Source organism: Chelon labrosus (genome assembly GCF_963514085.1).
Source record: "Chelon labrosus genome assembly, chromosome: 7".
Lineage (NCBI taxonomy): Eukaryota > Metazoa > Chordata > Actinopteri > Mugiliformes > Mugilidae > Chelon > Chelon labrosus.
The window spans coordinates 28389971-28958965 of record NC_140343.1 but is presented as its reverse complement, the minus strand read 5'-3'; the positions used below and the strand labels follow the sequence as shown (position 1 = coordinate 28958965).

The window sequence follows — 568995 nt, the reverse complement described above, 5'->3', positions numbered from 1 at the left end:
CTAATCCTGGGCAAGCGGTCCCACAGGGTCCCAGCAACGATGTGTGAGCATATATCTGGAAAAACATTTTTTTGTGTGTGATCTTTGTCATATTACTTCCACTGCCTTTCTGTTGCCATTGTCCTATTTGTATGGTAGTTTGTCTTAGTCAAATAACTGTTTAAGACACCAAAATGCACAGTTTGCTCCACTTCTCTGTTCCAAGAGAGCAGAAATAATTCCCCATACAAGTGCAAAGGCCTGCTCTTATTCAAATTTGCAATGATTCAATTCAACAAGTGTTAAAAAAATATATCCCCATATATCCCCATGTTGAAATGAAATGATCTGAGTACAGGTCATTTGTTTTATTAATGGATAAGCATCTAGTTTACATGTTGAAATGTGATTATACTCCACACCTAAAGCAATGAAACAGAAACAAATAAGCTCATCTGAGAAATAAAAAAAAGCATGAATATACAAAACGGTGTGTAATTTAATGAACTGTAGGTCAGTTTCAATATAGCATGAGTGAAGTGTTATGAGATCTAATCTGATTTCATTTTATTAAAATGCATTCATAGGAATCTGTTGCACCTTTGTGATTCATATCAACAGCCAGTAACGGCGCACGGCAGTGCTTTGTTGGCAGGCTATATGTAAATACAAATTAGACTGAGGGACTTCAATTTTCATTTAAATAACCAAGATAGGGAAGCAAAAATACAACTTTATATAGTTCATTCAGGTCATGGTATATCCAAAAAAACGAGCCTGCAATCCCGGTTGTCTTTGTTTTTCAGCTTGTTTTGTGCATACAACTTTATATAAGATTCAAATATTCATCATAATACAAGACTGTAAATGAAGGTAAGGTGTATAGCCTGCTCTCTGAACCAAATCTGAATTAAAAGAAATAAAATTGTCAGCACAATTTCCACATCAAATGGTAGAAAAAGATAAACATAAATAAAAATTAATTTCACACAGTATTTTGGAAGTGATGGGACACTGCTACAGACAAGTATTACTGTGCAGGGCCATTGTTTCAACCTCAGAGGAAAGCCCTGAAATCCATCCGCAGTACATTTCTCTGCTGATGAAATTACTGGCATGACCTTTAAAGCTTCCTCTTTAAACTTCTTATGTCTGAAGTCTTACAAATGACAATAAGATGTCTTGTCAATCATGCAAATTACATCGCAGACTCAATGGATCACATTGCAGATAGGAAGGGAGAAAAGCATTATGTTGACTGAAAAAGGGAGGACAAGCAATTAATGATATCTGAGCTGGGGTTTCATATCTCCGACAATCAAAAATAGATTTAAATGATCAGATGGTCTAATGTCAGACGTGCTTCCGCCTTCTGAGCCATTTCTCTGTTAATACAGAAGGGTAAATTGCTTTGAGCTTATTTGTGATAATCATAGTATTGACACTCAGCTCTATGAATGGTGCCTATTACATGTTCTAGCAGACGTCCTGGAAATAGACTTTTAATATGAATGTATTTCAATAACGTTGAGTGTAATGGAATATGGTGTCACTGCCACCTGATTGATTAGTTTCACCCTTTATGTACAGCACACGTCTGGCCGACGCTGCAGATGTCCTAACTGGGATTGCATTTTAATGACAGACCGTGGCCTGACTTTGTAATTCAATGCAAAAGCCCACAGTGCAGTGCAATCATCTTGGCTAATGTTCAGTTTGCTGTCGGTCTACAATATTTCCGCCCTGCACATGTATTGTTCAGATGTGTTAAAGTGGAGCCAGGGGGATTCTAACAGATGTCGAATGGTTGTTTTGTCTTGAGCACATCAGGGCTTTTCAGCTTGAAGGTGGTTGCAAGTAAGCGCCACATAATGACTCACACTGATGTTATAGCTCACAGCTGTGACTGGCAGATCAGTGAAGCTACAACTTCAGCTGATATTTGGAAGAACCACATGGCCATATATTTTTATGTTTTAAATTCTGTTGTTTGAGGGCAACTTAGAAGAAGTTTGAAGTCTATCATATCAATACTGCAGACCATTTCAAAGGGGTTAATTGGGAAGAAACAAAATATGCAAAAAAGACTGTGAGTGTATCTGCAGCAAGCTACATTTATAAATCTCTCTTTTTTTCTAGCCCCACTATCAGGCTAAAACAGTGCAGAAACAGTATATAAAGGGTAAATGGAGCTTTTCCAAAATAGCTACCCAATCCTTGGAAACTGTGCAGCTGTAAAGGCAAGGACTTTCTAACCTTCTCCAAGAGAACATTATGTGAACAAATGTCAATATAGCTGGTGACACAGCAAGACTCATCAACCTGCACTTCTGTTGATTTTATCAGATGACATTGCAATCATAAAATAAAGATTAGGTCAACAGGGCTGCTTGTCTTGGTCCCTGGCTCCCTGTCAGTTTTGTTAACTGAAGATCAGATTTATTTATTTATATCTTCAGGAGTTTCATTGTGGGCTGATGTCTCTACCAGAAAAACAATAGAATTGCTATTGTAGAAAAGTCAGTCGTTTTCACACAGAAACCTCTACGCCGTAGTGTAGATGTAGTGTAACAAGCATGTTTTTTGGTTCAGTAGGCAGACAAGATTAAGCACTTAAATTACAGGCCAAAACCAGATACCCTCACTGCCCACACTGGCTAAGTGCAACCTCTGTATTCAGTGATTTTAAATGGGGTCATTTTATAGCACAACTGCCAATCCTTGTTTTGCATTAAGTTGCCGATGCCATGTTGAGATTTGCTTTTGGATGTCGAAGCTAAGCCACTTACATTTGTATTCAGAGGGCAGCTGCAGTATCTGCAGGGTCTGTCTTTATGTGGCCACTGTGCCAGCAGTACTGGAGGACAACCAGATGCTGAGAATCACAAGTGAAGCTGAGGCTACCGCCACCGTATCAACATGTGTCATCTGGATAGACGTGTCAATTTAAGTGTGCCGCATGCAATGTGTTGTGCCTTGAGCTGCTCTCTTTGCATTAATTTCCTGTTGTCTGAGTTCAAAGTGTTTGTCACCCGGTGTCAGTCACACTGTCTGTTCCTCTCTCGCTGCTCAGGGACCTTGCCACTGTTGCAGGAAATGTTGTTTTCCCTTAACAGTACACTGGGTCACTTGGTCGATATTGGCAGAGGTCCGCAGGGGTCAGGGCGGCTGACAGGGGGTGCCCACTGTCACCGCTGCATGATAAAATGCTCCAAGGGTTCACAGCGAGTCTCTGAATGCTAACGGAGGAAGGAAAGATGCAGGCACATGAGTGGAGGAGGAGGTAAAAGGTGTTGTTACAGAGGAGAGTGGGTGGAGGAAGAAAGCAGTCAAGTCTAACATAATTTCTCCTCAGCCGTGATCAATACATAATGACCATGTGAAAGTGCAAGGCCGATAGAGAAAGTAGATGGCTGGGCAAAACAAAGGTCCACTTGATTAAAACGGCATTGCAGATTAAACAGGCCCTCTCTGTACATATTTGCTCAGAGGCATTAATCAACAGTGGATAGACTACTCTGAATAATAAGCGAGGTGATTATACAGCACTGAAATGCTGCTCTCGTTCATGATTCTGGGCATGAGCTGGCTTACAAGCCACTTGTTGGTTGAAAGTGATATAACAACACCGACTGTGGAAACACAATGGTTAATCAGTGAGCAATCAGTGTGTTTTATTTACTTAAAATGTTGCACCTCCCCCAAAAAACACATTTGATTAATGTCTTAATTTAACATCTGCAACAAATCACAGAAATGTGCTAAAGAACAACAAGTTAGTTTGATTTAATGTGCCCAATTTTTACTTCATCAACAAATCCAAACGATACGCCATTTTAAAAACAGAAGGTTTTAGCAGCAACACTGTGCCCTGTAAAATGTTATCATATTTCAGGGATTTATGAAATGTGCGATTTTATGCCTCATGTTACTGATAAAAGCAGGCTCTGGCTGTTTTTTTTTGTTTGTTTTTTGTTTGTCAGACTGCACGAATTATGGGTAACTGTGTGTCCACCTTTACCCACCAGCTGTCCCCGTGTTACACCCCGGTCTAGGGGTTCAAGGACGTAACATAGAAAGAACGAGATGAGCAGAAATATGTGAACAGTTTTATTTACACCCCGACACACAACTAGTGACAAGTGAGTTATACACAAAGTGAAGCGCTGCTCCAAGGTGAACCCAGGCCAAAACAACAAGCAAAACACCAGCTACCTTGTTCCCAAACTACTAACTAAACCGTGCGTGCAAACAAAAGAAACAAAAAGACATTTAATAACCCTAACTCCTTAAACCAGCAAAAACAAGAGAAAACAGTGACAGAACAAAAACGGCAGTTCACCCTTACTGCTTCGTGCGATTTCTCAAGATATTTATAAACTTGCAAGGAAAACACCCAACTGGCTAACACTGTGAGACACACTCAATTAACAAGACTTGACAAAGGAAAACACGGCTCCGGTAGCACATCACGACCCTCCCGGCCGTTGCCAGATGGACCGTTTCAATGGATAAACCCTCGACGCAGCCAATCCTGGGGGTCCACGTCACCGGCGTAATCTGCCAACCAGCATCTGAGGCGGGAAACCAGCACATGTCAGCGGTCCTCAGAATACTGAGAGGTCTTACTCTCAAGCCCAAAACGGTTACCATGCAAGCTGCACACAGCTGCTCGTAACACCTCGCAATTCATTGTATCTCTAAACACCCAGTGCAAGCTTGTTCGCAGTGAAGGTAACAAACAGTAAATAAACACTCTCTTAGGGCAGGCCCAACCCCATTTACTGTAATTGTACAGCACAACAGTTCAATAACATCACAAACCTGCCAACCTGAGAAAAAGTATTGACTCATAATATCTATATAATTGCTACTGATTTGTAATCGGACACCTTTGAGTGCTAGCTGCTATCTGACAATGCACACAGCAATGAAAAGCTATCATTTTAACACATCCGGTAATTAACCTCATGAATATATATTGTTTTGTTAGTTTTTCCAGCATCTTAGATTTTCACCTTTGCATCTAATCAACACCCTCAGCGGCAACCGTTATTAAGCCACAACCCAGTGAAAGAAAATGCTGACTTTTTCCTTTTTGTTGCAACACTACGGTTCGCTGCATACAAAAAAATTACTTTAAAAAAAAAAAAGTGAGTCAGATAAAGTTGGTCGACTGATGGACAAGAGACGGTGTCAATATTAAAGTTCTCTCATACTGACTGACAATGATCGTTTTAAATCCTCCTCACAGGATTGCAGCGCTCAGGGTAATGGTGATAAGTACTAATTGGGGTCATATATTTCATGCTTAATTCCCCAGCCTTTACAATATTGTGAGTCTGCTCACAGTCAATCTGGAGAATCCATTACATCTATTAGAACAAGTCGACAGCAGTCAATTAATATTAGAACAGCCACGCAGTTGCCTGTCTTAAAAAGTGTTTGCAAGTGGCAGTATTAGTGGGGGATTAGTGAATCCAGTAAATTAAATGTATCATGTAACAGTGTGAGCAGGTGACATGAAGCAACTTATTGCTGGGAATTTTAAACTGGTTTTAGTCGATAAAAACGAAGGTTACACTTACAGGCCTAATTTAGCGTGTATATGGCGCTACCTCCTTTCCTGCAATGTAAACATGGAAACTAGTGATACAAGAAAGGGCAAAAAGGTACCCTCTCAGTGTTTATGGATACTCAGTGCATTTAATTTTTACATTTCTATTTGATATATCTGGTCCGATTATTAATACTTGGCTCTAGGAATTCATTTTGACATTTCAGCTGAGGAAGATTAACACTGAGGCTGACAAATTTCACTTCCTGTTTCAACTAACATCAACAATATGTAACTTGTGTGTGTGTTTCCTGTGCTATCTTTGTGACGACCAACGAGTTATAGACCAGCAGAGCAAGGACATGTTAGTAACGCATTCAGAAGTGTTTGGGCTGATGCACTTTTCAAGGCTACCTAGCTTCAAAAGTTCTTTCAAAGATGGGGAGTTTGGGATATCTAATAGCAGCGATTTATCGTTTTTTTCACAGGACACTGGCACACGCACGCATGAGGTGTACAAGTGTTTAATCGAGAAGGAAGGCCATTCGTCACGTTTGTTGAGCCCCCAAGGTTTGACACGATACGTTTTGCAAGTAACTTTGAGTATAACTCTTGTTTATCCACATCCAGATGTTTGTTTGTTTGCAATTTATCCTTTCATTTTACAAACATATGCACATATACCTATGTATCCTTTAATGTGGACAAAGGAAGGGCAGGGGTCTTTTCTTGCCAATTAATTAATTTCGTTTGACTCACCTGCCCACCTACATTGAGATGATTTGTGTTAAAATGCAGCAGTTTTGAAAAGGCAAGGCTGCATTATTTACTTATTTTTGTATAAATTCTGAGTGACAAATGATCGAAACAACATTATTTGACCATTTTTGCCCACACTTGCCCTCTCAGTGTCCAAAACGTCCAGGTCCTTCTTTAATTTAACAGCTGTCTTTCCTAACAGACCTGGACACATTCCAGCCTTCACACTGACACTGTAAGCACAGCGTAGAAGCCAAATCTAAAGGAAACCTGAATGCGAGCAGGAATTCCGAATCATAACATTTCTGTTTTTATTTAGAGAAGTCATTTCAGGTTGGTATTAATACACTGAGAAGAGCTGTTGCTTTGATTGACATCCAAGCTAATGATACCATTGAGCACAGCTTCAAAATCCAAACAAAGACATAAAGGAAACAGACAGATAAGCTCATTACTCAATTCTTCCAAATCAAAGCCTCTTTGCCTTCTAAAGCTTTGCCACTTTGAGTCGCATTACTGTAGAACATGAATGTTTTTCTTTGTAGCATTGCTGAGTTGGACAAGTCTGACGCAAATGTTTTGTTGATCCCAAAATTCAAGAGAAATTCCTCGAGAATTTGACTCGTGATTTGCAGATCATTTCAGCTAAATATCCATGTCACACTAAGGACAGAAGACGGCCAGTCCTCCTAAGTATACATTAATAAAAACAGGAGTGTGTGTGAGCCTGTGTATGGAGCAGAACACAGATGAGCAAGGAGGATCGGGTCACAGCGAACCCACTGAGAGAAGCGAAGAGGGGAAAGGGGGAGGCTAATGTGGAAATGGAATGTCATTGTGTTTCACCTTCATTAGCCAGAGTCGCCACACGTTGTCACCCGGCCTCAGTGTAGTTAACCACCTCAGCTGCTGCCTTGCATAATGACAAAGTGCAGTAAAACGACGGGGAAACGGGGTGATGCTCACTTTGGGAGGGAGAGACTGCTGGATAATATCATCCCACATCAGTCATTTATTAGCCGTTTTATAACTGCTGTCACAGGGCAAAAAAATAACAGTAACTTTGGTTCCCTAAGTTTTCATGTGGTGATTCAAGCATCAAGGTCAAAGTATACTGGCTGCTGCACTTTAGAACTTTTAGACGGAACTTTGTGAAGTTGCGGTTTGGTTTGAACCAAGATATACAATAAGAGATGATTGGTTAAATTACAGATCTGTCACAGTGACTGTGTGGTCAGCACTTTAGGGGTTGAATTCTGTGGAAGTGACTTTTTTTTAGTGTCCACTACTACTCCAAAGACATAAAGTGCAGGTGAAATTAGTAAATTGCTTGTAGCCAAGTTTTAAGGGGTTTTCTGTCTTAGGTGTTTGCCCTGCGATGGACAGGCAGCGGATCAGAGGTATTTTCCAGTGTGGATGGAGGAGTTCAAGCTGAACGATAAGCAGACAAAAACAGGTAGGGAACAGGTGTCTTGGCTTTGTCGCAACTCTTCCTTTGGACAGGCAGCATGCATTATGCAGCATGATGGAACCCATACATTCATACAGTGTGAATCTTGCAAAAGCTGGGTCATCTAGTGATTTAGTTTAAAGTTGCGTATAATTGTATTCATAAGTCACTTTGTGCTGATTTAAAAAGTCACAGTAGCAACGCAGGCCTTGAACTCCGGCGGAAGAAGTTCATTAGATGCACTGTCACTGTGTGCCCTGTCGCCCCGTTGCCCTCAGTGAATTATGTTACTGCTGCCTTCGATGGAAAATAAAGGAAATGAGCAAATCATGCTAAATTTGATACCAAACGGTTTAACAATAGCACAACAATGACAATAAATCTGTGTGCCGTTAGTTTCATGTGTAAGTGAGGCTGCATTAACAGGACAGCGTAGGATTTATAATAAAACAATGGATCAGATTCCAAGATCCTGAGATGTATTTAGTCTCTTTAGGTCATCAACTCAAGACAAGATAAAGAGTCTAAGAGTCTTCTGAAAATGGTTGAGAGACATGAAAATAATACTAATTAAAGCCCTTTACGATAAATGTACGTGCACGTGATTTAGATAAATGAAGTGAAACAAGCAACTATGACAGCAATAAAACAGGCTTCAAGTCATTGACGTGACTTTGAGATATGTGGATACATGTTTAGTGATGAGCCCCAGCTTTTCCTTTTTGTACATTTATTTATCCTTCTTTTTATGGCGGAGTGTTTTTATTGCTGCAGCTGTTGTTTTTCATGTCGTTTGTATTAAGGAATGAGGAAGCAACCTCTCCCATCATTGGAAACACTGACACCACTGTGATTTATAATCCCCATGAATAATTTGCAAAACACTGAATCTCTCTCTCTCTCTCTGTACAAGATAGACCGATATAAACCTCCTCATTTAAGACGGCCTGTGGGATGCGTAGGACAGAATCTCCTTCTGCACAGTCGCTGTAGGCTGTCGGCATGGTCTGCTGATCTTGACTGGTTAGAGCATTGTCATTAGTTGTTAACTTAACTTAGAAAAAAATCTGTCTTGTGGCAAACCTACATTTCTCACCATTATACAAGTGAGGTTTTTCTCTTGCAATCTGTGCTATGCATCATGGAACTGTAATGGGAAGTATGTTCCAAAATGACATGCAAATGTGTGTGTGGACAGATATGCAGACATCGTCCTCAAGCTTCTGGGTATGTTTTTCTTTATTTGCATTGCCGCATAGATAAATCACTTGACACCTTTATAGTTTGTGCTATGGACTACAGAGAATTGCTTTTTCTGGAGGAATGCAGTACCTTTGTGTACATAACCAAGTGCTAGTCGATTTATCATGAGACAGTAATTTAAGTAATTAGGGCAGTGATAAATCTAATTTTTAAAAAAGAAATGGTTCAGGGACAATTGGGCTGTTGAATAGCAGTTCAAACAGTCTTTTATTCATTGTACACTTGTACCCACAGGGCATAAATGCCATTTATCTTTAGCTTTTTAGCTTTTTTTTACATTTCAGGTGTGTTACTAGCATCACTAGATAAAAAAAAATCTAAATCTGCTTAGGTTCCAGCTCATTTATTTTTGTGTTATTAGGTGTCCTGCTACTTAGTCAAATTAGTACATCTTTAAGCACAATGCCACAACAACTTAAGTGTTGTATCAAATATTCACTTTTTCCTACCCTATATTTTGGAGGCAATTCGTAGAAACAACAGTCCCGATCTCCTCTGAGGCGTGCCCCAGATGAAACAAAGCATACACCTCAATAGGTCTCCATGGGTTTGGCGGCTATCTGACTGGCTCTTGGAAGATTGACAAGTGAGCATTATTTTTCACAGGAAAGTGGCAGGCAGTCCCTTATGTGATATGGAGGCATGTGAAGGGGTGCTCTCTATCTTTCTCTCTATGTGTCTTTCTTTTTTTTTTAACACCTCTGCTATTCAAGCAGGCCTCTGAGCATTTAAATGATCAGAATTCTGCAGCATGGCTGTCTGCCCCCGTGCTGTCAAATTTGGACGGATATGTTTCAGCAAGTGAGAGAAGTAGACATGGACGGTACACGTATACTACACAGAACCGAACGGGCGCACACACATACACACATTTGCCCACAAGTCCAGCGTCGCTTTTTCCAGACAGACAAACGCCTCTCGGCATACCCGCCAGTTGAGCCGGGCAGAAAAGTGGAAAAATGTGCTCCTCAGTGGAGATGCAGTCAATCATACAGCTGTCCAAAACCAGCAGCTATCTGTTCAGTTAGAGACTAGAGGGCAAAAGGCCAGAGTCTTTGTGTTGAACTTTCAGTCATTCGTCAACTGTAAATCTAGAGTGAACAGCCTTTTATCTTTTATTCTTTCACTGGAAATAAAAGTCCCCCTTCAGGATTCACTGGTGTATATTTAATTTAATTCGCTTTATTTGTTTGATGATGCAGAGCAAAACAGAAAAGATGCAAACCAAAAATGTGATGCTAATCCTATATTTTCTGTTGCAATGGGTCAAGACAGATTCCCCCATACATCCTCTCCATATAGACCATACTAATTGAAGCTCTTTAAGAGCATATGTCACTATACCCAAAATTAGATGGTCCATTGAATCTTCAAACACAACTGTCCAATTAAACATTACAGCCGTATGACACAAAACAATACAAATATGTACACGGATTTTAACTGGTAGCATTTGGATATTGCTGAGCGCAGATGTCACTGTCAACACAGACTGATTAAGGCTGATAAGAAAATAAATAAGCCACAGGCAGTCATTGTTATTGACAACACCATAGTGTGCCTCTAGTGAGCCAGAGCTTGCCAATTTTCTGACAGAAAGGCACAATTTAGTGAGCGAGGCTAGATCTGTCTACATGTCTGCCTGCTGGCACTAAGGGGAATATGGCTTCCTCCCGTGCTCTTATTGCTCGTCATTTGAATAAAACATGTTTATGTTGCTATGTTAAATAGTGGCATGCTTGTGAACTCATTTTAAGTGGCAATGATTTGTCTCGATTTTAAAATAAAAAAGAGACTTGTGAAAATTTTACGTTGACAGAAAGCTGGGTCGTGACAATGAAACAGGTGTCACCTTTCAGCGTTTAACCGGTTTAACTGATGTTTTTAAACAGGAACACTGCAAGTGTCTTTTCATAGTAAATGGAATTTAATGAAGCAAATTCTGAGGAGCTCTCTTCTGTCACATGTAGCTGATATAATTTATAGAGCAATAAGTCCAATTTTTCTATCACCAGTTCGAAAGAAGAACAGAGAATGACACAGAAGACGAGAGTGACTGCATCTGCCTGCCTCCTCCTATATTCATCAGCCTGAACAGAAATGCCTTAGATCAGATCCGTAGATCAGTGCTGAGTGCTGGGCCGCTGCCAGAACTGATCGACCTGGAAATGTTATCATTTGGGTGATTCATCTGGAGGCAGCTATTTTTGTCTCTATTTTTTAAATGATTGTTCTAATACTTTAATGAAATCTGAAACATCTTTTCGTATCTTGCCTGACTGAATTAAATTTTTGCAAATATAACGCTGACCTGAGATAGGAGAGAGCATTTCAGTTCATTAGTAAATCTTTTTAAATTGTATCTCATGCATAATAATCTCAATTAGCATATTATCTAAAATACTGCACTGGAGTTTAGGTGCAAATTTGTTGGCAGGGAGCGACGCTTAAATTTGAGCCAGGACTGGAACTTACGTGGACCTGTCACCTGGGCAGGATGTTAATAAATCGCCACAGAGTAATCTCTCCATGTCTGGATTGGAAGCTTTTGCTGGTCAGCAGAACATGTCTGCTTAGGCTGAGAGATGTCACAACCTGCCTTCTATGCCCCTTGCAAACAGACCGGAAAGAAATGACATATTGGTCACAAATTGTTTCATCAGCTGGGTAAATCCAATATCCCTGGATATCTCTGGGAATCATCCGTTTCACGGTGTGCACAGGATTTTGAAGAGACCTCAGAGTCCTGAAGCAGGATATGTAAGCTTTATGATGGCTATGATACACAACATTGACATTCTGAAAAACGTCCTGTTCTTTGGATTTCCACAGGGGTAAAATTGAAGAAATCAACTATACTGTATCTAGACACTGATCTAAATCTTCAGAGTGCCTTTCAAATTATTTGGATATGAGATGCGTCACTAACTTTCTGCAGGAGTACCTTCACATGTCATGCTGTTCACTTGAGCTCACTGAAACTGTCTAAAGGGATAGATTGAGTTTCATTTGGTGGAAAAGTTCAGCTTTCAGGGTGAGTTGCATCTTCTTCTGAAGTTTGGAAGTTAAAATCAGACCACATTAGTGGCTCTGTATTTGTTAGACTTAAATAAACAGGGAATACATTTCCTTGCATAAGCCTAATGCTACCAAGTGTTCGGTTTCAGATCCATCGTAATGACTGTTGGCAGAGTTTCGGCTAAGGAACAGCTGTAGCCTCCCCATGTGTGCCAAACTAGCAGGCAAAGTATGTGTGTGGGAAATACATGCAAACACGAAGGATCCTTTCACTGCCGGCTGGCAAAAAATGTCCTTCACAGAGCATAATTCACCAATAGCCCACAAAGGAAACAAGGTTTGACATGACTAATCTCCTAATTTTCTGAGAAACAGATAATGTGTGACGCAAAGAGGAAGAAGAAGGGTAGTTTACAAAGGCATTCCAATAACTTTATAAATGAAAACTTAAGCATAATTAACTTTTTTGTCTGTATCGAAAGGATAAGTACCATTCAAGGCCACGCTGGTCCATCCAAGAGCAGCAGTGGAACATACTGTTTTGGACATGCTTGCCTAGAATTGTCCTTTCCACAGATGTCATTCTGTGAACGCAGCACAGAGGGAAGCAGCAGCTGCCTAAATTTGGGGAAAATAGTAAAGACCTAAATCCATAAAAAGTGGTGTTTTCTGCACTCTATTCAGTAATCTACACTTCCTTGTTAGGAGAAGATCAAAGACTTGCTGCTAATTAAATTTGTGTCTAAAGGTGTACTTTACCTCGATGAAAGGCTTCATAATTTATCCTTGTATCATGTGGTGGGATGGGGATCATATTCAAAACATGTTGCACAGCCATGTTTACTGGTAACAAAAAAAGGAGCAATTTGAGAGTAAACGTGCCATAAGTATGGATGAGTGATTCTTGCTTCTTCAAGTATCTGAAGATTTTTTAAAAAACATTTTTTCATCCTCATTAGATTTTACATATTGTGGGTCAGTGTGTTGTTGCACACTAAAATAGACCAGTACTGAAAAGATTTTAATTTTGGTATTCTTACTGACTGCTTTGATTGTATATTATGACTTTTCTGCTATGAACACACTGGCTCAATTATGTGGGACAGATTTATTTTGACACTGCATTGCTCTTGTACTTCTTTTTCCTGAAGGACTTACGTATGTTGATGGACACGGTGATTGTTTTAAGGATTTGCCCACCCTGTAACACACACAGAGCTTCGGTATCTACATTGTAAATGAGTGTACATGAGTGTAAATGAGTGTAAAAGCAAAGGAGGTCACTTTTTTACACATTATTAGGCCATGTGGAAACGTCTTTATACAAATCTATGCAGCTTAAGGAGAAAAACATTCATTACCCTTACTGCGTTATCTTTTCAGTCATGCGCTCATACGTTGTAAGCCTATACAGTGCGGAAGCAATTGGAAGGAAACAACATCTTCAATTTACGGTGGTACGTCTCCCCTGCTGGGTTTGCATGTATAACATCAATCCGTTCACAGTAGGGAAATGATACACAGCTAATACGCACGGAAACAGAGAAACAAACATGCTCAGTATACTGTGCATATCAAAGATTTCAAACAGTTGCTAATAGAGCCATGCCTCCCAAGTCTTTTTCTTCCTCTTTTTTTGTTCTCTCTTTCTTTCTTTCTGTACGTGTCTTTCTCCACATGTGCGATATGTCAAAGTCTTATTTCCATGTCCTGGCGCCACTTATACTCAAGGCAAACACAGGGCGGTATGTGTTGATGATTGTCAGCAGCGGCCATTTATCATCTGTCAAGCTTCTGTCCTCTGAGGAGGTAAATACAGCCAGTGAATTATGGTTGTTTTAGTCTGCAGGCGGAATCCCACATGACAGCCAGCAGAAGGCCGTGACAAAATCGTTTATGAGGAAATAGTTTATCATGGCCATAGTAAACATTGTCCATCACACATGAGAAGAGCAATGGATCTGCAACTTTGACGGCGAGAAACTTGGATCGCAGACATTTGGGAACTGAAGTGGAGGCATGAAAGATGTAATTCAATGTGATGGGTGAGGGGGAAAAAAACAAAACACAATCATCATATTTTTGTTGTGTCTCATTTGTTCAATGGTGGATTCTTCCATGTGTGAATATTGGTGTATCTGTCTTGAAAATAGGGACAGGGTACGGTAGGGATTATAATTCATATCAAACTCAAAGCTGTGTTTTCCTCGTCAAAAGGAGGACTGTTTGTGCAGCCTGGAGCACCCGCTTTGCACAGATTTGACAGACTTTTGTTGTCTTAGATATTTTTTCTTGTTTGTATTCAATTCCCTGTAGATTATCCAGTGTAGTGTACGTCTTACAATAATGATGACAGTAATTTGCTTTACTTGAATTACTATATTGTAAAACAGTAACATGTGAAGATGTCAAAAGTAGACTGTTCTAATGCTAAATCTTCACCGATCAGTCATAACATTATACCCACCTTCTTAATATTGTGTAGGTCTCTCTTGTGTCTCCAAAACAGTTCTGACTCATCAGAGAATGGACATGGATCTTCTAAGGGTATCCTGTGGTGTCTGGTAACAGAATGTTGTTAGTGGGGGCCTTTGGGTCCTATGGGTTAAGGGGAGGGGCCTCTGTGGATCATCCCACAGATACTTGATCAGTTTGGGATCTAGTGAATTTGGAGGTCAGGTCAACACCTTGTGCTGTTCTTCATCTTTTCTTGAGTTGTTCCTAAAGTGTTTGTGTGTGTGTGTGTGTGTGTGTGTGTGTGTGTGTGTGTGTGTGTGTGTGTGTGTCTGTGTGTGTGTGTGTCTGTGTCTGTGTCAGGCTGCTGGGGAGTGTCATTGCTATGGGGTGGGTGTGACTGGTCAGGTCTAGGTGGGTGCTACATGTCTAAGTAAAATCCTCCTGTCAGTGGTCATAATGTTGAGGCTGATCGCTGTAATTATCATTTATAATCTGAATACAGTAATTAGTAACTGGCTGTGGAGTATGCTAACTTCACATTATTAAATGAGCCTACACATTACTTTAGAAAAGATATTCAGTTACCCTGAATTGCCACCGAATTGTTCATTAAGTGGGTGAACATGATGTTGTCCGTATGTACCTGAACATTCAAAACTTTAAAGCATATGCTGTATGTCTGTCGTAGCACAATTTATATCAACTTTGCAATGTCTTCAGCAGCGTGCAGTGTGTCATATAGAGAAGAAAGAATAATTATTTCCAGTTGAGGTTTGGTGAACAATGATCCACTTTGTTTCTCATAGGCCACAGCCACACGGCCACATTCCTGGTGGAAAGTCTTTGAGCGGTTCAGCCAGATGGACGACGTATGGAAAAACAGGGCAGTGAGGGGTCAGCCGGGCCAGTTCCACACTTTGTCCTGAAAAGTGGGCCAATCATTAACAGATATGACCCCTCTATTCCTGACTGCAAGTGAAAGTTTCTGGGCAGTTTCTCTAAGAGCCCTCAGGCGATTATAGCAAATAGCCCGCAACATATGGAGAGACGTACGTGCCTGAATGCTAGTTTTAAATATGGCAAGACTTTTCTTAAAGCCTTATATCTGCTGTGGGGTGTACTTAATGATTACATTTGCGGTTCTGGTTGGGGTATTAGGAATTTGCAGTTGTCAGATCTAGTAATCTGCTAGGTCAAATAGCCAGGGTTGATGTTGGATCCTAAATGGTTGTCAGCAACAGCTGTATGCAGGGATGTGTTTGTCATGCATAGATGCAATTTAGCCCAATCTAACTAGCCTTCAGTGAAAGTTGTTCATCACTCACCATATAGTTCAGAATCTCATAAAAAGTTGTGGAATGACAAGACCTTGATAGGTTTTGTCCTAATCTCCTGTTAGGCACCAATTCAAAATATCTGGGCTCGGCTCCAGCGGCTTAAAATAATGACTCCAGCAGTCCTTCCTTTGCTCACCCAGTTATTTTGGACTCAAAACATGACTTGCAGTGCCATTTGCTTTAGAAAAACCATGAAAGTCGTCCGTTTCTGTTTCGACAGTTCCCCTAATAACGTGTTGAAAAATGGTGCACACACTGTCAAAGACTTGAAATGATATTTCAGATGAAGGAATCATTAATGATGATGGAAGCTAATCAGGAGGTGACCCGTAAATGTCCAGGTATTGATGGGCGTGTCTGCTAACAGTAAATGGTGTGTTCAGCCGTTTGAACCACTTTATATTCCATTTGGAGAATAGGACCACTCATGCATTAAAGAATATCTTGTTACAGTTGCTATTGAAGTGTCTCCACTGAGAAATGCAACTGTCTAAATTGAAAATTAAAAAGAATTTCACAACCTGTTTCACCGAATTAAAGGCATTTCATAACTGTTTGGTCACATTTATTATTTCCAATAAATGATAACATTTAAGATAAATGTAATATCTATAAAGGGGGTCTAAATTGAACTAGATTAATTAGGAGACTTCTGGGCAGTATAAGATGAAACATACTGAAACTCTGAAGACCCAAAAAGCTTAACATTTATTTAGACTGTAAGCAACTCTTCACGATGATTCAATTCACCCAGTCTGACAAGTTGTAATCATTTTCTGTCAACTGGAAACACAGTTGTTTTCTGTGCTTGTGGAAGCTTACCTCAAACTGGGTAGCTAGCTAGGTAGCATCAGAATTGTCTTAACTATAAGGTTTGTTTCCCCAGTTAGTATTATCATAAGGAATATTATTGTTCAGCTTTTGGTAACTGTGGTTTTAGCTGCACATTGGTCCAGTTTATTAGAATATAAGCAAACCACACAAAGTGAATCAAGCGCAACACAGAGTAGTAAACATAAATCCTTAAGAGGTGAGGTGGACCAGTGAAACCCATAAATGTAACCAAGAAACTGGGACGCAAAATGGTGCTTTTTGCACAGCAAAAATATTTATTTAATCTGTATCTTATTTATTTCTAGCAAAATAATAATAATAATAATAAAAAAAACATTTAGGAGGTCCACTTAACTATGCGTCCTTTATTGCCTGCAATTGGAATTGTGTCACTGTATACAGGGCATGCTTGACCTCTAACTCCACAAGGCACTGCTTTTCTTGATTTAGTGATAATAATAATCTATTAATGTTACACATAACCTGGTAAAATATTGTATTATTTAACAAAAAAAATGTGTCATATTTAGTAACCTTCTAATACGTAACATTGAACATATCCTTTTTGAATACTACTTCTGATCAAGTGATGCAATAGCACACAAGGAAATCGAAGATAAACAACTTGCCAACCCAGCTCAGTGTAACTGTCATATTACTAAAGGTGCTGTTTGGTTTAACCTCTTAGGTTTGTTAACCACTAATCAGGCCAGCTAGAAAGGAATCCCTCGTGGTTTAGAGTGTATTTTTGGACATTCATTTGATGATAGAAAGTCAGAGTTATACTGTATGATGCACCAAAACATCGTCTGAGCGAGAATGTGGAGACTCGTCGTGCAATCAAAGGTTTTTAATCAGACTCCTCTGTAAACATTGGCATCCCTAAGCAAACCACACAGTGATTAAGAGGAGTCCGCAGTTTTCACGAAGACTTTCAACTTCTGCCAAAAGTTTCAGAATGATCAAGAGAGGCATGTTGTTTTCTGTCTGTATCTCGATGGATATTCTTCAGTCAGTGACTGTAATTAACCCATAACCCTCTGATCAACTTTTGACTTGCTTTGTAATCCTTGCTTAATTATATTGTAGTTGTGAAGTGACATCTCCAAAGTCTCACTAATTTTGATGTTTCTCTGTTTCCTAAATGAGTTCATGGTGTGGTCCTTTGGTTCTATTCTTTGCTGCAAATCCACCTTGATGTTATATCAGAGTGCGTATCTAAGACTCTTGGATGTCTGACAAAACTGAGCTGATTGATAATTCAGATTTGTATGTAGGTCAGATAGCAAGCCGTGGCCAAACTTGACCGCAACAGGCCCTTTGATTGAAAATAGACAAAATCCTTTACCGCTCCTCTGCTACTGTAGCTATGACCTGATATTGTTGGCCTCACTGCTCCTGTAGACATTCAGCAAGATTAATGTTGGGACTCTCTTTAATCTGCTTTGTCTAGATAAGAGTGGATTCAATTGTGCAGGAAAAGCCACAAATATAAAAATAGCAGTTTGAAGGTTCAACATCCTGAAGTGATCTGTGTGATAAAAAATGTCAGTTATTTTGAGCAGTAGGTAAGGAAATGTAGACTCCAGCTTTTACAACTGTGTATAGTTTAAGGAGCATCTTGAAGTTTTCCTTAATCATTCCTTTTTGATCATATGCTTGTACAGAGTCACACATCTTAAAACCACTTTGCAACAAATACATGCCCTCTGAATGTGGGTAGAAATTTAACTATGCTTTGTTTTAATTATTAAAGACAAGCTTTTTTTATTCAGCTCTATATTTCAGTATTTTCATCTTTCAGGTGCTTTTTAGTGTTAAATGTTTGATTTGGCCACATTCTCTCTCAGGGTGATCTCACTTGCAATATTATTTATGGTTGGCAAGAACAGTGAAATTTCAGTGTATGAAAACATAAGATCCTAAAATATGCAGGGTTTTACAGGAAAAGATAAATGGCACAGTCTTAGACTAATGGCCCCTAACCTGGAATGATGAGCGTCTTCATCAGTCAAGGCCTTGTTGATGAAAGCTTAAGGCTCTGCTAAGAACTTTGCCATTACAGAGCGAGGGCCATCTGTCTGGTGAGGCCGATCGAACCCCCAGGACTGGGGCCTCTGCCAGCACTGCTAAGGGGAGGCCTCTGGACAAATGGGTGAAGAAAAGCCAGGCAGGATTTATGGTTGAGTACGTAGGAGCCTGGTCTACTGTAAAAGAAAAAAAAAAGAAGACAGATTTTCATCCATTTATGAAGCGGTGCTGCTAAAGTTGTGTTGTCAGCAGGAAGAGGAGGAGGGGAAGTGCTGGCAAGCTGCTGTTCTTGGCTGAAAAATGTTCACACAAAGTGATCAATAGATCTTTGATAATGCTTAACACGGCCTTGCATGTGGTTGTTTTTTAAGGATGAGCTCGTGTCACAGAGGTCGCTCATCGAAGCAATTCATTTTAATACAGCTGACCCCTCTGTGATGACAACTGAGGCAGTGGATCTCTATACAGTAAAGACCCTTCAAGCAATGAAGACAAAGAAGTATTTAAGTCCCTTTCTTTTTGTATTTCTTTCTTTTTTCTTAATCTCTGTAATCTTACTATGACTAACTGATTTCCGCACGCTATATTCCGCCAATTTAAGAACATTTGACCTTATTTCACATTGTAGATTTATATTTTTTGTGAGGCCATTATCACTCATTTAAAGTGGGTGGAGCTCCCATGTCTCATACGTGTAGTATGTGCACCAGGATTGAGCAATAGCTGATTAAAGTAAGACTGTTGAGGGGTTATATAATTATTTTGGCTCACCACCACCAGTTGCTTTGTTTCTGTTGGACTCAATGAATAATAACTATGTCTTGTTTATTTGAGACTTTAACTTTGATCAGAGATGTTCAGTCACAGCTATTAAAACTAAAGCTTAGGACCTGGACCTGGAAGGTCAGTGGCTTTTAAAACAACTTCAAGTATTTCAACAGCAGTCCACATTGTTATGTTTCATCTGTCAGAATTTCTATATCACAATGCCAGAATAGCTTCCATTGCCAATCCTAGTGTCTGTTTCAGGTTACTTTACTGAATACAGTTATCCACTACCCAAATTAGAGAGCCGTGTTAGTAGACCAGACCTGTTATTTTTCAGTGAAAACCAAATGAATCTGTGGTTAATTCGTGTAATGCATGTTGCTCTTTTTTCCCAACATTTCCTTCACAGATGCTTGTGTTGTAGGGTTAGACATGAGTGGACATGAGTTCACTTAGATCACTGAGAACTAGAGAGCATATGGTATAGACTCCTGAATGTGCACAGCAAAGCCTTTGCTCCGAAATGTTTCAGATGTATTGCTCTCTCTAGAGTATTAAAATCCAGCTGAGATGACTGATGACTGCAGCTGCCACAGAAGCCACAATGACATGTCTTTGTTGGTTAAAGCCAATGTTGCAGCCCTTTGTAAAAGCAAAGATTTGGTAAATAAGTGCAGTGAAGCAGTGAAGATGAATCGTTCCTATCACCCAAATTCATTTATCTCCCCGACCACTGATGTATTTAATTCCTTATCTATGAAAGGGGCATTAAGCCATTCTGAACCACCACTGTGCATTTTCACAGTGAACATGCCCACCCACCTGGCCGAGATTCAGCCCTCATTTCCACTCATTATCTTCTAGGTATGGAAAGAAGGCAGGCTATTTTAATATAGTCAAGAAGACTATATTTAAGCGCTAACATCAGGGCGTTTCTTCAGAAAGACTAAACAAGAGAAATAAAGATTTTATTTCCTCCAAGCCAATAATTAAAAATCTCATCTGGACATTTACAAAATGTAGATTTTATTTCAAGTGATTGCATTTTTAAAAACCCTCCCTTGCAGCCAGACTAATTCAAACAAACATTTGGTTTCGACAGGCTCCTCTCTCTAAATAATTACTGAATTCCTTCCAGTGAGGCTTGTTCCTGTTTGCATTTGAAATGGCCCACCTCCTGAAAAGCCTCTAATCAGGTTTACCACATGTGAGTCAGACAAGTTGGGGTTGTCCCCCACTCACAGTTCAATATTGTGACTGTATCCCTGAGACAGTTATTCAAATTCATTCAGTTTAATTCATTTAACTGTCTGGTCAGTAGTGACTGCATACAGCATGTTGTTTCTACTATGTCTGGAAGATCTCAATTTATTGCGCAGCATTTGCTCAGCCGCACAGCTAGAGATTTAATTGGTTCTCAGATTCCAACACGTAATGCCCATTGCCAGCCAATCAATTAATTCTTCCCTCAAATAGAAATGCCAGAAAAACAAAAAGGTGCAACTGAATGAGTCGTCAGAATGCATTTCAGTAAGGACTTTGCTGATGTGTAAGAAGAGGTAGCAGCGTCTGTAATTACAACCACACAGTGGATTCAGTAATACATATTGGTTCGCCAATTTTTACGTCAGATTCTGTTTAGGACGGACTGCAGTGAGGTTACAAGACCTCTGTACCTCGCTCATCATCCTGGGAACCCATTGACTGTTCTCCTCATGGGCTTCTCTTTTGGAATGGCCAATCTTTTGGGGTTTTCGGATGTCACCAGCAGATCTACACATAACATATAAGGGATATCCAGTGCCAAGGCTTCATGTTCCATAAGTTTTATATCACTTTTTCATTAAGTTGCAGACTACTGGCTCAGGGTATTACAATATTCTTTATTTACCTTTAAAAGTATTCAAAGTCAACTATCGGTAAAGAAAACTAGCAGCAAATGTTGGCCATCTGTGTGACATTGTGACATGTAATTGCTGACTCATCAGTATGCGTGCAGGTTTTTGGGTCTTTACCGCCACTATCTTTTCGTCCTTTGTTCCCAAAATCTGGGGCATAATACACTGGAAGATATTGGTGTATATACTGTATATTGGTATTGTGCATTGTTTTATTACTGGTTGTGCATTCTTTTATTGCTCTTTTATGGATGGCAGGAGTTTAGTTCATCATGTCCACGTGATATGATGTCGGGATGTTTTATCCTAAATATGCACTCATAATAAAACTAAGGAATAAAAACAACTGAACCTCAAACCAGTGTAATAACACAAACACTGTTGACCCTTGGGTATGACGTCCCACATGGAAAGAACCTATATAAACATATAGGTTTTAATATAGGTTTTGAATGTATGTGGCATACATAAAATTGGCCGTTTTCATATATACGCATATATGCTATATATATGCAGCATATATGCAGCATATATGCACAGATAAACTGCATATAGGTTTCATATATCCTCATATACCCGCACGGAAAGAACCTATATGAGGATATATGCGCATATATGAAACCTATATGCAGTTTATCTGTGCATATATGCTGCATATATACGTTATATATGCAGCATATATGATAACATATATGCTGCATATTAATATATAGCATATATGCGTATATATAAAAACGGCCAATTTTATGTATGTCACATATATTCAAAACCTATATTAAAACCTATATGTTTATATAGGTTCTTTCCGTGGGGTATTCCCGTCTACATTACCTGATCCCTTTTTGTCTGTGCTGTTGATCACTTTGTTTTTTAGTGTTTCGTATTTACAAGTTCAGTTGACAACGCATCGTGTCTTCGTTACCAACTGAATTTTTGTTATGTTTGGCACACTTTTTCTTTTTTTTACATTTTTCCGTCACAGGCTCCACCTAGATGCTGTAGGCCACTCTTTCTCTTTCACATTGATTGAAGTTCTTTATATTTCCGTAGCAATCTGTGCTAGTTGACGTAAAATGCATTGCTACTGGTGCGCCGGTGTGGCAATTTCACCTCAGATAACAAAAGATAAGAGAGGCACTGATTAACTTAATCAGCGTTGTGTGAACTGGTTTGGCAAGGGCTTGACTGTAACGGACATCTATTTAAAACCACACTCCAGCTTTAAGAGTTTGTTAGTTTGATGTTGGAACAATGCTGCTTCTGGTAATCAACAAACAAATATAAAGAATGTTTTTTAAAACTTCCTGCCAAACTGTCTTAACTCTGATATTGCCTTTGTGATTTTGTAGAATAAGGAGGTGTAATGTATCAGAAGGAAAAGTACTGCGTTACACACGTTTATCTGATACTTGTTAGTCCAGAAATTTCCTTCCTGTTATTACAGGCAATTTTGTCTAATGGTCTCCTCTGGTTTATCTGTTTTAGTGTGGTCATCACAGTTTTACTTTGCCACATGTGAGAGCTTTATTTCAGGCCACCTTGGCGGACCATTACACACAGGTTGTTAAGGAAAACTTCATTGCTGTTTCTATGATCAGTCCTGGAATTTTCACTCAGCCATTCTCCAGTTTTACAGCTTCTAGGCTCAATTGGACGTGCATTCAAAACAGATAATGGTCCATGGCAACAAAAGAAGGCCAGGAGGTTTTGTTTGGTCTCTAGAGTTGAAGTGTAAGTTAGGGGGACATTTCTTACAGATGTGTACTCAGTTGTTCACATCTCTATGATATGATATCCGACATCTTGTTTACTAAGAGAAATTGTTGATGATTCAGTGTTTCAGTCTACCACCTCTTACGCAACATCAGTATGGATCAGGTTCTATCAGTTTGATCTAATGTGTTAGCTCTTGTTCATGGGGCAGACGAGAAAAAATGCGAGAGGTGAGTGAAATGCTTTAGAATGTTTTTAACATTCTGCAGTTGTTGGTTGTCATTATACATACAGTGAAACAATGTCTTAATCCCTCAAAAGTGCTATTGTCTGTTGTCTTTGGTTATGTCAAGTTTTGCCAGTTTCACCCCATTTATATGCATTGAGAACAACTGAAAAATAGATATTTATAGTGTATATCTTTCTCTCCTCAGTTGATATCCAGCTGTGTTACACCTCTATTTGCGTGATGCAAGCATTTTTCCAGCCTATCACCATTGGCCAATTGCAAGAAGCGCTATTGGCCAATACCGATCAATAAATCACAGGGTCTGTCTGAAGCTGCTTAGTAGAACTCATGTTTATGCTGTTATGAGTGTGGTTCCAGTACAGGGTAAAAACTAGTTAAAATCAGTTCATCAGGAATATCAAACTTGGATAGTGTGAATGTGCACAGTACCCCCACGTTTGAAAGTAAATTATATTAAAGCTGCTAGACAGAATGAAAAGAAAGAGTCTGTATTAATTTACTCCTAAATTCCAGTAGGCTAATAATCTTCTGATCTACAATATGACCAAGTGCTGAAAAGTTCCTTGTTATCAACACTTGTACACAGAGGTAGACTCGTGTTGCTTTGGCTTTTTGCTGTTTGCCAAAAAACTAGCGACCGTCTACTTTGAGGAAGACCTGGCCCCGAAAGGTAGATGTTTGTCTGCGATGATGATTGGCTGCTGGTGCCAGGATACAGGGCATGCAGGGAGCCAGTTCATGGTACTTTCTCTGGAAACATGGGGCAGCTACGTTCTGCTTCTCCGGTCCAGAGGCCAGGACATCACAAAGCCGACTGTGTATCCAAGGCTTGAGTCCATTTTGTATGTGCAGCAGGAAATTATGTCGCAATTGTTGGGTCATCTGATCGGCTTTTTCTGCAGTTAGGGAGTGCTTGGAAACGTAGAATTCCACTTCCATTAATTCAACAGCTGTCGGACTCGGCTGTAGAATTCACCAGAAATTTATTTAACAAACCAGTGTCTATACTGAAGCAGCCAAAGCCAAGTAATTTGACTTTTAGTCCCAATAAACACAGAATGCTACATTTTCTAGAATTCCATTTTTTTGTAAGATATAAAGGTTCAAAGGCTGAGATTTATTTCTCATAACAAGTAAACTCAAATGTGTGTACCCCTTTAAATAGATAATCACTCAATATCTATCTTTGATGAATATTCTGAATAGTAAATGCTGGCTTGAGAAGTCGTTCCTTCAGGATACAATTTTGAATTCACTTTGGCGTTTGCGCTTTGATATTCCAAAGGATCAAACATGTAGTTTCACTTTAACCAAATCATGTCAAAAATTCAAGGTATACAAATTTCTTTTGAGAAAAAAAAAATCTGAAATATTTTGAATCGATGACTTGGAATAATAATGTTAACATAATTTATCACTTTGAGTTACATAACCACTCATTAGTTTCCATTGTGCATTAGATCTACATAAATTCTGTATTAAAATAAATTTATTCTAAAAGAAATCTCTCATTAAGGTTTGCATTTTTTCTATAAAATACAGTTAAATTCAAATTTCAGTGCAAAACTACAGCAAAATACTTTCTTATAAAGTTTGAACACTCTGCGACTGTGACACTATCACAGTCCAGCGTTCTGTATCAGGTATGCCTTATAAAAAATTCAAAACACTTTCCCAGGCAGCTGTAGCCTGCGGCTCTCAAGGTTTGTCTTTGTAACAACTTGATAATACTGGTCACACTGTATTGTGTGTCCTTGAGCAGCAACAAGGGCGAGAGATTTGTTTCCAGAGTCCATACAGACACAAAGCAGAAAATAAATAAATAAATAAATAAATATCTTGGCAGCCGAATGTCTCTGCAGTTGTTTTGAATGACAAGGCTGACAATTCTCATAGTGCATTATTAAATATTATCTTTGAAAGAAGTGAAAGCACAATGGAGAAAGACATTTGTTAAAGAAGAGGGTTGAAACTATATGAAGGTAAGAATAGACGTATTTAATATAATCATCTGCCATCCAGGAAGCAGAGAAAATCATTCATACCATTATTACACTATGCAATGAAATGTTATTAGGTATATGAAATTCTTATACACATGCATAATGTGTATCTGCATTGCAGTGTACTTCTTACGCATTTGTGTGCACCTAATAATTCCACCGTTAACCCTTTCACTATTAGCTACAAGACCAGTTATCATGGTAACTGATGACTTGTCGAATCCACTAAGTAAGCAGCTTAGGGAGAGGCGTGCGTGGCTACGGAATCTGTAATCTACTTATCAATCAGAAATTGGATTAATCTTAAGCAGCCAAACAAAAACAGACAGTGCAGCTTGGTGAAAATGACAAAACAGTGCTGCTCATGTATCTTTGAAGCTTATTGAGCTCACAAAATGAGGGGACATTTTTTAATATGTCTATCTTCCCCGCATCCCCAGGCCTCTTCCACCCTTTCTTCATCTCCACTTCACGACAAAACTTTATTCTACTCTGGCTCTTATTTCTTTATACAACACTGGACTTGAGAGTAAATGCAACCTTAGATTTGACTGCTAGATTGATGTTTTTGCTCTTCATTCTGCTCATGCTGTTCTTGTTACTATTTAGACACACGTGACAATGACATCAGTTACAATGGTATAAGTGATTTTGGGTCATGAGCAAACTATTGCATTCATGACATAGACTCTATAGCTGCTCTTCAAAATAAAGTTTCATTTATGAATTTCAGTACCATAATTGGAAGCAGCTACGCTCTACAGAAATATATGAAAGAGTGTTGGGAAAAAAAACAACAACATTCAACAACATTTAAATCGATTGTGTCGGATGCTATTCTTGTTTTTCGAATACCTGCAGATCAGATTCATCTTCATCATTTTAAAGGACTGTCTATTAAACATTCCACCTAAACCTTTAACCAAAGTGGCCTAAACCCAAGCTCATGCCCTACCCCGGTCTTCTAATTCAAAATCCTGTGTGTTCTTTTTATGCCTTAGACATTTTACTCTGAACCTCCATACATATATCAAAATAAATTATTTTTTAATTTATTTTATAGGGGACATGATTGTGTTTGTTTGGCATCTTTCCGCTGTCTTGACATGCTGCAGAAGAATGGCAGGACTCCGTTTCTCTTCACAGTAACTTTTCTGAAAGTTAGGTCAAAAGCATCTGAAGCAGCAGTTAACAGTAGGTGTTATCTACTGTACTTTATCTAACAATATCTATTTATCTTCCCAGAGTGCAGTGCCAAAAAAATCAATGTGGCTGAGAACAGTTGTGAGAGGTTGATCACCTTACGTCGAGCCTTGTTCTCAATCAATGAGTTTGATGTTGGTTCAGTTGCTGGGAACGATTGACTGGAGGGAGACGTAATTGGTCTCATTTGACACTGTAGAGGGTTGGATTGAGAGAGCTGGACTGGAGAAGTGCAGAACAGGACGCAGAGTGGATCATGTGTGCACTTGTGTCTTGGGGAAAAGAACACAATATTCCACTCGCGTAAAGGACAGGCTTGAGGCACTTACTGACCTCACAGCTCTGGACTATTGTTACGACTGCATTATTGTATGACTGCATTAATATTTAGTTTCAAAATAATAGGAGTGGTGTTGCACTTAATGAGTACCACTGACAAAATAAAGTCAAAGCATGTACAAAATTAAGATAAATGAATTGTAAATATAGGTGAATTTTTTAAGGATACAACTCAATTGAATGAACTCACTCTTCATCTCATTGTATGTTTTGTAGTTCATTCTATGTATTCCTTATGAAGGTTTATGGTGTTTTACAAATGTCTCGATTTAATTCCTTTCTTTTAGTCTTTCTAAATGAAAATTCAGTGGTCTTATCAGCAAAGGTTAGAGAGTTAAATATTGGATTCTGGGAGGACAAAGTAATTATGATAGTGAGTAATGGCGGACTAATGCAAATTTAGACCTTTTTCAGAAAAATGGCTCAGACTTCAAAAGTTGGCCCGATGAACAAAAGCAAATAAGACTGCAAAGTCACGGTGGATTACATGTGAAGAAGTTGAGATGCAATTAACCTCTGAAGGCAACATTAGCTGGACTTTATAAAAATGATAAACATAACAAATAGACATAGCAAATTGTCAAATGACAGAACCTTTCATGATGCCACAAAGAAAAGATAAACAAGAAATTAATGCAACCTAAAACATTTCTATGAAATCATCAAATTATTTATGTGTGCAAGACAAAATAATACACTTTTTATGCAGTGCTGTAGTTGTATCACAGTGTCAACCATTTTGTGTTAATTGTCATTATAGTTGTAGCAGATTTTGTTGTACCTTAGTGTTTGCAAGAGTTGTCGTGAAATGTCTCTTAATTTTTGTGCTTTGAGTGCAAATTGTACAATGGCTTGGTAATTTTCTTTCTAATTCCCTCTGTCCTCAGGCTAAGAATGTTTGTACGTGCATAGCCACCTCTCTCACTCTTTCCCGCTCTGGCTCTCTCAGTCTCTCGCCCCTTAGAAAACTCTCTCTTTCCCCTTCCGCTCTGTGCACATATCCAGCTAATTAAACAAAGCACACGATTTGATTAAACAAGTAAATTGTGCTAGTCTGTGTTTGCGATAATTAGGATAACCCTGAGTTTCCTTAAGAACATTAACCGTGATGGATGTTTCATCCCCAACTTGGAATGACTGCGCCTCGACAGCACAAGAGGATAAAGGACCACTGCTGTGACAAAACGAGAGAGAACCAAGATGGAATCTGTTTAATAATCTCAGACATTGAAGGCCAAGTGCTGTCGTTTAATAGTGATCTGGTTTCTAAACAATGTATGTGCTTTGGACAGGACTTACCATTAGAATAATGGAAATGTTTTGCCCTTATTTGTCTTTAGAAAGTCTCTGTATGTGGAGGCACTGAAGTTACACTTGGATAAGCAGTGCTAGCAGATGTGGTCACATCCTTTAGAATAAAATAGATAGTGCAAAATATTCCCTATGTAATATATTGTTCCCTAGATTTCAACTAACATACAGATGTCCTTTTAAAATGTACATAAAAGTAGAAACTACAACTGCTGCTAAAATGTGCAATAGTTTCCATACGGTAACAAGGAACAGAAATATTAAAGCAAAAAACAAGTATGTAAAAGTGGTACTCAGGTATTATATTCAATTAAATGTGTTTTGCAGCATAACCAGAAATGAATTTCATGGTGGGTTCTGCAGGGTTATCTGGTTATCTGTTGTTGATTATTGGTAGAGTTCCGGAGTGCTTTGAACAACATTCTGTTCCTTTGTTCATTTTTATGTGACCAGCATCAGGTGTTAGAAGTAGGCCTGTTGTTAGCAAAACCCTGAACCTGGTAAGCGTCTGGAAAGCAGAAGAAATAAAGAATTGATGAATGAAAACATAACTGTTTTATTAACCCAGCAGAAATAACAGCAAAAAAGAAAAGAAAGAAACTCAAGGACTTTGCCACCAACTTTATTTTCTTGCTCTTCAGAAACCTCACTGATTCCAAACCTATGCTGCTCCAGTATTTTGTCCCCATTTATCCGAGTGGGTGGACGAACAGATAACCTTTAGCTAGTAAGTGGAATGAATGAGACATGGTCTTTGGGCACCAGGCATCTTTCTGAAGCTCACCTGTTTTTGGTCAGAGCCACCTGAATTTATGGAATACACTCTTTCTTTTTTTGTACAGAACCCACACAATTTCTTTCAGAGCTCAGGAAGTACTATTTCTGCCTGATAACTCGCCGACAAATAATAACAGTTTTAACCCTTGTGTCTGGTTCGCAACAGCATTCATTCTCATAGATCCCACAGCTGTGTTCAAATGAAAAAAATATTTTGCGTAGTTTTATTTATAATACTAACTTATTAAAATGGTTACCTTTTTTCTTTGACACAAACAGGAGTTTGCACATTGGATTCATGTAACACAATACAGACATTATCAAAGCTAATTATTGATAACATATAAGATGAGACTCTGCACTATTGTATATAGTCACTGTACGAAACCCTGGTTTGGTGTATATATCTGCTCTTGTCCTATATTTTATGTGTACAGATTGAGATTTATTTTATTTTATTTTATTTTATTTTATTTTTCTTTCACTTATTGAAGTTGTTTCTGTACAATAGAGCAAAGTTACCGGAGTCAAATTCCCTGTATGTGCACATACTTGGCCATTAAGGCTGATTCTGATTCTGAGATAAGAATGATTGAAAATACTCATTTGTTGGCCAAAAAGTCATTTCTGGACACTAATACATAAAATATTATTGAACATGCCTAAGCTACTAAAAAAAATGAGGTTAATTAGACCCCAGAGAGGCCCATGAAAACTTCACTACAAAATATAAACCAAACCAGAGATAAAGAGACTGTGTTTAGCCATATATTACAGCTGCTTGAGACCCCCAACAGAATTAAAGAGTCATTTTCTGTGGCAAATCTCTGAAACATGTCATCAGTTCAAAATCATGTTTATAAGCAATTTTCTTAAAGGACTATTAGTCTGATTAAACAATGTTAAGTGTGCCTTTTAGCCATTAAAGAGAATGTTCTTTCTGCAGGACACAATATTAGGATTAGAGATAAAATAATAAGAAAATATTACTTTTGCTGACAGCTCAAACTGAGAGAGGCAAATAATTGCATCTTTTTAAAGGAGAAGAACTCTGTTCTGTCTTAACCAACTAACACAACTGATTTCATGTGGGCTCTTCTTTTCCCCCCCAAATTAATTTATGACCAGGGTCTTAATGAACATGAAAGGTCAGCAGGTTAACTGTAAATTTGGACAGCAGCGTGTGAACATGAGGAAGAGCAAACCCCCCCTACTCTTTTCTTGCTCATCTCACAGACTGCATGGAACTACTATATACACGAGGATGGGAAGGGGAGATGGAGGACAGAAAAGGAGGAAGCTGTTGGGGAGTGGGGCAAGAGGAGGGGACAGGCAAGACCTGATTAAAGACTGTCTTTGTTATGTAATTAGCTCCAAGAGAAGAAGGCCCCGCTGCTGCAGGAATAGAGAGCAGCTGGCCTGAGGTTGTCTAATTGCCTGCTCGGATTCTTTCCAGGCCTCATCCTCTGGAGCTCACACTCGTAATGGCACAGATGTTTACTGCTGGGTACCGTGGCGAAGGCTACATGGTAACTACTAACTATTTCTACTGTTGTGATCCAGTGACACCTTTCCCCCTGGGACTGCCGTATATCCGTGATGTTTGAATGGGCTCAGCTGCTACAGCAAGGAAACGTGCCTATTTATAGGGCGAACATTGACAGGATTGCGTGTTTATCCTTGAATCACTGTGTTCTCATTTGAAATTGATAAATTATTCATCCAGTATTATTCCCCCATTTTGGAATCTCTTAACTTGTGCCTCAGTTTTTGATTTTAATTTTGACCTCAAGTGTTATTGACTTTTGATCCTGTTTGAAGTTGTGCCGTAGACTGAAGGTTGTTATTAATGTTCTCAGCAGCGCTCTCCTGCCTGGGAAAGGTTTTCACTGTTTTGTTAAACAGGGGGACAAGCCTGGGCAGCTTCTATCTTTATTGAGGGATATTAAACTACATCACCTCAGGGCTCCCAACTATATTTACCACCACATATTTCAGGTTTTATCCTTTCAATTAGTGATAAGGGCTGCTGTGAATTTGTTGGCTTTCACGATCTATCTGTAGTCCACTGTGGATAAATGTCTAAGAAACCAATCACAAGGCAGCAGATTTATCTCAGAAATGTGATGAAACTGCTTTAAATATCTATATTTGTGCATTGCATGGTGTGCATGCTATTACTATGCAGTAAAATAATATAGTGTAGAATTGAGAAAAGTCTGTCGCACCTTTGTATCTATACTGTGTGCATGCAGTGTCTGTGCACTTACCTGTGTGTTCTGTGTTCTAAGATGCTTTATGGTTTTTGCATTCAAGGCACATTTTTCAGTTCCATAATGGGGCAAATGAGCACTCAACAAAAACAAAAATGTAATGACTTAACATTACGTCGAAGATCATTTTAATCTATTTACTCTGGCTTTTCCTTCCACATCGCGCAGGCCACCTGCATCAAACTATGAGTGTGTGTGTAAGGACGACCCTCTGTGGGTGCGATAAGGGAGACAAAAAATGGGGCCGGTGCATCCACATCTATCTCCTCTGTGTTTGAAGACGCTGGATGTGTGCAGGTGTTGTTTTTTGAGGAAGGATTTTAATGTGGTAATCATTTGCTGTCCCTCATCAAAATGATTCCCCTCAATGCGAGTGTTGTCAGTGCTTATTTCAATATTTTGCTGGCTAGCACTACTCGTACACAAGAGTGCACACGCAGACACACACACTCCAGACACCTGCTCCACCGAAACCAGCCAAACACCTGCATCTTCCTGTCTCCGCAGGTCTGCCCACACTTCCCCGATGGCCAGTGCACATTCTCTTCTTCCTTCTTTTCTCATTTCTAGTGAATTCACAGCTTGTTGGACATTTTGATGACCAATACCCTACCTCCCAAACACACATACGTAGACATGTACACACACACGGTCTCACACACACACCCCCACACACAAACCTCTCATGTTTTGTAGCTTATGTTGATATTAAAAAGGAGAAAGCAGCTGGTTCTATGCAGAATAATGAAGTCAAAGCCATTCTAATAAGTCTGAGGGTTGAGACCAATGGGAGAAGGGCATGAGGAAGAGAAATCTGAAGGAAATGAACAGAATGAAGGAAAGAAAAAATAGCCATGGCTAAAGCAACAAAGCTGGATAGTCGGCCTCTCTGGACACGCTCTATGAAACCTCTGCTGCTCAAAATTTATTTTCTTCAAAAATTTCTTCAAGTCTAATCTTACTGACTAATTCTTCAGAGAATTCAAAATAAAGGTTCGACTGGTACAGACACTACTACAAATTCTGGAATAAGTAAGCAGCTAGTGACCAATAAAGATTTATTGCATTTAAAATGTATATACATATGTAGATCTTTTGTGAAATAATAGACTTTATTAAGTATAATTTATTTACCTTTAAATTATTTAGATAATTATTTTAAATTGTCTTCTCAAGAATCACAGAGGTCTTGGTGTGTTTTCACATAGAATTAGAAGCTTATTTACAAGTGGTATAATATACAGAAATGTAGCAATAAATCATAAATACAAGATATCAGAAAAATTCAAATACTTTGAAACTAGCATCACTGTTTTATTATTGCAAATTATTGAGATTTGAAAAACTTCTGTGTTTTGTAAAACACAAACAAATTTGAGTCTTTGTAAATTAACAATTTAAGAAGTTAATTGGTTGTTAATGATCGGATCAGTATGCTATTGATGGTCATTGTTAACTGTTTAAATCTGGTCTCCTCAGAATGCAGCGCTCATGCTCAGCTGTAAAGCAATGCTCTCTGCGATGTCTGTTGTTCATTGGCTCAAGAGCATCTCAGCAGTCTGGCAGAGTCTCATGGATGTATAGTATAATAGTATCCACCCACCAGTTGTCATCTTACTGCTGGAATAAAGTCCCCTGTCAGTGCCAGAGATTGAGCCAACAGCCTTTCAGTTGTTAGACAGCCTTGCTACCTATAGGCCAATCTGCCACCCAATAGTTGTACCCTCATAAGGCTGATTCCATCTGAATTGAAGGCGTAATTTACCCTGTGCAGTGCTTGTGAATTGAAGAGGTAGGTAGAGGCTGTCAAATCCATCCCTGCCATGATAAATAGCCATTTACTGTGGAATGGCAGCAGGATAGGGTAGGTATACACGCTGAGACACTCACAATGTCTTCCTGGGAGTGTTTTCTCAGACACCCGGCATGGTGAAACCTTGCCTCAGCCACACATGTCTTTGCTACACGCTTGGCAATTGCCATAGAGCTTGACAGACTATCCCAGTCCTGGCAGGCCTGTCTGTAAATCACAATACCATGGTGACATCTGCAGAACTTTTCACTGTATACAGTGGCAATTATATAGCACATCCAGAATCTTTGCTCTGTAATTATAGCGAAACCACACATACTGTACAACTATATATCCGTGCATTAGGTTATGGTCAAAAGATTTAACATGGGCTTACTAGTTCTGAGTCACAACACAGGCAACGTTGTCATTGTTGAAATACATGACAGGGTATTTAGTTAAAGTCTGAAAAAGCAAATGTTTTTTTCTGTGTGTGTAAGGGAGAGTGAGAGAGAGAGCACATTTCAATGGAAATGTTTACATTCAATAGAGAGATACCTTGTGCTCATTATCAGAAAACAATGAGTTGGTTCACAGAAATCAATAGTAAGACTCACATCGATCTCCAGGGCAAAAAGAGGGAAGAAACAGAGAAACATCCCATAAATCATTGTCAAGTGCTGGTGTTTAAATATTATTGATGATTCAACAGGCTGAGTCACACAGAAAATGTGTTTTATCAGGAATCCAGGAAAGATTGAGTTGTGACTCACTGAGCCATTCTCGATATTAAACAGCGTGGCACTTCACCGGTTGGAGAGAAAGTTGTTAACCTGTTAATTCAAAGCCTCTAATCTCGTGCTGACATAAACCTGGAGTTATGCTGCAAACACACGCGTAATGATATGTTTGTTCGACATTTTGTTGTGTTTGCACCTGTTTGAGATTCTCGTGGCTACAAATGAACCCACATGAGTTCATGTAGGTGGAGTGGTGAAACTGAGTTGTTTATGCAGATCAGGCAGCGTAGTGCATTCTGGGATTCATTTTGACATAAAATTGGTGCAAAAACCATTTTCCTGGCTTGCAGAGGCACAATTACAGACCTCTAAAATTAGAAAAACACTGATTTATGTTGAGTTACATTCACATTACATTTTTCCACACACTGCAATTAAAGGATAGTCTGTTCTTGTTAGAGTTAAGTATTATTCTTATTTACAATGCCATCCACAGCTGCTTGTGAGACATAAAAAGTCCTTCCCTTTGAGTTGATTGAATACCTGGAGCCATTACACTACAGCTGCAGGAATGAAATATGACTTCCACCTGCAGTCTCTAAATTGATGAATGTGCTGCACTTAACTATGCACAGGTCAAACACCATGCATGCCTTCTTTAATTGGTTAAATCTTCTGACACTGCTGCAAGATCCAACAACATGGGTACACAACCTGCTGTTTCCTGCAAACAAGACAAGTAAATCATTCCATATTATGGCTGGAATCCTCAAGATGTGTCTTTGCATCAATTAAAGGTTTTAGGACATTTTTTTTTCCACCACAACTTGGACCTGTTGGGGCATGGACTGGGGATCTTAGTCTCTTGCGGTGTTTGGCACAAAGATGTCAACAGTGGATCCTATAGATCCAGAGGATTGTGTGGGGAGTGCATGAAGCAAACTTGTTTCAACATTCACACATGTGGATCGCATTGGAATTTTAAGGGCTTATGGGTTGGGTCAACTACTTAGCTTGTGCCTGGTCTTCAACAGTGTTCAACAAGGTGGGTGGTACTTATGGAATCAACGTCCACATGTGGGTGCTTTTAATGTTGCGGCTGATCAGACCATGTATTTCAGACCATTAGGAGATCTGACTTAAATTAAGGAATGAAAGACATTCTTATGGACCATCAAAATCAACAGAAGCTGGCTGTTCGGGCATGGAGTCATCAGCAAACAAAGTATCAAATTTTAGCGCTGCAGAAAAAGGTTGTTTCCTGCTTCCTAGCAACAGCCAAGATTGGTTTCTTTTAACCAAACTGTAATTATGGCAGTGTAAGATCAGACAACAGTTGAACTAAAACAGGATGTTTTAGCTATGTAAAAGAGCCAGATTTGGTTATTTAATTTGAAGGACTTGTTAAGTTATTTAAGAAACCATGAGTTTTTTAAACAGCATTTGCAGTAGTGGAATTGATGTTAATTTGCCCATTTATAAATGAATGAATGCAACCATTTTAATACCTACTGTACAATGGACAAGGTTACACTCTGGGTTTGTTGTAGACATGTTTTCAGAAGTAAGCCCTGAATATTTTATGCCTCTGTGTACTCAATGTAGTAGATTGTGCATCGTGTTTCTAAGTGGTCAAAACTGCAGGTCAATGGTGCAACATCATGCTATTCAGAATAATTACAAAACAAAAAGGTGTAAAAGTTTAAGAAAATCTCTAGGCATCCACCACCAATATCTGGAATCATCAGAATTTGACTCAAGTTATTGTGTGTGTTTGTGTGTGTGCGTGTGTGTGGCCAGTATCTGCCAGAAATTTAGAAATTCACTCATATAATACAGTCATGACTGCATAACTGAATGTATTGTATTTAGAATACAAGAGCTCTGAATTTAAGCCAGTAGAGTATAATATGACTTGAAAATTTCTGTACATTTAATTGAATTTTTATCTAATTTGAAACAGGTTTTACTCTGCTCTTTGTGTATGCTGATTTGCAGTTGTTGCCTGCAACTAGAATAATAAAATAAAACTGCCTTCCCAATGTTAGTGAATTACATTTTCATACAGCGTGATCATAATGTTAAATCTGGCCCACAGTATACTGGATGTAATAAAGAAATCATGTGGTGCTACTTATGACCAGTGCACACATCTTCCTTTTCGTTCCACAGACACAAAAATTCTCAGTGTTCCCTTAGCATATGAAATAATTTAACTCAGGATGTAGGAACTTATCAAATAGAATATCAAACCACATATGCTTTGAATTGCTGGGGCTGTTTCCTGGTGCCTATCTTTAGCTAGTGTCCCCTGTGGTGCTGTATTTTAATGGCAAATATGCCTACCAAATGTCTGCGGAGTCTCCCGAGAACAGCAAAACATTCAGTAGACAAATAGACAGGGCAATGCACATGCACAGTCACACAGCACTGCACGGTACAAACTTCATGTTAGACACCTTTTTAAGACAGCTGCTTCGTGCACTACTGGAGCACATACAGACGAGACAGATTTTTTGGAAAATATGGGTAGGAAAGTGTTTGCTTAAAACCATCTTTGTGTGGATAAATGCAATTTCATATTGTCTTGTTTACCGTAACTCTGCTTTATTGTGACTTCCTGTTCCTGTTTTATACATCAGATAAAACCACACGTATTGCTCATTTCAACATCATCTGGGGTTTTAGTGATGTAGTTTGTCCAGTCAAAGAGGTCAAAACCCACCTGAATAAATGATTAGGCTAGTGGCTTTTCATTCCAAGAAAGATAGGTTCATTATTTGGCACATTTGTTGGTCACAAATGTGACCTCTTGAGAGAACTGTGGGTCTGAACGGATGTCCAGATAGTTCATAGTCAGTAGATTTAATCCTCAAGTTATTTTGCTCTTTTTAGTTTTCAAAGAACTTGTCAAATACCATCTTAATGCCATTTTAAAATGATTTCACTCTGTTTTATTGTGACCCTTTGTATGTTCAAAAATGTAACCTCTGCAGTTAGATATATAGTTATAGTTAAAGTTATAGTTAGATAACTTTATAAGTCACCTATATTGATGTAAAACAACTAAATCCTTTCTAGGGTGTTAATCAAATTATTTTAAAATTTTCCAAGATCCAAAAGTGAAAAAAAAACAAACAAAAAAAACATTTGCCTAATGTATTAATGCATGATTTGCCTCTGCTCTAATAAATATAATAACAAAAAAAGCTTCAAAAAGCATTGGCACACACATGCACACAAAGCTCAGTTCCAGATGGATCCTCACTATACGGGACAGACTTTGGTCTTCTCATGAACGTTGCCCTTTACCGACGGGGAGGTCAAAATTACACCACGCAGCAGGACGCGAGACTAGAAACGGCTCCAAACATATGGGAAAGTGTAATGTCATATGGCAGCTCTGGATATATAGTCACTCCATGGCTGCTGCGACCGTATAAAGTTTACCATGAATTTCCATCCCCCTCCATCCATGGGGAAAATGGGGAGATTCATGAACACTTCACTGGGCTGTTAGTCTGTCTCATTAAATGTACTTTAGAATACCAGAGGTGTACATTTTACTGTAAATCAAGTCAATATTTATGGCAACTCTTTTAGGAGGAAATAAGTTTTCTCCTTGGGGGAAACATCGGTTATCTTCCAGCCCACTGCAGACAGAGAGACTGGTCGGAATACATCCAACTGCTGCATAGTGAAGGAGGTGAAACAGACATTTTCCACAGCTGCACGCAGTATTTTGCAGGCATCCCAGAATTGCAAAATAGTCATTGCAGGAGTCTTTTCACATTGCAATCAAACTGATTTGTAGTTTCAGCCTCGCAGCACTAAAACTCTGCAGTCCAACGTTGGGTTTGGACAGAGGGGAGTGTATAATCCAATGCTCATTTGTGACACATTTGAGTTTGATATTCACAACTCTGTCCTGGTCAGCTCCAGGCCACCTGTTATGTCAGTGACGGATGCCAGTGTAAGCACTCGGCTAGTAGCTGAAATGTACAGTATATGACTACTATTCAGATTGTAAATGGTTGTGAGTGAGTGTATTTGTCATGGTTCCTTATCATCACCTGCTGTGCGCCCAAGAGCAGCAAGCGAGCGCGCACTCAATTGTTCTCCTTCGCACACTTGCTTACACAAAAACACACACCCACACAAAATCCAAGCCAATTTACTTACCAGTTTCTCAGTAAAAAAATCATTTTTCAGTCTTTAATTCACCCATTATAAGAAGATTTTAAAATACAAAATTAATGCATTTTCCTCATCATGTAACTCAAAAGAAGTTTGAATAATTGTAAAATATGATAGACAAATAGTCCTTTACAGACAAGGAGTTAAAATTACTAACGGGTTATCTAATCAATTTACAGCTACAACCCCTGCAATGAGTTTGTAGCTACAAAATCTAAAAGCTTTTTTTTTTTTTTTTTTTTACTTTAAGGTGTTTCTGCATGGGGGAGTAACTGCTGAAGTTAGACTAACTTCTATCAAGGATTTTTTCATATCCTGAATGCAGGCTCTGGCACACAGAAGCCTGAGTCATTGCATTGCACTTGATTTATTGGGCACCTCCTGAGTTCCTTTTTTAATCTATTCAAAATTGTGCTGAGCAGGAAGCGTTGGAAATCTAACTTAATAGCAGCTGATATTGAAGCTTCTATTGATAGTAAAAGAGCAGGATAATTTTTGTTATAGAAACACCTCCAACATAGCACATGCCTCGTGGGAGGATGAATACACAGGTTCACAAACATAGGTGTATGTGTGTATTCACCTCAGAAGCATACACACAAACACGCATGCACACAGGGCGCCGTTTGTTGAGAAACCTGCTTGTTAGTTTTGTTAGCTTTTACTTCTCCAACATTCTGTCAAAACAGACAAAGAGATTCACACCAGACATGGTGTGTGTTCCATCTTTGGAAGAAAAAGTGTTTGATGATAGCATTAACCAGACAGCTGAGCAAGGCTGGCACTGAAAAAGCCAAATAACACAACTTCCACTGCAGTCAAAGTTTAACTCAAAATACTCTCTAACTCTCTGAATACAGCAGCACTACATGGGATATAAGGTGTAACCAAAGGCTCTGAAACTTATTTTTACTCACACTCCATATTTCTGAGCAACCCCAGCTAGCCTTGAATCATGTTATGTGTTTTTTTGCTGCCCCTGAATGAGATATTGATTTTGAAAAGGGTTCCTTACTTTAGAGTATTCCTGCAACATTAAACCTAGACTACAGTATATTTTGAAGCTCACAAAAGCACAGTAAAACCACATGCTCTAAAGTCCTTGGCCATGAGGAAGATGATCCCCGTTTCTGCTTTAATGAGATACCTTGTGTTAAGCTTACAGGGGATGATGCAGGATATCTTGAGGCATTATTGCATAATTTTCCCCATCAGTCAATACCTTAAGGTATCTACATATACCCTTGCCCCTCCTCATTCAGTTCTGCGATGTCATTTACTTCCGTGGCCCCGTAATACCTCTAAGCTGTGTCAAGGTTCAGCGGTACTCAGTGACAGAGATGGACTGAGCTGTTAATCTCCCCCACCGATCTCCTCAGACACACTCACTCTGTCACCAATACCCTGAAGCACAAGTCACCTCTTTTCCTCCTTTCCCTCATGAACACTGACAGGTGAAAGGACTGGATAAGTCTTATATCTCACTATCTCTTCAGATCAGTCACCATGAGGGTGTGCTACTGTATCTGAGTCTATCAAGGTCACTTTTAGCATTGTTCAGTAGAAGCGCTAACAGCATTGTTACCTTAACAAAGAGCTGGGCTTTATCAAGGACTTCACCATAATCTGCAAATAAATACTGTATATTTGGAGTGGAGCAAAACTTTAGAATAAATCAGAAGATTCTCCAAATGCTTTGTGCAAGGTGTTGCCAGATAAAGGACTATAATTTCAAGTTAAAACTACTAATATTTTGCTAGATTCTTTATTATAAGTTTTGTTCTTGCTTACATAAGTATTTGGAGGAGGAAAAAACGCTGAAAGTGAAAAAAAAATCTACTGAAACAGTTAAAGAAGATAAATGAGACAAAAAATTAGACAAAGAGACAAATAAATAAACAAAGACTGAAGGCTAAAATCAAACCTGTAATTAAAAAAAAGTTTTTCAGTCCATCCATGATGGAATAAATACTTAGTTTGATTTCAGTTTCAAGTTCTCCTTAAACACAATGGCATTCATTAAGACACAAAAATGGGTGATGAAGGAAAAGAAATAGCAGCTAAACGCTGATTGGATTCACTACGTTTTTAGTCCATTAATGAAGCACTTTAATTTAGCTGCCAGACAAGTTTGTCTGTGACCTTCTCTGGTGACCTCCTCCAATATATTGAGCAGCGTTTGAGCAGAAGGGGCGAGAACACCTCTTCAAGGGAAATTAATATTCACAGAGGATGCTGTCCTCCACTGCACTAATCTGCATGAGATCTGACTTCCTTTCATTAATCAAGACAAGTATGGCCCGGTGCGTCAGCATTGTTTACCTTCGGAGTTTGTTGTTTTCTGAGCTTGTTGACTGGAGGCAAACAGTATAAATCACACTACACCACACGACTTAACTACCCACGCCACTGCTGCTTTATCTTATAGATATGAACTAATCTTTAGGTTTTAGTGAAGACGCATGAGAGCTATGGCTATAAATGATTTAAGTAAGCAAATTTAATTTTGATTATAGGTTCAATAATGCTAGAGCTGGTTAGACACTGCTGTTAGCAGCAAAGTGTCTCATAGTTACTGTCCTGATTTTTATATAGGGATTAAAAGTGCATTTTTATGTATGGTATTTTTTTTTTCTTTCACTAGAGTCACTAATGAATTACAAAATTAGAAGGAATAATAAAAATACTTATTACTGGCTGATATAAGTGGATTATATCAGCCATATCAGCTGATATAAGGGGTACAAATATTCAGTCATAATTCAGGCTGATTATTTATGAATTATCAGCATGGTTAGAATGAATTTACTGTAACGTCTGTTTGACTGAAACAGTTTATCTAATTATTGCCATCCATACATTTACAGGTATTTATAAAATGCATGTCCTCGTACATTACAGCAATTTCATTATAATTATGTATCCTACTAAAATAAAAACTATGCTTTGGAAATGATCATTTCTGTTCTTTCCAAGCCAGATTATTTTGTGCCAAAAAAAACTACCAAAAGGTAGGTAAAAAAACTACCAAAAGGTAGTTTTTTTTCTTTTTTTTCTTTTTTATTGAGGAAAATGTTTAGCAGATTAAAACATTATTACACTATGCTTATTAATACATTTACTCTAAGGATGGCTCAATACCACTTATTCATGTCTGATACTGATACCGCAGCCTTGAATTTCTGCCTATACTGATATCATTCTGATACTCCTTTCCCATCTATTAAGCCATTAAGCTTTTAATAATACATTTGTTCAGCCACTCCTTTCCGTGATGCTTCTGCATGTGTTTCAAACGAGTTTGTGGAATTGAAATTCTTGACGCTACTGCCACCCCTCCAAAAAATTGTTTGAGTTTGTCCTTCCTCAAGCTTAAAATAATTCCACATAGCAGACATGGTAATGGTGCAGTTGACCCGTCTCACTCATGTTATTGCTACTTTTCGTATGGAACACACTGCTCATTTATTCATTCATTCATCTTCTGTACCCGCTTATTCCTGTTAAGGGTCGCAGGGGTACTGCTCATTTATGTGATTTTATAATTACTAGTAACACATCTCTCTTCGTGGTATTAACCAAATTTTGTCTAATAATTTATGTGATAGTTCAGGTATCGGATTATACCCTTATCCCCCCGATACCTGATCCAGTGATTTTGGCTAGTATTGAACTGAAAACTAGTGTAATTTACACAGATGAGAAAATGCAGTGTCCCTACTTTGATTAAAGTGATTTAGTGTCATCTTTATTAATTACAGATAACTCTTTACAAATGACACAGTTGAGCAAGAAGCCTCAGCATTTTTAGCATTATAGGCAGAATGAGTCTCAGTATCAGCACTTTGGGGCGAGTCACTTGTGGGAAAACATGAGTGATGTGCATGTACATCCTTTACAGAAACAGATCCTTTATAGTATTTTTTTCCTTTATGGCAGTAGTACACTTAGTCATGCAGTTCAATGGAATCTATTCCAAACACGTTAGACCAAGGAGGCACTGTTATTCTGATAATCAGAGTGTTTTGCTGACTTTTTTGAAACAAGGTGTCAACGGCAGTAGGGACCAGTATCATCCGTCACACACCAAAGTAGCAAAAAGAGACTTTTTTTTGTTTTGTTTTTTTCACTGTGCGATGTAAAGCCATTCTTCACTTTACATCCCTTTGTATCGAGCAAGGTCAACCCACGTAAGATTGCTGAGCTGAGAAGGCGGAATCAAAGATGGAAGAGTGTGTCAGCAGAGACGGTTTAACCCCTGCAATAAGACCTCTATAAAATTACCTGTTTAATGTACATACAGTACGATATGTACTTTAGGTTTAAAGGATACTTGGAATCTCAAATTATGTACTGAAACTCTTGAATGTCTAGCAAGACTATTTTCAATAACACCAATATTGTCTTGTTTTATTTTTATTTTTTTTTTAAAACATACAAATCATAGTGTATAGTCAGGTAATACATTATTTTAATACAAATTTAAATACTGTGAGTAGTAATTCCTGGTTTATTAACTGTAATCCTTGCCAACATGGCTTTAGCATAAATCCAGTTTGACAACGGGTTAAACAGACGGTAATACACAACTTCACTTGATGTGGTTTGTGGTTGGACTTTTATGTATGTACCAGAACTGGTTCCACTTTACGCGAAATCTGTGTCCCTGAGACTTAGAAGCTACAGCACCTTATAGTTATCTTATTAATCCATTACATCATTCAGCCCCTGTGGGAAGTCCGCTTTGAGGTCAATAATTTCAGAAATATGGGCAAAACAGACCCAGATGGAAGGATCCTTGAAACACAACACAAAGAGGAAAGAGAAATAGTCCTAGGCTGAGTTTCACCTTTAATAAACTAATAAATTAAGGGGCCCGCGTTTTATTACTTCAGAAATGGAATTAAAGTATAAATTCCTCCCTTTTACCTTTTGATATGTTCTCTCATTAAGAAGGGGCTGAAATTGCACCTCCTGCTGCTTGGTGCTCTCTGAGCAATTGTTCTTTTACAGTGTTGTGCTTTCAAGGCAAGAGTGTAATCAAAATCCTGAGCATTGCAATTAGATACAATGGCTTTCCCTATCCCTGTGTGGGCATCTGCCGAACAGAGCACAGAGGGAAAATGAATATATTGTGTCTGCATTGAAGGAGGATGAATAATCTGGTATGTATTGTAAGTGCACTCTACGCAGAGCACTGGCTGCGAACAGCCTTTTGTTTTGTGAACTGGCTTTAAAGTTCTTCAAGTAATTCAAAATGGTGCTTAAACATGATTATATAGCAGAATTTTCAGGCTACAGTGAAAGAATAGAGTGGGAGGAAAAGGTCTGTTTTGATTGACACGCAAAGTCAGTGAATACCAGATAGAGACAAAACAATAACACCAGTCTGAGTTTGAAAGATCATATCTAGGCACAGGAAAATATCTCACATGGTTTAAATCTATGCCCGTATTCACTGACAGACACCCACTGTATTATCTCACGGTATATTACACAATACTATACAGTATATGAATGTACATTAATGTTCTTCCTTCATGACTATTACTGTATGTCTTGTGCAAATACTCATAGGTTTAATACTGTACAGAACACAGTAGCAATGTTCTAAGAAAGCCAAATAAGTACCAAATAAATATTCCCCAGTCGTTGTTGACTTTTTCTTTTGTCCTGACCTTTGACTGCTCTTTATTTCCTGCAGTGGAAGTCTGTTATGAGATGGGGTATTTTCGGGATGGGACACTTAGTAGTTGGAGCTGACTTTTCTTCCTTTCACTTGTTTTACCAAGCTGAAGGGATAATCAAATGCACATGTACACCGCTGTGAGGAGAAAAGGACTAAGGTGGGTATTGGATTTCACCACAGTAGACCCCACTTAAAAGAGAAGATTCAGCAGGCACAAATTATTTGAAATTCACACAATTAACCCAGGGAGCAAATGGGAAACCAAAGCAGTTTGCAAGCAAAACAACCTGAGATTTGTTCTGCCACTGTTGGATCATGAAATATTTTTAAAGTTTAAGTTGTAAAGGGTTATAGAAAGGCAACACAGATGGCCGCCTGGCTTTTCAAATAATCAGATATGCTTTTAATGTATTTTAAAACCAAAGCTTAATGTTAAAATCAAGAATAGGATGTACTTTAGAATTCATTCATTCATTCACCTTCTGTAACCGCTTGTCCTGTGAAGGGTCATGGGGGGTGGGGGGCTATCTCCTGTCATTGGGCAGGAGGCGGGGTACACCCTGGACAGGTCTCCAGTCTATCGCAGGGCTAACACAGAGAGACAGACAACCATTCACGCTCACACTCACACCTACGGCCAATTTAGAATCACCAGTTAACCTAACAAGCATGTCTTTGGACGGTGGGAGGAAGCTGGAGTACCCGGAGAGACCCCACGCAGACACAGGGAGAACATGAAACTCCAAACAGAAAGGCCCAGTCGGCCCATGGATTCGAACCCGGAACCTTCTTGCTGTGAGGCATCAGTGCTAACCACCACCATCATTAATATGCAGTAAGCTGTTCCAAATTGTAACAATTTCTTTGTGTGCTGTGTAGTTTCTGTCAGGACTTGGCCTTTCAGAGTCTGAAGCATGAAGTCATGCAGAACCAGACTAACTGAGCCTGTGTTATAGTAATAATTATTGTCAGAAAAAGACTGATATAGTAAAGAATTGGTCAGAAATTCACTAATGAACCAATAATGAACATTTAACTTAAGTGGTGTACAAACTGCAGTGAATGGCTGGACTTATACACTGGAAACTATCTGAAATCAATTCAGCAGTATTAGGCTAATGCCTGAGCTTTCATGGTGCTCTCTCTTTCTCTCTGAATTTATATTCCTTACAGTTTGCTGTGATCCTTTCATGCACCAAAACACTTGAGAAAATAAGAAGAGGGGTAACGGCACCTCTTGGAGCGATCGGAATTTTTCGTGTAGTGTGTGTAAAAATTCTCATTTGTTTCAACAATAGGAGTTGGTGAAAACATTTTTTAATGGAATGCTAGAAAGGGAACTCGGCATTGAAAAGATATGCTGCAGGATCTTGCCATTTCTCACATTCTCAAACAGGGATTTCAGCATCTGGAAATGGTGGGGTGGGGGGATAACTTCACCTTGGCAAAGACTCTGTGTTGACTTATTACAGAGAAGGTAAATGCTGTAGTTTTTCTTCTCATCTCAACAGCAAGTTTCAAATGCACAGTGAGATACACCATGGAAACAGAGACGCAGCAGTGCTTTTTGTTTTCATTATCTAGTCTTTTACAAGAAGCATGCTTTCAGCCTATTTTGCTTCAATATTCAAGGCCTTGGCATAATATCTGTCAGACGCTGGGAGTATGTGTTGACTTTGAGAAATAAAAACAACCTCTGAATCTCACATTAGAAAAAAACAGAGTTTATCCTCGTTCCTGTGGCTGTGACACTTTCCAGTTTGAAATTCGCAAATTAAGCATCACCCTTAGCCACAAAGGTAAAATTTAGTCCACACCAGATTTTCAGGCTTTTTATGAACACTGTTCAGTGGAGTTAGACAATGAACTGATTTGTTGGAAAAATGCTTCTCAGACATAAACCACCACATATTCTAAGATTTAGTACAAACACCTGTTTTCATTTTCTTTCATGTTGTTTTTTTGTATGAATGATTCATTATTATCAGCTGAAAGTGTCTCTGTAGAGTGTCTTAACATGCTGTATCAGATTCTTTGTCCTTCTGCAATGTAATGCATATTTAGCATGTCCAAGGTTTTGTAATATCGGAAGGGTGTTGCACCAGACGGTGCCAGTTAAAGTGAGCAGGGACACACCAAGGTGCTCGGATCCGGCCAATGAAAATCTGACAGAATTAAGTTATGAAGAGGTGAACCGTGATTGTGTGCTGATTCAAAGCAGCCGTGAGCCGTGGACCATGTCCACACTAAACCATGAAAAACAGAATGCAGAACAGTAACAGACGCATATCAGCACACAGCAACCGGCCACACACACATACACGCACACACACAAGTGTAGGTGTGTGCAATTACATATGCTAAATTCAAACAGAAATACACGTGGAATTACACACATACAATCTGAAATAATGTTCATGAGTACCTTCATTTGTGCAAATACAGTCACTGATATATACAACAGATTTAGTGTCTGAGGTCAGTTGATGTGAACAGAATTGGTTGCAGATTCCCTCTGTCTTCCACAAACACCATGTGGCACATTCCTCTTGCCTCCCACAGAAACCCCCTTTTTTCTATTCATGCTCTCAGTGACATTGCTTCTCTTTAGGATATAGAGCCTAACAGGAGGACGTCATGCTCTGAAATATTTTCCACATGCCTGTCGCATCTTCATTGAGTTGCGTGACCAGGGTCGGGGGAGAGGCTGGGCGGCCCTCTGTGCATTTCATCCTTGATGAACTCTCACATACCAAAAGGCATCTTGGCTCATCTAAAGCGGAGCACATGGAGACAGCTTCTTGCCGACCTGGAAAATCTAAACCGACAAGGCAAACTAATGACAATTACACTGCTGATAATGTTAATTAAACACTGTGTCTAGGACCACTGTAATGCTATGGCTCATGAAGACCTTTCAGTTAATGAGAAGTACAACTTGATTATGGACATGTACAAAGAGTCTTCTACTCTCTTGTCACTGACAGTGGTATTTGCACATACACTCCAGTCTTGTCATCAGCGTTTTATATCCCCTCGATGGTTGTTAACACTGATACCAGTATTGAGATTTATGGTCACCAAGAGTGGCTACTGTTTCCCCTTAGCTTATCAACATGATCAGCTAATCATTAGGGGAATGATGCGATGCGATGGGTTGAAAGATCATTCTTTTTGGTTTTATGACTTTCTACATCACATCAGGGCAGTCAAATACATGATAGTAATCAGTGCTGTTTGTTTTCCTAAAAGGCAAAATAATGTTGTGTAGAATTTATTTAAAGGGGAGTGATGAAGGTCAAGAGACCGAGAAGGATCAGGTGCTTTTGAGAAATGTTGAGACATCATCCGAACAATTATCTTCCCCAAATAATTGAGACAAATTGGCATCCTGAGTGAATAATGGTACACAAACCAACCCACAAATGGAAGGGAGGAAATAATTTTACACACGCACATTTCAAAGGACCAAATTATTCTGCAGTCAGACAAAGTCCCGAGCACATCGCTGGGCCCTGAAAATGTTCTATTAACAAATGAGAGCAATTTTTTTATGGTTCCATAACGAGCGTACGTTTCAGAAGAGTACTTCAAGCTGAGGAGGGGAAGTCAGCTGTCATCCTTTGTGGACTCTAACTATGGAGGTAAGCAATACAAATGGGCTCTCTCTTATAATGAGATGTTAGCCCAAGTATCACATGGAGCTTTTAATCGTCTGTAACATGCTCTGTGGGAAGATAAAGTGAGATAACAAGCTAAGTGTTGGAGTTCAAAGGAAGTCTTGCCGAGAGAATCACACTATGATGTTGGGTGTATATGTGTTGGCCCTTACAGAATTAATCTGCAATGCTTATGGTCTAAAGAGGCAGTGAATATGTTCTTTATAAATTCAAAATGATACATACATTTGAACTAATATGTGTTCATATTTATAAATATTATAAGCACAAGATTAAGGTATTGTTGATTAGAAAATTTCTCAAACCAGCAGATCTGCTTTTCTCAAGCAAACAAGAAACTAATACTGCTACACTTGAAAATAGTCTTAAAACATTGATATTATTTGCGGTACTGTTTTAAAGTTACAAAGGCCAGTACTGTATTTTGAGTACACCTTAAGGGGAGTTCCGCTTCCTACGCTGTTTCCGCCCCATGTATCGACAATAAATTAATGGACTCCTGTAGCACTCAGCACTCAACCAGTGAGTGGCACCCCATTGATTTCAAGGTGTACTCTTGCCCATATATGGCTTTCTGAATAACCCTTTAAGGTGCAGGAAGAGTGCTCAGACAGTCCACCGCAAGGATGAAGCTCTGTCTGGATAAATATTTCAACACTTGGACTTTGCTTATTGATTGGGGCAGTAATTTCCACACATGCCACCCTGGGGAGACAGGCACTAATGATGCTGGTTCCACCATGTCCAGCCAAGGCTTTCCCACAAAGACGTATTCCCAAGTCTCGGGCCTGTGAATTATGGGATAAAACATTAACAGCTTTAGAAAGTGTTGCGCATGTTTCTTTTTTCTCCACCACGAACAAAGTCTGGTGTCTCTCATCAGCAGGCCTCAACAAGCGTAATGGCATCCTTGGTTTGAAGCCAAACTCCGTGGTGGAAAGAGATTTATGTATGTAAAAAAAAAAAAAAAAAAAAAATTTTCAACACTTTCTGACTTTTTCTATCTCCATACTTCTTGAAGAGTAACGATGTGATATGTTAGAAATTGTTTGAGATCATAGATTAAACAATGTGCTTAGATTTATCCTTTGCTCTGTTTGCAATAACAGCCCTGAAATTGCAGCAAGGCTTCGAACATGCACCATCTCACATTAAGTAAATTCCTTTGTTTTCTATTGTTTTAGAGCCCATAGCATTGCCAGTGCTTATGCATTTGCCCAAAGCACTCCAATGGCTTGTCACTTTTTTTGCCTCTGGCAGAAGAACCACTCTAAATCCCAGTTGTTTGTATGCATGTCTTCGCCTGTGCCCCTCTAAAAGGGAGCTGTATTGGATTTGTGTGTCCCCCATGGGCTCCATAAAGAGTAAAATATCTCATGAAGACACTAGCCGCATGCTGCGAGGATAGCGGTTTAATATATGTTGCTGTGTCTCACATCCTCTAGGGTGATGAGGTGATGAGAGCTAGTTTCCCACCTGTGGGGCGACAGTAACAATTTGTGCTAACACTGAGGCAAGTCAGCCCAGCCTAAGCAGCAGGAGAGCAGAGAGGAGGAGCACTGCTGTTACTCAGACGTGCTAATTACCTCTCCGGTAAAGTGTACAGTGACTTCCCCCCTCTCCCCTTGGCCTGGCGCCTCACACCATCAACATAATGAGAACATAACTTTTTATTCTGAATACCTAAATATCTCCTTAAGTGATCGATAATGTGCATCATCATAAATCACGTCTGGGATTGCCTGAAATTATTCCAGAAGTCAATACTGTGTGCCGCAGAAGACTTTTGAGAGCGACTAATGGTGAGATATAGCTGCCTTTGGGGAGATATGAGGGATATTCATGCATATGTATAGCACAAAGTTTCTCACCCCCAAGCAGGATTGAGACCTGGGTTGGCGCTCGGCAGACACTTTTTGGCCCACTGTGTGGCATTGGGCCCAGCAGGAAGAGCAGTGTAACCGGTGTCTGGTGGTGAGCCTGGCCGTGAAAATGCACCATTAATTCTTAACGCAATTAAGCCAGCGTCGAAGGGAGAAATTAAGAGAGCTCCTTATTTAGCAGACAGAGAAGTCTTTTTAAAAAGGGCACTAATACAGTGATTACTCAGATTTGAGGGAAATTATTTACGAAGGAGCCGCATGGGAAGAAAAGGGAACTTTGTTCATGCTTAGTTGGCATTTCAGAGAAGTTTAGTTTTCTTTCATTTTGTTTGTTAACTTTCAAAAGTGAATACAATATTTTTTGTTAGTGCCGTCTCTACTGTATCCCTGACTGAACAAGCAAAAACATTTTGTGAGACTGATCAGGTAATAAATAGCCCCTAGTCTGTGATGGTTTTTAAAGGCTTCTGGAGCACGGAGCCCCAGCTCTCCAGTGGCACCACATGTGATCAGCCGCAATCATTATTTGTTTCTTGGAGTTTAACAGAGATTACCCTGCTGGGCTGTGGGTTTGAATTATAAAAAGGATAAAAAAATAAATAAATACATTCCACACAGAAACAGCTTGCTTAAATGTGATTACTCAAATGAATGCAAATGTTGATAGTTGTATCTACGTGTGTGTGTGCACAGATTCTTATATCATACACTTTGAATGAAAGAGGTGGAAATGGCAAATCCATCTTAATGTGTATTTCCCGGGGCCAAAGGAAAACATATCAGTTTTATCCAGAATAATTTCACGACATTTGATATATTCATTTTAGTAAATTATATGTATGTATTGAATTTATTAAGTTCCTCCTGTAATTTTATTTATTACAGTTGGTTTTCTCACTAGACAGAGAGTAGTATTTAAAAATAATAATTTGCTCTGTGGCTAAACATTGGTTTTAAGACACATTTAAATGCGTGAAAGACATGAAAAGGGATCTTTAAATACTTGAAATACACAGTGTGATTCTGGCTCACTGTCGAGCCACGTGTAAAGAGGAAGAAACGCCACTCTTTCTGACAAACACGTTTGATTATGTTTTTTTTTTTTAATCACACATAAACATTTCCAATTAATTACACAAACTGACTCCTCCAGAAAACAGTAATACAAATTAGCACTTAACAACAGTGCCATCTTTTTTTTTTTTTTCTTTACTTGAAAATATCCATTTCCCATCTATGCTGTTCAAAAAGGCAGCAGGCTGAGCAACGTGCAATTTTTGCTCCTTAGTATGCACATAGTATTGTGATGGACTTGGGAATACAGCTGTGGAGGCACCTGCAGGTTCATTTGCAAGCTAGCATTCAAAATCTCTAAGGAATCATTTCAAACTCCTGATTGGACACCTGTCAGCTTTTCCGACCGATTCACCAGACATTATTAAATTGTAGCTAATGATTGGTAAATTTCAGCCAATCACATGGATTGACACAAGGACTCTATAAAAAAGGAATTCATGTCAGCGCTGCTGTGGAAAAGGCGAAAGCTCAGTAAATTAGTGTCTGTATGGATAATACATTTGATCCTGATTAGTGCATGCAAAATGTCAGCATATTTTGAGAAATGCTGACAACAAGCAGAACATCCTCTAAGAGCAGTCAAAAGTTTTTGTATGTGCACGTATTCCACGGGCATAGGAACAATATTTGTGTGCGTGTGAGAGAGAGTGCGTGGGTGTGTGTTGTGTACAAGGCCCTTGTGAAAGCATGTTCTGTGAGTGTGCACGTCTGTGGATTCATGCGAGTGTGTGTGTGTGTATGTGTGTGTGTATTCCTCATGTCCCAGAGGGAGGGTGCTGAATAACAGGCCCTTTTTGACAGGCTGGGACGCTGAGAGCTGTCAGCCCCCTCGCCAGGCCTGGGATGAGTAGTGAGAAAAAGAAAGGGAGAGGAAGTGATAGAGAGAGAGAAATGGAGAAAGGGAAAGAGAGCGAGAGAGAGGCAGACAGGGGATTGGGGGGCTCCATGTGTTTAGACTAATAGGAGGCCAGCGTTCAGCTTCTCCTCCAGCAAGAACAGACAGTTGAAATCTCTGGGCAGTTAGCACAGCGCTGCCTCTCAAAGATTTCCTGTCAGATCATGTCTATAAGAGGGGAAGAGGTTCTCAATAGCAAAGGGAGGAAAAAAGGGATAACGGAGGGAAAAAACAGCACCTGGAAAAATTGTCTGCCTTCGTGAGAATTGAGCAGCCTGAATGGAGTTCTATAGTTCACCTTGACAAGGCGCACATGCACACTCTTGATATTTGGCAATTCAAATCAAAACGGGTAGCTTGAGGCCGATGGCGCCAAAGCAATTAATAACAAGAACATTATGGTATTTGGGATTAACAAGATAAGTTGCCACTGCTGTTGTGTTTAACCTTCCAGCCACTGGCACAAGTTGAATGAAATGTATCTGTAAAAATTATTACAGCTCTCACATATTTATTAGGCAGGAAATCAAAGGATAATTATGAACCAGAATGTTAAAAAATATGAAGACAGCATTTCAGTAAAGGTAAAGTAACCCTTATTTTTAGTTGTTTATGTCAGATTATCATAGTATCACTATTTTTTTCATAACATAAAATGATAAATACTGTATGTTTACAGTTTAAAATGAGAAGACAGTCATCTGGATGATGCTGCACTGCATTCTAGGAGAGATTTAACTACTGTAACTGCACAACAAAAAGTCAGAATAAAAATCACGGCTGTCTGTCAGCCATGTAACCATGCTTCGCTTCTCCATATTCAGTAGTTTATATTCACATATAAAAGCAAATATTGTTTTTGGTCTGTTGATTCTTCCTATTACAGAGTTCACTGCAATATTACATGTTTACAAAATGCTCTCATTTGGCTGCAAGAGACACTGACAACACTGACCTTAAGCCTTTTATGAGGCACTTTTCTGGTTTCCTAAAAATTTAATTGCATCCTGTCATGTTAATAATGCAAGACTTACATATCAATTACAGATTGTGTACACCTAGGCTGACGTTCCGTGGTGGCTCTCAGTTTTACATATGGATAATTGAGGTATTATATAGACATGGAGCTGAGAAGGAGTTTAGAAAGAAACCACGCTGCAGAACTGCAGAATAACATTGCCTAATGCAGTAGTAAAATGTCAACATTACCATACATTGCTAATTGGATGTTTTATCTCTGGTTTTAAAATCCGGGGTTTTCACATAATGAATGCTTTGCTAGGAAGTGCCATCCTGAGGCACGCTATTGAATGGAGATTGAAACAAAGTGTTTCTCCTTTTTTGTCAGAATAAGTAAAAGGTGGGAGTGAGATCATGCTGAATTCATTCTGAATGGATGCACCAAGGCCACACAGACAAACGCAGTTCAGCTAATTAGCAATGCCCGCTTCAGAACATGTGTCTTGGCGTATGTGGATAGACAGGAAGACAACGTGTACATAGCATCAGATAGATTAACATGCTCTTGGCAGAGAGATGTGACTTACAGATCACATAATTCTTTCAATTCATTTGAGCTGAAGTTAATCTGAATTGAAGATTATCTTAATCCAAAATAATAGCGTCCGTTTCCTGACAGTGTCCTTTAACCGTGACCCATCAGATTTCATCCTAAGAATGAGTCATGCAGTAAGACTTTAAGCAACAGTACACATGTTATTATGTAGTATTTGATTTAAAAGGTTTCTCTGGGATCTAGTAGAGCTATTTGGAATAATAACAGCACTAATGACTTTGTCAGAGTTTAACAGATAGTAAAGCTTTATTTTTAAAATAAAGTTACTGTCTAAAAAAATATAAGCCATCTTAGTTTTCGTGGAAACTGTGTCTAAATATCTGAAAACTATTCACAGATGAAAACTCGTAAAGTAATTCCAGGTTCATCATTATTCTGGGGAAAATACCTCCTCTACTTGCACATTGTCAAAATGATGTGACTTGTAATGACTAGTGACAATCATTTGCTTCAATTCTATTCTCTTTACAAAAATGCGGCATGATGACTGCAGCAGAAGAAGCCATAAAAGATAACCGTCCTGAAACTGAAAACAATTAACACACTGACCCATAACACTGACAGCCTTCCCAGCTTGGCACCAGCGCACTCTGTGGGCTGTCAAATCCTTGGTTTTCTGTTAGGATGTGTAGGAATGCGTCTCCGCTTATTGAATTGTTGAGGGGGGACCCTTGCCTGGGGGTTAATACAACAATTTACTTTGGACTGCCTGTGGATGTGTTGCGATGATTTGTTTGTTGAGCGTTGTCAGCCTGCAGGGTTTGGCGCGCTCTTGCCTCCCTGTTAAGTGGGAAGATGTAGTGAGTTCCAGGGGAGCTCCATCATTTGCCTCCATCTGTAACTCTGTTTAATAAGTCAATGGAAATGAAAGATGGCTCAATGCATCATGAATTTGCTTCTACACATCACCGTTACTCAATTTTCATTTCATCATTTTTTTCCGCTCACAACTCAGGTCCAAATCCTATTTCTGTGGCTTGCTACGGTGCCCTTAGTGTTGGTGCTATATTAGTGGGATGTCCTTTCACTCTCCATAACTACTACTTTACTTCATTAAATATATTTTTATATATTCAGAAATTTATATATTTTAATCCATACTGAAACTAACAAATGGTCCAGTAAAACAAAACAATATTGCTGTGTAAATTTTTCACTGACCATGAAACAAATTCACTGCATCATGTTTTTCAAGAGAAAAGCTGGCAGGCTGTCATCATGCGGGAATACAGGTTACGGTTTGATTTACAGCGCGTTCTTGATACCATCACATTCATTCATGTTTCCACCTGACATATTTTTGTTCCATTGCAACCTCCATCTCTGCACCTCTGCCACTTCTTTATGCCTCAAGTGTCAATGAAACTACGGTGGCATGGAGTATAATGAGGTTTATATTTAGCTGGTTTCTGTGTACGGCCTTGCCTAAAGTTTGAGAGCAAGCTACAATCTGTCAAAACAAAGAAAGGCCTATTTTTCAAATACGACTGCTCAGTACAAATTATTCTTTCCTGAAGGATTCTGGGGGTTGTCTGTGTCAGGGAGATCATCAACACTCCACAGTTTTTGGCCCGCTTGTCCCTTTACAGTGCCAATAATGACCAGTCACAGAGCGGGAAGACTTCCATTGTGGGTTGTGTTTTACTGATGTTTTTCTCAGTGGTTAATGTTTGAAAATGGAACAAACTAGTGCAGCTTTCCTTCATTATGGAACTCAAATTGATGTCCAGAGAAAAACTGCCTACATCTGCTGGAGTTGGAACAAGTATCCTCATTTTTAGTGATGGCATCAGAAAAAGATCAGGTTGGATCTAAACAATGTGCTGTTGATCTTGAGCAGCTATGAAGAACCTTTTTGCCAGATACAGCTGGACTCATCTTCTGGGTGGGTACCTTCCCCTTCAGTTTAAGCTTCTTCTTTTCATCAGAATAACCACTGTTTCACTGTAGTCCCCTTAAAGAGAACCTGGAAAGGACCAGGGAAATGAATGTCTTCTGGCAGATATGATTGTACTCCAACACAATGTTATCAACCAGACACAGTTTTGTCGAACATTTCGAAAAAAAACGCATTGCACGATCTCTGACTGTCTGCTGGACTGCGAGGCAGCTGTTGGGAGACTCACCACCTGGTGAGCAGCTTTGAAGTACACTTTGAGGATTAAATTATTCATTCAGCATGGCGACATGTATCCAGCTTGCCTGAGACTGTGGAGAAAATTTTGCCTCCTGCAGCTTACCGGACAATCTTTTAGTACATCCAACTTTATCCCACTTCATGAAAATACTGACTTTTCACAAAAGTTTTTCTAGACAGGCTTCACCCACTGCCATAAAGGAAATTATAATGATTTTTAACATGATAAGATAATAATGTACATGAAATGTTTTATGACCTGTGGCCTTTTCAGCACGTTGCCCTAAATAGGAAAATGATAGGCTTTGACTTTAAAGGGAATCCTTTAAGAGTTATTTGGACTATTAATGCTGCTACAGAACCCTGGAGAACAAAGGTTTGAGAATACAAATAGAAAAGGTTATTTTGTAATTGGTATGTAGTGACTGACAGGAAATTAAAATAGGCCTTGACTGTTACAAAGAGACTCTGTAAAAACATTATTTTTGCTTGTTTGATGGTCTTCCCTTCCGTAAAACATTAATTCATTCATCTTCTGTAACCGCTTGTCCTCTGGAGGGTCACGGGGGGCTGGAGCCTATCCCAGCTGTCATTGGATTGCTAGGGGCGGGGTACACCCTGGACAGGTCGCCAGTCTATCACAGGGCTAACACAGAGAGACAGACAACCATTCACATCCCTGAAACAGAAATACTGTATAGGCCAGAATTGCTTATAACCTTAATCAAATAAATGGGCACAGAGTACGCCCCACCCATGTTACATTCACAGAGAAAATGGGTGTTATAGCCTATTGTTTTTATTAGCCCAGACTTTAATGAAATGCTTAGGTGTTGTTGATGTTATCCCTCTTGCAAATCCTTTGGGTTTTTCAATACATCTACAAAAAGAAGTTTGGACAAGAACGAGTAGCCTTCTGGTAGTGCTGCAAACATGACCCATAAGCCACGAAAAGAAAACTAAACAAAACAAAGGGACAGCATGTGACATTCTTTCTCTGGGACTGCACATGATTTATGTAGCAGCAAACAGTTTAGACTGTAATTACAATGTATTCATAATTTAACTGGCATTTTATTGTAGAAATAAAAACAATATTATTTTGTATCAGAAACAGACTTTTTAGCTAATGTTTTGATGGGTAGCACTCTCAAACCTACTGTATGTACCAATCAGATTATGTTTGCTGGCTTGAAATGCTGTATTTTATTGCATTACAGTGTGTGCAAAGTGTATAAACTGAGACAGTCCATTAGAAAAGGAAAAATGATTTTATGCCTGTGAGATTTTAAATAGACAAATTTAAATATTCTTGTTTCTAATTAATAATAAATGACACAAACAACTTGTTAAATAATTGTGACAGCATGCGGCATGTTTCTTTGATGGAGTAAATCAAGAAAAGATAAACAGAAGGCACATCATTTAATGTAAATAAGCTCTAATTGTCTCAGTGGATGAGGACTATATCGGCAAGAACGATATGAGAGGTGCAGTTACTTTTTCATCCTTGGTACTGCGATGGCTGAAAATACGCAGCCTTCCCTCTTTTTGTCAAGATGTATAATGTAACCTGTCAGCATATACTGTATGCTGCAGTTGATGTACAGTAGGATTTACATCATGATTTTGGTAAGGAAGTTCTCCATTACAGACCTCTCTGTAATGTTAACTGGTACCTAATACCAGGGTGAATGCAAGGAGCATCCAATGTGATTTTATCTTTACTGACACTGGGGAGCAAATTATGGGAAGGCCCTAAAGGTCTGCATGCTACAGAAAAGTGTGAACCCTGTGGTTATGTAATAATTGTCTCGTCTAACTCAATACACCACAAATTTTACAATTCAGAGATCAAGTTGTAGCAGGAAATTTGCAAGTGTTATTTGGCCACCGGAACAAAGCATCTCCATCTTGTTAGCCTCAATAGTTTCTGAAACAGGGTTTAGTGCTTGCTGACTGGTTTTGTCCTCATGGGATGAATTAGTCTATATACGGTGAAGTCTGTTATGTCATTCTTACTTTTGCCATCTGCTGGAGTTCTAAAACTGCCTGTAGAAACAAAGAAAAAAAAGAGGCTTCTGATCCGTATTTGAGACCAGACTGACACGGTGTCAACTTGTTATAATATGTGGCTTGTCACATTAATGGTCATACTGTGCACTGCATATGTAGTACTTTTGTTACTGCTACTAAAATTGCACTGAGACTGTCCAATGCCGCTGCTGTCCTATTCACAGTGCCCCAGATCTCTCGTAGATGCTATACTCTCTCAGGTATATGTAGCTGGAGGCTACTTCAATGTGGCACAGATTTAATTATGTGCCATATTTAGACATATTTTAAACAGATTCAAGGGACAAAAGGAGATGATGGACTCCCTATATTCCAAGATAAAGCTCAGCTGCAGACAGAAAAGTAGATAATCTGGTTGAGTAAGTCTAGTACTATCTGGCCTTAGACAGCCCCAAATAACTCCACACTTTCACTAATTAAATCAGGCGGTTATAGTTTGCTGCCAAATTTTTGATGATTGGACATGAGGGAGCCCCCTCGAATCACAAAAAGAGTCAAACAACACCTCTTGGCCGGTATTCCTAAATAAAGAGACCTTTGGGAATGTCCACACTCCAGTAACATTTATAGTCAGAGATGGAGGCAGAACACACCATATGCTTCAAGATCCCTGCAAAGCTTCATGGTAGGGGGCAATAATTCAAATTGTCACATCTGGTCACAGGCCAGTCCAGAAGGATTTATCACTAATTCAAGTGGTTTCTAAACAGTTTGAATCTCAAACTTGGGATGTAATCTTCTTACGTGTTGCCATCTGCACCACAGCAGACTTAATGTTGTTCCAAGGAGGAAGTGGCCAGCAGTGCTTGGGATCACTGTTGATAGGAAGTGGGGAGAATTTAAGTGAATGTGAAGAGATAATGAATTGTTTCATGGAAAGCCTATGCTTTTTGGTTTTCCGTGACACACTTATACACAAGGTGGGCAAAAGTATGTTGAAAATGTGATTTCCAGACCCTTCCGAAATAATTTTAGAATGTAGTTTTTACTGTTTTCTCATGTGAAATGATTCAGCCATCAGATATCCATCCAAACTTGAATAGAGGAGATAGAGAGATAGATAGATACTTATCAATGCTAAAATAAAATATTGCAAAAAGGAAAAATGGTAGGTGACAAAAAAGTACAATTAAAAGAAATGTGCCTAATACAGCTAAAACAGACTAAAAGACTAAAAGGTACTAAAAGTCTGTACAAGTCTTTAAATATGAAATGATAAATACAACTAAAAATAAAGACTTAAAATAGCCAGGAGAAAGTCTAATGAATTTGTATAATCAATGTGATGCTCTCCTGTTTTAACACCACTGTTTGGGGGAAATCTTCTTCTGGCAATTTCCATAAATATACAATACAGACTGGATCAGCTGAGGATCCCAACAAGCTGTTAATTTTTTATTATAGAAAGGCAAGAACAATTCAGTTCAAGTCAGTGCCAGCGTTTTAGTGCAGCAGCGAGGTTACCAGACAGTCTAAATCACCATCTGTGAGCCCCAGAAGACTTAATTTAAACCTTAATTCATGTTATTCAAGATTAATAATTCACATTTTAGATACAGATGCAAATCAGTCAACATAATTGTATGTCCATGGTGGGTTTCGGGGGGCAGAAGTTCAGATAGTGCTAGTTCATCCACTTTAACAAGAAAGGAAGTTCAAGTGAACCCTGCGACACTAATCGAGTAGTTCATTTCAAAAAGTTGTTTTAGAAAAGTAGTAAATTTCACAAAGACTGGCTCAAGTTCTACACAAGCAGGAATGACGGGTGTTTGAGCACCAGAGAATGAGATGTGTGTGAGGAAATAATCAAGGTAGTGGTTATGGACGTCTATATGTGCAAGGAAGGCCAGGACTGAACACATCTCTAGCTCAGGAAGAATTTTCATTTTGTATTGACAAACTAAAATTGACTGCAGAGAAGGAATATAAGACATGAGTGTGTAATACATGTCGCAATAAGACTTGTTGGAATGGTGTTTGACACTGGATATTATTTTAACGGAGGAATATCTCCTGAAATTCGAAGAGCCATGCTAGTCTCACTGAAGGCCCAGGTAGCACAGCTGGTTCACACAGACATTACCTGCAGGTGCACTAATGACTGGAGCTGTACTGGATCCTGCAGCTGTTCTGAAGGCGACTAAATAGTTCTTTCTTTTTTCCTACTGAACCACAAGCAGTGTTGTTCCAGCATCTGTTTGCTTTCCCACATTTTATCATAATTGTTGCTGTCTGTTTCATTAATTTATTTGTAAGGTATACAAAACTAAATATGTGTTTGATGGATAATACAAGATTTAGCCTCAAGCTAATTATCACCAGTATTCCCCTGGTAGGTCACAATTAGAACTTCTACACACTGGCTGAATAAAAGTAAGGAACTAGACAAACAAAACACCTCATACATATTACACACAGTAATATGTCACACATGTACAGCTTGTGAGTACCATCATATGCCAAAAAGAATACACGTTTACAAAACTCCTGCTTGTGTAGTTATTAATGTCTTAGCAAGGATATTTTATAATAATTGTTTTAATATTTCAAAGACTGTAGGCTGCAGCTTTGACTGTCAAGATAAAAAAAAAATAAAAAATGGGGCAATAATTACCGATCTGATTTGTTGCACCAATCTGCAAAGTGCATTGACTTGACTGACACTTTAGGTGTTTCAACAAAGTTTTGTCAACTACGTCACTGGGACATGAGTCTGTTCTGGGTGAATTCGTAAATTTTCCATTAATTATTTTCTTTTTCTTCACCAAAGTACTCAGATAATTCCATAAAAGTAGCACAGAGCCTGGTGAGACGTTCATTTCACCAGACACACTGTCGAAGTTCAAAATCCTTATTTACTCCATTTTCTGTGTTGTTATCCCTCGGCTGCTCTTTCTCTAGTTCGCAGTCTGTAAGCTGGCACAGATTAGTTGACTTATTCATTACAGAGGGTGTCTGTTGTCGATTGCAGAGCTTATCCAGTGTGATTAATGTTGGGTTTTTGTTACCACCAAAGCAAACACAAACTGGTCTTTTAAATGGGTCTCCGACACCAAGGGATGCATTGGAGAGATATACTTACAATATGTTACACACTGTGTTTAGAATTTTTCTGTTAACGTTTTGTCCGTGAACAGATGAAGCCACCAAGGTCCCTGTCTTTATTACAGAGATTGTTTTACTGTGGCTTTTCTTTGGTTCTATCCCAAGAGAAACAGCCTAATTCAAGTTTCCTTTTACAGCTACGACAAATGGCTCAGTAATGTTGGAATGTATTCGTTTGATTGTGTTAACAACAATAATCTGCAGAGTCAATGCACAACTTTCTACTAACCATCACTGTGTGTATGTATAAAGAATGCATGAAGATTTTTGCCTCCAGTGGGTTTCTTTCTGTCAACACGAGTTGGATTTATTCATTGTTGATACAAAATGTCATGCAGGTGAGGTTGGCTGATTCTCTAGTATGTTTAAATTTGTAGTAAAGCTGAGATTTACCGCTGTTAAAGCATGTCTTCTGTGGCATGGACATATCACTTCTAATTTTCTTCTACATTGTTGAGTGTGTGTAAACTTGGCCATATGTGCGTTCCCGCTGGTGTATGCCCGTTCATGAATACGCACATATGTATGCACATTAAGCCCCTACACTTTTTCAGCTCAGTGTTAGTATTGGACATGGGCAATTCCCCGAGGCAAGGATTCGCTCTCCACCCAAACAATGAGGGGTAGCTTTTGCTCTCTCAGTGAACGAGGGGAAGCAAACCCGTTCAGGAGGTCAGCTCCGAGCTGTTGACATTGCTCCCCGGTTGCCTGTAGTTCTGGGCAGAGCCTCATTATCACAGGGTCTGCTTGGAAGAGAGTGGGCTTCGTTAGGAAGCAGCTGTCAGTGCTGAGGGGGCGAAGGCAAAGGGAAAGAGCAGATAAAGTAGAGCCTACACTGCGGTCCATTTGCAGCGGCGCTCAAGGGCCAGTTGGCTGCGGTATTATAGTCTGCTTTTGTGAGTGTGTGTGTGTGTGTGTACATGTGTGATGCTAGCCAGTGTCACGTTAATCCTGCAACAAGTACTGCAGTAGTTTGACTTCTTACAAGACTTTTTGTCAACATTTAATTTTTGTCACAGGCTGGCTGGAATAAGTATTTTTTGCTAGCATGTCTTTTTTTTTTTTTTCAATTTCACGCTGTTTCCAGAAAACTTACCGGAAATATGTATAAAGTTTAGCATTTATTTAATACGTATACACACAATATAAGCGACCTTTCATATGAATAAATCATTCACACAAAAACACATGCAGCACAGGAGGTAGGAACATTTTTGTCTCAAAGGACAAAGGATGAAGTCAGAATAAACATTATTCTTGCTATGCTCCCAGCGTGGCTTATGTCTTCAGTTACGTTTGTGGCGTAATTGCTCGACTTGAAACTCACTCATCTGTGCCAGATTTCAGAACATCTCTTTCAAAGAGAAAAAAATAAATTGAAAGATCCCGAAGCATGCAAGCGGAAAAGGATAACAATGAAAGGGCATATCTGAGGCAAGGGCCGAGGAAGAAAAATAATTACAAATGCAGAAAGCCATTTTTCAAGCATTATGAGAAGCAAGATGAAATGTATAGTGGAGGTTTGCAGCATGTGTCAGGTTTCATGTCTGTCACACTCGATCAGTGACCGGAGCTAATGAGATGCTACATGCTGCCTGGGACTCGAGCTGGAAAACTGCTGTTCTGGTGCACATTAGAATCTGGGGAATTCCAAAAATCTAGCATCTGGTGAAAAACAGAGCAACCCTCTGTGGCACAGCGGTCATTAACTTCTGGGATTTACTGAGATACGATACCCTGTTGAGAAAAAGTTTCCACACTGATGAGAACAGTTCTTCCAACTTTACCAATTTTCTGCCCAGCGGAAGCAACACGAGTAAGGAAAAGAAGCTGCCGGTGTCTTTTTATTAGGAAATGTAATGGATATTGAATGATGACATACAGATGTCGTCAAAGACGTACGTGTGCTGCAGTGGAGCAGATTAGGACACAGATCAGTAAGCGATACGGTGCTGTTTAAGGAGAGTTGAGGCATGACTCGCTAGCATTCTCTGTTTGAAAGGTTTAAGTGATTATGGTATTGCATGTAAAAGAAAAATTTAAAAGAATAATGTGTCAGCATGAAGAAAGAACAAAAACAAGCTTGTTATTAACATATTTTGAGAATGAATGTACTTTTTTCCCCTTTGCATAACTGGTCCCACTGGGAATCAGACCCATACATCTATTACAGTGTGCCATGTTGCCATGTACTCTACTTACTGATGTATGCAGCACCACACTGACATTACCAAATGGTGCATGTGAGTCATGATTCATGACTGTCAGCAGACATACTACTGAAAAGAAGAAGCAGATATATCTACAATTAGCTGAAGAGACGTTTGATTGCTGACATTAGCAATGTGCCATTTAGCTCAAATGATGGACACAAATAGACTTGGACATAGACTTCAGGAAATATATTACCACTTCTTGCGATTTAATTGATACATCGATTTTAAAGAAAATTGCCAAAATTAAGCTGCTTCCTGTTTCTCAAATATCAATGTTTTGTTTTGCCATAAGTGCGTTTCATCACTGTTAGGATCAGAACAAATAATCTGGTTATGTCAAGTTGGCCCAAGTTGAGCAAAACGTTCAGCTGATGAATTGAGAAAATAGTGAGTTAATTAATCAGCGGTGAAAATAATCCTTACGAGTAGCCCTAATTGAAACCACATTTGTAATTGTTTTGATCCATGCAGAGTTTCTGGAGGGCTTATGTACTGGGGTTGCAGCAGTGAGGCTCGTTCGTCTTCTCTTCTCGTCAAGGTTTAGCCGCTAGCTGGCTGTCTCTATAAATATAATATAATGGTAAATTAATCTTAATGATACTCCTTATCCAGTATTTTCATTGCCAAATAATTCGTTTTTATCAGATTATTATTTCTGGGGGGAAGAAAAACAACGAGAGAAGAACAGAATTGCAAAGATAAAATATAGTTTATTTTCTGGAGCAGCAAGATTAATGTTTACATCAGATTTGCTGCATAAACTTGGAGATTTCTTTTTGGAAAATAAATGTAAAATATCCATAATATTAATTATATTCCCGACATGACCACACCAAGTTAAGTTTCGTCCTCCTCCCTTTGTTGGTAATGTTGATTCGCTGCAGGCATGGCAAGAATATGCATGAAAAACTACTGGAAACTAGCAGTAAGTCTCAATGCAGAAAGCTTTGTTTTGGCCTGTTCATAATAATCTATATCATCCTAACAAGTTTACAGTGGTTCTGTAATGCATACCAGCCGTGGAGCTACTGAAAATATTGCTTTCCCATAGGTTTAAGCTTGTTGGGCAGTCTGATAAAGAATGTTTGGGTTTTTTTAGGTTTTTGTTGCATATATAACAATAGACATAGCTGAAATATTTATGTCTTGCTTCACTGGGTACCACCTCTGTCTCTTTATTACAGTAAACTGCACTAAAGAACTCACAGCTTAGCTTTTTTTTCCCTCTTCATTTGTCTTGGGCACTGTGCAGAAACATGTGGTCAAAGTAGTTTGCACTTTATAGGTTAATTATTAAGTGAAAACTACAATAATAAAGTTGACACAGAATAAAAACATACAAGCCAACCATGAAGAGGGAAATTCCATAGCCTAAGGAAGTGTTTTCTCCGTCTTAACAGATGAAATCATGTTCATACCATTTTACCTGTGTGATCGATTCCAAATTCCAGCAGATTACAGTCCACCTGGGGTCTCATCCTGGACCCAGAAACACAGTTCTGACTTGATTACATTTCAGCAGAAGATAACGACTGGTGCAGGAAACATTCACTGGTGCTGTAAGTTTGAAAGACCAGTCGCTTAGTCACTGAACTACTGCTGCCCAATCGATGGGGATCTTTAATAGCAATTTCCAGGCACCCTGATGCTATTGATTTCAGTCGACAAACATTTCACTTTGATCATTATGATCCCAGGCTTGCAGCGCACTTCCTGGGGCTTCTCCTCATGAGAGGCTCACAATTGGTCTTCAAATGGCAATCTAGTGATGGCTGCCATGTCGACTGTGTCCGTCAACTGCTGAGAGAAATTGAATTGTATTTGAGTGAATGAAGTACACAAATAAGTTAACATTCATGAAAAAATATGAGTGTTTGGTGGCTGCTTATCTTTTCTAAAATCCATCTCATTTTCCAACTGCGTGTCAAAACTTGTTGCGAGCTTGAGCCAACTTTCCTTCCCCTCTCCAATTTCCTTAAATGGTTCATTAGTTTCCCATGCACTGTCGGTAAGTCGTATTGTTCAGCAAACCAATATTATATGATGAGAGGAGGAGCACAGAAGGAGCTCTTGAGACTAATTAGAAGTCCTCAAACTTAAGAATCAGTTCAAAGTGTTGTTGTTGCCAACACACAGAGGCAGTGACCTGGGGTCTCATTTAATGTTTCTAAGTATCTATTAATGTTTCTTGGGTTGTGTTTAGAGCTAGGGGAGGCATTGGAGCAGGAGCTGATAGATGAGAAACATTAGATGCCCGGCAGGCACTGAAGTCTAATATAATGCAGTCATATGGCATTTTTTTTTTATTTTTTTTTTTTGGTCTACTTCATTACATTTCTCCTTGGTGGAATATGTTTCTTTTTAAATAATTTATTGTTCTCTTTCTTCCAGGTTTCTCCCGAAAATCAATCGGTGGCTGTCTTGCCAGAGATAAGCATGCCTTATTAATGTTAGATCTTTATCGCGCCAGGAGGACCACAAGCAGTGCTGCTGAGTCTGCTGATAATTGACATTTTCTCTAGATGAGAGTATTTATCATTCTATCAGTGTTCATGGGAGGCACCACAGCTGACCATACCCATACGATATTCTGAGAAAGAAGCTGGGGTTGCGCACGGCGTATCCAGCATGCTATGCAGTATTCATGTTTCCTCAAGGGAGGCAAAAGTTTGTTTCTTAAGGGAGGAAAGAAGGATTTCCATTGCAAAGCAAAGCATTGGGCAGAATAATACAAGCTGAATGTGAGCTTTTGAAAAGGTGATATTCACAAAGTGACCTTTAAATCGTGCTTTCTTTCTTTTCTTTTTTTTTAATGACTTGGGAATTGCTTCTCAGGCGCACTTATGTACACATAGTTCAATGCGACCGGTACCTCTCCTCCAGGGAGAGACTGGATATTGGAAGCATCCACTGCAAGTGACAGTGATAATGGCACATATCAGTGACAGCAATGTCACTTTAACCATAATAATTTGCATTTATATTACATAATTGTAAGATTAGGGCCTTGAATTGCATCACTCTGTGTGAATGTAATGACGTAGATGTGGATGTATCTCAGAAATAATGCACACTGTAATCAAAGGTTTGTTTGTGAAGCTCAATGCCAGCTGTCAGCTCTGACTGAAAACCATTGTTGAGATTCATTTTAAGCTTCTGTGATAACTTTGATCTTGATATGATGAAAGGGAAAAGGAGCAAGTTGTTAAAAAGGCAACTGCATTCTCAGACAGATTGGTTTAATAATAGTGTCACTACTGTCACTACAGAACCGACCATGCAGGGGTGGCTCTCAGACAGGACAAAGAGCACTTTTTGCAAAAACACACAGTCTAATGTTATTACTAATCAAATTCAAGACATATGCCAGCCCGGTCATTAATTTTACAACGTTTGGTTGCCATTGTCAGTGGCACATGATATTAGATGCAACACAAGCAGATAAGATAGCTGAGGAGTTAGATGTGATGTATTACTAAAATAAATGCTATCAGGGAAATGCATTTTGAATGAGATCACTGTAACTGCATTTGACACACTTCATTTCATCCTCATCTGTCAAGTTTAGCGTCAGATAATGGTAAATGTGCATGGCTTAATGGTGGGGACATGATAACTTATGAAGTTTGAATGCCTGAAGTTTGAATGATCTGAATGACTCCAGGTAACTGCACTATCAAAATTAAAAACACAGTAGGTATTTTTTCCCTTTGTGGTCATTGTTAAACTACTCACTTCATATATTGTACTGTATAGCAGGTTCTCTCTCTGCAATCAAGATTAAAAGTAGGTGAAATGGATAAAATCCTTTATACTTTTATATCATAATATACTCCATGTGATAGTTGCTAAACTATCTTAAAATGAGTGTCTCCTTTGTCTGTTACAGCATATGACATACTTGAGGAATCAAGTAAAACAACTGGAAAATGCCAGTTGCAATTACTGCAATGGCCTTGCAGTAAAACAAGATTTAAAATGTTTGCTCCTATTGTAAAAAAAAAACAAAAAACAACAACCCGTAGAGGATGGATGGAAGTGTAACTGCAACTTAACCATATATCATCTCTGTGCAGTTAAGCTGGTTTACTTAAAACAAAATGGTTGTCGTTGGAGAAGTGAGATGTTTAGGTTCCACTATGGCATCGGTTTGTAAAAGACATTGACAGTGAATAATGTTAAATGAACAGCTAACAGTGACTGAGGCAGTTTTCTAGAAGCATGCAGTATGTCACATCATTAGTTGCTCTGATTAGTTTTAGGATTGTCCAATTGTGTGCAAAGATTTCTGTCCTCTTTATCAGAGGAAACGTCCCATAGTGAAATCCAAAAGGTGTGTTACTAGAATTGATTCTGACTATGGCAGGCTATATCTCTTAGAAATATAGGCATATTGTGCAATCATCACCAAGCTTCTTAAAAACACAACTCACTCTGAAAACATTTCTCTGTTTTCAAATTCCAAATGTTTTCTGAACTGCATTTAACGTACGAATAATTTATTTTTTCAGGTTTTTAAAAAAAAGTCCTATCATAGCTGTCATCGGGCAAGAGGCGGGGTACACCCTGGACAGGTCACCAGTCTATCTCAGGGCTAACACAGAGAGACAGACAACCATTCACACTCACATGCACACCTACGGCCAATTTAGAATCACCAGTTAACCTAATGAGCATGTCTTTGGACAGTGGGAGGAAGCTGGAGTACCCAGAGAGAACCCACGCGAACTCCACACAGAAAGGCAAAGTCGGATTCAAACCTAGAACCTTCTTGCTGTGAGGCATCACGGCTAATCGCCACACCACTGTGTGCCACCAGTTTTTTAGTTTGGAGCCCTGCTAAAAAAAAACTGATTAGAATGTCAAATTAGGAACTAAGCTATAGTCACACCAGTTGAGCATTTCCCCGTGTGTTTATCAGAGATGTGTTCACTGTGGTATTTTTTAACACCAGTCCTTTTAACTAATTCTGAGCTAATAGTGAAATAAGTAAAGTGAAAACTAAAGTAAAATGAAGTAATCTATTCCTCTAAGTTGCTAATGTCCCTTCTTTTTATTTTTTACAAAGACATGGCTCTTCTATTTGGGATTGTATACTGTAATACATGGACCTTCTATAGTTTTCTCCATGTGCATCACAGCAATTTGCTGTGATAAAAGTGACTCATTGCGTAATCCATGTCACCATACCCAGAAGCCTTGAACATCATCATGATCTGCTTACGTAACCGTCTTGCATTTGTAAGAGGCTAGAAAAGATTTAGATTTTCTCTCTTCCTGCTGTACAAAATCAAGATTATGGACCCATTGTATAGGAGTTCATGAGCACTGCACTCATTTAACCCTGTGTACCCAACTCTACAATGAGACAATGTCATGGACAAACTTGTTTGTGTCCGTCCACCATATCCCTCATCAAGCCTCTGTAGGTCATGCCAACAGTAAAATATTATATTATATTAAATGGTTGTAATAAAAAAATAGACCCAGATATTTGCCTACACATAGATCATATGCCAGACATCTGGCCTTCATTGGCCTAATTATTGCAAGTAATGAGATGCTAATTTCAACACTCATACTGCATGCATGAGCGGACAGATTCATGTGAAACAGAACTTCATGACAAAACTAATAAATAAAACATCTTACCCGTGGTAAACATTAAGCACGTGAGGGAAAGAAAACAAAATGGGGAGGGACAAGGGGCCCGATGATTAACAGTGCTTTTACCTAATCATGCCTGTGCCTGAAGGATAGTTTCTTTTGCCCCACTGTTTACTGGTTTATGAAGAGAGTGATGGGCCATTTCATTAGCTTAGCAGTAATTAATGCACAAAATTAAGCAGTCTTTGATCAATTATAGGGGCCGGTGTTGTTAGATCTTTCATTATTTAACTAGGTAATCCACACTGAAGAACTGTCATAGTAATGCTAAAGCCTTCATATAAAAAGCCAGTATATTAGCATATAGTACAGTAGAATGACTCTCCATATCAGATTTTGTTTAAAGTTTCCTTGGCTTCTGTGTCACACGATGCACTGTATGAAATTGTTAACTCTGAGATGTTTCTCTTGGGAAATAAATTAGCTGAGACTAGCTGTGGAAAAAAAAAATGGCTCTGATATCTACACCCCGTAAGTCCTGAGTCTCCACAGCCTGCTTAAAGAATAGATCTCGGGGGGAAATTCCTCACAGCAAGATAAATGACTTAACCAGCAAACTGTTATTCCTCAACACACATATTAACGCCGTACCCTCGCTTGTTTCACCTACTTGTTGATAAGGCTCTGGTAGCTGTACGTTATTTCTAATGGCTACCATCTGTAATGGCATTTGTATTAAAGATATTAAAGGATGAGTGGCAATAAAGAGTAATGTGATCAAACACGGAAAGACAAAGACTTCTTCAAACTAATTGTAGATGGCTTAATCTACAGTCCCCTAAACAGCATCCGCTGAGGGTAGTATTTGTCTCTCTGAGGAGAAGTACCCTAGCTTCTTTGTAAAAGGTATTAAGTATGTTTGACAATTTTGCTCTGACACAAAAGAAGATGTGTACACTTGCACATTACTCCTTTTAGGTGAGCTATTTGCATTTTATGCAGTAATTAGCTCAGACATGTTCTCTTTTGCATAATAGAGACAAAGCAGGAAAAATAAAAATGTTACCCAGACAAAGAAAGTAATAAATAAAAGATGTACAACTTTATTGCGTGTTCACAGCAAGTGTAGTCACTGTGATCACAGCTTCTGCTGATTGTAAGAGGTGAAGAGGAGGTGTTACCGCCATGAGTAAACCTTGTAGTGTAGATCCACACTTTAAATTTCCTCACATGGAAGGAATAGAGGAGTAAATAATTATTTATTCATTTCAATAAACCAAATTGATTTAAAATCAACTTGAGCAACAGTGTGAAGACAGTGCTGACTGTAAAAGAGGGGAAGGATAGGTTTTATTAGATGCATTTCTTCCTCTGTGGTTCTGTCAATATTTGAAGCAAAAAAGGTTTTCTCCAGATCACTTCAGTTCAGTTCCAGTTCACTTAAATACCCAATAGCATAAAGAGAACATTGTCAAACTTTCCGCTGGTGGTATGAAACTCAACTGATGTCTTGATTTCGTTTGCCAAAATTTTAGATATTTGTTTTCCAGCCTGGATAAATACATCAGTAATCAATCTGCATGGCTCAATGCCACAAGACATATAAAAAATATAATTTAAACACATCATCTTTTTTTTCCTTTGCATGACAACAGACTTTATGTTTCAATATCTAAAGCTATTCTTGACAAGGCAATACTTCACATGAGCAGCTGTAAAGCGTTTTTTAAGAATCAAAGTAGTCTCTGACTCATGAATTATTTCCCTGGGTTACTGAAGTCTTTGGCACTTGATCTCCAACTCTGTCGAGAGAAGGGATTTGAATTGATGTGACTAATGTAAAACAAGGCCAACTGTCAGATGTAAGCCAGTCACTGCTAGTGCTCTTTTGCACCCTCCATTTCCGAGGCATAATGATGCATAGCCATCACACTTAAGCCCAGTCTAGTGCCTACATATGGAAAAGGTGTCAGTTGCAGCGAAGGGAATTATGCAGTCCACTAGTTCCCTGTCTGGCGTGGCATCTCTGCTGCACGGCGGTTTCCCTGAAGAAGAGATGACATGTTTATGAGTTATTCCCTTGATGGGGACCTACACCTAGGAATACAGACTTGTCCTTTACCCCTGACTGGCCCGCTGAGGGAAGTCTGTTGTGAATAACTGAATAAAGATTTATACAATATTCTTTTAACCAAACTGACTATCTCAGCAACCAAATTGCTTGATAGTAATGCAGAAAGTATAATTTGGCACTAAAGAACTATTATCGCCCCCTCATAATTCATAAAATAGAATTAACCTTGATGGTTTGACCGTTGTGAACCCTTTTCCTACTGTATGGGTTGTCAAACAATGGCAGATTCAAAAGATTAGAAATGAATCATAATGTACCACTCACTTTTAGAAGCAAATTTACAGTATGAATGTGAAGTGTTGTGAAAGCTCAGTGTGAATGTTTTGAGTGTCACTACATGGAGAAAAAGTGGACCCCAAGGGCTGTTTCACATTGTCCTGTTGCCGTCACAAGGAGTAACCAGTTGAACATTATATTCAGAGTTGTTAAATAGGAAGCTCGCTATTAGATTATTACCCTTCTTAAGAACTTTGGTCACAAAACAGATATTAAATGGATGAAATCGTTTGGAAATGAGTGCGCGCTAACAATGGGTTATCCATAAACCGACGTGAAGCATTTTAGAATTAAAGCCTTCATATATTCCACAGTCTCACATGAATAGCCGTGGCTTTTCAAAAGAAGAGGAAAATAACCTGTAATAATTTGTCCCTCCAGCCGCGTGGAGATACTGCTGTGGTGTTCCTCTATTTGTCACTGTCAGCCTCCAGACTGAGGATATGAGAAGGCGGCAGAAAGAATGGGAGCGGTGGGGGGAGAAGCGGTGGTGAGAGGAAGGGGAGTGTGAAGAAAATGCTGAAGTATGTGATTAAGAATAATGAGTAAAAAATTGCATAAAGCCTTCTCCCAAATCACATATCAACTCCACGCCTGGCATTATCCCTGAAGCATCTCATCAGTCCTGCACCAAGTCCCCATCGCTCTGCGGTGCAAGTACACGTGCGCCCACCCACACACACACATACACAACCATCGCAGTCCATTAGCAGCTAACACATGAGCCAACATCTCTTGTTTTCTTTCTTTTCTTCCCCCTCGCTCTCGCTGTACCTCTTTCTCTCAGTGGCTCTGCATTGTCCTGAGTAGTGAAAGCCATGGCAGGAACGAGACCTGTCAAGTTTCATATCAATACGGTGACCTTGCGTCTCTCGCCGCTGTTTCACCACTCCAGCAAACACAGCTAGACCTGCCTGTTATCTTCAAACCACTGTTTGGAGAGGCATCTCTATCAGAACAGTGGGAAAACATCCAATGCATATCAATTGAAGGACTTTGATTTTTATTTGTTCTGCATTTGCTCTGTCTTGCCATGGTACACAGAAATGACAGCAGGATCCACTGTATAAACTCTCAAACCACTTGAATCTTGTTGGACTTTGGTGGAGAAATTCAATCTGTGAATGTTGAATGTATGAGTCACTTCTCATTTTGCCACCAGCCCCCCTCCACCATTATGCCACATATTAAGTGTGTGCATGCAACTGTGCAACTGTGGGTTGAAAGATCACATTTTGGGATATATTGATTCATATGAATGGAGCAGATGAAAGAAAATGGCATAGGTATCCTGCTGGCATCACTTCTTATTCATTACATCCTCTATGGACAGTTTGGAAACTTTCAAACATTTATAGCATAGTTTTTGTATATATTGTGTATTGTTCTATGTTTTTGTTTCTTTAAAAGTGTGTTGTTTACTATGTCATGCTGCTCATATGTGCCTTAAATTGCCCCCCGGGGACATATAAAGTTTTCTGGATCTAAATCTGAATCCAACCTGTCCTACTGAATGTTCACTGCTGTGTTTAACCCTGGTTGGTTTGTAGTAAGTAAAAAAGTTTTTCTTAATCAATGACTTGTTTATTTGTCTCTGCATTGCTGCGCAGGTAGCATACAACTGGGAGCTTGTCTGGTATATGGAGATCCTTCTGTTCTAGATGTGAACTGATTAGCTGATTAATGGCTCAATAGAAAAAATATCTAGAAGATCTGCAGCTGTTTAGACAATCAGCAGCTTTGTTCCAGCTCCTCAAATCGGAGTATCCAATGCTTTTCTTTGTCACATATGCTAGTCAAATGCATATCTTCATTCATTCATCTTCTGTAACCGCTTATCCTGTGAAGGGTCATGGGGGGGCTGAAGCCTATCCCAGCTGTCATCGGGTACATCCTGGACAGGTCGCCAAGACTATCTCTCTACTGCTGAAAGCAAAGTAGTTTAAAACACACTCACTTTTAGATGCCTGCTTATTATTATTTTGGTGAAAATTTACAGCAGGTAGCGATAAAAGTCATCTGATTGCCTCTAGAGAGCAGCTTACTGCTCCCTGTGACACAACTTAATGTGCCATATGAGGAAAAAAAAAAACACACACAAAAACACATCCCTGATATTTTAATTAAACTGCCATCACTTGCCTTTTCTGGCACCGGCCAACTTTTCGTCACACTGACATAAATATATTTAAAGTATTGAGTGAAAGGGTATTAGTAGTTTTAGAAGTGAACAGCGTTGCAGCCGATCAGTGCCAACCTGCACTAAGAATTAAAGTCAAGTGTGAGAGTCATTACTGAGGTACTGGGTGCAGCTCAGAAGAGGCAGTCTTCATCTCAGCAAAGGGGAGATGAAACACTAGGATTATTTAATTTTCAGTGTAATATACTTGCATCATTGCACAAATTTCTTCACACAGTGCTTCTTTTTTATTATTATTTTTTTATCTGTCCATCTGTCCTCTGCCAAACCAATCACCTGGGGAGGACATCACGTTTTGAGAGTATGAGTGTACGACATAATATCTGTCAACTTCATCCTTGCAATCTCACTTGCTGTCACCGAACACTGCGTCCCCTTAACAGCTCTTTTAAAGGCCCTTCGCCTTCTTCTTCTATCACCTTGGTTTTTTTTTTTTCTTTCATTTTAAGAAGGATTTTCACACCTGAAGAAATGGCAATGGCCTCTTACATGCTTGTTTGTTGTACTGGCTACAATAGTCTTGGCAGAGCTGTAAAATTGAGACTTAAAGTTGGACTTGAGACAGAATTTGCTGATATTAGGATTTAATGCTTGAATTAATGGAGACTGACTTGAATTATCTGTCCATTGAAAATCTGGGTCCATGCACATAAATCGTTTTTGAACATACTCTGGGTTTATAATTGACATTACACTCGTAGCTTTTCAAAGCTGGCTATCTTTACAGATATATTCTCTTTACAATTTATTACCAGATGGTCGAGCCTACCCATAGAGTTTAGTAAACTTAAGGGAGATTTTAGGAAAGGGAGCTGTTGATACATATTCTGTTTATCAATTACTCCTTTTCCTAAAATCATGCAACAATACTACTTGGAGTGTAAAAGTAAATGTCCCTCGAGAATGATCGCACTAAACAGCTTGTCTGCACTGTGTGAGTCTTACTTGTCTTCAGTTGTGTTTTTGAGTCATCCATCTCTTGTCCGACGAATGCGATGTGTGTCTCTTTTAATCAATACAGCTGCCTACACAGACCGCTCAACTCATGAAACAGCACTTTGAAGCATATTTTTATTCCAGCACGTAATGGCAGCGATTATGCATTAGGCTACAAGCACTGTCAAAACGTGGGTGCTCTACACTCAATACTGTGGCTTGACGTCTCCTGTGTAGACACTGATGGAAGACTGGAGCAGCAGCAGCTGCTGCTCCGCTAATGGGCTGTTTTCCCTATGTAGCTCTGCATAGACATTGTGTAGAACTTGGCTTGGACCTGCCCTCGTTGACCTGTCGCTTGATTTGCAACTTTCTCCAAACGACTTGGTTCGGCAGACAAAAATACTGAACTATGTGGGTGGTTGGAGACATATTTAGAGAGAAATCCTATCGTATTTTGTCAGCCTGAGTCTGATATGTGGTACTTATTGTTGTGTTTAAATGGCATGTAAGTGTAAGGAAAGTCAGAGAATTATTTTACTAGTTCTAAATTGCATCCACTTGAATACTTATCTAGCATTTTGGATCTAAAGTGATACCTTAGTGGTCTCATAACGCAGATCCAAAGATCAGGAATCATAAGATTATGAATCACATCAGATGAAACTGATTATGAAACACTATTTATGACCATGAAAAATAGGGACTTCATAGCAGAATGTATAGTAAAGTAACATTAACAAGAAAATATGTATGATATATTATTTGAATGTCAAGAAAGAAATGTACAAGACAACCGAAGCGCTGTTTGTCGTTTTTTGAGTATTTGCTCATCTATTTGCACCTGTTTCTCTGCTGTTTTGCTATCGGAACATATAGCATGCACAAAAGCCTTTCTAGACATACATGCAATCTCATGCTCATGGCAAGAAGTGTATGCTAAACAGTCAATTGTGTTAAATAAAGCATGGACTAAAGAACAGCATAACTGGAATGGAGTGTGTGGAACCACATGTATGCATTTAAAACTTAAAAGGAGTTTTAAAACGCAAAGGAACTATGTAAAGCTTAGCGATATGACCACAGCAAAAGAGGCCTTAGTGGTCAGTTATAGTGTGGTAATCGGACTTTAAGACGAATTTGCATAATATAAGAGCAGCTATATAATTTTAGTTTTGAAGAATGGGAAAGTTCAGAATAATTTGGTGCAAGCTATTGATTAATCTTTAATGTACAAGGTGATCAATGCCCAAAATTCTATCACTAAAATATTTAAATAAACATGAAACTGCTGGAAATGCCTTTTATTTTTATTTACCGACATATAATCTTTACATGATTGTTTTCCTGAAGAAAGAAAGCATATTTTTTTCCCCTTTTCTCTATTAACTTGGCTTTGTGTTATTCTGGTCAGTCTTGGTTATTAAAATACACTAAAAATGTAAAAATTAAGCTTTTCTCGAAATGGTCAGTGGATCCTGGGGGTCTAACGGTTGGGTCAACTGCCTTCAATTAAAAAGGATTTTTATAATTCAGTCTACATTTCTTGCAGGTGGAGAAAAAGTCCCAGAGGAATATTTAGAATTCAGTTTAACGTCTCCAGATGATATTCCATGAAATGTGGTCGCTCTTATGTTAATGAGTAGTTATTTTGACCCTCAGCAGCCTAACGACCTTGAGGGACTTGCTTCTGGATTGATTTTCATGTTCCAAAACTCACAATTTAAAGCAATTTGTTGAATTTGCAGTGCTAAAGTAGTATAAATGACGGCCCAGCAGCAATCCACACACACAAAGACTTCATTTTAATTGAGACATATTCAAACAAATTCACAAAAATCAAACACATATGTTAATGTTTGATTCATAAGGTTTTTTCAAACATACATTTCACATAACATTTTAAAAAGAACATGACAAGATTTACATATTATAAGAAAGAATACATTGCCTTAAAAAATCACTAGAATTCCAATACATCTGTTGACTTCTGTGATGATCTAAATGTGGTCACAGACATTTTCTTAGACTAGTAGCCAGCTCATAGGACTGTTTTAAAGTCGAGTTAATCCACCAGAAGCTGTCAAAAATGGAAGGTAATCTCTCCTCGCTCACCATTTTGAAGCAGTTTATTCTCTGGTTCCCTCTTGATCCCATAGATGAACTTTTCAACATTTGCATCACACTTAAAGCGAGGCAGTATTTACTGTTGGGAGTACAGATCAAACTGAACGCACCAAAATAAACAGAACGCTCTGAAATAAACCGAAAATAAAATCTGAATAGAAACAGAGTAAATTGAACTAGAGAGTGAGAGAGTGCACGGATCGCATTTTATGTAGTACTAAACAATTAGATGTGCTATTTGAGGGGTATATAAATAGGTTCTGTCAATCTAAGAATATTGTGCGTATATAAATGCTTTGTAGCGACACCACTAACTCATTAGTGAGATGCATGAGATGACAGAACACTGGGGCCTGCATGGACTTTTGCATATGACTCTGCTTCAACCAGTGCGCCTGAGTTGCAGATTTTATGGCTTTATGTGTGTCACCGTACGCGTGTGTATAAGCCAGCAAGGCATACATGTCAGCATCTTGAGACGCTCTGCGGATCCCTCAAAGTGTCAAGGCGCTCACTGCTGCTGGCATAATTGACTGGAAAGATTTCATTTTCGCTGTAACATTGGAGCAAGACAAGCAACTCAAACACCTTGTGAAGTCGAACATAGCAGGGACAAGTTTAGTTCACATTTCACCACAGCCACAACGAAATACACGTACACACACTGAGAGGCAATGTTTTCTGGTGACTGACCCCAACAGATTATTTTTTTTCAAGTGTGGAAATCAACATAATAAAAATGTTAATTTTACGGCTATAGTGTTATTTTTTCCATTAAATAATAATTCAATAAAATGTTGCCTAGGATGAGAGTGACATCGTGACCCAACATGTAGAGGCTATGAACAAAAAGAGAGTTTGCAGCAGGTATTATCAGGCCCCCTGGGGAGAAGCCATTGTGAGGTGTCCTTGTAGGCACTATCAGATGCTGCCACTGGTGAGAGAAATAGACTATGAAGAGACATGAAAAATTCTAAAAATCCTTTTTTTTTCCCTGTTATAGCTCTCCTTTTGGTTTTTAACTTTCTATTCGTCCTTTGTAACTTGAAAACCTGAAACTGCACTCTTTTTAATGATTCCTGTTTCTTTTGAAAACTTTTAATGGTTTCATGGTATTTGCAAAGGTTTGTAAGATGGCCTCTATTTGCACTCTGTCATATTTTGGCGGCATTTATATTTCAGTCTGTGAGTCTGTGTACATAGGCATGTGTTGTAAAACACAAGCAGTTTAATCAGGCTTGCAAACCCTAATGCAGCGTTTCAGAGCAGCAGCCCAGCGCACTAAGGCCTGTCTGGGGAGCTGGGCTCCCGGCTGCGTCTCACATGAGCAGTCCAGTAAAATTAGTTGATGATTGATCCCACTCTAGCGGGAGTGGAATGTTTTTTTTTTTCCTTTTCTTACTTCTAAATAGATATTGTATTCAAATAGAAGAACAACCATTGACTCTGTAATCCCTGTGCAACTGAAGCTGACGAGCAGGAAAAGTCAAGTGTTGTATTTGTCTGTGTGCCACGCTTATCTTCTCTGGTCCCCGCAGGCCTGACTTGTCAATGTCTGTAGCTTCAAGCTACGCTTAGCTGTCTCTGATATTAAAGAGCGCTATCTCTGAGGTGGCCATTTGGAGAGACAGGTTTCTTTTCAGTCCAACAAAGACCCTCTTTGCCATAATGTTATGAGCAGTTTTACAATGTCAAAGTGAATGCTCTTTCACCAGATATTTGTAGTGTTTACAGAATATGGATTTTATTCAGTCTCTCCTTTGTGTTGCTTTATTTAAAAAATCTTTATGACATCTGTATTGTACTTTATATACTATTTATATTTAAACATCTAAAAGGCATTAGAAATGTACAAAAGAAATTCTTAAAATAACGACCATGATTATACTTAGCACTGTGCAGTAAAGATTTTAATGAAGGGCTCCAATAATTTTGATGAACTGAAAAGGTTGTTTGAGTCTTTCCAAATCCTGCATTAAAATCAGCTGCTCTGCATGCACCGATTAAGTAGTAATTACAAAAGCATCCAGTTTTATCTCCACTTGCGTGAGTCCATTGGTCTGTTATGTACTTATTAAAGTGAATTATCTCTGATAATCATTCTAATCGGGGTTCAGCTCATGTTAGCAGACTTCCTGCTGGGTGCTAATGTCCAATTACACTGGAGCACGTCTTGATGGGAAGGGTGCCCCGCAGCCCTCCAGCTCCATGTTCCACTATTCCTCTCTATCCTTGTCTAATCACACACTGGACTGTCAAGTACACATCACGGCCAATCACTAATGATAAGCAGTTGATCAAAGCAACCTGATCAAAAAGACTGTGAGATGGGAACAGGGGGTACATTCTTGTGAGATTTTTTTTTTTTCATTATTATTATTTCATGAAGATGACCTTGATGCCCTAAAGAGGAGTCATCCATACACTTTCGCTGCAAGTGTATGTGCATATGTGTGCATTCGCAGGCCCATACTGTACATAGACATATAATACAGAGAGAGGCACAAGGTAGGTGCACTGGGCTCAGATACACTCTACAGACAATCAATAAGCTATGCAACTATAAACAAGCACATGGAGAAGTTATTATGTAGTTTCATTTAGTTCAGCAGGTCTGATTGAAATGAAACACAACTCCAAGAAAGAAAAAAATATATATATTTATACCGATGTATATACATATACAGTATAATATGTTCCCTAAAAGTAATGAGCATAGCAAAAAAAATGTATTTACTTTTGCATTTTAGGCCATCCATCATTTCCGAGACAGGCGGTGTACACGGAGGCTGCATATTAAAAGATATTAAAAATATAAATCTTTTATATAAAAACCTTTTGTCCAGGATGGAGATTTGTATTTCACCTACTGTTGTCTTTCATGAAAATAAATTGAGTGGAAATCCCCTTCCAAGGATGGTCATTACCAGGGGTAGGTAGAGTGATTTCACGGCAGCAGATTGGAAAATGGCCCTTTGTAGCAACTCCATTTACATAGAGAAATGCTGATGGTTCACAATAACAAATGTGCCATAGTCGACAGAGAGCTCCTCTGCCCGTTGTCTTTCACTGACACTTGATAGTAGTGCATGTACAATTATGCATAATGCACTAATGGCGGTTTCTCATAACTGTCAGAGAAGCTGTGGGTAAAGTGTTTCCTTTGCAGACAACTTGATGCTAGGTCTACCGCCGGCACGTTTTGATTTTGCTGACGCCAGAACCCTTGACAACAAAATAGCATTGTATCAGCTGAACGTCTGCCTCGGCCATCCTTGCAAAGTTATTGAAAAAAGTCTGAAATTGCTTATTGAGAAGCCAGTGTCACAAGTTTTCTGCAATTATTTGAGTGAAAAAGAAAATCCCAACAGTAAGAAACTGAACACCAGTTCCATATCTGAACGTTAAGCGTTAGGAATTATTAAATGTTGTGTTTTTGATTAAGGCATGCTAAAAATCCTTGTTTTGACAGACTTAAAGGGCGATGTTTCTGGAACTGTGGGAAGAGGAGCAGACATCCACGGAACATTAAAGTATTTATGGAGATATATATTTCATGCTGACTGGTCCATAAGGACTACAGTGGGACACATTAATGGGGAGAAGCAACCATTACAACAACAAGCTGATGAAATATTGATTATGTTTTCTTGCTTAACTCTGTTAACTATGTCAGAAGGTAATTAGCGACAACAGTTACGGTTTAAATTATATTGAACTGTTCAAAAAACATATGAGCAATTGAAACATTAGCTCTCCTGTAGGCATAATGTACACAATCTTTTTGCTCACAATTAGACCATTAGAAATTCTATAACTCACAATCTTAATTACTTTTAAATGTTTGGAAAGGTTTGTCTTGCCGTCTCAATTACAAATTCAAAATGTATCTGTAGACATATTCTCAATTCCTAAAACAAACTACTTTAAACCCAGTGGGAATGGAGGTTTATGATCACTTTATTTTTTAGGGACATGATTTATCTTTTATAGTTTTATAGTTCCATGTCATGTTTTAGAAAATCCTAACTCACCAGTTTTGCTTTGCCAAATCAAAAACTTCGTAAATACCTAATAATCAATAGACACACTCCACTTAATTTCAAGTTATACATCCAGGTCTGGCTGCTAAAACTTTCTTTGTGCCCAATAATAATAATGAAAAATAAAAAGCAAAAGAATAAAACATTTTTGGTCAGTTTTAAAGAATTCATGTGGAGATCCAAATGTTTTCCAAAAGAATTTACTTGCCAGTATCTCATGAAGTCAGCTGTCACACGAAGAACACTCTGAGTTGCCTTGCCATAGAATTAGAAAGACTGTGGTCTATACAAGAAGATATTATTTATTTATTTTGGGCCTCCCTGTGAGCCTAGCTCCAAAGTTGCGTAGCAAAACTCTGGAGGTGTGATGTTTCTCAATAGTTTCTATTCCACTGTTATCAGTTCAGATGAGTTCTCTGAAGATTTATTCTTCACAGCTAATCACTGGTTACTTGGATTGAATGAGTACAGTAAGTCACACTTGCTTGCGCTTTGCAGAAAAAGAAAATACCCATGACTGAATCATCGGCAGGCGTGAGGTGATTCTGTCCAAAGTGATTGGATTTCAGAGAATCTCTCCCCCCAGATGTATAAGCACCTCATTGCTTTTTAATTTAAGATTAACTTTCTTTTTTTCTGACTGTAACTCCAAAGACAAGGGTTTAGTGTGTGCCTTTGTCTGCTCGCTGTCTCTTTCTTTCGCTCTCTACATAATGTGTTTTGCTCGTTCAGTACCATCAGTTACATGTCTGCCAAACATCACACGTCGTCAACTTGCTCCCAGTGACATCCCACTGTTCTGACCATTGATTGGCAGGTCAAGCAGTGAGCGCAAGCAGGAAATCAATAGCCAAGGACCTCTAGACAGTACAGGGGGAGTCTTCAAGGAACTGGCCCACTGGACACTGCCAATCACCAACCACAAAATGTAAGGCCAGCCAGCCATGAACAAAAGCTATCTCCAGGCAGAAACACCAGCTTGGATAGTAGATGGATTTATGTTCAGGGAGAAGTTTCTCCCATAGTCAGAGGAGGAAAGAAGGACAGGCAAAGTTTTCGGGAAATATATTTGCATTACTTATGCTCATTCATATGCTAAAACTCAAGTGGGATCTAGGACCTTTGGGATTTGGCATTACCAAATGTAGGCTCTTTATCTTAACATGCAGTTGCACCAGGTCTGACAGTCTGAGCATGACAGAGCAAGCTTATTAGCATCTAGTCAGCCATTTCCAACCACTGGAAGACATATAAGATACAAGTGGAGTATACACAGCTATATTCACCCTCTAGCCTCCTTAAAATATGGCCTGAGGGACCCTTGAGGCTTATTGGAGATATTCTTTGTCTTCCTTGGTGATGCTTTTCCCACTTTTCTCAGACATGCTTTTGGGTGCTGTTGGCGCATCACCAAAACAAACACTCAGCTGACACCGGTGACAATAATTCTGGAGCAGATTTGAAAATAAAACCCAGAAAGGAAATGTTAAGACTTTAAATTTAGCACCAACACTCAGGTCTGCGTCCTCATCAGACACAGCGGTGTAGCTGAGATTTTTGGAGGATGCAAAATAATCTGCATGTTTTTTTTTCTTCTATTTTTTTCTTCTATTTTTTTTTTTTCTTCTATTTTTTTCAAAACAGCATGCAGTTCTTCTGGAGATACATCTTCCTAACAGTGCACTGTTAAACCCAGCATCACTTTGTGCATCTTCATCTTGTCCTTTGCTGGTGCAGTGTTTGTTTTATTCCACTACCCTTGCACTTTTATCCTGACGCGTCATAATCGATGACATTTGAACCTGGTCATTTTTCTCCCTGGTCAAAATATATTGAGATGATTCATTCACAAATCAATGGAACAAAGAACGTGTACAGTGCATGTACATGTTTATGTAAAGCACAATTTAAAGAACATGTCATTTGAAAGTTTGTAACATATATGACAGTTTTTTTTATTTTTTAATGTTTTCTTTTGTTTTCAGTTTCCTTTTTAGCTTTTGGTTTTCAGTAGGACACAGGGCAATTCAATTTCTTTTTACTGCTGAGAAGGAATAATAATTATATGTTTATGCATAATTCTGAAATTGGCAGGTTGAAGAGAAGTGTTTGTTTTAAGGGAGGTTCGCTCCTTCAGAACAAGAAAAGAAATGCTATGACCTTGCTTCTGGGTCCCGGCAGTTGTGGAAACATTTGAACATGTTTCAACTACTGTCACCTTGGGTTCCTGCCATGCACCTGCCTCTCACAGTGCAGCTGACAAGAAAACCCTGCATTTCCATGGTAACTGCAGGAATTAAAAATGCATCAAAACTTCCCAGTGCAAAAAGAGAGTGGTAGCAGAATGAAGCAATGACAGCAGGCAATAGCATGTTCTCTTCGGATGCCAGAAATGTACCACATTACGCCAATGTACGAAACAATCGCTCCCTCACATGCATGTGCCAATATACTAACAATCAGGTACACATATCATCACCCTCACCTCTTGTGTGCAATGAACAATGGAAGTGCACTCAGCATACATTCTCCTGTTGCTGACAATGGCTTCTCACCAGCCTCTTCCCATCTTTTTATGATCTCTTGTATCTATAGTGCATTCCTAATGCTCCGTGAATAGATGTACTCTGAGCTCTTGCCTTCACCCAACATTTCAAATGTGGATGTTTGTGAAATGGACTGGAATGAAATGAAAAAACAGCCCATGTCTTATTTCCATCTCTCACTATCTCCTCCTCTTACCTCAGTTCCATGTACCTCTCCCGCACTCTTCTCTGAGATTAATGATGAAATGACCTGGGTTTAAAATGATGTCTTCCCTTCACCTTCTCGACTGCTCAAGACAGGGTGATAATAACATCCACTGAAATAAGTAACACATAACAGGGACTGAGACAGAGAGGTTAGACATAGCCAGTCAAGCTGTTGCATAGGTCATTTACAAGGCAAGGCAAAGCAGACAAGCTGCAAGCTGCAATTTCTTGCTCAACCCTCCTGGAAATGTTTCGGTCAAACTGGATTATGGTGGTGGATTCTTTGTCCAGTATCTGGAAGAATTCTGTAATATCTTGACTGAGTGGGTGCCAACACCTCATAAGGGCAACATGATGGATGTCAGAACACCCGCACCTTCTGGTAGGATTGTGACTTGTGTCATTGCTGGCTGGCACATCAAGACACGCCACTGTCCTGTTTCACAGCGTCGCTCTGCATCAAGAGTCCCAAAAAGTTGTCATTTTATCACATTTGCTCCCAAGGTACGAACATCCTGGTTGTTATACAGTGAGTTATTCTTTCTCTAAGCCATGTCCAGTGTGTGCTAAATGCATCAAGTGACAATATGTCATGGAGCTGGTGTACAGTATGCTTTTAGTCACAAGTGCCTATTCACCAGTCAGTTTCAAGTACATTTTTCACTTGTCTGCCTCACAATCATCTGACAGAACAGCTACTGTATGTAATAATTTCAGCATTTTATTTATGCTTCCTGTAAATTTTTCAGTGTTTTACAGCAGTGCTTGGGATTTTGAGGGAGACCCACTACACAATACTGTGCCTGAAGCTCCTGTGTGGATGCACAGGAAGTGCAGTGTTGAACAGGTTAAGTGGATTTTTTTTGTTTTTACCCATAAGCTTCTTATATTGCTGGAAAGATTTCTGATAGATAAATAAATAAATACAACAGAAAAAAAAATAAAAAACTCTACAAGTCCAGTTGCCTTTTTTGAACCTTTTTTTTGGATAGTACTAACAACACTAATAGCAATTTAAAGGTGGGAAGTGGCAGTCTTTCATTCTCGCAGAAGTATTTAATTAAATGTGTGACTTAACTCAAAAGCCAGCTAAAAAAGAGAATATTTCTTTGCTACAAATATAGTAAAGATCATGAGCCACCATTTGAAACAAATAAGGCATTTGAAATAAATTCCTGCAGCATGGTTTGTTTGTCAGGAGCTGCAGTATCCGTGACAGAGCTTGAAATCATACATTGCACTTTTTCTATCCGCATGTTTCTTACATAAAAGATAATTGAATTGTTTCCACTGTATGCAATTAATCAAAACAAGTAAATTAATAAAAGTGTAAGACAGACGTAGCAATTATCCTCTGAAAATTAATCATAACAATCTTTGTTGGTGTAGCGTCTTGGTTACTTGCAGATTTCACACCATGGTAAAATATTACACAGTGCTTATTTTCCTCCATTTATTGTTTAGTGGAGTTTTTGATCCGGAGTGAAAACATTGATTTTCTGTATTTTATTAAAAAAGGCAAAGCTCATGCATTATAGCACATTATCTTTGAAATAAAATCTGCAATGACAGCGCACACTATCTTTGGTACAGTATTGTGTGCAACCACCACTGTTACCTATCACGCTTTAATGTAATTTAACATTGCATATTAATAAGAATATCGTACATCTTTGAATAATGGTCTGAATGTCAGACAAAGACACAGTGGCAGTTTCAAAAGCTCATGCTCACAAGATCAAAAAACAAACCGTCATTAAAGTGGGGTAAAATGATCATTTCCCAAACTACATGTTGACAAGCCAGGGACTTCTCACACAAATGGTGTGCTGACACCATAATGTTTTTTATGGTCTGGCCAACGGTTTCTTTCAGTCTTGCTTGGTTGCGGCATGTCACAGGTAATGCTGAAGAAAACACTTAACTGATGGTGATTCTTCTCTGCCTGCACTTGGAAAGGATCTGCAGACAGACAGATGAGACTGTCTCGCTGAATAGAAAGACAGACTGTTCATAAAGTACTGCTACTTTTGCCAGAACCTGTGTCAGTTTATTGGCACTCTTCTTTGGGGACACTATTTGGAAATATTAAGCGGCTGAGACATAAAGTTACAGCTCTGTGACTATAATTTCCAAGGACCAGTCAGAACAGCAAAATATTTCTCTTGCTGTCTCCACTTCACTGAAATAGTTTTATCACCTTATAATCAAATCTAAGGCCAAAATGATGAACCATGATGTTCCACAAGATCCAAAATGTGAAAAAAAAAAAAAAATAATCTTAGCCCCTTCAATAATCATAACAATTATTTCCATTATTAACCAATCAATAAATTTAGTACACTCCTGAACAAAATCTTACAGGAATTTGTGTTTCACACTGTCGGATTGTAAGTAGAGATTCAAAATGTAAAAAGAAAAAACTGGAACAAGAGACAGAACTAAATGTGTCAAAAGGGACTCCCACCCAGTGAGTAACCCCATCATTCTTGTTGATCTCTTCAAAAATTTGTTTAGGCATGCTCGATGCTGGTGTTTCCAGATGGCTGGGTAGGTGGGAATGTTGCTCTATGTGGTGAAGGTGTCTTCACGAAGGACGTCCCTTTGTCATGCCAGTAATGTTGGAAGCCATCAGCACCGTCCAGGTTAAATGTTTTCTCGACAGAGAATCAAACTTTCTTCCACCTTTCAATGTCACATGTTTGGTGTTTCTAAACGGGCAAGTTTGAGGTGTGGGAGGAGACATGACTTTTGAAGACGTTTTTTGTTGTGTTGTCTTATGGTTATTGGGCTGCAGTCAGCATCAGTAGGGGCCTTCATTTGGGTCAAGGACCAGCCTGTGTCTTCACAGACAACCTGTTGGATCTTCCGGCTCAGTGCAGATGAAAAGTTTTTGCATCTTCTGACTTCTTCTTCTTCTCTTTGTTATCCCATAACCCTCAGGATTTCTAAGAAATGTAATGTGACTGTCTTACTGCATCCAAGCTCAGCAGTGATGGCACAATGCGAGAGGCCTTGCTTGTGCAGGTCCTCAGTCCTGTTACTTATTTCAAAAAAGTCTTTTTGCCTTTGCCATCAGGAGGTCATGAGAGTGTGAATGTCTGAAAGAAAATGACATAAAAGCCAGATTTTTGCGCAGATTTTGTCTTTTTAAGGCTACAGCCTTAAACTTTTGATCCGTTGATGAACAGCCTGTTTGAGTTTAAATGCAGTTTTCAGTTAATTGTCTAGTCTTTACTTATTGTCTCTTGCTCCACTTTCTTCTTTTTGCATTTTGAAGTTCTACTTACAACCTGGTTACCATCCACCAGTGCAAAATGCACATACTTGTGATATTTCCCCCAGTCTTAAGATATTCCTTGTTTACATTGCTTGACATACCAACAACCAACAAATGTTTGACACTTTTGGCTTAAAGAAAATTACCAAGACATTATTATGTGATATGAAACCATTTTATTTTTGTAGACTGATCAGTTAATTGACAAATGTAATCATTGCACCTCTATACTGGACAATATTGCCATTGATGTTATAACAACAATTAAGCATTGATCAAATATTTTGTAATGATATCATGTGATTAACAGTGTGTGTCACAACAATTCCAGTGTTAGTGTACTGTTTTAAAGCAACTTGATTGAAAGTGTTGGCAAATAGTTTCTGCAACTTAATTGGCCATGTTTATTAATAAGTAAGTCAAAAACATTGATTTTGACAGGAGGGTGAGCTTCAAGCTGTGCGATAGCTAGACCTCATGCTGTTTCCGGCAAGCAGGACTCTTGCTGTGTAGCAGTGATTGCAACATATCCTTGTGATTACTGTCAGTGAATGTTATTAGGTGTTTTCTGATTGGGCTTGCATCGGCTGCAGGGTTCACTCTACAGGCTTCATGGGAATATGCAAAGTGCTTTAGCAAGTAAGCACGATCTTAAATACAATGCCACTGCTTTGCTTTTGTGGGCATAATTTTACACAGATGCTGGGTCTGTCACAAAGGCAGTGGAAAACACATTAGCGATGGAAAAGCCAGCATGTCCCTTCACCCAAAGACAAAGCTGTTTGCGGTTTGTGGTGTAATCACCAAAGGATGCCTCTTGATTTTTCTCGATTTTCCTCTCCCTTGAAAAGGCCTTTCCTTGAACATGTAGGAAATTTCTGGACTGAAAGCCTATGTCGTTGGACACTCTTTAATAATTTGGCTTTTGGTAAATCATACTCTATTTATTATTTGTACTGGAAGGTGACGCCTTTGTGTAGATCCCCTTGTCAAGCTCTGGGAGGTTCCCCTACCACAGAAAAAAACACAGCTAAGGAAGAAAAAAACAACCTTTCTTTTCTCTACTTCAGATTTCTAAGCAATCAAATACCACAAACAGCTCTCACATTTGATTTCACCATACTATATCCTGAACAGTAAGGCACGTCAAGATGTGGGGATCTACAGTATTGTGCCAGTCTGCTTGGGATGTTGTTCTACTTCCACAGGCAATTCTCAGAGGATTACATACACAGTGAAGCATACATGAATCCCTCAGCAGATATTTCTTTGTGCTGTCTGTGGTATGTCTGTATATTCATGGTATGTGTAAAAGTGTTTCCCATTATTAAAAAATATATATTTATAAGATAAAAAAAAACAACAACTTTCCCTCTTGTTGAAACCAGAATCATCATTCACATATTAAAGAGGGTAGGGAATTCAGCATAGGTTTTACATGTATAATTGTATTACACACAGGCTATTGTGGCTCTGACAAATTCAAATACATGTCTCCATTGTCCTCTCATCTATCCAGTTTGTTTTTCACTTCCTAGACATAATGCCGGTCATTCAATCTGAAAGCAATTTATCCCATTAGTTTGATGTTTAGGAGGCCAGCTAAACCATATACGTCTACGCTGCAGCCTTCATACGGAACTATGGGCCAATTTGTTTGTTAATAATGCGGCCAGTATTTGTCAGTGTTGGAAATGGAGCATTTAGAGAGCAATGCAAACAACAACAGGATATATAGAGGGGTTGCGCAAGTGGTCATTGAACAGGAGGAAACGTTTATGGGGATCTGCAAGGTTAATTGGATGGGTTACGTTTAACGCTGTAAGCCCTGTAATTAGTCAGATATTTATTTTGTTGAGCTATTGTTTTAAGTTACCATTAAACTCCAGCCGGGGGTGTGTATTCAGCATAAGCTACGTCTCATACTAGACACTTTGGAGTATCTACTGCTGGATAAGTTTTAAAACGTGTTTCACATCATTTTGAAGGGCAACACTCTTCAATAGGTTTTCTTTTATAATAAATGGGTATAGCGGTGCTTACCCATTATGGCTTGTGAGACCCTAAAGCTAACTGACGACCATTAGTAGCCGCTGGTTATGAAAAGTTTGATTGAAACACATATTTTTGAAGGATTTGGAAATCTCAGACTAACTAGTGTCCAGTGTTTTATTAAAAAAACCAAAAACAATAATTGACTTATGTTTTCTTTTGCTTCATTTCTAATATATATTTAGATTCAGATTTCGTACACCCACTCATGTCCACGAGCTAAATAAAGCTAAAGCTGAATAATGGATTCTGTCTTCTCTCATATACTCTCGGCAACATATTAAGAGACATGAACATTTAAACATCTTGTTCTCATCTGAAGTAGCCGTCATATATCATTTAAAATGAGAGTGTAAAGACACACTAAGAGCCAGAAAACTTCCTTGCATGATTTGAAGTCAGAAAAGGGTGAAATTAACTGGCAACTGTGCTATAAACATCCAGTCATAAGTATGGCCCCAGTGATTGCCATTTGTCATTAGTGTTATTGTCTCCTCTTTCAGTTTTCTCTAGACCACACTATGCTTTATTTTATTTTACTTAATCAGTGAATATCATCAAAATATTTTTGCCCACCACTGCCTGAACCGCAGTCAGTGAACATTTTAATGACTTCATGCTAGCTTAACGAAAACTGATCCCAATTATTGCACTTTTGATTTGAGACCTCCCTTACTCAGGGGTTATTAAACTGAAGTGTTTTCTGCCATTCCATCCACTTAACAGAAGCAGTGAACTAGTGTATATGAATTTGATGATCATCTCTATTAAATGCAGGGTTGTGATAAACTAGAAATAAAAAGATTTTCAACTTGTCTTACGTGACCTGATGCTTGAGTTATTGTGAACTGAAATGGATTTGAGGATGGAGACATTTTACGTTCCCATTTCCGTCCACAGAATCCAACATCGAACATCCAACAAACCATTTAGCCTCAGTATCTGAATATGATCTGTGTGCTCTCTTCCTTATGTGAAGAATGTTTCAGCGCTACAGACACAGCTGAAGCTTTCAGGTATGGACTCATCAATCACCAGCTCTCTTCTGACATTAACTTTTTTGTCAATGCCACTGTCTCCAGTTTGTCTGCAGACTGAAAGATTTGAGAGGCACTTTTTATTTGCACGCTTTTAACTCCGCCCAGCTGGGGTAATGGAGCTGGTTGCGTGCATGCAATTAATGCAACCACAATGCCAAAAGTGGTGATTTGTCATACACTGGTGATACATAATCATTATATGGAATGTAACGCTCCTAAACTGCCCAGCCATGGTTGATGTTGTGATTCTGTCTGGCCTCAGGTTTCTATGGTCTTGCCCGGTAATCCCATTCCCACGTGCACAAAAAAAAAAAAACACACAAGACATAGCACTGTTTCCTGTAATGCTGTGATGCATTTTTTTTCTCTGTGTGTCTTCATCTGTGGTTGCTTTTGTGTAAAGCAATATGCAGCAAATATGACCTTCATCAAACACACTTAACCTCTTTGTCTTTATTCTTCACGTGCAGCTGCACTGTGTATGCAATTAAAATGCAGCTACTGCCTGTTGTTTGGCAGTTTCTGGTTGTCACCTGTTTTGACTTTGTAAGCAACAGTGCAGCTAATTTATAGTACCTCTAATTTTAACTCCCTGGACTCTCTACCTCCTGTCTGCTCTTGCCCTTAATATGAAGGCATTTCAATAGCAATGAAGCCCCTAGGCTGACAGCCATGAGATTAGTATGGATGTATTACCCCCTTGGGTGCCATAGCCTGTAATAAGTTCCCCATTAATCGTATCCGTTGGGGAAAATTTGTTTAGGCCTTAATTACATATCATTAAAATTGGTCTTGATTCTCTGAGATTTAAGCTTAGAATTAGACTGCACATTTTCTTCTCTCTTTGCCTTTGGCCATTCTGCAAATTTTATGTTACTTTGCTTCCTCCATCAATGTGGTTTCTCATGACTTCAATGATTGCGCTAATGTTTTCCTGTTTGTTAGAACACAATTGTATTCATTGGCATTGCTTACTTGGGTATTGCACGTCTTATCTATTTTTTTTTTGTTTTATTTCTTTTGTGTCTCTGAAATGTAATTTATAAATAGTTTGTGTGTATAGGAGGAATCGCTATGAACAATTTTTGTTCATGGGAACAAAACAAATCTTAAAGACTTAAATTTCATACTGCTTCCTGCAAGGGGGACGTTTCCATTTACACAACTGGGGCTTGAAGCAGAATCATGCCCTTTAAATCCCTGTACTTTACCTGCCAAGTCAGCTGTGAGTGATACTGTTCATATCTGACTTTGGCTGAAAGGTACATAAGGCCTATTGACCTCGAACGGTTCTACGCGGCTGCTAATCCATATCAAATGATATCTTGACTATTTTACATGGAGAAGCCTCCACTGTTAAAGGCCCTATTGTGGCTCATTGCAGTCGTTTTATAGTTTTACTCTACTCACATTTGTGAGACCATGCTGAGAAATAGCCTATACTGTGAAATATTATCCTTGTGGCTGGAAATTGATTACTTGTCTTGGTGAAACAGTAACTTTATAACAATAGGGTTAGTCAGTTCATTCAAGAAAAAGGCATCCAGACCATATTTTGAACAAGTTTTTTGATTAATGGCCTTTACAGTTGTTTGGCATTCGTAACAGATTCCTGCAATGTTCTACATAGGTGAAGGTCTTACTTTCATAAAATTGGGTTAATAACACTGGAGCAAATTACCAACGAGTGATTTGGTCACTGACAAGTCTGTGCACATAAAAGGCCAAGTCCATGGAAGTAATTACAGCAACAGTTCTCTAAAATGATGATTAAAAAGTGTTTGTAATGCACTGCCACCCATTCATGTCCCTGTGACAAAATCATTTGTCCTCTCTTAAGATGTCAGACAAGACAAAGAACTCAGATTATCTTGATTATGTTATTTTTTGTCATGCCTTCAGAGGCTGCGTTTGGAAAGATCACAGTCACAAAGTTTACATGGTGCTTCAAGTGTATGTCTGACTTTTCACTGTACACTTTTTCTCTGGCCCCCTGTCGGGAGGTTAGGAATATAATATAGGGACAGCTGTAATATCATGATGACAGTTTATAGATACATGCGTTAAATTAGCAGTATGGAGGCTTTACATTTCTTAAACCACTGTCTGCTGTTGGAGAACCTTGTCGACAGGTTAAACTGCACTTCGTCTTTACCGTGCTTCTCACAGGTCTAATGGGTGGTGGAACGGGCACAAGTGTGAACAGATGTTTAGGATGTTTCTACCTTTGTGCTTTCTAAAATCGACCCACGAATATGTGTGGCTTCCCTTTAAATCTGACAAAAGCAGTATTACATGTGCATTTAGTTTTAGTTTTTTACGTCTGGCCATCCATAGTTCTTAACAGTCCGCAGGCAGTGTGGCTAGACAGTAAGGCCACAGCTTTGTTACCTTTGATGACCTTCTGTGGCAGAAAACTGAAGCACTTGTAGAGTTTCGGCAAAGCAGTTGCTGGCTACTTTTTCTTTACATTGATCATAATGTTCTAACTTTGTTGGATTATTTTTCATTTGGCAGTAGAAAGATTTTCTGATTGAAGATTTATAACTTTAAAGATGGAATAAAAGTAATCTGAGTGTAATTTTGTCAATTTCACACATTAACTCCTATGTGATTGTACCTATTTAACCCCTTAACACCTGAATTGATTTTTCATTTATATAAAGAAATTAATTATTTGTGTTTTTGCTTACCACTCTGACCGGTCCTACAAGAAACTAGTGCTTGCAAAAGGTTCCTAGGAATTTTTTGAATGTGCACAAACCGACATTGGAGTATTACATGCGTTATTTCGGCTGCAGTCTGAGCGGAAACAGTGCGTCGCAAATTCGCGACACTAGGCTTTAAAGGGTTAACCTTTTCTTTGGAATAGAAGCAACCTAATGCAAACTTCAGGAAGTATGTAGCAGCTGAGGTCCCTTCTTTTCAGCCACAGCAGCAACAGCAATATCCTGTCATAAAATTTTAAAGCTGTATATTAACAGCTCAGCCGCTCAAATGAGACATTAAACAGACTATGCTCAAGATCTGGCAAAGAGCATCCAATAAAATGTATCCAATAATAACACCTGAAGTACCTACAGTACATAGTGTTTACATTTGCTGGTAGCATTTAGCATGAGAGGAGAGCACAGACAGGAAGACTGTTCCCATAACGAGCAGTCTGTTGAGCTGTCAGTAGTAACCTTTTCACAGCTTCATTCCGACATGCAGACCACCTGTAGAGCGGTATATGTTTTCTTGGCAATGTATTGTGCTTTATGAATGTTTCAGAGCCAAGTCATCATGCCTTTTATTTGGTTGTTTCGAGATCTTGTCTCAATCACAAAGACACAAAATTTTAACTATGTTTCTCAAGTCTCATAAGATTTATAAAAAAAAACGACCTTCTGTGATCTATACAGGATAGATGTTTATTTATATTGGCCTGCTATGTGTTCTGCTCCCCTAGTTAGAAACCTGGGAATGGCAACAGTTCATTGGAGCAATCTGACTCGATATGCCGGTGATTTATCAGACCACTGGGACTCTTCGGGCTTGTAAAACATGAGGTGAAGCCAAGAGCATTAAGCTATGTAATCAGCCATGGTGAGCCTGATACCACACTCCCTACTTCAATACATTTACGGTCCAAGGACCAAAGCACATACTTGTTCGTTGTTACTACTGCTCTTCATTGTTTGTTTCTTCTGTTTGTCTGAGCAATTATTTCCTCTTTTCAAAAGCTCTATTTATGCCCCATTTGTACAAATTGAGCATGTGTGGGAACCAAAAAAGTTTTCCTCAAAGCACTTTTTTAAACGTATTTCCTCTCATTGGATTTAATGGTGTTGTTCTCACTGTAATAACACAGCACAAGAGACTTTGTATATCTGAGGAACATTATGTTCACCACATGTGATTGTTTCACATGCTCCTGCTTGAAAAACATTATCTTTTCCAGTAACAACAGCTAAATACACTTTTAAATTGCTTCTACAAGCTTCCATCAGAGCTAAGCACATGGAAATTGGTTCACTGGTTCAGACTTAGTTAATATTCACAAGCACTGGTTCAACAGTGTAAGAGGCTGTTCCAAAAACTATTTTCCAAGAAGGATTGTATTGACTGATTTTCCCTAATGATGCCTCTCAGGGAGACTGTCGTATTTATAAGCAGGTAAAGGGTAGACACTTAATTGTAGCCATGAGTTTTTTTTTACGGTTCATTACAGTAACATAACGGTTTAACTTTTGTAGAGAGACGTCAGGGCAATGGTAATTTGTCAAATAAGTTTTCATCTTGCCATGTAAGATTAATTTCCATATCCTATAGTATTTCCCCGAAGACCTTACTTTTCTGTAAGCAAGCTGTAGGTCATAAAGGTATTCAGCGAGACCAGAAAAAAGGGAAACAACTGAAGGAGAAAGCAGCTATACCTGAACTGTATGTGAGACACTTGGGCATCCTTCTTGGTTATGTCTATAGTACTGCTTTAATTCTGTTTAAAGGAAACATGGAAAAAGTAGGTCTTTAACAAAGTTTGCATTAGGTGCACGTTTTTTAATTCTCAGCCCAATGCATAGCTTAACTCAGGCTGTGAGAATGACCCTGAAGACACTAAATACATATATTTTACTAATCACACAGATATTATGAAGACACATTTTGCCTACAGCAGTGGAGAAGAGCCTCTCTCTTCTGTAAAACTAGTACCAGAGAAACTGCCAGAGAGTTTCATGCATCAGGCCCCTGGGTATATCACAAGGATATATTATATTATATACAGTTGTCTGTAACACACTATTTACACACAATATTACAGGTAACATGAATCAAAGTAGTCTGGCACAGTGTCGTGGTGGTTAGCACTGATGCCACACACCAAGAAGGTTCCGGGTTTGAATCCTTTCTGTGTGGAGTTTGCATGTTCTCCCTGTATCCCACTGCTCCCTCCCACTGTGCAAAGACATACTTGTTAGGTTAACTGGTGATTCTAAATTGGCCGTAAGTGTGAATGTGAGTGTGAAAGTTTGTCTGTCTCTCTGTGTTAGCCCTGAGATAGACTGGAGACCTGTCCAGGGTTTAACAGAGTGCTCTCACAAACAAAGTTCGGGGACTGTTGTCCCTGGTTCATTGGGGCGGCTGTGGCTCAGTAGGTAGAGCGGGTTGTCCACGAACCAGAGGGTTAGCGGTTCGATCCCCAGAATGTGCCACATGCCGAAGTGTCCTTGAGCAAGACACTGAACCCCCAGTTGCTCCCAGTGCGTGGCACTGGTGTGTGTTTGTGTGAGCGAATGGGTAGATGTGTCTGTGACTGTAAAAGCGCTTTGAGTGCCAATAGGTAGAAAAGCGCTATATAAAAGCAAGGCCATTTACCATGTGAAACTGTGACAGCCTTAATTCATGAATGGTCATTCAAGGTGCCTTGTTGAGATACAGTAATAATAATTGTATTTTGTTAAAAAAAAAAATGTTTCCAAGGCTGCTAGATTGTAGTCTTCTTCTTTGTTGCTGTTGTTGGCACAGTGCTACTCCTCTGTGCATTATAGCCATCAGCTATTGATTTGCACATCAGCACAATAGCATGAAACAAGTATTCCACAATACCAGATGTACATCCTCATGTTGATGCTCAATACAAACAAAATGTGGACGCGCTCATGAACACATTGCTCAATGTCAAACATCCATAGTTGTATCACACAACCACACACAAACAGACTCAAAGATAAAGTGTGGAGGAAAATTGTATTTGCAATGCATAGCAAATGGTACACTATTTGATACATTAATGACTTTGGAAAAGAGAAGAAAAAGAACAGAACATTTTAAGGAGTGGGTCATACATATGTTTGGCTTGAAAACTCAATGTACTATGTCTCTCTGCTCCCCTTAAATTCAGTAATTGTCATTTACTATGGAGGTCTGAGATATCTTGATCTCTGATTGCCTCAGCCTTCTAACAAAGAGCCTTCCCCAGAAAGACTGGAAACTCAAAAAGGACTATTGCATGCATACACCATCATAGAAAAGGTGTTTTCTTTTGATCATAACGATAGGAGGAGTGAGGGGTGCCGACTGAATTGGCCTCACGCTCCTCTCTGTAGATATTATGTATTTTAACGTAACTACTATACATGGAAAATCCATTTGCCCACACACAAGTTCAAGTGTAAACAACAGATTTTTATAAATCCCAAGGTATGGTACTTTTGAGTGGGAGGAGAGTTAGGGTCATGTTCCTCACATCTGTGCAATTCACCACTTTCAATGTCGTGACTTTAAGAAATCGTGGTTGGGGGAGTGAATGGGAAATTTTACTTGGAAAAGTTATATTTGGACCTGTTTTTTGTTTTTATTGCAATAACTCCTGACTTGGCAAGTTGACTGACAAGAACTGAATCAAATGTTTTTTTATTTTTTTTTTTTTTTTTTTTGTCACAGAAATGTTTTTAACTGTGAAGAATTTGCCTCTTTTATAATGGGTTTTTGACATTTTGGGATAAAATTAGATTTTTATTTGTATCATTATCTAACATTCAATGTGCTAAATGATTAGCAAGTCAGTTAATTACTAGTTATCAGTTAGTCAAGAAATTTAGTTTAGTAGGTAAATGATCATTAGTTGCAGGCAGCTCATTATGATCTTAATACTGCTACACAACTGGAGTTGAGACCTTACAGTAAATTAAAATTAGGAATCAACAAACATTACTTGAAAAGTGAAATAAGAAGCCCAGTGCGCTATAATGGCACTGAGCACAGCAGCTCTGAAGAAGAGCATTTTAGTGAGGAGTAATTTAAAAGGAATACCTTTAATTTAATATAGTCAAATACAGCCTTAAAATATTTACTGGTTTGTCCGCATATTGCTCTCTAAACATCAGATGCTAAGAAATCATGTCACTAAACGTGTTGCTGCATGTCTACATCTGTCTCAAGCAGGGAGACTCTCCTGCTGTGAACCCCTCCGTCCCGTCCTTTCCCAGAATTCCTCCTTGTATTCCAACCATCTACTGGTCTTCTCATTTCACTGTGGGAGGTTGGAAAGCAGAGGAAGGAAGCCTTTTTTGGTTCACTTCAACTCGAGCGCAATCCGAGACCTTATCAGCGTGCGGCTGCCTCAGACAATGGGAAGTACATGTGTTTGTGAATGTGCTGCAAGCCAGTTCATGTCGACCATCAACACACCCTGAGTTCCTGGCCTCCATCTTCTCTCAGAGAAACTTACAATCACAGTGTGTTTACAGTTTGAAATATGGTAGCACAATCAATTTCATGTCATGTTTGTGTGTTGCCATTAATTCTGTAGAGTTCATTCATCTGAGAAACTGGGTTACTGCAATTATCGTTAACAAATTCTGCTTGTTGCTGATAAGTTTCCGAAGAAACTCTTAAATTCTTTCTTTCCCATTATTATTCATCCCTGTACCTACCTTTAGTCAATGTATTAGTCCAGGTATTTTATGTGATAACACTTTCTTTGACCAGGCTTGCAGCTGCTGCAGCCCTCGTCCTGCTGGAGTTTAGTGATATTAAGACATGCCTGTTACACAGTGTGCAGTACAGGCCCTCTGGAAGAGACTCTCCTCTATCTGTGCGACTTTGAACTCAGGCCAGATGGCCTGCAGTAATGGAGTGCAGCAGGAGGCTCTGCTGCTGTGGTAGTCAATGGCCTCCTCTGGGAGGAGAAACAAGAGAGCTACCAAGACAAGAATCATGATCCACCTACCCACTTTGAGATGGATAAGTAAATGTGTCAGTCTGGAGGTGTGTAAGGTCTACCCTTTAACTGCCAGACAACAACAAGGGCCAAAGGCCTGAAAATCTGAATATAAGTAACATAATGTACTAAAATTAGTTATTACAGTTATTTTTGTGACATGAATAATGCAAAACCTTGTACATTTATAACAACACTGGCTCTTTACAGCATTCAAGTTATAATCTGAGCTTTGAGAGGGTCTTCAAAATAACTATCGTTGAATCAGTAGCCAAAGTGGTGTGATTTCTATGAACAAGAAAGCAAGACATCCCTAAACATTCTGCAGTCCAACACTTTTACCCACATAGCAGCCTTTTTTTTTTTTTTTTTTTTAAATCAGGTTACCGTGCAATGCAGACATGGTTCAGAAACAGCAGCAACAACAGCAATCCACTGTTGACTCTTGCCCAATGAAAAAGATACTCTATTTTTCTTGAGATGTGTAAAGCTTTAGCAAGTGAGGTAAAAAAATAATAATAATACATGCATTGAAATGCCCTAATCTGAAGTATGATCATCCTTAAGTGCAGCCGTACTGTTGTTCATGAGAGATAATATGGTTCACAGTTACTTTGGAAAACATGTTTATTTTAGCCTATTTATCTCATTAACATAAACCAGACTCTTTACATTTAAAATGGAGTAGTTGTGATTAAAAAAGTGATTGTTGGCGTTACGTCCGCCATAGATCTATAATTTCATTGATTTCATGGGAGCTCAGATCTGACTGGCTTACTCCAACCCAGCTGCTGTAAACATTATAATTTACAAATATATTTCCGTTAAAAAACAAAACAAAAAAAACAAACAAAAAAAAATTCACTCTGGATTGTAAACTCTAGAGTTTTGACATAAAAATCAAGATACACACATAAATAATGCAAACAACCTCAAGACACCACTCAGAAACAAATGTGGCTGGTGTTAAAGGTGGATGGCGGTAGCTGAACTGACGTAGTTTGTAGGCTTGCATTTTAGAGCCAGAGGTGCTCGACAACTTACCAGACACTACTGGAGCTGGGGCAAAAAGTCATATTGTTGAGATTTGCTTATGCCTACACTTGAATTGTATGTAATACTAAAATGACCCGATCTAAAATAGCCATTTATTTCTGTTGTTTGCTAATAACTCGGGGTTGACATATGGTTCTTGCTGCTCAAACATATGAGTTGATTTCATTTGCTGCTCACACACACATTTCAGCTTGCATCCAGTTGCATAGTGAGCATTACACCTCTGTCAATAAGTTGCTTTTCTGTCGGAAATAGCCAGTGTACTGAATTTATGAATTACAATTCAGTGGTGACACTTAGATAAGAGCAGCAGTCAATATATGGAAACCTTCTATCGACTGAATAACTGAGAGCTGTTATGAGGTGCCTGTTCTGACCAGGCAATGAAAATGAAAAATTAAGTCAAAGAAACAGCAGGGGCGTACGTTAATGTTACGCTGATGTTAATTGTGTTCACCTGCTTATATATTTGTATGAGTGTAATGTCACAATATAGAAGCAGTAGAGTACAGTTGTATGAGCAAACAGCACTGTAATATATGTTTTTAGTCTGATGCCACTGCCCAATGTTAAATCCTCCTTGGGAGTTGAGGGATACTGTTCCATCCATCTTGACAAGACAAAAGTCACACTCACTCTATTATAGTCTTCGGGATCTTTTGTCACATTCTTCCTGTCTCTGTGAAAAAAAGTGCTAATGAGAGAAATGCCACAGATGGACAGTCATTGTTAAAATGCTTAAGCAGTCAAATGAAGATTTCAACCCTGACTTAACACATGAAACATGTGATCTGTTTATTGCAATCTTCAGAGGAGCAAAAATGTGGAACCCTGAAAAATCAGGGCAAATAATAAGGCCATTGTTCTGTGCAGAGCTGCAATACCCACTAGTTTTCCCAACTGTAAGGGCAATAAGTGAAGCCCAAAATGGCTCTAACAACAAAGAGAATATTAGATTTGGATATTTTTTTTCATCTAGTGGACAAAGTCATATTGTGACACAGACACATTTGCCACACTACAAACCTTTGATTCAGCTCCTTTTGTAAGTTTTGCTTGCCGTATTCAGTGCTAGTAACTAAGGTTCGTCCCCTGTTTGCTGGTCTTGTAGTTAATGATGTAGTAGTGGAGGGAATAAGTTGGGTCTATGTTCTCCTTTATTCATCTTTTTACTTTGCTATTCCTCATTTTCCAAGGCATGATGTGCATAACACAGTAGTTGATGAAAGGGGAGAAAAAATACCAGCCAGCAGGTTTTATTTATGGATTCACTGGCTTTTTTGCTTTTTTTGACCAGGCCTAGCTATGGGCATTCCGGTCACCAGTGAATTTATTCCACCCGCTCTAAAATGATGACATACACCAGGCTTTGTTGCGGGTGTGTGTGTTTACTGTGAGGCTGTAAGCTTCCCTGTGCAGTTGTTTGGGGTGACCTCTCCTCCCCGTCAGTGACATAGCATTAACTACTACACATGCTTCTCGGTGCACCTACCATCCCTCATCAGCGCAGGCAATATATTTTGTTTGTCTTTTTCAAAGGTGGCACTGCCGGTGTTACACTCCCAGTCGTTTGCTAGGCTCCACTGCTTACCATACAGTATGTTAATGGGCCTTACAGATGTCCTTCAAAGGATGGGGAGAAAGGAGTTTATTTTGTAGTCGTGTCACATTACTGTTCTTTCAGAACTGATGTTAGCTGCCGACAGTTGCAATTATGTGTAAAATAACATGCTGTTCCTTTTCTGTCAAGGCAGGGGGCTTGGGCAGAATGCCTTTACCCGAGAATTGCCAGAGGGATAACTCTTCTGCACAGTCCCATTTAATGGAGATGGTGGAGTGGGCCAGTGTGCTGGCAAAATGGAAGCAGTAGCTAGTTTCATTTTTTTCTTATGTTGTGATACGTATGCTCCCTTGACTTTTCCGCACAGAGTCTCGCTGTGTCAGGAGAGGGCTGAAAGCTCATCTGACACTCAAGCTGAGATTTAATGTAAAAGTGTAATAAGAGCTTTGAAGAGAGTCAGCTCCCCTCTAAAACGCTGTCCCTTCAGAATTCACTGTTTTTGGAGAGTATTGTTATGGGTCGTTGAGGCACCGGTGAGAGGGGGCGTCCAACTTATTGGCCTGTCGTCCTTGGTGATGATGGAGCCCATATTTTATGTGAGAGGCGCTCTAAGTGAAACTGAGAGGTGTTCCTGCCAAATGGGAGATGGAAGGGGTGTGGGGTCACTGTGATGGACCCTTTATTCCCACCTGCCAATTTCAACTTTGATATCGGACTTTGGGTTCCCATGGTATGAAGGAGAGCAAAATGATTTTTCCGTAGCTAGACCAGCGACATGTGTTTCTCTCACGCCTTTACTGTCAAATCCAAATGACCTCGTCAATAAAGCATTTTTTTATATGGTAACTCTGTGGCTGACATTTCCTGCTAAGTGAACAATCAGTGACAGAGTAGAAGCTAAAGTGGGAGGAGGTTTATCATTGTTATATGCATCTGTATCGAGGAATGTGGTTGGAGACACATGCGTCACAGCAGCCCAACTTCATCAGTCCAGTAAATTCTTGCTTATCTGCTTTGTTGATGATATCCTAATTGCATACTTAAAATAAGGTAAATGCTTTAAAACTTTTTTTACTGATTACAGTAGACAAACTAGTGTTAGTGCTGCTATTTCACTGTTGCATTTTGCCTCTTCCATCCTAGATATATTGTTCACGTTTAAACATGGCCTGGGCTATCTTTTTTAATTAGGGTTTTTTCCTTTCTTTTTTTTTTTTTTTTTGCATTTCACTGTTGCTCAAAAACTGTCAAGACAGAAGGGTCAAGGTCAGAACAAATTAATTACATTTTCATATTGAGACAGGGAGGAATATGTTTGTGAAAAGTACCGTCTATCTGTTTTTTTGGAGGTTGGCAGGTGGACAGCGTTTGGAAAGGGGAGAGAAATAACCACTCATCAAAATGCTATTTCTGTTGCAGGAGGGTAAATAAATTAACAGTGTTTTCAAGTGTCAAGAAATCTGCATTGTGTAGGCTGGCACTGTTTCTTTCAAAATGGGCAATTTAGCTCCATTTTTGCTTTCTATGTGACAACAGGAACATTGCTGTTACTGAATAATATGAAAAGTGCTGAGCCTTCAAAGTTGTAAGGCTGTTTGGGTTGAATATCATTAGTGTCTGTAATTCTAATTTAAGTTAAATGGAGAGCTTCTGTGTAACCAGTTACTGTATACTGTACTGTGTCACTAAATTGGCATTTTAGCTTTTGTACAATATTGTCTCACTGTTGATTAGAAAAGAAATTATTCATTGCTTCACTGAGTAAGATGATCTCAAGCAAGCAATTTAAAGATGCCACCACGTTTTGAGAAACTATGATAGACATTTTTACTGTTGTCACACATATTCAATGTGCATTTATTCATCATGAAAGCTGACAGATTAATTGTTAAAACTGTATTTCGCACCTACTATATGTGATTTTTAGCAGTGTTTCCGGTGTTTCCTTTTAATATGTGTGTGAGTGTTTTTGAGTGTGCCTGCACATGTGTACGCATGCATGATCAGCCGTGCACCTACAACAAGCCAAGTGAGAAGGGGTAGCTGAGAGGCGCCAAGCTGCGTCAGCCCTAATCTGTCTCTTGACAGTCAAGCCTTATTTTGCAGCAGAATACTCATATTGATCTGTGCGCCTGTTACACAAATAAATAAATAAGTCAACTACACTGCACCTGAGTTCACAACCTGCCCTTGACAATACTCGTGTGTGAAGAGAGACGGGGAGTTGAGGTGGAGGGGTTGCAGTTGTGCAGCAGGGGAGCAGAGAGTCAGAAAGGGTTCTGCATTGTTGATCCAGTATGACATTGATAGACAGCAGCTGAAGGAAAGCTGATAGCCATGTTTGGCGTGCTGGTTTTTAAAGGACGGACGTGGCTGCCGATCCAAAGTTGACTGAGCATGAATTCAGCAGGCGATCGCCCCAAGTGTTTGTGCTGAAAAGAGGTGGGGAAGGAAACTTTCACATATGACTTGCTTGACTTTTCATCTTTTCCACCATTATTATTCTCCCCTTGAACTACTTGTTTCTGCCAGATTTATTTTTATGTGGGTCTGATTCACTTTTTTTTTTTGAAAACAATACGTGAAATACGTACAAACTCTGCACCATCTCCTTCAGAAAATAGTGTTTCTTTTTGCAAATGTCAAACTTTCTTGCTGAAAACTATTTGTCATAATGATCATTTTGCATGATCATTAGATGGTGGATGAAAATAACAAAAATGTTTCTACCACTATGTCCACACGGTTTTCCACCATTTTAGGTTGCTGGCACTCTGTCATCAACTTGTTGCATTCCTTTCTCTGTTATAGTTCAATGGCAGTTAATTTAATATTGTAACAGTGTAAGATATAAGAATTTGAGAAATACAACTACCACGTAGTTACTGGAACAATTTTCACTTTATGAATCACGACTGCGACCAGTTAATGTGGCAGAAACATAACCTGAAATCACTGCATCAAATAGATTTCGATGTCACCCAATTCAATGTCTGTAATGAACTGAGCCAAGAATTTAAAAAGATTAGTCTCAACCTGTATCCACACTGAAGGGATAAAAGGAACAAAAGTAATAACTAACAGCTCTGTTACATGCTCTGAGACAGCGTTCATGCTCGGCCCGTTGAACCAAAATGATTTTGGGTTTGAAAGATTTCTAAAGTTCCTTTGATATGATTAACACTCCTTGAGTTTTTCTATCCAGCACTGTGCAAGAAACTTTACCTTGGGACCCAGAGAGTCCCAGAGCGTACTTAGCATTGTGTCAAATCCTAACAAAAACAATATCAAATGCAGTTAGTTATCTCGCTACAGTAGGTCTCTGGTTAGCCTCACTTTTCAAACTGCCACATGATACCCTGTTGGGGGGCATACAGCAGCTGCTGTTTTTTCAAGCAAAACAGTGTAAGGCCGGCTAAAAATCCAGCTAAAAGCCCCTGACAAATTAATCTTAAATGGGGACTGAAAGCCAGCAAAGTAACTGCTGTAGAGCTGAGAGGTACTTTCAACCGCCTTTGCAAACCTCTGCACATGCTTAATAGCTCTGCAAGGTATCATTTTGAAACTGATTATTGCTAAGAAATGCACACATCAAATACTTAATAACAAAACCGAATGATTTGGTATTTGATTACGGCATCCAAAGCATTTCATGTAATTATTTATCAATGTGATGGCAAGGAGCAGCTTCCTCATGGGCCATGAGTCATGGCGTTAAAAAACCGTACCACATGTTAGAGTTGATTTCTTTAAAGTGAACTATAGTATACGTAACAGCCCTATTATAAACATATCTTCCTCATGTTGTGGACTTTAGGCAGCTTCGTTCCACTATGCTGTCTGAAGCTGCTCCTCACTAATCATCGCTCCTCAGTCGCTTTCCTCCTTGTGTCATTATAATTCAGTTAGAGGATTTATATAGTTACAGTAACTGTCCCTGTTTCTCTCGTTTTCTTTCTCTAGGCTGACATTTTTGAGAGATGGAACAGTTCACTTATAATAGAAGGCCACCGCGTTACATTGTCATCTAAGAATGCCTGTAGTGTGACTATGTTCACTGGGGACTTTTAACAGAGGCAGGCCAATGGGCAGATTTATTATGGTGAACCAGGCACTGATGTTAAGTAAAGAAAAAAAAAGAACACGTAAAATAAGAGACGGGCCACCGTGCCTCACTAAGCAAGTTGTGTTTCCTCATATTTGTGGTGCACAGAGTTGTCGGAGACTAATTAATTCAAGAACAAATGTCCCCAAAGGCTACAATTAATGATAAACTTATTAGACATCATGATGCCCATGAGGTCTGGATCGCATCGTGGTGTCCATGCTCCTGGTGGTGTTACTTACCCAGCTGCCACTTCAAATGAAGTAAGGATGGGAACAAAATGTGTGTGAGTGCACGCACACGTGCGTAACTCTGCCTTTATAATTCCATTTTTCTAGACAGTCAGCCTTCAAATAACCCCACAATCCAGTAGTTCTATGACTTGACATTTGACGTGACTCTGTTAAATTCTTATTGACTAATGAGTGTGTCAAAGCTGAAACCTCTAAAGAACGAATGTCTTCGTTACTGCGTTACACAGACTGTCAATGCTGAAGAATGAGGGGGTGATTTACTGACCTCCCTTCATGCTAACTCTTTCAGACTACAACAGCTGCACCCGGACCATTTACAATTTAGTTAAAATGTCCCCCTGAGCACAGTCACCCAACCTTACCATACTAAACAGAGACATGCAGTGAGTGTATGCGCAAGTGAATCTTGATTTTAGGGAGAGAGAGCAGAGATGGAGAGCCTGAGAAAAATAAGAAATGAATTTAAATTCAGGCCGGCTGTGTTCAGTGTAGCCTCACGCCTCACCAGTTTCACTTGAGTTTTACATCCCGAGGGGTTAATACCTCTCACTGCACTGCCCCGCTCCAGCCTAACGATGTCAGGTGACGTCAGAGATGTAGAGCCGGGGTCAGCAGATGTAAACGTGGATTGTGACTGGTGATAATGTGGCCTCAAAAGTTCCACTTGCCAAGCACATGCCTAGACTTTAAGCACCGGATTACTTAACAGAACATAAAACCTTTGCTAAATTAATTAAAACTAATATGCCACAGCTTCGCAATGTGGTTTCAAGTCATTATACGTTATCCCCTAGGGTGAATCCAGGAATGTAGTGAGGAAAAAGGCAGCCAGAACATTTCTGTGCATTCAAAGGAACACGTGGTTAACGCGCGAATGTGAGTCAATAGGAACATTTAGTTTGGCACTAAATCCAGGCTTATGGGAATTATAGAAGAGGGGGGTTGCGGTATGTTTGACAAATATGATAGTAACTGGCTGGTAACATGACAGTCAGACAGCAATGTCGGTAATGTACTTTTCCGTTCAAGGCACATATATTTTTTCTCATGAGGTGAAATCCACTGTGGTTAAACAAAAACGCTGCCTGACAGAGTTAAGATGTCAGTATGGTTAGCACTGAATGGAATTAGTCTATGTATGATCTGACAAACGCTCCAACTTCATTGTGAGTGGTGAACTATTCACCACTCAAGCTCTACTTTTTGATTCTTTAACCACTTTCATCACTTTTCATGTGCACCACAAGGTGAAACACCATGATGCCTTGGAAGAAAGTCTGATGGTGTCTGGTAGCGTGTGCATATATCCGCATTTGTACAATTCACTGCATCAAGACCACGAAGACTCACAAAAGATGCCGTAAGCAAAGCAGTGGGATGCAGCTTGCAGAAGGCTGTGACAGCAGGATCTTTTCTCCTCCTTCGCTGTTGCCATTTGTTACGGTATCAACACTTTTGCTATTGTACATGGTCAAATGACATAGTTTGTTTCAAGCATGCAGTACTCATCTCAATGCCCCCTCGTGCAATCACAAACTCACTATACCTGCTGAAAACCTAGCATCTGCACTAGTGCCTGGCTCAAGGGCACCACCCATTGGAAACAATAAAGGGGCAACTGTTTTATGCCACTGCTGCCCCGAATTTGATAAACATCAGCCATCTGGCTACTTGCTGAAGTAAAGGTCTTGAAAGACTGCCAGTTTCTCTTAATGTTTATACGTGCTGCAGGGCTATTAATTCTTTCCATTCTGCAGACTTGTCAAAATGAAGAAAGCCAAACATATAAAAGTCTACTTGGCTAACATTATGGCAGGTGAACCAAAGTACAAAGCAGATATATGTGCGCTGTACTACACTTTTTTAGTCCTCACTTAATCATGTCCGTGCGTGCACGTCTGTGTAGGTGACATCCTCTAGCCACTTTCTCAGCCTCTCCCACTAGTTTCAGGCCAAATGGACTTTCCAAAAGTGCAAAGAGTTTAATCCAAATTCCAGATCCTTCAATGTGTTGTATGACAATTCCTCTCTTCCCCGCTCCTTGCTCCCTGCTCTGAAAATGGAGTGTGCATGGAAGGAGTCTATGTCTGACTGTTAAACCTAGCTAAATTAGGAGTTAGACTGCTTGTGGGCGAGGGGGATGTGGTTGTGGTGGGTTGTGCTGCTGCCAAAGGGTGTGTCAGGGCAATTTATTAGCTTGCTATGCATGCGTGTGTGTGACTGTGTGCAAAAGCATGTGTTCCCAGCCCTTGGCATCTTAGCAAACTCAATGTCTGAGGCACAGCTGTACCACTATTCTAATATGGAGTCATTATGGCCATGCATGGCGTGCCACAATTTAATTCACAAATTTGACCATAACACACCAAGTTTTTTTTTCTTTTTCTTGGATGATAATCTTGTGGTCTGTATTTTTTTTTAAGTTACATTAACCTGAAGCGATGGAGTAATTTCACTCCTCTGCCTGGTTTGTGTGCACCACTCTGACTATACAATACATGAGCAGTAGGTAACAGGTGTTCTACATAGAAACATAGATTGGTCCCTTTGGGAGGGGGATTCTGACTGTATGCTGCGGCGTGACCAGAGCATGTCTGTGTGTGAGAATACTTGGTTGGGTGTAATTACATGTTAATGACCCCCCACTTGTGTTCAGCTGTGTGTCGAGCAGAATAGCAGGTGTCTGATCAAGGCTCAAAGATGGAGAAACACTGTGCTAAGGTTTACAAACTGCATGGCACCTGCTCTGCTTCCAAGTCCCCAGCTTTCTTCACAGGCCAAAACGGATGCTGGGGGACACTTAGCCTGCAAAAATGCAATCTGCAGGACATATTTATTCTGTTTGGGGAGCCAAAAAATCAAAACAAAACAAAAAAAGAGTACAAATAGTGTTGCTATCAGAGTCACCTGCAGGTCTTGCTCACGCTGGAACATTTTAATTGACCAAGCAAAAAAGCCACAGAGACAGGGGAATACTTTTACAAGTATACCCACCTCGTCTGAACAAACGGCTGGCTTCAAAGCCCCATCAGCAATCCTTTGCTGTAATGAGGGAGTTTTGGGGAAATTGGGAGATGGTGTCAGTTTACTGTCTCTGAGCCGTGGGTCCTGCTGTCCAAAGTGTGGAATAGTGGGAGAGAGGTGTTGTCAAAAAAAAAACATGATAGGCGCAGACATCAGCACAAAGTTAGAGCGAGGGGGTTCAAGTCACCATGCCTAGACACGCAGTTCTTCTGAGCGCCACACAAATGAAGTCTCTAGACTATTATGAAGCAAAGGAAAACACACACACACTTACTGAGTCAGTAACAATAGGAACACAAGCTATTTTTCTTCAGCTCGTTGATTAACTAAGTTTTACAGCAATGGAGTGCACCGCCATCGACAAAGGAAACAAAGCCCCTTGTTTGTCATTTGTTTTGAAAGTAATGATTGCTCACCCCGCCACAGTGAGGAAATAAATATTTATACCTCTTTTTGGAAATGTAAACCATATAAATTTTTCCCAACCTTTGCTTTGAGAGCAGCTCCCCTTGATGATAGCGGTATCATTTAAATGTCTTTCCTCTCTCTTTCCTTTGTTTTCCCTCCCCCCTTATCTCTCTCCTGTTCGCTCCATTTTTCACCAGCGCAGTGTTAACAAGGTCTTTTTCTGTCCTATCTCGTGTAGGTGAGACAGCTCCACAAAATGACAAGGTGAGAGGGCGCGCGTGTGTGTATGTGTTTTTGCTCCACGGTGTTTCCACCTGTGTGTGTCTGTGCGTGTGTTCATATGAGCGCTGTGCCGTGCGTCATGTGTGACCACCAGCCGGCTGTCAAGGCTCATGTTGCCCCCGACGGTAACAATAATCATGGGATTTGATTGCCAGTTCCCTCGCCCTCTATAATTGATGAGTCCAATATTTACTCTGTTACCTGTGTGTTGTAAACATTCATTATGGGGTTCCTTCTGAGATAGGTGAGCCAGTGAGGAGAATGGGACACGTCCAGCCTGCAGGGACCAGCTGTCAGTTTGACTAATGACAGAAATGAATAAAATCTCATAATTACTTTAGAAAAAGGACAGTCTCCACCTTATCTCAGTCCAATATGCATTTTAAAATTTTTTGGCGGGTTTATTAAATTCCACCCCCAATCTTCCCCCACCCCACCACCACCACCAAGCCCCCACCGTAATACATTACAGAGGCAAGTTCTCAAATTTCAAATTTAATTTTCTGCTCGCCATACACACACGGTCTTTGTAATCAGATTGGGACATTATTGTGTTTCTATTGACATTAGCATTGTTATTATTTTGTCCTGTGTAAATATCAGTAACCGGAGCACGCCTGCTTGCTTTGCCAGGAAGGGATTATTTTATGTATTTATTTTGTTCTAATGCTCCCAAAAAATATCCTTTAGAGATGATATCTGATGCCTTCCATTATCAGGAGATGCCGTCTCTGGATGATACGATGCAGTACTATTTTAATGTAGGCCTGCAACTGAATTAAATTGGTTATCTGGAGTTTTCATGCCTGCTTTAATGTGACACGCCATACAGGTGACATAGAAACTATAGGGACCTGCGATATACGCCGATGCCCCAAAATGGGATATCAGTGAGACGCGTCATGCTGTTAGACAGCGAGCAACCACAGGTCCGTCCATGCTTTTAAAGCTTTGTATGTGTGCCTAATTGGATAAGTCTTCAATAACGTCTGTGTGTTTCAAAGTTAGTGCACGTGGTTCACAGTGCAGCAAGTCTCAGGAAGAGGCTGCTGTGTAGTGAAGTGCAAAGCTCTCAGCTAAATAAGGTTTTCAAGATAGAGGGATGGAAGGGTAGATTAATGGCAGTGGGGAAGGAGGGAGAGTAGAGCAGAGGGAGGGACAGATATGGGGAGAGACAGCGCAGTGATATACAGTAGGACCTACTTAGACAAGTCGACTCCTCTGTGCCATTAGGCCTAACAGGAGGCAGACTGGGAGGGCCATAGTGTAGAAGTAAAAGAGAAGGCTGCTATCAAATTATCAGGAACATCTGCCTGTGTGCGTCTCCTGTATGTTTCTGCATGTGTCCGTACACGACTCGTGGCTGCTTGCTCCATCTCTGGTTCTGTGCGGCTCTCATGAAACTCTAAATATCAGACCAAACTCGGCTTGATTCCATTTGAGTAGCTACTCTCTAATGTATTTTTTGTCGAGTGGGATCCCACATAGAAGCGTGTAATATGGCATATTTGTGTCTTATGGGGGCAGACAGCTGATCGTGTCCATTTGTCATGCTGTCAAGTTAATTACCAGATTGAAAAGGAGAATGAGATTACCCCTCCCCTTCCAACAGACACCCACACCTCCGCACATGCAACACACTCACACAGAGACCTGCACACTTAAGTGCCACAAGGAAATTTTCAGTGAGCCATTGTAACAACTTACGGGAGTATCAGCATCAGAAGTTAAGGAGGAAAATGCTCAAGGTCGAGTTAAAAACTGCAGCTGTGAATATGTGTTGAAGTGAATGGTGCATCTGATAACCTTTGTGCATTTCGTTTTTCCACCATCACTGGAAAAAGAAGATATCCTTTGGCTCCTTTAAAGGTCTTGTTAATAGTTTTCTTTTGCTTAATTCTTGCTCTGCAGGCCCTTGTGACTCTTGCCAAAAGTTATAGTAATAATTCTCTGTGCAAAGGAGTTTACAGCCGTGATCGTATAATCAAAGGGACACTTTGAAAAATCGGACAGATCATTAGCGTATAATGAGCTGAAGTACTTTGGGCAGTAAGGAAGATATCCTCAATAAGCGGTGGCTTAAGGAGATGGATACAAGAGGGTGGAAATCAGATTCTCTCAGCTGCAGACAACCTTTCTTCTCCCCAGGTGAGTCCTCTGTCTGTGCATGTTTGAAGTAAAGTGCGGCTCAAACAAACTGGCTAAGAGCATTATACAAAGCAGCCATGTCTTTGGGTCTTGGTAGTTTTCTTGTGCAGCCGATCGTTTCTGTTATGAGGAGCCATGCTGAAGATCTAAGTTATATGTTCAGCAGGTTTCTCACATGTGAGGATAGCACCTACAAAGCATCTCAGCCCCGGCAATAATTCCAAGATGAAAAGCACCATGTTTTTTTGTTTGTTCGTTTTTTTGGGTTTTTTTTTTTTTGTTGTTGTTGTTGTTTTTTTGTTTTTTTTTTGTCAGCCACTGACAAATAAATGTATCACAGGGAGGAGGAATAGGCTTTGATGTGTATGTACTCAATGAAATACAACACAGGGCAGAAGTAGGCTTGTTGCAAACTTGGAAGACAACCCAAGACCCTTGGGAGCCAAGACAAAGAGTGCAGGGATATCAAAGGTGTGATAAAAGGGAGGGGATTCACTCTTGCACATGTGTGGAGCTTACTTATTCATTAAAACCTCGATTAAACACCAACTCTCCTGCTTTCCATCTCATCTTGACAGCCTGGGGTTTTGTCCAGAAGCCCACAGTAATTTGTTTACCTGTTTCAGAGCAGACACTCTAATGCAGCTTTATTCCAATATCCTTGTTGATCATGTAGCTATGCAGCTCTATTAGCATCTGATCTCCTGCAGAGTTTTTAAAATATCTTGCATTAGTTGAGACATTAGCTGGCCCAAGTTCTACAAGGGTGGCCTTCCTTTGTCACATCGCCGCAAGTGGCACTTGACAAAACTTCAGTACACCAGTCACGACCCGCAAAATAATCTCAAACAGATGAGGACATGGGCCATCTTGGCGCAAACTCCCACCCGGTGCCCTTTTACCCCAACTTCTGCCATCAGAAGAGACAGACTGGGCTTTTGAAAAGGTGTCAAATGCACAGCGTGTATCGCCAAAAGGAATAGCTGCTTCTTGTCAGGTGATGACAAGTAAGTGGCAGGCGAGGAAAAATTAAACACATCACCCTGATTTCCATCCCTCTACATTCTCGTGCTGTCAATTAGTCTCAATCAATGCCTTCGTTTCAATTTAGAGTTGTTATGGCAACTCAAGTCTGTCTTCCCATCCATCAAGGCATAATAAATAAGCTCTACAATATATGTTATCTCAACATTTCTGTCAACCATTGGCAGCAGCGGCCTGGCGTAATTGTGCTGCCACACTGGACAAAATGAGTGCTGCTACATTTGATCACGACAGGGGGGGAATACAAAACAAATGAAACCCCAGACTTGTTTGGGTTTGTCAGGACATGTTCCTCCCCGAAACTCAATCGCCTCTGAGCCTTCTGATCGCAGATGTGAGGCAGAACCGGGGAAAAGAGGCAGAGAAAGTCATCTCCTCAAATGAGAAAACGTGATTGGCTTCTAACGACTGTTCTCTCGGCTGTATTTGACTAAAGTGTGAGGTGAAGTGGTGCTTATCCAAAAGTAAGTCTGCTGCAATGTATTATTAACAGGTGATGGCGTGCAGGGTTTGCTTGGCTAAAAAGGACTTAAGTGATGTGGGAGCGACACTGTCAATCACAGCCTTCCTCTGAGAGTCAATTAGGAGATAAACGGGGCTACATGTCTTTGGCAGTGGGGAGAAGGCTGATAGGCTGTCCCATGGATGTCCTGGGGCAAGGTAAACTGACAGTACAGCTTTGCCATCAGGGACGGAGGCAGAGTGAATAATGTGCGACCGGCCTGCCACTTGAGAGAGCATGTGTATATTTATTTCGGCATGCATGTGTGTGTACATGCATTTTTTTATTTATTTTTTTTCTCGTGTGTCTGTGTTTGTGGGTTTGCCGACCCAGCTGACCGGATCAAATAAACTGACAGTGGTAATGATGCTACCCCAAGACGAAATCAGTTGGAAAGGCAGTAGTGGCAATGGTGAAACGGTGCTGAGGATGCTGTTGATAATCAGAACAGTGATGGCTGTGAATCAGTCATTGTTCTGTCTCTCTAAACGCATTTGTTTTTACTACCCCGAATGTAAAAATGAATGTGTTCGGTACAAAGAGTGCACTGTGCAGAAATATGGTCCTGCACATTTATACTGTATGCAAGAGTGAATGTTTTTATGCATTGGCTTTTGTGAGTGAGAAAAACATGTGCATACTCACATTACATTTTGAATGCAATATGTTGTTTCAATTTAACACTGTGCGTGTGATACAGGTTTTTACTAGTTTATATTTCGTGTGTGTTGTCAATTGTCATAGATGTCAAAGCCAGAAATTTTATATAGATGAGTTTTGTAGATAATTAAGTCATACATTGCAGCTCTTTTCATAAGAATAATATACAAATGTGTATATATTGTAAACTCTTTCCACCAACAGCACGGTAAAGCTGCAATATAGCTCGCTAAGGGAATTATTACATACTCATTAAATATATAGATTTATTCAGGTCATACACTAACAGTGGCTTTTTCATATAATTAAGTGTGCCAACATAATGAGATAATATTGTAATATCTTCTTTCTCCATGTCATTTCATTAATGCTCAATACTAAGCTATAAAAGGGGGCTCAGCAGATGAATTTTAATGAGTGGTAGGTCATTATTACCCTAATTATTTTCCAATTAGCAAACTGTACACCACATCAGCACAGAATTATCCGGTACTGTACGACACCATGAGTACACCTTCCCTCCTATCTGTAAATAAGAAGAAACTCAATACCAGGCAGTAAAAGACTCCACAAAGGATAAATTATTGTGAGCGCACTGCATGAGCAACAATTTCACTGAGCCTGGACAAAATGCATTAAAGATAATGAAGTGGTATGGTAGCCCATACCGAGATCTATCCAAGGATAGGAAATAGCAGAATATCAGAATTAGAGGATTTTTCTCTGCAGCATTATCCCTGTGAATTAGCAAAGGATTTCTGTCGCTTAAAGAAAGCGATCTAACTTAAAGAACATCAACCTAACAGGCCTCACAAAGTCGGCATTATTGATCTAAGCAAAGGACGGCACAAGGCTTGGTGGCGAGCTGCAAAGCCTAGAAATTACTGAAAATTTAACATCTTTGATACCATATGTTTAAAGGTTTTTTTTGTTCTTTAAGAGCCTTATGTCTTGAGATCAAATTGTATTTCTATTAATTCAAGAATAAAGCAGTTAGATCATTTAGTTCGCAAACCAGAGGGAGCCAGTGCAGCGTTGTGTGATGCAGCTGCACTGTAAATATAGTAACAGCGCCACCCATCTCTTTTCAGCGCTGGTGCATCCCTCCATTCCAGTGAACACGCCCTCCACAGCAGCCATTTTTAGTTGAACCACATCTATGTGGTTTTTGACCTATTTTCTGCCCACTTGCCTTGTAAAAAAAATACAAACGGCGTCACTGTATTTGAGTCAACTCGGTTATTTTAGGGTGAAAAAGAGCTGTCTTTGAGTGCATATGTAGCGTGAAATGCAAGTGGCGGACGAGTGACAGTGTCAGCTCGTTTTCTCCACCTTGTCTGTTGGTTGCGGAGCATAAGAGCCTGTTGGCTAGACAGGCGGGGGCTGTAGGGTCATTGTGTGTGTATGGAGAGATGCGCTGAGTGAATAACCTTTCCCGGTAACAGCTGTCAGATCCACCAGAGCAGAGCAGAGGACAGAAGAGCAAGCCCAGCCAGGCCCAGCCCAGACACAAGGCTGATAGGGGTGGATTGAAGAGGGGGTGGGCGTAGGCTGGACTATCCGCCAGCCTCGAATGCTGGGCTCGAGGGCTTTGATGGGTGGCCACACAGAGCCTTGACGGGGGTCTCAGCACCCAAGCAGCTTATTGTTTAACACATTGCTCATCTCTTTTCTTCCCCCCAATGCAGATTCCATGCACAGCAGTGCAGAGCACACAGGCCCAACAGCGGCCTGGGACGCCGCCTTTGTCGATATGTCACTTGCCAACGCAGCGTCTCAGCATGGTTCACCACTGGGCATGACAGGGGATGCAGACCCCATGAAGGGGGATTAGCACCCCACCTATTGTCTGAGGGCACTGTGGTGCTGGATTTGGCTGCATGGCTATTCAACGACTGTATTTCTATTCTTTGGCACTTGACAGAGACGCTCACTGGCCCCACTTTTGTTCTGCTGCACTATCAGAATGTGTTCATGTCATGCCCCCAGATGAGGCCCTTATTATCTCAGTTGACATGACGAGGAAAGGTGCGATGGTCGATTTTGTTATTGCTGTCTGCTGCCTGACCTGCAGGTTAGGGTGTTTTTTAATGGGTTAGGTAGAAACTTGCTTCTCATGTATAATTTACTGTTGATGCAGTTAGCGCTGAAAGGGGAGCATGTTGACCGAGACTTAACCTATGGTCGGGTTTGATGTTATGAATACAGAACTAAGAGATTTTTCGGGGTATTGTTGGTTTTGTTTTATTTGCAGTCTTTTATCATTCAAATCCCATCCATTTTCTTTCAGTAATGAATTTTTTATTTTTTTTTAACTGACAACTGTTTGCTGTTTCTATGCCGTGTTATAAAAGCCACTGAAAAAACACTGCCTTCATTTATCATAACCAGTAATTAAATGTGCTGTTTATATATTTAGTCAGGAGAAACAATCCTGCAAAAATATTTATATGTAAATAAAAAAACTATTTTTACTCACGTTGCCATTGACAATTATGCTGAGAGCAGCCTGGTAATGGATCTTTAATATACCTCCCTACGTACTGCATGTGTTTAGAAGCCAGAACTCTCTGCCCAGCCCCATAGCGCTCATTCATATGTTGCAGCAGCAGTTTGGGCAGTAAAACACAGTGGAAAATAGAAATGGATGGCTCCTTGTTCCCTCATAGAATAGACAGTGAAGTTTCTTTTTCCTTTTCCAGATTAAGGCAGCAGCTCAAGAAGATACAGGTTTACAGTAAATCTTTGTTTATTTACCTGCTGTGCAATCTGAAAAAGCTTTTCAACCTCAGAATTTCTTAAATATGCGGCCTCTCTTGTGCAAACTGTATTAGCTCTTCTTTCTACCCCACCGTTGATGAAGAATGTAGGTAGCTTGAAATCTTCCTTCGCTCTTGGATCATCATTTCAGACAATTAACAATGATTCATTGAGAAAAGTGCCCCCCACTGAGATATAAAAAAAGCACTTTCACATGCAAACAAATTATGTGATCATTCTGCAACTGTGCAAGCCTTGCCAAAGCATGCTCCAATGTTGATGATATAGTAAACAAAACTCCATTGTGACTTCATCCGGAATTAAAGCTGAATTGCAGACATATGCTTCACTGTACACTACCCTGGTCTGAATTTTCGTGTTTTCCCCCTCAGCTCTGTTTATCAAAAGATTTTCCACATACCTTTCCAGGATATGTTGAAATACTGAGACAAGAAAATCCTGCAAAGCATACCTCATTGGCTTTTTTTTTTTTTTGCCAAAGCGCAATCCCCAGACAAAAGAAGCCCCATACCTTAGACTTAGAAGTGCTGAAACTGATATTTCTATTACCAGCTATTACAAACTTAGTTGCTTTACAACTGTTTCTCATTTATGAGGATTAAGAGGAAACATTCGGAGAAGAGCGGATAGACAATGCCATCATTGTTTTTATTTTCTTCCTTCGTCTCCTCCCTCGATTTCAGGTTGATGTCACTGGAAGGTGAGCAACTGGGTCATGGCTAGCTCAGAGGTTTTACTGGCCTTGATCCCTGTCCGAGAGCCATAATGAGGATGTTCCGCTATCCACATCAGCAGGGTGTAATGTCCGCCATAAAGGCCTTGATTGGAGCTGCTTCAGAACGCTCCTTCGCATGGCACAGCGGCTCTTAAAGTCCTTCAATCATCTATTTGGTTCATATACAACATGCCATCTCCTCAGAACAGTAAAGCTAAACTATAATTTAAAGCACATTGTTTTCAAAGGAAATTTTTTCCCACAGTGTAATATTTTATGAGCTTGAAATAGTACCAATGTGGTTTCCTACCTCCTGTAAATTGTTCACCTAACAATACTCCAGCCTCCATGTAATCGTTATGATACTATGATATGATGTATTTTAATATTGGCTAATTCAAACATATTCAGTATTGTACACAGGGAGAAGAGTGTGAAAAAGGTTAGATCGGCTCTAAGGTTGTGGCTGGATCTCTACAGTCAACCTGCTGAACATTAATCTTTCTACAAACAGGCTGAAGAAAAAAAATAAAATAACACTCCGCTGCACATTTACCTGTTAGACAGAACATCATGTTGTCTTGTTAAAGCTCAGGTCCATGACAGCAGGGTGGCTCTCTCTGTTGAAACAATGTCACTCCACCACAAGCTGTGCCCATACAGTGATTTACAGGTTTAAAATATTGATTTTTTTTTTTCATTCTTGTTTTTTATTCCCAGTGCTTCTTCAAAAAAAGAGACAATGCCTGTCTCCAAAATGTTAGCTATATATAGTATAACAGTGTACATTAGAACATGCTGATATTGTTTTTAAATACAGTCATCAAATTAACATTTAAAAATGTAAATTAAAACCCATAACTGTACCTAATTGTACACAGCATTCCAGAATATTTTTTGTGCGCCTCTAACAGGATAGTAAAATTGTGATAAAGGGGGCCAGTCAGGGGAAGATTTCTTTAGGATCATTTGAGCAGCAACGGCAGAGTGTGGGCGGTGACCAGACAAGGCAGAAATCTGGAAGAGGTGTCCCACTTTGTGTAGGTCGCTTCCAATTGACTGGATCACGGCGTTCATTTACAATCAGCCCCGTAATTAAGGGGAACCAACCCAGAAATTATCAATCAGTTAATTACTGGGATGCTGCATAACAAATCCAGCTCCTGATTGAAGCCCAGTGCCTGCCCTTACAAGATGATGTCGTCATCCAAAAGAAACCAGAGAGGTTCGTGACTGACCAACAAAACAACAATTCTTATATGTCAGTCACAGCAGTGTGTGATACGTACAAATATTTATTTGATATTATTATTATACTATAATTTACTATATTCCTGAATAATTAAAAAGCAGCCAGAAATTGGCTAGCTGATTAAATCTCTGTTTTCAGACTTATTTTTAAGATTGAGTTTTAATTCTAGTCTAGGCAACTCTCGAGGTTTAAAGTACAGATTTTTTTTTTTTTCTTGTGCAGTCATGCAACCAATGACACAATAAATATGTCACATAACATGTAACAGTACCATGTAACCAGCTATTAACTCCCCAATGGCTGGGAAATAGAGGAGTAATTCACTTGTGGAATACCATATTTAGTGGTTTCCTTGTGCTTGAAAATTGTACACTACGAAAATGCTTATGCTGTAAAAAAGATAATGTTGTAATGTAAATAATGTTGAAGCTTGGTTGGAAAAATCTGGTATTTATTCTACTTCAGTGATGCATACAATAACAGGGGTACAAATATAGTGTGCACACTGAGAGACAAAAGTATACACACAGGAGTTGATTTATTTTAATTCAAACGTCCATTCCTTTTTCTCACACACTCACATCATTTCACAACATGCTTTGTTTACCTGCACTCAAAACAATTAAAATCCTGTTTTATGCATTTCTTCATTACATTTAATCAGTTTTTATTTGTCTTCTGTGTATCCCACAGAAGCGTAAACACTCCTCACGAAAGCATGCAGCGGCGACCCAGCTGGAAACTCTGCACACCACAGTGCAGAGTGATTCACTTAACTTTTTTTTCCCTGTATGGAAAAAAGAAGGGACCTATAAATTGCTTGGCTCAGGACCTCTATTTCCCATCAATACATTTGCTCTGCCCCCTCTAGGCACTGGAGAATCAAAATGCATAACAATCCCCTGATAGTGTCAGCAACCTATAGTTCATCTTTAAAGTAAATGCTAGCCAGGAAGAATTAAAGGGGTCTGTTTATCTTGGCAAACAATATTTTTAGGATTTTATTTATTCTGAGAAAGATGGGACAACAAGAACAAAAATGCAGCTTCACAGGCCAACAGATTTACTATTATATATAAAAGTACCATAGATAGGGGCAATATAGGTGTTGCACACGATTCTGTGTAAATTAGTACATATAGAAACAAGAAGAATATTTTGTCATATTGGTGTTGCTTTCATTGTTTTTTAACTGCTGTGTCTCTATAGCCATGTATTGTAATTGGTTTCCATGTTGCCTGTCTGAGCATAATGCAGGTTGCAGAGTGACCTGAACTTGTTCCAACATTTCTCAAATGACCCCAAAGCTGGTGACTTAAAGATTTTCTTTTTCCTGGGAGTTGCAGAGGCTGGGATGCAGCAGGGTCCTCTGCTGGTGGCAGTCAGGAAAGGGGTTGGGGGCTTTGGGGGTGCTGGAATGACACTCGAGAGGCCAAATCACAGAATCTGGGCCCAAGGTTTTTTGGCAGGCAGCAGAGTGTGAAATTTACAGATTTCTTATGTTGGTGGTGCAGCTGCTTCTGTGTCTACACCATGGTATTGTCAGACAGTAGCTCTGAGACAAGACTAGAGGGCTGGATAGAGGGAGTAGAAGAATTCAGATGTGATGTTTAGCCAGCTTTTGTTCAGAATCCTTCAGTGCCAATAGATGACAGAGCTGACTGGTTACATTGATTTTTCCATGCATGATAGGACTTCTGTGACAACAGTTTTTGGGTGGTTAAATTGTTTTTATTCTGTTTAGTCTTTCAATTACTTTTGCAATTCTCCTGGTGTAAGTAATAGTACAAAAGAAAGGACCGTTCAAAACACCATTAAAATCAATGACACCTCCAACATTTGGAGTAGAAAGAATCAAAGCTGAGCATAAACACAACATGAAAAATAGACAAGCCCATTTGAATGCTTTTCTTCTAGTTTCTTCACTCTTTCCCCCCGTTTTTACTTTCTATCTCCTTTTCACAACCCCGAACCACTTCTATTTACATGGAAGTTAGGTGGAAGTAGTGCAGCATGCCTAATTTGCCACAGGCCTCATGTTTTCTTTACAAATTGCAGTCACATATCATTTAGTTTCCCTTTATTATTGCAAAGAAAAACAATCAGAAAACCTCAAATGGGGGGCCTCCGTACTCTGGTCTCATCCCTGGCTTCGGCTACCTTCCCAGTTCATCTCACTAACTGTCTCTGCTTCTGCCAGGATTTGCTGGAACAGATGCCTTCTTATTTTGACGGCCTGCTGCTTGCCTCAGTCAGTTGGGCAGCAGGTCACAAATGCGCACATATCCACGAGGACACACGGGTAACACACACATCTACGCTGTGAAGCATGTGTGTTTAACTTGGTAGTCGTTTAAGTAAGCTGAGAAGAATCCCCTCAGGTGATTAGTTCATTTGCAGGTCCCTGGCTGTTGAGGCTAGCGCAAGCCCGCTGCCCTGCACTCTGGCGTTCTCCGTTTAGCCCTTACCCTCTTTCTGTCATATCCTTTTGCTACCAGCCTCTCTCTTTCCCCCCTGTCTGTTCTGCTGCTTTGTTTGTGTTTTTCTCTGGCCTCTAAGAGAGGAAAAGTAGACAGAAAGAGAGCAGGGGAGAAAAAAAAAAAAAAAGAATTAAAAAAACTCAGAGAGAGAAATGTTAAGCCGGCTAGAGTAATAGCGCTGGTCTTTGTCCTGCACTCATTATTTTCGCTTTGATTACAATCTGGAGGAGATCAAGTTACCCTAATTCGGCCGGCTGAGGCTCTGGCTGAAATTGTGCTGCGCTGAGTGATGGTTGAATTGAAGCTGCCAGGGGGGTCAGAGCTGGAACGGGTGTGGAAAGAAAGAAGGGGGGAAAAAATCAGAATAATGCTAAAATAAATAAAAAAGCAAAACACAGGCAATATCTGTGGTAATAATGTGACAAACGCTCAGCATCATAACGTACACAGTCTGAGTAAATTTCAGACTCATCCAGCATGGAGATGTAAACGATGAGACCAACCGTGTAATTCCTTCAGGGGCGCTTTCATGCCAACAGGACGTCTTGTTTATGCCAGAACGAGAATGTTGAGAAATGGTCTCGGTGTTGCACAGCGCTGAGAGGAGGAAAGAACAGGGAGGCCTGCTGGGATTCTCCGGCCAGTGACGGTGGTACCAAGGGAGGAGAATGAATGCTGAGGACGCCGCCTCGGGGCCAACCACCACTACACACTCAGCACTGCAGAGGCCTAGTCTCCATGTAGCACTAATCACAGCCCCCTGCTCTGTCCATCTGCTCTCCATCAGCGGCCTTACATCACCACTCCACCGGTTTACCTCCATCCTCTTTCCGTCTGGCTATTGCGCTCACCGTCTCTTAACCTTCTGTAGCTGGACTCGTCATCCTTTTAGGATTTCAGATTATTTATTTCCCTGCCTGGTGTTTCTTTACCCAGTACTTTAAAGGATCTGTTACATCATTCAGGATCAATGTGTTATGTTCTTTGTTTTTTGAGTTTTATAGTGGAGCAGCAGGGGCATGAAAACAAATAGCCAGCATTCAAATCGCAAACTTGACAAGCACAGACAAAGCAAGCCAGCAAGCATATCATCACATACTAAATGATAGCAAGCTAGCACACATTATTCAGATGTTGCGTTTAGGCGACTAATGGTAGCTGTGAAAATGATAATCCTACTGGCGCTCATTGAATTTTTTTTTTTGTCTGCGTGTGTCAGGCTTGTGATTTGCGAGTTTATTTCTGCTCCAGCTGCTAAACTAAAACACATATGCACAGTGCAACATATTGATCCTGAATGCTTTCATGCACTCCGTCTTTGTCACCATTTTATATTCCCTCCCACACAACGTTTCCCTATTAACGTCCCTTTTGCCTTCTGGTCACAGCACGTAATCTGGTAGAGATGGCAGAAAGTGTCATCAGACAGATGTGAGTTTTCTAACTACGCCGCCGCCGTCACTTCAATTATTAGCCCAGCTCACAGTTGTACTATAGCTATGCTGGTTTTTGCTGCCCTTAATGATCAGATTAGAGCTACTAATTAAAAAAAAAGGAACAAAACAATATTACGAGCTGCCCTAACGCTTCTCTGGGTGGTGATGAGTGAGGGCAAAGTTATTATTCTTTTGAACTCCTGCAGTGTGGGGGAAAGGCGGCAGACATTCAAAGCAGCATGACGTTTGGTGTTTGTTATTTCTTTTTTACTTTTTTTAATTCCTGGGCCAGAGATTTATGGCTTGATAAGTGCCTCGAACTTTTTTTTTTTTTTTTTTCAAATGGGGTTCATTTAAATACACCTCTGAGTTTTTTTCCCTCTCGCTTTTTCTTTCCCTCTCCTGTTCTTCTGTTCATCTGTTTCTCTCCTTCCTGCTGTTTCTTTTTATATTTGTCTGTGCCATTTTCCTTTTTTCTTTCGGCAAAAATTAAATCTTTCTCTTGTGTGTTTTTGTCTGTGCTTTCGGATTTATTGAAACCACGCATTTTAATACAATTAAGTCTCCTGGCATTGAACACATTACATGTCCACTGCTCTTTTTTTGCTAATACATTTAAGTTTTTAAGCTTTAAGTATTGTGCCTGCAGCCCACAAATGTCGAGCGAGAACATTTCATAAAATGCAGTTAAGGCTGAGAAAATGACCCACATACAGACGTTCTCTCCTGCTGGGCATTTCACCCACTTGCCTCAGATTTTAACTAAGTCAGAAGTTTTGCCCTTTTCTATTTTCCCAAGCAAGAGTGATTTTTTTTAAAAAAAGTCTTGCACATCAGTGTGGATCATAAAAACATTTGGTCTGAATGTTTTTCTCATACATTTTCTGTACTTTACCAAGCTATCGGCAAACGGCACTCCAGCCATTACATCATTTGTTTCTATTTCCTGTCAAGCGTGACTGCTCGACAGCCCATCCGTATAATTAAAACGACCTTTAAGCAATTTGCTGCTGAGTTTCTAATATTTTTAGCCTGGTCATTATTCCCGATGCACAGATGTGGCACGTCAAGGAGGGAACAGGGGCCTGACAGCAACTCACTCCTATTGTTCATTTGGGGAAAGAAATTTGGGTATAGGTAGTCAGGCTGGTGATGGAGCTATTGCCCAATTTATTCATTCATGTGTCAGTTATGCAGACAAATATGTGTAATGCCAACGTGGGGCTGAATTTTGGAGCTGTTACAGCCTGTCAACATAGTGAGAGCGCCGTCATTAATCACCATACATTTGATCAGAATGCTGCAAACCTCTACTGTTTCCTGTGATGGAAGGACAATGGAAGGCTGTGTTAGATCTTGTTCCGCTAATTGGGTTAGTCCAGCTAATGGCCATTTAGATGGCGGATAACAGGGAGGCATTTTACTCCACAAATGTGGTGATGGAAGCAGAAGCTATCATGTATTTGAATTATACTCAAGATTAAAAAAAAAGGAAAAAGAAAAAAAAAAGCTCACAATTGTTTTGCAGTGCTTGTTTCAGATTTCTCAGGGAAACGGTGTGCTTTGTGTACATTCAGCTGTGTCTTCGTTGCCACGTAATTATTTTCATATTTTCTACAGCAGAAAAATGCTCTGCAGGTATTTGCTTGGTTATTTCTTTTATTCTCACAGTCGATGTGTGATACGTCTGACACCATCACAGAAGCTACGCTGAAAAGCGTGTGGAGTGGGAATGAGCAAGTGGTCTCTACAATTATGAGAAATCACATAACCGGCTTCTTCCTCACAATTTCAGCGCGCATAACGTTTTCAGTGACATTTTACCTCAAACTCATTTGAGAAGAACAACAGCCCCACTGTACGGGGATGTGGGAATTGAGAGGGGATTTAAAATTACAATACCTGCATGCCCAGCTGCCCAACTCAGATTGCTCAGCTGTTATATGCTCCTCTATGCAATATCCTGCCACTGAGCTCTGTGCAAGGCGCGCTAATAATGAAGCCGTCTCTGGCGTGCGGATTTCCATGTGCAGGTCATGAAAATTGGAATAGAGGGGAATAGATATGTGACTGTGCCTACCAAAATGGGCTGAGGGGCTTTCTATTCCCCAAACAGAGCCAGTGCCACAGTTTTTGTGGTGTCCAGCGGAAACAACTGGCCAGTTGAAGTGAACACATGGCCAGCTTGAGACTACAAAGGGCAAAAGAAAAAGTGAAATAACTCCAGTAATATTAGAACGTGTCTGCACAGCTCTTTTAGAGGTACAAAAAAAATAGATATAAAAAAAAAACAAAAAAAAAAAACAACAAGAAACCAAAACGACGACTGGCTGATGTCCTTGGTTGAGTATTGCTCTGGGTCTCAGTTTCTGTTTGGCTGCCAGTGCAGTTTTTGGCCCCGTTCTTCGCTTCCAAATGAGAAAAGAAAAAATGGTGTTTGTCCCCTCCATGAGCGAGCAGCCGCTGAGTTAAAGAATAGGCCCACTGCTTCACACAGACTTACGTGACAGGCTGCATGACAACACTTAGCCAAAATGGATTGCCACTTCAAAATGGGACAGTTCTGCCCTGTGTTAGCAGGGCTCTCACTGGAGGAAATAATTGACTCTGAAACGTATTCAATGTATTTTCATTTTGTTTTAGTTTTGGCAGCGGTGTTGTTTTTCCGTGGGTGGCAAAAATTAGTTGGCAGTGTTCGGTATCTTTAGTCTTGGGTTTGTGTGGGGGGAAAATGAATTAAAGACAAGAATTAAAACTCCCTAATTAGAGATATTGACAGTGTTTCATGACGTCCTATGGTGTGTTTAATAACTTATGTTCAGTTGTATTTCCCAAGTATCATATTTAGCTTGTGAAGATTACCTTGATGACTCCTACAGACTAAATTTAGGGAAATCATATCGGTTGAAAATGATATATATAACGCTCCCCAGGGAGACCTGTGGAAAGGTCTGAGGCACAGACTGCCAGTGTTAGATTTTTAATTCACACTCAGTCGAAATATATGCATTTGTGTTTGTGGATATGCAACAAGTTCAAAAAGGTTACTTCATTAAAATCAGAGAAACTTAGACGCGTGTTTTCCCATGATGAGGCAACGTGCACGGTTTCGGTTTTATTTGCTGGGGTCTTTAAATATTTGAAAACATCCTCATCAATGAGTGTCTTTTCAGAAACAGCTTTCTGGATTTCTGGTGGGTTCCTCGGGGGGTTACATCTCAAAATGTTGGCAACAGAAACCAAACATTATTAGCAAGTTTAGTTTCCCTCTTGGGAAAGTGAAAAACTATGCAGTTTATCATTTTTTTCTGATAAGTATTTAAAATATAAAGCAAATGTTAGGAAAAATACTAAGCAGGATCATCTGGTCTGATGGAATATAAATGTGTGTTTTTCTTTTTTTCTCCAAAAGTGTGCGTGATCCCCCCTACCCCTTACTTCACTTTGTCTTGGGTAACCTGTGCACCGCTCAGGCCCTGGGGGCTCAGGCACACACATGGCCTGATCTGCTTCTCCTAAACACTTTGAATTTTATTCCAACCACCACATATACACATGTACACAAATACACACATATTCTCACAGCACAAGCACATCTGGTTTCCAGGATGGTCCTCATGAATGCAGACCTTTTAGCTGCCGGTATAGGCAGGCTCCTGGTGTTAATGACTAGGGCATTGCTCGGCTCCAAAAATCAAAATTGGTAGAGGATGCAAGACAGAGGCAGCCATTGCTTCTAAGGGGTAACCCAATCCATCTAGCAGGAGCTGCATATATGTGTGTGTGTTTTAATAAATGGCCAAAGGGGGGTAGGCCAGCTACAGGTCGTTGGGGTCAGAAGTGTCTGCCACAGCACCCCCGCGAGTATGTGCCAGGTCTCGCTTCCTCCCCGAAAGCACAGAGAGGTCACAGCAATTTCCCCAAGTCAGGAGTGGGTCAGGATCCCACTTCCCTTACATATCAGTCACTGAAGGACAAGGCGGAGAGCGCAAGGCCTGGTCTTTGTAGAGTTAACTTCCCTAATCCCCAGAGTGTTCGTGGTGGCAAGGAAAGTATGCCGCTGTTCGGCAGGGCATGAGATTATGTGAAGGAAATTTGAAACAGAAACTGTACTTTTCTGCCTGCGACTTAAATTGTAATTATTCCATTCATAATTGGCGGGGAATTTCCTCATAGGTGTCATTATCTTTCTGGTTACTGGCATAGTCCCACGATGCTTTGCATTAAGTTGTTCTTGAACGTCAACACGTCATCTCACCTCACTTGGCAGCAATAAGCGAACAGGGATGCTTTGCACTGGAAAGTGAATACATTAAAAGTTAAAAATACAGTAAAACGTTGCCCCTGAAAAGGACTCCATAATGATTTAAGTAGCTTGCGGTAGAAGGGATTATTTTATGGATTTCTTTTTTTTTTCCTTGACCCAAATAATGTAGCGGCCCTCCTTCTCTCACTTGTCTGCTCACTTCCACTCTGCTACATATTTGAATCCCCAAAGAAAGGTAGCAGTCCAAATAGTGTGGTCAGTTAGTGGGTTTCTATGGATACACCCCTTCCCAAAAAAATCCACCTATGTGAAGGTAATGGGCCACTGCCGCACCCACAAAACCAGCCACTGGAGTTGTCAAGGGACTTAATTTAACTCCTGGCGAATACCATTAATACATTAAACACCTTGATTCTTGTCTTCCTCTCAGTCTCTTGACAAATTCATAATATATTTGGGGTAGCGGTGCTTTCTATTTGGCAGATAATTATGTAGACCGTAGTGATGATAAGTCATAATAAAGATCCCTGCATGTCTTGGTATGTATGATTCTAGCTGTCACTCCACAGGCTGAAAAGTTCATGCAAGGACATGGGAGGCCACACAATATTATATTATCATCAAAACCTACAAGTCTTTTGTGGCCATCGAGTGATGGGCATTATAAACTACTGGTGTAGGTTTTTAATATTTCCGAAAGGACTAAAACTCAATTTGAGCATCCACATATGCTATACTTCTGACCCAAGACAGTTCAATCAATATTTTTGGAACATGAGCCACAAACTGTACAGGAAAGTAGTGGATGCTAATTTTTATGCAAGAAACGTTATCCAAGGGCAGAAGAAAACATCAGAGTCTTGAAGTTTCCTTCCATTAGTTATTTCAGTTTATTTCTAAATCTGGTGCACAGCAAACAGGAGATCTGACCATGTACACGCCCAGTGCAAGTCATTAACAATTAAGGAGTATTTATTGGCACATATAAAGAACAATAAACACGTGTCCAGGGATAGTTACATGGTCTGATGCCTCGGGAGCCTGCTGACCTGCTAAGATCGAAACCCATCAGAGCTCTGTCCTTTCCAGATGCCAGAATTAATCTTAATAAATAAATAAACTGAGTGCACTACTTTGCTCCTGGGAAAAAAAAAAAAAAAAAAGATCATATCGACAAAAAGAGTAAAATAAATGCAAAGGAACTGGAGAAACAATTTAACCACTTCTCCTTTCTTCTCGCCACCACCGTTGCAATAACACATTTCAGTGGATGCATGATTAACTTCGCATCAGAGAGGACGTGTCGGCCACACGGACACCACAGCAAACAGGCAGCCAGCGCGCCACTCGTGCTGTTGATAACAAAAGCCATCACCCTGTGCACCGCTAAGCAGTTACCACATGATTTTATGAGAGCCATGCTCATTTATGAGTGTAATCAGTTGCAACCCAATGCCCCATAGGACGTCAGTGTTAGCGCCCCTCTTTGTCCTATGATGATGGACTGTCAGTTCAATGGCGTTATTGTTGCTCTAGTGGCCATCGAGGGAGTAATACATTGATAACAATATCAGCTCATAAAGATGGGCTGTTGGAGAAAAGGTCACTCCCTTTCTTGCCTCCACTGTATCTCTCTCTCCCTCTCCCCCTCCCTCCATCTCAGGATTCCTCCCCGGATTCTCCATCTCTCTCTCCCTCTTTCTCTTTCAGTCTGTGTCTCTCTATCTCGCTCACTCGGGGCGACGACGGCTGCCCGTCAGTGTGTAAGGAAGCTGGAATGTCATGTTTTAACTGGAGTTAGAGGTATGTTGACAAGCCAGACAGAAGGAACAGATGGCAGCATGACATGCCCAAGGTCATCTGGCATGCCACTGTCGGGAGCGCTGGATTTGAAACCCAACCCTTTTCCGCCTACCTCCTTTTTCTTTCTTTAGGATTTCTCCCCTTCCCCTCATTCATTCTTTCTTTCCTCTATCTCCTACCTCTGTATCCCTTATGTTTTTCTCCAACCAATCCTCTCTGTCCTCTGCTTGCCCTGTTTCTGTTTCTCTTTTCCTCTGTTTATCACTCCTTCCCAACTCAAAATAGGTCACAAAGCCTCCTGTACAGGCTGCTGCCTATCTCTGCTTGAACACACTGCCCCCTAAACTCTCCTGACTGTTCACACACACACACACACATTCACCTTATTGAACATGCATATTCTATTCTCACTTTCCTCTTTCCCTCCCACACATGCTGATTTGGAGTCACGTTGTAAAAATGTGCCAAGCCACCTTTGTCTCCTAAAGTCTTGCCCCAAACAGTCCTGTCAGCAGAGATGTAGAAAGAATCCAAATGAGTTTTAATTACCTGTGCAGCCATGCCTGGAGGGTTGTGCACCGGAAATCCCAACCACACCGGTACAGTAAGCATGCCATGTCGCAACACATGGCTTCTTTGTCTTCAAGCTAATTTCCAACAGAAGCATAAAGTAGTGAGAGAGAAAAAAAAACTGTGGGAAAAGAACAGAGAGAAAAAGAGGAGAAGGCGGAAAGCAGAATAGAGCTCTTTCACTATATGTATTTTGAGGGGTCCTAGCAGAATCCCAGCAAGAGCAGGGCAGAGCGCGCTGTCCTCACCTTACCCAAATCTTGTCAGAAATGTTCGTTTCAGCTCAGCAGGCAAAGCTGTTTTTTCTCCCCACCTTTTCTGTGATAAAGAAAACATTTCAATGCGAAGGCAAAAAGCGAGGTGGTAGGGTAAAAAGTCAAAATTTTTCAGTTTACATTTTGAGAACAGGCAGCTGCATACAGCACAGCGTGTGTGAGATTTCCTCGTTTATCAAGCATGTCAGACAGCACATGTCCATCTGCGCCCCAAAACTGGCAACCCTCACAATATTTTTTTAATGTTCCACAGTGAGACACCTACGGGTCTTTTGCATCTTTCACAGGCTGCTCTCAGTCGCACATGAAGTGTCCCATACAAACCCTAATGAGGTGAGAAGGACACCATGACAACAGCAGCCTCCCGAGATGACATTTCCTCAACGTGAGCCGCCCCAGCAAGTAAATACACAAATTTGGTTTTGAGAGACCCGGTTTAACTAGGTCTGTTACCCCTCGGCCACCATCCTCACACCCCTACTGTAGATCAGTGACTAAAAACAGTCTGTGTTGTGCAGCATTAGCATGTGTTTATGGTTGGTATTTGTAGTCATTGGGGCTGTGTTTGTCGCTGCTGTTGCTCAGGCCCTGTGATTATGGCGTTTTTTTGTTTTTTTTTGGCAGAGGGTTGTCTGAATATTAACAACATAACAATGCTAGGGCTGATTAGACTTGAACGCAGCATAGACGGCAGATCTCTATCTGGGGTGATACAGCATCAAAATCATGCTGGGAGAAAGAGAGAGAGCGCGAGCGGGAGGAAGCACACAAAGGGGGGAGGGAGGAAGCACAGAAAGGGGAGAGGGAGGAGAAAAACTGTTTCAAATCTTCTCATCTACAAAGGTTATTTTCTGAATAGTAAGTCTTTCAGCATAAAACCGCATGTTTTTCCTTGAATAGAAATATGCGTAGCCACAAACAGAGAGCATATGGATGTATTTATGGCACGGCTTTGTTCTTGCAGTGTTGAATGTGTAATGTTGAGACTTAAAAAAGCCTCTTTTCATGTCTTGTTTTTTCCTACTTTCCCCGGCTTTTCAGAAAGACATTTAGCTCAGTGAGAATGGAATTACAAGGTATATTACGAGTAAACACCAGTATAATTTGTCGCAATTACACCTTACAAACCTAGTCTCAGCTCGATATGACCGGCATGCTCGCAGTTTTATTGCGGTTGTGGGAACTTTCTGGGTTTTTTTTTAAAAAAAAAAGAAAGAAAAGAAAAATGAAAGAGAAAAGAGAGAGAGAAAGTTCTGAACGGATGAAATAAACGGCTAAATTTGCTCACTGGGGTGACAACAGAACTTGAAGTTGGGGTTTAGATTGACGTCTCCGTGAGAAACTTGATATTGCCAACAACTCTGAAGTTGTTGCTTTACCCATTAATCATCCATCCCTGGAGAAGGGAACTCAGTGTAGCACACGGCCCTTTTTGTGTCGCCACGACAGACTGAGAGCCAAGCCCAGCGTTCTTGAACAATAGATGCCCCTACGTGACACCATTTTGTTACAGTGTGCAAGTGCATGTGTTTGTGTCTGGGGGCAGGGCAGATTCCTGAAAGTACAGTGACACCTAAAGGCCTAATCCTACAGGCCCTCCCTGTCTCTCTCTCTCGCTCCCTCTCCCGCTCTCTTTCTCTCTAACACTTGAGTCAAGGACATGTTGAAATTTGGAGGAAAACTGATGAGCTTTCACTTTTACTGCACTTGATAGTTCCAAGCGCTCGTACGGGGCATCAAATTTTTCTCCTAATGACATGCCCGGGGCTGCCCGCAGGAAGAGTGGCATTTTCATCTTCCGACCTGAGCATCTGATTGGACACCGTGTGGCAAAGCCAGGAAAAAAAATGGATGCAGTGCTTTTTTTAAATAAAAAAATGTTAGTGGCATTGCAGTGGTAGTGTATTGCAGTGCGGTTCTGGTTTTTGTGCCCTCAAACCAATCCTTTCTTTTTTCTTTATATCCTTTTTTTCTTTTCCTTTTTTAAGTTTCTCCAGTGTGAAGTCCTGCATATTTAGATCCAGTTTTTAATACACACTGCACATGCTGCACACATGTTCAAATATTACATAATTTTATAATATTATCAGACTACAGTTTATTTAGTGATTTAACATGAAGGAAATGAATACGGATCCAAAATATGAAGGACGCTTTTTCAGAATAAATTTTTTGTGTTTTATTATATATATATCTATATCTTGTAATTGTCTAAATATGACCAACCAAAGGTCATTTTAAAATTTCTATTTGCTTCTATTTTACTGAGTGCACTCACCCAGGGTTATTTCGTATGTTCAAATGAATCCAGAGCACACACTCACATAAACACACATTCCTCGGCTGAACAGTACCACTGTAGTGGTGAGATGCTCACAGGGCAACCCTTTGATCTCGCCCCGTCTCTTGTGTCTGCTTTCACGGCCAGCGCTGCATGCAGAGCCAGTTTTTAATATGGCAGCGCAGCCAGGGTCCCAGAGTAACAATAAACTTTACCTTCAACTGTCAGCAGGTCTTAATCACTGGGGTTACCAGAGCACTAAATGTCGGATTCTTGTTAATATTCCTGCCAGTGAAAAAAGTAAACAGACCCAAAGAGATACATATCGCCCACCCCACCACGGAAATATCCTTTGGACTTCACAATCTCATTTTCAGCACTTGCAAATATGGCACGGAAGTTGAGAAGCAAAGAATAAGCCTCAGTTTCGATGAATGTGGACAATCACAAAGAAATTCTTTCTCTCTCAAATGTATGATCTGCCACTCTCAAAGAGCCTTCAGCGGAGCTGTTATTTGCTGTCCCGTGAGGTATCATAGCTGGAGCTCACCAAGCCAACTAATGGAGCTTCAGAGGCTGCAAATGGCAGGCAGCAAGCACACAGGAGCCTCTGTGGGCAAAAGAGATTTAGATATCCATTTAGTTTAGTTTCCCTGCGGAATGCAGAAAAAACAAGCAATTTCATTATTATTATTATTATTATTATTATTATTATTATTATTATTATTATTTTTATTTCCTTGATTTAAATGTTTGGATAATTTGAACTAAAATGTCATTAGTAAAAGATGTAAATTTGTTTCTGTATTTTTTATTATGCTTAATAACACAGTGCTGTTACAGCCTAGGTATACCGTTTCATTCATTCTATGTATTATTGTTTATGTATTTATTTTTTTACTACTATTAGGGTAGTTTCCACAGTTTGCACTGTCCACATTGGATCTGATTGTGTAGATATGTCTTGTGTTCTCTGTGAGAGGCAGGACATAAAAAAAATCACGACAAATCCAATCTGACAAATTTCAGTGTCATCCATATATTCACAAACCCTAAAAATGGCGCCTAGTGGAGTGGAGCGTGCTGTTTCAGAAGCAAAATCCCTGCTCTGCTGGGTCCAAATATTTTACCATAGCTTAGCTGCTCCACTAAAATCTGCACTTGTGTGCACTCCATTGCCCCTTCATCTTGGTTTGAAAACACCACTGGATTAGAGGCCGTTGTCTCAGGACTCAAGCGGCTTGACTCCTCTGCGACACGGGTCTCATGCCTGTGTCATGTTGAGGGAATAGTCGACAGAGAGAGAGATTTAAACAATTCAAGAGTACACTCAGCCACTGCAGCCTCAGAGAGGTTGGGCCTCTGAGCAAGTGTTCATGCATTTTCATCAACAGTGATATCATTCACAGGGAATGCAATTCAGGTTGGTTTGAATGAATACATTAAGGAACAAGCTGCAGCAGCCATGTATTTAGATTGTGCTCTATAGCCAATAGCCAGCGTTTAGGCAGTGCATGGCTGCACATTGGTTACATGTGCAAAATGGTTTTGTTTGCATTTCAATTTTTTTTTAACATTTTTTCATCCTCATGTATTCACTTGTAGTCCATGTTAGCGACCATAACTTATTATATATTTTTTTTTTTTTTTTTTTTTTTACTAGCACTACGGCAGATTTGAATGTATGAATAAACCCATGCCATCACATGCCTGTAAGACCCCCCAAACTGGGACCACATGAATATTTTTATAATAACTTGTTTTGCTTGAAAGGCAGGGGTTTTCTCACACATTTTTCTTTGGGTTTTGACGCAAAGCTTGGCAAGTAAAGCGAATATTATCAGGCAGAGACGTTACCATCACCCCATTTCTTTTAGCTAATTAAATTGCTATGAATCCTGCTATCACAGTGTTAGCACAACGGATATATGATGGCAGTCTTTATTGAAATGATTTCCATGGGTGTTTGTCTCACTCCTGGCTCTGTGTCAGCCTTTTAGGAAGAGAGACTGAGAGAAATGGGTGGGTAGGTGGGGGGTGGGCAAGTGAATATGAAATTGATTAGTGAGCTGGGATGGAAAATAAAGACTTCATCAGGATCACTTTGCGCAGTCCTCACAATCAGCTGTGAAACAATGCAGCCTTCCTAATGAGGAAAGAGAAGCGAGGGCTGCGTGTGCATCGCTGTACCTGCTCAGTGTTTGTGTGTGACTGCATTTGCTTGAGTTGTGCCGCTGAAATGAAAGTGAAAGGGATCAGACAGAGCGAGTGCGAACTGAGAGGGTTTGTGTCACTTTCACTAGGGTCCCCCACATCTTCCACGACAGTTTTTTTTTTAAATCAAAAAGTCTTCATCGCTGTTCCTCCAACCTTGAGGCAAAGAACCAAATGAATCTCCTTTTAAACTGTCACTTGAGTGCTGCTGAATTAAATTTCGCTGGTCTCACCAAAGATTACAAGTTTAATTATTGTGAACATTCGTGGTGAAAGGCAGTGGAAGTGGCTCCCTTCTGGGTGACTGATATTATTCACACAAAGACCACAACCATTTGGATAGCCAGCAAAAGCAAGAACAAGCTGTAGTTTAACAGATAAAAAAAATAAATAAATTAAAAAAATGAAATACAAGCCATATGATCTTGGTGTGGATTTAAAGATTTATTTTATCTTTGTGTAACTTCTGACTTTCTTTTAAAAAATATTACAATTGTGTGCAACCATCAGTACATTTTATAATAATGAGGAGTGAAAAACATGACAAAATGTTTTCCTCTAGTCCTAAAGTGTGAGTAATAAGTATCATTTAAAAAAACACTAATTCAATTTTCTAAAATAACGCCCATTTTTAACCACTTTTTTCACAAATTGTATCAAGCTTATCTTCATTCATTTTATTTTTAATCATTTAAAATGATTACTTGAAAGCAACTCTGTAATTTGATTTAATTATTACTTGTGCGGTTTTGTAGCCATTTGTCACAGTTTTAAATTGTGAATTTCGAAACACATCATAGCAGAATCGCTAGCAATTTACAATTTGCAGTTACAATACCGACTGAAGGAGGGCTCACTTTTCTCCCGTCATCCACGTGAAATAAACCATGAGTCGTCTTGCTCACGGTTCATGCTCACTCTGTGGATCATGACACCTTGACATTATGCATTCAGCCATGTAGTCACTGCTACAGGGGCATTAACTGCACAGCCTCCTCTGTATAACCGAAAACCAAGTGAAATACATTAAATAAACTGCAGTGGATGCATGACAGATACGCTCAGCTGATACAGAACGCTGCACGCTGAAGCATAGACACAAATAAAGAGTCAAAAATGTCTTGCAGTGCAGCTACAAATAAATACATTTACGGAGCAATCTCAAGTGCAATATAAATAAGTTTTCTAGATTTGCCTCTGTTTAAAGGCTTATTATATTGGTGCTAATAACTCTGCTAGGCAGTGTGTATATACACTGTTGACCATAAAGTTAGAATAAAATATTTTTTAACTCTTCTCATGAAATGATTGTGCCAGTGTGATTTATATTAACAGGAATAAAAACTATTCCAACTTTATGGGCAACAGTGTATAACGCTTGAATACACAAGACTATCATTTAAAGGCTAATTGTGAAGTTCTTATTATCATTAACATAGACAGTTGTGAGATTCATTAAACTCAAGTCTCCAACCGTGAGGGAAAGATACACACCGAACTAGGGCATAGTGCAGTAACCAATGACGAGAGAGCAGCATCAAGCAGGGGTCCAATCAGGAGCCGGCTCCGGGTTGGTGCTGACGAATCCCTCAAAACTTTTTTTCCCCCCCCTCTCTCCATTCTCCTCTCCGTACTTATCTCCGTGCTGATAGAGTATTCTGACTGAATGTGAGAATTGCCACAGTGTTGCTCTCACACTCTCCCCTCCCCTGGTTATTTTGGTATGTTAGAGAAAGTGTGGCTGACTCCTGGAAGAAACCCTCTGGCGACTTCTATTTATAGGGAAGAGACACAGTCACATTTGCATCTAGAGCTTATGAGAGAGAGAGAGAGAAAGACGGATGGAGAAGCATGAAGAATACAGTCAATTTTTAAAATAAATAATTTATCCCGTAACCCAAGTTATTTCTTTCCAGGACAAATAAAAGAAGAAAGGGGGGGGGGGAGGAAAACAGTCAGGAGCGTGAGAGCGACTTTGTCCAGATTCTCTTTTTTTGCCCATAAGTGAAAAAAAAAAAAAACCCACCTTGAAATAAGACAGGCTGACCCAAATTGAATTAAATCGATTTGGATTCTCCTGAGCCTGCTTTTTCCACAGTGTACACAGTATTATCCTCCATTTCCTGTGACAGTGTCATGAGCAGTATGCATTACTCAGCTGCTTATAAAAAATACTCGGGAGCTATGGTATCGATTCTTGCGCTTCAATAATTGAGCCGCCAATGCAGAACAACGACATCCCTATTGTTCCCATTTGTGCCGTTGAAAGTGCATCTCCCTCAAGGCCTGCTCACGGGGAGACAGCCGAGGCCTGCACGCACAGAGCGAGTTTGTTCACCGCGAGATCAGCAAAATATGAATGGATTGTGACTCAGACAAGAGAGGACAGTCCCTGGGTCTGCCCCTGTAAGCAACAAGGCCTGAATGCTGATTATAACGTAGTAATATTCAGTAACATTCACGTCTGAGTCCTTAAAAACGGAAGACAGACAAAATAGAGAGAAAAGAAGAAGTAGAAGAAAACCGGCGTGATGGCTTAAACACATTTTCCGCCTGTGTTCGTTTGTACCGTTTGAAGTTGCGTGTGGAGCTCAGATGTGATCTGCATGAGACCCGAAATATGCAGTGCTCAACGTGAGATGGCGTGCATGAAAACGGCTCTCACAACGTCACGGAGAGCATCATAGAGAAGATTGCCTAAATCTCTCTGTACAGACACAGGCTCTACATGAGTCTGAACAACGGCAAGTGCATGAGCTAATTTCAAGTGTGTGCGGGTGTGTGTGTGAGGCCCCACAATGTAAAAACCATCACGGCCAAAAAGTGACCATTCCTGGAGAATATTTTGGGCACATTAGGGTTCACCAACATATTAGGGCGGCATAATTAAAGAGCGGCGTTGAACTGTGAAAGGAGTTGTGTTCTCAAGGCTTTCAAATGAGCTCATTTACATCAGCGTTGTTGTCACAATTTTTTTTTCGGATGGGGGCTTAAGATATAAATATGTTAATGTGTGTTTACCCCCATTCACCGCAAGGGCATGGGCGCATTGAGTGTGGTGGAGCGCACAGTTGTGTTGTGTGTTGAAGGTGGGGGTGAATAGGGAGAGAGTTAAGGAAGAGAAGCAGAGGGAGAAGTGGGGGGAGAAGAAAAAAAAAGATGGAGGGGTGGGTGGGGAGGCGTATACATTATTAACTACGACTTCATCACATGTTCCCAGTTTCTCGGGGACTTATTATTCCGAGGCGCTTTAATGAATAACAAGAGGAAAGGATGGAGGGAGAGAAAGGGAGTGATTGATGAAGCAAGTGCAGACACCGCCACCAGCTGGCCCTCCCCAGTACTGCCCCACAAACGGGAATGCCAGGGAGATGTACTGTTTATAAAAATAGCCACAGAGGGCAACAACCTCTAAAGTGTCCCTGGCATTAGCATTTGACAAGGTCCCCGCCTGCCAGTCTGCATATAGATTGGGATTTGCTTTGTCAAGGATACTTGTCAAGTGGACGCATGGCAGCCAGATTTCATGAGCTCTGCGCAGCGGCGGGGTTGGACATCGAGGCAGGCACTCCGTAAAGCCTCCCAGTGGGTGTGTGTACGTGTATTTGTGTGCACACAAGAGGAGGATTGAAAGTATATTTGAGTTAGTTCAAGTCCTTGTGCTTGAGTTTTGCAGGTGTGTGTGTGTGTGTGGGAGCACTCGCGCGCGTGTGTGTGTGTGTGACTGTGTCCATTTCTTCTTGTGTAACTGCAAAACTAAATTGGAGGGTAAGATTCACTATATCCACTTAGAGTGGGTGGGGGTATTTCCGGTCGTCCTATTTTCCACAAGTTTATCCTTTCACATAGACAAATGGATATTTTTGTGTTATTCCCTGGCATGTTTCTCACTGCCTGCTGACCATTACAAGTGCAGGGAAAGTGAGGGGAAAGATTTGAAGATGGGCTTTTCTTTTTAGGTGGCAACCTAGGGTTAAATAGATAAGTTCCGCTTTTAACTTGTGTCTTAGCGTTGACATTGTGATGTATCCCACAAATCTGGATATTTGACAGAAACCCTCTGAAGGAGTTCCTACTCAGCAGCCTCTGCGTGCTGCGGGGCCTCAGGAAGAAGAATGGAGGAGCAGTGAGCGAGCCGGGAGAAAGTGAGGAAGAGGAAAAAGAGGATGCGATATCAGAGGTTGTCAGGTCCGTTTACAGAGCGCCGTGATTCAGGGCCGTGAGCTCCCTGCTGCTGGCTTTCATTCTGACTCAGAGGAGAAAGTGCAGCATGTGCAGAGGCCCATTGTAAAGGAACTCATGTGAGAATAACAGCTTTTATACTCGTACCCGATCCCTTCATCATATTGTGCTCTTTTCTCTATTTTATTTCTCACAGCTCTTCCCGACTCCTGTCGACACAAGTAATTATGTGTCAGCGTACACCACACCAATGCTACTATTTGATAATCACTCACAGGGTAACTAAGTTTTAATTACCTACATAATTTGTGGTGTCCAGCCAAACTGAGCATAGACAGATTGTAGAATTTATACTGCAGTTCTATTACACATGGTTCCCAGTGTTCATTTTTTTTCAATTAACAGAAAATTATTCTGCAAGTAATATAATTTTTTATCTTATGAATTATGATAACTTCCTGTCATGCGAAGATGTCAACTTGGATTATAATTATTTTTAAATTCTGAAATTTTATACACCACACAATAAGTTGAGAAATATATTAACAGATCAATTCATAATAATCACCAGTTGTTGTCTTATATAAGATGAATTGTAAAACTGTTTGCATCTTGCATGAAAAGACAGGGTGCTTTAATTACATTTGAGAGGGTTCTCAGTCATCACATCAGTTCTGATGCTACTCCAGATCAGAAGCAGTGTCGACGGTCAAGAGTTAGTGAAAGGTGACGTCTTGTCAAAACTTGAATAGCAGCCACTTGGTAATGGCTTTGAAACTTCGACTTTCAGTCTCCCACAAATGACCACAGTCTCGTCTGGTCCTCGTCATCTTTATTTTGTAACCCTAACCTCATCTGCAGCTGTTTTTTGCGGCCCTTTGATTCTCCGTTTTTTTCTCAACAATTGGGCCAACTGGTTGCACAAAAGGCTCCTGCTTGTCCTCTCTGATGTGTGACAGCTTAACTGTTTCTCCTCTCGGCAAAGACTGAGTGCCGCAAACAAGCAGCAAAGTCCCAGGGTTTCAGTTGGTGACTACCGACAGCCAGACTTCATAGAAGTGGGTAATCGTGTTTATTACACGGGGTCAGAGGTCGCGCATCGCCTAATAACCTCAGGCGGGGAATTCTGTCATGGCTGGCTGGAGAGAGAGAGGTCGGTTGGCACACACGAGCGGCTGTCGCACTTGTTTCCACAGAAGAAAAAAGGAAGGGAGTGACTGTAGTTTAAGAGTTTTGGGAATTGGGAGGGTTTCCACCTGTAACCTGTCACTCAAAGCCTGTCATCACTGAGCTCAGCCATTCATCATGTTCATAAAATCATTAATCTAGTTTTTCCCCAGGAGCAAGTGGTTGCAGATGGGATCTATCCCTGTCTTGTTCTGCTAAGCGATACCTTCATCTGTTACAACTCTGTTCTGAGGCAGCTTACATGCATGCTGATGTGTTAAAATACGAAATTAAAGCCTGTAGTCACTCTAATAAAAGCTCCTCCCTTTTGTCTCTAGGTTGTGGCATGCACTTGCAATAAGCAGTGACATATAAATGCAGCAGTGGGGGTTCCCAGGTGATGAAAACCAGGATGAGTACACATGCAGCCTGAAGACTAAATCATCTATCATGTTGTCGTACAAGACCGGACAAAAAGATCACGCGCACAAAACAGAAAGCAGGTTTGTACACCGGCTGCAGCAGTAGTAATCTCCAAAGACTTGGCTTTATTGCCTCTCTCAGCCCTATAATGATGTTACGACTCTGGGCTGCTTTGGTTTGTCGTACTCCAGCTCCCCAGCCAGCCTCCATTTGGCTTTGGGGAAGGAGCTAATATTGGCCAGACTGCGCTGAAATTTCCCCTAACAGGTTAAACCTCATCTTACATTGCAGACAAACATAATGAAAATATGCATGTTCAAACACAGAGACATGCTCACTGCGGAGTGTGTAGATAAATACAAAAATATATATATATATGGAAATATGTATGCCTTTACTCAGACTGTAACAAATTAAATATAATTAAAATCAGATATGTTCAACATTAAAGCACATGATTTCTTTTTCAAGATTCCTGCAGAAAAGTGGAGATGGAGATGTCAGATGATTAGATAAACAAACTTCAGCTGGGCTCAGACTGCAGAACTCTCGGTTTATCCCCAACAATCAGAGGAGATGTCTCCCCAAAAACATTATGATCTACAATGACTAGCATTCTGTTTTTGCTTTTTTTCCCTCACTGTAAAGTATTAAAAAGTTTTGTTCCGTCCTGAGTCTCAGTTTTCTTCACATTCACGTCCCCTCAAGATCAAATGAGGTGGCGCATCCTGATCTGGATAATCAGGATAATTAAAATAATACCTTATAGGGTTGTTATTTTAAAATCGTATGGTGTGTGCAAGTCTGAGATTAGCTGCCAAACTGGAACAAACCTGATTAAATAAAGGCTAAATAAAATAAAAAACTTTGCGAGCAAATCAAACCATTTGCATTTTTTCCTTGACATAAATGAAGTCAAGAGATTTTTAAAAAACTGCTTTAGCATCGGACCGCTCCCGTTTTTTTCTAATGCCGCTTGTATTTTCTACTTGCTGAGTACTGTGGTTTTATTAAAAGAAATAAGGCAAAAACTGGGACAATACGGCACCGGTTGTGGAATTTCACTGTAATAACATTGTGAGGGTTGCCGGGTCAGAGTGAGTGTAAAGGTGTTTTCATGTTAGTGTTCCCAAACAACATAAAACAAATGATGCAATTACTTAAAATGAACTCCTCATCCCTCTCCCAAATTGCATAGCTGTGACCATGTGCATCTTTGTCTGTGTGTGGCTGCTTGTTCATGTCCTTTCTTCTGAATTTATCATGTCATATAAACTCGTAGTGGCTAAACTCATCAGGGGGGCTTTTTTTAAGAGCGCTCGCACACACAAAGCCCTGCTTTCGGGGTTCAACAGTTCACATGGTCACCTCGTGAACTATCCTTCAACCTCTGTTAGTGGTCCCTCTCCTCTCCGGAGCAAAGGGAGGACTTAAATGAAATAATAAATATCCGCAGTATGGCTCCCACTTGCGCACCAGGCCATTCCTGACCCCTCTCAGGACCTTCCAGACCAGACAGGAAGAGCCAAAGTGGGGCTGGGAGAGTGAGGATGTTGGGGAGGGGAGTGCTGCTCGTTGCTCAGGTGACCCAGGAAATGCCTGGAAAAGGCTGGGGACCATCTGATTGTTTCAGTGAGGCCAGACGGTTCAGCACTGGTCAACAGAAAAACTGGAGCCTTAGCTGAGCTGGAGAGAGCCAAGCTAAGCCGGGCAGCTGGCAGACATCACAAAAAATATGTTTGTGTGCTCTGGACAAAGCAGGTCAGCAGGGCTGTGATCCAGGAGGGAGACACAAAGAGATGGAATAGGCAATGAAATGAGGCATAAAGGAATGTGTAAGAAAACGGCAATTGAAAGAGGACTTAATGCCCAGATATAAAGATCAACAAGATGGAAAGTCATTTCTTTGTTTAGATTTTGGGTCTCGGAGAATAAAACCTAAAGAGGAAACCAGCATTAGGGAAGAAAAAATGTCATTTCTAAAACTCTAAAGGAAATTGAACCATTCCTCACAGCGTTTCATTACGTTACCACGCATTCATCCACTGCTTACAGAGTACAGCATATTATCTTTAACAAGTGATATATGACCACTCTTTTTTGATCCTCCAATGTGTTCTTGACCCCAAACAGGACACCGTAGCAGTGACGTCTACAGGTCCAGATGCTGCGGCCTGTGAAAACACGGTGTGGGCGAACCCCCCTCCCTCAGAGGGCTCGGCTTCAGAGCTGTTATAACATGAGAGGACAGCGGGATTAGGTGAAAGCATACAGCTGTGGCCGGTGTGTGTGAGAGAGGGAGAAAGAGAGGATAGAAAAGATTAAAAGATGGGTGGTAGACTGAAGGATGGAAAGATTGTCTTTGACACTTGTATGCAAAAAGGGGGATGTGAGTTTGCATACCCTTGTGGGTATAGGGGGTTGGTGGAAAGCAAAAAGAAGATGACTGTAATTGCACTGGGCAGGTTTCAGTCGGGAATGTGCGGGATTCATGTAAACCTGTGTGGTGGTTGAGGGTGACAAAGCTATTTATAAACACTTGAAACCATACGTGGATTTATACATGTGAAAAGCGAGTGATGCTTCTCACTGCTTTCACAGGACAACACTTACAGTCTATTAAAGTATCGCAAAATAACATTCGAACTTGTTAATTACTTTGGTACTTTGGAAATTTGCAGATTTTACCAAAAGCAGAAATTACACTTAAGCCTTACTTTCATGAGTGTGTGTCTGTACGTAGATAGCTCATGGCTCGGTGTAGTAAAAGAAAAACTAAAATAACTGAAAAGTATAAACTAAAAAAACAGTCAAACAGCTGAAAACATGGCAGCAGCCTCAAATAGTCCAGCACATCCTGAACTGAATCCAAGCCCAGCTGTTTGCCAAAGCTACTGCCAGGAACCAAATATCCAGCTATTTCACTTCAATCAATGTCCAAACATGAAAATCAAAATCCCTATTCAGTTGCAGCTACAAACTTGGCTAATCCAAGTACTGGAAACACACTGTTGTGTTTTATATATATATATCTGGCTTTATATTGTATGAAAACCTTTTTGATATTTAACTTAACAAGAATTTTCTTGATTACATTTGTTACCCTGATAAAAGCTGTGTTTCATTTACTCCGAGCTATCACAGTGTCTGTCTGTTTTTATACTGTATCCATCTTCTCCTCCGAGAGGCATCCAGGGGACAGCCTTCAGTACAGCGCATTTCTAAACAGCCTGTCTATGGGGGGTTAGTTTGTTTTACTGTCCCAGCAGGAGGGTTGATGGGAGTCAACCGGGGTCAGGGCAGGCTGAGACTTCATAGCGGTGCTTTGACAGAGGGGCGTAGCCTCTTCAGACCCCACAGATTGCTGGTTCAATAACAGTGCCGAGCGCCGCTCTCGGGGAGTTTGTATACCCTTTATAGAGGACAACTTTAATCAACCATGGTTGAGCTGTTTGTGTTATTGTTTTAAAGGAGTAGTAAGTGTTTTTATTTTTTTTCTAGTCGGTATCATTTAAGTGTGTGGGGATTGCTGTCGGCTGTAAAACTTTCCTCACAGCCTCCACATGAGGGATGTGGGTAAGTTGAAACTTGATCAACCTACCTTCTAATTTGGAGGTTAAACAGGAAACTCGCCTGTTCTATATGAGAATAGTGAAATGAGGATCTTATTAAAAATTCCAGCAGCATGCCACTTTAGCAAAGACAAAGTTACTTTTTATGTTAGGATGTATTGAGGCCAGAGATTTTACCCACCATTGTCGCCGTCTTGCGTTGTGATATCCCGCCCCTGGAGGATGCGTGAGAGGAGTTTACAGGCATGGCGAACAGCTCTTGGCAGATGTGAGCAGCTGGGCTCTGCAGAAGGGCTACTTAAAGAGGCCTTACAGGTGCGGTAATGAGCCGGTTTTTAAAATCCCCCTGCCGCCTCGCTCCTAATCAGCCTCGGGGCTATTTTTACCAACCCCTGCGGGCCCTTCGGGCTCATCCACTTTCAGTTGCTCTGAGAGGGCACGTTGTTTTCACTGAAACACACACTCAATGCAAATTCAGTACACACTCCCGCGCAAGCTCACATCGAGGCACACAGTGACACCTACGAAGCCACAGGCAACACAGTAGTCACATGGTCTACCCTGTGTTGGAGCTCCTGCAGGTTTGTGTGGTAGTTAAAAGTTTTGTCTGATGAGTAGCCTAAGATTTAACTTCTATCTCCTGAGACTGTGAAAAAAATGTAACTTTAAAACACTGTCCCCATTTTACATCAAGCAGGGGATTGTTGCTGCATATTACACCCCTCATTTCCCGTCATTGCTCTAATGATGTTGTCTAATTAAAGTGTACAACGCCCCAAACATAAATGTTATAGTCACAAGAGACAGTTTTTTTTATGTACAAAGACTGAGTACATGAAAAATTCTGCTGCATGTGTCAGCCGACAAAAAAAAAAACCAGGAAAAAAAAACCTGGTAAAAAAATGTTGACTGAATTTGGATGTTTCACACTTTTGACTGTTATCATCTCCATAGCAACTTTGGCTGAGGACTTTAAAGTATCTGGCTGTATCTCAGTGATAGAATAGTTCAAATGTTTTAAGGTTTCAGTCTGTAGAAATTAATATTGTCATGGTTTTTGTTCCAGATGAGGTGCTGTATACAGTAGATACTGTGAAAGTATCAAAACTCTGACAGTCCACAAAGACATGCTTATGCCCTGTTTTCAGAAGTTCACTGAAATGAACCACCAGGACTTCCGTCTTGTTAGGATGTTACAACTCTATATTCACCACCCTCAGCCACAACCCATACACAGCACACGCAAACCTGCTGTATGACCCCTGGCACTAATATAGCGGGTACAGGACAGGAAAGTGTTCAATAAATTCTCTTCAGTTTTTGTAAGCCAATATATTATTATATCGCTGCACAGCCTAATTTGAAATCAGTAGGTACTGGGTGTGGGTGCAACTGAAACTTGCTGGCAATTTGTCGGTTCTTTACATCTGTTGCATTGTCCCCTACCCTAAAGCCGAATTTTTGTATAGTCTGAAATAGTAAAATAGTGCCACATGCCATTTCCACATTGCTGCTCTGCACTGCAGATATATGATGTTGTTTTATAAACTCACCATGCTCATACGTTAAATACTGCGGCTGTTTGGCAGAATGTGCATGTGATTGCAGAAAGAGGCAGGAGTAAAGGAAAGTTTTTCTTATTTTGTCTCTCACACACTCATTCATATCAGCAGTGATGGAGTCAACTCAGTGTTCTACTACTGGATTTGTTGGGTTTTCTTAAAGTGGTATGTGAGGATGAAATGATCTGTGTATTACTTTAGGCTGAAACCTGAAATTCACCTTCTGGGGATATTTGAGAAATTAGTCCCTTTTTAAACTGGTTTAAAATAAATATTGAAGTATCACAGATTTATTGCCTGTGTTTTTAAGTAATAGTACTAAATCTCATTAAACAGTGTCGTCATAAAAAGATAGAGTAAACATTTGGCACAAATGTAACAAAGGCTCTGCGTTACCTTTTCACTGAACTCTGTTGACTCTAACTACGTCTTTTCAAACATTCCCTTCCTCCCACACCGTCCGTGTTTCCCAGCTTGACCGACAATGTGCAAGGCCAGCAACATACTTAGTGTGTATTGCTGCAGATCAACACACAGCATGACACCTGGCAGTGGTCGTCCAGCTGGTGGAAAGTCTCAATTCCCTGGTCTCGAGGAAGCAGTGTGGTGACGCTGCAGCAAACACTGGAGCTCTGTTAGGCCATTAAAAGGTTTTTGTTTCAATCCTCTGGTGCTGTGAAGTCGAAGACAGACACAGACGGGCTTCTGATTGCTTTTGATTTTAAACATGACGAGTCAAAGTGGCTTTTGTGATTGCAGCCTAGCGCCGGCATCATCACTCGGGTACTAGTCATGGTTATTACTTGTGTAAAGTTTACTTCTCTGAAAAAAAAAAAAAAAAGAAAAATCCTTTGCTCCCCATCTGTTTCTCAGTCTGTCCGTGAGATAAAGCCAGCTATTTGTCTTCTTTCGAGTCCTTCCTTAAACAGTGAAAGAGCTGAGTGCATTTGACACTGATAACACACTGATAATAAAGAGAGAAGAGGGCTGGGATTAATTATCCATTATTGCATGAATTTGAAGAGCATGGTTCAAGGTTCAGTGCGGCTCTTCAAATTTATGCTTTCCACCATCACAGGAGTTTGAAGCTGCTGAAAACTTCAGATGATCTGTAACATTTAAACCTGTGTGACGCCTTTGAAATTACTGCACAGCATTTTAAAATCAAATTGAAATTTCTCCCTTTGCACTCTTCCTTTTTTGGTTTCCCCTGTGCATTTGAAGTTCTGCCCTGGAGTGGAGTTGCGCCTACTTGTCATCTCTCTGATGCAGCAAACTGTACCAACCAGGACTGTCATTTCCAAGAGCTGCGGAGCCTATAGCACACTGTGTAAATATATATTCCTCAATGACAAAGAGTACAGAAATAGGTTAAATAATCTGGTCACTCATCCTCCAGTGACAGATCCATGCAAAAAAATCTGCTCCTTCAGCTGATGAAGGCCCTACTCCAGAAGCCTCAGGCTAGAGGTGTTCTGACACCATTACCCATTAACCTGGCATCTCATCCATGCAAGTTCTTAAATTACTGAGTGGATTTAAACACCTACTCATCTCAACTGTTCCTCAAAACATTTGGACAGCCATGTGGTGCAGTATTTTAAGTATACAGTATTCATATTTTTCATTTACATAACAGTGTAAGAGAGGTCTCAGAAGGAAGGGATCAACATAGACGTGCCTTGAAGCATAAGCCTGGTGTTAATTTATATTCTTCTTGGTGTCAGCAAATCGCGTTATGAGACCAAAACTAATTTCAGTAATGTTTACTGGTTTCTTCTGAAGAGTTTCAGGAAACGTGCTTCAACAAAATCTACCTGCGAGGCTGCTTATTCAACATACAAAAAAGACAAAGTATAGAAACAACACTGTCATTTTCCACGGGGTTATGCGCTAGATCTTTGCTTGGCTGGCAGCTTTAGCTTCCTGAAGTCTGTGCTAGTTGCTGGGCAACTGCTCCCAGCCAAGACATAGTCATTCTTATAGCCCCCTTTAAAAAGAATACATTTTCTAGTTTATATAATGGTAAACGGCCTTGTTTTTCTACCTATTGGTTCTCAAAGCACTTTACAGTCACAGACACATCTACCCATTCGCTTGCACAAGCACACACCAGTGGCACGCACTGGGAGCAACTGGGGGTTCAGTGTCTTGCTAAAGGACCCTTCGGCATGTGGCACATTCCAGGGATTAAACCATTAACCCTCTGGTTCGTGGACAACCCGCTCTACCTACTGAGCCACAGCCGCTGAGTAGGTACATCAGTTTTTGTGTGTATTAAACAAATTGGATAGAACGTGTTAATTGCTTAATCTTCAAGGTGACTGATAAGCAGTTTTTGTGGTCTATGGACAGAGTGCGATATCCTGTTTCCCCTGGTTTCCAGTATTTATGCTAAGCTATGCTAACAAGCAGCACAGTTAGATACTGTTATCTTTCTGGCAGAGAGGTAAACGCTGAACAGGGGTAAACAGTGCATATTGCTTTCACATTATAATGAATGTGATGCTCTTGTCAGTATTTACAGCGGCAGGTTGGCGTATGTGGGACTGATCCAAAATAAACTACAAGTGCCTATGTTTGTGGTCAGAGGCGCAACTTGTCAACAGGCAAGGCAGGCAACCGCTGGGGGCTCCCAACCTAATGCAACTCTGCACACCTAACCTTGTTAAATGTCATATGCATGACCATTTAAGGTAGTTATGCATGACAACAATGATTAATTCAAAATGAAAAGAAGAAAGCAAGACAGTGGAAAGTGAAACAGATAATGACGATTAGTAATAATAATAATAATACTAAATAACTGCATGCTGCGAGTCTAGCTTTATCTATGAAAGAGAGACATTTAAATAAAATAACTTCCACCAGCATCACATTATTAAATTTTTTCTTTCCTTGACGTGCATCGTTGTCCATCAGTGTTTGGAAGTGTTTGCCTCTAGGGCCCCAAAAGGACTGTACAAACACCTTTGTTCATGGTAATGAAGAAACATGTCACTGATGTATTTAAAGGGGAACTACTGTTTTTTACAACCTGGACCTTATTTTTAGCATAAAATGCGGTCGTTTACTCACCCATATAACTTTTGTGTCATTTGCACTCATTCAGGAGATAATTAGATCAGCGTATATCCAGTGGGAGTGACTGGGGCACCGCAACGCGGCCACTAAATAACGCATTATCTGCCGCGAAACTCGTTCATTTCACCAATATTTTGTTATGATACGCTAGTGCTATTCCCCGTTGAGTCTGGAGTTACCTGTTATCATCATCCGGGGTCTGTAGATTGACCTACAGACCCCGGATGTCTTCTGACCTGGATGATGTCACCTCTGAACACCACGCGTACCCGTGACGGTCGGCTTGTTTACCTGTAATTTGCTACTGCTATGGTTTGTCCACAACCTCAGAATCGGAAAAATATTCAGCCATGTTGCAAAAAAAACTAGCAGTAGCAAATTACAGGCTCAGAGATGACATCCTCCAGGTCAGAGGACATCATCCAGGGTCTGTAGGTCAATTTACAGACCCTGGATGATGATAACAGGTAACTCCGGGCTCAACGGGGAATAGCACTAGCGTACGATAACAACAAATTGGCGAGATGAACGAGTTTCGCGGGCAGATAATGCGTTATTTAGCTGTGTTGCGGTGCCCCAGTCACTCCCACTATATGGATATACGCTGATCTAATTTTTTCCTAAACGAGTGCAAATGACACAAAATTTATATGGGTGAGTAAATGATCGTATTTTATGCTAGAAATAAGGTCCAGGTTGTAAAAAATAGTAGTTTTCCCTTTAATAGTCATTGGGTTTTTTTTTAGATAACAGCGGGACTTTATGGCACAGAAGAATAAGCTGATCAAGCTTTGCACTGAAAATATTTATTAGTAGGATCAAATCTTTGTTGTTTCAGGGATTTGTTGGCACTATGAACCAACACAGAATATTACCAGACATATCCTTTAATACTCGCTTGTGTGTTGCATCTGCACTGGCTCTCTCCACGCTGTAGTTTCACTAGATTACTAGGGTAAAATATTCAGCACGTACCAAACACGCTTAATTTCAGTTGCAGTATATGCCATCATTTGAAGGCTGAAATCTAGGCTGTGTACATTACGTCCATAATTAGCAGAGTCGTGCTGCTGCAGTGTTGTTGATGTTGTTTAAAATATCAACTGATAAATTATACTGATTAAATTATACTGATGGGCGTATTGAGCGCTCTCGAATGTGGAGCTAAAAATATTGAGTTCATTACTTAATTTTCCTTGAGTAGATTTTAAGTAAATAGAATTAAAGAGCTAGTTATTATCAACAGCAGTTTTTTGTATACCTTCGTGGTCCAACTGCACATTGTAAAGTGGCAGATAAGACATTCAGATACAGTACCGGAGTTAAGTTAAGGTTTGACCCATGACTGACCTGGACAGTAGCAGGTCGGGCTAGAAAGGGCTGGTAAAGACTTTATTAAGAGTCCCTTGGCCAATTATGATTTGTTATAGACAATGACCAGAACACCACTGACATCAAGTCTCTTTTTTGACAGAGGGGTCAGCACAGACCAGTGACTCACTGATGCTAGTATTACGCTACAGTACCCAGTTCCTCCAAACTCCACTGAGTGATTCTGAAATGCAAGCTTGTGGTTACAACGTGGTAGCTCATGTACATGACCTATGAACTTAGATCTTATTGTAAATTTCTGCTCCCCATGCAGTACACCACTTCCATTGAAATCTTCCTTCTAAACCTTTTTTTTTTTTTAATTTTATTAAAAAAAATTGATTTTAACCCTTGTGCAACTGTGTCTCTTTTAAATTCCCTATGCATTATGAGAAAGTTATGAGAAAGTTATGTCTCACAGTGTCTGTGATAACTCACGCAGGATGATGTTCTCAGAGGCGATTCTAGAGTCTGTGGGGGCCCCAAGCAAAAATTCCTAGAGGGCCCTACCAACCAGTGTTCATCACCATTATGTTAGGCTATAAATAATCTGACACCAACGAAAAATGTATGAAATAAAACCGTTTTTAATTCCAAATGTTCTAAACATGAACAACCTTGTTATTTTGGAAAATATAAAATAATAAAAGTAAAGAATAAAGAAATAAAAATAATAATAAAATAACTGTATAATAAAATACAGTAAATTGCTTTAACAACCCAATATAAACTTTGTACAAAATTTAAAGTAGCCTAAATCATTATCTGCTTCACTTACCACTGTCTTTCTTTCTTTTTGCTTCTTCTTCGTTTTTTTTCTTCTTCTTTTCACTAGATGGATAGCTCCTCTTCATTTTCCTGCAGCTAATTTTCCAATTTAGGTTACTGAATGATACAACGTCACCCATTCGCTACGTTCATTTTCGAAACGGGGAAGTTATCCACCTGGGCCGGATTTTGACTGAGCAAAGCCAATGTCAATCAACATTCCATCCAATCGGAATTTTGATATGCACTCGTGTTAAGTAGGCCCTTTCTACGTTGGCCCTTGATACGTATTCGCCTGTTGCTATTTATCTACCGGGTGTAGCTGGCCATCCGAGAATCGATGTGTTCATTAAAAGATGTTTGTGACAATCATATTCATATCGATTACATAAGTATGTATCATGACACTTTCACTACGATGAGACAGCATCTCTTATAATCACTAGAACTGTGTGTGTGCACTTCAGCCGTCTTGACCAGTGAACGTTAGCAACTATCTTCTAGCTTTGTTGCTAAATTAAGCAAAACATGGTAAGGATATCGCGCATGTCTGTCGTTTTAAAAAAAATATAGGCTATATGTGTGGATTCTTTGAACTCGTTTGAACACAGTCAGATAGCATACATGTACAGATGTATTGTTTGTACAACAGGACAGGAGCACGCAAAATCACGTAATCCATCATTCAATCCCTATGGACGAAATTCTCGTTTGTCCCACCGGCAATCGGGGGCCCCCTAGCGGCACGGGGCTCCAAGCAGTTGCCTGCCTTGCCTGTTGACAAGGTGCGCCTCTGGATGTTCTCACTGTCGACCCAAGGCTGGTCAAAAGTTGACGACTTGGTGGACACAATGATGCAGCAGCTGTTTGGCTATGTCGGTAAGGTTGCTAGGTAACATTCATTTGCAATAGTAATGTAGTAAAAATGAGGGTAAATACCACTAATCTTAGATCTGCTGTTTTTCTTTAGTCCATTAATTTATCCTGGACTGAGGGTTGGAGGAAGGCGGGAGCCTATCCCAGGTATCATTGGGCGAGAGGCGAGGTACACCCTGGACAGATCGCTAGTTTGTAACAATCATTCACACTCACATGCACACCAAAAAAAATGCCAATGTTTATTTTTCTTTCTGAATCCACCACCAGACTGGGACATGCTGTGCTGCAATATAAAAGAATTCCATAAAAATACTCATCATGCAAAACTGATTCCAGCCAGTGTTATATCACTTTATGTCTCAGAAAGCCTGTCTTTTGAAGATGACATTTTAAATATATGTACCCACAGGAATCTAATCCAGCAGTACTTTAGTGCTGTAATACTTGAGGTGGAGCTGATTTTAAAGACTACGGTGCAAAATATTTTACATTACATTATAGAAACTGTAGTTTTCAAAGGAACTGTAGGTGTCAAATAGTGCGATGGAGTGATAAGTAAGTAAAATCAACAGTCATGTATATATAACATTGTCCTCAAAAATTTTGAAAATGCAGAAGTACCATAAATTAGAAACACTCATGGACTTAATAATTTAGTACAGATGTCCAGTACTAAAAAACTAAACAAAACAATCAGGTCCTGTCAATCACATATCTGTTTGTGGCTGACAGTGAAAGAAGGCTAAATATATATGATTTATGTAATTATATACACATAAATCATCCATAGGTGCTGAACCAGCACTCTGTTTAATGGTGATAATGTCAATTAGCGCTGCCAGGACGTGGCATAGCCAAGGCATCAAGTTCAAGGATGAAGCTGTAGAAGCTGAGAGTTGCAGACACACCAGCAGTTTGAGAAGCCAATTATTTTCCAGTTGCAGAGGCTGTGAGAATGCTCTGCTAATTATCAAAAACTGAGCTTGTTGAGTTGGTGAAAAGACGCAGATACTCCAGAACAATTTGCTCCCATTGAGTACCTAGGCTAATTAACGTCAGTCTTACATCTGAAAGAAAGTTTTCTAGTCAACCATTTACATAAGATACTTTGATGTACCACCTTAACTTCAGAAGTATTTTGAGCAGCTACGATGCGAGTCTTGCCGCCGCCGCTGAAAGGAAACATAAGTTCGAGGGACCTTGAGTGGTGCGTGTCTTCCTGTGGGTACATATATTTAAAATGTCATCTTCAAAAGATGGGCTTTCTGAGACATAAAGGGAGCAAGATAACAGCTATATTTACAAAAGTGATTTCATGCCAAATTACCACACCGCCAATGAAACACAAACACTGATTTGCCTAAATACACAATACACACAAGAAGCACACACACATAAACACACCGGAACGTGAACGCACACACACCACATCTGACACACGAATCTCGCACCGAGTCTGGGAAGTGTAATCTCACAAGAGAAACAAAAAACCAAACAAACACAGTCATGTATTCAGTTTAAATTTGCACAATGCTGCGAAAGGACGTTACAGCATGTCCACTATACGAAAGGAGAACACAAAACATTTAGCTTTTACACAAACAGACAAATACGGCTCAGACTGCAGGCAAGCATAGAAGAGGAAGGTTTTTGAAACAAACTCTGACAGCCTTGAGCTGCGGGAGAAGAACTCTTGGTTCGTCATGTTTACCAGACCAGACATGTTTGTCTTCACTTTACTGGGGTGGACCTGAACTCTCCCCCCACCAAAAAAGAAAAAATCACCAGAGAGGTCATTAACACCAGTAACCTGTGTCTGGCTTATGTTTGCAGGATAATAGCTGCTACCAAATGGAACGGGGGACCTGTAACAAAAACAGTCAGGCACATGTAGTGGAGTTAGAATAGATAAAGGGATTACAGACATTGGAGGGGGAAACAGCTTCCAATTTTAAAAGGCTCGCCTGGTCACTGTTTTTTAAATTCCTTAAAGAAAGATGAGGTCACACTTATGGCTGTTTAAGTCATCTGAGAGTGATTCAAAATGGCTGCTGGCTCCAGAGACTAACCTGTGGTTTCTGTCGAAGGTTTCTCCAGTTTCCTCTGTGCAGAAGCTGCAAGCAGATTGGCCAGAGAGCTGTCCCTGCGAATCATCAGGGTTAAAGTGAAGATTGGGAATGATCTGGCTTTTGACTAGCTGGCAGCAGTGGGATATGGAAAGCAAACAAAATGACCAAAGGTTGAACAGTGTCTCAGTGAGTGATACATCTATTATCCTACAACCATAGATGGGTCCTGCTGAGATGCACAGTATGTTGTCGTCCATTTACATCTGGATTATACTTTATCTTTGCATGCTATGTTAGAGTAGCAGATTTTCACAACAGACAAAGCAGTGTATTGGCAGTAAAGGGAAAATCACACTAAACCATTTTCCATTGAAATCTCATGTTGAATTCTTTGGCATTCATTCAGCACTTGGTTTCGACTCATTGCAATTTTCAGAAGTCCAAATACAAGGTCAGATGCCTTATTATATAGGTGGAATATCAAACAACTCTGAAACAAAGAGGAGATGGAGATTTAAAGTACAGAGGGAATGACACTGACATGAGACTGGGCAAGAAAGCGTTCCCCCGTGAAACAAAGCTCTTAAGAAGAGGAAGGCGTGTGTAATTGCAGGAGTGGGCAGCACATAGTGAGTGTGGGTGCACCTTGGCACTATCAAAGGCAGGGGAATGAACAAGAAAAGAGTGGGAAAAACAGCGTGAAGATTATGAAGCAATCGGTGAGAGAGGGAGCAAGGCCAAGGCAGGAACAGAAAAACTGACAATGGACGTTGAAGGAAAAAGGAAACAAACAAAGTGAAGAGAGAGGCTGCCTTTGAAAGACTTTGAGCAGGTAAGGATGAGGTAAAGATGGAGGACTAGCTGGCACATGATCCAGTCAAACCAGATGTTCGCCCCTAACACCGATGCTCAGCAGTAGACTAATAGGCAGAGTGAGTCAGTGGCTCCGTCTCCTGTCTCCCAGGCTGCCTGGAGGGACTGTATTGATAATATCCCAGCCTGCAAGGCTCAATCCATCCCCTGGGGCGCTCAAGTGGATGAAGAGTCCCCGGACGGTCTTTTGGCTCCACAGCTAGACATTGCAGCAGAGGAAGAGATCTGAACACACTAGAAGGCAGGTACATGCATGCACAGACACACACACACACACACACACACTCGTACATTTGCGCACAAACAGGCACACGGCCCAAACGCCTTCCCCACACCTCATTTATTCTCATTTTGAGTCTCCTCTCTCACACACTCGCTGCAGAGCGAGGGGCAGAGAGCAATGATCACAGAGGAGGTGAGGAGATGTATGAGGGAGGGGATGGAGGGATGGGAGAAAGAGGGGAGAGAGAATGACAGCCCGCGCCAAGGATCTTCCCCCTCTCTTCTCTCCCATCAGAAGTGCTAATCCAACCAGCGGAGGTGCAGACCACCGCTCACATCTGCCTTCTCCTCTCCATCTTGTTAGGGGCCAGATGGGAGAGAAAGTGACTTCCTGCTGTACTTCCACTACAGGGCTTGTTCCCTCACATTAATACCTTCACTGCTCAGCTCCATTTGTTACACACACTCAAGACACACACTCAGGGGGAGCCCAGGGCTGTGAATGATGGCCATATGCAGAACTGTGCTCATCTATAACCCCCTGTGGTTGGAACAAAGTACAGTAGGCTCCTTGAGTGTTGCAACCAAGGTTAACATTTGGAAGTGGTGCAGTGCAGTCTGATTCAGCGGCTCTGCGCACACGTCCACGCAGCTGGGTTCGACGGGTCCATAAAGGTTAGTGAAGTGGGTTTATGGGTAGAAGGTGACTGGTTTTAAATTTATATGCTTTAGATTGCATGTGTAAAAATCTGGCAGTGAAGGTGAACGAGTAACTCATTGCCCTCTTCGAGCGACCACTGTAAGAAGTCACATGGCCAGGCTGAACCCAAACAGCAGCCACCGGTCACTGCACAGCTCCCAGGTGTGCAAGTGTGTAAATATGTGAATGTGAAACAAAGCAGAGCTGGGGAGGCGTGCATGCTCAGCACAACCCTTCCCCTGATAAATAGAGTTATATATAAGATAGTTGATGGGTGGATCAAAGGCGAAAACACTGGAGGACTCACACTCAGGCACACCAAACCCACCGGCTTACCATTAAAATTCAAACAGGGCAAACCAAGGGTATGGTGACTAATATATAATGAGTGGTGGGGCTGAAATCGTGTGTGCATATGGCCATTACTCAAAATCCCCTTCCAGTACACAGAGTGCAACATTTTCTGGTAGGTTGGTTGTTTAATGTTGCATTTTATGCTTGTAAAAGAAAGACACAAAACACTGGTTTCTGCATAAATATACTCCAATCACGATGAATCAGATCCACATATACCTCTCTGCGCGTTGTAAGCTTTAAACGGATTTAAATGTTTAAAATTAAAACTATGATCAGGAAATATAGCTCTCACCTTTTCTTCTTTCCCTTGTCTTTCTTTTCATCTGTCGTAGTTTTTCATTGTACGATCATTGATCATATTTTGACAACCCCCAACCAATTACCATGCAGGATATCTCACAGAAATGGTGCTGAATAAAAGATTTGGCATTTAGTTGAAAACATTGTGGGACAGGGTTGTAACAAACTATTATTCTTATTATAAATCATCCGTGAAGGCAAAATATTTTCTCAATGAATCATTTTGTTGTCACGCTACATATTTTTGTACCTTCAAAAGCTTTAAATCCTCACGATAAAAAACATGTGAAAAAAAGGGTTCAGTCCCAACAAATGCTGCAGTTATTTACATTCATTTTCTTCATTATGTGTCAGGTAATTTTTAAGGGTTTGTTTTTTAAAATAAATATCTACGGCAGTTCTTCTTCTCTTCCTCTGACACAGTGATTCGTAAAATTTATTTTAAACACCTGCACAGTTGGGGCGACCCACTGCAAACATGTCAAACCTGCAAAAATCCCAAGATATTACATTTTTAATTATTATAAAAAACAGAATATTTCAGAAACACATACAAAAATATTGCATTTTTTTGTTTGATAAATGAACTAATCAATTGTATTTCAACGCTCCTCTTAACATCCTCCAGAAACACGTCCGGAGAAAGCATAATGTGTCAGATCTATACCTAATAATAGTACTGCAAATGTTTCCCACAGTGTAAGAAATGTTCTAACAGCTACATCCATAATGGGAAGCAGTTGTTAGATCATGTTTACTGATCACACTCATTTGTGGTAATAAATCAGAGCAGCAGCTGAAAGTGGGAAAAGATCCAGGCTAATGGCTAACCTATTGGCTAATGGCTAATTATTTTATACCCAGCGAGATAGTTTTTCTCATCTGTAAAATGTATGAATTTTTTTATTGTTTTTAATAACCCTCCTGGCTAAGACATCCTGACTGAACCATCAAGGCTCTTCAGGTTTTTATCTGTCTGCTTAAGGTGTGTGTCAGATGTGCGGGACCCTGCTGAGAGCAAAGACATTGTAAACAAGGCAACGCGCATAAGTGTACTGCTGTACAGCTCTGGGTGTCGGTGAATGCGTCCCACACATGAAACACACACAGTGCCAGCACAATGAGGCAGGTGTGAGGTCTGAAAACCTAATAAGGCACAGCAGTGACCAGACAAGAACACGGTGTACCGATGCACCGATGAGACAAAATACTATGACCATTCACATATGTATTGGCTGAGTGGGGAATGGGCAGGTGGAAAGTTCGGAGTGATTTTGGCAAGGCTCGGGTCATTACAGCCACATGGCTGAGCTGGAGCATCTCTGAAACGACAACGCTCGCAGGGTGCTCCTGGTCCTCAGCGAGAAATAGCATCTGACAGAGCCGTGAACCTGTTACATGGGATGTGCCAGAACATGTCTCATCTTTGGCATCTTAACCGTTACAGGAGTTGAGTTTTATTTATCCCTCTGTGACAAGGAAACCTTCCTTCTGCCTCAGTTCAGTGGTCACATATAAAGTCTTTCACGTCTACTTGACACTACTCTACAGTGATTTCAGTAAAAGTAATTGTTTTTCAGCATTTATTAGCTCAAACTAGGACATGATCAGCTCAATTCCAGTCACCATTGTTTGAAGTACACAAAGAAACTCATGAAGAACATAGAAATCACATTTCAGATTAGCATGTTGGCGGCGTAATTACAGCTGTAGGGTACTGGCACTGGCTACAACACTGTTTGTTTTTCCTGGTTTAGTACAAACTCATAGTACCAATATTTTAGGTTTTCAACCCACTTATAAATGGTACAAATGCCCAGAACTTTGTTCATGGCTCTGTTTTTCAAAAAGCCCTAACAGAGAAGCCTTGAGAGTCCATGCCTTGCTGTTTTGGCTGCAAGCAAAGCAGACCAACAGCATACAGAATAAGGTAGTGTGGCCATCATGTTTTGGCTCATCAGTGCACAGTGCATGCTGCCATTACACACACAGTGGGTAGGAGAGATTCATAATCCGCACACACACAAACCTTGTCATACACAGGCTGTACACAGGCAATATTTGTCTGATAAGAAAGGTCACCACTTTTGTCATTTGAAAGCACACAGAGCACTGCAGGCCCCACTTTTAAAGCTTCAGTAGGAGGAAAAAGGAGGGCAGCCGTGTCTCTGGACACCTCGCTCAGCCAGTCATAATTACAGAATAAACCACGCTGCTCTTTTCCCTCCATGTCATTTGAAATAGTGGATTAAGAGCAGATTTGTGGTCTGGCCATCTGTGTTTTGCACGAGTGTGTGCTTCCTTATCTCATCTGAACCATCCACCTCTCACACAGCTCCCAGTGGCTTTTTTACTCTCCAAGCCGGAGAGGTCGGCTTAGGGCCCTGAAACTGGGTCATCTGGGTGCTGCTTTAAAAAAATAAATAAATAAAAAGGCTGGACACTCGCTGCAAAGCTGCCTGGACCACACACAGGTAGGCGAGAGAGGGATAGAGCAATTGGTGGGATGGGGATGAGGAGAGTGGCGACTAGAAAGGTCAGGGCAGAGCAGCGCAGCCCTGTTGCTGGGGGAGATATTTTTGGACAGCATGCGAGGGTCACAGCGTCAGACAGCCACTGCCCCATCTCTGGCTGCAGGGGCCAAGGCGAAGAGCAGAGGGCCTCAAGGTCACGCCTTAAACCTCTTCTGCTGACAGAAAGGAGGAGGAGGACAAGGTGGAAAGTGCACATGAAACTGTGCGGGACGCTCCAGCTCTAAATAAAACTGACTCTGGTCTCCTTGTGTACACACAGATCAATGCGGGGCAGCATTCAGGTCAAGATGGAACAAGAAAGAGCTGCTGGGTACCCGGTCTCATTTCTGTGGCGAGTGACAGGTCAAGAGTGTCACCTGTCCACTGGGGCCGCTGCTGTGAAATGTGATATTGCTCTGAGGTTAACTCAGGTAGCCTGAGAGCTGCCCAGTAATGGATATCGGGTGGACAGGATGTGTTAAAACCATCAGAGCTCAACAGTACTTAAATTCAATGTTTGTAATTAGTTCCGCTCGATTTTGCCTGTTTATTTGTTTCACATCTCTGACTTCCATTGATACTATCTCAGGTAATTAATTAAAATGCAAGAAATACTGAAGTTTCCCCATGAAAGAGCTACTTGCTGAATTACAATATAGCTGTCTGCACTTCTCCAGGTCAAGAAATGAAGCTATGCATACCTCACATCGCCTGGACCATTACCACGTCCCCTGAGAAATACCTTTTATGATCCTTTAGGCTGTTTTGCAGTAATTAGTTTAGGCTTTATTTTTTTTTCCTACCATTCCCTCTCACATAACCCAACAACATTACACTGAATCCTGCTGATCGAAGTCCTGCTGAAACCACATTTAGTCTCCATTTTCCAAAATCAAATCAATGGGATTTTAAGTGTTTGTTGACATTCGGAGGAGTGTGTCTGTGTTTGATTGGCAGCAGCTTGCAGGGTGCCAGAGCGTCCGTGTTACGCCAGGGAGCGGGACACACAGTAAACATGTCACAGAAGATGTTGTTATTGAAGTGTGAGGACCACACCGGCATCTAACCAGATCCGAGTGACATTGGCAGGTGCGTTAACATGCTTCTAAATGTGCGGCAGCCGAGCCACTAATTAGCTGCTTAGCCTGCAGACAGACCTCAACGGTGCACTTTTCCTCGGTGAGTGTTTGTCGCTCAGTCAACAAGGTAAGTGCAGGACTTGACCTGTGCTCATGTTTGTTAGATAAGGTGGAGATAAGTCAGTGTGAGCTGCAGTTCAGAAGGTTTCTGATTGCCTCAGTGTGTAATCTGCTCTGATCATATCAATATGAGAAAGTCATCTACACAGATACATCAACGGTATTCTACTAAATCATTGCAAAACTGGGATTTATTGTAGTTTTGAATATTTCATTCAAGATTTTTGTTTTCAATTCATAGATAGATCAAAATAGGTATTAAAATACAAACACAACACTATGAGAAGGCAGTGGACTCATTCATGTAGATAATGTTAGAGTCAGTGATCGTATGAACCATTGTTTCCTTGAGCTTGCTTTGTTTTTTGATTTCCTGTCCTTATTTTATTTCGTTTGTAAGTAAGTAAGTGTCACTCTTATATTTATTTGAGTTTAGCTACTATACTATAATTATCTTGAAAACTATGTAGTGCAGAGAGCTGGGATAGGCCCCCCCTGCAACCCTCCAGAGGACCAGTTTTTACAGAAAATGAATGAATGCATATGTCATAATGCATATGACACTATAATATTAACACAAAATTAATTTTGTTTGTTGAAACATTTTATTGCTATGTAAAATTAAAAATTTCATACCTCCAATGAAAAAGTCCTACTCTTAAATAACACGAATGAAATCAGGCAAAAACCAAACATATTTGGCATTGTGAGTCGATGGTCAGTACATGGGGAGAATTCAGTTTGAAGTTTTAGCACAGCATTGCTGTTAGTCAGAACTGTTATAAAATGCACATGGTACTGTGCTGCACAGACTACCATCTTAAAATAATCATCTTCTCATGAGGTCACACACACAGCAAGTAAACTACTAAACATGTAACACTGCGTTTCTCCCTATCAACATTTAATACTTTAACTGAGGTCCTACAGTAGTTTGTGACATATTAACCTTAAATAAAACCCAACTGAACACGTGAAGTAGATGTGCTTATTATCGACACATCCATGATATCCCTGGCACTTGTACTTACAGTGTTGTGAGGGGAGAGGCTGCAGCTGCTCATCCCCGGCAAATCACTGCTGTTACAGTACAGTACATTTGAGCCGATGAGCAGTCATTCCGCGTGCTGAACAATCTCTAAATCGTGCAACGAATCCTTGTTATCTTTAACACATCTGTACTCAAGACGACGGACGTAAAAGTGGCGTGTCTTTTTCTGAGTGCAGCTGATGCAAAGACACAATAATTAATGACAACACAAATCTTCAAGTATATTCCAAATGCAGCTCCTCTGTCTAACCACTACATCTGGGTCTAAAGGGACTAAATCTAGGCATGCAAACACTACTTTCTCTTTCTGTGACAAACTGCAAAGTGCATATTAGGACCTGGTGGATGCTCTCTAAGAGGTTTGGCTCTTCACACTGTGGCATCAAAGTCATCTCATACTCTAAGAGGCAAAAAGGCTTGGCTTTACTACACTGACATTCTAAACATTGTGTCGCTTAATAGTTCTGCACTTAATATCACACAGGTGAAACATGAAGCATTCTAAGGTTTAACATTTTGAGATCTCCGGGCACTGCCTTCCTACTGTTAATCTGAACTGCAAAAACATAAAGTGACTGTTGTTAACGTAAAGCAACGGATTTAAGTTATATATATAAAAAAAATAAATAATAAATTTCAGGATATAGAAATAAAATAATGGATTACAGCCAGCAAAAATAAGCTTTTTACATCCACTTTTTCAAATGAGAGAAAGCTTTGTTGATATTATTCCACATCTGCATACTGCATAAGCATTCACTGCATTCATGGAATACCTTACAAAATAAATAAGTACATAAATAAATAATCCTTGCATTGTTTAGTTATTGTTATTCTTTCATTTTACAGTACCATGACTTGTAACTGTACAGTGAGTATAATACAGCAATTACAATGAGAAAAAAATGACAGACCCGTTGTCTGGTATGACTGGGGCTAAAGGGAGGGATCGAGGGTACTGGTGGTCTGGTGGTTTGCTGGTCTGTGCAGGGCCAAACAAAACTGAACCGAACAACGCCCTTTAGTAATCTCAAATCATCCGGACTTGCTGTGTTGATCTTCAACAAGAGGATTGGGACAATGTGAAGCCCCATCCAGTGTCCAGAGCTGCACCAAATTCAGATCCATACTGGAATTGCCTAAATCTGTGTTTGGCTGCGTGTGAGTCCAGGAAGGGAGGTTGAGGTCAAAAGGCGAGGTGTCGGGAGCCAGGGTTGCCACGGTGACCTCAGAAGTGGCCCATCCTGGCGGCAAAAAGGCTGCGGGAGCGCGGCATGGCAGAGGAGATGCGGCCAAAGCTGGACGAAGGCCACTTCATGATGAACTGGGAGGTCACTGGCAGCAGATACCTGGACAGACGGACAAGAGCGAGGGACGGAGGGATTAGGGGATGGGATGAACATAATGAGAGGATTAGTCATGCAAAGGTCACAATTTAGAGGTCGGGGCGCCTTAGTAGGCACTGAGACAGCACACGGCCCATTTTTCATATATTGACTGTACCATTTATAGCCATCTCCATTTGCACAATTCCACTTTAATAATGGCCTGGTGATTTCAACATATTATGACACCCCTTCCCCTTGAAAGCAAGAAAAAAAGGAAAGAAAAAGTGAAAAACTGGAGATTTAAATTGTAAGAGCCGTAAGGTCTGAAGCGTTTTGTGTATGACTGCAAACCACTGACATATTTTTCCTATAAAATGCCATAATATAGTGAAAAATGACCTTTACCTCAGAGATAATTTCATTATCAAATTAGTTACTAAAGAGATTGCAGTTCCAACTTTGAGTAATGTACCAAATCTAATATCGCATATGCTTTTAGCTACACTCCTTTTTGAATAGGTTTTATGCAGTGATTCTGTATCTGCAGATAAGCAATGAATTGTGGCCCTCATTCTGGCAGAAGCAAATCTTATTTTTTCTTTTAGGACAGCCGGCCTTTTCAACTTTGACCCTTAAATTTTTGGTATCATGAACAGAAAATCCTCACCTATCATTCCGAGGCATAGACGTCAGTACCTGTCTAAGACTTTTCTATGACACCTTCCACCGAGACAGAGCAGTGAGGCAGCTCCTGCTAACAGCGTTCCAGTACCTGGGAATGAGACCAGTGTCAGGTTGAGATAGAGTTGCGGAGCAGCTGAGCCCTGCTCCCATCTTCCTCAGTTACTGGAAATGAGTCAGATATGGTTGTCAGAGCAATGTCAGATGAGATGATCAGATCCTGGACAAGGTTAACTGAAGGTTATGCAAATGTTGAGGTACTGTTCAGAAGACAGAAGGGTTGAGTTGGGGTTCTTCCAGACTGATCAGTTTGACCAGTAACTTAAATATTTAGGGGCTTTTCCAGCGCACTTGTCACATTGTAATAGCATACATTACGTGACCTTATTGCTACATCCGTAGGGACAATCTTTAGCTAATAAAAATCTACATCTAATATGTTTTAGTTAAACAAGTACAATGGTCAAAAGAAAAAGTCCCTGCGGAAGCGTTTAAGACGTGACAATCTAATCAAAAGGGAGCCACTGGGGCTGAGGATTACAGAGTGAGGAAATAATATCTTCTTTTAGGCTAGTGCAGCACACTTTTTCTCTGACAGCCCTCGTTCCTTGTGAAATAGCTCTTGGACAAATTAGCTGAGCAGCTTCCTCTGAAGTCGACCGGAAAGGAAAAAAAAAAGGCATGTCGCTAAGGGCATCCGTTTCAACGCGGCCTCAGACCCAGGAGAGTTAGGAGGGATTCAAATTAACTTGATTTAGTCCAATGAGAGTGTCCTTGAAACCGCTTCAAGTGGGCTGTAGGTACCCCTCCAGCATATGATCTTCATTTGTGACAGAACTAGCTGAACAATAGCTCAGTGCTCCTTAAAGTTCTCCACTCAACCTCCAGAGAGGTGGACAGGATATGCTTTGCTTTAATTTGTTCACATATGTTTCCATTAGAAAGCTCATGGTGCAGTCTTGGAAGAGTCATTTAGTGATTTCAAGTGTCACCCATGGATTCATTACTGCGTTATTTCTTATGTTTCTTTTTCTCATCGTTCGGCTCCTGTTATTCCATCACCACCTTCCAAGAGATTCACCCTACATCCATTGGGATTGTGTTTGTGGTTTGATTTCTCCCCTCCATTTCCAACGTTGGAAACCCTAAACCTAAGCATGAAAATGGTGGTAAAAGAAATAAAATAATAAAATAAATAAAAAATAATCAAATATTGAACATTCATTGGGGGCCAAGTGTATGTTCTTCAGAGCTCCTCTGCTATTCACTTTGAGAATATTCAGCTCATAAAAAGAATCGCTGTGGTGGTAGTGGAAAGGGGTGGGATGGGAGTCTTCTTACGTCCAAGTGGCTCTGCTGTCTCTGCAGGCAATATTTAATTGGACCCTCATTCAGCATCTTCCAGGTTCGTTCTCCTTTTGATCATGGAGAAGGTCTTGGCAACAACGTGCATGCTTGAAAGCCAGGGGGAGGCTTCTTTACGCATATGTGCTTTACTTCAATCCATCAGTTGACAGGGAGGCAGACAGATACTCTGTGCTCCAATCCATACATACAAAGCTACAATCTACTTCTGTTCCTCCTGACAGGCCTTCACGTAAACCTTAAGTCCTCCACTGAGATACAACTGCCACTGTGAATTAAGAGGAGGCCAGACAAAAACCATGACTAAGGACGGAGAATGAGACTGCCGTGATAACTGACGCAATCATACACCAAGAAGTAGAAAGAGGATTGAAGGTTATTTGCAACCAACATTGAGCTCAACACCCCAATTAACCCTAATTACTGCCACACTTTTCAGACAAATGAAAGTTAATAGAATCGGAATTTTATGTCATCATGGGGAAATTGTGACAGTAATTCCAGACTTAACAAGAAAGTCGTTAGTGGGGCTATTTGGCTACTTCTCCTCATCTGCCCACACAGGCTGAAGGACTTTTCTACAACCCACAAGGCTCTTGACACACACGAATGAGGCTGTTCACACAGGAAGGATGCTTGAACAGGAGGAGGCAGGTGGTCAACAATGGAGACCTCAGCTAACAGGCCAACTAATACGTGTGCCAAAGTCTGTTGAGATCGGTAATGTGCATGTGTGGAGAGGCTCAATATAAAGGGGTCAATCTAAAGATTTCTGTTATCTGACTTCAATATGTGAGTAGTTTAAGTAGTTCAACTGTATCCTATGTAACTGGGCTCTTAGATAATTTGTTCCTACTTCTTGTGAAGGATCACATATTGAAGTGATAGAGCGGAATGGAAATGGAGAAAACTTACTTTAAAATGCCCCTGTCTGTGCATTATTTTCTGCAAAAAATATTTGTCTGTTGAGAAATGTCATACAGTATATATAACTGTGAATAATGGATGTGTTCTTAACTATCTATCTAAAATATATTAAAATCTTGTTGCTTGGCAATTATTATTGATTAAAGAGTTCAAAGTAATGTTTTTCCATTTATGATCAGTTCACATTTTTTTTTAAAAAACAAAAAAACAAAAAACATTTAAGCTATACTCACATGCTCATAGGTTTATTAGAATTCAGAGTTCAGAGTAGAATCAGAGTTTCAGTAATTATTCCTTGTGTTCTCACTGGTGCAATTTTAATTTAACTGACTGGGTTTATATTTATATATATTTATAAAATGTATATTTATATGCTTAGAAAGTCCAGGTATAGTTAATATGTGGATTCAGTAATCTTCATTAGACAAACCAAGCGTGTAGTTTTTAAAGTAGGACTATTCAGGATTAAATTCCATCTTTATGTTTCCATAGACATTGGGAAGACAGCAATAATAATTTTAATGTTTTAATGTTTTCAAAACTATGGCTTTTGTTCCACATCTCTTACAGTGGAAATATTAGTAAAGAGTCCTTCCTTTAAATTTACTTGGATGTTGGCTGTAGACACAGTGCAAAATAAACAGTTTGAGGGTGAGCTGAAGAGGGTCGCATGATTGTGTAACAGACACATGACGTGCATGCATGCACACTCATACACACACAATTTACCCTCTCATATAAGGCTTGTGCATCAATGAAAAAATAATCCTAATTGCTCCTCAGCTACCTCAAGTGGTGACAGGTTGCGAGTGTCCCCTGCATGCCTGATGGAGGGATTTGTGCCACTTGTGTTGTAAAACTGCGGACCACACAATGTAAGCCGAGCCATTTTCTGTCTTCTTGTGACAAGAAGAGAGTGGTGCTTGGGTTGACCATGGCACTGATGCGGTGCAGGTGAGGTGCTCAATTCCCACTGAGGTCACTTGTGAAAATGCACTCAGGGCTAGATGCGCTAGATAAAAGATTGGAGTGAATAGTTTAGCATGTGGCAGCAATGTGATTGGCTGGATGTACTGCAACCTGGCCAAATGGTTGTTGACCACCAGAGCTCCAAACAGTCTGAATATGCTTCCTTCTCCTATCTCTTTTACTTCAAATACATTCTTTATGATTTTGAGATATAATTTTGAACCCATCACAGTCTCATGCTTTATCGCTCAGTCCAAACATTTCTTATATGAATTTTAGTAAGGGAAAGGACAGGAGAACATGTTAGACTGTTGGTTGTGCAGCCAAAGCAACCATCTTTGGGGCAGGTGGGATCAAGCTTTGTTATAGCTGTGAGGTGGAGGGAGCAGCAGAAAGCAGTGAATAGGGACGGTGCTGGAAGATGGGGGGGGGGGGGGGGTTTAGCAGAACTAAACCAAGCAGAGACCTGCGTCGAGGGGCGAAGAAACGGAGGAGGGCGAAGAAACGGAGGAGAAGGAAGAAGAAGCAGCAGCGACAGCAGCAGGAGTGGAGCCATGGGTAGAGGTTGGTCCAGCAGCAAATGGTAAGCTTTTTTTTTTACACAGACATATATAGACAGAAGAAATAAGGAGAGACAAACCAGTGCATGCTTAAGGGGACTCTCAAGGTACCTACTGCAAATATATGGATACACTAATGTATCATTTTTTTTAATGAAATCCAGTTCTCCTTATAGATGACTGATACATTTATATTCTTGAATCAAGTGGTCTTGAGACAAAAGAAAATCAATAGTGATCAGTGAAAACATAAATAGCTCTTCAGCTGTATACAAATGCCACATACTTTTTTTAAACAGCTGAGGCTTTTCATCCACTAGGCGCAAAGTGATAGCCTGTTAAAATATGCGCAAGAGTTATGAATCATGTAAAGCGAGGCCCCAGGAAAAAAAGATCTCTCTCTCTCTCTCTCTCTTTCTCTCTCTCTCTCGCTCTCTCTCTCTCTCTCGTAAGGTCATTTGCTGCACAGGCTCATCTGGGCTCTAATTGAATTAAGCAGGCCTCGGGGGGCCCCAGGCTAACCTGAGCGCTAATCTGTGGGCCATTATTTCCTGTTAACAGCACACTCCCTCTCTCCCTCTCCCAAACCAGCTCCCTCTCTGAGAGCCCAAAGCATATGTGATTTGAAAGTTCAGTCGTTCCAAACCTGAGCTGCTGTCTGCTGCAGGGATCAGCCTTAAAAATAGAATGAGGCTGATTTTTGCTTGTTTGTTTTAGTGGGGTTTTGTGATGAAGACGATGGCTCTAATGATCCTTGGAGGAGAGGGAGAGAGAGAGGCGATTTTTCCTGAGAGGTTTAATGATGTTACCAGTAAAAATGTCCAATTTTCTTATCAGTATCTTTGATTTACTTAATTAGTTGTGTTGTTTTTTGTCAGTGCTTTATAAAGGAGAGATTCGAGTGGATGGCACTTCTGGGACTCTGCATTGACTAAGCTTTAACCTGTTTCCACTTAAACAAAAGAGGAAGACGTCAAAATGAATATTCATCAAGGATGTCTCCTATTATATTCACACATGTTCAGCATGCAGCTAGACTTCATTTATTGCTCTGATATGTAGTGCATATAATAAGTCATTATGTGGTGGTTTGACACTATTATGTCCATACATTTCGTGCACTAGCTTAATCTGTAAATTACAACAAAATGAACTATTATACACTATGCACTCAAACATCTTGTGATGTTCACGAGCACTCTCTGGGTTTTTCTTTAACAGCAGTCTACATTTGTTTTTCGGGCATTTAGATGAACACTCTGCAGAGCTAAAGCCCAACACAAGGACATCGACTGAATGCAGCTTGAATCTAAGACCTAACAGAATATTGACTTGTATCCTTGAATTTCATCCAGCCTCCCTACTCTATAATAAACTATCTACTGCAGCAGGAATGCTGGGAGAAGTTTTAAAAAAACGCAGGGCTCAGTGGGGAAACATCAAAGGTCTGGGTGTCCTTCTCACCTGGTGTCGTCCCATTCAGGGCTGAGTCCAGTCAAGGAGCCACGGGACTCTGAGACAAACTTATAGACGACCAACAGGCAGTCTCGGCACAGCTGGACCAGCCGGCGGCAGCACTGCAGCTCCTGGGGTGACACCACCTCACTGCTCTTGCTGAAGATGGTTTCCCACGACGAACTGCAGAGCAGAGAAAAGGCAAACCCATGCACACAAATGCAACGTTAAAATTAAGATGGAAGATACAGATATCACCAAGAGTTATATCATTGAATATAAATTGTGTATGAATGATGACCACACATAAATACATGAGGCCCTATACTGATTATGCATGCATATACAGTGCACTTGGATCTCCTCTCCAGAGACATACAGGAAGACAGACAGACACACAGAGGAAGGATAAAACAAATCCAAGTACAGTTAACCCTCTTTACAATCCCGGACATACCCCTGACTGTGAGAGAGCTTCAACAACTGAGACACACAACCCTAGGGGGTACTTTTGATGTCTACCCCTTTTCACTCCTTGGGAGGTGGGAGGTGCTTCTTCTGAAAGGGTTCAAAACTGTGTGTGTTTCCATTCTCTTCCCCTAAGTCGTGTTCAAAGTCTGTTGAATTCATTGCCCACAATAGCTGCTAGACCGTTTGATTGTTGTTAAGTCCCTTAGATAAAATATCAAACAAGAGACAGAGAGAAGTGTGGTGGGGGCTTCATTCGGATTTGGAGTGTGCTTTTCGAGGTGCACTGCTTCACTGTCTCTGCGTGACATTAGGGCCCCCTGTTGCGTTCATCCATGTTGGGGGCATGGCTTGCTGTAAGGAGGGGCCAGACAATAGGCTAGCAAGCTAGCTGGATCATCCGGGGCATGCTGTGATCAGACAAAGGCAGCATGGGGTGCAACATGCTGGGGGTAGTGGAGACTAGACTAATGCAGACATGCCAGTACCTCTGCACCCAATCTGATGGGGTTTTTTTTTGTTGTTGTTTTTTTTACAATGTCTCACTCACAATCACTCTCCTCTCCACTTTCTCTCTGTAACTGGGGTCCCTTCTTTTCTGCTTATCAATTCATTCCTCTCTATCACCTGCTCACTCCCTTTCTCACTCTCCCTAAATTAAGACTGCCAAGGCAGTAAGAGAGCAGGAGAATGGAGAGCTGCGAGCAGTGTCTTATGTTACACCCTCTGAGCCCTCTGTGTCAAGGGGAACACGGCCACTGAACAACTGAACTGTAAAGAATATGGAGAGGAGGAGATTGGATAAGGTCACACCTTTATCACAGAGGAGATGAAAAGTTACCAGTACAGCAGCTGCCTGGATTTCCCTGCTCTATATATGTGTGTGTTTCAACTTGTGTGGGTTTGTTTGAGAGCAGTAATGTGTGCCTTTGAATAAATAAATGACTAGAAACCAACCATCTGAAACTGTTTTGCTGTGTATGTGCGTAATTTTGACGAATGCAAAATATGTGATTTAGAAAGTACAGTTTTGTGTGGATGCTGTATGTGCATCTTGTAGGGGGCTACTTTTGGTCACTTTTAAAAAAAATTACAAAATAACTAAAAAAGTATCTTCAAAGTATCAGATAACAACCTAAAGTAAAGAACCTAAGATGCATACTTTCACCTTCTCTGTGCTTCTATCTCCCCCTTCTCTTTTCTTGCGCCCTCACCAATGAAAAAGCCCTGATTAACAGCCCAGATTTCTGACCTTAATTTGCACCCTGTCTCCACAGAGTAACATGTTTCTTTCATGCCCAAGAGCTTTCAGGAAAGTGCAGTGGGGTCTGGTTGGCCTGTCACTCATTCTTTGTCATTCAGCTGGTATTGCTTCAGTCATACTGAATAAAAATGTCAAATTGTCCCTGCTGTCACTAAAACTGGTATATTGATGAAAACTGGGTTCAAGGGCATGGGCAAACAGCGTTGTGCGTGAACCTCTATTTAAGGAGATGGGAAAGTAACGGATAAATGAGGTGATAATCAGCCTGCAGTGTGATGACTGGTTTGTGCTGATTCTCAAGAATTAGATTCCATGAACATCTTCATTTATTTAGGAAGCCACTAGCAGCGATGTGGAGACAAGAGACCATGGCAAAAAAGCCAGTGGGGATGCAAAGTGGGGGTGTACCAAGTATGGTACAATCAAAATTAAACTTACATTATATACGTTGAGGTCGTTTTTATTTGCATGTGTTTAGTCTTACATTGTTCTAACAATAGTTTTTTGCAATTCATGCGAATTTGACTCAAAATCAGTTGTAAATAATAGTTGAAAAGTAGTCTGTCAATTTTCTAGTTTGCCAAAATTTACAACAACTTATCCCCAATTTTATAATCCATCACTTTTTTTTGCCTCTTTCTATGGGGGCTTTTCATGTGACTCTTCATTCTAGCCCAGTTCATATTCTTGCTTAGACGGGCCTACCCAGTGTTGGAGAAGCAGTTCCACAGTCCCTGGCCATGACTCCAGAGAAGTCGGTTGAAGACGCGATTAAAAAGCCGGTAGAGATGGAGGCTGTCTACATCTGGCTCCCTCCAGATACGCTGCAGCGCCGATCGCACATTGGTACGTACAATGTCCAACACCTGAGTAGAAGAAAGAGACAGAGTGATACATATTTATATCAAGCATGTGATAATGATAAAAAATAATGCTGCAATGCAAAAGATGACAGCACTTCTAATTGATATGCGTGAGTTGGCATTTGTTCTGGCTGTAATGTCTTTCCCTCTTTCTAGTTTAGCTTACCTCAAAATTAGCAGTCACAGAGGCTAATTGCATCTACTCAGATAGAGCAAGCTTGCATTTATGAATACAGAAAAAATGCATGCGCACACACAGGAACACGAACATGCACAATATATGCACAAACACTTCCTGAAAACGCCTTTAATCATACCTGACAAACATAAAGTGGGTCTATGCAGACTATGTCTCATTTATGTGTGTGTGAGACACAGAAAGAGAGATTGTGGTACAGGCGGGACAAAAAGTGTTCGGACAGACAGTGGAGAGCATGGGAGAGGCCTAATTGCTGTACCAACGTCAGTCTTGGAGATAAGGTGTCAGAAGTTCCTGGGCAGTCTAAAGACACCTGCACCAGCCTTCCATCTGCCCTTCTTCATTTTCCCATTCGTCCCCACCTCATTACCTTTTCTTCCTCCCTTTTCAACCAGCTCAGAGTGCAGCACTGTGGCTCTTTTGACTTTGATTCCTTGCTCCTCATTACTAAGTGTCCATCTGACTGCGTGTGCATGCATATATGTTTGTGATGCGAAAAGCCAAGATTCCCCCTACAGCAATATGAGGCGAGCAAGACATGCATACACACTCATACAAACTGATTGATGAGTAAACACACACAGATATGTTTTGGTATGGTAATCAGAAGGCAGAGCGGTGGGCGCTACATTCCTGACCTCTGCCTGCTGCTCATTAGGCTGCTCCACTCCAAGTAAAACACCAGCTCGCACCACCACAGCCCACAGCACAGTCACATACAGTTGTGCAGAAAGCGGCGGCTGAGAGATCACATCATTACTGACACGCCTACTGGATACCATTTCACGTCTTGTTCCCTCTTCTGTTTTGTTTACAGACTATTTTGTGTCTCTGTCTCTCACTGTCTGACATGGTAATGATCTTCATGCTTTTCTCATTTTTTTTTCTCCGAAGTATAATGTGGGGATTATTTTTATGCTTTAACAGTTTTTACAAAAGCTTTCAAAGGAGCATGTAGGAGCGGTTAAACTTTGTCGTATTAACAATGTGCATTTTATAAAGGGTCTCAGTGTAGGTCCTGTAACAGCAAGGGCAGAGGCAGGCAACTTACACAGATGTCAAATAATAATGGGTGGATCATTTTTAACACTTTCAGAATTGGCTTAATATACAGTATTTTGAAGAATTAGTTCTGAGAGTAGCGTCTAACAGCTTCTAGTTAATAACTAAATCAAGCTCAGGTTTTATTATTTTTTTCTCTACTGTACAGTGTAGGACATGTTCATTTCTGCAGTTCGAGCCCACCAGCCTTTCCATTTTCAGTTTTCTGTTTCAGTCTGTTTTTTTTTTTTCCCACTTCTTTTTGAAACTGTCTCTTGTGTGGTGGGTTACGTTCGTGTCCATTTAGGAGGCAGTCACTCAAGTGGCCTTAAATGTGTCTTGAAGCAATTTAAGGTGAATGTTTGAAACACATTATCGGTCAAATATCAGTGAATACAAAAGTCTTGGAGACAAAATCTCCTCTTGGAGGGGTTAGTAAGGGGTAACAGTCTCAGATTTCTTGCAATTTCTATGACAGCATAAGACTTACCTTCCGTTGTTTGGTTGAGTCCAGCTTAACAAGCCAATAGGAGGCCACCTTTGGTTTATGGTATTTCCAATTGTCGAGGATCTGTGGAAGAAAGGTCAGTGTTAAGGAAGAGGAACATTTCTTAATATTATCAGTATTATTACTAATAATATCAATTAAAAAAATAGAATATGCATGGCAAAAAAGAACACTACACAATTTAAAACATCCAGAAGGAGAGTGAATGAGCTGTGTCCTGCTGATCATGTACGGCATTCCTCAGGCAATGTAGTACACCTACAAATCATGTGTGTTTGGAACTGGCTGATTTGTTTGGGAAATTATAGTAATGAAACTGCTGTGAATGAGCAAAGGCCAGCTGACGATGTACCATTGTTCCTCTAACAATGTAGTTGCTTGTTTGGAAGAGGCGTTGTGTACACCCTGTTTACAACCTCTGAAGATCAATGTCCAACTGTGGAAGTGTCTCAGCAGATCTACCTGCAGAGGTTCGTCTTTATGTCTGCAGCCTGGGCTAACTATTTATCCCCCCGATGACAAAGGCACTCTGGCTGCCTGTCAAAGGAGCCACAGATATTTTTTTAGCCTATATATGATGGCCACTCGTCCCACACTGCGACTCTTGGTGTTGCTGGCAATATGCATGCAGAGTTTTAAGTAGACTGGACAAATGGTTGTCAAGAATTGCTAAGAACAGACACACACATAAAGATATGGCCTCATTTATGAGTGAGATATGGCTAATATAAAAATGCATTCAGGGGCAAATTAACACCTCTTTAACTTGTGGGCAGGATCCTTGTACTCATCATGCTGCTCTACATCAACTTGTCATTGCCAAGATAACAAGCGGCATGCCATAAAGTTGTACTTATAAAGCACGTTCTTTTAGTATTTTAATACCTTAAGAATGTCTCAGAAATAGAAGAGAAACATATGGATAATACTTATAGCTCATTCTCACATTAACACACTCATCCTGGCAGATGTCACACTTCAACCCAGACATGGAATCAGTAACACCGCTGATTTTTTGTATCTGTTAATCTAATCAGCTTTTGACTTTCACATATTGTTCCCGTTATGGAAACGTTCTATGTGCATACATGACGGAACCAATACATAGAGAGCTGCACTGCATGCGCAGTACTTTGCAGATCAAGCTAGGCATGCAACATGCAAGCTAGGCAATAACTGCATGATGGCAGTTTATTTGGATGATCTTCAAAACAATGCTTGAGCTCATATTCAAATATGAAACCAACATGTACATTTAGCCAGAACACTGTCTGCCATCTTTTTATTGGTGACTAATTTAACTGCAGCACAACTGTGGGATAGTAGTAAAATGAAAAAAAAAAAAGCTGTGATCTTTGATACTGGGGCATGTGTTGTTATGTTCAAAATGTGTGCTAGATATTCCCATGAACTTGCTCTTAGCGCCAACATTACTGTGTACCTACCTACAGGCACTGTTAATGTTGTTGTGTTGACTTAGTCTACATCTCCCCAATGGTGCACATACCTCTCACATAGCGTGCTAGATCCCCTGCAAACAGTGCTCCCATTGGGACGCCCCAGTGCACTCTCACACACATTTGCAGTAGGGTAGTCGTTATTTCAGAGGACACTACATAGCCCTTCTGATAGATTTACCCTAACCATAACTAATTGCCTAGTGTTACCCTGAACTTAAACCAAGTATTGATTGTTCATTATTATTACTTGCCTTTTGTCCTCAACAAACAGTTACATTATTTATGTCCTCACAACATGAGTACTACAAGTACACACCCACACACATACGAATTCAAATGTAAAGGTATTCTTTGTTCACCTTCCAGAAAGTTGCTTGTTTACTTGTTTGGATTTCTCTAACAACCTTACGAACAAGATGAGAAACTGTTTACTCCTGAACATCAAGTCTTGTTATTTTGTCTGGTAAGCCGCACGCTTGTTTGTCACATTGTGCTTCATATGTTTTCGCAAATTAAAGCACAACAAAATGCATTTGACGCAATGGGTCCAACTTTAACAAAAAAAAAAAGGTTTTGAGTGAAAGATAAAGGAGGCAATTACTCAAATACAAATCCATCATTAGCCCAATTAGACCTCAACTTTGAATCATGGGAAACAAAAAAAATGCCAAAGATTGTTTTCATGCCAAGTGAACACTGCTTCTCTCCCGAGGCAAAGAGGGAGCAGTACAGGTGCTGTGGCTCATCTGCGTTTCCATGGTGCTCTCGTTAGCGCTTGTAACCAGTACAGGTGTGATGGTAATTGTCTCTCACTAACCTGACACACCCAGATGTTATGCACACATTCATTCTGTTTTTGTCGTTCTTGGGAGGAATCTGTAATTTGCCGGTGGAGTGCCCTAAATTTAACATTAATCATTACACTGATATCTTCATTTTAGGATCCTTACATCATTATTCAAACCAATATTGAATATGAATATAATAATAATAATGATAATTGCTTCGATCAACCCCTGTCTTTTAACATAAAGGTACCTCGATTAAACTAATTAAATACAAACAAACTTATGAAGCTAGAACAAGCTAATGAAATAATTAAAAGCATGAGTTCTCTTACATCTGGATAGCCTGTGTAATACAGCTAATATTAATGAAAATAAATAATATAAGTTTCTGCCCAATATTCACTGATAAGTAGAACTAAACAATGGAGTTGTGTTAGTATGCCAACAATACAAACTGTAGGAAAGGAGTAGAAGCATTTTTTCAGAAGACCATGAGGACCACACTGAGTGACTCGGCTGTACTTGGATGGAGGGTTAGTCCTGAGCCGCTGCCCAGAAGAAAACCCACTCAAACACTGGGAGACGCAAACACAGAAAGGCCCTGAAAGGCCACCCCGGGGATTCAAACCGAGGGCCTTCTTGCTGTGAGGCATCAGAGTTAACTACTGTCCCACCATGCCGTGCCAAGGGAGCAAGAACCTAGAATAAAAGTGGCTCTACTCACACTTCTTGGGAGCAACTGACACTAATTCTAGTCAAACTAGTTGTGTCCTTTGAACATTTTGGTGGTATTTTTGTGTAATCTCTCCTACTGAAGACCATGATGCCATACGAGTGCAATTGAAACAAAAAAAGAGAACAACAAAAAAACACAACACAACAATTCAAAACAGAGACCAAAGAGTAGGGTAAGGTTCAAAGCAAGAACACTGGATTTCTGACATTAAACCTAAATTTTCAAAATTTCTCAGTAAAAAAACGTATTCATTTACTTTATAGGAGCTATTTCGATTTAGTTTACAAGGTTGGCTCAACCTCATTGCAAGCACTGCTAGTAAGGGATGTTGCTGTACCATAAATCCAATTTGAATCGCTTCTGTAGATCCTGAAGCATAAAAGGCATCACCTTACCTAAATTTCTTATTCTGAGCAGACCCAGTTCACAGCTATGTGTCTCCACCGTCCAGATGCTTATGATAATACGGGGATTCTGGGTTTAAGTTGTGAGTATTTCCTTACTGCTAAATCCGATTGGTAAGGATAATCTGATCAGACATTCACTGTAAGCAGAGTACACTGCCAGGGGCATGTGCAGTGTGATGGGGCTGATCCATAAAAAAAAAAGCAATAAAAACACATAATATGTCTTCCTTGTAAATTGACGAGTTTACTCTCAGACAATATGGGAGTTTATTTTTATTTTATTTTTTTACAAACGTATGACTCTAATCTTGGAATTACAGAGTTTTTCTCTACATATTACCCCTTCCCCTGGCACTTTTTTCACCTATAAAATCCCTAATATGCCACTGTTAAAAGTCTGGTTGGCTTTGAGAACTGTGCCGTAAGGATGGTAAGAATCAGTGAAGAGCGAATGACTGAATGCTTCCACAAAACCTGTCACTCGTGGGTTTCTTCTGCTTTGAATTAAGAGTGAATGTCTTCGCCAAATGCGTGCATTAAGGCTAAATGTACAATTACTATATAGCCAGCAATACAATAACACAATTGCCAAAAGTAGGTAGCAGCTAGGCACTTAGTAAAAAAGAGTGTAACCATTACTGAACAGAACTATAATGTTCATAATCCATAAACTCTAGTATATTACAATTAGCTGTATGAACCATTTTTTCTGTCTTTCTTTTGGGGACAAATGTTTTGCTTCATTTTTTAAAGTCCTAATTTCAAGGAATAGCTATAGCTACAGCATACACGTGAAAACACACCATATGCCACAACACAGGGATTTGACCAGAAACAGAAGAGACAGCGATTAATATAAAAGAACAGTGGGGAACAGTGTCGAGCTGCAAACTGACCGACAGGTTGTCGTCGGGGTCGTTTGAATGACAATGGGATCCAAGCCAGAGTGGACACGCTATCGTGAAGGGATGCAAGGAGGTCACTTTTAGTTAGGCTGCAGAGTGACCGCACCTGGCCACAAAGAGACTCTGGGAATACAGTGTGTCTGGATTCCTGTTCAACACCTGAACTCCATGTTCACGCCCACATTTTTTCTTTTATTACTGTCTTTTGCTTATGACACAAAACTTTTATTTTATTTTTAACTTATATTTTATGAGGTGACGCACAAACACACACACAAGCTCACAGACGGTACAATAGAAAACCTGCACCCACCTCATCAAGCACGGCCTCTGCCTCCTCTTCAGATTTGCCTGGAAATCTGATTCTCATTGCAGTTAGCACTGCAAGGGTCTGACGAACCAGCTCTGCCTCCTGCTCTTTACTCCTCAGGTTTATCAGTGGATCACCCTACAAACACATAGATGTAAGAGCCAAACTGATACCTTCATTAAAGTTTAACGAAAATATTTAATACAGTTATTTTGCATAACAGATTATTTCAATTATTAATTTCAATCAGTGATGATTTTTCTTCTCATAAAAGCTAATTTCTTTTTCTTTTTCTTTTCTTTTTTGTTAGAGCACATTTTAACAATGGGAGTTTGTTTCCATATAAATGTTTAACATATAAAAACAATGTAATTGAAATGTGTGTAAAAATGACTGTACTATGCATATTAGTCATATTAGTTAGGGCACTGCACATTTTTTTGAACAGGCAGTTTTGCCATAACTGCAAATTTATTTATGATCATACCACCATATTATTTTTTCACCTTATTATTTTTCATATAATAACATGGAATGTATGTATGTGTAAAAATAACCCTGCACCCACTGATGAAACTATATTCAGTTTCTGATTATCTACAGCCGCACAAGCTGGAAAGTGTGCAAGGAGGTGAAATAAGGAATCTCGCGTCATTTTCTATATGTGTGTCAGAATACAAGCACAGAGCTGGTGCACTCTGCAAAGGTCTTCCACTGTATTCGCTCTCAATGACAAAAATTATGCCGCTCCATTATATTTCTTTCCACCGTATCCAAAGGCTACCAGCGTACTTATAAAGAAAGAAAGGGAATGGAAGAGGCAGGTGGAAAGCAACAGATGGCAATATAATAGAAGGTTATTGTCTTGGGCTACGGTAAGCTTATACAGCATTGATGGAACAGTATATTTTTGCCTCTGACCTTGGTGAAAAAAGTAATACTTCTTATTTAAAACCTACTAGGAGCAGTAGACTGCCACATTTACAGTAGCAACGTCAGCTTGACTATATGATAAATAATACTGGAGCTTCCTGTGAGTAACAACTTATCTGACACATTCTAAATTGTAAAGAGGGAAACCCTACTCTGTGTGTGTGTGGGTGTGTGTGTGTGCGTGGGTGTGTCTGTGTGTGTATGAGAGAAAGTATCCTACTATATTGGAGTGGATGGTCCCCAGGCTGTTGCTGTGCGGGACGCGGTGGGCGGAGCCACTGCGGCTCAGCGAATGAGATCTAAGCGTGGCAGAGCTCGGCCTGACAAGCGGTGTAGCTATGGGAACTGTTGGAGAAGGCCTGGTGGACAATGCCCGCACTTCACTGGGCGATGAGAGTGAGGCAATGGAGCGAGGACAGGAGATGGAGCGTCTGATTGGCCCGGAAAGTGTCGGTGATGCAGAGGGGGCAGTGCTGGTTCTGAGTGACTTGATAGGTTTCCAGTGAATGCGACCTATAGGGAAACAGAAGAGATGGAGAGGGAGTGGGAAGGAACATGGACTCACTGTCACACTTCAGTTTTCCTCATTGAGCCTGTCTCAGTGCTGCTGTCACTGTCAAGCTCTCCTCTCTGCTTTCTATCCGTCGCAGGGTAGCTTTGGAGATGAAGTGTGGCATTAAAACTCCCTTGCCACAGTCTGACACACTGGTCCCAGAGGTCCAGTGTGTGTGTGTTATTAACCGCTGCAGCATGTGTAGTCAAAACCAGAAACTAAACATCGGTCCTGCCTGGCTTTTTGGGATGGATTAAAGAGCGGCTTTCTGTCACGCAGACATTAGAGAAACACACGCAAGGACATGAAAAATGAAGCAGAAAACCCGCACTGACACTTCTATCACCCTTGAAACTCCTTCAGCTTGTCTACCAGCCAGTGTGTTTTCTCTTCGTGCAGTGTGTGTCTCTAACATGAAGTGTACACACAAGCGTTTAAGTGTTGGTCTGTGTGTTGTTGTGTGCACACGTCGCTGCTGAACCTTCTGAAGTTTGGCCATTGCCAAATGAGAGCATTATGGGGCTTAGTTGTAGCAGCCCTTTGGTGGCATGGTATGGAGTAGGGCTTGGCAAGGTGGCTGTCTCTCTCTAGACACACACGCATGCACACATACCGCACACACTTACTTTGTTCAAAAGTTGTGCTTTTTCATGGTCTTTTCCCTTATTTTTGACACATAGAATGAGCTCATACAAGGGTCCTCTCTACTGAGCAGCAAAACGGGCAACCGGAGATTTTTTTTTCCAAGGTCGGCACATTGACTGCTATGAAAGCTTCTCTCTTTCTCACTTCTGAGAACTGAGAAGCGAGTTGATGTATGCGACTTATGCTAATATGCAGGAATGCCTGAGACTTATCACTCTTACTATAAAACTAAATATTTCGGCATTAAACTCAAGGTGTTTTCAAGGTATACAGCAAAAAGGATACTTTTTCTTCTCTTTTCAATCAAATTCCTTCTTCTCTTTATCTCCGCCACTACCTTGTCCTTCTATTTACTGGAATTGCACTGTTCAGGACAGTCTTCTTTTCTCAAGTGCTCTTCAGTGCTTCAACATTTTGTGTATGTGTGGACTGTTGTAGTAGTAGTAGCAGTAGTAGTGCTAGGCAACAAAGATCCATATGTCATAGGCTATGATCTGCTAACATTTTAATACAAATCCAAGGATAGGGTACTCTTTTATCACATCAATAATGCACATAAATAGAAGACTGATGATCACCTGTAACATAGTCACTGCTGGCTAATATCACCGCAACTGCCTTGATTTGTTACTGAAGAGTTTGTGTATGTGCATGCACCTGACATTCGTATTTAAAAAATGTGTGCTTATGAGTACGAATATATTATTTCGCATAGGTTACATTTCAAGTTTATGTCACAAACTTGCAGCATCGCAGGTTAAATTCTACTTTTACTTTTTGAATCCTTATACGCATTAAGGCTCACTATACAAACTGTGGCCTGCTTTTCATTCTCTACCATCGTCAAATGCAATGCAACTGGAGACACAATAAATACACAGAATGCAGGGAGCAAGGTCAAAAAGCAGCACTGTGGCGTCTTTGTGAAGACTTTCTTAGACACACATCCTGCAGTCATACCTGAGCGTTCAGCCAAGTTCTTGTCCTTCATCTCCCCAAGGTCATAGGAAACTTTCTTCTCCCCTCTCTTCTCTCCACTTCTTCCTCCTCCTGCTTTCCTCCCATCCTCCTCCTCTTCATCTGAAGAGGAGCAGGAATTGTCAGCACTGCTGCCGCTGGTGAAGTCGGCCAGGTAGTCTGGTCTTTGGCGTCTTGGTGTCTGACTGCATTCTGGCATGGCGGTTAACGGCTGGCATGGACACACACGTACACAGACATAGGCACTTGTATACTCATAGAAATGCATGTGTATCCATACAGAGCACAGATTCAGTAATATAGATAAAATTAAGTCATCAGATACACACAGGATAACCATGTACACAGAAGAAGCTGACACGATAGTACATACATGGACACACTGTCTTACAAACATCTTTCTGTTTTTATCCTCCTCGTTTCTGTCATTACCTTAAACCATCAAAAATGACCTCATTTTAGAAAATGTCCTCCTTCCAAAGGTCTACAGCTCAAATAGGGATTCACAAGGACATGCAGTGTGAACAAGAACACACACACAACTTAAATATGAAGATGTTGCAATGTTGTCAGCTTCCCCTCACCCTAAGCCCATTACCATCTGTCTCTGGGAGACCTGATGGTGACACGGCGAGCCCACGAGCCTGTGTGTGTCTGTTTGCTTGCAGGCTCATTATGCACAAATACACATGCAGCCCTTTATAAGCTGTCACTGTAAATAGCAACATGACTAGCCTCATACCTTGAACAAATTTGACCTGATTGGATACGCAAAGGTTAAATTCAAAGTAACATGTCTTTTCTTTAATAACAAATGTTTTACATATCTGTTTCTGTAAATGAAAAGGGAAACTACTCTGTCCACTAGAGTTGTTGAAACTTCCGAGGACTACTTTGACACCAACCTGCTGGTGCAGGACAAGGACAAAAACAAGGTGAAAATACTTAAGTCCTATAAGTTCAGCCGTGATGCTTGAATACACAAACACAATCTTTTCTTTAGTTTGGAGTTCATTAAGGTTGGTGTCTGTTTCACATCCTGGAAAGGAACACACTGATAGCATTAATAAAGCATTTACACATCTGTTACTCAACAGTCAGCTCGGGCAGTGCTGTCAGCCTACCCAAATTAATGGCCAGGAAGTGATCACAGGGCTTACACAGTCACTGCTGCATAGTTGTGTGGGTGAGTGATAGAGGAGGACAGAGACAGAAAAAGATTAAATGCATGAGAGGAGAATAAAAGAGAAGATGGGAACATCAGATTGATGGGGTGAGAACTAAAGAGGAGGACAAGGTGAATCTGAGTATGGCAGAGGAGAGGAACAGAGAGGAGGCACTGAATAGACTGAGAGAAACGGAAATGAACACAGAGAGAAAAGGAGTCTGGACATACAAGAGGAGAGGGAGAAAAGGATGCGAAAGCGGGCTGTGAATAAACAGTGGAGAGCTCAACAAAGACAGAAGGCCAGACACTGAAAAGATGTCAGTAAAGAGAAGAAGCTTGTGTAAGTGATTGAGCAAAATCAAGGTAAATGTTGTACTAAGGAAAAAAGTGTGGAAAGAGTGTATATATCGAAATTAGGAAGGATGGAAAAGAAGATAATGTAAGAACACTTACTTGTCCTTTCCCTTGGCACTTTCTCTATTTTACTTCCTGCCGTCCTTGATCTCTACAATTTGCCCTCTCTGCATGAACATTTTCTCAACAATAACAAACCTTAGCGTCCATTCCTTCCCTCAAAATCCCGTTTGTAATCCCTTTGCCTCACTCCTCTCTTCTAGCTTTCGCACACTTGGTTCAGTTTCACCAGATGGCTTGTGAGCACTATACCCCAAGGAGTGAATCTATCCGTCACAGCGCTTTCTTTCCCCAGCTCTCAATGTCTCTCTGCACGCTCTGCAACATCGAAACTGACAGGGACCAAATTAATTTGGACAACAGTGATTGTGTCTGAACAAGTTCTCATTCCAGCTAAGGCCTCTCTAATGCAGTGCTGAACTGCCCTGTCGAGTCCCTAACACACTCTTTGAGTGTTCCAGCCAATTTAGCCCTCGAGTGAAGGATAGATGTAGATGTGCAGGGAAAGAAAGGGATGGAGAGGTGAAGGGAGGAGAGTGAAGCAAGGTGATGGAGGGAGTAATGTGCTGTCGTGGGATATAGAGGGGGCGTATAGGTGTGGGTGACAGAAAAAGAGACAAAAAGAAGGAGATAGACGGAAAGAGAGATAGCAGGGAGAGAGAGCGAGAAAGACAGCCTGACAGCTGTCCCCTAGGGAAGTTGGTCCTTTTCTTTGGGCCTTTTTCTGATTCTTTTCTTTCTTGCCTAACCCACTACCCCTTTCTTTATTTTCTGAATCACGTCCTATATGCTTTCTGCGGGCGTTAGCTCCAGGCATCTGACTACCTGCCTCTCTCCTCCCTCCCTCTTTCTCTCTCTGACACTCTTCTTGGCACTTTTTCCTAAGTCCCATGAGGCATGTGGCCCCTATTCTCCCCACTCTCTTACTTTTTATGCCTCCATATGTCTCTCTCTCTCACCCACCTTAGGGCCTCGTTGCCTGGAGGATTTGCCCATCAGCTTCTCATCGTCCAATTCACATTGCTCCAGCAGATCCAAAATGTCCTCCTCCTACACACCAGTACATACAGAAAATACAAGGTAGATGAGTAAGTGAGTAGCCTATATATATGCCAAAAGTGTTGATTACAAAAGAAATAGAAAATGTAAAGCATCAGCATCATCAAGAGTAACAGGATAATTACTCTTGATAGCCATTTTAATGATACAGTGGTAAGAAATTATTCAGACGCTTTAATGATTCGTATCTGTAATTGCTCTGAAGTCAAACCAGGTGTAAGAAATCAACTAACTTTAATAATTAAAAAAAGTGGGAGGAATAAAAAAGTCTAACTTCACAGGCATGAGTACTTTATCTGGGGGTGGGGGGGGGGGGGTTGCTTGTTGGCAGCGCACATAGAGGCTGATTTTGGAAAAGGCGGTACTCCAGCTTTCGCCAGTGTGTAGAAGCCTTGGCCATTTGGCCAGAGCTGAAATGCAGGCAAAGGTGATTAATGTTGCTTCATGGCTGGGACATAACAAGCTCCCACTTGCTGCTCAAACACAGATGAAAAGTGATTGTTTTCTTTCAGATTAACCATCAAGCTGCTTTCTGGGGTCCATGAAAAGGTCAGTGTGCCCCTGGCTTTCTGTGTTGGTGTTTGCATATGTGTACAGTGGCATATTTCCTCATCTGGATGACATTGTACTTCTGTGTTAAAGCAAGCGTCAGTGGCCCCTTACAGCCTTTTGTGAGATTTCGCCTCTTTCTAAATGTCAAGAGGATTTTTAGTGTATATGTACAGTGTGCTCATGTAACAATGCAAGCATTTATTTTTGTTCTGGTGTGGAGGGTAAATAAGTCATTCAAACAGGTTTGGGTTGACCTGTTTCAGACAGGTGAGTTCAGATACACATGTGTAACCTTGTCAATTATCCACCAAAGCCTCCCATTTTGAGAGGAACAGTAAAAGAGAGGTAAATAGCACTTTGCCTTGAGTAATTTATTTACAAATTACAGGCATTTTTGTGAAGTAAAAGTCTGCCAACTTGTAAAGTAAACTTTCAGAGGTGAAAGCTTCTCCACCCGCACAAGTTTAAAAATCAGTGGAGGCCCATTCATTTGTAAGATTGCACCAAAGTAGGTTACATGAATGTTTTGACATGTTTTACAGCACGGGATAAATCCAGACTTGACACGTGTACATACAATTACAGATGAACTGAATGCTATTTACTTTTAATTGTGTGTTTTTAAAATAGTCTCCGTCAAAGATGAAGATTTAGGTTAGAGGGAGCTCTGATTTTGTTTGCAATGGCTACACTTCCACTAAAAGGCAACTCTGGCTAACCATTTGTGTCCAGAAGTCTTTAGAGCACGGTTTTACGTTTGGTGCACACACAAACCTGAAGTGATCATTTCACTTTCAGCTGTTTCACATCTATGACACAATGTTTTTAATTCTGCCTGATGTGCAACATAATCAACACTTCACTGGTGTTTTCTTCCCATTTTGTCTTTATTTTCTATTACTATTAGACAAAAAGCATCCCTAGAGATTCCTAACAACTCTTCTTAATGCATATGTATTTACAGCACTTGCCCTTTTGATGGGATCTGCAATGACTTTGAAGTGGTTCAAGACAACACTTGCACTTTGTGTACTTGTGCTGTTTTATTCTGTTGGCAGATGGAGCATGCACCCACTTGGCAACATTTTTACTTTGTATTTTCAGCATCCATCTAAAAAAAATATAAAACCATGAAGGAACAGGAAGACGTCAGCTGAGCGGGTGGGATAACATAGATTGCTAACAACAGAACTAGCAATTTAATGCATACCTGTCGATCTAACTGTAATGGAAGTGGGGAGCAGGGTGATGCAAACCCCGTAGAAAGCAGTGTAACCTGTGGCTGGGTTGTCTGTAGCACCGCAGCTGAAGTCGGGAGGGTGCTCTGCAGTCAATCAGCATGTTATCACTAGGATTACAACACAGGTTTTACTCTCTTTGATAGTGTGACAATCCATGACATTTTTCAATTCGAGGCCCAGAGAATCCCACAAAGGCAGCAAACACGAGTCTTGTGGGTAAAATATGTCTGTCAGGCTTGAGAGATACACTATATTGATGGCGTGCTGGCAAATGACCTCTGGCCTCTTGCACTGGGGGAAAAAACTACCTGATACATGTCAGATGATGAAATTCATGAAGACACAGAACAGAGGGTTCAGTTTGAATTGTTGTTTATGGACAACCTTAAGAAAGGTAGATTTAGTTACTTTTAAAATAGTCTCAAGTTAAAAATAGAGACTGTTAGGGTTTTGGTGTGGTTATTCTAAACGTATTAATGTGGGTCAGACTTCCTTTGATGTTGATATGTCGTATTTGCTAACAATCATATTCTAAAAACTAGATCATTTCCTACCCAAAATGGTTTGTGGAGCCAGTCTGGCAAATAAAAGAGGGAAATTACCAGTACCTGAAATAAGTTATTAAAAGTAATCTAACTAATACCAATGTTCACACACATAGGTAGTGCAATCATGCTGGCCATAACTACACCAACTTGAACTCCATCTGATGCCGTTCATGAAAAGTACCTGAACACATCTTTTATTTTTGAAAGTACAATAGCTAGGCTTAAGGCTATCAGAGTCTTAAAGATTGAGAAAAAAATATTTGCATAAAATGTGTTAACTGCGGTCTAACAAATGTCATGTTGAAATTCAGGAACATCTATACTTTATCATAAATGGTCAAGATTAGTATCTCACGCTCACACCTTTAATACGGACAGTCCAGTTGTCACTCATGATTGTGTTATCAGATAGGAAACAATAGAGCTCCTCTCTCTCCCTTCATACTTTGAACAAAATCCACATCTCGGTGCGCTAACTAAGTTAAAAGGCCTTGTGTGTCGGCTCTGCCTATCTTTGATTGACATCTCCGTAAAAATTCTCTGCAGAGATTCCATTCTTGAAAGGACACACAATAACTTTTTCAAAAAACAAACTGCGAAGGGCTAGAATCTTTTGAGGTAGTTTCCACAAAAGCTGCAGTAGTTGCATGTGACAGTGCTTTGATACAAATTTGTAATGTCAACACTACTGTCAAAAATATCCATATTCAGTGTTCACTGTTGCCATTCAGTTGCCAAAAGCTGTTACTTGTTTTGTGTCCTCTGTATCATTCCTCCTCATCAGTGCGTCTTCTCGCTCGGTGTGTTTAAGTATTACACAATGCCGTCTTTGTGTTTCATCGATTTGTTCATCTTGAATACATAAGCACCCATGAAAACAGAAATTGACCTCTTCTGTCCTAAATTTTTTAATCTACGCAAGTCTTTAAAAAGTGTTTTGTAGAAAACTAAAGTAACAAAACAACTATCTCTATTATTACTTATCTTTATACTATATGACTATTTTCCTCAACCTTCTGAAGTCACTATTTAAACACTCATTTCTCTTCAAATACTCCTCCCTTTCCCCTGTAAACTTTTCTCCTTAACAAAGTCTCCTCATTCATGCTGAAATCATTTTCCACTAAAGAGGCCTTTGTATTTAGAGGATATGCATGCACGGATGTATTTACAGTATGTAAAGGTATTTATGCCTGCATTCACATGCATGTATATGTTCACATGTCTTAATCTTTGTTGTAAAATAAATAAACCTGTCGAAAAATATATTCAACTGTCTGGGCAGCCTCCACAAAACTACCTTTGACGGAAAGAAGTGTAAAGAAAGCAAAATGACATTGTTCTGTGGGATCTGATTTGCTTTTACACGCTCATTTACACAGCACAATAAATATTTGTGAAATGACAGAGTGACTGACAGTGGGAAGGCAAGTCAGACAGAGTGAAGGAGGAGGACATATTGTCAGGCGCTCTAACAAATACCAAGGACTGCGGCACACTTCCCGCATTATTTGCGCATCCTTTTTAGGTCTCTGTGGGCAGAATCTTAAATAGAAATGTGCGTGTGTTTCTTTTCTTTGGCATGTGATTGTCCACAAATGTATGCATACTGTGTGTACATGTTTGGTAGTGGGTCTCTATGGGTTTCTATGATGCGCGCGTGTGTGTGTGTGTGTGTCCATGACAGTCTGCCACCGACGTACGTGCCTTCATTCGTTTCAGAGGATTATTCATTTCCTTTTGAAGTGAGGCAGCTCGCCCGGCGAGGAAGGTCTGAAAGGCGGCCGAGAGCAGGCTTTCATACTTTTCCAACAGCAGCTTGTCGTCTGGGGGGTAAATACGTCTGTAGGCCGCAGAGAGAGAAAGGCGAGAAGAGTGAGGGTGGAAGGAAAGAGGGATAAAGGAGATGAGAGAGAGAGAGAGAGAGAGAGAGAATAAATGAGGAATAGATAAATACAATAAAAAGGGGGTGGGGTCAAAAGGACAGGGTGAGAGGGATGGAGTAGAGAGAAGGATAGAGAAGAAAGGGATTTGGTGTGAGCAAAGAAGGAATACAAGGTGAAAGCGGAAGTGGTGGCAGAATTGGAAGGGAGGGGGTAGTTATGGCATAAAAGACAGAAGAAGAATAAGGATAAGAGAAGGGGAGAAAGAGGGTTGGCAAAGAGACACAGATAAAGAATATAAGAGATAAAGAAATAACAGGAACACAGAGATAGTAGGAGGGAAAGAGAAAAAGATAGATGAGTGGATAAAGTGAGACACAGAGAGGTCGAAGCACAGCAGGTGAGAGTGGTGGATGGACAGAAAAAAGAGCAAGCGGGGGGGAGACATAGATGAAGAAAGGTATTTCAGTGAGAGATGTGAATTGATAGACAAAAGAACGGTGAGTGGCAGTATCAAGGGGGGGAAAAGTAGGGAACAAAGAGAAAATGTAGAGAGAAAATTATTAATAGAGATGTCGAGTTAAGAAACTCTACAAACCTCAGTCAGACACACACCCATACTCAATAAGATCTGCACTTACTAATGTGCCTATTCACATTCTGCATTTGTGCCCCCAAGACTAAACTAACAGTGCTCCGTGTTTATCTTAGGCCCGAGAGGATTAGAACAATGTATAAATCTCTGGCTTGTTATCCTCGTAATACATCTCCAACTTCACACATGCCATTGCTACAGTCATCAAATCAAAACAATGTTAGCCTCTTAATCAAAATAAGCATTTGGCCAGTGTGAGTGTAAAAACAGGAAAATATTTTGGCATCTGCACAGACACACTAAGAGCCCCTGAGTTGACCTCTTGAATCAGACAAAACAGCCACTCAAGTACAGACTTGCTTTTAGTAACTCAGACCAATATAGATGGTTGTAGTGGCCAGCTGTAAATGTTCAACCATGAAAAAGTTATTTTTACTAAACATTGTTTAATAAGTTACTAAGCTAGTCACAAATATCAGCTAATGAGGAGTGGATTTTAGCATAATGCCAAGTACAGACAAAACATTTCCACAATCCTTCTGCCAGTAACAATTTTTATAATGGGTTGCTGTTCTGGCAATGTGATTTCCGTATTGTTGAGAAGTTGATCCAATTTTATGTGTTAATTTAGTTAGTGCAGTTCAAATCAAGCAGCTGCTGATTTCGTTCCTTCCCTTGACACTATTCTATATGAGCCTTTCTAACTGCTACACGAATTTTTAAAGTGTGTTTTAAGGTGCATGGTAGAGACTATTTTCTTCCTTGAGACTAGAACTAAAAAAAATGACGGCAGAGTCTTCATAACAGACAGAGAAACTAAACTGAAATCATAATATTTGACAAGAGCCAGAGCTTGTTGATCCTTAAGGAGCAACATACTGTAAATCACTTCACAACACTTTAATAGCGGGTGTTAACTGCTCAGTTGTTTTGGCATCCTCCATATGAACATATGGACATTTTTTTAAGGGTGAGCCTTCACTAATTTTAAATAGAGCTGGGACTTCTTTTTTTTCCACATGTCCCCTATTGGTCTGAAGGGAAACAAATATTCCGTTTACATCATTATGAAAGTGCCTTTGTTTTTAACAGTATTTTTAACATCGTCTTATTGCTGGCACTAATTGAACACCAATAACCTGCTGGGTTTCTCTTGGATGTCACAGGGTCCTGGCTCGTCTGTACCTGATGCAGGTTTCATCTAATAGCCGAATGTTAAGTAAGTTCATTATCCGAACTCGTCTAATGAGAAACAGTGTGTTAATCAGACTTCAGTGCTCCGCTGGGACACCATTTGAATGCTAAGAGGTCTTTATTAGGGGTGCTCCAGACAGACCTCACCCTCTCTGATTGACTGTCTGGCTGCCTGTCGAAGAAGAGGAGGGAGGTGACAGCACTTCATGCAGGACAGGAGCAGCATTCTCACTAGCCATTCAGTCAAATGCCGACTCAAGAAGTCACTTAAACTTGGGGAGACAGCAAGAAGAGTATGTGTGTGAGAGCCAGTTATGTCTGCCTATCTTTTTTTTTTGTGTGTAAGCAGGTGTATGTGCAATAGATGTGGAGAGAAAGAAAATCAAGACCTGAAATGTGTATGTGTGTACATGGGAGATAAGGAAACAGAGAGAGGAAGAGAAACTGTGGGAGTGAAGGAGCATTAACAATTTACAAGGGACAAGCGGCAAATCTGAACTTGGTGTTGCTGAGTCATGCTGTAAGGTGAATCTGCTCCATCTGTGAGATGACTATTAAAAATTGACACGCTCACTGTCTTCAAGGCTCAAGTCCCATCTGGAGTTTGAGGAGAAAAGAATAGAAGTGTGGGGGAAAGAGGAGGTGAATAGTGTCTTGCAGCTGTCAAGCAAAGTACACATTCTAATTTAAGTTTCTAAAATGTTAACACTGGGGAATAACAATTTGAACCATGGCTTTATATACCATGTCTGCTTTACTTTCTCTCCATTTGACATATTATCTTTGAGTAAATTCTTCCCTTGCGGGTTCTCAAAACATTTAGCGTTGTCTGTTCCCCTGCAGCAGCATTATTCATTCTCCTGTAAGTCTGGTGCTCTGCAGATGACCCCATAAATGTAAGCGAGCCAGTATGATAATAGTGGGTGGAGTTCCTAAAGTGAGAGCCCTTTATTCCCACTTGTTTGCCTTCTTTCTTACCTGTAGTTCCCCAGGTGTTGCTTTTCATGCTCTTCCCTGGAAATCTGCTTGCGAACCTGAGCCAGTCGCTCTTTCTAGAAATAAGAAAAAAACTGGTGATGCTAAATTGGCCGTAGGTGTGCATGTGCGTATATGTGAATGGTTGTCTGTCTCTCTGTGTTAGCCCTGAGATAGACTGGAGACCTGTCCAGTCTCGCCTGATGACAGCTGGGATAGGCTCCAGCTCCCCCGCGACCCTTCACAGGACAAGCGGTTACAGAAGATGAATGAATGATTGAAATCAATAAGGAGAAAGTTGCCATCCATACCACATCTGCTATAAGAAGCCAAGAGGGAGAAGTCATAATTTATGCCACTTATTCTCTCATTAGTCTGTTACAAAATAACAGAGTTACTTATGTGTATGAAATATCTGTATTATAACACTATGTTAACCCAGAACCCAGAACCTTCTTGCTGTGAGGCATCAGTGCTAACCACCTTGCCACTATAGATTTCATTTCATCTGTTACAAAGGTGTAATTGTGGAGCTCAGTTGACTAATTTGGCATAAAGCAGAGAGAAGGGGACCACTCCCCTACTAGCACTGCAATGTAATTGAGCACTGAGCAATATGTGCCTTCAATAGACCTGAACATGGTCTCCCACTTCAGCCATAACAGCACTCAAAGACAAGGTGGTGCCCTTTTTAAAAATGTGCCTCAGCACCGTCTTTCCTTATTCCTACTGATTACTGCCGTACCTAATCAAAAGGCTAATCAAAGCGGGCTGGAGGCGTCAAAGTACTAGTAGCTGCCACTTTTCCACATATAGATGAGAAAAGCTCCCCGACTCCTTCATTTCAAAGAGAAAATAATTAAATGGTATGCTTGTCTCAGAAAACTTTGACTCTTCACGTAGTGTAAGAAGTAAGTGAAAGTGAGTTTCTGCTCCATTTTTTTTAAGTTGTTTCCAGTTTGGTGTGTCCTAAAAGCTTAAGAGCGTACAGTAGCTCATGAGTTATGATCGTTGCTCATTCTTGTGCAGCCATTGTTTTAATCCCCAGGCTGGTTTTGAATGTCTGGGTGGGGAAATGAATGAGTATCGCTCTCAAATCCCTTGACCACAGTTAAAGAGCACCACCTTGTAAAGGTGCTTAGCATCCCAGATGTTGCACTGCAGTTGGTCAGTGGTCAGCAGTTTGGAGAACTGAGGTTTTACTCAGGTTCACTCGGGTGACGCTGTGTTGTATTCACATGTGTAAATGTGAATACAAAGCACAATCTTGGCATTTTTTTTTCTTAGTGAATAATGAGGTTTAAAATGAAGGGAATGTTGTACTTGTTTGTGCATTACCAGCTCTTCTCTTCTTCGTTCCAGTGTGTGACGTTGTTTCTCCCAGTCCGAGGAAGCAGCCGAGAGTTTCTTCATTGAACCATGTCCATAGAGCCGTCTCTGGGCCTCTGCCTTTTGCTGTGCCAGGTTGCGTTTTTTATCACTGGCCCTGGATCAGCATGAAACAAGTAGAGTAACACCACACACAGTTAAAACATGATGAAAGGGTTCAGATTCCACTAAATATAATTTAGTGCAAACCCACTGAAGCAAATTTGGTGTCTTCTGCCACAGGTTGTTTTATGTTTTGTATTTTATGTATTCGGGGATGGCTGTGGCTCAGTAGGTAGAGCGGGTTGTCCCAAACCCCCAGTTGCTCCCAGTGCGTGCCACTGGTGTGTGAATGTGTGTGTGCCTGTGTGAGCGAATGGGTAGATGCGTCTGTGAGTGTAAAGCGCTTTGAGTACCAATAGGTAGAAAAGCGCTATATAAAAGCAAGGCCATTTACCATTTACCATGTGTATGTAATATCTGTATTACTCTGTCAAAAAAAACTACTATAATACTATTTGCGGAAAACTTTTTTTTTAAGAATTCTGTAAACTGTGATTAAGTATGACAGCTTGGAGAACTCATCCCTAACTGATGGACTGACCTGAATTTGCCTTTTGATCATCAGATCACAGTGGTAGTTTTAAAAAAAATCCCTCACAAAGCATAATTGCAACTGAGACAAAACAACCCCAGGATGAACCGGCCGACCAGACCAGACAGCTAATTCTGAACAAGTGGGCCACTGCAGTCTGGAGAAAGGGCAATTCATTTTAGTCAATCGGTGGCCCTTTAAATTGGATATTGAGTGCTGTTGGGGGGCTGAGGTTTATCAATGTCCATGCCCGGCCGGGTCTGAATTGATCCCATTTGATACAGTTGGTGTTGTGAGTAGAGTCAAGAACCAACCCCACCTCTACACGCCACCAAGCCCTTCCTTTGGGGAAGCAAAGTCATTACTATATAAGGAAAAAGTGAGTGAAGTATAACAAAGCCCTCATTCACTCCAGCTTGAACGTAAGCAGTTTGTCCACTACAAAGAGCTTCCTGTCGCCTTTCAGGGCATCCTACGATTTATTTGTCATGAAATAACCAAATCTCCCCTTTTAATCTGTTGGAACACAGCAAACATCAGCTACGAAACAAATCATTTCGATAAGAGATTTGTTTGTGCCAACTAAAGCCGGGGGGGAGGATGGAGTGAGTTTTTATGTGGACTGGCTGCACCACGCACCACACTTGGTCAAACGGGATCTACGGTCCTGCATGTAATTGATCCATCGTGTGTGTGTCTGTATGTGTGTGTGCGTGTGTAACTAGTAGAGTTGAGACTATATTTAGAGCAGTAAGAGGGGGACAAGCACAGAGAAAGAGAAAAAGAGAGCAGAGATCTAGAGGTCTGGTGTACAGTAATCAATCAGTGGACAGACTCACTGCAGCCAGGGGACGGGAAAAAAAACACACACACATACATACTACATACACATACACATACATACACACTACATATACAAAACAAAAACAATGTGATCGTCACAGAAACAGGCAGAAAAATATAGTAATACAAACAAGAAGCTTGTGTGAAAATACAGAGCAAAATAAATAATGTAGATTCAAACACACAGATAGCACAATTTGCAGGTAAAAATGAAACACACACACACTTCTTGTCTGATTGAAGGATGCACAAAGCCCAGAAGGGGCATAGTTATGTACCTTAGCCATTGTATACCAATGTTTGTATCCACTACAGACACCAACACACACATTTACAAGGACAATCATTTTGTTCTTCCACAGCTCAGACCTCTTGTTACGTTCACGCTAATGCCACTATTGTCTCACCAGTCTGAAACCAAAAATGAAACTAAATGTAGCATTGCACTGTGCATCAAAGCAGTTTTCTAGGTTGCCAAACAAAGAAAAAAGAATCGATAGGAATCTTTAATCATTCAGAGCCCTGTAAAGTAAGGTTTGACGTGAGCTTTGCCTGCCTCTGCACATTAAATTTAATGGGCCCCTAGATGCACTTTGTGTGTCTCTATCTGCATGTACGTATGTATGTGCAATTGCATGCATATGTGTGTGTGTATGACCAGGGTGGGAAACAGTACCTGATGTTGAGAAGTTGAAGAGCATTGAGCAGTACCCCTTTCTTCACATCGTAGTCAATCTTCTGATCGGTCCCAAAGCTAGGAGCTCGATTGATCTGCCAGAGAAAAGTGAAGAGAAACAAGTATATTTAGGACTTCTTTATGCTTCATCTTTTTTTTTTTTTTCACAGAATTGCTACACAATTACAGGAATGGATTTAGGGCATCTTTGAAAAAAAAAAAAAAAAAATACACAAAGGAAAGAAGAGAGAACAAGTGAGGAAGATGATTGAAGGTGAGGGTTTTTTCTCTTTGAAGGACACTTTGGAAGACTTGGACTTTGTCTGGGCATAAATCCTGTCTGGTACTGATGTCTGTATGCTTATGCATAAAGGGGAGCCTGTTTATGTGGGTGAATGAGTGCATGCATACAAACAGATTGTGTAGGTTAAATGCTCAGCACATAATGACCCCTGTCCACGACTCTGAGACCTATGTTCTCCCGTCACCGCTTGACTCCGCAACACCTCTCCTGTATAACTTTGTGAGGTTCAGATATTACCTTCGTTCAACTCAGTGCCATCATATACAATCAAGAGCGCTCAGAGAGATTCAGCTGAGGAAGAACAGAATAAGCCGCCTGTGATTTGAGGTACAAAAGCTGGTATCACCCTGGGAAAAAAATCGAGAGCAGCTTACCTTTCTTAACAGAACAATTTCCAGCACCAGTGCAAGGTATTCAAATATCAGTTATTATACCTGACACAACAAATCAATTCTTCTACTCTTTGTTATGTTCCCTCTGTCTCTCTCCCAAGGTGAGAAATAGATTATGTGAGACAACAAAAGGGCCAGCAAATGGAGAGAAGTGAAAGCGGAGGGTGAATAAACTGGCAGCCGTGACTTGACTGGTGTCTTCCTATGAGGTGACTTCAAATGACAATGCAACAGATGTCCACCTGAAAGTCTGGCGTGGGTTGATAAACCTTGATTGTTAAGATAAGTTGGGTCTCATCCAAAATGCTTAAACCACCCATTTTTTATGTGGGAACAATAGTATGAGTGGGTGTTTTGGAGTTGTTAGATTTGTAATAGCTTTATTATAGTATTTGTTGAATGAATATCTGTCTTTGTACTGAATCACTAGACGAAACCTCAACCACCAGCAAGGTGCAGACAATGACCTGATAACAATAGGAAAAATGTATACAGTACATTGTTGATTTATTGCCTGCTTTAGTCTGACCTAGCATGTCTGCACATACTCTTTATCTCCAGAATATTGTTTCATATAAACACATCTCTACAATAAGTATTCATTTTTATTTCCCTTTAACCCTAATGAAAGATATATTCCAAAACATTTGATTTACAGGTGAAAGTTATTGTTAATGGTTCAGAAATTCGAGCTGGAAATTCATCCTTGTCCGTTGTTTGAATCTGCGTTCAGTAAAGTTGTAAAAAAATACTATTAGTCCTCTTCCTATTTTATTTAGAAATGAGTCGTTAGCTACAGTTGAACATATTAAAGAAGCACAACAGCCAATCACATTTTGTGATTTCACTAACACATCAAAACAGAGCCAATCATAGGTTTTAGATCTGTATTATCCACCAATCAGCAACATGGTTGGATGATGGTGAAAGAGGCTGATGAGAAAACAGATTGGTGTTCCACATCCAGTCGTTCAGAATCATTAATTTAGTTTTCTCTAAAGAATGAGCACCAAAATGGGAAAGCCTCTTTGCAGACACGTGCTAAGCATCTCAAGGGTTTGCAGCGGTTGCTCTCAGTAACTCCATCCCTCTTTCCTTCTCCTTCCGCTGAACTAGCCATTACTAATCCTGACACAAAGGTGCTTACTGCTGTGTGGCAGATTTGGGAACAGTGATGTAAGGCAATATTTACATCGCAACCAGACTCCCAGGAACTGAGGGAGGCAGAGTGTTGACTGCGTTGCCATTGGAGTGGCAGGTAGCCCAGAAAGAGTCACAACTACTAGAAAACTGTGCAAAACTGAACTTGTTTTTCAGCAACACAACTGAAACCATAAGACCTCAGAATATGGTTTTAGAAGGAAATGTCCGTGTTTAAATGCATGTAGCTGTGTAAAGCTGTTCATAGGTGAAAATAAGTACATAAGCTTAAGGAACTTTATACTGAACTGTAACGGCCAGAGACTTATCCGTATAACCTTCTTGAGCCCGTCAGTTCAGCTGGTTCAGACGACCCCTCAACAACTACCAAAGGTGAGCTACTAAATCCTCACCAATATGAAGTGGCTTTGTATAGACGTGCCTTAGGAGGTTTGTGTGTACACCGACATGTGCATTTTTCTATACAGCAACCATTTATCAGAAGGGGCGTGATGAATGTCTTCCAGTGCAAAGAGGGAAATAGAAACAGAGACCCTATCCAACTCTTTCACTCAATAGAAAGGAGTATACAATACATCCCTCTGTGTGCTGAGGACAGAGCTCCACTTCGACCTACAGTACCTTACCCAAGGAAAAAAAAACACTACAAAAGAAAAAGAAGGAAGAGGCCTGTTTTCATTTAGAGCGCTCCCCAATGTGACAGCCACAATGGAAAGAGTATGGCTTTAGAGTGCTGTAGCCTATAGGTAACAGCCAGACTGGCAGTGATCCTGGTGACGGTTGTCTCGTTACTTGTCTTCATTTCTTAGTTTGATTTGCGGTGTCAAGCTGTCACAGGATAGACTGGCGTCGCAGCACTCCCTCTCTCTCTGTGCTCTCCCTCAGTTTTTTTGTCTGTCTCCTTCTACTCTGTGCCTGTCGCACTCCTCCTGGTTACTTTCTATTCCCACTCTATTTCTTGCTGTCTCTCACCATGTTTTCAGACTGGACACCACTGACTACCCCCTGCTCCTCCACCTCCTCCACTTGCTAGCCCTCATTCTCTGCCCGTTACCTCTCTTCATTTCTCTCTCCATGTTCCTATGTTCTCCTTTTCCTCTCTGGCAGAGGAAGTTGGACCAGTCTGGTCCTAATGAACCCCTGCAGGCTCCCAAAACCCCCACTCTGATTTCCTTAAGTGACTCTGGCAGGGTCTTAAAGGAGCCCTTGGTTGCTCCAAGACGCATTCAATAAAAATGTCAGATGAAAAGATTAGAAACTCCTTTTTACTCCATCTTTGATTCCGTTCAGTATCAGTATGTAGCCCAAATATCGCTTGCTCAAACGACAGGATGAGCATATCGGTGTGTAATTTTTCACAAGGCAGTTTTGTCCTCATCTGATTGTACAATTAAATACACAAAGATCAAAGAGTGAGCTGTGAAACAGAAAAAATAGTACAAGTAAAGCTGGGAAAATGCAACCAGCAAATTCTACATGGATTATATAATTTGATTTAATTTATTAATTCTCTGTAAAATTCTCTGTACTTTCTGGTTTGGACACAGGGACACAAGTGTCCAAAGACAGTTAAATAATGGCCAAACAACAACAATAAAACTATCACTAAGAAAGTCATAGGATGTTCTGTGCGCTTACACAGAGTAAATTCAATCTCAGCTTTTAAAAAAAATAAAAGTAAAATAAAAATACAATGATTATATGACTCACTCAGAAAGTTAGTACCTATGACTTCTGTGCCTCACTGACTCTAATAATATAGCAACGGTGCTGGATCAACAACAATCAGTTGCATTATTTCCACAACAAATTGCTTCCCAATATTTATTCCTCATCTGGAATACTCTCTAAAACAAGTACAAGGGCTGCTCAATATTAATCGGTGCTGAAAAACAACCTCTTTTTATAATTCCTGGCAAAGTGTAAACAACCACTGCTTTGACAATCCTCCCATTTTGCTCCGCACACTCAAGGGTATCGGCACAGTTCAACCTCTGTCAGAACGGAGTGTTTGTTGCCACACAATGGTGGAATGAGAAAGGGAGGCAGAGAGGGAGAGAAAAGCAGAGCATGAGTAGCAGAGCGACAGAAAGACAGACAGCTGGCCGCCCTGTTAAGTCGCTCTCTTGTTTCAGCCGTCTTATCAATCACTGTTTTGTTCTTTTTGTGGCGTTTTACGAGGCCCACTCGGACACAGGGTAACTCTAGCTGAGCATGCTTTGCTGCTGGTAAAGGTCCTGGGAGTGAGCGGGCCAATGCTTAGCTTAGCCAGCAGTCAGCCTGACCTCCCTCAGTGGCTGACTGGCAGGCAGGGTTCAGGGAGTGTTGCTTTTTGAAGAGATACAGAGATACAATCAGACACAGCCACAAAAAGTAAAAGGTGCTCAGAAAAGGTATAAGTGGACATAGCCAAGCGGCCACACACAAACACACGCATGTAATTCTCACCAAAAGCGGCTTCAAACAGGAATAAATCAGCAACACATACCCCGAGGTCCAAAGCTGTCTGTCATAAAGATGCAATAAAAGTCTTCCTTTCAAGTCTCTCGCATGCCCAACCACACACACTGCAGTTCCATATGTCACTCATAAACATGCAATTCATAACTTCCCCCTCAATCACATGCATACACACAAACACACACTAGTCACTTATACTGCCTGATGATAAATGACTAAATGTTGGGGTATGTTTTCAACTGCCCCACATACAAAGCCTGTGCGCTCCTAATTTGATACTTATTCCATGAAATAGTCATGTTGGGGGACAATGGATGTGGATAGAGACAGACAGTCCCATATATCATTGTAATTATTCTTTAATAAACCTCTTATAAGTCAGAGAGCGGCTGACAGGTCACTACTGCCACCTAGGGTTCACAAGTGGAAAGACACCCCCTCAAAGGTATAGAGTGATATCCATGTACGTTTAAACCAGAATAAATCCCACTAAGTGCCACAGATTAATCAAAGGCAAAAGGAGAATGGAAGGTGGAAGGGGGCAAGAGAGACTCTGAAAGATAATTGAGAATATCAAACTGTATGTATTCTCCTCTATCATTTTTCACTTTAGGAAATTCAAACATAAAAGGATGAAAATTATTAGGAGAGCACAGGTAGCAAGTAAATTCCTCCTTAATCACCCTGAATACACAATAATGTTTGACTCGGCTGTTCTAGGGGTAAGGAAACACTTCCTGAGGAAATATGTGAAAGGCGGGATAACCACTAAATCCCTCTTCTAAAACTCTTGGAAAGCAGCTACGGTTTCACTGCCTCCACTTTTATGAAAAGCTGGAAGAACATAACATTTCCATCTTATTCTCTGCAGATGAAATAGAATTTAAACTGAAAGTTTAAATACACGTGAGCCACTATTTATTCCACACAAGAAATGAACAGCACTTCCAGCAGTCGTGAGGTATTCGCAGTGTGTGTCTGTGTGTGTGTGCGAGGAAATGAAGGAGTGAAAACTATCCATACGTTTCTTTCTATGTGTATTTGTGTGTCATGGCATCTGTTTACAGCTGTAAGTGCAGATTACTTCCCGCAAACACTCCCCCAACAAAAACACACACCGACACTTCCACTCGAAAGAAAGGGAAGTCTGGATCATGTTGGCTCTGAGGGATGGACAGGCAAACCAAACTCATCTTGAAACAATCGGGGGACAGGGAAAGAGGGGAAAGTTGCAGGAAGAGGTTAGGGGAGGGAGAGGGGAGTGGTGAGGAGTCGCCGCCCTTAGGGGAGCAGTCCAGCTGCAGTTTGTTGGTCTGTTGTAATGCCCATTCAGACACACACAAACACTGTGAGACATAAACAAACTCGTGCCACAGTTGATCTAACCATGCCTGCCTCATTAGCTGCCAATCACTCTGCACAGCCGTCCTACAGGGGACGAGGAGAAAGTTGCTATCAGAATACGAGCTCCAGTGTGTGATGGTATACCGAACAATGAAATGTAAAACACAGTGAAAGTTGTTATTGTGTTGCTTTGTAAAATCGTCTGTTTTAAGCAGTATACCTCCCCGTCCCTGTCTCTGGCTGGACAAAGAGTAGACAGATCAGAATGGACAGCCACACGCATAAACAACCACAAACACACACACAGACACACACCACAGAGGACTATTCTCACACATCCAGACAGGGAGCAGACGTATTTACACAAGAACCCAGAAACAACCTCATGATGTGAGCTTATCATGCATACAAACACTAACACACACTGACACCACACAAATAAAATTAACATTCACACATGCAAACTCACATTCATTTATACACAAACATGTGCACCCGTGCACACTGACCGTAGCCCTAACAAGCAGGCCAACCAGCCTTTAAGCTTCCTGAACCAGGAAGGTTTCTAATTATTCGTTCTTACTACAAACACTTGTTTCTTCTTATTTAGAGTTGACCAGCTGGAGGTTTTTTATGTTCCATGAGGGGAAACAACTTAAAAAAAATGAAGTGAGCCAGAGCCTATAATGAGGCTGGGCCTCAGTCCACTGGTCCTTGTGTTGGGGTCCATGGGTACCCATCAGGACCTAATGAGAACAATAAATTATGCTCTTTGTCGGATTCTGTTTCAAATATAGGAGGTTGAGAACAGTTTTTGTGTGTGTATTCCTCTTATCCTCTCCTATCACTAAGCAAATCTTAAATAATATATATATTTTTTTTCATTTTCCTCACTAAATCTGACACTATTTGTCACGCCGGCTTAAAGCACATGGGCCGCGGATAAGGACAGAGGGTTTTGGGGGGTGCAGGAGTGTTAATGCTGTCCCACTGCTATAAATTGCCACTGAGTAAATGCACTCCTCACGCTGGATTCTGAGATGCACGCTTTTCTATGTGACCCACATCCCAATTCTAAGACACCACTACGTGCTTGCAGAATTTATGAGTAAAACCTGTGCCATGAGGCGGTTACTGTGCTAAACTGAATATATGTGCATTGATTAGGTTCCCTCGTTTTTCTTTATTTTGCTTCACAAAGAAAATGCTCAATGAACCATTCAAAGCAAATGCTTTGGCCCTGACAATACAAAACTACACTCAAAGCACACACCGCGTTTGAATGTGTACTTACATATGCGCGTGTGTCTGCGTGAAGTGAAGATCACGGCTCAATGAAACGCCTTTCCTATACGAGACACAGATGCTGTCTGGGCTGGTTTAATGAAAGTGAACGTCTCGGGTTACACCATTTGAACGCGCATGTGTGCGCGCCCATGTAGTGCTGATGTTTCGAATGTCAATAGGAGGTAAAACTTGTGTTGAAAACTCGGCTGAATTAAGATAAGGATCACACAAAAGCCTGTCTCTCTCTTTTTTACCGTCTCTTCTCCCCTTTCTATACTGGCTTTGAGCACAATGAGCCTGTTTGATGCCTCGTCTGGTCTGAGAACTCTCGCCGTCTCTGTTTTCACCCCTGTGACAAGCTATTTAGCAGGTGTGTGGTGGTCTGTGGGTTGTTTCTCTTGAGTATCTGTATTCGTTATCAGTATATTTGCAATGATTTCTCTTTGTGCTTGCCTGCTTACAAAGAGCTGGTGTATTGTATCTTGCCCAAAGGTTTTCTTGCAATGGCAAGATAGCAGCGAATGTGTCCCCTAATCACAAGAGTTTGAAGTTACACTAGTTTGAATGCCTTAACGCCTTACCCAAAAAAAAAAAAAAAAACGACGGTTATATTCTGGAGGTCTAATTGGAGGATGTGAAAGGCAGTCGTGTTTCTTTTCCCTCCCAATCCTCTCACATACACAGAAAAAACAGCTGACAAAAATGCAAATGCATAGGACACGACTAACATCATTTGACAGTTTCTTATATGTGATACCATCTACCTTTCAGGTATCCGACCGACTTTGAGTCTACACAGGTTGAACTTTCATTTCCTGGCTGCGAGTTTGCATGTCCAACAACCAGCTTTGACGTTTTAAAGAGTAAGAGAAGACATTGTCGGAACAGCAGTCTGGGTAAAGCCCCACCGAGGCATGGCACGTGTAATTCACAGTGACACCAATAAGGAAACCTGAGCATTGGAGTCCACAAATTCAAACCAAACCTGTGAGGCCTGGATCTTGTTTCAATCCCTGACACAGTTTTTACAGTTTTTTACCCTGGGGTAGAATAATAAAATGAAAATAAAAAATGGTGAAATGGGGTGAAATACCTTCAGTTTATCACAAAATGTTGCAAAGTGATTTGCTGAAAAAAATTAATTTAGACCCGTGGTCTTGCCATGGGGTAACGTTTGTGGCAACCAACCTTTGGGCCTGGCGGCGCGTTGAGTCCCTGCTGATTAGAAATGAACGTCAACAGGATAAAAAGTGGTAATAAAGTTATTTTCAGGGTTGACAAAGTACGCAGTGAGGATTTGAGAAGGGGTCTCTATGCTTGCAACCATCCCTTGACTAATCAGTTGAATTTAGGAAATAAATGATTGTTGCTGTAAATGTTGCGTGAAAGAGAGGCAGGGTTGTGTATGGGTGTGTGTGTGTCTGTGTGTGTGTGTGTGCGTGGGATGTTAATTGATGGGAGTTATAGAGAACTGCTAGGAGCACAGGGGGGATCATTACTGCTGGAGTGGAACAACTGCATTCACGGCTGTTTGCTATGTCGCGCGCACACACACCCAGCCACACACACACAGTGCTCACCTACTGTCACGGTGCACCAGCAGTCAAAAGGAACACCATCGTCTTGCTCTCTCTCGTACCTTTTTGTCTTACACTACAACTGCTCAGGAGTCGGGTAAAGTAATAAAAACACCATAATTCCACAATGACTAAAAACACCAACCAAAGATGAAATGTCACTTTCTTTCTCCAATTCTGAGACTTTAGGAAATCACAGAATTTTATTTTGGGTTGGCATGATGGAGAAAAACAAACAATTATCCCCTAGGCATTTCCCATCCTTGAGTCAATTTGTTGGAAGGGGGCGGGGGTGAAGCCACTTTGGGTTAAAGGATTTAGGTCACACTTTAACCGACTGGCTGACATCAGAGCAGTGAAAAAGAAATCCTGGAGTGGACTTTGAACTCGAATCCATCTCCTAAATGACTGACACATGAGAGGATGACGGCGAGAGAATGAGGGGCGAGTCTCTTTCTAGTCAACCCGCTATCCTGACCTATATTTTCATACCTTTCGTGTGTCCCTTTGACTTGTCTTATGTGCTGCTGTATACCCATGCATTTCTATTTATATATGTGGGGGTGTATGAATGCACACATGCATGTAATTGTGTGCGGATGGCAATGGCTGTGTGTGTTCCTTTTGTTTTACAGTCTCTCCTTGTGTACGGAGGCGGATAAACACATACTTGAGACAACGTGGGTGATTGTGTGTAAGCAAAATCAGAGTGTGTTTATGCTTTCCATCAGTGTCTGGTAACATCTTTCTCTCCTGCTCACGCCACATTAGTTCAGTTTCAGAGCTGCTGTCACCTAGGTAGTAGTAAGTCTGTAAGTTATGAACAGTTTGTTTTGTAATATTTAAAAATACTATTTGATTTGACTATGATTGTGGAAAAATTGGAAAGATTTTTTTCTTATTTAAATTGTTATTTAATTTAAACATGATAAATTATCCAATGTCAGAAAACTTAAAACTGCAAATGCAGGTTTTGCTAGGAACAGCAAAGGACAAGCTGAGAAATCACACACATAACCACACACACACACACACCGAGCTGTACCTCCAATAGCCAGGGTTTGAGTTTGCGGTCCAGAATGATGTCAAAGCCAAGGACCTCAAAGCAGACGCTGTCGCTCCCTGGTGGCTGGCCAGGGCGACACATGCGGTAGGCGTGCAGCACGTGGGGCTCAGCCACAATTAGCGTTTTCACCACCAGCTCCTGCCAGGACACAAACACAAAGAGAGAGAGGGAATTACTAAACAGAGCAGACAAAGAAAAGACACTTGTACTTTTTTATTAAGTGAGTTTCAGTTATTCTAAAAAAAAAAGCAATCAGCTGCAGGTATTCTAAAATTTTCACATTGTCATTGAAGAAAATTTAAGGCACTTGGTGACAGAACTGACAATAGAGCAATCGTGATACATGGTAGATACATACTAATCTACACACATGCTCTGCAGTGGTGGGGATATATTGTTGGTTAGTTCAAAAGCTGAAACCTTTTGAATTTCTCTCACACAAAGACATTCACCAGTGTTGGTGGTTGTCCATCTGTGTTGCTAGTGGCACCCAACCTATGAGCATGTGTGTGTTTGCATGTTTGCTTGCTGGCAGCTACCTGCCTGCCTACTCCCACTGTACAACTGTGGTAAACATGCTCACTCTGACACACACACACACACACACACACACACACACACACTTTGCACAAAGCTTCACCAGTCAAGCCCCCTCACAGTGCTGCTAGCCTTCAGTTTGCCCAGTCCAGTCTGACTGCTGGGTGCAGGAGAGGGGTAATGTTGTCTGGCCCTGGCCTGATAAGGCAGCACCCCCTCCTCTCTTTTCGATCTGTCTGTCGCTCACGCCTCCATCCATATGTCAGTCCATCCACCCATCTTACCCACAGGCTTCCCAGCACAAACACCTGGTACTGCTACCGCGATTTGTGCCTGAAGTCCCTAGTACTGCCTGGTGTGTGTGTGTGTGTGTGTATCCTTTGTCCCTACCTACATTAACTCCCTCCTTATCCTGAGCCCCCAGTACTGGCCAAGGCCGAGCACCTTATGTGTGTACATATGTGCCTGCATAGGTCCTTATGCTGTGAGTTAATATGGTTTTATAAGCCTCTTTGATTTTTTATATGTTTTATTTCCTTCTTCTGCATGAATATGAATGTTGGTTTCAGTACTTTGTCCATGAATGTATAATTAATTTATTTCACATTTGTTTTAGTAGACCTGAATATGTGTTGTTCAGTTTATAGAACCATATCTCTGAAAATGCATCTAAACTACAGGCAGGATTAAATAATTAAAATGTTGAGGAAAATAAAAAAATAATGAATATAAACCAAAATCATGGAGAAAATATAAATAGTTATTATTTTTTTATTTTTTATGTTCACCCACAAAATCAAAAGGCCTTTTCAGAAAAGGCAGATGCAGATTTTTATTTTCTTCTGTGTTTGTGTGTATTCAAATGCAAAATCCATAACTGGCCCATTTGTAGTCAGACACTGCTCTCAAAAATTATGTTTGCTGTTCAAACCCTGGCCCCGCACAGCACATCAATAATATCCCAATATGAAAGAGATGTCACTTTTTCATAATATATACATGATATTCATAAATCTTACAGACAGTCTTTTGGCAAACAAACTTTCTGACCCTCTGACCGAGACGATTGGCAGAAAGAGTCAGGGCAGAATACGAGGCCTGAACGGGAACCAAATGTAAGAGGTGAAAAGATGAAAAGAGAAGGAAAGGGAGAAAGTGAGCAGAGAGCAGGGAGCATAAATACAGAGTTGAAACAAAGCAGAGCGTGAGAGTGCGAATGGACAGCTCTAACACCAAAGTGGTGCAACTTCTGAAGGAAACACAGAGAAAAAAATGGTGAGAGAGCAAGAGAAGAGGAGGATAAGGACAGTCTGGATGAGTCAGAGGGTGACACTAGTATGTCACTCGGGGACAAGAAAGATGAGAGAGAAATAAAACTAAGCGAAGAAAAGTAAGAGGGATAGAGAAATAGAAATTTTAGTGCCTTCAAAAAACGGAACATGTGGACGACCTATGCAAGATGAATGTACCAGGAGAATAAAGCAGAGGAAATGTTACCTATCTGCAAACAGGGGCAACATGAACATTAAGAAAAGAAAAAGCTGATGAAGAGAAGAAATAAGGGCTTGCCTTGAGTAGAAGATAATAACCAATGGGATTTCATTTTGAATTAGAGTGCCGGTAGGAACGAAGGCAGACAATAATAGAACAAGTACTGAGGGATTAGACCACACAATGTAAATGACAATGGACAGAGGGAAAATGAGTTGTGGTCAAGAACATTAAAAAAAATATATGTCAAACAGAAAAGAACGTGAACAGAACTGGGATTAAAGAAATGGGCTCATGATGGGTGTGCATGGACATAAGTAAAAAAGAAAGGAAAAAATGAATTGGGTACAGGATGTTGAAGAATTTTCCAAACAATGATGAAAGAAAATGAACAAGGTTAAGGTTTTTGGATGAGCTGAGAGAAGGACCAGATAGGGAGAGCTCGCTCTCCAGGAATGCTGTTTTCACTGAGCTCTTCCTGGAATTAAACAAGCTCACTGAATCAGTGTCATAACAAATCATATCAAACCTAGGCTGGTCCACTTGTGCGCCCTTTGGAACATGTCATGATCAGTATAAATGACCGTACACTTACAGATTACATGTGCGGATGTATTCACGTGCGAGCATTTGTGCAGTGATTTGTTATCATACTGGACATCCTGGCTTTTGTGGAAACACACATCCAACACAAGACACATGTACTATGTTGCTGTATATGCGATTGCGTGTGTTTCGGTGGACTACCCACGTACAGAGACGTCTCCCCAGAACTTGGTTACGTCGTAGTCATTGGTGCGGAGGAACTCCGTGAACCAGCTGATGGACCTCTTGCTGCCTTTGTCCACTGTCTCGTCTCGCTCAAAGTTTTCATTGTGTTTGTTGACAGAGTAGTTGGTCAGATGCATGTAGAGCTGGCTCTGTGTAGACAAAAAGGAATCAGGAAGGCCTTTGTTCATTAGACATCTCTGATATAGGAACACATATCTGACACTAGAAAGACCTAAATGATTCAGTTTAAAGGCAGGCGTGCTCTTTCCATTTTTTACTGAAAATACAGCACAACTATTAATAATCTGTCCAGATGTGACTTCTGAATCAAATGTTCACTGTGTCAAACAAGTACATTTATTTGTATTAGCTCCGGGAAATAAAATCTATGCATGTACCATCTTATTTCATAGCAACAGCAAATCATATTGGTTAAGTTTTGTTTGACGGTGCATAAAATCCTTCTTTTTTCCTTTGAATTCTTATACATTCTGAGCTGACGAAGAAATTAAGCTCTTTTCACCAGCGTAATTGCCCAGTACAACAATCTAACATCAATCTAGTAGTAAGTTACCATATAACTGAGGCAGGAGGACAGCGTCAGTACAACAGTAAACACACTGAAAATAGGGCTTAACAGCTGAGCTGAACTAATGCTTCTTCTCATAACTGATTCATCTGCCAAGTATTTTCTCAGTTCGTTTGCAGAAAAGTTGTCTCTTAATAAAACGTCAGCAATGTTAGATCTTCCAGTGACTTGCTTTGTCTGTTTTTATCACAGTTATCACAACAATTCATTTTCTATACTTCACCTAATAAATTACTTTACTAATCATTGGAGCTCTAAATGAAATAACTGCAATATTATTGACTTTAAACAGCTACCTGTGATGGTACTCTTTGGTGCATTATTTGTCAGTGATAATAATCATCACACTAACCATCCTCACGGGTGCTTTTTTGCTACAAAGCACATACCCACAATGTACAGTATTTTCGCCAATGAAAATACTGTACATTGTGGATTACAAAAAAAGAATAAAGGAAAAAGCAAAATATCACAATGTAGTCCCTTGACGAACAAGATATTGGTGGAAGACCTGGGGAAAAAAAGAATCACTGTGGGATTGAGGAATTACCCAAGTATAAAAAATATATATTTTTACGGGCTGCTCTTTTGGAAACAAGTGATAATTAGTCAACAGCAGAACAGACAATCACAGATCACCAAATCTAAAGCATTGCATGATAAGAAGAGATGGAGCCATGGTGCCACATAGTTCCCACAGTACAGGGCTTAAATGCGTCATTGATGGCTGACTAAGTAGCCATTGTATAACCCCTGTTGTATTCCTCCCTTTAAACACCATCCTTCATATCTGAAGACAATACATCCTTGTCCTTAGCCTACAAGGTAATAACACTGTGACCGCAGGCCACTCCTACCCCTGATGGCTGTCTGGGAGCCACTCTCTGTGGGATTGAACATCCATCTCCATGGCATGACTCACTCCATCATGTGTCACAGACTGAGTAAAACAATACACACTTGTGTAACGGGAGGGGCCAGGCATGTCTATGTGTGTGTGTTCCTATTTTAGATAAGCATCATGCTTGAAGGGAAGCTGTGTCTGTACGTGCGTACATCCCATCATCAGCAACAGACTGTGCTTCAGCAGGGGCAGAACCTCAAGGCAAATATGAGCGGCTTGATATCACAGGAGACATGTGGTGTGTGGACATTTATGCTCAGCTGTGTGTATACAGTATGTCAGCAACTTCCATGCATGTGTGCATATGTGTGTTGTCTGCATTTGTCCCATGTTTGTGTGTCTAATTTGATTATGTTGAGTCACATAAGCTGTGCTTCTGGCTCATGGGAGTGCATGATTAATATTTTGTTCTTTGAATGTACTTGTGTTATCTGTCAATACTGCATTTCTGGCTGGCTACACTGTGGGTGGTGTGAGAAGTTGTTAATATAAATATACAACTGGCTTTGTCCACAAAAGTACAACTTATCAGAAACATACTATAGCCTAGCTTTGAAATATTTTACACAAATAAAGGCTCACCAGGTTGGCCTCACTGGGTGCATGGTACTTCTCTGTGCCCATGCGAACCAGGCCGTCGTTGTAGAGGAAAATGCGAAGCGGGTCGCAGGACGTGACGAGGATGTAGATGCGCAGGTCAAACTTGTAGCCCTCCATCAGAAAGGGCTTGTCCAGGTACTCCTGAACGATAAAGTGCTCCTGGGCTGGCAGCTTCTCACAGTTACGGATAAGCGAGATCCTGGATCGACAGAAACTTTATTAATCCTCGGGGGAAAATGATGGTGTCGTCTGCAGCATTATAAAATATGGCATACTAAAGACAAAAAAGATAATTAAAAAATGATAGATGGGAGCTTAGCAGACACTATGACTAAGACTGATGACATTGGCACTGTCTTATATACATGATGAAGCAAAATAATAAAAATAAAAAAGCAAACAGGATGCCACAGTATTTCTGGCGTGCTACTCAGGTGATACTTTCAATCCTAAAATTAACTTTACCCATCAGTTTTTTTAAAATAAGTGGATACTATCCTTAATCTACACAATGAGATGCAGTCAGCAGAAGAAGATATCTCCTGACCATGTAAAATAATGATTCTAACATTTATGTTAAAGATATGTAGGGCTGAAAAATATATGTAAGTCTATATGTAGTCTAAACTGAATAGTATGAGCCGCTTGGCTCTGAAGGGGAATCCAACGTTCTAAAAATGTTTGTTATGCTGTTCATCTAAATAGAAACTACACAAAACAGACAGGCACAACACAAATGATGGTTTGTCTGAACCATAAGCATCTGGAGAACGTGATTTTCTGAAGCCAAACTCAACTGAATGGCACAGTGCATCAAACGCTTTGGCAGGGTCTTTTAACTGTGCGTAGGTTAATAGGAGCAGACATTGTGCCCCGTTTCAAACTCCACTCGAATTCATTTGCTTTGGTCTCATGTCACTGGCACTCAGGTCTTATAGGAGGCAGACCACTGCTAGCTCCACTCAAGAATGAGTTGTGTTAGTTTGTGTGCATCCATGTTGATGTGCAAGGGAAAAGTGGCAATGTTTTTAAAACTGTGTTTCCAGAAGTGTGTGTCTGTCTGCATGTGTGTGGTGTAAGTACGTGGGCAAGGAGGGCGAGGGGTCATTCTTAAACAATCTTCCACTATGCACAAGCAACGCGGCTGACCTATATCACCATCACTCATAGTTAAAGCAGACTTGGGCTAAATTAGTTACATGCATAGCCTGGAAGGCTCCATTATAAGCATGCAAGCTCCCACACCACACACACAAATACGATACTTGGTCAGGATGTAAAGGCTTGATTGTTCAAACATATAGTCAAAGGTACTGGGATATTGTGGCACCAAGCTACCCAAGGGCAAACATTATTCTGGCTTCTGTAATCACAGCCAGAACATACAGCGTCCTGGGAACAGTACAGTATGTGTTGTTTAACCAGATAATAAACCTGCTCAGTTAGCTCTAATGAAGCAAAATATTGTTGACAATTTTTAAAGGAGGGCTTAATTATCAAAAATCCAAGAGGGGAAATGTAAAGTTAGGTTGAGATCAGTGTTATGATAAAATAAGTTCTTATTTCAGCATTTATCCCTTGACGGGTTCAGTAAAACCTAATTGTTTTTGTTATTTTGGTTTTATCAATCAACGCTTGCTCCTGCCAGCTAAGAGACTGCGGTGTTATAGATGAGCACTTCACTGGCCTGCTTATCACAGTACTTGAACAAAAAAGAGCTTGGAGGAGGTGTTCGGAGCCTGACCGACGATGTAAGTGGTGCTCCTAACAGGCGGACAGCAAGCTGAATGATGAGGACAGGGTTAACAGTGTTGGTTAGTAGAGTAGAAGTAGCTGAGGAGAAGACGACGTGATTGATGAGCTGGGGTGTCAGATAATCAGAGCCCACTCTCCCCTGCCTATTTAATTTGGCACTGGAGGGGATCTCGCCTTTTTAAGCTCTGCATGCGCTTTTATTTTGTTTCCCTTATAACAAGCTGCGCTTCAGACACAAACAATAACTTCATTTAGTTGGTCGACGGAAAAATAAATTACAGGGGGTAGATATAACTTAATTTCCTGCCGCGTCACACCATGCAAAAAAAAAAGGAGAGAAAAATCTAATCTTGTGAGCTGCCTGCCGTTGAGTGGTCGAGCTAAACTCATCATCTTTCATATTCTTAATGTATTGCAATAATTCAGCCTTTGCTGCCTTTTATTCTTTAATAAATAAGGGCTTAGTGCAGCATGGAGTTATAAGTAATGCTCACATTATACCAGAAAGGACAAATTCAAAGAGAATTAGAGGGAGAGGTGAGCCACACTGAGCTATTTGTACTTCAATATCCCCACCTATTGGTGCCAGAGATGAAGGCAGCCCACAAAATATTTCTTCATACACACACCTCAGGGATCAGATTTTTAAAGAACAAGAAGTCAAAAAGAATACTTAATAAATACTTTGCAATCTGAGCAAATTAAACACATTCTGAAGAGCTTGAGAGAGATATGTGTACAAACTATTTGTTTTCAGAAGGACACATATATTAGGTGAAGATAATGTCTTTTAGTTGATATTTTAACTTATGAAACAGACTTTTTTGCCAATGAGCCAAACACACTTGAAACTTTGAACTTGAAACCACTTAACCTTTTCACTCTATTTCAATTTTTTATATGCCCTTGAGCTTCACACTAGTCAAATCAAGGCTGACAAGAATTTTGTTCTGAGTGCCAAATACGCTGGTTTGACTCATACATAGAATATTGGAAACAGTTACAGAGACTCTTTAAGAGACAACTTAGTCCCTCCACAGCACTATAACAGCAATGGGTAGCACCTTCAGCAGCCGACTGCCTCATCAGCACTGTCTGAAGGAGCGTTACCGCAGGTTCTCCCTTCCTGCTGCTGTGAGCCTGTACAACCAAGCCTACTGTTGTATTTAATTTTCTGTTTCTGTATATTTAATGTTTACTTTTTCCTTTTCTTATGTGCACTGTCCTTAACCATATGCTGGCGTAACACTGCAAACATCCCCCACTGTGGGAAAAATTAAAGGATTACCACATCTTATCTTATCCTAGCCAGTTTTATGATGGAAAGACTGAGCATCCCAAATGTCCCAGGAGCTTCCTAATTTCCAGCAGCTCCCCTTGGGAAAAACAGATAATCCCTTGAGGGTGTTGTGACTCTCCCCCATGACCCCCCCCTCTGTCAATGGGACCTGAAACACCTCCAAAATCATACTACGTAGTCCTTTGTCACTTAAAATAACACTGCCCTGATCACCCACATTGATAACATTCAATTTTCTTGACAACGCTTAAGTTGATTTAACTCAGTGGTCATTACAGAGTGCTGCCTTCACAGTCATTTGAGTGGCTCATACACTTCGCTTGTCCTGTGAAGGGTCGGGGGGGGGGGGGGGGGGGGGGGGGTCAATCCCAGAGGTTGCGTACACCCTGGAGAGGCGGGGTACACACTGGACAGGGTCTTTCTGCTGACCTAACACAGACAACCATTCACACTCACATGCACACCTACGGACAATTTAGAATCACCAGTTAACCTAACTAGCACGTCTCTGGTCGGTTAGAAGAACTTGCAGTACCCGGAGAGAAACCACGCAGACACCCTGACTGCTTTGACTATGCAAGTGTACTAATAAAAAAGCCAGAAAAACTGGGTTTGATATCTCCATGGTTTCAACTCTCAGACAGCCAAAAAACGTACGATAAAAATGTGACATCAACCTGAGATACACTCTCCACCCATGGGACTGCAACTATGAAATATGTATTCAGGTACCACAGCCAGCTCATCTTTTGATAAAGAGATGCAATTGAGAGACAGAAGCCCCTGCAGCGGCCATCTTTGTCCATTTTCTAGTCAGACTGGTCTCTGCTGATGGTGCCTCATAAAGGAATCCAATAATCACATGCAGAGACCTTCAGGGAAGGAGCTACAGTAACTGCCAAGGACCATGTGTGTGTATGTGTGTGTATGTCCTCCTATGGCAGCGATAACCTCTGATTTATGGAGAGTGTGACCATCGAGGACAATGAAGCCCACAATGAGATTCACCACACCCTCTCAGCTCAGACACTCAATCTGGTCCCAGCCAAAACGCTATTTCCATAGACACCCATGTCAGGGTCAGAAAACCTCTTACTGCCTTGTTTTGTTGTGCTTATCCCCTATTTGATCTGCTGCTAATTTCCTCTCTCACTCACTCACTTATCTTCAGTTACTCTCTCTGCCTCTTTCTTGGCCTGGCTCCCTCTGTCAGTCTTATAGTCAATGTGTATAGATTACGCTGAGACACGTGCTAGCCTCTGACCTACCCATGACCCATGGCTCCGTTGGCAGGTTTGACAATAAAGGTCTTCTGCTTGCGTTTCCTGCGCAGCTCTTTAACGTAGTTCTGGAACTGAGTGTACTCGGCTGGGAAGATCCAGGTTTTGGGTATGAAGCTGTACTCTTGAGGCTGGCACTTGATCATTCTGTAAAGACAAATACAGTGGGTGTTTGGAAGTAAGGTGACTGTAATTTTTCTCAAAGAATAATCTTGCACTTACCATTTTATTACAGTAAAGAGAAATGTTGCATTTTAACAGCACTGACTACTTATTTGGCTTGTAACTGTGGAGTGTGACAGATGCCCAGCAGACACTTCTAGGAGTACAAGCTAATATTTTCAGCGAATCTGCAACTGAACCAAATTATTCTTATTTATGTGTTAAGAGAGACAGAAAACTCACTTGGACATGTTTCTTGCTAGGCAGTCTTTCCGGCAGATTTCACCCATACCAGGGAAATGGTTAATTCTCTGCAGAGGGACAGGCGGACATAATAATGCTGTTAGGGCCATTACGCCACTCAATTCCACCCCCACCCCTTCATAAAAATGAGCACATTAAAGGCAGCAACCTGAAGTGAGCTTACAATGTTCTGACATTTATGCCCAATTACGGACTCAAAACAAAAAGGTGACGCTGAGACCTTTCTCAACCCTTATTTAGTTTACCGTTTTTTTTTTTTTTTTTACTTTAAAGGTTGGGGAGGGAAGAGGCGAGAAAAAAAAACCCAATCAATCTCAACTCAGAGGGGCCAAGGTAATTGGTTCTGCATCGCAAGCTCCTGCAGTGACAGTTGAATGAATTGCTTTGAATGTGCCGAAAGGGGGGTAAGGGTATAGAAAAAAAACTCCTGGTTTTCTGTATTCTTTGACCAAATGAGCCTGAACAAGGCGTTAATTAGGCTTGTATGAACTGAAACTTGACAGCAAACTCTCACAGTACATCACTAAAAGGGAAAAAAAGGAAAAAAATTAAAAGAGGGAAAAGGAGAGAGAGAGGAGAAGGAAAAACATAAGAACGCAGAGGGTAAAAGGAATGCTTGATTATTATCCAAACGAGACAGATGTAATTAGGGATTCGGAAGAGATTGCACAATTATGCCAATGCTGCGAGACGACATGGCTTGTGAGGGGAAATCAAAACCAATTGTTGAGGGACTTCTACTTTTCTTGTGAGAAATTATGTCATGGAACACCACAGCAGCATGCGGTAGCAAGTAAAAAAGCCACAAATCTCCTGTTCTATGTGAAACATTAGCCACATTACTGCATGTTAAGCTGTTACAGTATTTGTAATATTCATTCTACTTAGCTGAACTCTTGCTGCCCCTGTCCTAACAAGCCATACTCTTTCTGACTAGCCTGTGATTTAATCGATCATTAGAGCCCGGTCTAATCAAATAAGCACTCGGGAAGATGGATAGCTAACGCACAGAGCTGGGGGGGAGCAGCCAAGTTAATTCAGAGGGACAGGGGGGGTCAAACAGAGGTAAGATCACTCTCAGACCAGTACAAAAAACTCAGTGCAACCTTTGTTGTTTACGCCCATCTTATAAACATCTAGTGACATCTGAAACCTGCTTCACCACTCCCCCGCTGACACAGTTTGTCAGTCTACCTGTCAATCTTTCCTTCTCTGAGCAAGCTCAGTCGTTCCTTTCTCTCTGTGTCCACCCATCTTTCTTATTAGCTGTCTTACCTCCCAGAGTCTTAGAAAATTAGCCTTCCTTCCAGATTCAGTCTGCTGTCTAGCCTTTTTCCTGTATTTCTACTATATTTCATTTAATTGTTATAAAAATGTCTTAACTCTTTATTGTTCATTACCTCCCATTTTCTTCTTGTCTCATCTCGCTTTTCCTTACATCTTTCTTTAGCCTTTCTTATATTCTTTTATTGGTTTCTACAAGGGTCATGCTAATATCTCTTTCAGGAGCACTACTCACAAGTTTTAATTTCCAAAGTTCATTTGGTGGGAGTTAATCTGGGAGCTGACAACATCTGGTTTTTGGCTGTTGGCCACTGAGCACTAGTCCTAATTTCTCTTCCCTTACCTCTTAGGCTATGGTGCACCCAGCCACGGTCTACAGTCTTGACATGGCAGCCATGCAGTTTACCTGATAATTCCTGAGCTCAGCAATCTTCTCATGCTGCACGGCGGAGTCATTCCAGATGAGGTTGGCAGTCTCATCATCATCCCGGCCCTTGATAAAGTCCATCTCGTTGATGACTATACGGACTGGGGAAAAACACTCACACTTATTAGATTGTACAGCATTAATATAAATAAGCTTTACACACTAATTTTAGGAAAATACCCTAAGAGGACCAACGACCAACATTCAAAATAAGAGTAAGATGTGACTAGGACCCTCAAATGAAATATTTCTGGTTTATTGATGACTATTTCACCAAGACATTTTGCTTACATTTAGTTTTTGCATACATTAAGGGAAAAATTATTCCGGGATTATAGATCAAAAAGCTCACAGCAATATTTACCGTTCGTGCAGTGGTTGCAGAGCAGCCAGTCGTAATGCCTCTCTTGAAAAAGATAAATTAATTGTCTGTACTGCATTCAAATCCCACTGGAAACCCCTTACCATGAGAGGTAATGGCAAGCCCATTTGGACATTAATCCAACAACTATTCATAATTCAGGGAGTAATGAAAAATTCATATGCCCTAACGAAACAAGGTATTAATTAATTTCTTGAAAGCCTTCACAAACCTGGAGAAGGCTTGTCTAATGTTGCATGGGGGAACTTGAATGGGAAAAAGATGCTTCTGTTAATGTTGGTGGAGGCTTACCGTGTTTTGCTAACTAGAACAGGGATGGTTTTCATCTCAGTAAGTCTACGCTTGATGTTAATAGTTACCAAGAGCCTTTGAATACAGCACAGACATGACTGATGCCTTCTTATACATCTTATTATAAAGATGCCCTAAGGTGCAGGGTTTACAATCGATTCTCAAAAAACGTAAAGCAGCCCTCCAACACTGTACTTGCTAACCTTTAACCTTTACTTGTAATACCATCAATTCTGAAACTTAAAAAAAGGACAGGTGCAAAAAAGGTAACAGCAAAAATGAGCTATCCATCTGGCCCTTAGTGTTAATTTTCCTTCAAAATAGCCCTGCACCACTCTCAGAATGGCCACTGTGAGGGTCTCGTCACAGCTAGCTAACTGACTCACAGCTGGGCATCCATCTACCTACAGAATCCCGGCAGCATCCAACTTCTTCTTGCTGATGCTGACTCTTTAGTTTCATAGGTTGTAGTTCACCCCCGAGAGCTCTGCTGCCACACAATATATTGAACATGTGAGGAGTGCTTACAATGCTGTTTTAGCCAATCTCAAAAAAAAAAAACCTCACTGCCAAGTTAAATTACATCAACAAAGATTTATGTATGTACATAAGGTTGGGCTGCCATGGTGTGAACTGTTCTGCTGGAGTGTAACTCTTTTTAAGACATTAAATAACAACTACCTGCTTCAAACATTCCACTGCAACAAATTCAAATTTATTGTTCAAACAATGTTGTGATTGGATTTGGGATTCCAAACTATACTGAGGTTAACATATTCTTCCTACCTTCAAGACCACCCTAAATGGTGGTTTTGCTCACTTGTGAAATTTTCATTGGGAAAATCCAAATATATATTCAGAAGCCTGAAATTCTGAGGCTTTGGGTTTATCACAATGAGTCTAACATAAAATTATCTCACCAGACAAAACCAATTATGATTTATTTTGAGTTCATTAATCACTTATGCACCTGCTAAACCATTTTCAGGAAACTCCCTTGACAATGACAGCATTTCATCTTCATCTACAATGAAAGAAGTAAGACTGTTCATTCTGTAATAACTAGAAGGGCTGTGGATTCAATCTTCATAAAGGTTATGATATTCAGCATTTGTTTCAAATAACTAGAAGAGCTGTGGATTCAAAAGTGTTTTCATTTTGGTGTTGTACCAACACATGTTTCTATTATCTTGACAACACCATTTCAGTCAGAGGCCCAGGCTAAATCACAGAGGCGTTTTTGTGTTTTATTCAATCCAATTTAACAGCAGCACAAACTGCATCCTATAAAATGATCATATAGTTAAATTACTGCCTTTCTTACTTTCAACATAAACTCAACATTATAAAAGTCCTGAAGCTAAGATTTAATTCAGGACTTTTATGTTGCTTTCCTTTTCACTCGTGTACCTAATGACTCATCTAATGTGTGTATATTGTTATTGATGTTACTGAAATTGCAAGGATTTTTAATATTGTTGGTTAAACAGTAAGTTGCAATACCAATCTCATATTTGGTGCCGGCGACATTGGCGGTGATGGTGCCTTTCTTCTTTTTGGTGCGCACCTTCCTCTTCCCACTGCTCTGGTAGGAGCCCACAGATGGCCGGTTCATGGGGGACGCTCCTTGATCCTCTGAAGGAGGAGGCAGAAAACAACACTAGGTACAGTTACAGCTTGTACTCCAGACTGGTAGGGGAGCAACAGTCTTCCAATATATTTCCTACATTCATTTCTGCAGGGGATTTACAGAGGTTTGTTTATGGGACTGGAATGTAAATGGATTAAGAATCTAGTTCGGTGTGGCTCCATGCATCATGATCGTTAAATTACGATGTGTGTGTTTACAGATGTGAATGTGTGCTTTTGCCAAAGTGCATGTACAAAAATATCTAGTCTAACCAACCCACAGAACGTCCCTGTTAGACCTGAGAGAGTTGAACTTATCTTACTCACCTCCATCATTGGGAGGGGAGGGCATCTCAGGGGCTGGAGAAGGGAGGGGGCAAGCCAAGCTTTCTGCCAGGCTAGGCAGGTGGGCCTTACTGGGTGCTCACAGCACCCCCCGAGGGTTCCCTCACACTTACACTAGTTACTCTTCCCCGTCAATAGTTGTGTGGATGACGTGGTTCAGAATGGCCCAATGGATCATCTGAGCATCCTGCCAGCACCTTTCACGACACAAACAGCAGCAGCGAAGTCTGGATTGGCAGGGAAGTCAGAAGGGGCAGCAGTGGTAGGGAAGAGTGGGAGGGGGAGGACTTTTCAAGGGTCTACACAGCCCCAGCTTATTTGCAGCCCCAAGAGGAGAAAGGGAGGGAGAGGGTGGACAGAGGGGGATAGGGACGCCTGTGGAGGAAGAGAAAAAACATATTTTACTACTGCAGAACTGTAAGCTAAATGTGATAGGATGCAACGAGTCCAGTCGTGAAATTTCCCCGCTACTAAATATTCCACAGTCAACTGTCAGTGGTATTAAAAGAAAGTGGAAGTGATTGGGAACGTCAGCAACTCAGCCATGAAGTGGCAGGCCACGTAAAATGACAGAGCGTGGTCAGCGGGTGCTGGGGCGCATAGTGCGCAGAAGTTGCCAACTTTCTGCAGTGTCAATCGCCACAGACGTCCAAACTTCATGTGGCCTACAGATTAGCTCAAGAACAGCGTGTAGAGATTATATCACTCCAATTTATGGAGTGCAGAGTGATATAATTAAATAATCTGCACTCCATAAATTGGAGTGCAGAGTGATATAATTAAATAATCTAAAGGTGGAATAATTAGTATACCAAGGAATCATTGTGAAATATTAATGTGATTGTCAGCTAAAGAGTTTTCAGCATCTCGTTGTGTCTTGTGCCAGCTGGGTTTAATTGTATGGCTGGGAGGTCACTTCCATTCAAACAGATGGCATCTTTACAGTGGTTTGTTAAAAGATGCTCGAGGCTATGAACAATGTGGGAACTCAACACCAGTCACCAGCCAAATTATTATTTGGCTGTGGTCAATGAGCGTGTCTTCAAACCAATTTTCGAGGTAATCAACCATTGTGGGGTTGTCAACATTAAAATTATTGGTGGCTTGGGCAGCGCAGTCTTCTTCCCTCACAGTCAGAAGACACTAGGACTAGGTTTTCATTTTCTGCCTGTGTGGGCTCTGCATTTTTTGTGTGATTTCACCTATCATTATCCCCTACTTTGTCACAGTTTTCAAAAGAAACAGCATTCAGGTGGACTGAAGACCCAAACTGCACATGTGTATGAATCTGTGCGACTTTATTTAGTGAAGGCCTGGTGAGTCATCAGTTCACCATATACCATATATAATCAAAATCAGGATTGGACTCAAACTAATGTTCATGCAATCACACCTGAGAGTGACTGCATGTGATTGCTGAATTTACATGGACACTCATATTCCACTAACAATTAGAATAATAGCCCGATCGCAATAAAAATGCCTTGTGTAACACAAAGATTCATAACAAATGTCCATTGCTGCTAAATTCTGAGTTAGCAGTGATCACTACTAAAGCTCTGGCAATATCACCAAGGGGCTGCATAATAAATCCAAAGGATTATGAAACAGTTAACAACATACAATATTTATTTTTCTTTTTTCACTTCTGAATAACTGGAAAATTCTTCAAATCTCAAAAAAAAACTATTCAAATAAAAAAAAGAAAATTAAATATTACTGTTTCGCTAACACTGCCACAACCCATAAGCACATGCAAGCAATGACCATCAGACACAAGAAAGCAATGTCTCTTTTTTGGGATCACAAGCTAAAAAGGTTAGAAAAACTTAAAAATGTTATTCTGGATAGTGGTTGAAGCTTTAGCAGTTTTACATTTTATATTGTAGAAATACTTAGTAAAATGTTATGATTTTGCAGAGAACACAACAAAAAGACACTGTGTAGGGAACTGGTCCATGAAATAGATATCCATTATATAAAGACCACATAAATCTTAGGCAATAAACCCGTGAGACTACATCTACAGTACACAGTCTCAAGCTACATTTCATAAGGAGATCAACAGTAGCCTCTAGTGGTGAAAAAGTATTGAAAAGACCATCTACCAACGTTTCCTGTCCACATTTAACAGACACGCACACAAGCCAGCTTCCAAAGCAACCCTATTGATTCTATCTGCAGCCTATGCACAAATTAAGGGGAGGAAACAATCTCATCGCATTGCTTGATCAGTGGATAGTCTTCACTGTCAGCCTCCCTGTCTGCCTGTGGTAAGCACAAGACATTGATCCTGGGAAGGACAGAGACTGGAATGAGTTCAGCGCAGAGGGGGAGCACAACAACAAAGAGTCAGAGTGATAAAGTGAGGCAAGCTGTGCTGTTGACAATCTGCACCCGCCTCCCAGTGGTGTTCTGACTCTCTGTACAGGAGGCAGGAAACACTGTCTCTATGGAGCACTGGACCTTGGTGTCATGTAAACCCTCAGGAACAAAGGTGGACCTGACAGGCACATATGATACACCTAAACACCTTCAAACACACACACAGGACTGAACATACACCACACACAATCTTCAGACATGTGCTGGGATATTTATCTAAATTATTCTGGACATGCCACCAATACATAATTTAAGAATAAATATGTTTTTTGCTTATTTTATTAACACAGCAACCCAGCATATTAATTGTTTCAGCTACAGTAGACAGCAATGTTGCTCTTTCACTAGATATTAACTACCATTAACATATCACACAAAAAGGGGAGAAAAACACAACCACAAATATAAATTCAAATCCCTCTAATGGTAGCATGATTATATGTATCTCTTTGTGCATCTTAGGATGAAATGTCTCCACAGATTTCTATCTAGGCTTGTTAGCCTGGCTTCTGCACTATGAGGTCACAGTTGAGGCACATTCGTAGCACACTGATGGATGACCCAGCAAAAAGAGGACTCCTCATGTTTTGCTCATTTTTTCAGTAGCAACGATGGCCATAAACAACAAGATGTTACGCTTTTACCTGCACTCACTTAAGGGAGGTGACACTTCAATGTAATACGCCATATTAGAATAACGGTTATTGCTAATTGATGGAGTCACCTAATCACACTTTTATATGATAAATGAATCCTACCCATCCTCTTTTTCCATATCAATTTCACAACACAATAAAAAAAAAAAATAGAAGAGAATCTTCTTTTCTCCTTGCAGCTATAATCTGACTACGCCATCTTCTTAAAGGTTTTTGTGGAGACTTTGACATGAGAAAAACAACAAAATGGAGCTTATAATGCTGATGGCTTTAGAAAACATAATCATTATTGCTCCCATGATGTTATATTAACCACAACATCTTAACTAAATCCACTGTAGTAAGTGGTGCGGACTGTCATTCCTCTGATGCAATAACCTCTTTTCCCCAATAGAGTGAGCCAAAGGGCCTTTGCAGGTGAACAGAATGTGCAGCGCGTCCATGAATGCTTAGCTCAGGCACTCCCCCCCCTGCCACACAACACAGAAAGGATTCATTGTAAAGAGTCAGCTCTTCATGCTGTTCATCTGCATCACTGTTTGTTTTCCCTGGCCTTAAATACCCAACAAATGAGTGATTGTCTTTCAGGGTGTTATTATGCAGATTCCCTCTGAATGCATAGTTGTTGACATGTGGTCATGTTACTGCACGTCATAGTTCTCTCTCTCGAGAATATATATTTTTTCTTTGTTCTTTGGAAAAAAATGATTAAAAATTATATAAGGAAGCTAAGTTGTTCTAGCTCAAAATTCTTCTAAAAGGAATGTAAATTTATACATATATTATCTTGCTATCATAAGGCAATGACAAGTGGCACTTCAAGAGTACTTGCTTTTGCATCAAAAGCAAATCTACTAAGACAGCACAAAAAGCTTTGCAAGAAGTGTGCCAAAGGAAAAGCTGAGCCCAGGCAGCAGAGTCTGTAATACATGACAGGTTGTGTCACACCTATTACACAAGTACCTTCAGCAACCAGCGACACAATCCCTGAGGGGTCTGTTTTATGTTTTTGCTGCCTCACATGAGACTGCATCATGAAAGCCTTTGTCAAATACTGAATCAATAGAAAGGCTTGGGGAAATACCGCTTAGTATTGTGTTATGCTGAGCGAGCAGGATTTGTGTCTTTCTGTACATACAGTATGCCCCAGTCTTGCAATTACGGTAGTACTGGAACTTCACACTCATATAGACATTCAGAAGGAGACACTGGCTACGAATGAAGACGCACTGCACTATTTTCAAGGTCTAAAATATACTTTAAGACTGCTCGTAAAAAAAAAATAATAATAATTTTTTTTTTTAAATTGCGGTCATTATCTGTTTGACCACTGCTGCCACATTATCCGCCCAGGAGCAATGATAGCTGCATTTGTGGACAGCTCTCAGGAAAGTAGTTAGTTTAGAATTGCCAGTGGGTCTAAAATTAGCTTCAATCTGTGACCCAACTCTGGCTTTGTGCCTGCTTCCAGATACGAGGAAGAACGAGAGTGGGAGCTGTCAGCCTACGGGGTACTGAAATACACTAACAAACAGCTGAATGTGTAGCTTAACTTTGTCAGAGACAATGTACAGTGTTTTAGACTAAATGGCTGTAAAAGTCAGTCCATACCTTTTTTTTTTTTTATTTGTATCATCATCAGAATCTATATGTATGCTTTAGTCAAATGTATGTGACGGATGTATGTTTATCTCGTTTCTCCTGCTGTTCTCTTCTCTCTTTCTTCTGTCTGTACCTGGCTGGCCTTAGGCAGATGGGTCCCTCCATATGAGCTGGGTTCTGCTCAAGGTTTCTTCCTGTTAAAAGGGAGCTTTTCCTTGCCACCGTCACTTTCAGGCTTGCTCAGGCCAGGTTTCAGACCGAATGTTGTAGAGCGTCTTGAGACAATTTGTATTGTTATTGACGCTATATAAATAAAATTGAATTGAGTTGAATTGAATTGAAAGTGCACGTAGCAACGTCTGCATAGTGGGAGGCCGCTTCATTATACAGTATGTCAAAAAGAAAGCAACTACACAAATGCAAGAACAAAAGTAAGGTTGAATTGTTTGGGAAGATGCAGGAGTATGTATGGGTGAAAAGGGGTTCTGCATACTAACTAATGAAAACATTACTTCAATTCAGTTCAATTCAATTCAATTTTATCTATATAGCGTCAATAACAATACAAATCGTCTCAAGACGCTTTACAAAAACCCGGCCTGAAACCCCCAGAGCAAGCCTGAAGGCAACGGTGGCAAGGAAAAACTCCCTTTTAACAGGAAGAAACCTCGAGCAGAACCCAGCTCATATGGAGGGACCCATCTGACTAAGGCCAGCCGGGTACAGACAGAAGAAAGAGAGAAGAGAACAGCAAAGAGAGAAGAGAAGAGAACAGCAAGATAAACATACATCTGTCATAGATACACATATCTGACTAAAGTGTACATGTGGAATCTTATGATACAAACTGATGATGTTACATGACAGTTTGAAAATGTAAGAGGAATCATCAGTTCTTCAGTTGAGGGGGAACGGTGGAAGGAGAATTAGAATTTGGAGTTGCTTTGTAAGATAATGTTATGTTAGTTGACGCTGGGTGATGCAGCAGGATAAAAAAAGACCTAAACACTAAAGTAAATCTACCACAGAGTGACTTAGGACAGAGAAAATTCTGCTTTTGTAGTGTCCCGTTCAGAGTCCAGGCCTTTATTTAAAAAATAAATAAATAAATGAAAAATATTTTTTTTAAATAGTGTGGAATGACCATAGAAATTTACTCTACGTATCCTAATAATATGACTGAGCTGAAGCTCAAAACATGGCTGCATGAAAATAAAAGATTACACATATCATATCCATCTTAAGACTATTATATCTGGGACATGGCCAAGAGGCAGGATGCCATCCAGAACTCATATGTTAATCTGTTATTATTATATAATCCATCTGCTCTGTTGGGAATGGTCATCTCTGTGGTGCTCCATCAGCATCTGTTCTGTAAGTGACACTCTGAACAGACCAGAATAAATCTTCAAACACATGTCTCATATAATTACGTTTTGAGCTCATACTGCTCAGCTAAAAAGCAATAGAATGATTTATTAAGGGTTCTCCCAAAACTAGCCTGGGCTAAGAAGCTATGCTACATAAAACAGCGAGGGCACATATGCTTGTCACAGCAAACTAGTCAATATGGTATCTTCCAGATCACTGGAAGGATTGTAGGCCATCCCCCTGTAGATAGTGCCTGTATTAGCACAAGCTAGATTCCCTAAATTTCCCAGGCAATATCTTGGATGTGGGTTTTTTCAGGGAAATGGGTCGTGCTAACAAATAAATTGTCACAGAGATTGGGCAGGTGCATTACTGCTATGAATTAGTTGTTAGCAAGCCCTTGCTAACGTCAGGCTGCTAGCCACTTGCATAGGTCAGGTGTAAGAATCAAGCAGGGAAACAATCTGGCAGTGTGACCAATCATTTTAACTTCCAGCGTCACAGAAACGTTAACATTGCTGCTCAGCGAATGGGGGCGTTTTTATTTAACACTGCTACAAAATTAAACAGCAAATTCCTCAAACGAGATAGTGTCTATTAATTCGGAGGAAACCTAATGACCCTTGGTTACTCTACAGTTAGCTTAGCCGCACTACCTAGCAAAGAATGCAAGTAGCATGTTAACGTTACCTTATTTATTCCGGACGCTGGCAGTGCAGCTCTTCTGATGGTCTCATTCGGGCGGCACAGCTACCGTTTAGAGAGACAGTGTGGTCTCTTTAGAGAAACCGTCCACTCCCGAAAGTATTTTAAATGCTATATTGTTGTTTTGGCGTGTAACGATTTTACTACTAAAAACTGATGTTGGCTGATAGACAAAAAACTGTATATTGTACCCCTCTTGTGTGCTGTGAGTACTGGAGCGAGTCCATGGGCAAAACCATTCACCCTGCAAGACAGGGGGAACCCGGATGAATTGCTGAAGTTTTCATTCGGAATATGGTGCCACCGTGACAGTTTGTGCTCAGCAGTGGGTACACGTTAATTCTGCGTATATCATATTGACCGGTTAACTAGTTAAGAGTGAAAACGAAATTCTTACCGCAGTTGCGAGTTATTTTCCGCACACCTTAAAGTCATTATTTAACGCAGGGTTCGGTGCAGCTCTTCCTCCACAACTCGCTGATACAAACACAGTGTAGCTACCTAGCAACTGTGTCGCTGACCATGGTGCTAAAAACAACCTCACCGTTAATGGACGCGTCATTAACGTGCAGTTCACTTCTTTCAAATGTGTCAAACACTCTTCTTCTTTCGCTTATGTTTTTATTTTACGTGTATCTTTGGAAGACTAACATGGCGTGCAAAGTTTTCTGACAAGTTCTAAATCCACTATAAACTGAATTTGTCAGTGATTTGACAGTTTCTTTGACATCACACTTGTATTTTGTCACTTGTCAGACATAGTTGGACTTATTTCAATTGATCACTTGGGTGTGTTTATTTATTTACGCTCATTTTATTCAGTAATTCATCATTATGGCTGAAATAATCATGTATTGATGTATTTTAGTGCCTCAAAGTGGCTGTCTACCTTTGTGACAGTTGCAAAACGCCTCAGAGAATAGGAAATTGTGGTTTCTGGCATTAGACTGGTGGTGGGATGATAGACAGTAAATGATCTAAAACACATTGTACCATATGGATAAAGAAACAGCAAAGGGAATGTAAGTAGTACACAGCACTAGCGAAAAACCTTATTTAAGTTGTAAACTTGATGTTTATAACTCAAGTGTTGGGGTGTATGTTTTCAGGCTGTTATTACATAGAATTACTTTATAATCTCATGTATTAATTATACGTATTTAAATAGCCGTAATTAATAGTAGCTATTATTCCTGTATAGTCATTATTGTTATGCATGCTATGCATGTATTAGAGTGAAATGCTATAACAAATTACTACCTGTATCTACTATCAATATTTTTACACAAATGTAATGATTGTTAATACTACACTGCCTGGCCCAAAAAACAAAAAGTCACCACCTAGATTTAAGTAAGCAAATGAGTATGAGCCTCCTATTGGATAATTACTGCATGGGCGATATTTAACCCAGCTGATTCAATGAGTAGCTTCTCATTTCTAAAACAACCATGTCGAAAGACACATCATGTGGCCATGGAAAGGATGTTAGTCTGTTTGAGAAGGGGCAAATCATTGACATGCATCAAGCAGAGAAAACATCTAAGGAGTTTGTAGAAGCTACTAAAACTTGATTAAGAACTGTCCAACGCATTATTAAAAACTGGAAGGATAGTGGGGAACCAGCGCATCAGCGTAAGAAGAGAGGCAGATGAAGTGATGCACCCATCATGCCTAGTGCCTTCTGTACAAGCCTGTGGGGGCAGTGCTATGATCTGGGGTTGCTGCAGTTGCTCAGGTCTAGGTTCAGCAACATTATGTTGCCCAAAGAATGAGGTCAGCTGACTACCTGAATATACTGAATGTCCAGCCTATTCCATCAATGGATTTTTTCTTCCCTGATGGCACGGGCATATTCCACGATGACAATGCCAGGATTCATGGGGCTCAGATTGTGAAAGAGTGGTTCATGGACCATGAGACATCATGTTCACACATGGATTGGCCATCACAGAGTCCAGACCTTAACCCCATTGAGTATCTTTGGGATGTACTGGAGAAGTCTTTGTGCAGTGGTCAGATTCTCCCATCATCAATACAAGATCTTGGTGAACAATGAATGCAACACTGGATGGAAATAAATCTGGTGACAATGCAGAACCTTATCGAAACAATGCCACACCGAATGCATGCTGTAATCAAAGCTTAAGGCGGTCCAAAGAAATATAAGGGTGTCTTGTGTGAAATATTAGGGTAGGGTGTTTAGTTTTTTTCGGGTGGCGACTTTTTTTATGGCCAGACAGTGTATTTACGACCGGTACCTGAAGGTAGCATTTCACCGATTAAGTCTTTTCCGTGAGTACTCCCGTATGACGTGAACGCAACACAAAACGACAGCAGGCAGAGGTGAAAAGTCTGGATCATGTTGTCATTCCAGCGGAGGCATACTTGAACGACAAAGGACCTTGTAAATACGGACCAGTGAGGCGGTTAGCGGAGCACGTCGAGGTTCTGTCCACAAAGAGGAGACATTGATGTCGTTTTTAGCCAACCAGCTAGCACAAGCTGAAATTTGTTAGCTAGCTAACGGAGCACCCTGTTAGCTAACCGCCACCATCATCGCTCCTAGCCAGCTGTGGTTCGCCCTGTCTTCCTACGATGGGAAACACAGCAACTGCCAAGAAAGGCAATGAACAAGAAAGCGGTGAGCACCAGGAAACAATCCACCTAGTCCTAGCCTGTTAGCCGTTTAAATCTTGCTACTGCACATCGTGAGCTTGTTTATTAAAGTCAGTGGAGAGCAGTATTTAGCAGTTGTTGTCCAGTGTTAGCAGGCAGTACAGCAATATGGGCTGCAGAGCAGAACCATCTTTGGTAGGGCAGTTTACAAGGCGTGTTGGCTCTCTCGTAATAATTTCTATTCGCGTATGTCAACTGGAAACCGTACCACAAATGATGCAGCCTGCTAATTATTGAAAGCGGCATATGAGCAAATACCAGCGTGGTCAGTATCTTATTGAAACCGTATCACAGCAATCAATGTCATTTCTAGAGAGAAAGTTGAAATTAAAGCTTTTTTTATTTGAGACACGCGTTTAACTGATCCTTAAAAGCACCCTGTTTCATTTTCAAAGAGCTAATATTGTGTGCCTAGAGCCAGATAACATCAGCAAACATGGCTTTCCTCTAAGAGCAAGGCCAGATTATTGTTAACAACAGGTACCTTATAGCAGGTAACGCATAGTTTGTACTGCTTGATGTGTTTGAAGCAGGGCAATCATTGTAAAAAGAAGTGTTTTCTGGATTTTTAGTGCCTTTGTTTTCCAATTTAAAAACTGCAAAAATGCTCAGCTTCTATCCCTTGATCACCGCTTACATACAGTGGCATTAACATGTTGTGTTGATGCTAGAACTTCAAGGATGCCCTCTTACTCCAATTGCACCTGCTGAAGAGCAATTTTGCAATCTTAAGCACTCTATTAATCACTAGAAAGCAGTAGCCAGAGGGCATCGTCTTGCGTTTACTGTGCGTTTCTGAGTAATGACCAGCCTAATCCACTAAACTGTGCCATAGCTAGTGGTGTGTCTGGAGAGCCCTGATCTTGACCTGCTTTCTGATTGGCAGTGGCTCGCAGAGTCTCACAGAGTTGTGACTCAAGCCACCTGTAGTTTCTGCAGGGTGGGGCTAGGTGTAATGTACAGTAACACTGTGATGAAAGTTAGGGTAACGCATTAACTTGTCGTTGTCATTTCAATTTAATGCTGTTATTCTGAGTGACTGAAACTGATGTAAAACCCCACATTTCTACTACTCCAGCATTATTTAAAGTCTACAGCTAAGGGTCAAACCACAAAGGTGAATCTGAGAATAAGGGAAAGTTCTTGATGAACTGCATTTTAAAACATAACCACCAGAGAGCACACTAACCTAGGGTGAAAACTTCCCTTTGGGTGTTAAAAGCTTTCTGTTTTCTTAACAGCACGATGATGAATCCACCACAGATGTACAGGGCTTTTGGCATGACATAACAAAGCTGGTGTTTTAGTTGGTATACTTCTTTCAAAACATGGATCATTATTTGCATGGGAGATGAAGTGTAGTGGACATGCAGTTGGCTGCTGAAATTGAGGCAGAGTACGTGAACAGGAAGCTTAACTTGATGTGGTTAGCCAAGCATTGCAAAGCACTTGACTGCAGACAGGAAGTTAGAATCACTGGCTGACAACGGTTACTTTGCCTGTGTGCCGTCTCACTCACACACATCGGGCTGTTTGGTTCAAAATGGCCCAGGGAAAGGATCAATCCTTCGCCAGCCGTATATTCCACAAATATCTTAAGAGTGGCCAAGAGCAGAAAGGACAAGAGAGTGAGATTCCTCATATCTCTGAGTTCACCATAATGTGGGATCAGTTGAGTAAGTGCAGTGCATTGCTTTTACTTTTAAATGTGTCCGCCATCTGTAGCTCTGAGTAGGATGGGTTTCAGTTCGCGTTTACTTGACACATGTCAAATCAGCGAAACGGTGTATCTTTGTCTAAGCTATAAGTCCTGTTTAATGGGCTTGACAGACCTCCTCATTTAATATTTTATTTGTTGCATTGCTGTTATGTGTGTGTGCTAGTCATGTTGGCCTTCATGGGTTCATTAGCTCCTTGAACTATGAGCAGCCGCTTGGTTTCATAACCTGTTTAGCGTTACCTTCCTTATCAGGTTCACAATTGCAGTATTTACGCACATTCTGCATCCACCAGAGACATTAGCGAAAGCAGCTTAGGCAAAACACTTTGTAGTGCAGGTCATTTGTGCTGCCACAGCCGCTTACATCATCTTAATATCTGTGCCCTGTCATTTTTGTGTACTCTTTTGCAAGTATGAATTGTGTTTTTATGTCAGCTTTTTACAGTGTCTTTTCAGTCAGTGTCGTCTTTTCTTCTTTGTAGAATCACGTAAACCTCCAATACTGGCAGGAAAGATGGATAAAGTTAGAACAAAATATAGAACAATACCAACTGCACACAAGCAAATGCTCATGGACAGAAAAATCCACTCATTTTCAACAACTAATAAAAGAAAAAGGAGATAATAGGAAGAACTACCCGTTGCATTAATATTTCACAATATTAGGAACTTAGAAACTGATTTGACTATGTTTAAACAATGAGGGGAGCTGTGGCATGGAGGGTCACAGGTTCGCATCTGTGGCTGAGGTGCCTTGAGCAAGCACCTAACCCTCAAGTTGCTCCCTGGGTGCTACCCAAGTGGCAGCCCACCACTGTGTAAAGAAATGGATGGGTCAAATGCAGAGAAAGCATTTCCTCATGAGGGATCAAATAAGGAATTATTCTGTTCTATTCTATATCTTGTTTGTTGTGCAATAAGATGTAGTCATCCTATGACTTTGGGTAGTGTTGGTTTTAACCACTGCTTTCAAAGACTATCGAAGAAACCAAAAATAATCTTCTTGTTTCAATCTAGATTAATTTTATTAGGTTTAACTTCTATCCTGAGGTTGAGATGCCTTATGTTGTCTTCTTCAGTGTCATGTTGTTGTGTGAATCTAACATGTTCTTGTTTTTAGCTCTTCATAAATGTTTCTTCCTCTCTCTCTCTCTTCTCCATCATTTCCATCCATGTGGGTGAATGTTCCTGCAAACCAGAGACTTTTGGTATGCTCATTTTTCCATGAGGCATCCCAAGTCACAGAGCAATTTTTGTTATAACTAAGCTTGTATTAAAATGGTTATTGCCATGCTAAGATAGATAATTAAGTCACAAGTGTGTCAGTGCTAGGTATGCATTTAAATTAGTAGCAGCATACCAAAGTGTAACACCAGTGAGACATTAGACACCTTGAAACGACTCTTTGACTTCGGACATCTCATGTCTGCTGTGACTTTCACAATGCACTGTCTAATGTATTGCCTGCGCTGTAGTCTCAGTTATGCATTTTGTCCTTTCTCTGCCCTTTGCCATTGCTGCCGCTCCCCTTTTACTTCTACCTACTCCTGAAAGGGATGCAGAATAGCTTGTCTTCAAATTGGCCACTTCTTTAAACTCCACAGAGCTCTTTGCATCACTTTGTGAATTCAAATCTCCTGCATACGTGTGTGGTTTTGAGTTTTATAATGGAGATATTTTTGCTGTTTAAGTACAGTCCTACCTCCCCAGTATTTGACATTTGCCTGACCTTAAAATGCATTTGCTCCTCTGAACGTGTGAACTGCCTTTGTTTGGTTTCCCTGAACACCTTAAACTGCCCTGAACCTGTTAACTGACCTTGTGCTAGTACCAAAATTCTAATTCTTGTATCACAAATGTGTCTCTTTTTGTAGTGAAAGAGTTCTTAGCTAAAGCCAAAGAAGATTTTTTAAGAAAATGGGAGTGTCCACCACAGGTAGGTTGTTTCCAATGAGCACTTTGCTAACAGAATTCAAACTAGAATTTTTCTTAACACTTGAGGCTCAAGTATTTTATTGCCAAAACCCGATAAGTAGTATGATAGCACCAAGTCACGTCCTGTAGCTCAAAATGTAACAGATCTTATTGACTTGATTGAAAAATGATACTGTGTCAAACATTTCCATTCAGCTTATATGCTTTTTTTTTGAGCTACTACAAGAGAAAAGCTAGTGGTGGCCATCAGAGCTTATCGTACTGTATGCTATACTTCCAAATTGCCACAGTTTGCTAAGTAAATTCTACTGATAACGTATTTCCACAGAGCACAACGGGCCTGGATGACTTTGACAGGTTCAAGACTCTGGGCACTGGCTCATTTGGACGAGTAATGCTTGTTAAACACAAAGGAACAAACCAGTTCTATGCCATGAAGATCTTGGACAAACAAAAAGTAAGTGAAGGGTTGTGAAAAAAAATCCATAACAGCTAGAGTTTTAAATTGCTTGTTTGTGTAAATAAACCCCTGCAAATGCTTTACTTAATGTGTGTCATGAAAGGAAATGGAACGCTTCCTCTCATGCACTGCACTGCTATCACTGCAAACCTCAAACACGCATCACATGAGAGTTTCGATTTTAAAAACTGATGTGAAAGTCCGAGAAGCAGGTTAGCATTTCTCTGCTCTCTTGAATTTCACAGTTAATTCTAGAGGTAAACCTAAGTGACTTTCTGTTTCGGTCCACAGCTACAAAACACTCCTTTATATAGTGTATGGCTTCTCACTCTGCCTACTTTAGTTTCTCTATATTTTGTGTACTAAACTCTGTTTAGTTCCTCACAGAACTGAACAGCTTATTATAGTCCATATATCACAGTAGATTTTTATTTTGTTTATTATTCCTTGGATACCGCACACTCTATTCTGACTTCCTAAGCTTCCAAAATAAGCCTTGTAAAACAAAGAACTACCTAATGAAAATTGATCTCGTAGCTGTGTGGATGCAGTGTCAATGGGAACCTAGTCGTGTTCAAACCAGTCATGCTTTGAACTGCATGACAATGTAACAGTCATTTTAAATAAAGAAATATAAATATAATATAAATGGAGTAGATGTACCAATAACCATGTGTACTTAGTCGTGTTAGATTTTAGAAATTGCAGAACGCACCGATACCTACAGTTCAAGATGCGTAACATTCTTATTTGCTTGTCTCTTGTCTTGTGTTATGTAGGTGGTGAAGTTGAAGCAAATAGAACACACGCTAAATGAAAAGAGAATACTGCAGGCCGTCTCCTTCCCCTTCCTCGTCAGATTGGAGTACGCTTTCAAGGTACTAGAAATACTAAGGGTGTAACGGAGTGTGTACGCTATTCTGACTGTCCAGACTGTTTGGTTGTAGCATGCAGGGTTAGTCTTGTTTGAGGTTTATAGTTGTCTTTTTGTGTGGCCAGAATCTACAACTTCTCTGCTCATACTGTACAGGTCAATCAGTCTGGAGCTGTAAATACCAAGTCCCTGGTTGCTTTTGTCCAGTGACAAAAAGAGAGAAATTCAGCATTACTTGGTGTAGTTTCTAAAGCTGAAATGACACCGATGTTACGGTAATTAAAGTTAGTTAGGAATATGTTGGATTGGTTTTAGTGGTCTTTTTTTAGTACTTGAGATTAAACAGCCAGGATTTGAATCGTTGAGGCATTTGAGTGCCATAACTGTTGCAGTAGGTATTCTGGCCAGTTAAGCACTTTTGAATATGTATTTTTTTTTTAACTAAAACTTACTAATTTCGAAAACCGAAGTTCATACCCACCCGTGAATTTTTTTAAACCATTATGCCCTACTTAGTTTCTGTTCCCCTTTTGAAATGCTAGAGTTGGGCTGTACATCTCAGTAGTTAAAGTTGAATAAATGAACCACCTTAACAAAGATATCATACCCACAATATCTTGTCATGGGTCTTGGGTCTTCCTGAATGTTGCTCATCTGCTTTAAAGTTACCTTAATAGAAGTAATGTTACTTTAATCAACAGGACAACTCAAACCTCTACATGGTGATGGAATATGTGCCTGGTGGAGAAATGTTCTCACACCTCAGACGCACTGGAAGGTTCAGGTACTGTACACATAATTTGAACTTTATTTTTGTTTTGTATGGCGTGTCGTTGTAGCCATGCTTTGCTGGACAAAATGGTATTTGCTTTGACATCTTTTTATGTTGGCTGACTGAGTTTTCCTCTTTGATCAGAAGAAAGGTGTGTTCATATGTTGCACCAATATCTGACTGTTTACCTTTCTCTCTTTCAGTGAACACCATGCACGATTTTATGCAGCTCAGATCGTACTCACCTTTGAGTACCTTCACTCCTTAGACCTCATCTACAGAGACCTGAAGCCTGAAAACCTGCTCATAGATCAACATGGATACATCCAGGTACACAACAGGTGTATCATTTATGTGGAAAGGTCTCAATTATTGAAAAATGTTGTCCATAAACTATTAGTCATGCCCCGTAAGTAACCCAGAAGATATTCAGAACACTCTGCCTTCATTAATTGTTATGATAACAGTTTTAACAACCAGTAGGGATGTGTGTGTACCTTCCAGATATTAGTACACCTTTGCCCATAAAGTTGGAATTAAATATTTTTGACCTCTTCTCATGAAATGATTGTGACAATGTGATTTATAAAAAGAGGATTGTGTCTGAAAACAAAATTATTCCAATCTTCATGGGCAACAGTGTACATAGAGGGACAGCACAAAAACAACACAAAAAAGCAGGCCAAGATCACTAAAATCCAGTTCTATTTACTAGTGTGCCTACTGCCTACTGTGCACTGACATGCTTGAAGAGGTGGGCCTGGGCACGGTTCAGTTGGATTATAATATACATCTACCATACTCAAAAAACAAAAAGTTGCGTAAGCGTACTCGAGCCCAGCATAATGAAGTCCTCTTGAAACATCTAGTGGTATTTGTTGTCGCATATTTACATGTACGCTGGGAAAATAGAGCTAGGGAGGCTGCTCCCCTCCCAAAAACCCCTGTCTTCTGGGATTGATCAGCTCCAATGGCCTGAGCAGGGACCATCCATAAGGAGCCAAGAAAGTCAGGGAAGGAGAGACACAGGGGAGGAAGGGACGTGAAAAATGTTTAATTGGACGCACAGTTACTATAAGATAAGATAATGCTTTTAATTTATCCCAGTCACAGTGGGGAAATTCAGTGTTGATGTAGCATATAGTTAAGGACAGTGCACAAGACAAGGGAAAGTAAACATTAAATACTGTAAATACAAAAATAGACAATTAAATGCAACAGTAGTTCTACAAATGTGCTCTACAGGGAACAGGCTTGGCTGTACAGCCTCACAGCAGCAGGAAGTCTAAGATGAGTCATCAAGATTTTTAAATCATTTTCCAGGGAATGACAAACACTAAAATACTGTTAAAAATATCAGCAAAGCCATAGTGATGTGGAGGTGACATGTAGTGCAAAACAGATAAAAACGCTTGTATTTGGACTTATATAGGGAGTCTGACTTAGATTTGATGGTTTGCAGGGTAGTTCTAAGCATGGGCAATTATACTCAGTACAAAGGTACTGTGTGTCATGTGAGTGTGCCCTGGAAGTTTAATTTTAATAACGTGACAAACATGTGTGTTTTTCTTATTAGCCGTGGTTCAGATTAGAAGTATAGTATATGATAGCTTTGCCCTTGTGTGCTCACTGTTCTTATCATACTTCTGCTGCTCTTTCCTTAGGTCACAGACTTTGGCTTTGCCAAAAGAGTAAAAGGCAGGACCTGGACATTGTGTGGAACTCCTGAGTACCTCGCTCCAGAGATCATCCTCAGCAAGGTGAGCACTTCATTCCCTTAACGCCCATACAACCGTGTTACTACAGTACAGTAAGAACATATTAGGACAGTAGCATGTTTTTCTGTTATTTTAGCTCTGTACTCCAGCACGCTGAGTGACAAATGAAACACTGACAATGTGGTGAAAGCACTGACTTATATTCTCTCGTATTCAATTCTACTCAAATCCACATTCATTGTGAGATAATCATAGACAAACCAAATGAGGATTAGAGAAATTAAACATGTAGTTGTTGTTGTCATTAACTATTTAAGTCAGTTGAATGATCTCAGTCTAGCTAAATTAACAACACAAGGCTGGTTAGTCTTGTGTTGTTAGTCAGTACCGTGCTGGTACACTGACGGATACATGACACTGCGTCCAAAGTGTTTGTTTATTTTCAATGCCAGAAGGGGGATGCAAAAGTTCTGCAATGTTACTTTAAGGTAAAACAGACAATTAAGTGAGCTAATGGATTTTTTATTTCCACCAGGGCTACAACAAGGCTGTGGACTGGTGGGCACTTGGAGTTCTTATATATGAGATGGCTGCTGGTTACCCCCCTTTCTTTGCTGATCAGCCTATCCAGATCTATGAAAAGATCGTGTCAGGCAAGGTATGCAAAGAAAGCTATGGGCAAAGTCCAAGTTTCTATGTTTTTGTTATTTGAATGAACTATATTTCTCTGCTTCTCTGCAGGGACAAACTTAATATTCATCCTCAGTTGTTCTTTACTGCTGTTAATTGCGATTTATTAATCGAGTATTTTGTGAAACTTGTGTATGACATTCTTTCTTTCTTTTTTTAATCTTGCAGGTACGATTCCCTTCTCACTTTAGCTCTGACCTGAAGGATCTACTGAGAAACCTGCTCCAGGTAGACCTGACAAAGAGATTTGGCAACCTGAAGAACGGTGTGAATGACATAAAAAATCACAAGTGGTTCTCCACAACAGACTGGATTGCTATCTATGAGCGAAAGGTAGGCATTGATTTGCTGGAGAATAGGCTCTGCTAAGGGATTTATTTTGACATAATTCTTGATCCAAAGACATGATGTAACTCATATTTTGCTTTCAATTAACTGGTTCCTGATCTGAAAAAAAAAAAAACTACATATATGTCCTTCAACATTCTCAGGTTGAAGCCCCCTTCTTGCCAAAGTGCAGAGGACCAGGAGACACAAGCAACTTTGATGACTACGAAGAGGAGGACATTCGTGTTTCACAAACGGAAAAGTGTGCAAAAGAGTTCGCTGATTTTTAGTGAACGGGCAAGAGTCTCATCAGGGCTCTCACGTTTTGGGATATTTGCACTCTGTTGAAGGTTAAGGTGGAACCGAGGCTGTCACGTTGCTCAAACAGACGCCTCGTTCCTTCATTCCACACAGCTGAATGAGGTCCTTTTTGCCATGATTCTACGTGCATTTAGCACTATTCTATACACAGGCACATTATGCAGACACCTGTTGTGCTGCAACACAAAGTACTAGACCACGTTCTCATTGTTTGTCTTTTTTGTTCTCTGTGTTGGCCACTTTTGAGTATAGCCCCTCTCCTTTTTCAAGTTCTTCTTTGTTACGCGACATGAAAACGAATATTATTCCCATTTTTAAGCGGCACAAAGAGTGATTGATTGTATTAGCTGGTGTTGCACATATTGTGATTTAAGCTTTGGGAAATTTAAAGGAATTTTTTTATTATTTTTTATTTTCCCCTGACAAGAAGTTTGCCAGTTATCTGTTGTCTGTTACATACCTGAGTGTCTTTTAGGGTTCAGTTTAGTATTTGTTAATAATGAACACTGAAACATGAAGCGTTGTTCATCATTCTGGTGTCCTTAAGACTCAGAACCGTGTATTTGTGCATAGAGATATATACATTGTGTACGAGATATAAGTTTTGTTTAAGCATGACCAAAATTCGATCAGAAAGAATTGGGAGTTGAATGGAGTGAAAGAAACACTGGTGATTTGTCAACAGAAGGAGATTAATAGTTGACGATTGACATTAAGAAGCAGAAACTTGTCAGTACTGTTTTAGCTGATCAGTTGTAGCATTGTTTATCCATATCTGGTCACAGAACATTTCCTATTTACCTCAGTCTTGGTGGTGCGGTATTAAAGTTATGGAATGAAATTATATATTTTTCAGATACAACTTTGTTTCACAATGAAGGAAACTGAGGAGTATGTTACTGCACGCAACAGATCATCTATGTAGTACTAGAAGTGCATCAACATGGCATTTTCCACTAGCTGAAAGTTCAGATTTTCTTTAGAAGATATCATGGGTGCAAAGCAGTGTAGGTCACATGTCTGTTTGGGTTGCTTTTATTTTTATTATTTGTTTTTTTTACTTCTGTGTTTGAGCAGAGCACTTGGAAGACATTGTGTAGCTGCCATATTTCTTTTATTTTTTATTTTTACTCTTGCATGTTTGTTATGTATGTACAATGGTGTCACAACAAGCTAATAGTGCCCTGAAGTTTCCCACCACTTTCGTTTGTCAGCTTTGTTAAAATGGTTTCGTAACCTGGGATAATGATGCAGCAGAAAAGTAATTTTGAAAAGCATGACATGAAAAAAACAAAACAAAAAAAACATGCTTCACAATAACATAGAATTGAAATATCATAAACTTAAAGTATTCATTCATCTCGGTCACTGAAAGTGGTTACAGTCTACTTGTGTCATTTTCTTACCAACTTAGACACTGTGATGGAACAATATTCACTCATCTCTGCAAAATTGCTCAGGCTGATTGAGGTCAGTAAGAGATATTTAAGGGACAAAATGATTTCTTTCTAATGTAAGCCACTCTTGTTAAGTTATTGTCTGTGCATATTTAATACATTTACCCATCAGAAAAATATACTGTAGGATCTATTAGGGATTTTTCTATAGTGAGCACCATTCATGTCGCATCAATTCTGACATCTGTCCTTTCTGCTGAAATCCTCCCCGTGACACGTCAAAATGTTGTAACTAAAGAATCTGTATGTCAAATGTTCAGTACCTACAAGGCAGTTCTGCTTTTGTGAACCCTTTATTCCTTTTGAAGGAAGCTTTTCTCTGCCGTCCAAATGGAGATCAGAGCTTGAGGTCATTTCTGCAGGTAGGACGCTCAGGGCTGTGGGGAAATCAAAGTTTAACATTTCAAGTTGTGTCTGAAACAAAAATGCGCTGTTGAAAGTCTTTCAGTTTGAAGTCTTCAGAAGTTTTGATTGTTATTTGACTTGATGCTTTGGTTTTGTAAATGAGGGAAATGCAGTTCAATCAACTTCAACAATCTTAGACAACCAAATGTGAAATGTCTGGAGACTGAATGCTGTTTTTTAGGTACAGATGCACTGTATATGGATATTGGCAATGCTTGAATTTAAACTTTGTTTTTCATTGACTCAGCTCATGATGTTTTTATTTAGCCCTCGTTCCACTTCAAGGCACAACTTTTTCTTATTTTTATTTATATTTAGAGATTTCTAATAAAATAACATTTACATGTTTAAACTTCCATAGGTCCCAGTATACTGTATGTAAGGAGGTTCCAAATGTTATATTTTGCTAAAATATGTTGAATTATTTATTTGTACACCCTTTTCTTGCATTTGCCCATAACATGTATAAAAATAATTTACCACCGTTAATGCACATCAACGCCTCTAATGCCTATCTAAAATTGTACCTTTTCATTTTAACTTATTTTTCATTCTCTTTACCTTTTCTGATCTTTTCCCCAGTTTTTGAACTTAACTTTTATCAAAAGGGATCCAAAATATTTATTTTTCCCCCGATTGTAATTTCAACATCAAAAATATTATTTATTTGGGAAAATTTGGTAAACAACAACTGGGAATTTTAGCATGTTTTCTGTCCAAACTGCCTGTTGTGTGTGAAAATCTTCCCAAAAACTGTGTAGGAAAAATCCACGGTTCCTCTAATGCATCGTTTTTCCCTCCCGTGTATGTGAAATGTTCCTCAGACTAAATGTAAATGATGGCACTTTTCCCTGAGCCACTCCACACTCCTGACTGAAGGAAATAAGTCCATGAGTTCTTGTAGCTAGTCACACATGCCAGTATGGGATCAATAATCTGAAATGTGTCTGTGTTTAGTTTGTGGATTTTTCTTTTGCACATCATTTAGAAGGCTGACACGGTTTTTTCCCACCCATATTTACTTGTGTTTGCAAGGGGAATATACTTTGCAGTAGCAAATTTTATGTAACAAAGGATATGTCACTATAATAAATTCTTTTTATTAAAACCATGACTGTTTGTGTTTAATACGATTAAAACTTGTGCTGTGCTTCAGCAGGTGGTCGCCGAACTACAAACGCTGGCGTTTATCGGCAAAACACTACATTTCCCATGATTCTTTGGTATCATGTGGGCGAAGGAAGCGAAACCGATGAACGGGCTAGTTGGCTTTACTTGATTAAATCTTGATTTTATGAAACGAATACCGCCGTTAATTAATCGCTAAATATTCCGCTCATTAGAAGCCTTTTTTTTTCATTTAAAATACGTGACTGGCCTGTTCGAGCAATTGTTGTCAAGCGGGAATCTTCTGAAATAAGGTAACTGTTAAATGTTGTATTAGCAAGGCAAGCTAACCATCCCTGTTAGCTTAACGTTAATACCAAATACGAAGAGGCAGCGATAAAATGTCTGTCGTCTCTTAGCGTAACGTTTTATTTTTTTATCCTGCCTTACTGATATGCGTTTATCACTTTATATACAAATATTACGGTGTTATTTCGTGTTGTAGCGCTGTTTTATATTTTAACTCGGCTAACAACGTGAGTTTCATTAGTAGTCATTTTCACACTATACGTCTCCCAGCTGTCAGTTACTTACTAAGCATCTCTGTTGATTTATCCTGCCTCTTGGTTTGGTTATAAATGTAATAAGTTGACTGTTTAAATACGGTAGTGTGCTCCTGTTATTCCAGTGGGGACATCCAGTGAATGCCAGGATAAGAAAGATGAACAATGAAGGTGTTTGAACTGCCATCACACTAAGTTCTCCTGGAGAAGACATCTGATGAAAATTTACTGCAGCCTTACAGATTGTAAGAGTTTCATTTTCCCTCAGTCACACGGGCAGAAGGAAGATATCAGCTTTCCTCCTCATCAGCAGTCAAACTACAGCATGGTTTCTGTTGGAAAGCTTTGTTGCTACTGTAACCCTTTGGTTGCTATGTAAACTATATACCAAGCACTGATGAAGACACACTTCAGTATATATACTTCACTGAACTATAGTGTAAAAGATGTCACATTATCCAACTGACAAATAAGTGTGGTTCAGTTAGATGAACATATACTACATTAAAAGAATAGTTGATTAAATCACTAAGAATATTAATACACCATTTGATCATAAATTCAGTCAAATGTCCTTCTTTCAAATTGAAATTTTATAATGATATATAACATACACTTTTGCAGGTTTCTCCATTTTTTTCTTTAATAAAAATCAACTCAATACACACTCCAGACAAAAGAAGTGTAGTTAAAGACTGTTGTACTTTATGCTTTTAAGTTACCTGAAAATCTAATCAGTAGATTAATCACTAATAAAAATAATTATTAATGGCAACCACGCAGAAATTATTGTCAGACCATCAGAATTATTAAGTGGTTGTAAAACCAGAATTTTATATTCTGTTAGCTTTAGTGGAACATAGTATTCACTATCATGTTTTCATTAGTGAATAATCACTTGTAGATATCAATTGGTGTGTTTTTATTAGCTTAGAATTGTATATCTACATAAGAACCAGATCCTCTTGCACAGAGTCTCTTACGTTTCTTTAAATTTACTGCTAAATGCAACACACTGGGCCTTTAAGGGAATGTGTTCACAGAATATTGAAAATATTTCTGTTTGTCAGCTTTTAAGAGCTGCAACGTTGAAAAGACTGAAGAGATCCATCGGACAAGAAAAGTGTTTATTTAACATTTTTTAATTGACTAGATTAGTATTGAACACTTTTCCCAGCTGGACAGTATAATAAAAATTTTAAAAAAATGAATTTTATAATAGTGTATACATTTCTTGTTTGTATTTATTATTATTTATTTTTTCCACAGCCGGCATGGAAGACAAGGCAAATGGCTCTGTCGACACCAAAAGGTATCATCTCCAATTAATGTAGGACATTGTGTATTTAAAGCTTTGGAATGATAACAGTTGTTATAGTTTGGTGCACATTTGCATTAAAATAAATCCAGCAACATTCATTCCGCAGCCCAGTGGAGAACGGTCAGCTGCCGGACCCTTCCAACTGGGGAGTTGCTGACGTTGTCAATTATTTCAAAGCAACAGGGTTTGAGGAGCAAGCTACGGCTTTCCAGGATCAGGTTTGAGTTATTTTCCTGCTTAAAATTCACATGATGCCAAAAAAACTAGGATTCCAATCAAGTGTTTTTCTCTCCACTTGACAGGAAATTGACGGCAAGTCTCTGCTCTTGATGACCCGTAACGACGTCCTGACGGGGCTGTCGATAAAGCTGGGCCCTGCTCTGAAGATCTACGAGTATCACGTGAAGCCGCTGCAAACTCAACACCTGAAGAGCAACGCGTCGTAGCACCTCACGCCGTCCCTGCATCCGCCTCAGTGACAATCATCGTGTCAGGAGACCCCAGGTTAGCTGCCGCTTCACAGAGACTCCTCTGCCCACAGAGGCACCTTAACAGGATTTGAATGCTGTATGTTTTTATAAGCGTGGACCCCCAAAAAGGGGTCGCACATCACGTCCACACAGCTGTTTACCCCTTTCAGCCATTCTTGTTTCTGCTGCTTCAAATATGTATTTTTTGGTGTGTTTTATTTAAAAGATGGAAAGTCAGGGGATAATACTGGTATGACTTATGTTATATGTATGTATGGTGTATGTGTGTGTGCAATGTGAATTAACCTATGATGGTTTAAAAAAAGTATTTGTATATAAGATTATATATAGTTGAAAACAGTGTATGTTCTGTCGCAGCTGAACACTCTGATACATGCAGAAAATGATTCTGATGCATCCCTTTTTGCCGTAAAGTCTGTTTTTATGTTCTAACCTGCGCATCTGAGTCCACGAGTCACACATAGCATGTAACAATGAAGCGTTTTGTTTTCCCCAGACACAACAGTACCACCAAAAGCCTCTTTGTACCTGAACATTTACATTATCTAGGCTTAAGGCTCCTGATATGAAAATATTTGTGTGTATATATTCTTATTCTGTACCTACCTGTGGTGCTTTCAGCATTGTCTCTCAGACAACTGTACTGAAGTGTGTAAGACCGATGTCTATGTGCAACATAACACTGGAGTTTGAATATCTGAATCAGAGATTTGCAATAAATGGTGCTCTTTTCTCACCAAAGAACAATGGTAGTTCATGAATTTATTGTTCAGTGACATATTAACAGTATACATTTAATCATTTATCCTGTCTGTTAAGGTGGAATTCTGATTTAAAAAGCGATCACTGATCTGTCTGTTGACTGTTGAGTAAGAGCCCAGTCAGAATAGAAATGCCTCATGTGTCTGAATGGAAGAAACTTTCAATCAAATTGAAATCGATGGTATAACCTGTTTATCAACAATTGAAAAGGAAAATATTACTGTCTCTGGTCATTTTCTATTCAGTGGAATCTGTGTTGTCAAAGTTGGGGGAAAGATCTTCCTCTTCTATTGCATTACTGGAGGATTCAGCGCTCCACGGTGTACACGACCACTATGTTCATGTCAGAAATGCCTCATTTTTTTGAGGCATGTTAACGCATGTATCTTAAATATGTTTTGTTTTGTTTTTTTAGCATCCTTGTAAGCAGTTGTACGCTGAAATATCTAATCAAAATGATTTAAGTCTGGTTGAAGAATTATGGTCCATGTAGTAGGTGTATTGAGAACTTAAAGACTACATGATATCAGACTGAATTTTATTTTTCTCATCTCATTCAGGATGGTATTTCAATCATAGCAGTAGTGTTTTCTGAATGAGTAGGCAGCTTCACAGCCTGGCTTGCTGTTTCCTGCGTACTGTCCCTGTGATGTTGCCTGACGGGCTGTCCAGAGGAAGAAGTACCTGTAAGAGGGAAACAAAATACATGTCAGCAACCAATTACTCTCATGATTTCACGACTGGAAATGTTGCTGCACCAGAACTTACTTCATCTTTGTTGACGAGACCCATTCTTGTCATGTCTATGGTGAAGTAATGTTGGTTGGGCATGACGATCTCTATTTCATCCACCTAAAAGACAGCACAAATGTGACAGCCTGGCTTTTCTAAATAATTGTACGCTCACCATATTTGTGGTGAGCGTACAAATGTCTGTGCTCACACTGAAATGTAGGAAAAAATACAGATGACAAGTTTGATTCTGGGCATGCATTCGATGTGATAATTTTTAGAATGTGTTTATAGGCTTATGACAGATTTCACGGGTGAGATTGCAAAACCAGCATGTCTAAATACAAACTGTATTTGTTTTGTAACCTTAAGGAATTACCTGAGGAATTCTGTCCAGGATCAGAACCTGTGTTTCATAAAGGGTCTTCTGCACAGAGGGTGAGAACTCTCCTCGATCATAGGGTCCAGCAAACTTCTCAATAACTGTGTCCTTCACACACTTCCTATGGATGGTGAAGTGATCGTTAGAAAGTGGCAAGTAATTTCACACTCAGGAGTTTAAAGAATTACATTTTCCATTTAGAAAAGAAAATATTTTCATCTTGTTGTTAAGAACCAGTTTTCCCTGCACTTGATCAGATAATGCCTCCATCAACGATACTTGCAACTAAGATGTTTGATCAATGAAGTCTCAAGTCTTTATCAGGTAATTACCATGCAGCATCAAAGTCAACATGCTGACTGTTGTTGTAGAGCCACCTAGCATAGACAGAGGTGCAGAAACACCTGTCCTTGGTTTCTTGCAGAGTAGTAAAGCGGTCTCGGAGGAAGCCCTCAAAGCCCGACTGGGTGGTTTTCAGCACCTTCATGTTCTTCAGCCCACTGTGAACCACCGGGATGCCTGCATAAGGGACAGAGTCAGTGAGTATGAATTTGACAAGCTTTTATGGAAATAGGATTAATCATAAGCTTATGATCAGCAGCTGACATTCAGTAATGGTGAGGGCTAAGCCATAGCTTTAGATCCCTTTGTTGTATTGTAACAACATCCAAAATACTGAGGGGTTAATCAATAACTTTCAACACTGAACTGACCATAACCCTTCCACAATACAATGCTCTAGATAACAGAACAGAACACAGACCAGATTAAATACTCCATGTGCCCTGCTTTAACTTTGTGTGTGTGTTTACCATTGAGATTTTGTTCGACGTCACAGAAGCGCCAAGCTTCTGGGCTGAAGATGAACGCATGAGCATGCTCTACCCCATTCTAAGGGGAAAAACATACGGTAGAAGTCACGTTTTGTGATGGGTTTTGATCTAGAGTATTTGATGTGCACTCGATTTAAAGTGCTGTTTAAAAAGCCTGATGTCCGACCCTTAGATTTTACCTTCTCCAGCCTTCTCCATGGAGCCTCCTCCATGGACACCTTGGCCCTCAGCACATGGTTGAAGGAGGTGAGGAAATGATGACAAATATCCAGAGAGAACTGCTCGATGGTCCTTACCTGAAAAGATGGAAACAATTGGTGTGACAGGCTATAAACAAAACCACCGAAAATACTAATAAAAAATCACTGATAACTTAAATAACAACAGTGTTTGAGTGGAATATAGAAAAAACATTATATGAAGTGATAGTCCAGACCATATCAGAAATCTCTCCACCAAAGCTACATTAACTGTTCTTATGACACTGAATGTAATACCCCTGTATTTAAGATCCCTTTGAAAACCTAAATCTGCATTATTCAGTAAGTGTGAAAAGTATAACAGGGAGAAGTACAACTACAGCTGGCTGTTTAAAGCTGGATGACAGAGAAAAGGCAGTACGCTGAGATGTGAAACAAGAACGGCTCGTCAGTGATGGTTCTTGCTTCATTTTAATACTAGTTACACAGTTTTCAGCTAAAATAATATAAGCATCCACTTTCCGTGCAGTGTATGTCCATTTCTGTTTTTTTGTTTTTTCATCACTTAGCAAATAAAATAGTAAAAAGCTTTGTTTGAAGCAATAGCTTTAATTCCAGGTCAAGTGTTAAAAATATGTTTCTAAATATAAGGTCATGGCCTCTTTAAAGTGACTTCAAGTCTGTGCCAGATTTGACTTAACCTTTAATGTGTCAACTTATTTCTGACATACTAAATGTTCACACTCCTACTAAGATTCTTTTCACATTTTCTTGTCAGGCTGGATCAGAAAATAGTTCTACTGTCTGTAAAGAGCACTCAGGTACTTTGTGATTACAGTACGGTCTTCTCAAACATTCATTACATGCAGATTGGACAAGTCTTAACTGTCTTCTATTACTTTCTGTGATAGAAATGGTTATATATAGAACGATAGAAATGATGAGTAGACAGTTCAAGGACTGTAATTTGTAGCTTCACTCCTAAGTGAGCTTACATAGACTCACCCCTTTGATCTTGGCCAGAGCTTGGACGGTGTTCTTGATGGTGTCGGTGGGGATGATGTCTGAGTTGTCTCCCATTAGATAATCCTTGCGTGACTTGAGTGTGAGCTCCACATCAGCCTTCAGCTCGATGATGTAGTGGTGGCTTCCCTGCCTCCGGATGACCAGCACCTTCACTAAATTCTTTCCATAGCCTGTTCGCACAAACTCCACGTTCTGCGTGCGTCGGGGGCACATTATGAATATCGCGTTGGTATTGAGCATTTACTCAATTTGATGTACGTACATGTTGCTTGATTATCTTTTTGTTTGATCAAATTTAACTGCATGCCAGTAACAGCTCGTGCAACTACAGTTTTAATTTAGGGTTGCTTGTGGTTCCAACATTAACTCATCCCTGACATCTATTAGTAAAACCTTTACAGCATTTGATACTGGTTTGAAAGCCACATATGTGCAGATCGTAGTTTGACACTCTGGTCGCTGACCCTAAAAATGAGGCAAACTCCAGAGATGAATCATGTAGCCTCTCACTGTCGAAAAGTGTAATCATGTACTGTTGTGTAAGAAAATAAAAACGTTCTTTGTGTAACTTAATGAATGGTTACCTGTTGGGAAGCAGTTGCCATGGTGCCCTCTTCTCCTTTACCTGCCGTCTATCTGAACGTCTCAGTCCCTCACCAGGAAAAAGTCTCTCTGCCATGGAGGAGGATTTTGTAGAGAGGGTGGTGCTACCTTTGCACTCAGGCTATTGAGAGTTGTTAGTTAAACCCGTTTTACCTGTATGGTACACTTTCAGACACTCAGAATTTTTTACATTCACACATTTTGTCTGTTTATCATTGACCTTTGCTGTGTTTTATCACTGAATTCTCATTTTGACACTGAATAACTGAGACACATCCATCTATCTTTACAGGTAATGATGTTTACAGGGAGTGACTATACAGTAGAAATTAATTTTTAGTCAATGTTAAATTTGTCTCATAACATTTGAAGACATTCTGTAACCTTTACACGTCTTTCATGCTTAATTTCTGATGTTGTGACTATTTAACTGTCCAGTTTTAGTAAGGCCAAAATGGAGTTTCAGTAATGTGCTTTGAGTTTCATTTCAACTTCTAAATCCTGCCTTTCACATAATTCATCAACTGCATTAGTGAAAGTGTGAGCATTTGGGGTGGCTGTAGCTCAGTAGGTAGAGCGGGTTGTCCACAAACCAGAGGGTTAGTGGTTCGATCCCCGGAATGTGCCACATGCCGAAGTGTCCTTGAGCAAGACACTAAACCCCCAGTTGCTCCCAGTGTGTGGCACTGGTGTGTGAATGTGTGAGCGAATGGGTAGATGTGTCTGTGACTGTAAAGCGCTTTGAGTACCAATAGGTAGAAAAGTGCTATATAAAAGCAAGGCCATTTACCATATTTATTTCACAGCTTTCTTTACGTGGTGAGATTATTCTTTAACCAGTTGGTTTCCAGTTGAGTGATCAGCAGCCCCGTCGCTAACAATCAAAGATGACAGTGGTTGTGCTGAAAAGCTGTTGAACAGGTGCAAAACCTTGAATCAAAAAAAAAAACAGTGCAGAAATAAAAGATCATTAGATTTAGTCATTTAGTAGATTTAGTCAAGGTTCCGACACTGAAAAATTACAGCATGGAAACATTTCATATACACGATATGGCACATTGCTCTCAGTATTTTACTGTCATGTGACCACATCTTATGACTTCCTGTTTTGCTTCCACAAGCAGCTGTGCTGTAGTCACTTTCAATGTTACACAGTCATACACCGAACACATTTCAAATTCCCTTTTTTCACTCACCGCTGTGTGAGTTGCTCACGATGGCCACACACTTCATTTTATACTTCCAGATCGTTGTTTTATTGTTTTTTTGTTGTACAGTGTACAGTTCAGAGATTTCCTGTAGAAATGAAGCTGGTGAGCCTGTTGATTGGTGAGTTGATATTACACATTAAATATAATGATAACGCTTCAACGCCACATGTTTCACACCATGCAAATGACATGTTATTCGTACTAGGCTGTGAAACTCAAAGACGTGAACTTTATAAAATAGCTAACTGGATATTGTATATTTTTACCGTCTCTCTTTTTCAGGTTTATCATCTACAAACTGCCCAGGCATAGAATTGGTGAGGTTGGCAGTGGGATGGAGTACTTGTATCTGGACTCATCAGTGGGGAGCTGGCAGATGAGTAAATTCCTGGTTAACACCAGCCAAGGAGCCATAGGGAACACGCTGAACCAGCTTTATGTGGGAAAGACTTATCAGGTGAGATCATGTCCCTGTTCTTCAAGTAGATTTATATTCTCTTGAGAATAGTGCCATACTGCTGAGTGGGCACTCTTTTGTTTCCTTTTGAGGAACTGAGAAAAAACTGGACATCAACATTAACAGTAATGAAAACAGACAAGACATTTTGGGAAATCGCTTTTTTGTCAATTCCCCTGACACATTTGTTCAGCAAATATGAAACTTGAAGAAGCAGCTGTTTAAACTGTTTAAAAAATAAAATAAAATAATAAAAAAAAAACACACAGCCGCACAAAAAGCTAACCAATAAAAAATGTTGGATCTTTTTTTCAAAAGGTTTGCATGTGCAAAACCTCAGAAATGTTAAGAAATATCACATCTCCAAAGGTGTATAAAGGAAGTTTTTCTTTCAGTCTAACAGTTCAGTCTATGCACTCTACAATGATGGACCGCCAGATCTGGATTACATCCGTGGATATGGACACACTAAAGGTACAGTGGATATTTCTTTTTTATTATTGTGCTGTAGGAAAAGGCCATATCTGAACACTGAACAGAAAACAGTCATTTTTCATTTAATGTGCTCTGAAAATTCAGATACAAAATAAATTAAAAATATTGAATTTAATTTAAATTTTGTACTTGACGTAAAACCTTCACCTTTCTCAACGTGGTGCATTTAAGGACCCTTGTACTTTAAACAAAGAGAATACGTAGAACTAAAGCTATACCATCTCCTGCTGTACATGATGATAGTATACTAGTGCTGTATACATTCTACATTAGTGAATGTTGGGTGAATATTGTTGCAGTGTTTGTGTCTGACACGGTTAATGCCAAATGCATTTCCAGACTGCTTGTCGAGCTTTGTCAACACTATGATTTTGCAAAAAAGAACCGATCAATGTGGCTCTGATGTCAGAGGGGAGGAAACGGGCAAAGAGCATCTGCCTGATAACTGCTGTTGACTTTGGATTGCCAACTGCCCCGACACTGCTCTGATGGGAATGCATGCAGGTTTGCGTGTTTGTGTGTGTGTCAATGTTCACCCGTGTGTAAAGAGATGCTTGTGCACATCCTGCAGGGGTTCTGCTCTTTGACCGCTCTCAAGGTTTCTGGCTGTCACACAGCATTCCCCATTTTCCCTCATTCCCTGAGAGAGGCTACCTTTACCCCTCCTCTGGCAAAGTCAACGGCCAGACCGCTCTGTGTGTGACCTACCCGTATAAACAGTTCCTCCATGTGGGTGAGTGGACGATCATGAAGCAACAGGGCCCGACTTTCTCAAGCTCTGTACATGTAACTGCAAAATTCTCTGTTTGCTGAAAACACAAAATCATTTACACAGTGTTGCACAATGTTGTTATGTAATGCTATCAGTGGCTTTTCTACGTGCATAGATGACTCTAAATGTGCACAGATCTTCAAAGCTTCTACTGTAGCACAAGTCCTGAAATATCCACTGAAATATCAAGATACTGTGTACGTGTATGTACGTGTAACACAAACGCTGAAACTGAAACTGACAGTGAAATAGGAGATCTCTTACTTTTGAAATTAAAAATATTTGCCCTGGATTTATCTGAAATGTGGAGTCAAAGTCATTTTAGTATTATTTTTTATTATTTTTTTAAAAGCCCCATGGCAGGCACAATTTATTATAATTAATTACAATAATTAAAACATGTCTGAAGGGGATCTTCTTTTTTTCAGAGTGTACATGGTGGCGTTTTTCTTCTGTGTGCTTTTACAGTCAGAATAGCATTGCTCAGAGTGCCTGTGCCATTTAGTTGTTCTCTGTTCTTTGGCATTACAGTCTGAAGACAGATTTGATTGGTAGGCTGCTCTTACACATCTGAGAAACACATATGCACTTTGGCAAATAGAAAACTATGTCATCAAGTACACAACAAAGTCAGTTAGAAATTGATATTATCAGTGGTCAGCTCCTGATGAATTTATTAACACAAATGGAATATTAAAGTCATAACTTTGTTTTCATGAATTTATTATCTCCTGAAGTAATAAAGTAATGACTAAAGTAAATTAACTGATGAGCTTACTGAAACTTAAGCTGAATGTGGACCATATGATGGTATGATTTCAGTTCATTTTTCTGTCTGTAAGGAATACTGTGAATAGCAGCATTGAATGCACTAACATACAGTACATGTTATTTCTCTCCTCTTTGTCATGAATACTCTTCAATCTCTAGCAAACCAGTTGGCCTACCTTTACCCACGTTTCTATAACTGCTCTGTTCCCGCTGCGTTCTCGGCTGACCTGCCACAGCTGGTCCAGTTATGTGATGGCTCCAAACCACAGCTGGCCTCAAGTAAGAGAGTGGAGCAGCTTTTTTCTGTCCGTGGGGAGAAGTTTGTCAGTTTTGCCAAATCGGAACACTTTGTGGATGGTAAGATATCCTCGTACACTGCTGGTCGTTTTGCAACTTCTCTCTTCTTGCATTTTCAATTGTCTGCCATACTGTAGTCATTCAATATCACCTGACTCAAGGCCTTCGAAAGTATTCTCTACTTGCAGGGGTCGTGACCCCTCTACAATGTGACAGTGTGGAAAACTGTATTCAGTATGTTTTTGCTCTCAGGTTAATATGTTTGTAAGATTTGTAGGGTCCTGTAAAGGTAAAAATAGCAGTACTATTTAAAATGGAAAAGGATTAATGCTCTTTAGTTTTATACCATTTTATACCAAATTACCAGGTTAGCCTAAATAACATTATTTAAAACATCCAGCTAAGGAGGGTTTCTTATAATGAATATGCTTTTTATGTGATTTTGCAAAAATCCTATCCCAACTGAACTAATCTGCTGGTTGGCTTTTGTTCAGATATATACACAGGCTGGGTGGCTCAGGCCCTGGGTGCCGATCTCCTGGTGCAGTCTTGGCAGACAAAAGGTGAAGACCTGCCTTCCAACTGCTCGCTGCCCAAACACACTATGAACATCAGAAAGGTTAAACTTCCCACGTCGGTCCTGTTCGAGTCCTACCATGATCACTCAAAGTGGTGCGTGTCCTGGGCTTATGAGGACCAGGTGGCCTGTCTGGGGGATCTGAACAGAGAGAAGCCCCAAATGTGGCGTGGTGGGGGGCTGCTTTGCTCCTACAACCCCTTGATTTACAAGGCTTTGAGACAGGCAGTGGATATGTACATTGGCTGCTGAATGATAAGAGAAGACAGAATGAATGGAGCTGGGTCAGCCTTAGACTCAGATGGTCAAACCTGTTCATGACGAAATGCGACGGTTTATTGTGTTAACAGGTAATATGCAAAAATCAGAATCAAATCAGACATCAATTTTATACGAAACACTAACAAGTGTTTGAATTATTTGATAGATACTTAACTACTTGGATATTAGCTAGGTACTTTTGTAATCTAATTTATGCTTCGGTTATTATTTGCCGAACATATGTATTATCATAGTTAGCAGATTAAAGCATAGACCTAGTTTCTGTTATTCAACTGATATTAAAATGTAGACTCAGACCCTTTTTCAGACATCTTAGTCCTTTTCTACACTTCCTTCCTTTACAGATGCATGATAAAAATATTTCAGTTACCAAAAAATAGGATTTTTGGTGCACAGGAAATTCAAATGAAATGCTTCCGTTTTTACAGTATTATAATCAAGAAGCAGGTGAGACCTAAAAGTCAGAGTTAAATATGTTAAATCTGGGTAAAGCTGCAAATCAGAAAGCAACATTGGTGAAACTGATGAACCCTATCAACCTCTAATCTATATGTAATGTGTTGTATTTGACATGGCCACAGTGTTTCCATGCAACGTTTTTTACCTTCTGCAGATGAGCTGAGTCTGTGACTGAAATGTTTGTTGCTCTGGGCGCACAGTGTCACCCAGTGGCCTGACAAGTACAATCATACTGCGTTCTCTCATCAGATCATTAGCTAAGACGCCAGACACTCTTGAACCCTTTACATTTAACCATTCACTGCCATCAATGAACCACTGGTTGAAGATGATTTCGTGTTTTGAATGTACCTTCTGTAATTTTTTCAAGAGTTAAATCTATTCTTAATATTAATTCAGACATCTTGTTTAAAGTCACAAATTTATAAAGATTTTCTGAAACAAGGGAAACTGCCACATATGGATTCACATTTGTGATCCAACCATCCATTTTATCACCTAATGAAGACTGAACTTCCTGATTAAGTCGTATTTTCAACGAATGCATCCCACTGTGGGATGAATTAAAGGATTGACTTTCTTACCTTAAAAATCGGATTTGTTGTTTTCATTCTATCCTCGTACCTTCAAACTGACCCTCCTTTACCTGTGAAGCTGACCCCAACTTTCCCCCCAGGCTCTGTAGTGTCTCACTAAATGAGAGGGCCGGCATATGATGTTTCGGCATATGATTCTGTGTGGTTAGGAGTGCACTAAAGAAATTTATAGTCCTGGAACATTCAAGTCATTCATCAGTCAGTGTCAGAGTCAAACAGCAGAACTTCTTGGTTGTTCAAAGCACACATACTGTTGTAATGCAATTTGTTGTAATGCCAAGGACGTGCCAGATGATGGGGCACTGATTCAGATAGTGCCAAACCAGGTTTCACTTTCTCAATGACTACTCTGTCTTAGAAACACTTGTCCCAATGTTTATCAGTATTCAGGTCAAACAAGTCAAACTGGATGATGCTGCGATTAAAAGGCTCACAATCCCCACCAGTGCCACCAGGTCATAACAGGCATGTCAGGATTCTGGTGTCAGGAAACGAATAGACAAAAATGAATAATGAGACATCTAGGATGACGATAATAAGCAACAAGGAAGCAGCTGATAGGGATGTGGATGTTTCATTCTACAGTATATTTGACAGAGCAGCTTTGTGTGACAGGTCGACACTTAACAGAGAAAGGAAATGGAGATTGTGAGTAAAATGTTAAAAAATATTATACTAGAAATAAGATAGGGTGTGTGTATTAATGGTGGCTTTATCTTTTTTTTTTTTTTGAATTATTATTTAAGAACAGGGCTTTGAATTAAAAATGATTAAACAAGATATTCTTAATATAGCTAGTGGCAGGACGATTTCTGTGAAATAACAAAATGTAGTTAAACAGAGTATGATTTATATAATTAGCCGTGTTGCTGCCATAGATTTTATGGGTCGTACCTGTTGGTACTAAAACTTCATACAATAAGTATTTGGTGTCACAGAAGAAAAAGGACAGATGCATGTCGTTGGTACCACCAGCCTTTCTCCGCTGATGCTTTGCACATGTTGTTTGTTTAAGGTTAATTTACACCGAAGACTTCAACTTCGCTTCTGCAACAGTTTAAACCGTGTTTAAACTTACGCCAGTGCGACTTATACAATGCGATGCATCATTTCCGCAACATCAACCCTTCCGTTCGGCGCTTCCCTGAGCGCAACTTGGTGGTGCCTTCAGGGGAACGGGATGTCAGGTTATCGTTGTGTCCGTCAGTCCAAGACAACAGACAGACTCTTCGTTGGTATTCAACCGCGGAGGAAATCTGTGGAATCCTGTTCTTCTTGAAAGCCTTCGTTTCTGAAAGACTCGTAATTGCCGTGGTTACAAATGTGAAAGCCAGCTCTCTGACTTCCCGTGAAAGCAGCCTAACGTTTAGTAGTGGTGATGACACATAACCTGGACAGGTTGTCTGCATTTCTGAGTACAACAGATCAGACTGTGCTAGTCACAAACCTAGCAAGGCCAGAATTAAAGCAATTTAGTTTATTTCCTTCAAAAGTTAAGATTGTTTTTCTGATTGACTGCTATTGATACATAATAAAAGCGGACTGTCAATTTTCTAGTAAGTCTGTCTTAACATTATTTTTTTGCTCCATGAAACTAATTGTAGTTTAGTTTTTGGCATTCAGTGCAATGTTTTCTTAATGATATAACCTTTTTCCTTATTCCATTGTATCCAATTGTATTTTACTGTATTATATCTATGTGCGTTTATAAGACCCATTTTATCAATACAGTATGTCAGCTGTTGGTTTGACTTGCAAATAAACTCTTCAAAGTGGTTGTGTTGTAGGTCTTGACTGTTTCAAGTCCAGGAAGAGGCTTTACAGAAATGCAGAACTACCCTTATTGAGCTAACACACACACCCACCCTCCACTTTACACAAATATTTCTCTGAATTCATATATGATATAAGAGAAATGAATGCTTGATCTTGGTGCCTTAGAACTCTCACTGAATCTGATCATTTGAAACAGGTGACAAATTAAAATAAAAACCTAATGAAACGATTAGAAAATGCACTTGTCTTAGTTTGAGAGGGGTTGCTGATTGATTTGTTTGGAATAAAAACAAAAATAAATACCTATGATAGCTTACTGTATATAGCATATAGGCTACTGCATTATCATTAAGACCATCTGCTTTCTGTGACATTACAAATAAGGGCTATAAGGCCTACTCAAGTATTATTATGTTTGACTCTTTCAGACAGCAATGATGGGATTCCTCATAAGTGCTGGGATCCTTTTTCAAAGGTGTGATGCGGATGTGAAATGCAGGAATGACAATGGAGACGAGGTGGACTGGTTAGTATATGTATATATTGAGTTGTGGCTAGTTTTTATTTTCACCTGCTCACAGTTTTATCTGAATACATAAGAGAATATATTTACCTCAATCCCATTAGGTATATTTTATACAAGTTTCCCCAGAGAATTGACGGTTTGTCGTATTTGTACATGGATGAGAGTACTAAAGGATGGAGACGCAGCACAAAGACAATCAACAGTAACTCTGGCACTTTGGCAAACACCCTGAAACCTCTTCTTGACTTCTACGTAAGAAAGGTATAAAAAGTATTCAGAACATATGTTGGGGATATGTTCCCCTTTTATTACTTTTCTATATGGCCTGTTGATATATAATTGATATATATGATGTTAGCCACCAAGACACCTGTGACTGATCTGAAGGAGTTAAAAGCTTCAGGAGCTGAGACACAGCTATTGCACAGGCTCTTCACTAGTCAAATCTTTACAGAAGAGTGTCAATGGTCCTATCTGCACATCATGACAAACACACCATCAGTGTGAAGCATGGAGGTGGCAGCATCACGCTGTGGAGATGCTTCTCAGCACTAGGCCCTGGACAACCTTTAAGGGTGGAGGGTGTGATAAATGATTTGTTCATATTTTTTATTAATTATTTTTTCTAAAAAAAAAAAAAAAAAAAATGTATAGCGACCACGATTCAATATTTTAAAGTTATAAAAGGTCAACACATCCCAGGGGTGAATACAGGCACTGCAGTGTATAGGGTATGTCTCTTTAACATGGATTCAGAGCTCTTTTTTTTTTTCTTTTTTCAGACTGAAGGCTTTGGATACTTGCTGTACAATGACCAACCTCCAGAACCCTATAGTACTGCTTCTGCCTCATTTGGCCACGGTAAAGGTGGGTGTAGCGATGTTCCATATATGATTGCATTCAAAAATCAAAATATAACAAAGCTTTGTTTTTCTGTTACTCACCTTCTTAAGGGGTTGTGATGTTGGACAAACAAACTGGGGTTTGGCTTTCACACAGTACACCAAAATTTCCAACGTATCGCAAGAAAGACTTCTGGCCAAATAATGGAAACGATAACGCTCAAATGTTTATGTGTGTTACTTACTCCTATGGTCAGTTCAAAGAAATAGGTATGTGAGCACCATCACATTTGATTGCCATCATGATTTTTCTAAGTCTTTATTTAACACAGCTGATAATAATGTATTTATGCATTGTGTATTTATTCTTAGCATTGCAGCTCGAGTACATCCATGCCTACTCTTATGACTATAACATCCCAAAAACCTTTCATAAGGAGCTGCAGTGTGTTGCAGATCGAAGTTGCTATCCAAAAAAGGCCCCCTGGTCTAGAGTGCAGACGCTGACCACAATGAGCTGTAAATGCTCAATCTTAACCACAAGCTTTAGATTTTTCCTCCCAATCCCGAATGTATGTAGCAAGTTAAAGATGACTGTAGCTTTTCTGCTACACAGCACTTTGCAGATGCGCACCGATGCTATTTCATGGCAGTGTAAATATTTAAAATAATATGTTGGCCAAAGGGCGGCACAGTGGTGTGATGGTTAGAACTGATGCCTCAAGAAGGTTCAGGGTTCGAATCCATGGGCCGACTGGGCCTTTCTGTGTCTGCGTGGGTTCTCTCCAGGTACTCTGGCTTCCTCCCACTGTCCAAAGACATGCTCTTTAGGTTCATTGGTGATTCTAAATTGCCCGTAGGTGTGAATGTGAGTGTGAATGGTTGTCTGTCTCTCTGTGTTGGCCCTGTGATAGACTGGAGACCTGTCCAGGGTGTACCCCGTTTCTTGTCATCAGGCGCGTCTTGCCTGATGACAGGTGGGATAGGCTCCTAATATATGTTTGATACAGGTATCATGGATCAGTTCAATAGTGACTGACTGAGTAACCGATTATATTTAGCCATGAACAACTTTAACTTAAAAAGCCTCTTTGAATTCACCTAAATCTTATTTAAAGGAAATATACTTAACATTCTAGACAGATGGAAGTGATAATTAAACTACGTACTTCATTTAGAATGTCTCAGATAATTCAAGCTTAATTCACACTTGTCTTATTTTTTGTTTTGTTTTGTTGTATTGCCTCAAGTTTTACTTTTGTGAGTATATCTTTTTGAGCATAGTAAGACTGGCAGGGTTTTGCAGGGCTTAATGTCTGAACATCTTTTGTTGATTAATGGCCAAATGACAGAGTAAATTATTTATTACTGCTCTTGGCAATACATGCAGACTCACTATGGTACTTCTACAGTACAGTGTAGCACTTGTGAATTACTGAATGCAATTTTCCAGTTCCATCTACAATTTTGAGTAAAACTCTCTCTACTTCTGTCAAATTACTGTCACCTTTGATACACTGAATTTTAAATAAAAACAAATGAATTGAGTCCCAACAGGTTTCTATTGTCGGAATTCCCTGATTGACATATTGTAGCGAGTGGAGACGTGTTTAAGTGTTTATTTTCAGGAAAAATGATCTACAACAGTTACTAAGTGATTGTTTATGTTCAAAAGATAATGAGTTAAATGTTTATGTTCAAAAGATATTGAATTAAATGCTCTACAACAGTTACTAAGTGATTGTTTATGTTCAAGAAAAGATTCTACCAGCTCCAAAGTGTTTGTAGCTGTCAAGTTAATAGTGGTGACAGATTCATTACTCACAAAAGATGATCCTCATTAGGGTACATACTCATTCACTACACTTCCAGCCCATCACCACTGATATAATATTTGAATTATGTAAAAATAAAATGTATTAATTTAATTTAGTGAACCTGAATGAGTGAGTGAGTATAACTAAATCTGAATTTGTGGTTAATAGTTTATTTAAATAGGGGTGATCTTTGTCAAGTAGCAGAGGACACTAAATGAAATGAAGTTAAACATAAATAATTAAAGTTACTTGTACTATTCAAGCAGTAGTAATTAAGTAATACTTAAACTGAACAACTTGGCTCTAATAAAAGTATTATTACTAACTTATTACTGTACAACGTTTTCCGGTGATTCAAGTTTTTTTTGGAGCATTTAAGTGCTTTGAATCAAAACCTTCAGTCGATCATTAGTGTTGTTACTTACGTCACCACTGATGCACTTTCTGTGGGTCCACTTCCAGAAATTATGGAAGATGTTTGATGATTAGTTTTTTCCATCTTGTACAGAATAATCCTTATGAAATAGTTCACAAGCAAAACCAACTTTGAAAAATGTCCTTTCCCTCAGTGAGATCAGTGTGTGACTGGCAGGTTCAGGTCCACTAGTTACTAAAGCAGGACATGGAATCCAGGAGCATTCTGTTTTTGTTTGATTCAATCAGAAACATTTTCAAAACAAAATACTGAATTTTTGAACATAAACACTTGGATATCATCTCTACTACTGATTGGAATAACTGAATCAAATGACATCAGCCACAGTTTAATAGTTTGAATCACACATGTATTCAGTGGTGTGCAGTCAGGTGAGGCAGGGTAGGCAGTGCCTCACCTAGGCTAATGAGAAAAAAGAAAAAGAAATAAAAATAATATTTTTTTTTAAATATTTTTATAATTTTGTTTTGATTGTTGATTTATTGTTTTAAAATTAAAAAATGAAAACGTGAAATGTGTTGTTTTAACGGTATAAGGAATGCCACTACTCAGGAGAGCTTGTTTTCAAAGCTGGCCTATGTGAATACAGGAGGCTGAGGCAGACTCAACCTCTGCCTCTCTGCCGTGTGTGAAATGAACGTTAACAGTTTAGGGGGTTCGCGCATGCGTAGTCTGTTCTCACGCTGTCTTCAATGGGCTTCATTGAGGCACAACGCTTCTCTGCCTCCACAGTTCGAGTCGAAATCTCGGCGGGAATCCCGAACCCCCCCAAGGTCTCGCGATGCTGTTGTCACCGCTGTGCAGTGTTTTCGGCTAGCGAAGAGGAGATTTCTGAGCTGAGAAAATTTTCAGCCTTGACTTTTGAGGGGAAAAAAAAATAATTTTAAGTTGGTGCTGTTCAGCTGTAAATCCTGTAGAAATACAGGTGACGGTACGTCTCTGAAAATTAATTGGCAGTAATTGTTTGCGCGCTATAATCCGCTGATGTCAGCAATTAGCTACATTTCTGACAGCGGCATTTGACTGACTTTGCAGTGGTTTTAATATTGAGTTCTACATAATATATATTTTTGTATGCGATTTAAGCTCTGGCTGATCCTGCCTACCCAGCCATGGACCTCACTGCACGTTACTGCATGTATTGCTGCATAGCTCACGATCTCTACAAAAAATAAAAATAAATGCTGGAACAAACTGATTTTTAAAACGTGCCATAAGTTGATATTTGTGGTCAAAATTGCTGATGGATTTATTTAACTGTGTATGAATTTATCTAGATGTTTACTTTTGGAAAATAAATAGGAGGGGAAATACAGAGGGAAATAATGCTTAAATAAATACATTGATGAAAACTAAAAGAAAAAAAAGAAAAAACAGTTATTAATAAATTTAATCGACCAAACAGGACAGGAGGCTTGCTTAGGAAATTAACACCTCCTAATTAAATAAATAAATAAAAAAGAGTGAATCGTCTCCACTCTCTCCTCCTCACCACTAGGCGTCCCACACTTTAATCACCAACCACCACCACATCCTGTCACCGGAAGTTATCACACCAACAGACGTCCTGAGACACCACACGTGAGAAAACAAGCCAAAACAGACACCTGATAACAAGATGGACATTACAGAGGTTCCAACGAATCAGCACAGCAAATTTAAGAAAAAGAAGAAGCCAAAGAAGAAGAGTGATAGCAACGAGGGAAACGGTGAAGGCAGCGGAGTGGAGAAGAAGGAGGAGGAGACGAAGATGGAGAACAGCGTGGCAGCGTCTTCCTTCCCCCCAACCTTCAGTACGTCCGAAATCAAGAATAAACAACGAAGACACCTCATGTTTATGAAATTCAAGCAGGAGAAAAGAAAGGTAAAGATAATGGACAGAGCTCACATAGCAGGTAGAGATGTCGGTAGCAATTAAAGCACACTCACTCGTCAGTTTATTAGGTACACCTAGCTAAAGCTAATGCTCAAAGAGTTTAATGATAACTTGATGATATTTTACTACGTGTCAATAGTAGTACAATATTTAGATCAAAGCTGTAGTTACAACGCAGACAATTTCTCATCATGTACACTCACTTGCCACTTCATTGGGTACACAACTGTGTTTTCATTAAGGAGGCTAAGGTTTGTAGTACTATTGAATTGTGTTGTACCAACACATGTTTCTATTAATTTGGCTGCCCCATTTTAGTCAGTGGGCAATGCTAAATAACAGAAACGCTTTTGTGTTTATTTCAATCCAGTTTACCGGCACCATAAACTACATCCTCTAAAGTGATTATCCAATTGAATTGCCCCCTTTCTGACACGCTTCAAACATAAATTCAAGATTAGAACAGTTAGAAGTTAAATGTTATATTAGACAGTAATCGTTTTCACTAGTGTACCTAATGTTTTGGCAAGTAATTGTATGATCAACATAAGAAAATCCATTTGTCAGTTTAGATTTGAGGCCAGCAAACCCTCACATTTTAGAAGGTGGAAACAGGAAATGTTTAGTTTTCAGCTCATAATGATTAATGATTAATTATCAAAAACATGTCAACCAACCCATGTTCCAGCTCTACAGCAGTGTTCAGTTAGCTCTACCTCATCTGACTATGACATTAAGATTTTTCAAGGCCTACTAATCATAATAAGCCATACGTCCAACATACGATTTATCAATACTGCTTACAACATATGCAATGTCACTGAAAACCAAAGTGTCACGTTTTAGGGAACAGAGTGTCTAGACTTTTTATATCCAGTGTAAAGACGTTTTACTCATAGATGTCAGTATACATTTTGAATGCAGCCGAGTGATGGTGGCTCAGTGGCCACCTGGCCTCTAAATAAACAGTCAGTACATATGGGAGGCCCTTCTCAGTGTGATAACATGCTCAAATGACCATAAACTGGATCATATCGGTGAAATGACAAGTCAGTTAGCTGGCTGGGGCAAATTGAATACAGAAATTAGTGTTTTTTTACTCATGACACAGTCTTTCACTACAATTATCCGTTGTTGCTGAGAAAACATCCAGTACCAGCCATCACACTACCTAAACTATACCTCACAATGAGACGCTGTAGTTGTTTACTGTATGTTTAAATATACCAAGTACTTCTAAACCTGCAACCACAAATTATATTCTGATTTTAATTTGTGTATACTGCTTCTCAAAATAATTTTCCGACAAAACAAGTCAGTTTTAGTTAGCTATGGTTAGTGTTAATGTCTGTTTTTTTCTGCCTTTGTTTTTAAGCAAAAGTTGCAGCTGAAGAAGAAAAAGAAGAAAGAAAGGAAAGCTTTAGGAGACAAGGTGAGTCGTCTTTCTTGTGTCTCGTCACAGATGTTCAAAAAATAATAATGTTTTGAATGTGAACTAATTTAACCTTTGAATCGACACATTACATTGTGCATTCATGCTTTTCATCTTTTCTGTCTGTAATGCAGGCACCACCAAAGGAGGTCCCCAAGACGATAGAAAACCAGAGGGTGTATGACGAGACAACGGTTAACCCAGAAGATGAAGAGGTACGGAGCTTTCTCAGTTGACCTCAGCTGTTATTTATGAATATGCATTCATTTGTGCTTTTGTGTGTGCGTCATCTACAGGTTGCATTTGATGAGGGAACTGATGAATTTTCTGCCTACTTCAACGGGCTGACGAACCCCAAGGTGCTCATTACCACATCAGACAGGCCTAGAGGGGTGAGTACCTGCTGCTTATCATTATAAATATATAACTTTTTTTTTTACCATTGCAAATGTGCACTTGAAGAAATTACTCTTGACTTTTAATCATTCATTGCTACATATAAGATAAATATGACATTTAAGGACAAAGCAAGCTACAAGCTGAACTAGACTGCTGGAGTAGGACAGGTGGTCTTTATTTTAGCTGTGTTGTACAAAACCTTTCTGAATTTATTTGAATGCGTCCTGAGTAATCAGATAACAAGTCAAATATATTCGTTCACACCTGACGTTTTAAATGCGTTTCCAAATGTGTGTTGAGATCCAGTCAGTTTCGCACTCTGTAGAATATTGCACAAATACCGTCTCCAATGTATCACTCCCTACCACTGTGTCAGAACCATGAGCATTGGTTTGTTGTGGGTGCGTCATGATATGGGAACATACTAGAAATTCTAAAACACAATAAGCTGTGGAGTGTCTGTCACTAAAAGCACACATATTATTACTTATTTATTAATCCTCAGCGTGCTTAAAACATGCTAAATAAACAAGACATTACACTTGGAATTTTATTGACACATTGATCTCTTCTGTGTCTTGCAGAGGACAGTGAAGTTTTGTGAGCAGCTGGCCACAGTAATCCCAAATGCCCACGTCTACTACAGAAGAGGTTTGGCCCTGAAGAGGATCATTCCCCAGTGCATCGCCAGGAACTTCACCTACCTCATGGTCATCAATCAGGATCGTCAGTTGGCCAGTATCCTCACTTGCAGTTGTGTTAGGAGGGATAAAAACACAACACAATCCATTTATTTTAAGTTTCAGCCTTGTTTGGAGAATGGTTACATTAGAAGATACCCAGTAAGGAATATGAAAGTTGCACATTCTATTCATTTTTGAGCTGTTTTCTAATGTCAGAGTCCTTAACCATTGCTTTAAGATGGTATGGTTCTCTGTCACCTTCCTGACGGACCAACTGCACACTTCAAAATGAGCAGTGTTCGACTACGCAAGGAGATGAAGGCAAGCGCGCTTTTCTGAATTAAGCCTAAATAGATAAGTATTTCATTTACACAGGAAAAAATGTAAAAGCTCATCTTAGCTCAGACACTGAAGGGAAACTTAACACCTACTTTTGTACTTTGTTGTATTTTCTGTATTTAAAATCCAAATTGTGCACATCTGTTTTGTCCCATGCATGATGCCAACTTCATTGTACCATTTACTCTCTTCAGAGACGAGGTAAAGACCCAACCGAACACTGTCCAGAGGTGATCCTCAATAACTTCACCACTCGTCTGGGACACACCATCGGCCGGCTGTTCGCTGCTCTCTTCCCACAAGACCCTCAGTTTATTGGTCGACAGGTTGCAACTTTCCACAACCAGAGAGACTTCATCTTCTTCAGGTTCCACAGGTGACTGAATTCGGATGCTGTATTAAACATACCTTTCCTTTGGCTTTTCACAAGCGCTAATTGTTAAGTTTAGGAAGTTTAGGGTTGCAAAGGGGTGGAAAATTTCCAGTAAATTTCCGGTAAATTTCCAGAAACTTTCCATGGGAAGTTAAACTGGGGAATTTTGGAAATATTCCAAATTAGAAACTTTCCATGGGAATTATGGGAATTATGGGAATTATTGGGAATTTATGGGAATTAACTGGAAATTGGGGGTAATTTAAACAAACTGTGTCATATCCAAACATAAATGTAAATATTTTTTGTCATAAGCAGACATCCATGCAAAATAATACAAAAACATGACATTTCAAAAATAGCTTTCATTTAGCACCTAACTTACCAGATAGTTAGCTACTGTATTAATACATTTTTATTTAATATTTGCAAGTTAAACATTAATAACGTTATAGATCAAATATATTTACCCCATGATATTATCAAAACTTACTTGACTTTATATAGTCCGCGGGCTCAAATGTGTGGCTTCAATAGTCTTGTGCTTTGAGCTCAAAAGTGTGGCCTCCAGGCTTCATGTAGGGGGCGTGGCCTCAATAGCCCTGCAGTAAGCAGTGTGCTGTGTGCATGTGATTGAGGAGTGTACTTGCATTAAATCTGGTTGTTTTAGCCAAGACTATGCTACAATATATTCCCCCCAACTATATTTAAGTTCCCTGTTAAGGGCCAACCTTCAATTTTGTAAATTTCTTATTTATTCCTGTTTATTCCCATATATTCCCGTTAATTCCCATATATTCCCGTTAATTCCCATGGAAAGTTTCCAACTTTGAAAATTCCTGGAATTTTGCAACCCTAAGGAAGTTAAATAAATAATTCCTTGTCTCTTTTGAAAGATACATCTTCAAGAATGAGAAGAGAGTTGGAATTCAGGAGCTGGGACCTCGCTTCACCCTCAAACTTCGCTCTCTACAGAAAGGCACCTTCGATTCAAAGTTTGGAGAGTATGAGTGGGTGCTGAAGGTGAGCCTCTCTGCACTTATACTCTTCTTATTAATGTCAAAGTACTGTAATTGATGTGTTCCCGAAATCATATAGTAGCCTGAGCCATGAGTCTGTTAAACTGTCCCACATAACACACAGTGCACTTATGTTGGTCTAAATCCTTGTAAAGAAGCCAACATATTTGCTGCCAGTCTTTTCTTTAATTAAGCACACTTGATCATTTAAATGTGGCACAGAATAGATCATAGAGTATCTATATTGCACTTCTTTGTGTAGGCTTTTTCTTGTAGAGCTAAAAAAATCCTTTTGTTATTTTCAGCGTCATGAGATGGACGCCTGCAGACGGAAATTCCAACTCTGAACCTTCCCTCGAGGATGTCTACTATCTCAGATTCTACAGCTGTTTGTGGACTTGCACAAATTGACTTTAAAATGGATGCCACAGATTCTATGAAGACGACCCACTACAACTGTTAAACCCAATCAGATATTTGACAGGATTGTAGATGACACTGTGTTGCAGTAGATTCAGGCTTCCTCTGGAGTCGATTCATATAAATCTACAATGCTTGTCTATCTCCACCACTAGATCTTATTTATAGACACATCAGTACTGAGTTAAATTTAAGAGATCCTACAGATGGAGTGTGTCACTCTGCGCAGGGTCCCAATTACCTGAAAACTCGTTACTGTGTGTTAAGTCTGACTTGTATTGGCTAAAATAATCATTTGCGCTGCACACTTAAACATAGATGTGTTAAATCCTGGTCTGTGAAAGTGATGGAGCAGTAAATTACATTTAACACATTTTTTTGTCTAGGGGAATAGCTCAGATGATGTCTAGTGCAGCTGCTTTTGTCAGTGAGAGGATCTTTTAAAAAATGATGGATGACAGGAATTATTCAGATTTTTAAGGTGCAAATTCTAATACAACATGTAGCTGCAATTTTAAAATGTGGAAATGTCATTTATTCATAATCAGTCACGTAAAATGTACATAACAAAAGGCACATGTGTTTTGATATGGATTAGTTACTTATATGCACGTAGGATAAGACATTAACTGTGCTATAGAAGCACCTGGAACTACTTACGAATGCGATTTTACAAAGGCAGAAGTTTAAAAAAAAACAAAAAAAACTCTTAAGTTAGTTGTTTGGCCCAAATTCCCTAACACTCCTGAGACGATTCCAGTCCACGATGAAGGATACTGCAGCTCGGCCCCACAAAGCACCTTAATGTCCAAACCCTGTGGTAGCATTAGAAATACCATTAGTAATAATGACAATGGTTTTAGTGAGGAGATACAACACCACTGTACAGGGCCCCTCCAAGTTTAATCAACTTTTTATGCTTTTTAAAACTTAAGCACACCTATCAATGGGACCACCTTTAAAACAAAGCCAGAGATTAAAATGACTGAACAAGAGAGAAATACACATGAAATTATGCTCTTGAAATATTTTCATTCAGTGCATGTACTTAAAATATTTAGTGGAATATGGATACAACAAATTAACCTTTTCCAACAAGTTGTCAGCAAATCTATCAGAAGGGTAAATATAATCAACTACTTAAATTTGTGGTGGTTTAAAGTGACAGCCTCATGGATTTTTATAAATGATAAGATGCCAACTGTCGCTCTAATGAAGTGACAAAATTGTGATAGTGCCTTTGGTCCAATGATAAAATTAAATGAAAAGCCTTGTACTTCTATTTGGAACTGGGTTGCCATCTCACGGGCAGCGCAGACGCTAAACTGGTGACGCTTGATGTTTTTACATGAACACTGGTTTACCATCAGTAATCCAACAGGATAGAAATACCCCGTGTAACTACCTCAGAAATGACTGACTGAGGTAACGCTGTAAAAACTCGGTCAAACTTGATCCGACCGTTTCTCTCTGCTTGGAGTAAATATATTCTTTCTGCGTGTGTTTGCTGTGCGCGTGGTAAACATCAGTTGACGTGACGAGTTTCTAGAAGGAATGGCATTGTTGAAAAGCTCAAAACGCCATGTTCAAATAGGCGACTCAATGTGGACAGCACAGATGAAAATGTGGGTCCATCTTGGCCTTATACAATTGGCCTATATAATGAATTGTTGTAGGGAAACTTCTTTTTTTTCTCTTAGTCAAGTTCCTACAGCGATTAGAAAGCGATTGTGAGTCACTTTAAATGGGTTTGAAGAGATATTGTCTATGTAAACGTATCAATTAAGGTTCAGAAACAAACCTGCAGTTACCCTTTACTGCCACAGGTGCCGTCAAAGAAAACGAAACAAATCTTCCAGGCTGCCAGTTTAAGAATAAAATGAACTTCTGAGTTAAAGTAACTTTGCAGTGTAGGTTAGAGCTACAACATTTATGTGGAATGCCAGTCGATAGAAAATTAAACTTTTAAGATTTGAACTACTCTTTGAAACAGTTTATCAGCTTCCCCTGTTACTACTTTCCTCTCTTATAGTTGGCCTAGTCCCAGTCAGGGAAAAGAAAACCTAACACTTATATAATGATCACTCTTAACAATTTCCGGGCATTTTTCAGAGCAATCGATTAATCGTCCTGGTATTGAGCCTGTGAAATCTAACTTATTGATTACACGCGTGGAAACTACTGGTGGTATAATGGCCGATGCTCTGTGTTGTTGCTGTCTAAAGTAGTGTGAGAGGAGAGAAGGGTACTCACAGAAGCAGAGGGTCGGCCTGTCGGTGCTATAGGAAGGAGCAGACTTTCTGCGGTCTGAACGGGTTGTTGCTGGACGACATGCCGGTGAGCAGAGGGTCCTGCAGGGCGTTCTGGAGGCAAAACTGCTGCAGGTCCGCTGCGGCCTGGGACACCTGTGGAAAACAACCGAATCCTGGAAAGTCACTCACTGCTGTGCTACAATAAACACGTTAATACCGCTACAAAGCAGACTTTTTACCATTTTACCACACAGATACTGTCAGTTACAGTCGACTGAGAAACAACACACGCCCTAAAAGAGTAAGGTAGCCATTTCAAACGTTACCTTAACTCTGTTTATTCCAGCTTCGAGGCGTAACTGTTGGACAACCTTCTTCATCGCTACGATGTTAGAGGACCCCGACATTATGGAGATTCCACGGGTATTTGGGCGACGAATTACCAACTTTTATAAACAATTCCTTGCTGGTAGCTAGCTTGCTAACTACTCTTCCTTATCAAGGAGTTTCCGGTGTAGTGTCAGAATCGGTCCCGCCTCCCCGCCATGGACGCGCGTTCGGAGCACAGCTTGTCCACGAAATGTTTTACTCACACCAGTGCCATAGAAATGACTACAGAGAGGCATTATGGAGTTGACAGTTCAGTTCAATTCAATTTTATTTATATAGCTGCTATAATGATTGAATATGAACAGGCATTAGGAATTCCAGTGTGCAGTCATTAGGGTGCTGAGGGGTGCATATCACCACAGGTGCAGTTTAGAAGAACAGTCCTGCCCATATATATATATATATATATATATGCTCGTATGTGTCAGCTGTCCCCAGGACCCGCTGCAGTTGTGTCCCCCTTGTTGTAAAATAAAGGTACAGACGGGGGAACAAATTCTTACAATGAAGTTATTAGACATCAGGATGTGTTATTATGATTACTATTAGCAATAAGGTAATGTGAAACAATCAAGTGTTTTGATTATAAAATAGAAACATGATAGATTTGATTATTTAAGTTAGTGATTACGTTGACAGCAACTGCAACAAAACAGGTTTACTTAACAGTTTTCCGGCTTTTACAACCTTCGTGGTATGAGCGAAACCTTTTTGTGGACGAGCTTTGCTTTGAATATGCGTTCACGGCGGGGGTGACGGGCAGCCCCAGTGGGGAAACAGATTCTGACATAACACCGACTTTCCGTCAGGCAGTGCTGCATTCAAACGTCGAGCGGATTTATTAGTATTTTTTATTTTTTGAAAGCTTTCTTCTACAGTTTTGTTAAACACGAAGCGGTCACCATATTGCCTTTGCTGTTACAATAAAAGATTCATGTAAGAAAGATTCATAAAACGTATATTTATAGTCTATGATAAATATCCTAAACCTCAAAACACAGCCGTCAAGTGGGAAAGTACAATTTCTGACTGAATAGTGATCACAGTACCCGAAAGCAGCACCACAGCAGTAGAAACAACCTCTAGTGGTTGAAAATTCATCAACACACTCAAATAATCAAAAAGCAAATTAAAAAAATAAACATGTATAGCTAAAAAACAAAAAAAAAAATGACAGAGCGAGTAAAAATCTGAATTAAATATACCCGCATGGTGAATAAAGAAATGGTTTCAGCATATCTGTCTCTTGCAAGTAGCTGTCATCATGAGCACCAGAGCAACCACAGCTGGCACCCTCATAAAAGAAACTTGACTGGACCACACTGAGTGTGTTTGATTACAGGAGATTGTTACTTAGGAGTCCACGCCTTCACAGCACAGGGGCAAAAAGTCTTCCTCCGAATGAACCTAACAGAAATCTTCTCTTTCAGTGGTCCTTTTCTTTCTTCTTGTGCTGAACAGGATTGATAATGGAACTGTCTTGTGAGTCAGTGAGATATGCGGATGAGAGGAGACCAGCCAGTTGCAAGGTAGGGGGTTCATTCATCATACAGGAATTTGCACATTTTTAGAGTGAACTAAAATTGGTTGCTTCTCAGATGCATACTGATGTTACTCTTACATTTGTGTGTGTCTAGTTTGTGGAGCTCCATGTGCTGTGTGTGCCAGGTGACCAGTGGAATGGGAAACTCAATAAGGTTCCTGCTGAAGCCATAGAGAGCTTCATATCTGCTGGCTTCATCAGGTAAAACAGCTGGCATCTAACTCATTTGTTGTGTAATTGCAAGCATGCTGACACTACTGTAAAAATATATTTAAAAGACATGCAGATCTCAACACTGTTGTATTGCTTTAACATCTTGTTAACAGGAAAGATTTTTGCAGTAAATTATTATGTCTCACAATATCTAAATGCTCGTCAAAGTTTTTTTTTTTTTTTGCTTCTTTACACCAGTGTCATATTTACTTCTAAATCTTAAACTGATCAAACCCTTAAACACTCACTAGTTAATATTTTTGGAAGCAAGTACTTGTCTTTCATTGAAGATTTGTAACTGATAATTAAAACCTAGGCTAATGAAAAGGTTTTATCTAGGTTTCTCTTGAGGCAAAATGTAAACCCTGTGTGAATACATATGTCACAATCCAATCTAAATTCACGTTTTCCATTCCTGTGATGTTAGGGTTTATCCAGACGTCACCCTGAAAACCCTGAGGAGTGAACTGGATGCTCTGCTTGGCGCTGAGAGGGGCAGCAACAAATTCTCCTTCCTGAAATGTGTGGGTCGCAGTCTGGCACTGGTGAGCGCAGCTGGAAGTTTAGTGCACTTTTGTACGGCTGCTTGTGGTTAACCAGGCAGACAGTACAGAGGAACAATGCAGACTTCTGCTATTCAGAGAGGCTACACTAAACAATGTAAAGTGGGTGGGTGGGTGTGACAAGACACACAGTCTTTACTGCCATGGCTCCAACAACATAATTCTTGTCTATTGCAGGTCAAAAGCAAACAGGAGAGAGACCTGAAAGTGAAAACATTCGCTCCGCCATATGTATGTGAAGCTTCCATGTTTGCATTCTGCCATTTTACGTTTTTGTGAACCACAGATCACAGTAATACTTATTTTGTTTAATTATGCGCCACTCGGCTCTGGTGATGTGTTGCCATCTGCAGGCAGCGCAACCGGAGCTTTACCTGCTGCCCACTGTGGAGAATGATGGCAGCGTCTGCTCCCAGTCTTTTACCTCAGACACCAGCAGCAGCTCCCCAGACCACCAGATCTATTACCAACCTCCCAAGATGTGCAGTCTGTCAACAGGAACAAAGGAGTCTGTTAGATTTCCTCACATCCCCCAGTGTTCCCAGCAGCCACCTCCCACTCCCCGAATGGGAAAGGAGGAGGAGGAGGAGGAGGAGGAGGAGGAGGAGGAGGAGGAAGATGATGATGACGAGAGCTACAGCTCTTCAGAGGATGATGACGAAGAAGAAGATGAAGTCGCCTCCTCCGTCAAGAGAACAGAACAGGAGTGTTGCCCACAGAAGCCTCGATCAAATCATAGGTCTCCAAAGCATGTTTCACTGAATAAAGGTAAAATTAAAGACATAGTTTAGTGTCTTGAAGTGGGGTGATACTGTATGAGGTACTTATCAGTAGTCAGTGTATTACCTACAATAGGTGCCCCCAGTATGCAGAGGCACACAAGTGTACCAGGAAATGACCTGCTGTGCACCGGGTCAGGAGCAAAATGCATTTTATCCACCTAAAACAAAGCTAAGCTAAAATAATCTGTATCAGTTAAAGGGCATGCATTATTATTACCACCATATTTCAATTTAAGCACTTATATCAGTATGTGTTCTCTAATAAAACACCACACTCCATTGGCAAAAAAAATAAAAAATCAGTAAAACACAGGACTTGCAGGACCCCCTGTGTCTTGATGGGTTAGTGTGTGTTAATGTGTGGCTTTAGTGTGTTAACGCGTTACTTTGGATCCAGATTAATCTGTTTTAAAACACCAAAGTCACACAGTGTTTGTTCTAAGAGGTAAAATTACTGTTTTTCTGTCAATGGAGACTGGTGGCTTTTTAGGCATGCATCTCTGTTACCCATTAGAAAAGACTATCACAGAGCAAAGTAAAGCTCTTTTGCAGTTGGGCTAAAATAAATTTAAATTTTGATGGTGAATAGCATTTTGTCTGTATCTGTTGTTTTTAGTTATCACATTCAATGGAAGAGCAGATTTCTGGTCTCTCATGAAATATTCTGTCACCAGCCAGATATTGATAGATCACAAATAACTGTAAACATTAAAATTAAATAGCAAGTGAAAGGGAAATTTCAGTCAAACTGTAACATAATAATGATGAAGTATTTGAAACTTTGTAAAGAATACATTAGGATTTTATATTTTCATTAACCAGGGAGTTTTGTATTGGTGGAAAACGTTTCTCCATCTTTCTCATACTCCCTTCTCCTGCTGCTCGTCTACAGCTTCATGGCACTGTGAAGCCAGTTCAGCTCAGGTGATGGAGTTGTCAGACAAAGAAGAAACCTGTAGAAAGGGGAAACGGTACTTCAGAGGAAACGGAGCAGCCAAACATTCAGAAGCAGTAGAGTCTCTGGAGGACAGAGATTCAGGCTTCTCCCTCACTGATGGGTACTGTGTGCAGTCATCACACTGAGCTCAAACATTTCTGCATAGTGCCATATTTATACTCCGGCTCATATAACAGCTTGCCCATTTTGCAGGGTTGGGAAATCCAAAGATACACACACACTGAAGGCCAGAAACAAACCAACAACTAGGGTAATGTACACTATAACCTACTTCAGCCTTTCCTTTTCAGCGTAACCCTGCGACTTATTGTTCTGGAAAGTTTTACACAAGGCTTTAAAAGCAAGTAGCTTGTCTTTTGTCCAAATTCAAACTCGCCAGCAGGTGAGTTTAGTGAACTATCAGAGCTCTTTGACATGATCAAATAGCCCAAATCCACTCAAATCTGTTCAGTTCATGTTTTATATTTGTCTGTTTTAAGATGACAAAAAGTCCAGCTGCGTTGTCTCAACCTGTTCGATGCACCTCTCCACCTCCGGGTCCAGACTTGGACATGGTCTCCCATGAAACAGCGGCTTCTTCTGTCTTTCACACCAACAGTAAGCCGTCACACTGGAGACATCCTCGGGTTTGATGTGAATTATTTTTCAATCAACCGACATGTTTTGTGTCCTTAAGGAGCGGAACTGATCGAGGAGATCAAGCTGGTGAGGGAGGAGAGAAAGCAGCTGGAGTGGACGAGACAAGAGTTGCTAAGAAAGGGGAAAGACTTGTTAGCTCAGAACAGACACCGCAGGAACCAAGGTAGGCTCAAAATTTTAACCTGGAAACAAATTTGAGCTCTTCACATTGATTCTGGTATAATTTTGTTTTATGTCTGAATGGTAGGTTCCCAGATAATGCCTATTTCTTCTCCTTAAATCTAAAGCACGCGACAGCTGGAAAAAAAAATATTTTGAAACCAAGAAGGCCACAGCACCACTGGAAAATAACTTGAGAGATTTGAGACAAGAACTGGAGACGTTTTACAACAAACTCCTGCACCAGCTCCAAGCCAGAGATAACAGAGGAAAGCCACGACGGCAAGGAAGATCTTCAGTGAAGGTCCGATCTAAACACATTTTCGAATGTATTCGCTACATTAATATATTAATATTAAGCCTGCTTGACTTTCGATTAACATTATTCAGCACAGTGAATATAAATAGTGTATAATTCCAGAAAAGGAAGTACTGAGTCATTTTTCCACCCATCATGAAAGATCATTTATTTCAGAATGAACTCATCATTGAGATCATGACAGAGAGTCATGAAATTGACAACCTGAAGAGGAAAGTAGAAGATGCCAAGATGAAGCTGGTAACAGAGATAAAGGTGAGTTACCTGTTTCGAACAACCATAAAAACATTTGGCGAATTAGTCAAAAGACACATTGGAGGGGGGGGTGGGAGGGTGGGGAGGGTGAAAACTGAAAATGTGAGCATTCTGTGTTTCATGTGGGGAATTTTTTTTTTCCTCCCCATTTTCAATCTGTGGACCTGTATTGTTGATGCTCAATAAACATATTGAGAAAAAAAAAAAAAGACACATTGGAGAAATGTTGGCACCAGCATCTCTAAGAGCCGTAGAGCTCAGCTCCTTTGTAAACAGTTTTTGCATATTTTTATTTATTTTTTTCTTCCATGAATGATTGTGTAGTTAAGGAAGCAGGCTGCCATGGAGCTCAGAGCCCTGAAGGCTGAGCTGGCCCAGAAGAAAAGTCAGTCATCTCACTCTGGCTTGATGGGAAATACTGTGAGGGACAGACCACAGGATCAAAGCAGCTCCGTCTAATGAAGAATGTACATGTGTGACAAAGAAGGTTTGGTTTTATAGAATGGATAAATGTGCTAGTTGCATGCAGTTTTTGTTTCTGTAAGGTTGAATTATTTTGTACCTTGTGAATTTGACATGCTTTGTATGCGTCTGTTTTTCTCATGCGCTGTAAGCCTGGTTTTGCAAAAAGTGAGAGTAAAAATACAAATGTGTTGAGGAGGAATATGTGTGTAACTTCAGTGATTTTAAAAGAAAGAAAATATTTTATTTAAGAAAAATATAGTGCACAAATCTCAGCAAGCTCAATCACAAATACTATGTGTCACATTAAAGAGATTGGCCGCCTTTCAAGGAGAATCACAGTTGTTTCGCTTCGCACAGAGGAATGTCTGAGCTGTAGCTACATTCAAAGACAACAGCAATAAAAGGCCCAATAAACTGAAGTGCAAGTATGCATCCCTGAAGTCAGAGGAAGGCCACACCCTGTTACTGCTACAAAGAGATATATTGACTTAGCAGCAAACAGGAGTGGGCTCAGGGCTGGTGTAAATTTCTGCAGCAGCGTTGAGCGTATCCCAGCTAACATCCTAGCAGGGCATTCCACATCATTGAGGTCTGTTCCCTGGCGACTGGCTCATCGCGGTAGTCCAAGATGTTACCGTTCCACATGCCAATGCCCATCAAGCCTTTTGATTTCACAGAGCCCGCCTTAAGGCAAATACTCTGTGGGTCGTCGTACCAGACCTGATGAATCTGTCCTTTCTGGTCCTGAGGAAAAATAAAAATAAAAATATCTGATTATTGCACCATCTTGTGGTGTGATAAAGCTTTTCCAGTCACCCTGAATACCATTAACAGGAGCATGTTAGTGCTATTGGAGGGGTGATTAGTTATGTTGGGGAAATGAGATGGCGGTTGCTTGGGTGGATGCCTCCACAGCTCCAGCCTTAAAATGCCTCCAGGCTATGTGAGCTTCTTCAGAATTAGTGGATTGCCTGCTTTGAACTGGGTAAATGTGAATTATACCAGGGAGCTAGCCTCCTCCGATTCATGACCTTGTTTTTCAGAGGGGCAACTAAGTTTAGAGTTGTACAAAGCAATGGTGTAGTGCAATGAACAAAATAATCTATTTGTGTAGGAGTTAAATTGTGGTTGCTGTCGTCCACATCATTGGCACATGGCACTGAGGTAAATAAAGAAGAAATTAACTCCTTATATTTAGTTACAGCATCATCAGATAAGAGTCTACTGTAATGAAATGTCTATCCAGTTCCTGTGTAATCCATTATTGTAAATTCAATGAGGAAATGATCAGACAAAAGAGGGTTATGAGTAAATACTGTTAAACCTTCAGTTTCTATGCCATATGTTAGGACAAGATCTAAGGTGTCATTAAAACAGTGAGTTGAGCTGTTTACGTTCTGAGAAAAGCTAACTGAATCTAATAATGATGTAAATGAGGAGCTAAGGCTGTCACTGACAACATCAACATGGATGTTAAAGTCACCTACTATAATGACTTGATCTGTTCTAAGTACTAAATCACAGGAGCTGGTGGGCGATACACCACAACAAAAAGAATTGGTTTTTGTGTTTTCCAGTCTGGATGAGGAAGACTAAAAGTAAGGCTTTCAAATGAATTAAAGCTCTGCTTAGGTCTAGGATTAACAGATAAATCAGAGTGGAAGATTGCTGCCACTCCTCCTCCTGTGCTTCGAGGAATGTTCATTAGGACTGTGGAGAGGTGAAGTTGGTCAGATCTAACTGGGCAGAATGACAAATCTATGAAACAGGGGCCCACTTTGCTAAACAATGAAACAAAGACTGTGCACCTTGTAATTAAAGTAAGGAGCCTGCTGCTTGTCATCCCAGAGCCTGCCAGATAAGGAGCTGTTGACCTGCTGCATGATCCACTTGTATGTTTTTTGTTTCCCACCCGCATCACTGCAAGGGGCTCCACGGAAAGGAACTTTGGCTATAGAACATATTCCCTCCTGAAATAAGGAGAAAACATAACTGGGTGTTAAAACACACAAACTAACTTTCTGCTACAATAAAATGAGTGTGTAAAACAAATTAACAGCATGAGCATGCTTTACTGTAAAAATTATTTAAAGTAAAGCCTGAAAAATAAGAATGAATAAAATAATATAGATAGATGAAAATACAAAACGGTGTCTTCATAATCTTAGATGTACTTATTCCAAGTGTATTAAAGAACAGGGCTGGTCTCGGTTTACTTTTTTCCTTATTATTGGCTAATCCACAAAATCAAGAATACATGAGTGTCTCTAAACTTTGATTCCTCTGTATCCTGTTAGCTCTTCTTTCTAAAGACAACAATATAGTAGTATAATATAATGTTCGTTCTGCACTCACGCTAATATTTTCATGGCAAACAAGAGCTGTACTGAAATGGCTGAAGACACTGACTCATACAGGCATATTACCAGATTTATTCTTCAACAACATTTAACCTGGGTTGCTTTCAAATGAACAACATCTTACCTGGGAAAAGTTGAGACATGGGTAGTCATAGCCGTACCATGGCACTCCCATCACCAGCTTCTTTGGATCGATCTTCAGATCCAAATACTGGTCATAAGCTTAAAAGAAAAATAACATGCAGAACTACTTAAGACGACCTAATAAAATGCCTAACAAGCCAGTTCCTTCTTATTTATTACTGCAGTGTGCAACAAACCATTTAGTGTCTGAAGGAGCGGAGCATTTGCCATTGCAATGCAGTCCCCCAGGATCTGACTCTGCTCATCGTAGGACATCACAAACAGCAAGTCGCAGGACTCGGCGATGGTGACGTAGTCATAGCACCGCTTGTCAATACATTTGGGTGACCAGGCAACATCAAATGAGACCTATAGATCAGCAAAGGGAAATGTTTCTAGGGCTAAATGTATATATTGTCTCATCTGCACCAGTTAAGAGTGATGCTGTCGAACTGTTTCCTTCACCTGAGAACCTGGGATCTCCCTGTGGAAGGCCTCAGTGGTTTCTTTGACCAGAGCTGTCAACGCATGGTATTCCGGCGAGCCCTCTTCCACTGCTTGTTCGATGTCAATGTTTATGCCATCCATGAACTGGCTCTTGGCCAAGTTGACCTTGTCCATTATCCATGCTGTCCTGTTGTCTTGGTTCACAATAGAGGACAGGGGAACGTCACCTTTTCCCACCAACAAGAAACAGACAACAGGTCCATGAACGGAGACAGTAAGTAGTATTGAGTGGTAGCATTGTACACTGACAAATATCAGATGTCGGCGTAGTGAAGCGAGAAAGTCGCCTTACCTTTGAGGACTACTCGCGCACCTTTTGAGTGAGCGTAACACATGAGTTCAGCATCATATTTTCCGAACGTTGCCACCGTCGTCACCATGCTCCAGTTGTAGGATTTCCATGTCTTTCCACCCACGTCAAACACAAACACCTGAAAAACAGAGCATCCACGTAAGATTATTTATTGAATGATAAATCTCCTATCAAGGAAATGTGTAAGAGAAAATGAAAATGAAGCACAGCTGAAGACTGCACTATCGTTGTGTGGCTGCAATCATTCATTCATGTCTATTTTAGTTTTAATTAAGATAATTAAGCATTTAGTTCAGTTTAGTTCAGGGCAGCTGAGCCTAAAGTGGCTATTTTTTTTATAATAATGATTATGTGTATGGAATCACTAAAGATTTCTTGGACAATTGCATTCTGTTCCCTTGGTGATCATGATCTTGTAGATACATGTGGTTGATTTACACTCAATTAATTACTGGAGTTGTCATATAAGGTTGAATATCAATGTTTTCACAGTGAACACTTCGACTTGAAGCAAAAGCACAGGTGCACTAATAACACCAAATATTTGCCATAGGAATGAAAGACACTGCACAGTATTTGTACTGGGGCTGACTTAGGAGACCTTTTTCATGGCAGATATTTTGACTTGTGGGGAGAGAAGAGGTGTTTTAATGATGGCCTCATTCAGGTTTCTCAGTAAGCTATGACATGACAGTGAACCACCATGCACAAAAGTAGGAATTCCCAAAGTGGAATGCAGCAGTCATTACCAACACTCAGGCAGAAGTTCCCTGTCCCCTCACAATCTGTTTCCCTTCTTCTACAGGCCGCTGTATTTCCTCATCTCTTCCACTTCCCCTAATTCTCAATATCTACATCACCTTTCTCATCCAATGATCTATTTTCCACAACTTCTCTGAGACAACCAATTTCCAGCGCCCCCGTTTTAGTCTAAAGTCTGTTGTAAACCTGTCACTCGGCTCCTTCTTCAGAGCTTGCTCATGTTTCCCACAGTTCCTTCTCCACTCCCATTTGACCTCTTCATATTGAAACCTGTGCTTTCCGTACTGTGACGAATCAAGATATCTCCCGCGGAAATGGTCTATTGAAATACATCTAATGTTATTGCTGCACTTGTGTTTGACAAGTCGAGCGTGAATGTACAATAAGACATATTTGAGAAGTGTACAGTACTGAACAGCTGAACTTTCAGTTGACTGAGCTAGTCCTACAGGCTTCAAAAGGGGGAAGTTTTAGTGTGATATAAACAGAATATACACAAAAAAAGAGGAACAGCATCCATCTAAAATCTACACCAGAAAGTAGAGCAGACAAGTTGCTAATTGCCACGTGTCCAAAATGTACAATACACTGTACAAATCTAATTCAACATTTAAAATTATTTTCCATTTAGTGGCTTTGCACCGTTTCCAGGGGAAAGAAGACAGTTCAAATCCTAACATTTTATACACCTCCATCACGAACCCTCTTTTATTACAGCCATTAACAATATAAGATTGTAATAGTAAAACGAGTGTCAGTCAGCACACAGCAGCAACTTTTGTGTTAAAAGATGTTAAATGTAGTTAAATGTGGTGAATTTGCATGAAAACAATAATACTTTATAACATGCTGAATGTATGATATATATGAACTTGTGATTTTGGTCTTCTTAGTCTCTTTACAAGTTTATATTTTGTTTTGGACATACAAGAGTTTTCTGTTAACAACACCTAAATTATTATTTAATTGTTAGCAGCAGTGCTAAGGCTATGAACGTTTTGCCAGTAATGTCTCAAAGATCTCTGTTTATGAGCAACGAGCAGCCCTGCACACAAGTCAGCTGCTCAACAAGCTAAGCTAACAAGCTAACGTCAGTGAACGTTACCTCGAAGTCTCTTTCCTCTCGGATCTGTTGGCACAGCTCCGGCCTCTCACACGGACACACGCTGGACCTGCTGACAGCCAGCAGTGACAACAAAAACAGATACGCTGGCAGAAGAAACCAGGCCATGTTTTAGGAACAAGATGACACTTTCAACCAACAGTCAGTCGGGTTGTACGTTTCTGTACGGTGTACGAGATGGGACAAACTTCATACTTAAAACATTTGTATAAAGTAAAAATGAGCATACCGCCACACACTGCCATGCAACTTTAGTAAAAACATTGCTTTTAAATTAGAAGACAATCAAATGTCAGAAGAGATCAAACAAATTATTGTGTAAATATTGAACTGTGTGTGTAATTTACATCAACTGTGATGACCTAACCTTCCCGTTCATTTTAGGGTCAATTTGACCCATTTTAACACCGCTGCCCTCTGATGTCTGTTGATTTAACAAATGTCTTATCTACACTGATGAAGAAAAATAAATAAATAAATAAAATACTAGGTTAGACTGTGATGAAATTTGGTTCAGACATTTATGGTACTCATAAGATCAATCTTATTACTTTTGGTAACATTATAAAAGCTATGTACACTGCCTGGCCAAAAAAAAAAAGGTCACACACTCACGTCATTTCATGATTTGATTACAGTGCGTATTTGCTTTGTTTCAATAAGCTTCTGCAGTGTAACAACATTTCCATTCATTGTTCACCAAGATCTTGTATTGATGATGGGAGAGTCTGACCACTGCACAAAGCCTTCTCCAGCACATCCCAAAGATTCTCAATGGGGTTAAGGTCTGGACTCTGTGGTGGCCAATCCATGTGTGAAAATAATGTTTCATGCTCCCTGAACCACTCTTTCACAATTTGAGCCCAATGAATCCTGGCACTGTCATCTGAAGACATAAGACATTGTTTATTTATCCCACGTATGGGAAATTTCCTTGTCACAGTAGCGCAGAATTTGGCAACAATAACAAATTAGAAAAATATTTACAAATACAACAACACTGAAAAATATATAGAGAAAAATAGAAATATAAAGACATTCTGTATGTACAGTGTGGTGGTGGAAACTTTACAAATAATAGTTACTTAAACTATACAACTATGAGACGGTGAGGTAGTGATTTGCGCAATAAGGCAGTGCAAAAAGCAGATTTAATTTGTGCAAAAACAATGATTTGCAGCGTGGATGCAGCAGTCTGCTGCTGAAGGAGCTGCTTAGGTCCCCTACAGTCTGATGCAGTGGGTGAGAGGGGTTGTCCATGATTGATGTCAGCTTGACCAACAACATCCTCTCACCCACCTCCTCGATGGAGTCCAGAGAGCAGTCCAGGACAGAGCCGGCCTGTCTGACCAGTTTGTTTAGTCTCTTCCTGTCCCTCTCTGAGCTCCCACTGCTCCAGCAGACCACTGCATACAGGATGGCAGAGGCCAAGAGTCATTGAAAGTCCTGAGCAGTGACCTGCACACCCCAAAGGACCTCAGTCATCTCAGCAGGTGGAGACGACTTTGGCCCTTCTTGTATTGGCCGTTTGTATTGTCCAGTCCAGTTTATTGTTAAGGTAAACACCCAGGTATTTGTATTCCTCCACGACCTCAATGTCCAAGCCCTGGATGTTCCCCTGGTGCAGTGTGAGGTGGTTTCCTGCTGAAGTTGATCACCACCTCCTTCGTCTTGCTGGCGTTGATGTGCAGGTGATTCAGTGCACACCAGTCTACAGAGTTGGTGATGACGTTCCTGTACTCCTGGGATACATGCCCGACAATGGCTGTATCATCAGAAAATTTCTGGAGGTGGCAGCTGTCAGTATTGTGTCTGAAGTCCGATGTGTACAGAGTGAAGAGGAAGGGAGAGAGCACAGTGCCCTGCAGCGCCCCCATGCTGCATCTTGGAATATGCCCATACCATCAGGGAAGAAAATATCCATTGATGGAATAACCTGGTCATTCAGTTTATTCAGGTAGTCAGCTGACCTCATTCTTTGGACACATAATGTTGCTGAACCTAGACCTGAGCAACTGCAGCAACCCCAGATCATAGCACTGCCCCCACAGGCTTGTACAGTAGGCACTACGCATGATGGGTGCATCACTTCATCTGCCTCTCTTCTTACCCTGATGCCCCCATCACTCTGGAATATGGTAAATCTGGACTCATCAGACCACATGACCTTCTTTCATTGCTCCAGAGTCCAATCTTTATGCTCCCTAGCAAATTGAAGCCTTTTTTTCTGGTTAACCTCATTGATTAGTGGTTTTCTTAAGGCTACACAGCTGTTCAGTCCCAATCCCTTCAGTTCCCTTCCCATTGTACGTGTGGAAATAGTTCCCCACTATCCTTCCAGTTTTTAATAATGTGATGGACAGTTCTTAACCCAATTTTAGTAGTTTCTACAATCTCCTTAGATGTTTTCTCTGCTTGATGGATGCCAATGATTTGACCCTTCTCAAACAGATAACATCTTTTCCACAACCATGGGATGTGACTTTCGTTCTAGAATGAAATTATATTTAGGTATATAAATAGTCTTGTATTTATATAGCACTTTCTGCACATATGTACTTAAAGAACCTTACACTGAGAGTGGAAAAGGCAGGAGTGAGTGATTGCAGAGGAAAGAATAAATGTTTCATAAATGTTGGAAAGAATAACCTTGTCTCAGAAGTATCAGTAAACTGGGTGGTAGAGGTTTAGAACACTGTCAGGACATATACTCAGTTGGTGGACAACAAGAAATGTGACATAAATGGACCCTGTCCAGAGAGTAGTTCACAGGTTCATCTGTCAGTGGTTGTGTCCCATGCTTGCAGAATAAAGAAAATAATATGTAGTGAGTTCACTTTCTACCTAAAACTGTTTTCATGTCATGTTCTTTTTTTAAAAAAAAAATAAATAAATAGGGTATCCAATTCTTCTTCTTCTTCTTTTGATTTTCCTTCTTTGCTTCATATTTAAGAATTTCAGGTCAGTTTGACCCTGAACATCATGGATGTCTTTTTTTACGTAACTGTACAGGGGTAATGTGCAATGAAAGAAGTACTTATAACCTAGAATTACAGTTCCATGAGCTTTTAAGACATATAAAAGGGTCCAACACAATTTGTTTGTTGTAAAAGCAGGTTGTTGAGTGTCATAGTCAGTGTTAAAACAAATTTACAAAGAATATGGTTTACATACAAAAAAGCCAGCCATGCACAGTATTTGTGTAGTAAACTACACTCATATTTCCACTTGTGTCTGCCTTGAATCAATGCACGACAAGGAATGCACAAGACCACCATTTCGTGATAAATCAAGATATTTTATTTCTACACACACCTCTACAAACTAATGGATAAATTAATCAATTCACAGATAAATAGATATTAAATTGAAAATTAAACTGAAAGCTTTTGGACTTATTTTATAACTGTATAACTCTTTATTGCAACTGACTCTTACTTATATAGAACCGTTTAGAATCACTCCATCTTGGAGCTGCCTCTCTTTCAGTTGGATCTGCTGTGGTATGGTTCTGGCTCTTCTTACACAACCCTCTAGGGAGGCAACCCTCCAAATTCTTGATTCTTGATTTTATAGACGTATGGAATTCCTCTACCATGGGGAATTATTTAATTTGGGATTTACACACAAGAGTCATCTACTCCTTGTATCACCATTACCCATGCGTTAGTAGCAGGTGTAACTTGTTGCAAATTCATATAGCACATGAAATAGAAGTATCTGGTTGGAGCAGGAATTTACTTTTAAATGCATCTTACTCAAACATTCAATATGACATACTGTATATGACTACTTATTTGTTAATATACCTTTCAGTGCCATTAATACACGGTCTTGCGTAACGGTCCTCAGTCAAGTGTACAATACAGTCAGATATGTGCTATTTGGTCACAGATTAGTACCTAAGGTTTATGACTTCTTTCTACAAAACTATGAACAGTTTTCTACCTTTTGCTAACTTGCAATGTCACTTGAGTTAGATTACACAAAAGCAGAGCTCACATGAGTCCACCTATCCAGGCCTGTCACCAACATGACATACAGTAAATGTCAATTATATGCTCATTAAGTGTCCTGATGGACAAAAACCCTAATATTTCTGTAAAAATAGTCTTGAGTTATTGCTTATTTATTTCTTCTACCTACTGTATATACTGTCTGTTCATGTCCAAATAGAATATGCATATTCCCAACATGGGGGCTTGTGCGTAAAAAGTCTGAGGATTTTTTATTTTTATTTTTTTTTGTCACAACTAACTATTTAAATATTATGGGAGATTATGCTTAAATTATACAAATGAAAACTGAAAACCTTGCTGAAGTGGTGAAATGTTCTGTTATAATGAAAGTTTTTCATTTTATGTTCTCATTCTAGTTTTATTTGTTGCAGGGCAATATTATCATATGAAAAAACAAGTAATGACAATTTCTATAAATGTATAAAGGTTTAAAGTTGTAGCAAGATTAGAATGTTGGTATCTCCATAAACGTTTTGACCGAACTGTGATAGTTGAGCAATCATACCTATGTTGGACTGTTACCTTTGGAAAGTCAACAATTTCTGGAGCAAGATTATAAAAAAGTACAGGTCAGGACAGACTGACAATTCATTGAACACCTGAGTGGAATCAATTTTCTTTGTCCATAGGACAATTCTTTAATTTTAATTTTTCCTGATTACATCAGTTTCAGTGACATCACATTTAGTTAATGATACATTTGGATGGGCACCATCAGCAGAAACTGGCTTTAAAAGGAAGCCTCTGGCTGCAGACATTCACATCCACCAGCCATGAGGGTGCTCATACTTGCTCTAACCGTGGCCCTTGTGGGTGAGTATGTCTTTGTACATTTAAATCTTCTAAGATTTAACTTTAATTAATTTTCTTAAAATAGGGTATTTTAAACTTTGTTTCTTAGATTAATAATAAAGTTTCTTAGTAGTTATTCTCCACTATTAACGCTTTTTTAAATGGTCAAAAATAAGAAAATGAAACAAAATTATTAAAAAAAAATATATATATTTTAAGAGAAACTGCTGCTAATCTTACAAATTAAATGCTTTTTGAAAAATCATTGTCATCTCAATCTTGTCAAATTATTATTTTGCAGCGAGTCATCAGATCAGCTTTGGTAAGTTGCTATTCTATCGTATTAGATACAAAAACATTGGTTTGTTAATATAAGAAGTTTCAAATGGTAATCAAAATGTTTTCTTTTATTACAGCCCCAGAGTTTGCTCCCGGAAAGACTTATGAATACAAATATGAAGCATTTCTCATGGGCGGTCTGCCCGAGGAAGGCTTAGCACGGGCTGGAGTGAAGGTCCAGAGCAAAGTTTTGATCAATGAAGCAGCAGCCGGCACTTTCATTCTGAAGGTAAAGACCATTCATCAGTAGTTATTCAATTCTAATGCAATTAATAATATGGGCAAACCAAAAACAAATCAGTTTTTGTGACTTCTAATACAGATATTGTGTCCAAACTGTTTTTTGTAGCTTGCAGACCCTGAAATCTTTGAGTACAGTGGAATCTGGCCCAAAGATGCTTTCATCCCTGCCACCAAGCTCACTTCAGCTCTGGCTGCTCAGCTCTTGACACCCATCAAATTTGAGTACGCCAATGGTGTCGTTGGTAAAGTGTTTGCACCTGCTGGTGTCTCTGCAACTGTTCTGAATATCTACAGGGGAATCCTTAACATCTTGCAGCTAAACATCAAGAAGACACAGAATGTGTATGAGCTGCAAGAGGTACAAATGGCTCATATTTATCTTCTCACAAAATGCTGCAATATTTACCAATAATACTGACAAATTCTGTTTTGATGTGAAATAGCCCGGAGCCCAGGGTGTGTGCAAGACCCACTATGTCATCAGTGAGGATGCAAAGGCTGACCGTATCCTTTTGACCAAGACCAAGGACCTGAACCACTGCCAGGAGAGAATCATTAAGGACATTGGCATGGCTTATGCACAGAAATGTGTTGAGTGTGACGCTGTAAGTACAGTTTCCCCTCTCATCTGATACTTTCTAAGTAGCCACTCTTGGAAACTGATGATCTTGTGGGTTTTATCAATATAGAGTGGAAAGACCATGAAGGGAGCAGCTGCCTTTAACTACATCATGAAGCCAGCTCCCACTGGTGCTCTGATCTTGGAAGCAACTGCCACAGAGCTCATCCAGTTCTCACCATTTAACATCTTGAATGGCGCTGCCCAGATGGAGGCTAAGTACGTGGTTTAAATTAACAAGAGCATTATTTTCAGCACCAAATGCCACAGTGCACATTGATTCAGTTTCTCTGTTTGCTCATAGACAAATCCTGACCTTCCTGGAGATTAAGAGGACACCAGTGGAGCCCATCAGAGCTGAATATCTTCACCGTGGGTCCCTGCAGTACGAGTTTGGCAGTGAGCTTCTCCAGACACCCATCCAGCTTCTGAGGATCAGCAATGCTGAGGCTCAGGTATTTCAGAAAATGTCCCTCATAATCATTTTTTTGCTGAATTCATTCAGCAGCTACAAACCTGTTCATGAGAAACATTTTGTTTCCTGTCAGATTGTTGAGATTCTGAACCACCTGGTAACCTTCAATATGGCCATGGTCCATGAAGATGCCCCTCTGAAGTTTATTGAGCTCATCCAGCTGCTGCGTGTGGCCAGATTTGAGAGTATTGAGGCTCTCTGGGCTCAATTCAAAGCTAGACCCAATCATAGGTACCCACAGCTTTCACTCAAAGAGGGACCACAAAACAAACAGGTTATGGATAATTAACTGGACTGTGCTTCTCTTTGACAGGCACTGGATCCTGAATGCTGTCCCTGCCATTGGTACTCATGTTGCTCTGAGGTTCCTCAAGGAGAAGTTCCTTGCTGGTGAGCTGTCTTCTGCTGAAGCTGCTCAAGCTCTGCTAACTTCTGTGCAATTGGTGACAGCTGACCTGGAGGCCATCAGGCTTGCTGAGGCAAGTCAGAGTTAATGTTTTCTTGTCTATTTGTAATGCATTGAACTAGAAATATAAGGAAATGTTTTACTACTCCCCAGGGCCTGGCAATGAACCGCAACATCCAAGAAAACCCAGTTCTGCGTGAGATTGCCATGCTGGGCTATGGCACCCTGGTTGCAAAATACTGTGCAGAGAACGCAGCTTGCCCAGCTGAGCTTATGAGGGTATGTAATGTATTATTTGTATGTTTGCTTTGAATAACTGCAACTCGCTTATGACATCAGTTACTTAAGTGTTTCTCTGATTCTTCCATAGCCTATCCATGACCTCGCTGTCCAGGCTCTGGAGGGAGGTGAAATTGAGGAGCTCACTATCGCTATTAAAGTTATGGGTAATGCTGGACATCCAGCTAGCCTCAAGCCACTCATGAAGCTCCTGCCTGGCTTTGGAAGTGCTGCTGCCAGTCTCCCACTCAGAGTTCACACTGATGCTGTTCTGGCTCTGAGGAACATCGCAAAAAGAGAGCCCAAGATGGTGAGACAACACTATCTGATTTCTTCCAACACTGAAAACAAATATACTCAAGACCTCATTTTTAATGTGGCTATATCCTTTATATCCTTTATCCTATAACCTTTCTGAATTAGATCCAGGAAGTAGCTGTTCAGCTGTTCATGGACAGGGCTCTCCATCCAGAGCTCCGTATGGTTGCTGCTGTTGTGCTGTTTGAGACTAAGCTCCCCATGGGTCTGGTGACCACTCTTGCCGAAGCCCTCTTGAAAGAACCAAACCTGCAGGTCGCTAGCTTTGTCTTCTCTTACATGAAAGCCATGACCAAAAGCACCACCCCTGACACTGCCTCTGTGTAAGAACCTAACTGATCCTTCTAATTTGTGTTTCATTTAAAGATGTTAGCAACTTGAAACTCTAAAATTTATTATTCTCCTTTCAGTGCTGTAGCCTGTAACGTTGCTGTGAAGATGCTCAGCCCCAAATTTGACAGACTAAGCTACCGCTTCAGCAGAGCTCTTTATTTTGATGCTTACCGTCGTAAGAGGATAGCAGATAGATAACTTACCATCACAGATTTTAGATGAATACATGTGGTTTGACGTTTTCCATCTTTTTCCTACAGATCCCTGGATGATGGGTGCTGCTGCCAGTGCTTTCTACATCAATGATGCCGCAACTGTTTTGCCAAGAGCCATTGTGGCCAAAGTTCGTACGTACATGGCCGGAGCTTATGCTGATGTTCTTGAGGTATGACAGCCATGTTTTCCACTATAGCTAAAACAAAGTTTCCTCAGTGCAGTCAAATGACAAACAAATCTAAATGAATCCTAATACCCTTAGCTGTGGCTACATTACCTTTGCATATTTTGATGTAATAATAATTAAAACACTTACCCTTCAAATTACTATTTTTGCTTTTGTCAGTTGGGAGTGCGCACTGAGGGAGTCCAGGAGGCCCTTTTGAAAATGAATGACGCTCCTGATGCCAATAGGATTGCCAAGATGAAACAAGTCATAAAGGCTGTAAGTCTATGGACCATGAAAACACAAATTAACTACATTGTTAAAGCACACTTTCTTGTGAATGTTATTGCCATTCTTTTTAACTTTTTATTTCTCCAACAGCTTTCTGAGTGGAGGGCTCATCCTTCCAGCAAACCCCTGGCCTCTGTGTATGTAAAATTCTTTGGACAGGAAGTTGCATTTGCCAACATTGACAAGGCTATTGCTGACCAGATTATTGAGGTAGTGTATCTCCCACTATTTGACTTATATGTAAAAATAATGTGTTGAATTGAGACCCTGTTGTCTTATGAGGAATTTTGTATCTCCAGCTCACAACCGGACCTGCAGTTGCAGCTGCTGGCAAGAGGGTTTTGGATGCTCTGCTATCTGGTTTCGCAGTACACTATGCTAAACCACTGCTGGTTGCTGAGGTTCGTCGCATCATTCCCACCTCTGTTGGTTTGCCTATGGAACTCAGTTTCTATACTGCTGCTGTGGCTGCTGCAGCTGTTGAATGTAAGTTGAACTGGTTTACTTTGAATGTTGAGGATTCAAGGACATTATTCATACTGATTGTGAAAATGTGTTGCTCTCCATAGTCCAAGCCACTGTGACTCCACCTCTGCCTGAGAACTTCCATGCTGCTCAGCTTCTGAAGAGTGATATCAGTATGAAGGCTGCAGTTTCTCCAAGGTGACCCAGTTGCATCATACTTTACTACTTGACAAGTTTCTTCTTTTCAGTTTATCTACCAAAAATGAAAAGCAAGTGTATTCAGAGATCAACCCTAAAACTGATCTTTTCTGTTCCATGCAGTGTTTCCATGCACACATATGCCGTTATGGGTGTGAATACTGCTTTCATCCAGGCTACACTGCTGTCAAGAGCCAGAGTTCACACAATTGTTCCTGCAAAGATAGAAGCAAGAGTTGACGTAATTAAGGGCAACTTCAAGCTTCAGTTCCTGCCTGTTCAGAGCATTGACACCATTGCTTCTGCACTGTATGTACCTGTCCTTATCACCTAGTAACATATCTTTAAATAGTTTTTTAGTCTTGTGTAACTAAACTTTTTCTTCCTTCAACAGTGTTGAGACATTCGCTGTTGCAAGAAATGTGGAAGATCTTGCAGCCGCTAAAATCACGCCAGTGGTCCCAGCTGCAGCCACAGCACAGCTGTCGAGGGAGACATTTGCTTCAACGATTTCTAAGATGGCATCCTCTATGGTTGGTGGCATGGTGAGTTTCGTCCACTGTCTACCTTTTCAACACAAAACAGTTACCCTATTCAAAATTAATGTGGTGTCATCTACTATGGTTTTACAGTCAGCATCATCTGAAATCATCCCCGTTGACCTGCCAAGACAAATTGCCAGAAACCTGAAAGTCCCCAAAGCCTTTGAAAAGAAGATGTGTGCTACGATTGAGACCTTTGGATTCAAGGCATGCACTGAGATTGAATCTCACAATGCTGCTTTCCTCAGAGACACCCCGCTGTATGCCATAATTGGAAAGCATGCTGTTTTTGTTAAGATTGCTCCAGGCAAGTGAAACTGATGAATTAAAGTGCCATTACAGTGATTTGTAAGAAGTTGTGGAAAAGTAATGATTTTTCTTACTCGTGTTTTAAGCTGCCGGACCAGTTATCGAGAAGATTGAAATCGAGATTCAAGTTGGAGAGAGAGCAGCAGAAAAGATCATTAAAGTGATTAACATGAGCGAGGAAGAAGAAATTCTCGAGGATAAGAACGTCCTCTTGAAACTCAAGAAAATCTTGGCTCCTGGTCTGAACAGCACAGCAAAATCCTCCAGCTCCAGCAGCTCTCGGTCCAGCAGCTCCCGTTCAAGTCTCTCCTCCTCTGCATCAGCCAAGTCTTCCTCCAGCTCCTCCTCTCGCCCCAGAAGCACATTGGTCGATGTTGCTGCCCCCATCCGCAAGGCATCAAGGAGAGTGAGCAGCAGCTCCTCCAGCAGTCGATCAAGTGTTCGCTCAAGCAGCTCCTCCAGAAGTGCTTCAAGTAGCCGTTCATCTCTCCAGTCCAGCAGGCGCTCTTCTAGCTCTAGCTCCTCCAGGTCCACCTCTCTGTCCAAGGTGAGTCAATTTCACCTCTTAGCATGTGAAAACCAGCAGAATGTAAAAGGGTGAGCAGGAATTAATTTACATTTTTTTCCTGTTACAGCAAGAACTGTTTGCCATGAAGTTTATCAAGAACCATGTCCACCAGGTAATTTTGGGACAGCTGAACAGCCACACCATGTACTCTGTTTGACCAAGCTAAATGTATGGTTTCTTTGTTTGCAGCATGCCATCTCCACAGCCCGTGCCAACAGCAAGAGCAGTGCCTACAGCTTTGAATCCATCTACAATAAGGTGAGTTGCTAGACTGTAAGATAAGGGCATCTTCAGTTTCATGTGTTCAATAGCAAAATGAAAAAATAAAAATAAAAATAAACTGCTTAATGGCATTCTCTGATTTGTTCTTTAAGGCTAAGTATTTGGCAAACTCACTCACTCCTGCTGTGACCATTCTGATCCGTGCTGTGAGAGCTGACCACAAGGTCCAGGGATACCAGATTGCAGCTTACTTTGACAAGGCCAATGCCAGGCTGCAGCTCATTTTCGCCAACTTGGCTGAGAATGACCACTGGAGAATCTGTGCTGATGGCATGATGCTGAGCTACAACAAGCTGATGGTAAAAACAATAAACTTAATACTAGTTAAGAGACGTTTGGTGTGATGCTTCAGTTTTAACTGTGATATAAATCTGTCTTAGGCCAAGATTGCCTGGGGCATTGAATGCAAGCAATACGAAACTGAGATCACAGCTGAAACTGGTGTTGTGGCTCAAGAGCCTGCCTTCCGTCTGAAGCTGACTTGGGACAAACTTCCAGGAAGCATGAAGCGCTATGCAAAGATGTAATGTCACTAACTAATGCACATTTTAAAAATTGTAAAATATGAACCTTTCTTGTGTTTTCCCACAAATCTATCTACCAGCTGTCAACACACACAGTTTGAAAGGTTGTTACAAACTTTGCCCTCTACATGTCTGTCTAGGCTGTCTGAATACATTTCCCGTATTGCCCTGGAAACTGGCATGAGCCTGGCAAAGGCCAAGAATGTCCGTAATCAGGTCAAACTGACTGCGGCTGTTGCATCTGAGGCGACCCTGAACATTGTGCTGAAGACTCCAAAGGTGTGGTGTTGTTGCAGAAAAAATGTTTGCATTACTTTTTGTTACTCAGATAGTTTAACTGCTTTATAAATGTCGCTATTTAATGTTACAGAGCACCATTTACAAACTTGGAGTTGGTGTCCCTGTTTTCTTGCCTTTTGGAGACACTGCTGCTGAGCTGGATGCATACCAGAGCAACTGGGCTGACAAGCTCTCTTACATGATCACCAAGGCTCATGCAGGTGAAAATAGTTTGTAATATTGATAGGTTTCATATTTTATGGTTAAATTTTCAGACTGACTTAAGTAATTAACTTTTGATTATTTATTTCTTTTTACTTCAGCGAAGTGCACCCTGGTCAGAGACACACTGATCACATTCAACAAGAGGAAATACAAAAATGAGATCCCACACTCTTGCTACCAGGTCTTGGCTCAGGATTGCACACCAGAACTAAAATTCATGGTTCTGCTGAAGAGGGACCAAACACAGGAACAGAACCTGATCAACATAAAGATTGCAAACCTGTAAGAGCAGCCAGTACTTAAACCTGTTGGAACTGAAAAGTTTAAACATTTTAGACTTGGAAGTCCAGAAAATAACAATGACATATATGACATATATGTATTTTCAACAGGGATGTCGACATGTATCCAAAAGACAGTGCTGTTGTGGTGAAGGTTAATGGAGTCGAAATCCCCATCAGCAACTTGCCATACCAGCACCCTTCAGGTTTTCATTTTATCAAATCAAAATGAAGTGATGCATTAAGACTATTCAATTTGTTACAAGCTAAAAATATATATTTGGATTTTTTTCAGGCAAAGTACAGATCAGACAGAGAGGTGAGGGCATCGCTCTCCATGCTCCCAGCCATGGCCTTCAGGAGGTCTTCTTTGACTTTAACACACTCAAGGTAATCTGGTTTTCTTTTGCTATTCTTTTCCTAAACATTCAGATAATCTCTATACTGGTAATGACACAGTTACAACCCTATTTTTTCTTTAGATTAAAGTTGTAGACTGGATGAGAGGACAGACTTGTGGACTCTGTGGAAAGGCTGACGGAGAAGTCAGACAGGAGTACCGCACACCCAACGAACGGCTGGCCAAGAATGCAGCCAGCTTCACTCATTCTTGGGTGCTGCCTGGAAAGACTTGCCGCGATGCCTCTGGTAAATCTTACAGTGACACTTTGACCCTTCTTTATTATATTATCATCAGATGTGCCAATATATGATAACAAACCCAAACCAAAACAGCCTAGAAACAATTGATGTATAGCTCTGGTTTCCAGTGATTCAACATTTCTTACCTTCTATTTTCACACTTTTCCAGAGTGTTACATGAGGCATGAATCTGTGAAGCTGGAGAAGCAGGTGACCCTCCAGGGCCAGGAATCTAAGTGCTACTCCGTGGAGCCTGTGCTGCGCTGCCTGCCTGGATGCATGCCAGTGAGAACCACTTCCATCAACATTGGCTTCCACTGCCTGCCAGCTGGTGAGTCTTCCAGAATATTTCGATTTCATGAAACGTAATTATATCACATCTGTTTTGTTATCTTGTGCCTAACCGCTTTACTTTTCTTCTTTACTGTTGCAGACTCAAATGTGAACCGTTCTGGTGGCCTAAGCAGCATCTACGAGAAGAGCATTGACCTGAGGGAAACTGCCGAAGCCCACCTTGCCTGTCGCTGCACTGCTCAGTGTGCTTAATGTTATTCCTCCAATGACATGAGATTTCATTGACAGTTTGGAATATTGTTCATTGCTTGTGTCAACTTTAATAAATAAATAAACTTGAAAAGCATTTAAAACAAAGACGTCGTTCTTCCTGTACACCCTGCACAGACTGGCAGACTTTTCTCCTTTTAATGCAATCTTTGAAGTAGGGCAAAACTACATAACAGGGAAAACTGCATTTAAGACTTCCAATAAATCTTGCTTACAACAATATTTTTTGATTTAAAATTAAAGTTGAATCCAGACTGCAACTTTTTTTAGACTACAACTTTTGTCCCTCATTTTTATGACTGACAGGGTCATAAAAATCCCGTCATAATCCCCATTTTTACCCGTCACTTTAATTTTTTAAAAATGATAACAATTACATATTCAATAGCATTTAATTTTCATTCATTTTTAATTAATATTCAGTAGCGGTGGAAAAAAGATTCGGCTCATATAACAAATCAAAGACGATTCGAGAATCATGAATCTAGAGTCTATTTAAGCGGCTCTGTTGAGTCCTACTACGTTTGATTGATCAATAAACGGAACCTTTCAAACATCTTACATCTCACTCGGCAGAGAAACAAAACGTACTACCCGACTTGACCACTAGCAAACTAAGGGACTCAGACACTCACTCACTTACGCACAATACGCAGAGAAACGAAAGTTAACCGACTCGTAACCGCTGCTCGTGGATCCCTGCTTAAAGCCGGGCATACACCGTGCGATATTTTAAATCCTTTGATTCAGCTCCATCTCAAACTGCACGACTAGATCGCTGAGTTCAAAAGTTCACAGCCCACGAATCATGGTCTCACACTATACGGCCCGATGCTCTGATGCGACTGACGCAAGAAAATCACGATTTAAAAGTAACTAGTTACCAGGGAAAGTAACTATTGCGTTACTTTTTTAAAAAAAATATATGTTTAAATACCCGGGTTCGAATCCATGGGCCGACTGGGCCTTTCTGTTTGGAGTTTCATGTTCTCCCTGTGTCTGCGTGGGGTCTCTCCGGGTACTCCAGCTTCCTCCCACCGTCCAAAGACATGCTCATTAGGTTCATTGGTGATTCTAAATTGGCCGTGGGTGTGCGTGTGAATGTGAATGGTTGTCTGTCTCTCTGTGTTAGCCCTGCAATGGACTGGAGACCTGTCCAGGGTGTACCCCGCCTCTCGCCCAATGACAGCTGGGATAGGCTCCAGCAGACCCCCGCGACCCTTAACAGGAATAAGCGGGTACAGAAGATGAATGAATGAATGAATGAATGTTTAAATATGTCTAATTATTATTATTCAAATATTTTTATTGGCTTTTTTATGCTGCAAACACATACAAACTATACAACACAGTCAACAAGGCCGCAAACAGCAGTCACAAAATATATAGAAAATAAGGCAACAAAAAAATACCAAATAAAAACGTCTAAGAATTAGAATTTTTCTGAGCATAATGTACACTTCCCATGTACGTTCATGTACGGTCAAAATGACAGATTGCCTTCAGATTTTTCCATCACCGTTTTAAAGGCGACGGATTCTAGGGGCCCATGATTGAGGGGGGCCCAGAGAGGCCCCTAATGATGATGAAATTATGATACAGAAAAAATAATGACACTAAGTTATTAACTAACATATAATCGCAAATGTTTTATTTTCAATGTCCTGGTAACAATAACTTTATTTGTTTTGGAAACATCAACGCCTGCAGCCCCCCCCCCCCCCCCCCCCCCCATTTATGTAAAATGGTTCAGTCCGACTGCATCAGCTGCAGGTAGCGCACCGGCGGTTTGTCACACAGCGCCACAGGGTGAGAGAGCGTTCAGTAAACTAAAAATGATAAAAAACTATTTGAGGTCCACAATGTCTCAGGAAAGACTTTGCAGTCTTGCCATGCTGTCAATTGAGAGTCAGTTGGCTAGAAAGCTGGACTTCAAAGACCTGATAAGTGATTTTGCACGTGAGAAGGCTCGGCATTGGGCTTTTGGTGAGAAAAGTTGAGCAAGGACCAGTGATTGAAAGGTTGCAAAAGGAAGCTTGACTCAGTTGGCAACGTTATTTGCCATTCTTTCATATATTAAGTTCTACTTAAATGATGAGAAATCATATATGGCCATTTTGTATTTTGATGGTGTTTTTGTTTTTGCTGAGATTTAGTTTCTCTCCACTGATTATAATTGCTATTTTTTCATGGAAGAGTTTATTTCCAATTTAAGAATCAGTGTTGCAGCAAATAAATGAATCAAAATGAATTCCATTGTATTCAGAGTGCTCAGTTCTTCCCCTACTGTACATGTCAACTGTCATGTTGTTCTTCTTTCACAAATATGGTAATGATAGTCAAAAATACCATTAAAATGCATAATTGTATGTAACATAGCATCAAAAAATTTCGCCGCTGTGTTGGGGGGCCCTGTAAAGATTCTTTTCATGGGGCCCAAAATCCCTAGCGGCGCCCCTGGCTAAACTATAATCCCACCTAGGGCACCAAAATGGTTAGAGCCACGTCTGCTTCTGGGACCTGATAGTTCATTTTTGTCCTCTGTGGAGGACATGGCTGTCATCTCACCAGCCAGATTTTATGGGAGCAAGAGAGGTAAATAGCTGAAAAATATACATTAATGATGGTTCTAAGGATATCCGATATGGTTTTGTTAGAGAGGGGTTTTAGCTATTCACATGCACAACATTTTAACCACAGAGCAGTACACTGGATGTACTGCTGGGAGTACATGACGAGGACATAGAGGGGATGACTCACTGCATCACAGACTATCTCAACTTCTGTGCAGACGTGGTCGCCCCCACCAAGACCATTCGGTATTACCCAAACAACAAACCATGGGTAACACAGGGAGTCAAGGCTGTCCTCAACCAGAAGAAGGCCTTCAGGACCAAAGACAAGGAGGAGATGAAAGCAGCACAGAGGGAGGTGAAACGATGCCTGAGGGAAGCAAAAGACTGCTACAGGAGGAAAGTGGAGCAGAAGCTGAGGGAGAACAACATGAGGGACGTCTGGGAAGGTGTCAGAACCATCACAGGACACAAAGCAAGGACCAGTACAGAGGGGGGAAGTGTAGAGAGAGCCAACAACATGAACATCTTTTTCAACAGGTTCAGTGAATACACTCCACTCCCCACCGTCACTGCAGCCTGCCCTTGGGAGCTGGACAGCCCCCCTACCCACCTACCCTCCTCACAGCCCCCTCCCTGCTTCATGGCTGAAGCAGTGTGGGGTGAACTGAGGAAGCTCCGGCCCTAAAAGGCAGCAGGACCCAACATGGTGAATAATACAATTATTAATGGTTTGTTATGTGTTGCTTAAAGTTGCCTTTGAGATATTTCTAGTTATCGTCAGGTGTAACAGGAAAAAGTACACTGTTCAGTTTATGGTGGCTCAATTTATCTACTGCCTCAGAAAAACGTACCCATAAATTGGGGCATGTTGAGCCATCACACATGTTTTTTAGTTTTTAGTTTTCAAGTCAAATTAGTTTAGTTTCCAAGTCATATTTTCATTGCCTTTTGTCGCATGCATTCTTATAATCTTATCATTAAGGATCATCATTTGCATCACAGATTGCTTTTGTAGGGTACAACCATTAGAATTAATAACCTGCGAGTCCTCATACCAATTTTTTTTTTTGATATTCCTTTTTTTATAATGTAAAAGGTAACACAGTGGAGTGCCAGCTTATAAAGGTGATGGATGGATTTTGTATTTTTAATTTGTTGTTAATGTTAGTGAACTACTGAGCCTGGAGAACATCCCAGTCTTTGGTCCTGTCTATAGTGCTTAATGGATTTGGCATGTTTTATGTGTTAAAATGTCTTAGTTTTAAGTAAACAGCTAAACAGCATGTCCTCCTTCTTTCTTCTCTCTCCTCTCTCGCATCCTCCACTTTCTTTTCTCTGGCACAGAGCTCTTGCCCTCTAATTTCCTATCTACTACTATGCAATTCTGTGCTATTACTATGTAGAATGTTTACTGCTGTGTGTGTCCTCCTCCCCCCCCCCCCCCCCCCACCACCTTCCCCCCTCTTCCCCCCTCTTCTTGTGAGTATCTCTGGCCTGGAGTTGTGCGTTTCCTGTAGAGCTCCATACTACATCTGTTGTCGTGGTCTCATCAGCCTGCCCAGTCCTCATGGAATCCTGCAGTTATCCACTCCTACCTGAATGAACAATTCTCCAACCTGCCTATGATTCCTCTTACATTTTCAAACTGTCATGTAACATCATCAGTTTGTATCATAAGATTCCACATGTACGCTTTAGTCAGATATGTGTATCTATGACAGATGTATGTTTATCTTGCTGTTCTCTTCTCCTCTCTCTTTGCTATTCTCTTCTCTCTTTCTTCTGTCTGTACCCGGCTGGCCTTAGGCAGATGGGTCCCTCCATATGAGCTGGGTTCTGCTCGAGGTTTCTTCCTGTTAAAAGGGAGTTTTTCCTTGCCACCGTCGCCTTCAGGCTTGCTCTGGGGGTTTCAGGCCGGGTTTTTGTAAAGCGTCTTGAGACGGTTTGTATTGTTATTGACGCTATATAAATAAAATTGAATTGAATTGAACTGAACTACATTACATTAGTGATTATATTGTGGGACAGCTTAATTTTCAAAAAACAGACAGAGTCAAACTATCAAAGAGAAAATTAAGAAAAAAAAAAAAACAATACGCTTTCTCAGTACCTGATAATAACGTCCATTGCGCAAATTAAAGACTTTCAAACACAGCCGATAGATATGCTAAAAATGTCATCTCAGTGGTCACCCTGACAACTACAAATAAAGTGAGCAAACAGCCATAGTCATGGTGTCCTCTTGCATGAACTTTGACACAGCATTTCAACAATATGACGGAGAGATGCCAAAAACGTTTGAAGCATTCACAAAATTAATAAATGTCACTGAAATTGGAACAACAAAAAGACCAAGCAAACAATACATTTCACGTGGATTTAAAACATTATAAAAATATTATTCGACATAAATTCTGTTCAATACTTTTTTTAGTTAAAAACTCTAAATCACAAAGAAAGTTATAAGCTTAAGTTCTACTAAATTTAATTCCTGTTGTGGATGTATGTGCATCCTTTTGTGTCTTATTTTTACATGTCAAATAAGGTCTGCATCTTTTAATTAACAGATGCTAACAACAAAAATGAGATTTTCAGTAAACACTTTGAATGCTTGTGTCCGAACTGATATATCTGAAGAGGTCAAGGTCAGGTGACCCTAACTTTTCATCCTCTGATACAGGCCCTATCAACACCAAACCCAAACTCGTTTGAATCTGAAAGATTAATAGGTTATCCATCAAAGCAGAACATTCAAACATGCCAGGGGTCATAATTTCATGACATCCCAACTGGAAGGGGTTTGGTCAGCATAAATGTTTCCTTTAAAAGGCTGCCTGTAACTGCAGACTTTCACAGCCCCATCAGCCATGAGAGCAGTTGTGCTTGCCCTGACACTGGCCTTCGTGGGTGAGTATGAGTCTGTTCTTGTGAACATGTTCCACTTTTTACAAATGTAGTTTTGATCACTATTTGAAAAATAATCTGGACTTTGTAGCAGGTAGTATGAGGATGGTATGAACATTAGCAGAAACAGAAATGGCCATTTAACATGCATATTGTAACTTTACTTTAAGTTTACTTGAGTTTTGTAACTTTAGGGGTGTTTACCTTAAAAAGAATTTTAATAAATGCTTTCACATTTTATTTAAGTCTGGAGCATTATATTATATTATATTATATTATATTATATTATATTATTAATATAAGGCTTTGACATTTCATGAAACTTAAAATGTCATCTGAAGATCTTATTTTATCTAGTTCCAATTAAATCAAATAAATATCCGGTGATGTAGGTTAAATCAAGTCTATTTAGGGGCAATGGCACAAGATGGACATGAAGGATGAAATAATTATTGCAAGGACTTTTAATTTTGTACATTGTATGTATCACCGTAACTTGGCCAGGCAACCTCCGAATGGCATGACATGGGCCACATGAGATTAAGTAACAAATCCTTTTATGTTAACAATTTGAGGAGCTAGGGGGTGCTAAAAGCTTGTTTATTGGGCCTAAAAACCTGTCAGATGTCTGTCTCTGCATGGAAGCATGGTGAGGATGCAGAGACAACACATAAAAATGACTTTTTTTCATTCAGTTTCTTATTGAATAATTAATTACTTTTAAATTCAATTTCAGCTGGCCAGACTCAACATTTTGGTAAGTTCAATACTTCACTGTAATTTGAAGTGCCATTAAATGCCAAGTTAAATAAAATCTTTTATAAATTAAGGTTCATATCATGTCATATAGTCAGAAGGTAGAATACTTCACACTGACATTTTTTCTTACAGCCCCTGATTTTGCCGCCGGTAAAACATTTGTCTACAAGTATGAGGCATTGCTCCTGGGGGGTCTGTCAGAGGAAGGTTTGGCGAGAGCCGGACTCAAAGTCAGCAGCAAAGTTCTCATCAGCGCTGCAGCTGAAAACAAATACCTGCTGAAGGTGCCAATCCAAATCATGTGCAAGCAACAAACATTTAACTTTTTGAAATGCAAAGATAAGATAGGATAAGACAATCCTATGACAATGTATCCCACAGTGGAGGAATTTACAGTGTTGCATCAGCAGACAGTGCACACAGGAGATAAAAAAGTGAACATTAAATAAGTACAAAAAAATGAATACAATAGTAGTTGTACATATAAATATTTCATATGATAATAAAGATATGTAAACATAATTTATAAGTTCATGCACAGATTTTAAAGCATTTAACCTTTTTGAAATGCAAACTACATGAAATTAATCTCTTTTTTTTTTTTTTTTAATATTATAGCTTGTGGAACCTGAGCTCTATGAGTACATTGGTGTTTGGCCCAAGGATCCTTTAATCCCAGCAACCAAGCTGACCTCAGCCCTGGCAGCTCAGCTTGTGACTCCCATCAAGTTTGAATATGCTAACGGTGTGGTAGGAAAAATATTCGTCCCTGAAGGAGTCTCAACAATGGTGCTGAACATCCATAGAGGCATCCTGAATATCCTTCAGCTCAACATCAAGAAGACTCAGAATGTGTACGAGCTGCAGGAGGTTTGTTAAAGATCCTAGCTCTGATTACTAATCTTTGGCAGGATGTTAAATCTCCCTCTGTCTAATAGGCTGGAACTCAGGGAGTGTGCAAGACCCTCTATGCCATCAGTGAGGATGAAAAGGCTGAACGTATCCTTCTGACAAAGACCAGGGACATGAACCAATGTCAGGAAAAGATCATCAAGGATATCGGGTTGGCGTACACAGAGAAATGTGCCAAGTGTCAGCAGGTAGTTTCAAACACGTTCTGTGCCATTCATACATCTGTGAAGCGGAATAAGCTAGCAAAAACATGGTTTGTCTTCACAGGATTCCAAAAACCTGAGAGGTGCAACGTCATACAATTACATCTTGAAGCCAGTTGCTAGTGGCATCCTTATCCTGGAGGTAGCTGTGAATGAGGTGATCCAGTTCTCACCATTTGCTGAGTTGAACGGAGCTGCTCAGATGGAAACCAAGTATGCCAATAGATAGTGGAAATGTAAAAAATTGAGTATTTTGATTTAATAGATCTGCCATTTAACTTCTTTTCAAATTTCAAATTACTTTCAAGGCAATCATTGGTCTTCCTTGAGATTCAGAGAGCTCCCATTGCACCCATTGAGGCTCAGTATATTCATCGAGGATCTCTTAAGTACGAGTTCTCCACTGAGCTTCTTCAGACACCCATTCAGCTAATAAAGATCAACAATGCACAGGCCCAGGTACTGTTCCAGACCACTGGCAAAGATCGATGAAGTCGTGAACAAAGCCATATTTAACAATATCTCCTTCAATCTTGTGTTCTTAGATTGTGGATGTCCTGAATCACCTGGTTACCCACAATGTGGAGAGAGTCCATGAGGATGCCCCTCTGAAGTTTATGGAATTAATTCAGCTCCTCCGTGCAGCCCGCTTTGAAGACCTGGAAATGACCTGGAGCCAATACAAAAGGATCCCTGCCCACAGGTGGCTTTTAGTGTTTTCGTGACTTTTTGATTTGGCTAAAAAAAAAGTTTATAGTTTCACATACTTTCTTTTTGGGTTTTTTTCAGACAGTGGATCTTGGATGTCATCCCAGCTATTGGAGCTCCTGCTGCTCTGCGATTCATCATGGAGAAATTCCTGTCAGATGACATAACTGTTGCTGAAGCAGCTCAGGCTTTGATTGCATCTGTTCACATGGTGACAGCAGACACAGAGGCCATTAAGCTGATTAAGGTGGGTAAGCTAAAACACAAAGCAAGTCACTTTGTCTGTAAAAAGAATGGAGGTATAAAACAGTTGTGATATTTGCATCATTCTAGTCCCTTGCAGTCAATAGCAAAGTAATGGAGAACCCAGTTCTGCGTGAGATTGTCCTCCTTGGGTATGGCACCATGATTTCCAAACACTGCGTTGAGTTGGCTGTCTGCCCGGCTGAGCTCATAAAGGTGATTTAACCTTGTTCTTGTTTATGTTGCTTCAAGTCTTGTGCAAATTTCTGGATGAGAAAAGTGGATCTCAATGCCTTATTTCCTCCAACAGCCCATCCAGGACCTTCTTACCGAGGCTGTTACCAAGGACGAGACAGAGGACATCATTCTGCTTCTGAAGGTTTTGGGAAATGCTGGACATCCTGCTAGCCTCAAGCCAATCACAAAGATCCTGCCCATACATGGTACTGCAGCTGCAGCTCTGCCAGTGAGAGTTCATGTTAAAGCAATCATGGCCCTGAGGAACATTGCAAAGAAGGAGCCCAGAATGGTAAATTCTCTGCGCAAATAGTATTTCAAACTGTTTTAGTTGTTCACACAGAACTCCATATTGATTTTCATTTTTATTTTTTTGAAATTAGGTCCAGGCACTGGCTCTTCAACTCTACATGGATAAGGTTCTTCACCCAGAGCTTCGTATGATCGCATGCATTGTACTGTTTGAGACGATGCCTCCAATGGGTTTGGTGACAACTGTTGCTAACATTGTAAAGACAGAAGAGAATCTGCAGGTGGCAAGCTTCACCTACTCTCATATGAAATCCCTAACCAGGAGCACAGCAGCTATCCATGCCTCAGTGTAAGAGCACTCACAATTCATCATCAAGGCTTTCTGTGTGAATATATCCATGTTTACTCAGCTCTTTTATGCTATTATTGCAGTGCTACAGCTTGCAACATTGCTGTTAAACTCTTGAGCCCAAGGCTGGACAGACTCAGCTTACGTTTCAGCAAAGCCATCCATATGGACGTCTACAACAGTAAGGCCTGTTCTATCTGGTTTAAGTTTAATTTTTGCTGTAGCAATAACTAACTGCATTTCAATAACCTCTTTGTCAGATCCCTTGATGCTTGGTGCTGCTGCTAATGCTTTCTACATCAACGATGCTGCCACCATTCTGCCCAGATCAGTTGTAGCTAAGGCCAGTGCCTACATTTCTGGAGCTGCTGCCGACGTTCTGGAGGTAAAGGGAAATAAAAAGCAGGCCACATATTGAATATATTTTTGGAAAGTGATTTGTTTGACCCTGGTAATTTTTCCTAGGTTGGAGTGAGAACTGAGGGACTGCAGGAGGCTCTTCTGAAGAACCCTGCGCTCATTGACAATGCTGACAGGATCACCAAGATGAAGCGTGTCATTAAGGCTGTAAGTCAAACCATCGAGTCACAAATGCAAAGTGAGATATTATACTATCCCACATGATTAAACCCACATGTTTACTCTGTCCACAGCTCTCTCACTGGAGGTCTCTGACCACCACCCAACCTCTGGCGTCTGCCTACATTAAGTTCTTTGGACAAGAAATTGCCTTCGCCAACATTGACAAAGCCTTGGTTGATCAAGCAGTTGCGGTATGAGTCAAACCATAACAACCCATCAGTATCAATTTTATTGTGGTTTTGTATAACTTGGTAATGATGGTATATTGCATTCTTCCGCTACAGCTCGCTACTGGACCCTCTGTTCAGGCATTAGGCAGAAATTCTATCAAGACTCTGCTGTCTGGAGCTTTCTTCCACTTTGCTAAGCCTCTGCTCATTACTGAGATGCGTCGCATTCTGCCAACTGCTGCTGGTCTTCCAATGGAGCTCAGTCTGTACACTGCTGCTGTGGCTGCGGCAGGTGTCAAAGGTGAGTAAGAGTTTAGCTTGTTACAGCTTCAGCCTATTCCAGTTATTTAACTTAGTTTGGACTGTTAAAAATACCATAGTAATCTATATGAAATATGTTCTTTGCAAACTTCTACAAGCTTTATTTCAAGGAAAAAGGAAAACATGTGCTTGTATAATATGTGACATAAAGACATTTCATTGTGTACCCAAGCTCATTAAAAGTATTGTGCTAAGAGGTGACCCATGGGATAATTTGTTTCCTCAGTCCAAGCAACAACAGTACCAGCTCTGCCAGAAAACTTCCATTTCGCTCAGCTCCTAAAGACAGACATACAGCTTGAGACCGAGATCACACCAAGGTGGGAACAAAGTGTGATGCTAAAATACAAAACAATCGCAAAAAAAGAATTTGAATTATTTACATTTAAAATGTAACATAAAAATGTCCTCTTTTTCTAGTGTTGCTGTGAACACATTTGCCGTTATGGGTGTAAACACTGCTGTACTCCAGGCTGCCCTGCTATCAAGAGCTAAACTCAACTCCCTTGTGCCAGTTAAAATCGCTGCAAGACTTGACATCAACGAGGGACACTTTAAGATCGAAGCTCTTCCTGTTTCTGTGCCTGAAAACACTGCAGTTGTTCAGTAAGCCTAGCATTTTAACTCACTGTGTATGCCTGAAATTTTACATCATTTGTTAACTTTAAAGCCTACATGATTATGTCCTTGTTTCTCTACAACAGTGTTGAGACTCTTGCTGTTGCAAGAAATATTGAGGAACCTGCTGCTGCAAGAATCATTCCTATCATCCCTGCCAAAGTCTCAATCTCAAGGGAGATTCTCACATCTACGATTACTTCTGCTGCTAGTGTGGTGAGTTTTAATGGGGTTTTTTTTATAGCTACATAGTAGAAAAACAGTATATATTATATTTATCATATAATTACTGTTTTTGTCCTTGTAGTCAAAATCTTCAGAGATCATGCCAGAGGAAGTTGCCAAGCCCATTATCAAACACAGAGTGGCTCAGCTTAACAAGAAGTACTGTGCTAAAGCTGTGGGTGTTGGACTGAAGGCCTGTGTCAAGGTTGCCTCAGAAAATGCTGCTTTCATCAGGGACATTGCTCTGTACAAACTGGCAGGAAGGCATTCTGTTGCCCTGTCTTTCAAACCAAGTAAGAACTAAGGAAACCATTTTGCATATTTTGGAGAAATACTGTCATTAATGGTATTAATTAATGATCATTTCAGTTGAAGGTGAAGCCGTTGAGAGATTGGAGATGGAGGTACAAGTTGGACCAAAGGCTGCAGAAAAGCTTATTAAACAGATTAACCTAAGTGAAGAAGAAATCCTTGAAGGAAGACCAGTTTTGACGAAGCTGAAGAAAATACTGGCTCCTGGTCTGAAGAATGGCTCCTTGGCTTCTTCCTCTAGTGCCAGCAGCTCTCGCTCAAGCCGTTCCAAGTCATCTTCTGCTCTTCACAGCTCCTCATCTAGTTCAAGCCGCAGGGCCATTGATGCAGCTGCACCACTCAGCAAACGTCGCAGCAGCAGCAGCAGCAGCAGCAGCAGAAGCAGCAGATTTAGCTCTTCCCAATCTGTCAGCAGATCTTCCAGCTCTGCATCAAGCATGGCATCCCTCTTCAGTGCTAGTTCAAGTTCTTCTCGTTCCAGTGCTCATGTCGCAAAGGTAAAAGTCTTAAATTATTTACTAAAGTTGAAAGGATGAATGTTATTACACGTCCATGTAGCCAGTGTGGTTGCTGATAAAAAAAAGTTTCTTCTCAACAGAGAGTGATACATGCACACAAGTTCCAAAAGAACCACAAGAACATGGTATGTTTGTATGGTGCTTCAAACAGTGACAGTCTTAACATACACTATATGAACGCCACAATTTTCCATGGTGACTTTGATATGGTACCAACTTCCATTTGTTACTGGTGTAGGCTCGCACCCCTCAGGCTGCCTCTGCAGTAGTTTCCAGAAGCAGGAGCAGTGCCTCAAGCTTTGAGGCCATCTACAGAAAGGTGAAATTGGGTCAACTAAAATAAATAAATACAACTTCATGAAATCTTCTTCACATGATTTAACCATAACTATACCAACAGAATAAATTCCTGGGCAGTGAAGCTGTTCCCACCTTTGCCATCATCTTCCGTGCCATTAGAGCTGACAACAAAATGCAGGGATACCAACTTGCTGCCTACTTGGACAAACCTACCGCCAGACTCCAGATCATTCTCGCTGCCTTAGCTGCTGACAACAACTGGAAACTCTGTGCTGATGGAGTTCTGCTTAGCAAGCATAAAGTCACAGTAAGACACCACCGTGCTTGTTACACAGGCCTTAAAGTACTACCCTTAAAACCATCTGCCTCACTATAATTTCTGCTGTTTCACAGGCTAAAGTGGCCTGGGGAGTAGAATGCAAGCAGTACGATACCATGATCACAGCTGAAACTGGTCTTGTTGGTCCAAGCCCTGCAGCTCGTCTGAGAGTGGCCTGGAATGAACTACCATCTGCTCTTAAACGCTATGCAAAGATGTATGAAACTTACACACTGCCTTTAGCCTAGTCACATCCACAATAGACCACAAATAATGTCTGATAATCTTTTACAGATTGTACAGCTACATTCCATATGACTTGCTGGCTGGTTTGATTCAAGGAAAGGATGAAAACAGCGCCAAGCAGCTCTCATTCACTGTGGTTGCAACATCTGAAAGGACCCTTGACCTTATTTGGAAAACACCAACAGTATGAAAACGAGTCAAGTTATCCTCCAAGAAATGTAAAGTCATATCATTTTTTTCTTGTAACTGACAATTGCTGCCCCTACAGCGTACTGTCTATAAGATGGCTTTGCACCTTCCCATCACCCTGCCACTTGAAGAAATCAAAGGTCTCACCCCTTTCGATGGCATCCTTGAAAAAATCCACTACTTGTTTGCAAAGGCTGGAGCAGGTAACAGTGATTTTACTGTTTAAAATGTTATACTCTGGCAGGGACCTTTTTTCCTGTGAGCCAAGGATTAAAAAATTTTTTTTTCTTCTCAGCTGAATGTAGCTTAATTGGAGAAACGCTGACCACATTCAACAACAGACGATACAAGAACGAGATACCCTTGTCTTGCTATCAGATTCTGGCACAGGATTGCACAGATGAGATGAAATTCATGGTTCTCCTGAAGAAAGATCACATCAAACAGAACCACATCAATGTGAAAATTGCTGACATGTGAGTGTTTATAACCAAAAAGGAAACTCTTTTTTTATCTACAGACACAACTTAATAATGATTTCACCTCTGCAATTATAGAGATATCGACCTGTACCCAAAGAACAGTGACGTGGTCGTGAAGGTTAATGGGATGGCAATACCCATCAGCAACCTGCCATACCAGCACCCCACAGGTTTCTATACACCATCTCTATCTTGGCAAAATAGTTTACTTTAATAAAACTGCAAGATTTTATTTATGATGGCGATAATCACAGTGTCAGTTTTGTTACCACAGCAACATTTGATTTTAAATTCATGCTGTAAGATTTAACTTCTTTTTGCAGCCAATATCCAGGTCAGACCAAAGGGTGAAGGCATCGCTATGTACGCACCTAGCCATGGTCTTCATGAAGTCTACTTTGACAATAACTCATGGAAGGTGAGGTATCAATTATGACATTAAAAGAGTGACCTCAGGGGAACGAAAGAAAGAGCTGACAGTTTTAATATATTTGACAAATATGTCAAAAGCTGGGCGGCACAGTAGCGAGGTGGTTAGCACCGATGCCTGACAGCGAGAAGGTCCCGGGTTCGAATCCATGGGCCGACTGGGCCTTTCTGTGTGGAGTTTGCATGTTCTCACTGTGTCTGCGTGGGTTCTCTCCGGGTACTCCAGCTTCCTCCCACCATCCAAAGACATGCTAGTTAGGTTCATTGGTGATTCTAAATTGGCCGTAGGTGTGCATGTGTGTGTGACCTGTCCAGGGTTGTACCCCGTCTCTCGCCCGATGACAGCTGGGATAGGCTCCAGCAGACCCCACGACCCTTCACAGGAGCAAGCGGTTACAGAAGATGAATGAATGAATGAATGCCAAAAGTTGCTGTTTTGTGATTAATGTGATTTTGTGTTGTAGATTAAAGTTGTGGACTGGATGAAGGGGAAGACATGTGGACTGTGTGGAAAGGCTGATGGGGAGATCAGACAGGAGTACCGCACACCCAACGGACGCCTGACCAAGAATGCAGTCAGCTTTGCTCATTCCTGGATTCTGCCAGCTGAGAGCTGCAGGGACACCACTGGTGAGACACAACAAGAGCCCCATCCTCTTTTTGACTAACATCGCTTAAACTTAGACTTAGACAGCCTTTATTCATCCAATAAATAAATAAGAAATAAAGGAAATTGCTTGGTCATATCAGTGATAAAGTGAGTTAAGTTTTTTCATCCACCAGAAACTTATTTATCAAACCGGTTCTCTTACAGAGTGCCGTATGAAGCTTGAATCTGTGCAGCTAGAGAAACAGGTACACATGCATGGTCAAGAGTCCAGATGCTTCTCTGTTGAGCCTGTCCTTCGCTGTCTGCCTGGCTGCTTCCCTCTAAAGACCACCAGTGTCACTGTTGGCTTCCACTGTCTGCCTGCTGGTGAGTCTGCAAAAAAAAATTACAAAAACAAACCTAGCTGGTTCAAGTGATTGAACAAGAAAATATGGAGAAAAATACGTAGTTCCTAATTCCTCTGCTCCCTCCACTTGTGTAGATTCCATCCAGAGTCGCCTTGAGAGTATAAGCAACATTTATCAAAACAGCGTGGACCTGAAGGAAACAGCAGAGGCTCACCTTGCCTGCAGCTGCACCGCTCAGTGTGCTTAATAACACATCTTGTATGTCATTTTAAATAGACTGCATCTGAAGCCGAAAGTCAAGCATAGTGAATTGAATGCATTTTGAAAGGAAACTGATTACTCTATCATGATTCATAACATTTAATATATGCCAGAGAGATAATACACTGTCTGGCCAAAAAAAAAAAAAACCTCACCACCTGGATTTAACTAAGCAAATAGGTACGAGCCTCCTATTGGATAATTACTGCATGGGTGATTATTTTTCAGCTGGCAAAAAGTTATTTAACTCCAACTGATGCAATGAGTAGCTTCTCATTTCTTAAACAACCATGTCTAAAGACACATCCTGTGGTCGTGGAAAAGATGTTAGTCTGTTTGAGAAGGGTCAAATCATTGGCATGCATCAAGCAGAGAAAACATCTAAGAAGATTGTAGAAACTACTAAAACTGGATTAAGAACCGTCCAACGCATTATTAGAAACTGGAAGGATAGTGGGGAACCATCGTCTTCGAGGAAGAAATGTGGTCGGAATAAAATCATGATTGATCGTGATTGGTGATCACTTGGTGACATCAAATTGAAGAAAAACAACAGTAGGACTCAGAGCTATGTTTAATAGGGAAAGTAAGAGCATTTCCACATGTGAAGGGAACATGACTCTCCTATCATCAAGATCTTGGTGAAAAATGAATGCAACACTGGATGGAAATAAATCTTGTTACATTGCAGAAGCTTATCAAAACAATGCCACAGAGAATGGAGGCTGTAATCAAAGCTAAAGGTGGTCCAACGAAATGTGTGTGTGACCTATTTTTTGGTGGTGACTTTTTTTTATTTATTTTTTGGCCAGGCAGTGTATAAAGGACTCTCATATGCATCTGGTGTAAAGAGAAGCCAGTGTTATGACCAGCTTGGATAATAGTGTTTGAAAGGTCAGACCACAGAAGAAAAACATTACTGTTGTTGGATGACAAAAGCACTTGAATTCATCAATATTACACAGTGTAAATATGAGTCTAGAGCAGGGGTCTTCAACGTTTTCCAGGTCAAGGACCCCCAAACTGATGGAGATGGAGCGGGGACCCCCTACTTATGTATATGTGTATTTAAAGACATTTAAATTCATGGAAAAATAAAATTGCGACCCCTCCTGCAGTACCTCCACGGACCTCCTAGGGGTCACGGACAACCTGGTGAAGACCTCTGATCTAGAGTCTAAATAAGTTTTCCTGTCATTTAAATATCTGTGAATACTTGATTGTTGACAATAAGAAAATAAACTGCCATCTTTGTTGAAATCAGCTGTCCGTAGCCAGTGTGTTGGGTACATTTACTTGTCATCGTACTTCAAAATCTAAACTTTAACTGACTAATTACATAGTATAACGTGATGAGTACAATATCAATGGGGTGCAGAAACAGAGGTATCATTATTTGCAGTACTGACAGTGCAGCTGACAAGAGAACGTTTTGCAAGTACTGACATTTATGATGGTCACAAGCTACCGTATCTCTATTGAAAAGATGAGGATAGGAAGTGCTTTTCACAAATACGGAACTAGTTCCCAACAAATGTAGATGACACAACAGTCAAATGAGACTAAAAAGTTCTTGTGTTTACAAAATTATAATGAAGATTTCCTAGATCATGTCATTTCACATTCCAGCGTCAATATAAATCCACTAAGATAAACACATTAATAAAAAAAGTGATAAGAATTTACATTCATATTGACGTAAGAGTGGCCAACATCATACATCATCTGCTACGAACCTAACTGCAACATTTACTATAAAGAAATGCTGTTCATATTAAAACTAAAGACACATACTACATTTATTCGGTTTCACCCACTCAGTTATTGCATTGAGAGCAACGGCAGCACCAAATCTGACAATTATCAGTGATATCAAGTTAACATGATAAAATAACCTCAACATTCAGGACGAGCCACAATGCAATACCAGGACATGTGATTTGTTGTTTTGTTGCACATCTGCACTGAAAAAGTAGAGCGACATGCAAAACACAACATATGTCTGCAGTACAATATAAATAAATAATATATCACATACTAAAACAGTAAGCTGATAAAAAAAGAAACAATTTTCTCTCAGTCGCATCGTTCACAAGTAGCTAACCACAACTCTTGTTTGGCAGCTAGTATCTATCTGCAAGTAATCAAATTTATCTGTAATGGACACGAACAATAATTCAAATGATGAAAGTTTTTGGCTTCATATAGAGCTGTTCTTTTCTCGTGTGAGGGTCCGGCTACTGTTGTCTTCGCTGTCATCCCACTGTTTGTGCTGGACTAGAACATTTCCACTGAAGATGCTTGATTCTTCAACACGTCCTGTCCCTTTCTTTGGTTTTGTTGTGCTGCGAATCACATTTCACAATGACGGACAAACTATAACGGCATTCATATGGATACACAGTATAAAGATTTTTGCACTTTCAGAAATCACAGTACAAATAAAGACACTGTACCTGTTTTCAGGGATAAGGCAAAGTGTGCGGTACAGGTCAGCTGTGGAAGGTGACGTGAGCGGGACACATCTGGGTGTGGGGGAGGGTGTGCCTGAATGGCAATTGATGCGTTTTTCTGTAGTTGCTTTTGCCTCTGTTTCAGTTGCTAACAAGACAAGATCAAGAATTAATGATCTCTATCAATAAAAACACAACTGGGAAAATGTATCCATACTGTAACTGTATACTGCAACTTTTAAACCAGTTTTAACTGACTATTTTCAATTAAGTGGACTGAAGTAATTTCAGCTACAGATAATTCAGTCTGAATCTTCCATTAGACTCAGGATTACAGGATTACAGGACACTTGTAAAGACACTGAGCAGACATTGGGAAACACTACATCTATAGCTTTTATCCCAGTAGTTGTTCTGCCCAAAATATTAGTCACCATTGCCTTGAGGTGATATCAGTAAAGGAATAACAAAGAATTACACACTCACATATTAAAAAGGCACTTTTAGACTTTGATAGCAGGGGTTTCTTTGAATCTGCAAATGGACTCAAGTTCAAAAACTGGTCTTTGAGCCATGTTGCACGATCCTCCTCAAAGGCCTTCCTCTGTAAGACAAAAGACAAGTAGTTTCATAACAAACTAAGCACCTAAAATGCAGCTGTTTAATCATGTTACTTCTTTGAATTACATTTTATGTTTATTTTTAAATCACCTCATGGCTCAGTCTAATAGCTGCTTCAGTGAAGTTACTCCTCTCCCTCTCGAACATCCTTCTCTGTTCCTCTAAGGTCTTCCAATCCTCTCTGAGGCGCTCCTTCTCCTGCAGCATGTAGCAGTCACTGAGCAGGGATGTGGTCTCCTCATCACATGAAGAGCTTAGCTGCTGCTACAAGATAAGTGTGAACAGGCATGGTCTGGTTCAGCCACAGTTTTTTCAGGGAAGCATTATGAACAGTTTTGTCCCATACACAAACCAGGTTTAACACAGGCACTCAGTGTAGCATTAGATTGAGGAGACATCTACTCTTTTATGGATAAACACAGATAAGAACCGAAGCTTAAAGACCAACTAACCTTTAACCGTCTAACCTTTGCAAATGGCAGTTTGAATGTACATGTGCTGATATTCCCTTACCTGTAGAAGCTGCTGTTGTGTGTGAATAAAGTCTTTGCACTGCTGGATCTCCAGCTTTAGTCTGTCCATTTCCTCCTCATGGGTCTCTCGAGGAACAACGTCAGTGTTTTTACTCTCACCAATCTGAGCCAAAGATACTAAACAAAAAGTCCAAAGTACATATAAAGTACATCTTCTGTGTACTGAGCTTAACAGGAAGTAAAGGAGCGTATACACAGGGAGAGACCAGCAACAATGTGGTGACAAGAGATCATTGAATTTTAATGAAAATGAGGGACCCGAAGTGGGCTGGTATCAAGCTACACTAACCTCAATCCACACTGATGGTATTAGGTGAAGCCAGATGGAGTGGTGGTAGGACTGACAGTATTTTCTTTTCAAACCGAGAGAGGTGATGAAAAGAAGAGTTGGCTCCATCAATAGATTAGCAGTATTTTTGTGTTCTACTTGTTTTAATCTGACACATTTGGAGTGGGGAATATGTTTGTGCAGTCCTTCACTATTGCTACCCTCACTCAAAATGTTGTCTAATGATCTCCTCTCACAAAGCTTATTCATGTAACAAAGTAAAACAGTGACAGAATGACATGTCAAGACTACCTTGGCTGTCCAGTCTTTCAACATGGCTCTTGAGTCTTCTCCACTGGAGACGAATACTGTTGGTTAGTTTCTCCCGGGCATGAACACAATGTAGCTCTACACTTTCCTTACTGGAATCAAACGCCTCTTCCTCTTCTTCCTCTGAGGCGGCCTGAAATGAGGGTGAATATATTTTTCAATGTTCTGATACTTAATCTTAATCTAGATAACTTGTCTAAATGTTAAAATACCAGATGGAAAAAAGTGGTTAAATAAATGTATATTTGTCTCTACCCAGCTGACCTCAAGCAGATGGGTCCCCCATATGAGCTGCTCAAAGTTGTTAAAAAGGAGTTTTTCCTTGCCTCGTCACATTCCTGCTTGCTCCTGGGGTTTCAGGCCATTTGTATTGACAATTTGTATTTTTACTGACGCTATATAAATAAAATTGAATTTAATAAAATTGAATTGAATGTTAGATCCTAAATACTTACAGATTCAAAACTCTACACCAATCAGGCATAACATTATGACCACCTTCCTAACATTGTGTAGCTCTCCTTTGTCCCTCCAAAACAGCTGTGACTCATCAGAGAATGGACATGGGCCTTCTGAGGGTGTCCTGTGGTGTCTGGTAACAGAATGTAGTTAATGTTGGGTCCTATGGGTTGAGGGGATCATCCCACAGATACTTGATCAGTTTGGGATCTAGTGAATTTGGAGGCCAGGTCAACACCTTGTGCTGTTCTTCATGTTTTTTTTAATTTGTTCATAAAGCTTTTTTGTGTGTGTCTGTGTCAGGCTGCATCCTGCTGGGGATGGCTGCTGCCATCAAGGAGTGTCATTGGTATAGGGTGGGGGTGTCTGGTCTGATCTAGGTGGGTGGTACGTGTCTAAGTAAGATCTACATGGATGACAGGTCCAGAAGTTTTCCAGCAGAACATTGAATTGTCACAAGATGGTCAATGTTATTTACATCTCCTGTCATTGTTTTAATGTTGTGGCTGATCGGTGTTGTTGCTTGGGATTTGTGGTGAATATAAAGAAAGGGAAATTACCTGTCCATCCTGTATGTTGCCATGTTCATGTCTGTTGCCTTTGAGAGCAGATTTTCTTGAACTCAGAATGGACACCATGTCTTTTTTCATCTGCTGCAACACTTTCCCCAGCTCTGTGTTTTCCAGTACAAGCTCCCTCTGTCGGGTGTCGTAGTCACTCAGCAAAGTCTTATACATCTCACCCTCATGCCTTAATTGAGAAACACAAATGTTTGTTTTTATTCATCAGTTACAGACATATTGCCCCATTTATCAAGTGGGGCAATAAGTTAGCTCCCAAGATGACCCAACAATGATTTACGCTGCCAAAAATGCAGTTTGGAATCTCACACAAGAAGCTCTTCTGCTCCTTTTCTAGGTGACAGAGTAAGGTAACTAAAGTGTAATCATACTGTTTCTTCCTCCTGTATTCCTGCAGGTTCTTGTTTAGCAAACGTGTGTCTTTTAGTACAGAGTCAAGCCATAGAGTTAAACTTACTTTGCCTCTGTCTTCTCTGTTTTCCAAAGACTTCTCTTCCCATCAGCTCTCCCAATGCTGTTTAATACATCAATGGCTGGAAAGCAAGAATAACAAAATGCAGAAAATAAAAAATCCAAGTCTCAAATAGGCATGTGGATTTTCACCTTTTAACCATAAGAGAGTTTCCATTTTACCTTGTTTCTTCTCTTTTTTATCCACCAGAAGTTGATTCAATCGCTCCTTCAGTTTGTTAAATTCTCTTTCCTTCCTTTTCATCTCATGATTGTACTGACTGGCCCGGCTTGCAATTATGTTCTGAAGTTTTTGCACCTGCCGAGGTGGAAATAAGTTGTCACTTCTCAAAAGAGAGATTTGTTTCCGCTTTGTCTGTGGCACTAATTCTTAATAAATACCTCCTCTTTTTCATTTTTCAGGCAGTTCTGCAAACTCTTCACTTTCAGCTGTAGCTGTCGTTCTCTCTCAAGAAGTCCTGTGTTTTCTCTTTTAGAAAGTTCAAGCTGTTCCTACAAAATACCATGGACAGAGTGACTAATAGAAAACTAATTTTTGCAAATTTTAACAGTCAAATGGAATTTAATATAATGTGGAATTATTTTTCAGACATCAGAGGAAGAAGCAAAATCCTTTAGTTTTAGTTGTACTTAAGTATAATTGTTGTACCTTGAAGTTTCAATTTAGCAAACAGAGTTTCTATCACTAAAGACTATGTTGTTTGTAATTCTTATTACAGGAATCACTAGGTGAATTTCTGTACCTTTAGTCGAGTGGTGGTGAGCTGCAGGTGGTCCACATTGCTGTTGGTCTTCAGCTGTTCCAATTCCATGTTTTCTAGGGTTCTCAGGCCCCTGCGGTGCAACTGAATCAGGTCATACATGCAATTTAGCACAGCCACAATATTTAGCTCTGAGCTGTCGGTTGACTCTGTCCAAACTGGTGGGAGGCCAAGGGATGACACCTCCTGAAAAAAAAGACAGGAAAAAAAGTGAAAAAAGGATGTGGGTGACCATTTACACAGTGCATTCTTTATCACTGAAAAGTACCTGAAAATAAGCTGTCTCATAAGGTTTGTTTAAAAATTAGTTAGATGATATTTTAGCTTTTCAATAAAAAAAATTTAATGTAAAAAAAGGACACACTATATTTCATTACAGCACATTTGACTTCTAGGTACATGCTTTTACAACAAATACGTTAATACTACATCAGAGACATACATAAGACCAACCTGATTGATATGTGATAGACATTCTTTCACGTTGTGCTCGGTACAGAAAGTACTGAACATGTAGGAACTTCTGTGCAGTGGCAGCGATGACTGGCTAAACTGCCTCATGGGGGATGCCCTACATTCAGCAGCGCTGCTGTGACTCTCTTTGACTTATGGGAAAGAAAAAATCATGTCAAAAATATATTGTGCTATATTAATTTTATAATAATATCACAAAAGGAAAGCTTTACATCAAAAGTCAAATGTTAAAGGAATCAAGGTTATTCTTGGCACAAAAGCTAAGAATAGCATTCGTCTGTCATTTGTTACTTTGTTACTTGACCTATTCTTTATTAATTAAAAAATCCAGCACTTACAACTGTGGACAGAACACAGCAGTTAATCTAATGCCACTCTAAACACATAATAATATTACAAAATATAAGTATAAGTAGTCAACAGTGATTGAGCAAATTCCCATGTCTTCAAAGATGTCAACATCTAAACTCACCCAGTGAGGACTCTGGCATTGTTGCAGTGCAGCCTTCAGGCTACGTGTCTGGATCATCTACCGCATGTGCAGGATACGAAAAGCTGTCCACAAGATCCACCTACGCAGTCTGCTCCTAAAATAGACAGTCAGATTAGCAGTGGCCTTTCAACAATGTCTGGATTACAAGGCATCAGGAGTGCACATGCAGTGGTAAGAGAAGGAAACATGAAGCAACCCAAATAACTATTTAGGAGTTATCACTGGCATCAAACTGAGCGTACAAGAAATTACAGATCCTTTAAAATCCTATAATGGATGAGTGTTAATTTTGAGAGTCTTTTACAGTTGTTGTATTGACATTGTTGTTGTATAACACCACTGTCACTACAGAGTATTTTACAGGTTACAGGTTGGGAACAGACAGCCATCTTATCTCAATGTGCTAATCAGCTGATCAGACTAATCCCAGCTAACCACCATGGTGATTTGTCTGTGAATACATAAAATGAAAAATGTGGATGTAAACTATGTTACGCCTGTCAGAAAAAATTGTTTTAAATAAATATATTGCACACTGATAGTACTTAAAATGCATAGCATCATTTACATTTAATCTTAAAACCACAGCTACCAGAGGATGAGAATATCTGGTAGATCTGAAATCTGCTCCTAAAAACATTTTTTGTGAAGTAAATTTGAGGATTTTCTTATCCTTTCTGGTTACCAGAAGGTGTATGTCATTACTTCAGGGGATCTACCATTGGGTTTCGGTGATACTTAATCAGTCTGGTATAACAGATGGCAAACCTGCAGCCACAAAGCTTGATGAGACTGGGCCCAGCTTAGACTGCTCAACAAGTGTTAACCTTTAATTCATTTAGTCGACTCCTCGTTTACAAATAGTAATTTGACAATGACAGAATGGATTTTCTGCTGCATGGTCACTCAGGTGCATGTGTTGTTATATATTTTTCGTTTTATTTTGCGATTTCAAACCACATTCTCAACCACCACCATATTTGATATTGAGATAAATTAACACTTCGTGCATCCATATATAAATACTTCCACATTTGTCTATGCCTCTGTCACACTGTAAATGAGGTGGAGAACAGTAGACACATGTTAGTAAAGCACAGCACGGTTCAACAGCATACACCTGACCTCTGTAAGATTAACACGAACTAAACATTATGAAGTTCTTATGAAAGTGTACCTAAGGCTCTGGCAAATAAAGCTAGACAAGTCAAATTAATGTCGCACTTTCTATACAAAGAGTTTTATGTTTCCATTTACTTTTAAGAGTCTCGTTGCTTGGTCAGGCCACAAAGCAGTGTGAAAACGGTGACTTTAGTGACACAAGTCAGTGTTTTTACAACATATTAGCTAGCTCACTTCTAAGCATTCTGGTAGTTGCGCATGCGAAAGAAAAGCTAGCAGGGTTACGCTATTTTAGCTAACGACTATTTAACGTTAATTTAACTGTAAGTTAAGCTTCGCGTAGACACAACAAAATGACAATACACGTTGTGTTGTGTTTCGTTGCTGAATAAAACAAAACAAAGCAACAGATATTTTGTCTGTTTAGCAGCGCTACCTCCTCAAACAATCCGACATCGATGCCGAACTACAAACACGGGTCCTAACAATGGACGTTTTACATGTTCACTTTATCAAGAAATCAATGACATTTTATTTTTTTTCCCGAGTACTCACTTAAAGCTGACGTTTGAAATGTGGAATTTCTCAACCGCTGCTTGCAACAAGACCATGTCGGTCCCAATGACAGTACACACCACTGCAAGCCAACCAAACTCAACGCTAATTGGCTCACTGGTTGTCTAGCAACCGAACACGGCTCACTACGATTGGCTGTTGGCGTTAGGGTTCTCCAAATGTTCGTAAGAGGCAATTCATTTTTAAAATGGGCTTTTAATTATGCAAGAGTTTAATATAAAAACATACCTAAAGAATATGCAGATAACGCGAGATGTCAGGTTTTTCTATTTAATATATACAGCATTGATTTTGTGCAATTTGTGATAGCTGTGATGTTTGGATATTTATCAGCATCAAGGAGAAATCAGCATTTACTGTACTGTAATATTGAGTTGTGAGTTCAGAAATACAAGACAAAATCAGTTAAAGACAAAAAATAAGGAGCAAGATATCCAGAATGTCAAAAGTTTCAGTTGATAACATGATATAATGTGGTGAAAGCATGCACTGCAGTGTATTCAGCAGTAGTCAGATAAATGCACCACAATAATGAACCATATGGAGTGACTTTAATGCATATAAGAACAATACTATTAAAGCACTTAGTACAATGCACAGTAAGCGATGCCACAGAAGACGATCACAAAAGTGGTGTTTGTGTGTATTAAATCCCTGCAGCATTAACAAGGACTGCCGATTCAAAGCAAATTTCTGAGTAGCTCTAATGGAAGAGTTACGTTTCAAGTTACGTAAATGTTTAGGAAACGTATAAGAGCAGGCGTTCATCTTTTCATGGCAGAAAAAGGGCAGGTGGTGCAACCAATATTAGCAGTTTTATTTTATTTTGAGCCGCACCAGTGAGCAAACATGTGCCATTCTGCAGCCTTATATGGTAAAATAAAATGTAAAACAGCTGTTATCAAGTTTATTAACTGCACTTGAGCTTTTCTTGCTAATGGCACATATTGTCCATTGTTCTGAAATGTGAGGGTTTTACTTATATGTAAGTTTCAGGCAGTGAAAAACGTAAATAAAAACTACACATCCAAACAAAGTTACATGGGAGTAAAATAACAATAACTATAAAAATAAGCATTTCCTCAACTGGCATGTTTCTCTGCATATATATTTTAAGTGAAAAAATAATACGTGACTATGTCCTGTGAAATCCTATTACAAAAAATTTAGATCATTGACAATTTCTCCGTATTTCCGCAAATGATTATCATCTAGCTTTAACTGAACTATGATAATGTCATGCTCATTTGGAAAATTCACAGATAGTATATACTGTATTTTTATCCTACTCTTGTTTCTGCACATTTATCCCCAAAAAGTAGCTCACATGGACACAATTTGACTCCACAACATGAAGCCTAACCTATGTTTACATTTTAGGACATAATCAGGTCTAGTCACTAACTGGTACAGGAACTGCTCTGAATTCGGATGTTCTGAGCAAGGGGTCCGTGGGATCTTCTTTCTTTGCTTCAAGCCACCATGTCGTCATATCTCCTTTGCCCTGTTGGATTAAGAAAAATGAGAGTGACAGGGTGAATGAGAGAGAGGAAAGAGTCATGTTGCAAAGCATGTGTTCCTTTGAATTTTAAATAAAGCCATTAGGGTTTGATGGAGGGCAGAGAGCAGCAGCTGAGGCCACCACTGAGCAAGACATCACAAGTGTTCGCATTGCAGCCGTGTTCCCTTGGGGCAGAGGAGTAAACCCCTCCCCTGTAATCACACTGGCACCACCCAAAAAGAGGTTTTAGGTTACAATGTGAATGAAAGCCTGAAGAACTAGTTAACTTCCCAGGAGAAGACAGAGCAAAACCCAGATTCAATCAGCCTCTTTTCCCTTGGAGTGAGGTTTAGAATTACCTAACTGACAAACGCTGTTTTGCAATTTAAGGTACCAGCTTGTATTAGCTTTGGAGATCAACAATTATCAAAGAGGGAAGATATAGCATTACATGCAAGAAATCTCACTCTGACAGTAGGCTACAATAAAATGTCTAATCGCTAGGGCAACCATTACAACTATGGATGGGAATGAGCTGAAAATGGTCTTCTCTGCAATATAGATTTACTGTGATGTCTGGATTTGGTTACAGACTGTATAACATATGACATGTTCAAATGTTCACAAAACATACCTTAACATTGAGTGTCCCTCTGCACGTGAGACTATATCCTCTGAGTGTGTGAAGCAAGTCAGCTGTGACCCCACTCACCTGGATCTTCAGGGCTACGACACAAATTTTATTTTATCTTATTTCATTGCGTCCAAAGCATGCTGTTTAACCTGTAACCTGTTTTTAATCATTTGTCAACATTTAATATTGTATAAAATGTGTAATGCTAATGCAGAGGTTAAACAAACAACAACAACACAGGGAATTTATAGCCACAGGATATAGACCACTTCAGAACTTAATATGTTTACTACAACACTGCAGGTTCTTGAGTCAGGGCTGGACAATATTAGAGAGCATACAGTTAGTATAGTAAAAATTTAAACTTGAACCTGATATCTTCCACGCTGAGACATTTATTACCTTCACTTGTTGATTCCATCCGTGACGCTGTGTTGACAGTGTCTCCAAACAGGCAATAGCGTGGCATTTTGGTGCCAACAACTCCAGCCACAACAGGTCCTGGAAGGATAAACAGTGGTATGGTCATATTTGTATGATGTTAAAGTTTAAATATGAAGTGGTCGAACAGTATTCATCACAAAGGTGTCAGAGGGAAAAGCAAATATAAGGGTTTTCTATAGTGACAAAGTGACATGATCATTTACAAGCAAGGGAAATTTTACAAGGTTTTAAAAAATTCATCCCATGTGACCTCAGAGCTGATGGTGGGCATATTAAACATCAGTTTACATCAGGCATGTATCAGTTTATTGGTTAATTAAGAATTATAGCATAAGATTATACATATTTTCTGTATTGAGTAATACAAATCATCCTCTATTCAAGTCAGTCAATTCTTCCTAAATTCATTTAAGGTTTGAAAGTGACAGAAAAACATGAATCAAAAATGAATATCAGTAGTACCTACACCCACATACTGTACACAAGACTGCATTAAAATCAGTTGAGCAGACGTATACATATTGGCAAGTCATAAAAAGAGAAAAAGTTAAATGTATTTTGATCTAGAAAGAGGGAACAAATGAATTAAAGGCTCATTCTTAAGATGTGAATTTGAGTCTGGATGGATCAGGTTTGAGAAGACTTATCGTTTGAGAAGACAGTAGCGCTTTTACATTAATATACATAGCTAATATTATTTACACTGCTGGACCAGCAGCATCCCAGTGGCAAGCAAAAAGAGACTGAATTGTCTGGTGAAGAAGGCCAGCTCTGTCCTTGGCTGCCCTCTTGAGCCTGTGGAGGAGGTGGGTGATCAGAAGATCGAAGCAAAGCTGTCATTCCTGATGAAAAAACAATCCCACCCCCACCAGCAGATTACTTCCAACTGCACTGGGAAGGAGCATTACTGCAGGTCTTCCCTTCCTGCTGCTGTGAGGCTGTACACCAAGCCTGCTCCCGGTAGAGCACATATGTAGAAATACTGTTGTATTTAATTTATTTACTATTTGTATTGTATTTTGTATGTATTTATTGTTTCCCCCTTCCTTGTCTTGTGTGCACTGTCCTTATCTATATGCTGCTGTAACACATTTCTCCACTGTAGGATCCATTTTCTTATCTTATTTAATTTAATTGTCATTTATCCTTTTGTAGGTGCCTACAGTTTGTTTAAGGTTGCTCTATAGCAGTCTTCAACCTCTGACAGTTGTAAAAATGTCTCATGTCCTACTAGATGCCCACAATACCTGAGTGGATGCCGGCACGGATCTTGAGCTGTGTGTTGGGCTTGTGGGGGATTTTAAAAGTGTGGCAGACGCTGACAAGATCCAGGGCCATGCTGGCTATCTCCCCAGCGTGATTGATGCCATTTTCTTTAGGGACCCCAGAAACCACCATGTCTGGACAGAGGAAAATACAGGAGGAGTGAGAGATATACTGCTAAATAGCAAAAAATACGATCACCATTAGACAGTAAATCAATAAACTGCTTTTAGATGATAAATCTTTCAGCTGTGCTTCCTCCTGTAATCTATTTCAAAGCTAAAACCAGGACTTCAGGTTTCTTTGTTATCACTTGATATTTAGACTCTGCTTCATCAAAATGATTTATCACTTTACTTACAAGCATCGCCTATTGTCTCCACTTTGTAGACGTCATAATTGTCAATGATGTCATCAAAGGTGGTATAGAGCTGGTTGAGGAAGTCCACGACTTGGTGGGGAGTGCTGGCACCAGACAGCTGAGTAAAGCCCACAATATCACTGGAAGAAGGGAGTAATACAGCGTCAGTCATTCCCAGTTTAATTATCTCTATATAATAGGACAATTTTTTAAAAACAAGTAAAATGTATGTAAAATAACAATGACATAACACAAACTGAATGTAGATTAATTACTAAATGAGCTACCATAATTCAATATTTTTAAATATTTAATATTTCATAACAGAACAATTATGCAACCCCTTGCTCAAGGAGAGGCAGTATTAGACATTGGACTTGGTTTTGAAGACATCTACTGAGGATTGTATGTCATGTTTGACATTAATATAAAATGTCAAGAAAATGGACAATAAGTTTATTCAACTGAGATGATACTACAGCTTCTGTACATAACAGTAAGCAGTTTATTGCCAGAGATGTGGAGAAAATGGTGTGTGTCTGCATATTATTGGTTACTGTCCAGCACTTAAGGAGTGGCAGGTTAATATTTGAGAGACTGAAATCCTAAAGATAAAGTTGCAAAACTACTAAACTAAACTCCAGGACTAAACCAAACAATACAGACTAAGAAATTCAAAGAATGGTCCACAACAATGGTGCTCTTAGTTATTACAAAAATAAAAAATCCATTGCATTCATTTTATTTACAAAACACAAACCTGAAGTATATGGTGGTATTGGAGAAGCTCTGAGCCTCTGTTGTGCGGCCTTGGCGAAGGTCATCAGCCACCGGCTTTGGTAACATACCTGCACAAGAATATGTGAACTGAAAAGGTTCTGTCTTTGGCAGTAGGTATTACTTCTGCTCCACCAGATGGCAGCAAGTACACACGAGTGATTCCTTCAACACTAAAGCTTCACAAGTCAAGTGATAAAGTCCTCAGGATTATTAACATTAAACATCAATTTCCCTGTCCATATGCCTCAGATTAGGAATGTATATGCACACAATATATATTATACATCCAGTGCTGCTTGCACAATATTATCAGTGTTTTCTCTCCACCATCACCAAAAACAATTCCAAAATATCTCATCTTCTTATTCCTAATTGTATTTCTCACTTACTGTATAACAGTCGATCTGTTTTCTGTTTCTCTTGAAGAAGGTCCTGTGTTCTTTCTGCAACTATGGCCTCCAAATGTTTGCTGTACTTCTCCATCTGTAGTAAGATAAGCTATGTGTCTAAAACAGCCCAGATGGCTTTATACAATGCATGAGCATTTCATTTTGATGTATTACAGAGGGTTATTACCAGGTTCATCATCATGTCAACTGGACTGACTTTGTGTGGGTTCATCTTTTCGAGCATCTTCTTCACTTGATCGAACGTCGGCCTCATGGTGACGTTGTGAGACCAGCATTTCTTAATGAGCTGCTCAAGATTCCCAGAGAAGAGGGTCAAGTCTTTTTGTCTATTATGTTTATACAGAATAAGGCTTTTAAGATGCAACTATTAGTGCATTCCCAAGTTTTAAGTTATTCAATGCAAATATCACACATGACAGACCTCACAGTAGTCTCCCTGACTGGGACAGTCAGTGTCTGCCTTCCCTGCTTTGAGTTCAGGCAGAGGGGGGCGCCACATGAGATCCATCCTCGCTCCCTCAGCCTGATCCTGTAAGAGGGCACTGCTGGTTACAAAGCAAAGATCAAAAGATAACTGAAGCTTGTAATCTACAGTGAGGGTTGTTATACTCACTAAAATTAGGTCAGAGCGAGTTGCAATCTCGACCAGAATGATGGAGTAGCTGAGGACAGAAAGCAAAAGTAGAGAAAGGATACAATTTCCTATTTATTCCCCTGTGCAGATTCGGCAGAAACACCGCTAATAGTTGTGAGGCTTGTCTCTCTACCATAACTTATGTCTCCAACTAAATGACACCAAATTACCATGTGGTACAAATCAAACTTCTCTGCTTTATCTAAAACTAACTGCTTGTGTTGTGTCACTCAAACACACCTGTAGACGTCTGCTGCTGCTGTCATATTGGAGCTGCTTCCCAGCAGGACCTCTGGAGCACAGTAAATAAGGTTTACATCCCCACAACTGAAGCCATTACTGATGGCTTCAAAGTCCTCCTTTCTGTAGGCAGTGAGTCCATAATCTGCGGCCAAACACAGAAAAATATAGAGTGCAGAAAAGCATGATGTTGTTTTTCATTCACTTTGCTATCATGATAGCATTGCTGCTAGCGTAGGATGTGACTAAGAAGTGCTGTGACTCCTAAAAGTTAAACTGTGTATATTTACTGACTCATTTGTGTAACAGATGAGAACAAATTGTGTTGCTTTCCAGTACAACGATGGTGATATTTTGTCACCTGAGATTTTGCACACCCAGCGGTCATCAATGACACAGTTTCTGGAGTGAAGTCTTCCATGAAAGGTCTTGTGCTGGTGGAGGTAGGACATGCCACGGGCAATGTCAGTGGCAAAGGACAGTCTGCATGGATAAAGATTATACTATTTGTGCGTTTCGCTAATTGAAGTTAAAGAAAAGTCATAAATAAAATAAAATAAGCATGTCACAAATAATATTAGGTCATGCCACAACCACAACACAACATTTAATTCTTAAAATTGTGACCTGTAGCTTGCAGTTGTCTATACATGTACTTTATTCACATTTTAAGTTATTTAGAGACATCTTAAATATTGTTCACTGACATCTTATTATTGCATTCTGTTCCTTTATTTAGCACTTGCTTCAGACGTAGCACTCTAAATCTCATTGTACACTGCCTCCAAAACAGTTGTGACTCATCAGAGAATGGACATGGGCCTTCTGAGGGTGTCCTGTGCCCCTCTTCTGTGGGACCAGCTCCCAGTTCGGGTTTGGGAGGAAGACATCCTCTTAACTGTTAAGGTTAGGCTTAAGACTTTCCTTTTTGATAAAGCTGATAGTTAGGGCTGGCTCAGTTGACACTGAACCATCCCTTAGTTATGCTGCAATAGGCCGGCTGCTGGGGGATGATGCACTGAACACCTGTCCTCTACTTTCTTATCTCTTGCAATAAGCTAATAACCTCTAATTTCTTTTCTCTGGCACCAACCTCCTATCTTCTCATTTCTTATCTAATTTATTCTCTATTACTTACTTATGCATTTATCTGCAACTACTGTATACCTTGTTAATAGCTGTGTGTCCCTCTCTCCATTTCCCTTTAGTCAGATGTATGTTTATTTCGTTCCTCCTGCTGCTCTCTTCTCTCTTTTTTTCTCTCTACCCAGATGACCTCAAGCAGATGAGTCCCTCCATATGAGCTGGGTTCTGCTCAAGGTTTCTTTCTGTTAAAAGGGAGTTTGTCATTGCTACCGTTGCCTTTGTGCTTGCTCTGGGGGTTTCAGGACAGGCTTTGTTTAAATAAGCTGATATTAGTTAAATATTTATCTGTATTTATTGTGGCTCAAGACAGCACTACAACAAGAAGGAATTGGACCGCAATCTTTAACTTCCCTGAATATAAAAATGTCTAAAAAGTTCTAACAGGCTATTTAAGGCTAAGATCACTAACGATAACAGGTGTTCTGGTGATACTAATAGTACCTATTATAAAGTATATTACAGTTACCAACCTGAAGCCCCAGTTGATGGGTATATCATCATTCAGCAGGACATCAGACAGGCTTCCTTTGGGGCAGTGCTCTGTGATGATGCTCACGTAAGGAACTTCAATGGAACCTCCAATGAACTTGCATAGATTGGGGTGGTCCAGTTGCCTGACCAATAGGAATAATGGAGTTAGATTTTGAGAGAAAATACTTTTTCCTGCATTTTTACCCATTCACTATGAAAGCTTGCCCTCACCTAACTTCTTTCACCTCCTTTCTGATGGTTTTAGAAAGGGTGAAATGTTTCTTGTGGATGTGTTTTACTGCCACCGTCCTCCCATCACTGCAAGACATTTACAAGACAGAGTGAACTCAATTATGGAAGAAGTATTTTGCAGAAGTTGCTGTAGTATGTTTGTGACTTGCAGTAATACATGCTTTATTTTTTTACTTGTTACTTGGTGTTTCTGAATCCTTAGCATTTATCCAAACTAATAATATAACATCTCACTATATTCCTGGCTGTATGCATCCTGGTTTGAAGGTTGTGTTGACCCCAGTGAACACAGTCACATCAGTGGTTCGACTGATGGTGGAGTTACTCTTCACATGCTGCAGGCTTGTGGTGCTGCCAAGTCCCATACAGCACACTCTCCCTGCAGACATGACGGTCACAAGAACAATTTATCATGAATTCCGAAATAGATAGGAGACATTTAACAGCTGGACCATGGGGACAAAATAACTCCAGGTCCGGACATGACTGTTGTCTGTTGTGTATAGATGGTCAATGCTTTTATTTCAGGGCAAAGGTAAAGATAAAAAAAAAAAACCCTACTCTCAAAAACACATAAGACTCTGACCCATGTCTTGAAAAAAAAAGTCGAAAGGAAGTTAAAGTCTAGTGCTTCCACATTGCTAATGTTTTTTATGGAAATGCATCTGTAAACTGCATCTTTTAGACATGTTACCAAATATTATGTTCTTGTAGTTGATGATCCAGCTTTCATCCCAAAACATTTTCTGTTTCTGATACTGGAGCCACTGCAGGAAGGAATAAAAACGAGATAAACATCAACACATGACTCATCCGTGTTTGTGCGCATGTGTTTGCACAGACTGACCACCATGGTGAGGATGAAGCCCGTGATGAACAGGGCGACTGGAAGCCCAATGGCCACTTTGATGGTGATGGACATGGGGCATATGCCACAGTCTGCAGGACAGTTCAGGCAGGTCTCCTCCAGCTCACAGACATCATCCCCACACACTGAAATACAATCACACACTTCAAAACTAAAGTAAAACTGTTTTCAAAGTTCTACTTACTTAAACAAACACTGAAATAAGCAGTACTGATTGACGGATTAAAATATAGCAATATAGCATATAAATAGGAACAAAAAGAGGAATGTGTCTGAAAATAAAAGTATTCCAACTTACACTATTTAAAAATACTATAGTATTCAAAACAATACTTGGTGATAATAATATGTGAATCACTTTCTTTTTTGTATTAGGAGTCACGTGTCAGCAATGTTACATACAAAAATCTTCATCACATTGTTACTGATTTTGACCCAGTGCTCCAGTTTTTTTTTTCTTTTCTTTCTCCTTAACAGAGCATTTTTAAACAAAACACATGAACATGAGGTCTATTATAATAACACAAGAAAATAAATAATTGAATAAATCTCATTTTAAAAAAGAAAGAAAAAAGACCTAAACAAAAGAAGGGAAATGTACATTTTCCATTTCATCTAGATGTCTTCAAATTTGGATTGTTGAAGTCTCATTGACAAAGTGATTCTTTTCATCACAAATATATCATAGATGATATCATACCATTCATCTATACTTGGGATGTCTGGTTTAAGCCATTTCTTCGTAATTGCTTTTCTTGCAGCTAAACTTCCAAATAAATATATATAGATATGAAGCTGATTTTAATTAATTTACATATTACTGGGTACCATGTTAAGTGTCCCCTGGGGTCAATCAAGCTGTATCACATCTAGATCATAGTTGGTGGTTATATTTTATATTAATCTGAGTCTGTAAAGTCTGCAACAACTCTTTAAAGTTAAGCGGAGAAGTAATAGAGAATTTAAAGTTAAGTGTGTCAAAACTGTACACCCACCACTGACTAAATTAAAATCTAATTCACACAAACGTCACAATCACTGAGTGATATTTAAAGAACAACTGCATTGCCAGATAAAATTTGTATAAAGCCTCTATACATCTCTCTCATTCTGCCAGTACAAGATGATGTTGAAATTGTAACACTGCTGATAGTGTAGCCATTGTTTTGTAAAGTATAGCTATTCTACCGCATAACTTCAATACAGATAACAGTGTATGTAAGACTTAATCTCAGTCTCTTTGTCTGGTTATTAAAACAAAACATTTAATAACTCATAACTAATAAGGTACGATTGAACACCTTACAGTTTCACTTTCTACAAATGTGACTGCGATTGTCTCTGGACAGCAGAGGTAGCTACAAGTGTTAATCTGAGCGTCAGCAGACTGACCTTGAGCACTGACAACAAGCACTTTGGACTCCAGTGCTGCGTGCATCTGTCCTATTTTAATATGAGCAATGACTGAGGTGACCCCCAGATGGACTAATACTACCTGAAATGAAATAGATAGATTGATATTAAAACATGTCTGTAATGACTGGAATAGATAGATAGACTTCCATGTCAGAAATGTACATACATAGATCAGGCATAACATTATGACCACTGACAGGAGAAGTAAATAACATTGACCATCTTGTGACAATTCAATGTTCTGCTGGGAAACTTTTGGACCTGGCATTCATGTAGATCTTACTTAGACACGTACCACCCACCTAGACCAGACCAGACACCCCCACCCCATAGCAATGACACTCCTTGATGGCAGCAGCCATCCCCAGCAGGATGCAGCCTGGCACAGGCACACACACAAAAACGGTTTAGGAACAACTAAAACAAATATGAAAAAGGTGTTGACCTGGCCTCCAAATTCACTAGATCCCAAACTGATCATGTATCTGTGGGATGATCCACAGAGGCCCCTCCCCTCATTCCTAAACAATGTTAGGAATGTGCTCATAATGTTATGTCTGATCTGTGGTGCATACAATAAATACACGAATGAAAAATATAAATGATTTAGACCCATAATTCTTATAGTTTCAAACTGTTTCATATATTTTATTTACACAGACAAACCTGATATCTGTCGTTCTCAACTTTACTGTGACTTCAGTTTATCAAAACAATCTAGAAACATTTGGGGATGTAAAATACACTGTATTCTGTCAGATCTTAATCAGACACATGAATATACGTTTGTTTCTTACTTTATTTTCATTGGGTAAGCTGCAACTCAAAGTGTTGTTCTCTTGTAAATTGTGACTAACAGACAAGTAAACACAACTTACTGCCATGTTGTAACATACCAGATCAAAAGACTACATGCTATACAAAAGATGTTGCACTATAATGCATGCTTTTGTGTTTTACCTGTATGTAAGATGTATTCTTCAGTAGTAAACATTCTTTTGAGATTTGTGTCATTCAGTCTTAATAGCAATAAATGAAATGAAATATTTACAGGCATTAACATGATGTGGTACTGTAAGAGGAGGAAGAAGAAGAAGACGTTAGAAACTCCCTATTATTTTGTAGGATTTTGTTTGGGGCTCACCTTTGAAGTCCAGTATTTCTGGGTCATCTTCCCCGCTTTGGATACAGTGTGAGTCACTATTTTGCCATCATCAGGGATCCAAGGGCCACAGATTCCACCTTGTTTCTTTGAAAGGACGGGAAAACGGTTTGTAAAAATGCTATCTCAAAATGTCCCCTCTACAATACTGGATTTAATATAATTTCATGTAAGAGGCAAATTATATATCATATATCAGCAGCTTGAATGGATTTTTTCATTAGCAGTGAGGTTTTCAAAGCTGGCACTATTATGAAGCAAGTTTTCAAACAAAGCTGGTCTGGCTGTGGGAAATGAAATAAGAGCTATGTATAATTTAACTCCACAGTACATGAAGTTATGCAGTTTATATAAGACTCCACAATGGACTCACAATCAGCCTTAAAGGGGAATTACTGTTTTTTACAACCTGGACCTTATTTCTGGCATAAAATACGGTCGTTTACTCACCCATATAACTTCAGTGTAATTTGAAATCGCTCAGACAATATTTAGATCCGCGTATATCCATATAGTGGGAGTGACTGGGGCACCGAAACGCAGCCTCTAAAAAACGCATTATCTGCTGCGAAACTCGTTCATTTCACCAATATTTTGTTATGATACACTAGTGGTATTCCCCGTTGAGTCCGGAGTAACCTGTTATCGTCATCCGGGGTCTGTTGATTGACCTACTAACCTCTGACCTGGATGATGTCATCTCTGAGCGCCGTGCACAACCAGCGTAGCTTGTTTACCTGTAATTTGCTGCTGCTAGTTTTTTGCAACATGGCTGAATATTTTTCCGGTTCTGAGGTTGTGGACGATGACTTTGTTTATGATAGATGTCCTTACCATTGAGCCAGAGTATACGGATGAGGAGCTTGTTGAAAGGAGGATGCGGAGGCAGTGAAAGGAACAGCTGGCCAAAGAACAACAAACCGCTGCACGTCCGCGAATAGACAACAGGTAACTCCGGACTCAACGGGGAATAGCACTAGCATATCATAACAAAATATTGGTGAAATGAACGAGTTTCGTGGCAGATAATGCGTTGTTTAGAGGCTGCGTTGCGGTGCCCCAGTCACTCCCACTATATGGATATACGCTGATCTAAATATCGCCCGAACGACTCCAAATGACACCAAAGTTAATGGGTGAGTAAATGATCGTATTTTATACCAGAAATAAGGTCCAGGTTGTAAAAAAATACCGTAATTCTCCTTTAAGGAACTAATCAAACCTCTATGATTCCCTTCGGTGTAATGGTTCAAACATGGTATCTTGTTGAAGAACAGTATAAGAGGATTTGTTAAAAGTTGCTTCAAGAGTAGCAAAGTAAATTCAGAATTTATGATGACCTGTCCAGGCCCTGTCCATGCCCCTCCACGGCCCTCCAGAGGACAAGCGGTTACAGAAAATGAATGAATGAAGAATTTATGATTTGTGATAAGAGGTATCAAATCAGCTCAGGAATAACGGCCTTTTCATATTTGCTTTATTTTTTATTATACGAGAAGGAGAATGTGGCAATAATGTGGACAGTATGTGTTTAAGGTGAAGCCAGTGTTGTGTACAAACCATGAGGCCCAGAGGACACGAGTGGATGTTGGCGTGGTACACACAGCAGTTCATTTCATTTGCGTTGTTCCAGTGTGATGGGCACATGTGTTCGTGACAGAACCTCTTTGCCTCTGATGCATTGCTAAAAGTGAAGGTGAGTGGGCAGACAAGGACATTAATTAAGGAAACACCCCATGCTGCTAATTACTGTGGAAGCTCAAACACAAACCTGGTGCTCATCTTTCTTAGCAATTCTCTCAGAGCTTTTACTTGAGAATGAAAGCAGATTTTACTGTCAGAAAGAGGTTATTGACTAAGGTTAAGGCTGACATTTAAGACAATCAAAAGTATTTGATCACTTAGTGGTGTGTATGTCTGATCACACCCACAAAGACATACACTATTTAGTAACCGCACATAATATGTCATCACCAGTGTCAAATCTAAAACTGAGCGCCATTTTGTTTTGTTTAAGTAACAATGAATCAGCTGTATGATAAAATCTGCACATGTACGTCTCTGCCTGTGTGTGTTAAAGATTTTGCGTGCTTGTGTAACACTTACTCACCTAAACTGGAAAATCTTGTTTCTGATAGCATACTCGTAGAAGGAATCTGCGGCTGTCACTGTGTACGAGACATTGAACTCTTCCCCATTGCTTACTTTCTCTGGAGGACGCTGCACCCAGGCCATTTCCAGACCTGTGAAAACACCACATGCATGTTGACCTGGACATGCAAACTCAAACAGTCGCCATAAGCACACAGTACAGACACTGTGAGCTTTATTTGCCCATGTTCTGCAACAGCTATGATTTATTGAGCCCCACCTCCAAAGTCACTAAAACTGTCTCCTGATACGTGCTGTAAATATTGTCTCCTTCCTTTTTGAGCCAGAGCATAAAATCAACAGATTTTAAAGTCAACTCTAAAAAATCATCAAATCTTTGATGACGCACAGTAAGGAAGACAGGAACAAACACCTTACCTCCGCAGCTAATCATGTTATAATCATTTGGATTGTCGATCGGCCAACAGTCGTACTCTGTATTGTCCAGATCATGCCAGCAATTCATTCCCTGCAGACATGACAGGGAGGTTTCATTTTGTGTGTGTCAAGCTATTTTTGTTGTTGTTAAACTATTTTTAAAAGGCCTAATGTGGATAAAGTGGTTTTATCAATGAGTCAAAGCTGACCCTGTGAGCATGTACATGGATTAAATACACAAGTCAACTGTAAACTTTGTTGAGTCGAATGATAAGGAACAAATGAAACAGCAGCTTACATCAACATCCCTAGATATAGGCTGACAAGAGAACATTTACGAAGGATGAAGAGAACATTTTCCGAATTTTCACTCAGTAGATTAATCAAGAAACAAATCAGCGGTCTTATCCAACTACCTCAACCAACTGTAGTAAAAGGCTGCTTAAATATGTATGCATCAGCAATATCACTGTAATAACACAATATATTACAGTATATCAGTGCTGTGTGGAGTACTTTTTCATATAATACTTGCTAATTCTACATACGTACATAAACTAGCAAGTAACAGAGTCATTTTGGTGTCTGAATACGAATACTTCCTCCAGCACTGCAAGTAACCCAGCAGTACACTGAAACACCCCAAACCCATGACCACATGTCCACAGCAACAAATGTTTCTGACAAGACAACAAAAGCAAGAGGGGTTCCTCCACAATAAAAGAAAATGTCAATACTATAAACTCAGTTGCCACACTTGGTTATATTTCTTTCTCTTTGCAATAAATATATATTTATATCATGCCGTCATTCACATCATAGTGCAGCATATTAACAGTTTAACCTTAGTGTAACCTTAAATATTTGTGGCCATTCGACTGCAATTGCTCTCTAGAATTAAATTTGTTGCAATGATATATTTATATATTTGTAAAACGTACCATTAAGAAGCACAGGTAGAGGGATGCTGCTATCCGTAAAGCCATGAGCAAAGCTGCTGAGGATGAACCCGCTCTGGACAGACTGGACAGAGTGACTGAGTGAGAAAACGAGTGTGCGTGTGTGTGTGTGTGTATGTGGGTGCAGTCACCTCAACAAAACCAAGGCAGAACCCTTTTACCCTCTCTCATTCCTGTCCCTTGTCCCTAAATGTCCAATCAGCTGAAGAGGCTCTCCAATCACTTCGACTTTTTCAGATTCACAACTCACCTTCACTGTCCTCCAGGTTCCTGCTGTAGTTAAACCCACCACCAGGGCACCAAATCCTTTGCCGTCCTTCTGCGTGATGAAGCTCAGACAGTTTGAAAATATAAACTATATTTTGCATAACATGTAAATTGTATTATGCGGAATGATTTCTGAAGACAGGTTTGAGTCATTGACTGTGTTAGTCAGCAACAACATTCAAACCTCTAGACCCCTTATATCAGATGTATCATTGCGTGTATCACTGCTCACATTCATAATCAAGTATCGTACACATCTTTATAGCACAAGACATTCAGCCCCAGAATGTATAAGTGCATTGTTCAGCAGGTAAATTCAAACAGTGAGATCACCATTTCCCATCCCCACCCACGCACCCACCCACGCACCCATAGGTTTACAGGACATATAACACACTTGGGGTTTAAGAAAATAAAAATAGAGGGGAAATAGAAAAGCAGAATAAAAACAAAAAAATTTAAAAAAAATTAATTAATTTAAAAAGGGGGGGGGGGGGGGGGGGGGGGTCTGCTGCGACCTTATGTGAGTTCTGCCCTATTCACCGTCAAGGGGCTCTTGCAGGGAGTCATAAAAGACGAGAAAGGGTCTCCATATTTTGAAAAAGGATTGAGAGGATCCCTTGAGCGTGTATTTGATTTTTTCTAACTTTAAGAAATACATAACATCATTGACCCAACGAGAAAAGGATGGAGGAGCTTGTTGTTTCCATCTGAAAAGAATCAAACGTCTCTCAAGGAGCGTAGTAAAAGCTATAACGACATAGGTTTCAGCTGATAGGCCGGCTTGTGGCTCTTCTGGTATAAGACCAAAGAGGGCACAGATCGGATCAGGATCTAACTGGGTTCCAAATATCTTACTAAAAGCTTTAAAAATACTTAACCAAAAGGTGGAGAGGTTTGGACACAGCCAGAACATATGCATTAGGTCTGCCGGCTGGCCTCTACATCGGGGGCATAGTGGGTTAGCATTTGGATAGATCTTTGCCAACCTGGCCCTAGTAGAGTGAGCTCTATGTACCACTTTCAGTTGGATTAAACCATGCTTTGCAGATGTAGATGATGTGTGTATCAGATTTAAGATGGAGTCCCACTGATCATCTCTAAAAACTACTCTGAGATCAGATTCCCAGGCCTTTCTTAAGTTTTCAGTGGAGTGTGGGTTAATGTTCTGGATGAGATCATAGATCTGGGCTATCAGTCCTCTATGGTCTGATTTCAGTTCAAGAATATATTCGATGTGAGATTTTGCGGGCTTATCCGGAAACGAGTTAAATGTCTTTTGTACAAAGCTCCTAACCTGTAAGTAACGGAAGAAATGGTTCTTAGGGTGTATTCACACCTGCCTTGTTTAGTTCGATTAAAACAAACTCAAGTTCGTTTCCTTGCTTGGTTCGGACCTTTTTGACTGGTGTGAATACAATCACTCGAACTCTGGTGCGGACCAAACAAGCGGACCGAGACCCAGCTGAGGAGGTGGTCTCGGAGCGGTTCCTACCGAACCCTGGTGCGGTTCCTTTATGGTGTGAAAGCAGCCCGACCTCGATCCGACCCAAGTTGCAAAAATCTACCTTTTTGGATTTGACGAGCTCCCGTAGTTTTCGCGCATTATGGGAAATGTAGGATAGCCCAGTAACACACACAACAGAGAGAGACACGTGAAGCAAACAAACGCAGGTAGGTTAGGTAGAGATGAGCCGTGGCTTAACCTGGAGCTCTGAGGAGACACGCTGCCTCCTACATATCTGGGCAGATGTCCAGATATCTCAAATGCTGGAGAAAACACATAAAAATGCAGAAGTATATAAGATTTTTAGTAAACAAATGAGAGAGAGGGGATTCCAGCGCTCAGCTGAACAATGCAGTGTTAAAGTGAAAAAACTTCGCCAGAATTATATTAAAGTGCGAGATGCCCTAAGTAAGAGTGGAAGTTCCGGCGAGGAAAAAGATAAATGTCCATGGTTCGACGAACTCAATAAAATCCTTGGAACAAGACCAACAGTTTGCCCCGTGGATATCGTCGAGTCCAGCCCCGCAGACAAGACATCATCTAATGCTAGCCATAGTGCATCTCCTTCCTCCAGTTACCTCTCCGGAGATGTTGAACTTGGTGGATTTGGTGAGTGTACGAGATATTAACGTTATATAGGCTATGTCATTGTGTTTGAAAGTATAATTTATTATCATGGGTATATTTCTGCTAGGCCTAATACTTAGCATAATAACAAGTAGACCTACAGTACGCAAAGTCTCCATTGTAGCCTATTTACGTGGGACATTTGGCTTCCTTCTTTACCCCGCCTATACGTTTACCAGCCAATGGCTGAACGACCTTAGCACATGTGTTTTTGTGTATAAATTCTGGTCCGGTTGCAATTAATCACAGTGTGAAAGCGAACCGCACTAAAAAAAAAAAAAGAAAAAAATAATTGGTCCGGACCAAAGCAAGAGAACTAACGGACCTTCCTGGTGTGAATACGCCCTTAGGCAAGTCGTAGGTTTGGGATAGTTGAGAGAAAGATGCAAATGTATTTTCTATGCACAAGACATTTTTTCCATCTCTGCCGAAATCTGTTGGCCCTGAGATTCAAAAGAAACCAAAAGACAGCATTTCTGGACATCTGTGAAATTTAATTGGCTTTTCAAGAATGCATAATTACAGCACGGCTGCCACAGCACAGGGTTTACAGTTCATGTTTTTGGGAACACTAAACCAGAGTGGCAGGCAGCAGTCATGACAGGTCTACAGCTCTGCTCACGACATCCTGTACTTGCGACTACACAGCATGTTCTTAATACAAACCACATGACTTCAATTAAGTCAAACATCGACAACTGAAACAGCCTGAGAAATTTTCTAAGAGCAAAATGTACAATCTACCCGGGGGTGTTTCAATGCATAAAAGGATTTTAACATGTCATTATGAATGCTATAAAAACAGATTACATCAAGTTTGAAGGGAAATGGCTGAGAGTTTGTGGTTGCAAAGAGTAAACAATAGTCTTGCATTTCAGGCATGACAAGTTTTGCAAATTATAGGAGATCTGAAACTTTAGGATGCCTTTTAGGGGAGAACCAAAGCACTACAGTATGTATACAGTAATTAGGGGTTGTACCGACAAGTCGACTAGTCAACTTAACTGCTGTGCCATGACGCTTTAAGCAGGAAGTCGACTAGTCTGCTGAAAACTAACAGCGGCTCATCAAGTGTGTGGAAAGTGTGAAGCCCATACTACTGTGACATGCAGAATATATAAGTCAGTCCTGAAATACAACAAATGCACTGCTGCAATTCACGGCTACTCTGTGAAGTACTATTAAACACTACTGACAGTGCGAATTTATATAGGCAAAACATAGCTGCAGCGCACAGTATTGATAAGCTCATGTGTTTATGTTTAGTTCTGTTGTGTTCTATTTGCTGACATTGTTGCTGTGGTTGTAAAGGGTGAGCGAGAACCGCATGTCAGACTGATAGCGCTTAAAATGTTGATGTGGGCTATGACTGACAGTAGCCCATGTTCAAGCTTCAGTTACCTTACAGAAAAGCCCCGATTGCTTCCTTTGTGTGAGACGCTACAATATGTATTCAGGTCAAGAATATAGATTTTTTATATGTGACGTCATCGACTAGTCGACGTTGACTCGACTTTTACCACATGTTAGTAGACTTTAAAAAAAGACTTTAAATTTATAAACAGTCATTACAATATGTATTCTATCATTTAGAAAAGACCTGACTGTGATTTACATTTATGTACAGCTTATAACAGAGATCATGTTTAATGTATTAATATTATTCTCTTCTTTCAGAGCACATCATTTTCCAGCAGATGCTGATAAACTTTTTGTGAAAAGTGACCCCTTGAGCACTGCTCAAACAGAGTGAGGTCATATTAATTGGCTAAAATTATACTAGATTCACTTTGTAAGACTTTGTGTCGTTATATTCCTGATGCATGTGCTTTGTAATCCAATTCCGAAAAGGCTCTCGTCTTTCACCAAGGATTTGATTATTTTTCTTAGACTCTTTTGCCAGTAACAGACTGAGTGGAAACAAGAGGTCACCCATTAATTGCCCTGAACAGGGTAAATGGTCCTGAAGAGCCACTAGAAATCACAACTAATGGTACTTAATCAGCTGCTGACTGTAGCACAAGTCATGTCACTGGAGTGCCGGGTAATCCTTTTTGTGTTTTTTGTTTTATGCAATAAAATTTGCAGTACTATCAAGTGTTTTTAGACGAACAATGACAATCAGTTATCATAAATTAGTGCTGATTTAAAATCCAGAGACAGTCTATTTTAGTCAGCCAGGATTTGCAAGTAATTGTATGGTTTGGCAGATGCAGTTGCCAGGTGCATGGTGTGTTCAGCATTTAAAAGGACGGCGGTGGAAGCCAGAGTACCCGGAGAGTACCCACGCAGAGCATGCAAACTCAGATGGATTTGAACACAGAACCTTCTTGCTGTGAGGCATCAGTGCTAACCACCACACCCTTGTACCGCCCCAAGTATTGTTCATGTTTACAATATTATGTTAGCAGTTAGCATATTAATTCACACACACAGAGAAAAAGTGATGTCGAAGTAAACATAATTTTGCAACTGACCATGAAGGAAAATAATGGACACAATAAAAATTGGACAATGGCGGAAAAGAGAAAGCTAGGAGTTGAGGCGGACCTCATCCTTGGTAGCAACTTTTACAGTAATTCATCTGATAGTTGAGAAATCAGGAATAATTCAGAGTGACTGGCATCATCCTCTGACACTGATAAATGTCATGAATATCAGTTTAGTAATTCTAAAGATATTTCAGTCTGGGCTAACAGTGTAACTAAATAAAATATTTAAGCAATTTTTTGCTGTTTCATCTAAAAAAGGACGAAATATTACATATACTGTCGTGTTTGGTGCTTTACATGAAAAAAAATACACAGGACTCTCCAAAGTTACTTAAAAAGTCTGTGAATGTTTGTGATTTTGAAAGTCCAACAGTTGTAAAAAGTTACACTGCACAAAAATGTACATCTTATTTCAATAAACAAACCACTGGAGCTGCACTGGTGTATTGTTCTTTACAGCAGCTACGTCATAAATACTGCACAACAGAATAAGAGTCATTTGAACCCGGTCAATTATTTAGCCGTGGTATCATCAGAGCACCCTGCAGCGGCCGGTCTGTGTGTGTGGCAAGGGTGTCATAGTCTATTCAGTCATATCGTCTTCAGTTCCTGCAGGCAAACATTGTGTGCTCAACCTCCGGCAGGAATCCAGTGTGTTGCAACATAATTTTATGACCCTTCCATTGTCAGCTGTGCAGCTGTTTCACCTGAGCAACAGCAGCCGTGCGGTGGGTTGAAGCGGATGTGTAAAAATGTGAGTGGGAGAACAAGTTTGCCACCGTGAGGTGTTGCAGGTGAGAGTTTATCTTTAGGTGAACTCACAGAAGGAGAAAAATGGGGCGAGAGAGGAGTGGTGCTATTATCAGTTCCTCAGAGGCAAAACTGCTTTACAAAATAAGGCAGGTTGTGGTTTTTTCTCAACTAAATTAAAATTGCAAGTAATTGTGAAAACAGTCAGGTCATACAGGCCCTTTAAGCAGCAGCCATGGTGACATGTCAAAGCAAAGTGGTGTAGTAAGTGATAATGTTCATTATGGTTCAGTTCTATGTAATGTGTCACAGCTGTTCCAGCATACACAGTATCAGTGCTGTGGCCCCTCTACACCAGCATTTACCAAGCTTTAATATATCAAATTTCAGCAGAAAAAAAAGGAAATTACTTCTTACAGCATCTACACAGCTGCACTTACAGTGCAACAATGCTTATAGTACAGCTGTTTTTAAAACCTGTCCTCCAACCAAGCAAACCTACAGTGTTTTAGTGCCTGACCACAAATAAGATAGCTACACAGGATGAAATCTCCATGATAATTCAAGCAGATATACACACATTTCTATGAGAGAGGAAGATGTACTGTGGCAATATACAAGTGTGCATCATATTTTGTCTTCTTACTTCAGAAAGTGTAGAGCAGTGTCATCCAGGTTTAAATAACCCAGAGGGATTTGATGAGGAAGACACACAAGCAGGATGAGACGGAAGAAGAATCTTCCATTACACGAGTATAGGAGTTATACGTCCAAAACTGGCAATATCCACACACATTTGCATCCATTTGGGACCTTGCATGTGTGTGAAGCTCTGAAGATTATCTCCATCTAACCACAAGGCCAGCTCCACAGTGAAGCAACAGGCCTGCAGAGTCTATTTCAAAACAATACTTTTAATCTGAGGACAAACAGCCCGCTGAGACAAAATGTATAGCTTCTCTTTCAAGTCAGCTCCAGTCTGTGTCTTCATAAGGTAGTCACATCTGGAGACAAGTTCTGCAGAATTCCAAACAAGATCCTTTTTCATGTCTTGAGCATTCCCTGATCTTCATTTTTCGTCTCCTCTGAGGGGGGCTGGCTGTTGCCCGTGTCCTGACCAGAGCTTAGCGGCCTAGCGTTGGCCTTCGTTGACCGTTGCCGACGAGTGCCATTGCCTATGCAGCGCAGGAGGTTCTTGAAAGTGGTCCACATTTCCTCGTCCTTGTAGGAGTAGATGCAGGGGTTCATGACGGAGTTCATGACAGCCAGAAGCAGCAGCCAGCGTTTTAATTTCTTGACGTTACAGGCCTCACAGTTGAGGCCGTCCAGCAGCAGAACCACCAAGCCAGGGGTCCAGCAGAACACAAAGGCCCCTAGAGAAAAAAATAGCAAATGATATGCAGTTATTTCCAACTATCCTTTGCATTGTGGTTCATCATTTTAAATAAACTCCTCCGCACTGTTGTCTTACATGTTTTCGAACACATCATTAACAAGTTAAAGTGCCTTATTTTAAGGCATACTGATTTTTTTTCTTCCACTGATCAGCCATTTGTTAATTAAGCTGTCCCAAAGATGAACCACTTAACTGGAGTCGATGAAATGTCAGAAAACTGGGACAAAACTTGATCAGATCTGATTGTCCCAAAACCCAAGGTGACTACTTCAAATGTCTTGCTTCATTAGAACGACACTTCAAACCAAAGACGATCACTTTCTGAGGATATTAGCAGAAAACTGACACTTTTGAAAGCCCGGAGGACGTCAAAAGCGAAGTACTACTTCCTTTTGTAAGCTGACTAATATGTGGTGAAAGTTGAGTCACATCAACTAGTCGATGACGTCACAAATAAAAACACAATAGAAAGTTATGCTTTGCAACAATGAAATCTTCTTGACCTGAATACATATTGTAGTGTTTTACACAAAAGAAGCTAAAGAGGCTCTTCTGCAAGGTAACTGAAGCTTGAACACGTCAACACTATAAACACTGTATACCTCCAAAGCCCTTTCCGCATGTAGTAGCTAAAGGTCTAATACCTTAGACCAGGGGTGCCCACACTTTTTTGGCTTGTGAGCTACTTTTACAATGATCAAGTCAAAGTTATCTACCTGTGTGTGTGTGTGTGTGTGTGTGTGTGTGTGTGTGTGTATATCTATATCTATATATATATCTATATATATAGATATATATATATCCTAAGTCATTGTTACAGTGTTAAAAGCTCTATCCATCTTTGTTTTTATTTCTATCAAGAAAATTGGTGCACTGCACCTTTAGAAAAATAGCGCTATCCCTTTAAGAAAGACGGTAGTCTGGAGTTGTTGTTGTTGGAAGTTGTGCATGGCTGTGGATGTGTGTCGCTGAACAGAGGGCATGTTGCAAATATAAAGTAAAAAAAAAACAAAGATGAACGTTTGTCTTGCTGTTTGTTTTGGATGTGCAACAGAGAAATGATTAGACAAACATCTAAAACTAAAACTGAACGATCTACCCGCACTACCAGCCGACGTAATGGGCACCCCTGCCTTAGACAATGAAATTCACCAGCAAATTGTTGATCCCCAGCCTCCTTCTCTCTGTTACCGCAGGAGAAGTTGTTAATTCACTGCCTCTGAGAGGATTTGGACTGTTCCTCTGCTAGCGTTAGTGGATGGCTTTTCAGATGAGTGTCCATTGCTGTAGTACTTCTGTGGTATTTCAGGACTGACTTACATATTCTGCATGTCACGAATGAAGAATGGGCATCATCTTTAGTTAAGTATTTCCACACACTTGATAAACCACTGCCACAGTGATTCACAGGACTCCTCACCTGTATTTTTGGAGGTGTCCGTGTTGTTATTGTCACGTGAGCAGCGACTAGTCGACTTCCTGCCTAAAGCGTCATGGCACAGCAGTAAAGTCGACTAGTACAACCCCTAAACCCCTTCTACCATGAAACCTGTCTGTGTTTCTTTAGTGATAATTGCTTTGACATAAAGTTTCCTCCAATATTCCACCACTAGTCATAAAGTAATAGGATGTTCAGACTCTAAACACTACAAAAACCAAGCCTATAGAGGATTAAACACAGAACAGAATGTGACAGAACATTGCTTTTGTAGTGCAATATCATGACAACAAGCCTGAACAGGTTGGAAATACAATGTTTTTTATTATTGTGTTAAATACTTATCACTGTGTGTCTACCTATTATTTACTATAGTAAATAATAGGTCACAGGGCAACTAAGGCAACTGAATAGCCATCTACTTCAAACATGTTTGGGCACAATACAGAGCTACTAAGGGATTTCTTGAGCTGAGGGGAAGCCACAAGCAGCAACTTGTCTGCACTACCAGTATCTCTGCAGCCTCAATACATCTGTAGAACAATAGCATGTACTGTATTACAGCTCACTACGTTTCTGGATACATGTAGCGAGGCAGGGTCTGGTGGAAGTGTTTTTATGTTTCCCTCTTCACTTGAGAGCCAAAATTTTGCCTCATTTTTCCCAGTGTATTTCTATTTTTATATGCCTTTCTTATTCCGCTTGTCTTTCATGTCAGAAAAACTGTGAACTGCACTACAAACGACTGAGACCCTGTTAAACGGCCTTCAACTTGCAGATTTTGATGGATTCCACAAGCTTAAAAATGAACATTATAGAAGTTTATAGAAGCACATATTCAGAACATATGTCCCTTTTGGTGTTCATTTGAGGATGGTGGTTGAATTTCCGAGAATGAAAACAAAGCGGAATCTGCGTGAAAATGTTTGATGCTTCATTTCACAAGCAGGTCCCAACAGGGTCAGATGTGTTAGAACTGAATCGCTGCAGGTTATTAAATGATTAGAATCATCTTTTACCATGAAGTGCCGTGAAGAAGACTAAGATATAAGAAAGAGAACCCAGTCCTTAAACTTACTACATAAAATTCTGTTTACTTTTTTGGTGTTCATTCATTCGCTCAAATGTTCATTTCAAATGCTTCTGCACCCGTTTTACTCTAGTGTTAAGAACGCACGTGTAAGTTACATGTGTCTCTGGACTGGTTTGTCCTGTTGTGGTTTCTGCTTGAGCAGACTGCTTTACACCTAGTGCAATTTTTTTTGTTTTATTTAACTGACTTAACCCGACACTGGTCTACATACCTGAGATGCCAAGAGACTTCATTTTTTTCTTACATTCTGGTACTTTTCTTTTTAACTCAAAAAAGTCCCAGCAATTTTTACATACAAAAAAAAAATTAAAAAATAAGCTTTTCCTAAAAATATAATAATTATCTGCCACTTACTTTACTTACATCTATGTACTGAAAAGTCCAGAATATTAGTGTACTGTATGTGCGCTGGAGATTTTCCTATCAGTTATGCCAAATGGTCCATAACTGACTGGCTCACAAACTCTTTGCGATGTTGCAATATCATGCAAAGACGACACTTGTGTGCTAAAACTTCCACAGACTAAGGAGAAGTGCATCTGAAACCAATTGACAGTCCTCAAGTACAGGTTGTTTTTGGGTGTGGAGGAGGGGATGTTCACTGAAGGCCAGTGCGGTGTGGTGGATGGTACGCCACACAGGCTATGGAGCAGTGTCCTTGCAGGGAGAGTTAATTACACAGCAGTCTGTGTGCAGAAGCAAACAGCTCCTACACTACATACAGTACAGTATGAAGCCATCTGGCCGTCCAAGCTGAGTTTGCAAACAAGCCCCAATCACAGACCATTCTTCAGCAGGGAGACACTACAATTATCTTGTGAGTGTTTTTATCTGAATAATGTGTGAAGAGAGTACGAAAACCAAAAAAAGCTGAGAATATATCTGATCTGCAGAGCTTTCTGAAATGCAGTTGTCGGATTAAGATTCCCGAGTTTACTGGACTTATTGTGTATTATACTTGACTCATAACTTGCTTGTAATGACCTGCTTTAGTGGCCCAGTGGAGTATACTAATACAGTCCATTGTTCCATTCTTAAAGGAAAACACTGGGAGGGGAACGATTTAAATACTGCACCTCTATTGTAAGGTATCCTGTTGGAAGACTTAAACAAAAGGAGGATATCAGACTGCATCATCTAGGATGGAAGTGCATGAGTAGAAAACTTTAGTACCAAACAGAACTTTTTTTACTATTTATTTTATTATTATTATTTATTATTGAGGAAAAATTGATAATAAAATTGAACAGCTTAATAACTTTAGCAGTGCTAAGCATCCTTTAGTCTCAGATTCTTAAAACTGAAGTTGGGAGTTTTTATTGGCAGTTGGGGAAAACCAGCTACTTAAAAAGGGAAATGTGAGATGTCAAACAGATACCCGCAAAGCGAAAGACAACCAGCTCAGGCAAAAAATCTTTTTAGCTTTCATTTAAGACTACTCATGGATTTATGGATTTTGACCCAGCATAGTCAGCAATGTGAAATGCAGGTGACCTGTGTGATGAAAGACACACAGTTTTTTATGCTCTGACTCACTTACGTATCATCAGAGATGCTGCACTGACAACATTGTTTTGAGTTGCACCTACCAAGCACGACCATGACGGTCTTGATGAGCTTGATGGGCGTCCTCTTACGGTTAATGGAGCCGCTGGTGTGTGGCATGAGCACCGCTGTCTTCTTCTTGACGTAGGCATAGATCCTCAGGTAGATTGCCACCATGATGAGGAACACCACCAGGTTAGAGGCTGACCAGAAAATCAGGTAGCTCCTGCTAAAGATGGGAGCCAGCTGGGAGCAGTCTTTCAGATTACAGATACAGTTCCAGCCCAGACTGGGCACAGCCCCCATGAAGATGGAGATGGCCCACACTAGCACGATCAGTAGAGTCACCCTCCGCTTCGTCAGGTTGCTATGGACTTTCCAGTTCATCACAGAGATGTAGCGCTCCAGAGCTATAACCAGCAAGTTAGCCAGCGAGGCTGAGAGACTTATGTCCAGAAGGCCTTGTCGGATGAAATATCCTCTCACTGTAAGTGTCCCTGACACCTCACCTGTGTTAAACATGAGGTAAACGTAGGCTATGCCTGCTAGGAAGTCCGAGGCAGCGAGGTTGGAAAGAAGATAGTAAAAAGGGTAGTGAAACCTCTTGTTGGTGATGACAGCCGCTATAACCATAGCATTGGAGACCAGGATGAAGCAGCAGAACAGAGAGCCCACCACCTGGACCAGGATGAGCTGAGTTGTGTCCCATTTATCTTCATGGCCACTTTTGTTGTAGAAGAAGCTCATGGGCTCATTATATGGACAGCTGTAGTTCTGCTGGGCCATTTTAGAAGCAAGTCTGTAACATGACAATACCAAAAGATAGGAGGTGCCTTATTATTATGCAATCCTTAACTTTTCACACAGTCTTCTATAGCAATTGTCATCTTCCTGTCCAAAACATAACATTATCAGTAGACAATTCAGAACACATCGGAAGACAAAATAATGGATGCAGTTTATGTTTTAAGGTCATTTACAGCACTTTGTCAGGACAGAGCATCCAGATTTTGGGAATTCAGTCCATTAAATCTGAGCTGAGGTTGAATAGAATGATAAGAGTGTTTAAAAGTCTAGTCAGAAATGATTCACTTGGTGCCAAACCTTCAAGGCTAAAATGCCTTCAGGGCTAAAAGAGATTACATGGCAGAAGAAGAAAAGGGCACACATGCCAAGACTCATTTAGGAGCAAGAAGCTTCTTTGATTAAATAAAAAAAAAAAAAAAAAAAAAAACACTATGAGAACCATTACTGAAGCAGAACAAGATAGTGGCCATAGAAACATTAAGCCACAACAATCTGAGAGTACATGGAGGCATTCTAACATTTCTACCTGTACAAACATTTCTGTGGGTAAACACTACAGGCATGCTGCAAGGCAAGGATTCACAGCGAATACAGCTTTGAGAAGCCGTGTTCTATTATGCAGATTCACTGCAACCTGTCCGACTTGGTTTACCAACGCCAGAAAAGAAGGGATACGAATTTTTTCCCACACTGATTTGCAAGGATAAGATAATCGCTTGCAAAACACGGAAAAAGAAACAGAGCAGAAAAAAAACATACGGTCAAAATGTGGTATCAAAGTAAGAAGAAAGGGTAAAGGAACAAAGAGCCAGGTGAGTTTACCTGTGAGCCGTGGTGCGTCAGTAGACTAAAAGTTGCGAAACTTTATTCTGGGTTAATGATCATGTTTCCCCTGCAAGCCCGCAGCTGAGGACGGGAGGAGGTGACAGCAGCGAGCCAGAGAACAAAGTGAAGGCAGAGAAGTTGAGCGTCTTCTGCTGGAGGCTTTCAGCACGGTGACGCACAGGGCGTGAGCCACCCACACTCTGAAGCTGAATTCCTCCACGAAACTATAGCCCGATCACTGCAGTGGAGCCAGGCGCTTTACCAAATGACTACATTACTTTACTCAGTATTAATAGTTCAGTTTACATGCATTTAATTCATTTTATGTTTATGTAACTTCAGACTATTCAGTTCACCTGGTGAAACCTGAGTTAAAATAATTAGTTTTCTAACTTAATTTCAACTAGGCCTACAATTAGTCTACAATCACCCAGTCCTGGATTTTAGCAGCCTGCAGATTTACGTCGAAGAATATCATTACACTTTTATTATTGTAACTCTGCTGCATTTTGGTGAAGCTGGAATTACTTTTCCAGATAAAATGGAGAGAAAATCGTGGGAGAACCTTGTAAAACACAAAAGACTATATGTATTAACCCCTTTATTAGGAACTTTTAGGCTTTAATAAAAGAAATGCAAGCCATTGGATATATTTCATGATTAGCGGCAATGTCTCCTTGAAACCTGTCTCTCCTAATCAATAAACTGAAGGTAAAGATAGGTAAAGCTTCTATAGAAGAGTTTTTCTTGTTAAACTAGTTTTTCCTCATCTTCTTCGGCAATCCTACAAAATGATGTATACAATAGAATAAATTCCCTTTTCCTTGAATGGTTTCAACAGTTTGATAAAAAATCCATGACAAATTACACATTCTACTGTTCAAAGAACTTTACTTTTGATATTTGAGCACATTTTCCTCTTTCTACTGATGCACTTACCCTTTACTTGAACATTGTTCTGTTGTATTGGCACTTTTACACAAGTAAAGCCTCCACTAAAAAAATATAATAAATCTATTCCACAAGTACACTGTACACAGAAGACTGGCAGCTTCATTGTTAGATAAATTTGCTAGCTAACAGCTCTTATCAGTTTTGTCAGCTGAGTTTACAACAGTTACTAAAGTGCAATGCAAATTCACAAAAATACTGAATCACCAGTTTTGTTTTACGCATGCATATTGACATTTTTGTATTAGGTCAAGCTGTGTGGACAAGTAATGGTGATGTATGTTGATCTGAACTAAACACACAGACCTGTTTAAATAAAATTCTCAGGGCTTATAGCTTGTTTGAGTTTGTTTAAAATTATAGCATGTGCTCTGGTCTTAGTTCTGACCTGAAGTTTTTATTTGAACTCAAATATTATTGAACCGCAGGAAAAATACGTGTTGCATCATTCAGTCAGCCTTGTTTTCTAACATTACAGACCAGATTCAAAAGTTTAAGGGAACATGTTCATGTGATTTTATCAACCTAAAAGCACAGCAACCACAGTTCCTCTTGTGAGAAGTCTCGCTACAGCTTGTCTTCACACCTTGAGGGGGATGGTAGATTGAATGTTAAAGATGACTCATACCGTAGTTCTGGTGTCATTCAAAACTCCCCTCTTACTCAATCACAACCAATCTCAAACTGTAGTCATGCAATTTAAAGGAAACTCTGCAGCAATACTTTTGAGAAATTCACTGCGTTATAACTTTATTTTAACAATAACATTTAACGTCAAGTTCATGCTACTGTTAATACACATATCACAGACGTTAATACCAGTTGTCTAATATGTCTAACTTCCCCTTCCCCCCTCCATGCTGCCAAAACAGCTTGACTGGTTGAGGTATGGACACCAGACCTCTGGTGGTGTTCTGTGGTGCCCATCACCAGGACACTGGCAGAGAGTCCTTTGAGGCCATTGGGCTGGTTAGCTCGGTTTGGGATCTGAGGAGTTTGGCAGCTGAATCAACGTCTTTGGATCTTTGAGGCAAGGGGAAATGTCCCTCTGGAGGTGTAGGCTGCCGTCAGGGAGTGTAGTTGCCATGGGGCATTTGTGTATGGTCCTGCAATAATGTAAGGTGGTTTGCGCCACCTCGCACTGTCACAATATGGTAAATGGTAATGGTAAATGGCCTTGCTTTTATATAGCGTTTTTCTACCTATTGGTACTCAAAGCGCTTTACAGCCAGAGACACATACCTACCCTACCCATTCGCTCACACAAGCACTCACATATTCACACACCAGTGCCACGCACTGGGAGCAACTGGGGGTTCAGTGTCTTGCTCAAGGACACTTCGGCTTGTGGCACATTCCGGGGATCGAACCGCTAACCCTCTGGTTCGTGGACAACCCGCTCTACCTACTGAGCCACAGCTGCCCTATATCTATTAATGTTGTGGCTGAAAAGTAAATATGAAAAACATGGATAAATGAAATGATTGAACCTTTGGTAAACTCTTGACAAATAAATTATATCCAGCACTGTGTTTTGGTGCATAGCACCAGTTTGTGCAGCAACATAGAAAACACAGAATCTAGTTCTTTGGCATTTAAATGCGGAAACCTTAAAAGGCTCTATAAACCTCCAGGAGGTCCAGGAGATACATAAAACCTTTTTTTCAATCGAAATTCCAGCTCTGTAGCTTGCCGTGAGAACTCATTACGTTGTTACAACTGAACATCACAAATTCTCACTTTTGAAGAGGTAAATCCACACTGTCTTGGATTTTTGCAATGAAAGCTTTTTATCTCCAACCCCTGTTGTGACGTCCTGTTCCCAGAATCCTCCTCCTTAACCATCTGGCTATCAGCTGATTAGTATGACATCATCATTTGCTGGAACTCTGTAAGGAAGGAGAAACGAAGAATGAAACACCCAATGTCTCATCAACTCCAGCAAAATGTCTATGCATGCTTTCTGTAAGAACTCACACTTGCTTGCCAAAACATTAGGGACACTAGTGAAAATTTGTGACTGTTATAATGTTCAATTCATGTTTCATTTAGCGTAGTCCACTGACTAAAATGGGGGTGTCAAAATAATAGGGGCATGTATTAGTACAATACAATACAGGTTAATAGTACTAATAATAAACAATAATCACACGGTAAAAACACAGTCAAATCAACAGCTGTCTCAGTTATTTGAAACAAATGCTGAATACCATAACTTTGAAATAAACTATGAATTAAACTATACAATGAACTTGCAAGTGAGTGTATACGGTACGAAAACATTAAAGTTAATTGAATTTTAGATTAAAAGTATCTTTTAGGTGTTATTTATTAGCACTCAATGGAATCTCAAGCACCGCAAGTGTCAGTGACATTACTAATCCCACATCAGATGATGGCTGCTAAATTGTGAATCTCCTATCCCAGACCTGTAGCTTGTTACAAAGGACACAGGAACTCAAAGCCGAAGGTGCCTGTTCAAACGGATGTATAGTTGTTAGAATAATTCCCTACACAGACAATCCCTTTCAGTTCCTAGTTGTACCAGCCCCAGCATGCCACTTTTTTCCCTTTATTCCACCTTCGTGCAGGTTCGCACTGATACACAGAGACACATTGAAGGGATCTTCTTGTTTGCTCTTAAGACAAACAACAAATCATGTTCCCGCTACAACAAAAGATCAGACATTCTTTATGACCCATCATTTTACAGCTGGACTAGGACTGCAGTTGTGTCTGTCTCATCTGTTGTTTCCACAAACTGCTGCTGACTTTTGAGGATGTTTTTTTGTTGTTGTTGTGTTTTTTTTATCAGTTGCAGCAGATGTATATTATTTAAGCCCAATTTCACTGGCAAACTCACCGCCTGGATTTAACTAAGCAAACGGGTACAAGCCTCCTGTTGGATATTTACTGCATGGGTGATTATCTTTCAGCAAGCAACATGTTATTTTACCCAACTGATGCAATGAGTAGCTTCTCATTTCTTAAACAACCATGACGAAAGACACATCCCATGGTTGTGGAAAAGATGTTAGTCTGTTTGAGAAGGGTCAAATCATTGGCATGCATCAAGCAGAGAAAACATCTAAGGAGATTGTAGAAACTACTAAAACTGGGTTAAGAACTGTCCAACGCATTATTAAAAACTGGAAGGATAGTGGGGAACCATCGTCTTTGAGGAAGAAATGTGGTCGAAAAAAAGATCCTGATTGATCGTGATCAGCGATCACTTAAACGTTTTGGTGAAATCAAATGGAAGAAAAACAACAGTAGAACTCATGTTTCATTTTTTTTCCCCTGATGGCACGGGCATATTCCAAAATGACAATGCCAGGATTCATCAGGCTCAAATAGATAAAGAGTGGTTCAGGTAGCATGAGACATCATTGGTTGCGACTTTTGTTTTGGCCAGGCAGTGTACATTCGTGAGGTAAATACTTGTGTGATAGTGGGGAGTTGGAGTTATGAGTAATAATATATGTTATTTAAACCGATAAACATCAAATAAATCTAAGTGGTAACTTGCTTTCCTTACAAGATAATGTACCTCAGTAGAAAAGGGCGTAATTGTATGCAGATGGAATTTCATCCAGTAAGACATTAACATGTTTGCTCAGAATACTGATTTAATTTTTACAAGCACAGCGAGGCAGAGATACTTGTAAAAATTCAATTTTGTCAGGTCATAGGTTGCAAATGCCTGCAATTACAGAATCTGCACAAGTACATAAGAGTACTAATGACAGTATTTAGCTTACTCTAAAAGCCAACTGGCAGTTTTCTGTTTATCTCCTCAGAGAAGATGCCTATTAAGTTACATTAGAAATCATTACATAATGGCTCTGTAACTGAAACTACGCTTCCTTAAACACTTAAGACACTTAAGACACCCAGTGCAGGAAATCCCGGATGGCTCGGTGATAGAAAACAACTGTCAAGTTTGCAGGGAAGACTCCAATGTCAGAGTGTTAATGTTGGCTGAAACAATAATGAGGATTTTGTCTGGGAAGTAACATTACAACTTTTCCACTGGTAATGATTCAGTTCTTTTCCAAAGATTCAACAATTCAAATATTATATTGACAGTGTGTAGAAACGTTTTAAGCTCTGGCTGTTTCTTTTCTGGACTAAACAACATCTTTAGTCGCTAAATATTCTTTTGAAGTGATAGCATGGTGAAGGCTACAAAAACTGATTGAATTGAATAATCCACTGAATAGTTTTAGCAATTTTAAGAAAGCAGAACCAAAAGGTAAAGTAGGAAACAGCAGCCTGGTGAAGCAAACCTTTTGGTCAAACTGTGTTTTGTAGAAACACTTTATGAGGAAACAAGGACTTTCCCACAAGGTTCAAGTGGCACAAAACAACTGTACAATAGTTTAAAATGGGAAGCTATAAAATACAGGAAACCTCATGCCATCTGATTATCAAAGGAGGTTAAGAAAATGTTTGAGAAAGAGTGTCGAGTCGTGCGACTAAACAAACCCACACACACGCACACGCACACCGGTGAGCCATTGAATTGGACTATAAAGATAAATGGGGTTATAACTTTCACTCATCATTAAAAACTCTTCTCAACTTCAACACGTCACTTAAAACGTTTTTGGCTCATATTGAATCCCTGTGTTGAGCGGGAGCTGTTTATTTGGGAGGCAACGCAGCAAAGCGGGAGCAACGGCTGGCTTGTGGTAGGAGGGGGATATGTGTGCATGTTGGGGGGGTTCTTCCCAGTGTGCAGCCTCAGTTTCTCTGTAATCAGCCCATCACTGGGTGTGCCTGCATAGCTCCCACCACTAATTTCATTGCTCTCAGACCGCGCAGGCCTGAGCCAAACCACAGCGTGGAGGAAACTCCGCTCCAGTCTGCTGGCTGCTGATGATACAGATTGGCTCATAGAAAAGGAATGAGCAGAAAACAAGGACATATAGAAGAATACAGAGTCTTGGTGTAGCAACAAGTTGTAACCAGCGCACACAGGATGTTAGTATTTATGTGTATATACACGCAGTTATATTATATTTTTTTGCATTGTTTGATCATGTAGTGGCTTGGAGGGAGTTAATGTACTACTTTTATATTTTCGATAAAGTAGGCTGTTTTGCTAGTCTGTACAAGTGAAAGATAATCCGCCCATGTCTTAAAACTAGTTTTAAATGCCTGAGGAGAGTCTAGGGATATATTTCACACAGCCAGCAGGAACTATTTGTTTTAAATAAACAAAAGACAAATTAGGTCTTTTGCATGAACAAACATAGGTGTACGTGAAGAGAGTACATGATCAAATAAGAGTGACAAGTGTCTTGTTTCATTAATGGTGCAAATATATCCTTGTGTAGAAATGAAAAAAAAAATAGCTTAGTGGAAATGAGTGGTTTCGACCATCGACTGATTTTATCACCACTCGTGAGAAGATCTACTCTAGAGAATTTCTATTCTAGTTAATTGTTTAAATAGTTGACAAGAGCCATATTATAACAAACCCCAAATCCAATCAATGTAAACCATAATACATGTCAAGGTTTAATCTAGTTAGTGTATGTGAGGCAGGGCAAGCGACACATACCTGTGTATAAAAACATGAGTGAACATGGTCATACCGTTGGCAGCAGCAGAGTACAGACTGTTTGAAGTGAAGGTCTGTTTGACTGCTGTCCTCTATATTTTCTATGGGAAAATCTTTCTGCTCTTGAAGGAACAGATGCAAGTCCGTCAACGGGAACCCTTCCTTCTGGTAGTTCTGTTGGTAAAAAAAATACATAAATAAATAAAAATTATGTGTGGAGGAATAACTAGCGTTATTCATCATTTGCCTGCACTAACTGCAAACACGAAACACAAGACATTAATGTTGAAACTAAGATTTATCTTCATTAGTAATGAATTAACATTTTGTTCATAAAATAAAAATATTGCAAAATGCCCATTACAATTACAGAGTCCAAAGTGACATCTTTAAATTCCTTGGTTAACCTGAGCGTCAGTCAAAAACCCAAAGATATTCAGTTCTTTATAAAGATTGGCAGTTGGATTTTAGCTGTGCCTGCCCAAAACATTGGATTGTAGCCAAATTGCTGCTCAAACCCGTCATTTGCTTGTTAGGTTAAAGGGGCCTGAGACACATCCTCACCCACTCTGGGAGCCGCTCAAGAATCTCATTTTCTGGCCCGCTTGAAATGATCACCACAAAAAGCAGAGGTGCAGTTCTAGTTCGAGCAACTGAAGGACGAGCGGCAGTGACAGTCAGAGATCATGAGGGGAGTTGGACACAGAATGAAGCATAAAATAAAACAGCGTCACACTTTCACAGTAATGGTGAATTTATAAAAATGAGTGTTTTCATCCATTGTCACGCAAGACGTTGTGTATTGTAATAAAGTAGTAGTTCAGTGATTTGAGGAGAGGTCTTAAAGTGTGAGCTTTGCATAACTGAACTCCCTGTCAGGTGTAACAAGAAGTGCAACAGCTTTCCCCTCGCTCATGCAGAATTACCTTAATGGTCTCATAGGACTCAGTGATGAGGGCGATGAAGAGTGACAGCACCATGTAGATGAACAGGGAGATGAAGGAGTAGAGGTAAGCCCGGCTGAAGAGCCACACCAAAATGTTTTTGTCCTTTAGCTGGGCGAAGGTGGTGAACATGTCGTCACCGTTCAACAGGGAAAACAGGCACTCTGCCACGCGACTCAAACCCTCAAACTGGAGAGATGGAGAGGATAACATGCAGTGAACAATTAATACGAGGGCAGTCAATCTAGATATGTCTAATAAGTAAGGGAAATTAGAAAAATACATTTCTTCTTTATTTTTTTAGACTTGCTTCACAAGTGTAGATTTTTTTTTCCTTCTGAAACCGCTGCCAATTAGTTTTTCTACTTATAATTTGGTCGATGTCTCTTTTTCTAATATCAATATTTTGTCTTGCGTGGATACTTTCACAACAAAAACGCAAAACGGAGAAGCTGAAACTGAACTCTCCTCCATTTAACAGCTTGAATTTAGACATTTTAGGCTTTCAACTGACACATGGAAGAAATGAGAAGACCTACTCGGTGCATTAATGTGCTCGATATGCCCACAATAACAGGTATTCAATGGCCCAACAAACACCAGTATCATGCTTTGAGTTTGAAACCTTCCTCAAGTCGAAGGCTTCAGGTTAATGCAAAAGTCTTTTATTATTAAAATCACTGATAAATATTAAAATCTAAAAGACTGATTCATTGCAATTATGCGATGATTATGACTTTGCATCAGGTCAAGTAATAACCTGCAACGGAGGAAAATTAGTCATTTCAGATTACAAAATGGATTACACTGCACATGCAAAGTTACAGTATGAAACAGCATCACATGGATCCAGTTAAAAACTAAATAGCATGCTTGAATGATGTCATCTTTTACAAATAGCACCTCTGACTGTAGATTAAAGAACATTTGGTTTTAAAGAGGTCCTTAAAAAGACAGAGACAGAAGATACAGAGACAGAGATAGAAGGAAACAGATGGAAAGACGAATAGTGCTATATAAATAAACGTGACTTGACTTGACTTGACTTGACTTGACTTGACATGGCTAAAAGGAAGAAAGCTGGGAACCAGTCACAAGCTTTATGAGGAAAGCCATGCACCACCACAATGTGATAGGATCTAAAAACAACATCCCTCTGCGACGCTATGGATCGAGGGCTCATCGCTTGAAGACATGTGGAAAAGCAAGTCCTAGACATCCTCTGTTTATTCCTTCAGTAAATACACAGAGTATCCTGAAAGGTCTGACAGCTCACTGCAGGGGAGTCCCCCAGCTGTCACAATGTAAATATCGTGACCAGGTTTCAGTTCTCAGGATGAGGCAACCTTATGGAAGTGAAACCTGTATTAATTCAAATGCAGGTATAGAAACACCACAGACTAAATCACTTTCATTTCTTCTGTTTAAAGACGAAAACCGAAACAATCTGTGAATAAAACAAAAGTATTGTTAGTGTTTCTGATCCTGCATTGCATCATGAGCATGTGGAATGAGAGTGACCTGCTCTGACTAACAGGTTGCAAACTCAGTCCAAAATATATTTACAGTAGTTACTCCTCTTGAGTTTAAGATAAATTCCAGATTGGTCAGGGGGGATGTGAAGCAGCTGTCCTCAGTCTATCTCACATCTGTCTGCGCCGAGTATGAGCTCTTCCTTGTTTAGACGCCCACTTCTGCTTTGACTTCCGTAAATAATTTATCTTTCGAGGCAAGGCCAGCTAAACACACTTGGATTATCCCTGATGGCATTTATGGTCCAAGGACTCCCTGTTGAGGTGAACATCTGTCCGGATTTTATTAAGTGAGCTGAATCTTGTTCAAATGTAGTTAAGATACCTATCACATATTAATATTCATCATGCTACAATTTGTCTTACTTTCTTACTGCTCAAATATGCTGCTGTCACAGTTGCAGCCTGTACAGTTTTCACTGTGCTGAGTGAACTTAAAAAGGCTATATTTGCTCCATTTTGAACAACTGAATAAAATCTGATTATATTCGAAGCATTTTTGTTTATTATCCCAGAATTTCTCTCCTCCAGTGTTTCTACATGCTTCTCTGTCAAGTGAGAAAAACTGGCTGTTTCATAGAAAGACAAGGATTTCAGTGCATATACGTACTCACCACTCCTTAATGCAAATATCTAATCAGCCAATCACATAGCAACTCTGATTTGCTGAAGTGTAGACATTTAGAGCCTCAGAATGGGGATGAAAGGTGATTTGAGAGACTTTGAACGGGGCATGGTTGCTGGTTCAGATGGGCTGGTCTGAGTAGTTCAGAAATTGAGTGGCACTTCTCTGGGTGAAAAGGCCTTGCTGATGCCAGTGAGTAAGTGTGTCAAAAAAAGAATGGCCAGACTGCCTTAATCTGATGGAATGGCAATAGTAACTCAAATAACCACTTGTTACAACCAAGGAATATCAACATCAACACAAGTCGTCAAAGCTTGTAGAGGATGGGATACAGCAGCAGAAGACCACACCAAGCGCCACCACCGTCAGTTGAGAACAGGAAACTGAGGCTACAATTTGCAAGGGCTCACCAAAATTGGACCATAGACCATTATAAAATGTTCTGATGAGTCTCGATTTCTGCTGTGACATTTGAGTGGTAGTGTCAGAATTTGACTAGACCTTATGTTCCAGCTTTGGGATTTTCAAAAGCACAGAGACCTGCAGTTGCATTAATATATAGGAACATACTGACATCTAGTGGTTTTATAGTATACTTACAGGGGTTTTGAAAACACTGAAATCCTGGTGAACTCCAATAAGACCAAAGGTTATTTTCTTATTTATTTTTTACAATTTCCTCAATTTGAAGTAAATGATGCTGAAAGAGCAAATCAAACAGCTGATTGGAAAATAGCTGATAAAACATGATCATTTTGATGAATTTTAAGATGAATCACAAGGACCATAGAAGTATTAAGGGTAGAAGCAACAGGATGCCAGACCTCCAAAGTGTCTGAGTGAGCTGTTTTAGTTCTTCTAAATTCACCAGTGTTGTACAGACCATCTAGAACAGGGGTATCAAACTCATTTTAGTTCAGGGGCCACATACAGTCCAATTTGATCTCAAGTGGGCCAGACCAGTAACATAATAGTATAATAACAACAACTCCAAATGTTTCCCTTTGTTTTAGTGCAAAGAAGAACAAGTAACAAGAACAAGCAAATTCATGCTGCGGGTCAGATTAAATCCTCTGGCAGGCAGGTTTTGGCCCGCAGGCTGTAAGTTTGACACCCCTGGTCTAGATTATATTATATTATAATACACAAAGCATACTTTGTGATTTAATATTTCCCAGGGTCAACTTAACTCAACTGACTACACATTTGGTATTTCCTTTATTCAACCTCATACTTGGTGTTTCAGCAGTTCTGCAAGAATAAGCAGGGTTAATCACTAAAACGGAGACTTCCTCTAGATTCCCCCACACGCCTAACAGAAATAACCAATGCAGTGATTGATATGAGCACCTAGTCCTCTCATAAACTCACTTCTCTAATCTAACCTGCGGGTTCTCCGCTGCTTATGCTCTCCTCACACCAATTAGAGAGAGTTACCTTCTCATGGTAAGGCCCCAATACGATCCATCCACAAAAGGTATAGCCGAGGTAGATCATGCCAGCACAGCAGCAGAAACGCAGGACTTTGGGGAAGGCTGCTTTCATGGTTAAAATCAGCACCTAAACATGTTAAGAGGGATGCAGGCATTAAGTAATTTTTAAATCAAAGGAGAATCAAATGATGTGTTCAGATGTACAACGAAAATGTCAATTTTACAACCTGTATTTATACATATAACTATAACTTGGTCCATTACGGTATCTGTCAAAACTCTGATGAAGACATGCCTTATGTCTAAATGTTACTTGATGCACCTGATCAGAACTTCAAAATAATTTCAGTTTCACTTCTTCAATCATTCTGAGATTCACAGACTCAACTGTACATAGTGCCTACCAAAGATGATGGTCTGAAAAGTAAAACAATGTAGAAGTGGCTTAAACCAATGAAGGCCACCAGGAGATGACAACAAAAAAAATGATATGGGTGCATGTGTGGCTTGATTAACATGTCTGTCATGTCATTAACATATCTGGAGTGACTGACAAGCTCTCTTTCTCTCTAAAAATAAAGTCTGAACAATGAAAAAAAAAAGCAAAAAGGTTAAACTCACATTGTATTTCTGAAAGTATCCCAGGTACCTGATCACACCGACCCACACCAACAGCGTAGCTGTTCCCAACAGGATACTGCACACATCATAACTGGTTAGGCTCTACAGGAAAAAGAGAGAGATGAATAACAAAGAGGACCGAGATGGCAATACAAGCAAAATCAAACTGCTGCTTTTAAGAGTCTCTAGCTAACTGTGCATTAGTTTTTTTTTTATTATATGTTATTTTATTTTTATATGTAATCTTAAACAACACAACTCGTCAGTGAAAATTTCCCCACGTGGGGTAACTAAAGGATGATCTTAGCAGAACACTGACGTGACCTGCAGGAATCGTTTTATTAGGGCTTAAAGTACAATGTGAACTGCAACAGAGGAACAGAACAGTCTATCAATTATTAACTAAGTAATCAACATTTTGCCTCATGTTGTGGGTTTTTACACAACAAAATCGATGAGCACACTGAAAGGTTTTAAAGACAATATATAGACTTATCTTTAGTTGAACAGAGTATGGGCAACTTCCCTTATCTAGGCTTCATAGTGACACTTAGACAAAAGTCCAGTGAAGATGATCTGCTCACATGTTCTGTTTTTTTTCCTTTAAGGTCATGTTGGGCTACATCTGTCCATTCACACCATCACTTCCACTTCATGGGTCAGCATAACAGGAGTGCAATGAGAGCATGGTGTTTTAGGTATATTTAGTTATAGATATTAAGAATATAAAACCAAAGTATTTCTGTCTGTTAAACTGACTAAAATGGTGATGGGGTTAAAATAAAGTTCACTGGACACTCAGAGGGTAATTTAACAGCTATGTCTAGAGTTTACTTCTCAACGGTAAAGGTGATACCACATTGTTGTAACACTGACACTAAAGTTTTACTTTTACCAACGTTCTCGGTAAGACAGAGGAATATTATTAATTTTACCTTTGCTTGTATTTCCATCTTCAGTATGGAACCAATTATTGCCATGATGTCGCTGACAATGACCAGCAAATACCAGCCATTCAGAAACTCCCTCTGGTCGTCCTCACACACTTTACGGTTGAAGTTCTCGTGGAAGAATCTGGAGAGCCGCTAGAAAACACAACAATGTAAATTCAGTCATGAAAGAAAAAAGTAGAGTGTCAGATCAGCAGATCAAAATGGAGAAGTTACATAAATGTAATTACTGTACAAGTGATAAAGAACATGCAGATTGTGTGCAACCCCTGAAAAGAAGGCATCCATGTCCACAGAATGGATGTAATGTAAAATATTGTGCCATGAATTTCACTCATTTGTGTTAACTGGGAGTTGAATGACATATATCACTTTGAGGACAGTAGATCAGGAAAGAATGGTAGACCACGCAAAAAAAAAAAAAAAAGACATTCTGTTTTCAAAACACAGCTGACCTGCAGTAACCTGACAGCCAGTACGATGGAGCGGGTGCACAGCACTGCTGACGTGAGGCAAACCAGAATGACGAAGGCGTCAAACACCAGCAGATAGTGTGTGTTCTTCTGAGCTGAAACAGACATCCAGAAGGTTTATCTCTAATACACATCCCTTGTTACTGATACTGACAGAATACGCCTCACTAACAGTCAACAGCACGAAGAGAAAACAAACTCCCATTTATCAACTTTGTTTTGCATACAAGTATGTTGTACTTGGGGGAAAAACTGAATGGGAATGTTATTAAACTGCTTTCATACTATAAGAGACAAAATAAGACTACATGCATAGTGTAATACACAAAGACTGGATAACCAGGCTCTAATGCAAGGCTAAAAACACACAAACAAGCTTCACACTGGACGGGGTCACCTTACCCGTCCCAGATATCTTCCAGTCTCGGCATACACTGCTCTGAGCATCTATGTCCAGGAATATCTTCACCTTTCCACTATGACACTGGTTGTCAAACGTTATCTGGTGACAAAATAGATAATGATCAAACCGTTCATCTGGACGTCACCTCATCAGCCTGTTTTCCACTTTCACAACCAGTTTAAAATGCCAGGGAAGGTTTACCGTAACATAGAAGGAGTAGCAGTCGGACAGTTCCCTTGAACGCACTGTCTGAAGGTTGATCCCCTTCAGCTGGAAAGTGATTTTGATGTCAACAAGCCTGAGAAAAGGGGGTGAATTATTTTAAATTATTTGAAAAAGGAGACATAAGTGGCTATTATTATTGATGACACTATATATATACCTGTAAAAGTCCAGATCGAAAAAAGATGAATTCTGGGTTTTCCATTGGTTTGCAGTCTTTGGATCATGTGACATACAAACTGCGAAGAAATGGGCACTGTCATTTTGTGTTGTGTTGTTGTCCCACCCATGCATGCACATTTTATTTTCTTAGTGTGACCAAGAGATTGAATGGCTAAATAACATACCAGCTGGTAAAAAAAAAAAGTTCCCTCTCACCTGTCTCCAGCTGGGCATCTATATCGTAGGCCTCATTTGAGGGATCCACGATACCTCTCTTGTAGTACTCCTTACAGATTGTGAGAGGCAGCAGCTTCCCCTCTTCATCTGCATCGTAACTGATAGGACCCACAGAGAGCTGGCCCAACTGGCTGTACTGTAAATATCAGAGTACTTGGGTAAAACACACTGTTTCAGGGCAGTTTACACAATGTAATTAAGCTGAAAACCACCATATGACAAACATATGTAACCTGCGTAAAGGTGGGTATGTGGAAAATAACAATGAAGTTCCCCCGGCTCACATTATTCCGAATATTAACAGAGCCAAAGGACTTGCCTGATCCAGTACATAAAACAGGCTATCGTAGACACCATGCTGAGTGTAGACAGCAACACTGTAGTCGTCCTCATCCACCCCACTGTAGTCCTTCAGGAAAAGGTTTTTGAGGGTCATGGTGTTCTCCTCTTTATAGGCAACCACCAGCTGGTTGTTGAGGCCAAACAGGACGAGCTATCACGAAACAATAGGGAAAGTACATATTTTATGTACCGTATATACTTGCTGACAAACAATCTGAATTTGTCAGCACATAACACAAATTCATACACAGATTACAGTTACAATAAGTATTTTTTTTAAGATTGGTTCATCTCTTCAGGTCTTTCCTAACCTACAGTGAACACATTTCACATACTTGAGTGGTGATCATGATGATTTTGAGAATCTGGACCACCATTTTCCAGGGTATGTGTCGCCGGGCCCTGTACTTTTCACACGGGCTCATGAAGTAATACCTCAGGTCGTCTCTCAGCTTCTCCTCTGTGATTACATCTTGAGTCATGGCAGAGCTGTGATGACAAAGAAACATCACGCAAGATATCGAGCTGCAGTATCACGCCATGGCGTTAAAGATTTACATTTACAGACTGGTGAAATGATGTGTTTCTGGCCTCAGCTTTTTTATCAGTTTATCTTTACAGAAGCCAGGATATAGCAGTCAGGGTGAAAATGCAGAACTGAAAGTGTGAAAAGGCAGTTATTTCATGTGCAATAGTTGTGTTTGCTGCAGGAAAACATTGGTCATCTCTCACAGGAAGAACTCCATGTACTGAGCACACTGCCTGCATTCACGGTGCTGCCTGGGTTTAAGTCCAAGGTTAGTTCAGTGAGTGTGCCTTCAGTATTTTCCCAACAGCCTTGCAGTGCACATTTTACTTTTAAACTTTTTAATAAGCAGCAAGTGTCACTGCTAAGTGTTCCATTAAACCATCTCTGGTACAAACAAATTACTTTTAAAATAGAACAGAATATTTGGTGTTAAAAAATAAAATATAGTGCATAACGCATCTGGTAGATTGTGTTTCAGAATGCTTTCTGAGCTACTTCTGAAAGCTACTTATTTAAAATAATTATTAAAAAGAAAAACAAAACAAAAAAAAACGTGTCTCTTACCTAATTGAATTGCTTCTATCCAGATATCGAGTTATTAATTCCATGATTGCGTTTTCACGCGAAACACACCAACCGATCGAGGGAGGACCGAGGAGGATACTACATGCCTGACAGAGACGTTAGAGGCAGAAAGGACTTTCTTCAGCTGCGTTTTCTTCGTGACCGCGTCAGCCAATCAGGAAACGATTTTCAGGAGGCGCACAGGTGTCCAATCAACGGCGCAAGGTCCACCGGTGTTCACCGAGGGAATCGAAACAGGTCCATGGTAAAAAATATACACTTTACGTCAGCTTAGAGTGACACTACCGCCCTCTTTTTCAACAAAATATTATTGTGAAAAAGTCGATAAAAATGTTCAGGCATTATAATGTAGGCTACTGTTACAAAGCCACATACACACTGCCACAATTAAACTTCTTGCCTAAAATGGTCTTATTCTAATGCCTGGTCTCCACCTGGATTTAACCAAGCAAATAGGTACGAGCCTCCTATTGGCTAATTACTGCATGGGAGATTATGCTGACAACAAGTTATTTAACCCCAACTGATGCAATGAGTAGCTTCTCATTTCTTAAACAACCATGTTGCAAGACACATCCTGCGGTCGCGGAAAAGATGTTAGTCTGAGAAGAGTCAAATCATTGGCACGCATCAAGCAGAGAAAACATCTAAGGAGATTGTAGAAACTACTAAAACTGGGTTAAGAACTGTCCAACGCATTATTAAAAACTGGAAGGATAGTGGGGAACTCTAATCGAAGAAAGCCAACAGTAGAACTCAGGGCTATGTTTAATAGTGAAAGTAAGAGCATTTCCACATGTACAATGGAACTCAAGGGATTGGGACTGAACAGCTGTGTAGCCTTAAGAAAACCTCTAATCAGTGAGGCTAACCAGAAAAAAGGCTTCAGTTTACTAGGGAGCATAAAGATTGGACTCTGGAGCAATGAAAGACGGTCATGTGGTCTGATGAGTCCAGATTTACCCATCATGCCTAGTGCCTACTGTACAAGCCTGTGGGGGCAGTGCTATGATCTGGGGTTGCTGCAGTTGGTCAGGTCTAGGTTCAGCAACATTATGTGCCCAAAGAATGAGGTCAGCTGACTACCTGAATATACATAATAATATACACATTATATGTATGGGCATATTCAAAGCAGTAATCAAAACTAAAGGCAGTCCAACAACATATTAGAGTGTGTGACCTTTTTTTGGCCAGGCAGTGTATATGAGATTAAAAAATAAATATATTTAAAAAATATAGAAATCCAGTTTTTAGTTGCAGAAGAAATACATGTGGTATCTTCAGCTTGCACAGTTATATGTTTCATCAGGATTGTGTTTAATCAAATTTGAGTGTCCAAAAAACACAACAACTCTCATCATATTTTTTTCATCAAAGTATTAGGCCATGGCCAACTATAACTCTCCTCAAATGGGGATTTGACTTACATCTGTTTGGAGGTTATGCTGTGTGCACATTTTACAACCTCAAACCAATCAATTACGTGATAAAATGATGTTAAGTTACAGTTCATGTACTGTACACTTCCTTCTCACAACGTTTCGTTGCATTAAAATGTGTCAACACACCTAGTTGTGAAGTACGGAGCTAAATAAACTTTCAGGCTGTCATTGCCAGTTCAAATTTATTTTTGTGATGAGATGCACTTCAGGCTATGCCTGTTTAACATTAGACACAGATGTATATTTCTAAAAAATGCAAGCACATACATTTGTTTGTATCTAAACATGACTTATGACTGCTTCTGTAGATTTCCATCTCACAACACACTTTTATCTTTCAAAATTTTTATTGGATTGCAAAAAGACTTTTCTTAATTTTACTCTGTACAAGAGACACAGCATCTTGAACAAACATGGAAAAACAAACATTGTATTCTAATTAGAGATTAAACAAACCCCTCCCTTGTGACACTGTGTGCCTTCATGGCTTCAGATGGTATGGTATTGTTATATCCACCACCTGTCAGGAGAATTTATTACCATCTCTTCAAGCTGCAGCATCTTTTCAAATGGACTTAATGATCAGAGAAACAGTCTTGGGTTGCTGCAAATTAGCTGCCGTCCGTTGTATCGATTATGTGACATTTCCAGACTGAAGATGGTGAATCAAAATGAGACAGCTTTCAAACACTCAATGACATTTTTGTTTGAAGACAAAACTTACTTTTTGGTAACCTTCACCTGCTGTGTGAACAACAAGACTTAAAGTTCTTCTTACTTGACTAAAACCTAGGTCAATATTACTTAAGTTTGAGTGTTTATCTTGCATTAAATAAAGAACAGGTAATTCATGATATGTGCTGCAGACTGGTCTCCATCTGTCAGTATGAATGTTTAACATCATGCGTGAGAAAGCAATAAAGCAGACAACAACAAAACTTTATTTCTCAGTCTTCTCAGTCATAGACAAATCTGTAGCAGGGTGGAATTTCCTGATATCAAAACATAATGTATCTCCAGAGACCCAGGTTTCAGCATGCATTATTCCCTTCAGTGTACTTTAGAATAATAGAATAAAGTCCAAATAGCAAAACGCTACTTTGCCATTTTGGTGACAGTGTACACATGCTTATATAGCTGATGTTTTGGCACAGCACTGTCTGTTAACATATCCAGCACATTTGAATTACCATATTAAATCATCTGGAGTCATGTTCATAACTTCGTGGGAAGTATAAATCTAATATTTACCTTCTTTTTGCTCTTTTTTGTTCTCCACCAAATACTAAGGGAAATTTCTGACTTGGCCAGCTGCTGCTGCTGGAAATGAGGTGGTCAGGCAGTCAATAGTCTTTGTTACTGCTGTTCAACAAAAAAGACTCTGGTAATTAGTATCTCAAGCCCTCTAGTAAACAGCCATAAAAATCTCTCAACATCTTAAAGATCGTGTTCTTTCTTTTAAATTACAAAATGCTAATTTATATTTTACATTCAAAACTGAAACAAACTATTATTTTGTCATTGTAAGGCAAACCTCGTTCTGGAAGAACGTGATTCCTGTCCATGGGCAAAATACTAAAACATACCAAAACACCAGACTGCATTAATGGCAATCGTTCCAGCTTCTCTGATATTGGTTTTAGTCTGACGGCCGTGTGACAGAATGAACATTTTTCTATTTAAGAATTTCATTCAGTGGACTGCACAACAGCAAGATAACCAGGTCGGTGGATGGTGATTCTAAGATTTTGCTAATTCCTGTTTCAACAAACTTTTTTAGTCTGATATACAGAGTTCTTGGCATCTCAGTCCACAAAAAAGCACCATGATGAAACTAAACCTGCAGCGGTTATGGATCCAGAAGCAGTCTACTCTCCCAAATCCGGCCCTGTCTCCTGAACAGGAAGGTGTGTTTGTGAGACAGTGTCTTCAAGTGAGGCTCCGTGGACCTGCAGTGAGGGGTTTTAGATATGAAATAGATATGAAATATATTACAATATATAAACGCAGTCAAAAAAACTATAAAATACATCTTGTAACAGTAGATAACACACTTAGAAACTGCATTATACATTATATATTAAACTAAATGAAATCATTAAAAAATGAAATCAGTGGTGGCACTGCTGTGTGCATGTGTGAGTGAATGGGTAGATGTGTCACTGTGACTGTTTAAAAAAAAATACAAAAAATAACACTTTGACGCTACCATTAGGTAGAAAAGCGCCTTTACCCATTTTGCCATGACTTAGCCCTGAAATCCACTGTGCTTATGATATGTAAATAAGAGACAAACTTCAGAGGTATGTGAGCAACAAAAAATATGATGTAAAAATAACACAAAACAAACGATAAAACAAGCTCAGCAGCAATCGCCATGACATAGAAGTCCAAACCACAAAACAACCACATAAATGAAAACATTCGTAAAAACAAAATCTAGTCAAAATACTTGCTCTACTTATTTACCAATTTATGTCGCATGTGAATATTCACCATCCCATTAGTGCATGTAGAATGCTGAAGCATTAAAAAAATAACATGGTCATTTAGAAGGTTAGTCACAATTAAGAAGCACTATTGCACTATTGTACACTATTGTATCTTGGTTTAGTTAAATGCATTTTAAAAAGAACTCACCTCAAGATGAGGCCTTTCTGCTGGTAGAGATCTGTGTGCTACACCTCCACTGCTCGGTTCATCTTGTGGAAGATTATTATTCCCTTTTAACGGTTTATGCTTTGACTTAGATGAATCGGATTCAGTGCATTTGGTTTTTGACGGGGCTGTGTTAGCAGAAACACTGCCAGCACTCGCTCCTTGTACCTCTGGCTGGTTTTCTGCTGAATCTGACTCAGCAGAGGGGTTCTGCTCTGCCTCAAGACTTTCCTCATGCTGCCCAGCGTCTGTTTCGTCGTCACTGTAGTAAGCGCCAATGTTTGTTATGGTCTCTACTCGGACTACTTGGGGTGGTTCTTCCCTGGGCTGCCTCTGACGAACATGATTCCTGTGTAATCTGGGATCGTTGCCTTGTTGCCTTGGGGCACGTTGTGGTGCAGGTTGGGGTGCTGGTGCAGGTGCTGGTGCCATTGTCGGTGCAGGTGCAGGTGCCGGTGCAGGTGCCGGTGCAGGTGCAGGTGCCGGTGCAGGTGCATCCCCTCCTGCTAAGTGACCACGATCTTCGATCCTCAAATGATGAGGTTGTGGCTGCTCGAGTCCTGGATGAGGTGGATCCCTTCGAGGCCGGCGTAGAGGTGCCATGATGCCATGCTGAAAGGCTGCCTGCACACTTCCATACATGAACACCTGTGGTAGAGTTACATACACAAATATGAATATATCAGTTTAGAGATAAAGTGTCTGGTTTTGTCGATCTGAGAATCAATGTTGATTTAACAAGACTGTTACCAGAATGGACAGCACGATGGTGATCAGGACAGGGATCTGCAGGGTAACTGGTAGATCTTTCAGGAGTGCTCGAAGAAACTCACTGATTCCCTGGCCGAAGTGTTTCAGTGGCTCTGTGATGAAGGTTGTGATGGTAACTGAGATCGCCTAAACAGAAGTTAAAAAAAGGTTTGTAACTCTGTATGTACGTACAGTTATAAACATCTGATGCAAACTTTAAAGTAGTAACGGAAACATTTATTGGACAGAATAATATAACAGGAAAATTAAATGGTGTAGTGACCTACCTTGGTTGGAGGTACAAGCAGAATGGGGTTGACCATTAGGACTTCGTAGTATCTCTTACAAGGGTCATCTTGAAGAGTCCAAGTGCTTCTGAACCACTCTGCAGATAAACAATGAAAGATCATCAACAGAAGTTACATATTAAATTGTTTTAGTACAGATCTTGGTATCACTGTCTATTAAAAGGGGATATCGGGCGTATTTGCAATTAATTTAACGTCATGCGAACCTTGTAATCTTCACTTTGATTGTAGAGATTGTAGCAAACAAGGAGCGACTAGTATGAGCTCACGAGTAAGTGATTATAATCATGATGATACTCTCTGTCATTGCTGTGCAGCAACGATTTCTCCAGATTGGGGGTTCTGAATTTGGGCAACAAACTGAGCTCTAAACAGATGTTCTGCAGATGCAGTATGTGTTTGACAGAACACACGCCTACGCCTTACCTTTCAGACTATCACTCCAGTCAATTTTCTTTACTCCAGTGCATTTTTCATTGACACTGTCCATCTTCACTATATTGTTTTGGTGCTCAGCAAAGGCAATCTGAATAAAAAAACAAAAACAGAAAATAAACAAAAAACAAAACATATTTAAAACATTATTATTATTATTATGTTACGTTATTATTTGTCCAATTAAAACACTGAATAACAACTAAACCAAAAACGAGGGATGTGAATGAGCTCTTCTCACCTTGTACAGGTAGAACCAGTTCCAGATGATACTGACGAAGAAGCAGACAGCAAACAGTCTCCTGAATTGCACGAACCAGGAAACCGATGACCACAGCTGCGTGCTGATGATGGCCAATAAGATCAGAACAAACATTCCCATCTTGAACAGAGAAAAGAACACAACTTGAAAGATTACACAAGAGTGAAAACTAGCACACAATATACACAAAAAGCATTTAGAAAACACATTTCTATTGCAGACGTGTTTTTTTTCTTGCTTAAGATACATACAGCTCAGGAATGTTACGGCTTCTTCAACCCCATTGAAATCATTCTGATTAGAGATTCCAACTTAGCAGTTTACATGGACGCTAACTAAATGATGCCCCCAAAAAATTCATGAGAATGGAATGGCTTATTTGACATGCACAAAGTGGTTCCGCCTGCAGTGGAAAGTTAAACCTGCTGGAAATATAACAGATGAAGAGTCCTTTCTGTTCCTGCACCACTATGACAGAGTGAAACGATTCAATAGAAGATGTCCCATCAGAAACTCAATATGTCATCAGATATCAACCCCACATGGGATAATGATGTGCAGAAAGAATGGATTTATTCCAACCATTGATCAGATCAAGCATTAACATGGTTGTTAGGTGCTAATATTTCCCTTTTCAACAGATTCTCAAAGATTTACATCCACCCTCTTAATCAGATTCAAGATTAATGGGTTACTATGTGCCAACTGAAGGCTCTAACTGAGCTGACTAAAATTATTAGCTGACTAGTTTCCACGTAAATGCAGCCAATCCTGTTTCTAACAGTGCTGATAGAAAATGACGCGGGTTTCTTAAGACTCAAGAGCAATGATTAATGAATTAAGTTACTTTTAATAGTGTGTCAAGCTCAATGCCGAAGGTGTCTTCAAAACGCCACTTCCAGGCCTCATAGTCGTGCTGTTTAAGGTCCACCAGTATCTGACTGACAGCATTGTCCAGAGCCCCCGTTCTCCATCTGTCTTCACCCTCCAGTAGCATCTGAATCTCTGTCACGGCTTGTCTGGACAGTTTGACTTTGGCATCATAGAAGATTTCTGTGGAGTCGCTGGGCTGTGGAGAAATGGGAACCAGTGTGTTAAAGTTGCTATGTAACCAGGGTTTTGTTGATTCCTTGCAAATAAAAAAGAACACCAAATTTAGAAAATTGTACATTACCTGCCATAGGTAGGCACATAATTACTGCCGAACGGGTATGGCACAATTTATTATACATTGGCATAAAACACAGTAGCAATCAGATCATTTCTCATCAAATGTGTGAGATTACAACCTACCACGCCAACTCTCTGGATTTCCTTCAGGAGTCTGCTAAGGAATCTCTTGAACACTGGATTGCATGTAGGCTGCTGTGACATGTGTGCGATCTGCTTCTTTTGGTCTTCAATCTGAATAACAACAATTATTATATATATTAACAAAGTTAAATATTTGCAGTGAGTAACAGAATTCACAGTTAGCAATTCGGGTTTCTCCACAACAGACAACGAGCAGGACAGGGGCTTGTTTTCAATAAGACCAGAACCTTAAGCTTGTTAATTTTGCTGTTTCTTAAAGTTACCTTTATAGGGGTTTCTCAATCAATACCAGTTTTGACAACTTATTTGTTGCTATGCCATTTAAAAAGAAGGGTGCTGTAAATTATGTGCAACACGATCACTTGTCACTTACTTATTTGCTGGTCCATTTTATTGCTTACATGAACATATTCAGACTTGCAGTTCCTCAAACCATCAGACATAAAAGACAGATACAGAACTATACAACACTCAACTAATTTGTTGTTGAAGTTCTAAGACATGATGCAATCACCAACCTGTATCTGTAAATCTACCACTTGTGTGTTACAAGATGTCAGTTCAGCCTGGCTGGAGTCCTGAGTGTACTCTCTTCGTTTGGTGGGCACATTAGAATAACTTTCTGGCTGCAAGACAAACACACACTAACTGTCAGATACGTCAGAAACATAACGCTGAGGTTTTACAGTTTTTTTAGTGTGAAAATGGCCCTACCTCAACAGGTTTTTTCATCGTTTTGGTGCTTGCATCGTAGTTGAGCATGTCATAAGGGTCAAGCCATTCTTGGTCCACCTGCTGACCCACGACTGACAGTGACAGGCCGCACACCAGGACAAAAAGGAGCATCCTGGCCGGGAGAAGAGGGCTCTTTCCCAGGTAACCGTCCGGAGTTAGCTAGCTGGTGTAGTAGCATCCGAACCGGGAAAGCTAGTTAGCTGGCTACGTTTGCTAAGACTAAAGTTACAACATAAATTGTGACGCCAAACTTGCTTAATAGATACTTACATACTCGATATGTTTTGTGGAAGGGTCAGTAGTTCGTTTTCCAACTAAACAAAAACAGTTCCGCATTACGACGCAGCGACCGGAAGCGCTTTACGGCAGGCAACATTACAGAGGATCACGGGAAAGGTAGTTTTTTCTGCATCTTTTCCTAAGACCCAAAAACCTGCCTATTTTTTTGCAAATTTTAATTAACTGTAATTTAGGCATGGAAGACAAACATTAGTGATATATTTACATTAACTAAACTCTATCAACCTACATATACAAGCATCTATTTAATGGTGGACTGCAGAAACTGAATTACCCTTTGGGGATTAATAAAGTTTTCTGTATTCTGTATAATCGGAACCACAATGTGCAGCTATTAAATTACAAGTCAATTGAGTAAATGACCAATGCATTTTAAATAATCATGCCTGATTTTACAATGTGTGTGTGTATCAGGTAATACAAATTCAGTTAAGTACTTGAAAAAACTGTACTAACGTTTCACTAGTAGCAGCTGAGTAGGTCAAAAAGCCTGAGGTTAACAGTCAAAACCAGTTTAACTGTGCACCTTTCAGGGACTGACTCATGGTTTGTGAATGTGAACTGAGCAGCCAATTGTACACCTGTGATTGGGCTGCTTTAGATATTTAGCAAATGATGCACTATTATTTCCAGTTGTCTGTTTAATATCTGCCTGGCCTGATTAAATATATAATCATTTAATTTTTATTTTTACATCTCCATAACAAAATAATTCTTATTTGCATTTAGGAGGATCCATATAACAGCATAGTTTCCTGATATAATAGTAAAACTAAGTCACACTTGATGCGTGTCTCCTGATCATCACATACCTAACTTCCTGCTAATATGAGTTCAAACTAATACAGCAATGTTATTTGAGTCATAAAGACCACCAGAACGATTTATTACATAAGAAAAATGGAAAAAAAATTGCAACCTCAACACAACATTATTTCAAAGATGTATATTTAATATTTACAGAATCTGTGGAACACATTTGTTATTACATCTGATTTACAGTCGTTTATTGAAACTACTCCATTCAAGGAGCCCAGAGGAAATCTCCATCTTTAGAAAGACGTACACTTTAACACCAGATTGTAAAACACCAGGACATATCTGAAGTCTCCAGGGCTTTAATGAACTCCAGCCAAGATTGCTAAAAATGGGGCATGAACCATCAAAGTTTCCTTTGTCCATGGTATGGGAGCCCATACAGAAGCATCTTAGCCCAAAAGCTCCATAAATGCTCACTTGGAACATGAAGCCAGACAGGCTAATAGATATAAAGACAGTTACAAAGTGTAAGGAGTTTAAGTTTATTTTCCTTTTCGCCCTTTGCCAGTCTTCACCCCTCCTTTGCCACCCTTAGCTGGTCTTCCTTTTCCTTTGCCCCCTTTAGCACGTTGATCTTTCCTCTGCATTCCCCTCATGTCTTTCTTCATGCGACCATCCACCACTTTAAAGACTCCCTTGACGCCAGCAGGCCGTCTCACCTTCTTACCGGCTCCCTTTTTAGCCACGACATATGTTACTTCTCTCTTTTCTTTCCCCAAGCCTGCTTTCTTGTAGATACTGTGAGAATGAGACAAGACAAAACAACATTATTGACAACGTCATCTGGCAGGAATTAGCTAATAGGAAGCCAACAATTCATGGAGTAGTCATTTTCTTTTGAAGTGCAGCTTCCGCTCCACAGATGCGACAACATACCCCCTCAGCTGAGCCATCTTCTCCCTCTCAGAGATGTCCACTGTGTTGACCACGGCCTCTGCTTTTTTCTTGGCCTGCTCCATCTTCCTCAGCATCTACGCAATTCACACAGATACTGAAGAATTAACGTCTGTAGACACACTTTGACCAGTCTGTGATAAGTTCCTTAAGCTAAAAGAATGTTTGTTCTTAAATGGATTTATATTATACAGTATACTAGATATAATGATAGGACTTTTCATCGTACCCTCCTCTTCTTTCTAGCCTTGGCCTCAGCAACTCGCTTGATGGGTCGTGCATCAATCTCTTTCCATTTTTGTTTGTACTCCTCCACCATCTCCTGAGTGACTGGTACTGGCTTCTTTCTGTGTTTACGTTCATCATCCAGAAACCACTCCGGTACCTCCCACTGCTCCTCAGAGCAGGCAAACCTGGAGGAGGACATAATCAGCTTTCAGTACAGATACATAATGCAGCGTTCATGTTATTATCCCAATGCAACTGTATGGATCATACTGTGTTTCAATAGTTTTTGGAAGAAAATGTAAAAGCATTTCAAAGTTGACCACATACTGAACCGCCACACACACACACCTGTGAAAGGAGTTGTCCAACAGGTCCCTTGCTCTCTTCTTGGACATAGCAATCTGACTGCCCAGGGCCAGGCCCTCTGCATCCAGGATCCTAGCTTTCTTACCTGAACACAAGATGGAATTGAAAACATTCAGGTTTTATATTTACTTTATGCTTAACTACAAACTCTCCAATGGAAAACTGGTAACAGTAACACCTAGGTATGTACGTGAACAAATAAATTCATAACAGAGATGGTTGTCTAGGACAACCATAACATTATGACCCCTTGAAGGAGAAGTAAATAACATTGACCAATCTTCTGCTGGGAAACTTTTGGACCTGGCATTCATGTGGATGTTACTTAGACATGTACCACCCACCTAGACCAGACCAGGCAACCCCACCCCATTGCAATGACACTCCTTGATGGCAGCAGCCATCCACAGCAGGATGCAGCCTGACACAGGCCCACACACAAAAATGCTTTATGAAAAACTAAAAAAAAAAAAACATGAAGAACAGAACAAGGTGTTGACCTGGCCTCTAAATTCACTAGATCCCAAACTGATCAAGTATCTGTGGGATGATCCACGGAAGCCCCTCCCCCCACTAACCCAAAGGCCAACATTCCGTTACCAGACACCACAGGACACCCTCAGGAGGACCATGTCCATTCTCTGATGAGTCACAACTCTTTTGGAGGCACAAGGGAGAGCTACACAATGTTAGGAAGGTGGTCATAATGTTATGATTGATCGGTGTATGTCCAGACTCTGAAGAGTAGCTTTACTGGTCCCCCCCGCCAAAAAAAAAAAAAAAAAAAGCGAGCTGAAAACATTTTGTTATGAGGGAGATCACCAGCTAACCTCCCACATTCTCATACTCACTGGTACTTTCCACAGGAACAACCTGGAAGTCATCATCATTGGCCTCTGCTGACATCCCACCAGCCACTTTGGCCTGCTTCATTCTGCTGATCTCCCTGCAAAAACCAACAAGAAGGACTTTTAGCATCAGTTTACCATGATATTCCTTTAGAAAAATAAATTGCAAGCAGTAGGAATAAATTTCACTTCCGAGACGTATATAAGCATTTGGGAAAAAAACAAAACACAAATGAGGTTTTACTTTTCATCATCGCTGCTGTCATCTGAGTCGCTGTCAGTTTCCTCTACAGCTTTCTGTGAAGGTCCTGCCTTTTCCTCCTCAGGTGGTACAGCTTCTGGCTCTGGCTCGTCCTCCTCCTCCTCCTCCTCCTCCTCCTCCTCGGCTCTCCTCTTCTTACCTTTTCCGAGAAAACATCCAATTCATTGTTTTGACAGTGCCACATTAAGGGTAACAATTACCCTTTCAAAAATGATACGTTTTCTTTTATATGACATTCATGAACATGTGTGGGTTACAATAAATGAAGGAGAGAAAGGACTGTTACCCTTCTGTTTGCTCTGGAGCCACTCGGTCTGTCTGAGCTCACTCTCAGCGTCTCCTTCCAGGTTGATTTCAGAAAAGATTCCCTACAGAGCAAAAAGACAGCAACACATGAATCAACAAGGCCAATACAACAGAAGAACACCTGAAATTGTACATGTCACAATCACATAAGACAAACCTTGCTGAACCACAAGTTCGACTCTCGCTCTTTCTTTTCATCCTTTCCCTCCAGTTCCACCAGCAAGCCACTCTCCTGCTCTTCGTCATCTCCCTCCTCTTCAGCGAATTTTACCCTGAAAAAAAAAAAAAAAAGAAAAAGAAAAGAATATAAGCAGCCTGACCGTTTTTTTTCTGTGAAAGGTCATCATTTCTAAAACCTGACAGGAGCAGGATTTAAAATACTTGACTGATTTATTTCATTAGTTTCACATGCTAGTGTGAATGGTCGCTTACTTCTTCTTTGGTGCTTTCTTTTCCAGCTCTTTCTCTCTCTGGTCCACCTCTGCCATATCATCATCGTCTAAATCAGACGCCAGGGACATTTTATCAGCCTCGTCATCCTCATCGTCAGAGAGGTGGATATCATCTTCTCCATCATCTTCCAGAGAGTCTGCTATCTTCATGTCTCCCTTAGATATGTCAGCCAGCACCTGATGGACAAAGGCAATTACCAATTAAACTTTAAATGACCATGTAACCTTGCGTGGCTTCTCTGTGCATCTTTAGTTTGGTTCCCTTGGGAAAGTGCATGTGGCCTGCACCTTTTGCTTCTTCAAGGTGCCAAGAGAGAACAAGGATGAGTCGGTGGTGCTGGCGATGGAGACGCCTGGCAGGTCCATCTTCAGCTCCACTCTCTCTCTCTGTTTCCTCCGCTCCTTCAACAGTTTCCTCTTCTTCCTGTTGGACAGTTGTACAAACTCATTTACAAAAATGGAAACCAATGTACACTAACTCAAAGAGGTAACAAATAGGAAAATTACAGAAAAAAATAAAGAGCAAGAGTGTTTGTGATACCGTTTGAGCTCTGCCACTTCTTCTGCCTTCAGTTCTGTCAGTTTTTTCTCCATTTCTTGCTCCTCATCCTCCTCATTCTCCTCATTCTCCTCCTCCTTATCACCACCCTCCTTCTCCTTCTTGTCTGGTTCATCCTCTGAAATACTCCCTTCTTCATCAGAACTTAAGCTAAAAACAAAGCAAAGGGGATTTTTTTAATCCACTCTGATGCATTCTAGCAAATACACAATATTGTCTTTTTGTAAATGAGAGTTTACTTGATCTCCTGGTCAAGCTGTTTGGCTTCCTTCAGTTTCTTAGCCAGGTATCTCCTCAGCTTGGACCTCCAGTTTAGCAGCACGCTGCAGATGTGATGATGACAAAGAGAAAATACACACATGCAGACATGTTAACATTCAACATCTGTAGCATTTCTAGAAGAAAAACAACACTGAAAAAAGACTTACCGGAGTTCTTTGCGGCCCAAGACTTTGATGTCACGACAACACTCCTTTATTTCATTAGTGGTGGCTGGATGAGACTCCAGGTCTGGATTGTCAAACATGATCTAAAGAACAAAGAAAAGGAAGGACAGCATTCCAGACATTATTCTCAAAAACAGTAAAGTTACCTTACAGAAAATAGGAGATGCTCAGCAACCACTGAGTGCCTTTTGTCTCTTCGCATGATAAATTTAAATCTAAACGGCCACGACGATCAATTATTTTAGTAGCTGAAAAGGGTTTAGCTACTGACCCCATCCACAGCTGTACATTGCTTGGCTTCCATGCTGCTTTTTGAAAACAGTCTGACTTTGGATAAATACCATATACAACCCCATTACATAGAAAGTGAACTATGCTTTCAGCTAAACATTCCCATCTCCGTTCTTTCAGTGACCTCTCTCAGGCAACATTGCATACCTTGTATTGTGGAATGTAGTAGCAAATTATTCAGTCCGGGATAATATGTCATAAGTTATACTTGATTTTCTTCAAAACTCACTTTTTTTTTTTTTTTTTATATAAGTGAACAGGACTGTCTGCTGAAAGGCAGAAAAATAAGAGACTTTGAGCATCAGTTGAGCTAATGCAGTGGCCTCACCTCACTGGCTTTTCCCAGAAAGTCAATGGCATTGTCAGCCTTCAGAAAAGATGTCACTGTGAAACTGTGGTAGAGTGTCAGATCACCATCTGTATATCCCTCTGCCTGCAACACAAGAAGAGCTGCTTGTCAGTGATGGATAAAATATTCAAAGTTAAACATGAGCAGTTTGGTTCAGAGTAAAACATTATATGTGGGTGAGAACTACCATATCAGCACCATAGTAAATCATATGAAAGCAGTTATTCAGATCATTAAAGACAATTATGGAGTGGAACTGTTACCATAATCAAATCATTTACTTGGATTTATCAGTAATGAACACAGGTCATCAAGTATTGCAGCATCCCATCCAGCATACATACCTTTGGCTTCTTGACAGGCATCAGGTCCCTCACAGTTTTGGCCTGCACCTCCACCTCTTTGAATGCATGCTTGGGGTCAAAGAACTTACTGTCGATTTTGTCTGGTGCAACAAAACCTGGTAATGACACAAAAAGCTTGGTTTAGGTGGGATCTGCAGAGGCGGTTAAGAACTAAGTCATTAAAATATATTATAAAACCAACAGAAAAGATTCTGTAGCAGCCACTCACCCTGACAGACGACAAAGATCTCAGCGGACTCGTTCCTAGATGCCTGCGGCTTGGTGGCCTGCACCTTCTTGAAGAACTGCTGGAAGATCCACAGCAGGGGCTGGTAGTCTTTGGAGCGGAAAACCTTAGTGACGAATGTGCCGCCTTTGGTCAGAAACTCGCAGGCTAATTTCAGGGCCATGAGGGTCAGGTGGGCTAGGGGTGAAGATAGAGAAGTTAGACATAAGGGCCAAATGCCAACCAGTGAACTGGCTGAGCATGCACCGTATGAACTAGCCACAGATACAAATACACAAAAGGAAAAGATGATAGGGAAGCGTTTTTTTGACTGTATAGCTAGTAACTGTATCTAAAAATTCCAAAGTCTAGCATCTTGACTTTTCTTTTTTTCACCTCACCTTGTGTAAAGGCATCGTGTTGCCAGTTGGCTCCCACATTTGGTGCTCCGTCATTTAACACAACATCCACTTTCCAGGTCTGAAGCTCCTTTCGGAGAGCCTGTACGTGAGACACGCAGTGAATCAACATTTTCTGTAGTCTTGTGGCAAACAGTGCAGCTTTCTATTTCAGCGGTGTTTGCTCCAACACTGACATTACACGATTAAGATTTTTAATGGACAGTGGCATCCTCACCTGTCTGCATTTCTCTGTGGTGATGTCTTCTTGTAGTGTCACCACATTGGGGATGGGTTTGATGGGGAACAAGTCAACACCTGTCAGGAAGAAAATATATTTAAAGATTTCTCAGTATAAGATTATGATTATAAGTGGATTTAGAAGACAATGACTAATTATTATTATTACATAGTCATGTCACTCACCAATAATGAGACTTGAAACAGGCATAAACTTGGACGCCACCTGCAACCTGGAAAGAAGATTAGATTACGCATCCCTTCACTGAGGTTTCAAAATGCTTGCAGAAATATAAAGAAGAGAATCTGAGAACAACTCTACATGAACAAAGCTGGACTGTAACGTGTTATATAGAGGAATCATTTGCTGATTATCACTAAATGACATGAATTGAATTAACAGGACGAATGTTGAGCTAGTGGCCACATTCCGAAGTATGGTTTTCTTCTCATTCCTGTAGTGATGGTGTGTAGAGGTCCGTTTTATCCCTGGCCATCGGTTTAATAAAAATAACTGTTTCCAAGTTTGAGATGCTGCTTACCATCCACCAGGAGCAGCGCACAGGTCGATCACAGCTCTGGCTTTCTGTAGAAACTGGAATTTACGGTTGAGCTGGATGAGCTTGAAGGAAGAACGAGATCTATAACCTGGTGGAAAAACAACAAGCTACACGTTAAAAGACTGTCAACACTGTATAGTCTATAAACCCACAGCAAACTAGCTAGCAAACGTGCTAGAGTAATGCTAACATCTAGCTCAACGCTCGGTCTCAAAGTTTGTGTTTTATAGAACTGGTACGTTACCCGTTTCTTTAGCCAGGTGGTAGAATTTATCTTTTCGGCTCTTTCCGACTTTAAGTTTCTTCCCCATGTTTGTCGCGGTGGTTTTACTCTAGACTCCAACACCGAAATGTCACACTGTCGAAATTGAAGAACTCACTAGTCCATGAAAACAACACGTGTGGCCGTCCGGTCGCACACTGTCAACGTCACAGTGTTTCTTCTTCCCCTGTTTTGACTCTGTTGTTCAGAGGACGCGGACGCCACCTGCTGTCGGTTTCACTCAATGTAACTGAAAATGCTGTCGTAAGAGGTCAATTATGTCCATTCATACATTCATTCATCTACTGTAACCCCTTGTCCTGTGAAGGGTCGCGGGGAGAGGCGGGGTACACCCTGGACAGGTCTCCAGTCTATCTCAGGGCTAAGACAGAGAGACAGACAACCATTCACACTCACACGCACACCTACGGTCAATTTAGCTGGAGTAGCCAGAGAGAACCCACGCAGACACAGGGAGAACATGCAAACTCCACACAGAAAGGCCCAGTCGGCCTGGATTCGAATAACCAAGTAACACAGCGACTTTATCTTTAAGAATGCTTTATTTCATTTTTTATCACAGCTGCATGCATGTAGGGGGACAACACTCTTCAGTGAAGAACACAGCTGTCAGAAGGGCCTGTTTCTGGATCGCGTGTTGATCAGTCCCAGGACAGAGAAGGCACTGGCTGCTGCCGTCACCAAACTGATGGCCCCAATGGCCCGTGTAGCCTGCGGAGACAATGAGGAGCACAGGATGTGGACTGAGGGTTACAGTGCAGGAACAGAAGAAGTCAGAGCAAATTGATACCTATGGAACTGCCACTTCATGATAAACGTGCCTCTGTGAAAGTACAAGGATTGTACCCATGTTCTCTATGTAAAGTTATTAAATGAATCCTTTTACTTTCAGCATCAGCTGTGGCCACAACAGCAACCCCCCCACAAGCAGCCAAGCTTATTTAAGACTTTAGCAGTTGTATCTGGGGGAAAGTGACGGTGTTTGTGTCTTTATTTTAGTGGATTGGCATGCTCCTATTTATTGCATCTGAGAGTGCTTTATTTTTCTGTTAGAAAGTTTAGGTAAAAAGAGAGCAACTACACAACAGAAGCCAAATGTCTAAATGAAAAGATGATGGTTACATGTACTTTATAGAAAGGTTTGATTTAAAGGTCGGACTTTCTTCTGAAACACGAGTGACGTTTGAGATTCTTCAGTCACTGCGGTCAAATGAATGAAAAGCTTGTATTTTGCCCTGATGGCACATGAGACAGAGGCAAAACAAACAGTAAGAGACCTGCTCGGACACCCCCTCCCCGTAGCGCAGAAGGGTAACAAAGTGCTCGCAGTTGCTCCCCAGCAGGTCGTAGGACACCTCCTGGTCAATGAGAACTTGCGCTCGATGGATGATTTCACAGATGGGCAGGGGTGTGTGGTTGTGGTCGTACTTGTTGTTTACACGGTACGAGTCGCTTCCCACCACCTCCTTCAGCAGCTGCATGCGCACCACTGCCTTCCTGCTGAAGACGGACTTCACGCTGGACATGGCGGCGGCCTGGCTCTCATCTGTGGAAGCAAGGAGAGCTTGGGACCATTTTCTTTCAGTGTACTAATGTAGAAGGAAAAACTCTTCTTATCCACTGAACCAAAAGTAAATATGTTAGGAGTCTGGATCTATTTAGGACAATAAAGTAAGCCAGTTAATGTGGAAAACACCAAAAGAGGTCACAAACACTTTCTGGATCTGCACCACATAAACAAACCTAAGAAATCAAATGCCAAATAAAGAAACAATTTCCCCATGGCTGATACAGATTAGAAACTAAAATTTTCAAGTTGCAGATCCACTGGACAAAAGTAACAGCCATTAGGTGTCCTAAAGTCTGAAGCATGAAACAACTGAAACTAAGAGAACTATGCCAAAACCAGCTAAAAGAGAGGACTACGTGCAAATAGGTACACTGTCAGCTCAAAGCTGGACAGATTTTAAGGAAACTGTAAGCTAAAAGTTTGATTTCTTGTACGTAAACATAGGCCAGTTATTTGACATGAAATAAGTCATTTAAAGGACCAGTGTGAAGAATGTGTAGCATTAGTATTAGAATTAGTAGAATTAATAGTGGAGATGAGGTTGCAGACTCAACAAAACAAAAAACAAAACAAAAAAAAACACGAAAGGCCCTCTTTAGAGCCAGCTCTTGGTTTGTCTGTTCAGGGCTCAGGTCAAACATACCTTATCCTATATTAATGGTTACAGGTAATTATCCACAAATATAAGCATAACAATGAATGCAATGAAGATGCAAATAAGAGGCTTTTCCTGTACCAAGATCCTGAGTCTATTCACACCAGTGTGAGAAGTGAATGTGACCACACATTCTTTTTCACCTATTGGACTAATTTTTCCTAAGCCACATCTCTTTCCAGCATTTATTTTTTTTTTTTTTTTGAGATGAGGAAATCAGAATAAAATGTATGAGAAATGTCTGTGTCCCAGCAGCTGAGACTCTGGCTGTATTGTGTTGACATACAGTATATAGTCCATCAGCGCGGTCATGTTAAACGTACCAAAATTTTAGCAAAGCTAAATACTGTGTCTAATGTTAGCAAAAACAAAAGGTAGGAATACATTTTATACCATTAATTTGTCATGCATCAGCTTTTGTGTTGTGCGTCAAAGATTGTTTTCCATTTCTGCCAATAGACCCCCACCCACCCCCTTCAAAAAAATAATCCTGCACAATGGTCCTTTAAACTAAATATTTAAAAATAACTTTGTTTAAAGGGGGGAATTCATTTGGCACTCCAATCATTTACATTTTACATTAACTATTAGGTTCAAATTAAAGATAAAAACATCAGTGTTCCTGGCTTGCTGGGTCAAATTTGCCAGGATAATGGTTGGATAAAAATGGGTATTTTCGTGTACAGTTGGAGACAGTGGATTGAGTTGGAGGATTTCACTGACCAACAGGAGTTAAGTTGATGATGTAACCATCTCCCAGGTAGAGAGCCCAGTGCTGATAGGCTGGTCTGAAGATCTCAATGAGGTCGCCAGGCTGGGGGTCACCAGAGAGGTCAGGGGGTTCAGGGTCATTAGAGGCCATCTATGCAGAGAGTGATAGGGAGACACTTTGATTTGACAGACGGCCGTTTTCTTGATATGCAAACATGGATGCATGTGTTCTAAAAAGACAATTTATTAATAATGTAGTCTTCTTTCAAAACTCCACATAAATCACTTGAGAAACTTGCTTTTTCTGTTAAGTGTTTGTAAACCCAACAATGACTGCCTTATTTCCATTTATAAATGTTAAAGTCTAGAGAAACTATAGCTGTAAATGAAGTATTGAAATGACTACTGACATGTTTCACTCTTTGCAGGTTAACAGCTCGATTTGTAAGTAATTAACAAAAACATTTCGGTCTTTCCATCAAACTTACAGCAGAGTTTCGTTGTTGTTTATCCATCCCACATCATGCTTCCACAAATTCTGAAAGGAAAAGAAAAGGGGATGTGTTCTAGTCACCTGTTGAATCAAAACTGCTTTCAAACCACTGACAGACAAACAGACAGATAAACTAAGTATTTTCTTTGCGAGAAGACAAGATTCAAAAGGCAAAAATAACTAAATTCATAACCAAATTCCCAAAGACAGAGAATGCTAGATAGAATGATACAATGTAAAGGTCACCAATACACACACACACACACACACACACACGTACAATGCACACCAGGCCACATACATACAATACACACCAGCTCACACGCAGACAATACACACATAAGCTCTTGTGTCACCTGTGTCACCACAATGGCACTAACACAATGGGGAAGCTGACAGAAAAATAGTTGGAGCTCAGGTTATTTCACATAGAAAAATATCACCTGTAAATCTTTATCACCTTGTCACTAAATATTTTCTATATTTTTAATGAACTCTCTTGGATCACTTGAAAAAGTATATAAAATTATCTAGATTTTAGTTAATTCAACAAGTAGGGGAAATTAGTTTGGATCAAAATTACACTTGGATGGAGTGAAATCTATACCTGCCCGGGAGATCAATGAGTATATTCATCTTATTATTAATGTATAACACTGAAGCCACACTCTAAATAGATGGCCATGTATTATGTAGCACACCAAAACTCCATCTGCATCATTAAACTTCCACTAACATAAAAGTACAATTACATGGACATCATGTCATAATTCACACTCTAATAATTCTGTAGCAATTTTATCACGGCTACTAACTGAGCTGCCAACCAAATGCACACTGAAGTAATACTTACTCAAACACCAGCAGCTTTTTCTTCCTCACCATTTTAATTCTCCATCATAAATCCGCACGGAACCATAAAAAATCCTGCAAGAAAAAGTCAAATTGATCCCAAGTTCCTGAGGTGACAAGCAGTTGCTGAATATCTCAAAGCCAAACGAGAGGCTGGAAGTCCTGGTGGAGGTATTTTAGTGTCCGCTGTTCTGACTGATGGCAGTTTGCCACAGTTGCTAAGGTCACACACAGATATACACAAAGAGAAGCATTTCCTCTCCGCTTTTGTCCAGCTCACACGCAGCCGCGCCGCTCTTCTGAATAAATGTTATTGAAAAGGCAACACAGTTTAGAGCTTGTAAAGGTGACTTTTGTATGGCAGCCCGTGTGCATGTTCACAATGTTCACTAGTGGAATTTATATTGTGTCTGCTTAGTTTACCAGATCACATTTCAGCCATTAAACGTTGAGAGCTTAAAGTCACCAACGTCAACATAATGGTGGATTTAGAGGAAGAGTCAGGGGGTCACTAACGTGTGCTTCATTTTCAGTTCCACTTCAGCTCACTTTTGACTTTCTTTTAGAATTATTTTCAATGTTGTGTTCAAAATGAATGTTATTGTGTCCTGTTTCTAATAGTTTTGAGTCTGAGTAATCCCATGTGCTGAAATATATGAATTATTGTTATAAGTACAATGTCTGTATGTAGTATATGACTTGTTGTTTTTCATGTAGTAAACAAACAGATAATTGTGCATAATCAATCATAATATCGGGGAGTAGAGTTTCAGGCCCAGGCAAGGGGGCTAAGAGCCATGCTCTGCTCCTTGATTGGCTGCTGCCCGCCATCCGTTTCATCGCTTGTCTCCGCCCCCTTGTTCTCGTGATGAAGACGGAAGCTGCGTCAAGCTAATCACAGTTAGCCTGAAGACGACAGGAACTTGGTATACTTGCGATCTCAAAGTATAATAAAGTATGTATAAATAAGTGAAGAGCATTTTATAAATCATTGTGATCTGGAGGGGCTGGACTTTAAAACAATGTTTCTAAATAATTAAAAGTGAATTACATAAAGGGGACAGTGTAAAAGTGTGTCTCATGTTTCTATTGATATAAAATATTCTGTGTATTCTGAAAGGTACACCTTTTGGTTTATATAGAAAACGGTATTCTCTGGGATGTTTTATATTTTTTCTACTTTACTGCGAAGATCTGCCTTGGTTTTTTGTTTTCCTGCCATATTAGGGTTTTTCTGAACATTTAGAGGTTTAATGTCTATTTAAATAGTCAGTTCAATCACTATGACTATGCTGCGTAAAGTCAAAAGAAAACGGACGAATGTTATGCACAATAAAGACGACAACCAGAACAATTCAAAGCATATATGTTCAAGTAAAACCCTTGTCCTTGTGGCACAATGTCAAGCGCTTTCAGAGGGTTTGATTGGTGCTTTTATTGTGAAATTCATTCCGGAAGTATTCTCGTTCCTGTAATTAACTTGGCACTGGTGCCATTGCGGGATACAAACAGAAGGTTAGCCTGGCTGTCAGCAAGGAGTCTTCCAGCGAGGAGAGGGATTATCGGTGCAACCTTAACGGATCGATAGTGTTTGGGTTATGAGAAGGCGACACTGTTAGCCTCAGGACCGTGGTAAGGAATACAATAAAAATAAAATAACGCCACTTGCAACGCTAGATTATAACCGCGTTGCCGGTTGTAAGGTTAGCTAGCTTAATTTGTTAGCTAACGTGACAGCCACGTCCCCTCGTTTAATATGTAATAATACCAAGTGTTATAACAAGTCATAACTATATGAGAAAAGCAAAGCGTGTATATCTAAATATTTTAAGATATTCTTTTTTTGCCGTAAGATGCCCATTGTCAGTGCGAAATTTCTTCTGTTCTGAGAACTTCGCCAGCAAACATGTTTTAACCAGAGAGTCAGTTGCAGTGTTACTGTGAAGGTTGTGCAACATCTCTGTAATGATAAACATAAGTCACCCGGCTTGGTTTTAACGTGTTATTATTGTCATCACGTGAATTCCACCTCTTTAAGCGTGTTTGCCCTTTTTGACCCCTCTCTGGCTCCAGATTGAACACCATGGCTGCGGCCCCTGCCCTCACACGGACTGATTCAGCTCGGGGGGAGTTCTCCCCTCTGAAGCACTTTGTTGTGGCCAAGAAGAAGATCAGCGATGTGTTTGAACAACTGCTCAACTACGTGAAAGAAACCTCGGAGTTTGTAGAAGGTGAGATGGTGTGCTTATTTATTGATAATGACGTTTACTTTCCTGGAAAGTGATCAGAAACATATTGATTGAGTCAAGTATTTGTCCTGGTATTTAATGCAATAAACATAGTAAGAACTACACTTGTTCACTTTGTTCATCAGGTATGCTAGTGAAGACTAATGCATCATAATATAACAGTCCTGCTTCAAGTTAAACTTATTGTATTGAGCATGTGTTTAAAATAACTGGGAGCTGTTGATTCAGTTGTGTTTTCATTGTGGAGGCTGTGGTTTGTAATACTATTTAATTGTGTTGTGTTGTGCTGACACATGTTTCTATTATTTTGTCAACCCCATTTTAGTCAGTGGGCTATGCTAAATGAAACAGCACCACCAACTATATCCTCCAAAATGATCTTCCAGTTGAATGACCACCTTTCTAACACTGTTTCAACACAAATCCAACATTAACATTAACAGTCATGAAACTAAGATTTAGTGGTGGACTGCTGAATGTGCAAAAGAGAGCTAAGGAGTGTACAAATGTTCACAGTATTAAGTATCAGTTAAGTGACAGAGCATAACAGTCAGGTAGAGGGGATTAATGTAGCAACACTGCTTGTGTGAGGCTTTACGTCAACGTAATGTATGATGACTTAGAGGGGTCGATATGGGTCCGTTGTTGTTCACAAGTCCACTCATGGATGTGAAGAAAATGCTTCTGATGGACTGCAGCCGCCTGCCACAGAGGCATAACTCAAGTGTTTGTGTCTGTCGGCTGCAACCTCTCCTGCCCGCCTCAGTGCCAGGGAGGCACAGAGGTCCTCCAGAGAAGGCAGATTTCCACCAGCCGCCCTCTCAGCAGAGAGAACGAAGGATAAAGACAGACTGTTATGTTAACATCCTGCTTGCTGTTTAGTTCATCTTCTGTGTCCCTGTGCTGGCAGAAATCAATGGGAACAAAGCGTTGGAGAACCTTGCCAGTCAGGATCAAAAGCTGGAGATTCAGGCGTACGCTGAAAAACTTGATGTCATTAAGAAGGTGCTCGCACGCAGGCAGATGAAAGTGGCTTTTTTTGGCAGGTAATGCAACTGTACATGCCTGGATTTTATATTCTCATTGAAAGTATGTTATAATTAACAAGGCTCTGATGCAATGTATCTAGTTTATAGCATTTTACACACTAACCTCATGTGTTGTGTAAGGTTGGTTCTACTTTTACTTTTACTTTCACTTTCTTTCCACTTTGAATAGTGTATGAAAAATGACGCTGTCTGTCCACCTCTTTCATTTTCTATTGTTAAACTGAGGTAAATTATACAATGGTGTTGTTCTGGCTTTATGCAAAGGATAAGTTTTAAATCCAAAATACATTAGGAGGATGTGTCAAAAACACAGATGTCCTCTCTAAGTAATTAAAACCGTGCACTTCACTCAGGCTTTGTCTGAATAGCTGCACAGTTGTGTTTTCAAGTAAACAAGAACACAATGTCCAAGGTCTGTAAAAATCAGTTGCATAGAAAATTCAATTATTTGCTTCCATAGCTAATGTGTGCCTATTTTGTTTGTCCCAGGACGAGTAATGGTAAAAGCACCGTGATCAACGCCATGCTGAGGGATCGCGTGCTGCCGAGTGGCATTGGCCACACCACCAACTGCTTCCTGAGCGTGGAGGGCACCGATGAGGACAAGGCCTACCTCAAGACAGAGGGCTCTGATGAGGAGAAGAGTATCAAGGTACATGTCTAATAACCATTTCAGGTTATTTTTACATGTGTGTAATTTGGGAGAATCTTTGGGCGACTTTTTGGCATCTGTTGAGAACTTTGTTGCGCTCCTGCCAGAGAACTGGTAGGACTAAATTTAACACAAATGGCCTCACTGATATCCCGCCGTATTCACTGTTTTATAGTATTTTATGGGAATCTGGTGGATGAAATTGTGTTTCCTCACAGTTCTCAGATGATTCCTTGTTGTTTGGCAAAGTGCAGTCAGACTGCTGTTCAGAAAGTCTTTTTTACAGTTCAGAAAAGTCATGGTACTCATGTAGGTCCCACAGTTGAGGATACAAGCTGATTAGGTTCATTCCTAATCTTGATAACAGGACCAAGCTCATATCTTTGTATCGATTCTTCTGCAACAATAGCAATAGGTTTAATAAGCAGTAGTACTTTTTTTTAGAAATCTCCTAAATAGTTAATATTTGTAATATACAGTAGTTATGTAAAGGGTAACAAAGTGTGTGTTCTTATTCAACAGAATACACCTGACTGCACCTTTCTGCACATTTGGGATAGAAAAAGACATTGAAGTGATGTTTTCATTTGAGTGTTGCATTAACTTCTCTCCCTGTTCACAAAAGCAATGATGAAAAACAAAATGTGCACAGGCTATCTGAACCTGCCGTCATGTATGTACTGTGACAGGAATGGAGGATGTTTACTGCAGTGTCAGGTGTCTGAAATGAAATCCTCATGTGGGAGGCTTCACACTGTTACTCACTTTAACCCGGTGACACTGAGTGAAACTGACTTGGCGCTCACCCGCAGCTTAATCAGTTTTCATCTCTTCCCTAGTTGATAGTCAGTCTGTTGTTTCTGCCACTCACTGGAGTTTCAGCTAAGCTATGGGTTTTCTGAATCATTATTATTACATGTTACTGTTCAATGTGAGTGTGTGTTACTGAAAACTTATTGTTAAAAGTAAAATAATAACATGGATAATCCTGCATGTTTAAAAATATAGACAGTCTTTCACTGTAGTTTATTCCTGGACCAATTGACTGAAATAAAAAACAGATTGAATATGGGAAAAATATTGCATTTTTGAATTAATTGTTCATGTTTATTTTATTAGAAATCCATAACCTCAACAGAATTAAGACATAAAGCTGCAAAATGCTTTGGCATAAAAAAAAAAAAAGTATTATATTAAGTTAACATGCAATATGTTAACAACCCCTCTGCAGACTGTAAACCAGCTGGCTCATGCCCTCCACATGGATGAAAGCCTGGACGCCGGCTGTCTTGTACGTGTGTTCTGGCCAAAGACCAAGTGTGCTCTGCTCCGAGACGACCTTGTTCTTGTAGACAGGTAACAGGATCTGTTCCTCACATCTGCAAAATCTGAACAAATTCGGATTTGGAGAAGAAAACACAAATTCTGTGCATTGATCTGTCTTCCACCTCACAGCCCTGGGACTGATGTCACAACACAACTGGACAGCTGGATTGACAAGTTTTGTCTGGATGCTGATGTCTTTGTGCTGGTGGCCAACTCCGAGTCCACACTCATGAACACGGTAATGACTCTCACCCATATGAAGTCCAAGATGGCTTTTAAAACGTAACTGACCGTAACACATTTTTGAATCACTCATGTAATGATTGATCACAGGATTCTTCTCTGTTAGTGGTGAACGCCGTTATCTTGCTTTTCTTGACTTGAGATGATCTCGTCCTGGCTTATCAGAACTCTTTAGTCAGTATCAGCTTCTTTATGATTGATATCCTTAAAGTGATAATGGTACAATAACTTGACAGTTAACTACTACAGTACCATCTTAAGTTTTCACGCATGTCAGTCACTTCTGTGTGCTGAAGGAGCCAGTGTGCATACTGTATGCTGAGCGCATTAGAGTGTGGCTGACTGTGTTTGTCTGTAGCCACAGGCCCCACTCTTGTTTCTCTGCGCTCAGGCATTCATGCAATGTGGAGCTAAACACAGTCGATCACAGAGCTCCTTAACTCGGCGGCAGCTCTTAAAGGGAAAGCAAACGCACATTCCCCTCTGGGTCATATAGTGAATATTAACCTAGGTATTGTGTAAATAATGTAAGATAGAAGAGTGACAATAAAATACTGCATGTCCCAGTGAGAGCTTTGCTGCCTTGCAAGGCCTGAGTGAAACCAAAAACAGTTAGAAATGCCTGCAGAGCCAGACCCTAGATGTGTAGTAGACGGCTCCCAAACTAGCTGCTTCTTCCTCATGTCTGGAGAGAAAATGAGAAAAGTGAGCAGTTAGTTAGTTGCTGTTTCACCATTCTGAGCGGCTCAGTGAAACATTTGCGTCATTAACTCTCATCCGTTTCTGTTCCTCCCAACTAGGAGAAACACTTTTTCCATAAAGTGAATGAACGTCTGTCAAAACCAAACATTTTCATCCTCAACAACCGCTGGGATGCTTCAGCAAATGAACCCGAGTACATGGAGGATGTGAGTTGAAGTGTCTGTTTGTATTTGTCTCATGCCAGAAATGATAGCATTGTATTGTCTGTATGTGTGGCACGACTGTCACTGATACTAGCAAAAATTAAACAAAGCAAAGCAAAACTGTACCCCCCTCGCTGAATGCATGGCAAGATTTAGAGTTAAGTTATAACAAAACATTTTATTGTATTATGGTTTTTGCATAACACACAAAAACTTGTGTTTATCCTTGTTTTCATTTATTTATAATGTGACTTTCCTATGATTGAATCACATGTCTTTTTCCAGGTGAGAAGGCAGCACACAGACCGCTGCGTGAACTTCCTTGTGGAGGAGCTGAAAGTTGTGGACCGTGAGCAGGCACCCAACCACATTTTCTTCGTCTCTGCAAAAGAGGTGCTCAACTCCCGCATGCAGCGTGCACAGGGCATGCCTGAGACGGGTACGTTTTTAACAGAATCATTATTATTTTTAATTATTGGAAGATGAGTAGATAGGAAGGATTAAATAGCATGCATTTCACAAAGTATAGGAAACAATAATAGTAACTGCAGTGATAAAACAAGAGTAATATTAGATGAAAGGTTTAAATAAATATTAAAATAAACAGTTTTGTATTTCACACCTGATGTAGGATGAGCTCTCCATGCTCATGTGGTGTATTTTTTGCAATGATGCTCAGGTGGTGCTCTTGCCGAGGGCTTCCAGGACAGGCTGAAGGAGTTCCAGAGCTTTGAAAGGAGGTTTGAGGTGTGTATGTGTGTATATTAGAGACAGACAGAAAGACATCTCAACAATACTGAAGCTGATCTCAAAGCTGCACTGCAGAATGTTTGTCTCCCCCTTCTGGCAGGGAGAGTAATTACACATTGGCATGAAGGTGTGTTCATCCCCACAGGGCCATCTGTTTGATTTTTAGACTAATGTGAATGTTTCTTTTGTATCTTGATTATCAGAAATATTTCCTGGATGCTTTCTAGGTGTTATATCATTCTTCCGAACCGCCAGAGATGGTGAATTCATGGAACCGTAGTGACATTCATAACTCTTGTTCTGCCATAGGCTCCACCGTTCTCCTCGATGTTGTGGGTTATTCATGTCTATTGTTGCTCCTCTCTTAAGATGTGGCAAATCAATCATTGCTGCCTTATACAATCACATTAGTAATGGATGTCTCTAGGAAACGGCGAAATACAGAGGGCTTTATGTGGCGCTGAAAATTTAATCACCATTGTGAGCACTTGTTTAGCAAAGTGATGATTTAAAAGTCTCTCACTATAGCTTTAACGCGTGTATGACGAAACCTAGTTGATAAACACTGCAGTTAGTGCATCATAAATCTTTGTTTGTCTAATGTAAGTGAGAATAAGTCCCATCTAGAAATCGAAGGAAACTCACCATTATGAAAAATTTGGTTTTCTTATTCATTCAGACCAAGAGATACAAACTGTGGCTGCTGTAACAGGCTGAGCAGGACAGAACCAGAGAATACGTTATTGTTTCAGTTTCACAATCTCCTTTGTTATTTGAGAAATATGAGTTTGAGGAAATTTTGTGACACGCTGCAAGTATTAGTGTGTGGGCATGTTTGCCAAAGTGTGTATTCATTGTGGTGAAAGAAATATGAATGAGAGAAATGTTGACCGAAGTCCTTCTACTGAGACTAACAGCTGACCTGAGCAGTCGACTACTCAAACCTTATTTTGTGGTTCGGTATGTGCCACCAACAAGCTGCCGTCCAATACGTCCAGACCAATAAGTGCCTTTTCATCAACCTGCGTCTTCATTGCTGAAATCTAGATTCACTTAGGCGAGGACATCGGTTTCGGTCTGGCTTAATAATTTTCATTTTTGAGTTTTCTCTTCCTGTGTTTTGTTGCATCTTATTGAGATGTGTTTTAGATTTTTGCTTGGTTGAATGGAATTGTGTTCATCCTGGGAGAAAATTATCGTAACACTTAAAGGCATAATCCTTAAGCATTTACTTGATGTTTTGGTGACGCTGGTGGTTACTGTGGTTACAAATGCAAAACACTTCCTCTTTATTTTTCCATTACCCTGGATTTTTGATTATAGACGGTGCTCACAAGGTCTTCCTGTGCGTTCAACATAGTAAAGGCCACCAACCAATTATATGCTTTTAATGTAAAGTAACCGTCAAACCAAATTGGATGTTAAATAATTTTTTTATTGATTTGTCTTTCACCGTATATCAGATATACACCAGTCTCTGGCAATATCTTGACAAAAAAAGTAATTTTATTGGTATTCTTAATCATATTATAGAGTCTGTCATTTCCTGGAAAATGATTTAAAAATGTTATGACTCATCCTGCACTCAGGGTCATGTATTAATTATGTGTCCAGTGAAACGCTTCTCCAAATTTCAATGTCCCACCCTCATCTTACTTCTCTCAGTTCGCTTCCAGCTTTAGCTCTCAGCTCCAACATGCAAGGGCGGTGCCTGCTCAGGCCACTGGCGCTGGCCAATCAGAGCAGACTGGCCTTTTGAGAGGTGGGCCAGCCTCTCTTGATCTGTTTTTACAGGAAACATGTAATCATGTGGCAGCAATAGGCACAGTGTTAGCCGCCTTATATAAGGGGACTTATGGTATAAGTTATCAAGTAACATTGGCCCTTGAGACATAATCAATTCAATTTATTTATATAGCGTCAGGCTGTGTTGAGTGACCTGTTATTGACCCAGTGAATCATTACAGCACGTTTGGATGCTGTCACTTAGAAAAGAGCAACATCCAAAAAAAAAAAACCATGGGAGTCACAGAAAGAGCATCCCAGAATGACACAATAATCCTACGTTACTCATTGCTGTATGTTCTTTTCATTTCTTTCAGTTGCATACTTGTTTGTCTTCACTTGATATGATTTGGTCATTTTCCCGAGGCTCTACCCACACATTACTGTGACTTTAAAACTGTGGGCTGTGGGACACAAGATACACACTCTGCTGCTGTCATTTCCACTCCTGTGTTCCCCATTTTATTTTATTCTCTTAAGTCCAAAGCAGCAGGTGTCTATCTTGTCTTCTGTTCGTCCCTAGAAGAGTGCAAGTTCATGCACCCTGCGCAGCAGTAGCCACTAAAGCTGTCACAGTAACTTGTGTGTTATGGCCTCGCAGGAGTGTATCTCGCAATCAGCAGTGAAAACAAAGTTTGAGCAGCACACTATCAGGGCCAAGCAGATCACAGAAAAAGTCAAGAGCATCATGGATGACATCAACATCGAGGCGGCAGAGAAGAGGTGAGTATCTTGTTCTGCAGGTTTCTTTATCTTCTACTTTTTTTGTTGGAAGCATGACGGCAGAGATTTATTGTTATGGAGTGTTAGACGATACGTCTTTTCCCGATAACTTAAGGTGTGGAAACTTCAGCTATCAGCGGATTTCCTCACTTGATTCTTTCAACTGCATGCAGGTGTATGTTTGCCTAATTCTTTCTGACCAGCTGCTAGTTTGCATGTGTGACATTGTTTCCTGTCGTTGGGGTGGGCCTTCAGAGTGGCAGCACTGGAGGACAGAGAGTACCAGATGGACCGGCTGGAGTTTGTCAAGAATCAACTCAACCTGTTGATTGAGGACATTAAAAAGAAGATCAAAGCTATCAGTGAAGATGTGGAATCCAAGGTAACCTAGACAAGCTGTGAAATAACTATTGCATGTGTCCAGTTCCAACCTGACTCCACCTGCTTTTACCAACTATCTGGGCTGCAAATATAAATGTATTCATTATTTATCAGTCTGCTTTGCTTTGCTATTGTCAGAAAATAGTAACAAGTGCCCTTCGTAATTATCCAGACACCAAACTTACATGCCAAATATACCAGCTTGAGACCTGATCTGCTGATGGTGGTGACTGATGACCCTCATTTTGTTTCGTCCAGGTGTCCAGCGCCATGGGAGAGGAAATCTGCCGTCTCCATGTGATTGTTGACGAGTTCCACGCTGACTTCCACCCTTCTCCTCATGTCCTCAAGATCTACAAGTCTGTAAGTAAAGGCACAACGACACTGCATTGTTTAAATTCAGTTTCTTTTTGCAAAACTCATTATGACGGGACTGTAGGGGTCATTGAAGGGTGAGTAAACCCTGCCTTATCTCAGCTACCCTATTATAGAAGCCATGATTATAGAAAGATGGACCAACCAGGCTGAATCAAAAAGTCTAAATGATGCTTTATGTGACAATAATGTGATGAAATATAATCAGTAACTGAACAGTTTGACTCAACTATGATTGTTTCTCAGCAGAGGTGAAACAGTCTTAAACTCAAACACCAACAAAATAAGGAAGTTGTTGTAGAGTGACCTGTACAACGACCTCCTTATATACCACAAAAAATAACTGACCAATCAAAAGATTTGTCAGTTATAGTGCTCCATCGGACCCTGACTGGTCCCAACCAGTGTGATGCAGTCTCAAGCATATAGCGTAAAGATTGGCACGGTGGACTGTTGTGTGATCCTGCAAATCTCGAGAGGCCGATAGCTTTGTCACTGATTTATGCTGTGTAGAAATGCTAAAACATGGCTGTGTGAATGCTTACGCTTCCTGTTTGACCTCTGAACCGTGTTGCCGTTGGTAGGAGCTGCTGTCTCATGTGGAGGAGGGCATGGGCAAAAACCTGGCCTTTCGCTGTTCCGCCGCCATCAACGCCTCAGTGCAGTCCTCTCAGAAATACATGATAGGTAACTGACTAGAACTGAACATGTGTACTTGTGTCACCTTGACTTTGATTGTTTCTCAGAAGAAACAAACCCCCCTTTTGCACTGGTCACTAGGTTTAACCAGCAGGAGTGAATAGTTTGGCTTGAATGGATGAAAAACATCTGAAATAATCAGAGGGCGTAATAGTGACGGTTGAAAGCTAAAATTAATGATTGGTGTCTATATCTGCCATTTTCCTAGAGAATGATCTCAACCATTGTTTTTTCACTCACTTACTCACCCATAGAGCACTGCTAAACTTAGTCAGAGCCAGGCTGTGGTCTGTAACACCCAGACCACTTCTATATTTACCCTCCTTGCTGAATGCCATCATCCCATGTCCCATTATGCTACAAATGCGTCACTGTGTCAGGCGCGCATGCAAGCTGTGCTCAGTGACGGTGATGTTGAAAAGGTGTTAATGTGCCCTCTGACAAAAAGCCTTCAGTTGCTGTTATGAAACAGTGGGTTCATTTTATTTTTGAAATAATTTATTTAATTAATTTTCTATACGATTATGTAATGCTATTAAATGTATTTTTTTATCGTATCTCTTATCTTGCGTACTTAAATTTGTGCTCCACACTTAAAAAAAACGGTTGTACAAATATTCTCATGAATTCTGTTGATTAATCTTTTGTAATTGTCACTCTCCAGAGAGTATGCTCCCTCTGCTTCCCTCTTCGGCCAAGAGCCAAGTCCACATGCTGGTCCCCGGCAGGAAGTTCGACCTGAGTTACGACCTAAACTGTGCCACGCTTTGCAGCGACTTTCAGGAGAACATTGAGTTTCAGTTTTCATTGGGCTTCAAGTCCTTAGTCCACCGATTTCTGGGATCTGTCAACGCGCAGAAAGCCCTCAGGCTGGTGGATTCGAGCTTCCAGGTACACACCACTAAAAGAAAGAACTGCTTATTTAATAGGACCAACTTTTCATAATGTAATATTTAGCATTGATCAATATTTTTATGTGCAGTGTGGTATGGTATTCTCCTAGATGACATCTAAAGTGTCAGATTTTGAAATGTTCTGCTCTGCGTTACTCAGGGGTCTCGACCAGCGCTGCCTGCGGCCCAAACGCCCTCCTCCGGACCCCCTTCAATCGCGGCTCCACCCAACAACGAGACAGCTCTAATGACTCAAGAAGACTTGATGATGGTCATGGCAACCAACTTGGCGTCCCTCACTTCCCACACTTCGATGGGCGTTATCATTGTTGGAGGAGTGGTACGTTCTTTCCAAAATAGTTTGTACTTGCTTAAAGTTTGATGTGTATTCTGTGTATCAAAATACACTATATTACCAAAAGTATTCGCTCACCTGCCTTTACTCATTCTATGAACTGAAGTGCCATCCCATTCCTAACTCATAGAATTCAATATGATGTCGGTCCACCTTTTGCAGCTATTACAGCTTCAACTCTTCTGGGAAGACTGTCCACAAGGTTGAGGAGAGTGTTTATAGGAATTTTTGACCATTCTTCCAAAAGCGCATTGGTGAGGTCACACACTGATGTTGGTCGAGAAGGCCTGGCTCTCAGTCTCCGCTCTAATTCATCCCAAAGGTGTTCTATCGGGTTCAGGTCAGGACTCTGTGCAGGCCAGTCAAGTTCATCCACACCAGACTCTGTCATCCACGTCTTTATGGACCTTGCTTTGTGCACTGGTGCACAGTCATGTTGGAAGAGGAAGGGGCCCGCTCCAAACTGTTCCCACAAGGTTGGGAGCATGGAATTGTCCAAAATGTTTTGGTATCCTGAAGCATTCAATGTTCCTTTCATTGGAACTAAGGGGCCAAGCCCAGCTCCTGAAAAACAACCCCATACCATAATTCCTCCTCCACCAAATTTCACAGTTGGCACAATGCAATCTGAAATGTACCGTTCTCCTGGCAACCTCCAAACCCAGACTCGTCCATCAGATTGCCAGATGGAAAAGCGTGATTCATCACTCCAGAGAACGCGTCTCCACTGCTCTAGAGGCCAGTGGCGGCGTGCTTTACACCATTGCATCCGACACCTTGCATTGCACTTGGTGATGTGTGGCTTGGCTGCAGCTGCTCGGCCATGGAAACCCATTCCATGAAGCTCTCTGCGTACTGTACTTGGGCTAATCTGAAGGTCACATGAAGTTTGTAGCTCTGTAGCAATTGACTGTGCAGAAAGTCGGCGACCTCTTTGCACTATGCGCTTCAGCATCCGCTGACCCCTCTCCGTCACTTTACGTGGCCTACCACTTCGTGGCTGAGTTGCTGTTTTTCCCAAACGCTTCCATTTTGTTATAATAGAGCTGACAGTTGACTGTGGAATATTTAGGAGCGAGGAAATTTCACGACTGGATTTGTTGCACAAGTGGCATCCTATGACAGTTCCACGCTGGAATTCACTGAGCTCCTGAGAGCGGCCCATTCTTTCACAAATGTCTTGTTTCACAGTCTGCATGCCTGAGTGCTTGAATTTATACACCTGGGGCCAGGCCAGGTGATTAGAACACCTGATTCTGATCATTTGAATGGGTGAGCGAATACTTTTGGTAATATAGTGTAGGTTCAAGGTTCAAGGTTCGTTTTATTTTACAAATCATTTTAAAATACAACATACAAATTCAAATTCACAATATACAGTAAACATGATCTTGTAAAAAAGGGTAACCCCAAAAGCTTCTGTAGCTTATGAACGGGGGCCCATAGACATCAACAGCAATATAGTATATTATGACAATAACAATTCCTATTTCTAACAAACTAACCTAACCCTAACCATCTAAGGCAATTCCATCAGTACAAAAAGGTATACACTGTTCATTCGTTTTGTAATTTAGTTGATAAAAGATATTTTTAGCTTTGTAGCATAGAAGGGCTTCCTGAGGAATTACTTATCTGTTATCCGTTACAAGAAGATATGGCCAAAAATAATTTGGTACAAAATCATTTGTAGAAAAGGTTTGTAAATGGTTTAAAATAGTTTCATATTATTAAATACATATGGGGAGCTGTGGGCTAGTGGTACTAAATACTTGGTACTAAAATCCCTCCCTGAAGGTTTTTTGAGTCCTACGTATGCTGACTCACATTCTGTTTTTGTCTTAGGTGTGGAAAGCAGTCGGCTGGAGGCTGATTGCTCTGTCTGGCTCGCTCTATGGCTTGCTGTACCTATACGAGAGACTCACCTGGACCACGAGGGCAAAGGAGCGTTCTCTGAAGCGCCAGTTTGTGGACTACGCAACAGAGAAACTGCAGCTTATCATCAGCTTCACTAGTGCAAACTGTAGCCACCAAGTCCAACAGTAAGTCTCGTTATGTGGTTGAAGAACACGTTTTTAAAAGATCACATTCAAGTGATATGCCAGTTAGCTGTGTTGATGTGATGTACAGAAACTGTAGTCATGTTCATTTACTGCAATGTTACTGTTGAAACTCTAAATGTTTTGCATAGTTTTGTTTCTCTGAGCAACACTAACAGACATACACAGATCAGGCTTAACATTATGACCACTGACAGAGAAATAAATGACACCGACCATCTTGTGACAATCCAATGTTCTGCTGGGAAACTTCTGGACCTGGCATTCATGTGGATGTTACTTAGATATGTAGCACCCACCTAGACCAGACCAGGCACCCCCACCCCATAGCAATGACACTCCTTGATGGCAGCAGCCATCCCCAGCAGGATGCAGCCTGACACAGACACACACACAAAAACGCTTTAGGAACAACTAAAAAAAAAAAACATTAAGAACAGCACCTCTAAATTCACTAGATCCCAAACTGATCAAGTATCTGTGGGATGATCCACAGAGGCCCCTCCCTTCAACCCATAGGACCCAACGGCCCCCACTAACAACATTCTGTTACCAGACACCGCAGGACACCCTCAGAAGGCCCATGTCCATTCTCTGATGAGTCACAACTGTTTTGGAGGCACAAGACAGAGCTACACAATTTTAGGAAGGCGGTCATAATGTTATGCCTGATTGGTGTACACACATGCACACACAGATCCCCTCCCAGTCTCCCCCTCCATAACCGGGCTAAATAAATAAGCAGTACGACGCTGTGCCCTCTGTGTTGCCAGGGAGATGGCTGCGACCTTTGCTCGGCTCTGTCAGCAGGTGGACCAGACGCAGAAGGAGCTGGAGGCAGAAATCCGTCAGCTGACAGTCAAGATAAATCAGCTGGAGACTGTCCAGAGCCGCTCCAAGAGCCTGCGGTCAGTCCAGCTCCTTCTCTTAATTGTGGGCAACAAGAAGGGTAAAGAAGTAGGGGTGAGATTAGATGTCTGTCAGGGAGTTCAGCAGGATGAATTCTGGGGGACAATAATTTCCTAGTCAGGGTTTCTGCTAGGTTTTCTTTCTTGCGGGTCTCTAAATATATAATTCACTGGACACATTTGAAACTTACTTGTCACATTTCAGTTATAGCCTATGTTACAAATACAAACATAGTTTAAAAACAAATCTGAAGGCCATCAGGTAACATTTTATCTTCTTATTTTCTTTTCATTGATCAAGTCCTCCTTCAATCCTCCTAAGTCTGCACCACCTTCGTCTGTCAACAGATCAGATGAAACAATAATTCATTTTATGAAACACATCCCTACATACATAATCGTTATAGGATTACTCGGATTACACAGAAGAGATACAGGTGACACAGAAGAAAAATCTAATGACCGTTTTACTCCTGTTCCATCTGTGCTTGAAAGTTAATAATATTAAAGTCGGCGTATTGACAAATAATCCACCCGTACATACAGCAATTGTGTCACCATGTAGCAATCAGAAATCTCCTCTCCTTAAGTGTGATAATCTGGAAGAAAGCTTTATAATATGAAAAGTTACCACTATTCACTGTTCTTCCAGTGAATTAATTGAACACTAACACTTCTAATACAGTTAATGAATGAATGAATAATGAACTTCTCAGTGTTTTAAAGCACCTACGCCCAGTGTCCACCCACTCAGCTGATGTATCCTGATTAGATCCGTTAGTCCAGACAGTCTACAGAAATGCTGCCTTTGTTTTTTTACCGTTTTTCGTGACTAAAATCCATATGGATGGCACCCTCTTGTGGTATTCATGAGATTTTTGGAAAAGGTTGGAGTTCATGACTTGTGACTGCTGTGATGTGGTTTTGATGATGTTTTTGCTGTCGTGAAGCAATGACAGAAGTGGATGGTAAGTGATTATATTATAGATCAGAGTTTTCTTTGTCATTTCTTGCTGTGTCCGTTTCCGACATTAAGTTATCTGGTCATTAGCGTGCCAAACTGGTAGCATCGGTGGCTTCCAGATGACAACAGTTTCCCAGCAACAGTGTTCTCACGACTGAAGGCTGATGTTACCACTTGAACTCCAAGCATTTTGTGCACACAACGTCCCATGTCATAAGCACAAGCTCCATGTTTGTTGACATGACCTGCTTTACAGCATAGCTCACATTGTCTTCAAATGGAACTCGTCACCTTGTGGTTACAACGTGGTAAGTTGTGGACACATAATATTTGGCGTTCAAGTGGTAGCATCGGCCTGAAGTCTTGACTGTCGCCCTGCAGCTGTTGGCGTCTAGAAGACATAGGCTAACAGTTAGGATGCTAATGTAGGAAATGTAAAGGCATAGCAAACAGATGAGGCCGTTGGGAATCAGTATTAAATTCATACAAATTATACAAATAAACTTGTATATGACAAAACTACAACATATATATTCACCTCGGTTATTTCTGAAAACGTTAGCAAGCACATCACAACTCGTGAACTTGGACCATATCATGATTACCACACGATGGTGCAGTTCATACTCTTCAGACTGTTAAGATAAACACGACCTCAGCTGAAGGCAACATCCATCCAGCTTCAGCCTGACGAGAGGTCTAATCAGTCAGAGGATATTAAAACAACTGCGGATAAGCTTAGAATGAAATATAGTCACTCACAGAGCAGTCACGGGAAGAAGCTTTTTTGTAAAGCTGTTTAGATAAATTTTATTAAAATTTGTGTTTTTCTCTGTGTGTGCGTGTGTGTGTGTGTGTGTGTGTGTGTGTGTGTGCGTGTGTGTGTGTGCAGACATAAAGCCACCGATCTGGAGAAACAGTTGGAAGAGTTCACACACCAGTACCTGCAGCCCCAGCAGTGAAAGTGCTCCTCTCCCTCACTTCACAGTTTGGCTCTAACTGAGCCGACCATTCCTCAGTCCGGTGACGCCTCACTACACCATCACCTGAACTACACCACAGTTTCTGTGCAGTAATCCTGAGACGAGTCAATGAAATGATTGGTCTGTCAATGAATTAATCGGTGAAATTTCAGGCAAGATTACTAAACTTTTCAGTCTGAGACATAAAGACTTTTTTTTTGGTTTCATTTGTAATAGTTTTTATTTTTCACAACATGTCTCTATTAGATTTGAAGACGATATTTCTTCTTCTCAATAGCAGTTCATGATTTTTTTTTGTTGTTTTTGACATTGTAGACTTTACAGTTACCCCCCCCCCCAAAATAGGCAGTATTGACCAATGAACAGAGAGTGAATATTTTCCCCTCATTGTTAGTCAGACAAGCGCTTCAGGTGCTTGAGTATGAACTGCAAAACAAGCTCTCGTTGTGCAAAAGAAAGCTCCACGAGGTGGCGATATAATTTTAGTGGGCATGAAGGCTAATGGTTGGGTGCTACATTTTGACACTAACGTGCTTCTAACTGTGAATATGCCTTTTTTTGGATAACTTGTGGAGCAAATGAAGTTTGTGTGTCTGTAAGGTTATATATGTATCTGTACAGACACATGATGTATGTATGCTGAAAAAATAAATATATTTAATAGTAAAAGAAAACCCTTTGTTTTTCATAATGAACTTAGTTAAGATGAATTCAGTTATTTGAGTAGGAAGGGACAGCATGTCTTTAAAGTACTGTAGATTTGTGTTCTATTTTCTAACAATCCCACACTGTACAGACTTTGGAAATTCTGATATATTTTATACTATTCTGTTTCATTTATACCCATTGGACTTACAACAGCAAGAACAACAATCACACCAGTCAGCACTTTTTGAAAGTGTCTCCTTTTTTCCTTGAGTGTGTGTTGAAATCCATCTAGATTTGCCAGATTGTATTAAACACCCAGTGATCTAAAGCTGACTTTCTGTGCATTCTTTTGAAAAACATTACATGAAGATATGTTAAAAGGATTTATTAGCACTGCAGTGCTGTTTTTGTTCAATGAGTTCACATTCCATGTGCAAATGTTTTATCAGGGCAGATATGCATTCAATGAGTTTGTTAAACCTGAAGAATACCCAGGAAAAAACACAAATGTAACCACTGTTAAGCACTCGGTGGTCTCATGGTTAGGTGCATTCATTCATTCAGTCATTCTCTGTTATCACTTGTGTTCTAGAGGGTTGAAAGGGGCTGGAGCTTTTCTCAGATGGCACTGGGTGCGAGGTGGGGTACACCCTGGACAGGTCGTCAGTCTGTCACCGGAAAGAGACCATTCACACATTCACACCTTCTGGACTGTGATGTGCAAACCACTGCACCACCGTGCGTGCACTAGTTGCAGACGACTCAGTTTGCAGTCTGATTCCAGCTAGCTGGATATTTGTAGCACATCATAGCCTCCACTCTCCACAAATTTCTTCTCTGTATCTCCTCCGCTGCTATCTGGATAAAAGTGGCCAAAAAATGTTAACCAAACCAGACAGGGCACCTCGAACTTCAAAACCATCTGACATCCTGCATCACAGAATAAAAAACAACTTGTGTGTTCAGTCTCTCTAATAACGACTTAAACAGAACTACTTGCTTTAGTATAACCATAGAATGTTTTTGTGAGATAAAAAAAAACAAGCACCTACAGTAATAATTAAAGAGCTATTTTGGTTACTGTGAGAAATACTGTACCTCAAACTCGGGCTACATAACACATCTGTGTACATTGTACCCAGTTACATCTGCTCTATGTTTGGATTTGGACACTCCCAATCGAGGTGGCACCTTACCTCTGCTGACTGAGGCAGTTCAACTACAGATCGTCTAGGAATGACCCGCTGGCTACACTCAGTCTAGAATCCCTTATCTTACTAACCAGTTCTGTTAACAGGAATCTTTATTACAAACTGTCCTTGCTACATTGCATAACAGTTCCGGCTTATCTTTGTGTCTTACTGGCAGTATGATGAGCTGTGTGTGATTTGCGTTTATGTGACACTTTCATTATGAGATAAGTTTTTTTTTACCTCTCTAATGTAATGCATCGTTGTTGTTTTTTGTGTGTGTGTGTAACCAACATCGGCTCAGTGGTAAATGTTACAATTGAACTAATTTTGCTACCATCTACCTCATAGTCTTTCTTTTTTAATTCTGTTGGTTTAAAAATTTAAATAAAAGTTAAATAAATTAAGCATTTCAGCCAGTGCCACCTGTAGAAAAGGAAGGCAGACTCAATCTGAAGGAGTCTGATGGATGTAATAGCAGTTCGGCTTCTTAGTGGCTCAGTAGGTAGAGCGGTTTGTCCACGAACCAGAGGGTTAGCGGTTTGATCCTCGGGATGTGCGACATGCCGAAGTGTCCTTGAGCAAGACACTGAACCCCCAGTTGCTCCCAGTGCGTGGCACTGGTGTGTGAATATGTGTGTGAGCGAATGGGTAGATGTGTCTATGACTGTAAAGCGCTTTGAGTACCAATAGGTAGAAAAGCGCTATATAAAAGCAAGGCCATTTACCATGTAGTTTTATTCCTCTTTTTACACTTCCCCTTTATTACAGTTATAATGAATATAAGAAGTGTGATTTAATACTGAATAAAATGGGGTTGTCAAAATAAAAATGTGTGGGTACAATACAATTTAATCGTTCTACAAATCACTGCCTCCAAAATGAAAACACAGTTCAATCAACAGCTCTCTGTTATTTGAAACTAATGCTGAACACCAGAATCTTCATGAAGTTGGGATTTAGTGTAGGGCTGTTATATTAGGATACAAGTGAGTATCACAACTAAGTAAGTGCATAGTTTATTCACAAACAGATTATAGCTATTGATTTTTCTAAGTAAGTGTCATATAATTCTCTTTCTAAAAAATATTTCTTAGTTTGATAAAACAAAAATATTACTACACTACACAGCATCATATCATATCATACACTGGCTCTCTGGCATTAGCCTTCTTTGTTTCAGTGGAAGAAGTGTGTGGCCATTTTCTCAAAGAACGTAAAAGTAACATTTGACTCAACTTTTGAAAGGCCAAATATTTCAGATAGTTCCTTCACACACTTGTACGCTATTTCTTTGTAAAGAAGATCTGCTAGGATTTGTATTCTTGGTTAAAAGCTTTTTTTATTGGTTACAATAACTCATGGCAACATATCAGTATCACCAAGCCACTGTACAAATACAAAAAAAAGGTCTGGTGTGAAAAAGACTATAAAAATTATTCCATAACAAGTGATTATAATTTCACACAATAGCACTGGATAAGAGATTTATCATGGCACCAAGTCCCTGGTCTTTACTGGCTTAGAACATAAAACAATAAATAAAATTAAAACGACAAGAAAAGAAAAAATGTCAGAACAGTAGGTTGTAGAGTCAAAGGGCAGTGCATTACTTTAGGATGGTGCTGTGGCATGTGATGCAACAAACTCAAGTGATGGGGTGTCACAGAATATTTCTTCCTCCTATGCTCAATGTTCATCATGAACTGCAACTTTTTAATATCGAGACCAAAGTGGTGGGAAAATACAGTCACCAAAATCCTGAACTCAGCAGGGATTTTTATAAATTTGTCGTTCAACGATGGTCAATACTTTACGGCCAAACACAAGAGAAGATACAACTCCAGTGATTGATACAAGTCAGATTCAGGTTTGGGTCACTAGCGCATCATCAGTTCAGGGAATAAATTGGAAAAGACTTTGGGTAAATACGACGATAATGTGAAATCAAATGAAGTCAAGCACCTTTTTTTGATTATGAGTTTACTGCACTATTTGCATGAGTGAACTGCACAGGCACAGGTAAGTGTTACTATTCCAGATTCCAGCAGCTGCTGCTGCCGAGTTACACAGAGACAGACAGAATGGTTGCCTGCTGAACGTCAATGTCGGTTATACGGGCAACCCCCCTTTTCAGCTGTTAAAGGCTATGGTGTATATATTTTTTTTTTTTATTTCACACAGCTCATGACAAAATATGAAAATGAAAACACGATTATTTTAATGGAATAGTTCAACATGTCGGGAAATTTCAGATGGCATAATCATTTCTATCAACAAATAACACGAGGCTACCGCTAGCTGATTGTCTTATAACATATTCTATGACTTGGCTGGATGTGGTGCTGTTGCATACACGTTACTAATCTTATTCATACATATTATTACATATATCAGTTATTCAGACACAATTTGAGATGGCTCCTTTCAGAAATTTGGATTTTCTAGACGCTTGATATTATTATTTTCTTTTTTGTTAAGAAGGTGAGACAGAGATGCCACAAAAACTATGTTATAACAAAGGTTACAATTTGTGAATTGTGATGCTAACATGCCTCAAAACGAATTATTGTTCTCTATCCCACCTTTCTTTCACAAGCTTTAAAAAGTATGAACTATGTCATTAGCAATTACAAACATATACAAAGCAAATCCAGTCAGACAGCATCCGCCTACAGTCACACTTTACGATGGTTACAGAGTATGATGTTACAGTGGAACCAGCTGCCAGGAAACCAAATAGGTTGCCGTTTAAGCCAAGAAATAGTCCGACACACTGTCAGTGACCCATAACACACTAACTAACCTAAGCTAAATGGCTAGGTCATAGCCTCAGCTTCTCATCTGATCACCATAAAGAGACCATTTCCCAAAATGTTGTACTATTCCTTCAAATACATCTGTCACTTTGTCATCCTTATCTGGTGACACATGAACATCTAGCGCCCACTGACTGAAATAGTAACGTGAGTCGAATAAGCACTGTCAGCCTAATAACACACTGGGTTACAAAAACTCTTGGTCAGATGTAAGCAGTCAACAGACTGGGTTTAAAATCAGATACTGGTGTGATTTTATTTGATGGAAACAGAGAAGGCTGGCACTTGAGTAAAGTGAGCTAACATCTTTGTTTTTTGTCACATTGACTAGTTTTCAGTTCACAGCTCAGGGTCTGTGGATAACATTGGCACAAATGAGGAAGTAACACTTAGATCTTTATGTTATCCACATATATCAGCAAATCAAACCCCCGTCCCTTCCCCTCTGCCCCCCTCCCCCCTCCCCCGCACACACCTCAACACTGATATGCAATACATATCACATCCTACACACTTCAAAGATATTCTCAGGCTAAAAACTATACTTGTTTTTGTTTTTTTTTTAATCCTCCCAAGAATGCAAAGCCAGGTAAAAGCAGCCAGAACTTAAAAAAAAAAAAAAAAAAAAAAAGAAAAAGGTCACTAGAATCACGTTATGCCAAAGAGGGGCTTTCCTTGATAGCTGATTGAACCTTAATAAATACTACAAACTTTATGGTAGTAGTAGAAAGCAGAGTTGTATAAAAAGTGATGTAAAACACTTGTTTTAAGAAGCAGTATGATGCTGCAAGTGGTTGCGGTGGTTTTCAATAAGCATGCTTTTTAGTGTTCACTAGTATCAGAATGTGCTTCTATTTGGAAAGAAAAAAGTAGCAATCACTCTCATTGATCAATGCGTAAAAAGGAATAGTAAGAGGAAAGCATTGCTGTAGTCGATGCTATATTACCTTCTATAATGAATGGTACTGTAAGGCAGAATGGAGACACAATAGTGCCACATCTCAGAGGCGCACCAATCCCCTTTTATCCAGCCCATGTGGGTCAAAGGTTTATATTCAGAGATAGGCACCTGAGACAGATGATGGATAGGTCCAACTCACACACAATGTGTTTTTTTTTTTGTTAGTTTTTTTTTTTTTTAAGCCTTTAGAGGAGCCAAAATAATGGAAGATGCATGACAAGAAAATATTCAAAAAAATCCGCTCCTAAGGGTAAATAACGTAATAGTACATTTGTACTACAGTTTGTGAGTGCGTTTCTAGCTCTCTACTAAAGTGTACATTTCTGTCTACCGAGTGTACTTTCTTGACTAGCAATACCAATAACAATTCATAACATGTTTTTTTTTTTTGGTGAGGAAAAATGAGAATGAGTGTTAAATTACCCTTAAAAAAATTCTTTTTTTCCTTTTTCTTTTTTTTTTTTTTTTTTTACAGGCTTGTGGTGGCACTGGTGTGATTTTAGTGGATGATTTCAGTCGAATATGATTTCAGTTTCGTGCAGTCACTCAATTCACACCTTGTTGACGTCAAAAGGACTCTGTGATCCTTCATTTAGAAAGAAAAAAGATAAAAATTAAAAATGGTGAGCTCTGACAGACATCTTCCCCTCGGCCTTTATCTTTTCTCAGGTCCTCAGAGGCTGCTGACAGAGTCACTCTTGTCCTTTACGGTCTTGACACAAAGCTCCTTTAAGATCCTCACTGACTGCTTTCCCATTTGTCCTTACAGGCCTCACACTGTTACAGGCTCACATGTAGAGAGCAGCTTCTGCTTGGGAAGAAGTTACATCTCTTTGCTGTGTCCTTTTCTACATCAGTGTTATTTGCAGGGCAACATGAGATCCTTGTGTCAGCTTTAAAGAAGGTTTAGATTCTGTGGCCCACAGGAGATAGGGACAGAATAACCTCTGCTTAGGACCAATATCAATCATATCACACTGCACATCAATTGCATGGAATGGATCTGGTCTTTTCATATTCAGCATCTGATGATTTGAAACCACAGTCCATTTCAGTAGAGGCCAAGGCAGGGCCTCCAATAAAATAAAGTTTTCTATCTTGGCCTGACGTTCACCAGATCCTACTTTGGAGTTAAAGCTGGATCCAGACTAAAAACTCATAAAAAAAACAACAACAAAACAAAATCTTGTCTGTTTTGAGGCTCTCTCTAATCAGAACCACAGCAGCCTGACAGTTTCCTGCCAAAAGCCATCATTCACACAAACACAACATTTAGAGAACGAGGATGCATGAGTTATGCCCACTGCCTGTAACCATAATGCACTTATACAAATGAAGAAAGGGAATTTAGTTGGGCCAAATTCTATTTTTGGTTTACATGCTATATCCTCTGTTTGTTGCTGGATAAGTGGGCTTCACCAAATCAGAAAGTACGAGACAAATTCTAGGAAATTAAGGAAACTTGTCAGGTAAAATTACGATGTTTGACACCTTAAAGTTGTCAAATTTTCTACTCACACGATAAAATAAATGTTTCTGTTGTTATGTAGTAATGCGAGTATGTCCATTTAAAATAAAACATCCAAAAATCATAAAAAAAAAAACTTGTGTGGGAAATAAACTACAAAAATATATACATACACATTATATATGCATATATGATGCATATATACACACATAATGCTATACATATATACTGTCTTTATATATACATTTACATAATACACACTGATACTAATCTTTGCTGTTAGTCATGATAACAGATGCTCTTTGTTGCCCCCATGAAAAGAATTGGTACAAGGGCACAATCTATTTTTATCCTTCAGTTTTTTTATAACTCTTATCATTTTGAGAGGACAATTCTATTGAAAGGTTCGTAGTTTTGTTGTTGTGTAATAGACAGGTGAAAAAAAATTCTAGGTAGAAAGAGTTGGTACTTTTTCACAGGTGGGCAGGTCACCAGCCGGGAGGAGAGCTGGGGGTGAGAAAAGAAGATTTCAGCTGACACAGTGTGCACCCCTCAGGTCCAGTCCAGCAGATGAGTTGGGATATGTAGCGTACGGTTTTGCGGAGGAAGTTGGCGGGCAGTGATTGAGTAGAACAAGCAAGAGATTTGTTTAGTTCCAGATCCGGAGGAAACTGTCCCAGGAGCCAGTGGCCACTGCCATGCCGTCTTCTGTCACTCCTAAGCAGCTCACCCTGTTGTCATGGCCCGCAAGCACACCTAGCGGTCGAAGAAAATAAGTTCTAGGTTGGTTACATACATCTGAATCCCAAAGTCAAACACAAATGATATTTTAAACAAGAAAAGGTTGTCACCCGAAGGTTAGAGAATCCGTACCCAGAGTTCATCACTTACCTGCACGCTCGCCTTTCAGAGTGTCCCAGACGTTGCAGTTGAAGTCATCGTAGCCAGCTAGCAGCAGACGGCCGCTCTTGGAGAAAGCCACGGAGGTGATGCCGCAGATAATGTTGTCATGGCTGTACATCATCAGCTCCTGGTCAGCACGCAGGTCAAACAGCCTGCAGGTGGCATCATCTGAGCCTGTGCCAAAGGCATTTCCATTGGGGAAAAACTGCAGGAGAAAAAATGAAAACGAGCAGACACAAAAGTGTTGTTAAATTATATTATGTTTTTTGAGTTAGAAAGGGTTTGAAAAGGAATCTGTAATATAACTTCAGTTTGTCTGGAATAAATAGAAAATATTTGTATTTGAAGTAAAAAGGAGACCAGTACTAATGAAAATCCTTTACAAACCATATCATAAAACTCGACATTAAAAAATGTCAACCATTGTCAGTTCTCTGTTCAGCAATCTTTCATTATCCTCCTGCTCGTCCCTTCAGTACTCACGGTGACAGCGTTGATGTCAGACACATGTCCGGTAAAAGACTGCCTGCACATGCCATCACGGATATCCCACAGTTTGGAGGTGGCGTCACACGCTCCTGACACAAAAGTCTTGTAGTCTGGGCTTAAAGACAAGCTCATCACATCGCCTGTGTGGCCAGAGAAGGTGGTAGCCTGCTGGCCCGTCTCTATGTCCCACAATGCACTGCAAGAAAGAAGAATTGGTTAGTTTTTTTTTTGCATAGATCACAGGAAGGTTGTGTGTATAAAGTGCAACACATTACTATACATAACACAATTAAATCAAAGTTGTAATGGCATAAAGACAATACTGTTGATTGTTACAAGAACTTTTGTACTGCTTTATTAACAAAAAATAAAATCTTATTTATCTGTAAAATTGCTGTTCTAGTGCAATTATTAAAGGCATTTTCAATATGCATTTTTATACAGTACTACTGAATACAGTCGTATGACTCTCTATAACACTATGAGAGTAAGAGGATATAAACTGGGTATAAACTGTTGACATTTTACATAATGTGAAGGAGAATCTTCAGTCAACTGTGTAGCATGAATACAACTGTATCAATGGAATATTTCCATCATGTACAAGGCGTAATTGCTATGATATGTTGTTTGCTCACCAGGTGGTGTCTCCAGAGCTGGTTAGTATCTGGTTGTCATCCAAAAAGCGACAGCAGGACAAATAACCTGGAGATAAAGAGAGGTCTCTCATCAGATAAGGACAGGGTTGCCCTGCCTACTCCGTACCTTTGAACACTGACTCTTCAACTACTAATACTGTAGCTGACAATGACTGTTTGATAACTCCTGCTTCAACCAAACATTACTTGACAATGGCTAATATTTTTGTGAAGGAGTTCATCCAGCACTAGTGTACAAAACACTTGTGTGTCTCTATTGACCCATCTTAAATCACCAAATGGGTTGTTACATAGGACAATCCAGTAAGTCATCCATGGAAACTGTTTGGAAAGGGAAGACACATTCAAAAAATACTTTAGAAAAGTACAGTATGTTTAGAAGGTTACTGGATGGGATAACCATCTGTTACATTCAAAGTTCAATCAATCAGATTGATAAACCACATAGTAGAATACAGAGGAGGAACCCAGCAAGCTGCAGTCTGAAGAGCTTTGAAAGCTTGCAAGCATTTACTATAGCTAGCTGGTAGTTAGCAGGTTGGAGAATTCTTGCCATCTTTGTAGGGAAAATTAGCTCATAAAAGGAAATCATCTTATGCACAATTTATAGTACCATGGCACATTGACGCCATAGCTATGGGGTTGGTCAGGACCCTACGCTGGACAACACGCCGCTGGACAACACGCCGCTGGACAACACGCTGCTAGACAACACAGTGCAACCCAACGTGCACCTACCCAGGCGACGCGGACCATAACAGGTATGATTCCTTGTGACTGAGTGGTCCGTCAAGAACAGAAAACCCCCCTTAGTTCAGTCTCATACATGCTGTTCACTCAGATGCCTTCTCTATGTTCTGTTCTGCAGTGATTGAAACTAATTGTTGATCCACATGTTTTTTTTTTTTTTTTGCTTCAACTCAGTTTTACCCATCATTGTGTTTAGTGTTTTTAATTATAAAACAATACAGACACACCAGCGCAACGGTACAAATGCTTTTGACGGCGTAACCCCCTATGCCGTTGCTACGCACTCAACGTACCGCTGTACCGTCAATTAAGCTTTAGAAGAACCTATCGTCACTGCTTGGCCTGCACCTATGTGGCACTGCCACAAGTGCTCGAAACCTGACAAGATGGACTGTTCAATCCACCTGCTCCACAAGATAACCACCATTACAGGCTCTATAATTCCACTAGTATCACAATACATTTATTGTGAAGGCTTGAATGTAAGATAATAATATTTCTTTCTCAACAGGAATACGCCTGTAATTTCTAAAAAACAATTGTATAATTTTAAAAGTTACATGTCTACCATCCGTTTTCAGTTCAGCTAATGTGACCACAATTTCACAATACTAGGAGTCCATGGCTTTGACAACTTTGTTGCATGTCATACCCCTCTCTGCCTCAACTGTCTCCCTGTTCTGGCAGACAAAATACTGTAAGACATGAAAAGACAGGCTAACCATGCTAAGAGGGTTGTCCCTCATTTATTGTATGATATGAAAACAAATTAGATGAAAAGAAACACATTAAAGCAATATGTTGAGTATCTTTGTATTTGTATATTTTGTGGCTGCCACTGTGCATACCTGTGTGTCCAGGCAGCTCTCGGGTGACACGAACATTGCCCTCACGGGTCTTCAGGCTGTATATGGAGCAGATGTTGTCCAGACCTCCGCAGGCCACATAGTTCCCAGACGGGGCGTAGGCGCACGTCATCACCCAGGAAGAGCGCAGAGGGATGGCATGCATCTGAGCCAGAGGAGCATTTTTTATTTTTTTTTTTTAAATTAAATACAATAAAGGAAATACACAGATCAGGCATAACATTATGACCACCTGCCTAATATTGTGTAGCTCTGCCTTGTGTCTATAAAACAGTTGGGACTCATCAGAGAATGGACATGGGCCTTCTGAGGGTGTCCTGTGGTGTCTGGCAACATATTGTTGTTGGTGGGGGCCTTTGGGTCCTATGGGTTAAGGGGAGGGGCCTCTGTGGATCATCCCACGAATACTTGATCAGTGCCTGTGTCAGGCTGCATCCTGCTGGGGATGGCTGCTGCCATCAAGGAGTGTCACTGATATGGGGTGGGGGTGCCTGGTCTGGTCTAGGTGGGTGCTACATGTCTAAGTAACACCCACATGAATGACAGGTCCAAAAGTTTCCCAACAGAACAATGCATTGTCACAAGATGGTCAGTGTAATGTTGAACTTCAAGTTAATTAAGGGTAATGACTTTGAGGTGGAGATCAATTAATAGGTTTTACTCAAAAATTCTGTCTGTTATTTTTAAATCATCATTATATAACATTCTGCCACTTCTTCAGAGGCAATAAGATTCATTCTTCTGTTTGTTGGGGTGCAACTGTTGCAAAAGTTGCCTTCACTAACGTGGTAACGTAATAATATCATGGCATGGCTGAACTAAACTCGGTTATGATGGAGACGTAATGGAGGCAGCCCACTCAAAGTGACAGATTGTACTCTAAGGAACTTCTGAAAAGATTCTATCAGTGTGTTGAAGTGTTTCCAAAAGTGAAATCTGGATGGGTGCAGCACAGGTTTGACCTCTAAATGTACTGTATTGGATGGATTTTAATGTACATGCTGTGTTTGGGTGTACTATTAAAAAAAAAAAAAAAAAAAAACAATCATGATATAAACACTTAAAATCTCACCTTATTTGTTGTGTAGCTGTCCCAGATGATTAGCTTTCCATCTTGCGAGGCACTGACAAGTAACCTAGAAACAAAAGAGGAGCATGACATGAGGCTCATATGTCGAAAACTCACATAACAAAACATACATGCACCTGGTTCATTAAAAGCAATGAGTAGCCGCTACCTTACAAACTACTGTGCAAACAACCTGAATGACTGCAAGGTGCTTGCTCAAAAAGCATTCAGCATGAGCTCCCAACTGTTCTTTCCCAGTCTTAGTTCCCTTTACATTTCCTTCTTTCTCCCTCTCCTTGTGAAAGCCTCCTCATCTAGGGAAGATATTTTTAATGCCCAATCCCATGTAATATTTATTATCCAAGTTATGTAAAAGTCCTTAATGTTGAGCTGGAGGTGGAAGCCTGAAAGGGTTGGGAAAGCACTCAAAAGAAGGCTTGGTGGGGCAGCGAAAAAGGGATAGCAATAACAGTAAGACAGAGTCAGGTGGAATCAGAATCAGAGACAATAGTAAGAGTTGTGGAGGATATAGATGCAGAAACAGCTGGAACCCCTCCCTCTCATACTGACTGTGTGTTTCCATCTCTCCGGGGAAAGGAAGTGGTTTGATGGTGCTGCACTACAATCAAGGAGGAGAACCATCATGCTCAAATGTCAGTGGCTGTATACAAAATAAACACCGGCCTCCTGCAGGGTCACCTGGAGGGTGCTAGGCACACCCATGCACACAATCACACCTCTACACACACCTAACCGAATAATCAGCACATGTATTTGGCCTGGTTACATCCAGAAGCATGCGTTAGTGGTGAAAATCTAAAACAATAGTGTTCTTGGAATAAGAAAGATAAACATAATGTACTTTTCTAAAATTTTATAAATTTTTACCTGCAAAAATAGGACCCCTTGTTTGGCTACATTATCTTCCAATCTATTTCATATAGATCAAGATTAGTGCACTGCATGCATATTAGGGGGGACTACAGTCCTGACAAACAGTTAAAAAAGCAGTTTATAAGTTTGAATTTGATGCCAACAACGACAGTTTCAATCCAAGGAGGAAATTTTACAAACAAATGATCACAACAGCTGGAAAACTGTCAAAGTTTAAGATCTTACAAACTGCATCTTTAAATAATTACAAAATAAGCTGTGGTGGCTATCAGTTTCTGTGCCTTGCAAATATCATTACTGTGCTCATAGTGAAGGCGTTTAACAGTGCTAGCACTTAATCAAATGTACAGTAGTAGTGGAGGTGGCAGTAGTGACAGTCACTGATGGTGGTATTAGTCATATTAGTAGAATTGTGGTAGTAACAGAAGTACTAAAAGAAGTATAGCCCCACACCTGGGACTCCCGTCACTGCCCCAGTGCATTGCATTGGGACACAGATGGACAGAAAGATAAAGAATGACAAACACACATGTTAAACACATAAAATGCTTATTATACCAATGATAAAAGATGGTCTAGATTGCATGTTATTGTTTGTGTATACTTGTGAGAGTTGCAATTTGGTGCATATATGCTGCTAAAGTTTTACACTGTACAAAAAAATGGTTCTCTGCATTACTAATAATGAAGGAAGTTTTCTACGACAGTTTTTACTGTTAATATCCACGTTTAACCATCAGTGGCTCTTTGCTGCTACCCCTTTAGCGTTAACAGTTGTCATGCTATCATAGACAGGACAGATTTCAACATATAGCAGCAGCACAAGAAATTCATTTCTTTGCATTTTTTTTAAACTGGGCAGATTTAAGTTGTTTCAGTAGATAAAAAAAGACTTAGAAAACCACTAAGCACAAGTCTACCATCACACAGACAGCAAAAGACCAAATCTAAAAATCGTAAAATATAATAAAGAATAAAATCAATTATGACAATTTAATTAGAGTGATGAAAAAACATGGTCCCACTTCTATAAGGCCTCTCGAGATTACCAGAAATAGGGAAGACAACTGTTTTTAAAAAAAAAATGAATATTCTGCTGTACAAAAATGTCTAAATATATATAAAATGAAAAACCAAAGAAGGTAAATAATGTCCAAATAAAAACACAAATTAGACCAAATAGGCAAAAATCAACAACAACAAAAAAACACTGAAGTGAAACAAAAGGAAACAAAAAGGTTAGTTTCACATCCTGCTTGAGGCTAATAAACGTGCTTTCTGTACACTACCTGGAGTCACTCCCCCAGTGCATTGCATAGATCTTGGCCAGGTGGCCCCTGAGAGTGCGTCGTGTCCGCATCTGTATCCGGCCCACTGAGTCCAGACCAGCTGTGATCTGCCAAAACACAGGAAGAAGCATCAGTGGTTACACTTGAGGCCCCTGCACACTTATCACCCCTGGACCCTAGCTGAGGCTGCAAAAACAAGCAAGCATCACAAAACATATCACTGAACATAATGTGTATTGGCACATGTCTCAGGATGGAAATAAACCTGGTCTCATAGAGCTACAACTGGTTACAAATGAACCAACTTGTAAACGGGTAAAAGTATTTAGTTCTCTCTGTGACATGTTTTGCCCCAGAAATCGCAACCTAAATTTGTCATACACACCTAATTATATGACTGCGGAAGAAAAACAATAATTTATTTACCAGGCTTCTACATGAGAGTCTCTTACCTGTGACAGAGTGGAGTCACTGCAGGCTTTCCTGGCATCCTGCAACAAAAGAAAACCTTAATAACAATAATAATAATGCTCCCATGGATGAATGTCAGTGTTAATCAATCACTGCATAGCAAAATGTCATACATACAAAATGACTGAAGACAATTTTTATAAAATTAGTTTTTAAACATGTTCACACGTGGTATGATGTATTACCATTCACAGAACCTCAGTGGTCACAGAATAATCACACAGCAGTAACTGACATTTTTACATCAATTCCCAGAATCCAATTTCTGCACAAGAATGGAGGTGGCTGACTGACAAGTTATATGCGTCACTGTCTCATCTGAAACTGTGTGAGTCACAGCTTTCAGTGAACAGATGAAGGCACACATGTGATGTACACACATGTACAAAACACACATACGACAACATAAACACGTGCACACAAAACGTTGTTGTACCCGGATCTGATTGCGTAGTTGCTCGGCTTCCTGCCGCAACTGTTCCAGCTCACTCATTGTCCCTCTGTGATGTGTTCAGGTCACACTTTGCTCCAAACACCGACTGGGCTGGGAAAACACACGTGCCTGCACGCGCACACACACTCACCCACACACGCACACACACTTTACCAGCTGACACCTGCAAAACAGAAAGACAGAAATAATGCTATAAGTTCAACAGGCAGACGGATAGAAAAGGATGGAAGAACTTCCATCAGATAAACATTGGTATCCTGTTTGGCTTCAGACCAAAGAGGAGGGTGCCACAAAGGGTGGGGATGGGTGGAGTTGGTTGGCACCTTGGAGGGTGGCCTGGCTCTTCAAACACCCCCAATCTGGTTCAAAAGACCATCTGAGCCAGACTCTGACCTTTCCTCACTCAATCAGCCTTTGTGTTGTTGCATTGCGCTATTTGCCCAGCCCACAGCCCTGTGTGTATGTGATGAATGTGTCTGATGTAGACAGAACTGGATGGACAACATGTCCAAGTGAGAAAGAAAACATATGTGCATACATTTATTAGTGCGTGTGTGCAATATGTGAGCATCTATGCGAATGTATGTCTGGGTTAAGTGTGTCAGACTGAGTATCTGTTTGTACGTATATATATATGCATGCGTTTATATGCACATGCCAGTTGCCACTTCCTTTACCTTGGAGAGCCTGAATGTGGGTCACAGAGCACTTAGACACTCCTCAGGTTTTCCAGGCTATTCTACAGTTTGCTGTCCAAAAGTCTTAACCCTTCAAAATTAAATTTTCAGTTCCACTTTCTATAATTTAACAATCAGACAGAGACCAACCCTTCCTCTCCACAGGAAATCGCGTGAATGAAAAAACAGGATGTTGGTGCTTATCTTTATTTCAGCTGAAGCTTTAAAACAATAAGCTGACATGAGTTACTTATTAAATTTACAAATAGCCAAGATAATGATGTCAGGTTCATGCAGCTGAAGATACTATAATTTATCTAGTTAGAAATCTTTTCTTTAGGTTCCCAGTTCAGTTAGTTTTGGCCATTGTGCCTCCATTAACACAAAAGAGGATCCCTCGGACTGTTCATTATTCATCATTCATGGATTCTTGTCTCAGCCAAGGAGGTCTTTGACAGTAACGAGGCATTGCAATGCTTTCAGCTGCCTAGGAGGGAGTGACGTCACTCTCTCCTCTGGCTGACGCAACCCCCTTGAAGTGAGGCTCTCAGCATCAGCTTCCCTGTGATACTGTGCTACCACTCTAAGACTGCCATCAGTCCATTATACTGTATGGCTCTGAAATCTGCCACGTCACACAGAGCACCTTGTAAACTACAAAAACACCCAATATCACCTTCCACACAATATTTTCAAGCGATGTTTTCACCCTAAGGCTTGTGTCCTAAAATGCACCTTAGAATCGGCCAGGGAAGTTGAGGAAATAAATGCAAATGACGGTGGATAATACTGAAAATCATATCGCATTGAGGGTCATGTCAGTGTATGGATGAAAATGACGACTCAGATTTTAGACATGCCATGCATTTGCGAGTGTCATATGAACAGGAATTCTGATACATACATAAGTCATTAAGAAAACAAAATAGGACAACGTTAACTGCTTTTTTTAAGTAACCATATAGACAGCCAATAGAAACTATCATACAGATAAATGGTCTCTAGAAAAGGGCCAGATAAAGTTTACCTTTAACAATTTACAGTTGTAAACCACAGTGAGTCTGCGTGCCTTTTCTCCAGTTGTGTGACTTGAGTCATGCAGCCAGAAAGGCCAACAAAGGCCTGGAGTATGGCACAGGATCAGGAGCGACAAAGGCGGAGCTGTGTGCTGGAGCTGCCCATTGTTTAGTTTGTGGCTGCCAGCTATGTTTGATAGGGCTGCTTGGCACTGCCGCAGCTGGGTCCCTGCAGCAGGCCATGGGAGGCTGCAATTGCTACTGCTCTGCCCTACTGACATCCAGGCACCCAACCCATCCACCCATCCTGTTCAGCTTGATGCTGCCAGCTGAGACCACTGAACCCGACCTAGGCCAAGACATCTGCGGTCAACATAAACCTGTGGAGGTTCATGACAAAAACACACAAGCAGAGATATGCACACACTTTGCATTTTTGTGTTATAGTCCTCAAGTTTAGCATAGTCCTATTTCTCTTCTACAAATCTGAGACAGATATATTCTTACATCTATCTGTATGATTATGACCATGTAATGCAAGCGCATCAAAGAAGAGCTTCAATTTCAAATTCTCTGGAATGTGAATTTCTCTGAATTAGCAGGCATTCATAATTTGAGTTTAAGGGGATTAAAGATGTCAGAGATTCAGGCAATTGTGGATATACCCATTGCTTTAAATACATATTATTTATGTTATATCATCAAGCTTGCATTTAGGCCTATCCCACTGAGAAACAATGGTAATATGTGATCTGATCCAGGATTCTATATCAGAAAAAAACTGTGTGGGTTTCAGGTGGATGATTTAGGTCCGTATGTAGACTCGGATGGCATCAAGGTTGATTCCCACACATCACTTGCCCCTGTGATGGCCATATTAAAACTCCCAACTTTAGGGAAAAACAAACGTGTTTACAACCCTGTACAAAAAACAAAACAAAAAAAAAACAGATTTGGTCCCCATTACTTATTTCCTCATTTAAGACAACTGTTAAAAAAAAAATATATTTTTATTTATTTTTATGTCTACCTAGGTTTCCCCTGCCTACATCAGCTCAAATGGTGCTCCACCTCTTTGCTTATTTTTGGATTAGCGGGAGTTAAGTGAAGCCAGGCATTGCCAAGATGGCAACAGCAAGAGTCAAAATGCTCTCCAGGAAACCAGGTGACATCATGGAGGGTTTGTCCATCTTTACATAAATTCCATGGTTTGAACTTTATCGTTGAAAGACACCAATATATCTTCTGAACTCCAACACTTACAGCTCCCATAGTGGAGTTTGGTCACAGTAGATTTGAGACAGGACATGTTGATTCCTATTTTTTTTTTCCCCTGCTCATTCACTGAGAGCTCATTCACTTGAACTACTACCTTAGTACAGTAGGTGCTTCATCAAAACTCCAGGAGCAGATCACAAAGAATTTGCATCAGATCAAACATGACCGTTCTACAGGGTCACTTCATACAGACTAAAAAAAAAAACACATTTGTATATTTATGAACAAATAGTAGTAAACAGAAACGTGTTTGCAAGGGCCAAATATAGTGAAACATCCAGTAAGTTAAGGTATTAACATTATGCACAGGTTTGGACATATGCTTGCATCCATGGCCGACAGTAAAATATTCCATATTCATATTCTCCAAGTTGGACACTAATATTCAGGTAATAATGATCAGATTTAAACATTTAGAAAATACTTCTTTGTTAAACATTTCCATGGTTTGAGTTTTTTTAATGATTTAGACCTATTCTCTTCTCTAACACCATTAGGTGGTGAATTTGTCACTTTCCTCTGTCTTTGTCCTGTCTCTGATTATACAGTATGTAAGTCTTCATCCATAGCTTTTTCTGCATTTTTAGATCGTGGTTATCCTAAAACTGCGTACAGTGAATGGATTTGCTCTATGCGTTTCTTTTTAAATGAACAATTATACGTGATGTTGCCCTCACAGTTTTTGACATGCTTTCTGTCTGTACTGAATGGGCCTCACCGAGACTAAGCAGGAAATAGTATGGTATGTGAAAGTGAAAACTAAATGCAATGGATCAGCTCTACCAGGTGTAAACTTGCTCAGGTAACTCACCAATTATTCCAAACATCTGAAGAATTGAGGAAATACCTGATTAAATTCCAGTAAGGCTGAGAGGCTACATGTCTTCCTTTTAGTCAGCTGAAAGTCAATATCATGTCCTGCATGCGTGTGTGTGTGTATGTATATATACATACATACACATATGGTATGGAGAATGTTATTGCACTAAATTGAACAAAACAATAAGAACACTGTGAATAAAAGGTGTCATGTCTGTACCTACTATGATCACAGGTTTGCTCCGTCCGACAATTATAGAATAATGCTCAAATATGAATGGCTAACAACACCCAAAACAGTTTTACAACAACTCGACGTTCATGAAGGCTTTATTATTAGACTGTAGTTAGTGTGCATAGTTTTTCTATGATGAGCCCGAATAAACTGACTTCATACCATCTATCTGTCTTTAACAAGATAGATTAATCTCCTCCCCTCACTGCCTGTGAGGGGTAAAAAATTACATAAAATGTTCTAATCAAGGTAAATGCTTTTAATTGGGTCCCACCACTGTCAACTTGTAACACAGGTCAAGAACTACAATTATCATTTTGTTGGTTTTCATTTATAATTTGTGTTGAATCAATTATGTTGCAACATGATTTCGCAACATGGTCAGATCATCACACCAAAACTCAGTCAACAAATAATAATACAGTGACTATACAATTACCCATCCCTACTGTTTTTTTTTTTTTTTTTTTTTTTTAAAGGCAACATAATGTCTTTGATACAAATCTACTGTGAAACATTCGAAATGCATTTTAAGTATCTTCACTATAGGTTCATTGGTTGGTACTCAGTTTGATTAATCATTTGCTCTGTTCACATTAAAATGGTATAAAGGTAATCACGCAGGAGAAGCTGGTACCAGACAACAACAGGATATTTTAATTGCAATTGACTGAAATGGTCCGATCAATTCAGCTAATCGGTTTAGTTTTTCTAAATCCATGTTATCTACCAATTTTATATTTTAAACTCATATGGTTACTGGTTAAATATACAGATCAATGACACGATTTGTACATACTGACTGTCAGGCAGGAAACTATCAGCTAGCCTACATCACATGAAAACAGAGACTGCATGAAAATGTATTCGCAATCGTTATGAATGTCTCAGAGTTGAAATCACTCTTGATTCAAGCAACAAATTGCAGGAGGCGCGCACCCCGTCACGCTGCCAGTCGATGCTCGGGTGAAGGCGGACTGTCATGTATATTTAATAGAAAAGAAAAAAAAAAACAGCTACGCAGGGTATCGTGCAGCAACAAATAAGAAACCTGGTGTATGAAATGGGAACACATGAACGTGTGTGCGTGCTAGTGAAAGGTTTTTGTCCCTATAGTTCCGCCTGAGAGTCAATTGACAGCCTGTAAATAGGCCGCGTTTGGATAGCAGTGAATTTTAAGCAGTGGAAAGCTGAGCTTACAGGAAAAACAGCACGGAGGCAATAGTAGCCTGGGAACAGTTATTTCAACAGCTACACCGCTGCTTATAGAGCCCAGAATATTTAAAGCACACTGATATTTTTTGCATCTCGCCCTCAACATTAAACAAAATAAAACCGCCCCAACAAAGCAGGAAATAGTCTAAAAGGCAACAAAATATCAAGACAGACTACACGTCCTTACCTGAAACAGGCGTTTTGGCTCTGTCCGTGCTTCCAGTCCGAGTCACACCGATCCGTTTTCACACGACAACCATGGTCACAGCTGTGAGAGAAATCGCAAAGGGAGCCGTGTTAATGTTAAAACAATTTAATCGGTTTAAAGGGTCAGAAGCAAGCACTACTCGCGTCGGATTTGACTAAATTTTTCACCAAGCAAGCTAATCACCACACCCATGAAAGTGGGAACATGGCAACAGCCTACGCTGAGGGGTGCGCGGTAACGGATAAATTAATGTTTTTATTTTCTATTCAATAGAACAACTTACTAACCGCAAGCTCTCAATAGAAACACACATAATTAAGTCTTGACTACTTCACAATCAATAATAACAATTCTATTAGCCTGGGCAATATTTAAAAGAGGTTGTGCACCCTTCGGGTGAAGTGGTACCGTCTGTCAGCCCCCCTTACAAAAAGGAACCGAATGGGATACAGGAAACAAATATTAGACCTATAAAGTCTGTTGTAGTAGTAGTGATTCATATGGACCTCACCTCTGGTTTACAAAGCCAGACTCCACTCTCTGATTCCTTCAAACACCAACACGGTTAGAAATCTAGTAGAGCCATGAAACTACGGCATAATTAATAAGGCTGGAGATGAGGAAAGTAGGCTACAGTAATTTACATGAATGTAACACCTGTGACCATATGTTGCAAGTTATGACCTCAATTTGAAACTTCTAATCATTACTGTTAAAAAAACAAGATTATATAAATATAATTTTAGTACAAGATAGTTCAAGCTGTGTGCTGCAGTAGCTACAAAATCTAATATGGGCAAATATTCCAGCTATTTTGAGATAGCTTTAAGTTGAGAACCCTATAATTCTACTTTAGATTGATGAAACAAAAAGGGAAAATACCCTTGTCTTCCAGAGGTCTCTGCTGTCCTGGCCTGTGTCATGGGTAATTTAAATGGCAATGTGAACATGTGATGAGAATTGTTTTCTAAAGAAAGTAACAATGTGGTGCATGCAGCTCTACAATATTGAAATATCAAACATGAAACTGTGAAAATTGGTCATTGGTTTGCTTTCGTTGACCCTTTATTTACATTTCCTGGAGAAAAGAAATGCCCAAAAATCACTGCCCCCTAGTGTTTTAAGATATATTATGACTTTCATAGACTATACAAATGGTTTTAAGCAGCACATTTGTTTAAATTCACCAACTGAGACAATGGAACTCACTACAGAGATATGTTTTTTTATATTGCTTCACTACCATGAGCAAACTTATATTTTCAATAACAACACAAAGCAGTGAAGACAAATCTGTTGTTTTGTTTGTTTTTAAACTGAAAATCTCACATCTCTAAGGTTGCTACCGTGCCAGGAGACAGCTGTGCCAAGCCTCATCCCAGGACACCATGGTCAGCCAGCAGTGGGCTCATTGAAAAGGATCTCTCTCCATTAGGACAGGATGAATTTTTAATGGGGCCAATGAAAGGGAACAGTGGGATAGGCTTTTCCACATCTCTGCACGAGCCATAATCAATGGAGGGAAGATGAAAGTTTCCCAGTCCTCGGTTTCCTTTCCAAGTGGCATGGGGTCAGATTAAGTCTAATTGAATTCACATACCCAGCAGTAGGTAAGGTGTGTCAGACCAATTTCCCCCTAAACACATTGAGAGGATTAGGATTAACATGATAGCAGAGACATATGTTGTTCTTGGTTTACTCAGGCTATTATCACAAGATGATAATAGCTCATAGAGCATGTGCTATTCATACGTTCATAGACAGATATTCTATTGTGACAGAACTCAGTGGAATGGTTACAAACACAGATTACACTACAGATGGCTGAATATACAGTTTAGAGAAGTTGGATGATATGTGCCAAACCATAACCACAAATCTCCCCCTGTTGAATGCTTGATACTATAGTCTTTACAGGATGTACAGGATGTAGGGGAAATACACGACAAACACTTGAATAGTTTCACTGTTGATCCTACTACCTGGTTTTTGCCATAGCTTGTTTTACAGATGACATAATCCTGTGTCATCCTTAGCTTTTTGTCAGATCATGTCTGAGGTTGCTCAACCAATATACTAATTGCACAAGGTAGATATAAATCATCCATTTGAAATGGCGCTTTAGTTCAAATCTAGTCATACAGTATGTTTTAGTAAGCTGTGTGGTATGTTTTAGCCTTTTGGACCAGAGGCTGGATGTACATGGGGGATAAAACTACATAAGGAGGAGTCAACTATTCTGCTCCCTGCTCCAGCAAAAAGATTGAATTCATTAGCCAGCTGAGAATCACAGTTAGTGTGTCCAAACGCTCATCCTTGGCCAATCAGGTCCCTTGGCCCATTGCTTGGCAACCAAGAGAGAAGGGAGGGAGCAAATTGACACTGTAAAAATAGCACATCGATTGCCTGGTGTCTGAAAAAAAAGCAAGACACACATGTTGGTGAGGCTATAAATAGCATCCTGGAGCCTGGAACAGGTATCATGTACAGTAACTCAACTGTATTGTTGCCTACAGATGAGGCATTTTTGCATGGATGCAAATTCAGCATGTGTACACCACAAGCAACAGAGCTTAACGCAGAGTAACAGTCGTGCAGATGAATTACATAATTTGAATGTGAGGGTGGTTTTAGGGCTTATGGAAAACAAGAGCAACCTATCTCTTCATTACTTCGTAAAACCTTCTCGAAACTATCACCAGGTTAGCACAGTTTTATTATCCTACTGTTTGTCAGCTTATGTTTTGCACTGATGTAAAATTACATTCTTCAGTAATACATTTGAATGTATTACCACGAATGTCCACAGACAAATTTGCAAGCCAAAAGGGAATTTATGGTTTAGTAGCTTATCTGAATAATATGAATGATCTTTTCATATTATCTCACAAATACATGCATTCATGACTCAGAGGCATCAAGATGAGCTGTATGTTATCAGCATTTGTTATATCACCACTACAGTACCATAATGTTAAATGGGTAGTACACGTGTCTTTTGTGTACCAGAAGGGTAAAGCAAATCAAGTTCAAGAATAGAACTGTCACATCCAATTCATTTTCAGCTCAAAGAATGATCACAATACGTGGGGGATTGAATCAAGTGGAGACAATGACACGTCAATCTGAAATGGCTTCGCAATGTGTATTTTTATTTGCAAGTTCCATTTTTTTTGCCCACATGTGGCTACATGCCCCGACAACCTCTGTGTAATACTTCCACCGTATCGAAGGTAATTAAAAGGTGTAGCAACAGTAGAACCTTAAAAGGCTTTATCTGGGCCGTCTTATCCACCAGACATCTCCCAGGGAGGCTGGCCGTTGCCAGGGTAACCCTCACAAATGGCAACTGACGTCAAGAAGGTAGGAGAAATACCAGGGAGAGCCAGAGCTCCTATGCATAATGGATTATTGAAAAAAGGGCTTTCTTGAAGAGTGAAAAAGTGAAAATATGCGTGCCTTGCTGAGCTCTCTCTCAGTGATGAGGAAAATAGATGTTGACAATCTCAGGGGTTTTACTTGCTGACTGGCACAGCTTGGGCTCAACTGGCCATGCTGGAATTATTTATCTTGTGTCAAACAGTGCTGAAGGACTATCTCTTCGTTGGAAACACAATGGTCTTTTTCCTATCTAGGGAAACAATGCATCACTTTTACAGCAAAGTAAATGTGTTCCTAAGGTGGAGCATGTGCTGCCGTGTCTGGACTTAAACAAAAAGAATATTTTATCTCCTAAATAATGTGTGGCTTTTGGCACAGCATCTTACTTAACCAAACCAAAAATAAATAAATACAAAAACAGATCAGTTGCATCAGACATCACCATCCCTGGTCGATTCTTTCTTTGTTGGTCAAGTAACAAGGATCCACAGTGACAGTCACGCATGGGTTCTCAGATCACTCCAGATAATGTTTAAATCAAGAGTGTAACTACAAGCAGTTTACTCTGTCCCTGTGTTGGGTTCTTGTCTAATCTCAGTGCTATTGTTGGCCCATGAGAGACTGTCACAGCAGCAGCTTGGTGAAGAGCCCTCATCGTTTTTGCGATAATGTCTCTCATGTTGTGTTGGAGTCACACCATCGGCAAGCAGGACACCGATTGTCGGGTTAGCTCAAGGCAAAGGCCACTTACTGTTGCTATCCAAATTGACTGAGCAGGACAGAGGCACGTACATGCAACGGAGAAGTGACACAGTGTCCATTTTGAAGTGGAGCGTGGGACACAAAATTGCTATTATGATAATTATCAGAATAATACTATCACATTAGGTATTCAAGTCAAGCATTCCTGGTTGTGTAACTGTTTCAAAAAGAATTAAATCAAATAGATTTCAACAACAGCACAAAAACAAAGCAGAACGAATAATTGGAACAAACTGTAAAGTTGTAACAGCAGGGATGTAAGCATGAATGTATTTATTATGTTGACATGCGTATGAAATTAAATATCGTATGAAGGCATATTCTGTCACTGAAACAGAAAAGCCACATGTTCCGAAAATGCATCACCTTGAACATTTTATTTTATTTTTTTGTCAAAAGTTTATCACAAATACAACGCACCAGTTACATCTAAATGAAGGAGTCAGTTAAGCAGAGAATGAGTAGACCTGAAGCTTAGCTTTTGTTTCAGGGTGAAGCTGCAGAGGAAATGTGCAAACAGAAGAAGTGAGAGTGTTTCAGTCCAGGGGAATCCCAGACACTTCTGTAAATCAGGGGTGCAACATGCAACGCAAAGCGTGAACTAACATGCTCTGAGTTTCCTAAGAAGTAAATCACACGAGTTGTGCATGGTTAAAAAAATGGGTGAGGAACATCCCTGGTGTGCTAATGCCACCCTTTTTAAATGCCTCCCGTCACAGCTGCAACACTATGACACCAGATAATCATTAATTTATTAGCATGAGACCACAATTATTTTTACTTGACATTTTGGTGCACCACAGGTTCTGAACATCAGATAAGAACAATGTATCACCTCCTGGATGCCTGAAAACCAAACCCAACCCTTTGTACCTAATGAGCACATCAGTTTGACACTGCCAAAATGCTAGTTACCAGTGTTTCCGCTGTTAATTGTAGCTCAGCTCATAATTTTGGCACCACACCCATCTCAATTTTAACTCGTTATGCTTTTAGTTTAGAATTCAAAGCTGGAAACACAGTTCTTCATATAATTTGTCAGAATATTCCAAAGAGCAGGAATGTCTTGGGCTTTTTATGAAAATATATAGATGTTTATCTTCACACCCTGGCAGTAATGACCTACTCGTGGCAGATCTACATCACATGAATGCAATCACATTCACTCTATTTAGCACCAGAAACTGTATATTTAGAAAAAATAACAATATTTAAAGCTTTTCTACCTTTTTCCCAGTGCAGATGAGTAGCGGAGGAAGTGGGCGTTTTCTGCATATGTCCTACATGGAATGGATTATGAGTCGCACAGAGCGGGTTGGTTTCACTTCTTCCTTTCAGCAGAGAGTGTAGATGCTGCTAAAATGAGCAGTAAATGGACAGAAAGGCAGAGCTGGAGTTTTAGGTAGAGCGCTGCTGAGTGGGAGGGTGAGCATATGGGGGAGGAGGGGGGCACATGTAGAATGGGAGTAGTATTTCTATTAAAGGGACAGGGTTCAGTTTTCACACTACTATTGTCACCGAAATTCAGAAAAGGGTAAATAACTCACCTTTAATAAAAGCCCTAAATGTTGCAATGCAGGTCAAGAAATTTGACAATTCGCATTTGACGCAGGTTTGTTCACTGGAATATTCCATTGAAGAATTTTTTATATTATACACACCGATTCAGTATGAAGTAGAGCTAATTCCTGTACCAGAAATTCCTGGGTCAAGGCCCCAAAGCCTTTAATAGCACAATAAACATTTATCACCTGGAGACTTCCTTGAGACCTACCAATGAACATGGAATATTTACTGCCATTGATACTTGAAAGAAAACACTGGATCATAAACCTGACCGGACTGCTGCCAGACCACGGATATATCTAGACAAGCTGATGTTACTGACTCCTAAGTTTATTTCTTCCTCTCTGTAAAAGTTTAAAAAGAAAGGGCTGACAAAGTTTACATATCAACAAGATGCCTTTTATTTATTGTTGCTTTGATTGCCTGGAAAGTACATTGTAACATTGCTTCTTTAAGAGTGCTTTAAATGCAAAGTACTGTATTAATGCTGTAAATGGGGTGGGTGCAAAGGTCCAGTGTTGTATGTGATAAGTTGTTTTCTGTGATCATGGAAAATCTGTTGGTGCAGTGTCTTATGAAGAGCTATTTGCATTACAATGAATTGAATTTCACATTAATAATGTCCCCTACCATTTTTCTTGCAAAATAACCGATATATTTATTATTTTATACAGTATGAGATACAGTCAGTTAGCACTTAAACTTACTTTCTAAGCGCTTGCAGAAAAGTGCACATCAATGTTGGGGGGTGTAAAATTTGACCTTTAACACAAAACTATTCTAAAACTCTATCAAATCCAAGATTAACATCTAGAACCACTACCAAAGATATAGTTTTGATAGATGACTAATACAAACAGATCCAAAGTATGTTAATTTCAAGCTGACCTTTCTGAATGCAAAAATGCAATGACAAATTTCTTGTATTTCTTCAGGGGTACCCTACCACTAAGAATACTTTGAGTTGTCCTTTGGGCTTCTTGAAGCGTAAATATGCCTCATGAAGGCTTCACTCAAACTTAATTCCCTGGGCCAAAGGAAGATCCTTGCTGTAGTTTATTGTGCATGTTGAACGCCTCATGTACTGTTTCCAAGAATCACTGCCTGACTCTCTTCCACCTCCTGTATGTTTCTCCCCACCAAAGGCTCCTCCAATCTCAGCACCACTAGTAGGAATGTTGACATTCACGATGCCACAGTCGGATCCCTTGGGTCCCAGCCAGCGGAAAACTCTGCCCATATCCTTGGTGAAGATACTGCTAGACAGACCCTGCTTGACCTCGTTGTTCCAGGCAAATGCCTCCTCTTCTGTCTTGAACTTGAGGACGTAAAGGATGGGAACAAAGGTTTCGGTTTGGACGATCGGTGCGTCATGAGCCAGTCCTGTAATGATGGTGGGCTCCACATAGTTTCCAGGACGGTCCATTACCTTTCCTCCACAGACCAGTGTGCCACCCTGCTGCTTGGCCTGCTCAATAGCTGACAGATATTGCTCCACAGCTTGTTTGGTGTGCAGAGGACCATACAGGGTGCTTGGGTCCCAGGGGTCTCCAATGCGGACTTGTTTGTAGGCTTTGGTGATTCTCTCAACCACTGTGTCATGAACACTCTCGTGCAGCATCAGCCTTCTAGTTGTGGTACAGCGCTGGCCAGCAGTACCCACTGAAGCAAAGACAGCAGAGGGCACCACAAGATTCAGGTCAGCATCCTCAAACACGATGATAGCGTTGTTTCCACCGAGCTCCAGCAGGTTGCGACCGAACCTTTCTTGCACCATCATGGCCACCATCTTGCCAACATGGGTGCTGCCAGTGAAAGACAACAGACCCACGCGCTCATCTTTCGCCATAGCTGTGCCAATATCAGCGCCGCCACAGGTCATGGAGCAGATTGCACCAGGCAGGTTGTTCTGTTCCAGCACCTCGGCCACAATCTTGGTAACTGCAACACTTGTGAGAGGAGTGGTTGGGGCTCCTTTCCAGAGGCAGACATTGCCGCAGGTTAGAGCGATGGCATTGTTCCAGCCATAGACAGCCACGGGGAAATTAAAGGCAGTGATGATGCCGACAAGACCGACTGGGTTCCACTGTTCGATAAGAGCGTGGCCTGGTCTTTCTGAAGGCAGGACGGGGCCACCAATCATTCTAGACAGACCAACAGCATAATCACAGACATCTATGTACTCCTGAACTTCACCCACTCCCTCAACGTAGATCTTGCCCATTTCTAAAGATACCAGGCTGCCGAGAACTTTGATCTTCTTTCTTAGTGCATCCCCAATCTGCCTCACAATCTCTCCTCTTTTTGGAGCTGGAATATCTGCCCACACCTTCCATGCCTCCCTTGTCTTTTGGACAGTTTCTTCATACTCCGCCAAAGTAGCCTGGGTAACTCTGGCAATTGGCTCATTGTTGGCAGGGCAGTATGATGTGACAACTTCCCCGCTGCCTCCCCAGCTTCCGTTGTAAACACCGGGGTTGTTCTCAGACAAACCTAGCTCTTTCAGCCAGGAGTATTTGGGCTGGTTGATGAGGAGACCTGACATGGCTGCCGACTGCTGGCAGTGGACAGATGCAAATTTATTTCTCAACAGGAGCCTGCTGTGACGGGCAAGGGTCAGAGTGAGGCAGCGCTGCATGGGTGCTGGAAGCAAACAGAGCTAAAAATTAATTTTACATGTCTGAAAAACATGAATAAATAATTGCTTCAAATAAGGTTGCATTTTGCCTCAGGCTTCAACCATTGACTAGTTTCATTGATGACAAATATGCTATACTCTATTGTGAAAAATCCCAGTCTACGTTTCTGAGACCCAAACAAGATCTCTTGTTCTGTCTGACTAAAAATTAAAGAAATTTTGTTTGAAATGATTTAAAAGAAATTAATCCTTGTATGTTTGAAAGTTGAATCAGAGAACATTTGCAATTTATTAATTACACATTTTTTAAATCAGTGAATCATTTGCTTGACCCATTTCAGCTTAAATTCTGCTAAGGGGTGAGAATTAATAAATAACTTCAAAGCCTTAGCTGTGTGACAGTGCACATGTGCTATGGTATGAGGAAAGTCAACAGGTGTTAACCAAAGACTGCTTGTATAAAAATAGAATATTTTTCTTACCTCTCTTTGAATGATAATGTACATGTAATGTATAGCATAAGCTATTAATTTCAAAGGTCACATGATTAGTCAGTTAATCAATCAACTGACCTCCAAAAATTTTGATAAACCATTAACGCTGTGGTATAATATAATCTAAACGTATAGAACTATAAATGGTTATAACTTATTTATTTTGAGTTGAAACTGTTTAAAAACTTATTTAATCATATCTTTTCTCAGACAACATGTCTGGCAAGGTCTCAACCATGATCACCATTGCACTTGCGCAATTGATCCAACTTTGGAAAACCACGCGGCTTTGGAAACCCTGTAGGATACAGCAATGGGGGAAATGATCACTTCTTGTACAGCGAAATGTTAGCCACACAAATAGTCTGAGGTTTGCATTTCTGAAGTGAAATAGTTCAAACTTGTATATCAGTGTTGCTACTTTTGCAGCATGCAGTAACGGGCATTCCGAGATCAACGTCAAACTCGTTGAGTCTGACGACCGTGACTCAAGGTCCTGCTGATTATACTAACTAACGTCACCGTGATATTATAAAATCTGGTCTAACACTGTATGTGCATTAGTTATTAATATTTTAAAGTAAGCTAATGCTACTTGAGATCATTTTAACTCACGTTGATATCTAGTCCTCAGGGCCACGTCCACTCCAGAGTATGGAAGTACTTGCAGTCACTTGATATTCACGTCAGAGCTAAACCGGAAGTACTGGTGCTGTGCTGCATTGTGATTGGACAGTTGCTTCGACGCAGCGGCGCCCGCTTCGTTAGATTGATCCATGCTAACAGATTTCCTTTGTTGTGATTAACCGTTTAGCGGTTGTGTTTCTTCTATAATAACTTATATTGATTACGTCGCTGTTGTGATATCATAGAGGATGAGTGGCGGAGTGTATGGAGGCGGTGAGTGGGATCTCGTGTTTAAAATAAAATGAAAATGTTGTCCACGTTGCCCCGTTCTACAGCTTTAGCCTGCGTTCTAGCTAGCTAGCTATGCTAGCCGTGCTAACGCTTTTCTTCATGGAAGAAAGCTATATTCTTGCTAGCATGTTAGTTGTGTCGAGTGTAAGAATATATGGATTTCTTTTTGCGCTATGCCGCCCTTCTTGTTGCTTAAACTTAATTTATGTCTCGTAACCCAAACCCGGTATCATCTTGCTAGCAAGGAAATGAATGAAAGTGGGCTTGCCGAGCTCTTGAACGCATCTCGTTTCGCCCGTTTAGCGGTGCACAAAACTTTCTGACTATTTTTGCTTTTTACTTGTTGTAAGAGCACTAATGTGTCGATGAAGTTTATCAGTTAGTTAAGCAAATATCCAATTCGTGTTGTTGCTAATGGCAATGAGAACTTTACACTTCAAAGAAAATGTACATTAATATCAGTTACATTCCTTTCTTGTACACAACTGACATTAAATAGTCTTTTAACAGTTGTAATTATCGTACTCTCTATGAAACAGCGTTACATATTACATTTTTCAGTAAAACAACCTGTGCAGTGAACTGGTGTAAGTTAAGGAGAAGACTTTAAAGTAAAACAGTTGGCATGCCATTTAACTTAAAGTACAAAATTACTTATACAAAGGATATTTTCAGGCAATTGAGATGTCATCTGGAGAACCCGTAACAAGTCTGTAGCGTCAGACAACCAGAAAGCTACAGTTTATCAGTCGTAACTGAGTAACTCTCCTGTGATCAACTGATATGTTCATTTCTCTTGCTGTAGTAAGTCATTCTTGGTGAATCTACTTCGAGTAGAAAAAATAAATACACTTTGGATGTTCTAAATTATAACTCAAACTTTTTAAGCTTTTCTTGGAGATAACACACATTATACTCTTAAGAAATACAATGACAGTGTTATGTCGCAATGGGCTAAAAAGTGGCAGTATTAACAGTATTGGAATTATACTAACTTGGCTCTATGGCATATTTTTAAAGAGTTGTTGAGCTCTAACTAGAGACACTGCCATGTATCCAATAGCGACAATAAAAATATTGCCTTTATTGAGTCTTTTAAAGTGTAGACATTATTTGCGGAGGAAATTATTAGTGTTTCTAAGTACTTCTCTTGTTTATGCAGATGAGGTGGGGGCTTTGGTGTTCGACATTGGCTCTTATTCTGTCAGAGCTGGCTATGCAGGAGAAGACTGTCCCAAGGTAAGTGGATCACTCAAATGACCTGATTAACTATGTGTCTTTTCTTCCTCTGTGCATCTTCATCTTCTCTCTGGGGGTACACCAATGTCAAGAAATGAGGGCTGTCACCCTGGAGACAGGCAGCATAAATTGAGTTCAGATCATTCTGGAGTACTTGATTGTGTAGATAATATAAAGCGAGCGATGGATGCTCGCTCTTAGCACACTGTCAGTCTAAGTGATGTTAGTTTTGTCCAAATACCACAGTATTATAGACACAGATTGCTGTGATCTTAACATAACGTAAACTTCACTACTTAAACTTGCTATTTTCAACTTTCCTGGTTTGTCCATCACTCTCAATAATCTGTAATGTTGTTTTTTTCCATGTTCTTCCTTCCCCTGTGTTGTACTACATTAGACTAAACTCTTCACATATGAAAATCCTTAATGACTCTTTACTTTTTTTAACAAAGTTACAGTTCAGGGCAAATTGTCACCACCTATCAGTTTGACAAAGACAATAAACTTCCTTTTTCTTTGCGTGTGATGCGCACTATAATAGGGTTTCCATCCTTCAAATTCCCAACTTCCTCCATCACGCCAAAGTAGATTTCATATTTGTAGGAAACATGTATCACAAATCACATGTATTTATGAAAAACGTGAAGCATTTTTGCTGAAAGCTGATAGATTAATAATGTAGAGTTATTTCCCTGCACTGAGGCTTATTGTTTTTCCAGAGAAATTGCACGATTGTGAATTTCCTTCTGGTTTCGAGATGAGGTGCTGCAATGAGAAAAACCCCGTCTGAGAATTCCTCCTCGCTGTTACTTGTGTATCATGTACACACGTCGTTTGTGCAGGATGAATTGGCCAATACAAGCTCAAATGCTATAGAATCAAATCAGAAACTTTTTAGTGTTTCCAAACAGTTGTAATGTTTGTTCTCGTAAGTCAGAGGAGCATTGCTTCACAGTTAAGCACCTTTGTGTTGCACAAAAGCGGGAATTTATTTAGTGTTTGGATGTTGATCTAAATTGCGATGACAGTTTTATTGTATTTCTTATTTTTCTTGAAGAAGTTGATATTGGTTAAACTGGGCATGTGAGAGCATTGTGTTTCTGTTTCTTTTTGTTGTGGCTCAGGCGGACTTCCCCACAGTGATAGGTGTGACTCTTGACCGAGAGGATGGCAGCACGCCCATGGAGACAGATGGAGACAAGAGCAAACAGAGCGGCACCACCTACTACATCGACACCAATCAGCTGAGGGTACCTCGAGAGAGCATGGAGGTCATGTCTCCACTTAAGAATGGCATGAGTGAGTGTTCAGCTGATGTGCAGTTTTTAATTCTTTTTCTCCCATGTGCTTAATTCCAATATAAATACATTGATCTTCTACTGTGTGTGCTGGAAAAGGATTCATGTTGGTGGTAAAAATATACATACAGCACATGGGTTGTTTGGAAGCACGTGACCCAGATTTCTGTTAAGGTCTGTGATGCAAACTCGACAATGAATATTTATAATCCAGTCTGCTAGATCCATATCCATAATTAGACTGTTTCGGTCTGACAGCAGACTTTGTAGGTGAGCTCGTCACAACCCTGACTGACGTATAGATGGCTGTGGTCCATCATGAATATTGATGAGATTATTTGAAGCACAAGGCGACTCATTATCATGAGCGCTTCCATCTAGCGTCCTCGTGATTGAAGCCAAGGCCCTCTCCATCTTTGGTTTGCCGCCATGTCAATCTGCGAGTGTTTTCCTTTTTGTTTATTGTGCTTGTGTCGAGCATTCAGCGCGAGATGTGGGTCCATATATACAGAGATGTCCTTGGCAGTGACCTAGAGTTGAAACCTCACAAGCAGTGACATTACTGAGGACATACATGTTCACCTACATGCTTTGACAGGAAGGGGCATTCAGTTGGTGACTGCTAGATGTCACTAAATCCTACACACTAGTCCTTTAAATGACATATATCAATAATCACACTTTTTGTCTAGTGCTGAAGCAATTAGTTGACAGAAAATTACAATTTGACTATAAGTTTATGCTCTTCTATTGCAATGATTTGTCTTTGAATTGAATATATTGGGATTTTCAACTGACAAAATAATTTAAATATGACCAGTTGGGCTTTGTGAAATCACATTTTCTACACTTAAGGCTTAGTTATGAATCTAATCAAGAGATGAATTATTAAGCTTGAGCCACAGTGATTGTCAGTATATGCTGAGGGTTTTGGCGATATTTAAAACATTTAAAGCTACATCAGCTGCAAATGCCTGACAAGTATTACTGACAGCAGATATCAAACAAGTGCCTCGGTGCACCGACATGGATGATAATGCTCATCAGAATCTGGTCCAGTGGAGTTTGGCTGTGGGTCTATTTAGAGGTGAGTGTGACACCAATCTTAATTGCAGCAGAACAGCACCGTGGGACCCCCAGCTCCCTGAGAGGGGTGACCTGGAACATTGGTGCCTGGTGCTCAAATTATTATCTAAAAAAACTCATCATTGTTCTAATTTCTCCACCATCTGACCCAGCCAAGGTGATGATGAAAGAAGATTTTCTTATGATGCTGTAGCCACAAAAAAGTACAGACAGACAATGAAGATGCTGTTTTGTGCTGAAAGTATATATTTGCTTGTGTAAAGGTCGTTAAGCTACACGAAGGAGGAATTTCAATAACTGTCTATCTCTTATTAAGCACAGATCATTGCTTGATATTTTCACCTCTTTATCCATAATAAGAAGGTGTCTGTCTTAATTTCACAGTGCTCTGTCATTTAACAAAATCTGCCCTTGTTTTCTCTTCTAACCCGCTTGTAGTTGAGGACTGGGACAGTTTTCAGGCCATTTTGGATCACACATACAAGATGCATTTCAAGTCTGAACCCAGTCTGCATCCCGTGCTCATGTCAGAAGCATCGGTGAGTTAAATTTTGTTTTACCTGGAGTCTGTACAATGCTGAGTACATATTTTGTGATTGTGCTGAGGCCAAACTGTATTCAGTTAATCAGTCAACTGCAAACTATTGGTAAATCTGAATTCTCTAAAAGTTAGTGATTGAAGTTGCTGCTCTGTTCTGTCTTAAATTGTTAACTTGTTAAATATTGACAGTAGCTAGTGACCTTTGAGGTGCTCTTTGTTCTAACTGAAATCAAGGTGTGGCGAGAGAAGCGATTTGAAGTGTAGAGTTTATTACCTGTAATGGTCCTCAACACTATATAAAAAAAACATATTAGTTTATCTGATGACAGTTTGTTATATATGGTCTAACTCTTGTTTTGTGTTTGCAGTGGAACACACGAGCAAAAAGAGAGAAGCTAACAGAGTTGATGTTTGAGCATTACAACATTCCTGCCTTCTTCCTGTGCAAATCAGCTGTGCTGTCTGCGTATCCTTTACTGTTCAACGTTATCTAGAATAAAAATGACAGCGCATACGCAGTTCATTTATTAATAAACCTATAGTTTTAATGGTTAGAGACGTTTCTGTTAAACTAATACTGTATTTTATGTATGTGAAAAAGCCTAATGTTTCCTTCACTTCAAATATCCAAGCTTTGCCAATGGGCGTTCAACAGGTTTGGTCCTGGACAGTGGAGCCACACACACCACAGCAATTCCAGTGCACGATGGCTACGTCCTGCAGCAAGGTGAATGACAAAATACTGTGAATTATTCAGTTTTCAATAAGGTGGCAGCATACCTGATATTTTTTTACTTGGTTTACATATAAACTTACAGAGTTAATAGAAATCTTGCAGTCAGAACCCCTCCATTGGCGTGAGTGCTTCTCTTCTCAGCATTTTGTTGCCACCTTGTGTTGGGGAGCAAGCATCTCATCCTTGACAGTGGTGACACTGGTTTCAGAATTGGCATGTAACTTAACTTACTGTGCTAAACTGGGCGTCACTATAGTTGATCAAGCTGAGAATGTATGGACTAAGAGTCAGTGTGGTATTATGTGGAAATTGAAACTTTCAAGTACTTTCAAACTTCAACCCTCATCTTTCCAAATCTGCTTTAGAGATGTGATACCTTGACTGAGTCTCTGTAAATAACATTTTTTTTATGCATTCCCCCTTGACAGGCATCGTCAAGTCACCCCTGGCTGGAGACTTCATGAGCATGCAGTGTAGGGAGCTATTTCAAGAGTTAAATGTTGAAATAATCCCTCCATACATGATTGCATCAAAGGTAAAACGTTTTAAATTGTGAACCACGTATTTCATGTTACATGTCATGTTGTTACATTTAAAAATTTTTTTTAAAAAGCAAGCTGAAACAACCAAGCCACTCATCCAATTAGCTTGGTGAAACGTCTACAAGAAACCCTACAACTCAATTTGCCCTTGTTACAGCTTTTTAGATATTACATGACCTACATAACTGAGAACGGTCACAGACGTTTTTTACTACAATGGCTACATTGGCTTTTGGAAGCATTAAGCCTGCACCATCTGCGTTGGTCCTTATAGGCATGTTCCTTCTGTCCAGACAGAGTCGACCACTGTTTTTGTCATTTCAGGATTCGGTGCGGGAGGGATCTCCAGCCAGCTGGAAGAAAAAGGAGAAACTACCTCAAGTCACCCGCTCTTGGCACAACTACATGTGTAATGTAAGCAGCCAACTCTTGGACTCTGCATTTGTTTTCCATCACAGTTGTAATAATGTGCTCACTTGTTATGTATTTAATGTGTACCAACCACTGTCTTGATCTTTGCAGTGTGTTATCCAGGACTTCCAGGCATCTGTGCTGCAGGTGTCAGACTCACCATATGATGAACAGTAAGAAAGTTATTTCCAACTTCACATGAATTTCTGTATTTCTGTAGTTTAGATGGTTGATTTCAGTCCAGTTCAACAGATTCCAACTACTTACTGGCAAAATAGTGGCATAGATTGCAGTCATAAAACCTGAAAGTACTTGTACCACTGATTCACTGGCCCACGTTTCTCAATACTTACAGTCCACATAGCCTAAGATTAAAGATTCATGTCAGGTTTATTGTCACTTTCACAATACATTAATAAAAACCTGAAAGTATAGGGGGCACTTGCTCTCCTTAGTGTCCTCAGGAAGTGGAGCCCTCTTGGTGAGAGCTGTGATGTTATCAGTCCAGGACAGGTCCTCAGTGATGTGCACCCCCAGGAAGTACAGAGCTGTCAATGGTCAGCAGGGGGTTTTGTTGTTGTTGTTGGTGGGCTCTCCTGAAGTCGATAATAACCTCCTTTGTTTTAAGTTTGGTGAGAGGTTGTTGAACCTGCACCACCTCTCCAGGTGTTGCACCACCTCTCCAGGTGTTGCACCTCCTCTCTGTATGGTATTTCATTGCTGTAGCTGATGAGACCAACAACATGACGTGGTTGGAGCTGGAACTCATAGCACAGTCATGGGTTAGCAGAGTGAACAGCAGTGGGCTGAGCACGCAGCCCTGAGGGGCTCCAGTGCTCAGGGTGGTGGTGGCTGAGTGACTGCTGCCGATTTGGATTGACTGCGTTCTTTCTCTAAGGAAGTCCAGGACCCAGTTATAGGCTTCCCTATGAGCTGTTGTGAGATGATGGTATTGAATGCTGAGCTGAAGTCTATGAACAGCATTGGTGTGAGGGTAGCTTTAATATCCTGCACGACTACTCATTCAAAGCACTTCATCACAATGAAGGACGGTAGTTGTTCAGTCATTCCGACATGTTGCAGGAGACTTCTTTGGCACTGGTATGATGGTGTTGGTCTGGAGGTTCTGCTTGTCTCAGAGAGGTATTGAAGATGTCTGTAAAGATTTCTTTTAGTTGCACAGTCTTTGCATACCCTCCCAAGAATGTTGTCTGGTCCAGCAGCTTGTGGGGCTTGATCCTGGATAGGGTATTCTTCATATCAGTTGAGGAAATACAAAGTACCTGGTCGTTGGGTTGGGGGTGGTCTAAGCTTTCCGTTTAAGCAAAAGTCATGTTTTATCTGCTAGTCATAATTTATATTGCTGCAATTAATTCATTGAAGTACTTAATTCTACTACTTCTCTGCAGATTGGCATGCTAAAACTAATCTCCTTAAAATGTTAATTTTATCTTAAAACGGTGAACTTACAGAGTACACATCTCCATTTGATCAGGGTTGCTGCACAGATGCCCACAGTTCACTATGAGCTGCCCAACGGCTACAACTGTGACTTCGGAGCTGAGAGGCTGAAGATCCCAGAGGGGCTGTTTGACCCCTCTAATGCTAAGGTGTGTATTTGCTCAACAAGTCGTTAAAAGGCTAGTCTCCTCTGTTCCAGGAAGCATCGTACTAACTTACTACATTATTGTTTCATAAAGTACTTTTATGTGAATAAACTTGATATGTTTTTGTTTGGTCTGATAACCTTCAGGGCCTGTCCGGAAACACCATGTTAGGTGTCGGCCACGTGGTGACAACCAGTGTGGGAATGTGTGATATTGATATACGACCAGTGAGTATAAGAATGTCTGAAACATTCACTTCTTACTGTGGCAAAAGGCATTTTTAACCAGTTATCTAAGTGAAATTATTGAACTCTTATCTGCTGAGAGGAATTTAGATCTCAGAGTTTAAGGCCACCCTGTACAAAGCATATTTGCTGACCTTTGACTTTCATCTAAGGGTCTGTATGGCAGTGTGGTGGTGACTGGAGGAAACACGCTCATTCAGGGTTTCACTGACCGACTGAACAGAGAGCTGTCCCAGAAAACCCCTCCGGTGAGTAACAATCACTGTAACTACTCTTCCACATACTGTACGATGTCAGTCATATGAATATTTTAGGGTTTATTTAATAATGCAATGCAAATACTAATTCTCGATTCTTCTGTAAATTTGCAGAGCATGAGGCTGAAGCTGATAGCAAACAACACCACAGTGGAGCGCCGGTTCAGTGCATGGATAGGAGGATCCATCCTGGCATCACTTGTAAGGACACAGAAGCCAAATAAGAATATATTACTTATTTAAAATGAACTTTTTTCCCCCCACGATGTTCTTATAATAACATCACATGCAAAAGGTCACTGCCTGCTAGTATTTTTCTGTTTGAGTTAGCCTTAAAAGAAATTGTATTTTCTCTCTCTTCTAGGGAACCTTCCAGCAGATGTGGATCTCCAAACAGGAATATGAGGAGGGAGGAAAGCAGTGCGTGGATAGGAAGTGTCCTTGATTTGCCACCCAACCTCACCCTCTTGTTACTGTCATCATCATCAGCTTTCACCTCTGACCCGGACTCAGGAACACCTCACTCACGTTTTCTATCAATTTCTTTCAGTTTGCATTTAAAAAGGATTGTCCATATGTCTGTCTGGAATTTGCTGTAGAAATCAGACGTCTACAATTTAACAGTATCTGCCTTATCTGTCAACTGTTGCGTGTATGGTGCAAACCTTGCATCAAAAAGGTTACATTTTCCAGATCAGAATGAGAGGAAAAAAAATAATCTATGAAACAGAAAATTTGTTGTGCAAGACTTCTGCAGAATACTGACAAAGTAAACTGATCAGAGTGAACATAAAAGGAGCAAACTTTTAGTTTGGGGTGAAAATGTTCTTTTGTTCTTAAGCCTGTTTTTCTGTGTAGCGAGCGTCCTCCTCGTAGGCAAAGGCCCCGATCCGTGTTCCTGTGCCTACTGGATTGTCGGCTCTCATCTGTATTTAATTTTCACTCTTGCTCGTCATTGGCTACATGGTCTTTTAAAAATAAAGTCATTTTTTGTTAAATGATCTTTTAACTGAGTGTTGTAATTGTAATAGCCTGCTTATTTGATCTACATGATTTCTAACTTGCCAAACATTAATGATATCCACTCCATTGCCCGTTCATTAGGTACGTGGCTGATCATTAAGGCATCCTAATATAACAGTTCTACACAACTCTTTGCTTCATGAAGGTTACCGTATTAAGCATTTTTTAAAATAACAGCTGTTGAATCAATGAAGCCTGAAGCCTCCTTAATTTTGGAGGCTTCAGTTTGTAGTACCATTGAATCATGTTGTCCAGACACGTAGTTCCGTCATTGTAAAACCCCCCATTTTAATACACTTTTAACAATCATGAAGCCGTTATACTAGAACTTTGGCAGGTGAGCATATATTATACACTAGTAAAAAAAACACATGAACCATTCATGATGATGTAGCATAATTTTATTTTGTAGGACTGAGTAACAGGTGGACAAATACACTCTACATAGACAGTTTCAACAACATCTTCAGTTAACAAGCCGATTCAGATTGCAGGGCACACAGAAACCCATTAACAAAATATGAGTTTGAAATTTCATGATGCAGGAACCTTCATATGAGGAAACCTCTCCTTTAATTTGGCCAGTGTTTCCTTCTCCTTGTTTGCTTTCCTTATCCTATCCCGCATTTGCTTCTCTATGCGCAGCCTATGGGGGGGAGGTTGACAGTATGTATAAATGACATTCCTAGTGGATAAACTCAGTACAAAAATGCATGATATTGCATATGTTCAATAGCTTACCTTAAATGTGGCTGGACAAATGAGGGTGTGTAGAACCTCTTGCGCTTGTATCTTCTATTCATGTACCAAGGTATAGCATACTCTTTGTAGCGATACCTGGGGGAGATACGTTTCTTCATTATGGATGCCAACTTGCCATATTCTCATAATTAAAAACTTATTATAGGTCGAAAATCTGCTTTGTCTATGGTAAAACAGTTCTGTCTAGATCCAGAACAGATAAACGTTGCTGAATATAAACCATAAAGGAAAATAAATGAAAAAAAATCCAGTCTGTGTAACCAAGTCTAGTCAATGCTTGTGCCATGTGAATTAATCAGATGTGCACTTCCCATGATCCACCGAGACCTTCACATTGGCCTGGTTCCCCAATCCCCAGGGTAAAATGATTGACTTAAAAGGTTAATTAAGAGTGTTGTATTTCTATTTATGTAAGTGTAATGGGATGTACGCCAAGACTCCACTCTCACCAGTAGACATGTCCAAATAGGTTCCTCCTCCAGTCTCCTGGTCGGCCTTTCTCCTGTCCTGTCTGCAGCAGACGAAGCGCATCCTCTCTCTCGTTAACCACCGTCTCCAGTCTGATGATCGACCGCTCAACCTGGGTGGACATAAGACAGATTGCTTAGCCAGGGTTCATACTTTACCACCAACAACACCCACATATCTTTAAACACAAATCATGCATCAATATTATCATCTGTAGAAATACTGGATACTTTAGCATCACATCAACCTTCTTTAGTCTCTCTGGACTCGGCATCTGAAGCCTTTGCCTTCTTGACTCCTGCTCAAGTGTGAGAAGCATGTTCTTCTCTTTCAACAGCACATACCTGAGACAGGATGAAAGACTTAAACACAGCTTATAAACTTTCCACTGTAAAGCAGCCGAATCAGTGTCGTCTCTGCTCACCAAAGTTTGTGTAGGTCCTCACTGCTCTTTGTTCTCAGTTGTTTGGCAGTCCATGATGCACCTATAATATTGTGGCGAACCCATAAAATTCTTAATATCTGGCTATTGTGCAAAGTAAGAATTACAACAGTACAATTGTAACATATTGATTAAGGCCCAACTAAATATCTGCATAGTCAATTTTGATGCAGATCCACATTCAGGCGCAGGTGAAATGTTACCAATATTTTTTATTATTATTTTTAAACTATATACACACTGTGCAAGCAATAGTACTTCCTGGTAAATCCTTTAATATTCCCATGTTTTACCTGACTTCACATTTGTCTCTCCCCAGTTCTCAGGGAGGTCAAAGAACTCTTCCAGTCCTCTTCTGCTGACGGTTGTGTGCAGAGCTCGATACTGACCTACAAAGCTGATAGGACTGCTCCAAGATGAGGCCACGAATGGAGACTTTTCCCTGGTGGATGCAAAAAATAAAATAAAATCATTCATTCATTCATTCATCTTCTGTACCCGCTTATTCCTGTTAAGGGTCACGGGGATAAAATAAAATACAAAATAAAATGTACACAATTAGACTTATATGGACAACAACTGAGGAACAATCAGATAGGAATAAAACTATAACTTTTGGAAATTAAGATAATCCTTTATTTATCCTGCAGTGGGGAAATGTGTAGTGTTGCAGCAGCACACAGTTTAAAGGACAGTGCACACAATTTCATCATTATGCATTTGAAGTTCCCAAAAATACCTGCAGAAGCTTGTGATGCTTTCTTACCAGCCATCCCAGTACTTACAATAATTAAACGTAAAACAATTGAAAAAACAATAAATCAATTTCTCCTTTCAGAAGCCTGTCATATTCAATCTAGAGCCTGTCACGACATCCTGTTCTCTTCATTACCAAGATATTTAAATTATGAAGGCATAGTATTTTACATCACTGAAAACACAATAATTTAAACCTCCAATAAAATGTCGTTGGAAAAACAACACAAATGCCAGACAAATTCATCAATGCTCCGATTTCCTCCACAACTTATAGATAACGTTGCTGTATTTGTGAAAAATGAATTTACTGTACACAATCACTGTCATAGTTACTCAACCCGTGTTTGAGGGCCAGATCATTCCTGCGTGTTGAGTTTTGCGCTTGAATGCGTTGTTTGTATCGATAATTATATCTTCGTTTAGCACTGCAACATATTCTTACCTGAAAAGACTATTCTGGCATTTGGTCAAGCTAACAGCACAGCGTTGAGCATTTATCGCCGAAGATATCCTAAAGACATTTTGAAACTGCTTGCAAAGAGTCAAAATGCGTCCTGTAGATGAGGACGCCGCCATCTTTAATTTAGTACTTCCCACATTACCCAGCATGCAACTGAATCTTATTTATTTTTATTCTTTTTTTTAACAAATAAATGTTTATGGTTTAATGTGCAACTATATTAAAACCCAATTGAAGTAGCAAAATATTAATGGGATTAAAATTGATTACAAAAAAGAAACCGCTATGCCCTTTTCAAGTATGGCGGCTTCAGCTTCATTCCCTCTTAGACCAATCACAGTTCGTCTTGTTGGGCTGTCGTCCCGCAGTAACGATGGTGGGAATGAGTGTTCTCAGGTCTGCTGCTGCTCTTGCAGCCAGACTGAGTCCACTGAAATCTGGAAATACTGCGGCAAATTTACTCACTCGAACAATCCCGCGTTCAGATAAAGGTAAGTGACCGACTTGCCGTGTGAAGAGTGAGAAGTTTGACCGTTATAGTGGCAGTCTTTTCTTATGACCTTGCGCCGGGACTTGTTAGCTTGCTAACACAAGCTAGCTGATAACGTTTGTCCTGCTGTCAACAAAAAGGAAACAAATGACCACATTTGTGGATTGTTGCGTTTGGTTATTGGCACATTAATTGTTTTAATGGATTTGAACACCCCCTAATGATTTTACATGTCAAACACTGTACAAAATACTGTAATGGACTGTAGTTTTGAATAAACAGCTTATAGTTCAAAGACCTGATTACTTTGGAATATATTGCATATTTCCAAATCTACATATTTTAGTAAAGTATCTCAGTGAGATGCGCATATATTTAAGTGAATTATGCTAACAAAACTAAATCTGTGACAGTGACCATAGTTATGATTTTTTTCCATAGTGCCTATCATTGATTTATTAATACGAAGAGAATATAACGTGAATATAACGTACTGATTATCTTTCAAACTTTTAAGTATAACAGCCACATAAGTTCATGTTCCATAATAATACACACAAATTCAATAAATATACAATCTCAGTATGTTAAAACTCACAATGACAATATCTTAGGCACATGGTCATGACAATAGACTTCACCTTGTTTTGCAGTGGCTGTCCGTTGGGGTCATGGAAAGAAACTGTTTGTTGTCAGACCTACTCAGTTCTATGACAAAAGATTTCTGAAGTTGTTGGTGAGTACAGTAATATCGTCTCATTTGTTGAGCTCATGTAGATGCCTAAAGGAGCTACCCAATGTCAGCAGCAGTTGTGTGTCGGTAACCAGTATGATACAGTAGACCCGTATTGTAAACTCAAGGGAAGTTGCTCAGGAGTGGGAAACTGAAACCCTTTATGTTTTTTGTTCCCTCAAAGCTTTTTTTATTTTAAAACGTTTGCAACTTTTTTAAATAACTCACTTTACACAGTGTTTGATACTCACATATTTCTATTTATGTTAAAGGTGCACTTGAATGACTTGTATTAAAGTTTAGCTTTGAAACAAGATGAAATAAAAGCTATGGGAAATGGCAGCCCATTGAGCCTGAGAGTAATAATTATTCTAAAAATAGCGATGTGGTTAGACTGACAATCTTGGGTGGGACTTGTGCAAAACAACAAAATTTTTAGGATTTTGTTTTGTCTTCTCTATATTTCCTCAGCAATTTTACATCCTGCTGACTGGTATTCCTGTGGCGATCATTGTCACATGTGTGAACATCTTCATTGGTGAGTATGGATGTGTCAAATATGTGGTTTAATGAATACGTGAAAGTAAGTTGCTCTGAATTAAGCTTGAGTGTTACTGTGTTGTGAAGGTGAGGCAGAGCTCGCTGAAATTCCAGAGGGCTACGAACCTGAGCACTGGGAGTACTACAAGGTTTGTAACTTTCTCTCACTTGTTCTTTCAGATGCTCTGAACCCTGGTTCATGGAAAGATAGGCTCAGACATGTATTATATTTGGAATTCATGATTACAACATGTGCATGCCATCACAATAAAATGAATGATGCCTAATTTCTGTTAAATTTCCCCAAAGCCATGAATGTGAACTAGCAGGCATTAGTACAAGATCATCCCTAAATGGATTACAGTAATAATGAATACGCCCCACTGTTGTCTATTTGCTATAAAGTAAGCAAATTTTTTTTTTGTGATTCTGTTTAGATGCTTACCAGTATACCAGTTATGACGCTAATCCCGGTTTTGGTCATTCAGAATAGGGTGTTTACATGGAACACAGAAGCATTTAATAATGTTTAATAATTTAATATCCTTATATACATTATCCCAGTTATTGATTACGGTGTGCTGTTTGCGCCGTAACCTGCAACGCTTAAAACCCAATCCAGCAATGAATTCATGCAAAACAAACCTAGGATATGTACTAGCTAACATTAGCTGAGTAGCTTACCTGGATTTAATGTGACACCAATCTCGTGGTTGTCAACACTGCTGTCTCCGGTAGTGGCCAGCAAATGGTGACCAAGCATCCATCCATTATCTGTTACCACTTATCCTCTAGAGGGTTACGGGGAGGAACCTACACAGAAACACAAACATTACTCTCACATGCACACGCACAAATAATTTAAAATCACCAACGACCAATTTAAAGTCACCAATTGATCTAACAAGCAGGTCTTTGGACTGTGGTAGAAAGGCACAGCACACAGAGAAAAGCCCCGGCCTCCTGGTGAATCCAAATGCAGGACCGTCTTGGCAACACCAACCATGGCATGTGACCAAGCATGTCGTCCAAAATTTTGTAGAACTTGAAAGTAGTCATTCAAAGCCATTTTTTAGGTTTTTATATTAATCTGCATATATTAGTCAGCATTTTAATATATTTCGTTCCATCTAAACCATGAGTATTTCATTGCTGAAAGACAAAACTCCCTTTCTTCTGCTTCACTTCACACAGTCATTAAGTCATGTTTGTTTCAATTACATTATTTGGATGAAGCTATGCAGGTAGTCAGCAGTCGTCAGAAGCTATGTTAACATGTATACCTGCAACAGTATCCTGGTTCCTTCTGGATTACTCCAGCTAATATAATCAGGAAGCGATGCAGAAACACAAAAAACAAGCTACTTGAAAAACATTAATATTCATAAACATGTGCTTGATGTGCTTCACAAATATGACTGTAATGTTTAGAGGTAAGTAATCACTGATCATTAACAATAAAATGAGCCTTAAACTAACTCAGTACTTAAATCCTGTCCTGTCATTGCAGCACCCCATCACCAGGTGGATTACAAGGAATCTCTATGATTCCCCAGTGAAGGATTATGAGAAGATGATGGCTGCAGTCCAGATAGAAAAGGAAAAGGCAGACATGAGGTGAGCGTTAGTAATGGCGTTTTAGCCTCTGGCACCAGTGTGTAAAGGCTGTTATCAAGAATCGAGAGTCCTTATTGTCATTATGAGAACATAACAAAATTTTGCAGAGACTCACAGCTTAAGAGGCACGTATATAAATAATATAACATTTAAATAAGAATGAAAAATATAAAACACCCTTAAAAAGAAGAAGAAATGTAAATAAAGTGCAGCTTAGTGCAAGTCCCAGTCTATGAGATGTTGTGATGGATGGTGTGGTGGTCTGTTTGATTGTCAGCAGGGCTGTGTGTGTGTGTGTGTTATGGTGCAATGGTGAGATCATTTGTTCTCAAACACAAATATCCTATAAAACATTTTTAACAACAAAAGACAAGTGTCACAGAAAGCTTTGTTGTAAAATTTGGCAAAAGTTACCTGGATGCAGCCAGCAGTTCAACAGCGTTAAATATATTGTTGAAGGGATTGTAGGAGAGATTGTATTTTTGTTATATCCATCTGCACTGAGACCAGCATCCATGAGTGACATGTTTGATTCCAATAAGACAGATTTAATTATGTTGGCAGAGCCTTCACAAATTTGCCTTACAGTAAACTGAAGGTGACTAAAAAAAAAATCAACCCACAGTAATATCTGCTTTTTGTTTTTCATTTAGCCAGTTCTAAATGGCTAGATGATTTTCATGCACCCTCTGTGTTGTTTTTCGATTGCTCCCAGTGGGGACGAACAGACAGGGGGGGAAAAAAAACCTCAAACTTTGTCTGAGCACAAGTCAAGATACGTTTAACCATAGGCACAAGAGACATTAATCTCACTCGTTTCTGGAAGCAAGGCTTTTTAATTCTCCTTGTTGTCAACAGACTGGCAGAGCAGGAGGTGCGTCGACTGATGAGAAGGAATGGAGACGGCCCCTGGTACCAGTTGCCGACTGTCGACAAGGAGCTAATTGACAATAGCCATAAGGCAATACCTGACGATTAATCCCAGATGTTTCTGTCATCAGTACATCGCGCCAATGGATCTCACTGTTTATTCCCCCCATTTTTTCCCTTCACGGCTAAATAAAGTATCTTTATGTCTATATGCAAACTTTGTTGTGTCGTTACTGGGTTCATGCAGCTTTTGCAGGTGAGCTTTTATAGAAAAAAGCTGGAGCTGGAACAAAGGAGAAGGGAAAAGAAGAAGCAAACAGTTAAATTCATGTATCTGGGTAATGCATACATGCAACAAAGAAGATCCATACAAGATTAGATGACACGTGGATGGATGGAAGATGGGAAAAAGCTTTGTCGGTAGTGTGCTCATAAATATACAACATTGACGTACAGTATGTATTTGTTTTGGCTGTTTTATAAATCTCGTGATTTTAGGGTTCCATGTGATGACAAGTTAAGGCCAGGATGATCCATTAATGTAGCATATCATCAATTGTTATATCAATATATAGTTCAGTGTTTGTTTGTTTTTTTGTTTTTTGTTTTTTTCAATGAACAGGAGTGTCCACTGAGTGGCAGAGTTCTGCAGACATGACTTGTCTCATGGGCAACAAACTTGATAACATTGGGTTATAGAGAGAAAGATGAGGTTGTTCAAGTCATATAATGGATATTATGCAGTAAATGAACATCTTCCTGAGTTTTCAAATGTCACTCCCAACATTTGCTCAGTTATTAACAAGATAAAAGCTTGATGTACTGATCAAAAGGAGGACTTGCTGTTAAAGCACTGTCAACGCTTTAACAGCTTCAAATGAGACATATTGACTTCTGGCCACGAACATTACAATTTAACTGTCAATAAGTGATGTTTTGACAGCTGATTAAAACTTGCTTGAACTTTCTATGTTGTATCTTTCTGCTATGGATTTGTTCATGTTCATGGTCATACAATCTTTTTTGTCGTTGGTGTTGCACAGACACAGTTTATTTTCACCTCCTTGTCAGTGCTGTCAGCTGTTTTTTCAGGTCGGACGCTGCAACATTCTGGACTAGAGATTCAGCTTTGACATGGCACAAAAATCAAAGCCAAACCAAAGTGTTGTAAATTCCAGACTTCTGGTATTTGGTGCTGGAAATGATGCTGAATAAATGAAAGCAACTAGTTCAGCTGTTTTCTAGTGTTTGGCATTAGAACTGCAATATACAGTATGTTTTCAGTGTCACTGTGGTGGATTCAACCACGCATGGACAAGGAAGCAGAGCTGTCCAAGCTGCCAGATGTCCCTTCGCATCTTGAGCATTTTTGGATGGAAATGGAATTTGTTCAGTTGAATGAGTTTAATTGTTAAATAAACCATCCTCTTTATCTGACTCGGTCTAGAGCCTAATGTTGTTCTGGTCCTGACCTGAAACTGTGACTAACACAAAAGACTGGAAGTTTCACATGAAGAATGGATTCAAACCGCTGAAAACAAATAAAACATATTCCGTGTACAAAAGCAGATGCATGTACCCAGCTGTACAGGAAGAATTAAATTCACCAAATATAAAAAATACATCAAGAAAATTGTTTCAACAGCTAACAATTGAAATGACATAACTTGGTCAGAGGGTATCATATAAGCTATGATAGCTATCATTTTTAGCTGTAGTGCTACATGAGATTATTAGCCAAAAACCGCTGACTCACAAACTTAAACCACTTTCAAATTGTTTTGTCTGACCTCTTTTCAGTGAGTCACCTGATGAGAATAAAAATGAAGGGCAGTGCTACCATGTTTCCAGTTTTTTAATAAAACAACTTTGTTCATTCATTTGTTTCTTTGCAGAGCGCCTGTGATCATGGAGTGTGAGTAGGCTATTTAAATCAGATAGGCCTATCTGAGGGAACAGTTGATGGGTTATACGCACACATCAGCATGGTATTCCAAACAACTACTACTCCAACCTGTGGACGGTCACATGTTAGTGCTACATGTGGCAGCCGCCCGTCGTGCATTTAAGTTCTGCATAACAGTTCACATCAAGTAGAAAATGTCTTTTGGGAAAGACGACAGAGAAAACACTGCCCCCTGCTGTCCCCTCGTGGAGCCGACACTGGATCAAACGATCCAGAGAAATAGGACTGAAGAGCAGGCTTCTCCCGTAATTATTTAATTTTTTTTTAATATTGTTTACAACTTTAACAATGACAGTATAAAATAAGGGATCTTTCGATGTGCGTGCTGGATCCTGCAATCAGCAATGCTCTTCATAATCCCGCATTTCCTGAATCCTGGAGTGGAAAACAGGCTGTAGTAAATGTGGGTGGCTTTATGAATCATCCTCAGAGGTGGGAGGGGTCCTTCTGGTAAACCATCCCTGTGAGCAGCAGAGCGGCGTCACCACAGTCAACAGTAGCCATGTAATTTCTCTGCGCAGGTCCGCGCTCCTTCTTCTTCTTCTTCTTCTTCTTCTTTTTCACTGCAAGAAAAGAAACAAAACAAAACAAAAGCCTGACACTTAGCCTCTGCGCCCCTAGCCGTGCAGCAGCCAGCCTCCACCCCTCTCTGTCGTTTTATTTTTATGTTTTTCAGCGTCACATCCCCCCTGGCCGGAGGAATGTAGAGACGGAGGGCTTTAAAAATAGCATCCTCTCCTCTGACAGCGCTGCTCCGGAGGCTCCGCAGCACTCTGGTGCGAGAAGCAGGAATGCGAAGATGGCTGCAGACCTAGGAGAGCTGCTGGTCCCGTACATGCCCACCATCAGGGTCCCCAGAACAGGAGACAGGGTGTTCAAGAGCGAGTGTGCCTTTTCTTTCGACTCTCCCGTAAGTGTGGCCGAATCTCCCCTCCACACACACACACACACACACACACCGAGGCATGAGCGTGTTGTTTTGGGTATGAAATGCGCGTCTCAGGCGGCGTTGACCGTGTGCTCTGGCTCGGCTTCACAACACACGTGAATCTCCTGCAATGTGTCTGCGTGTCTCCGTGGCCACCTTCCCCGTGAGCCCGAAAGGAACTAACTAATTTAAAATGGTGTTTACATCTCAGGAGAGACTGATGGAGGGGTTTTCCCTTTGTGCACCGAGCCCAGCTCAGGCCACGGCTTCAGCCAGCTCCAGTAAACACACCAGCACACCTGCATGAGATATGAATTGATCTGACCTCCAGCAGCGCTGTGAGGGGTCTTGTAATCTACAATCTGCCTGAAAATGACTTTCATTTCGTTTTTAATAGTGTTTGTGCTGGGGTCTGTTCACTACTGCGTTCAAAGGAGAGTTCATGTGAATGATGGCGTGTGGACATACTCATATCTTAATGCCCACAAGTGAGTCTGTAGTGGGTGTAATGTGTGTTTTTATGTTATAGTGTTAATTTTTTGTTTTTAAAAAAAAATTTGTTCACTAATTTTCTTTCTTTTGTCCCCTTTTTTTGTGATCAAGACTATAGTGAGAGCACCAACCAATGAATATTTGCCTTTGTTTAAACTTTTAAACTTTTTAATCTCATGGTTTGTTTTTGCCCTCACCGCTTTCTTATGATGCAAACCCACTTCCTCGGAGTTAGCCGTTATTTTTTATTTTAAAGGTGACTCAGCTGTCTGGAGTTCATCATGTTGGCCTGAGGACTGGTTTATTTTTGTCCTTGCACTGTTGAGGCTCGTATGTCACTCTGGGCCACTTAAAGGTTTATCACGGGGTGGTTTATAAGGCCGACCCTGATCGCACGTTTGGGTTAGTTTTGCCGGGGTGTTTTCCAAGTGTTTTTGTCTCTGACCGTCCACGTCCAAATGCGAAGTACAGGGGGGTGTCTAATATCTGTAAACAAAGTTAGCCCACTTTTTGAAGCATCTGAACTGTGAGCCACCTGTCTCTTTTGAATGTGACAAAATGATCAAACCTTGCTATCCTGTCACATGCTGTTTTAGATACCGTAAGTAAGACAGGGAGGACCTTTTGTAGCTTTAACAACTTAAATCGAACTGAAGCAAAGCACACATGTCCTCAGCGTCCCAAAAGCAAAGAGATGAAACTGTCCCTGAAATTAATTACTCATGTAACTGCCTGTAACAGGATGCTTTGGGTTAAATAACATGTAAAAGGTGACTTTGATTTTGCAGTTTTCAGTAATAACTTGGGTCTTTAGCCGCATCTTGATAGAAGTGAGAGAGCTGCAACGGATTTGTGGATGTTTGTCAAGATCAGGAATGACTGTTTGAGCAAGAAAGCTCTGTGCTTGCAGATTCATCATTGGCATATATCTCTACATATACACTGTGCCTGTAGTGTGGTCAGAAAACAGTGCGATATAGAACATATGTTGAGTGTGAAATGTGACTTTTGTGTTGCATCTGTGTTGCAATAACTATTTCTCCCTGTCACCTTTACAGTTTGCTATTAAACAGAAAAATATTAATACTTCTCTACTTCAAACATAAAAAAAATAATAATATTCCAACTGATGAATTTCTGACATTAGACAAAACTGAAGAGGCGTAAAGGGGTAGGGTAAACTGTAAGGTTTTTTTTGTTTTGTTTTTAACGCTGGTGCTACTGCTTACTGTTTGTTTTGGTCTGTAGGAGTCTGAGGGTGGCCTGTATGTGTGTATGAACACATTCCTGGGCTTTGGTCGAGAACATGTGGAGAGACACTACCGCAAAACGGGACAGAGTGTTTACATGCACCTCAAACGACACGTCAAAGAGGTAAGATTTCCACCTGCCCTGTATGTCTATCTATCTATCTATCTATCTATCTATCTCCTCTATTGGTTGATTTTATGGTTCTGTCATCTCCTCATAATTTCCTTGAACAAATAAATTAGAAAAGATTTTTTTTGGTCTGTGGACAGCAGGTCAGCTGAACATACAAATTCAACAATAAATGATTGAGAAAATATTATATTACACACCTAAAACAAAATATACGCAATCCATGATTTTAAGTAGAGAGAATCTGTTTATTTCATGCACTATCATGCAGTCCAAGCAGTAACCCTGATCTAGCAAATATTGTCAAAGACTTTAATGTCACAGCTTTGTTGATACTGAGTCAGAGAGCTGTTCATCCAGCTCTGTAACAGCTTTGTGGTTGTTTTTGCTTTGGCCCACATTAAAATGTAAAGTGATCATTTTGCTCATCCCTCAGCGTGGAAGAGAATCCCACATGGAGCCAAGCAGTCCCTTATTCTTTGAGAAGTTTGTAGTGAACAACAAAGGCCTGAGCTGCTGCTGTGTTTCTTCACTGGTTCTAATTTCCCTCAGATCAGCTCTGCTTTGTAAAGAGCTGCTATTTCCATGCCTGGATCTGGTCAGAAACAGCTGCTCACATTCTGCAGGCTCCCGTGTCTGCTGTTTTTCCCATGAGTCCAATTGGTCTCGAGTGTGTCAGCATTCTCTGTCTCTCAACCCCCCAAGTGACCGGGGAAGCAACTGTAGCTGCAGGGAAACCAGCTGGTGGCACCGTGTTGTTTTGTTTCCAATCAGTGCTTATGCAGATTTCGTATTTTTTTAAGTGAATTCACTCATGCATATTTGTTGTTTTTGTTGGTTAAAGATGGATTTTTTTACCCATCCGCCTGCTCAACTCTGAGCCTTAACTGGACTTAAATATCACTGCACTTTATTCATGTAGCTGCTAAATACTGGAAATTTATGTACATATACAACTACCCCCCCCCCCCCCCTCTAAGTTTACCAGTCTATATTTTTATTCAGTCTATATTTATATTTTTATTTTTATTTTATTTCTCTATCGGTGTACATTACACTTATATTGCTTACCTTGTGTGCAAACTACTGTTTACTGTAGTACTTATATTTTTTTACTACTGGCTGCAGGTACAACAGTACATTTCACTGTGCATTGTACTATGTATAACTGTGCATGTGACAAATAAAACCTATCTATCTATCTATATATATATATATATATATATATTGCCTTTTCATCATACATCGTATGTAGTAATGAAAAAAGCTGATGAGACGCACTGCAAGTGAAGACAGGCCCAAACACAGGATGTTACTGAGGTGTACTGTAAATAATAACTGTCCATAAATCAGTCTATGCAACATAAGCTGTTCAATTAATCATTCTTTAATTTTGACGCTGCCATGGCTGGGGTTTTCCCCTGGTTTTGTAACCTGACCTGGCAACTGGAACATCGAGCATCTATTTCTAACAAAATGACAACCGTCTGGATCTGCCAAAGCAAAGCATCAAAGCTTTTTTCAGCAATTCACTATAATATAATAAGATAATTAATAAAGGTGTTTAATGATGATGTTTTTAATGTGACTAATCCAGTTTTATCTTTCTCACTTCCTGTTTCTTGCAGAAAGCCACAGGAGCTGCAGGAGGTGCCATCCCCAGACGAAGAAATGGAAAAGTATTTCTAGGTAAGTTAGAGGCTGTGACGCATGAAATATTCAGATTTAAGTGTGTTGTATTGTGAAAATATTACTGAAAGTTGTGTCCTCAAGGAGCTACTTCAATAGAACTACACAAGTACCGTCAGCTTAACGGTCTTTGCATTTCAAATGTGAAATAGTCATTTTACAGACAAATGTCACAGACAACTTAATGTATATTACAATATTCGACTTTTAATACTGATGCATTGCAAAACAGTTCTTTAATTTATTATCTGACTAAGGATAAATCTGAGAATTTGCAAGACAAATTAATGCTACACAAATTAAGAACATGAAAGTTCTACAAATGTATATTTCTCCGATTTTCACGTGGCCATTTGGATTTTATTATGGGTTGGCTTTTAATCGATACAGAGAAACAAATATCTCATGCATTTGGATAGTCCTCCAACCAATCAGAGCAACAAATTATGTGACGTTATTGCTGATGGTTTCCAGCCCCTCCCAGATTGCTTATGCTAGTGTAGCCTATCATAAAAACTGTGACAGCTAACCAGCACAACTATTCACATGTAGCTACTGTGAAGCCATTTCATGACGTCACTTATCTACTCTTAAGAAAGCTGCAGCCTGAACTGCACTAGACATTGCTTGTCATGTGGGGACGGACTAGTTACAATACAATTGGCATCTTCCTCTGTGCAAAGGCAGAGCACATTCAGTGCACTCATGCATGCAAACATACACAGACACGCATCTTGTCTTAGAACAAAGAAATGCACTTTGGTTTTGTGTTGAAATCAGCATTAGAAAGTCATTAGAAAAACTGACAAAATTATCCCAAATTTAGTTTCCCCTCCAAACTCTATTTTTACCTGCAAAATAAAATTCAAATCCACACAATCTGGCAACACTGGATGTAACTGAATCTTAATCACTGTTAAGTGTTCCTCATTTAAAATAATTTCACTGTCAATATTTTCTAAATGTCTTTCTTGCCAACAACTGCCATTTTGTTGTAAACAAAAACAACTTTATGACGCCCAGACGCCAGGCATTGTGAATTCTGATGACCAAAATTCAGACAGAAATTCTATGGGCTAGGAAATAATAATTGAAAAAAAAATGCATAAAATTGTCTGAGAAGTCCTGGAGGGAAATTTGCGAACAGCCAAATGTGTCAATAAGGTTTAACTGGGGCTAAACTTTCTTTGTCACCACCCAAACGGTTTGGGAATCACTGCTTTAGTCTCTAACCTTATGGAGTACTTTTGTAAGACTGTCCAGTTTTTAAATGTTTAAACCAAAGTAGAGTAAAAGGCACAATATTTCACTCTGAAATGTAGTGAAGTATAAAACAGAATAAAATAGGAATACTTGAGTTGAGTATCCAGTTTAATCAGATGATGATTTAATGTGGATTTTTCATATTCCTCATTGCTGTTTTTAAATAATAATTCATGTGATTCATGTGTTCAGAAACGCCTCTCTCTGCCAAGCAAGCCCCCTTCATTACTACCTTATGTTATTGTTTGTTTCACTTTTGTGACTGGCCCTCTGCCCTTCTGGCTGGCATTTAGTCCTCCAACCAATGAGAGCAACGAATATCTGACAAAGTGTCAGATATTTTCCCATGATGACCCCTCTCCTCCTCCTGTTCTCTAAATATAGCCTATTTATTTGTATATGTGGTTGGTAACTGTTCTAAAATCAAAGCGTGGCCCTTCCACCTCCTCCCCCTCCTCCTTGGGTAGGGGATGGGTTGGTTGGTTTACATTGGGGGCCGCCTCTCAGCTGCCACAACTTGTCAAGCTCCCGTCGAGGCTGACACACTTCTACTGCCGCTGTGACGCTGCTCAGAGGACCAGGTGTCTCTCTGCCTCCCAGACTTACTGCTGGAGGAATTCCTTCCATCCATTCTTTACGCAATTCATGTTCCTGTTTTCCTATTGTCCAGACTTTGACTTTGGTTTTACAATCCATCTGACTACATACATGATTAGATCAGGTCACTAGCCAGCATCAGACTTAAGGATTTCTTCTCATTCGCCATCTATTTAGGTACTTTTAATGTGACAGTAGGCTTATATTTATCCCCATACCAGTCCAGTGATCAAATCAAGCTGCCAGCCACTAACGTCACGCGTTACCATGAAAGCAGTAGACATAAAAACAGTGTCAGAGAGAAACTATGGCCCCGTTTTCTCATGAGTCATTACACAGCTTTAGGCTGCAGTGGACAACAGACAGCTCTATATGTGGAATGATTTAAGAAAAGATTTGACATGGATGTACATATATGTCAGTTCACTGGATACACAAAAAATATATTGACATGGTTAGAAAAAGGCAAGCGTATTGTTTCCTTTGTAAAGAAGTAGATCTCTTTCTATTACTCTGAAATTTCCATTGTCTGTGAAGATTGGTCTGGTCGTGGTATATCAAAAACAAAGCTGAAACAAAGGTAACCGGACTTTTTTGTGTTTTCGTGAAGACATTCCACCATGTTTTAGCTTTGTTATTAATGGATTTGCCAGATATTTTCTCATTTTTGGATCTACAAAATGCCAGAAAACTGAACGTGTTGTCTTGAAATGCATCGTTTTGTAGACGAACAATCCAAAGGCTTTAAAAACAAAAACAAAAAAAACTGTGTTTTTAAGTAGTTTCTGTTGATTAGCCACTTAATTAGCTGATCATTTCAGCTCGAGCACACTAAATGTCTTTGGGTTTCTTAAAACTATTGGTCGGACAAATAAGATGTCACCTTGAATGATGGTCATTATTTTTCTGATATTTTATATACCAAACAATTGCTCTACCAACTAACTCATTTAGGAAAATCTAGCTGTAAATGACTGCAGCTCTGCTTAGATGACTTCATTTATGCTTATTTTATGTGATAAATAATGAAGTGGATGTGTCCTTCAAACCACCCTGAGTTCTCTGTAGTAACTTTATAAGTTGTTGGTGATAAGAGAGTGTGTTAAACTCCTAAAAATAGCCCTACATGAATAGTGCCTGAGCAAAACGGTTGTAAGTCACTTCATCTTTTTGTACTGTCTGCATCATGAAACTATAAATGACCTGACTAAATGAACAAATCAATGACACAGTGAAACAACACCTCCCACTCAGGCACAAAAGAACAGAACATGAACAAAAATGGTTGAGGACAAACTGAGTTGTGTTTTAATACCAAGGTGATATCACTTTCAGTGTCTGTCTGCAGCCGACTGAATGTTTCCTCCCTTCCCCTATTAAAGATTTAGAGCTAAACCGTGATTTTAATGGGGAGGACTATGAATATGAGGACGAGGCCAAGCTCGTCATTTTTCCAGACCACTTCGAGATTCCCTTGCCGAACATTGAGGAGTTGCCTGCTCTGGTCAGTGGTGCTGCACGGACTCTGTGTGTGTTTCTTTGCATGCTGATTGGGAACGTGCACTCGGTGGTTCTCCAGCCTGAATCCATAGTTTGAGAATTTGTAAAGGTTTTACAAGAGGAAAATATTCCTAGCTCTAACAGTGGGAACCAGGGAGGCTTCACCTAAGCTCATCCCACTTAAAGTTCTTGATTTGGTTTAGGATTTAGGTTGATTTAGATTGAGTTGACAAGCTTTTCCTCACTGCAAATAAAAACATTTGATTGAACCACAAGGTGCACATGTGGGTGCCTTTTATCACTTTTCTGTTTTTCCTCTTCTATATTGCTTGCAAGGGTACAGAAGTGACGTTTCACTCATCTTATTATTTATTTATGTTTGCTGCTTTTAGAGGATGGCCTTTGGCATGGTCACATTTGTTTTTACTTTTTGTGCAACAACTACTGCAGCAATAAATGTGTGGTTTCCTCATTTCTCACTCATGTTTTATCAGTCCCATGTTGCTTTATATTTTTGATCAAAGATCTTGCATGACAACTTTTGTTCTTTTTAATTACTGTTGGTGCACAGTTAAATGTCCACGTGTAAAAATGAAATGCTTATTCAGTTAAACTAATTTTGCAAAGCCCAAATTTAGTTTGGAGAAACAAGATGATGTATTTTCCTCATGACCCCACATGCTCCCACTCACCTGCTGCCGTGTCGTCTGATGTCCAGGTTACCATTGCCTGTGACGCAGTACTCAACGCATCATCAGCTTACAAGAAACAGGAGCCTGAATCCTGGGACGAGGAGATCCAGGTGTCCAGACATGCCAGGAGCCTCAGACAGCTGGATAACGGGGTCAGGATCCCACCCAGGTAGGACTGATGTCAAGCCTTCTGCATGCAGCGCTGTGGAATTTATACAGTGGGGGTTTAAATTATGGGAAATGACTTTGGTTTAATCTCTTACATATTCTGCTAACTATGTGATGTTGTTGTGTTTAGCATAAGAAAAGCATATGTGTTATATTTATAGTAGCATATTTTTTTAGGGTTGTCAGTATGAATAATGCGTTAATGTGAATTCCTTTTAATGCCACTTAATTTTTAACCCAATTCATACGCACACGTTCTATTAATTTGAACTCGACCCAACCATAGATCAGCAGTCTGAGGTGCGGTTGTAGCAAATTATTTTACCTTGGAGAGGACAATAATTTGCCCTGTAATGTTAAAACTCCCAAAAATCCAACAAACAAACAAACAACTTTTACAGTCAATGTGAATGAAGTGACCAGCAGGTCAAGCACACAGCTCAGAGCAGAGAGTTTTCAGAGTGGCTGAGATGTTGATAATGAAAACTTGATGAATCTTGAAAATATCCCTTCCAGGTACATTTAAAACAGACTTTTAAAAAGTGCGATTAATCTGTGTTAATAGTCTAGAAACTATGATTAAACACAATTAAAAATTTGACTGGCCTGGTATTTTAAGTTTTAGGTACATATACTAAAGGCACAATTTACTAAATAAAAATATCAGCCACAACATTAAAACCACTGACAGGAGAAGTAAATAACATTGACCATCTTGTGACAATCCAGTGTTCTGCTGTGAAACTTTTGGACCTGGCATTCATGTGGATGGCATGTAGCACCCACCTAGATCAGACTAGACACCCCATAGCAATGCTACTCCTTGATGGCAGCGGCCATCCCCAGCAGGATGCAGCCTGACACAGACACACACACACAAAAACGCTTTAGGAACAACTAAAAAAAAACATGAAGAACAGCACAAGGTGTTGACCTGGCCTCCAAATTCACTAGACCCCAAACTGATCAAGTATCTGTGGGATGATCCACAGAGGCACAATATTAGGAAGGTGGTCATAATCGGTGTAGACACCCTAACCATGTAGGTGACGTATGGTGAAATAACAGCTCTCATGCATTGCTTCTACTCCAAACATTTAAGACCGTCCAGTCTTAAAGTTAGAAAATAAGTCTAAAGGCTCTGTTAGAGTACTGCAGGACCTACACACGAAGCCAATGCTGATACGAGCCATTTATACTCGTATAAATGGTCGGGGTAAATTTTAGTTTTTCTACTTCCTGCTTCACTTTCAACAATGATGAGTGAAACTTTTGCTGAAATTTTCATTGATCCAAAACAATCAATTCGAAAACTGCGAGTGGAGATGGAGAAGCAGCTGGAAATACTAAAACGGAAACACGCTACTACCAAGCGAACCAATCGCAGCTCTTGTGGTCTGCGCCGATGCAACACCTAGTTACATTTCTGGGGAGGTGCATGTCATCTAAAGCGTTAGGGTCTGCATAGGGTCTGGGTTGCCGGCGTAGCTACGGCGTCAAATTGATGCAGAAACCTAAACCGCCTATAACCCACAAAGCTCTGATCTGCACATTTAGACTTTGAATCTCTCAATATATTCCCTCATATGATATCATAGCTGCAGTGACTATAAAAGCCACTGAGATGTAAGACTTATGGAATACGAGAGTCCATCCAAGTTTTCCTTCACTGATTTCTTTGCAGGGAAAGAGCTGAAAAGTGGTATAAGGTACATCACAGGCTTAACTTTGACTGTAAAGAAATACTGAAACAGAAAAGTCTTGCAAATCTAGCTCTCTGCCTGTGCTGTTACACTTTTCACCATTCATTTTATTATATCTCTTTCTTGTGCTTCAAATATATTTTAGTTGTTTAAGAAATAATAACCTAGAGGCTTGTTAGGGGTATGTAGTATTTAAATTCGGTTGCATTACATTTTACTTGTCTATGCACTCTGTTTGGGACTGCAGACAAACTGCAGACAAACTGTGAATCTGACTACTCCCACCCGTGTTTTCTGAGCAAAGTGCAATTTTGTGCCAATCAAAACCTGAGACTTAGCATGGCAACATGATTTAAAAAGATGGCAACACAAGTCTTTGTTTCCTTACTGTCAGTGGCTGGAAGTGTCAGAAATGCGAGATGAGAGAGAACCTGTGGCTGAACCTGACGGATGGAGCAGTGCTCTGTGGGAAGTGGTTCTTTGATGGGAGCGGAGGCAACGGCCATGCTCTGGAGCACTACAGAGAGACCAACCACCCCCTGGCTGTCAAACTGGACACCATCACACCAGATGGAGCAGGTCCGAGACACATGGCATGATTACCTGAACTGTTGGATGAAGAGGATGCAGAATCAGATTTATTGCATAGTGATAAGAGACCTTTAAATTGTTTAAACCCTTAAACAAACAAAGAGTGCCTTGATTTGTTATGTATTAGTTCATTGTTTGGAACACTGTATGATCCATCTGCTACTTTTCTACTGTAGAGACTAATTGGATTTTTGATTTCAGATATCTATTCATTCGAGGAAGAAGAAGCGGTGTTGGACCCGCACATATCAGAGCACTTGTCACACTTTGGAATAGACATGCTACAGATGCAGAAAAGAGTAAGTTAGTTTGCAAGCTTAGTGTCATCTCTTGCATCAGCAAAAGTCCTTAAACAATTGCACCGACATATGGAGAACTAAAACCACCCACACAAAAGCTGTCCTGTCCTCCTCTAGACAGAGAATGGCCACCACACAGACAATAACTCCAGGCCGCGGGTCAGCGAATGGGAGGTGATCCAGGAATCGGGCATGAAGCTGAAGGCAGTGTATGGTTCTGGTTACACAGGCATCAAAAACCTGGGGAACAGCTGCTACATTAGCACAGTAATGCAGGTCCTCTTCAGCATACCAGACTTCCAGAGGATGTAAGTACTCCTTGTTGTCAGACAGACGGAAAACATAATAGTGATTTTATTTAAATCATTTAGAGTCCTGTCATGTTGTTTAGCATTTTATCTTATGTTGTATTTGTAGATTGTACTAGATATTCACAAGGATTTTTGTTTTTATGATTATATGATTTTATTTTGTTATTTCTTTTTTTTTTAACAAGATGTTGGCTTACCAATATGGCCACCAGCTTTCAATACCTCGTGTGTCTTGTGTCCGTGTGCCATCCCATGTGCTCCGTCTGAGCTGAGCGTGTGACATGTATTTTGATCTTTAGGTATGTGGGTAATCTTCAGAGGATATTCGACTATTCACCTCTTGACCCCACCCAGGACTTCGCCACGCAAATGTAAGTGTTACATAATGCAGAGTACACAAACAGGGGAAGTTGTTTCCCAGCTGCTGCTGTCCCTTTGGGTGAAAAAAAGTTGTGTTGTTACGAGTAACTACTTTAACATATAATGATATCACAGCTTTATAACGGGACCTAGGCTTGCCTATGTTTTAGCTCAACATGTTTGGTTGAGACACATGCAAAAATTCAGTGTGTTTTGTCATATAAGCCAGTGTGTTGCAAGTCAGATGCTGCGGCCATGATGAAATGTAAGCAGAGTTGTAGCCAGGAAGGCAATGAATATCAGTTGTTTCATATTCAGGGGCGTGCAGCCAGAAAAAACATGTTTATACCTTGATAGTGCATGTCGGGAAGAAGAAGGTCGTTCAGAAAGAAAATCTGTTTCTTTGGTTGGGTATCATAATTAAATATGACCCTTATCCTAAAAACACAAACCAAAGTGTGAACACATACACTTCCCAGTTTCTTGGAAGGATTATACTAAATTAATCCCGTAGGAAGAATCCAATAATTCCAGCTTGAGACGTATAAAAGAAAAAAAAGACTCCCCTTCTACAGGTATCTAAAGACTCTCTGAAGCGTGTTAAGACACATGTGAACAGTCCCTTCAGGATGTGTGACCCCCAGAAATAACCCTAACAAGACTAAAACAAGACTCCATTTCATGTGTGTGCCTGTGTTTTTGTCCGACAGGGCTAAACTGGGACATGGACTGCTCTCAGGCCAGTACTCCAAACCACCCATGAAATCTGAGCTCATTGAACAGGTGATGAAAGAAGAATACAAGGTATTAAACTGGGTATGTCCAGCTCCCAAACTGGCTCCGACAGAAGCATGTTTCTACTAAGTGGTGTCAAACTGAGTCTTCTTAGGTTCAGTTTTATGTTTTTCTAATTTAAACATAGGGTCTTAATGCAGTTCTTCTGTGTTATTTTTATACCTGAGCTTGTTTGAGCTTTTCTAAAGTTAATGCGATTTTCAGATGTATTCAGCGGCTTAGTTGTGCTCTGATCTTTTTCCTTTAGCTGGAAAAAAGCCTTGGCTGAAGTCCCAAATGTGCAACTCAAATTGTTTTTGAACACGGCTCCAGGCACCACTCTAATACTGTTTTACTTTACTCTCCACATTTCTTTTTAATGTGGTCACATATTACCGGCGTTTGATGACTGTATTGTGATTCCCTTGATCTCGCAGATTCATTTGATTATTTCTTTATGTGTTGCTTTACTAACTTGAAAGTCTGTGATAAGAAACCCTTGCCTTTTCAGCCTCATAGCTCTCAGCTGCTGGGAAATTAGAGCAGGAAAGCCATTAAAGCATAATGGGACCCAGCACCGGTTCTGTAAGCCCCGGGCTTCTTTTAAGCCTTAGCGGCCACAGTAATTGATGGGGCAGAGCTGTGATCCTGAACTTCCTACACATGTGATTGTGGACACATACTGACAGCTAGGAAGATACGGGAAGAAGGGCTTGTGTTGGCATGCTGTGTTTAAAGGAAATTTTTACCACTACGAACACATATCATCACTCAAGTGGCTTTGTCCAAGATTGTATAATACACTTGTTGGCTTGTAAATTCGTATTTTTCTGAATTTATTCATCATCATGCTAAACATCTGGTTATGTTTTATTAGACTTCCTTATGTCGGCTGTGAGAGAATTCATGAATTTTCATGTTCTGGGGAAAGTATGCTGATTGGCTGTCTACTGGAGAAATAGGAGGGCATAAGCATCATAGCAGCTGCTTCCGGACAAGAAATGGTGTGTGTGTCAAACACCATTACACTTAAAAACAAAAAAACATTTTTTATAACAAATGCAATATACACTGATCAGGCATAACATTATGACCACCTTCCTAATATTGTGTAGGTCTCCCTTGTGCCTCCAAAAATTCAGACTCATCAGAGAATGGACATGGGCCTTCTGAGGGTGTCCTGTGGTGTCCGGCAACAGAATGTTGTTAGTGGGGGCCTTTGGGTCCTATGGGTTGAGGGGAGGGGCCTCTGTGGATCATCCCACAGATACTTGATCAGTTTGGGATCTAGTGAATTTGGAGGCCAGGTCAACACCTTGTGCTGTTCTTCATGTTTTTTTAGTTGTTCCTAAAGCGTTTTTGTGTGTGTGTCTGTGTCAGGCTGCATCCTGCTGGGGATGGCTGCTGCCATCAAGGAGTGTCATTGATATGGGGTGGGGGTGACTGGTCTGGTCTAGGTGGGTGGTACATGTCTAAGTAACATCCACATAAATTCCAGGTCCAAAAGTTTCCCAGCAGAACATTGGATTGTCACAAGATGGTCAATGTGATTTACTTCACCTGTTAGTGGTGGTGTGTGTGAGGGGTTGGCAGAACAGAGAATCTGTTTCCCTGTAGATTCTCTTAAACCTCTCACTTCATGCTCCTCATGGAGGGCTATCTGGTCTCATTTTTAACTATTGCTGATACATAGATCACCATAGATATTGCTAGGAAAACACTTAATTATCCATGTTACTCCCCACATGTGCAATTGTTCATTAGTGTGCGTGATTCTGCTGCTCTCTACTCACTAACATTTGCAGATAATGAATTTCCTTCCTCATTCCTGAAGGAATCCACAGGCCAAGATCGTCTTGCTCTCCTCCCTGGCACTCTTTTCCCAATATTACAGTCACATCACAGTTAATAATCTGTAGTATTAATATGCTTACTCCTTAAACAAGTGAGCAGTTAAGAAGAGCCACTGTGTGTGTGTGTGACACCTAGACTTTTTCATTCCAGCACCAGCAGAAGGGCATCTCCCCTCGGATGCTGAAGGCCCTGGTCAGCAGGGGACACCCAGAGTTTTCATCCAACAGACAACAAGATTCCCACGAGTTCCTCCTGCACATCATCAACCTGGTGGAGGTGAGTGAAGCTAAACAAAATTTTCTGTAGGGCAAATTGTTTAAAACGCACATGTAGGTGATTGTAAATTAAAGTACAGCAGGTGTTAGGTTCAAGAAATGAGCGTAACCATGGCTTTGAAGAATGCACAAAATTTCTCATAAGGCATGGCATGTCAGATTTTCAAAATTAAATAGTTTGTGTTTATGTCGGGTCATCCAGCTATGTGTCTATAAATGTATTAAACTATGTATTAGCAACACATTCTGGCATTTTCGCAGAGATTGTACTGTAAAAACTGGAACAGTGAATACATTTTTAAAATAAGATGATGTTTAGAGCTGAAATAAAATAGTTCTATCTCTAAAAATCCTCCACTTTGTTGCATTTAGTGGTGAATAATTCCAGATAACAGCCAAAACAATAGATCTATGGAAACAGATGCTGCCTTTCTACTGTGTGTCCCAGTAAACTCGATTTATTTTATATATATATATATATATATATATATATATATAAAATCACAGCATTCTCACAAAATAAATGGGGTTACGTTTGACCCAGACACACAGGGACAGATGGGAGAAGGGTCTGTTTTTGACTGAGCACAGCACACTGTCTCCTTGGTTGGTACATACACATGAGGTACTCTGAAATGTCTTTCTCAACCAGGATATATATAGCTCGCTGCTATCTGTTACAGACAGTGGTCAGATAATGCTTCCTATTCTGCCTCAGCCATGATACAGGCTCTGGCAAGGACCTGATACTTCCTCCAATTCATGTTGTGGACATCTTCATAAAACGCAGCCCAGATCTTCCCACAGTATCATTATTTCTCCATGTTATACCTACTATCTAAGTGCTTATGTGTGTTTGGCTGTCTGTAAAGTGCGTCTAGACACTGATAACCTGACTAAAGCCACCCCCATCAGCCATGTTTTCCCCTGTCTACATACTTGGCCTGAGTATAATTATTACTTGTGTATTTCTGTAGCTTCTTAGAATAGAAGGGCTGGCTTGCAGAAACACTGTGGCCGTGCAAACTTGTGTGTTAAGCCGCAATGCTATCCTTCACCACTGTCTTCAAATAAGCGCAGTGTAATAGAGTTGTGACGTTCGCTCGTTCAATGCAATATGAATATGTATTGGTAGGATGTCTAAGTTTGAATGATTCTGATCCAACTCTTACCCTATCATAGTGCTTATTTTTAGGATATAATAGGTTACCCCCAGGCTGTAATCTTAAAAATAAGTAAATATCAAAATTAGCCATTCTTTTGAACGGCTCTTTCAAAGGAACCGATCCACAAGATCTGGCTCCCTCCAAAGAGCCATAAATCCCATCTCTTCAGGGACCCCTGCAGTCTGTAAGCAGTGAGAGAGACACGGAGCTGTTCAGTGATGCCAAGATGCAACTTTCTCAGTGATGGAAGGCATATTTAATTCAGGCTGTTTCTAAACTTAAAAACGTTGCATTGATATTTTGGATGGCTGTCTAAAGAGATCTGGGTCAAATTACATTTCAGTCATGCCAGGAATCTGTAATTAGTAAAGACTCTATTATAAATAGATCTGTATTTCAAACAGTGGGCTGTCATGTTTGTAATATATATATATATATATATTGGGCACTTTTTCACCGCTTTCCCTGTTTATAGCCTGTTTTAAATTATTTAAAATTATTCATTGTGTTATTGGTCAGTCTGAATCACTGGTCTATATTCTCTGTTTAATAAGATCATATGGACTTCTTGTGTGATGTATTGCTAATGTACAAGTCCATTCTCTCAAAACCATGTCATTTCTGCAGAGGAACAGCGCTGGCTCAGAGAATCCTAGCGATGCCTTCCGCTTCCTGGTGGAGGAGCGGGTTCAGTGCTGCCAGAGTCGCCGGGTCCGTTACTCTCAGCGGGTGGACTACTGCATCCAGCTGCCAGCTCCCATTGAGGCGGCCACCAATCGAGGTAAAGGAGCCCGCACACATGCACGGTGCTGCTGCAGCAGGAGGCCACAGCTACCTCTGGTCAGTCCGGCCGCATGACCCTGAGCTTCTGTGGCACCAGCTGCTGGAAAAATCAGCAGGTCGTGAAAGGGGAATAGAAGGTCCTGACATGTGACTTGGAGACTGGGAGCTGTGGAGGTTCAAATGAGGCAGGACATATTTTCCCTGTCTTTACACATCCAGGGCTTGATGTTATGTTATATGTGAGAAATGTCATGTTGGTATATTATATCTGACAAATATGGTGTAATTATTATAAACAAATGTTGTGAAGATGATAGTCTTTATCTGTAGCTGTGTTGTTGTTGCCTCTGACAGAAAATATGTACACCTAAAATGATTTTGTCACTTTTGGACAGGCTAGAGGTGTCAAGTCCTTGTCCTTTGTTTTTATATTACCAGAGGAGCTGCTGGCATATGAGGCCAAGCGGAGGGAAGCGGAGGAGAACATGCGCGCTCCTCCTGAACCAGTGAGAGCGAGGATCCCTTTCACCGCTTGTCTGCAGGCCTTCACTGAGCCGGAAAATGTCCCTGACTTCTGGAGCTCAGCGCTGCAGGCCAAGTCAGCTGGAATCAAGTAAGCAAGCTCCAGCTGTTTTCAGGCCGGGAATGACTTCTCTACACCTCATGTCATGTTGAATAAAACAAGTTGTGTTGATAAATTTATCAATAATTTTTTATATTATTTTTTTCATAATTACTGTTCTCTTATCTTTGCAGAACCTCTCGTTTCGCCTCCTTCCCAGAATATCTGGTTGTGCAGATTAAGAAATTCACATTTGGGGTTGATTGGGTACCGAAGAAACTAGGTAATGCTCTCTCAGGCTGTAATGATTATTTGTGTTTAAATTGTGTTTTAATGACCTCTAGCAGTGTAGTTACTTGGTTATTTAAAGTGTTTGTAGTGCTGTAAATACCCAGCAGAGGGCACCATCCAACCGCAATTCACAAGACCCATACATTAGTGTGCAGTAAATCCAGCGGTTTTACTTGTAAACTTGTAAATTTATATTCATGCATCTGTAAAGACTGCTGCTGTTTAAACTATAATTGGTCACTGTAATTCAAATGAATATGTATTTCAGCAGCTCACTAGGGGAAAATCCTGAAAAATGTCATTTTACATTTATTGTAGTGCACTTTATCCACAAAACACATCGAATGTGTGTAAAACAGTGATTCTTAGCACAATATGTGGTTGATCAACATCCATTAGATGACCTAAGTGCCTGTTCATTGTTGTGCAGACTTGGCCATAGATGTTCCAGACTTCCTGGATCTGAGCCGGCTCCGAGCCACAGGGCTGCAGGCGGGTGAAGAGGAGCTGCCCGACCTCATGCCTCCAATTGTGTTGCCTGAAGACACTAGAGGTATGACATGTATTGTCGTGCTGTAAGGTAGAAATGACACTCCTGTTTACCTGTACAGATGTACTCGTAAAGTTGTGTCAGTGCAGAAGGGACAATTTTTGAGTTACTTTTCAAGGAAAGAACATTTTGTCCCTTTTAATCGTATATTTTGCTTTTCTATTATTTTTTGCGTGTGGGCAGATAAACATTGGTGCAAACACTTGGGCTGGCTTCAGAAGTATCGTGTTTTTTCTTTTTTCAGTTCATAGAGAACGTTCCCTGGTCATGGGCTCCCATGAATCGCCTACAGGAGTATTAGTACTCATGCCTAAATTCTTGGAAAAAAATGTAAAATGGCACTCTTAACTACTGCAGGCAATTTTGGCCCTCATATCAGTCCTGATATGAATTTTAAAGGGCACTGTTTTCCCTGAGTGCTTTTGCTTTTATTTTGTTATTTACTCAGATAGCCAAACATATTTTGTTCGCTCCATTTATGTACTCTCAGTTAATGAGACAATTGGAATCTGTTTTTACCCAATAAAAGAAAAACTCCATGCTGGTTTGAGAAGATTTGTACTGTCGAAAGCAGTGACCTAATATCCTTTCCAGCAGGTGTAGGGTATTTCTGTGAGTCAAATGATCTGTGAAATTGTCTCTTATATGATATTCTGCTCAAAGCCACCCAAGTTCTCTCTTAAGGCATATTGGATGGAATCCCACTGGAAAGACATGCTCAATCAATTACCAGAAAGTTGTTGTGTTCACAGTGTGGCTAAGCCTAATAGGATATAATGATTTCATGAGATCCCCTCGTAATACATTTTGCTGGGCTCAGGGAATAAGCTACTAGAAGCTTGTGAATATGTTTTAGTGCTCCAGATACTTCAGATGGTAGGCTTGATGATATTTCCTCTCCTAAACAGTATACTTTAGCCTTTTTGTCTGTCCTTTTGTCTTACTTCTTCTCCATCTGTGATCGCACTTCCCATTTCTCCTTCTGTTCTAAGTTCAGTTACATCAAGTTATCAGTGTCCTCCTTAATATTTTAGCAGAGTGAGCATAGCACAGAGTGTCCTGTGCTGCTTTGAGCTCCAGTCACAAACACAGGAAGGGGTCCGTGGAGCAGTAACCTCTGAAAGCTGTTTTCACTGTGCTTCACCAGCGACAAGCTCGGGATGTTTTATTCTGAGAGCTTTACAAAATAGTTTAACTGGTTGCATCTTAGTACAAGAAACTCCAAGGATAAAAAGTTTAAACTTGTTTGTCTGAGTATGCCTTAATATTTTAGGAGTGAACAGTGTGTGCTCTACCTGTTATCTCAGACCTCCAAACATTGAATTGGCCTCTGAGTGCAGCATCTACTTAAAAGTCTTCAAAGTGCAGTAGGATATATATACAGCTGTTTTGGAGGGCTACTGTCAATGTATGTAATCAATGTATGAGAATATCTGTAAAGGTTTTTCATATGCAGTAAGTTTGAGGTGGTCGGCTAATTTCAGTCTCCATCCTGCACTTCCTCTGTTGACCTCCCTCTGATCTTCTTTTTCTGTGGATGAGAGGCTTAAACTACTCTCTGTGTGGTTTAAACTGTGAAATGAAAAGAGGTCAGAGAAAATAACCTTCTGCATTCAATACATTTGTATTTATTTCACATTTATATGATGAGTTTTGTTGGTTGCAAATTAACCACTGGCCTGTAACCCGCCCTCTAGCATTAGCAATGATTAATCATTGCTCACCCATCTGTCTCCAAAAGGCTTCAGTGCTTCCCATTGATTACACAGCATCACGCAAATGTGTTTTCCCGAACGCTGCGTGAACCACATCATTTTTTGCTGGTCTGTTTATCATCTATTCGCTCAGTTATTCCAGTCCATTTAGAAAATGGAATGCTTCCTTTTTCTGTCATTTTAGCGCACAACACTAACAATTACAAACTCCATGGAACACGTAGAAACTTATTTCTGGTTTAGGTTGATTAGGTTAGGTTAATTGCATTATGCGATTTAAGATTCAGATCCGTGTAATCATTTTCTTGTTCTGTGAATTTAGGGAAGAGAATGAGGACGTACAGAAGAGACAAGACAGTGAAGCTAAACAAACTGGAAGAGACTTTATTACTTAATGCCTTAAAATGGCTTCAGATTAAATACAGCAACAGTCAAGTAGAATACTGTTGACAAAAAGTTTGTTGTTTTGTTCCCAGGCCAGTCACAGTGTTGTCATGTCCATGTAGAATAAACAGTGTGTGTCAGATTAGTAGTGATAGACAGTGACAAAATGTCAGTGTCTACAATAACATGGTGTGGAGGGCACTGCATGAACATATTTCATATTGGCAGGACTCACTGAAGTTGTGATTGCAGCACTTTGTAACAGCAGGAGTGGATGAGTGTCTCTGCAGGTGGTCACAAGGCTAAGAGTATTTTGACAACCTGACTTGAGGCCAGCTTGTGGCTTGCTTTTCTTTTTTTCTTAAGCGTAATCCTTATGCTTTACTGGAGGTCTAGAGAGCAGAATGTTTAAGTTGCATACCACATTACTGCAAGGTTTTTGGTTTGATCGCTACCAGGAATCTTTGTTTCATCTCATACTCCCTGCAGCTGCAAAAAGAAATCTAAATGATTGACTGGATTACTGAGGGGCCCAAAAGCTCCACATTTACGGAGTTGCAGTTGATGAACCGTACATCTGTTTGTGAATATTAATATTAATATATTAATAGATCTATCTATCTATCTATCATTTTAAACTACTTAGAAGATATATACACACAGAGCCAGTGATGGTGAGATTTGTCTGAGTACCGTCACCTTACATAAGTTCCTTCTTTTCTTTCAGATAACTCCATGAGCTCAGACTGTGAGTATTTCATTTCTCTTCTCTTCACTTAACTGAATGAACATGTAACATTTTCTGTAAGTTATAGCCATGGAAAATGTATTTCAGGGCACCAGGCATTAGTGATGAATGCTAGTAAGCCAAACCTCAGACCATGTATACGTACTTGAGCAGGTGCTGCAGCTGCTCTCTACTTCCGAACAAACTTTTCTTTTTTATGTGGCTCTGCTGGTTTCAGCCAGACTCATTTCTCTCCTTGATAAATCATGCCTCAATAAAGATGCCTCCCTGGGGCGGATTCGCCTCCGGCCTCTTTGTTTAATGTGTCCCAAAGAGGGAGTCTCCACAAACCTGTTTGGTTGTTTCAAACTGAAGGTTTTCTGGTAGTGTTGAATCAGCAACTGTATGTTTTGGTTATTAATGTTGGTTTGTCATATCCCCAGCTCCTGAAATAGACGAGGCGGCCGTAATGCAGCTGGCAGAGATGGGCTTTCCGTTGGAGGCCTGTAGGAAGGCTGTGTACTACACTGGCAACATGGGCCCTGAAATGGCCTTCAACTGGATCATAGCCCACATGGAGGAGCCTGGTAAGACAGCCCCACTACACAAAGCATGGCTACATTTGCAGTGAGGCACATTGGGGACGTTTGATCATCACATAATTAGTGAACATGTTGGAATGTACACTCCAAGTCAGAACATTTGCGGTAGGGTGATAGCTGTATACTGGAAGGAAAAAGCGTTCTTGAGTTCAGTTACAATCCAAAGTTCTACGTTCAACTTTCTTGGGCAGTTTGTATTGAAGTTGAACTAGACAGTGTATTATATAATATGTACCAGTAAGTGAATCTGGTCCTGATTTGTTGGTGTAATATAGCATTGGTTTGGCTTAAATACTAAATGTAACCCAGCAATACACAGGAAGGGATGCAGGATGACAGGGAATTTTCACAGTGCACAGAGGGTAGAATCTATTGTTCAGAAAAAGCATGCTGTCTATTCGTTAGGTTCTCTAATTTAATGTGACAATTTTGGAACATTTCAGTCCCCGTTGATTTAGCATCATCTTTAGTTTCTGGTGTTATCAGTAAATGTGGTTCTACAGGTCATATAATGAAATTCAACTAGTTAAATGTTTTTAATATAAAGCTCGCAGTAAAGTCAGCAGAAATTTTGGAACACATTGACTCCTGACGATTTAACATTCTCCATTCATATCCACAAATCTGTTAATAGAGATTAAATTAGACATTAATAAAATTATACAATAAAACATGTAAATACTTTCAGTGGCCATGAGTTCAGTCACCATTTTGTTGCTTTATTTTTCAACAGTGACTTTACAGACATTTATTTAAGTGAAAAACTTCCCTCGATGAATTTACAAGCAACTAATACTGAAGACCATATCATATCCAGTCAGCTTTCCTCTCCTGTGATCGAAAATATTGTTGTCATGGGATTCTGGTGGAATCAGCTATCAAAAAAAGAGCTTTTGAATATTTTCTGAAGAAAAACTAAGAAACGGAAACCTCAAAAATATACATTCCTAGTGTCAAAGCAGTCGGAAGGTGTTCAGCTGTTACACCTTCAGACTGCATCTAACAGTCCGGCTACAGAGGTAACTGTAACCCACAGAAACCAAAAATACTAGTGACAAATAATCAGAACAGCTGCAGGAAAAACTGGCACGGTTCTGTGACAGTTTTATTACGCTGAGTCAAGAATCTGACTCTGACTCTGATTTCTTAACCATGTGAAGCCTGTGTTGCACTTTTCCGTCTACACATACATATACATACACACATGGACAGAAAGCACTTCTGAAACAAGCACACCATCTGCTGCTCAGTGAGGCAGACAGAACACATTACACAAAGAGGCACAGTTATTTGTTGGGGACCTTTTTAAACACAAAGGTAATTCAAAGTGAGAGACATATCACATCTCATGTTCTTCAATTACATGGAGCTGTGTTTGTGACTCCGTGTCCCTTTGTGTAGTGCAGGTGTTTATCTGTGCATGTCTTCGTGTAAGATCATCAGCAGAAACTTTGTCAGAGCTGAGCTGGTGTCTCGTAGAGCTTCTCAGCAGAAGAGACGTTCCCCTGAGGCGTTGATGTGTGTCACTTTTATTTCCCTGGTCGGCTGTAAAGGGCCGCTGCAGTGGAGGGAAATTAGAGCAGCCCTCCTGCCTGTTAGTTTTTAAATGGGCCTAATGCGTCTGCAAAATGGGCTGCCTTCAAGCTCAATAACATCACTGAGCAGTCCTCTTCTTCATGCTTTAACGTAACCATCATTTCAGCTTTTTTCCACAACTAAACAGCATGCAAACCTCTGCTGTTCAGTTCTTTTGTCTTTTATTTCTCTGCCTGAAAGCCAGTCAGCCTCCTCTGAGTAACTGTCTAATGGGTAATTGGAAGGACGACAGACAGAGAGGCTGAGATAGAGACGCTGGCGGGAGATAAGTGCTACGAGTTTTCCTTTATGGCAAGGACTACAATGAAGGCTCTGTTTATGGAAAACAGTAGAGTTATTAGAGCTATAGTGTGGTGTCCTTATTCCCCTATTGAGGGTCATTTTACTTTCATTTGAATCTGTTGAAAGTGCAAAGAGCTACAGTAAAAGACTTTATAAAGAGCCTTTAACCTTTTAGAAATAGTTTATTGCAGATATAATGTAGAAGAAGCTACATGAACTGGTATAACCTTTTATGATTTTCCTCACTCTGCATTATTCTGTATGTTTCACCTTGGCAGAGTTTCTCTCTCTTTAAAACTTCTCGCTAGGTCACCCATACTCAGGGATAATGAGTTCTGAATTTACATTATTTCATACCCTCTTTCTGCTTCGACGAAGCAAAAGACAAAAAATAACATAAATATTCAGACAAATGTGAAATTTGACTTTACGATTAAATGTTCGCATATTTAGAACGGTAAACAGACACATCATATCTTCTGTAGAGATGTGTTTATGACTCGCTGTAGCGTGACATGGACGTGCCACAGAGTGCATTTGTATCCGATGCTGTTTATAAAATAAGCATATGAGCTGCCTCCCACGCACCTTTTATGACCCTGCTTTGCATTTCTGTGTTCATTCTTGCGCTGAAATTATTAACAGGATTGATTGGTTAAACTGTAAGCCATTCTTCTTTTTTGAATGAACAAAATCTGTTACAAGATGCAACAAGTTTCTAACTGTGTGACATGTAGGTCTTAAAATAATAATGATTGTACTGGACACGGACGTGTAATAATCTGTGATTAGGTTAAAAATAGAAAGGCTGCAGCATCTCATTATTATTCTGCCCGTCTCCACAGACTTTGCAGAGCCGCTCACTCTCCCGTCCATGATGGATCCTGGCCCCTCCACCAGCGACAGCCCCATGGGAGCCACACCACTGGGCAGCTCGCCCCCCGAGGAGAGCATCGCCATCCTCACTTCAATGGGCTTCCCCCGCAATCACAGCATCCAGGCACTCAAAGCCACGGTAAGTCTTCTTCCCACTCTGTTCAGATTTGTGTACTAATAAATAACTTTTTCTTCTGTTCGGTAGCACAGACACTTTCTCTTTTTCTAATATCATATTTTACTTAAATGAAACCAGTATAATATGAAAGATATAAAATATAAAAGCTAAGTTTCATGGGGAAAATAAAACCAAAAACAAAATAAAGGTGGATAATTCCTGGTTCCTCTCTTATCATTTCAACTGCTTTAATTCAGTAAATTCAACAGCATATCATGCTATTTGCAAAACTGTGTTGTTGTGGATTAGTCATCTAAAGTATTATTGTCCTATTTCAGTCACAGTGGATGTATGCGTTTGCTGTGTTGTTCCTTTCAATCCCATACAGCTAGTGCTGCATGTGATACTCCCACAAATATTTAAAAGCACATTAAATCACTGTCAAAATGGCTTTTCATTTGAAATGGTCTCAAAGAACTGCTGCCATTGTAATGCAATAAATTTAACAGAGCAAATGAGAGCCGATCAAATCAAGGCTTTGTACTAAAACATACTCCAATATGAGGAATCATATTAATTATAAAATTATAACGATTTATAATTGAAAGGTCAGCCTGTAATTCAAGCCTGCTTCAAATAAAGATTCCTTCTGCAGTTTAGCTAAATAAAGGCTACGGCCACTATTTGAGGAGATACAACAATTTGTTTCTGTTGCTCATCACTCAGATTGGAGTGGTCTATTTACTATTTATCCAGTTTATGAACTATTAAATGTTCCTCGACAAACACTTGCAGTCTAATACATCTTTCCCTGTGACTCTGCTTCAGTTTTCGTGGCAGTGATTATTTTGCATGAACACTAGAGGAACTAGGAAGCCAGCGTGGGCAGTAATGGTCACCATGTCTGAACTGATGAGGAAGAGATGTGTTTGTAGGCGGTGCTTTTTCCTTAGTTTCGCATAGAACTACAGTTAATAATCACACTGGGGGAAAAAAGACAAAATCTGACTTCAGCAAGAGAAAATCTAAGGATATAGAACCACCTACACAGTTTGTTTAGTTTCTCTGAGTAGTGCAGGGCAATAACACAATGGCCGCTTGGCTTCACAGGTATCATATGAAAAACAAGAAAAAGGAAATTCTAACAGTTGATTTTTACGACCTGGACCTTATTTCTGGCATGTAGATTGACCTACAGACCCCGGGCGATGTCTTCTGACCTGGATGATGTCGTCTCTGAGCACCACGCTCACCTGCGACAGTCGGCTTGTTTACCTGTAATTTGCTACTGCTATTTTTTTTGCAACATGGCTGAATATTTCTCCGATTCTGAGGTTGTGGACGAACCATAGCAGTAGCAAATTACAGGGCTCTGTAGGTCAATCTACAGACCCCGGATGATGATAACAGGTAGCTCTGGACTCAACGGGGAATAGCACTAGGGTATCATAACAAAATATTGGTGAAATGAACGAGTTTCGCGGCAGATAATGCGTTGTTTAGAGGCTGAGTTTCGGTGCCCCAGTCACTCCCACTATATGGATATATGCAGATCTAATTATCTCCTGAAGGAATACAAATTACACAAATGTTATATAGGTGAGTAAACAACCATATTTTATGCCAGAAATAAGGTCCAGGTTGTAAAAAAGAGTAGTTCCCCTTTAAGTCAATATGGGAAGAAATATATAATTGCACAACAGGAAAAAAAAAAAGTGTCCAGAGTTCAGTTCAACGCTGGCAAGAAGTGAGATCGTGTTTGAAAAGATTGCAAGGAGAGTCTGTCAGTCATAAAGCCACTTGGCTGGCCTACTTGTTTACTTTCCAAACTGCACATTTAAAAGGTCCCACATGTCAGAGTGATTAAAGATGTCTGCTCTACATGGTGTTTACAGATGCTGCTGGGCACTAGCATATAGACACCAATGATTATGCCTTTCAGGCTGCAGTGCAAAAGTATTGATTGATTTATATGAGTTAAAGGTAATACAGATACATCACAGTCACTAGTCACCCTGCTTTGAAATGGTCGCTGGTTCTCGTATTTCATGTTTCATATTTCAAACTGCACCCTCAGCTAAAAAAGCCTAACCTGCTGCAGAAAAAAGACACCAGGCTTCCTTGTTTATCAATTCCAGCGCTACTGAGCCCCCTGCCAGCCACGGCGTTGTTGAGGTGGAAAAACAAATTAATAGCTATTCCTCCTGAGTGGTGGAGGTGTGAAACAGAGAGGGCTCTCAGAAGTGGTTTATTATTAGCCTAAAAATTAGTACGAGTCTTTTCAACCTCGGTGACCTCCTGTGAGAAAAATCAGCAACTTAACTCACCACCCAAACCTCGTGCACATGTGCTTCTCAGACAGACATCTTCAAGGAATTACACCTCTATTTTTAAATAAACATAAATATCCTCAGGGGGAATTTAGCTCACATGCCGCCTCCCAAATAAACGACTGCTCATTTAACATATTCAGCACAGGACTATTTTTACGATACGATATTTTTAAGATACAACAGAGTGGAAAGAGAGAGAAAAGTAGATAAAATATGAACATTTCTCATTCCCTGACCCGATTATACACTGCCTGCCCAAAAAAAGTCGCCACCTGGATTTAACTAAGCAAACAGGTATGAGCCTCCTATTGGATAATTAATGCATGGATGATTATCTTTCAGCTGGCACTGGCAACAACTTATTTAACCCCAACTGATGTAATTAGTAGCTTCTCATTTCTAAAACAACCATGTCGAAAGACACATTATGTGGCCGTGGAACAAATGTTAGTCTGTTTGAGAAGGGTCAAATCATTGGCATGCATCAAGCAGAGAAAACATCTAAGGAGATTGCAGAAACTACTAAAATTGGGTTAAGAACTGTCCAACACATTATTAAAAACTTGAAGGATAGTGGAGAACCATCGTCTTTGAGGAAGAAATGTGGTTGAAAAAAAAAATCCTGATTGATCGTGATTGGCGATCACTTAGAGGTTTGGTGAAATCAAATGAAAGAAAAACAACAGTAGTACTCAGGGCTATGTTTAATAGTGAAAGTAAGAGCATTTCCACATACAATGTGAAGACAAGGGATTGGGACTGAACAGCTGTGTAGCCTTAAGAAAACCACTAATCAGTGAGGCTAACTTGGAAAAAAAGGCTTCAGTTTGTTAGGGAGCATAAAAATTGGACTCTGGAGGGGGCAGTGCTATGATCTGAGGTTGCTGCAGGTGGTCAGGTCTAGGTTCAGCAACATTATGTGTCCAAAGAATGAGGTCAGCTGACTACCTGAATATACTGAATGACCAGGTTATTCCATCAATGGATGTTTTCTTCCCTGATGGCACGGGCATATTCCAAGATGACAATGCCAGGATTCATGGGTCTCAAATTGTGAAAGAGTGGTTCAGGGAGCATGAGACATCATTTTCACACATGGATTGGCCACCACAGAGTCCGGACCTTAACCCCATTGAGAATCTTTGGGATGTGCTGGAGAAGGCTTTGTGCAGTGGTCAGACTCTCCCATCATCAATACAAGATCTTGGTGAACAATGAATGCAACACTGGATGGAAATAAATCTGGTGACATCGCAGAAGCTTATCGAAACAATGCCACAGAATGCGTGCTGTAATCAAAGCTAAAGGTGGTCCAACGAAATATTAGGGTGTGTGACGCCAGGCAGTGTATATTTATATACATTTGGTCTGCAAGGCCGTATGTCTACTATGTTCTCATATTGTACTGTTGCTATCATTTATCAGCAACATCTGTGCACCAGTTTCTGGGCAAAGGAGTAACATTTTGATACAGAATATCCATATGTTTACAATATTTGGCCTGCTTTTTCAGAACAATAATCTTGAACGAGCACTGGACTGGATCTTCACCCACCCAGAGCAGGAGGAGAGTGACACCCTTTCAGACATGGCTGACACAGAGCCCAACGACAATGCATTCTCCAATGCCAACTCACACAGCGACTCCACACTGTCTCCAGACAGAGATGCGCCGGGTCCTCGGGTCAAAGACGGACCGGGACGTGAGTGACTATTGACTTTATCTGTTTTGATCCTCATCAACATTAAGTAATCAGAACCTGCCTGTGGTTGGTTACAATACAAAGGAGATGTAGAGGGGTCCAGTATCAAAGGGAAATTTCTGCCTCTGAATTTTATTGTTATCAAGATGCTATGAACTTCCACAGGTCAGTTTAGAGGCATTTTATGTCTGATCTAGGGCTGTGTAGTATACATAGAAAGTACACCGATCAGGCATAACATTATGACCACCTTCCTAATATTGTGTAGGTCTCCCTTGTGCCTCCAAAACAGTTGTGACTTATCAGAGAATGGACATGGGCCTTCTGAGGGTGTCCTGTGGTGTCTGGCAACAGAATGTTGTTAGTGGAGGCCTTTGGGTCCTATGGGTTGAGGGGAGGGGCCTCTGTGGATCATCCCACAGATACTTGATCAGTTTGGAATCTAGTGAATACAGAGGCCAGGTCAACACCTTGTGCTGTTCTTCATGTTTTTTTTTTTTAGTTGTTCCTAAAGCGTTTTTGTGTGTGTGTCTGTGTCAGGCTGCATCCTGCTGGGGATGGCTGCTGCCATCAAGGAGTGTCATTGCTATGGGGTGGGGGTGACTGGTCTGGTCTAGATGGGTGCTACATGTCTAAGTAACATCCACACGAATGACAGGTCTAAAAGGTTCCCAGTAGAACATTGTATTGTCACAAGATGATCAGTGGTCATAATATTATGCCTGATCTGTGTATATGTACAGTGCAGATGCATTTTACATACGTAGGCTATTTAGACATCTATAAAGGGAAGAAACATTATTGATAAAGTAGGAACAAGTGTAGATTTTTAATTTAGTGTTCAGTGCAGACAGTGAGGCTTTTCCACATCTCCTCCTTTATATGAGGATTATTTATTTGGAATGTTTTTTTTTTTAAACTGAAAATGAACATTTATAACAATAATTGGATTATTTTCATTTTAATTAGTTTCATGTACGGGGGTTAATCTGTAAAATTAAAGCATTATTTGAGATATTGCCTTTACAATATGTCTTGTTTTAGAAAGTCTGTACAGCCACTGCTCAAATGTTCTCTGAACCTCCATTAAAATGTATGACTATTGAAAATGTGGATTTAAGCTGATTCTATTATTTTGCTCTTCCGTGAGCATATATGATATTATAAATCTGAGGATTAGCAGCTGTGTGTTGCCTTTGTTCATTTGAAATTGTATCACAGTGCTACGTTAGCTTGTCACTTATCTTGTTTGTGACTTTTTCGTCTTTTCAGGATATGAGCTCTTTGCCTTCATCAGTCACATGGGAGCATCCACAATGTCTGGACATTATGTTTGTCACATCAAAAAGGAGGGAAGGTGAGTTGCACACAGTGTCACCAAATTACATTAATTCTTTTTTTTTATTGCATTACAAAGCTGACAGCATCCAGACTTCCACCTAGTAATGGTTGTTTTTTCCTTCATAGCACTCATCTTGTGAATTTGACCGTGTACAAAATGATTTCCATTGGTTATACGTCAAACAACTGAAATTACTATTCAAAAATCACAGTCAGTTTTCAGAAAATAATAAATTGGTCCCTGTTCTTTGTTCACACATAATCAGTTTTGAAAGATATGACATTTTAAAAGCCTCACAGAATATACATATATAAAAAATAAATGTGTGTCTTCCTCTTCATACAGATGGGTGATCTACAATGACCACAAAGTGTGTTTGTCAGAAAGGCCTCCAAAAGACTTGGGCTACATCTACTTTTACCATCGACTGTCAAGCAGTTAAACTAAAGTTACGGCCCCCTCCCCCTTGCAACCTTTAAATAACCCTAGTCTTCCACCCAGAAGACTGGCAGACAACTGTAATAACAGCCACAGTGGAAACGATGGAAATAACCTCTCAGACCAGCTGCTTGCCTTATCGTGATGTCATTCAGGAGCAACCAGGAACACTGGTCAGAAAGGGAAAGCAATGTGCTTTTTGTGCATTTGTGTTATGCTTTAAATGTATATTTCAGTGTTGACGTTAAAAAAAGAAAAAGAAAAAAGGAAGATATTTCTTGACAGTGTCGGTACAGAGGGATGTGTGCAATTTCTACTTCTGGAATGTCTTTGTACACACAATAATGCCACATATCAGATCTCACTGTTCCTCCTCTCTGCCTTTCAGCTACTGTGCCGTTTTTTCAAAGAGGTACATTTTATAAATGTATGTTGAAATGGTAGCGCTTCACTGCCTGCCCTGAAATGCTCTGAAACTGCAACCACAAACAAGAAATGACTGTGCCGCTGGTGGCTTTGCGTTTTACGTAAGAACGTTTTTCATCCCCTAGAAACTGGAAAAAAACTACAATAATTCAATTGTTTTGGTTGGTTACTGAGAGAAGTCACCAACGAACTGTAATGAAAGTTTCAGAAGAAAGGAAGGCACCATGAAGGCCATAAGTAGGTGTTAATTATTCAGTATTACTGGCTAACTAATGGTCCATCACTGCCCTAGTTTTACTTTATATAAGTTTGTCACTTTACATGAGAAACTTTTTGATTTTTGCCCTAATACACTGGCTGAGTTCTCAGGAGAGAAGTTATTTCTTTCCCTGAAAGCACTTTTTGACTAGTTCATATTATGCACCAGGTGATGTAGAAGTGGACTTCATATTCACAATTACAAGCAATTGAATGTAATATATTCAATTTAAAGTTCAGTACTGTTGAACCTGTTTATCATTCGTCTATGGGGCGATTAAAGTATTGCGTTTAATCAATACCTAATTTATTTATTGTAACAATGGCTGTCCAGTGTTCACGTAGGTTAAATAGAAGTCCTCAACCTTTTTTATTTTAATTATTATTTTTGTCCAAATTGCAAAATATGTGCATACTAGGCATAACTTTATCTCCATTGCACCTGGTTCGGTTTGGTTGCTTTATCACTTGGACAGATTCAGACTGTGACCCAAAAGTTAAAATGAATGTTTTCAGTGACTTCTTGCCACTTTTTACAGGTCAGTTGATTCACTTATGCATCTAAACTTTTTCCCATGTATAGATCAATATGCACAAATCTTTTCCTGAACCTACTGTATGATTAACATACAGTGACCTGCATCTCTCTCTTTCCTTATTCTAACAGACAAGCTGCAGAGCTGAATGTATAACTTTATGGTGCTCACTGCAAACAAAACCTCCTCTTCCTCAGCTTTAATACACAGAAACCACAGTGAACATAACAACTAGCCATTTGCTATTTAGTCTTCGTAACCTCACGCTGAATTATCCATCAGCTCTGTACTTCTGTACTATACTCATTTTACTCTGTATGTTCAGAGAGCTTAACATACAGTAGATAGTATGTGCTTTTTTTTGTCAGATCCTTTGTCAACAACATCTCAATATTTGAGTTCATATCCTCTTTCGATTTACAGGATTTATAAACTACATTGAACTGGACTTGAACTGCTATTTGATTCTTGTTTGGTGACCTTAGCTTGTAGTGAACCTGTCTGTCATTCAGTAATGCACTTTTAGGACTGTCACATGCATACTTTAGAGGAGTTCTGCTGTAAACCAACTTTCACCATTGTTACTTTAGAAAAGTCGCTAACATTTCCATTTCAGGCTGTTTTTGAGTTATTTATTCTTATATTTAAAAGGGGGAAAAAAATGTTATTGGCTGGAGTATAATCCTTAAAAAAAAATACCAACAATCTCTAAAGAACTCAGTAAGAGTGTCTTTTCTTGAGCGATAATGTCTTTACAAGCTAAAAAGCATTTAAGCTTGTGACAGAATAAATCTCTTTTTCTGCAGTTCTCCTCTTTAACAACACTGTGCCTGGACCTCCCTGAGTAAATCGTCAGTTTTATCAAATCTCAACCTCTTACTTGATAGATCGGTGCAGAGTTCATTGTCTATGCAGTGGGAAATACTAAAAGTCTCTATGCAAGTCTTGTGTTTCTGCTCCTCATCGTTGGTGGATGACTGATGAGCTTTTCGTCTTGCCGAACAATAGTTAGTTGTAAATGTGGTCAGATATTCTGTGCAATTAGTTATTTCCCAGCACCTTTTGTTCCTGTCATTCTCCTGATCATGTCGTCGTCTTTGTATTTCTGGGTCTTGTTGTGCCAGCTTTCCCTACAGCTCGGTCTCTTCCATTCTTTCTCTCTACTTTGTTAAAGCGTGGTTCAGTTTGTCACAAAAAGGCTTCTTCACTGTCAGCATGTGCACTAGACGTTGACATTTAGTCATTTGGATTGTGCAATTGTACTTTTTGTGAGGTTTATTCTTTTTTTCATTTAACTAAATGTCAAAAAGGTTCTTTACCTGTTTTTACTCTGCTTCCTTTTTGCAAACAAGTTTGTGCCAATTCTGTAGTTTTCATTACATAGTTTACCTGAAGGGAATATTTTAAGTTGACTTTTGTAATGTATGCATTTATCCAAATATGGCTTAGGTGTACATGAATAGAGTCATGGCAGTACAATATACCCAGTGCCACTGTTTACTTACGATGTTTGGATAATTTAATAAACTACACCTTTGTTGAGACTTGGCTTCTTTAATAATCCAAAGTTTTCTTTTAGAAAAATAAAGACACAAGAATGTAGAATATATAACAACAGTTTATTTTAAAAGATTACTTTCATATTGTACGTTCCAAAGGTGCTAATGCTTTCCTTGTGATTATACAGGGAGAGTAATATGCATTATAGTAGGTGTTTCAGTAAATGAATGGCTGTATATAAAGTATATCATTTCTAGTTTCATCCATCAAAATATCATTTTAGTCATACACAAGTGATGCATTGATAAATAACACAGGACAAGCTGTCTTTACACCTGTTAAATTAAAGGAATGCACGAGGAGGAGTACAGAACATTTTCTAATAACCTTCATGAACCCAGACCAATGAGGTGGTCTTAATCATTAAATAAAGGCTTCGAAGACTTTCAAAACTTGATGTTTAATGCACGAGGCCTAAACACGTAGTAGAATCACCACATTCACAAAGCACAAATGCTTTACATATATGGAGGCCCAAAGTGCCCAAAGTGCACAAAGAAATGACCATGTGAATAAATGCAGACAAAAATGAGAAAATTAAAATAATCCAATCAAAATTGGATAAATCTCCAACATTATAAATATTGGGATTTTTTTTTTATTGTGCTATTTTTGCAACAGACTTTAAATGTCACTCGAATTCACTTTAACGCAATTAAAAAAAATATTTCTGTAATGTTTTCCAAAACCTCAACCACAGTGCAAATTTTTGTATTTTATTAAGATTAAAATTTTTCCTTTTAATCTTGATCTGTTGGTTAAGACACTCATGGCACAGCCAAGGATTGGCCGTTGTGTGCTCTAAGCAACAGCCAGTCGCTGACTGGAATGAACTTAAGAAAATAATAATAATAATAATAATGTTTTGGTTATATGCTGTATTTTGGCTGTATTTATTCATATAATAATTTATGTCTCATAATTTGACATTTTCGAGTCCCCACGTGTAAAGCATTATGAGCAGAGCTAGCAAAAGGTGGTGTGTAATGTTTTTTTTTTTTTGTATCTAGTTGTCAATTACTACACCTCTGTTTATACAGCACTAATAAGCAGTGATGATGGCAAACATTAAAACCTTAAATAACTGTGAATAGTTTACAGTTAGTCTGTGAAAGTGGTGTGCATAAAAAATCTATCTGTATGATGTGAAGCACAATGAATTTTTAAGACTAAAGAAGTGTGTAATAGGCAGCTTTATAGCTTGGGGTCATTGCAAGGATTACCAGTGTGTTTAGAATTTGTCAAACTTGTAAATACAAAATCTTCTACAGAATATATATAACTATGGTTATTTGTAGCAATGAACCAGTAGTCGAGCTCCAGTGTGTTATGTTGTTACATTGATTTCTCTGCTTGAGCCTTGCACACTTGCTCATTCTATGCAAAAAAAACAACAAAAAACATCTTGTGTAGAATACATATTGAATATATACATCTCTTGTCGTAAAGGTTGCAGATTTTAAAAGTGCTTCGTAGATATATTGCAAGGAAACTTCATGATATATTTCATTTTTATACAATAGTGGGAGAGAAAGAAAGCACGTTCCATGTATTTCATGCATACAAATGAAAATAGCATTAAGAAAAATAAATGTAGATGATCTAACATGCGATCAGCCTCAATCTGTTCCTCAGGAGCATGCTTTAAGCTACGTCAGTTCACCTGAGAAGGTAGAGTATTAGGTTCTACAAAAAGGAAACGGTCAACAGGCACCCTATCTCTATTCTCTACAGTAGAAGTTTAGGTTTTAATCCAGCTTTCTTTAAAAAAATATTTTCATCCATTTAAAAGCATCTACAGTATTTTGAAATGCAAAACAAAACAAGCGAAATGCCTACGACCCCCATAAGAAAACTAGAGTTGCTTTTGAAAATCACAAGTTACCAGACATCATGTTTGTACAGTTCTGCTGACACAGAAGACAGCTGGATGCACGAGAGAGGAATTGTTCATATTTTAAAATGGAGGAATACTGGCCTAAAGAATAACTCCCGCATCTCTGAACAATCTCTCAGGGCACTGTGACAAGTCGATTGGGTTTACGGAAAGAAAAACGGCAGAGGCTCATCTTGTATGTGCACAGATGGACTGTTGACAGTTCTTACATGATGGCCCAGTGTGCTTCTAGTTAGCAGCAGTAGCACGTACCATAAATGACTTTGGTGGATATCAACAAGAAACACTTGTCAGAGTCATCAACTGTCAGCCTGTACTTTGAGCTAAATGCTAATTCCAACATACTGGCCTGTTGATAACAGATAAAATTCCTACAATGTGTTAATGTGCTAATAATAGACAGCACCAAACACAACGCATCTGTGGAAGATAGGAATGTTATTAGCTTTTCAGAAAATTTGTCAAAAACAATATGTTGGGTAAATGTAACTTTTCATTTTGGGGGACATGATTTATCTCAGCTTGGACCAAAGTGGCAGTCAGATGAACAGTTTTATCCAAAGAGCTGGACTTAAAAACTGACTTAGAAACTGTGCTTTTGTCCTCATCCAGTCTCTAAATGTGTGCATCCTCCTCCACTCTGGCCTCATTGCCTTTACTATTGTACAGTCCATTGTCAGCCCTCTCCAGTACAGATTGTTAGTGGGGCACACATATGTGCTGTGTCTCACTGGGTGCCCCCTTGATCTATTAAACATCACAGTTAGCCACAGAAAATGTCTGTGCCAACAGTTTTTTTAAGTATCTGTCTGCAAAATCTACTCACCATTTTCAGTCTGAAATATAATCTTGTCAGTTATGTGAACTCTTACTTCCAGTTGATGACTGGTACAATATTAATGGAACAGATTTTACAACAGTTTTTTTTTTTTTTTTTGTCGTTGTGCACATGAGGTTTTGTTTCAAAGGGCAGAACAAGTGCACAAGAGGTGAGGTGATCAGTTTTTCCTTTTTTTTTTTTGTGAATCACTGACGACATTTCTCCTGCGAGATCATTTGTTTTCGTTGTCTCCCAGTTTCCTGATGAAACACTTCTTCAGATACCGACTGTGACATCCAAGCTGCGCAGTTTGGAAGATGAATGGCTCTTGTACTGGTCTCTGGCTCCCCCTGATAGCATTCTTTCAAAACACAGAATCAACACTTCTCGCTGGTCCACTGAGGCAGACGGGGACAAACTGACAATTCTGAATGGCAACATAAAACATGACCTTTTGCATAGAAGCTGACAATAAAAACCACTTTCTGCATCACACTCAGACACGCCTGGTAAACACCAAAGTGTGCTGAGCTATACAGTATAGCAGAGTATCTATCATTTACTCTGCTGCACAGCGAGAAACACAATGCTCACTTCACAGAGTGTCTTTCGAACTTGCACAGTGACGCAAGTGTAGTCGTCAGCTTAAAAGCATGTTAAAGAAAAAAACTTTGTTTCTGAGGTCGTGCAGAAGATTTATGTGGTGCAGGTGAATCACTGCATTTCATACAATCATATCTTCTGTGGATGCATAATGATCTCGGGTTTCAAATGATCGTGATGTAAATCAAGTTTGCAGGTGGTAAAACAAACAAACAGCGTGCTTCAAATGTGTGCGGCATTCTGCCTTGGCTTCGATAAACATTTAAATCAAGCCTGATGGTTGAGGCAAACTGATTTAATTAAATGTGTGAACTTCACTCCCTGTGGAGGCGCAGCAAAGATACAAATGACTGCATTAAGAAATACTGCGAGCTGCTGTCTTGGCTTGCAACTACGCATCTGTTACCTGAAATGTGATTATGCTTTACTGAATTTAATACAGGCAAAAATAAAAATAGATTAGGAAGTGTACATTAGTTATTACAACTTCTAAAGCCATCCTGGAAGTTAGTAGCAGAAAATAAAGACCTGTACCAACTTTTTTTTTTTTTTACATCAGAAAGTTTGAAAACACTAATGAAGGTTTTTATAGATCCGTGTTGCCCAGCTTTTATGTGTGTTTTTCCAACCAGTCAGCATAAAGGAAACAAAGAGAAGCTCAGACCCAAAAAGAAAAAAGAAAACCCAACAAAACTAAAATGAATGGCTCAGAAAGCTTTCAAGTTCAGAAGTCAGCAGTTATTTGAAGAAATTGAAACCAGTCCGAAAATGGCTTATTGTTTTTATGTTGCCATAAAAATAGTGTAAATAAATATTGTTAGTCGCATGCATTAGAGTAAGGCTTTACAACCTGGCTTGCACATTCCACTTGGACTGAGGAAATTATCTGTTTGTCTGAAGTGCAAAGGGAAACCTTCTAAAAGTATGTTAATTTTAAACGAGAATTCATGTATGAAAATTCTTATTCATGCAGTATCATTATTCTCCATTGTAATAGGATAAAAACAAGCGAAGAACAGGATCTGGAGCTCCAGGTTATAATGGTGCAGTCTTTATCATTTGCTCAGGAGGGAGAGACAATTTTTAGTCAAATGTTTAATTTCTCTTTTTTTTTTTTTTTTTTTTTTGCAAACGCTTTCCTCTGTGAGAGTCTTCCAACTGTCTCTCGGCCTGTCTCTCCTGGCTCAGCTCTGTTCCACTGGATGAGTCAGTTTTTAATTGATGTGTTCTCTAAGGCATTGCTCGTACAATCTTTGCCCGTCCTTGTGCTCTTGAGGGAAATCACAATTTGCAGTGCAAATCCATCACAAAGCAGTCACTTCAGACCCTTAGAAGAACCTGTCCTCAGAACTGCTCCAAGGTACTTGGGCGAAAAATATATCAGCTTTAACAACTGTAGTTAATTTTGACGTGCATAAAAAAAACACACGATTGTCTCTAATGTACGTCGGCCCATTCTGACGTGCGCACTTTGGACTTTGGGTAGAAAGTAGAGAATGAGTTAAGGGGCAGAATGCTATCATCGCTGACTCCCATTTCTCATATGTCTAAGTTAAAGGCCCGCATGAGAAGATCCAGGTCGCCAATATTTGCAGCCTGGAAGAGTTCAGGCTGGTCCATCATGGATAAAGCTATCCTCAGAGCTGCCCAGATGTTTCCAGACATCACCTGGTGGGACTGCTGCCGACTCCGACTTTTCCTCTGAAGACTTAAGGCAGTCAGGAAGTTACTGGCAGCCTCTCTGGGGAAGCAACAATACTTATAGTTAAGCTAGGTGAAGAATGAAATGACACAAATAAATATACTGAAATTAAAGTTTTATTTATTTCTACTTCTCCATATATACATTTTTATTTGGGTTAAATGCGCAACAGCCACTACTACGGTTTACGGTAGACCTCTTTCACAGGCAGCACGTTGACTTTTTGAGGAAAGCACAGGTGTATTAATGATGGCCTGACTCTAGCCATCCTTTCCACGCCTGTGCTTTCCTTACTGTGACAAGTCAAGAATGCTGCCATGAAAAAGATGCTTTGAATAATTTTATTTATTAAATGCTCCAGCTGCTGCTTTCATGTGATTTTAAAAAAAGCTAGATTGTGTAGTTCAGGAAGGTTTGTGAAAAAATATTCGAATTCGTTTCACAAGAAAGTTCAGTTGTTAGTCTCAACAATTCCATCAACCCTGGAGGTATTTTCCAATCTTTACTGTCTCATCTCCTTCATGAGGGTTTGATGTCCCCCCGAGAAGCTGGGGATCACTGCCTCTCTTCACCAAGCTAAGTATGTTCCTAATGTTTTCTGGTATCTTTCCTCAGTTTGCATTTGTCTGCCTGCTTTTTTTGGACATGGCTACATCTCAACTCAACTTTTTCTTGCCGTGACATGCTTGCTTCTGTCAGATGTATCATTTATTATGTTAATTGTGAAATATAAATACCTATGTAGCTGCCATGGGCTGAATTTATATGCGCCGATAGCAGTCTGCTCACCACGTTATATGAATAATTCACTAGAAGAGACTTCATCATTTTCATGATTTCTTAGCCATAAGACTAAATCAGAGCATCTTGTCTTCAAATATCAATAAAGTCTCGCTTAAATTTTTTGACCTATTAGACTTTTTCTTTTGGGCGCTACACTAATTAATTCCATTCCACTGCATCAAATCAGAGTATAATTCTTACCACGCTCTCCTATTTAGCCTCAGGTCACTCACCTGTGTGCCCCCAGGTTAATGCAGCTGATGCCCAGGTTGTAGCGGGACCTGATAAACCCTGGCTGCAGCTCTAGGGCTCGAGTGTAGGCTTCCACCGCCTCTTCGCTCCGGTCCCCGTTTGCCAGTGTGGCCCCGAGGCGGTTCCACAATAAGTAGTCCTGTAGGGAGGATAAGGAATGGGTTGTTTGATGCCGGATGGCGAAGATGAAAGTCTTTAGTAAAGTTTGCTGTGATGTTTGCTGTCAGATGATATCAGCCTAAATAATGTGGCCTGTCTGTTTATTTCTTGATATGTTAATTGACGTTGTATCCTTTCATTTAGTCTATTTTAAAACTCATCTCCATCATCATTATTTAATTTTTCAAATCGTAAAAGCTTTCTACCGTTAACAGGCCTGAGCTAAGTGTCTTTGATGCTGCAGTACAGTGAGAGCATGACAAGGCAGTGTTGGGTCAGAAAGCTATAATTTCAAGTTTTCTGAAACCTAAATAACAAGGACGTGTTTTGGAGCACTGAACAAAGCCCAACAAGGGTAAAGAGAGCTGTGTTACATCACACAGGATGTCCTTGCTGTTGTTTCCCACCTGCAGCTAGACAAGCACATACAGAGGTCATGCTCTGCTATGGTATAGGGGTCCTTCATCTCTGGCTAAGCCCAGCAGCAGGATATAATTATCTCCCTTTGTGTTCAGAGCTATTTTTCCCAGCAGGGGAACAGATATTACCAAGTCAAATGTGGGAGGTTGGATTTAACAGTGGGTAATATTCATGCCGGCCTGGGACAGTGCTGCGAGGACAGAGACTAATTTGCATGAAGGAGATGGAAGGAAAGTTTGGAGTCGTATCTGTGTGCACATTCACTGTGTCTGCTGCATGTCTGTGAATTCCAGCGCAGGAAAATGTTTATCGGTGTTCTGTACTCTTGTGCTGGATCATGAGTGGGAGCATATGTGTGCCAGTCAAGAGTTCATGAGGCCAGATTTGGCAGCTCGATGGTTTGCATTTTGCTGTGACAGCTTGGTGTGCCTCACTGCATCTGTTTGCAAGAGCTCTCCCTTGAGATATGTGGCTCCATGTCCCTTCATAGTTGGCTTCATGTCTGGTGCATGTGTTTGCATAGAAACATATGGTAGAACATGGCTCTTACAGTATGTGCACTTACCATGGAAACAAACACGTTTAATGTGTTTGCTTACTTTTTGTCATATGTTGTTAACATTCAAATTTTATTTTTATTTGAAAACAATAGTTCATGTTCAGTAATGATTCATATTAAGTTATGGTTATTTTAGCATTACATAGGAACCTTATTTCTTATTATAAGGGATGGAATAATTTTCAGTGTAACTGTATAACTGTGGAGACAAATAGTTTTGCAGTTTATTGGCTTCATTAGCACAATTCATGAACAATGCTGACTAATTTGTTTTCATTCAGAAAAAAACACAATATACCAAGATAATTCTCGCCAAATAATCACACTTTAATGATCACAAAATGTTTACTGTGTGTGTCTACACATGCCTTTCTATACCACGTAGGAACCTATCAATGCTCCAGCTTTGCGATATAAACAAAAACTGTCACTGGATTCCTACAGGGTGAAAGCAAGCAGAAACAATCTTGTAAAATGTTTCATCTCTGGGTATGTGAATGAGTCTCTGATCAGCCATAAATAGTATTTCATAAAAGGCGCATCACTGGCATTATGCAGTGCCAGCTGGAGTCAGCCAGCTGTCAGACATGTTGACTCTGCAAGGAAACCAGCGGACCCCATGTGTTTTACCAGCCACAGTTTACAGTCAGCATATCCGGCTGGCTTTGAGATGTCTGGCTCTGGGCTCTGTGCTGCTTACCCAAAACATGATTGGTGGCAGAGTTTTCATACAGGCTCCGAGGTGGCGTAACATGTGTTAAGTGACTGCGTAAGTACTCTCAAGTATTTTTAACCAAAAACCAAAGCTGAAATAGTAAACAAATGTATAGCCACGTATTGCACGATGTGTGGGATGTATAGTCCCTCTGTATTAAGATTTTTGTGATTTTATCAATTACCAATTTTATGCCTCTATCCTGGAGGCAGCTGTGGCCTGGGGACGACATTATATTTTCAGTTTAATCATCGTCTGTCGACTTCTTTTGGTCTCTCAAGAATGCCTTGAGATAATTTCTTCATATTTGGCACAAATATCTGCTTGGACACAAAGATTAATTAATGAGAGCTTTGTGGTCAAAGATCACTCTGACCTCCCATAATACATTTGGTCATCATTCAAGAATTCATACTCAAATCATGACACAACTTTACACAGATGTCTAACAGGAAAAAAATAATGAAGCGATGTTTTATCTTAAAGGTAGATAGTACACTAGATTTAAGGTCATTTAGATATAATGCTGACATAACTAAGCTATTTATACCCGAACTGCTCTCCAGAATAGGTCAGATAATAGTTAGCTTGATCCAAACATGATAACATGTAGTTGTACATTTTCTCTCTCAATTTGACTTTCATGTTTGTCATGTTAATGTTTTAATTTGCACTCTGACCACCTGCTCTCCATTATATCCACCCATTGAGCTTTGAATCAGTCAGTGCCACTGGTCAGTGCCACTGGTATTGAGTATTTCCACCTCGGCCAAGCATTTGTATATTTGTATAACCGCGGCCCCACTCTATCTAATCTGCATGTTTCCGTGTGCCCTTGTGTGTGTACGTGAGCAAGTGTGAATGTGTAGCGTTGTACCTCGGGCCGCACTGACAAGGCCGTATTGAAGGCCTCCACGGCTTTGTTGAACTCTCCGCTGAGGTTGTAAAGCACCCCGAGGCCTGTCTGCAAATCTGGGTCAACGCTGTCTGAGTTGTGCTGAACTGCTTCCAGGAAGAGCTCCTTGACCTCCGGTAGCAGGGAGCTGTGGACACGCAAACACATGCACGCACAGAGATAAGGATTAGTGTGATTTATGGCTGCTGACTGGGCACTCTTAAAATTGCAGAGCTATGATGTGCACTGTACTACATGTCAACTTTATTCAGAGTGTAAGAAAGCTAGGGGGGAGAATGACAGGAGGGAGAAGCAGCGGTAAGTAAATGCAGAGGGTAAGTAAATCATGTACATCCTCTGTGAAGTAGTAATTTAATGTTTAGTATGGTGTCTTCTAATAATTATTATCAGTCTGGGAGCTTGCAGAAAGCTATAGGTCGATTTCACTTTCAACCATAGACTTAAAACAACAACAACAAAAAAATCAGTCCTTTTTTTACACAGTCTACCAGCTAAGCACTCTTTTCACTGGGCTTGTGTGCACGTCATGATATGGCTACCTTAATCGTTGCCAGACCTACAGTTTGAAAAGTAAAAAAAAAATAAAGAACAGACATGACTGTCATACAAGTACATCTGCCTCAGTGGACATTTGGTCTTTATATGTTAGTTGATATTTATGTTATTTTCACTTATTCAGGCATGACAAAGGATAAAGCAATGTTTCAGCAAGAGGACAGTAACGGAGAAATGTACCGACGAGGGTACAATGAGGCTAAAAGGACAAGGATGGAGTGTGCAGCAGAAATGAAAATCATGATATTGCATGGACTAGAGGGGAGACCACAGTAATTGGGTCGTACTTGTATCTCTTACTGACTAGACGATTAAGGATTTGATGAAGTGTTGTTTTACCTTGGGAGCAGAATTAAGCCTTTTAAATCCGATACACCTAACAACCTGATTCATCAGGCTTAAAATAACACAGGCAGTCTGCCTTATGCATCAGTATGAGTGGTTTGACAAGACTGATACTTGTAGCTCCATGTCTGCCGTCGCGCCGGTGAATTTACACCAAAAACCAGCTGTGCTTGTGAGACCTTGAAATCAGTTTATGTCTGTCTGACAGAGTAATAGCAGTTTAAGTAGAACAAATGAGCCTCTGAAACTGCTAGTAAGTTTTTTGTGAGTGGGCAACATGCAGCATATAATTTATCTTATTTATCAGCTACTCACTTTCTCCAAGCTGTCAAAAAGGCTTGTGGCATTTTGATATTAGCGTAAAACTCTTGATGGCTCCATCTTGGTCATCAGTCTGTTTATTCAGTCCCCCACACTACTCCCCCCACATTGGAGTCAGGGTCCTTTTTGGTGTGCAATAATTATATAGTTAAAAATGTTACCTTTCATGTCGGCCTGTGTTGGGAGCTTGAGACATCCTGCGTTGGGAGTTTGGGGATCCCATTAGGTGGGTCTTGCCCTTGAGCAGGTTCTTGTACTTGGGATTGTGTCTCAGCCACCGCAGCAAAGCCTCACAGGCATCATGGCGCATACCAGTGTTGGTCAGGCTCACTGCCAGAGCCATGAGGGCCGCAAGGTTGTTTGGGTGGAGCTCCAAACACCTGGATGGCAAAAGTATTCAGGCAAGAGAGAGGAAAGACGGTGTAAGGTGTGCACTTCAAAGAGAAATGTAGATGTGACAGGCATTAATTGGGACATGCCAAAGAAGAGAGTAACATCAGGGAGAGGCTAATGATTTCTGGGTTGGGATGAATGAGCTGCTCCTCTACTGCTGAGGAACAGGTTTGCATGATACCCATCAATATGGTTGGATGATTTGAATTAGCTTTGCATTTAGGCAAAGAAACGCTCTCCTGAGTTGGAAAGCATGTTTGCAGTGATTGCTGAAGTTATATCACCGGTTATATCACACTGGGGATTGCCCGTGAGATCTACGCTGGCATTTGTACTTAAAAAGGGGAGAAGAACAGAAGAGTGTTGGATGAAGAACTTGGATTAGTGAAGAGACTGAGGCAGTGGCCAAAACAAGATTTAGCTTTTCTCAATTTAATTTTCAAGACAGATTTGCTACATAGTAGGGCTATGTGCCAACTTCTTTAAAGCCATCATAATCTAAAGCAAATTATTTCACTCCCCTGCTGCTCTTTCAAAAACTTTAGTTCAGGCCACTCATATTAATTCTATATAAAATGTTAAAATCCTTGTAACTGACTCAGGGCCTGATTTCTCGTATAACTCTGTTTTTCAGGGACACAATGGGCTATCCATTAATTAACATAAATTAAAGATAAATAATCACTTCTTAAACCACTCACAGCACTTCATTAAGTTTCTACAGAAACGGCTCACTTTACAAAAGTAAAGCAATGCAAAAGCTCTCTCTACAATCAAAGGCATTCACACGTAACATTTCAGTTATCTATTGTCTAAAGCAGGGGCCAAAACCGGCCTGCCAGAGGATCAAATTTGGCCCACGCGGCATGAATTTGCAAAGTGAAATAGAAGATTACTGGAATTTGGGAGGGTTCATTAAGTATATGCAATGTCCTATGTTCAACCTGGTTCCCGAACGCACCATTTTCTTGTAGCGTAATGCTATGGACAGGTGTCAATCTGTTTGATTAGCCAATTAGTGATGTTCAAGTTAGCAGGTGGGTGGGACCGTGATGAAAGAGACGGAGCGAGAAAACCTGTAAAACTTTGTTCAATAAGTTATATTTATTTAAGTTAGTGTTTCGTGTCTTCCTGCAAGACTTAGTGTATTTGTTTGCTGGAGAGACTGGATGATCAGTGGGAGCCTTTCCCGTCGGGAATTCTACTTAATTGATGCTAAACCGTGACCACACTGTGGACTGTTGCTAGCTAGCTTACTGCACCAAGCTGCTGAGAAGAACCTACTGGATGCTGATGAACGGACGGAGCCTCAGGACGTGTTTCTACATCACAGTGACGGGGCACTGCTGAAGGAGGGGTTATATCTAACAGCACTCTGCATCCCAGGTACTTTGTGAGCTGGACTCAAATGGGCTCCAACATGCGCGCCAGTGGTTTTGGTACAATACACTAATCAACTAAGAATCTATTCAAAATAATTTTTTTTGTTTTGATATTAAATTCAACCCCTGGTCAAAAATAAATGTTATTTGTGCTTCTAGAAGTACCTTTGTGATGATGTACAGTGGGGAAAATAAGTATTTGATACACCGCCGATTTTGCAAGTTTCCCCACTTACAAAGAAGGGAGAGGTCTGTAAATTTCATCATAGGTACGCTTCAACTGTGAGAGACAGAATCTAAGAAAAAAAATCCAGAAAATCCCATTGTATGATTTTTAAATAATTAATTTGTATTTTATTGCATGAAATAAGTATTTGGTCACCTACCAACCAGCAAGGATTCTGGCTCTCACAGACCTGTTAGTCTTTAAGGCTGCGTTCAGACTGCCAGCCAAAATCCGATTTTTAGCCCATTCAGATTTGAATCGGATCTCGATTTTGAAGTCTGAACAGTGACAGATCACATGAAATCCGATTTTTGCCAAACGGTTGCAAACCACATCCAGAGGTAGTTTCATATCGCATTCGTATCGGATATGGACAGATGCGTCTCAGTCTGAACAGCTCCCAACACTCAGATGGGTTTTGACTGTCCGTGACGTCACTTACGCGACGCCAGGCCAGAACCAATGCGCCAGACCGCGTGCCTATTTCCGTTGTGGAGGAGCCACGTTACGGCCACGGACAGTGATATTACAGCTATCACAATGGAGGAGGACTTTGAAAACAATTCGCCTTGGACAGAGGAAGAAACTGCATGCCTTATAAATCTTTACACTGACGTGACGTACATCCATCGTGTTGTTTGTTGTTGTTTTGCTTGTCGCTGTCGCAAATGACGTCTGACAAATACACGTGCTGAATGACGCTTCCGCTCGTTGCTACAGCAACCTATCAGACCGGTGAAGAATGTGGCCCAGTCTGAACAGAACCATATCCGATTTGGACACTTGCTAAAGGCAGTGTGAACAGTCAGCCCTAAAAATCGGATATGAGAAGGAATCAGATTTGAATCAGATCCGTCTGCAGTCTGAACGCAGCCTAAGAAGCCCTCCTATCCTCCACTCATTACCTGTATTGATTGCACCAGTTTGAACTCGTTATCTGTATAAAAGACACCTGTCCACACACACAATCACACTCCAACCTCTCCACCATGGCCAAGACCATAGAGCTGTCTAAGGACACCAGAGACAAAATTGTAGACCTGCACAAGGCTGGGATAGGCTACAGGACAATAGGCAAGCAGCTTGGTGAGAAGGCAACAACTGTTGGCGCAATTATTAGAAAATGGAAGAGACTCAACATGACTGTCAGTCTCCCTTGGACTGGAGCTCCTTGCAAGATCTTGCCTCATGGAGTGTCAATGATCATGAGAAAGGTGAGGGATCAGCCCAGAACTACAAAGGAGGACCTGGTCTATGACCTGAAGAGAGCTGGACCACAGTCTCAATGGTTACCATTAGTAACACAGTACGCAGTCATGGATTAAAATCCTGCAGCACACGCAAGGTCCCCCTGCTCAAGCCAGCACATGTCCAGGCCCGTCTGAAGTTTGCCAGTGACCACCTGGATGATCCAGAGGAAGCATGGGAGAAGGTCATGTGGTCAGATGAGACGAAAAGTGAACTTTTTGGTATAAACTCCACTCGCCGTGTTTGGAGGAAGAAGAAGGATGAGTACAATCCCATGAACACCATCCCAGCTGTGAAGCATGGAGGTAGAAACATAATGCTTTGGGGGTACTTTTCTGGAAAGGGGACAGGACGACTGCACCGGATTGAGGAGAGGATGGATGGGGCCATGTATTGTGAGATAGTTGGGCGACAACCTCCTTCCCTCAGTAAGAGCATTGAAGATGGGTCGTGGCTGGGTCTTCCAGCATGACAATGACCCAAAACACACAGCCAGGGCAACTAAGGAGTGGCTCCGTAAGAAGCATTTCAAGGTCCTGGAGTTGCCTAGCCAGTCTCTAGACTTGAACCCAATAGAAAATCTTTTTAGGGAGCTGAACGTCCGTGTTGCCCAGCTACAGCCTCCAAACCTGAAAGATCTGGAGGAGTGGGCCAAAATCCCTGCTGCAGAGTGTGCAAACCTGGTCAAGAACTATAGGAAACGTCTGATCTCTGTAATTGGTTTCTGTACTAAATATTAAGTTTTGTTTTTCTATTGTATCAAATACTTATTTCATGCAATATAATGCAAATTAATTTAAATTTTTTTATAAATTTAAATAATTTAAAAAATCATACAATGTGATTTTCTGGATTTTTGTTTGAGATTCTGTCTCTCACTGTTGAAATGTACCTATGATGAAAATTACAGACCTCTCCATTCTTTATAAGGGAAACTTCCAAAATCGGCGGTGTATCAAATACTTCCCCACTGTATTTTCTGGTAATGAGTAGGGACCTATGGGGCTACAGTGGTTTTGTTAACGTATGGGATGCTGAGCTCTCATGGCAGCATAGCTGTATATGAAGCTAACCAGGTCTCTCTGAATGTATGAGTCATACATTCTGACTGCTGCTATACACACATCCCAAATTTAATACTTTGGTAGACCTGTCATCCATTCACCTCCCATGCAAAGAGTGATTACTCAGAATAGTTTTGAGGCGGTTTGCCCATCCTCCTGTAAAATAAGAGAATAGTGCTCTACAGAATGAACTGCTTTTCCTAATTTATCCACTGTTTTAGTAAGAGTAGCGAACAGAACACAACATCCAGAACTAAACGGCAGACAACAATTGCACTTTATCTTTTTAAAGAAATTGTTGTTCATAAAATGTTTTGTAAAAGGATAGCTCATTAATTATAAATATTTTCACAATGTACTTGTTCTTCTTTGCACTAAAACAAAGAGAAACATTTGGAGTTGTTATTATACTATTATGTTACTGGTCCGGCCCATTTGAGATCAAATTGGGCTGTATGTGGCCCCTGAACTAAAAGAGAGCTTGACACCCCTGATCTGAAGTGTTTCTGTCAACATCTGTGTGGAAATTTTAGATAAAGTGATTTAAAACAGAATACATAAATGTTATAACACGATGCTTGCCACCTGAAGTTTCACCAGTGTAGCTACAACAAGACTAATGCCAACTAATCATCTAATCTCACTTCATACCAAAATACTCTCCTCACAGATGGAACGATTACATAATAAAGTGAAATATACACAGTACCTGAGATATGCATGCTATTAAGAAATATGCATGAGCCTTTTGGATTAAATGAGATTCTTACAGGGGCTGAAAAAAAATCCTTGCATCCTTTGCAAACCATGTATTAGGAACAGAAATTAAATGTTTTTATTTATTTATTAAACTGAATGGACCATTTATGAAGCACTTAGAGAGGGAAATGCTTTCTCTTGAATGGCTCTCTCTTGTGTTGACTTGACAGTGTTCACACTCTCCCAGATAGGTGCAATTTCTGTTATGAATGAAAGTGGGCCACCTCCCATTGAGGGTTCTGTGCAATCACTATCCATGTGGGGAGTCTCTATTTTAAGAATAAAAATCATAGAACCTGTCCTCCCAATCGCTGCTTTAAAAGCTTTGATAACGGTGAAGCAAAGTACTTATGTCGTTCTTCTTTTGTCTTACTGAATGTGCTGCTGCCAGAAAATTCACTGAAACCTCTCAGGCACATTTCATGCACCAGACTTCATCTTTTAACATGACATTTCCGCAGTGTCCCACTTGTACAAGCATATGGTATCCCTGAGCAGTAACAGCTGACAGTCCTCCCAGTCTGCGAGTGTTTTTTTGATTTTTGAATAGGAATTGGCTGCAGTGGTTTCTCATTACCTCTGGAGGGAGACAATCGCTGCCTGCTCATTCTCATTTTCAGCCTGGGTGGTCCCCAACACTTGCCAAGCCTGCACGGCAACAAAATACAGGTAACAGTGAATTGCATAGTGGAAACTTGGACTCCATAGCCTGTACTCTCAAGGGACTGAAACACAGTAGAAACTACAAATTAGATCCAACACAGAGAGGCTGATGGCAGTGTTCCAGACAAATTGAGACATTTGCAGTGCATTTTAACATTCAAGCCTTTAGTTTGGAGTGTTGTCCTCAGATACCCCATTGCTACCAGTAGATATCCAATAATTATTCAATGGTGCTTTCAGAGATGATTTGATAAAATACTGTTAAAATCTCTTTACAAACTGAAATGATAATTTGTTTGTGCCAAGATTTGTTGATTAGTCAGCCAACATAAAATGAATCAGGGACTAACTTGATAATGGATTTATTCTCTGAACCATATGACATATTGTGGTCAAATATACAGTATCCCCAAGGTTTCTCACGGTAGTACTGGAGGCAAAGCTAATTCGATTCAATTCAATTTAATTTATAAAGCGTCAATAACAATACAAATCGTCTCAAAACTAAATATTTTAGTTTTGGTCACTGGTCAACAAAAATTACATAGGTTGGTGTGGGAAATTGGCATGTGAATTTTTCTGCAATTTTATAGACAAGAATAAGCTATGAGACTGATTAATGCCAGCAGGCTTTCATTGTATTTCAGAGAAAAAACAGAGTATGCTAAAGTCATCCAATCATAAAGACCACTTTAATTATCAACTGTCACATTAATCATAAATTATGAATTGTTGATACAAGGGATATTGAAATATAATACAAGGGATTGCTGTTGTATTTTTGTTGGTCAAATAAAATTATCCACTGATGGATATAGTTGTGCTTTAGCTCAGTAAACTTTGAATGTGAGTTCAGATCTGTGTGACAACATTGTTTGCACCAGTGAAAAGCCAATAGAAAGTACTCTCAATCAAGTCAGAAGGCCAGACAATGATATAACTAACTAATCCAAGATGATTATTGATTATGGGGTTACTCCACTGGATTATGTGTCTGTAAGGGCACATTTAATAACCTGTTCTAAAGCTAATCTCTGTAGATGCTTTTTTTGTTCGACTCTTTGAAATGATGGGGGAAATTATTTTTGAATGATTCAGTGGTCTTTACAGTGGGGCAATAAGCCACTAAGCGCCCTAGAAGGAATTTTGGAATCGTATTAGTTCCATACACCGCGGGATAATCCTCTACACGGAATACTGGCACATTTCTGTATATTCCAGGCGATTCCGAGAGTACTTTGTGTGAAGGCTTTGCTCTTTCAGCTTGCAAAGAGGTCATTCCATTTGAAATAGGGCAAATACAAAAAGGATGGAAAAAAGCAAAATTAAGTATTACTCAGCTCACTGAGCAAATGGTAATTCTCATCAAGAGCGAGTTGAGAATTTTTGCTACAGTAAACAACTCTTTTCACAAGGAAAAAAAAATCCTTGCCCTCTACAGGCAATGTGCGTGAAGCCTGTGGCCGCTGCCTACTAAATCTGCTTCATGCAGCTTGTGGCCAGTGAGGCATTCTTCCTCTGTAGCTTCTCACAGCGTGAGGTGGAGTAAGTGGGGTTGAATTTAGCCTTAGGATGACACTGGGAAACCAGCATATCCAGTGTAGTTGACTGGTGCAACACAGCAGTTTTGTTGGCCATCTGTACTGTCAAGGTACCTCCTTCACTTTGCAAAGAAGTCCCATCTTTAAATATGAATGTCTCCACAGTTGCCTTGACTGGTTAAACATATGTGTGTGTTGATATGTGTATACAAGTGTGAACTAAATGAATTCACCTCTGAATCATGGGGGTCCTGCAAGACAGCTGCTTCAAGCAAAAGCACAGCGTTTGGCAAGTCTCCGTCTCGAGATTTCTTTAGTCCTTCTTCAAACGCATTAGGCAAGTCCTTATAAGGATTATCTGTGTGGAAGTAGTAACCCTGTCAGCAAAAAAAAAATTAAAAAAAATAAATAACCAAAACAAGGACAATGTCAGTTTCTCTCTTCCATATTCATATGCAAACCAGGGCAAATGTCCTGTGCCAGCTGTATATTTAAGCAAATCTCCAGCAGCAGGAATCGATCTATTCTGTCTCACATCAAACCTGGACTGAGCTCCCTGGGGTTTGTCTGTTCTCTTTAAATGTTAAACTTTGCATTTTCAAACTGTAATTACCCTGGTGTGTTGCATGCGTTTGAACACGATGACTTTGAAATAGCTTTTTCTTTAAGGACTAGCTCTGCACTGGGATCAATGAGAAAACCCAGTTTGATCTTATATGATTTCCATCTGTAGGAAAGTCAGCAGATGGGCAAGGTTCACTGCTCAGCCATACATTATGCTCATCTTCTGACTCACAAATATTCCTCTATAACACTGTGATGCTGCACACTGTACTACACACGATAGAATGTAGCCATTTGTATTCATTTGGCTATAAAAACATATTGTAAATGTGATCATTCAGTACATTTAAAGTAGAATGTAACCATTGGATTGGATTGGTTTCGCTGATTACTTGGTTGCACTAGGCAGAATATTTTAAGGACTAAATAACAGCAAGAAGTCATAAGCTTCAATTCTCTTTGATGCTTTCCATTACACAATACCATAAGTGAATTTAATTTTCACAATTGTCCTGTTAATGGTTCATACCCAACAGGTTTAGATGGATGCTTTGACATTTTCATTCACTAAAGAGTTTTTTTTTTTTTTTAGATAGAGATAGAATATGAGGCTCAATACCACCCTCATCCCTGCATAATAGATGCAGTTTGGAAGTGATTAGTTAAGCATAAACACCACTACATCTCACTATATCTAACTTGCTTAATCCATACACAAATGTAAAAGATTGTGGATTTACAAGAGATGAGGGAACTAAAGTGACCTTAGAGTCTTTGCTGACCTTAAGGTGACAAAGAGACTCCAGTAATTTTATTTATTTATTTTAGATCTATGACTCTTATTCACTAGCTTAAGACCCTTTGGTGGACGGTGTCCTTGTATGCTGCCAAATAAATAACTGTGCTGGTCTTGCACTCACATTGTTATGTGCCCAAGTTCACTTATGTCATCACGACTGTCTTCAACACGGAAAGTGCTCTTAGCACAATGGAGTAAGATTCAATTTACCTTCTGGCTACCAGTCAGATGCGTACCCTGCCTGAGTCCAACCATGGCTGGTCCTAGCTCTTCAAGAAGCTTTTGTCTACCAATCACACCATTCAAGTGACTTTGAGGTTATGTGCTTGGGCATGGTGTGGAACACCTAGTTTGAGTCCACCCTTACTAGTGATGATGTATAAACTGTAAAGTGGTTGTGATTTTAGACACCACCTCTGTGTGTTTATTGATAAAACAAATGAAATACGACTTGTTAATTAGTGAGCTTCACAGGAGCTTTGAGAGTTATGTACAAGTCAAGTGCATGTTGGGTAAGTCATTATACAGTTTGAGGTATGGCATTCATTACTGTATTTTTCTACAGCAGTATGATCAAGACATATTTCTGCCGAGTGAAACATTTTAATGGTAGTGACCTTCTCATGTGGAGAGACCGAGGAGGGGATCTGCGCCTGTTCGTTTTCTGTCAGCCAGTTTCGTCGAGCCAGCTCCTCCCACTCCGCCTGCATCTTATCCCAGAACTCAGTATCCGACTGCAGACATCAGAGAGAGGGCACAGTGGAGGAAAGGAGGATGAATGAATAGGTGAGGAGGGAATCAGTGATTCATGCATAGAAGAATAACGCTTTCAAAATTTCACATCACCCTTGTGTTGGAAATGTCACTTCTGTCAGGTGAACTGTCTGACTGTAATGTATGGACTTCACACTGGTAATGACTCATCACCATGAAAGGAGAGTTTAAAGGAAAAGTTCATGTTCATGTTAACCTAAGTATACTTTTAGGACTGTTAGGGTGGCTGTGGCTCAGTACGTAGAGCATGTTGTCCAAGATCCAGAGGGTTTGAGTACCAATAAGTAGCAAAGGACTGCGTAAAAACTTATTTACCACTTCAGACTGACTCTTAAAGTAGTACAAAGCAGCTAAAGCCGAAGTTTGATATTTGTGTGTGGAGAAAGTGGCATTTTAAAATCTCAATTACTTTGTTATTTAAACGGGTATTTGGTGGCACTTCAATTAGCTGATCAAGACTTGAAGGTTATCTTGGGTAGCCTATCAGTTTAATATGCCAATTCACTTCCTGGAATTGCATCCCATTATGCCTCTGTGCGAGCATTAGCCATTTTCAGGTTGTGCGTCTGTCCATCCCATTCTCGTGCACACAGTATCTTAGGCTAGAGTCTCTAATACATATCTATCTGCTATGTTGCAGTCAGCTTCTTTTTTTCCCAGCCTTGTATTTACAGTATGCAATGTAAAAATGTACAGACAGTTTTTAAGGGGCAGTCCCAGCATATTATCACTTTAGATTAATATAAGGCTGTAACTATTTTTCACGTAGACTGTGTATTAAATTGCCATGGTTTCTTTTCACCAGGCTGAATCCATGACTCTTGGCTGTCTTCCTGCCCTGAGAATAATGCCAAACAGAGCAGAACAGCCTCCTGTGACTTATTGAGTCATCTATAGCCAGAAACTCATCAGTTAAGCACTATATACAGCGGAGGCAGTGTAGTGGCATTATAGAGGGAAGCAGGATCAGAGAGATCTACTGTAAGGATGTGTACTGGGTCACATATCCACATGAGAGGGCTCTTTTGATTGACATCGAGGTCATAGTGTGACCCCTGATTGTGAGAGATGGCCAGTAATTGCAGACTGCTGGCTCTCAGACAGTGGGGAGGAAGGATACTTTGAGAATAACTTTATACATGTACAAATGGGGCTAGATCTTCACAGTGGGGTTTGACTCTTGTGTGGAAGGTTTAAACAACCAAAAACAAATGGTTAAGTTTTTGGAGAAGGGCATAGTCCTACTTTGTGTTAAAACACATCCCTTCAAATACAAGGTGCAGACACAAAGTTTACTGCTACTTAAAATACAGTATATTCAACAACTCTTGACTCGGCTGTCCTATTAGAAGTTCATATTGTACTAATATGTTGAGTTACACCATAGACTGTATATTAGGGATGCACCAAAATGAAAATTCTTGGCCAAAACCGAAAATGGAGAACCCTAGGCCAGAAACGGAAACACCGAAAGAAATTATCATGCCAATTATTAGTACCATTGCATTTATGGCTATGACTGTGTACTACCCTCACTTAAAATCAAGGCATTGCAATTGCATAAATTAATAGTAATGTTTCAAAGAATAAATTAATTACAAAATTATGAAAATATTTATTTAGCACATTCCAACAATGCACAATATAAAATAAAATTCAAAATAAAATGTTTAACTTGACTCTACTCATGTGTACATTAAATAATAATGAAGCGGAAGCTTTTGCAGCTGGAAATTAGCATCGATCCACTGTGCGGTTAGACTGAGCATATTTGTTTTTATTTTTATTTAAAAAAAAAAAAAAGGTGCACTGCACCTTCAGAAAAATAGAGCTGTCCCTTTGAGAAAGACAGTGCACGGCTGTGGATGTGTGCCGCTGAACGGGCATGTCGCAATAAAAAGTGAAATAACAAAAAAAGATGAACGTTTGTCTTGCTGTTTGTTTTGGAAGTGCAGCAGATAAATGATTAGACTATTTTTTTTTTTTTCCCCCAGTGGCACACGATCTACCCGGACTGCCTTTGCGATCTACCGGTCGATCGTGATTGACGTAATGGTCACCAGCACCGCCACTGGGAAACTTCCTTGCTTGGATGTTTGGATTTCAGGTGATAAATTAAACCCGACTTTGCAGATGCACGCCTCTTGAAATTTCAGCATCACACATTTTGCAAATAGCTATCAGTGGGTCTTTATATATTTATATAATACTTTATATATAGAAATATGTCCACACGGCAGACATGCCCGTGCTGGCTGCGGTTGTTGCTTGCGTCATCACAACATCGTGTTTCGGCCGTGTTGTTTCGGCAATAAGTCTTTTAAAAGTTCATCGACTTTTGGGCCATTTTCGGTTTTCGGGCGAAAAGTTTCTGGGCATGCATTGTAAATATGGACAACGCATGCGTTGTAAATATGGACAACGCGGCATCCCCACTTCCTGGCATTGGCCACATTATCGATGACCCTCCCACACTTCTGCCAGACTCACTCACCCTTTCGTTTAATACTGTGTTCCGCTCTACATCCGCCTGTTACAAAAAACTCTTGGATTATACACTCTACTTATTTTATTTTTTTTCCACCTCTCACGGTCCTACACGGATTGGTTAGCATGACAACTGGTAGTCATCATGACATCACATTCTGTTTCCATAGTGTCAAATAACTAACTAAAATTAAACTTGTCAGAAAAATGGACATCAACATACATCAGCATTATATTAACTAAGATGAAGAAACCATCCTCAAATTTTTTTTATTTTTAATTTTTTATTTGGCGTTTAGTGTTTTAGTTTGGCCCATGTCCCATCACCTAACATGGAGTAATAAAGCCACCTCGTGGCTCTCTCTGCAGCTTCAGTGGCGGAATGGATGGCCCTCTTCTTGGCTGCCCCTGTAATGCCCAAGCGGCCGAGTGCTTTACATAATGAACGTCCTGCAAAGCCCCTACTGCCAACTTCTATGGGCTCATAAAAAGTCCTCCAGCCCCTGCATTCCTCCACCAGCTCCTGGTACTTGGCACGTTTCCTTTCATTGGCTTCCTCCATCCGCTCTTCCCAAGGCACTGTCGGTTCCAGCATGATCAGGTGTTTTGTGACCTCGGAGGTGATGATAATGTCTGGCCGGAGGGATGTGGTTGCGATATGCTGGGGGAACCTGAGTTGTTTTCCCAGGTCAACCTGCAGCTGCCAGTCTGGGCCTGTGTGGAGGAGGCCTGTTGTCTGTGGGCGTGCTCTGGGTTTCTCTCCAGCTTTGATGAAGGGTGTGGTCTTCTTTGGCGCATGATGGTGTTTGCTGATGGCTGAGGCTTTACTCCCAGCAACTGCTTTTAGCACTTGGTCATGGCGCCAGCGATAGCGGCCATCAGCCAGGGCTTTTGGGCAGCTGCTGAGCAGATGTTCTAAAGAGCCTCTTCCAGAGCAAAGGGGGCAGATAGGTGTCTCACTCTTCCCCCAGACATGGAGGTTTGCAGGACTTGGAAGGGCATCGTAGACAGCCTGCACAAGGAACCGGACGCGGTGGAAGTCCGCCTGCATGATGTTTGCCCAGGTGACTTTGCGCTGCAACGTACTCTCCCACTTTGTCCATGCTCCCTGCTGCCGGTGTCCCACTGCTCTGCTCACTCGTTCTTCTTCGGCGCCTGCTTGGACCTCATCCTGGAGTAGCTGGTGTCTCTCCTTGCCCTGGGCCTTGCTGACCTGAGTCCTTGGGAAGTAGCCCAAGCCTGCTTTCACTGTTGCCAAGGTTCCCACCAGTTCCTTCTGTCTCAGGTGGGACTCTGCCACCTTCACTGCCTTCTCTGCCTTCCATTTCCTTCCTGTCCTCACTTCAATCCCGGCTGATGACACCTTGCTGTCCCTGGAATCCCTATACTGTAGGGCTTCTATCGTGCGTGCCACCTTGAATTCTTCGGTAAGCCCACTAAAGGGTAGCTGCAGGGTGTTTGTGGTTCCACACAATGCTTCCATACAATGTGTTGCTGGTGAGGCTGTGGGGGAGGCCCAGCCACTTCCTAAGGAAGGCACTGATCTTTCAGTAATATAATAATGTATATTTTAGAGTGTTTTTTATAATGATTACTCGAAATACTGTTTGTTTGTAATGGTCGGTGTGAAAAAAAGCCATCACAAGAAGGTTTGCTATGTTCCCAGTGTTAAAATGTGACTATATGGCAAAAATCACTGCACAGCCTATATTGTTCGCAGCCTCCAGTCTTCATTATCCCACTCATGAGAATGGTTCTCAATCTACAGCCATTATGGTCATTAACATAATGTAGCTTTAATGTTTTTCATTATTTCACACCGTGTTTCAGCCTGTATTTACGCTTTGACCTAGTTCATCGATTCATTATTTCCGTCTCATAGATTGTCAGATGTTTGCACTAGGGGTGTGCCATCTAAGGCACCTCACGATTCGATTTGATTACGATTGAGGGTGCTACGATTCGATTATTCAACGATTTTCGCAATTATTACGATTTTCGATGCATCTTTTTTCCCCATTCAGGATTTCTATTTTTCTCACTCTGTGGCTACTTCATACTTTTAAACAAGGTATTTGTCTGTATCTATTAAGTAAAGTAACCAAACAAATTTATCTCCATTATCTTTTATTTAGGTAAAACCACCAAATGATCCAACATATTTTCCACCTCGGATAGGGCTGGGCGATATGGCCTTTTATTAATACCGCGATATTTTTAGGCCATGTCACGATACACGATATATATCTCGATATTTTGCCTTAGCCTTGAATTAACACTTTGATGCATACAATCACACCAGTATGATGATTCTATATGTCTACATTAAAACATTCTTGTTCATACTGCATTAATATATGCTAATTTTAAACTTTCATGCAAAAAAGGGGATATCACAACTAAGTCAAAGTTAACAAAACTGTATTTATTAAACAGTGAGTGGCACAAACATAAAATTGTCAACAGAAAGTGCACGTTTTGTGCAAAATTGTCACAGAGACAACATTTCAAAACAAGACGTGAGTACTGGTTGCTTCGGCATTTTCTTTGATATTGCACCGCTCTGAGATGTTGTCGTGCGGAGTTTCAAGCACTCTTCATTTTCTAGCGGGTGGTTTCTCAAATGATGATATAAAGTTGATGTACTGCTACATTTTGAAGCGACACTTTTGCGACATATTTTGCATATCACCGTTGTTTGTTCAACATCTTCCGTCTTGAAACCAAACCACCGCCGATGGATGTGCTGTTTTTTTTTTTTTTTTTTTTATTAATTCGTCCTCCTCCATGTGTAACCGTTAGCACCTGCTGCCGCTACCTTTCTGCTGGGCGAGGGCGTATGACGTTGCACGCACGACAGACTGACGTTTGTAACTACGTGCGCTTGTTTTGTCTCTCTGTGAGAGGGAAAGACGAGAAAGAGTGCGAGAAGCCTGGAGTTAAATGTCCGCGGCTAAAAGCAAATGCGTGACAACGTATACTCGAGTTTCACGATATAGTCATTTTCTACATCGCACAGACTACAAGCCGCGATATATCGAGTATCTTCGATAAATCGCCCAGCCCTAACCTCGGAACCAACAGGAAAATAGTGTGCCTTTAGCAGCGGCCCATACAACAAAAAGCTGCTCTTATTCACAACAGATTGCCAGTTACCTTCCTTAAGTGCAAAACATTTGCTGTATCACAAGCAATACTTTCCAAATATAGAATTAACTTAGGTGGAATGAATTCCACATTTTCAGGAAAACAAATAACAAAGTGCCTTTAGAAATAAATAAGACTTCTTTTAATCAAAATCCTCAGAGGTTTTCACAGAATTCTATACTAGCAGGCCTATTACAAAAAAAACCCAATTAGCTTATTCCGTTCCATGCACGACTTGTGTTGTTCCTGTCATTTAGTTATTATTAGTGGTGGAAAAAAGATTCGGATCCGGCTCATATAACCGGCCATCAAAGATGACTCAAGAATCATGGAGACGTCTGTTTAACCGGCGTAGTAGAGTCCTACCACATTTGATTGATATATAATCAATAAACGGCACCATTCAAACATCTTGCATCTCACTCGGCAGAGAAACAAAACGTGCTTGACCACTAGCAAGCAGCACAAACTAAGGCACTCAGCCACTCATTCACTTACGCACAATACGCAGAGAAACTAAACTTAACCCACTAATAACCGCTGCTCGTGCATCCCTGCTTAACCGAGAGTCAGCAGCCACTCACTCGCTGGCAGAGAAAATAAACTTATCCGACTCATAACCACTACTCCTGGATCCCTGCTTAACCGAGAGCAGGGATAAGTTTCGTTTCTCTCCGAGTGAGTCGGCGAGTGAAGCGCCATTCTCATCTTGGCTCATATCAGTGAGTGACTCAGAATGATCCGAATCCCTTGAAAGATCCGGGTTTTACACTATTAGTTATTATTAATAATCCTTTTTGAACATTTATGAATCGTAATCGAATCGTCATGTGTCGCATCGCAATGAATCTAATAATTGATGTACAGTGGTCCCTCGTTTATCGCGGGAGTAACGTTCTAAAAATAACCCGCGATAGGCGAAAGCCGCGAAGTAGTCAGCTTTATTTTTTACAATGATTATAAATGTTTTAAGGTTGCAAAACCCCTCACTACACACTTTATACACTTTTCTCAATAACTTGAAAACATACCGCACTTCAGTCACACTGCCAGCGATCAAAGATACTGTATATGTAAATCTGGCAAGCTGAACGCATTCTGTACTGTACAAGAGACACCGTACGGAGGAGATTGATTGACAATGGTCTACAGTCCCTTAGCCAATCAGGACGCAGAAGACGACACGCGGGCTCTCCCTTAGCCAATCAGGACGCAGAAAACAATGCGCTGTAAAAAAAACAAAAAAAACATGCAAAATTGCACTAAAAAAATCTGTGAAACTGCGAGGCCGCGAAAGGTGAACCGCGTTATAGCGAGGGACTACCGTATTTAATTGATGTATTAAACCACATTTTTTGTGTACTTGTTCGCCCCTTCATTGCACCACGTAGTGACAACAAATTAATTGCAGAATTAAAACTGAGTCAACATATAGGTGGGTTTTTTAATTTAGAATAAATTCATATTTCTTTATAATGCTCTGAATGATGTTTTTGAACACTTGTATTGGCAGTTTAATTATGAGGAACAAGGCAAAGATGCAGTGTGGTAATTTACATCCTTTGTACAAAGGCAGTGAACCCAAAGCTGTGACTCTAATTTTCTCAGCTCTGATGAAGTGTTACGTGAAGGAGACGGAGAGCTTCCTGTCACCAAACATGTCACCGCCGCTTAGAAATGAACTGGGGGGTGGAGGTAGGGTGGGGAATCAGTTATTTCATGAATACATTATCAACGACACCTACAGAGTGGGCACATGCCCATAGATGTTTGTTTGCCCACTTTTGGAAAATAAATATTTATATTGTGCCTCTAGATTCCAATTAGTGTTTCTTAGTCCACTAGACTGAGTTAATATATATATGCAGTGAAAATAACTGTGCGCTGCCAAGAAGGTAATTTGTAGAATCTGACAAGTATTTGAGTCATGGCAGGCATCAAACTGAAGAGTAGAAGTGAACTGTAGGTGTGGATTCTGTCAAGGGTGCTCTAACATTATCAGTTTCTGTCTGGAGGAAACAAGTACACAAATAGGGGCCATTTATCCACTTTGCCTCGGGGGCTTGCATTATAAGAAGTCTCATTATTTACCAGTGACACAGCAGCCTCTAACAAAAGCTCCTCTCATCTCCAGACCAGGACTGGCCTGGCCTTTTAATGTTAATGAGCCACCCACTGCTGTTCTGTGTAGGCCAAGTCCTTGGTCAGCGATACAAAAATAGGAAGCTGGAGCCCCGATAATGTCATTCAGAGAAGAAGAAAACCCATTACAGTGGACAAAGTGCGAGGAAAGCATTTTAGCTGACAATGTGATTCCCTCCTAATATTAACATATTTGATAACAACACATCAAGCTACTATGGCCAGGATATTACTTATACTCTTGTGTGGTTGATTGCCATAATGCCAAATGGTAAATGAGCTTAAAAAAGTTACTTTAAACTCATGTCACAGTGTTAATCAAAGTTTAACATAGAGTTGTGACAAAGTTACATGTTTTTGATATTGCAATTATGTATGTTTTGTATTGCATTCTCTTCTGTTTGCATCTGTGATCAAATACATTTCCTCTTTTAGTTAAAAGATCTTAAATTGAATTTACACACACATGGTTTTTAGTCGATGCCTTGACCTTGTTTTATGTTGGTAACTCTGCACATCCACTTGAAAAGTTTAGCAATCTGCTCGTGAGCACACTGACAGACGGAACGGACAACAACAACATAAGTTGTTGAGGAAGGTTAGGGCATTACTCATTTACTTTCTCCATCCGCATATTCTCCATGAGGACTGCATTTAAACCACTGACCTTTTGATCGCAAGGCTGCTTCACAAGACTTATTCTTTGACTTGTATTACTTGAGACTGACACCAATATCCTGCAAGATAAGTTAACTTGTCCACCTGCTGTTTTAATCCGACAAGAGGCCACAGCTCCTAGAACCATCACCTTACCGTGGTGGAGTTTGACATTTTCGAGGCCCTAGGACGGACACTGGACTGCGCCCCGACTGGGGATTCCATTGTCCTGCTGGGGGACTTGAACGCTCACATGGGCAATGACAGCGTGACCTGGAGGGGCGTGACTGGGAGGACTGGCCTGCCTGATCTGAACCTGAGTGGTGTTCAGTTATTGGACTTCTGTGTCGCAGTCTGTCCATAAGTAACACCATGTTCGAACATAAGGTTGTTCATCGGTGCTTTTGGCACCATGACAGCCTAGGTCGCAGGTCGATGATTGACTTTATAGTCGTATCATCTCCTATCATCACCTGGTGGTGAGTTTGATCAGATGGCAGGGGAGGACACGGTGCAGACTTGGTAGGCCCAAACGAGTAGTAAGGGTCTGCTGGGAATGCCTGGTGGAAGAACCTGTCAGGATGGTATTCAACTCCCAGCGTCCCAGGGGCGGTGGGGGACATTGAGTCCAAATGGGCCATGTTCCACTCGGCCTTTGTGGAGGTGGCTGTTGCGAGTTGCAGCCGCAAGGTCGCTGGTGCTGGTCGCGGTGGTAATCCCCAAACCAGCTGGTGGACACCGGAGGTGAGGTGAGCCGTCAGGCTGAAGAAGGAGGCCTACAGGGCATGGCTGGTCTATGGGTCTCTGTAAGGAGCTGAGCGATCCTCAGCCAGGACGGTCGCTGAGGCAAAAACTGTGAGGAGTTCGGTGAGGCTATGGAAGAAGACTATCGATCGACTCTGAAGAGGTTCTGGCAAACCGTCCGCTGCTCTGGGGATATTGTTGGGAGGTGTAACGAATACTTTAAAGGGGGCTCCTCAATCCCACCAACACGCATTCCATAGAGGAAACAGAGCTGGAGGGCCTGGGGTTGAACTGTCCAATCTCTGGAGCAGAAGTCGCAGAGGTAGAGAAACTCTGCGGTGGCGGAGCTCCAGGAGCGGATGAGATCCGCCCTGGGTATCTTAAGTCTCTAGATGTTGTAGGGCCGTCCTGGCTGACGTGCCTCTGCAACATTGCGTGGACATCGGGGGCAGCGCCTCTGGAGTGGCAGACCGAGGTGGTGGTCCCCATCTTTAAGAAAGGAGGCGAGAGGGTGAGTTACAACTATAGGGGGATCACACTCCTCAGCCTCCCTGGCAAGGTCTATGCCAGGATGCTGAAAAAGAGGGTCCGGTCAGTGGTTAAACCTCAGACTGAGGAGGAACAATGCGGTTTTGGAACCATGGACCAACTCTATACCCTTGCTAGGGTGCCAGAGGGGAGATGGGAATTTGCCCAACTGGTCCACATGTGTTTTGTGGATTTGGAGAAGGCTTATGACCGTGTCCCCAGAGGTATCTTGTGGGGGGTGCTCAGGGAGTATGGGATGGATGGCCGGTAGTAAGTTGGACCTCTTGCCGGTGAGGGTTGGACTCCGCCAGGGCTGCCCTTTTTCACCGGTTCTGTTCAGAACTTTTATAGACAGAATTTCTAGGTGGATTCTGTGATCGGAGGGTCTCGACCCTGCCTTTTGCAGATGATGTGGTCCTCCCAGCTTCATCGAACAACGACCTCCAGTTCTTGCTGGGGCGGTTTGCACCTGAGTGTGAAGCGGCTGGGATGAAGATCAGCATGTCCAAGTCTAAGGCCATGGTCCTCAGTCGTAAAAGGGTGGATTGCCCACTCCGGGTCGGGGAGGAGGTCCTGCCTCATGTGGAGGAGTTCAAATCTCGGGGTCTTGTTCATGAGTGGGGGTAGGATGGAGCAGGAGATCGACAGGCAGATTGGAGCAGCATCTGCAGTGATGCGGGCGCTTAACCAGTTTGTCGTGGTAAAGAGAGAGCTAAGCCGAAAAGCGAAGCTCTCAATTTACCAGTCGATCTACAGTCCAATCCTCACGTATGGCCATGAACTTTGGGTAATGACCGAAAGAATGAGTTCACAAATGCATACGTAGAACCGCTGCTCCTCCATGTCCAGAGGAATCAGTTGAGGTGGCTAGGGCATCTGTTAAGGATGCCTCCCTGACACCTCCCGGGAGAGGTGTTTCAGGCATATGCCACTGGAAGGAGGCCCTGGGGCCGACCCAGGACACGATGGAGGAATTATATCTCTCGTCTGGACTGGGAACGCCTGGGGATTCCCCTGGAGGAGCTGGTGGAAGTGCTCCTGCCTCCATGACCCGGACCCGGATAAACGGAAGAAGACGGAGGCCACATAGTCACAATTAGCGGTAGAAAAAAGATTCGGGATCCGGCTCATATAACCGGCCATGAAAGACCACTCAAGAATCATGGATCTAGGCGTCTATTTAACCGGCTCAGTTGAGTCCTACCACATTTGATTGATATATAATCAATAAACGGCACCATTCAAACATCTTACATCTCACTCAGCAGAGAAACAAAACGTATTACCCAACTTGACCATTAGCAAAAGCAGTGCAAACTAAGGCACTCAGCCACTCATTCACTTACGCACAATACGCAGAGTAACGAAACTTAACTGACTCATAACCTCTGCTCATGGATCCCTGCTCTCGAGAGTTTCGTTTCTCTGCCGAGTGAGTGGGTGAGTGACGCGCCATTCTCATCTCAGAGAAAACACAAATGCTGTTACAGCCACCTTAGCCACCTACAACCAGGCTAACGACAACAAAAACAGATCATATTTTAAAATGTAGACCATTAATCACAGACACAAATGTCTGTTTTCTTCTAGACCGTAAGTAACGTTATGATACTGAATCTCACTCGGCAGAGTAATGCGCACCTAACTCATGACCGCTAGAGGATCCAAACCAAAACTAACCGATTGCTAACTGTAACCGTAACTCATAACCAGATTCCTGCTTGAAGGCAGCTTGTGGCTTCACTCGTGGATCCCTGCTTTCTCGCGGTCTCGCACACAGGCATAAGTTCTTCCTGTTTTTGACTGCCGTATAAGCTCGGATCCTATGTTGTGAGTGAATTAATAGGCTACTCTGCATCCACTTCACATACATTTTAGACCATAAGAAAATAAAATATTCTTTCGTAGTGGTGACCCTGTCCTCATTAATTTTTTTGCACAGCCAAATTTTGAGCTTTAGGTTTAGGCTCATGGCTACTTGATATGATTTTCATTGGCCATGTTTACATGGTCACAATGAACTGACAAATGGCAATAACGGGTAACTGTAATAATCCGATCGTAGGTGTTTACTATGCTTTTATGTCTCGTGAATGTACTGGAAACACTTTCTTTCGCAATCATCTCATCTTTGTCACCACTGTGGGAACCCTTTCTCATGTCCCTCAGCCAAAACACTCCCCCAAGGTCACAGTTTAGTCTGCAGCTGTTCCAGTGATTCTCTCTTTAATAAAAGTATTACACTGTCATCAGGTCAGAGTAATTGACAATGTCCTCATTTGACATGGAGGCTCCCTTACCTACCTTAAATATCTCTTTATCAGTCCTTTTCATAATGAATTTAAAGCTGAGCTCCCTGTCTTGGAACATTGCCATTTCATTCTCCATTTTAATGATTTTTCTTTTTTTTTCTTCTTCCTTTTTTATGTGCAAAAGCATAAAACGTACATTTTCTCATCAGTGCCAGTTTTGGAAAATCGATCTTATTTACGAGACTAATTTCTTGACTCTCTGGTTCCTAATTTTCTTACATTTGGCTGCTTCTTCTAATGGAATGAATTGGAAGAAAGGCTATGTGCTGATTTAATGTTCTCTCTGCCATCTGTGCTGACTCTACCTCTATGTCCTTATAACTATGAAAGTGCATGCATATGCACAGCTACTTAAATGGAAATTATATGATTGAGGGCTTTGACATTGGCTGAATGACCACTTGCATGAGAGTTTTGCTACAGTGGAGACCGGCTGCTCGATCAAGGCTGCAAGATACTGTTACCAATCGATGCTCCACACTCAGACCCTTGTCTAGGAGCATCCCTGAATCTTACCTGCCTTCCAGATCATGTCTGTGCTCAAATTGTGCAACTATTTGCGTGTATGCTGCACAGTGTTTCCCACAGGATTTTAGGAGACTGTGGTGGCAGGGTCCAGGGGGTGGGGGGGTGGGGGGGGTTCATTCATTTAGAGCATATAAAAATTAACATCAATCATGTTAACAATCTTTTTCAAACTGTCAAACAGAACAATGAACAAAGAACACTGACACACTACTGACACACCCTGCACCCTGCATTTGGACACCTAATTTTTCTAGGTTTTTTGAAAAACAGTTCTAGAGCCCTCCCAAAGTTGAAATCTTCAGGGCTTGGCCCATTGATTGAGACCCTCAGGCAGGCAGCGAGGTGTTCTCCTTGCAAACTGTTGCGCAGGTCTGTTTTGACCTGAAAATTAAGATAACTACAATTAGTCAAAGGAATTTGTCAAAGGAATGAAAGTAAAACACAGTTTGTACTCTCCTTTAGTTAAGACGATTATGCAGTTTCCTGTAAGTGCAATGGGTTAAGTATTTGGCACACATACATAAATGAAAAGAGGAAAAACACGAAGAACATACAAATATATGTACAAAAAGACCCAAAAGACTTTGTTTCTTCCTCAGGGCGTGAGCAAGGGGAGATCGAATATTGGCACAAGTTTAGACCGGGAACACGCAGGCTGACCCATGCCCCATAGAAAACGGAAAGTTAGCCTCGGTTTACCGGCATTTTAGAAGTTGATTAGCGCAGTGAGATCGGCAACATACACAGCTCCGTTATCCTACTTACTCTAATACTAATACTCTCTGCATGGGTGCCGCTGCCAAAAAAAAACACTTACCTCAAATTCTCTTCAAATGCCGTCCTGCTGTCCTCAGATGTATGACTGGATATCGCCAGGTGCAGCCAGGAAAGCTCCAGACAATGCAGCGCGACCTATGCGTGTGTGTGTGTGTGTGTGTGTGTGTGTGTGTGTGTGTGTGTGTGTGTGTGTGTGTGTGTGTCTCTAGCTCACTCGTGGGCTAGAGAGACCGAGTACAGCGGGATGGGCTGACTGACAGTGATTAGAGATGGTGAAATACTGTTTATTATCATCATCATCATCATCATTATTTATTTATTTTTTTTTTTTTAAATTTTTTTTTAATGATTTTTTTTTTTGATCAGCGGGCCGCCACAGTCTCGTTAATTAATGGGAAACACTGCTGCATATGGTTTACACAAGGTATGAGATCATTGTTTGGGACGGGATCCCGAGGTGGGCCCTTATACTCCACTGCAGCTGCTCTTCTTAGTTTCTGAACGTCTTCCTGTCCCTGCTCTATTATTTATTACACATAGCTCAGAGTGCAGCAGTCTACTGTAACCCTCTGTTAAGCTGAAGTAGTGCAGGGTTCACTCCAATTTTCTGGGAAGTGAGATGCTCATTGAAAAGTAGAAAGTATTTATTTAACATTACAAAACATTCTTTGATATGTCTGTTATCTCACAGAGAGTTGAAAACTCTGCTTTTTGTTATTCGGGTGTCTGGTATGTGATGTAACCTTTTAAAAAATATCACACAATAGACTCCAACCCTATTGGAGAGAAAATTAATTTTAGTTCAGATGGTGAATCTCATTTCATTCTGACCATCTCATCACAGGATCAAATAGAAAGATAATGTAAAATTAGTTTGAAAAAACGTACCTTCTGTCTCAGAGATGTGGCAAGTTTTCAAGATATTTTCCATGGGTCACTATGAGAAACCCTACTGTGCCCCTGATGGCACTGAATGTTGCTCATATTGCACGACTCAACACATTTGGTGTGTCGACGAACCATTCTATGATGAATTAAGCCAACTCTAATTACTGTAACATTCATTGTCCCCTGTGATATCTGATATGTCTGGCAACAAAATTACTGACCTATTTACCTTCCTATTGTTAGCCAGCTCAGAGTCATGAATATTTTTCTGGGTCAACCACCCCATGAACTTTGAGTGTGTGGATCTGGCATGCACTATTAAATTGTCAGCAAGCATCACAGGGGTGAATACACTGTAAGAAGCACACAGTAGTGATCATTCACTAAGAGATAAAAAGGGTTGAAGGAGTCAAATGGAAATCAGCTCCACAGGGCTTCAGGTAGATATTTAAATTGCTGGAGTGATTATGAGGATGCATGGGCGATGATGAGGCAAATGTGATATTGAAGAAAGTTTCCAAGGCTTAAAGTTCACAGAATCCCTACTTTATTGCTTCTCTTTATTTTTATATTTCTTCAATAACTCAGGGGATTTTTTTTCACATTTTCTCGCTTAGTGAGAGCTGGAGTTATATCAGTTTTGACTCTAGAAAAGGTCTCTACTACATGTACTAATGTTAAATAAGTGGTACATCACCAGTTTCTTTCAAAAATATCCTTACATGATTAAAATGGGGAAATTTCCCCATTGATCTCTTTGGGAGCAGAAGTGGTACTTGCCAAATCTCTCAGGGAAGGCAATTGTTGCACTAATAACCAAGGTGACTTGGAAAAATTGAAAACAGGCTTATTTGACATTTTCACATTGCATTGAACAGTGGTGGTTGCTCTGTTGGATTGACTTGTTGACCTCGGCAAAGGGAGAAAGAATGATTGTCATTGTTGTCTTTTGGCCAATTTCAATGTGGCTGCAAGTCAGCCAGATTGTTCTTAAAGACTCTCATGTAGACGATGCAATGCCCTCTGAATGACTTCCAGCAGAGGTTGCCCTAACTGTTAAGTAACCTGTTCCACTGATCATTTTGCTGCTTTGAAAGTCAGACAACCAAAATTACACAAAAAATAAATAATAATAAAAAAAGTGAGTAATGCAATGTAAATAGTGACTTATTCAGTTATTCTACTGTATTTCTTGTATATTAAGTGCATTGGTTGAACTGCAAATGTTCAAGTCACTGCACAGTGTCAACCCCAGTGTCACTGCTCTTTATTCTGGATTTGCTACAGCTAAAATCTGAATCAGATGAATTTTAAGAATCAGAATTTCATTAGTACTAAGTGATTTGTCTTTCCATCAAAAGTTGCTGAACTGCTAAATGGCAGCCACCTGGTGGTTGCTGGTGGTATTGCTACCAGAGTTATTGATCAAAAAACAAGCATTCAATGCAATGTGACAATGTCTAACTAGCCTGCTGTTAATTTTCCCATAGAATGGGTCATGGGACGTTTTTACATGTGCTCCTGGAGAGATTTGGCATGTGCCGCCTGAGGCAAGAGCCAGCTGAGTCTATGCAAACAATCTGGGTGATTTGCATCCATATTGAAATTTTTCCAAAGAAGAGAGCCTGCATAGCCTTATGCTGATTTGGATTATTTTGCTTGGTCTTTCCTGTTTAGACCTATTACACATCAGCACTATAGATGCCTCTCTGTTGGCAGGTGACAGATGTGAGGTGTGCTAAGCAGCACTCTGCTTACCTCGACAGCAGCCTTGGCTCGCTCAAACTCCTCCTCCAGGGACTGATGTCTGGACAGGTGGGCACTCCCCCACCGCTGCTCTTTCGTTAGACGAGCCTGTCACACACACACACGCACGCACGCACACACACACACACACACACACATCCGCACATTTCATAATATAAAGATAAATGCACAAACAAAATCCATTAAATATACACTTTCACTTGGCACATCAGACTCTCACGCATCCACATAATACATTACATCAAACGCAGCCAGAGGGAGAGACGGGCAGGGTGAGTGTGCAGGGTCAGCCTCTGCTTTCTCAGAGACGAGTAAGTATCTCTGCTGCAACAAAGCCTCTGACATGCTTAGGACGGCTAGAAGAATCACTTTTGTCAGCACTCACCCCAACAATCCCGCTGCTCATCAGAACATCATGCTACTTATCTAGCCACTCCACCCCAAGCCTGGCCCTCTCCTTTGCACATGCAATATCAAACTCCTAAATATAAATATATATAAAAAATATGATGATAGATTCTCATTAAAAAACTTGGATATGGAGCCTTGCCTTCCTCCAAAAATGGAAATTGACCAATTACCTGAATTTGATTTTGAGTATTCAGAGTCGTGTACATGATTCCATACTATGCAGACACATTTAGCTGCAAGGGGAAAATCATATTGAGATACTCTTTCATGCTCAGATGTGATATTGCGTTAGATTTACTGTAAATAACAGTCTGTATATGTATCCTACGACTTGCACATTCATTACAGAGTCTGTGAGTGTGCAAACTGTGCCTTCCCTTGCTTGGCAGTCAGGCTGATCATTACCTACAACAATTTCCATCTCCACAGACTACATTTAAATACAAGATTAATTTAAGTTAGTTTACGTCTCTATTAATGAATGAAATAAATTGCCTCATCCAATCATTGTAGATGGACCACATTTTCATTTACAGAAACAAAGTGCATGCATATGATGTGGGAAAAGACTGCAGTAGCTCCTCAAAGGAAAAATTCACCCATAAGACTGCAAATGCTATTTGCAAAAGAAGTATTAGACATTTTGTTGCCTTCTGGTCTTTCTGATTTTATCTATTTAGATTATTTCCCCCGAGACATCTGGCATGATTTGGTATTTCGATTTCCAGTCCAGCTTTTGTTTAATGCCAGACAATGTTTTAACTGACTGCATGAAAACGTCCGCAGTTAATGTCTACTGTTGAAGCCAAGGGTCTTCTTTACAGACTTTTCATTTTCACAGAATTAAAATAAGAAATACACTACAAAATACAATGGACTCAATAGACCAGAATGCAGTACAGCCTGATGTGTTTTAAATCAAAGGTGTTGCCTTGATCATCAGTTAGTGTTGTATATACTGTATGTCTGTATGCTCACATTTGATTCTCAGCAAATTCATATTTATTCTCTTGGATTTTTGGAACTCTATTGTTGGAAATGGGGAAAATCGCGAACTGTATCACAAACTTAGCAAAGAAGACTGAAATAAATTTTAGTCCCCAAAAATTCTCCAGAATTCTGTAAACACTCGTTGTCATTTTAATTTATCTGTGCCTTCAGTTTATAGTCCCTTCTCTTCTTTGAGTAATCTCCAATGAAGAAAAGCCACAACAAAGAGTTTCTTTTTTTCTTAGATAATTTCTAGTTTCTGTTTCATCTTCCTGCCCGCCATAGGTGGTTTCCTAGAACCTTGGTTACATTAATAACTCTTGTTTCTCCTTGTTGCTGCAGGTTACTTTGTCTCCACAAGCTCTGGAAAATTATCATTACTTACTGACCTTAAACCCTCAAAAAAGGGTTTGCCACTTCTGGTATGTAGCTACAAACACCAGATTTAAAACTGCAGTGAAAAATTATAGATTTTGTCAGCTGATTTTTACACCTGTAAAATTCTATATGCAATATATATATATATAATGTTAAAAGAATGAGTCTGATGCTGCAAGTCCCTGGAAAAACATCATTGATTGATTTCGTTATGTTCCATTTTATTCTTAATGTCAAGTATAAATTTCCATCCCCAAGTAATCATCAACACTTCACCAGTCCTGTAATGTATTGGGCATTTCTGTCTTGAATTACACTACAAAATAATGTATAGGTGTATTTTTCCTTAAAACACATTTCTGAGCCACGCATCAGTGTTAGTTCAGTGTTCATAAATCTCATGCAAAACACTTTGCATGCATTTTGTGTGTTTGGTGTTTGGTACCTGCCTTGCAGGAAACTCAAACCACCCTTTACAATACCCTTGACAGTCTGTCAACACACTACTATGTAAGTCTTGAGTGAAACAAATTTAGTATTTGTTTGTCAATAACTTCCTTCCATTTCAGACAGCTATCTTTAATCCCAAATCTATTATTTATCAGAGTGCTGAAAAGGTGATGTATGCTTAGCTGGCTTGGTGAGATCAACACTAATGGGCTGAGAGTAAGACTGCTGAATAATTCATTGGCTATTAATCTAATAATGGCGTCTTGAAACAAGGCCCCTTATACAGACCTACACAGAGACATCAACTAAGGAGGAAAGCACTTGACATTTGGACCTCGTAGCACCACAAAGGAACAATCTCAAGGCTGACCGTATATCTAAGTTTCCACATAGGCGCCTTTTGGCTTTATTACGATCGCCTCTTTTTGATCTTTAAAGTCAAGTTGGCGTGATGCTCTTTTTCCGGTGCAAATGTATAAGTCTTTCAATGTTGTACGAAAGGATGCATAGGGAGGCTTACATGTCTTCCACTAATATACTGCCTGTTGAGCTGAAATGGAAGAATTGTAGGTGTTAGGACGAAATGATGGGTAAACAGTCACACAACAGGATGTCTTTTTAGATACTTCAACATTAAGACAACATCAACATGCAGTTGCTAAATAAAATTAAATTCATAATTTCATTACTATTAGTAGGATCAATATGTTTGAGATGTGTGAAACCTTCTCTCTTTTTACAGACGTCCAACTGCACGCCAAGCATACAGTAATGATGATTACTACTCCTGTCACACTGAGCACTTACTTGTGATGCGAGGGCAGACTCTGGCTCGACTTTGTTATTTGTTTCCAAGGTGTTCTTATTTGAGGAGTCTAATTGGGTTTTACAGTCTATGGACCTATGGGAATAGAAAAAGGTTGTTCTTAAGATGTATCCCACATGTAGTGCACAGTAATACACTGTGCCAAATATTTTCAAGAACTTCTGATGACTTTTCTTATCCATAACGTAAAGTACAAAACTTCTGTACTGCTAGAAAAGACCATTGATATTGAGCTGCTCTCCATGCATGGAAATTGCACTATGGCAAGTATAATAACAAATATATATCGTTTAATCTACCATAGCTGATTGTTTAATTGTTATCTACCCAGGCAGGTAGTGCCCAGTAGGTTTTTAGTGTTGTAGACAGAAAACAGTGGCCTGCTGTGGCTGAAACTTATGCTAATGAGAGTGCAGAGAGAGCGAAAACAGCAAGGTTGTGGCCATGAAACCCAAAACTATGACCTGAATTATGGGACAACATTAAAGTGAGGGAAAGATTGGAGTTAGGGTTCAAAACTGTGAACTATAACCACATGTTTCACAACTAAAATCCAATAGTCCAATCTAATATGGTGTACAAAGGTCAGGACTTACCACAGAAACTCGTTGGATGAATTTTTAGAAGAACGCCGTCTCTCCAGCTTCCATTTTCTGTTGCCATTTCTCTCAGGGTTGGGGTTCAGTTCTTCCCATTTATCCAGTGAACCAATAGTAACTGGTGACAGTAATGAAATATTAAGAAATAAAATAGAGTAAACTTGTGAAACGGACAATATCGACCTCACTGCCATGAATAATTCACTGGATCACAGTTTGACTCACTCTGCACAATTACTTATCACTGAAGACTTAAACCTTTCCAACCGGCAAATACAAAAGTAATTGTCAGTTTCCTCATAATTTAATTTAAGATGATTCATTTCAATGCAGTAAATTGCCTCAGTCCTTCTTTGGTCTATTTCGATGGTCAGTTCTACAGGAGGATGGTGGGAGTTATAATTGTTTAGGGTATGTAGGGGGGTTGGTGTGAGAAGTTGCGAAAGATGTCGAGATTTTAAGATGTTAAGTGAAGTGGTCTCTCAATGTAAATTTAACAGGTGCATGCAATATTCTACAGAATAGATCAGATAAATAACTTATGTGGACACCTTGAGGACATAAATAAATGAATCTCCATAAAATACTACTGCAAAACCAAGACTATGACTCGGGCTGAACAATGTATTGACAGTTGACTTTTGTTGTGACCAGATGATGTCATGAGTGTTATATTCACAAGCTAACATAAGCCTTCATGAATGTTGTGTGTGGCATTTCTACAACAGATGCACCTGTCACAATTCATGAACAATGACAAAAATTGTATGAACATTTTGACAGCACATTATCATACGGATGTACACGCTTGTCTTTGTGGGGCTTAGATAAGTCCAAGTGTTTCCACCTTTCATTCAAAATATTCTGTGACATGTTCTGCTTCTTCTTTTTTTCTTTTTTTTTTCTGCAGCTGACATGTTGCTGCACTGCCCTTGCTTCCTTTAGCATCTGTGGTACCTCTGGTAGGTCAGTGATTTAGTCTCTCTAACCGGAGATTGTGAAACATTCTAACTTTGCAGTCTGTCTATACCTGAGTCTAGTGATGTCCTCTCTGGGGTTCGCATGCTTGGTCCAGTTTGTTCAACTTCCACTTGGATCAGCTCTGTCTCATCCGTCTTTTTCCTGTGTGTGTTATTCTTCTGCCCGTCACCCCGGGATATCAGGGAACTCTTCCTGTCCTTGCTGTTCCTCCTCTCTGCAGGTTCACTGAGATCTAGCAGGTCCAGCGTTGAAGACAGAACTGTGAGGGTGTGACACTAGGTTAGCATTCCTTATTTCAAAAATGAACTTGCTTATAACAAATATTTGTAGGCGGGCTAATGTGTTGCAAATAATACACATATATCCATGAGCAAAGACACCTTCAAAAGAAACCTCATTGAAGCTCCTTTAACTTCGTGTAGATTCCATTACCAGTATTGTTTCAGTGCCGCTGATTTCTGTATCTTAATTGTAAAGGGCTCCTTGGAGAGATTCACTGTATATAAAAGTCTGAAGCAGAATTTATTTTTTATATACACACACACACACTTTCTTCAAGGTTGCTAGACCCTGGGGTAAGTTCCTGCAGTGGAAACACGGTTTAATTTGCGAGGCAGAGCTGTCAAGCAAGATATTTGTTCCAGCACACATAGACATTGTGGACAGTTCATGATTTGTCCCACCCAGAATCATCGAACTGCGGCGGCTGTGAACTGGTAGTTAGAGAAGCAGAGTTCTGTCTGTAAGGTCACTGGTTCTAATCCCCTTACATCCATGACTGAGGTGCGTTAATTAAGCACCTAACACGTGTACAAATGAATGGGTTAAATGTAGAAAACTATTTCCTTTCATGTGTACATATATCCAATAAAGCTGATTTTCATATTTACCATTGTCAAAGCCAGATCTCCCATATCCACCAATTTACAATAGAACGATTTACATACAACATTGTTGATTAACGTCTTCTATGAGACATAGGCATGATTTCTTGGTTCACTGTTGTAAAGCCGAATGTTCAGTTGTCACATTCTTTTGCTGGCTTTCAATCCATTGGCCACCAAACATTCTCCTAGCATCCAGCTAAATTATCCTCCTGACAACTTGCGTGTTTGTGTAAAAGGGGTATATCTCCTCCCAGTCTCATCATTTAAAGTAGTAACAAAACATTTTTGACATCACTGCCTTTCCATGAGCAGCTTGTGTTTCTTTCCAATGCTAAAAACTCTTCAGGCAACCGTCCTCACAAGTGGGTCTCCCTTGATTTGTAATTGTACTTGTCATCTAAAGAGCACAAGGCACGGATGACAAGCATACTCTAATTACGCAGAGATTTCAGTCAACAAATGTCTCACTTGGTTGTCAAGAAACAGCAGCAAGCCAATTATGCAGTCATGTGCCTGTAGTTTTGAGCTTGCATTGCACAAACGCACAGCCAGAGTCCTTGGAGTCGAGTGTCAAAACTTTGCAGTTTCTTCAAATAACCAGTGTATAATAATGCTGTTTTACTGAGGTCTTTGAATGTCTTCAGTTTTCACCTGCACATGATTTGCCTGCATTCACTTGCATTTAGTTCATCAGCTGTTTCCCTCTAATTATTGCTTGAATATAGCATCACATAAGGTCATGAACTGAATGTGGATTTCACTTTATTTCTCCGGTTTTTAGATTTCTTTTTATTGTCAAATAGTCCTCACGCAGCATTATTTTTATTTTTCCAGAATCTAACCGAGAATGCATCCTGACAATTACAGCAAGGACATACATTCAACCATAAATATCCTACACTCAGCAGCACAAAATGCTGACTTGACTCAAACTACAGGAAATCAAACTATAAATATAAAAACAGGAAATCAGTAAACAATACATGAAACGTGGCTGTAAAATGTTGTGCCCCTTAACAAAAGGCTCTGTCCATCTTTGCCGCTCTACCAACTTGAGATTTAATAACTGTATTGACCAAACTAGAGCTCCCCAAGGAGCTGCCTTATCCTTATCACACTGTGCAGTCACCTGAAGTGTATTGGCTGAAAAGAGCAGCAGCAGAATATTTTTAGATGACCACTCAGGAGGAGGAGGAGAAGGAGGAAGAAAGATTCTCCTGCTTAAGTAGCCTTGACAGCTCAACTTGTTATATCAGAGAGGTTATAGATCAAAGTCAAATCTGCAAGCAGTACAATAAATGAAACATGTCCTTCTTATTACAAAGACAAAGTTAAAGTTCCTTCAAAACAATACAAACTTGATTACAGGCACAAAATTAAAGAAAATTCACACAACACAACACAACAAGGCAACATGAGTGACAGGGTTTTTTTCTAGCATGAAGATCTGATCAAATTTTACAGTAGGCATTTTCTTGGCAATAAATAAGAAAAAGTTCATTCATTCATTTTCTGTAACCGCTTGTCCTCTGGAGAGTTGCGGGTGGGATGGAGCCTATCCCAGCTGTCATCATGCGAGAGGCGGAGTACACACTGGACAGTAGAGGTGTGCGATACCGCTAGATTTGGTATCGATCCGATACCAAGTAAATACAGGGCTAGTATCGCCGATACCGGTATCGATACTTTTTAATAATTACCGGTGGATGCATTATCAGTCTGAATTAATCTGAATCTGAATGAATTTTCATGACATTTAAGTGTTTTTGTGATTTGCCTTTTGGGTTATTAATCAGTTAAAATCCAGTACAGAATTTAGGAAAAGTTTTATAAGTAAATAGAAAATACTTTATTATCACAATAAAAGTTCACTTGATCACTTGAGGACAAATAAAAACTAATTATTTTTCAGGCAGAGTGTTTAGAAACTACAATACAATTATAAAACTAAATCTCTCCCTCCATTGCACTTCTTTCTGGATTTGGATGTACAAAATTATCAGTCCACGACAAATATTATAAATAATGTAAGGAAGTGTTTAGGAAGCACAATCCAATACAAAAATAAGACAACATTTCTCCCCTTTAGTGCACTTTTTTCTTCTTTTCAGGGGTCTGTCGGGGCCAGGTGGGCGGGGGATTTTAAAAATTTCCATATGCTTATACAAGTTTGTTGTGTTACCACTGTATCTTACAGCCTTTTTACAAATAGTACAACTTGCTATCGTTTCATTTTCGGCCCGAAAATATAACCAAACAACCCTACTCTTTCTCTCTGCCATTCTCCGACGCCGTCTCTGTGTTGTGTGTAATGCGTTGCTGCTGGCCGGGGCAGGCTGGTAGCGGTGGGCGGTGTTCGGTCACCTGGCGTCGCGGAGTCACGTGACGGTACAACAAACACACGAGTGGAGAGGGCGTGAGCAAAATGAGCCTGCTCTGCTCTGTGACAGAGTCCGGTCGCCTCTTTATTGAAGCGAGAGAAACTGCAACTTAAGTATCGATCTCATTACATTGGTATCGATCAATCTCAACACCAATGTTGGTATCGATATTATCGATATTTGGATCGATCCGCCCACCACTACTGGACAGGTCTCTAGTCTATCACAGGGCTAACACAGAGAGACCATTCACACTCACATGCACACCTACTGTCAATTTTAACAAGCATGTCTTTAGATGATGGAAGGAAGCGGGAGTACCCAGAGAGAACCCACGCAGGCACAGGGAGAACATGCTAACATTTTAAAATTTAAATTCATATACTGTGTTACGCACTGAAAGTCTAAATTAAGTTCCAGGAAATTAACTTACCCCCAAAAATTCCTTGTGGCACTTAACTTTTCGGACTTGCCAAGTACTTGTGGCAGCTATAGCTTGGCTACCACTCAGTAATTTCCACTTGAATCCACTTTGCTCTTTGCTACTGCTGCTCGTCTCATCCACCACTGAATCCCAATTTTCAAAGCAGTAAATCACTTGTTGTATAGATTCATGCAAAAACAGTGGCCAAATTTGTGTCTTAGGTAAAAGATGGTCCTAAGGAAACTTTGAATTCCTTGAAAAATATCCCTGAGGTTTGGGTAATAAATGTGTCTTTACAGGATTTAAAGGATATGCTAGATAATACAGGACACTACAGGTCTTGTAGAGTCTACTGTGGTGGCACAAAACTGTTTTGGCAACAATATGTTGGACAACTGTGGTCATAATGTTTTATCACATAATTAAACTTTATGAGTTTCCTCATAAAACATACACATTTGGATTTACTATTTAATGTTTCACTGGTGAAAGTACAGAGAGCTGAGTTCAAAGGTCAGAGCTGTGGCGTCCTTACAGTCTTTATGTGACCATTGAACCAGCATGGAAGAGGAAAGTGCTGACAAAAGAACTAAATTTGAGTGTGAGTACTGAAAGGATATTTTATACAATGAGCGGGTGGTGATGAGAGGCTCTGCTTGAATAAATGAGTACATGACTAGTGATGTGCTGTATATCCTAACCTGAGCGAGAGAGACCCTGCAGTACTTGATTTCAACAGGGGATACCAGCTGATTAGGTTCTCTTAAAACTTCAGACTTGTTACTCAAATTGAAAATTTAAATGTAATTGACTAGTGTGCTTCTAAACAACAGATCCCCATGACACCCATACAGAATGTATAATGGAGTTTTTAAAATTCCAATCAGCAAAAGTAGTCATTAGCCTCAGAATCATATGAAAGTAAAAGTAATTCATCAGAAAGAGAGCACAATCATGCAGGCCTGTGGATTAGCATTCTTGAACTTGTAACTGTCATTCACTATTGATTTCCTTTGCTTACTAAATCTATTATTTTTTCTGGAAACATCGTGCGATAAACCTATTGTCCTCTTCACCTGAACATCTTAGGCTGTGATAAGATGTTCAGATGCTACAGATAAGGGCAGCAGTAAGACACCAAAGTGAACATGGAGAGTGGAAAAACAAAATGAAAAAGGAGCAGTGCAATGGTAGTTGATTTTAAATGTCCTGTACCTTTTACAATACTTGCTCATACACTGAATTTTAAACTAGAATTCTTTAGATTCATAACCAATATCGGTCTTTGTCGCTGACAGCAGGAGCAGCAGGAGTCTTTGAGGAGACAGAAGGTTGAGAGTTTCCCACATTTCTCCATATTTTGCTTGGCTGAATCAACACAGTCAGTGGCCAGTTTGGAGATGACACATGTCAGCTGTGTGTCGCTTGGTTCTGCAAATTATTATTCAAAAGACTGATCAAGGATTAATCCATGTGGAAAACAAGATGGCATCAGGCATCTGTTAAAGTCAGAATATTCAATTTCTCAGTGCCTACTTTGACCACGTTGATGCTAGTTTATTTGTTTGCAGAATTAAAAGGTCATTAAAGATCATTAAAATACAGTGGAAATTAAATTAGTCCATTGCTCTTTTAATCACATTATCGACTGTTTATTTCGATGTATCCAATATTGGCATAATAGTCATGACGTGCACACTTTCGTTAAAATAAGTGTTAAATTCTTATCTTCAAGGAAATAAAAACGTGTATCATTGTTCAGCCTGACATAATGTGACAGAAAATCTTAGAAAATCTAGTTGTCTCCTCTTTAAATCTTAGGAGTATTAAACTCGCTGAGCAAGAGTGAGCATGGAAACACACAATAACTTATTAGCTGACAAGCAGGAAGAAGGAATTAGTATTCTTCGTTAGAATTAGTATTACGTTGTCCATTCACAAACCCATTTAAATAGAGGACATAAATGGCTGGACGCATCCTGTTCAATTACTTGGAATCTACAGCTCGTTCTTGTGCAGGCGCCATGTATCATTGGTTTCAAATCAAACAGTTTACTCCTCAGCAATCAAACCTCCATTTAATAGCTTCAGATAATATTCTGTGTTGTGACAGCTAGACACATGGTACGGTCAATATAAAAGGTTCATTGACATGGTCAATCAAAATAGGAGGCAGTGTCCAATGCATTATTCAAGACTTATGTGTGTTAAAGGACATGAAAAACAAATGAAAAATGACTTGAAATGCTGGACAGCATGTTGTGTAGTAAATGGTATCAACAAATTTACAGACTGAAAAGATCAATGCTATACCGGCTGTGTTGGAAGTCACTGGTCGGGAAACTCCATCGCACTTGGTCTCGCAGAGGAAATCATCGATGGAAGGGCTTAAAAGTGGGCGGCTCTCTTGTTGCTCACTCACCAACTGTAAGCACAAACAGATGAGACAGTTCAGACTCTCAACAGGCACCACATAACCCTCTTCTCTGTTGACGTAAAGTGAAATTCTCCCTTAATAACCTGGTTATGGTTCATATTACAGTTGTGTCCCTATATTGACAAATCCCTGTATCATAAGAGGGAGACATTATCTAATGTGTCTCTATGAGGGAAGTACATTTGTCCTCCATTGTAGCATGTAGTGTATTCACAGCAGTGTTAAATGACACAGATTGATTGAAGTGATGCAAAAAGGTTAGATTTTTGAACATTTTTATTTGGACTGGAAGGAGGGTTAGGGTAAACAGTAGTGTTTATGTAAATACACTGACTTGCGTGGAATACGCTGATTCACATTCATCTACAAGTATGGCAGCATCTTCTGCTGAAAATGAGACCCTCCCCAAAAAAGCCTGAACTCAATCATCAAAAGTGAGGGGATTTTATAAACAGAGACCAAATAAAATGGACACTTTGTAAAAATGAAATGGCCTACCACAGCAGCACAACAACCACTATGCACAGTCATCTCAGTAGAGAACACCCTGGGGCTCTCCGACCTCAAAACAACGAGACCGCATACATTTTGACTATTACAGTGAGTTTTGTCTGACGGCTGGTTTGTAGTCAGTGCCTGGGAGTCATTGTTGAGTTCTTGTCTGAAACACAGCAGATAAGGACACAACAAAGACTAACCAAAGTTGATGCTAATGGGTAGTATAGTAATGCTGCAGGGCATTTTTAAGCTGTAAGCAGTTTGTTTATGTGCTTATAGACCTTAAACAAACTAAACACATAGATCTCCACTGACCATCTGCTCTACTGGTGTAAGCAACATTTTGCAGGTAAATAACACAGATACATGTCCTCTTACAATCAACACTAGCCACTGAAGTTAAAACACACTCGGCGCTTATCGTATGTAGTAAAGGATACTTGATCAGGATAGGTGCCCTCAACTATAGTACGAGCTAAAGTTCAAAATAGAATTCAGAAAACAATCAATAGATTAGCAGAAAACAGTATATAAATTCTTGTTTTACTCTATTTTAATTAAGCATTTTTGACACAGAGAACCTCCAGAACACACTGTCACATCTGTATATACTTACTATTTTGATCCACGGTACTGCCTACTGAAACTTGTGTCAGTGATGTTTATAGCTGGTATATGCTTATAGTGCTACATTAAAGTGGGATTAGTGCATTGTAACTGCTCTTGGTTGAACGCTGCTGGCGTTATAGATAAAACAGTAAAATCAGACTCACAACAGTGTATTTTAAAAGAACTACAGAACGATGACCAGGTTAGGGCATTGTATGTAATGTCACTGAATGAGTGCTAATTACTGTTTAGATCCAGATGGGCTTGGCTAAGAGAAATGTCCAAAACAATAATTACTTCACCGTTACTGTTTATCTCACCTTCCAAACCATGAATGTGCTCATCATCTTGCCTGTGATGCACCAATTTGTAGGCTTGCCAGTGCAGCTGCAGAATAGAAATTTGTAGTCTAAAGCATCAATACACTCCAGGTGCAGCTGGTCACAATTTGCCAGCCAGTGCTTCATAATTTGGAGGTGAAAACCAGTTGTGTCCCATGAAAAGAGGAAGCCACCACCACTGCTGTTAGCCTGTGCAGTGTGTGTATATAATGCTGGCAGCGAGTAAACATGACATTTGCTTTTGTTGCTCTCTGGGCTGCGCTCGCAAGCAGAATTTTAATGAAGGTGCTAAAAGATTAATTGCCAAGCATGAACTAGACTGAACACAACCTGCCATATGCTTGATGAAAAGTGCTGAATGGGGGTTTCATAGCATGTGTCCAATTACAAATGAGGAACTATTACATTATACGTAGATGGCACGTGTTTTTGCTTTACTTCCTTAGTGTTGAGTTCCAACATACGCCAATACTTGAAAATAATGAAAATAATCTAGCAATTTGTTACATGGACTGCAGTGGAATACATAAGTATGCCTTTTGTGAGCCAAAGTCCCTCAGAAACATTATAGTGCTGTATGTACATATTTCACAGCTTTACAGAAGATCTCTTTCTGTAGTAAACTTCTACTACATGCCACCAGTTCAAGAGTAATCAAACAGCCACATTAAAAAAGAAAGCTATAATTCATGATGACATGCATGTGATTTAGCTTAATGCCTCATGCATATTTTAAGAGAACTTATTTTTGTACTTAATAATGAAAGATGAGTGAAGTTTAGTTTGGAAAGACTGCACTGTACAAACATAACTTTTGCAGGAGATATCTCTGAAAAAGCACTTCAGTAATATGCAGAGAAAAGACGTTTCTTTGTTGAGTTAGAGCTTGTGCTGCTCTGGCACAATGCTGATCCAGCACAGGTAATTAGGCTATGTGAGGGTCTGTTTTGCTGTGGTGTTAGAATAAAGATCTGGTTCACTGCAAGTCTCACTAACCCGATATCACCACCTGCTGCTGCCAGCCTATGCATTTTTGCAAATTATAAGAGAAGACTACATAAGTGTGGACTTGCTTTTAAAGGTCAAATTTATAGTGATTTACAGACTGTGCTTGTTTGGGAAGAGTGTAATTGAGACTGAGTGAAGGCTAAGCTGGCGCTGACTCAGTTACAGTTGTTAGTGGTGTGAAAAAAGTACATGCTTTATTTCATCTCAACTTCAGAACTAAAAAGTCTGGAATAGAGCCACTCCGCCGCATTTGATGGAGGAAAAGACTCATCTCAAAACACTTATGTTGTTTTTTCTTTTTTCTTTTTTTTAGTAGTTAGTTTTTGCTCAATGAACAATCTTGCTGATTAAAAAGTCACCGTAAACAAAGTTGTGAATTAACAACTTGCTAGCTCTGGCAGTGAGAGAACAGAAACACTGCTAGTCATTCAGAGAAAACAAAAATGTGGGTCTGGAAATTACTATGTTTGATTCTTTGTGAAAATTGTTTTCCTAAGAAATTAGAATTTTTAGCATTATATTTAATCAAATCTAACATTTTTACATTCTAATGTCTGCGTCTGTTTTGATCACGTTGACTCACGGCCGTGAGATACCTGGTACCTGTCCTTCTTGACAGTGAAAAAGATGAATTGATCAATGTGATTACCAGATAATTTAATTGCAACAGTTTTAATTATATATCTGTTGTTTGAGACATTTATCAATTCAAAATACAGTAATATTTGTATTACGCTGTTGGAAGGGCAAACTATTTGGAGATGCCAAAGCTGATGTTTTAGAAACCAAATTATGAATCACTTAATAACAATATATAATTGCAAGATCAAAGAGATTAGTTGTAGTACTGGCTTTGACTACTGAAACGTTTTTAAGGTTTATTAATTAGGTTATTAGGTTGCTGTAGTGTAGAACATTTTGCTGAAAACTCCTTCAGCACAAATATGTATTCCAAATCAGTTGTTGCTGATAAATGAATGTGTTTTTTGGATTCATATAGTTCTTTACTGCTGGTTTTTACTGTGCAAATGCAGTCGATGTTGAGTGTTGGTTACATTCGTCCAGATGTGTATATTTTGCGGCATTGCCTCAGGTTATATGAGGTACATGATCTACAGTGTCAGTATATTAGTTTGTTATGGAATTAAATGCAAATGCTGCACAGAATGATGTTAATGATGATGCATTACTGATATTACAATCTATATTATAACATTACATTTCCTTCTGTTATGTTTTGTTTTGGGATTCCTTACATCCAATACATCCTATGTAGCTCCAACCAAATGGCCTCTTGTTGACTGATCTGTTCAATGCAAGCTTAGCTGTATAAATATAGTGTACTTTTGGAAAACTGTGGAGACCTGAGAACTGGAGGCAGAAAGTCTTTTAACAATGTTAATGACATTCATAAATGCACATGCTTGCAGTGGGTGAGCGGATGATAACCAACATGATGAAACATCTGTCGGTGAATAACAATTTTTGTGATTCTTGCAAAGTGTCTGTTGGAGAGATCTGTGAGTTACTGTCTGTATTAAGGAGCACCGTTAAATCCCTTTGTGTGACATATGACCGTGGATTTCTCCCCCCAGTTTCTCTTTTCTTCTTTGTGACTGACTGACTGAAGGTCACATCTGTCAAAGGGTGCTGCATGTGAAACATTTAGAGCGCCAGAACCAATTTAATTCATGAAATAGTGTTGAGGTTTGAAGTTTTTAGACAGATAATGAGATGCTGGCATGGTCATGGCTGAGAGCCCTGCTGAGTCATGTGCTGATGAAAGTTGGAAGTGTTAGTCTAGTCTAAGAAAATCGAACATGTCGTTAGTTGTAAAACAAGAACATTACTGTTATAAACCAACCAATCTTGTGCTTAATTAAGTCACTCGTTATGAAAATAGAATGTGTGGTACAGCAACCATCTGCTTCACTGTGTTTAGGAAAGGTGATAGTTTCTTGGATTATAAACAATATTTTTCCCCATGGGATAGCACTAGTTGACTTTACTGATCTCCCGACCTTTCCTCTAGGATCAAATACTGTGGCATACTGGCAACAGACTAGGCTGACATGGATGAATATGGTCAATGTAAGGCAATGCCAGTGGCACAAATCACTGCTATTCATAAGTGCGTCCTCACAGAGCTGCTAACATGACAGTAGGTTGTGACAGTGACTTTGTGATATATTTTTTGAGATCCATTAAAGCTCATAGACAACTGTCTTTTTAGTCTATATGCTTGAAATCTGAGTCTCAGCTGTAAGGATGAAAGTTGTGTCTATTGTGTGCCAGCAGCTACCTAATGGAGGACACTTCACTATCTACATTGGACACTAAATGATCACTGTATGTCCCCGTACTTCTTCAAAGCACTTCCTGTGATTCCCGTGGGGGCCACTTTTGAAATTTCCTCTTCCAGTCATCCAGAAAATAGGGACAGAATATCTATGTTCAACTAGGGAGATGCATCAGACACATAGCAGGTAGCATGCAAACACTAATTATATATACTATAGTCTTAACCCAGGAGTAGAGCACTTCTGAGCCATTTGCCCATTACTGTCAGTGCAATGAGGTTACTGTTTTGCCTTCCTCCTCTGTTCCCCTCCTAATATACCTTATATGCAGAGCATTTTGGAATTTTGTTTACAAGTAGTAAGCAGTAATCTAGAAAATTATGTGATGGCATTCTTCAGCTAATTGTGCCGCTTGGGCTTGACTCCAAGAGATCTCTCAGATGTTGCTGTCAAGGGAATTGTGTACCAGTTATACGTGTCAGAGGGAGTGGAGGGGATGGTGTATAAGCAACTTAAAGCAGTTATTTGATAAAACATGGAGTCTAATTGAGGAATGGTTGTCTGGGAGAGTAATCATATCATAGAACCTATGGTTCGCATGCAGAGCATGTTGTGTTCAAGCATCATATTATATTTAAATCTTCATCTGTATTTATATAGTAAACTTTGCTTTCTTAATTATTCTTCTTCTGCAATTCATCAGGTTGTTTACTCATTACAGTTGTTTTTAAGCTGTTGGTGTGGGTGGCAGTGATCTGTTCCATGTGCTCCCACAGGCCTGCATACTGGAGTTCATTTAGTTGGGTATTTTATGACTCATTGTAATGGCTTTACAAGATATGTCCTCAAGCTGCAAAGTTGGAAACGAAACAATAAAACAGTATAAATAGGACTGAATGCTGTCATTAATCTGTATCATTCAAATTGTAGGCAAACTCCATAAAAACACAGATAAAACAATAGGGTATGCAAGAGTTTGGAATATTGCAGGAAATAATAGAACAAGAGCACCTACAGTGAGCTATTAGGTGAAGAGCTGCAGGCTACAGGCTGAACACCTTCTTGGTGAGGTAAACAACTCGTTTCACTGTGCCATGCAGAGCATAGTTACTTACAGAATGCTGGAAAAAAAATCTTTATTTGAACAACAATAGTTTGTTTTACTACCTCTAGAATTTTGTACACTGTAGTATTAAACTGCATTTGCTGTTACCATTAGTACCTACAGCTGTTCCCAAATGCAGGGCTTAATGTCAGAATGTCAGTGTCAGAGTTAGCAGCACTGTCTTGCTTTAGAATATTCGAGTTGCAAATCAAAAGTTGTATTTTATCTTACCAATATGAGTCTGCTTAGATAGACTAATAAATGTGACGTCTTGTTCAAATGATTATTGCTATAGACAGACCGATGGATATAATGTTTCACTTCATGCTTCTTCTCTTTTTAGGTATGTTTAGCTTAGTGCAAAGTTTTCCTTGTTTTCCATGAGAAAAAGTAGTATTTCTGGCGTGACTTCATCTGCTACCAGGGTGCATGGAGGAGGAAAATAAATTGTAGAAAGGTCAAGACTCTAGCAGCACTTGTAGTAAATGGAAGAACTTTATTAGACCAGTCAAATGTACCAGGTCTAATAAAGTTGTTCCATTTACTACAAGTGCAGCTGAAGTTTTGACCTTTCTACAGTATTCTGTGAGAACCTGGACTGAGACCCCTGACTCTGAAGTCCATCACATGTGATGTTGGGCTTTACAAATAGCCTCGACTTGACTTGACATGTGGCGTGAGGAGCCACAGCCTTTGCCTTAGCCTCTGTCACTTGCTAAGTGACATGACGCTGGGACACGATTCCTCTCAGACTGCAGCCTCAGCCACTTGAGAACACTTCAATCATGAGTTGTGTCCGCCAGTGTGGAAACAACATCAGGTGTTGACACTCTCACTTAAATGATGTCTTTTTTTTCTGCCGAAAAAGGATTTTAAGCAATATAACATACAAAAACCAGTGAGAGGTTACTGAAGGACTTGACAATCTACACATCACAATAGAATGTTGTACATGAGAAAAAAAACAACTACTTTATAACAACCTTTACTCAGTTAAGGCATAAAATATTTAACAAGTGTAAAGTATTTGACAAGTGCTGACTTGCAACAGCTGCTTTCTCCTGCATATGTGCATGCATATACTGTAGTTTTTTGTAACACACATACAAACAGCTGATCTCATTTTTATGGCTTTCTGTGTTGGCAGCATGCTCAGCTTAATGCATTGTAATTTTGAACTGAAGTGCTAAGCAGCCACTTGACAGCAATGTCACGGGTGGTTTAATATGACTGAGCTGACAGCAGCTTTTTGTTGTCATCAGTTTCAGATATGTTGAAGGATTACTGTAATTGTGAAGTCTGTTAAGCTAATGAAACATATTTGAAACCTTTTTGAGTCATGACGCTGACATGCCTTTTCAAGATATGGCAGCTTTTTTGGCAGTCTTTGTTTTTGAATTGGCTGATTACCCGCAATAAATGTGCATAATCTAAAAGACATACACTTGATTTGAATTAAGCACTACGTGTCATGGTTAGGGCAAGGCAACACAGGTTTTGTCCTAACTGACTGACTGACCTAACTGTCCTAATAATGTAATAATAATGTCGATACTGCTTATAGTTCAGTACATTGGGTTCATGACAGCCCTAATTATGGCAATAAGAATGTGAAACATTCTTAATAAAATAATGTGACAGATTTAGTGTTTAGTTAGTTTAGTTTGCAAGTCATGCCTATAAATGAATTTTGGCTGATGGCATCTTTTAGAAATGTTCATGAAAAAACTGAACCTCATGATCTACACTATGGTTTAACTGTAGTTACACTGAAAGAATCGAACGAAGCGCTCCTGTGTCCATTTTTTTTCAGTTGAAATTCTGTCTGTGTTGTTGACCCATTATCTAATAATAATGATTTCTGTCTGGTGAAAAAAATGTCAGGTTTTTGAACAAATCTCCTCACAGGGAATGTAATTACGATATTGTAATTGGAAGCTGTTCATTGTTGAGTCCTTGTTGCCCTGAATACGGTAATTTATATTATGACAAATCACACTCTAGGCATTAGAATAAACTTGGCTATATCTTGCTTATATCTGCAAAAATGCTGAGCCATAATTAAATACGTTCCACTTTAGTAGCAGCATTATCTTGGTTGTGTGACAGCTTATTAAACCAGACATTGTATTACAAAATAAAACAAGTATGACGCATGCCACAGGTTATTAAAACACGGACAGATATACAAGAGGACACACACACAGCAGCAGCACGCACTCATATTGCACAGAAGCAACCAAGCACAGAGCAAGAAAACTCATATTGACATCTGGAGAACTGACTCCAGCTATATTACACTTAAAAAGCAAAGGAGAAGTGAAAAGCTCAGCAGTAGCTAATGTAATTTGCTGCAGTTTAGTACAGAGAGAAGAAGCTCAGTACCATGCTGTGTGGCATAGCATTTTGGAAATGCATTCACACGCTGTTTGTGCTGAGGATTAGCTGCTTATGAGGTGTAAAAAGTTCATGAGGAGGTTTTAGTGACCCGATTAGGACATGGGACTGGAAATTTGTGGCGACCCTCTCGTTAATCCCCCATGAAGTGCTAAATATTCAATAAATTTTAAGTAGAAGACCAAGCAGGAAACTTGCAGAGGCTAATTGGAAAAGATAAAAAGTCACAAGGATAATTGCAGCAATTTGAAGCTACTTTCGTGGATCATAAGATCATTCTTCACTGTTTGTGTAAATGTGGTGATGTAGTTGACGGGTTTTATACCCCATAGAGCAGCTGGAAATGAAATAATTGTTGCTTCTTTGTTAGATTCAACAGTCATAAGGCTCAAGTGATGAGTTAGTAGACAGTGGAAGTCAGATATAGGACACTCAAAGCTTTGCTAAGTTTAAGTATGACTAACACAGGAGGACTTTCCACTTAAAGGCAGGGGGTGAGGACGGGGGGATTTCTGAAATGGATCTGCCCACCTTGGTAGTCACTGTGAGGAGGGGCTTCCCTTCTGATGACGCCTTACTTGGTATCTCCTTCAGGACCATGGCAACAGTCTTATCTGCAGCCCTAGAGTCTTTCCCCTACAACAGTGAAATCAACAATGACTTGTGTCAGGTCAGTTGGACAACTCAGTGCTTTTTGCCCCCGTCCAGGGCATCTTACAGAAATGACTTTATGATGATGGAAATACTAACGTGTGTGTGGGGCTGTCTAACAACAAAAAACATTGACTGAAGACATTTCCACAACACTATGGCAATGAAAAGAGGGTCACTGCACAATGTAGAGTGTTGACTATAGACACAGATGAGCATGGTTGTTTCCACACTATGATGACAGAATATTACACACACAGCTCAATATACAGATTCTAATACTTTAATTGTTATATGGATCTCTGCAACTCCAAGAGATATTTGAAAAGTGAAAAAACTTCAGTTCGGACAGATCATACAATGTGAACTCAGCTAGAGCTTCAATAATAAGGAGAAAAAGGCTTTTAAAATGTGAACATTATTTAGTTTTCTTAGTCTTTTATGATAGTACTTAATATCTTTGCTTTTTGGGATTGTTGTTCAGACAAAACAAGACACTGGAAGCCAGTTATATGAATTGTTGAGGTGAGGTGTAGCTGAGGTGATCACAAGATCCCTAGTTTGAGTCTGGAAGTGACCGTTGCATGTTAACATGTTTGCTTCTCAGCTTCCAAAACAGCTGATCGTTTTGTAGGTTTCCCTCATCTGCAGGCTTAAATCCAATCTTAACACATGTCCTTTGCTACACTACAGCTTACCCCCCAAGCATCAACTGTTCTGCCCTCCATATACCACCCACATCCCCTGATAGGAAGACAGCTTGTCTGATAATTGCCAAGGCTTCATTACATAACAGTAAAAATGGATTATGTAAGAGGTCAAATTGATTTTGCCATCCTTTTGTCATCCTCTTCACCTCGACTTGGCCGGCCTGCAGAAACCATCAGCTTTCTCTCAGACATCTCTCACACATTTTTCCCACTGCCAGAGATTTGTCATCTTTTGTCCTTTCAGTCGAGTTAATACACACACACACACACACACACACACACACATCACAGAATCACCACACACAAAAAAGCGCATCGTCCTGCAATTAAATTAGCTGACCAGAGAGAGACAAAACTGCTGTTCATGATGGTTTGTGCATTTTGTAGACAGTGAAACCATCTGTACAGACAGAGTGCAATGCACACTAGAAACCTTTCAGCTTGATCTTATTAAGGCTTTTCACCTTTCCACTTGGTATAAAAATGAATTAGGCTTTTCTTTTGCTGATGTCCTCAACTGATCACCTCACAAAATGCATATTGCCTAGACCTGAGAGAAACTTCTCTTGAAAGCCTAATGCTCTTAATAAAGTCCCAAAAGCCATCTGCTCCCACTCTCTAGATTAGACCTGCTCAGCATAAATGAACAACATCCCTCGAAAAGATGCTGCCGGGAGCGAAACGACATTCACATGGCCAGGGATGATTCAGAAAAGCTTTAAACAAGTCTAAATGTTTTAAGTCATTTTGTCTGAATGGCAGAGGATGCAATTTGACCAGAGCTGAATCTCTCCTTTCTGACGTAAGTGGAAATGTAACATGAGTGAACTGTGTTGAGAAGCAACACATACAGTACATTTCACTGTGCATTGTACTATGTATAACTGTGCATGTGACAAATAAAACCTACCTACCTAAGCTTCCACCACACATACACTCAGTTTGTACTGGCTTACAGTATTGGCCAAACTGCAGTGTTGTTTGGTTTAAATGTTTGCTTCGCTGGCATTATGTTTTCTCAAAAATACTATATGTGCACTACATCCAATCCATTAGTGCTGTCTAGGTTCAATCTATCATGCAGTAATGGTTAAGAGGTTTCCATATTCATTCTACAGCACGGCAACAAACACAAATGTACATCCAGACATAAAGAACTATAATTAGCTAAAAGAAGGAGTCCTGCAACAAATACATCAGTGTGGCTTGTGACCTCTAAGAAGATGGTATAAATTCACAGAATGATTCAAGCTTTTTCTGTTCAATATGTGTGAGCTTAAATAACCCTAAATTTACTTGCCAGGCCTACTTAAACCTTTTGCATAGTACTTGCATAGGAAGTGCAGTGCACAACTCTGTGTGTTCTCATGTACTGAAAATAAGTAAAATGGCTTTTATGCTTTCAGTGTGCCGGCAGAGGCAGAAAACAACCAAGAATAATTAGTGTGGGAATAAGAATTATCTTTTGTTTCAGTGAATGGGACATTTCTATTACAACAGCTTCTGCCTAAAGATTTTGTTCTGGGAGATAAAATAAAAAATAACAAAACAACAACAAATTATCCACCGCAGATGAGACTGACTGCAGCATTATGCCATTTAATCAAATGATTAGGTCCTGTTGGTGGCACAGGACATAAAGGCTGGTGTTTGTCTCAAGGCTCATATCCATTTACAATCTCCCAGCCACCACTATGTGGTCGTCACTCCAAACTAATGCATTTACTTGAAAGACAAATATTCTCAGGTGAGCAACACAAAACATGTTTCACAGCAAAATAAAAACCATAAGATTCAGTGGTATTGACACACACTGAGTCTGATGAGTTTGTGGATCATAGAGAGAGTTGTTGTCAAGTGCAATATGTTGCATTTATTTTAGGAATCATTGTTTCAAAAAGAAAAATCAGACAAGCCTGCGACAGACTTTCACAATGAAATATTGGCCTGAGAGAAGTGGGAGTGTGGATCTATACTTTCTTCCTTCTGTCTCAGTAGCTGTATCTTCAAGTCTTCTGTTTCAGAATTGGTTTTAAAGACCTAACAATAAGGAATCATTCTGATAAGAAGTTAATGATGGTGTTATCTTTCCTTTTTGAAGAGTGTTTTAAAAAAAGTTTTGAACATCTGCTGTCTTGTCGGATGTTTTTTTTTTTTACACTAACTGACAGCTGTTTATGGCCAGATATGTTCAAAATGTTCTGCAGTATTGCTGTGCTTCCTCCTTACTGGTATTATTTGGCACAGGTGCAGATGAACTTAGTACAGTTCAGGCATACACTGGGCGATTCTCAGTTGATGAGTTTCAGAAAATGTTGATTAAGTGGGTCTACCAGACTGTTACAGGAAAAACACATTGTGGAGATGTGATGTGATGTGATCCAGGTAACAACCTCTCATGAACAAGTGTGTACCTATCTGTGTTTAACCTGATTGTCTTGTTCTGATTACTTTTTTAAACTTATATTGCATTGTGAATATTCATTTTCTTGTGCATATACTTTTTTTTTTCTAGTGTCTGCCTCCCCATTTAAATTAGAAAAGAGATTGAAAGTGCTGGTAGTATTTATGAAAAATGTAAGTGACTTATGTTGTCAGGTAATACATCTCAAACAATGGGACTGACTAATGAGACGTAAAATTCAATTTTTACACAGACCTGCTCTATTGTGTCTTCTTCCGCGGCATTCACATGACATTACCAAATTTCACGTGTCGTTGCTATTGTTCTATAGCTATTCTATATATTACGTCGTACTTGTGGTTAGAAAATCTCCTAGGGATTAAATACTGTAGGTAGTTGTAGGAGAGATGTTTGTAAAGATATTTTCTCTATTAGCACATTTTGTTAATGGGTGAATTTAACAACCTGTGAGGAGCTCTGCATGGAGGTGTTATAGCTTTGTCTTCTTCCGCTATCAAAGCGTAAACACAGGCTCGTTCTAGGCCACGACCACTGAAGACAACACACAGTCTTTTTCTTCTCTTAAACATGTGAGGTTTTCCAAGTGAAGAAAATAAATACTTTCAACTCCACGACTTTTTTCATTCTCTTTTTTCATTCTCTTTTTTTTCTGCCAATTGTGGTTTCATTGAACTTTTGTGTGAATATAAAACACTTTTTTAATAACAGCTCATAGTTCATGTAAAAGGAAGATGTCACGAGGGAATTCTTACCACTCAAAATCAGGGCAACTTTTTAGTGCCAAAATGGTGACAAGCCCTGCAATATACATTATAACAACAACAAAAAAACTCTTCCCCACAAAAATGTGAGAAAAAGGTATCAGTCCCATTTAGAAGACATTTTGCTGGAGTTAATATTTATTTATATGGTTTCACAGTATTTATATTCAAGTATCATCCAGATTAAAGAAAAAATCTGGAGTACAATCTGCTCGGCTTGTTTGCCACATAAAGCACATTATCGGCTGGTTGTGTTAATGCAGTGTAGTTCTTGATGTATCCTTTTGTGTCCATGGCAGACCTCTCAGCTCCGTCATGTTTTGCTCTTAGGTTCAGACAGAAGCCACAAACAACAGCGTGGGGATTTTCTGCAAATGGAAAACTGATCACACTCAGGGATGAGCACAGTATACTCTGTGGACTTGAGAGGAAAATATTTGGCTCACTGCTGACTGCAGTGAGCAGATATACGATGGCATATAATAATTGGATGGCTGCAGCATCCTAACTGTGACTCAGAGAGATTGTGTTAATAAATAAAGGCTGATGCACTCTACACACAGAGCCAAAGTCTGGGGTTCAAGTCTGAGCTTCATACAAGCATGCGGCAGTCTGGAAAATAGGAATACACTATCAGCAGGTAGATTGGTAAAGTACAGTCATTTCTTTAAAGACTCACCACACAACAAGATACCTCCATTATTCATTCTTTCATTCATTCATTTATTTTCTATAACCGCTTTTCCTTTGGAGGGTGGCGGGGGGATGGAGCCTAGCCGAGCTGTCACTGGGCGAGAGGCGTTAAGTTGACGCAACAATGTTAGCTTTTAAAAGAGAATTTTGAAGTTTGGAATCTGTTGTCATGTGGTCGTGTTGGGTGTCTATAGTGTTTATTTTATCAATGAAAATTCTGAACAGCAATGTATTTCAGACTGGTCTCAGTGGTACTCTCAAAATATGTGCCAAATATGCATTATTTATTGCTGCAATAATACCTTAATTCATTGAGTAAGCACAAATGCAATCGCAGCTTTCTCCAAAATAATTACCAAACACAAACTATGCCACCAGATCTTCTTAACTGCAGCCTCAGTTTTGCCACAGTAGGCAAAACAGACATAATTAAAATGACAAATGTGTTTTTCTGGATTTCCTGTCCTCCATATATAGGCCAGCATTATCCATGTCAAACACACACTCACATTCACATGGAAACTTTGAAAGGTCAGGCGCATTTAATTACAATAGACACACATGTACAGACACAGGCACCCACTGGGCCACTCACTCTGGCGTGGAGATTCAGTTTGTTACAAGATCCTGAAGACTCAAGATATTAAATGCCATAGTGCTATTATTCAGAATAAGGTGGATTAATGCCTATAAATGTTACTGTAGGTACTCGGTTTTACTGCTGCCATTTCTGAGGTAGCTCATAAGGAGGTTTTCTGTCAGTGTGACATTTTCTGCCACTGTTTACTGGGTCTCATATACTTTATGGCAGTTGGTTCTTATAATGAATGGGGAGCTTTGGCAGCAAACATAATATGTCACTGAAAACTGCAACCTGATGTGCTTGAAAAATAATCCAAATAATTGATTGTGCTTAGAGCTGCTTATACATCATTGTCAAATACTACCCGCCTGTACTGCACTGTGTGAGTCTTGGCAGTAATATCCCATCAAAGACAAGAGATTTCTTTGGTCGATGGTGGCTAATACAAATCACGTTCCAAATCACAGCCTGCAGCTGAGGGAAATTTACGTTCTTGTACTAATATCTGCCCTCTACGCTAGCTTGTCCGCTGAGAATATATTTAGTACCCACTCAAGTTCCCTGAGTGGTTTATAAAGACTTGAAAAATGTGACATTAAGTCTTTGGCTACCTAATAAACATGTCTCAGCCCTAGACATGATCTAACTCTCAAAGCCAAAACTAATTTAAAGGCACATTCAGATTGAGAACATATTTGGTTTCTAAAGCAATGTTCTTTTGTACTACTACTACCTACTACGGCAAGGTGATCTTTTTTAATTGAATTTATTATGTGCACATGATTATAACACTGAAACACAGCATGGTGGATTTATTTCTCGTCTCTTATCAGTCTTTTGAGTCCTTGGTTACCTGATTCCCTGCATAACAACAGTGCATTTGGGCCACTGAACTAATTACAGTCATCAGAAGCATTTGCAAAGTTGTGTCTTTTCAAATAGTTTCTTTTGTATTCATAATTAATGCCGTATAGTGCAACACAGAACACTGCTTTTACAAAATGCTTTTCTGTGGTGTTTCACTGAGCCAAAGTCTTTAATAATTTGCTCCATTTTAACATCAATTAAAAGTATGTTTCAGAAGTTTGATGTCATGGAAAAGAAACATCTTTCTTGTGCATATTTGATTGATACCACTCTTCGGTGTATGGCAATTATAATCCCGAGGGAAATTCAAGACATACCTTTAGTCTTGGTATCATGCAACTCAAACAAATCTTGTTAACAGGATCTGGAGTTCAGTTTGGAGTTTCCATCAACAGTAACTGGAAACTACAGCATATTTCATCAATATTTCATCTGACTTTATTAAATACCTGCAACTTTATATGATGAGAGTTCATATACGCGTCTTTACTAAAGTCAAAATGATTATTCTGTGATGTCAAGTTATTTTTCACAGTCTCACCGCAGGATATTTATGATGACATTACTGTGGTGGCTGTGGCTCAGTAGGTAGAGCGGGTTGTCCATGAACCAGGGTTTGCGGTTCAATCCCTGGAATGTGCCACATGCTGAAGTGTCCTTGAGGCACTGGTGTGTGAATGTGTGTGTGCTTGTGTGAGCGAATGGGTAGCTGTGTGTGTGACTGTAATGCGCTTTGAGTACCAATATGTACAAAAGCGCTATATAAAAACAAAGCCATTTACCATATAAATGCCTCCCATAACTATATGTATATCATATATAGCCTATCAAATCACTAAATTAACTACCAGATGGCAATAAGTTGTTGAAAACAATGAAAACACATGCCATGGTAGCAGAAGTTGGTGTGGTTACACATTTAAGTTATCATTACACATGCATTTTCAAATTATCATAAATAATGTAATAAAAGATTTTGTTAACAGATTTATGCTGATTATTATTATTGTCTGTGGTATTATGGGTGACATTTATTTTCTGTTGTGCTATGACTCCAACTGGTGACTGAACATTGGAACGTTGGAGCACCCAAATGACTAAATATAACAGGAAATACTCAGAAATAGTTATCTTGGCACGTAACCCCTGCAAAACCACATGATTTAGTTTTTTCTTTTTCTTTTTTTTCAGAAGCATGGCTATTTCTTTTTTCTCCTGTTTCCAGTCTTAAAGCTAAGATATGTCAACTGGTTCCAGATCCATGCTTAACATAATGTGTGGTGTCCAGGCTGTCCTCTTCCCAAACCAGGATTACATTAATCTAACAAACAAATACTTTTAATAAAATAAGATAAATAGTAAATGTATTTCTTTCAGCTCTTTGGTGGTTTTAAAGTGTATCAGCTTATTCTGTTTGCACGGGCTTTCGCCAACAGACTGCTTGGATGACAGCATTTGGCCGGTGATCTGTGTAAAAGTGTTTGTCTGTTGGCAATGTCTGCCGTAGCACTGTGACAGACAAGTCTGTATGGATTTAAGGTTTGGTGCTGCTTTAAATCCCTCAGTCAACAAAAGAGGTTTCAGGCGATTTGCTGAAAGCCACCCTGTGGCTGCGATTCTGCTGCTGCAGCATTTAACAAATGGATGGGAATGTCAGACTTATGCTTTGAACCAGGTTCAAGGCAAATACTATTTAGAGTTTGCTGCAGTTTACTAAGTTGTCACAAAACTTGCCTTGGACAGTAGAACTATGACAGGGAAGTCAAAACTGACTTAAAAGTTATGTTTATTTTTTGATTGGGCCCAAAGTCTGTAGTATCACAGACCTGCATACAGGTCACTGATCTCGTTCTTATAATGATAATCTTCATAGAGGCATTCAGGCATCAATTGTTGATTGTGGAGTAGAGTCGTAATGCCATTAAGCCATAATCATTTTCATAATGTGGCAGGGGTTAGAGTTATTTCAGTATATTGCCATTGCTCTTATAAGTATAAAGGAAACACATTGTCACTGGAAAGGTTACAATTAGCTACTGCCATTTTTTTTGTCTATGTCATTGTATTAATATTATCAGACTGAGGAGTTGTTTCATCTTTCAACAATTTTTATTACTCACCAAATGCACTGAATGTACATATCTTTGACATCTAACAGACTTCACCTCCTGCTTCCTATAGTAATTGCAAAGCTGTTTATCTTCAACACTCAAATCCCACAGTTTTATTTTTCATTTCATGTGTACTAGCAAGCAGTTTTCTTCCTTTCTGATATTGCTGGTGCAGTTCTTAATTACCATGTGGATGGATGTGGATTAGTGTGACATCATTAGTATGACCCTTGTGCATGTACGCTAATGTGTGTGTGAGACAAACAAATGGGGACACACTTGAAAAAAAGTGTGTACTCTATAGCTCTATTACAGTCCAGAAACTCTACAGCTTAACTCTAATGTGGTCTTAATAGAACCAAATATAAAACCATAATAAGATGGGGTTCTTCACACACTGACTTATGGTGGCTCCAAAAATGTTTATTGTTCTCTAGGTGCAATCATCAGTTTATCAACCAGTGGTTAATTAATCTCAACTTCATCAATGCTACAATAAGTGTCCACTTTTAGATTCACAAACAGGAACATTTTTGTTCCACCGATTCCTTGTAAACCTCATTTCAGCTAAGTTGGATGTATCACAACCTTTACATAAATGAAGTGACATTCAGGGAAAGGTAGAGGACCGTAACGCCTTTTAATGGGGATAGATGACCCAAACTCCTTCTGGGTCTATAGAATGAGGGCAGCTGAGCAAACAATGCTTAAATAGAAATCAGTGAGATGTCACCAGGCGCCCTAGTTTGTCGCTATGGCCCAGTCAACCCCAAATCTAACGAATCTACCCCCCTGGAGTTTACACCAATAACACTCCACCAGTCTTGCCAGTGGCATGCCATGACATATGTGTGCCGGACATCTTGCTGTGCTACTATTGTTGAGGGACAAATGGAGATATAGACAGGACATACTAGACTGAATTACACTTAACAATAAACAAAGAAAGAGACATTTAACAAAAGGCATAAAGTTATGCAGCCTTGTATTTATTATATTAAATGACATTACATGAAACTTTTATTTTTATGTAGGTCCACGCTCTGAAGCCACAAAATGCTTTATATAATTAGTTTACTCCCAAATATCTGTAAACAGACACTGATGCTTCCAGACAGAAGTACATCATCACTCTGCCTCTTTGCCAACAACAGGACTACGTTTATTATTTTTCCATCAACTGTAAGCTACTGATGTTCATACTGGGAATTTCCCTTGTGACATAAACTGAGTTTTTATTTTCCCAATGTATGGACCGTATATATTTAACAATAATAGATTAAAGCAACATATGCATCCATTTCCATTTAAATATCAGTTCATTTACTGTATATGTGCTCTTCATTGTTGGGTCTATCCCAACATGCATTTAGAGAGCAGGGCTAACATGCATAATCATGTTTGGGCTTAAAACTCATCCAGTTTAACCTGTCATCAGCATGGCAGTCAACACAAATATTAAACAATATTATTTGTCAGATGGTTATAATATTTAAATACAGTATATGCGTGCATTTACGCTGATTTTCAAATGATATGGATCCTTGATTTCAACAGTGATTGTAACACATGAGGGCACCTCAGATCCAATTAGAGCCCAACATTTGGGACCAGAATATAAGGGCTTGAATGGACACAGATTGGCCTTTAAATGTTTTGTCCTTTACAAAGATGTTACTTGAGGGAATAGCAGTGTTAGAACAGATTATATGTAAGGATTTCAGGAGGTGGTAATAACCCTCAGCAGAAGCTCACTCATTTATCTCACATACTACTGCGTAAAAGAGTGTTACAATGACTGAGAACTTCTCAGAATACTAACTAGATTTTTTTTTTATCTGGATACAAAAGTAAAGAAGGAAACTAATTTTTCAGTTGTTCTACAACTTAACACTGTGTCAGTTCTAAAGCCACTAAACTTAGTTCTGACCTTTTAAAAAGTAATTAAGTGTGAGTTGTTCCCAGTAAAGCTCACATACCGCACAGCGGTGCAGTGTGCTGTGCAGTTCATTAAGACAGCTGCCACCACCACTGAACACACTCTGTAGGTATGTAGGTACTAAAAAAGATCGTAGTGTACTTATTTAAAAAATGGAAATGTGAGTTTATATGACCCACTGTATAAAACTGAAAAAAACCCCAAAAACTATTACATTTTTTGTATGATAGTGTCGTCATTGTTAAATTGTTGTTTTGAAGACAAATGGTTTATCAATTTGCATAATAATTTTAATATCACTTTTTGATTTTTTTTCCCTTTTTTGTCTCACTAAGTCTGCCAAGAAATTCAACAGTATGCACTCTGATACAAATGAAAGATTCGTGCCATTTTTTGACCCCAAAAATTGTTGGATTGAATGTTGAGCCGCTGCAGTAATGATGACAAATGGACGAAGACTCACTGGCTGACCCTCTTCCATTAGTCCAGAGGAGTGTCTCATTACTCTATTGTCTACAATTACCCCTCCATCAATCATTTTTTAACATTAATAACCTTCAATTGATTATTCTCTACAAATTGCATCATACGTGTCGTTCCATATTGTAAACCATTATTGCAGATTTGTGGCTGCATGACAGACAGTGCAGGTTCTGTGTCGTGAGCAAAATAAGATGGATCTATACACAATTTAACTGGACCATGTCCCTGCATCTGGTGGACATATATGAAAACCCATTAGCCAGCATCACAAATGTATACACACATGCACATACACACACACAAGACACTTGTGAGAGACTTTGAACTTCTGTATCAGACTGTGAGATCAAACCAACACAGTCCTAGATGCCCTGAATTTTCATGCATATTGGATAAAAGGTGTATTTTTATTTTTATTAAAGGTTACTAAATTCTAAATATTAATACCTTAAAATGTCCCTTTAAAAGAGGGAACTTAAAAATGATTTGAAATATATACACTGACTAAAGACTTGCTAACCAGAAAGATACTATTTGTTGAGCTCAACATTGCATTCAAGTCCTTTAACAGCATCTTACGAAACAATCCACTCAGCGTCCACTTATAATTGAGACATACTTCTGACAACATGTGCACAAGGCAGCTGCTTTCCATCCACAGTTGAGGATTTTTCCATAGCAGCAGGACGTGTTATGCAGACTTAAAAACTACTACTATAAGGAAAAGCAGGGCTACAACACCAAAGACACTGAGGATAACATTAATTAATCCCAGAACCCTCCTGAATCTGTGTACATGTCATGCAAGGCTTCCAACCAAGGGAATAAGGGAAGACTTGGGAGGACAGATTTGGCTCAGCCCAGGAGACATACACCCTAAGACTGCTTGTATATGACGCACACTAAGACACAGACCCAAAGATGACATTACCTGCTTCCTGTAAAGCATTCTACACAGGGTTTAACGTTTCAAAAGACCAATGCCCTTTGTTTTTTTGTTAAGATAGTGATATGTGTCAGCAGGTCAGGAGGTCAGGAGGACACTGTAAGAGGATCCCATCCAAACTCCCAAGAAATGCCATGAACAGAAACAGGGGAACAGATCATTAAAAACCCATCCAGCTGATGGACCACAACATGATACTCATACTCATACTAAACCCTTCAACCTGAATGCGAGCAGTGTGTGGACACTGTAGGCTCACGTTGACACATGAACATGAAACGCAGGCTGCTACTCATGAAACATTAACGCAGGATCACAGAGCATGTAAAAAGCATGTCAATTTCAAGGTAGACTGTACAGGGACCCAACCAATGGCAGTTGGCATCCTACACCAGAAGATGTATGTTTGGCTCATGAATATGTACTCATACTGGACACTGCATCCACTTGGCTGGAAAGACTTAGAAAGCTCAGAAATGTTCGGGATCAGTGTTAAAAGAGGCCTGTGGTATTCATTATGCATAATTTTGGGCCCCTTCTAGGTGAGAGTACGCGCATGACATGTTTCTTGGGAGATGAACGTTTCACTAACTAGAATCCGATTTAGCAAAGAAAAAAATTGTGGTGTGCTTGGTTGAACACTCTGAGTAGTAGGATAATACATTGGTATTTCTCATTATAACTGCATAAATTAACATTTACTATAGTGTATAACTTTGGCTACTGATATAGAGCACATGTATCGAATTAACAGTCTGCACATGTAGGGGAGTGGGGAAAAGATAATAGGATTTCAAACTACTTTAACAGCTGAGAAATGTATTTTGTGTTCCTCGTGGTGTCTCCGTTTAGAAAAAACTATTACGGGCGAGTATCATCAAAGTGTTTGTAATAATTACATCCCTGACATAAGGAACATTTCTGGAATCCTTTTCTTACACACACTCAGAGGGAAGAGAAGTTACCTTAAGTTGTGTTTACCTTCCTCTCAACATGCACCTCTTTCCTCTCTTCCCCCAAGTCTGTATGAAGTCTCTGGAGACAACTCTACTATCAGGTTTCACAGCTAGAAAATAATAGGCTTTGCTTTGACTTGTTCTTAAAAGATTGATTTTTTCCTTTTGATTCTTTAAATCATTCCTGATGTCTGCCGATGGAAGGGTGAGATTGGATTGTAAAGCTCTAGACTGCATCTCTGCATGAATCATTCTGTTTTGGGAAAACACACTGGTGGATCTTTATGGTCATGTCAACCACAAGGACAGGGAGCCGGCTTTTGAATGCCTGGTCATGACTACAGACCGCCGACGACACACAAACAAACTTGCACTTCTTGCTGTCAGCTATCAATTATTGGAGCTTTAGGAGACTTGTAGGGGTTTCATGTCTATAGTGCTGGTTTGAATCAGATGATGAGTTTATAAACTATAAACTGTTTTCCTGTTGGTTTGGTTTCTTTTTACACAGAAAAATATCCAAACCACCCAAATATGCGCTGCTACAAACCCCATGCCAAGGTTATATGTGCTGGACTAATGAAACACTACTATGCAATTTAACACAGAGTAAAGTGCAGCATTTGCTCATAATCATAGTCGATTTCTGCAGAATGCACTTCGAGCATAGGCAGCACTTCACACTTTGCCAAGAACATGTGCTGCCTTCAGACGGCTGAGTTGAAAAAGGGAGCAAATGGTTGCACGTTTCTTCCACAAACTGCTCCATAGTTTGCTTTGGACCAAATCAAATCCGCCTCCTCTGATACCAAAATTGCAAATTACACATCAGCGGAAGCCTCCACATATGGGCTGCTCCTTTTTTTGGCTGACAAGTTCATTGGTTTAGATCTCAGTGAATGGTAACTTGTCTTCCTAATATTGTGTAGGTCTCCTCCGTGTGCCTCCAAAACAGTTGTGACTCATCAGAGAATGGACATGGGCCTTCTGAGGGTGTCCTGTGGTGTCTGACAACAGAATGTTGTTAGTGGGGGCCTTTGGGTCCTATGGGTTGAGGGGAGGGGCCTCTGTGGATCATCCCACAGATACTTGATCAGTTTTGGATCTAGTGAATTTGGAGGCCAGGTCAACACCTTGTGCTGTTCTTCATGTTTTTTTAGTTGTTCCTAAAGCGTTTTTGTGTGTGTGTCAGGCTGCATCCTGCTAGGGATGGCTGCTGCCATCAAGGAGTGTCATTGCTATGGGGTAATGTTGCTGATCGCTGTAATGTTAAACATGTAATGAAAGGAATATTTCGTAACAGATGCCAGACAAGCCATGTGTTACCCGCAAAAGAAATTCCAGACTTTATGCAACAACAAAATTTTACATTTTTATTGAGATGTAACCCTTTAATTAACCTGAGATCAGACCTTGAAGAATCCTTTTGTCTTGCGAGTATGACATGACTATACAACATACGTACTTATTATCCTCTGCCATGCTCCCTGTTGCCACCTGGAATCTTCTCTCAAATGTTTTTCAACCTGACTTTACTCTGCCTCTATACTGCTGTGGCTTCAGGTAGTGCAAGCTCATTCATCAACATGTTCATGGTTGCGGCCAAGGACAGGGATAACTTCATAGCCTTATTTATAGCAGATACAAGAAGGGGGATCAGGGTTAACATGCTATTGAAAGCAAAGTAAGCACTTGTACAACTGCAACACAAGGACCAAATGATGCCCTGTGGAACATGAAGCACACCTTATTTGCACCCCAAACTCTTTTTTTTTTCTATTATTTGTTAAAGTTGCAATGAAGCAAACAAACTCACAAAGTCTCACTGACAAAGTCTTTCAAGAGTAACTGTTGTCGCATTTCACACATGAGCAGATAACAGTACAGTAGCTGCCTTGCTCAGGAGTTTGAGCTTTTCGCCTGCAACCCACAATATATAACACAATAACAACTGCTGCTTCTTGTTCCATCACTCCATATCATGAAGCGCTGAATTGTATTTATTTTTAAAATGCATTTTTTGTTAACTAATCACAGTCAGCGCCTCAATGACATTGTGTTCCTGTAAATGTGTCACCTCACAGGAATAAATCCACCCTGCATTTTGAAGCATTGACTGTATAATGTAAATTTACAGTAAATTAATAAAGGCCTTACATGGTGTAAATAGAACCAGTATATATACAGTACATATAGTAAACCTGGAGTTGTTTTTGAGGATAAAAAGTGGTGAAAAAAAAGAAAGAAAAGAAGCTGTTATTGATGAAAAACAAAGGGTTCAGCTTACACAGACTGCTGTAACAGCAGCAACAACCAGTATAGGAAGAAAGTCATCAATAAAATACAAAACACAGGACTGAGGGAGGAAAATAAACTCGGACTATTAAATGCAAAGGTTTGTTGTGTATTATACACACAGAGTGTTTAGTAAAATAGCAAATATCACTACAAATAAGATCATAGGAGCACAATTGGGTTTTTATCAAATGTTTATTTCTGCGTAACAGCTATACTAAATGACAACCTTCTATTGAGTGCTTAGGCTTACGTTTATTACATTGACTCTACTGTTCATTCCCCTGAAGCCCAAATGAATGCCCAGGCTGAAAGGCTTAATATAACAGTGCGTGAAACTATTTCTTAATTTTAGCTGTGAAACAAATAACTGTGAGTCAGTTGTTCCCTCCTCTGTCTTTGTAAGGCAGCTACGGAGCAGCACTCAGAAACACATAAGCCATCTGTGAGCTACTGAAAGAAGTGGCGAACTTGTGAAATGCCAGCAATTCTTCATCTGAATTTGCTCCCCTGTGCTCGCTGTCAGATAAGACAAATGATTTGCAATGTTGGCTGGTTTTACAAAGCAGGTGTTGTTTTTTTTCTTGTTTTTTATTTATTTATTTTTTATTAATTATATAGTGTTGGTTCACTGGGGTATTTATGGCTTTTAGAGTTTTAACTCTTCTAGAAAGTGAAATTTTCTTCAACTAAATCCCTCCTTAAAGGAGAATTACCAAATTTTTTTTACAACCTGGACCTTATTTCTGACATAAAATACGATCGTTTACTCACCCATATAACTTTGGTTTCATTTGGAGTCGTTCGGAAGATATTTAGATCCAGCGGAGCGCCACGTATATCCATATAGTGGGGGTGACTAAATGCATTATCTGCTGCGAAACTCATTCATTTCACCAATATTTTGTTATGATACGTTAGTGCTATTCCCCGTTGAGTCCGGAGTTACCTGTTTCTATTCGTGGACGTGCAGCGGTTTGTTGTTCTTTGGCCAGCTGTTCCTCTCACTGCCTCCGCATCCTCCTTTCAACAAGCTCCTCATCCGTATACTCTGGCTCAAAACGGTAAGCACGTCCATCTTAAACAAAGTTGTCATCCACAACCACAGAATCGTAAAAATATTCAGCCATGTTGCAAAAAACTAGCAGCAGCAAATTACAGGTAAACAAGCCGACCGTAGCAGGTGCGCGCAGCGCTCAGAGATGACATCATCCAGGTCAGAAGTTAGTAGGTCAGTCTACAGACCCTGGATGATGATAACAGGTAACTCCGGACTCAGTGGGGAATAGCATCAGCGTATACAAAATATTGGTAAAATTAACAAGTTTCGCGGCAGATAATGTGTTATTTAGAGGCTGCGTTTCGGTGCCCCAGTCACTCCCACTATATGGATATACGCGGCACTCCACTGGATCTAAATATCTTCCAAATGACTCCAAATGACACCAAAGTGAGTAAACGTTCGTATTTTATGCCAGAAATAAGGTCCAGGTTGTAAAAAACGGTAATTCCCCTTTAAGAGGGTCCTGATGAGTTGTGACGTTCACGAACGAACCTGTTGACCATCTCTTTAAAACAAACGATGGGAGCCTGGGAACAGTTGCGAGCCATTCTTTTTTTTCTTCTTTTTTTTTTCTTTTTTTAGTTTTGACCTGGCCAGTGCAATGGTGTTTACCGAATTTCTCATTCGATATATAAAGCATCTGTCGATCTAGAATCTATATTTTATCTATAGACTCAGATGTCTAAGTTTGAATGATTCTGATCTAAGTCTTATCCTATCACAGTGCTTATATTGAGGATAAAATAAGTTACCCCTAGGCTGACATCTTAGAACTAAATAAATATTAAAATGAGCAAAATCCAGCTCCCCTCAAAGAGCCACAAATCCCATCTCTATCTCCTTGTTTGTGTCAAAAGATGCCAAAAAAAGGAGAATTCATTTAAAGTGACAATGAACTGCCCTCTCATCAGGTTACTTTCATTTTCTTCCTCATCCGGTTTTAAATACAGATCTCGGATTACTTCTGTCATGAGGCAGAAACCAGACAAAATAATCTCATCTATCTGATTTGATACTGAGGAGCTTGATGGACAAGAAAATTACCTGAGAAGACTAGAAATGAATACATACATTCATTCATTTGGACATTAGACCATGCAGCTGTTATCAAAGGGACACATTTGTAATCACACAGTCTCTTTAACAGAACCTGTCTATTCTAAATGCAGCTGCTTGACCCTAACCACCATTACCCTCACCCAAACTCATTCCACCCTCATCAATGCTCTGTGAGACCTACAAGGCTTTAGGCAAATCTGAACTCTGGACTGTAATTTCTCCAACAGCAGCAGAGCCACCAGCTGGAGGGTAATAAAAGAAGCTGACATTATAGCCATATAAGAGTGTGTCATGTTCTCTATTGCTGAAATGCTGCTGCACATCTCTTGCTATAATTAACCTGTGAGGGGAGAAAAGAGCAACGCAGAAAGATCACTTAACTACAGCAGAGGATGGAAAAGTCAGCTGTTATATGTGTTGTTTTTTAAGCCAACGCACAAATATTTGCACCCTTGTCTTCAAGAAATGTTGTTATTATATAGCTATTTTGTTACAAAAAATGCACAAAAGCAATAGCCACCTGGATTATGCTCCCATTATTTGTACCATGTAGATGTAGGGAAGCTTTGGTTAAACCATATTCAGGTAAATACAATTTGACAATGAAAGAGTTTAACACACAAACATGAGCAAATCTGTCTTAACTGGACTGTGTAGGTTTGGTTATATAAGAATAAATTAGGTTGATGGATGATCTGTTAATAAATGCAACAAACCCAGCAACTGTCATTATGTACATCACTACGGATTCAAATCCTGATTGCTGCCCAGAAATGAGTGACATCACCCTTTTCGGTACGTCTGAGCAACGGGATGAGCACAGAAACTACAAAAATACAGAAAAAGTTCAATGCCAAACAATAAAAGATGTTCAAATTTGTGTTGACCTAGTAGGAGTTCATTGTTCTCTCTAAGAGACCGATCACAAAAAAGTTAATCGTGCTTGAGCTGCTGTGAGTTGATGTTGAATGGGACATACAGTTAATGAAATATTTTCATTAAAAATGCATTCAAAAACATCATGCTCATACAAAATGCAAATCCACAACATTCTTCTCCTCCTAAGTGTACTTTTTGGAGGCAGCATTGTTGTGTGATATTTTTTAATATATTTTTTGGGGGCTTTTTGTTGCCTTTATTATAGAGACAGCTGAAGATAGCCAGGAAAGGGGGGCAGAGAGAGAGGGGATAACACGCAGCAAAAAGCCACAGGTCGGACTCGAACCCTGGGCTGCTGCAGCAAGGACTCAGCCTCGGCACATGGGTCGCCAGCTCTACCCACTGGGCTATCCCGGCGACCCGATATTTTTTTATTTTATTTTCTGTCCTGTTTTTCCTGTTAAATCATGCTAAATCGTTTAAAACAAACCTGCACAAATTGGCCTCCCTTATCCTTCCCATCACATCTAATGGGAACTTTGAGAGATTATCTTTCTTCACAGTGTGGTCACCCCTCCCTGTGAAGCAAGAGCAGGACTGAAGGACGAAGGAAGTTTAATGGTGGCTGGGCGGTAACACTTAGCCTCAGGCTAACATCTTCCTTTGCCTCCACTTTAGCTTGCTTCCACTTTTGATAACTCCACATCTCCTGGCAGAACAAAAGCCTTCTCAAGGTCTCAGTGGCCAATTTCCTCTTTCCCCATTACCCACCCATTAAGGAAAACTATGGAGAAAGAGGACACAGAACCCCTTTTGCAGAGACAGCCCAAGTCATTACTTACACTATAGCTGTTTTGGTACTTGGAGCTCGGCCTGCAGCGGCTAATGATGAGGGATGGCAATAAGATGAGGAGGATCCCCTCTGTGCATTGAGCAGGAGGATACAGTAACCTGATTACTAGTGGCTGCCTGGAAAATAGCACTGCATTCTCGCTCTAGACACGTCTCTTACTTCAAGCCTCTGACTGTCCTAGATCCGGCTGCACTGTCATTCTCTCTGTAGATGAGTTTGTCATTGTGCTTTTTAAGGAGCTGTCATACAAATGGCTGGGAGGCAGCCGTCTACCCCTGAGTGCTTTGATTGCAAAATGTGGCTTTCTCCTCTTCTTCATGTATTACTATTCCACTCCATCAAGATGGGTTTTGATTTAATTATCCACCAACAATAGGAGATGCAGGCCCAGGTGCTTTTCAGTTATGTGACAATGATGTTGTTGAGTAAAGTATGCCCCTGAGAGTTTTAACTGGGATGTGGACTGGAGGAAGAAAACGGATCATATTGTGCAACTTCAAAGCCGAGAGCTAATCACAGGGCAACATTTTAATGAGTTCACTTAAACCAGAAAATTAGCTTTTTATAATTTGGATACCTGCAATTCAGTCCAGGCCCACACGTTTGTCTGCTCTGTCTCAAGTATCTGTGGTACTGAAATAGACCCAGAGCTATTTATGGAGAGAGGGAGGGAGAGAGAGAGAGAGAGAGAGAGAGAGAGAGCGAGAGAGAGTAAGTGAGTGTGAGAGAGAGAAAGATAAAAGAGACTGAGACTGGCATTCAGTAAAAACAGTCTACTGCCTTGCTAGTGGTTCTGTGATTCTATACCTAGGCTAAATGCTAAAGTCAGCATGATAAGATGCTCACAGTGGCTATCCTAACATGCTGATGTGACGCGGTTATAATGTTTGGTAAAGCAAACATTAGCATTTGTGTAACAATAGTTGAGCCCTCAGCAGTGTCTTTGTAATTCATCTCTCTTTACAACATTAGTCAACTTTTGTCATCTATCATGAAGAACACAAAACACTTCCACACACATGCTTGATGTTGTGATTATCTTGTTTGTTCCCTATGGTCCTCCTCCATTTTCATGGGTTATGGATAGGTTAGTAGGGCAGCAATAAAATCTTTAAAAGCTTTAAAATCTTAAGGCAATCCACACACACATTTTTGAGGAAAAAGAATTTCTTCTAAATTTTTATACCGTGTATTTTATTGCATGTAGTGTAACTTTTACTCAGCATCAATGATTTCACCTGAATTTTGGCAGTAAAATAAAATTTCAATCAAAACACATTGTCATCTTTAAGTAATTTTACCACCACAAACAATTACATGTCATCCTTGCTGACATCAGTGCCGCTGCGGTGATACCTTTATCCCACCGGAACACACACACGCACTTAGTAATCAGGTTGTGCAGACACAAGCCCATGAGGCCAATGTTACCTTCAGTGACTTTGGCCAATTAGAGCCTTTGAAAACAGCAGCCGCAGGAACAGAGTTTTGTGGGAAGGAGGATAAGGAGGAGGGGATGGATCGTTGTGTACAAGCATCAGCACCACAGCAACCTCCCAGCCTGCCTATCAAGACAAATTTTTAACCATGTCCTCCGTTCAAACATTTCTTACATACCGGTCTGGACTCATTATCCCATTAAGATACTATTTCTTGTTTGCTAGTATGTGTGACTCAATCCAGCCAATCTTCCTCTAAAACACTTTATTAGAGCCGCTGATGATGTATGTCACGTGTGCCAGTGTGTATGTGATCAATATGACAGAAGGAAATATTGGAAAATGGACAGATAAGATAGATAGATAAGCCATGGTTAGGGTATCCAGTATATTAACCAACGGTTGTAGGTCAAGTGTAAGGCTGCTAAAATGACATTACACTTGCCCATCCCCACTCTGAATATGGCATCACTCTGCCTCTCTTAAGGCCCCGACACCCAACCCCACCTCCCTGCTGACACCCATCCTGCCTCCAGTTCATGGGCCCTTTACTGGAATAGATTGAGGTCCTGTTGTGCAAAGAAGATAGGCTGCCAATAATGGCTTATTGTTTGAGGATGCTCACCCGTGCTGCGAGAGGAAATGAATGCTCTCTAGATGCAGGCATTTACATTTTGTATGAGGGTTTGACTGCTTGAGAATATGACAGTAAAGCACTCATTCAATGTAATTTATTCATGGAGGATTGTTTTCATTATAATGTGATTATATTTGACTGTTAATACTATACTGCAGGACTTACATTTATTGGCAGACTAAATTGACGTTTGCTCAGCAGATTCAATTCCAGGTAAATCTCTGTATCTTAAACAGTGATATTTCTTTGTTTTTTAAGCAATTATACTCTAATGTGAACTGACAGTTTGATCCAGTCAGGCATTTTGTCTAAAAAACACTGTCTGGACCTGTGTCTATATGAGTTAATACCGTTATCAGTAAATAAATAAATAAATAAATAATGAGCCAGTAAGAAGCTTTTTGGACTTCCAGTGTTCAGTCAGATCCAAGTGATTAAGCAAACATTTTAAAAGTCCATCCGACTTAAAAACATGATGCAGAACAACAACTCAGACCGCCAGCCTCAACTTTCAGTGTCTTTATAAATGAGCTTTTCTGTCTGCCTTGTATTTCTCAGTCCATTTAGTTCACATAGTGTTTGAACTGAGCTGCATGTACAGAAAATGAAGAAGCTTCATGCAAGCTTTTTACAGGGAAATGCATTCCTAATTTAGAGAGTAACACTGCTGCTGTCTATCAGATTAAAAACTTTGAGGAGTTATAATTACCAAAGTTTCCAGAAGACGCCAGGGCTTCAAACATTATGCAAACTTAATGTAAAGGCACATCCAGGGGGACCATTAAGCAGTCATCATGCACTTAGCAAATCATTTGTGTGCTGATGTTTTAAAAGCATTTACTGGACAAGTTCAGCAAGTTCAGCCGAAGCAACTGGGTGGAGTGGGCGACCTAACATCCTGTTCAAAATGGAACATTTCCGAACGACCGCTCATCATTTGTAGGTAGTTTCTGTGGACACAATGTAGTGAATATATTTTGACTTTCTTAGGATGACGCATTATCTGCAAGGCATGCAAAGTCATTTCATTTTACAAAGTGTGCAGTCATCCATCTAATGGCTCTATTGTGATCATCACATTCTACATTCTAGTACAAATCTGTCAAAACAAAATATGATGCAGCAAAAGGAGCATGCCTTAAATGGGCACTGCAAACTGTTATAGATGATTTTCTATTGTTAAAACGTTTTACAAAGGGCAAGAATTGCTTCTCTTTCAGTATGACTGTGTATAGTGTATGTTTGAGTTTGTGTGTGTGAGGGTGAGGGTGGGGAGGTGTGCAGATTACTGTCGGTGCCCCTTGTGTGTGTGCATGTGAAGAGAAATTGTGACAAAGACAGAAAGAGAAAAGAAATGCCCACAGGCACCTCATTACCCGTCCACCACAATCACAAGAAATCTGTCAGATAATAAATGCCCTCTCACAGTGCCATTGATCTCAGTGGAGGCAGGAAGCCACCTAACTCTTGCAGTGTGCAGGCATCACTGACTAACAGAGAACAATAGATGACCATTAATCTCTGTCTTTCGGGAAATTTAACCAAAATGCAGAGCTGACATGTCATGGTCTCTGTATCTCATTTTAAAGATTAAATGCTTCTAGGGTCTTAACTTAAAATCAGCACTAATCCTCTTTAAAGTCTATGATAGTAAATCAAAATCTGATCAAGGGTTAGTGTGGCCAGATGCCATTTATTACAAGCAAAGGAGGCATCAAGAAGCAGTGCCAATGTTACGTCTTCTGTCTTGGGTAAAACTCAGACCAGGCTGGATTTTCCTCAAGCCCTTTATCAGAAGAAGACTGATGTCCTGATACGACTGCTAGCACTAAGCCAGACATCACAAAAACAGATTTTCTAGGGACTGTGCTCATTCATGCAGAGCAGCTGTGCAAGGTGAGATACTGACCGCAGTTTTATAGCCAGTTATTTCTAATTCTTTGCGTTCTGGCCCCCTTGGGTACGTTTAGCGTTGTCCTGATAGCTTTGAAAGCACATTTGACACATGGTTTACCCCTTGGGACCTTTCTTTTTGACGCTTAGTCCTTTTAAAAACAAGCAGCAGCCAGTCACATCAGCAAGCCAAGCTATCTCCAGTTTCATTCATCAGCACACAATGCATCTGTGCAAAGCTGCCCATTAGCATCACATGTAATTAAGCTAATCTATTGTATTCTCACCCTTTGGCAAACACGCTTTCAGTCCCATTTCACCAGATGCCCTTCCATGCCAGATTATTAGGGAAAGTGTTCGTACAGTAAAGTCACAAGAGCCTCACATTGACACGTTGTCTCATTGGACTGCTTCATAGCCTCACATAAGAACGAGATAACATCAGCTTGCTTTGCCTGTTGGGCTGCTAAGACAGAGGATGGATATAACGGGAGAGGCATTATTATTTTCAGTCAATGGATGTCCTTTAACCAAATGCAAAGGGTCACTTGTGATATATGTAATTATCACAGGCTGTTGTGAGAAGCAGTCTATGTGGAACCAGATATCCACTAAGGACACAGTGCAGGGATTCCTCTGTACAGCATCCACAACTGTATAGCAGCAGCTGGCTTTGTGCCCGACCATCGACTAGGGGATCTCAGATTTCACAATAGCTTCTCAGCGTTGCCACTTTAGGTCCCTATTTTTAAATCTGTAAACCAAAGTGAGCCTTTGCATTTTTTATTTTGTTATTTTGACACTTTTGATAATAACAGACTGGAAGCATCATACGACCAACCAATCAGTGGCAAAGAGCTACCTTCATCAGTGCAGACATGAAATTTAGTGCAATGATTTTCCAATGTTGAGTCACTCAAGTAGACTAAAGTGTTTTTTCTGATGAGGGGCAGATGCTGCTGTTGTAGCTTTCCTAGTGTAAATGTTGCGCTTCCAGCATAAATCACCCTGGTGAGGCGTTCATCATCGTAGGACAATTTTTTTATATTTAGCAGAGGGCTGGTCATCTACAACGGGATGTAGTATGTGTCTGGGGCGTGGTGGGATGGGGAGGGTGCTCTTCACACAAGATTAGATGTGGGCAGACGTGCTGATTACACAAGGGGCTGTGAGGCGCACGTAATCACATCATTCAGCTTAGATTTTTTTCCCATCACTATCTCTTAGCCTTTGCCAGACGGGAGAGTTTCCATCTCTTCTCTGTCTGACCGGCTTTTGAAAAGTTCGTGCAAATGAATGCAGAGAGGAACAAACTGTAATAATGAACATGCTGTGAAGAGGCAGCCGTCTCATCTCTGATAGTGCCAACATATGATTTTTCTCTTACAGTCTCAGTCTATTACTGGAGTTAAAGCTGTTGGCCATAAGAGGGGCTGCCAGCAGCACAGCGAAAATGCCATGCATTATCTCGGTCTTCAGAGCGTGAACACTACCTCTGTGGTGCACAATAGACTGATTTACATTTATAGAAAAAAGACTCAATATAATAATACCATCACAGGGTTTATGGAGCTGAAACCTTCATATTTTTTTCCCATTATGCGTGTCTTGCTAAAAATGAGAGTTGTTAATTAGAAGTGACAATGATGAGTATAATATGTAGAAGAAAGAAAGGAGGTTGGGGTGACAGATGAGTGAATACAGTCCAGTCATCTCCAAGAAATGTGAAATAATAAGACAGTTAAATGATTGGCCAGTCAACATTTTTTTTATGCTTGTTTAGGTATGTTTAGCCTTATTAATAGTTACTCTTTTCATGGCAGTGTAGACCTGTTTATCTGTCACTCTGATCTCAAATATAATGTCTCAAGTACTGAATCAATTGCCAGGAAATTTTCTAAAAACATTCATGGTGCCCAGAGGATGGATATTTCTGACTTAGCTAACACTAGCATGCCTCTAGAATGGCTGTAGATAGTCCCCCCCAAAAATGACTGATAATATACGTATATCTAAAACAAAAACTAAATTTAAATCTTTTTTTTAAAAATGAATGTTTAATTTGTGCTGTAGTGATTTAATAAGCCATAATCTGACATCCTATTACTTATGTCAGTTCCACATCTCCTTCCTTACAACATCTCTTCTCCTCTCTGTGGATTTATCGCTCTCTGCACCATTGTTAAGGCTTTGACTGACCTTTTCTCTGGCAGCCTGTCTAACTACCCTGGGGTATATGATAGCCGGTGGACAGGCTTTAATTGATGTGATAGCATTCTTGATGCTGGGCAAGGTGAGAGGAGTAGGTAAAGAAATGCTGAATGTGGAAAGGTTGCAGGCTTGTGCTCAAGGTTGGAAATGCCTCTTCGTGGGTTTAAATGATAATAATGCAAAAGAAGTGTTGAAGCATTTCTCAACAGTACCACTACCAAAAAATGGTGTGTTTTTTTTTACTTTAAGATGAGGTGGCAGATAATGTTATTTAAGCTTGAGGTGAAGTTCCACTTTGGAGTAGTTGCGCAGTCAGTTTAGGAAAGTCATATTGAATTTCTTGAGTAAAACCACGTTTAACCGCCTGACTGCACATAGTTGAGCCCAAGATGTTTTTGTGACATTTTAAATGGACTCTATAGATTAGTCTCTAGTTCTGCTGGAAACAAGACAACAGTGACAAGCCCGAGAAAACACTCCACTGGCTCCTGGTATGCTAAGTACCACAGACATGCAACTCTTATCTCAAGGGCTGTCTTATCTGTAAGCTGGGACAAGATGAATCATTTTAAGTAAGGTCTCAACTCTAAATGAACTTTATTGAATGAATCCTGCTTGGCTTCCTTGTGTTAAGTTAAATAATACATGCAATATGCTTTCCAAAATAACCCAGTTACAAAGCATGTTAATGTCTACAGAGATGAATTGCAGTGCAGTTTCCAGCCACCACAAATAGAAGTGTGTAAATACAAGACATGATGATTCATCATCTATACTGGGAGTTTATTTCCATCCAGACGCTTCCAGTTAGCATAGTCCCTGGTGTGCACTGCTGTGTTTTTTTCTCTTACTTACACGTATGAGCCACGTCACTGTCTTACTCTGCAGGGCATGAATAAGAGCTGTGACAACCACTTTCCAGGAGCAGCCATCCTATCATTTCAGAACACTTTAGCACATACAGAACTGTGTATAGTCAGATATTGATCTGTGTTGAATTGGCTTCAGACACATCACGTTGTTAAAGTGAATGATGCTCTCGCTTACTGTGACCGGGAAGCTGCTAAAGCGCCTGGTCGGTTCGATCTACACTGACTTTGACCTCTGTTTGACATCTCTGGGATCAAAACCAGTCACACAGTGAAGCTGAAAGGCGAGTGGTCTTCCTCAGGCTGACTGACAGCAGAGATACTGCATAAATATAGTTTTCATTTCGGCCATCATGGAAGGATTCCTCACCGTTATGTTTGGATTCATTGATTTTGTTTATGAAAGCAAAACTACAAAGCTAAGAATGACAGCGAGGCTGGTCAGTCATCAAAGATAGTGACCGTAACTTCTCAACATATACATAGTTAGAGTAGGCAAAAAGGAGATCTGTGTGATTTACTTCACTAAGCATGCCAGAGGGGGGAAAAAAGATGCAAGACATCAAAGCATAAAAAGTCCCATGGTGAAGCTCATCTCACACGCCTGTCTCGGAGTTGGCGTGGATTGATACATTTGATGTTGTATTCTGTCGGAAAGGCGAATAATGAACATTAGAAATACTATCTATGTTGTCTTGCCTTGACGTGTGCTGTTATATCATGGACTATTATTATGTTTTTCAGTTCCACCCTTGGCTGGTTGGGGCCTCTTGAATTATGGTTTTATCTTTTTCACATGAATTTGGCCTACAACAGAAATCTGCATCATGCAGCTCAGCTCCTGTTAGTAAAGTCTGCTTTGTAGTGTACAATATGTGTAGTACAGAGTTTTTGAGTTAGTCACTAATTCTGAAGTAAGTTATGAACTTCCAAAAGATGTGTGTTGTCAGTATACTGAATATGTCTGAAAAACTGTGGGGATTTGTGTGGGTACTGCTGCGAGATGTAACAAAGGCATGAAAGAAAATACAAGAATAAAACAACTAGTTAATATCTTATTGTGTGTGGCACTGTGTCCTACCAAATGATGCAGAAAAATTTAAATGTGAAAGTTAATAGGATTAAACAGTCTGTATATGCGACCACATGGGACTGCACACAGCAGTTAACAAAGGTGAACCGGAGTAAGACGCTTAACCCACGGATGGCCTAGCAGAATAGCAGTGATGGTACTGTGAACAGTATTTGGGCGGTAGCCTTACTGTGGTGATATGTTCCTTCGCGTGTAATCAAAAATGAGATAGAGCCAATTTATCTCAGCACATCTGAGCATCCAGGCTGGATCAATTAACTGTTTAGGTTTGATAAAACATTTCTCTCCCATGCTGTATATTGCTGCCTTGCTCTTGAAGATGTCTACAAAAATGGTATATAAGGCAATTAGGTCATTGTTTTAAAAGCTTGAGAATCTGACATACCCATGTTTGACATTATTTACTGTAGAGCATATCTCTGAATCAACAAAGGCAAGTTGTACAAGCTGTCACACTGAAAACACAGCCACAAGGATGCCAGCTTAATCTGTCCAATCCTTTTATTTATGAGTGTATGATGATTTGACAGAAACATTCCGTACACACGGAGAAAGTGTTCACGTCAAAGATAGCAACATGATCTAGTGTCTCTAGATCACTACTTGAACTAGACAGTCTCTTAGCCAACAAACTAGATACAGACACTGTCACTGATTCACAGGAACACCTGCACTCTCATTGCCTTTGTCAGTGATGGATTACGCCGAGAGAAGAATGAATTGGAAGATACAATGGAGCAATATTCATCTTGCCACAAGAGATGAGGAGTGTTGAAATGAATTTGTACCCTTTAACCAGAGAAATGTTGCAGTGAAATGTTCCTTTGTTTTGCTTTTATGTGTGAATTGCTCTCTTCCTCCCTTGTTCCCAAATAACAATAAATGCCACTTTGTATTGAAATATTTATCTTTATCTCGGAGAGTTGCTCCCAGAGTTTGTATATCAGGTGCTGCATCTTGTCAGGTGCTCCTATTCTCGCAATTGTATTCTTTAAAAAGTTGTTTCACATTCTTAAAGGCAGTATACTATATGTATACTGGCTTTAAGAATACTATACCATATGTAAATGAGTCAGTATTAGTGTGGATATAGCCTATGTTTCACAGTACTTTATTAAGTTACAGGGTGTAATGCTTTTATTTTGACAGCAGAGTTAGTTTGCTAATGTATGAAAGCTGAACAAGCAAAATCTTTTGTTGTGTCTTCCCAGAGAGAGTTTGATGTTGAACGTGCAAAAGTGTCAGTAGGAAAGATTTATTACTTTATTTTTCCCAGCGCTAATATATACACTATATATACACATAGCATTGCTCACTTTGTTGCCAAGCAGCATTGTTCATTCCCTGCATGTCTGGAGAGAAGTCAGGGGAGTGCGGCCTTTCGACCTCTTCTCTGGTACAGTGCAGTTCCTGCCATGTGAAGAAATATGAATCACACATCCATGCCTTGCCTCATTATCCGCACTTGTGTGAACGTGCCTGAGCGCTCAGGGGTATACAGATGCGCACAATTGCATGCAGGTACTGCATGTGCATTTGGAAATTTCTTGAGCATGTACAGTGAGCTTGTACCTACACACATACAGTACAAGCATAAGGTGAGATGAAGTCAGAGTCAGATTTTGACCTGTGGGACTGCTCCAGGTGAGGAGTCAGTCCAGCTTTGCTAAAAAGCCTTTCCGCTCAGCTGGTGTACCCTTGAATATACATTCATCCCATCTGTACAGCCGGCTCGTCTCTAAGCTTCACTCTGCAGCGCAGCCCTAACTTCTGCCAGAGAATTCATTAGCTGCATGCCTCATAGGTATTTATAGAAATGCAAGTCAATTCTTCTGAAATACAGTAGATTTGACATGTACTTTGTGAACAAGTGAAGGAAATTCATATAATGTTATTTTTCTTCCTTCATTTACATCCCATTGACAGTTATAGATGACTTGCAGGAACGACTGCCATAACTCTAGCCACTACAGGACACTAAATTCATTCTTTACTCACATTTTCCTATATGTCTTTGCAAAAGTCTGATACATTTTTCAGCTACAGAATCATTATCATCCATCCTTCATTCAGCATCATGCAGAAGAGAGCTTGGGAGAGGAAACCAATTCATTGTGGCAAAAAGCTTGCGAGAAGCAACTTAAATAAAGTTAGAGCAGCTTCAGTTTAGGTTTCATATGTTGACTTCTACACAAACCGCTCACTGTAAACCGTCGGTAGCTCTCATTGGTAAATACAGAGCAATGACAAAGTGTTGAGACTGCCGTTCGTGGTGATCATGAGAGGAATGTAGTGGGTATTTGTGGGTACATGCTAATTGCCATGATAATATGCAGGTCTTGGTTTTTGTGTACTGACCTCTTGCAATTATCTGACAACATCACTGGCTGTAGAGCTAGTCGATGGATGCTAGGAGTCAGCAAATTAAGAGATGATCTTGTCTTGTTGGAGGTGCAAAAAAGGAATTCTCACATTAAAACAGCAGCGAGAATGAGCCATGATGAAGACAAGAATGTTTCATGTCTTCCATGTGCACCTCAGAACTAAATTATGAATCTGTCCTCACTTCCATTGTTATGTTCAGCCTCTATATCCTCTAAAGCAACGAAAAACAACAACATCCATGAGTCTGTCTGTTTTGTTTTAACTGTGTTAAGTGTGTGAGTTTTATAGAATTAACCCAGAAATGGGAGTGATTAAATGGAACAAAACGACACAAATGACATTTGAATGGACTTGCATAAACTATTATATTGTAAAATAGTTTATTTACAATGGATTAATTGTTTCTGAAATTATTAAGCAAGAATACAATACAATACAAGTAGCATGTCACAAGGAAATAGATCATAGCCATCATCGCTAAATATTCCAATATCTGTTACTACTTTTTTTTTGCACCTTTGGTCAGACTAACAATTTGAGAAGTTATTTTTTGGCTTATGTTACTTTACTTAGAATAATGACAGAAGCCTGACATAATGATTTAAATGTCTGATAATTTATTAAATGCAAATGCAGAACATGTTAATTTTAGTAAATTCTATTTTGGAAATTCACAATTTGTAAATCCACAGAGGAAAGTTGCCATTAACTCATCACTGATCAGTCCCTTAAAAGGGAAAATCCAGCTTGGATGGGGCACAGTGAAGTGCATATTTGTTTATCAGCAGCTCTCATCCATGATAGCTCATATCCCCCTGGACGAACACATGCTCTCGGCACTCCAGCCATGAGACGCCTGGTTTCTGGAGCAAATTAATTCCCAGTTGGAGAATGACTGTTATGAATGGGTTGGGCTAAAGAGATGGATGGGCTAACCATTCTTCTGCGCAGCCCTCTGCTCCCAGTGACAAAGATGCCAGGGCTTGCCCTACTTTTGTGGTGGTGGTGGGGGACTGGATTTATACAGTAGCTCAGGGGACTCTCTGTGTGGGGATGGGAGGGCTACCGTGTTAACAGACATGGAGCAGAAAGACACCCTGAGGAAATCTACCGACAGAGACGATGATGTCAAGCTGCAAGACTGCGAATTTGGGCGCTTCACAGTGATTGTATCCCTTTCTCAGAAGAAGGCCTCTTGTTAGAGGAAGCTTGTTACGCTCCATTGACATTTGGTGTGTGCAAGTCAATAGTACACGCAAAGGCAGTCCCTTGACATTCTGCCTGAGACTCATAATGTCTGAGACATTCAGCCCGAGACTCTTATCAACTTGCCTGTCTGTCTGAATGTGAGATAAGCAAAACAAATGTACCATACAGCATCTTATTTACAGGGTCTTCAAGCAGTGGGGAGAGTGTTTAGCAGCAAAGCTGCACATATGCACAGTAGTACAAAACATTTTTGAATTCAACTTTCTTGATATTATTGAACTACAAAGAAACCGTATATTAAAAAATTGTAAAAAGGGCTGATATGTAGAGTTGTTGCATAAATTTGTCCCTTGAAACAAACTTTACGACTAGAGAAAAGTCTGTTTTTCTCCCTGTAGTTTTTAAAATGTGACAGTTTATGGTCACACAAATGCTAATGTTCACACATTTGTGGTTTAAGTGTTATTGTTGTTGTTTTTTTACCTTCAGATGTCATTCAGTTAACCATAAACTGAGTATATAGTGTGTAGTTTGTACAGTTAATAAAACATTAACAGTTTGTGAAAAACTAAATAGTTTTCACTTTACAACATTTTTCACTATAGATTATGATCTCTGTCACAACGTATTTGAAAATGTATACCCGTCTATAATACTCTAAAAACACCTCTACTTGAGCAGAACCACAGTGAGAAACGAACACTTTGGAAGCCCAATCTCATCATTTTAATCCCATCACAGTTTTAGATTTTGTCAGAGTTAAACCAGGATATTAACCAGAGATTGGATTGTAAAAATGATGAAGAATGAATGACGCTACAACTCACACACACATACTGTACATACTGTACACACACTCCCACTGTTAAACTTTGACTGCAATGAGTTGTGATGCAATGTATGACGAGACCCAGCAATTCCTGAATATTTAAACAATGGCTGTGTCAGATTAGAGGCTCAAAAACATATATAGTTGAAACCCCCTTTCTACTCCTTCACCCCCCCCCCCCCCCCCCCCCCCATTTCCAAAACATCTACTCTCTTTACATTATTCACACCCACATCTGGCTCAAATGACATTTTTGTCTTAAATTATTTGGTAGGATTTGGCATGGATGGTTGGGGAGTACACAGGACACTGCTGACAGTGAATAACAAAATGACCAAATTCCCATGCTACAGTATGTGGGCAGGAAGAACAACCCTTTCCCCCTCAATCAGCTTATGGAACGGCTTCTGATGAGTGCCTGAATCCTTCTTAGTCTCCTTCTAGTCCGCTTTACGAGCTTCACAAGCTGTTCAGGCCTCCACAGAGCCTGAAGTGCCCAGCCAAAGGAAGGAAAGGTTTCCATTATTCCCCTCTTCTGTCACCAGTGACTGAAGGCTACATGCCAGACTCTTTGGTGGCCACAGATGTGACAGAATTTTATGTATATAAAGTAGCACCAGTTTCAGACCAAGGTTTATAAGAGCAAACGGATGGGCAAGTGGTTGTCCACAGCACGTAAAGCAGCGCACAACTCTGCTAAGCATCAGTCCAAAATGCCAAGGGTTACTGAATGAACGAGTGAATGAGTGAACTGTTTTTCCTGGTATGATTGAAGTCACAGTGCAGAGTAAATCAATCTTTTCACCCTTCTTCTCTGTAGTAAACAGCTGTAACTTCCACCACCCAACAATGCAGAAATACCATGCAAACTGTGCTCTGTGCATCTGGAGTCAACGCTGCACTTTATTTGCATATCTTCCACAAACTGAGTGGATAATTATAAACTTCTACTGGGCATCCAAATCTTGTTCAAACCCCAAACTGAAAGATGCAATGCATCCTCATACATTTACAATAGAATAGCTCCGTTGCCAATGACTCATGTACAGTATTGTTTACAAATTTGCGGGCAAGAGACAAAGTCTACTTTTGGAGGAAGTTGGGGAAACAGTGGTGACAGTCACTTGCCGGACTGTCAGCCAGGACCATTGACTAATTATTACTTGTTTTTTATTTGACTTGGATTAGAAATTTCACAATATTATATAACACAATACAAGGAAAACTTCTTCAGTTTGCAACAAGTTTCTTTATGATGAGTCCCATAGTGGTCAGCAGGCTGGTTTCAGAGGCCATCAAATTTTGATTGCTGTTTTTCTGATGAGGATAGGAGCATGATCGATGCTTTATCTTGGTAAAAATAATACACAAGATGATGATATGTTCATATAAAACACAGGTTCTTGCGTCTGAATCTAAAACTCTGTGTGGGTCTGATGCAGATTATTTCTCTCAGTGTAATCATCTTATACATTTTAACAACAGGAACAAAGCTGATACTGTAAGATAGTGAAGAATGAGATGATTATAACAAACTTAAAGCATCTTAAGGGACAGCAAAAAATGAAAACTTGCTTATTTCTCACAAAAAAGGCTCTAAAATACAGTGAATGGTTGGCTTAAGGCTCAGTTAAGCTTCTTGTAGACATTTACTCCCTGGCCTTGCCACACATCTTCGACAAGAGCAGAAATCCTGTCTGTGGAGCTTTCGTTCCGGCTGGATACCACCTGATTTCGCTCATTATCCTGGCTCTTGAAATAGTCAGGCCTATTAGCACGCTCTTAATCAAGCCCACGGTTCATTAAATCAAGGAGAATTTAAAATAGTGGTGAAAGGTTCCAGGAGCCCTTTGTCATGCCTGAAGCTGACCGCCACGGACGTGGGAGACGTCTCGACGAAACCCTCATAATGAAAGTATGCGGAAAAGAGGAGCTTCAGTGGATTGAACCAGAGGTCAACGTTAACACATAATAGCCAAGTGGTCTGTGCAGCTGTGACTGATGATTGTGTGTACTGTGGTGTTAGGTTCTTGCTGATGTTGTGATGCCTTGTCACCCATGTATGTCAACGGATTTATTTTACTGATCACTCTGCTCCATTTTCACCAAGTCTAATAACATTCTAAGGTCTCTCAAGGAGGTTTTATTCACAAAGAACTGCTCAGCATGACTTTGATTTTAGTATTTCAAATTATAGTGGCATATTATTTTGAATTTCATAAAACACGTTTGATTACACCGACTTAATGCATTTGAATGTGTCAGACATGAGATCTCTGCATCGGACCAGGTTGCCACAAATATCCACACCACAGAAACAGGACGCAAAACAGAAAATGCAAATGAATAAGACTAATTCGGTAAAACTCAGCGTTTTTTGTATTATATCAGAGACTGGGAGATAACCTAGAAACAAACAGTCTTTCACCCAAACAAACCAAACCCTATGAACAAATCAGGAGCCGAGTGAAATGATCATGTAAATGATGATAATCTTAAGAGACTTGATCTACTTCTGATCACCAATAGCATCCATTCAACGTGTGCCCTCAGGGACTTGGAATATGGTAATCAAATTATGTAATCATGTTGCGCTTAACAGAGCAAATATCCAAAGACCTTGAGGCATCACTTCCATTAAGCAACTATGTCTTTTATACACACAGTACAAGTGCTCCCATAATTAGATTCACCGTAGACATGGATACCACAGCAGGGAACTCAGTACAACAATTCTGGTCCATAACTGTCATCTAAAGGTGTAGATCTCAGGCTTTTTTTTTTATGCAGTGAATGCAAAAAAGTACGGTGACTGAAACAATACGTCTTGTTCTTTTTTGTTGGATTAAGACGAGCAGTTGTGCTGAATCAGCTCTATTCAGTTGCACCTTTGCAGAAAGAGCAATGAGGCTGAACAAGGCGATGTTTAACTGCATCAATCTTTTCCAACATTTGATACAGTAAGGTGATCCTCTCCTGAGCAAAATGCCTGCACTGGTTACATGCACAACACAAATTGGTGATTCTGAAGGAGGCTGACGTCACTTTCTTTTAAAATGTTTATAAGTAAAAGAGTAAATGGAGAAGTAGACATGTGCGGCACTGTATTTCTGCCCAGCAGCACTGGTCACGTCAATCCACTCCAGCCAAACATGAGGACAACATTTGGCGTTGATCATGAGACCCTCACTTGTGCCAAGACACTTGATCCACCCAGTATTGCATCATTGCGTGCAGATCCACAGCTTATGCAAAACCTGTGAGTGTTTTCAAGGAAAAAATACTTATGCTCCATGTATTAAGCGCCACATCAACTCGCATGCACAGACGCACCAGGTCACACAAGAATGAGAAGGTCATCAAAGAAAAAAATAAAAAGATCGCACAGCCAGATGCTTCTTGAGCCGCAGCATTCATAGACTGACAAATCTGGTTGACTGGCAATTGTGTCATAAAGAACCTGTAGTTACACTGAGGAAGGAAATCTGATAGCTCTGACTGAGAGCGACTGACTGATGCTGCACCAGCATTACATTAAAAAAGTGTATACAGTGTGAGCTTCATTCAAAATTCCAGACCCACAACTATGAATGATTTATGCCCCAAACCTCCATTCAGAGGTCACATCAACACAATGGAATATTTTTAGATAAAAGAGAATGATTTGTATCTTCCATAAAATGCATGCATGGTATAAAAATGTATTTCAGATTTGTTGGAAATATGTTTCATGCTCAGAAAAACCAAACAGCATGCTTCCTTGACTACAGTAAACACAACACAATTTCTGCAATAAAATATAAATCATTATTAAATTATGTATCAGAGGTTCTTTTTTTTACAAATGTTATATACACTGTTGCCCATAAATTTGGAATTTTTTACCTCTTCTAATTAAATGACAATGTGATTTAAACAAAATGATTCCAGCTTTATGGGCAACTGTGTATTTGTCTGTACACAAATATCATCATGGTCCCCACCCAGCCCCCACACCAGCTTACACTATCATTTACACTCTGACAAAGGTCTGACGGCATTACTCACAAATCCAGGCTCAGATTTCATGAGTACACGTGCAGAAGTGAGTTCAGGGAGAAAGCGTTGTCAACATTAAGATGAATGCATCAGTTACGCAAGTGAGTGTGGTGGGAAGAAAAAGAAAAAATTAACCGGCAGATATAACATCTGCTTTTCTTTCACTGAACATGTGCTGCTTAATTAGTCCCATATAATGGCAGACGAAAAGCAGTGTTAGGTTTCATTTATGATGTAAACATTGCACACAGTGTAATGGCTTTCATGCATGTGATGAGAAACATATAAAGAGTAAGGTAATTGAAAAATGGAGGAAACATGGAAAACTCATTCAGTTGTTTTAAACATGCCCTCAACCAGTTTCACTGTGCTCCCATTGACCCGTAACAAAGACGTGTGGTAACCCAGACAGGAACTGCCGACCACCCTTTCATGCATTTTCAATGACAACTGCTGCTTGAGTAATATATCATGAAATATTAAATTTTAGACTTTAATGCTCCCCAGCTCTGACTCAGAAGTCTTATATTACATAATCAACTGTCTGGGAACTTGAGTATATCTTTTAACCAACAATATTATTTTTGGCTCATTTGAAGTAGAGAAGAAACCATAATTAACTCCTAAGAGGAGGGAATATTGCGCATGGCCATGTGTGACTACAGCGCACATCAAACATGCACTTTTTGAAGCTCTGGGGAGCGGTTACAGACTGTAAGCCTCTGTCTGCTGCTGTAGGAAAACAGCAGTTGTATCGTGTTTTGTGCATTTGAAATGTCTCAGCTAAGATTCAGTCTCCATCTGTGATGTAAGCCTATAGACGCTATTACTGTATGAAATTGACGTCAGATTGCATGACGTCACATTTGCATAAGCAATACACTAATATTTAATCCCAGTGCCAATGCTGTCCTGCTGAAACTGTATAGTCTCACATCGCCTTGTTTACCTTTGGCATGCATCTACACGTGCAGCAGGCGCTACAGCAGCAGGCTCTCACTCTCTGTGTCTTCTAGGTGAATATTGGAAATAGCAGACTGTCGCTGACTAAGTGCATTTGCACTTCCCTGGGCATCTCTTCCCACCAGTTTAAAAGATTTCGCCAAAACCTGAAAGGCCGGCGGTCATTTGAGTTGTAATAGAGCCAACCAAACGTCCCTCAGTTGAATAAAAAGACAAAATGAAAACATTTTAGCCTGACATCTCTTCAAGCTTCGATGACTTCATGTCCCTTGTGTGAAAAATGCCCTTGACATAAGACAGACTGCATGCAGAGTGCAGTGCATTTGTTCCTTCACACCTACAACAGTTCGTGGTCATGCCACAACAAGCAGAGCCTGCCGTCTTACCTGTAAATGCCCCTGGTACATATTGAGCACACAGTCAGCCGCGGATCTCTCCGTCAGTGGATCTTTATACTTCTTTCAGACTTGAAGAGACAAGAGTCACAGCGGAACAGCTGACATTGAAAGCAGAGTTTTTAGTCGAGGGGTCCAGAGGAGCAGACAGAGCGGAGCTGTCCTCTCCTCGGGTGCTGAAGCTCACACTTTGCGCTGACACCGAGGCGCGCAAGGAGTGCGACGACGGACCGCACTTTTTTTCTTCCAACCTTGCAGATTCCTCACTCTGTGCTGACGCTGGATTTTAACAAATACCCACTCGGTCTTCGCTTTACAGTCCTTGAAGGAAAAGAAAAAAATCTCCGCGATTTAGGTCTTCATCCTGAGCTCAGTAACGGTTTCCAGTATCTCTCCTTCTCCCTTCTTGTCTCGCTTCAAATGTTTTGACGCTCCTCTGGGTTCATTCTCTTCTTATAGTGCGCTCCTCTCTGCTGTTTGCCAACTACTCTCTCTAACCCAGCCCTCTGGTGCTTCCTCCAGTGCTGACGTAGCTACTCCACAAGGAGGCACACACGCACATCTCCCTCTCACTTCAGAGCATGTTCAGAAAAACGCACACAAAATGCCCCAGATGTGCATGTTACTTTGATCAGGCTTATTCTGTAAGCATGGATTTATGTAGTGATCTGTACTGAAGTGTATCTTTCCGCTCATGTTCAAGTATATTGTTAATGTTGATATTTTCTTCTAACCTCAGCAAGATCCTAGATCCCTCCTGCATATGATTATATAAGCACTGTACAATTTCCTAATTAAATCTTGTGCAGCACATGTTATGTCTGAAAGAGTATGATATCAGCATGTGAAGAACAAATTAACTTTTAACTCCCAGTCGTCCAATTAGAGAACAAAACTATTATATAACTCAAACTATGCAAGACAGATACTGAATGTTTTTAGGTAATTAGGCTATGTAGGGTAACTAGCACACAAATTACCCTATATTTATACAGACTAGTCTTCATTAGTCTAATTGCATACATGTTTCATTTTGTGGATGTTCAGAAGTGGGCTCACTCTCCACAACATTCCTGGATATTAAACTATATATTTATTCAAAATGTAAAGATTCCTTACTATCTGTACCAGATATGAGTTGTTTTATGGAATAGAGCTAGAAGTGCTCTTCAGTTTAAGTCCGTGTTGTCGGCTCATTCATCCAACATGTAATAATGTACATTGTATAAACTAGCCTGTATCTGTATTAGACATACTCTCAGCTATGTGTTGACTGAATTATGTGCAGAGTGATCCAGTCACACTTCACTTACCCTGCCTCTTCTGAATAAAGAAATGACACCATTTTAACAAGTGCGCCATATGTTTTGCATACAAACCCCTTACTTTATCTATATTCAAGTATATTGTTAATGTTGATATTTTGTCTAACCTCAGCAAGATCCTAGATCTCTCCTGCATATGATTGTATAAGCACTGTACACTTTCCTAATTAAATTTTTAATCTTAGACATACAGCTATGTGTTCACTGAATAATGTGCAGTGATCTAGTCACACTTCACTCACACTGCCTCTTCTGAATGTGTTTTGCATACAAACCCCTTACTTTATCTATCAGATGCTCATTAGATGTAGTTGAGTAGTAATGCATCACAGTGCATCGAGAATTCATTGCAATTAATGTGTAGTGTGCAACCATCTGTGCCGGGATGCACTGTGAGTGAGTGTTTCAGTTGAAACGGTGGCCACAGGGAGTTAATTATCTGAAAAACTCAAAAGTCACTTTACGTGGCTTAAACGAAATGCATTCCCATGGCTGTTGGCTGTCAAGAGGTGAATGATCTAAAATCAAGAAGTACAGATTTCTCTATATAAAGGGCCCAATCACTGCTATTCAGTCCTATTGAATTATTTTTTTATTTTTTTATCTGCCACTAATGTGGGCCAGCAACTGTTGCCTTGTTTCACCTGAAATCAGTATCAGTATCAGTGCCAGACTGAGGTAGTGTATTTCTTTTGTTTCTCCGTCTCTCTCTCTCATCATTCCCTGCTTGTTCACAGTTGATTCTACAAGTGATTCCACCTGGGAAGTCTAATGGGTCCTGCTGATTGGTTGGTTCGGCCCCAGGTCATCTGATTACCACCCAGGACTTACCTTAAAAGGGATTCAGCTACAGCTCCTTGGTCTTGACTCGTTGCAGCTTTGCTGCTGGATCCCAGACTCTCTGCAGCTCACTTTCAAATGGTCTACATGATCCAGTCTCTGCTCCCTGCTACCTTGTTATCCAGACGTGTGGACCTATTGAGTACCATTTATGTTAGCTATGGTGGAAGGTGCAGACTATAGGGGTACCCTTTACACCTCACCACGTAGGTAATCCTTTGTTTATATACACAGGATTATTGGTTGGTGTCACCTGTGTAGTTCTGGTAACATATTTTATCAGAGAAGATAATTAGGCCTTTTGTTTGTTGTTTTCAAGATGGAGAAGTTTTGTTATATTACTTTCACTTGTTTGGCACAACCACCTGGTCCTGTCCTTCCCCACTGTTTATGCCTCGAGGAGAGTTTTCAGTTACCTTTTGATAAATTCTGTTAAGATTTCTTTACACCCAGACTCTACTTTATTGCTTGTCCCTGAATTTCCCTAGACCTTCATAGGGACGTAACAATTAGCAAATGCAGCAATATCTTTGTTTTCTACTTCACAATCAGACCAAAGTGCATAATGAAAAAATCAGCATTGCTGTCATTGTTAATGATTTGAATCTTGAATCAAACTTCTAACCAAGGGTACACTGCCAGGACAGGCAAAACAAGAAATTGTTTGAAAAAATTAGAAAGGGGGCCCCCCATGTGGCTACATTTTGGTATATTTTGTGGTGACAACCATGAACCCCTTGAACCTATAAAGGCCCTACAGTGCATCAACAATACTCCACAGCCCCTCCAGGTGCCCACTTCTATCTACTCTGTGACAGATTTCACTAGTTTGGACTCTGAGGATAGCACACATACCTATTTGCATGTGGACCCCAAAACCTAGGATCTCACTGCCTCCAACCCTCATTGTACTGTGTTGTACAACAACAGAAATACAGCAGTTCTTTCTGTCTGCAGTGTTTTGATAACACCTGATGAAAACAAATCCAGCCCCCAGGCAGGAAAATCAGCATGATGATTAGGCCCGTGATTCTGTGTACAGATGCACATTTGAAAGGCTGTGTATCAATAAACTTTCATTCTTTTTCTTTTTTTCTATGAAGTGTTTCAGCAATGAGTAATGATTACATATTCATGCTTATGTGATGTACAGATGTGCTTGTGCTGGCCTCTGAATCTATTTTTAGATTTCATAGGACTGTGGATCTGTTCTTTTTTCTTTCCTCAGCCATCAGTCTCCTACTGTTGACAGACACATGGAGAATATAATTAATGCTAAGATGATGGGAATTACTTCTCAATACAGAGAACCAGACAGTGCTCTCTGGAAGACAAATGATTTGAGTCAAATTGAAATGTTTTATCTTGCTTCAGAAATTACGTTGAGTTTTCATGAATACTGAGCAGGTCGCTTAGTGAAACAAAAAATCCTTGTTCATATTATGCAGGTATATAATCTGGTACACAGGCTTTATTTTTAAAAACAGCTTGTCTTTTTCTAAGTAAAGATATAAAGTTGTTCCCCATGTGATGGAGAATGTAGGACTTTAGCTG

At 40.1% G+C, this 568995-nt stretch overlaps 27 protein-coding genes across 35 annotated transcripts; 12 read left to right on the top strand and 15 right to left on the bottom strand.

Annotated features, from left to right (window-relative positions):
* Nucleotides 1-159074: 159074 nt before the first annotated feature.
* ttll7 (tubulin tyrosine ligase-like family, member 7) lies at nucleotides 159075-213909 on the bottom strand (the record flags this gene model as incomplete). The annotated part of the gene is made up of 20 exons (XM_084548314.1): nucleotides 159075-159195; nucleotides 165141-165314; nucleotides 167569-167729; nucleotides 169457-169537; nucleotides 174084-174218; nucleotides 175234-175526; nucleotides 177172-177400; nucleotides 179735-179821; nucleotides 183879-184014; nucleotides 186822-186895; nucleotides 188157-188304; nucleotides 190301-190395; nucleotides 199871-200029; nucleotides 202675-202839; nucleotides 204766-204982; nucleotides 209107-209265; nucleotides 209524-209591; nucleotides 211235-211356; nucleotides 213432-213563; nucleotides 213885-213909. 20 exons carry the CDS (start codon nucleotides 213907-213909, stop codon nucleotides 159075-159077), a joined length of 2781 nt encoding a protein of 926 aa, XP_084404440.1.
* Nucleotides 213910-222660: 8751 nt separating this feature from the next.
* On the top strand, nucleotides 222661-235093 carry prkacba (protein kinase, cAMP-dependent, catalytic, beta a). 2 transcript variants are annotated; one of them, XM_084548830.1, is made up of 10 exons: nucleotides 222661-223268; nucleotides 226898-226959; nucleotides 227287-227415; nucleotides 228198-228296; nucleotides 228994-229076; nucleotides 229268-229394; nucleotides 230729-230824; nucleotides 231318-231440; nucleotides 231641-231805; nucleotides 231964-235093. In XM_084548830.1, exons 1-10 carry the CDS (start codon nucleotides 223223-223225, stop codon nucleotides 232087-232089), a joined length of 1056 nt encoding a protein of 351 aa, XP_084404956.1. In that variant the 5' UTR covers nucleotides 222661-223222; the 3' UTR covers nucleotides 232090-235093. The 2 variants fall into 2 exon arrangements, with proteins under 2 accessions (XP_084404956.1, XP_084404955.1); XM_084548829.1 differs by lacking the exon at nucleotides 222661-223268 and adding an exon at nucleotides 224089-224979.
* A 129-nt stretch (nucleotides 235094-235222) lies between these two features.
* samd13 (sterile alpha motif domain containing 13) lies at nucleotides 235223-238795 on the top strand. 2 transcript variants are annotated; one of them, XM_084548311.1, is made up of 5 exons: nucleotides 235223-235403; nucleotides 235778-235897; nucleotides 236922-236964; nucleotides 237080-237191; nucleotides 237276-238795. In XM_084548311.1, the coding sequence occupies exons 2-5, from the start codon at nucleotides 235870-235872 to the stop codon at nucleotides 237417-237419; spliced, it is 327 nt and encodes a 108-aa protein (XP_084404437.1). In that variant the 5' UTR covers nucleotides 235223-235403; nucleotides 235778-235869; the 3' UTR covers nucleotides 237420-238795. The 2 variants fall into 2 exon arrangements, with proteins under 2 accessions (XP_084404437.1, XP_084404438.1); XM_084548312.1 differs by lacking the exon at nucleotides 235223-235403 and adding an exon at nucleotides 235581-235625.
* On the bottom strand, nucleotides 238792-241639 carry uox (urate oxidase; the record flags this gene model as incomplete). Its single annotated transcript, XM_084548313.1, has 7 exons — nucleotides 238792-238910; nucleotides 238995-239078; nucleotides 239338-239461; nucleotides 239673-239859; nucleotides 240153-240231; nucleotides 240353-240469; nucleotides 241379-241639. 7 exons carry the CDS (start codon nucleotides 241637-241639, stop codon nucleotides 238836-238838), a joined length of 927 nt encoding a protein of 308 aa, XP_084404439.1. The 3' UTR covers nucleotides 238792-238835.
* Nucleotides 241640-241772: 133 nt separating this feature from the next.
* LOC311490685 (deoxyribonuclease-2-beta-like) lies at nucleotides 241773-248002 on the top strand. Its single transcript, XM_084548306.1, has 6 exons — nucleotides 241773-243331; nucleotides 243496-243670; nucleotides 244066-244144; nucleotides 244737-244898; nucleotides 245868-246065; nucleotides 246500-248002. Exons 1-6 carry the CDS (start codon nucleotides 243147-243149, stop codon nucleotides 246832-246834), a joined length of 1134 nt encoding a protein of 377 aa, XP_084404432.1. The 5' UTR covers nucleotides 241773-243146; the 3' UTR covers nucleotides 246835-248002.
* An 8-nt stretch (nucleotides 248003-248010) lies between these two features.
* On the top strand, nucleotides 248011-252785 carry LOC311490686 (deoxyribonuclease-2-beta-like). 2 transcript variants are annotated; one of them, XM_084548307.1, is made up of 6 exons: nucleotides 248011-248567; nucleotides 250124-250221; nucleotides 250323-250482; nucleotides 251004-251088; nucleotides 251175-251333; nucleotides 251436-252785. In XM_084548307.1, exons 1-6 carry the CDS (start codon nucleotides 248559-248561, stop codon nucleotides 251732-251734), a joined length of 810 nt encoding a protein of 269 aa, XP_084404433.1. In that variant the 5' UTR covers nucleotides 248011-248558; the 3' UTR covers nucleotides 251735-252785. The 2 variants fall into 2 exon arrangements, with proteins under 2 accessions (XP_084404433.1, XP_084404434.1); XM_084548308.1 differs by having other exon boundaries at nucleotides 251175-251505.
* A 2029-nt stretch (nucleotides 252786-254814) lies between these two features.
* Nucleotides 254815-259869, top strand: rpf1 (ribosome production factor 1 homolog). The gene is made up of 9 exons (XM_084547885.1): nucleotides 254815-255180; nucleotides 256568-256624; nucleotides 256759-256839; nucleotides 256921-257016; nucleotides 257608-257761; nucleotides 257945-258027; nucleotides 258240-258421; nucleotides 259315-259441; nucleotides 259743-259869. The coding sequence occupies exons 1-9, from the start codon at nucleotides 254935-254937 to the stop codon at nucleotides 259782-259784; spliced, it is 1068 nt and encodes a 355-aa protein (XP_084404011.1). The 5' UTR covers nucleotides 254815-254934; the 3' UTR covers nucleotides 259785-259869.
* A 133-nt stretch (nucleotides 259870-260002) lies between these two features.
* LOC311490418 (guanine nucleotide-binding protein G(I)/G(S)/G(O) subunit gamma-5) lies at nucleotides 260003-262862 on the bottom strand. Its single transcript, XM_084547886.1, has 3 exons — nucleotides 262436-262862; nucleotides 262111-262262; nucleotides 260003-260672 (listed from the first exon to the last, which is right to left on the bottom strand). Exons 1-2 carry the CDS (start codon nucleotides 262514-262516, stop codon nucleotides 262137-262139), a joined length of 207 nt encoding a protein of 68 aa, XP_084404012.1. The 5' UTR covers nucleotides 262517-262862; the 3' UTR covers nucleotides 260003-260672; nucleotides 262111-262136.
* Nucleotides 262863-263968: 1106 nt separating this feature from the next.
* spata1 (spermatogenesis associated 1) lies at nucleotides 263969-268389 on the top strand (the record flags this gene model as incomplete). Its single annotated transcript, XM_084548719.1, has 12 exons — nucleotides 263969-264028; nucleotides 264137-264243; nucleotides 264683-264800; nucleotides 264996-265049; nucleotides 265172-265586; nucleotides 266493-266658; nucleotides 266751-266808; nucleotides 267038-267155; nucleotides 267235-267360; nucleotides 267485-267660; nucleotides 267832-267930; nucleotides 268255-268389. The coding sequence occupies 12 exons, from the start codon at nucleotides 263969-263971 to the stop codon at nucleotides 268387-268389; spliced, it is 1632 nt and encodes a 543-aa protein (XP_084404845.1).
* On the bottom strand, nucleotides 268133-274401 carry ctbs (chitobiase, di-N-acetyl). 2 transcript variants are annotated; one of them, XM_084548721.1, is made up of 7 exons: nucleotides 273566-274401; nucleotides 271699-271816; nucleotides 271344-271552; nucleotides 271076-271247; nucleotides 270880-270977; nucleotides 270204-270365; nucleotides 268133-269139 (listed from the first exon to the last, which is right to left on the bottom strand). In XM_084548721.1, the coding sequence occupies exons 1-7, from the start codon at nucleotides 273689-273691 to the stop codon at nucleotides 268951-268953; spliced, it is 1074 nt and encodes a 357-aa protein (XP_084404847.1). In that variant the 5' UTR covers nucleotides 273692-274401; the 3' UTR covers nucleotides 268133-268950. The 2 variants fall into 2 exon arrangements, with proteins under 2 accessions (XP_084404847.1, XP_084404846.1); XM_084548720.1 differs by having other exon boundaries at nucleotides 271678-271816; nucleotides 273566-274400.
* A 4336-nt stretch (nucleotides 274402-278737) lies between these two features.
* LOC311490327 (vitellogenin-2-like) lies at nucleotides 278738-287159 on the top strand. The gene is made up of 32 exons (XM_084547766.1): nucleotides 278738-278962; nucleotides 279083-279334; nucleotides 279420-279581; nucleotides 279666-279814; nucleotides 279900-280050; nucleotides 280144-280301; nucleotides 280384-280549; nucleotides 280630-280755; nucleotides 280847-281065; nucleotides 281179-281396; nucleotides 281484-281581; nucleotides 281667-281791; nucleotides 281969-282067; nucleotides 282170-282289; nucleotides 282379-282565; nucleotides 282649-282742; nucleotides 282866-283051; nucleotides 283137-283287; nucleotides 283375-283591; nucleotides 283680-284140; nucleotides 284229-284273; nucleotides 284351-284419; nucleotides 284536-284742; nucleotides 284824-284966; nucleotides 285108-285246; nucleotides 285338-285467; nucleotides 285570-285753; nucleotides 285864-285958; nucleotides 286048-286142; nucleotides 286235-286400; nucleotides 286564-286725; nucleotides 286828-287159. Exons 1-32 carry the CDS (start codon nucleotides 278780-278782, stop codon nucleotides 286938-286940), a joined length of 5070 nt encoding a protein of 1689 aa, XP_084403892.1. The 5' UTR covers nucleotides 278738-278779; the 3' UTR covers nucleotides 286941-287159.
* Nucleotides 287160-292401: 5242 nt separating this feature from the next.
* On the top strand, nucleotides 292402-302480 carry LOC311490328 (vitellogenin-1-like; the record flags this gene model as incomplete). Its single annotated transcript, XM_084547767.1, has 34 exons — nucleotides 292402-292441; nucleotides 293175-293195; nucleotides 293330-293481; nucleotides 293816-294067; nucleotides 294136-294297; nucleotides 294377-294525; nucleotides 294621-294771; nucleotides 294858-295015; nucleotides 295102-295267; nucleotides 295354-295479; nucleotides 295574-295792; nucleotides 295884-296101; nucleotides 296185-296282; nucleotides 296362-296486; nucleotides 296567-296668; nucleotides 296755-296874; nucleotides 296968-297154; nucleotides 297401-297494; nucleotides 297595-297780; nucleotides 297879-298008; nucleotides 298100-298310; nucleotides 298387-298826; nucleotides 298928-298972; nucleotides 299086-299166; nucleotides 299248-299454; nucleotides 299541-299683; nucleotides 299761-299896; nucleotides 299981-300104; nucleotides 300197-300377; nucleotides 300459-300553; nucleotides 300707-300801; nucleotides 301277-301442; nucleotides 301627-301788; nucleotides 301904-302480. The coding sequence occupies 34 exons, from the start codon at nucleotides 292402-292404 to the stop codon at nucleotides 302014-302016; spliced, it is 5055 nt and encodes a 1684-aa protein (XP_084403893.1). The 3' UTR covers nucleotides 302017-302480.
* Nucleotides 302481-302672: 192 nt separating this feature from the next.
* On the bottom strand, nucleotides 302673-310686 carry LOC311490329 (afadin- and alpha-actinin-binding protein-like). Of its 3 annotated transcripts, none has more exons than XM_084547768.1 (13): nucleotides 309454-310686; nucleotides 308961-309112; nucleotides 308490-308693; nucleotides 308128-308238; nucleotides 307909-308044; nucleotides 307733-307808; nucleotides 307255-307444; nucleotides 306218-306368; nucleotides 305618-305754; nucleotides 305195-305368; nucleotides 304970-305087; nucleotides 304487-304631; nucleotides 302673-304375 (listed from the first exon to the last, which is right to left on the bottom strand). In XM_084547768.1, exons 1-13 carry the CDS (start codon nucleotides 309470-309472, stop codon nucleotides 304231-304233), a joined length of 1758 nt encoding a protein of 585 aa, XP_084403894.1. In that variant the 5' UTR covers nucleotides 309473-310686; the 3' UTR covers nucleotides 302673-304230. The 3 variants fall into 3 exon arrangements, with proteins under 3 accessions (XP_084403894.1, XP_084403895.1, XP_084403896.1); XM_084547769.1 differs by having other exon boundaries at nucleotides 305195-305365; XM_084547770.1 differs by having other exon boundaries at nucleotides 304305-304631; nucleotides 304985-305087.
* A 1958-nt stretch (nucleotides 310687-312644) lies between these two features.
* On the bottom strand, nucleotides 312645-325299 carry LOC311490361 (atrial natriuretic peptide receptor 2-like; the record flags this gene model as incomplete). Its single annotated transcript, XM_084547806.1, has 20 exons — nucleotides 312645-312676; nucleotides 313710-313808; nucleotides 314999-315151; nucleotides 315376-315515; nucleotides 316136-316223; nucleotides 316545-316638; nucleotides 316732-316929; nucleotides 316987-317227; nucleotides 317440-317584; nucleotides 317717-317922; nucleotides 319056-319199; nucleotides 319288-319374; nucleotides 319543-319687; nucleotides 320003-320075; nucleotides 320156-320301; nucleotides 321569-321671; nucleotides 322737-322841; nucleotides 324315-324438; nucleotides 324865-324997; nucleotides 325284-325299. 20 exons carry the CDS (start codon nucleotides 325297-325299, stop codon nucleotides 312645-312647), a joined length of 2472 nt encoding a protein of 823 aa, XP_084403932.1.
* A 6163-nt stretch (nucleotides 325300-331462) lies between these two features.
* lpar3 (lysophosphatidic acid receptor 3) lies at nucleotides 331463-339572 on the bottom strand. The gene is made up of 3 exons (XM_084548206.1): nucleotides 338987-339572; nucleotides 337402-338156; nucleotides 331463-333258 (listed from the first exon to the last, which is right to left on the bottom strand). Exons 2-3 carry the CDS (start codon nucleotides 338141-338143, stop codon nucleotides 332930-332932), a joined length of 1071 nt encoding a protein of 356 aa, XP_084404332.1. The 5' UTR covers nucleotides 338144-338156; nucleotides 338987-339572; the 3' UTR covers nucleotides 331463-332929.
* A 1091-nt stretch (nucleotides 339573-340663) lies between these two features.
* mcoln2 (mucolipin TRP cation channel 2) lies at nucleotides 340664-354862 on the bottom strand. 2 transcript variants are annotated; one of them, XM_084548143.1, is made up of 14 exons: nucleotides 354547-354862; nucleotides 353789-353942; nucleotides 353431-353604; nucleotides 353091-353247; nucleotides 352873-352951; nucleotides 352692-352788; nucleotides 352490-352589; nucleotides 352070-352182; nucleotides 351600-351749; nucleotides 350665-350766; nucleotides 350048-350170; nucleotides 346436-346642; nucleotides 345544-345683; nucleotides 340664-341829 (listed from the first exon to the last, which is right to left on the bottom strand). In XM_084548143.1, the coding sequence occupies exons 1-14, from the start codon at nucleotides 354588-354590 to the stop codon at nucleotides 341793-341795; spliced, it is 1677 nt and encodes a 558-aa protein (XP_084404269.1). In that variant the 5' UTR covers nucleotides 354591-354862; the 3' UTR covers nucleotides 340664-341792. The 2 variants fall into 2 exon arrangements, with proteins under 2 accessions (XP_084404269.1, XP_084404268.1); XM_084548142.1 differs by lacking the exon at nucleotides 340664-341829 and having other exon boundaries at nucleotides 345306-345683.
* Nucleotides 354863-356340: 1478 nt separating this feature from the next.
* Nucleotides 356341-362808, bottom strand: clcc1 (chloride channel CLIC-like 1). Of its 2 annotated transcripts, XM_084547955.1 has the most exons (11): nucleotides 362745-362808; nucleotides 362454-362637; nucleotides 362258-362365; nucleotides 361719-361829; nucleotides 361273-361494; nucleotides 360405-360545; nucleotides 360155-360254; nucleotides 359708-359805; nucleotides 359421-359567; nucleotides 358653-359318; nucleotides 356341-357961 (listed from the first exon to the last, which is right to left on the bottom strand). In XM_084547955.1, the coding sequence occupies exons 2-11, from the start codon at nucleotides 362583-362585 to the stop codon at nucleotides 357881-357883; spliced, it is 1806 nt and encodes a 601-aa protein (XP_084404081.1). In that variant the 5' UTR covers nucleotides 362586-362637; nucleotides 362745-362808; the 3' UTR covers nucleotides 356341-357880. The 2 variants fall into 2 exon arrangements, with proteins under 2 accessions (XP_084404081.1, XP_084404082.1); XM_084547956.1 differs by lacking the exons at nucleotides 362454-362637; nucleotides 362745-362808 and adding an exon at nucleotides 362113-362165 and having other exon boundaries at nucleotides 362258-362280.
* Nucleotides 362809-363634: 826 nt separating this feature from the next.
* Nucleotides 363635-370768, bottom strand: ftsj3 (FtsJ RNA 2'-O-methyltransferase 3). The gene is made up of 21 exons (XM_084547884.1): nucleotides 370607-370768; nucleotides 370345-370450; nucleotides 369989-370035; nucleotides 369801-369880; nucleotides 369566-369665; nucleotides 369168-369362; nucleotides 368939-369054; nucleotides 368574-368678; nucleotides 367937-368037; nucleotides 367748-367831; nucleotides 367491-367658; nucleotides 367238-367373; nucleotides 366930-367126; nucleotides 366655-366769; nucleotides 366478-366559; nucleotides 366174-366330; nucleotides 365933-366027; nucleotides 365064-365166; nucleotides 364717-364900; nucleotides 364470-364564; nucleotides 363635-364331 (listed from the first exon to the last, which is right to left on the bottom strand). The coding sequence occupies exons 1-21, from the start codon at nucleotides 370671-370673 to the stop codon at nucleotides 364076-364078; spliced, it is 2589 nt and encodes an 862-aa protein (XP_084404010.1). The 5' UTR covers nucleotides 370674-370768; the 3' UTR covers nucleotides 363635-364075.
* A 403-nt stretch (nucleotides 370769-371171) lies between these two features.
* plaat1 (phospholipase A and acyltransferase 1) lies at nucleotides 371172-374332 on the bottom strand. Its single transcript, XM_084548875.1, has 4 exons — nucleotides 374070-374332; nucleotides 373594-373732; nucleotides 371923-372191; nucleotides 371172-371356 (listed from the first exon to the last, which is right to left on the bottom strand). The coding sequence occupies exons 1-4, from the start codon at nucleotides 374094-374096 to the stop codon at nucleotides 371255-371257; spliced, it is 537 nt and encodes a 178-aa protein (XP_084405001.1). The 5' UTR covers nucleotides 374097-374332; the 3' UTR covers nucleotides 371172-371254.
* A 2090-nt stretch (nucleotides 374333-376422) lies between these two features.
* On the top strand, nucleotides 376423-394142 carry mfn1b (mitofusin 1b). Its single transcript, XM_084548956.1, has 18 exons — nucleotides 376423-376558; nucleotides 377000-377157; nucleotides 378086-378221; nucleotides 378714-378876; nucleotides 380108-380232; nucleotides 380332-380440; nucleotides 381246-381353; nucleotides 381636-381789; nucleotides 382030-382097; nucleotides 384487-384608; nucleotides 384864-384990; nucleotides 385248-385352; nucleotides 385949-386051; nucleotides 386728-386954; nucleotides 387117-387296; nucleotides 389157-389353; nucleotides 390145-390279; nucleotides 392136-394142. The coding sequence occupies exons 2-18, from the start codon at nucleotides 377010-377012 to the stop codon at nucleotides 392203-392205; spliced, it is 2277 nt and encodes a 758-aa protein (XP_084405082.1). The 5' UTR covers nucleotides 376423-376558; nucleotides 377000-377009; the 3' UTR covers nucleotides 392206-394142.
* A 3229-nt stretch (nucleotides 394143-397371) lies between these two features.
* Nucleotides 397372-412955, bottom strand: LOC311490615 (guanine nucleotide-binding protein subunit beta-4). The gene is made up of 10 exons (XM_084548205.1): nucleotides 412584-412955; nucleotides 407139-407319; nucleotides 406684-406722; nucleotides 406232-406338; nucleotides 404052-404115; nucleotides 402962-403124; nucleotides 401343-401409; nucleotides 400699-400900; nucleotides 400204-400420; nucleotides 397372-400068 (listed from the first exon to the last, which is right to left on the bottom strand). The coding sequence occupies exons 2-10, from the start codon at nucleotides 407193-407195 to the stop codon at nucleotides 399962-399964; spliced, it is 1023 nt and encodes a 340-aa protein (XP_084404331.1). The 5' UTR covers nucleotides 407196-407319; nucleotides 412584-412955; the 3' UTR covers nucleotides 397372-399961.
* Nucleotides 412956-418672: 5717 nt separating this feature from the next.
* Nucleotides 418673-422115, bottom strand: aldh7a1 (aldehyde dehydrogenase 7 family, member A1). The gene is made up of 2 exons (XM_084548716.1): nucleotides 422061-422115; nucleotides 418673-420956 (listed from the first exon to the last, which is right to left on the bottom strand). Exon 2 carries the CDS (start codon nucleotides 420949-420951, stop codon nucleotides 419323-419325), a length of 1629 nt encoding a protein of 542 aa, XP_084404842.1. The 5' UTR covers nucleotides 420952-420956; nucleotides 422061-422115; the 3' UTR covers nucleotides 418673-419322.
* Nucleotides 422116-422205: 90 nt separating this feature from the next.
* actl6a (actin-like 6A) lies at nucleotides 422206-431342 on the top strand. The gene is made up of 14 exons (XM_084548717.1): nucleotides 422206-422345; nucleotides 423526-423602; nucleotides 424730-424904; nucleotides 426428-426528; nucleotides 426899-426996; nucleotides 427163-427257; nucleotides 427695-427801; nucleotides 428133-428222; nucleotides 428331-428392; nucleotides 429715-429829; nucleotides 429973-430053; nucleotides 430224-430319; nucleotides 430443-430529; nucleotides 430693-431342. The coding sequence occupies exons 1-14, from the start codon at nucleotides 422321-422323 to the stop codon at nucleotides 430771-430773; spliced, it is 1290 nt and encodes a 429-aa protein (XP_084404843.1). The 5' UTR covers nucleotides 422206-422320; the 3' UTR covers nucleotides 430774-431342.
* A 118-nt stretch (nucleotides 431343-431460) lies between these two features.
* mrpl47 (mitochondrial ribosomal protein L47) lies at nucleotides 431461-434391 on the bottom strand (the record flags this gene model as incomplete). The annotated part of the gene is made up of 7 exons (XM_084548718.1): nucleotides 431461-431997; nucleotides 432093-432188; nucleotides 432563-432693; nucleotides 432829-432925; nucleotides 433006-433066; nucleotides 433317-433465; nucleotides 434225-434391. 7 exons carry the CDS (start codon nucleotides 434389-434391, stop codon nucleotides 431886-431888), a joined length of 813 nt encoding a protein of 270 aa, XP_084404844.1. The 3' UTR covers nucleotides 431461-431885.
* Nucleotides 434392-434564: 173 nt separating this feature from the next.
* Nucleotides 434565-438703, top strand: ndufb5 (NADH:ubiquinone oxidoreductase subunit B5). Its single transcript, XM_084547635.1, has 6 exons — nucleotides 434565-434733; nucleotides 435386-435468; nucleotides 435937-436003; nucleotides 436093-436154; nucleotides 437516-437622; nucleotides 438481-438703. The coding sequence occupies exons 1-6, from the start codon at nucleotides 434616-434618 to the stop codon at nucleotides 438599-438601; spliced, it is 558 nt and encodes a 185-aa protein (XP_084403761.1). The 5' UTR covers nucleotides 434565-434615; the 3' UTR covers nucleotides 438602-438703.
* A 2426-nt stretch (nucleotides 438704-441129) lies between these two features.
* On the top strand, nucleotides 441130-474273 carry usp13 (ubiquitin specific peptidase 13). The gene is made up of 21 exons (XM_084547954.1): nucleotides 441130-441368; nucleotides 443127-443252; nucleotides 444887-444947; nucleotides 448190-448311; nucleotides 449026-449168; nucleotides 451265-451449; nucleotides 451663-451760; nucleotides 451878-452068; nucleotides 452371-452442; nucleotides 453142-453235; nucleotides 455210-455335; nucleotides 457128-457281; nucleotides 457722-457896; nucleotides 458040-458128; nucleotides 458567-458689; nucleotides 461513-461533; nucleotides 461956-462099; nucleotides 464838-465007; nucleotides 468833-469022; nucleotides 470295-470379; nucleotides 470710-474273. Exons 1-21 carry the CDS (start codon nucleotides 441258-441260, stop codon nucleotides 470804-470806), a joined length of 2577 nt encoding a protein of 858 aa, XP_084404080.1. The 5' UTR covers nucleotides 441130-441257; the 3' UTR covers nucleotides 470807-474273.
* Nucleotides 474274-477614: 3341 nt separating this feature from the next.
* Nucleotides 477615-565288, bottom strand: pex5la (peroxisomal biogenesis factor 5-like a; the record flags this gene model as incomplete). Its single annotated transcript, XM_084547600.1, has 15 exons — nucleotides 477615-478643; nucleotides 479621-479778; nucleotides 482370-482535; nucleotides 483791-484009; nucleotides 489279-489349; nucleotides 491139-491282; nucleotides 492886-493002; nucleotides 509011-509106; nucleotides 511769-511798; nucleotides 512056-512149; nucleotides 512671-512791; nucleotides 513704-513913; nucleotides 519660-519771; nucleotides 528573-528677; nucleotides 565268-565288. 15 exons carry the CDS (start codon nucleotides 565286-565288, stop codon nucleotides 478442-478444), a joined length of 1866 nt encoding a protein of 621 aa, XP_084403726.1. The 3' UTR covers nucleotides 477615-478441.
* Nucleotides 565289-568995: the final 3707 nt, after the last annotated feature.

Excerpts from the sequence above, each read along its gene's own strand:
- prkacba (XM_084548829.1), top strand. The coding sequence starts at position 224,847 with ATGGCCCAGGGAAAGGATCAATCCTTCGCCAGCCGTATATTCCACAAA. Across the intron at positions 226,960-227,286 it reads AATGGGAGTGTCCACCACAG|AGCACAACGGGCCTGGATGA; the intron begins GTAGGTTGTTTC and ends GTATTTCCACAG. Across the intron at positions 229,077-229,267 it reads AGACGCACTGGAAGGTTCAG|TGAACACCATGCACGATTTT; the intron begins GTACTGTACACA and ends TCTCTCTTTCAG.
- samd13 (XM_084548311.1), top strand. The coding sequence starts at position 235,870 with ATGAAAATTTACTGCAGCCTTACAGATT. Across the intron at positions 236,965-237,079 it reads GGCTCTGTCGACACCAAAAG|CCCAGTGGAGAACGGTCAGC; the intron begins GTATCATCTCCA and ends TTCATTCCGCAG. Across the intron at positions 237,192-237,275 it reads CTACGGCTTTCCAGGATCAG|GAAATTGACGGCAAGTCTCT; the intron begins GTTTGAGTTATT and ends TCCACTTGACAG.
- LOC311490685 (XM_084548306.1), top strand. The coding sequence starts at position 243,147 with ATGTTACACAGTCATACACCGAACACATTTCAAATTCCCTTTTTTCAC. Across the intron at positions 244,145-244,736 it reads TGGATATGGACACACTAAAG|GGGTTCTGCTCTTTGACCGC; the intron begins GTACAGTGGATA and ends CACATCCTGCAG. Across the intron at positions 244,899-245,867 it reads TAAACAGTTCCTCCATGTGG|CAAACCAGTTGGCCTACCTT; the intron begins GTGAGTGGACGA and ends TTCAATCTCTAG.
- LOC311490686 (XM_084548307.1), top strand. Across the intron at positions 250,483-251,003 it reads TTGACTTCTACGTAAGAAAG|ACTGAAGGCTTTGGATACTT; the intron begins GTATAAAAAGTA and ends TTCTTTTTTCAG. Across the intron at positions 251,334-251,435 it reads TGGTCAGTTCAAAGAAATAG|CATTGCAGCTCGAGTACATC; the intron begins GTATGTGAGCAC and ends ATTTATTCTTAG.
- rpf1 (XM_084547885.1), top strand. The coding sequence starts at position 254,935 with ATGGACATTACAGAGGTTCCAACGAATCAGCACAGCAAATTTAAGAAA. Across the intron at positions 255,181-256,567 it reads TCAAGCAGGAGAAAAGAAAG|CAAAAGTTGCAGCTGAAGAA; the intron begins GTAAAGATAATG and ends TTTGTTTTTAAG. Across the intron at positions 259,442-259,742 it reads AGTATGAGTGGGTGCTGAAG|CGTCATGAGATGGACGCCTG; the intron begins GTGAGCCTCTCT and ends TGTTATTTTCAG.
- LOC311490418 (XM_084547886.1), bottom strand. The coding sequence starts at position 262,516 with ATGTCGGGGTCCTCTAACATCGTAGCGATGAAGAAGGTTGTCCAACAG. Across the intron at positions 262,263-262,435 it reads CTGGAATAAACAGAGTTAAG|GTGTCCCAGGCCGCAGCGGA; the intron begins GTAACGTTTGAA and ends TGTTTTCCACAG.
- ctbs (XM_084548720.1), bottom strand. The coding sequence starts at position 273,691 with ATGGCCTGGTTTCTTCTGCCAGCGTATCTGTTTTTGTTGTCACTGCTG. Across the intron at positions 271,248-271,343 it reads GGGAGATCCCAGGTTCTCAG|GTCTCATTTGATGTTGCCTG; the intron begins GTGAAGGAAACA and ends GCTGATCTATAG. Across the intron at positions 269,140-270,203 it reads CTCCTTACTTTAATTACAAG|GACCAGAAAGGACAGATTCA; the intron begins GTGCACAGTCTT and ends ATTTTTCCTCAG.
- LOC311490327 (XM_084547766.1), top strand. The coding sequence starts at position 278,780 with ATGGTAATCAAAATGTTTTCTTTTATTACAGCCCCAGAGTTTGCTCCC. Across the intron at positions 281,582-281,666 it reads TTATTTTGATGCTTACCGTC|ATCCCTGGATGATGGGTGCT; the intron begins GTAAGAGGATAG and ends TTTTTCCTACAG. Across the intron at positions 282,290-282,378 it reads TTGCTGACCAGATTATTGAG|CTCACAACCGGACCTGCAGT; the intron begins GTAGTGTATCTC and ends TTGTATCTCCAG.
- LOC311490329 (XM_084547768.1), bottom strand. Across the intron at positions 308,694-308,960 it reads GTCTATCACATATCAATCAG|GAGGTGTCATCCCTTGGCCT; the intron begins GTTGGTCTTATG and ends CTTTTTTTTCAG. Across the intron at positions 307,809-307,908 it reads TAAAAAAGAGAAGAAACAAG|CCATTGATGTATTAAACAGC; the intron begins GTAAAATGGAAA and ends CTTGCTTTCCAG.
- lpar3 (XM_084548206.1), bottom strand. The coding sequence starts at position 338,143 with ATGGCCCAGCAGAACTACAGCTGTCCATATAATGAGCCCATGAGCTTC. Across the intron at positions 333,259-337,401 it reads GACCGTCATGGTCGTGCTTG|GGGCCTTTGTGTTCTGCTGG; the intron begins GTAGGTGCAACT and ends TTTTTTCTCTAG.
- mcoln2 (XM_084548142.1), bottom strand. The coding sequence starts at position 354,590 with ATGGAATTAATAACTCGATATCTGGATAGAAGCAATTCAATTAG. Across the intron at positions 353,943-354,546 it reads GATAGAAGCAATTCAATTAG|CTCTGCCATGACTCAAGATG; the intron begins GTAAGAGACACG and ends TTGTCATCACAG. Across the intron at positions 352,590-352,691 it reads GCTACTCCTTCTATGTTACG|ATAACGTTTGACAACCAGTG; the intron begins GTAAACCTTCCC and ends TTTTGTCACCAG.
- clcc1 (XM_084547955.1), bottom strand. The coding sequence starts at position 362,585 with ATGCTCCTTTTTGTCCTGGTGTGCGGCCTGTCACTGTCAGTCGTGGGT. Across the intron at positions 362,366-362,453 it reads CGATGAAAAAACCTGTTGAG|CCAGAAAGTTATTCTAATGT; the intron begins GTAGGGCCATTT and ends TTTGTCTTGCAG. Across the intron at positions 359,568-359,707 it reads TGCTTGTACCTCCAACCAAG|GCGATCTCAGTTACCATCAC; the intron begins GTAGGTCACTAC and ends ACTTCTGTTTAG.
- ftsj3 (XM_084547884.1), bottom strand. The coding sequence starts at position 370,673 with ATGGGGAAGAAACTTAAAGTCGGAAAGAGCCGAAAAGATAAATTCTAC. Across the intron at positions 367,832-367,936 it reads TTGGGCCGCAAAGAACTCCG|CGTGCTGCTAAACTGGAGGT; the intron begins GTAAGTCTTTTT and ends TCACATCTGCAG. Across the intron at positions 366,770-366,929 it reads AAGAAAGCACCAAAGAAGAA|GGTAAAATTCGCTGAAGAGG; the intron begins GTAAGCGACCAT and ends TTTTTTTTTCAG.
- plaat1 (XM_084548875.1), bottom strand. The coding sequence starts at position 374,096 with ATGGATAAACAACAACGAAACTCTGCT. Across the intron at positions 373,733-374,069 it reads AACAACAACGAAACTCTGCT|ATGGCCTCTAATGACCCTGA; the intron begins GTAAGTTTGATG and ends CTCTCTGCATAG. Across the intron at positions 371,357-371,922 it reads GGGAGGGGGTGTCCGAGCAG|GCTACACGGGCCATTGGGGC; the intron begins GTCTCTTACTGT and ends TTGTCTCCGCAG.
- mfn1b (XM_084548956.1), top strand. The coding sequence starts at position 377,010 with ATGGCTGCGGCCCCTGCCCTCACACGGACTGATTCAGCTCGGGGGGAG. Across the intron at positions 378,877-380,107 it reads ATGAGGAGAAGAGTATCAAG|ACTGTAAACCAGCTGGCTCA; the intron begins GTACATGTCTAA and ends ACCCCTCTGCAG. Across the intron at positions 387,297-389,156 it reads TTATCATTGTTGGAGGAGTG|GTGTGGAAAGCAGTCGGCTG; the intron begins GTACGTTCTTTC and ends TTTTTGTCTTAG.
- LOC311490615 (XM_084548205.1), bottom strand. The coding sequence starts at position 407,195 with ATGAGTGAGCTGGAACAGTTGCGGCAGGAAGCCGAGCAACTACGCAAT. Across the intron at positions 406,339-406,683 it reads GTGACTCCACTCTGTCACAG|ATCACAGCTGGTCTGGACTC; the intron begins GTAAGAGACTCT and ends GTGTTTTGGCAG. Across the intron at positions 401,410-402,961 it reads AGAGCTGCCTGGACACACAG|GTTATTTGTCCTGCTGTCGC; the intron begins GTATGCACAGTG and ends CTTTATCTCCAG.
- aldh7a1 (XM_084548716.1), bottom strand. The coding sequence starts at position 420,951 with ATGCAGCGCTGCCTCACTCTGACCCTTGCCCGTCACAGCAGGCTCCTG.
- actl6a (XM_084548717.1), top strand. The coding sequence starts at position 422,321 with ATGAGTGGCGGAGTGTATGGAGGCG. Across the intron at positions 427,258-427,694 it reads TGGCTACGTCCTGCAGCAAG|GCATCGTCAAGTCACCCCTG; the intron begins GTGAATGACAAA and ends CCCCCTTGACAG. Across the intron at positions 428,393-429,714 it reads GACTCACCATATGATGAACA|GGTTGCTGCACAGATGCCCA; the intron begins GTAAGAAAGTTA and ends CCATTTGATCAG.
- ndufb5 (XM_084547635.1), top strand. The coding sequence starts at position 434,616 with ATGGTGGGAATGAGTGTTCTCAGGTCTGCTGCTGCTCTTGCAGCCAGA. Across the intron at positions 434,734-435,385 it reads AATCCCGCGTTCAGATAAAG|TGGCTGTCCGTTGGGGTCAT; the intron begins GTAAGTGACCGA and ends CTTGTTTTGCAG. Across the intron at positions 436,155-437,515 it reads AGCACTGGGAGTACTACAAG|CACCCCATCACCAGGTGGAT; the intron begins GTTTGTAACTTT and ends CTGTCATTGCAG.
- usp13 (XM_084547954.1), top strand. The coding sequence starts at position 441,258 with ATGGCTGCAGACCTAGGAGAGCTGCTGGTCCCGTACATGCCCACCATC. Across the intron at positions 444,948-448,189 it reads AAATGGAAAAGTATTTCTAG|ATTTAGAGCTAAACCGTGAT; the intron begins GTAAGTTAGAGG and ends CCCCTATTAAAG. Across the intron at positions 458,129-458,566 it reads TTGGGTACCGAAGAAACTAG|ACTTGGCCATAGATGTTCCA; the intron begins GTAATGCTCTCT and ends ATTGTTGTGCAG.